The following is a 576,716-nucleotide window of genomic DNA, read 5'->3' on the forward strand; positions in this document are numbered from 1 at the left end:
CGTAATTAATCATGATTTTACACTGTTGCCTGATCCTGCCTAATCTGCAGTGTTTTAGGTGGTGGATTGTTTATTCTTTATTTCACAATATTTTAATAATACAGGGGGTTAGGAAAGAAAACACTTGGCCTGGGGTCGTTCAGTTGTCTTGTGCTGTGGTGGAATGTCTCCCCATTATGCTTGCACCAATCCAATGCTTTTAAATGCATGAGGTGAAATGAAAGTGTGAACACTTCTGGATGCAGGGTATCAGAATGCAGCCTATTTATTTCCCCAAAATCAATTTGTCCCCCCAATCCCCCTTTCCACTAACCTCTCAAAATCCACCAACCCTGTTGTCACATGCCCCTAATTCCATCTCCCTCTCACCCCTTCCCTCCATTTCATATCTTAACTACAGACACAGGTAGTCCTGTAGCCGCAGCAGTGTCAGTCACCAGTGCTGAGGACTCATGATAAGACAAGGGTACCCCTGATGTTAGCAGTTATGAGGTTTCTTCCTACAACAACAAAGATATATTAAATATTAAATTGCAACATGCAAGTGTTTCCTAGTCTTTGAACAAGAGCCTTCAGTCCTTTTGGTCTAATTGAAAGGTAGTTAGCCTTTGCCAGCAAGACCAAAAGCCCTTGGTCATTGTAGTAGGAGGCAGTCTTTTCATTATACTGCAGTCACATAGAGCCTATTGCAGGTTACAATATGAAGCAAATGAAAAGCACTTAAAGCTGCAAACAGCAGTAGAAACAATAATGCATCTACCACGTTCCTGTTTGGTTAAAAAGCTATGGGACGGGGCTGGAGAAATGTTACCACTCAAATTCATAGCAAGGGCTATGGATGCAAGGACTGACCATCAATGCTACAGCTTGAGGCTATACAGTGTTTGTTTACATTTACTTTGTTAACAAACACGAGTAAAACAAGCTTTTATTTGGGGTTCTGGTGGGGTATGACAGTTGAAATAAGGTCACAAGGTAAGTTATTTATTCAAGACTCAATGGGTACATATCATTAATTTAAAAGTCCAAAAATGGATCTAGAAACGGCTGATTTCATCTATAAAAAACAAATGACAAGTAGCTAGCTAATCTGACTAAATATTTCAACTGTTGTAGTGTTTTACTTATTCTTTTGAGACAAACATTGAAGGGAATTGTTTAACATACCTTGAGTGATGGGAGATGTCATCATTGAGTGGGAACAGACTAGAATGGGAACAAATAAATTATATTTAGCTACAACGTGATGAGGATAGCTAGTTAATCTTTTTATAGCTAGCTACTGTAACTAACATGCTTTAGGTGATACTAGCCAGCTCAGATACTATGCAATTATGAAAATCAATGTCTAAACAGTTATAAGTAAATCCTGCGTTTATAAGAACCACTTGCCAATGACATAATTTAGTTGTAGAAGAACTTTCCTTACCTGTATGGTAAATATTGGTAAATACAGCTCAAAGGCAATTTCACGCGAAACCAAGGAATTTGTCTCTAAAAACTCCCGGGAAAACTTTGGGTGTGGCTTCTATAGTGAAAATGTGCACTTAGTCTCAGTTAAAATCACCGTTAAAAGGGTCGCGTATTACACAGTACGATGTGTGGTTTGAATCACTTTTCAGGGGTAACGCGTACCACACACGTGGCGCGTGGGATACCACATTCACCATATGAATTGTGTGATTGGTAAGATGTTTCCACCTTTTAATGGGGTGATTGGTGACTTATCGGGTGCACCCAGCAGCCTCCTGGGGCAATTTTTCTTCCCTTTTTAGTCTCACAAAGTGAGAATTCGCACTCCTTAACAGTGGGCGATAGGTAGCGCTGTATACACATTTCAGTTGGTTTCCATCCGCCAATACAAATTTATAGAAGAAGAAGCGAGGAAGAGCCCCGCATATTCGCAAATATCGCAGATGAAACAAAGCATGCAAATAATTTTTCGTTGTGCATGAGATTTTATATTCGCAAATTATCTGTGAAAATGCCTAAATCAATCAAGAAGTCCTGCACTACCCAGGCATCCATAAGTAGCTACTTCGGCGGGTTGAGCAGCAGTGCCCCTGACAGAAACGTTCAATCCGGTATTATCCGTAACTCTGTTGAGCTATGCGCTAGGCTGAAACCAGGACCTAGAGGAAAGGTAAGGACACAGACTGCGAATGTTATTGTGTAACTGTATACAAATAAAGCATTTAACTCAGACATAGCTCAATCAAAGTGCATGACAGAGTTGTGAGAAAGCAATGGCTTTATACTTTGCATGTAACTATTGTTGTTAGCTAACGTTACTTCCTTTGTCGCTCTCACACACATCTATATCAATAGTAGTGTAACGACCCTGTGTTTATAAGCGCGGAAATCGACTCTGCCGCTCGAGCATGCTTTTGCGGCACAGTCGATAGCGCGCCGGACCTCGGGCTAGGAGGTCGAGGGTTCGAGACCTGCTCCCTGCTGTTTCATTACAGTATTGTGTTGCACACTATGAATTAAGTTGTTTTCTATTTCCCTCTACTGTGTTCTCTGTATTGTGCAGCATAAGCATTCTCCGAATAATAATGATGGGTCATTATGGGAACGAGCCAAATTGGCCCATAATGGACAGGAAAAGGAGGACATGAGCTGTGAGGTCATACCCTGGCGTGTCGATGGTGAGCACCCATTGCCAAATGCCGTGTTCAAGACAACTCGGAACCCGGAAACGCTGACATTTCTGACTTGGTAATTCGTTGAGAAAGATAAGCACTGAGTTTCCCACTTGGGAAGTATCAAAATCAACCAATAGGAAGCTTCACGCGTTTTGTTTCTTTGCATATGTTTATCAGAGGTTCCGATTTTCAGAGTTGTCTTGAAAGCACCATAATACATCAGACTTGATAGCAAGGTCTCAGTCTGAAACAAAGCAATATAATTACTTGGAATGTTTTTACTTTTTAAAATTCTATTTAACCTTTATTTAACCAGGTAGGCCAGTTGAGAACAAGTTCTCATTTACAACTGCGACCTGGCCAAGATAAAGCAAAGCACTGTGACAAAAACAACCACACAGCGTTACACATGAAATAAACAAACGTACAGTCAATAACACAATAGGAAAAAAATTATATTTAGCTCTGCACCCCCCACAGCTTCTTGCCCAAGCCTCCCCAGCTTCTCCTTCACCCAAAACCAGATAGCAGATGTTCTGAAAGAGCTGCAAAACCTGGACCTGGACAAAACAACTGGGCTAGACAATCTGGACCCTTTCTTTCTAAAGTGCAGTGGGCAGCTGGGAGGAGGTGCTCTTATTCACCATGGACTTTACAGTGTCCCAAAACTTTTTGGAGTTAGAGCTACAGGATGCAAATTTCTGTTTGAAAAAGCTAGTCTTTGCTTTCCTGACCGACTGCGTGTATTGGTTCCTGACTTCCCTGAAAAGTTGCATATCGAGGGGACTATTCGATGCTAGTGCAGTCTGCCACAGGATGTTTTTGTGCTGGTCGAGGGCAGTCAGGTCTGGAGTGAACCAAGGGATATATGTGTACTTAGTTCTACATTTCTTGAAAGGGGCATGCTTATTTAAGGTGGTGAGGAAATTACTTTTAAAGAATGACCAGGCATCCTCTACTGACGGGATACCTGGGCCAGGTCGATTAGAAAGACCTGCTCACAGAAGTGTTTTAGGGAGAGTTTGACAGTGATGAGTGGTGGTCGTTTGACCGCAGACCCATAGCGGATGCAGGCAATGAGGCAGTTTGCTGAGATCCTGATTTGAAAACAGGAGAGGTGTATTTGGGGGACAAGTTGGTCAGGATAATATCTATGAGGGTGCCCATGTTTACGGATTTAGGGTTGTACCTGGTGGGTTCCTTGATAATTTGTGTGAGATTGAGGGCATCTAGCTTAGATTGTAGGACTGCTGGGGTGTTAAGCATATCCCAGTTTAGGTCACCTAACAGAACGAACTCTGAAGATAGATAGGGGGCAATCAATTCACATATGGTGTCCAGGGCATTGCTGGGAGCTGAGGGGGGTCTATAACTGGTGGCAACAGTGAGAGACTTATTTCTGGAGAGATTCATTTTTGAAATTAGATGCTCGAACTGTTTGGGCATAGATAGACCTGGAAAGTATGACAGAACTTTGCAGGCTATCTCTGCAGTAGATTGCAACTCCTCCCCCTCTGGCAGTTCTATCTTGATGGAAAATGTTGGGGATGAAAATCTCAGAATTTTTGGTGGCCTTCCTAAGCCAGGATTCAGACACAGCAAGGACATCAGGGTTGGCGGAGTGTGCTAAAGCAGTGAGTAAAACAAACTTAGGGAGGAGGCTTCTGATGTTAACATGCATGAAACCAAGGCTTTTACTGTTACAGAAGTCAACAAATGAGAGCGCCTGGGGACACGCAGGGCCTGGGTTAACCCGAGGAACAGAGGAGGAGTAGGATGAGGGTACGGCTAAAGGCTATCAAAACTGGTCGTCTAGTGCATTGGGGACAAAGAATAAAAGGAGCAGATTTCTGGGCGTGGTAGGATTGATTCAGGGCATAATGTACAGACGGGTATGGTAGGGTGTGGGTACAGTGGAGGTAAACCTAGGCATTGAGTGAAGATAAGAGAGGTTGCATCTCTGGACGCACTAGTTATGCTGGGTGAGGTCACCGCATGTGTGGGAGGTGGGACAAAAGAGGTATCTGAGGCATGTTGAGTGGCACTAGGGGCTCCGCAATAAACTAAAACAATGATAACTATCCTAAACAACAGTATACAAGGCATATTGACATTTGAGAGAGCCATAAAGCGAGGCATAAAGCAATCACAGGTATTGATTGGGAGAGCTAGCTAAGACAACAACGGGTAAGACAACAACAGCTAATCAGCTAAGACAACAACAACAGGTAGTTGTTTCCTCTTGACAACTGCAATAAGCCAGAATGATGAATAAAATGTTATTTGAGCTTACTCTACCGTTTGTCTGGGCGGTTGGTCCTTATGCCTCTGAACATTTTATACAAAATATCCACAGGAAAGTATTATTAAACCGACTTTTCAAAACACTGGTACTGCCGTTGAGATTTTAATCTCCTGGCACATGGGCAAAACCATATAAACACCTACAAGAGCTTGGTAGGTATGCGTGCATCGTGTGCATGTACTTATGTTGTGCACGTGTATCCGTGCATGTACTTGCGTGTGCACATGATTAACTAACAAGCTGTTAGAGCCACGCACAGAAACACACATTTTGAAGTGCGATTAATAATACTTTCCTGTGGATATTTTATTTCAAATTTCCAACAATATAAGGATGAAGTGGACACTAGGCAGACTAACTTCAAATGAAGTTTATTCAACATTCTGACATGTAAAAGAGCTGTTAACTATTTTGGAAGCTTCAAATTAGAGAGTGGAGGCTTGTCCAGTCCACACTCAGAATTATAGTAGGCACCCCCCTGAAAATGTTAACACAAATAAGAAAATGATTTACCTTGAAGGAGAGTGTATAAATATGTACTTACTTAGAAATAATTCAATTTGCCTGCAATTTACACTTTGTTTGTTTACACAGCCACTACCAATTTTCATTTAAACTCTTATCCCTTTCTTCCATCAGAAATCAGGGCCCCCTCTCGAGGGGCAGGCAGCCTCTCCTCTTCCACCCTGGAGAGACTGAAGGGCTTTGTCTGCCCTGCGGGTGGCAGGCCTGGGGATGCAGGTGGTAGGCCTGGTGACGTAGGTGATGGGTGTGCTCATGAAGGTAAGGGGCCTGGGGATGTAGGAGGTAGGGAGGCTGTGGCCCACAGAGAAATGACTGGTGATAAAGAGAGACAGAAAAGCGAAGAAGAGGAGTGGCGGAGTCCAGAGCCGTCAACCAAAAAACAGGTAGGGGATCATCATCACCTTTCTCCTTTTATTTTCTCCTAATTAATTTTAATCTGTGAGTTTGAAACTGAATGTTAAAGTTGCACTATGTAGAAATCGCTCCGGCATTAACTAGCTGCTAAAATTCTAATAGTTTGCTTAATGTCAGTTTGTGACAAAAGAAGCAAGTATAATGTAAAGAATCATTGTACCATCTACACTGCTGTGAAATATGTTCTCCATAACCAAAAATATTGTATTTTCAGCTGTTTGAAGCTGCTGTACAAAACCGAAAGTAAAAGATGCAAAAATTCAACTTAAGAACAGGAAGCATAGCAATAGTACACATATAACAGATCTAACTCTTCTTACTTGCTTTCAATGAGAATGACACATCTATAACACACATTTCTATGTGAATTTGGTCATGTCACCCAAAAAGTTACATATTGCAGCTTTAAATGGAAACGTTATTGTTGTGATCCTTCCCAGGCCCTCAGCCTCATTCAGTTTGCCAAGCCAGGAGAAGGAGGAAGAAGAAGAAGAAGGGGGGGTGTAATGAAGACTCCTCCAGGAGTAGGGGGTGAAGTCTCTGTGACCAGTGCCCCCTGTAGGATCTCTAAGAGTGGGTACACTCCTCTGGAGCAGCAGTACCTGCAGATTAAAGAGAAACATAAAGACGCTCTATTGGCTGTGGAGTGTGGATACAAGTACAGGTTCTTTGGAGAGGACGCAGAGGTGAGAGGCGTGTGTGTAGAGCGGTTGAAGAAGCTGAACATCTTCTGTCACGTGGACTATAACTTCCTGAAGTGTGTTAATCAATGTGTGTATGTAGATAGCAGCAAGGGAGCTAAATATCTGTCACTGGTTTGTGTGTGTAGAAAGCAGCGAAGCAGCTGAACATCTTCTGTCACCTGGACCATAACTTCATGACGTGTAGCATTCCCACACACCGCTTGTTCGTTCACGTACGACGCCTTGTCTCCCAGGGCTACAAGGTGTGGAACAGGGCAGATTCAAGATTCTCCAGTCAGGCCCATTACTGTTGCAACTCATTATCGAAGTCAAGAAATGTTTTATGCATACAACTGTTAATGTCACCATAGCCTTTGTTTATGTGTGATGGTATTGTCTGCCACAGATTAACAGTCAAATTATATTAATCTCGGACATTAATTTAGGAAGAACAATAATTATTTGTCAGTCATGACAGATGTTAGTGTGTCTGGTTTACGTTTCAATGACTGTGATTGGTTCTCTCACCTCAGGTGGGCGTGGTGAAGCAGACAGAGACGTCTGCCATTAAGGCCTCCGGAGTCAATAAGAACACTTTGTTCACCCGCCAACTCAGCGCTCTCTACACAAAGTCTACACTGGTGGGGGAGGGTATCCTTACATATGCTGGTGTGTGCGTTGTGTTATTCACCATATCCAAACAGGTGATGTATGGACCGGGCATAAGAGTAGTCAACTGCTCACAGCTGCAGTAGTGTCCTCCTGTGTGTGATGACTTCAGCCCACTATAGTGTGCTTATTAACCCTTGACCCTGGGTATCAGACGTCAACCCAGTGCATAGTCTGGTTGATATGGAGGAGGGGGAGTGTGATGGTGTGGTGACAGATCCTCCAGAGAGCTACCTGCTCTGTCTCAGTGAGACCTGGGATAAACACAGAAAACAACTAATCATTGGGCTGGTGGTGAGTACACACTCAATTGTACGCACACGGGCTCAATGTGGGGTAATCAGACCCGAGTTATGTGCACGTAAATGGAACTTCATTCCCCATTTTACACACTTTTCTCTAATCGTATTCTTTACGCACACGGAAACCATGAATAAAGTCGAGCAAACCTGCCGGTTCCAAGTGGAAAAAGCATTTACTTAATTTTTTTGCGATAGAAATAACAGCATACTCCATGCACTGTAATTTATAAATTGATAAGAGCTAGGTAAATGAGTAATCAGTTTGGATAAGGGGATTGTGTGTGTGTGTGTGTAGGCCAAATAACAATTGTTTTAGATCTATTTTACCTTATCACTGGATATTAATGTGAAACCAGTCATCGTAGGAAATGGAAAAGCATATCAACATGTATTCTTTATGCTCGAAGATGGCGCCGGAGAGGATGGCTGCCGTTTCATGGGCTCTTAACCAACCGTGCTATTTTATTTTTTTGTTGCATTTTCTTGAACTTTTATTTTGTACATAATGTTGCTGCTACCGTCTCTTATGACCGAAAATAGCTTCCGGAAGTCAGAACAGCGATTACTCACCTTGAACTGGACGAAGTATTTCTCTTTAATGAGTCGGATGAGAGGGATTTACTCCAGACACTCGAACAGGCCCTCATCCTGTCATTTACAGGAGAAAGAAACAGAAAAGATAACAGGGAAAGAGATTGGAGTGCCTTGTGAGGATCCGCCGAAAAGTGGCTAATCTGCCCTTGCCATCCTTACAACTGGCCAACGTACAATCGCTGGAAAATATATTGGACAAGCTAAAAGCACGTATATCCCACCAAATGGACATAAATAACTGTTATATCTTATGTTTCACTGAGTCGTGGCTGAACGACGACATGATTAACATACAGCTGGCAGGTTACACACTGCATCGGCAGGATAGAACAGCAGCCTATGATAAAACAAGGGGTGGCGATCTATGTACACCACCGTTCAAAAGTTTGGTGTCACTTAGAAATGTCCTTTTTTTTAATGTATTTAATGAAGCTGCCAGTTGAGGACTTTTGAGGCGTCTGTTTCTCAAACTAGACACTCTAATATACTTGTGCACTACTGCGCAAGTGGACCGGGGCCTCCCACTCTTTCTGTTCTGGTTAGTGCCAGTTTGCGCTGTTCTGTGACAGCGTTGAACGAGATCTAAAGTTTCTTGGCCATTTCTCGCATGGAATAGCCTTCATTTCTCAGAACAAGAATAGACTGACGAGTTTCCAAATAAAGTTCTATGTTTCTGGCCATTTTGAGCCTGTAATCAAACCCACAAATGCTGATGCTCAACTAGTCTAAAGATGGGCAGTTTTATTGCTTCTTTAATCAGGACAACCGTTTTCAGCTGTGCTAACATAATTGCAAAAGGGTTTTCTAATGATCAATTAGCCTTTAGCCTTTTGGACTACAGGAGAAGGAGGACCGAGTATGCCCCCATTCTCATCTATGGGGCTGCAGTGGAGCAGGTTGAGAGTTTCAAGTTCCTTGGTGTCCACATCACCAACAAATTAACATGGTCCAAGCACACCATGACAGTCGTGAAGAGGGCACGACAAATTATTTTCTCCCTCAGGAGACTGAAAATATTTGGCATGTGTCCTCAGATCCTCAAAAGGTTCTACAGCTGCACCATCGAGAGCATCCTGACTGGTTGCATCACTGCCTGGTATGGCAAGTGCTCGGCCTCCGACCGCAAGGCACTACGGATGGTAGTGCGTACGGCCCAGTACGCCACTGGGGCCAAGCTTCCTGCTTTCCAGGACCTCTATACCAGGCGGTGTCAGAGTTGGGCCGTAAAAATTGTCAAAGACTCCAGTCAACCAAGTCATAGACTGAACATCTAATCAAGTGGCTACCCAGACTACTTGCATTGCCCCCCCCCCCCCCCCCCTTACGCTTCTGCTACTCTGGAATCTATGCATAAGTCACTTTAATAATTCTACCCATATGTATATATTACCTCGAATAACCGGTGCCCCCGCACATTGACTCTGTACCGGTACCCTCTGTATGTAGCCTGACTATTGTCCGCCCCTTTTTTAAATTTTCGCCTAAAATGACATACCCAAATCTAACTGCTTAGGACCTGAAGCAAGGATATTTATATTGATACCATTTGAAAGGAAACACTTTGAAGTTTGTGGAAATGTGAAATGAATGTTGGAGAATATAACACATTTAGATCTGGTAAAAGATAATACAAAGAAGAAAAACGGTAAAAAAAAAAAAAACACATCTTTGAAATGCAAGAGAAAGGCCATAATCTATTATTCCTGCCCAGGTGCAATTTCGATTTTGGCCACTAGATGGCAGCAGTGTATGCGCAGATTTGTAGACTAGAACCAATGAACCATTTTATTTCTGTTAGAAATTTTGTATCAGGACTGCCCAAATGTGCCTAATTGGTTAATTAATAACTTTTCAAGTTCATAACTGGGCACTCTCCTCAAACAATAGCATGGTATTCTTTCACTGTAATAGCTACTATAAATTGGACAGTGCAGTTAGATTAACAAGAATTATTTGCTTTCTGCCAATGTCCTGGGATTTGTTTTTGTTACTTACAACCTCATGCTAATCGCATTAGCCTACGTTAGCTCAACCGTCCCGTGGGGGACACACCGATCCTGTAGAGGTTTTAATTATTTATTATTATTATTTTTTAGGTATTTTTCTTAACTAACTGCATTGTTGGTTAAGGGCTTATAAGTAAACATTTTTCCTTTAATGTCTACACCTATTGTATTTGGCGCATGTGACAAATAAAATTTTATTTGACATGATGGGTATGCCCCTTTCCTGCAGTGAAGTATGAAATGCTGTTCCATTATGCAGAATTTTAATTGTATGGCCTTATAACTTACTTGCAGGGATGAAAAATAGGGAGCCAATTTGTTTACAGCACTTATTTCCATGACTGGTCAAAACTTGTTTTCTCATGGCTCACTCTTGTCACTCTGCTCAGACATATGTTTGGAACCTCAAATCACAGTTTTGAATCGCAATACGTGTCGTGCGGTCTCTGTTAATTCCCTGCCCTAGTTTTCTTCAATTTGTAGGCTAAAAGTTAAATATTATTAGCCACTATCGGTAGCGACCATAAGTAATAAATATTTAATCATTTAGTGTTTGTTTCCTTTCCTTACATTTATAGAATTCCTTTGTTTGACCTTTTATTTGTTTCTTCAGTACGCTGTCCTTGTTATTGAGGGTCAAGTAATAGTGGATACTATTTTATGAAGGCCAATTACAAATTATAGTCAAAAATAAATTGCGACATGTACAGTAAGCTTATTAAATCATTTTGGAGCTCAAACCATTACTTTGAACTTGACTCACGCCGCAAGAGTTGGCACTTGTCATTGCACAGTTTCATGATCAGTGCGGGCAATTAGGGTATATTTTATCATACTATTCTCCATATTATAATGATATTGTATATTACTTCCAATTTTACCATTGATGAACTATCAAACTAATATTGAAGCTTTCAGAATTAATCTAACCACCTTTTTATTTCTGCGTAAAGGCTCTATTTTTCTATTCCATTCCGTTTACCTTTTTTCCCTCTGTCTGTGTAGTTGTTCCTGAGGGTCACTAACAATAGTGGATAATATTAGGCTAAAGTAGTGCAATAATTTGGTACCTGCAGCCTATTTGAATTATTATTTAACTCGGACCACACTTAGCAGTTTAAACCTGGAGCCTGGTGCACGGTTGACAATGATTGGACCATTGTCATTGCAGTTCCATGATTAGGGTAGATTTATAGGACTATTATTCAACCCCTATTGTGCACTTTTCTCACCTTCCAATATTTGATGAATTGAACCACTATTTTTTTATTCATCAATATATTTCTAATGTAAAGGCTTTGAAAACCATTTTTCATTATCCATAAATACTTTCCTAACCCTAAAAAAATATTCTGATCTTGTAGATAATTTAATCTACCAATTGGTGCTGAAATGGAGACAAATATACAGTGGGGAGAACAAGTATTTGATACACTGACGATTTTGCAGGTTTTCCTACTTACAAAGCATGTAGAGGTCTGTAATTTTATCATAGGTACACTTCAACTGTGAGAGACAAAAATCCAGAAAATCACATTGTATGATTTTGAAGTAATTAATTTGCATTTTATTGCATGACATAAGTATTTGATCACCTACCAACCAGTAAGAATTCCGGCTCTCACAGACCTGTTAGTTTTTCTTTAAGAAGCCCTCCTGTTCTCCACTCATTACCTGTATTAACTGCACCTGTTTGAACTCGTTACCTGTATAAAAGACACCTGTCCACACACTCAATCAAACAGACTCCAACCTCTCCACAATGGCCAAGACCAGAGAGCAGTGTAAGGACATCAGGGATAAAATTGTAGACCTGCACAAGACTGGGATGGGCTACAGGACAATAGGCAAGCAGCTTGGTGAGAAGGTAACAACTGTTGGCGCAATTATTAGAAAATGGAGGAAGTTCAAGATGACGGCCAATCACCCTTGGTCTGGGGTGCAAGATCTCACCTCGTGGGGCATCAATGATCATGAGAAAGGTGAGGGATCAGCCCAGAACTACACATCAGGACCTGTTCAATGACCTGAAGAGAGCTGGGACCACAGTCTCAAAGAAAACCATTAGTAACACACTACGCCGTCATGGATTAAAATCCTGCAGCTCACGCAAGGTCCCCCTGCTCAAGCCAGCACATGTCCAGGCCCGTCTGAAGTTTGCCAATGACCATCTGGATGATCCAGAGGAGGAATGGGAGAAAGTCATGTGGTCTGATGAGACAAAAATAGAGCTTTTTGGTCTAAACTCCTCTCGCCGTGTTTGGAGGAAGAAGAAGGATGAGTACAACCACAAGAACACCAGCCCAACTGTGTAGCATGGAGGTGGAAACATCATTCTTTGGGGATGCTTTTCTGCAAAGGGGACAGGACGACAGCACCGTATTGAGGGAAGGATGGGGCCATGTATCGCGAGATCTTGGCCAACAACCTCCTTCCCTCAGTAAGAGCATTGAAGATGGGTCGTGGCTGGGTCTTCCAGCATGGCAACGACCCGAAACACACAGCCAGGGCAACTAAGGAGTGGCTCCGTAAGAAGCATCTCAATGTCCTGGAGTGGCCTAGCCAGTCTCCAGACCTGAACCCAAAATAACATCTTTGGAGGGAGCTGAAAGTCCGTATTGCCCACGACAGCCCCGAAACCTGAAGGAGAAGGTATGGAGGAGTGGGCCAAAATCCCTGCTGCAGTGTGTGCAAACCTGGTCAAGAACTACAGGAAACATATGATCTCTGTAATTGCGAACAAAGGTTTCTGTACCAAATATAAAGTTCTGCTTTTCTGATGATTCAAATACTTATGTCATGCAATAAAATGCAAATGAATTACTTAAAAATCATACAATGTGATTTTCTGGATTTTCGTTTTAGATTCAGTCTCTCACAGTTGAAGTGTACCAATGATAAAAATGACAGACCTCTACATGCTTTGTAAGTAGGAAAACCTGCAAAATCGTCAGTGTATCAAATACTTGTTCTCCCCACTGTATCTTAACCCGTTCTCTCAATGTATTCTAGTTAGTCTGTCGACAATATTCAAAATAAAGAGAAACAGTAATTAAAGGGATGGCTTAAGATAAGTGTCCTGAAAACCCTGTTGAATGAAAACACCACGAAAATATGTTCGCCAGCAAGTGGGAAGATTTTCAGCGGTTTAATTAAATGTATTCATTGTGCGCGAGAGAGCCACACTTGCAGAGCGCATTACGCGCCTGCTTAAGAGACTGTTAGTCTGAATACCAACTACTAAGAAGTGCGTAGGAAAGGTGTGCATAGGAAATGTATATCTTTGAATCGGGCCAATAGTGACTAGCAAAAATTGCTCTGTGTGTGTGTGTGTGTGTGTGTGTGTGTGTGTGTTAGGCGGTGCAGCCCAGTACAGGTGACGTGCTGTTGGATTGTTTTGTGGACGGTTCAACGCGTTGTGAGCTGGAGGGGCGAGTCTTAAAGGTCAACCCTGTAGAGATCCTGGTGCCCTTTGACCTCTCAGACTCCTCCCACAGACTGCTGCAGAGCATCGTCACCGCCAGGTAACCTCTAACCCTGACGTCTCATTCTCCTCAGACTGCTGAAGAGCACTAAAGCTTTTGTTTTCTACAAAAGAAAAGGTGATGCATCTCCCAAAAACACTGGGACATCAACAACAGCCTAGTTTGTGGCTGGTTTGGAAAATAGACATGAATACATTTGACCTATTACACAGCCTGATTCTGCTCTGACCTCTGCATTGATTAAAGTATTTTCATTTTATAGCATGCAATGAGAGGGAGGGAGATTCAGAATAGTGATGGGGCTGGGATTTAAACCCACGTTGGGGTTATGCATGTGTACTACAGGTGGTGGTGTTTCCCGCTAGACCAGCCTCGGGCACAACCTCTGCAGTTGTGCCATATCTGACTGGGTGGCAGTGCTAGGTGCTGAACACTAGGGGGAAGTAAACGTCTGTCAGACAGAGAGAGTGAGTGAGAGATACGGTGCGCTCCTATGATCTACCCTTTATTTACCCCAGAGTTAATTTAAAGTCATTGTTTTGGTAAGCATGAGTTTCCACTACATTTCTTACACCAGTCAATTCCTTTGAAATTCATGAGGGGATGTGAACAAGCAAACATTGTGTTGTACATTCTCTAAGTGACTGTGAACACTGAGGAGACGGTAATGTCAGGCTCATATCCACTAGTCGTAAAGCATGGCTGCCCAACCCTGTTCCTGGGTTTCGCTCCAACCCTAATCTAGCACACCGATTCTGATAATTAGCTGGTTCATAAGCAAATCGGTTTACTTACAACTGGGGTTGGAGTGAATTTACGGAGGGGGTGGGGGGGGGGGGGGTAGCACTCCAGGGACAAGATTGGGCAGCCCTGGTGTAAAGATTTACTCCTCACTGCTGATGTTCTCTGGGTGATGTCATTTATGAGTGAGTGCACTCTTAACTTTCCTTCTCTCCAATCCCTTTCCCTTTCTATTCACACTCTTCTGACCAACTTCCCACCTGCTGTCATCTCTATTCTTTCTCCCTCATCTTTCAATCATTTTTCATTATAACAATTTTTTTTCCTCTTCCATTTTCTTTGTTCTCATTTTCTGACTTTTCTTTCTTTCACAGCTTTCTCTCTTAACCTCATCTCCTCTGCCCTCTCTTCTGTTGAAGAGGGTGTATGTGTCAAAAAGCAGATCTCACATTCTCCTGACCGTGTGAATTTCATGTGCATTGTGTGAAAGTTGTTTTATATGGTTAGTCTGGTGTGTTTAATTTGTTTACTTAATCTTTATTTAACTAGGCAAGTCAGTTAAGAACACATTCTTATTTACAATGACCGCCTACCCCGGCCAAACCCAAACCCGGACGATGCTGGGCCAATTGTGCGCCGCCCTATGGGTCTCCCAATCATGGCTGGTTGCCTGGAATCGAACCATGGTCTGTAGTGACGCCTCTAGCACTGAAATGCAGTGCCTTAGGCCGCTACGCCACTCAGGAGCCCTATATTGTGTGTATATCATCTTCTGTATGATGATATGTGTTTTAGCATCTCCGGGTGCTACTAACGTTAACTTTACTTGTCTCTGGGGTGGGCTAGCCAGAGAGGCCCCTTAGTAACAGTCTCTGTGTGGTTGTCACATGGCTGTCAAGTGCCCAGTTAATGAGATCCTGGGAGGGTTCCAATGTAGGTGATGTGTCAAGTCTTTCACTCTGCTAAAATGTAAGACCCTTAACATTTTCACGGTAACGTTCACATGCGTAGGGTTGCAAAATTCCACCCGTGATTTCTGGAACACTTTCCCCAATTCCCAGGTTAAAGGAATTTTGCAACCATACACATGCACACACTGATGTCAGTGTTGGACTTGTGAGGTTTTCCAGAAATCCCGGGTGGAATTTGGGTAATTTTGCAATCCTACCCATGTGAATGTTACGGTGAAAATAAGTATTCAACCCCTTTGTCATGGCAAGCCTAAATAAGTTCAGGAGAACATTGTGCTTAACATGTTACAATTGTAGAATAGTGAAAATTCACTTTGTCTAACGATGACAGAGAATTAGTGTAGGGGTCTATGATCCTACTCTGATATTCCATCTGACTCCATTATCATGTGAACGCTATAAGGCCCATAATCATACCCAGTGGGTATACCAAGGTTGCGTCACCACTCAGAATCAAATCAAATGTATTTATATACCCCTTCTTACATCAGCTGATATATCAAAGTGCTGTACAGAAACCTAGCATAAAACCTCAAGCAGCAAGCAATGTAGCTGTAAAAGCACGGTGTAGAAGCACGGTGGCTAGGAAAAACTCCCTAGAAAGGCCAAAACCTAGAGAGGAACCAGGAATGCTATAAGATGCACGTGTCTAGGTTTACCGTTATGCAATATTTAAGAGGTTAACACGGAACCCAAACCGGCTGCGCCATCGTGCATAATTGTATTTTGTCCCCGCACACCAAACGCGATCACGACACGCAGGTTAAAATATCAAAACAAACTCAACCAATTATATTAATTTGGGAACAGGTCGAAAAGTATTAAACATTTATGGACATTAAGCTAGCTAGCTTGCACTTGCTAGCTAATCTTTCCTATTTAGCTAGCTTGCTGTTGCTAGCTAATTTGTCCTGGGATATAAACATTGAGTTGTTAATTTACCTGAAATGCACAAGGTCCTCGACTCCACCAATTAATCCACACATAAAACGGTCAACCGAATTGTTTCTAGTCATCTCTCATCCTTCCATGCTTTTTCTTCTCTTGACTTTATATTGCGATTGGCAACTTTCATAAATTAGGTGCATTACCGCCACTGACCTCATTCGTCTTCAGTCCCCCAAGTGGGTATAACCAATGAGGAGATGGCATGTGGGAACCTGCTTCTATAAACCAATGAGGCGATGGGAGAGGCAGGACTTTCAGCGCAATCTGTGTCAGAAATAGAACTGACTTCTATTTCAGCCCTTGGCAACGCAGACGCTCGCGAGCAGTGTGGGTGCAATAATTGAATAATATAGATTTCAAACAAGGAGCTGCATCATGATGGCTGCATCATGTTTTGGGTATGCTTGTCATTACTAAGGACTAGGATGCTTTTTAGGATAGAAAGAAAAGGAATAGAGCTAAGCACAGGCAAAATCCTAGAGGAAGACCTGGTTGTCTGCTTTCCAACAGACACTGGGAGACAAATTCACCTTTCAGCAAGACAATAACCTGAAACATAAGGTCAAGTATACACTGGAGTTGTTTACCAAGACGATATTGAATGTTCCTGAGTGGCCTAGTTTCAGTTTTGACTTAAATTGGCTTAAATCTATGGCAAGACATGAAAATGGCTGTCAACGATAGCAATAGGTAGCGATAGCAAAACGAGTAGTCAACAATAGCAAAACGAACTTGACAGGGCTTAAAAAATAAAAATTACACTGCCGTTCAAAAGTTTGGGATCACTTAGAAATGTCCTTGTTTTTTAATGAAAAGTGCATTTTTTGTACATTAAAATAACACCAAATTGATCAGAAATAGTGTAGCCATTGTTAATGTTGTAAATGACTATTTCCAGCTTTTTATTATTTAAAAAAAAATGGAATATCTACATAGGTGTGGAGGCCCATTATCAGCAATCATTTCTTTTGTTCCGATGGCATGTTGTGTTAGCTAATCCAAGTTTATCATTTTAAAAGGCTAACTGATCATTAGAAAACCCTTTTGCAATTATGTTAGCACAGCTGTAAACTGTTGTCCTGATTAAAGAAGCAATACAACTGGCCTTCCTTAGACTAGTTGAGTATCTGGAGCATCAGTATTTGTGGGTTCGAATGGCCAGAAACAAAGACTTTCTTCTGAAACTCGTCAGTCTGGCCAAAGTTCACCCAACTAATTGTGGGAAGCTTGTGGAAAGCTATTCGAAACGTTTGACCCAAGTTAAACAATTTAATGGCAATGCTACCAAATACTAATTGAGTATGTGAACTTCTGACCCACTGGGAATGTGATGAAAGAAATAAAAGCTGAAATAAATAATTCTCTACTATTATTCTGACATTTCACATTCTTAAAATAAAGTGGTGATCCTAACTGACCTAAGACAGGGAATTTTTACTTGGATTACATGTCAGGAATTGTGAAAAACTGAGTTTAAATATATTTTGGTGTATGTAAACTTCTGACTTCAACTGTAGCCTTGTTATTGTTACTTTTTATTAAATGTTTTACTTTAGTTTATTTAGTACAAATTTCTTAACTCTCTTTCTTGAACTGCGTTGTTGGTTAAGGGCTTGTAACCATTTCACGGTAAGGTCTATGTTCTACATACAGGTTGATCAGAACCATTGGTGTGTGAAATTGATTATTTGAAATGGCTGAGTGTAATGGCAATTGATCATAGTGATCCGTTGTACATCAGGTTTACCCAGGGGTTTGATGGTGTTGAAGGGCCTGTCTATAGCTGGTATTTTATAACCATCTCTAGCTAGAATGTAAGTCAGCTGGAGGCATGTTGCTTTGTCTGTGTTTTCAACAATTGAATACTACAGACTAAAATATGGTTCTTCGTTGCAATGGTTCAATTGGTTGTCTGTGTTTGTGGAGTGTGTTGCTGTTAAAGAGAATCCTCCAACTCTCTCTCTCTCTCTCTCTCTCTCTCTCGGCCACGTGTTTGCTTTGGTTGTCTTGGAAACAGCAAGAGATGACAAAGCCACAGAGTCCTTGAATTCACAGGAGAGAGAGAGCGAGAGAGAGAGAATTTCATAGGAATAAATACTTGTCAGGCACGAGCAAAAAATGGATACTGTATGATGTTGACAGACATTAAAGTTTCAGTAAAACAAATAATAGTTTATTTGAAGTGTTATGTTTGTTATATTGCTTAAAACTTATAGATGCTGTTATAGAAGATTTTGACACATTATAATGAAGCAATAAGGTAATTTCCATGAGCACCAACATGTCAAGTTCATAGGAGCATGTCAAATGAAAGATAAAGGGCTCTACACTAGGGGTTTGAACTAACTTTTAAATGATGTTCGGATCCTTAACAAAATTCCTTACTGAAAAATAATGTTTAAAATCACAGTGCAGTTATCACAAAAAATATAATTATATTATAAACGGTAGCCTATAAAGGCCTGGGGAAAGTTGTGTAATTTAAGTAAAACCAGAAAGGAAAAGGCGAGCTTTAGGCTACTTTGGTGAATTAGCGAGGCATGCAAAAAAAGACATTATGAAATACAGATTACTAAGACATTCTTTCTGCCTGCGCCCTCCTCTCTCTCTCCTTCGCGTCGACTCGCCTGCCCTTCGCTACTGATGCGAGTGGGTGTTCAGTCTTTGGCCTGTTGTGTGTAGAATATCCTAGCCTATTCATTGATGATTGGCCCTGCTGTACTGAAATTGCGAGCCATTGTAAGCCAAGAAATTGCCAGATACAGCGTTCTATTGCAAAATGCAGCTTTTGATTATCGATAGATAGGCCTAGTGCACAGTTCTGACTTGGTCTGTCTGGTGGCCGACCTGCCTATACTGTTCTCCTCCCCTCATTCCCAGTCCCTCGCTAGCTCGCTATGAAAGATGCAGGTGTTTGTGTTCTCGGAAGTACCAGTCTCTGCTCCAAAAATACTGAATCTTCCGTTGGCTCTGTTTGCGTAGACTGTGTTAGACCCCTTAAGAGTCTATATTATTGAGAAATTAAGGCCTATATAGGGCTGCTATGGTGACCGTATTACCGCCACACCGGTGGTCACAAGTCATGACGACAGTCAAATTCTACGTGACCGCTTAGTTACGGTAATTAGGCTTCTCCAAGCTCTGATGCTGCTGATGGTCATTAGTAGCGTACCAAACTTGCTAACTGCCTGCTACTCTATTGTCCCTCTAATCATTCTGACATCAATGCAAATGTATTTGAAAATCTAATCAAACACCTCATGAGTGCCCATGAGCTCATGTTGCACAACATTTCTGTAGGCTATGCAATTGCTTGAGAAAACAGCATATTGATGGCCTCTATTAAGGGAGGGTCCCATCAGCTTTCTATAGGCTGGGCCTACTAAATTGTATTTATCAACTTTCCTAATATTAAGCACATTGCGTCACTTTAACACAGGAACATAGCCTATCTGGCTGGCATGAAAATGAACCATGGCAAAAGCTTTCTCCATTCCCTATTTAAGTGCATAGATGACATATCGTTTTTTCCCCCCATGCCCCTGTTCTGAGACAGGTACATGATAATGGTCCATTCTAAATCAAAACTCATTTCACACATATATGATTTAGTATATGTAAAGACATTCAATTAAGAATAGTCTGATGTGTGGCAATATTAGCCTATCACATGAATTATGTATTATACTGAATGATGCCAGCTTGTGCATTAACGCAAGAAACAGCGCATACTTTTTCTGATCATAGTCGCACACCTCATGTATCCTAGCCCATAGGCCTATATGTTTTGATAAGGTTTGTATCACAACTAAAGTGGACAAATAACTTCTTAAAATTAAGCACATTAATCTGCTTTAGAACAGGTATAGAGCCTAACTGGCATACATACTGGAGTGTATTTCAAGTTTGGGGATGATAGCCTAATAGTTAGTTAGTCAACATTTTAAGCTAGACGATCAGCCTCATTGCTTTGAAAATATTTTTTGATGGTTGTATTAATTTGGGATCTATCTCATTGCACAACTGTCCCAGAGTTTGGCATATTTATTTATTGCACAGAAGGACAAGTTGACCAATAGATTAGGTCAAATTTTGTACTATGGGGATAGTAGATTGAATTGGTATCCAATTGGTAGTAGTAGTTACTGTCTTGTCTCATCGCTGCAACTCCCGTAAGGACTCGGGAGAGGCGAAGGTCGAGAGACTGCGAGAGACTGATGAAGTGTGTGCAGCTTGCGACTTGTTTCAAATCATCATTAGTGTCCCATCATGCAGCCTTAGAATGTATAAAACATCTAAACATATAGCCCAACATTTGTATTACAACTATAGTTGCATAAATAACTCTAAATTAAGCATATAGGACCAGTTTCTTTGTTAACCGCTCAACACAGAATAGCTTCATGTGTGCATTTCCTTTAAAATTGTTTGGAGAAAATATCCTTTCTATTTTATTATTATTATTATACCTTTATTTCAACAAGGAACACAGACTGAGACCAAGGTCTCTTTTACAGCTGGGCCCTGCGTATACATGTTTACACATACAGTTTGGGTACAATGATTAAGAAACTAAACAAGACAAACAAAACGATCACAGATAACACAAAAAAATACAGCAGCAGATTACATTTACACAATTTATTCCCCTAACAGCACAAAAATTTGCATTACCCGAAAAAACAGTTACGAGCAATACAAAAATAAAAATCCTCCAATAAATATTTTAAATGGGCAAGGGGGACAAGAGTCTCAAGTTTAAGTTTGGTCTGCAGGCAATTCCATAAGCAAGGAGTGTAACAGGAAAAGGCAGCCATACCCAACTCTGTGGAAATTGCACGGGCCTCAAGTGTAATCCATGCTTGAGACCTGGTTTTAGGAATTCTAATTCTAATATTGATGAGTGATGATAAATAAGAAGGTAGTTTATTCAGAAGTGCTTTATAGACAAACACGAGAGCATGTTGTTCTCGTCTCACAGACAGTGAAGTCCAACCTACATTTTGAAATAAAAAACAGTGGTGAGTTCTGTAGCTAGCACCCGTAATAAACCTATGCGTGCAATGATAAGTAGCATCCTTTAAGTGTGGATAACGTAGCATGCATGTAAATAATATCCCCATAATCTATAACAGACATAAAAGTAGCTTGCACAATTTGTATTCTATTTGTAGAGGACAAACATGTCCTGTTTCTATAGAGGAAGCCTAGCTTGATTTTTAGCTGTTTACAAGGTTTGTCAATATGCATTTTAAAAGACAATTTATCATCCAACCATATCCCTAAGTATTTATATGCAGAGACCTGATTAATTCGAGATCCATCTAAGCTCGTAAGTGCAAGTGTATTTTCAACCAACTTTTTGAATGTATTAAAAATCATAAAATGTGTTTTCTTTGCATTTAAAACAAGTTTCAGCTTTATAAAAGACCCTTGTAATATCTTAAAATCTGTTTCCATTAGTGATAATGCTTGGTCAGCCATTGAAGCGATAGAGTACATGACAGTATCATCAGCGTATAAATTAATTTGACACTTTCTTATCTCACCACCGATATTGTTTATGTAGAGATTGAACAGTAATGGACCAAGTATAGAACCTTGTGGGACCCCTTTAACCAACTCCAATGGCTCCAACTGGATGCCGTCAACTCTAACAGCCTGACTTCTATCCTTTACATAGTCATGAAACCAACAACAGGCATCCAATCCCAGTCCTATTGACGACAGCTTATCCAAATGTATCGCATGGTCTACAGTGTCAAAAGCTTTAGACAAATCTATGAACAAGGCGGCACAGTACTTACTTTTTTATTAAGCTATGTTCAATTGTATTCTTCATACTATAAAATAATGCCACGGAATTCTAAGCAACTCTTGGCCTTTAAATGAACTAGTGTAGCCCGGAATTCTAGCCATATCAGGGCCTAACATAAGAACAACTCAGAGTATGCTATTTTGTTCTTCTGAAATAGACTACATTCTTCATATAATGTTTCTTTAGACCTGTCCAAAATAAATAATGGATTTATTGTGATGGTGTAGGCTATATTAAATGGATTTATTAGACATTATAAAATGTAGATGTTCCAAAGGTCTGCATCAGTGGCTTGTAGGTGTGTGGAAACCAGGAGATGCTAAATGTGTTTATGCTACTTAACGGTCAATTACCGTGAGACGGGCAGTTATTTGCTTGACAATCACCGGCTGACACAATTTCATGACCGCCACAGCCCTAGGCATATATACATTTCTCAAAAAGTGTCCATCTCAAAAATGTGGAATAAGCAGGCTTTGATTTATTGTCAAACAGGTGGAAAAGGGGCTCCTAGAAAACATCTACCAGAAAAAGTATTAAAGGGTTTTAGAAGTACATCAAAACACACATGTTTTGATGTACAACACTTACAACTAATATCAACACTTACAGTGCCTTCAGAAAGTATTCACATCCCTTGGTTTTTTCCTCCACATTTTGTTGTTTTACAGCCAGAATACATTTTTTTTTAAATTGCGATTTTGTTGTCACTGGCCTATACACCCCATAATGTCAGTGGAATTATGTTTTTTGAAGTTTTTGCAAATTAATAAAAAATGAAAAGCTTAAATGTCTTGAATCGATACATATTCAACCCCTTTTATGACAAGTCTAAATTAGGTCAGGAGTAAAAAATTTGCTTAACAAGTCACATAATAAATTGCATGGACTCACTCTGTGCGCAATAATAGTGTTTGACATGATTTTTGAATGACGACCTAATTTTTGTACCCCCACACACTTATCTGTAAGGTCCCTCAGTCGAGCAGTGAATTTCAAACAGATTCAACCACAAAGACCAGGGAGGTTTTCCAATGCCTTGCAAAGAAGGGCAACTACTGGTCGATGGGTAAAATAAAAAAAGCAGACAATGAATATCCCTTTGAGCATGGTGAAGTTAGTAATTACACTTTGGATGGTGTGTCAATACACCCAGTCACTACAAAGATACAGCCGTCCTTCCTAACTCAGTTGCCGGAGAGGAAGGAAACAACTCAGGGATTTCACATTCAGGCTAATGGTGACTTTAAAACAGTTAGAGAGTTTAATGGCTGTGATAGGAGAAAACTGAGGATGGATCAATAACATTGTAGTTACTCCACAATACTAACCTAATTGACAGAGGGAAAAGAAGGAAGCCTGTACAGAATAAAAATATTCTAAAATACTCTTTACAGTATTACTTTAGTGCCTTATTGCAAAAAATGTAGCGAAGCAATTAACTTTTTATCCTGGATACAAAGTGTTATGTTTAGGGCAAATCCAATACAACACATTACTGAGTACCACCGAAGACCTGGATGTCGATTAAGGCAGCCCCCCGCACCTCTCTGATTCCCTTTCCCCCTCCATATTTTCAAGCATAGTGGTGGCTGCATCATGTTATAGGTATGCTTGTAATTACTAAAGACTGGAGACACTGGGAGAGTAATTCACCTTTCAGCAGGACAATAACCTAAGGCACAAAGCCAAATCTACACGAGTTTCTTATCAAGAAGACAGTGATGGTTTCTGAGTGGCCGAGTTACAGTTTTGACTTAATTCTACTTGAAAATCTATGGCAAGACCTAAAATTGGTTGTCTAGAACTGAAACACAACCACTTTGACAGAGCTGTAAGAATTTAGAAAATATTAATTGTCAAATGTTGCCCAATCCAGGTGTGGAAAGCGCTTAGTCTTACCCAGAAAGACTCACAGCTGTAATCGCTGCCAAACGTGCTTCTGCAATGTATAGACTCAGGTGTGAATAAGTTATGTAAATGAGATATCTGTATTTCATTTTCAATAAATGTGTAAACATTTCTAAAAACGTGTTTTCACTTCATCATTATGGGGTATTGTGTGTAGATGGGTGAGAAAAAGTATATATTTAATCTAAACTCAGCAAAAAAAGAAATTTCCCTTTTTCAGGACCCTGTCTTTCAAAGATAATTCGTAAACATCCAAATAACTTCACAGATCTTCATTGTAAAGGGTTTAAACACTGTTTCCCATGCTTGTTCAATGACCCATATACAATTAATGAACATGCACCTGTGGAACGGTCGTTAAGACACTAACAGGTTACAGACGGTAGGCAATTAGAACTTAGGACATTAAAGAGGCCTTTCTACTGATTCTGAAAAACACCAAAAGAAAGATGCCCAGGGTCCCTGCTCATCTATGTGAACGTGCCCTAGGCATGCTGCAAGGAGGCATGAGGACTGCAGATGTGGCCAAGGCAATAAATTGCAATGTCCGTACTGTGAGACGCCTAAGACAGCGCTACAGGGAGACAGGACAGCCAGCTGATCGTTTTTGCAGTGGCAGACCACGTGTAACAACACCTGCACAGGATCTGTACATCCGAACATCACACTTGCGGGACAGGTACAGGATGGCAACAACAACTGCCCGAGTTACACCAGGAACGCACAATCCCTCCATCTGTGCTCAGACTATCCGCCATAGGCTGAGAGAGGCTGGACTGAGGGCTTGTAGGCCTGTTGTAAGGCAGGTCCTCACCAGACATCACTGGCAACCAAGTCACCTATGTGCACAAACCCACCGTCGCTGGACCAGACAGCACGGGCAAAAAGTGCTCTTCACTGACGAGTCGCGGTTTTGTCTCACCAGGGGTGATGCTCGGATTTGCGTTTATCATCGAAGGAATGAGTTTTACACCGAGGCCTGTACTCTGGAGCGGGATCGAGGTGGAGGGTCCGTCATAGTCTGGGGTGGTGTGTCACAGCATCATCGGACTGAGCTTGTTGTCATTGCAGGCAATCTCAACACTGTGCATTACAGGGAAGACATCCTCCTCCCTTGTGGTACCCTTCCTGCAGGCTCATCCTGTCATGACCCTCCAGCATGACAATGCCACAGCCATACTGCTCGTTTTGTGTGTGATTTCCTTCAAGACAGGCATGTCAGTGTTCTGCCATGGCCAGCGAAGAGCCCGGATCTCGATCCAATTGAGCACGTCTGGGACCTGTTGGATGGGAGGGTGAGGGCTACGACATTCCCCCCCAGAAATGTCCGGGAACTTACAGATGTCTTGGTGGAAGAGTGGGGTATCATCTCACAGCAAGAACTGGCAAATCTGGTGCAGTCCATGAGGAGGAGATGCACTGCAGTACTTAATGCAGCTGTTTGCCACACCAGATACTGACTTTTGATTTTGACCCCCACCCCTTTGTTCAGGGACACATTATTCAATTTTTGTTAGTCACATGTCTGTGGAACTTGTTCAGTTTATGTCTCATTTGTTGAATCTTACGTTCATTCAAATATTTACACATGTTAAGTTTGCTGAAAATAAACGTTACAGCCTGAATTACAATTAAACTCAGCAAGAAAATAAATGTTCTCTCTTTCTTTTTTTGCTGAGTTTATTTGGAATTCACGCTGTAACACAACAATATGTGGAATAAGTCAAGGAGTATAAATACTTTCTGAAGGCACTGTATATTTAGTTTTAGGTTATTTTTTGGTAAGTTTAAGAAACATGGCCTTCTCTTACCAAAAATCAACATATCTTTTTCAGATATTTTAACATTTCTATAATACAGCATGTGGAGGGAGGATAATGAAAGTTCAAAGAAGTAACACGTAAAGGTAGACCAATCAATTAGATATAGTGTTTTTACAGATATCATTTAAAAAAAATTATAACAAAAAATTCTGTTACCAAATCAGTAACAGAATTTCAGAAAAATCGTTAACGTAAATTCAGCCATTGAATTGGCTACAGTGCCAAATCATAGTAGTCACAAACCACAGTTGGGTCACCTGCTAATGTTCTCCCTTCCGCTGGCATACTGTTATGTTCAGCTAATAACTTTTCTTTCTGTTATCTGGTGGTCAACCCCTCTCTCCAATTAATGTCACCGCTCCCGGCTCTTATTGACACCTACTCATGAGCCCCATCTCTTTCCATTTACTGTAACCAGCATCCTCACCCACTGACCGACACCAGACGTCCATGGATGTTGAAAAGTAGTTTACATACATTTTTCGGATGGTCCGAACCAGCCCTGATTTCAACGTCCACAGACAGGCCTTAATTTGGCCCAAACATACACTGAGTGTACAAAACATTAGGAACACCTTCCTAATATTGAGTTATACTCCCCTTTTCCCTCAGAACAGCCTGAATTTGTCGGAGCATGGACTCCACAAGGTGTCGAAAGCGTTCCACAGCGATGCTGGCCCATGTTGACTCCAATGCTTCCCACAGTTGTGTCAAGTTGGCTGAATGTCCTTTGGGTTGTGGACCATTCTTGATACACATGGAAAACCGTTGAGCGTGAAAAACCCAGCAGTGTTGCAGTTCTTGACACACTCAAACTGGGGCGCCAAGCACCTACTACCATACCCCATTCAAAAGCATTTATCTTGCCCATTCACCCTCTGAATGGCACACATGCACAATCCATGTCTCAAGGCCTTAAAGTCCTTCTTTAACCTGTCTCCTCCCCATCATCTACACTGATTGAAGTGGATTTAACAAGTGACATCAATAAAGGGTAATAGCTTTCACCTGGATTCATCTGATCAATCTGTCATAGAAAGAGGTGTTCCTAATGTTTTGTACACTCAGCGTAGACGTCCGTGATTGGTTAAGACCAAATCTGAACCCATTAGATGTTTGTTTCACAAGTTTGGACAGCACGGTAGAGTATAGTAAAGAGAAGTAGATTATAGTTCAGTACAGTATAATACAGTAGGGTAAAGAGTAGTAGAGTATTGTTCAGTACAGTCCTGTACCGTAGAGTATAATAGAGTGAAGTAGAGTTCCGCACAGTACCGCACAGTACTGTAGAGTTGACTACACTATCATGTGAACTATACTCTACTGTACTGAGCTCTACTGTACTGACCTCTACTGTGCTGTACTTTGATGTCCAATCTAAGATATATATGATTGGTTCAGATTTGGTCCGGACTAACCAAATTGGGTGTTTGGTGGCAGAGTTCATTAATATAATAGCCAGTGTATAGAATAATACCCAAATATGCATAGTAAGATATTGCATATTCCTACCTTTTGTGTACCTATTTAGGATACATCACCATGAAGAGAATGACTTACATATCCATAATTATGCCTTTCTGTGTAGTACAGATCAGGGAGCCATGATGAAATGATGTAACCGCAATTATTTTACCAGGTGTAAATCCACTTCAATAATCAAACGTTTTTTTTTTTTAACTCAAGAAAGTCATGTCATAGCTGACACCCCATTCTTTCTGCAGACATATTTTAATCTTAATTCGGAGCAGATATTTAACAGAATTTTGGGAAAACATGTTCACACAAAAAACAGGGAGATTTTACAGAAATTCTGCTACGAAACTTTGCATCTGCACAGTTCTTCCAGTAAATGTGGTTTTTGTACATGTTCAGTGTACATTGTTAAATATAGTCCTTGTGCATAGAGTTGTATGTTTGTTAAACTTTGAAATCATTTTTTTTCGGCGCAATTCCGTTTCCGTGGAATTACCCATAATGCAAGCATAACGTAAACAGATCGTCATATGTGACAATCTTCAAGCAATGTTACTAGTTTCATTACTTTTTTATTAAATATATTTCTTAGATATTTTTCTCAAATATTTGTATTCACTTTTTTCGTAACTACGGTACCAGTCAAAAGTTTGGACACACCTACTCATTCAAGGGTTTTAATTTATTTTTTACTATTTTCTACATTGTAGAATAACAGTGAAGACATCAAAATAACACGTATGGAATCATGTAGTAACCAAAAAAGTGTTAAACAAGTCAAAATATATATTCATAGTAGCCACCCTTTTCCTTGATGACAGCTTTGCACACTCTTGGCATTCTCTCAAACAGCCTCACCTGGAATGCATTTCCAACAGTCTTGAAGGATTTCCCACATACACTACCGTTCAAAAGTTTGTGGTCACTTATAATTGTCATTGTTTTTTCTTGCCATTTTGTCGCATGGAATGAAATCAAATCAAATTTAATTATATAGCCCTTCTTACATCAGCTGATATCTCAAAGTGCTGTACAGAAACCCAGCCTAAAACCCCAAACAGCAAGCAAAGCAGGTGTAGAAGCACGGTGGCTAGGAAAAACTCCCTAGACAGGCCAAAACCTAGGAAGAAGCCTAGAGAGGAACCAGGCTTTGAGGTGTGGCCAGTCCTCTTCTGGCTGTGCCGGGTGGAGATTATAACACAACGGCCAATATGTTCATAAATGACCAGCATGGTCAAATAATAATAATCACAGTGGTTGTCGAGGGTGCAACAGGTCAGCACCTCAGGAGTAAATGTCAGTTGGCTTTTCATAGCTGATCATTGAGAGTATCTCTACCGCTCCTGCTGTCTCTAGAGAGTTGAAAACAGCAGGTCTGGGACAGGTAGCACGTCCGGTGAACAGGTCAGGATTCCGTAGCCACAGGCAGAACAGTTGAAACTGGAGCAGCAGCACGGCCAGGTGGACTGGGGACAGCACGAAGTCATATATATATCCATCTATCCATCCATATATATATATATGAGAGAGAGAGATTTTTTTTTAATTCACACAGGACACTGGAGAAATACTCCAGATATAACAGACTGACCCTAGCCCCCCCCCCCCCGACATGTAAACTACTGCAGCATAAATACTGGAGGCTGAGACAGGAGGGGTCAGGAGACACTGGCCCCATCCGACGATACCCCCGGACAGGGCCAAACAGGCAGGATATAACCCCACCCACTTTGCCAAAGCACAGCCCCCACACCACTAGAGGGATAACTTCAACCACCAACTTACCATCCTGAGACAAGGCTGAGTATAGCCCACAAATATCTCCGCCACGGCACAACCCAATGGGGGGCACCAACCCAGACAGGAAGACCACATCAGTGACTCAACCCACTCAAGTGACGCACCCCTCCTAGGGACGGCATGGAAGAGCACCAGTAAGCCAGTGACTCGGCTCTACAGAGGCAGAGAATCCCAGTGGAGAGAGGAGAACCGGCTAGGCAGAGACAGCAAGGGCGGTTCGTTGCTCCAGTGCCTTTCCGTTCACCTTCACCCTCCTGGGCCAGACGACACTCAATCATAGGACCTACTGAAGAGATGAGTCTTCAATAAAGACTTAAAGGTTGAGACCAAGTCTGCGGCTCTCACATGGGTATGCAGACCATTCCATAAAAATGGAGCTCTATAGCAGAAAGCCCTGCCTCCAGCTGTTTGCTTAGAAATTCTAGGGACAATTAGGAGGCCTGCGTCTTGTGACCGTAGCGTACGTGTAGGTATGTACCGCAGGACCAATTCGGAAAGATGGGTAGGAGCGAGCCCATGTAATGCTTTGTAGGTTAGCAGTAAAACCTTGACATCAGCCCTTGCCTTAACAGGAAGCCAGTGTAGGGAGGCTAGCACTGGAGTAATATGATAAAAAATTTGGGGTCTAGTCAGGATTCTAGCAGCCGTATTTAGCACCAACTGAAGTTTATTTAGTGCTTTATCCGGGTAGCCGGAAAGCAGAGCATTGCAGTAGTCTAACCTAGAAGTAACAAAAGCATGGATTAATTTCTCTGCATCAATTTTGGACAGAACATTTCTGAACTTTGCAATGTTATGCAGATGGAAAAAAGCTGTCCTTGAAACAGTCTTGATTTGTTTGTCAAAAGAGAGATCAGGGTCCAGAGTAACACCGAGGTCCTTCACAGTTTTATTTGAGTCGGCTGTACAACCATCAAGATTAATTGTCATATTCAACAGAAGATCTCTTTGTTTCTTGGGACCTAGCATCTTTGTTTTGTCCGAGTTTAAAAGTAGAAAGTTTGCAGCCATCCACAGGCTTCCAGCGAGGGAAATTTTGGGGCTTCACCATGTTTCATTGAAATGTACAGCTGTGTGTCATCCGCATAGCAGTGAAAGTTAACATTATGTTTTCGAATGACATCCCCAAGAGGTAAAATATATAGTGAAAACAATAGTGGTCCAAAAACGGAACCTTGAGGAACACCGAAATTTACAGTTGATTTGTCAGAGGACAAACCATTCACGGAGACAAACTGATATCTGTCCGACAGATAAGATCTAAACCAGGCCAGAACTTGTCCGTGTAGACCAATTTGGGTTTCCAATCTCTCCAAAAGAATGTGGTGATCGATGGTATCAAAAGCAGCACTAAGGTCTAGGAGCACGAGGACAGATGCAGAGCCTCGGTCTGCCGCCATTAAAAGGTAATTTACCACCTTCACAAGTGCAGTCTCAGTGCTATGATGGGGTCTAAAACCAGACTGAAGCATTTCGTATACATTGTCTTGAGTAGGGCAGTGAGTTGTATGGGAGATTCGATATAGGACGATAGTTTTTTATATTTTCTGGGTCAAGGTTTGGCTTTTTCAAGAGAGGCTTTATTACTGCCACTTTTAGTGAGTTTGGTACACATCCGGTGGATAGAGAGACGTTTATTATGTTCAACATAGGAGGGCCAAGCACAGGAAGCAGCTCTTTCAGTAGTTTAGTTGGAATAGGGTCCAGTATGCAGCTTGAAGGTTTAGAGGCCATGATTATTTTCATCATTGTGTCAAGAGATATAGTACTAAAACACTTGAGTGTCTCCCTTGATCCTAGGTCCTGGCAGATTTGTGCAGACTCAGGACAACTGAGCTTTGGAGGAATACGCAGGTTTAAAGAGGAGTCCATAATTTGCTTTCTAATGATCATGATCTTATCCTCAAAGAAGTTCATAAATGTATTACTGCTGAAGTGAAAGCCATCCTCTCTTTGGGAATGCTGCTTTTTAGTTAGCTTTGCGACAGTATCAAAAAGTAATTTCGGATTGTTCTTATTTTCCTCAATTATGTTGGAAAAACAGGATGATCGAGCAGCAGTGAGGGCTCTTTGATACTGCACGGTACTATCTTTCCAAGCTATTCGGAAGACTTCCAGTTTGGTGTGGCGCCATTTTCTGAAAGATTGCTTCAGAGCTCAGGTATTTTCTGTATACCAGGGAGCTAGTTTCTTAGGACAAATGTTTTTAGTTTTTAGGGATGCAACTGCATCTAGGGTATTGCGCAAGGTTAATTTGAGTTCCTCAGTTAGGTGGTTACCTCTTGGCGCACGGATCCCTTTAGCGGGATCATTTTCATCAACAACCGCTGAATTGCAGAGCGCCAAATACAAAAAAAATTATTACAAATATTTAATTTCATGAAATCACAAGTGCAATATTGCAAAACACAGCTTAGCTTGTTGTTAATCCACCTGTCGTGTCAGTTGAAAATATGCTTTACAGTGAAAGCAATCCAAGCGTTTGTGTGTGTATCGATCACTAGACAAAACATTACAAACACCTAGCAGCAATGTAGATTGATCACGAAAGAACACCAATAAAATTAATCGCTTACTTTTGATGATCTTCGGATGTTTGCACTCACGAGACTCCCAGTTACACAATAAATGTTCCTTTTGTTCGATAAAGATTATTTTTATATAAAAGAAACTCAATTTGTTTGGCGCGTTATGTTCAGAAATCCACAGGCTCAGGCAGGTCATCAAGGGCAGACAAAAATTCCAAATAGTATCCGTAAAGTTCGAAGAAATATGTCAAATGTTTTTATAATCAATCCTCAGGTTGTTTTTAACATAAATAATCGATAATATTTCAACCGGACGGTAAAACTATTCAATACAATAGAGAAAGAAAATGTTGAGCTACCACTTTCGCGCGCAAGAACTAATCAAAGGACATCTGGCTATCCACTGATGCGATTTGATAAATCGCGCTCATTTTTCAGAATAAAAGCTTGAAACTATGTCTAAAGCCTGTTCACAACCTGTGGAAGCCTTTGGAAAAGGAATCTGGTTGATATCCCTTTAAATGGAGGATAGGCAGGCAATGGAACAGGGATTTTTCTAAATAAGAGGCACTTCCGGGTTGGATTTCCTCAGGTTTTCGCCTGCAAAATCAGTACTGTTATACTCACAGACAATATTTTGAAGTTTTGGAAACTTTAGAGTTTTTTCTATCCTAATCTGTCAATTATATGCATATTCTATCATCTGGGCATGAGAAATAGGCCGTTTACATTGGGAACGTTATTTTTCCAAACATAAAAATTCTGCCTCCTAGCGTCAAGAAGTTAACTGATTTTTGTCCTCTGACGTCCTTGGGTAGACAGAGGGAGTCTGGAAGGGCATCAAGGAATCTTTGGGTTGTCTGAGAATTTATAGCACAACTTTTGATGCTCCTTGGTTGGGGTCTGAGCAGATTATTTGTTGCGATTGCAAACGTAATAAAATGGTGATAAAATGGTCTGATAGTCCAGGATTATGAGGAAAAACATTAAGATCCACAACATTTATTCCATGGGACAAAACTAGGTCCAGAGTATAACTGTGGCAGTGAGTAGGTCCGGAGACATGTAGTACAAAACCCACTGAGTCGATGATGGCTCCAAAAGCCTTTTGGAGTGGGTCTGTGTACTTTTCCATGTGAATATTAAAGTCACCAAAAATGTGAATATTATCTGCTATGACTACAAGGTCCGATAGGAATTCAGGGAAGTCAGTGAGGAATGCTGTATATGGCCCAGGAGGCCTGTAAATAGTAGCTATAAAAAGTGATTGAGTAGGCTGCATAGACTTCATGACTAGAAGCTCAAAAGACGAAAACATCGTTGTTTTTTTTTGTAAATTGAAATTTGCCATCGTAAATGTTAGCAACACCTCCGCCTTTGCGGGATGCGCGGGGGATATGGTCACTAGTGTAACCAGGAGGTGAGGCCTCATTTAACACGGTAAATTCATCAGGCTTATGCCATGTTTCAGTCAGGCCAATCACATCAAGATTATGATCAGTGATTAGTTAATTGACTATAACTGCCTTGGAAGTGAGGGATCTAACATTAAGTAGCCCTATTTTGAGATGTGAGGTATCACAATCTCTTTCAATAATGGCAGGAATGGAGGAGGACTTTTTTCTTGAAAGATTGCTAAGGCGAACACCGCCATGTTTAGTTTTGCCCAACCTAGGTCGAGGCACAGACACGGTCTCAATGGGGATAGCTGAGTTGACTACACTGACTGTGCTAGTGGCAGACCCCACTAAGCTGGCAGGCTGGCTAACAGCCTGCTGCCTGGCCTGCACCCTATTTCATTGTGGAGCTAAGGGAGTTAGAGCCCTATCTGTGTTCGTAGATAAGATGAGAGTACCCCTCCGGCTAGGATGGAGTTCGTTACTCCTCAACAGGCCAGGCTTGGTCCTGTTTGTGGGTGAGTCCCAAAAAGAGGGCCAATTATCTACAAATTCTATCTTTTGGGAGGGGCAGTAAACAGTTTTCAACCAGCGATTGAGTTGTGAGACTCTGCTGTAGAGCTCATCACTCCCCCTAACTGGTAGATTGCGTCTGAAGCTGGGCTTGCACCACAGCTATCCTCGCCGTAAGGCGATCGTTCTCCTGTATATTATGAGTACAGCGGCTGCAATTAGAAGGCATCTTGTTAATGTTACTACTTAGCTTCGGCTGTTGGAGAACTTGACGAACCATGTCCAGGTAAAGCATCCGGAGTGAAAAAGTTTAATGAAAAAATGTTGAGTGAGAGAAAAACAAAAAATATAAACAGTAATTAAAAAGTAAAAACCGTAAAGTTGTTAGGTAGCAAAGTAAGGTTAGCAACAAAACGCACAGCAGCAAGTTAACAAGTCTGCAAGTTGTGACCGGAAATGATCTCTTCCACTGTTGCTCTCCTATGCCTTCATTTTTCAGAACAAGAATAGACTGACGAGTTTCAGAAGAAAGGTCTTTGTTTCTAGACATTTAGAGCCTGTAATCGAACCCACAAATACTGATGCTCCAGATACTCAACTAATCTAAAGAAGGCCAGTTGTATTGCTTCTTTAATCAGAACAAGTTTTCAGCTGTGCTAACATAATTGCAAAGGGGTTTTCAAATGGTCAATTAGCCTTTTAAAACGATAAACTTGGATTAGCTAACACAACGTGCCATTGGAACACAGGAGTGATGGTTGCTGATAATGGGCCTCTGTACGCCTATGTACTGTAGATATTCCAGAAGAAATCTGCCGTTTCCAGCTACAATAGTCATTTACAACATTAACAATGTCTACACTTAATTTCTGATCAAATTTATGTTATTTTAATGGACAATTTTTTTTGATTTTCTTTCAAAAACAAGGACATTTCTAAGAGACCCCAAACTTTTGAACGGTAGTGTATGCTGAGTACTTGTTGGCTGCTTTTCCTTCACTCTGCGGTCCAACTCATTCCAAACCATCTCAATTGAGGTGAGGTCGGGTGATTGTGGAGGCCAGGTCATCTGATGCAGCACGCCATCACTTTCCTTCTTGGTCAAATAGCCCTTACACAGCCTGAAGGTGTGTTGGATCATTGTCCTGTTGAAAAACAAATGATAGTCCCGCTAAGCGAAACCAGATGGGATGTTGTATCGCTGCAGAATGCTGTGGTATCCATGCTGGTTAAGTGTGCCTTCAATTTGAAATAAATCACTGAGTGTCACCAGCATAGTATCCCCACACCATCACACCACCTCCTCCATGCTTCACGGTGGGAACTACACATGCAGAGATCATCCGTTCACCTACTCGGTGTCTCACAAAGAGACGGCGGTTGGAATAAAAAATCTAATTTGGCTTCATCAGACCAAAGGACAGATTCCCACCGGTCTAATGTCTATTGCTCGTGTTTCTAGGCCCAAGCAAGTCTCTTCTTATTATTGGTTTCCTTTTATAGTGGTTTCTTTGCAGCAATTCGACCATGAAGGCCGGATTCACGCAGTCTCTTCTGAACAGTTAATGTTGAGATGTGTCTGTTACTCGAACTCTGTGAAGCATTTATTTGGGCTGCAATTCCTCTGCAGCAGAGGTAACTCTGAGTCTTCCTTTCCTGCGGCGGTTCTCATGAGAGCCAGTTTAATCATAGCGCTTGATGATTTTTGTGACTGAACTTGAAGAAACTTTCAAAGTTCTTGAAATTTTCCAGATTGACTGACCTTCATGTCTTAAAGTAATGATGTACTATTGTTTCACTATGCTTATTTGAGCTGTTCTAGCCATTATATGGACTTGGTGTTTTACCAAATAGGGCTATCTTTTGTATACCACCCCTACCATGTCACGACATAACTGATTGGATCAAATGCATTAAGGAAAGAAATTTCACAAATGTACTTTTAACAAGGCACACCTATTAATGCATTCCAGGTGACTACCTCATGAAGCTAGTTTAGAGAATGCTAAGAGTGTGCAAAGCTGTCATCAAGGCAAAGGGTGGCTATTTGAAGAATCTCAAATATAAATTATATTTTGATTTGTTTAACACTTTTTTGGTTACAACATGATTCAATATGTGTTATTTCATAGTTTTGATGTCTTCACTATTACTCTACAATGTATAAAATAGTACAAATAAATAAAACCCTGGCATGAGTAGGTGTGTCCAAACTTTTGACTGGTACTGTATATATATATATTTTTTTTTCTTAAATATTTTACTTGATCTTAGATTTTTGTGCCTGAGCTGTTCTGACTAACAGGTTGATTCTTATAGGAGCTGGTGTAATAACCTCTCTCTACCTCCTATTCCCTCCTTCTGTCACTCTTCTCTCCCTGCCTTCTCCTTCTCTCCCCTTCCTCTCTATTTGCCTCTCTCTTTCTGCAGTGTGCAGGCTGGTGATGGTGTACGTATAGAGAAGAGGGACAGTGCTCAGTTTGACTTTGCCTCTGCAATGAACACTGTCACTGAGTTCTACAGTCACACACAGGAGTCAGGTGTGTCTGTGAGTCTGAGTGTGTCTCAGTCTGTGTCTGTCAGTGTGCGAGAGAAAGAGACATTCATGTCATGAATTACAGGTCCGTGCTTCCATCTGTCCTTTAAGTGAAAAATATTTTCTGTTGGGACAGCGTGTACTGTAGGTGTGTGTGTATTTTTGGGACGCTGGCGGACGATCAACAAAACAAGTATTCTCTAACAAAATGAGGCACGAGGTTGTGACTCATGGCTGTGTGTGGATGTTTGTGTGACCATCCCCAGGTTCCAGACCTCTCTCCAGTATAGCCTCTTTGGAAAGCCCTGTGGTCTGCTGTCTGGGTCCTCTCATCCACTACCTCACAGAGTTTAACCTGCAGAGAGTACTACTGCACCACAGGTACTCACACACATACACACACACCGCCCTTGTGGTTGCCACAGACTGACTCCCTGTGACTCTTGTAATATTGTATGTGGTAATTCTCTGTGTGTGTGACCTTAAGTTCGTTCAAGCACCTCTCCTGTGAGTCAGACGGTATGGTCCTCAGTGCTCCCACTCTCAGAAACCTGGAGATACTCACCAACCAGGTACGTGTTAGTGAATGAGTGGTTGCTCCACTAAAAGTTTTGCGATTATGCTGCGGGACTTAGAGGTAATTTGTGGTTTCGTATGGTACCCTGCGTCACTACTTCATTGCTCCAGACCAGCGCAATGGGGAGTTGGAGCACTGATTATACTTTTGGGTCCTACTGCGTCTCTAACTGACAATGAGTGGGTGACATAAACATAAATAATTATAGATAGATATATAATTGTGCACGACTTAAGTATTACTTACTAAAACTGTTTATTCTAAGAGTAACTGGTGGTCAAACTAGCACTAACTAGCTTTAATGGTTACAATGGCTGACACTTAAATATCGTGCCATAGAATTCTGCGGCACCATGCAAGCTGTGCTGCGGTACGCTGCAACTTTTACATAACGAACCACTGTACTTTTCTTCCAGTTTACTTGTATACAACAAGGCCGTATTTCATATGTAACTTTATCTTATATAATGGTACTCAGGTCAGACCATGGGTTCGTGGCCTAAAATGTCCTGTTTGGTGCTATTTTGTGGCCTAAATTCAGTTTGGGCAATTGTTATTGTGGAGCATTGGAAACGGTACGATATTACTAGGCCAAGTGCAGTACACTTTTTCACAGAAAGGTTTGTGTGCGTGTGTTACAGACAGATGGAGGTACGAAGGGCAGTTTGTTGTGGGTGTTAGACCACACCCACACCTCATTTGGTAGAAGACTGATGAGGAAGTGGGTAAGCCAGCCCCTCAAAGACGCACAGTAAGTACACACTGAATCCCAAACCAGTCCTTTGCCCCTACTAACTCGCTTGGAGGGCCCTCCGTGGTCATCTGTTGCTGATGAAACTCTGAGGGTGACTTCAAGAGTGATGAGTGGATCAAACAACGGCTCATCATAATGGCTGGAACGGAGTGGCATCAAACATAGAAACCATGTGTTTGATGTATTTGATACCATTCCACTCCAGCCATACCATGAGCCTGTCCTCCCCAATTAAGGTGCCACCAACCTCCTGTGGGATCAAATTAACCCATCAATTTCGGGAAACACTTGGTACTTGAATGATGCAATTTATGTTCCACTTTAAATAATAAAATGAGAATTAAATTAAAATGAACAGATTTCCCCTGTCAGTTTACAAGATATAAACCTCCGTAACAGTTAAACATTTCATTTGTGAGGTATTTCATTTGTTATATGTGTCAAGCCTAGAAATCAGACACAAACAAATGCATTTTGCATATAATTAGGCTCACCTCTCCATTATTTTGTATGAAATTGTTAACACCAAACATATTGCGGTGCATGTTGGGATAGCACTTTGCTCTTGAGCTGGCGGCATTGCTGGCTCAGTCGAAGTGGCCCCTAAACCCATGATCATTTTAAATCCCTCAGATTTACATCACCTGTGCATATGGTGGAGGCGTGAGTGAATTCGCAAATGGAGGGGTGAATGGAAAGGAAAGGGACTGGTTTGGGCTTCAGCAACAGAGTACGGTGAAGTTGCCACGAGACCCTGATCTTGTGTCAGTTTTGCATTTCCCCCATTAATGGTTAAGGATTTAGGGGAGGGGAAGCTGAACCTAGGCATATGCACCTAGGAGAAATTTTACCCTGGAGCAAGTACACACACGGACCTATGCAATCCTTTCAGATCTGCGCTGAGTGTCTGAGGGATAGGGATGGATTTGGGGTTGGGCTGAGACTGTAATCTCTCTTACTCGCTCAGATCTGCTGTCAGGATTATAAACCTTTGATTCTACCATCAGATAGGTTAGGATAGAACCCTGCTTCACGCTAACATGAATAAAACCCAGATTACACACACATGCCTGCACACATGCACATGTATCTCTGCACTCTGCAGTCCCACTCTAATGCCTAATGCACATTGTGTTGCTGGGGAGGAAACTGAAAATAGCACTTGTGCTTCTGTATACAGAATGTCAACCCTGGAGGCTCTTGTTCACCCCACAGGTCTATATGTGAGAGACAAGGTGCTGTATGTGAGATCCTGGAGTCTGATTCCGTCACCCTACCCTCTGTTAGAGCCCTGCTCTTCCGACTGCCAGACCTGGAGAGAGGAGTGTGCAGCATCTACCACAAGAAGGTACACAAACAACACTCACAAATCAAATACGCACACACGGTCTAGAAGCAGTGGCCTCACTCAAAGATTAAACGGGTGACCACTCTAACAATGGAAATCCATGTCATCGATGATTGAAGGCAGGCGAAATCAGGTAGGACCATTCTAGCCAATGATAGGGAAGATACGCGGATGAACAACAGGCACAAGTAAGTTGTTTATTTCAATGTTGCTGGAATGCCACGTGCAACCACTTATATCAGTACATTTGTAAAAGCCTAAACATTACGAAACTTATATTCGATCAAACAAGCCTCACGTAATTCAATATTCTCTCATAGACCTCCATACAAAAAAGGGCTTATCACACCCGGACAGATTGTGAGTGAAGCAAATCCTCTCGCTTCACCTCTTCCTTTCTGCATCACTGTCATATCTCCCACCCTCCCAGTATGACATTGTCTCCTTTCTTCCACAAGCTTCACTCAAATGTCAGGACAAAGAGCTTTCATCAGTGTGTGCGTGTGCTTATTTGATGCTGAACCTAGCTCTTGTCCACAGTATAATTTTCTCAGCTTGCACTCTTGCCTCAAAATCTGCTGAAATTTTCATCCTCACAGTGATTGGTTAGAAGTTTTTTCTAAACTATTCCACCCTCCCTACACACACACACATACACATTAATTGTCATATTTTGCGGTCTTTAGATGGATTAGTTGTGTAATGGTCTGATTCTCTATTTTCATAATGGAGAGAGGAAATGGAATGGTAATGGTAGCAAGCCTTCGTGTGCTCTCGACCGTAAAATCCATGTCACACGACCCAAAGCCAGAGAACCATTAAAACTGTGACACTCATTAACTCTCTGACCTGTTTTAATTACAATATGAAGTCAATATTATGTATCACGCCACATCCCTCCAATAACAGTAATACACCACTGACATACAGGTCACTGAATCAATAAAACTGTAGTATCTATAATGATAAACAATAGTATATTTTTTATAACATAGTGCCTTCAGAAAGTATTTCCGCCCCTTGACTTTTTCCACATTTTGTTGTTACAACCTGAATTTAAAATGGATTACATTTATATTTTTTTTGTGACTAGCCTACTACACACAATACCCCATAATGTCAAAGTGGAATAATACAATTAGTAAAAAATGAGTCAAAGTCAAGTATTCAACCTCTTTGTTATGGCAAGCCTAAATACGTTCAGGAATAAAAATGTGCTTAACAAGTCACATAAGTTCCATGTGTCCAATAGTAGTGTTTAACATGATTTTTGAATGACTACCTGATGTCTGTACCCCACACACACAATTATCAGTAAAGCAATGAATTTCAAACACACAAAGACCAGAGCGGTTTTCCAATGCTTGGCAAAAGAAGGGCACCTATTGGTAAATGGGTAAAAATACAGAAAGCAGACATAGAATATCCCTATGAGCATGTTTAAGTTATTAATTCGACTTTGAGCGGTGTATCAATACACCCGGTCACTACAAAATATACAGTAATTCCTAACTCAGTTGACAGAGAGGAAGGAAACCGCTCAAAGGATTTCACAATGAGGCCAATGGTGACTTTAAAACAGTAACAGAGTTGAATGGCTGTAATAAGAGGGAACTGAGGAAGGATCAACAACATTGTAGTTTCTCCACAATACTAACCTAATTGACAGAGTGACAAGAAGGAAGCCCGTACAGAAAATAAATATGCCTAAACATGCATCCTGTTTGCAACAAGGCACTAAAGTAATACTGAATAATTTTTAAATCAATAATGGGCAAATGTTGCACAATGCAGGTGTGAAAAGCACTAAGAGACTTACCCAGAAAGAGCCACAGCTGTAATTGCTGCCAAATGTGATTCGAACATGTATTGACTCAGGGGATTGAATACTTATCTAATCAAGATATTATTGGTGTCTTATTTTTCATAAATGTTTCACAAATATTAACATTTTTCTTCCATTTTGACATTAGAGTATTTTGTGTAGATCGTTGACAAAAAATGACAATTAAATCCATTTTAATCCCACTTTGTAACACAACAAAATGTGGAAAAAGTCACGGGGTGTGAGTACTTGGACTGTCCACTTGGCACTGTGGACAGCTAATGGAGGTTATAGATTTAGATGGTGCTGCTCTTTGTTGAGTTTTATTGAAGAAGTAGATTGGCTTTTAACGTCTGTGTGATTGAACACAGGTTAGTGTGTGACCAACTCAGTGGCCTTGTGGTTAGAGTGGCCGCCCTGATATTGAAAGTTTGGGAATTCAATCCCCAGCCAAATCATAGGTAATATCTGACACACAAACGGGTACTATGTTGACGTTTTAACAGGTCAGATAAAACCTACCCAATTATGGTCTCCAAATCAAAGGACCGAGGCTGTCGTCTACCAAAAGCATCTCGTCCATCTGTAGAAGTAGCCAGAGTTGAGGCAGAGTTCATCCGTAACACATGGAATGAAAAGGTGAAATCTGATATACAGTTGAAGTCGGAAGTTTACATACACCTTAGCCAAATACATTTAAACTCAGTTTTTCACAATTCCTGACATTTAATCCTAGTAAAAATTCCCTGTCTTAGGTCAGTTAGGATCACCACTTTATTTTAAGAATGTGAAATGTCAGAATATTAGTAGAGAGAATGATTTATTTCAGCTTTTATTTCTTTCATCACATTCCCAGTGGGCCAGAAGTTTAGTATTTGGTAACATTGCCTTTAAATTCTTTAACTTGGGTCAAACGTTTCAGGTAGCCTTCCACAAGCTTCCCACAATAAGTTGGGTGAATTTTGGCACATTCCTCCTGACAGAGCTTGTGTAACGGAGTCAGGTTTGTAGACCTCCTTGCTCACACGCGCTTTTTCAGTTCTGCCCACAAATTTTCTATAGGATTTTCTCAGGGTTTTGTGATGGCCACTCCAATACCTTCACTTTGATGTCCTTAAGCCATTTTGCCACAACTTTGGAAGTATGCTTCGGGTCATTGTCCATTTGGAAGACCCATTTGCGACCAAGCTTTAACTTCCTGACTGATGTTTTGAGATGTTGCTTCAATATATCAACATCATTTTCCTCCCTCATGATTTCATCTATTTTGTGACGCGCACCAGTATCTTCTGCAGTAAATCACCCCCACAACATGGTGCTGCCACCCCCGTGCTTCACGGTTGGGATGTTGTTCTTCGGCTTGCAAGTCTCCCCCTTTTTCCTCCGAACATATCGATGGTCATTATGGCCAAACAGTTATATTTTTATTTCATCAGACCAGAGGACATTTCTCCAAAAAGTACGATCCTTGTCCCCATGTGCAGTTGCAAACTGTAGTTTGGCTTTTTTTATGGCGGTTTTGGAGCAGTGGCTTCTTCCTTGCTGAGTGGCCTTTCAGGTTATGTCGATATAGGACATGTTTTACTGTGGATATAGATACTTTTGTATCTGTTTCCTCCAGCATCTTCACAAGGTCCTTTACTGTGGTTCTGGGATTGATTTGCACTTTTCGCACCAAAGTACGTGCATCACTAGGAAACAGAACACGTCTCCTTCCTGACCGATATGACGGCAGCGTGGTCCCATGGTGTTTATACTTGCATACTATTGTTTGTACAGATGGCTGCGTAGTACCTTCAGGCGTTTGGAAATTGCTTCCAAGGATGAATCAGACTTGTGGAGGTCTACAATTGTTTTTGTGAGGTCTTGGCTGATTTCTTTAGATTTTCCCATGATGTCAAGCAAAGAGGCACTGAGTTTGAAGGTAGGCCTTGAAATACATCCACAGGTACACCTCCAATTGACTCAAATTATGTCAATTAGCCTATCAGAAGCTTGTAAAGCCATGCCATCATTTTCTGGATTTTTCCAAGCTGTTTAAAGGCACAGTCAATTTAGTGTATATAAACTTCTGACCCACTGGAATTGTGATACAGTGAATTATAAGTGAAATAATCGGTCTGTAAACAATGTGTCATGCACAAAGTAGGTGTCCTAACCGATTTGCCAAAACTATAGTTTGTTAACAAGAAATTTGGGGATGGTTGAAAACGAGTTTTAATGACTCCAACCTAAGTGTATGTAAACTTCCGACTTCAACTGTACAAAGCTATACTCTGTTGAAGTTTGAACAGGTCAGACCAAACCTCCTAATTATGTTCTCCCCATCAATGACCAATGGTGAGCAGGCTGGAGGTGATTTTGTTGTTGTTTGTTCTTCAAAACATTTATTTAAAACGAATTATTAACTTCTTTTGGCTGCAGGGGCAGTATTGAGTAGCTTGGATGAAAGGTGCACAGAGGTGCCCATAGTAAACGGCCTGTTCCTCAGTCATAGTTGCTAATATATGCATATTATTATTAGTATTGGATAGAAAATACTCTGAAGTTTCTTAAACTGTTTGAATTATGTCTGTGAGTATAACAGAACTCATATGGCAGGCAAAAACTGAGAAAAAATCCAAACAGGAAGTGGAAATTCTGAGGCTGGTAGATTTTCAACCAAGCTCCCATTGAAATTACAGCGAGATATGGATGAGTTTTCACTTCCTACGGCTTCCACTAGATGTCAACAGTCTGTAGAACTTTGTCTGATGACTCTACTGTGAAGGGGGGCCGAAGGAGACAGGAATGAGTCACCACTGCCACGAGGTGACCATTCTTTCCCCATGCGCCTTCACATAAGAGGGAGCTCCGTTCCATCGCTCATCTGAAGTCAATGTAATTCTCCGGTTGGGACGTTATTCAAGATTTATGTTAACTTCATATGGCTGCAGTCCCGTTAACGGGATCGATATGACAACAGCCAGTCGAAAATGCAGCGACAGTGAAAATGCCTAGCTTCGTTAAAGCAAGGCCCCTGAACTCTCGTGTGTTTTCTGCATTATGCAATGATATGGGCAGTGACCATGTAACGCTTTTACAACATACAGAAGTGCACTGGTTATCAAGGGGCAAAGTATTGACACGCTTTTTTAAATTGAGAAACAAGCTTAAAGTTTTCTTTACTGACGCTAATTTTCAGTTGTCTGACCGCTTGCATGATAATGAGTTTCTCACACGACTGGCCTATCTGGGTGATGTTTTTTCTCGCCTGAATGATCTGAATCTAGGATTACAGGGACTCTCCATAAATATATTCAATGTGGGGGACAGAATGATTAAGAAGTTGTAGCTCTTTTCTGTCTTTATTGACAAGGACAACACACAGGTCTTTCCATCATTGTATGATTTTTTTGTGCAAAAGAACTCAAGCTTACGGGCAATGTCAAATGTGATATAGCGAAGCACCCGAGTGAGCTGGGTGCGCAATTACTCAGGTACTTTCCCAAAACGGGCGACACAAACAACTGGATTTGTTATCCCTTTCATGCCCTGCCTCCAGTCCACTTACCGATATCTGAACAAGAGAGCCTCATCAAAATTGCAATAAGCGGTTCTGTGAAAATGTAATTTAATCAGAAGGCTCTGTCAGATTTCTGGACAGGGCTGCGCTCAGAGTTTCTTGCCTTGGCAAATGACGCTGTTAAGACACTGATGCCTTTTGCAACCACATACCTATGTGAGAGTGGATTCTCGGCCCTCACTAATATGAAAACTAAATACAGACAGACTGTGTGTGGAAAATGATTTAAGACAGACTCTCTCCAGTACAACCCAACATTGCTGTTTTGTGCATCCTTTCAAGCCTACCCTTCTTGTTAACCTGTGGTGAGTTATTCACAATTTTTGATGAACAAATAAGGTTTTATATGTAAGATGGCTAACTAAAGAGCAAAATTATTGATTATTATATTATTATTTGTGCTCTGGTTGTATAAGAGCTCTTTGTCATTTTCATTTGTGACAAAAACTCACACTCATTCTTATGTTTAATAAATGTATTGAATAGTTTGTGTGTGGCAGGCTTACAATGATGGAAAAAAACAACATTTGAGAGTGCGCTGACCCTGGTACGCAAAGGTTGAATGTTTGAAGGGGTGCGTTCTACCTGTCCACTCGATTGAGGATGATAAGGGCAGTTCAGAAGACGAGCTACCTCCTGACACACTTTTCCTGTGAAATGAGTGCCTTGGTCGGAATCTTATTGTTCCGGAAATCCACATCGGGAATGATTTCTCGATTCAGAATTTTAGCTGTATGTTGTGCAGTTCCTTTCGTAACCTCTCTGAGATATGTGGGACGGTAGCGTCCCACCTGGCCAACATCCAGTGAAAATGCAGAGCGCCTATAAAAATGTTACTTTAATGAAATCACACATTCAATATACCAAATTAAAGCTCCACTTGTTGTGAATCCAGCCAACGTGTCAGATTTCAAAAATGCTTTACAGCGAAAGCAAACAATGCTATTAACTGAGGATAGCACCCCAGCTAACAATCACAGACCATCATATTTCAACCTTCCAGGCGCGACACAAAACGCAGAAATAAAGGTATAATTCATGCCTTACCTTTGACGAGCTTCTTCTGTTGGCACTCCAATATGTCCCATAAACATCACAAATGGTCCTTTTGTTCGATTAATTCCGTCGATATATATCCAAAATGTCCATTTATTTGGCACGTTTGATCCAGAAAAACACAGTGACTACAAAATATCTCAAAAGTTACCTGTAAGCGTCCAAACATTTCAAACTACTTTTGTAATACAACTTTAGGTATTTTTTAACATAAATAATCGATAAAATTGAAGACGAGATGATCTGTGTTCAATACCGGAGGAAAACAGTGTGTAGCATGCTTTCTGGTCACGCGCCTCTAACAAACAGTACACTTCACTGGAGCCTCATTCTGAACATGGCTACTTCTTAATTTCTCAAAGGAAAAACCTCAATCAATTTCTAAAGACTGTTGACATCCAGTGGAAGCGATAGGAACTGCAGGAAGGTCCCTTAGAAATTTGGATTCCCAATGAAAACCCATTGAAAAGAGAGTGGTAGGTTTCAACCCATCATGAGAAACGATCAACAACGACTAGCACATCTTTGTGTCCTTTACATTTGGGCAGTGTTATGTAATCAAGCTGTAGATGTCTGAAGGGCAGGCACTCGTCGTGTCTGTACTTTCACTCATCCCTTGGTGTTGTTTTCCCTACAAATGTTGCAATTCGCCACAACAGCCTCAGCCTCTTTCCGCACACCAGGATTCCACCTTTTGCCCACAAAATGATAAACTATCTTGTCCACATCAATGTATCCCAAAGAGTGGATCTGTGTCACCAAGTAGGGCAACATCTCAGGTTGTATTTCCACACACCTTCTTGATTGAGTTTACATCCTGCAGCCATCTATTCCCATACTTCATCTTTTGGTGCACGTTTTTGCATGTCTCTAATGTGTCCAAGGTGTATCTCCTAATCAGTTTAGGTGATAGAGGTATGTGTTCTCTTGGCAGCCGCCTTGGCAGTTTTGTCAGCCAGATCATTACCTTTACTCTCGTCTGTAAAGATTTTTCCATGTGCTTTCATTTTCAAAATTGCAACTTGTCCAGGTAACTGGAGAGCATTCAGTAGAGCCATCACCTCTGGTCCATTCTTCACAGGAACTCCCAGTGATGTCCTGAAACCTGTGTTTTTCCATATTTTTCCAAAATCATAGGTAACACCAAAAGCATACCTTGAATCTGTGTAGAATTCCGAATTCCACGAATTCCGCCACGTGTGCTGATGTTCCTGCAGGTAACTTGTCTGTCACTATCACAATGTCCATTGTAGTAACTGCCCAGCCTGCCTTCCTCACCCCCCCCTCCACAATGCTTGAACCGTCGTGTTCAAGTAATGTGGCATCTGGAGGAAGCATCAGAGTAGCTGGATTACATGGTGTGCCACGTTGTATGATGATGTTAGGAGCCTCCAACACAGTCCTCCATTTGCTCCAACGAGCAGCTGTGACCTGTGCAGCTTGATTCATTGTCAAAAGAGTATGAACTGCATGTCAGCAGTGTATCTGGATTAAGGGCAATCGGTGACCAGAGTGATATATGGTCTGGAATCTGCAGATGCCTCCTTGCATCTTTCCAAGCAAAGAGTGTATTATGTGTTGTAAAATTGTCAGGTAAGGACTGGATCTTTTCAAAGCTATTAATAAATGGTACAGAAGCTAATGCTCTTGGATGACATGCTATTGATTTCATCCCAACCCAAAGTGAGTGGCGTTTGTCTAGGCACCAACTAATCATGTGCTTGATCTCAGCAGACCAGTAATATAGTTGCAGATTTAGCAAAGATACCCCTCCTGAATTCTTAGGCTTAATTAGTTTGATAAATTTGATTATAGGTTTCTTATTGTTCCAGATATATTTAGATATATTGACATTTATTGTGCGAAAAAGGACTGAGATAGATGGCAGGGGATATTTTGGAATAAATAATTTAGCCAAGGAAGGATATTCACCCTGACGGCATTAATCCTCCCAAAAAGAGAGTTTGGTAGGGTAGACCAGTTAATCAGATCCTGTTTAATTTTTGTGAGCAAAGGTATATAATTTGAAGTGAACAGGTCTTTAAGACTTGGGGTAACATATTTGCCCAAGTATTTTAAGCCTGTTTCAGTCAATTGGAATGGAGATATTGTTTCTAAGTTGAGTGTAGAGGGAATATTCAAAGGTAATGCCATGGATTTATCCACATACATTTTGTACCCTGACAGGTTACTATATTCATATATGATGTCCATTACTGCAGTGACAGGGGTCTCTGGTTTAGACATGTATAAAAGCACATCATCAGCAAATAATAAAACGCTATGCTCTTCATCACCCATAGAGATGCGCCTGATGTTATTACTAGACCTCATTGCCTCAGTCAGTGGTTCTATGACTAACAAGAACAGAGCAGGAGATAAAGGGCAGCCTTGACGACAGCCCCTACCGATATTAAATCTTTCTGGTAATTTACCATTTGTGTTAACTGCCCGATGGGTCAGAAAAAATAAATTTGACTAAATTAGTAAAATGGTCACCCAGATTAACTTTTTATAATAGAGCATACAATAATTTCCACTCAACTCTATCGAAGGCCTTTTCGGCATCGAGAGAGACAATGAGTGCAGGGTCTTTAATTCTGCCAAGGTGGTTTATGATATTCAGAGCACGTCTCACATTGTCTGTTCCAAATCTGGCTTTGACAATGCCAGTCTGATCAGGTTTAATGAGGTCTGGAAGTAAGTGTATTGGCGACTATTTTAACATCAACTCCTAGCAAACTGATAGGTCTAAACTAAGTGCATTTTAATGGATTTTTGTCCTTTTTAGTATCAGGCTAATGGATGCAGTTTTCCAAGACTCTGGTATGATGTCTCTTTCGAACATATCATTTAGAGCAGGCATGAAGATGGGGCATATCTCAGGCCAGAATTTCTTGTAGAACCCTGCCGTGAAGCCGTCTAGGCCAGGTGCCTTGCCAGAAGGCATTGCCTTAATAGTTTCCCAAACCTTTTCAGGAGTAAAGGGAGCATTTAGTCTATTTATGTGCTCATCTGATATAGTGGGCAAGGTTATCTTATTCAGATATTTAGTCATTTCGTTGTTCGATCGTGTACATTGTGAAGTATAAAGAGATTTATAGAAGTCGCAAAACGTATTATTGGTAAGCAATGGATCATGAGAAGTGAAGCCATCTGCCGTTCTTATAGACTTAATAGATCTTTCATTTTGTTATTTTTTAAGTTGGTATGCAAGTAGATGCCTCGGACGGTTACCAAACTCATAATATTTTTGCTTGGTAAAAAACAACCGTTTTTTTAAACATGTTTTGTGTGCTCTAAATTGAGTTGGGCCTTAGCACAAGCTAGTGAATTCCAGTTCGCCTGGGTTGGTTGGTTGTTTATGAAAAAGTTCTAAATGCTTTACTTCAACCTCCAATTTTTCCCTATTTTCAATTCTAAGCTTCTTGATCAAAGAGGCTTGGGAAATGATATGACCCCTTTTGGTTGCTTTAGCAGCATCCCAAATAGTTGCAGCTGAGACAGGAAAGAGTTGGTTGTCGAGCCAGTAATGTGATAAAATATAAATTATCACAGAGTAGAATCCTTCATTGTTAAGCAGAGATGTATTAAGTCTCCAATACCTCGTTTTGGGACAATTAATAGGACGTTTGTGTAACCCTAAACCAAAACAAAAAATACAAATAAAGTTTAGAAAAACCCCACTGCTGAGTCCCCAAATGAAATGACAGACCCCAAAAACAGCGCCTAACCTGTTTTCTGTCACTTTACTAACAGGAAGCCCACTAAGGGTTTTTAAGAAGAGAAAAGGTTTCACTGTGTCCTATGTTGAATAAAGGGGAATTAATATAAATCTATGGACATGTGGATGAAAAAAGAATAAACTAAATATTTTAAATTGTCCTAAGCGTTATTGCTATTGCACTCATATGCACGTGCCCGAACATACACACCATACAATCACATGTTGCCTAGCCTATATAATAAAAAAGACAAAATTGCGGGCCTAAAGAAGATGAATTATAGCCTAGTAAATACACTCCTTTGCCTACCTTGAGGCCCGACTAAATGAGCAAATCAACAGGAACGTCACTGAGATTTGGCTTATTCATTCATAAAAAAAATGAAAAAGAACCTCATTAGTTCTATAAATAAAAAGCTTAGTTGCATTACACCACACCGCTTATTAACCTCTCTAGGGTACGTGAGACGGTAGCGTACCACCTCTTCAACAGCCAGTGAAAGTGCAGGGCGCCAAATTCAAAACAACAGAAATCCCATAATAAAAATTCCTCAAACATACATGTATTTTACACCATTTTAAAGATACACTTGTTGTAAATCCAGCCACAGTGTCCGATTTCAAAAAGGCGTTACGACGAAAGCAAACCAAACCATTATGTTAGGTGAGTGCCTATTCACAGAATAACACAGACATTTTTCCAGCCAAAGAGAGGATTTACAAAAAGCAGAAATATAGATAAAATTAATCACTAAGCTTTGATGATCTCCATCAGATGACACTCATAGGACTTAATGTTACGCAATACATGTATGTTTTGTTTGGTAAAGTTCATATTTATATCCAAAAATTGGAGTTTACATTGGCACCTTACGTTCAGAAGTCACAAAACATCCTTTGATTTTGCAGAGAGCCACATCAATTTACAGGAATACTCATAATAAACATTGCTAAAAGATACAACTGTTATGCATGGAATTTTAGATGCACTTCTCCTTAATGCAACCGCTGTGTCAGATTTCAAAAAAGCTTTACGAAAAAAGCAAACCATGCAATAATCTGAGTCGGCGCTCAGAGCCCAATCAAGACACAAATATAGCCGCCATATTATGCAGTCAACAGAAGTCAGAAATAACATTATAAACATTCACTTACCTTTGATTATCTTCATCAGAATGCACTCCCAGTTCCACAATAAATGTTTGTTTTGTTCGATAATGTCCGTCATTTATGTCCAAATTCCTCCTTGTTGTTCTAGCGTTCAGTACACTTTCCAAACTCACGACGCTCGGGCGGGTCCAGCGGAAAGTACGGACGAAAAGTTTAAAAAGTTATATTACAGTCCGTAAAAACATGACACACTAAATATTGAATCAATCTTTAGGATGTTTTTAACATAATTCTTCAATAATGTTCCAACTGGAGTATTCCTGTGTCTTCAGAATTGCGATGGAACAGAGCTCACTCTCACGTGAACGCGCATGGTCAGAGCATGGTCACCTCATGGCAGACCTGACTAATTCCTCTCTCCTTCGGCCCCACTAAACAGTAGAGGAATCAGACAAGGTTCTAACGACTAGTGGAAGCCTTAGGAAGTGCAACATTACCAATATCCCACTGTATCTTCAATAGGAGCTGAGTTGAAAAATCGTTCAACCTCAGAATTCCCACTTCCTGGTTGGATTTTTTCTCAGGTTTTTGCCTGCCTGATGAGTTCTGTTATACTCACAGACATCATTCAAACAGTTTTAGAAACTTCAGAGTGTTTCCTATCCAAATCTGTAGCAGGCCATTTACTCTAGGCATGCATTTCATCCGGACGTGAAAATGCTGCCTCTACCCCAAAGAAGTTAAGGATTACTTTGAATCCCATTGCATGGTAGATGGTTCCGACCCAAGGTATTCAGTCATCTGTATGTGGTGCATAATTTTGCTAGGGCAAATAAAAGTTACTCACGTTCATGTCTATACACTGACCATGTGTGCACCCTAATAACACAACTAGCAACCTTCACGGATCTGGGTTCTGTGCCGCTGTAGAGTGGATATTTTCCCGGTAGAAGGTGAGCGCAGACTGGGGATCTTCAAATGTGTGGCTAGCCCCCTGTAAAGTAATCCTCAGTTATCCGGGTGTATCAGGCCAAATCTGACTCCTGCCTTGTGAAGGTGGGCTTTTACACCTTTGTATGCAGCTCTTCATTTTGCCAGATCTGCAGAGTAATCTGGGAAGATATGGATCTGCTTGCCATTGTAGTTCAGTTGTCCTCTTTCACGGGAGGTGCAAATAATTTTCTCTTTGGTCTGGAAGTAATGTAGGCGGACCAGCATTGCTCTGGGAGGGTGACCGGGCTGTGGTTTTACCGCTAGAGTGCGATGTGCCCTGTCGATGACTGGGGGCCGGTCAAACGTCTCTCCGCCAAGGACGTCAAGCAGGAAAGGGGCCATGAACTCGGTAGGATTGCGCCCTTCCATCCCTTCTGTAATTCCGACCCCACGTATGTTCTTTAACTTCACGTGCTCGTCGTTTTTGGTTTCCAATTCGGTAAGCCAATTATCTATGTCGGTCAATGGCGTTTCCATATCCTTATTTTTTGGGGTTTTGTCGCGAAAGTCGTTTGTAGTGTTGCCATAGTTGACTGGACTTCTGTCATAATTTCAGCTCGTAGACTTGACACAGAGGAGTGAAGTTCGGTCAAGAAATCAGAGTGTAGTGTAGCCATTTCTGCACGGATGGTGACTAGCATCTCCATAGCGTTAGCATCCGCCATCTTGTTGCTAGTCTTCGTCGTGTCTTCTTGTTTACCGTTTTCCCTGTTCCGGACATATCCAATAATGTCACCGGAATGTTGCTCGAGTCAGTAGGTGTGCAAAATTTGTTCTTGTTTTGATAGATAAAAGGTTAAAACATAGAAGTATCAGCCCTTAGTGGAGTGGCCTCGGAACACATCTTTACGTAGCCATTTTGAAACCGCACCCCTTTTCTTTTTATTCAGTTTAGTCACATTATTTCTCAATTTGCAATTTGCCATTCCTTGTGCCTCATCCCTCTCAACCATACAATTTTTCAATTCCTCATCAATCCACAGGGATTTAACAGTTTTTACAGTCATTTTCTTAATGGGTGCGTGTTTATTAGCAACTGGAATAAGCATATTTCATAAATGTGTCAAGTGCTTTGTCTGTTTGCTCCTCATTACACACGACGGACCAACAGATAATATATACATCAATAACATAGTAATCACAACAAAATTTATTGTATGACCTCTTATACACAAGCTTCAATGCCATACAACTCTCCTTCCATGGCCTCCAACTGCTCTTAAATGCAAGTAAAACTAAATGCATGCTTTTCAACCGATCGCTGCCCATACCTGCCCGCCCGTCCAGCATCACTACTCTGGACGGTTCTGACTTAGAATATGTGGACAACTACAAATACCTAGGTGTCTGGTTAGACTGTAAACTCTCCTTCCAGACTCACATTAAGCATCTCCAATCCAAAATTAAATCTAGAATCAGCTTCCTATTTTGCAAGAAAGCATCCTTCACTCATGCTGCCAAACATACCCTCGTAAAACTGACTATCCTTCCGATCCTTGACTTCGTCGATGTCATTTACAAAATAGCCTCAAACTCTACTCAGCAAATTGGATGCAATCTATCACAGTGCCATCAGTTTTGTCAGCAAAGCTCCAGATACTACCCACCACTGCGACCTGTATGCTCACGTTGGCTGGCCCTCGCTTCATATTCGTCGCCAAACTCACTGGCTCCAGGTCGTCTATAAGTCTTTGCTAGGTAAAGCCCCGCCTTATCTCAGCTCACTGGTCACCACAGCAGCACCAGCATCCAAAAATCACTGAAGCTGGAGACTCATATCTCCCTCACTAACTTTAAGCACCAGCTGTTAGAGCAGCTCACAGATCACTGCAACTGTACATAGCCCATCTCTAAACAGCCCATCCAACTACCTCATCCCCCAAACTGTTATTTATTGTATATATTTTGCTCCTTTCCACCCCAGTATCTCTACTTGCACACTCATCTTCTGCACACCTATCACTCCAGTGTTTAATTGCTATATTGTAACTATTTTGCCACTATGGCCTATTTATTTCCCATATCCTACCTCATTTGCACACACTGTATATAGTCCTTTTCTATTGTATTATTGACTACATGTTTGTTTATTCCATGTGTTATTCTGTGTTGTTGTTTGTGTCGCACTGCCTTGCTTTATCTTTGCCAGGTCGCATTTGTAAATTACAACTTGTTCTCAACTAGCCTACCTGGTTAAATAAAGATGAAATAAAAAAATATATTTAGGCCCATCCTTTGGAACTTTGGTTTTCTTAGATATGGCTACTATATTGTGATCACTACATCCGATGGATCTGGGTATTGCTTAATTCCTGCAGCATTTAGTAAAGATGTGATCAAAACATGTTGATGATTTCATTCCTGTGCTGTTTGTAACTACCCTGGTAGGTTGACTGATAACCCGAACCAGGTTGCAGGCACTGGTTACAGTTTGAAGCTTTTTCTTGAGTGGGCAGCTTGATGAAAGCCAGTCAATATTTAAATCACCCAGAAAATATACTTCTCTGTTGATATCACATACATTATCAAGCATTTCACACATGTTATCCAGATACTGACTGTTAGCACTTGGTGGTCTATAGCAGCTTCCCACCAGAATGGGGTTCAGGTGAGGCAGATGAACATGTAGCCATATTACTTCTACAGCATTTAACATTAGATCCTCTCTAATCTTTACAGGAATGTGGTTCTGAATATAAACAGCAACACATTTCTATAAATGTTATAATCTTGTATTGCTACCACTGTATCTTCAAAGGTATTATCTAAGTGAGTTTCAGAGATAGTCAGAATATGAATGTCCTCTGTTACTAACAAATTATTGACTTCATGAACCTTGTTTCTAAAGCTACATATATTAACTTGTGCTATTTTTATAATTTTTCTTTGAGGATCCTTACTTGCTTTGATTGTTTTACTGGGAAGCTTAGCAGCAGTAGATGTGCTCATGTTCTTTATGTTAATGCAGAGTGAGCTGCTGATAGTGGACCTCCTCCCAGGGCACACCAGCTTAGTGCTAACAGTATAAATCTGGTTCATAGGCACATGATTTTTGCATATAATAACTGTAGGATCAGTAGAGGCATTCAGGACAGTTAAAGGGACATACATTAGGTTACTTATATTGTGTCTACTGATGCCCCTGGTGTAATGTACAATTGCTGAAGCATTATGACAACTCTGCGTCACAATGGTAGGGATTAGCTGAGCTGGGCTTGAGTCATTGATAAATCATTGTCTCAAAGCAGCCTTATAGAGCTGTGAAAGAATCCAGGATCCCAAATGATTTGGGTGGATCCCATCCTCCTTATAAAACGTGTTTTGTTTCCAAAGGTATCGAAATTGTCAACAAAAGTTACACCCATTGAGCTGCAATAATCATGTAGCCAGTTGTGAAGTGAAAGAATCCTGCTAAAGCGTACAATGCTAAGATTCAGAGATACCGGATATGATAGGTCTTTTGTTAGTGTTTAGTAGAGAATCAATCAACTCTTTAAAAATCCAGTTTCAACTTTTCAGAACTGCCCTTCATAATGTCATTAAAACCCACATGGACTACGATATAATTGATTTCCATGTCCTGACATAGTGCATTCGAGAGCAGCTTAGTAATGTCATTTACTCAAGCTCCGTCATAAAACATTGTTTTTGCACCAGGAACGGTCACATTTCTTACCATGGAGCTGCCCAGAATCACTTCTGGCAAGAAGGACGAGGAAATCCTCGGCAGGTAAACAATTGCCAATGGAACTCCGAGTGATCCGGTTTGTCCTGAAACAGTGCGTAATAGATACAGCTCCTTCAGCGCTGGAACCGTTATTTCTTCAGACAAAACTCATCTGGTACTAACTTCGTTAGCTTGATGGCTAGCAGTTTAGCTTCTCTGTCAAGCAGGCTTAAATCGGTCTGTTAAGCAGGATTCCGGGACAAGAAATAGCGGTCCTTGCTGTTAAAAGCAAACCGTGTCGCGGGTTCGATGCAAAAACATGTTCTGTATTCGTATTTAATAAATATCGGTTTTGTTTCAATCAAAAATAACAAACCGAATGTTTTCCAGTATACAATGTTCAGCTGCGCACTCTGATGACGTGTGACGACATGACGTGCAACAAGTACGGACACATCTGTCCTCAGTGATTCTCTCCACAGAACTAAGGGACAGGATGTACTTTATAACCCAGCCCTAGCCTGTGGTTGACCAATTAGGATTCCTTGCAGTAAAACTGGACCAATGGCCAAATAACAAGTATCCTATTTCAGGCTCAATGTGTAGACAAATTCCTTCCATGTCTCTGACCCATTGCTCATTATTTCCCTATTACAGAAAAAACACCTATTTCCATTGATCGTTAGTATTGACTTTTAGTCCTCTTGACCTTTAGGCCTCTTGACCTTTAGTCCTCTGTATTTATTCTTACATTAGTCAGCCCAACAGTCTTGACTTTACAGACCTTGACAGACCATGCTGTTCCTTATATAGCTGATACCAAGAATGCTCAGTCATGGCTGGTTCAACCCCTCCCATATAGATTGGGGAGCAACCATAAGTCACTTTGGATTCATCCGCCTCTGGTGTGGTCTCCCAGATGCCAGGACAATTAGGAATACTGCGGCCTTTGTTCTGTTCCTCCAGGTTATCTCGGTCTCATTGACACCCACCACATCTCATCTATGGAATGCCAGCTGTAGGTTTTTAGGCTCTTCTCAGTTCACACAGACATTTAATTGAACAGAAATGTCTTACTGTTTAGTTAAGTATATAATCATCAAATATCCAACAAATCAGGTAAATATGTAATTTTTCTATCACATATTGTAATCCAAACCCAACCTTAATTTACTCGTTGTGATGCACTGACGTTCCAAACTCTGTTTTAGACGAGATTAACTTCATTACCAAAATTATCCTATTACACTTTTGTAGTGAATTTTGACACTAGAATAAATTATTCGGACTTATATTGATGCCACATAGGCTGTTTTCAAAGGGAGGGTTACTTCCTTACTTTACAGGTTAGTGTGTGAGTCCTAAGACCTACTTTACACCTTCCGCTTCAATTGAACATCTGCTCATGTCCGCACAGGGTTGCGTAAGATGTAAATTAGGCTTAACAGGCTTAACAGCTGTCATATCAGTATTAGATGAGAGTGAGGAATTTACATCTTATCTCTCTCCCCACACACACATACTCTTGTTTTATTCCATGATCTTGATACATTCTCAGTTATGTCAATGATATTACCTCACCACAGGGAAATATATGAAAGATGAATTGAGTTTTAATATCGTGTGTTTGCATGTGTGTTCCAGTGTTCCACCCAGGAGTTCTACCTCATCAGCAGCAGTCTTTCTCGGCTGGGGGTGGAACTACAGGCTCTGCTCCCATCCATCCAATCACAGCTCAGCTCCTCTCTGCTCCGAGGGCTCCTATTGGACACACCTGAACTGCTGGCTCCCGCTCACAACTTTCTCAAAGTCCTCAACGAGAAGGCAGCCAAGTGAGTCACCACAGTGTGGGCGTGTATGTGTTAGGCTTGAGCGTTATACCGTATACTGGGGTATTTGGAAATAGCCACAGGATGGTTTTTCAATACCGTTGAAAATATTTCTTTGAAGTTTTTCAATGCATTTTAATATTTGTAGCTACTTTTTAAGTAAATACATGCAGTCAACTTGTGCAATAAGTTAGGAAATAAAGCAGATCGCCTTGATCATTGTTTTACATTATGAAGCTTTCCGTAGTTCCCCAGAACATTTGAGCCAGTTACGTGTTTGTTTGTAAATAGCACAACGAAAGAAAGCGGGAGCAGGTGAGTCCAGCTGTGTATTGACAGGGGTCACGTTTTATATTGAAAGTCAAGTGTTTATTTTTGTTGCAGAAATAGAGTGATCAGGGGCGTGCAACTTAGTTTTCCTTCACAGAAAATACATTAGTGCAACGCATTTAGCAGAAAATGACAACAGAAGTGCATTGCTATTTGGCTGGCAGCCACCCAAGTAAATGAGCTTACAATGAAAATATTTTTTTTGTGAAAACGTTACATGGCCATCATATTTCTAATGTTTATCATAGAAAGAATGTAGCCAGCTACATTTCCTAATGTATTGCTTAAAGTTAATCTTGCATTTTATTTGAGAAAAGTGGGCTACACTTAGAAAAATACCAGAGAAAAGTAGCGACACAGAGCCCTTACTGCTGATAGAATGTCCATTTGTGAATTCTCATCTGAGTGGAGAATCAAATCAGTCTTTATTTATACAGCACATTTCAGACATGAACTGCAACATAATGTGCTTCACAGGAAAAAACTAATAAAACAATGCAAATATAAACGGAAATATTTACTACACAACAAATATAAGAGGATAAAAAAACGAAATAATAACAATGAAAACTGAACAATTAAAAAGCGCCTTAAGGAAAAACAAAGCTAAAAAGGTGTGTTTAAAAATTGTGCGTTTAAAAATTCCCACAGTTTCGGCCCCCCTCAGCTTCTCTAGCAGGCTATTCCAGAGGTTGGGGGCATAGTAACTAAAGGCTGCCTCTCCATGCCTCTTGGTCCTAGGCTTTGTGATAGTTAAAAGGCCAGTACCAGAGGACCTGAAGGACCTACTGGGTACATAACTTTAAAGCATGTCTAACATGTACTGGGGTGCACAATCATGGACTATTTTAAAAACCAGTGGTATGTGTGCTCTCTGTCTGGTCTTGGTAAGTACCCGTACTGCAGCATGAATTAAAATGTGCGACCAGATTCTATCTCTGTGCTTTGGCTCCAACAATAAGTACAGTGTCTTCGGAAAGTATGGGCTCCCGAGTGGTGCAGCGGTCTAAGGCACTGCATCTCAGTGCTAGAGGTGTCATTACAGACCCTGATTCGATCCCGGGCTGTATCACAACCGGCCGTGATCAGGTGACCCATAAGGTGGCACACAATTGGACCAGCGTCGTCCGGATTAGTGGAGAGTTTGTCCGGGGTAGGCCGTCATTGTAAAAATAAAAATTTGTTCTTAACTGACTTGCCTAGTTAAATAAAAGTATTCAGACCCCTTCCCTTTTTCCACATTTCGTTACATCACAGCCTTATTCCAAAATGGATCAAATGAAACATGTTCCGCAACAATCTACACCAAATACCCCATAATGACAAAGCAAAACAGATTTTTTGAAATAAAAATAAATTAAATGAAATATCACATTTACATACAGTGGGGCAAAAAAGTATTTAGTCAGCCACCAATTGTGCAAGTTCTCCCACTTAAAAAGATAAGTGAGGCCTGTAATTTTCATCATAGGTACACTTCAACTATGACAGACAAAATGAGAAAAAAAAAATCCAGAAAATCACATTGTAGGATTTTTAATGAATGTATTTGCAAATTATGGTGGGAAAGTTGCTCTCTCAGAATATCATAATGGCCCTGCAACTTTGACTTTTGCCATTTCTGCTCTGCCTTTCTGCACTTTCTCTTTAATTTATTAGTTTCCTCACTCATCCAAGGGGCTTTCCGTTTGGAAGTGGCCTTCTCCAACTTCACTAGAGCTTTGGAGTCAATTGTTGCCCTTAATTTGCTATTAAAGTTATCAAAAAAATCATCACAAAAGGAAGACAGAATATGTGATGGAGCATTGTTTATACATAGGGTTGCACATTTTGGGGAATATTCAGAGGTGAAAACTTTTCGTGGGAATTAACGGGAATATATGGGAATTAACGGGTATATATGCACATTAATATTAATACCATTTAAATGTAGATGTTTTTTGCATTGGATATAAACTCAGAAAAAAAAGAAACGTCCCTTTTTCAGGACCCTGTCTTTCAAAGATAATAAATCCAAATAACTTCACAGATCTTCATTGTAAAGGGTTTATTACACTGTTTCCCATGCTTGTTCAATGAACCATAAACAATTAATGAACATGCACCTGTGGAACAGTCGTTAAGACGCTAACAGCTTACAGACGGTAGGTAGGCAATTAAGGTCACAGTTATGAAAACGTAGGACACTAAAGAGGCCTTTCTACTGACTCTGAAAAACACAAAAGAAAGATGCCCTGTTGTAAAGGCAGGTCCTCACCAGACATCACTGGCAACAACGTCACCTATGGGCACAAACCCACCGTCGCTGGACCAGACAGGACTGGCAAAAAGTGCTCTTCACTGACGAGTCACGGTTTTGTCTCACCAGGGGGTGATGGTCAAATTTGCGTTTATCGCCGAAGGAATGAGCGTTACACCGAAGCCTGTACTCTGGAGCGGGATCGATTTGGAGGTGGAGGTGGTCATGGTCTGGGGTGGTGTGTTACAGCATCATCGGACTGAGCATGTTGTCATTGCAGGCAATCTCAACGCTGTGCGTTACAGAGAAGACATCCTCCTCCCTCATGTGGTACCCTTCCTGCAGGCTCATCCTGACATGACTCTCCAGCATGACAATGCCACCAGCCATACTGCTCGTTCTGTGCGTGATTTCCTTCAAGACAGGAATGTCAGTGTTCTGCCATGGCCAGCGAAGAGCCCGGATCTCAATTCCATTGAGCACGTCTAGGACCTGTTGGATCGGAGGGTGAGGGCTAGGGCCATTCTCCTCAGAAATGTCCGGGAACTTGCAGGTGCCTCGGTGGAAGAGTGGGGTAACATCTCACAGCAAGAACTGGCAAAACTGGTGCAGTCCACGAGGAGGAGATGCACTGCAGTACTTAATGCAGCTGGTGGCCACACCAGATACTGACTGTTACTTTTGATTTTGACCCCACCTTTGTTCAGGGACACATTATTCCATTTATGTTAGTCACATGTCTGTGGAACTTGTTCAGTTTATGTCGCAGTTGTTGAATCTTGTTATGTTCATCCAAATATTTACGCATGTTAAGTTTGCTGAAAATAAACGCAGTTGACAGTGAGAGAACGCAAATTTATTTACCACATCATATGGAGACAGAAACATAAACATTTTACCTTATCATAAGTTGACATAATTGCAAATGATTAAATCCTTCCTTGAACTTTCATTAAATGAGTTGAGTCTTCACATGGGAGGATTCCACTGAACAACAAAAGAAAGGGAATATTGAATGATCACCAATGATCCATCGCGTCTCCCAAAAATGTTTTCAACGTTGTCAGGCTCAAAAAGCCTCAAATGACCACCAATTTCTCACCCCTTGTATTGGTCAGCCTGTTGCGTGCTTTGGTGTGTGTGTTCCCAAACAAGGACCAGTTGCACTCTGAGGCGGCTGATGTTGGTGGGATTTGGAGGAGGATGGAAGCAACAGGGGAAAGAGCCTTAGATTCACAAAGTCCCTTCCAACAGGTGGCTGATGAGATATGTTGGCACGACTGCCTTATTGCATCTCCATCCCAAAGCCCTTGCTTGGAAGTGTACTTCGCCAGACTGCCAAGAACCTTGCCATCATCCAGGCCAAGGTGGCGAGACACAGTAGTGATGACACCATAGGCCTTGTTGATCTCTGCACCAGACAGGATGCTCTTGCCAGCATGCTTGGGTCCAACATGTATGCTTTGGTGTGTATGGGCTTCAGGCAGAAGTCCTCACGCTTTTTGATAAGTTTCAGAATTGCAGTTTCCTCTGCTTGGAGCAACAGTGAAGTGGGAAGGGCTGTACGGATTTCTTCTCTTACATCTGCAAGAAGATTCTGAACATCAGACAGTAGGGCATTGTCTCCCTCAATCCGTGCAATGGCTACTGCTTTAGGTTTCAGAAGTTTCAGGCTGCTTACCTCTCTCTCCCAAAATACATCGGCAGACTGTGATATGGCCATTTCTTGGAGAGACTCCTTCCCCTCCAGGAGACTGTCAAACATGATGACAATACCACCCCAGCGGATGTTGCTAGGCAGCTTCAATGTGGTGCTCTTATTCTTCTCACTTTGCTTGGTGAGGTAAATTGCTGCTATAACTTGATGACCCTTCACATACCTAACCATTTCCTTGGCTTTCTAGTAGAGTGTATCCATTGTTTTCAGTGCCATGATGTCCTTGAGGAGCAGATTCAATGCATGAGCAGCACAGCCAATGGGTGTGATGTGAGGGTAGGACACCTCCACTTTAGACCAAGCAGCCTTCATGTTCGCATCATTGTCTGTTACCAGTGCAAATACCTTCTGTGGTCCAAGGTCATTGATGACTGCCTTAAGCTCATCTGCATTGTAGAGACCGGTGTGTCTGTTGTCCCTTGTGTCTGTGCTCTTGTAGAATACAGGTTGAGGGGTGGAGATTATGTAGTTAATTATTCCTTGCCCATGAACATTCGACCACCCATCAGAGATGATTGCAATACAGTCTGTTTTCTCTATGATTTGCTTGACCTTCACTTGAACTGTGTTGAACTCTGCATCCAGCAAATTAGTAGATAAAGCATGTCTGGTTGGAGGGGTGTAATGCTGGGTAAAGTACATTCAGAAATCTCTTCCAATACACATTGCCTGTGAATTCTTAAAATAAAGTGGTGATCCTAACTGGCCTTAGACAGGGAATTTTTTTACTTGGATTTAATGTCAGGAATTGTGAATCTGATTTTCAATGTATTTGGCTAAGGTGTATGTAAACTTCCGAATTCAACTGTAATAAAGGAAAATATATTTTTAAAAGGTATGTATGTATGTATGTATGTATGTATGTATGTATGTATGTATGTATGTATGTATGTGTATATATATATATATATATATATATATATATATATATATATATATATATACAGTGGGGAGAACAAGTATTTGATACACTGCCAATTTTGCAGGTTTTCCTACTTACAAAGCATGTAGAATTCTGTAATTTTTTATCATAGGTACACTTCAACTGTGAGTGACGGAATCTAAAACAAAAATCCAGAAAATCACATTGTATTATTTTTAAGTAATTCAGTTGCATTTTATTGCATCGATCTTCAAGACTTCAAAGAGGGCCAGCCTACTTTCTAATACAAAATGTAATTGATGTGTACTGAACATATCACCCGTAATAAAGCGCAATGCACTATGATAAACTACATCCAATGGCTTCAATACATTCATAGACGATATCGCCATAGTCAGTAACCAGAATGAATGTTGACTTGTTCTGCTATTTAATGAAAGACAGGACCTTTTCCTATAGATGAGGTCTATATTAATTCTGAATTTATTAAATTAATTTATTTTTCTAAAGTAATTCATCAGCTTGCTTTTTGAAAGATAGCTTTTCGTCAATCCAGATGCCCAGATATTAATAACTGGGCACCATCCAAATCATCAGATACATTTTTACGTCATTTTGTAAATAACATATACTTGGTTTTACCCGCATTAAGCACCAATTTCAGTTAATCAATGGTTTTCTGTTGTGAAATAAAGGCAGATTGAAGCTCTGACCGAGCTTGGTCAGCTGTGCGGCAATGGCATACCCCACAGTGTCATCTGCATACAGGTGAAAGTAAAAAATGTGTGTGTGTGTAGGTCAGGGGATAAGAGGGAGCTATTCTGTGACCTATCGGGCTTCCCAGTGCTCCAGGGGAGGAGAGTCGAGATCCAATCGGTTCTGACTGAGATACAAGACCACCGGAGAGAGGTCCGATACACACTCAGGACCCCCACACTAGACTACGTCAGAGTCAGTGGACAAGAGGTAACGGAGAGAGAGAGAGAGAGAGTGTGTATTGTGTGTGACAGACGCTGCGGGTGGACAGGGGAGTGTGTGTCTGTTTGTGTTAGAGACTAATATCATTTTAGCCCTATTCCCACTACAAGATATGAAGGAGAGTCTGAGGAGGGCGAGGTGGCGAAAGATAATTCTACTTTTCAATTCACATCACAGCCTTGCCTTTCGCTGTGGCTGGCAACGTGACATACTTGGTCCGCAGCTCAAAATGACAATTTTACAAAAACTTTTAAAAACTAAAAATTGTGTTTCAATTGAGAAACAGGCATTGGTCTGAAGCCAATAAAGAAAATAAATTCACGTGAGCACCACAATGCCTACTTCACCCATGCTCAGCCAAGGTTTTCCAGCACACAACTTTGACTTACTACAGTAGCTATGTTGGTCTATTGTAGACAAAAGCACAGTTGCTTTAACAGCATGTATTCATCAAGTAGCGTTAAATTCACACTTTGGATGGCTAGGCTACCTAGGCCTTTTGAATCCAAAATTATTGACTGGAATGAATTAATCATCACAATAGTGATGACATACTGGATGAGTATCTTTTTAATTACAGCTGCAAAGGCCTACACAATGCAACCCTGCATACAACGATCTCAACCCTGTTCGTTTTTGTCTAATCGCAGTTGTCTGTTTAAAGGGTTTTACTGTTTTCATCCTCCCTGGGCCAGGAGTCTTTCCAGTATTTATTTTTTTACCAAATGACCTTATTATTAATTTGGTCCCATATAAAATGTTTTTACAGCTGATTTATTACTATGCCATGTGCTAAAACTAGGATCCGGAGTTGGTTAGGTTAGCATACTACCAGATCAGGAAAAACTCTGGGCCCCAGGAAAACAATTTCCCCACCACCACTCTGGGACCTGTGGTGCCACCTCTGAAATCACACAATGTTACAAATGAAACAACATATCCTATTTGTATGATCTATGTTTTCCATGTTTTTGGTGGTGGGGATGGGCTTCCATAGTTTTATGAGGCTCAGTGCAGCCGGCGGCTACTGCGACAATTTCAGAATGTAACAGGCACTTAGGTAAAAAATCTATAAAACAAGTCTCAAATATTAGGAAAATGTCTATACATTTCAACTGTTTAAAAAACATTGCACTGCTATTACCATTTATATTGTAGGAGTGTTAACTCAACGAGACAATTCTGTTTACACTGCCCTGCTTCAAGTGGTGCAACTGTTGGGCGAGTGTCAGGCGCTACTTCCAGAGATAGTGGTCGAGACGTAGCAAGTAAACAAGTTTGCATTTGAGTAATATGTGTAGCCTATGGTATTTTTACAAAATGTTTACTAAGTGTGAAGAGGCCTTTTGTGTAGGTGGCTGAGTCACAGTGGTGATCTAATTTAGGCGTGCGTGTATGTTTGTGAGAAAAGCTGCGGGTGAATAGGTGAGTGTATGTGTTTGTGTTAGGCAGGCACTGATGGCCTCATTTTCTGTAGGTGGCTAGGTCACAGTGGGGATCTGATTTTAGTTGTGTATGTGTGTGTCTGACTTATTAACTGCTTAAATGTAGCCTAATGTAATCCCCCAAAGTAATTATTTATCATAAGAGGGCCATAAACCAGGGTATCCCAAACTCTGTTATGGGGCTTAGATGCAGGGGGTGGGGCCCTTAACACTACACAGCTGATTCAAATAATCAAAGCTTGATGATGAGTTGTTTATTTGAATCAGCTATGTAGTGCTACAGCAAAAACCAAAACGTGCACCCTGAGTGGGCCCCAGGACCGAGTTTTGGAAAACCTGCCATAAACAATAATTAGTAATGCTGCAAGAAAGGTTCAAATCTCACCTTACTGGTAAAAATAGTTATACATTGCTGAGGTGTAGTCACTTTTGAAGACACAAGCTCAAGTACACAGTACAAATATGAAAATAGGGTTAAGCCAGGAGTTGATGGAGAGTCGGAAGAGCGAATGAAATGGTAGGAGGGACATCCTAGCTTCAAATGGTGTCAGATTTCACATCCTGCGTCACACAGGCAGAAGAGGAAAACTAATTTCAATAAGAATCAGGGCTACCTCTCAATGCAAGCCATTTCGATCTGTGGTGTCCACATATCGATTTATAAGCACAAATGTCTGTCCTAACCGGTACCAGAACCACGCAGGTCCCCAAAACAGGGGACTTTACATCTTTAAGGCTTGTTTGTGTATTTTAATCAAACTGATGTTGTCCCTGTCTGCAGGCAAGTTATTTATCTCCCCTACCTCCCCTGTTCTACCTCCTAACCTTTCTCCATCCTTCTCTCTCCCCCTGCATCCCTCTCTTCCTGCTTCCCTCTTTGCCTCTCCCATCCCAGTTCTTGATAGAGGTCAAGAACTCTATGGTGTCTGTGGTTCCGTCCGACTGGGTTAAGATCAGCAGGTGAGAACACAGAGAGGACAGAGATGGGAGTGTTACACATTTTGTCACATTTTATTTATCTGTTCTAATCAGTGTTGTCTCTTCCTTTTATGTCTACCTTTCCCCTCCGTCTCATTTCTCTGACCACCGTCTTGTAAGATAGAGGTCCTGACAGGAAATTGTGATATTTGTTGAGCTGGGAAATGAAATCAATGACCATGATCTATGACTGAGGATGAATCGCTCTCTCTCTCCCCCTCCCTCCTGACCCTACTCCCTTCCTTCAAGTACTAAGGCAGTGAGTAGGTACCAGTCTCCGTACCTGATAGGAAGATGTAGGAGTCTGTCCCAGCTCAGAGAACAGCTTCTCATCGACAGCCAGAAAGAATGGACCAACTTCCTACAGTATGTATCCAGTATTCATCACCTACAGTACATACATTTAATGTTGTTAACATCCATCCAAATTGGGGAGTGGGTTGAAATGTAAAACAGCAGAAATTCCAATGGGAGGTTTAAGACCTAGTTTAAAGGAGCTACATGTAACATTTCCACCGGCGACTAACACCAACTGTCAATTACATATCAGTAGTAGCAAAGTGCTAGAAATCCACGAGAGTAAAACATACTTTTTAGAACACCGCACAACGCAGCTAATTAGCATTTTTACTGGGACTACAAGCCAGTCCAGCTGATAAGGTAAGAAGCAGTAATATGCCGTTTTAGGTGTTTTAAAGTTACCTTAAAAAAAACGCATGAAAATATCTAATTTAAAGACGTCCTTCCCTCCAACCCGCCATGTCAGGTCTCCTGGCACCTCCACTCCTATGAGGGACAGCTCCCCAAATAAAAAAGCCTCTTGGTTTAACCCCCAAGCACCCCCTTGCACTAACACGTGCATTTTATTTTCTTACTATCACTGATTGTGCTAATAGCTGTACTTGGATGAAAGTTTTACTTGCAGCGACGGTGATATGCGCTTGTCTTACTACCTTAATGTAACAGTATTTCTTCCGTCGCTCTCCTTGCCACAATGTGGGATTGAACCAGGGACTCCCTGCACACATCAACAACAGTCACCCTCGAAGCACCGTTACCTATCGCTCCACAACAACTACTTCAAGGTCTCGGAGTGAGTGAATAGGGCTGTTGTGGTGACTGTATTACCGCCACACTGGCAGTCATGAGTCATGACCGCAGTAAAATTCCATGTCACGGTAATCTCCTCTTATGCACTCTGGACAAGTTTTGGTAGTACCCAACTTGCTAACGACCATCAGGTCCAAATGGCCTTGTACACGGAGCCCTATTGTCCCTCTAACCATTGATATCAATGCAAATGCAATCGAAAATCATATCAAACACTTTTCATTAAAACAGTATCATGCTTTTAAAATTCACCCCACTGTGCTGATCAATTTGAAGAAAGTTCAACAGCAGGTTGAAACTGAGTGTAAAAAATGGTTGTTGTGGATGTTTTTTCAAAGCCTAACAGAACGAAATGGACAGCGCTTTCTACGGCGATGATTAATTTAAAACACCCATACGCATATTAGAGTTTACGCATAGGCTTATGAGCCTAAGCCCCCACCCCCCCCAAAAAAAAAAAACTTTGATTATTGATTGTGCCGTTATACAATACATAGCCTACCACATATTACCCATGCCAGAAAAACCAAAACCAAAATTGATTTAATAGATAAAATAGGTCTAGCCCAGTGGGGGGGCTTGCCTGTTTGCATGTCATTTTGACATTAATACGTGTCACATATCAGTTTGCCAATGAAGCCGCATACAAACATGGTATGGTCTCTTTTTTGTTTTCTTGAGTAAGGCAGCTCCAAAATGCAGGTGTTTCAGCCTAGCTCAGTTCTTTCTGTGGTGGTGTGGCAAGCCAGCAGAAAATATGGAGCGTTGCGCTGTGATTGGCTCTGTTCTGTCACTCATGGGGACACTACGTCACCGCCAAGTCTAAGGGTAGAGCTAGAAACTTGTAGCCCCTTGGAGGCTGCCATAGAGTTACATTAGAAGTGCCCATCCAAGAAGGCTCAAGGTCATTGGCCACAGATAAAATGACTTCAAATCATGTTATATGTACTGTAGCTTTGATTGGACTGATCATGTAAACATCATACTTTCAAAATCTTAGCTAGCAGTCATCATCATGAATCAAGTCGACAATCTACTGGAAAATCCTTTTTAATCCTTGTCATATGAAGAGAAATAATAGATAAAACATATCGGTGCTCATTGGGCCATTGGACATAAACATTACACAACAAGTTGGAAATCGCAAATTCAACAATGAGTGGTTTGGAAGGAATCAGTGACAGTGGTTAATCACTAGCTTTCTATTCAGTGGAGTGGCTATGTGGTCCCAAGTCTGGGTTTCAGGATCTCTTTTCCACGCTTAAAATGATTAACATTCAACATGGGCCATGCTGTCAATGAAGCATGATTTGTGTCACGCTCAAAACAACTGTTAACTCAGAACTGCAAAAACTTGACTTCAGTGAGTTCAAGACAACTGGGAAGACGGGAATAAACGAGCTCTGACAGGGAAAATACGTTTGAACGGTCATCCGGCCTCTTTCTAGAGCTACGACCTGAAGATCAATGACGTCCTCATGATTCAACCTTTTTTTCCGAGTTCCCAGTTGTTTTGAAAGCACCATAAATCCAGAGAATGCCATACTTTGAAGACGAAATTTGCCCACTAAGGACCGCCGCGCCACCTTCCTCTTCAAGTGAGCACAGCATAACAAGGTGAGTCCAAAAATGGATTGTTTGCTGCTGCATTAATTATATATGCCAGGGAGTTATGTATACTGTAGCTAAGAAAGTAATAGCTCATGAAAGTAGTAGCCCATGTGCCTCACCCTAATAATTTGGTCTATTCACCCCTCTTAATTTAGACTACTGTTCTGACTTGGTAGTGCACATGTAGCCTAGAGAAATGTATCCATTGAATATTGTAAGAGCTTTCGTTGTCTGCTTATATGCCACTTTTATTTATTCTACGGTTCTGACTTGGCATACAGGGAGAACATTTCAAAAGTGCTTCAAATAGTTATATTGACTACGTCCATCCTAACTCGCTCATTAATGTCTTAATCAAAATAATGGATTGCTTCCTATCTGCTTGTTGTCCCCTTATGACATAGTTTGTACATCTCAATTGTCATTAGAAACCACATTTGTTTAAGCAAGTCAGCCATAGTCAGCTTTGTTTTTTTTAAAGGCAGTAAATGAGGCTGAATGAACTGTTTCGCTGCCAGACAAGGCTCCACTGATAGCCAGATGTAACAGTGGTAAGGTATTGGGACTGCTGTTGGGACAGCATTATGTAGGTCCTAACAGTTTGTGTGTATTGTTTAGTGTTGTGAAGTAGCTTTGCTGGCATGCATCCCACTTTTCTATATTTATTTTGCTCCACCAAGATTTACATGCTAAAATCGCCTCTAGTCTAGCCTATTCTCCAAAATTAAACAAATTTGAATAATCGCTTTTGAGTGTGGGCTGTGTTTTTATTCATACTGGATGGACTTAATGCTACACTCCCAAATTTCTAGCCAGCAGTCTGGGAGAGAACGTATAGCCCTGGGCGTTGCTGTTGGTTCATTGTTTGTGCAGGGCAGCATACAGAGTTAGCCGGCAATTATAGTACATTTATATTTGATTTTGAATAGCTTTTCAAAATGAATTAGGTGACACATTTACCTTTAGCCATACAGAATATCTCACCACCGTGCATTTCCATCTCCTCCTCTCTCTCCTTTATTCCTTTCTAGAGCGCTTAGAGGGGCTGTCAACAGTTTAGTGAAATATGTTTTCGTACGAAAACATGTTACCATCAATGTTCCCGAACAGATTTCACTTGGTTTCCCAAATTAAGCACTGCAGGAACAGGGTTGGAGCAGCTCATATTAAGCACATGCTTCGCTCTAAAACTGAAGTAGCCTACTCGGCATCATTGACGATCCCTCAGACGATTCCGCAGGTGAAGAAGCTGGATGTAAGAGGTCCTGGGCTGGCTTGGTTACATACCTGTCAGGTGGATGGATTATCTTGGCAAAGGAGAAACGCTCAGTGACAGGGATGTAAACAAATTTGTGCACAAAATTTGAATTAAATAATATTTTTGTGTGTATGGAACATTTCTGGGATCTTTTATTTCAGCTCATGAAACATGGCACCCACACTTTACATGTTGTGTTTATCTTTTTGTTCAGTATATCGAAATACATTTTACATATTAGTAAAGACAAGATTAAATTGAGTATAGTTTGATGGGTGGAAATATGATCACTTGATGAGTGAACAGAGCGCAAGCTTTGTGACTCTCAAATCAACAATAGTCGCATCATGCAGCTGTCGTGGAATTATTCTAATCAAAAGGAGAGACTTTTAGATTTCTTCAAAACAATCAAACTTTATTATTTAATTACTGCAGTAACGGAGCTTGTCAATGACCCACCTGTACAGTAGGTGATTCATTGAGAGCCCAAACAGCAGAACTAAGCCACAGCATTTTATAACATAGTCCATCCTCCTGGATATTCATGACAAATCACAGATGAGAGAATTTATACGAAAGTACATTTTGCTCTCATGCAACAGACGTCAAGATTTACATGGCGCCAAATATCTGTCTCTAGTTCATTTACTTCTTTCTTATACAGAAATACTAATGCAACATAGACACAAGGTCCTTTCCTTAAATAAACTGGAGATTGGGTCTCCCTGGCACCGACAGACAGGCACACAGACACTAATCATGGAAGGGAATGTTGTTTTATCACCAAGCCATCGTAAATCTACTGTCAATGTTAAATCTCAGAGGCTTCTCTCCCCACACAGACACATGAGAGTTCTAAGAACTCTATTATGTTGCCTCTAAGAAAAACAGACAGTGTAAGTACTAATATATGCTTACATTCTAATATAAAAGTAATGTGATTAACGTAATGTTGTAATTCTACGACACAGCCCATAATTTATTTTACAACTTTTACAACTTACATCTCTAAATCTAGCATATATGACCTGTTTCAAATGATCACTTTTACGCTCAACTTCATATGCGCACTCGCTCCACAATGGGAAAAATATCCTTTCTATTTTATTCAACTAAGTTCAATTATATTCTTCTTACTATAAAATCATATCATATAAAATAATCTTGTCAGCTAAATGAACTAGCCTATAGCCTATGACATGGAGCAGAGCCAGATAACATACAGTAGGCCAACTCATATTCTGTTCTTCCCCTTCTACACTCAAACTCTCTCTCTCTCTCTCTCTCTCTCTCTCTCTCTCTCAGTCAGTTTGGGGAGTACTACCACACTATGAAGAAGGCTGTTGGTAACTTAGCAACAGTGGACTGTCTGTTCTCATTGGCTGAGGTGGCTAAGCAGAGGAACTACTGCAGGTAATCACTCTAATGACCTTTACCTTAGGGTGGGTGGGTGGGTGGGTGGGTGGGTGGGTGGGTGGGTGGGTGTGTGTGTGTGTGTGTGTGTGTGTGTGTGTGTGTGTGTGTGTGTGTGTGTGTTACAGCTTTAAACAGCCTGTGAGGAGGAGTGGACTGGGCCCAGAAGGCTTAGCTCTACTGCCAACTACACCCTAAACATCTCCATCTCTGTGTCCCTCTCTCGCCAACTACACCCCCTACTTCTCACCTCATAGTATATAACTGTATGTTCTCTCCCAGGCCGGTGTTGTGTGAGGGAGACCGTCAGATCGTGATCAGGGACGGCAGACATCCTGTGATAGACTTACTGATGGGAGAGCACACACAATACGTCCCCAACAACACAGAACTACAGGTATACAGACAAACACACACACACACAAGCTGGTGTAGATTAATCCTTCTCTCTGTGAAATGCAAAAGGCGCCAATAGGAATCCGAGCCAAGCTCTCATACTGCCCACCTACTCACTGTACAGATCAGCAATATAATATCGACCTCTCCCTCTCTTTCACTCTCTCCATATATTGTTCTCTCTCTTTCTCTCAAATTTTATTTGTCACATGCTTCTTAAACAACAGGTGAAATGCTTACATTGAAAGTGAAATGTTTACTTATGGGTCCTTTTCCAACAATGCATAGTTTAAGATAAAAAAAATATAAATAGTGATACGAAGAATGAATAACAATAACATATAAAAATTAACATGGTACCAGTACCAAGTCGATGTGCACGGGTGCGAGGTAATTGAGGTAGCTGTATACATATAAGTAGGGGTAAAATGACTAGGCAATAGGATAGGTAATAGACTGTAGCAGCAATGTATGTGGAGCAACAGCCTATGTGTGTGGCGTCGGTATGCATGTGTGCGTATGTTATGTATGTGTGAGTGTGTGGGTAGAGTCCAGTGTGTGTGCATAGTCAGTGCAAGAGAGAGAGTTCAAAAAAGGGTCAATGCAGGTAGTCCGGGTAGCCATTTGATTAGCTACAGTATTTAGCAGCCTTGTTTAGCAGTCTCATGGCTTGTGGGTAGAAGCTGTTCAGGGTCCTGATGGTTCCAGACTTCGTACAGTGGTACCGCTTGCCGTGCGTTGGCAGAGAGAACAATCTATGGCTTGGGTGGCTGGAGGTTAAAAAATACAATTGGGCCTTACTCTGACACTGCCTGGTATAGAGGTCCTGGATGGCAGGGAGTCGGCCCAAGTGATGTACTGGGCCGTACTCATCACCTTCTGTAGCGCCTTGCAATCAGGTGCCTTGCAGTTGCCGTACCAGGCAGTGATGCAGCCAGTCAAGATGCTCTCAATGGTGCAGCTGTAGAACTTTTTGACGATCTGAGGGCCCATGCCAGATCTTTCAAGCGCCATGAGGGGGAAAGGCACTGTTGTGTCCTCTTCACAACTCGGTGAAGTGGACACCAAGGAATTTGAAGTTCTTGACCTGTTCCACTACAGCCCGATCGATGTAGATGGGGGCGTGCTCGCCCCTCCTTTTCCTGTAGTCAACAAACAGCTCCTTTGTATTGCTGACGTTGAGCGATATTTTGTTGTCCTGGCACCACAACTGCCAGGTCTCTGACCTCTTCTCTATAGCCTGCCTCATCGTCGTCGGTGATCAGTCCTTCCACCGTTGCGTCGTTAGCAAACTTGATGATGGTGTTGGAGTTGTGGGTGAACAGGGAGTGCAGGAGGGGACTACACATACACCGTTGAGTGGCCCCCGTGTTGATGGTAAGCGTGGCGAATGTGTTGTTGCCTACCCCCAACGCCTAGGGGTGGCCCGCCAGGAAGTCCAGGATCTGGTTTCAGAGGTAGGTGTTCAGTCCCAGGGTTCTGAGCTTGGTGATGAGCTTAGAGGGGACTATGGTGTTGAATGCTGAGCTGTAGTCTATGAACAGCATTCTTACATGCACTACTGTTCAAAAGTTTGGGGTGTCTTAGAAATGTCCTTGTTTTTTAAAGAAAAGCAAATGTTTTGATCCATTAAATAACATCAAATTGATTAGAAATACAGTGCAGACAATGTTAATGTTGTAAATGACTATTGTAGCTGGAAACGGACGATATTTTATTGAATATCTACATAGGCGTACAGAGGCCCATTATCAGCAACCGTCACTCCTGTGTTCCAATGGCACGTTGTGTTAGCTAATCCAAGTTTATCATTTTAAAAGGCTAATTGATCATTAGAAACCCCTTTTTGCAATTATGTTATCACAGCTGGCAGCTTCATTAAATAGTACCCACAAAACACCAGTCTCAACGTCAACAGTGTAGAGGCGACTCCGGGATGCTGGCCTTCTAGGCAGAGTTCCTCTGTCCTGTAACAATGTACGCTGAGAGTCGGGAAGCAAGTTCAGGGAGTGAATACATTGAATAAATAAATGAACAAAACAAGAAACATAAACAGCGCACCGACATGAAACGGGAACAATGACGACTGGTGAAGAAACCAACGGGAGTGACATATAAAGGGCAGGTGACATATCAAGGAGGTGATGGAGTCCAGGTGAGTGTCATTATGCGCATAACGCTGGTGACAGGTGTGCGCCCTAACGAGCAGCCTGGTGACCTAGAGGCCAGAGAGGGAGCACACTTGACAGTACCCCCCCAACGCTTGGCTCCAGCCATAGGACGCCGACCAAGATGACGATCCCGGGGATCAGGAGTGGACCGGTCACCTCTGCTAAGGTGTGGGAACCTGTCGATCCGGCTAAGGCGCGGGAGCATGACAACCTAGAGCGTCGGAGAGAGAGCATACGTGGAAGTTCCCCCTCCCCGGCGTGTTTGGTTCCAGACGCAGGAAGCCAACCGCAGGGACAATCCCGGGGATCCGGAGCGGACCGGTTGCCTCCGCTGAAACCTGATGAACCAGCTGAGGAGTGAGAGCCTGATGACCTGGCTGAGACCTTCCCAGTTGCCTCGGTTGAGGCATGGGGACCTGTTCACCCAGCTTAGGCATGGGAGCCTATCGAACCCGCTGAGGCATGGGAGCCTACAAACCGGCTGAGGCCTCCCAGGTAGCTCCAACACCCAGACCTGACATCACCCCAACACAAAAACATAACAAAGACAACACTCCCTGATGCTTCCCTTTGTTGAGTTGTCATTCTGTAACGATGTATGCTGAGAGTCGGGAAGCAAGTTCAGGGAGTGAATACATTGAATAAATAAATGAACAAAACAAACACAAACAGCGCACATGAAACAGGAACAATGATGACTGGGGAAGAAACCAAAGGTAATGACATATAAAGGACAGGTAATCAAGGAGGTGATGGAGTCCAGGTGAGTGTCATTATGCGTGTAACGCTGGTGACAGGTGTGCGCCCTAACGAGCGGCCTGGTGACCTAGAGGCCGGAGAGGGAGCACACGTGACAATCCAGTGTCTGTGTTCTTTTGCCCATCTTAATATTTTGTTTTTATTGGCCAGTCTGAAATATGGCTTTTTCTTTGCAACTCTGCTTAGAAGGCCAGCATCCTGGAGTCGCCTCTTCACTGTTGACGTTGAGACTGGTGTTTTGCGGGTACTATTTTTGAAGCTGCCAGTTGAGGACTTGTGAGGCGTCTGTTTCTCAAACTAGACACTCTAATGTACTTGTCCTCTTGCTCAGTTGTGCACTGGGGCCTCCAACTCCTCTTTCTATTCTGGTTAGAGCCAGTTTGCGCTGTTCTGTGAAGGGAGTAGTACACAGTGTTGCACGAGATCTTCAGTTTCTTGGCAATTTCTCGCATGGAATAGCCTTCATTTCTCAGAACAAGAATAGACTGACGAGTTTCAGAAGAAAGGTCTTTGTTTCTGGCCAGTCATCTGTGGATCTGTTGGGGGGGTATGGGAATTAGAGTGGGTCCAGGGTGTCTGGGATGATGGTGTTGATGTCAGCCATGACCAGCCTTTCAAAGCATTTCATTGCTATACTGTAGATGTGAGTGCTACGCAGCGATATTCATTTTTGGCAGGTTATCTTGGCTATCTTGTTACCTGTAATCTATTGCTTCTAGTTGGAGTATGTACAGTCACTGTGGGGAGGACGTAATCAATGCACTTATTAATGAAGCCGTTGAATGATGTGGGTGAATTCCAGAACATATTCCGGTCTGTGTCAGCGAAACAGTCCTATAGCTTAGCATCTGCTCCATCGGAACACTTCCATATTGAGCGCATCACTGGTACTTCCAGTTTGAGTTTTGGTCGTAAGCAGGAGGATATAGTTATGGTCTGATTTGCCAAAGGGATGGCGAGGGAGGGCCTTGTGTCCATTTCAGTGTGTAGAATAAAGGGGATTTTGAGTTTTGTCATCTCAAGTTGTACAAGTGACATGCTGTTAAAAATGAGGTAAAACGGATTTCAGTTTCCCTCTTATTCTCTTTCATTCTCTCCCTCTAGATAGAGCGATAAAAGAAATGCATCTATTTCTTCGTGCTCATATGGTCATTACTCTCTATGGACTGTTTATTCATGTTCAGAATATTATCATGTTCATATCATGTCCATAAGTCATAACATTCAATGAGAGGGTGGATAGTAAGATGGTAGGACAGGGACCTCACGATACGATACGTTTCACGATACATACCCTATTCAATACATATTGCGATTCGTTATACATTAAGATTGAATATGTATTGACATTTGATTTTGCAATAGGGTGGAACTGAGGATTGAACCACTATGCTACTAAGGTCTTAAATCTTTCCAGGCAGAAACAATTTTGCCTGATTAATCTGCTTACAACTGCTCAAAGTCAGAATATCAGTTGATATACAGTCATGTAAAAAAATATTGGTGCCTTTGATAAAGATGAGCAAAAAATACTGTATACAGTAATATAAATCACAAATACTCAGCTATATTTGGGAAATTATATTATTTTATACTATACAAGTTTGAGGAGCCAAGTTTGAGGAGGCTAAAACTTGGCCACAAGTGGCTCTTCCAGCAAGACAATAACCCCAAGCACAGGTACACATCCACAAAGAAATGGTTAATTAACCACAATATCAACATTTTGCAATGGCTATCTGTCTCCGGACTTGAACCCTTTTGAAGACATGTGGTTTGAATTGAAGAGGGCTGTCCATAAGTGCAGACGAAGGATATCAAGGATCTGGAAGGATTCTGTATGGAGAAAAGGTCTAGGATCCCTCCCAATGTGTTCCCCAATCTCATAAAACATTTAAGAAAAAGGCTCAGTGGCATTATCCTTGCAAGTTGAAGTATTGAAAACAGGGTTGTCAATCATTTTGACCCCTATCTTTTTGAGGAAAAACAACTAATACATTTTAGAATAAGGCTGTAACGTAACAAAATTTGAAAAAAGTCCAGGGGTCTGAATACTTTCCGAATGCACTGTGTATTGATATATGTAAAAAATCAAGTTTGTGCACAACATTTTTCAGAAATACATTTTGATACAGTACCAGTGTAACTTTTAGACCCACTTACTCATTCAAGGGTTTTCTTTATTTTTACTATTTTCTACATTGTGGAATAGTAGTGAAGACATCAAAACTATGAAATAACACATATGGAATCATGCAGTAACCAAAAATGTGTTAAACAAATCAAAATATATTTTATATTTGATATTCTTCAAAGTAGCCACCTTGATGACAGCTTTGCGCACTTTGGCATTTTGTTAGCTAGCTAGCCCTAGTTATATTATATGTTTTTACTTGTTGCGTTCTCCCTCTTGCATTCATTCGTGATGTGAGCTGGCTGCTCGTTCTAAATAGTATAATCGAATCTGTCAAAACAGTGGCAGCATGTGGCCTGCCGAGTGGCGCAGCGGTGGTCTACGGCACTGCATCACAGTGCTCGAGGCATCACTACAGACCAGGGTTCGATCCTAGGCTGTGTCACACTGCTCCCGTGACCGGGAGACCCATGAGGCGGCGCCCAGCTTCGTCTGGGTTGGGGCAGGGTGTGGCCGGTCGGGATGTCCTTGTCCCACTGCGCTACAGCGACTCCTTGTGGCGGGCCGGGCAACTGCAAGCAGACCGTCGCCAGTTGTACGGTGTTTCCACCGACACATTGGTGCGGCTCGCATCCTGGTTAAGAGAGCAGTGTGTCAAGAAGCAGTGCTGCATGGCAGGGTTGTGTTTCGAGGGATACATGGCTCTCGACCTTCGCCTCTCCCAAGTCCGTGCGGGAATTGCAGCGATGGGACAAGACTGTAACTACCAATTGGATATCACGAAAAAGGGGTAATAGTACAAAAAATAAAACTGTGGCAGCATATGCAGCAGTGGTCATTCTGTTTTTGACATGCAAACGTGAAATACAGTGAGCTCCAAAAGTATTGGGACGGTGACACATTGTTGGTTGTTTTAGCTCTGTACTCCAGTACATTGTATTTGAAATTATACAATGACTTTGAGGTTAAAGTGCATAATTTCAAATCCAAAGTGCTGAAGTACAGAGCCAAAACAAAAACAAAAAATGTCACCGTCCCAATACTTTTGGAGCTCACTGTAGCTGTATTTATGCTGTTGTTCAAATGCCCAGTTTGCTTTATATATCTTCTCAAACAAGATGGTATGATAGATAACCTATGGCAGCAACAAGTTTGACTAACTAGCGTGAGTCAGTTTGGCTACGTTCGCTCTCTCTCCCTCCATGCCACACAGACTGTCAAAGCGCAGCGCACCGGCTCTCTCGTAAGTCGTGTGAGCAAGTCTCCATTTAAAACAAAAAAAGAGAGGAAAAATATTTTTTTTTTTTTAAACATTTATTTAAACTGTCCAGATATCCTCCCAAAATATTGATATTATTCAAAATGATTTAATGATTTAAATTGCCCTTCCATAGACTGTATGTAATTTAGTTAAGTGCATTTAACCACATATCACAATTCACAAGCATTTTGAATCTATTCAGTTTTGTAAGAAGAAGTGATTGTCACATGATTTTAAAGAGAAAGAAAATTAAAATTAAATATTAGAGTTGTTTTCTCAGCTGCTATGTGTCGGAGGTGGTGGCTTTTAGCTTAGGGGTGTCAATAAAAAAAAATAACACCACTTAGCTATTTACACTTTGTCCCCCCCTCTCTGTTTGTTCAGGGTGACGGGAGGAGGACTCTGATAATAACAGGCCCTAACATGGGGGGTAAGAGCTCCTACATCCGCCAGGTGGCGCTAGTCTGCATCATGGCCCAGGTGGGATCATATGTACCAGCTACAGAGGCAAGACTGGGCATCCTGGATGGCATATACACCAGGTACACACACACACACACACACACACACACACACACACACACACACACACACACACACACACACACACACACACACACACACACACACACACACACACACACACATATATATATATCAGTAAATGTGATTACTGATTGACACATTGTCAGACTGTTGTTGCCCATTATCAACTCATTAGCAACTTAGTTCTGCAATCAACTGTGAGTGGTTCTGGTGGCATTTTTAGCTCCTCAATGGTTGCCAGGTAATATGAGAGAGACCAGAGACTATTCTCCCTCTCAAACACGTGCGCGCACACACACATACACAAGCGAGCGCATTTCTGTTCACCACTTATGCTACCATGTGAGCAGAGAGAGACTAGAGGAGGTATAAGATTGTTTCTCCTTTTCTCTCTGTTGTTGGGCAAAAGCAGAAAGAATAGTGGCCATGACAACATTAGAGGCACAGCATTGGGATCCATAATAAATACAAATACAGCAGACTTTATTTTTCTCCATCGCTCTCTGTTTTTCTTTCTCTTTGTCTTTCTCTCTCTTTCTCTCGTGAAATTAGACTTATGACAATATTGAGTACTGCATGGCCAACACTGCCCCTACCGGAAAGGTACATATTAAAATCGTGTTGGATATATATATACAAATTGCACAATAACACACCTCTACGGATAGTATTGGCCACATAAATGATTACTTTTGTTTTGATATTGTTAAAACTTCTTATGGCTGCATCCCACTACCGGGATCGGTATGACAGCAAACAGTGAAAGTGTAGGGCGCCAAATTCAAACAACAGAAATCTCATAATTAATATTCCTCAAACATACATGTGTCTTATATAATTTTAAAGGTAATCTTGTTGTTAATCCCACCAAAGTTTCCGATTTCAAATATGCTTTTCAGCGAAAGCACTACAAGTGATTATGTTAAGGTCACCACCAAACCACAATAAACACAGCCATTTTTCCAGCGAAAGATAGCTTTCACAAAAAGCAGAAATATAGATACAATTAATCACTAACCTTTGATTATCTTCATCAGATGACACTCATAGGACTTCATGTTACACAATACATGCATGCTTTGTTTGGTAAAGTTCATACAACAAAAAATATCTGAGTTTACATTGGCGCGTTACATTCACTAGTTCCAAAAACATCAAGTGATTTTGCATAGCCACATCGTTTCAACAGAAATACTCATCATAAATGTAGATGATAATACAAGTTATACACATGGAATTATAGATATACCTCTCCTTAATGCAACCGCTGTGTCAGATTTCAAAAAAACTTTACGGAAAAAGCAAATCATGCAATAATCTGAGACGGAGCTCAGAACAATAGCCAAATTAGCCGCCATGTTGGGGTCAACAGAAACCAGAAAATACATGATAAATGTTTCCTTACCCTTGAGGAACTCCATCAGAATGCAGTCTTAGGAATCCCAGGTCCACAATAAATTCTTGATATGTTCGATAATGTCCGTTATTTATGTCCAATTAGCTACTTTGGTTAGCGCGTTAGCAGTAAACAATTCCAAAGTCCCAAAGCGCATCCACTATAACGTGACGAAATTTCCAAAAGTTCCGTAACAGTCAGTAGAAACATGTCAAACGATGTACTGAATTGAATCAATCTTTAGAATGGTGTTAACATACATCTTGAATAACGTTCCAACCGGAGAATTAGATTGACTTCAGAAGAGCGGTGGAACGGAGGTCCTCCTCATGTGAAGGCGCATGTGAAAGCATGGTCAGCTCGTGGCAGTGATTACTCATTCCTGTCTCCTTCGGCCCCCGTTCACATTAGAGTCATCAGACAAACTTCTTTTGACTGTTGACATCTAGTGGAAGCCGTAGGAAGTGAAAACTCATCAATATTTCACTGTAATTTCAATGAGAGCTTGGTTGAAAATCTGCCAACTCAGAAACAATTCAAACAGGAAGTGGAACTTCTCAGGTTTTTTCCATATGAGTTCTGTTGTACTCACAGACATCATTCAAACAGTTTTAGAAACTTCAGAGGGTTTTCTATCCAATACTAATAATAATATGCATATATTAGCATTTGGGACTGAGTAGGAGGCAGTTTACTCTGGGCACATTTTTCATCCAAACAAACGTGAAAATGCTGCCCCCTATCCATAAGAAGTTAACCTCTCTGGGATATGTGAGACGGTAGCGTCCCACTTAGCCAATAGCCAGGGGTAGAGCGCTAAATTATTTTTTTTAAATATAAAATCTAACTTTCATTAAATCACACATGTAAGATACCAAATTAAAGCTACACTCGTTGTGATTCCAGCCACCATGTCAGATTTCAAAAAGGCTTTTCGGCGAAAGCATAAGATGCTATTATCTGATGATAGCACAACAGTAAACAAAGAGAGTGTAGCATATTTCAACACTGCAGGCACGACACAAAACGCAGAAATAAAATATAAATCATGCCTTACCTTTGACGAGATTCTTTTGTTGGCACTCCAATATGTCCCATAAACATCACAAATGGTCCTTTTGTTCAATTAATTCCGTCCATATAGACTGCTCAAAAAAATAAAGGGAACACTTAAACAACACAATGTAGCTCCAAGTCAATCACACTTCTGTGAAATCAAACAAGCAACACTGATTGACAATACATTTCACATGCTGTTGTGCAAATGGAATAGACAACAGGTGGAAATTATAGGCAATTAGCAAGACACCCCCAATAAAGGAGTGGTCCTGCAGGTGGTGACCACAGACCACTTCTCAGTTCCTATGCTTCCTGGCTGATGTGTTGGTCACTTTTGAATGCTGGCGGTGCTTTCACTCTAGTGGTAGCATGAGATGGAGTCTACAACCCACACAAATGGCTCAGGTAGTGCAGCTCATCCAGGATGGCACATCAATGCGAGCTGTAGCAAGAAGGTTTGCTGTGTCTGTCAGCGTAGTGTCCAGAGCATGGAGGCGCTACCAGGAGACAGGCCAGTACATCAGGAGACATGGAGGAGGCCGTAGGAGGGCAACAACCCAGCAGCAGGACCGCTACCTCCGCCTTTGTGCAAGGAGTAGCAGGAGGAGCACTGCAAAATGACCTCCAGCAGGCCACAAATGTGCATGTGTCTGCTCAAACGGTCAGAAACAGGCTCCACGAGGGTGGTATGAGGGCCCGACGTCCACAGGTGGGGGTTGTGCTTACAGCCCAACACTGTGCAGGACGTTTGGCATTTGCCAGAGAACACCAAGATTGGCAAATTCGCCACTGGCGCCCTGTGCTCTTCACAGATGAAAGCAGGTTCACACTGAGCACAGGTGACAGAGTCTGGAGACGCCGTGGAGAACGTTCTGCTGCCTGCAATATCCTCCAGCATGACCGGTTTGGCGGTGGGTCAGTCATGGTGTGGGGTGGCATTTCTTTGGGGGGCCGCACAGCGCTCCATGTGCTCGCCAGAGGTAGCCTGACTGACATTAGGTACCGAGATGAGATCCTCAGACCCCTTGTGAGACCATATGCTGGTGCGGTTGGCCCTGGGTTCCTCCTAATGCAATACAATGCTAGACCTCATGTGGCTGGAGTCTGTCAGCAGTTCCTGCAAGAGGAAGGCATTGATGCTATGGACTGGCCCGCCCGTTCCCCAGACCTGAATCCAATTGAGCACATCTGGGACATCATGTCTCGCTCCATCCACCAATGCCACGTTGCACCACAGACTGTTCAGGAGTTGGCAGATGCTTTAGTCCAGGTCTGGGAGGAGATCCCTCAGGAGACCATCCGCCACCTCATCAGGAGCATGCCCATGCGTTGTAGGGAGGTCATACAGGCACGTGGAGGCCACACACACTACTGAGCCTCATTTTTTCTTGTTTTAAGGACATTACATCAAAGTTGGATCAGCCTGTAGTGTGGTTTTCCACTTTAATTTTGAGTCTGACTCCAAATCCAGACCTCCATGGGTTGATAAATTTGATTTTCATTGATAATTTTTCTGTGATTTTGTTGTCAGCACATTCAACTATGTCAAGAAAAAAGTATTTAATAAGAATATTTCATTCATTCAGATCTAGGATGTGTTATTTTAGTGTTCCCTTTATTTTTTTGAGCAGTGTATATCCAAATTGTCCATTTATTTGGCCCGGTTGATCCAGAAAAAAACATCTTCCAATTTGCGCTGTCACTCCAAAATATCTAAAGAAATTACCTCTAAACTTTGCCAAAACATTTCAAACTACTTTTGTAATACAACTAAAGGTATTTGTAAACGTTAATAATCGATCAAATTGAAGACTGGTCTATCTGTTTTCAATACAGGAGATCAACAAACTAACGCTACTTTTCTAGCCTTGCGCAACTCTCAAACAGTACACATGACATTACACTGTTTCCAGGTGGCCTGACTTCTTCATTGCACAAAGGAATAACCTCAACCTATTTCCAAAGAGTGGTGACATCCAGTGGAAGTGGTAGGACCTGAAAACAGGGTGATTAGAAATCCAGTATTCCAATGAAAACTCATTGAACAGACAGTCACTTAAAAAAAATTATGGTTAGTCCTCTGGGTTTTGCCTGCTACATAAGTTCTGTTATCCTTACAGACATGATTCAAACAGTTTTATAAACTATAGAGTGTTTCCTATCCAAATCTACTAATAATATGCATATCTTATATTCTGGGGATGAGTAGAAGGAAGTTGAAATTGGGCACGCTATTTATCTAATAGTGAATTTGCAGCCCCCTATCCTAGAGAAGTTAAGAAAATAACTGTAAAAACTGTTATATCCCCTTGGATTGATGAGACATTGAAAAATTGTATGGTTGAGAGGGATGAGGCAAAAGCTATGGCAACTAAGTCTGGCAGCCCAACTGATTGGCAAACGTACTGCAAATTAAGAAATCATGTGACTAAACTAAATAAAAATAAACCACACTATGAATAAAAAATAATTTATGTAAAGAATGATAGTAAAAAGCTTTGGTGCACCTTAAATTAAATTGTGGGGAAAAAAGCCAAATCGGCTCCTTCATTTATGAATGATGGCTCACTCATCACAAAGCCCACTGATATTGCAAACTCCTTTAATGACTATTTCATTGGCAAGATAAGCAAACTTAGGGATGACATGCCAGCAACAAACGCTTACACTACACATCCAAGTATATCGGACCAAATTATGAAAGACAAGAATTGTACTTTTGAATTCCGTAAAGTCAGTATGGAAGAGGTGAAAAAATTATTGTTGCCTATCAACAATGACAAGCCATCGGGGTCTGACAATCTAGATGGAAAATGACTGAGGATAATAGCAGACAATATTGCCACTCCTATTTGCCACATCTTCAATTTAAGCCTACTAGAGAGTGTGTGCCCTCAGGCCTGGAGGGAAGCTAAGGAATAATATAGCCCCCTTCACTGACTCAAATAGCTGACCAATCTGCCTGTTACCAACCTTTAGTAAACTTCTGGGGAAAAATTGGTTTGACCAGATACAATGCTGTTTCACAGTAAACAAATCGACAGAACAGAATTTCAGCATGCTTATAGGGAAGGACCCTCAACAATCACAGCACTTACACAAATGACTGATGATTGACGATAAAATTATTGTGGGGGCTGTCTTGTTAGACTTCAGTGCAGCTTTTGACATTATCGATCATAGTCTGCTGCTGGAAAAAGTATGTGTTATGGCTTTACACCCCCTGCTATAATGTAGATAAAGAATTACTTGTCTAACAGAACACAGAGGGTGTTATTTAATGGACGCCTCTCAAATATAATCCAGTTAGAATCAGGAATTCCCCAGGGTAGCTGTTTAGGCCCCTTGCTTTGTTCAATTTTTATTAACGACATGCCACTGAGTAAAGCCAGAGTGTCTATGTATGTGGATGACTCAACACTATACACGTCAGCTACTACAGCGACTGAAATGATTGCAACACTCAACAAAGAGCTGCAGTTAGTTTCAGCGTGGGTGGCAAGGAAGTTATCCCTAAATATTTCTAAAACTTAAAGCATTGTATTTGTAACAAAACACTCACTGAACCCTAAACTTAAACTAAATGTTGTAATAAATAATGTGGAAATTATGCAAGTTGAGATGATTAAACTGCTTGTAGTAACCCTAGATTGTGAACTGTCATGGTCAAAACATATTGATGCAGTAGTAGCTAAGATGGGGAGAAGTCTGTCTATAATATAGCAATGCTCTGCCTTCTTAACAACACTATCAACAAGGCAGGTCCTACAGGCCATTGTTTTGTCGCACCTGGACTACTGTTCAGTCGTGTGGTCAGGTGCCACAAAAAGGACTTAGGAAAATTGCAATTGGCTCAGAACAGGGCAGCACGGCTGGCCCTTGAATGTACACAGATAGCTAATATTAATAATATGCATGTCAATCTCTCCTGGCTGAAAGTGGAGGAGAGATTGACTTCATCACTACTTTTATTTTTGATAGGTATTGACACGTTGAATGCACCGAGCTGTCTGTCTAAACTACTGGCACACAGCTAAACTACTGGCACACGGACACCCATGCATACCCAACAAGACATACCACAAGAGGTCTCTTCACAGTCCCCAGTCCCCCCAGAACAGACAATGGGAGGCACACAGTACTACATAGAGCCATGACTACATGGAACTCTATTCCACATCAAGTAACTGACGTAAGCAGTAAAATCTGATTTAAAAAACTGATAAAAGAATACCTTATGGATCAGCGGGGACTGTGAAGCAACACAAACATTGACACAAACACACACACACACACACACACACACACACACACACACACACACACACACACACACACACACACACACACACACACACACACACACACACACACACACACCATAACATGCGCACAATTACATACACATTTAGTACTGGCTAATTTACAGGCAGAGAGAGAGAGAGAGAGTGTGTGTGTGTGTGTGTGTCTGTGTGTGTGTGTGTGTGTCTGTGTGTCTGTGTGTGTTGTGGGCGTAAAGAACAGTACAGTTTTCGTAGGGTTTAAAAGGCTATGTACTACGGCTGTATATCATAGCTCTGCCAGTCTTTAAAGCACAGCAATGCTTGAAGTATGAGGGTCTCTCTGATGCTTTTTCTCTTCCCGCTCTCTTTTTCTCCCCATTTCTCTCCCCCTCTGTTCTGAAGTACTGCCCTGTAGAAGTAGCTGATGTTTCCTCTAGTACCAACACTCACATGTTCCCACTTTTCTTCTTTTCTTTCTCTCTCCTACATCCCTTTCTCATTCTCTCTCTCCTAGACTATAAATAAGATATGCTGTATGGCCATTTACAATTAAGTATTTTGGAGAGAGGGAGAAAGATTATGCTTTATCTGGATAATAAACTCATGAATATACACTCCTCTGAGATGACTGAAAGAGAAAAGGTAGATTCCTCCATCCTCCTCTGCCAGTCTCATCCCTCTCTTTATCTCACACTTTGTGTGTGTGTGTTGAAAAGGACAGAGAGAATGCTATTTTAGTTAGGGAGATGAGATTACATCATCTGTTTCCTCCTCAACAGAGTTCACCAGAGTGTTCCCTTGGTTGGAGAGTGTGTATGTGTCTCATTGTTTGTGCGTTCATGGCTGATGGTATTTGAGTGCTGATGGACATATTGAATCTGAAGGTTATGGAGCATATTTTCTCTTTTCCTCACTGTTGTTATGGAAACCGCAGAGGAAATAAAATGTAGAAAGCTGTTTGAAAAGGACCTTACTTCGACCGTACATTCAAACCAGCCATTACTATTTGTTCTCTGATGTCTCCTATCTCCTCTTCTCTGTTTTCATGTCATATATTATGTCAAAATGGTTTTCATGTCTTGATTCTGCAGTCTGTATTGTAGCATCTCTCTGACGCAGTGCTTTAGATGCAGCCTGCATGGACTTTGAGCTTCAGAAGATCCACACGTAGTCAATGCCTTAGCAGCAGAAACACGATAGACTAGTCTCTCCAGGATTTTGTGATCAATTAAATAAATCAACAATTTCCCGCATTTTATGCAGATTTGAAAAATCACCGCACTATTACCGGTTGACAAGTAGCCTGACGGTTAGAGAGGTGAGCCATCAACCCTCAAATATAATACAAAAATGTTGTGAAATGCTGGAGGGACTGATAGACCTCTGTTTCTAAAGACAGTTTAGTAGTAGGGATGATTGATCCCTGAGTGAGGATAAGCTTACTCCAGAAGTAACAGACCCCTTCAATCTATGTAGACTTTAAGGGGCTGTTTCTGTGACACAGATTCTGCCTAATCCTGGACTAAAAAAGCATTTTCAGCTGAGATTCTACATTGAGTCTACATTGAGGAAACCATCCTTCAATGTACTCTCTATTGAAAGTGTTTTTAGTCCACGAGTAGGCTCATCATGGTCCATTCACCCAGACCCAGCCCTGAATGTTTCATAGCTGGATTGACGGGGATGTTTTGTGTGAAGGGGATGGTTGTTGTGTAAAGGGCAAGTCTTCCAATGTTCCACTGGCGTCTGTTCTGTTGGAAGTGTGGGCAGAGGTGGCATGGAATGGCTTTCGGGTGGGTGGGTGGCAGAGCACGGCATGGAGGGTCCTACAACCCATCTGGCTTCGCTTAGACTCTGAGTTTTCACTGGCAAACTGCCTCTAGTCTGGAGGCCTAATCAAGAGAATAAATAATTAAATAATGGAGAAAGTGAAACAGAATAAATAAAGGAATGAATGCGTACAGCGAATCAGCAGAAAATCACTCCCTAAACGAGAGGAAACTCCAAGACAGCCATGATGTCCACAGATGCTTATGGTCTGGTGAAACGCAGATAACAGCTCCTTATTTTGTGAATGAGTGCCAGTCCGTACAGCCACAGAATATGAAAGTATCCAAAATATTAGTTTCATTGTTTTATTTAGAAATATAAGACCACACAGTTTGCTCTGGCATGTTATCTACATGGCATCACTGAGCCAGCTGAATAGCCTATTATTATTTTTATTTATGAATTGGAAAGCCGAATACGAGCCAGGCCTAATCGCCCAACATCAGTGCCCGACCTCACTAATGCTTATTTGGCTGAATGGAAGCAAGTCCCTACAGCAATGTTCCAACATCTAGTGGAATTTCTTCCCAGAAGAGTGGGGGCTGTTATAGCAGCAAAGGGGGGACCGACTCCATATCAATGCCCATGATTTTGGAATCAGATGTTCGACGAGCAGGTGTCCACGTACTTTTGGTCATGTAATGTACCTGTGTGTGTGTCCCTCTCAATCCCTCTCTTTTCCCTCTTATCTGTTCAGTTTTTGTGCTGTGCGTTGAGTCAGAGTCTGTAGGAGGGGGTTCAAGATTGTGCAAGGAGATTGTGTGTTGTTATTAATGGACAGTACGCTATTGGTGTCACACAGGTCCAACAAGTGTAGGTATTAGTACAAATACAAACTGTTCTGTCTTTTCACTGCCTTGTGAACACACTCACACACACACAAACACCCTAAAGCTGTGTTCCTCCTCTCTGCCTGTAAAATGTAGAAATAAAATGAGTAGACACGTTTCATTCTAAAATTCTTCTCTCCTGTGTGTTATTGGTCTGTAGGATGGGAACGTCTGAAAGCATAATTAATGTGTGTGTGTGTGTGTGTTGGTAGAATGGGGGCGTCTGACAGCATCTATAAGGGCCGGAGCACATTCATGGAGGAGCTGACGGAAGCCTCGGAAATTGTCACCCGGGCAACCGAGAGGTCATTGGTCATCCTGGACGAGTTGGGGCGGGGCACCAGCACCCACGACGGGACAGCTATCGCCTATGCTGCTCTGGAGTACTTCATCAGAAATGTGAGTGTGTATGTGTGCATGCATGCATCTGTATGTCATCCTATTATCCTATCCTAGTCGTTGAATGTGCATACTTCCACAACAAGACTCCTTTCTTTTGCTTTAGATACAATTACGACGTAATATTGTGGCACCCTTGCACATTTTTTCTTCTAAAATAATTTTCTTTATTTAACTAGGCAAGTCAGTTAAGAACAAATTCTTATTTACAATGACGGCCTACCGGGGTGAGTGCGTTAACTGCCTTATTCAGGGGCAGAACGACAGATGTTTACCTTGTCTGCTCTGGGATTCGATCCAGCAACCTTTCGGTTACTGGCCTAATGCTCTAACCACCCCGCTACCTGTAATTGGATTTTCAACATTACAGAACCAATTGTTTTTTATAGAATTTACAATTTACATTTGGAAAATAAAAACAAATGGTATTGGTAGAATTATTGGCACCCCTGAGCTAGTACTTGATTACATAGCCTTTGGACCAACACTGTGTGCTTTTTATGTGTGTTTGGGGTTGTTGTCCTGCTGAGAGACCCACGAAATTCAAAGCAGACCCAGTTTTTGGACTGGGTTTTGGAATGGGTTGAATATTGCAATCCAAAACACCTTGATAATCTGTTGGTTTCATGTCTTGCTTATGTTCAAGGCCCCCAGTACCAGAGGCAGCAAAGTAACCCCACAGCATTATCAAACCTCCCCAATGTTTGATTGTAAGGAGGGTGTTATTTTCTTCACTATAGTTACTTCACTTGACTGTAAGTGTAAAGGCCAAAACACACCGTGCTGATGAACGGTAAAAAGCACCGGGTGGCCATCCTATCTTCTCTGACCAGAAAGTCAGCGGTCATTTTCTGTTCAATCTTGACGAATCTACATGTTAAATCACCACACACATGGTGATTGCGAACACTGCAGCCACCCACTGCTTTTAGACGTTCGTCGGCACGGTGTGTTTTGGCCTTCCTGACATATGTCTCCCTGGCTCCACTGGTAACATAGTGCTATATACACTTTTCAATACACACACACCTCCCTCCCCCTGTACCCCATAGAGCTGAGTCAACACCTCCAGTGGGGTTTGATGTCAGACGCCATCCAAATCACTAAGTTATGGCCTGCAATAAAGCTTATTGGTGATGTGTGTGTGTGTGTGTGTGTGTGTGTGTGTGTGTGTGTGTGTGTGTGTGTGTGTGTGTGTGTGAGTGAGTGTGAGCGCGCTGTGATAGTTTGTTTTCCATACGTAGAGTAGGCCCTAGAGAGAGACTGGGAGCTAGAAGAGGGAGTATAATTGGGGGAGGTAGAATTGATCTATAATGCTAATATAATGGAGCTGCTTGTTAGTGTTTGTGTGTGTGTGTGTGTGTGAGGATCTTACATCACCTCTGCTTCAGGAACTGCAGTTTATTTATTTGTTTTAAAAGGAGGAGGGGAGAATCGATCCAAACAGGAGGTAGCGAGAAGAGGAAGGCAGATGCATAAAGAGCAGGAGCGTAGATATAGGATTGTGGAGAGTAGCGAAGTTACCTGATGTCCCTCAGGACTCCTCTGGATGTTGTTGCAAATTGTTGCTGGTTTGACTCTTAAGTGACTGAACAGTGGCTTGTTACCTGATCTGTGTGTGCTCTCGAATGTGGGTGCGTGCAACTGCATGTTACATGTTACATGTTATCTGCCTTGCAGGTCTCATTTAGTTCCATCTGGACTCCACCGCTCCAGGGGGAATATATATTTATCAGCGCACATTCAGGTCTTGGGGGAATGAGCTTATTGGTGCACATGGGGGATCTTGTTTAGCAGAATCTACAGTGGTGAGGAATCACCCACCATATGTTTACTAGCTGGAAAGTTGATGGAGCTGGAGAGAAATGGGCCCCTGTGTGCAGCTCTATAATAAGTCTCACACTGGCTGTAAAAGCTGTGTTGTTGTCGACCTCTGCGCACACATCCAATCAAGGTTTTACTATGTGGTTGTTGTTTCACCTTCCTCAATTGAATGTGCTTATTGTCCCTCTGGATTGGAGCGTCTGCTAAATGCCTCAAATATATTCATCTAAATGCAATCAAGCTCAGTTGGTCAATTAGCTTTTATGTTTATTTCTATTTCATCTCATTCATATCACAGAAAACGCTGGCCTCGTTTTAGATTTGGTTAATTAATTAACACTACCATGACTGAATTCAAACGTGAGTTAGTTTCTGTGTGTGGTTTGATGTCGGTGTCTCAAGTGTGTTTTTGCAGGTAGGAAGAGTTAGACCAATTATTCTGACAATTAGCTTTAGCCGACTGGTGTGCGACCAAGGCAAAGGTTTGACTTTGGATAGCCTATCTCTGGGGGTAGTTAGGGACCGTCAATAGATTACACAATGTAATTGAGACAATATTTTTATGTTCACATAAAAGTTTATTGCTTGCGTACACAGTTTAGCAGATGTTATACCAGGTGCAGCAAGATGCTTATGTTACTAGCTCCTAACAATCCAGCAAAATTGTCAAACAAGTACACAAAAAAATCAAAATGTAAAAGAAATCAAGAAGTGTTGGAACAAATCCAATTGACAACCCAAAAAGCATTATAACAGTAATGCAATCTATTCGTATATACACCGGATAAATTTACACAAGATGTACTAAGAATGATACAGCAGTAAATATATTAGTGCGCTATCTATGTCAAGCTACCAGTATATAAATAGATATGTGGTGTGTATTAACAGTGTAACTAAAATGCAATGAACAGTAGTTGAAATATTAGAATGAGCTATGTTGAGAATACAGTATTTAAATATACAGTATAAAACCCCATGGTACAGTATATTATAGACGCAACGATAGTTTTCTTGCTGGAAAGATGGATAGAAATGTTGCATTCTTCAATAGGGACATGTCGGTAAGTTTAAAACCGTGACACTTCAATGACAGCGAAAGAAGTGCCTTCCGGTTGAATATCAGAGAATGAACAACAATCTTTTCTCTGCTGTATTTTACAGAAAATCATGAAAGAAAGCTAATTAATTAACAGGCTAATATTACATTTTTGTTGCAGTAGAAACAGAAAATGATAGACAGAATTAGGATTACAGATCATAAGCTGTGTTCAAATACCCATACTAACATACTGTATACTACATACTTAATGAGTATATACTACATACTATATACTATTAGTTCATTTTTAATATACTGTCAATGAATGGTAAACTTTCAGTTGAGAGTTCTAGCGCTTCGCCTGTCTACCGGAAGTTGCTACGCAACTTCTTGCTACCTTGTTAGCATAACAAATTACTAGCTAGACATTTTACGACTTCATTAACCTCTCTTGGGCACGTGCGACGGTAGCGTCCCACCTCTTCAACAGCCAGTGAAACTGCTGGGCACCAAATTCAAATACAGAAATACTCATTATAAAAATTCAGAAAACGAAACATATTTTACATAGGTTTAAAGATGAACTTCTTGTGAATCCAACCACGGTGTCAGATTTTTAAAATGCTTTACGGCGAAAGCACACCTTTCGATTATTTGAGAACATAGCCCACTAGACAAATCATTACAAACAGTAGCCAGCCAGGTAGAACAGTTACACATGTCAGAAATAGAGATAAAATTAATCCCTTACCTTTGATGATCTTCATATGGTTGCACTCAGCAGACATTCATTTACTCAATAAATGTTCCTTTTGTTCGATAAAGTCTCTTTATATCCAAAAACCTCTGTTTTGTTTGCGCGTTTTCTTCAGTAATTGACAGGCTCAAACGCAGTCAAAACAGGCAGACAAAAAAATCTAAATTGTATCTGTAAAGTTCATAGAAACATGTCAAACGATGTTTACATTCCAACTTCAGGTTGTTTTTAGCCTAAATAATCAATAATATTTCAACCGGACAATAATGTCGTCAATTTAAAAGGTAAACAAGAAACGCACTCTGTCGGTCGTGCGCATGAAAAAGCGCATGAATACAAGCCTGAAACATATAATTGGTAGAAAACACTCTAAAGCTTCCAAAACTGTCAAAATATTGTCTGTGAGTATAACAGAACTGATTTTGCAGGCGAAAACCTGAGGAAATCCAACCCGGAAGTGCCTTTTATTTGGAAAAATCCCTGTTTCATTGTCTGCCCATCCTCCATTTAAAGGGGTATCAACCACATTCCTTTTCCAATGGCTTCCTCAGACTGTGACCAGGCTTTAGACATAGTTTCAGGCTTTTATTTTGAAAAATGAGTGAGATTTATCAAAACGCGTCAGGTGTCCTTTGATTAGTTCATGCCCGCTAGAGTTGTAGCTCGACATTTTCGTTCTCTGTATTATTGAATAGTTTTACCGTCCGGTTGAAATATTATCGATTATGTATGTTAAAAACAACCTGAGGATTGATTATAAAAAAACGTTTGACAGGTTTCTACAAACATTACGGATACTTTTTGGATACTTTTTGGAATTTTTGCCGGCCCTTCAGGACTGGCACGAGCATGTGGTTTTCTGAACATAACGCGCAAACCAAATGGAGGTTTTTGGTTATAAAAATAATCTTTATCGAACAAAAATAACATTTATTGTGTAACTGGGAGTCTCGTGAGTGAAAACATCCGAAGATCATCAAAGGTAAGCGATTCATTTTATTGCTTTTCTGACTTTCGTGACCAAGCCAATTTGCGGCTAGCTGTTCTTACTGTTTTGTCTAGTGATTGATAAACTCACAAACGCTTGGATTGCTTTCGCTGTAAAGCATATTTTCAAAATCTGACACGATAGGTGGATCAACAACAAGCTAAGCTGTGTTTTGGTATATTTCACTTGTGAATTCATGAAAAAAAAAGGGATTATTTTTTTATTTGGCGCTCTGCAATTCAGTGATTGTTTACGAAAATGATCCCGCTAAAGGGATCCGTGCGTCAAGAAGTTAAGCTCATCTGGTTTGCTCACGTTACTGGGCAGCTCGCGGCTGGGTTTCCCTTTGTAGTCAGAAATATTTTTCAAGCTCTGCCACATCCGACGAGTGTCAGAGCTGCTGTAGTAGGATTCAATCGTAGTCCTGTATTGATGCTTTGCCTGTTTGATGGTTCGTCTGTGGGCATAGCAGGATTTCTTATAAGTGTACGGATTAGTGACCCGCTCCTTGAAAGCAGTAGCTCTAGCCTTTAGTTCGTTGCGGATTTTGCCTGTAATCCATGGCTTCTGGTTGGAAAATTTACGTACGGTCACTGTTGGGGCGACGTCGTCAATGCACTTATTGATGAGGCCGGTGACTGAGGTGGTATACTCCTCAATGCCATTGGATGAATCCCAGAACATGTTCCAGTCTGTGCCAGAAAAACAGTCCTGTAGCGTAGCATCCGCGTTATCTCTAACCACTTCCGTATTGAGCAAGTCACTGGTACTTCCTGCTTAACTTTTGCTTTTAAGCAGGAATCAGGATAGAATTATGGTCAGATTTGCCAAATGGAGAACGAGGGAGAGCTTTGTATGCGCTTCTGTGTGTGGATTAAAGGTGGTCTATAGTTTTTTTTCCTTTGATTGCAGATGTGAAATGCTGGTAGAAATGAGGTAAAACGTATATAGGTTTGCCTGCATTAAAGTCCCCGGCAACTAGGAGCGCCTCTTGTAGATGAGCATTTTCTTGTTTCTTTATGGCCTTATACAGCTCGTTGAGTGCGGATTTAGTGCCAGCATCGGTTTGTGGTGGTAAATAGACGGCTACGAATAATATAGATGAGAGCTCTCTTAGTGTGGTCTACAGCTTATCATGAGGTATTCTACCTCAAGACTTGTTAAATTTTAGACATTCTGCACAAGCAGAATGTAGCTGCTCTGTTCTGCCGATGCACGGAGAAGCCAGCCAGCTCTATATTATCCGTGTCGTCATTCAGCCACATCTCGGTGAAACATAAGATATTACCGTTTTTTAATGTCCCGTTGGTAGGATAGTCTTAATCGTAGATTGTCCAGTTTATTTTCCAATGATTGCACTTTGGACAATAATATGGAGGGTAGTGGTGGTTTACCTACTCGTCTGCGAATTCTTTGCAAGGAACCCCGCCCTTTTCCTCCGTCTTTTCTTTACACTGATGACAGTGATTTGGGCTTTGTATTTAAAAAGCAGTATACCCTTTGCGTCAGACTCATTAAAGAAAAAATCTTCGTCCAGTTCAAGGTGAGTAATCTCTGTTCTGATGTCCAGAAGCTCTTTTCGGGCATAAGAGACGGTAGCAGCAACATTACGTACAAAATGAGTTATAAACAATGCAAAAAAACGAACAAACTAGCAGGTGGTTAGGAGCCCGTAAAACGGCAGCCGGCGCCATTAATTGTGACACTGGGAGAATTCACCTTTCACCTTGTTGAGCATTAAAAAAAAGAACAGCATTGCAGTTCTTGACATATTCAAACCGGTGTGCCTGACACCTACTGCCATACCCCCGTTCAAAATCACTTATTTTGTCTTGCCCATTCACCCTCTGAACGGCACACATACACAATCCATGTCTCAATTTATTCAAGGCTTAAAAATCCTTCGTTAACCTGTTTCCTCCACTTCATCTACACTTGATTGAATGGATTTGAGAAGTGACATCAATAAGGGATCATAGTTTTCACCTGGATTCACCTGGTCAGTCTATGTTATGGAAAGCCTCCTCCCTAAGTTTGTTTTATTCACTGCTTTAACACGCTCTGCCAACCCGGATGTCCTAGCCGTGTCTGAACCCTGGCTTAGGAAGACCACCAAAAACCCTGAAATTTCCATCCCTAACTATAAAATTTTCCGACAAGATAGAACTGCCAAAGGGGGCAGAGTTAGCCTGCAGAGTTCTGTCTTACTATCCAGGTCTGTGCCCAAACAATTTGAGCTTCTACTTTTAAAAATCCACCTTTCCAGAAACAAGTCTCTCACCGTTGCTGCTTGCTATAGACCACCTTCTGCCTCCAGCTGTGCCCTGGACACCATATGTGAATTGATTGCCCCCCATCTCTCTTCAGAGCTTGTGCTGTTAGGTGACCTAAACTGGGACATGCTTAACTAACCTCCAGACGAGCTTCAATGCCATGACAACTCTCCTTCCGTGGCCTCCAAGTAAAAACTAAATGCATGCTCTCCAACCGATCGCTGCCCACACCTGCCCTGCCCGTCCAGCATCACTACTCTGGACGGTTCTGACTTAGAATATGTGGACAACTACAAATACCTAGGTGTCTGGTTAGACTGTAAACTCTCCTTCCAGACTCACATTAAGCATCTCCAATCCAAAATTAAATCTATAATCGGCTTCCTATTTCGCAACAATGCATCCTTCACTCATGCTGCCAAACCTACCCTTGTAAAACTGAATAGACAAAATAGCCTCCAACACTTTACTCAGCAAATTGGATTCAGTCTATCACAGTGCCATCCGTTTTGTCACCAAAGCCCCATATACTACCCACCACTGCGACCTGTATGCTTTCGTTGGCTGGCTCTCGTTGGCTAGCCCTCGCTTCATATTCGTCTCCAAACCCACTGGCTCCAGATCATCTATAAGTCTTTGCTAGGTAAAGCCCCGCCTTATCTCAGCTCACTGGTCACCATAGCATCACCATAGCACGTGCTCCAGCAGGTATATCTCACTGGTCACCCCCAAAGCCAATTCGTCCTTTGGCCGCCTTTCCTTGCAGTTCTCTGCTGCCAATGACTGGAAAGAACTGCAAAAATCACTGAAGCAGGAGACTAATATCTCCCTCACTATCTTTAAACACCAGCTGTCAGAGCAGCTCACAGATCACTGCACCTGTACATAGCCCATCTGTAAATAGCCCATCCGACTACCTCATCTCCCATACTGTTATTTATTTTGCTCCTTTGCACCCCAGTATCTCTACTTGCACACTCATCTTCTGCACAGCTATCACTCCAGTGTTTAATTGCTATATTGTAATTATTTCGCCACTATGGCATATTTATTGCCTTTACCTCCCTTATCCTACCTCATTTGCACACACTGTATATATAGACCTTTTCTATTGTATTATTGACTGCATGTTTGTTTATTCCATGTGTAACTCTGTGTTGTTGTTTGTGTCGCACTGCTTTGCTTTTTCTTGGCCAGGTCGCATTTGTAAATGAGAACTTGTTCTCAACTAGCCTACTTGGTTAAATAAAGGTTAAATAAATAAATAAATAAATGTGCTAGATATGTAACATTATTATGTTAACAGGCTATCAAAGGAGATTAGTGCTAGGCTGGAACTAAAGCCTGCACACCATGTATCTCACCAGACCAAGTGCTGGTTCTGTGACTGCCAACAGAACTCCTCTGAGCTCTCTCTTTCTCCGAGTCTCTGGGAGAGCTTTGCTATGGCAACCAGAGTCTCTCTCTTCTCCCTCCCTCTCCAAGTCCCCAGAGAAAGAGAGAGAACGTTGAACTTCAAGGCTCTCCGTTCACAATGCTCCAATCAGAGTGTTAGGTAACAAGACACATACATAACTACAATCTACCTCACAGGTGACCATAGGAGACCGGGACAGACTGGTTACTATGACAACCAGGACTCCTGTTCTGATGCAGACTCATGTCGGATGGTGATGATGAATATGGTGTGGAAAAGGAGGAGAAGGAAGGGGGGGAGGTGGTGATGGTGATGATGGTGGTAGTGTGTGTATGGACTAGAAATCACAGAAATGCATCAGGGGTATTTACTGTAGCTACCTAATATTGCTTACAAAATGAAGGAGAAGTAAAAGCCCTGAAACAGTGCCATGTTTGTCTTTTTATAAACTCCTTCCTTTGAAGTTGTTCAAACAAAGCAATGCTATTACACAACAGGTCGTTAGCCTGTGCTTTTCTAGCCAAACCACCGGCAAAAACATCCAAAAAAGGCTTAGCTGCTACTTAAACATTTTCATTTCCCCAATTTACATAACAAGAACATTCAACTATTTATTTTGTAAAACATGAAACCTTGAGAGCTCTCTCAGAGAACTGTTTTTGTTTGACAAATGTGGATAGTTTAAAAGAGCAAATGCCCCTAAACTTCTCATTTAGAAAAGACCCTATGTGGCATCAAACATTTAATTTGTCAAAAGTGACTACAAAGTGTAAATAGGATAATTTTGGTCATAAAGTCAGTCTCGTCCAAAACAACATAAATGAATGTTGGGTTCTTTTCAATGCTGCCCACATGCCCACAGCTGGCAGCACACAAGTAATTATCAATTCGGAGTGCAGCTGCACGTGACCCAATCGTAATACCTGTGGTAAATATGGTTTGACATAGGATATCCCTTTGGGGCTAGTTAGGGACCATCAGTAAATTACACAATGTAAATGTGACAATATGTTAAAATTCCAATAACTTTCAATGACTTAAAAACCTCAGACCAACTATAAATTGTAGAAATTCATATTGGAATATTGAAAGCATTTAATAAGAACTGAAAGGTGTGCAACACACACACACACACACACACACAGCCTCCAGGACATCTATAACACCCGGTGTCACAGGCAGGGCAAAAAGATCATCAAGGACTTCAGCCACCCAAGCACGGCCTGTTCACCCCTCTACCATTTAGAAGGCTGAGACAATATAGGTGCATTAAAGCTGTGACCCAGAGACTGATAAACAGCTTCTATCTCTAGGCCATCAGACTGTTAAACAGTCATCACTATCCTCCTTCAGCCCAGTACCCTGCCCTGAACCATAAAGACTGTCAATAGCCGGCTACCACCCAGTACACTACCCTGAACCTTAGAGACTGCTGCCCACTGGTCTCTGACTTTAATAATGTTTACATGATGTTATACCCACTCTATATGTACACCGAGTGTACAAAACATTAGGAACACCTGCACAATATATATATTTTTATTTCACCTTTATTTAACTAGGCAAGTAAGTTATGAACAAATTCTTATTTACAATGACGCCTTTTACATCTGCACTGTTACACCCACAAGGCATTTGAACTTCATTGACCTTATTTTCATCATTTCAGCTCAATCATGTGAGAACTGGTTTTGGAATTTGGCCCTGGAAATGGCTTGCTATTATTACAATTAACACCACAATACCAACCCCTGTTAGACTACAATGAGTTCTATTAGATGAGTTGCCCCACCCTGTACCCTGACCTCTAACCTCTGAGGGTCATCAGGAGGGCAGGTGGGGTTGTCCTGGCAATCTGTTGTTGACCTTATGATACACAACTAGGGCTGCTGGTAGCCTAGTGGTTAGAGCGTTGGACTAGTAACCGAAAGGTTGCAAAATTGAATTCCAGAGCTGACAAGGTAAAAAAAAACTGTCATTCTGCCCCTGAACAAGGCAGTTAACCCACTGTTCCTAGGCCGTCATTGAAAATAAGAATTTGTTCTTAACTGACTTGCCTAGTTAAATAAAGGCACAAAATAAATAGAAATAGGCCTGGTTTCCCGGGCACAGATTGAGCCTAGTTTTGCACTGAAAAACCTGATCAATGGAGATTCTCAGTTGAAATAGCTTTTTAGTCCAAGACTAGGCATAGCCTGTGTCTGGGGAAACTAGCCCATAGTGCTATAATGGCCTTTTACCTTGAACACCAGACAGCAGGTTAACCAAGGTACACAAATTGGCACACACACATATTTATAGTGCTGGCTATGATACAGGTAGTAAGTTCCCCAGTACAAAGCTCCTCTCCTCTTCAGGTCAGGAAAAGTTGCCACCAGGTGACTACTCATCTCTATTTATCCTCCTCTTCCCCCCCTTCATCTTGCCTCCCTGTCTCTCCTCCCTCTGTGTCTGAGATCTCTGTGCCTCAGAGCTCAGTCGGAGCCTCTAACCAGGTTTCACAATAAGTGTAAAGCAATAGCATGAAGAAAAATTATTACCTGGGTTGTTTGAATAGGGTCATACACTTTTCTTTTTATTTATACAGGTGATCTCAATGAAATTGAAAATATGATTGTTCACTTACTGTTGAATATTTGACCTCAATCTCTTGCTCTCCCTTGGTCTCTATCGCCCTTTCTCCCTTTCTCTCCCCATCCTCTCTCTCCCCCCTCTTTATCTTCATCCATTTTCCTCCCCCTTACCCCTCTCAGGTGAAGTCTCTAACTCTGTTTGTGACCCACTACCCTCCTCTCTGTGAGCTGGAGAAGGTGTATCCTCTGCATGTAGGCAACTTCCACATGGCCTTCCTCCTCAATGAACCAGACATCACCACAGACGGTACGCTGGTGGTGTGTGTGTGTGTATATGCTTGTGGGTCTTTCTATAAACAAGGGCACCAGTGAGGATTTCCTACACTTGACAACTTGTTACAACTGTTATAAGTCATTGATAATAATCTGCCTTTTTTTTTGTCATTACATGTTTAATCCTTTTTCATGTCTTGATCCTCTTTTAATCCTCTTTCATGCCTTTTTCATGTCTTTTTCATTTCATGTCTTCATCCTTTTTCATGTGTCTTGAAGGATTTGTCTAGAATCGTGTGACATAAAACATACATTTGTTTGAGGAATGTCCAGAGTATTTTGTTGTCATCCGTTATGCCGGTGAAGACAGTTGTGCCTGGATCCACGTTGGCTCTAATATCCCTAGGGAATTGATGTTGATCATCAAATTGATGTTGTCTGCTTTACTTGTGTTACCGAGTGGCGCAATGGTCTAAGACACTGCATCTCAGTGCAAGAGGTGTCACTACAGCACCTGGTTCGAATCCAGGCTGCATCACATCCGGCCTTGATTGGCAGCCCCCATAGGGCTGCGCTCGATTGGCCCAGAGTCGTCCGGGTTTGGCCGGGTAGGCCGTCATTGTAAATAAGAATTTGTTCTTAACTGACTTGCCTAGTTAAATAAAGGTTAAATACAATAAAAATGTCTCATTAGGGGTGAGGTGTCTCATTAGATGTAACAGAAAGAATCAAGGTAATGAGTTCCTCTTTTCATATGTTTTTGTGCCTTGGATTGAACACAGTCTACTGTGCGCAATTGTGTAGGATAGACTATTTTGCAACACCCAACGATATTCCTATGAATTGTTCTGGATATAAGTATAACAAATTACATAGCCTATAGAGGGCTTATTCACAATATGATCTGGTATTGAAATAACATGACAAATACATTTTGGTTTACATGTTACACCTAAAATTTTAAACAATAGGGGCTTGAAGTAGCCTACTTGAATATGGGGCTCAGAAATGTAAGTACTGGAATGAGCCTACCTTTAAAATCAGACATTTCCTCAATTCGGTGCTTGAAAAGTCCTTGTAATTATTGTTGCCAATTTTTAAGTTCTCCTGCTCCCTTATAATTATCTGTTATTTATTTCAATACTTTTTGTGAGAGCCAACTGGGCACAGACTTCAATTCAATGTCTATTCCACCTTGGTTCAATGTAGTTTCATTGAAATTATGTGGAAACAACTGTAACGGTCGTCGTATGAAGAAGGTGTGGACCAAAGCGCAGCATGGGAAGTGTCTATCGTAGACAGCTGCCTCTGATTGAGAACCACACCCGGCCAAACAACAAAGAAATACAAAACATAGAAAATTAACATAGAATGCCCACCCAAATCACACGCTGACCAAACCAAAATAGAGACATAAAAAGCTCTCTACGGTCAGGGCGTGACAGTACCCCCCCAAAGGTGCGGACTCCGGCCGCAAAACCTGAACCTATAGGGGAGGGTCTGGGTGGGCATTTCACCGCGGTGGCGGGCGTCTCTGGTGCGGGCCGTAGACCCGCGCCTCTAGAGACTCGCAGCGGGCCCCGGACTGGGGACCCTCGTTGTGGGGGCCGGACTGAAGGGCGCCTCTGGAAGCTCCGGACTGGAGGGCGTCTCTGGAGGTTCCGGGCTGGAGGCCATCTCTGGAGGCTCCGGGCTGGAGGCCGTCACTGGAGGCTCCGGGCTGGAGGCCGTCCCTGGAGGCTCCAGGCTGGAGGCAGGCACAGGACTCACCGGGCTGGGGAGACACACAGGAGACCTGGCTCTAGGAGCAGGCACAGGACTCACCAGGCTGGGGAGACATACAGGGGTTCTCTTCCTTGGCCGAGGCACCGGATACACTGGGCCGTGGAGGCGCACTGGTGGTCTCGAGCGCAGAGCTGGCACCACCCTTTCTGGCTGGATGCCGACTTCCACCTGGCAAATGCGGGACGCTGGCACCGAGCACACCGGCCTGTGAATGCTCGGCCGAGACACAGTGCGCATCACCCCATAGCACGGGGCCTGACCAGTCACATGCTCGCCACGGTAAGCACGGGGAGTTGGCTCAGGTCTCCAACCTGACTCTGCCACACACCCCGTGTGCCCCCCCCCCCCCCCCAAAAAAATGTTTAGGGCTGCCTCTCGGGCTTCCTTGCCAGCCATGTTCCCTCATACCGCTGGTTCCCTTTTCCTGCTGCCTCCGCTTTCCTGGCTGCCTCCACCTGTTCCAATGGGAGGCGATCCCTTCCAGCCAGGATCTCCTCCCATGTGTAGGATCCCTTGCCGTCCAGGATGTCCTCCCATGTCCAGTCCTCTCTTCCATGCTGCTTGGTCCCTTGGTGGTGGGTAGTTCTGTAACGCTTCTCGTGGGCTGAGGGAAGAGTGGACCAAAGCACAGCGTGGGAAGTGTTTATGATTATTTATTTAAAAAAACTGAACACTGAGACAAAATAACAAAATGTAACAACACAAAACAGTTCTGTCTGGTGAAGACACAAAAACAGAAAACAACTACCTACAAAAACCATGTGAGAAAAAGATACCTAAGTATGGTTCTCAATCAGAGCCTCTGATTGAGAACCACACCCGGCCAAACAACAAAGAAATACAAAACATAGAAAATGAACACAGAATGCCCACCCAAATCACACCCTGACCAAACCAAAATAGAGACATAAAAAGCTCTCTACGGTCAGGGCGTGACAACAACGTGGATTCAGCCAGTGGGAGATGTGTCCACTTTCGTCATTTTCCCGCTGCTTCAATTGAAGGGTGTTGCTCTACTCTGTTGCAGTGCGGTTATTATGTGGACGACAACATCTAATGTTGGCTTCAACTTGGCTTTCCATACAAATCCTTCCATTACAAAAGGAACCCGTTTTTTTTGGTTTCTTTCTCATTATAAAAACAGAAATTGTGAGATTTAGTTGTTACCGCTATTCATGAACATAGTGTCACGCCCTGATCTGTTTCACCTGTCCTTGTGCTTGTCTCCACCCCTCTCCAGGTGTCGCCCATCTTCCCTATCATCTCCTGTGTTCTCTGTCTGTTTGATGCCAGTTCGTCTTATTCATTCAAGCTAACCAGCATTTTTTCTGTCAGCTCCTATCGTTTCCCAGCCTCTCATTCCTCATCCTCCTGGTTCTTGACCTTTGCATATCCTGACCCTGTACACGCCCGCCTGACCTCTCGGCCTTACCCTGAGCCTGCCTGCTGTCCTGTACCTTTGCTCCAACTCTGGATAACTGAACTCTGCCCGTCCCTGACCCGGAGTCCGCCTGCCGTCCTGTACCTTTGCCTTACCCTGGATCTTTGATCCCTGCCTGCCTTGACCTGTCTTGCCTGCTCCTGTTGCTACAATAAACATTCTTACTTTGACAGTCTGCATCTGGGTCTTACCTTGATTCCTGCTACATAGGCTTTATTGTGTGCCTACGTCTGCTACACTGAACAAAAATATAAATGCAACAATTTCAAACAATTTACTGAGTTACAGTTCATATATTTATTAGGCCCTAATCTATGGATTTCACTGTGAATACAGGTAGGCATCTGTTGGTCACAGATACCTTTAAAAAATGGTTGGGGCGTGGATCAGAAAACCAGTCAGTATCTGGTGTGACCCATTTGCCTCGTGCAGCACAACACATCTCCTTCGCATAGAGTTGATCAGGCTGTTGATTGTGGCCTGTGGAATGTTGTTCGACTCCTCTTCAATGGCTGTGCGAAGTTGCTGGATATTTGCGGGAACTGGAACATGCTGTCGTACACGTCGATCCAGAGCATCCCAAACATGCTTAATGGGTGACATGTCTGAGTATGCAGGCCAGAAGAACTGGGACATTTTCAGCTTCCAGGAATTGTGTACAGATCCTTGTGACATGGTGTTGTGCATTATCATGCTAAAACATGAGGTGATGGTGGCGGATGAATGGCACGACAATGGGCACGACTCAGAATCTCGTCACAGTATATCTGTGTATTCAAATTGCCATCGATAAAATGCAATTGTGTTCGTTGGTCACCCCCTCCCCTTTTTGCCCTTAGAACAGCCTCAATTCATCCGGACATGGACTCTACAAGGTGTCGAAAGCACCACAGGGATGCTGGCCCATGTTGACTCCAATGCTTCCTACAGTTGTGTCAAGTTGGCTGGATGTCCTTTGGGTGGTGGACCATTCTTGATACACAATGGAAACTGTTGAGTGTGAAAAAGACACCAGCATTGCAGTTGTTGACACAAACTGGTGCACCTGGCACTTACTGCCATACCTTGTTCAAAGGCACTTGAATATTTTGTCTTGCTCATTCACCCTCTGAATGGTACACAAACACAATCCATTTCTCATTTGTCTCAAGGCTTAAAAATCCTTCTTTTAACCTGTCTCCTCCCCTTCATCTACACTGATTGAAGCCGATTTAACAAGTGACATCAGTAAGGGATCAAAGTTTTCACCTGGTCAGTCTGTCTCGGAATACTCAGCATATGTACAATTAAATTATGCAATTGTATAACATTGAGGTCCTTGAAAAAGTCCCTGAAAGTCCTTGAATTTGACTTGCCAATGTCTGTATGAACCCTGCTTGAAGGATGTGTAGTCCTAGCCATGTGTTGTAGTATTGGTGGAGTTATGGGCCAATTTGCATATATTCACTATTATTCCTCTAACTACATGTAGAACTGCATACAACTCCTTTTTATTTTTGTTTCAAAACAATTAAACAATGTCACACATTGGCCCCATTATTTAAAGAAATAACCTTGTGTAGAGTTTAACCAAGGCTGTGGGTTTATTAAGGGTTAGTTAGGACGGTTGACTTAAGTCCAGTAAGGCTAACCATAGCGAAATTGTGTTTATACCTTTGTGTGTGCGTGTGTGTAGACGTTGAGGTGCAGCCAGAGTTCATCACCTTCCTGTACCAGCTGACTGAGGGGGCGGCTGGGCAGAGCTATGGGCTAAATGTTGCCCGATTGGCTGAGATTCCAGAAGCTGTACTCCACATCGCCGCACGCAAAGCACAGGAACTAAAGAACATCGTCGACGCCCGGAGGTACACATACAAAGACACACACTGTCCCACACAGTCCCACACAGTGGAACACTCTTTCGGTTGAGCAGTCCAATGACTGAGTATGAGAACACTTCTGCAAAACTTTTTAAATCATTCTTTACTAATGACATGCCACTGGCTTTGAGTAAAGCCAGTTTGTCTATGTATGCAGATAACTCAACACTATACACTTCAGCTACTACAGAGACTGAAATGACTGCATCACTTAACAAATTGCTGTAGTTAGTTTCAGAATGGGTGGCAAGGAAGAAGGTCCTAAATATTTGAAAAACGAAAAGCATTGTATTTGGGACAAATCATTCGCTTTACCCTTAACCTCAACGAAATCTTGTAATAAATAATGTGGAAATTGAGCAAGTTGAGGTGACTAAACTGCTTGGAGTAACCCTGGATTGTGAACGGTCATGATCAAAACATATTGATACAACAGTAGCTAAGATGGGGAGAAGTCTGTCCATAATGAAGCGCTGCTCTACCTTCTTAACAGCACTATCAACAAGGCAGGTCCTACAGGCCCTAGTTTTGTCACACCTGGACTACTGTTCAGTCGTGTGATCAAGTGCCACAAAGAGGGATTTTGGAAAATTGGCTCAATGTGGAGTCGAGATTGAATTCATCACTTGTATTTGTGAGAGGTATTGACATGTTGAATGCACTGAGCTGTCTGTTTGAACTACTGGCGCCATGCATACCCCAGAAGACATGCCACCAGAGGTCTCGTCACAGTCCCCAAGTCCAGAACAGACTATAGGAGGCGCACAGTACTACATGGGACTTTATTCCATATCAAATACCTGATGCAAACAGTAGAATGAGATAAAAACGGAAACAAATACACCTTATGAAACAGCAGAACACACTAAATGGATTTACTTCAAGACTGAAATATTTGTAATTAGAGAAATTCCATATGATTCTCTGTTGGCCTCCAATTATATTGGATCGAATTAAAACCACTTTTCTATTGTGTTCCCCCTACCTCTAACCCACTTCTTTCACTCTCTCTCGTTCTCTCTCTCTCTCTCTCTTTCCCTCTGATCTCTCTCTGTCTCTCTAGAAAGAGCAAGAGGTTGTTTGCTGAACTGTGGAGCATCGACGACAGAAAGGCTCTTTTGGACTGGGTACAGCTAAACTCCTGATCACACACACGCATGCACGAATGTACACCCACGCACACACACAGAAATCCCTGGCCGTTGTGACTCTAAACCTGGTTTGTCCTGTTGTGTTCTCCATAAAGTCTCTTTAGCCCTGACTCAGGAAGGACTAAAGCCCTGAGGGAACAGCATTAATCTCTGTATCTATAGAAAATGGACACACACACCATTAAATGCCTGAGCACATGCAAGTGCGCAGAGGATTAGTGGGGCCAGTGATGCGAGACCTATCTCTAAACCCAGTCATTTTTTTATTGAACCTTTATTTAGCTAAGCAAGTCAGTTAAGAACAAATTCTTATTTGCAATGACGGCCTACACAGGCCAAACCCGGACGACGCTGAGCCAATTGTGCGCCGCCCTATGGGACTCCCAATCACGGCCGGTTATGATACAGCCTGGATTTGAACCAGGGTGTCTGTAGTGACGCCTCTAGCACTGAGATGCAGAGCCTTAGACCACTGCGCCACTCGGGAGCCCCAAGTCAGCAAAGAGACGGAACAGTGATCCTGGATTTTTCAGAACCAGAAATTGCCTGAAGGCCGCTAGGACCACAATGGCCATCTCCATCACTATAATGTCTGTGTGTGTCTGCTTCCTCTGACCAGCATAGATTATCTCTCACGGTTTCTCAGTCTTTGGCCGGGATTTCAATCCAAGGTGTGTTATAGAGCAGTGCATGCATAATAATTAATTAATAATATTGTTTTTCTTTGGAACCAGGTAGTTTAATTGTATTAAAGTAAGTAAATACCTTAAAGTACCCAGTTACCACATAGCTGGTCAATACCAGCTGAAACAGCAAGTTTATCTATGGTTAGGGAAACTCATAGTGTTAATGGCATGGCTGCATGCTTGCTGTGATTCCAGTATGAGACCGCGCAGAGAAGCAGGGGATAGCGTTATTTTGACAAGCATAGGCGAGAGACGTGCTTTGATAATGCAACCTATGGTTTACAGAATGAAGTCAGGAATTTGCATTCGAGACAGGATTTAGGATTTTGGTTTCAGTGTGATTGGGACTGGATAGGAAAATAGCCTTGGCTCTTAGGACAGGAGAAGATAGTTTTCCCTCATGCCTCTGAATTGTTAAGACTTCATGTCTGTGACAGAGAGGCCTATGTAGTGAATTTTGCATAGGCCTATCAAATTTGAGACTGTCTGAAGAGACACAATGACAGCTCAAAGAGGCACATGTTCTTTTATAGGTTACTGTAAAGGTTTCCTGTAGGGTTTATTAACTGCATTCAGGTCCCGTGTGCAGTTCAGCAGTGTGCTTTGAATTCATGGCGACTTTGTGTGAAGTAAATACGCTAGGCTAAAGGCTTCCATGCGACAACCTGTTTGGATAATGTGCTATTTTATTTTCTTCTAATCTATATGTTGTGTATTTTGTGGAAATGCATTAGTGCCGACATTAGGTAATATTTTTGTAATTTCCCAGGTCTTGTCATTTACATTTTTGGGGGAAATGTGAATAGCGGGGACAGTCCTAGGCTCCTTGTTACCCATGTTAATCCCTAATTCAGATTTAGTCTGGGTACCAGTCTATTTAGCTATCATTCCACTCCTTGCCACTCCTGTCATTTGGCAAGTGACAGGAGTGGAATGTTATCTAAAATGACTGTTACCTAGGCTAATTCAGACTGTGTGGGTAGAATGAATTCAGGCTTGTACAATTCAATACAAATAAAAACTTTATTCAGACTGTTGAATCTTCGTGTTAATTTCTCTAGTGTGAAACTCACTGTCTAATGAAATACTTATCTTCCTTTTTTAATGTCTGATTTAGTTTCAGTGATACCGTTTGGGTAACGCTTTACTTGACACCCAGTGTCATAACAGCAGACATAATATGGTCATAAACCTGTCATATTTTCACCTGTTGTGACATTGTGTTATTTTATGGCTGGTTTAGTTTTCAAAACCCACATTTCATTTTTTTCAAGTCATGTTTTTTCATAATATTTTAAACAACAACCATCATGTGTTACTTTACTTAGACTAAGAGAAAACACTTTATGAAACTGTCAAGAAGCGTAATGACCATCATAACCATATAAACCAGATAGGCCTATCAAATCAAATTTTATTTGTCACATGCCCCGAATACAACCTTACAGTGAAATGCTTACTTACAAGCCCTTAACCAACAATGCATTTTTAAGAAAATACCTAAAAAGAGATAAAAGTAACAAATAATTAAAGAGCAGCAGTAAAATAACAAAAGGAGGCTATATACAGGGGGTACCGGTGTCGAGGTAATATGTACATGTAGGTAGAGTTATTAAAGTGACTATGCATAGATAATAACTGAGAGTAGCAGCAGTGTAGAGGAGGGCAGGGGGGGGCAATCCAAATACTCTGGGTAGCCATTTAATTAGATGTTCAGGAGTCATGGCTTGGTGGTAGAAGTTGTTTAGACGCCTCTTGGACCAAGACTTGGTGCTCCGGTATTGCTTGCCGTGCGGTAGCAGAGAGAACAGTCTATGACTAGGGTGGCTGGAGTCTTTGACAATTTTTAGGGCCTTCCTCTGACACCGCCTGGTATAGAGGTCCTGGATGGCAGGAAGCTTGGCCCCGGTGATGTACTGGGCCGTACGCACTACCCTCTGTAGTGGCTTGCGGTCAGAAGCCAAGAAGTTGCCATACCAGGCAGTGATGCAACCCGTCAGGATGCTCTCGATGGTGCAGCTGTAAAACCTTTGGCATGGGATCTGAGGACCCATGCCAAATCTTTTCAGTCTTTTGAGGGGAAATAGGTTTTGTTGTGCCCTCTTCTCGACTGTCTTGGTATGCTTGGACCATGTTAGTTTGTTGGTGATGTGGACGCCAAGGAACTTGATGCTCTCAACCTGCTCCACTACAGCCCCGTAGATGAGAATGGGGGTGTGCTCGGTCCTCCTTTTCCTGTAATCAACAATAAACTGCTTTGTCTTGATCACATTGAGGGAGAGGTTGTTGACCTTGCACCACACGGCCAGGTCTCTGACCTCCTTCTTATCGTTGTCGGTGATCAGGCCTACCACTGTTGTGTCATCGCACACTTAATGATAGTGTTGGAGTCGTGCCTGGTCGTGCAGTCATGAGTGAACAGGGAGTATAGGAGGGGACTGTGAACGCACCCCTGAGGGGCCCCCATGTGGTGGATGTGTTGTTACCTACCCTTACCATCTGGGGGCGGCCCGTCAGGAAGTCCAGGATCCAGTTGCAGAGGAAGGTGTTTAGTCCCAGGGTCCTAGTGATGAGCTTTGAGGGCACTATGGTGTTGAATGCTGAGCTGAATTCAATGAATAGCATTCTCATGTAGGTGTTCCTTTTGTCCAGGTGTGAAAGGGCAGTGTGGAGTGCAATAGAGATTGCATCATCTGTGGATCTGTTTGGGTGGTATGCAAATTGGAGTGGGTTTCTGGGATAATGGTGTTGATGTGAGCCATGACCAGCCTTTCAAGGCACTTCATGGCTACAGACGTGAGTGCTACAGGGTCGGTAGTCATTTAGGCAGGTTACCTTAGTGTTCTTGGGCACAGGGACTATGGTGGGCACAGGGACTATGGTGGTCTGCTTGAAACATGTTGGTATTACAGACTCCGACAGGGAGAGGTTGAAAATGTCAGTGAAGACACTTGCCAGTTGGTCAGCGCATGCTCGGAGTACACGTCCTGGTAATCCGTCTGGCCCTGCGGCCTTGTGAATGTTGACCTGCTTAAAGGTCTTACTCACATCAGCTGCGGAGAGCGTGATCACACAGTTGTCCGGAACAGCTGATGCTCTCATGCATGTTTCAGTGTTACTTGTCTCGAAGCGAGCATATAGGTTATTTAGCTCATCTTTTAGGCTTGTGTCACTGAGCAGCTCTCGGCTGTGCTTCCCTTTGTAGTCTGTTATAGTTTGCAAGCCCTGCCACATCGGACGAGCGTCGGAGCCGGTGTAATACGATTCAATCTTAGTCCTGTATTGATGCTTTGCCTGTTTGATGGTTCGTCGGAGGGAATAGCGGGATTTCTTATAATCGTTAGAGTCCCTCTCCTTGAAAGCGGCAGCTCTACCCTTTATCTGAGTGTGAATGTTGCCTGTAATCCATGGTTTCTGGTTGGGGTATGTACGTACAGTCACTGTGGGGACGACATCATCGATGCACTTATTGATGAAGCCAGTGACTGATGTTGTGTATTCCTCATCGGAAGAATCCCGGAACAATTTTCAGTCTGTGCTAGCAAAACAGTCCTGTAGTTTTGCATCTGCTTTATCTGACCACTTTTTTATTAACCTCTTGACGCTAGGGGTCAGTTAAATTTTTTTTTTTTTAAATAACGTTCCCAAGGTAAACGGACTATTTCTCAGGTCCAGATCATAGAATATGCATATAATTTACAGATTAGGATAGAAAACACTCCAAAGTTTCCAAAACTGTCAAAATATTGTCTGTGAGTAAAACACAACTGATTCTGCAGGCAAAAACCTGAGGAAATCTAACCCGGAAGTGATTTTTTGTTTTTTTATCTTTGTTTCCTTGCCCGGATTTCTTCCATTTAAAGGGGGTATCAACCAGATTCCTTTTCCAATGGCTTCCTCAGGCTGTTTCAGGCTTTTATTTTGAAAAATGAGCGAGATTTTTCAAAAGTAGTCAGGTGTCCTTTGATTAGTTCCTGTGCGCGAGAGGGGTAGCTCTCCATTTTCTTTCTCTCTTTTATTGAATAGGTTACGGTCCGGTTGGAATATTATATTATTATTGGGGCTAGCTGTTCTAGCATTGATTGATACACTCACAAAAGCTTGGATTGCTTTCGCTGCAAAGCATATTTTCAAAATCTGACACGATAGGTGGATTAACAACAAGCTAAACTGTGTTTTGGTATATTTCACTTGTGATTGCATGATTATAAATATTTCTAGTAATATTTGGCGCCCTGCAATTCAACGGTTGTTTAGGAAAATGATCCTGCTAAAGGGATCTATAGCGCAGATCTATAGCGCAGTGTGTCTGCCAAATATCATCACTCTGAGTCAAACAGATCAAGAGATATAAACATGTGCATGTTATAGCGCCATTTTGTGGTCACGCTGAATTGGATTGCATATGTTGAGTCTTCACTATGTTTGAAATATTGTGCATCAAGTGTTGTTATAATACGAATATTCGTGTCTGATCTATATTAGTTTATGTGCCAGACCACCCCCACGTGAATGTTTATTGGCCAGTAGCGACCATGTTGTTTGACATAATAGCCTCGAAAATGTTGGGCTAGATGCCATGTGTCATGTTTTGTGCAGATCGGTCAATTGGTGCTAGAGAAGTAGCATGAAATATCCATAATGGCGGACTTCATGGTTACTTGAGTCAAATTTGTTCCTTGTGAGGAGAGGGACAGGTGTTCCAATTTTTAGGACTCTATCTCTCACGTGGTGAGGGGCGTGACCTTTTAAAATAGGCATGTTAAATCGATTGTTATAGCACCACCATGTGGCTAAATGGCATGGATTATAATGAAAGTGTGTGGGCCTTGTTCCTTTACCATCATGGACGGTTGCAACCTCCTAGGCCTTACCGTCTCACGGGAATTTGCATTTAAATGTTACCTTACTGAAGAAGACGAATAATAATAATAAATAATTATTATTATTATAATATCGAACGCCAACAAATACAATAGGGTTTCACCAGCTTTGCTGCTTACTTTAAACGTCTGTCACGTTCGTCGTCTGGAGGAAGAGAGAAGGACCAAGGCGCAGCGTGATACGAATACATTCTTCTATTTATTTAACACGAAATGAAGAACACTTAAACTAATCAAAACACCAAAACGAACGTGAAGCTATATATATATATATATATATATATATATATATATATATATATATATATAAAGTGCAGACACAAGCAACCAATACAGACAATAACCCACCAAATACCCAACGGAATATGGCTGCCTAAATATGGTTCCCAATCAGAGACAACGATAAACAGCTGCCTATCTTTGAGAACCAATCTAGGCAACCATAGACATACAAACACCTAGACTAGTAAACACCCCATAAACATACAAACCCCCTAGATAAGACAAAACACATACATCCCCCATGTCACACCCTGACCTAACCAAAATAATAAAGAAAACAAAGATAACTAAGGCCAGGGCGTGACAACGTCTTCTTGTGGTCAATCTGAATCTGCTTGCATATGTTAAGTCTTGACAGTGTTTGGAAAATGTGCACCATGGTTTGTTACAATATGGATATCCGTGTCTGATCTATATTAATTTATTTACCAGATCACGCCCACATTTATGTTTATTGGTCAGTAGTTGCCATGTTGTTTGACAAACTAGTCTGGAAAATACAAAACATTAGGAACACCTTGCTAATATTGAGTTGCACCCCCTTTTGCCCTAAGAACAGCCTCAAGTTAGCTGGATTTCATTTGGGTGGTGGGCCATTCTTGATACACATGGGAAACTGTTGAGCGTGAAAAACCAAGCAGTGTTGCAGTTCTTGACACACTCAAACCAGTGCACTTAGCACCAACAACCATACCCCGTTCAAAGGCTACTCCCAAGCGGGTGTGACACCTACTCCCTTTGCCTGCTGAGTTGTTGCTTGGATCCCAACCAGCGATTTGCTCTCTGCCTGCCCTGGCCTGTCTCCCTCTGTCTGGTACAGATACTCCCGCCACACTTCCCCCATCTCGCAAACTTTCGCTCGCCTCAAGCACACACATGCACTGTGGACTTTGGACTGATCAGAATTTTTATGCAGACTACTTAACTTGTGAATCTTATTATTTGAGCTTTACTCAGAAACACTTTTAATTAACTAGCATAGGCCAACTATTTATTTATTTTTTCTCAGACTTTTATAGCCTACTGGATTCACAGGGAGCTACTAACTCACATTATTTTGTTGGGGCGAGTGACTCTTTGAACTTACAATGGCTAGCTCCAAGCCGTGCTATTTGCTCCAGGACTGCTGCGCGCTTTGTTGACTATGACTTTGCTCGTTTCGTTTACCCGGACTATGTTTGTTCCCACACTCACGGCTCTATCTCTCTATTGGTTACACGGACTCTATTCTAACCCTCTCTCGCTGGCTTTGTATTCTTGTTACCTGATGAAATTGCTGTACAATATGAACTTGTTGCCATCTGATGCACATTCGAATGTCATAAAAAATAAACATTGCAAAGCTCTCCATCCTCTGTTGTGCCCTGATTTTATTTCTGCTGATGATAGCTGCAAATGTGCATGTACCCCCTGGCCCGTTTACTGTTAATAGTCCCAATTCCGACTTGTGTTCTGATGATTTCTGCTTCACTGATTTCTGCTCTCATAAAAGCCTGGGTTTTCTGCATGTTAACACTAAAAGCTTATTACCTCAAATTCATCAATTGAAAGTGGGGGTTCACAGCTCAAATCTAGATGTGATGGTGATTACTGAGACATGGTTAAGAAAGAGTGTTCTGAACACTGATTTTAACCTTTTTAGACGAGACAAATCTTCCAAAGGTGGTGGAGTGGCAATCTTTACCAAGGACCACCTTCAGTGCTCGGTTGTCTCCACGAAGTCTGTTCCCAAACAATTTGACTTTCTGGTTTTCAGCATTAAGCTTTCAAATAGTTCTTTGTTGACTGTTGCTGGGTGTTACCGTCCACCATCAGCACTGGCCTGTAACCTACCTACTGGCCCTAAGCTTTTTCCTGGCCCAAGCTCATTTAACACCTACCTTTGTGTTGCTGAGTTGTCATAATGTTTCACCAAATGTACATTATCCCAGGGACATTGAAAGACACAATGTAAGTAACCTAATTTATGTCCCTCTTTACTGCCCTGAATGCCACTGCTGATCCTACAGCTATTGTAAGCAGTGATCATACGCTTATAAACCAGAGTAATACTGTTAGCACTGATGTGGTGTGCCCTAGTAGGAAGTCCAATGTGTGCAGCTCACCCTGCACTAACATAAATAACCCGAGTATGTTTGTCTACATTTGCTAAGCTTCTTAGTAAAGCAAGAAAAACAATCAAGCATCCCAGAAAAGTGTTAAAATAGCTCACGTTAACATATGTTGCTTAAGAAAAAAGGGTAATGAAATCAATAATTTGCTAGTAACAGATGACATTCATATTCTGACAATATCTGAAACTCACTTCAATAATACCTTTGATGATACAGTGGTAGCAATACATGGTTAACCTGTCTGACTCTGGCGTTCCGCCAGCGGAACTCCTCCCACATTCCATTGAAAAGGCAGAGCGCGAAATTCAAAATATATATTTTCGAAATATTTAACTTTCACACATTAACAAGTCCAATACAGCAAATGAAAGGTACACATCTTGTGAATCCAGCCAACATGTCCGATTTTTTAAATGTTTTACAGCGAAAACAGCACGTATTTATGTTAGCTCACCACCAAATACAAAAAAGGACAGACATTTTTCACAGCACAGGTAGCATGCACAAAGCCAACCTAACTAACCAAGAACCAACCAAACTAACCAACAAACAACTTCATCAGATGGCAGTCTTATTTATTTTATTTTTTATTTATTTATTTTTTTCACCTTTATTTAACCAGGTAGGCAAATTGAGAACACGTTCTCATTTACAATTGTGACCTGGCCAAGATAAAGCAAAGCAGTTCGACACATACAACAACACATAGTTACACATGGAGTAAAACAAACATACAGTCAATAATACAGTGAAAATAAGTCTATATACAATATGAGCAAGTGAGGTGAGATAAGGGAGGTGAAGGCAAACAAAATATATATATATATAAATAAATAAATAAAAATATATAAAAAGGCCATGGTGGCGAAGTAAATACAATATAGCAAGTAAAAAAAAATAACACTGGAATGGTTGGTTTGCAGTGGAAGAAGGTGCAAAGTAGAGATAGAAATAATGGGGTGCAAAGGAGCAAAATAAATAAATACAGTAGGTAAAGAGGTAGTTGTTTGGGCTAAATTATAGATGGGCTATGTACAGGTGCAGTAATCTATGAGCTGCTCTGACAGCTGGTGCTTAAAGCTAGTGAGGGAGATAAGTGTTTCCAGTTTCAGAGATTTTTGTAGTTCGTTCCAGTCATTGGCAGCAGAGAACTGGAAGGAGAGGCGGCCAAAGGAAGAATTGGTTTTGGGGGTGACCAGAGAGATATACCTGCTGGAGCGCGTGCTACGGGTGGGCGTTGCTATGGTGACCAGCGAGCTGAGATAAGGGGGGACTTTACCTAGCAGGGTCTTGTAGATGACCTAGAGCCAGTGGGTTTGGCGACGAGTGTGAAGCGAGGGCCAGCCAACGAGAGCGTACAGGTCGCAGTGGTGGGTAGTATATGGGGCTTTGGTGACAAAACGGATGGCACTGTGATAGACTGCATCCAATTTATTGAGTAGGGTTTTGGAGGCTATTTTGTAAATGACATCACCGAAGTCGAGGATTGGTAGGATGGTCAGTTTTACAAGGGTATGTTTGGCAGCATGAGTGAAGGATGCTTTGTTGCGGAATAGGAAGCCGATTCTAGATTTAACTTTGGATTGGAGATGCTTGATGTGAGTCTGGAAGGAGAGTTTACAGTCTAACCAGACACCTAGGTATTTGTAGTTGTCCACATATTCTAAGTCAGAGCCGTCCAGAGTAGTGATGCTGGACAGGCGGGCAGGTGCAGGCAGCGATCGGTTGAAGAGCATGCATTTAGTTTTACTTGTATTTAAGAGCAATTGGAGGCCACGGAAGGAGAGTTGTATGGCATTGAAGCTCGCCTGGAGGGTTGTTAACACAGTGTCAAGAGAAGGGCCAGAAGTATACAGAATAGTGTCGTCTGCGTAGAGGTGGATCAGAGACTCACCAGCAGCAAGAGCGACATCATTGATGTATACAGAGAAGAGAGTCGGTCCAAGAATTGCACCTGGACGACTGTTCAGTCATGTGGTCAGGTGCCACAAAGAGGGACTTTAGAAAATTGAAATTGGGCAGCATGGCTGGCCCTTGGATGTACACAGAGAGCTAATATTAATAATATGCATGTCAAATTCTCCTGGCTCAAAGTGGAGGAGAGATTGACTTCATCACATACTTGTATTTGTGAGAGGTATTGACATGTTGAATGCACCGAGCTGTCTGTTTGAACTACTGGCACACAGCTCGGACACCCATGCATAACCCACAAGACATGCCACCAGAGGTCTCTTCACGGTCCCCATATCCAGAACAGACTATGGGAGGTGCACAGTAGTACATAGAGCCATGACTACATAGAACTTGATTCCACATCAAGTAACTCACACAAGCAGTAAAATTAGACTTAAAAATCAGATCAAATATACCTTATGGAACAGTGGGGACTGTGAAGCAACACAAACATAAGAACAGACACATGCATACACACACGATACATTTGTGTTGTAGATATGTGGTAGTAGAGTTGGGGCCGGAGGGCACACACTTAATCTGTTGTGAATGTATTGTAATCTATTAAAATAAATAGAACTGCCTTAATTTTGCTGAACCCCAGGAAGAGTTGGGGATCCATAATAAATACAAATACAAATATGCATTTATGTGCCAGACCATGCGCACATGTATACTTATTGGTCAATAGCAGCCATGTTGTTTTAGCTTCTAATCTGGAAAATGTTGAGTTGGGAGAACTTTGTCCATAGATGCCACATATCAAGTTTCGTGCAAACCGGTCAATCGGTGCCAGAGAAGTAGCGTTTTAAGTGTTTTTCACACAATTCAAAATGGCATTGCATTGTATGAGAGGGTGTGGCCCATGGGCCTTTACCATCATGCCAAGTTGCATCTTCCTAGGTATTACCATCTCACAGGAATTTTAATTTTGCTTTATGGAAGAAAATGAATAATAATAATGAATGCCAACAATAGAATAGGGTTTGACCAGCGTTGCTGCTTTAACCCCTAATAATACTGAACCAGAAGAAACACAATTGTCACGATCGTCTTTAGGTGAAAGAGAGGACCAAGGCGCAGCGTGATATAAATACATCTTCTATTTATTTGAAGATTAAACGAACACTAATACAAACTAGACAAAACAACAAACGACCGTGAAGCTAACAAACGAAAGTGCAGACACAAACATAGACACAGCAACAATCACCCACAAACAAACAGTGAGAACAGCCTACCTTAATATGGTTCTCAATCAGAGGAAATGTAAAACACCTGCCCCTGATTGAGAACCATATCAGGCTAATACAATGAACCCAACAAAGAAACACATAACATAGAATGCCCACCCAGCTCACGTCCTGACCAACTAAACAAGGCTAAACAAAGGAAATAAGGTCAGGAACGTGACAACAATAGGGTTTCACCATCTTCGCTGCTGAACCCCTAATAATAATAAACAGCTGCAAGCAGCAACGCCAGGGTTCAAGCTGTAGACCACTTTGCTACTATTAGTACAAATTGGACACATCACCCTAGGAGGAGCTACTTCTGCTCTCCTTACCATGCCTGCCAAATATCACAATTCAAAATTATGCAATATGCATATTTTGGACTTTTTTATGATTGTGACTACTTCAAATGTTGTCTTCTCCAGGATGGCTAAATCGATCGGCACTAAATTTGTTATATAGCATCTATGGATATATATCTTCAAACACAATATTTTCCATGACTTCTTGCTCAAATGGGGATCCATAATAATTTTTAAAAACAATATGGCCGCAATAAGCCAATGAGCTTGCATTAATAACCTTTCCTGTCCAACAGAGCCACCATGTGGCCAAACTGAATCATATTTTACAGTTTAGCTAGACTCATATCCCTTAGCATTTGTGCCCAATTCCATCCCTCTGACTAGAAATATCAAGAGATATAAACATGTGCCCGTTATAGCGCCACCATGTCATTGATCTAAATGCTTAGATATGCTGAGTCTTGACAGTGTTTGGAACATGTGTACTAAAAATAGATTACATAAAAAAACACCCAAGTTCTGGATCAACACTGCATGAACATGAATAAAAACCAAATGAACCCATTTTTAGCTAAACCCAACATTCACCCAACCCAACTGGCTGCGTCAAAATAACACAGCATGTGTTGTGTCCAATATTTAGCCAGCGCTGGGTTACCAAATAACACAAATTAGATGTTTTTTTAACCCAGTATTTTTCTGTGTACAGAGAGAAGAGCGAGAGAGAGAGAGAGAGAGAGGCGGTGCCAAAGCCAATTGTTGCTGATCTAGGCGGTGATTCGACCACACTGTTTGTCCTCTCCAAGGCTTCCCCCCTCTCTGCTTTGCGAACAATAACCTTTCCATTTTCTGCATCTCACTGCCTACTCTTTCCTCCATCTGGGATTTTGTCTACCTTTCTTTTCAACGTTTGGCAGATGTGGACATGGATCGTAAATGGGTTTAAGAAGTCGTTGACGGGGTCTCTCTCGAATATGAGTTTCCCCGCAAGAGCTCTCCCTTTGGCGGGGCAACTTTCCCGCGCACCTCGGCGCTCAGCCTGGTGATGCTCAGCCTGGTGACCACTTTCCCTCTTCATTCACTGAAAGGGGAAGTTTAAACACACACCGGCGGATTTGGTCTCGCATTCAATAGCCTACACACGGTTTTATAAAAAACTAAAAAGAATACATTAAAATGCAGAAGAGTGTCAGGTTTAATGAGGGACACGCTCTGTTCCTCTCAGTCGTTGCGCGTAAGGAGGGTACCAAGCGCGGTTATTTGAGCAAGAAGACCACGGAGAACAGCAGGTGGCACGAGAAGTTCTTTGCGCTGTACCAAAACGTGTTTTTTTACTTCGAAAACGAGCAGAGTGTACGGCCCGCCGGGATTTACCTCTTGGAGGGCTGCACCTGCGAGAGCGTGCCTGTTCCGAAGGTCTCCACTGCGGGAAAAGAGACTCTCGACAAACAGGTAAAAGAGACTTACGCAATCTGTGTATCTGTGTGGCTGCCAAACTTTCCCGCTGCAGCCTAAACTCTGAAACCGGTAATCTGTTTTCAGAACAGCTGCCCAGAGTATTCAGTCAAGGAGAAAGGGAGAGGTAAGGCAGTCTAGTAAAGCAGACAACCAGAACAAGAGAGGGTGGTGAAGTGGACGTTGAAAGGATCAGAGGGATGATGGCACTTAATTGGCATTATGCAGTATTCAAATTGTCAATCCTCTTTTTAAAATGAAAGAGAACTGTATTGTCTTGTCGTTGCCAATTAGGTACAATGTGTGCATGGACTGTGTGAACCTATTCCTATAGTGTGAACAGTTCTCTTCCCACCCCTCTCATGTAGGCCTACACCCTGTGGTTTGGCAGCAAAATGTTATTTTCACTGATATGAAAATGACAGTTGCTGTCCACATTCAAATTTTCCTGTGTGTGAGTCATTTGAATGACATTTTCTGCATGTAGGGAAACCTGTTGAATGCGATCATATCATTGATTCATTTCAGGCTCTATCAAACATAAACAAATAATCTTATGGAATAGAGACAGTTGCTGTTGGATCTATATTTCAGTCACAAGCCATGGGTGCAGTATGTTATTAGATTTTGGCATCAACTAATTATTGCCTTCATATCGATTCTGTTCCTGTTCTATGAGCCTTTATGGTGACACACACACATTAAAGAGACAATTGAGAAAAGGAGAGAGAGAGGGATAGATGACAAAGGCTGGTGTTTAAAGCCTTGAGGAGTAGGCCTGTGTCTCCTGCAGAAACATTTTAAAGCCTTGTGTAGGGCTCAGTTAAAGTCTCTCTCTGTTTGTTTGTTTGTGTGTGTGCATGTATGGCGGAGTCATAAATGCCTATCTCTTTGCCCCTGGCTATAACCAGACATGATAGCTCCTCCCTTTCGGCTCTGCACTGGTCCTAATTGGTCCTCCCCAGGCAAGAGCTGGACAGCAATGGCTAAACTGACGAGGAGAGAGTAGGATAGGAGAAAGGGAGGAGGAGAGAAGAGATGGAAAGAGGAGAGGATAGGACAGAGGGGGGAGGAGGAGAGAAGAAATGGAAAGAGGAGAGATATAAAATGTATTAGTCACGTACACAGTTCACAGCAAGTACAAAAGTTGCATCAAAACTATTTTGCGCTAGCTAGCTCCCTCAACAATGCAATACCTGAATCAATAATAACAATGAAAAGAGTCAAATAAAAAATAACAAGTAGTAGAAGTAATAGAAGAGGTAGTATGCATAGTAATAATGGACTGTATTTACAAGAATGAAGTAGGTAGTGGAATCAATAGTACAGTTGAAGTCGGAAGTTTACATACACTTAGGTTGGAGTCATTAAAACTCGTTTTTCAACCACTCCACAAATTTCTTGTTAACAAACTATAGTTTTGGAAAGTTAGTTAGGACATCTACTTTGTGCATGACAAGTCATTTTTCCAACAATTGTTTACAGACAGATTATTTCACTTATAATTCACTCTATCACAATTCCAGTGAGCCAGAAGTTTACATACACTAAGTTGACTGCCTTTAAACAGCTTGGAAAATTCCAGAAAATGATGTCATGGCTTTAGAAGCTTCTGATAGGCTAATTGACATAATTTGAGTCAATTGGAGGTGTACCTGTGGATGTATTTCAAGGCCTACCTTCAAACTCAGTGCCACTTTGATTGATATCATTGGAAAATCAAAAGAAATCAGCCAAGAGCTTAGAAAATAATTGTAGTCCTCTATATGTCTGGTTCATCCTTCGGAGCAATTTCCAAACGCCTGAAGGTACCACGACGTTCATCTGTACAAACAATAGTACACATGTATAAACACCATGGGACCACGTAGACGTCATACCGCTCAGGAAGGAGACACATTCTGTCTCCTAGAGATGAACGTACTTTGGTGCGAAATGTCCTCTGGTCTGATGAAACAAAAATAGAACTGTTGGGCCATAATGACCATCGTTATGTTTGGAGGAAAAAGGGGGAAGCTTGCAGGCCGAAGAACACCATCCCAACCGTGAAGCACAGGTGTGGCAGCATCATGTTGTAGGGGTGCTTTGCTGCAGGAGGGATTGGTGCACATCACAAAATAGATGGCGTCATGAGGGAGGAAAATTATGTGGATATATTGAAGCAACATCTCAAGATATCAGTCAGGAAGTTAAAGCTTGGTCGCAAATGGGTCTTCCAAATGGACAATGACCCCAAGCATACTTCCAAAGTTGTGGCAAAATGGCTTAAGGACAACAAAGTCAAGGTATTGGAGTGGCCATCACAAAGCCCTGACCTCAATCCTATAGAAATTTTGTTGGCAGAACTGAAAAGTGTGTGCGAGCAAGGAGGCCTACAAACCTGACTCAGTTACACCAGCTCTGTCAGGAGGAATGGGCCAAAATTCACCCAACTTATTGTGGGAAGCTTGTGGAAGGCTACCTGAAACGTTTGACCCAAGTTAAAGAATTTCAAGGCAATGCTACCAAATACTAATTGAGTGTATGTAATTTTCTTACCCACTGGGAATGTGATGAAAGAAATAAAAGCTGAAATAAATCATTCTCTCTACTATTATTCTGACATTTCACATTCTTAAAATAATGTTTTGATCCTAACTGACCTAAAACATGGAATTTTACTAGGATTAAATAAATTAAAAACTGATTTTAAATGTATTTGGCTAAGGTGTATGTAAACTTCCGACTTCAACTGTATATATTAGAACAGCAGCATTGACTGTGAGTGTGCTTGTGTGAGCTCTGAGTGTGTGTGTGTGGTGTGGTGTGTGTGTTTGTGTTAAGGGTTGGAAGTGTGGGTAGTCGGTGGAAATACTTTCTAAGGTGCATATATACTCTCTGGTGCAAATAGTCTCTAAGGTCCAGGTCTGTGCAGGGAGGTTTAGGTTTTCAGCAGTCTGATGGCCTGGTGGTAGAAGCTGTCTCTGAGCCTGTTGGTCCTAGACCTGATACTCCGATACTGCTTGCCAGAAGGTAAGAGAGTGAACAGTCTGTTGCTCGGGTGACGGGAGTACTGGTCGATCTTTTGGGCCTTCCTCAAACATCGCCTGGTGTAGATGTCCTGGAGGGCAGGGAGCTCACCCCCAGTGATTTATTGTGCTGTCCGCAACACCTTCTGTAGGGCCTTCCGGTTGATGGTGGTGCAGTTGCTGTACCAGGCGGGGATGCAGCCTGTCAAGATGCTCTTGTTTGTGCAGCTGTATAACTTCTTTAGGACCCGAGGGCCCATGACCTATTTCTTCAGGCGCCTGCCTGAAGTGGTGGTGTGATTGGTGGTGGTGTGATTGGATATGTCAGGTACTCTGTGATGTGCACGCCAAGGAACTTTACGCTTTTTACCCTCTCCACTGTAGCCCTGTCAATGACAATAGGGGCATGCTCCTCCCCCTGTTTCCTGTAGTCCACGATCAGCTCCTTGGTTTTTCTGATGTTGAGGGAGAGACTGTTTCCCTGGCACCACTACGACAAGGCTTTGACCTCCTCCTTGTACGCTGTTTCGTCACTGTCGCTGATCAGGCCCACCTTCGTTGTGTCATCTGCAAACTTCATGATGGTGTTGGAGTCATGTTTGGCCATGCAGTCGGAATGGAGAATAACAATGGTCCAACGTATTTTCCCCCCCGAGTGAGCCAAGAGATGTGATGATGGAATTTCGGGAGACCTTTCCTTAGATTTATTTTGATAAAGTCCCTGGCTACAATGAAAGTGGCCTCAGGATATGCTGTTTCGAATTTGTTGAAAGTCCTGTGTAGTTCTTTGAAAATGTACACAGCCGTGATTCAAACACCTGTGAATTTTCCGGGGAGATAATGTGGTCGGCATTTCATCGTGAGGTACTCCAGGTCAGGGGCACAGAAAGTCTTAAGAGTTTTTACATTCCGACAATCACACCATGAGTTGCTGATCATGAAACATACTCCTCCGCCTTTGTTCTTCCCGCAAAGTAATTTTTTCCTGTCTTGCCGATGTACAGAAAACCCTGCAGGCTGAATAGCCGTATCAAGTACCTCCCCCGTTAGCCAAGTCTCAGTAAAACAGATTACAGTTTACAATCTCTCTGGTAGGAAATCCGAGAGACTTGCTAAAGCAAGTAATATACAGTGGCTTGCGAGAGTGACAAGAGGTGTTGGGTTTGTGCCAGACATAGTTTCCCTTGTTGGCCAAAAAACTCAGTTTAAAACTAATCTGACCAGAGTACCATCTACCATATGTTTGGAGAGTCTCCCACTTTTGGCAAACACCAAATGTGTTTGCTTATTTTTTTCTTTAAGCAATGGCTTTTTTCTGTCCAGTTCCATGTAGTCATGGCTCTATGTAGTACTGTGTGACTCCCATAGTCTGTTCTGGACTTGGGGACTGTGAAGTGTGGGTGTGTGTGTATCCCACAACTGTTGCGAGGGACAATATAGGATGATTCACAATAATTGTTTGCCTATATAATAATTGCTTGCCATAATGTAATTTTGGTAAGGGCAAGACTGGTGAGAGGTAAAAATCCTTACATTACCTTGCCTACATTACTACAAATATTAATAGTTATTTATGGAAAATAAGATAAACAGGATTTAAAAAAATGAATAATATATAAATATATATATATTTTAATAGCTATATGTAATACAAATCGAGGTGAGGGCGATGGAAATGCATTTGGCGGTTGATCTGCTTCTGTTCTATGGGTGGCACTGGGTGCTCTTGTTGAAGGATGGGTCCCGGTCTCTCCAGGGATATGGGATCCGGGGGGTCGGTGGTGGTCTGCCGGGCATTGGGATGGCAACCCAACTCGGGATGAGGAGGGCTTTTAGCAGGTGGAATAGTGGGGACCAATTGGAGGTTTACTTAGTAGCAATGCAAATATCATGGTACACTCAATAATCATGTTACTTTTTAATGGTACATTTACAAACATATATTTTGATAATTAGAATTGAAAGTTGTCTCTCATTATGGTAAGTGGTGAAATAAGTATAGCCAGTTATAATTGTAATGGCTTAGCAGATAATAAGAAAATACGATCAGTATTTTCCTGGCTAAAAGAGAAGGAATATAATATCTATTGTTTACAGGAAACTCATTCAACAATTTTAGATTCAGTTTTGTGGAAAGAAGGACTGGGGGGGCAAAATATATTTCTCCCATGGGCAAAGAAATTCAAAAGGGGTGATGATATTAATTAACAGTAATTTTGATCCAAATGTGCAAGTTGTCCAAACAGATCATCAAGGTAGATGGATTATTTGTCACGATCATGAGGAAAGACGGACCAAGGCGCAGCGTGATTTGAGTTCCACATATTTAATGCAAAGTGAAACTTAAACAAAAACAATAAACAAAAAACAACGAAACGTGAACTACGTGGTGCAACATGCACAACACAAAACAATATCCCACAAAAGCAGGTGGGAACAGGGACACCTTAAGTATGATCCCCAATTAGAGACAACGATAATCAGCTGCCTCTAATTGGGAACCATACTCAATCACAAACATAGAAATGAATTGACTAGAACACCCTGACCTACAACACCATAGAGAACCAAGGGCTCTCTATGGTCAGGGCGTCACATTATTTTAAATATGTTATTGGACAATAAACAGATATAGATTATTAACCTATACGGCCCAAATAATGATGATCCAAGCTTCTTTGAAATTATATATGAGAATTTATCAACTCTACAAGCTACACTAGACTCAATTATTATGGTGGGAGATTTTAATACGGTCTTAAATACCTCTATGGACCGGAAAGGAAATCACAGTACAAACTATCACCCTCAGGCACTTAAGGAAATCATGAATGTCATGGATATTTTGGAATGAGTGGATATATGGAGGCTTAAATACAATGACATAGTGAGATATACATGGCGGAGGCTTAATCAAGCTAGTCGTCTTGACTACTTTCTTATGCCATTCTCTCTGGCACCAAAAGTTTAAAAAGTGTTGATAGGGGACAGAATGCGGTCAGATCATCACATAATTGGCATATATATTACTCTTACATAATTTCCACGGGGCGAGGATATTGGAAATTTAATCAAAGCCTACTAGATGATAAATTGTTTAGAACTAGGACAGAAGAATTTATAACTGACTTTTTCAGACATACCATAGGTCAAGCAGATCCCCTTATTGTAAGCCTTTTAGAGGCCATGCAATTCAGTACTTATCTATAAAACAAAAGCAATTTAGATGAAAAGAGTCCATATTAACAAAGGAAATTGAAGGACTAACAGTACAGTTAGATAGCAATAAAACTGTACCATAGAGGCACAGAATAAGTTAGAGGAAAAACAAAAAGAAATGGAGGAACTTATTCAAGAAAGATCCAGTGTAATACATTATCAAAATAAAGCAAACTGGATGGAATATGGGGAAAAATGCACCAAATTCTTTTTCAATCTTCAATATAGAAATGATACCAAAAAAATGTATTGAAACTTGTTACAAATGATGTAGTCACGCATGATTCACCGAATGATATTGTGAAAGAGGAAGTAAAGTACTTTAAGAATATGTTTGTCTCCTCCATCTCCACTAACCGAAGCTAATTGTATGGATTTTTTCCCTAATAATAATGTAAAATTAACATCTGTACAGAAAGACTCATGTGTAGGCCAAATTACAGAGAAGGAAATGCTTGACGCAATTAAAGCCTTTAAGGCTGGGAAATCTACAGGGCTGGATGGCATACCAGTAGAAGTACACCAAACGTTTTTTGATATACTCAGAGGACCATTATTAGCATGTTTTAACCACTCCTATATAAATGGTAGATTATCGGACACGCAACAAGAAGATCTGATTTCATTATTACTGAAACAGGACCCAAGTGGTATATATAAATATCCAGAATTCTTGGCGCATAGAATTAAAAAAGTATTGTCAGATATTATTCATCTTAATCAGACAGGTTTTTTACATGGACGATACATTAGAGTTAATATAAGACTAGTACTGGAAACAATAGAATACTATGAAATATTGGGGACACCAGGCTTGGTTTTCATAGCTGATTTTGAAAAGGCTTTTGGAGTTTATATATAAATGCCTCGAATATTTCAATTTTGGGGAATCTCTTATGAAATGGGTTAAAGTTAAGTATAGTAACTCTAGGTGTGAAATAGTAAATAATGGCTACATCTCAGAAAGAGACTATCTAGAGGAGTAAAACAAGGTTGTCCACTGCCATCGAAATGTTAGCTGTTAAAATTAGATCCAACAATAATATTTAGGTATTAGAAATCTGTGGCTTAAAAACTAAGGTGTCATTGTACGCTGATGATTCATGTTTTCTTTTAAAACCACAATTAGAATCTCTCCACGGCCTCATAGAGGATCTAGATAATTTTGCTCTCCTCTCTGGATTAAAACCAAATTATGATATTACGTATTGGATCACAAAAAATGCTAATTTTACATTACCGTGTAGTTTACCAATTAAATGGTCTGACGGAGATGTGGACATACTTGGTATACAAATCCCCCCAAAAAGAAATGATCTCACTTCAATAAATTTTTATTGAAAGTTAGCAAAAATAGATAAGATCTTGCTACCATGGAAAGGAAAATACCTTTTTTATTTTTTAAAAAATGAACCTGATTAACTCTTTAGTCATATCACAGTTTACCTATATGCTTCTGGTTTTGCCTACACCTAGTGACCTGCTTTTAAAATTATATGAACAAATAATACTCCATTTTATTTGGAATGGCAAGCCAGACAAAATTAAAAGGGCCTATTTATATAACGAATATGAATTCAGAGTGCAGAAATTATTAAATATTAAAGCATTAGACCTCTCACAAAAGGCATAAGTCATACAAAAGTTATACTGAAATTCAAACTGGTTCTCTAGTAAATTGGTAGGAATGTCTCTTCCTATGTTCAAGAATGACCCTTTTCCCTTTATTCAGATAACACCTGCTCACTTTAAGTTGTTTGAAAAGGAAATAATCTCCAATCTCCATCTTAATTTTTTAACCTGTCTAGGACTAGGGTGCCGCTAGCGGCACACCCCCCCCACCCCCACCGAAAAGGCAGAGCCGCGAAATTCAAAAAAATTTTTTTTTTTAAATATTTAACTTTCACACATTAAAGTCCAATACAGCTAATGAAAGACAGATCTTGTGAATCCAGCCAACATGTCCGATTTTTAAAATGTTTTACAGGGAAGACACAATATGTAAAGATGTAAATCTATTACCTAAAAACACATTAGCATAATCCACCATCTTTTATTTGTCCACCAACACCAGTAGCTATCACCAATTCGGCTAAACTAAGATATTTATAGCCCCTAACCAAGAAAAAAACTCATCAGATGACAGTCTGATAACATATTTATGGTATGGGATAGGTTTTGTTAGAAAAATGTGCATATTTCAGGTAGCTGGCATAGTTTACAATTGCACCCACCGTCACAAATGGACTAGAATAATTACAATGAGCAACGTGTTTACCTAACTACTAATCATCAAACATTTCGTAAAAATACACAGCATACACTAATCGAAAGACACAGATCCTGTGAATACAGACAATATTTCAGATTTTCTAAGTGTCTTACAGCGAAAACACAATAAATCGTTATATTAGCATAGCACATGTGCAAACATTACCCCAGCATTGATTCTAGCCAAAGAGAGCGATAACGTAAACATCGCCAAAATATATAATTTTTTTCACTAACCTTCTCAGAATTCTTCAGATGACACCCCTGTAACATCACATTACAACATACATATACAGTTTGTTCGAAAATGTGCATATTTAGCCACCAAAATCATGGTTAGACAATGAGAAATGTAGCCCAGCTGGTGAGAAAATGTCCGTGCGCCATATTAGACAGTGATCTACTCGTATACATAAATACTCATAAACGTGACTAAAAAATATAGGGTGGACAGCGATTGATAGACAATTTAATTCTTAATACAATCGCGGAATTACATTTTTTAAATTATCCTTACTTTTCAATACAGTTTGCGCCAAGCGAAGCTACGTCAAAAAACATGGCGTCCTAAGCCACTAAAATTTTTCGACAGAAACACGATTTATCATAATAAAAATTTCCTACTTTGAGCTGTTCTTCCATCAGTATCTTGGGCAAAGGATCCTTTCTTGGGTCTAATCGTCTTTTGGTGGAAAGCTGTCCTCTTGCCATGTGGAAATGCCAACTGCGTTCGGGATGAACTGGAAGCGTGCCCAGAGATTCACAGCGTCTCAGAAATAAATGTCCCAAAATCGCACTAAACGGATATAAATTGCTATAAAACGCTTTAAATTAACTACCTTATGATGTTTTTAACTCCTATAACGAGTCTTAACATGACCGGAGAAAGATTACTCCCAACACTAATGCTTGGAACAGGTGCGGGTCGGTGTCCTCCACGCGCATGACGCAGCTGGAAAAGAGTTCCTAGCTACAGGTTTTTTTTATTTATAGTGCCTGTGATTGCGCAATCGACCCCATTCAAATCGTCATCACGTAAAGGCATCCAGGGGAAGACGTAAGCAGTGTCCGTATACTCATAGGAATAACATTGGCCTTAAAACTGACTCCAGAACAGTGGCCAAAATTTCTGAAATCTGACTCCATGTCAGGGAAATTGCTGTAGAATGGGTTCTGTTCCACTTAGAGACAAAATTTCAACTCCTATAGAAACTATAGACTGTTTTCTATCCAATAATAATAATAATATGCATATTGTACGATCAAGAATTTTGTAGGAAGCCGTTTCAAAAATTACACGATTACCATAAATAGTGACAACAGCGCCCCCAGCCTTAACAGGTTAAACAAGCCTTAGAAGTTGGTTGCAATTTCAGGTTAATCCACCTGAAAATACAGAACAAATAATACAACAAATATTGTGGTTAAACTCAAATATACTAACTGATTAAAAAAAAATTTTTTTCGAAGAAATGTTTAAAAAATGTATAATTTTAGTGAATGATATCATGAATAGGACTGGTGGAGTTATGTCACACATGCAGCTAACACAGACATAATGGAAATGTCTGCCCTACCCAAAATTACAACCAACTAATTGCAGCATTACCACAAAAATGGAAGAGGCAAGTGGAAGAAGGGAAAAAAAGTAACTTGTCTGTCGGCCCTGCATTAAAGACCATAAATGGTTAAAGAAAATTGTGATGAATAAAAACATATACCAATTTAATTTAAGGATCAACAATGCTGGATTCAACACTTTGAATTTTTCAATTTCAGTGATTATACAAAATTCTTGCAACCAATAGAATGTTATATATATGGGGGATACAATCTTCCCGAGCCCTGCCGATTTTGCTGTGAGGAGGCAGAGTCATTAGATCAGGGCTGCCCAACCCTCTTCCTGGAGATCTACTGTCGTGTAGGTTTTCAGTCCAACCCTAATTTAGTGTATCTGATTCAGCTAGTTAAGGTCTTGTTGAGCAGCTAATTAGTAGAATCAGGTGTGTTAAATTAGGGTTGGACTGAAAACCCACAGGATGTAGATCTCCAGGACGAGGGTTGGGCAGCCCTGTATTAGATCATTTATTTTGGTACTGTCTATATGTAGCTCGTTTTTGGTCACAGGTCCAGAAATGGCTGAAGAATTGCAACATTTACCTAGAACTAACTCTGCAGATGGCAATACTGGGTGATTTGAAAAGTCATAGTCAATCAATCAATAATATAATAATTATTTTAGCGAAAATGCTTATGTTAAATTTACAATCTGTAGAAGCTATGAGAATAGAAAGGTTCAGTACTTTTGTGAAGCATCACAGCACAGTTGAAAAATATATGGCAAATAGAAATCCAAAATGGATGGTGTTAAGAGATAGATGGGAGGGGTTGAATGGAGCTGAAGGGTGGGACTAATAACAACAAGATAACCAATGTAAAACATACGGGGTCTGTAAAATATATATAGGTTCAGAAATGTTGTGAAATAGCACAGTTACAAATAGAAATCAAACTCAATGGACATCAGAAATAGAGGAAGAACTAAAAACAAACAAAATATAACTATTGTAAAATAAATTGTGTCTGTAAAATGTGTATAATATGTACAAACTGAAGGTAGAAGCCTAAGTGTTATTGTTTATTTGTTTATTCCAATTGGGGGAGGGATGGTAGGGTTTTGCAGGGAATAATAAAGGTATATTCTAAAAAAAAAAGTATGTATATACACTGCTCAAAAAAATTAAGGAAACACTTAAACAACACAATGTAACTCCAAGTCAATCACACTTCTGTGAAATCAAACTGTCCACTTAGGAAGCAACACTGATTGACAATAAATTTCACATGCTGTTGTGCAAATGGAATAGACAAAAGGTGGGAATTGCTGGAGGTAATTTTGCAGGGCTCTGGCAGTGCTCCTCCTTGCACAAAGGCGGAGGTAGCGGTCCTGCTGCTGGGTTGTTGCCCTCCTACGGCCTCCTCCACGTCTCCTGATGTACTGGCCTGTCTCCTGGTAGTGCCTCCATGCTCTGGACACTACGCTGACAGACACAGCAAACCTTCTTTCCACAGCTCGCATTGATGTGCCATCCTGGATGAGCTGCACTACCTGAGCCACTTGCGTGGGTTGTAGACTCCGTCTCATGCTACCACTAGAGTGAAAGCACCGGCAGCATTCAAAAGTGACCAAAACATCAGCCAGGAAGCATAGGAACTGAGAAGTGGTCTGTGGTCACCACCTGCAGAACCACTCCTTTATTGGGGGTGTCTTGCTAATTGCCTATAATTTCCACCTTTTGTCTATTCCATTTGCACAACAGCATGTGGAATTTATTGTCAATCAGTGTTGCTTCCTAAGTGGAGTTTACATGCACCTTAGCCAAATACATTTAAACTCAGTTTTTTCACAGTTCCTGACATTTAATCCAAGTAAAAATTCCCCGTATTAGGTCAGTTAGGATCAGATCTTTATTTTAAGAATGTGAAATGTCAGAATAATAATAGAGAGAATCATTTATTTCAGCTTTTTTCCCCCATCACATTCACAGTGGGTCAGAAGTTTACATACACTCAATAAGTATATGGTAGCATTGCCTTTAAATTGTTTAACTTTGGTCAAACGTTTCGGATAGCCTTCCACAATAAGTTGGGTGAATTTTGGCCCATTCCCCCTGACAGAGCTGGTTTTACAGAGTCAGGTTTGTAAGGCCTCCTTGCTCGCACTCGCTTTTTCAGTTCTGCCCACACATTTTCTATGGGATTGAGGTCAGGGCTTTGTGATTCCCACTCCAATACCTTGATTTTGTTGTCCTTAAGCCATTTTGCCACAACTTTGGACGTTTGCTTGGGATCATTGTCCATTTGGAAGACCCATTTGCGACCAAGCTTTAACTTCCTGACTGATGTCTTGAGATGTTGCTTCAATATATCCACATAATTTTCCTCCCTCATGAAGCCATCTATTTTGTGATGTGCACCAGTCCCTCCTGCAGCAAAGCACCCCCACAACATGATGCTGCCACCCCCGTGCTTCACGGTTGGGATGGTGTTCTTCGGCCTGCAAAACTCCCCCTTTTTCCTCCAAACATAACGATGGTCATTATGGCCCAACAGTTCTATTTTTGTTTCATCAGACCAGAGGACATTTCTCCCAAAAGTACAGTGTGCAGTTGCAAACCGTAGTCTGGCTTTTATATGGCGTTTTTGGAGCAGTGGCTTCTTCCTTGCTGTGCGGCCTTTCAGATTATGTCGATATAGGACTCGTTTTACTGTGGATATAGATACTTTTGTACCTGTTTCCTCCAGCATCTTCACAAGGTCTTTTGCTGTTGTTCTGGGATTGATTTGCACTTTTCACACCAAAGTACATTCATCTCTAGGAGATAGAATTCGTTATGATGTCTGCGTGGTCCCATGGTGTTTATACTTGCGTACTTTTGCTTGTACAGATGAACGTGGTACCTTCAGGCGTTTGCATCTCAGTAGTCAAACGCTTCTATCCTTCATATTGTCATGACGTTGGCCTGGGGGTAGGTTTATGACAGGCATAAATACCTCTTCCCCCTTTTTTCCTCTCTCTACTCTACTGATGTGACATTAGAAAACCCCTTGGTTAACATAGAGATTCTGGGAACATCAGAAGTTGGGTGGAAATGAACTATATTCTGGTAATCCGACCAATTGAACATATGTGGTGGTACTTAAGGTATATTATGTCAGTTCGGTTGTCATCTGGCACATTCTCATCAATGATAGAATGACATAACTCTGATGTGTAGACTTTCCACTGTAGAGTTTATCGGATTCACATGGAATTGTTGTTCAATTCAAATGTTTGAATATGAAATTATTCATGATGGGATGAAATGTGATTTTAGCTTCTAAAATGTGAGAATTGGGTTTTCATGAGTGAATTAGGCCCGACTCAGTGGCCCGCCCACGTGAAGAGACCTGGGTTGTAAACTATGAAACACACCCCTTTTCTCCCTCCACTATATAAGCCCTTGACGAAAATTTAACCTCCTGTTCCGAGGATGTGAGGACGACGGTCCGATGTCAGAATGGTTCAGATAATAACTACAGAACGAAGCCAACATCAGCGTGAGCTTTGGTTGCGAATGGTATGAACTTTGAACTCTTATTCACTATAGAAGTGATACCTCCTAGACGTTGAGTTAGCAACAGCAGCTGCAAACGTAAATTAGGATAGGACAGACAGAGTATCCCATCTACCAAACAACGGCGTTACTGCAACGTACCCAATTGACCAGCAGAGACATTCTTCAAAGGACAAAGGACTCGGTTGGGCAACACGGCCTTCCATCTACCACCAACCTCAGAGTAAATATTTATTGCATTTTCCTTTTCCAGATGGGCGGTAATTTAGAATGCATAAGATATTATATTTACGATAGCACAGCTTCGCCCTTTGTTCCTCAGTCTTCCCGCTCTTTCACTCATACCCAGCCACTTTTCTTTTGTGTAACAAGCTGTCAAATCTGTTCCGCCCGCTAGGGACGTTTTCCTTTATGACGTAAATTTGTAATCAAGTTATGATTAATTTTGTGTTTGTGTAATTCTGTGTGATTAGTTAGGTATTTAGTAAATAAATAATTAAACCCAATTTTGTATTGCTGATTCAGGGTTCGTGAAGATAACCAAGAATTTACAACTTTCAGATGAGACTGAAATAAGTTGACGATTAATATTGACTGCTATTGATGTAAAATATTACTAGATCTTTAAGAGTTTATTCGGAAGATAACAGCTCTATAAATATTATTTTGTGGTACCCCGACTTTCTAGTTAATTACATTTACATGATTAGCTCAATCAGGTAATAGTTATTACGGAGAAAGGATTTTATAGAATAGCATGTCATATCACTTAATCTGGCATAGCCAAAGACACGACGATATGCACTGTTACCTGACCAGGGCCCGGTTTCCCGATAGCGATGGAATTTAGTCTTACAAGTTTTTTAACAATGCATCTTTCCTACAACGGCCGAATATGTAACATGTGTTTCCTAAAACACCTTGCAGAGAGAACGGTCTCTAAGTGCATCATTGGAACATGTGTTGATACCGATAGGATCCAAAGAAAGGGAGCGCTGCTCTCGGATCAGCTTTCTCTATTCAAATCTTACCTTAAAATTAAAACGGATCAGACGGATCAGCTCCTATAGAAATATTACCATCTAAATTAATTAAAACACTGATATGATTTAAATCACCCTTTCTTTGGATCCTACCATTAAGGCTACACATATTAGGCTACACACCATGAAATATATATTAAGACAAATTACAAGTCGCACCTTGATCCATCAGTGGGGAGGGCGTGTCTGTTCTGTGGGGAGGAGGAGACAGTGCAGCATCTGTTTTTTCTTGTTACAGGCTGCTAGGGTTGTTTTCTGTCCTGGGTGTGTGGTGTACAGGCTTAGGGTTGGGGCTGATTCTGGACCTATACATTGGAGGGCCTAGGTATAGCGTAGCCAACAGGCGAACGGACTGCCTATTAAACTACCTGTTGGAGCAGACAAAAATGGCAATGTGGAAGACTAGGAAACATAAGATGTGGGGTGTGTGCTCACCTGACACTGGAGCATGTACAGTGCATTCGGAAAGTATTCAGACCCCTTGACTACATTTTGTTATATTACAGCCTTATTCTAAAATTGACATTTTCCTCATCAATCTACGCATAATGAATGGAGTCCACCTGTGGTAAATTCAATTGATTGGACATGATTTGAAAAGGCACACACCTGTCTATATAACGGCCCACAGTTGACAGTGCATGTCAGAGCAAAAACCAAGCCATGAGGTCGAAGGAATTGTCCATAGAGCTCCAAGACAGGATTGTGTCAAGGCACAGATCTGGGGAAGGGTACCAAAACATTTCTGCAGCATTGAAGGTCCCCAAGAACACAATGGCCTCCATCATTCTTAAATGGAAGAAGTTTGAAACCACCAAGACTCTTCCTAGAGTTGGCCGCCCAGCCAAACTGAGCAATCGGGGGAGAAGGGACCTGGTCAGGGAGTTGATGGTCACTCTGACAGAGCTCCAGAGTTCCTCTGTGGAGATGGGAGAAACTTCACGAAGGACAACGATCCTTCGTGCTGCACTCCACCAATAAGACCTTTATGCTAGAGTAGCCAGATGGAAGCCACTCCTCAGTAAAAGGCACATGACAGCCCACTTGGAGTTTGCCAAAAGGCACCTAAAGGACTCTCAGACCATGAGAAACAAGATTCTCTGGTCTAATGAAACCAAGATTGAACTCTTTGTCCTGAATGCCACTCCACCAATAAGACCTTTATGCTAGAGTAGCCAGATGGAAGCCACTCCTCAGTAAAAGGCACATGACAGCCCACTTGGAGTTTGCCAAAAGGCACCTAAAGGACTCTCAGACCATGAGAAACAAGATTCTCTGGTCTAATGAAACCAAGATTGAACTCTTTGTCCTGAATGCCAAATGTCACTTTTGGAGGAAACCTGGCACCATCCCTACAGGGAAGCATTGTGCTGGCAGCATCATGCTGTAGGAATGAGGGAAAGATCAATTGAGCAAAATACAGAGATCAGGACTGGAGCAAAGGTTCACCTTCCAACAGGAAAACGACCCTAAGCACACAGCCAAGACAACGCAAGAGTGGCTTCGGGACAAGTTTCTGAATGTCCTTGAGTGTCCCAGCCAGAGCCTGGACTTGAACCCGATCAAACATCTCTGGAGAGACCTGAAAATAGCAGTGCAGCGACGCTCCCCATCCAACCTGACAGAGCTTGAGAGGATCTGCAGAGAAGAATGGGAGAAACTCCCCAAATAGAGGTGTGCCAAGCTTGTAGCCTCATACCCAAGGAGACTCGAGGCTGTAATTGCTGCCAAAGGTGCTTCAACAAAGCACTGAGTAAAGGGTGTGAATACTTATGTAAATATGATATCTGTTTTTTATTTTTAATACATTTGCAAACATTTCTATAAACCTATTTTTTCTTTGTCATTATGGGGTATTATTGTCTGTAGATTGAGGAGGGGGGAAACGATTTAATCCATTTGTAAAGGCTGTAATGTAACAAAATGTGGAAAAAGTCAAGGGGTCTGAATACTTTCCGAATGCACAGTATATGGGGGGGCATGTGATCCTTCTGGGGGATTTTTGTAGGGGTGTGGCATGTGAGGAGGGCTTGTTTCAAATTTTCTAGCTTTGTTCAAATGAAATAAAGTTTGCTTTTAATGGTGTAACTATTTGGCCAATAAAGGTGTTTTGCAAATAAAGAGTCCCTCTATTGCCCTCTCTGTCTCTCTCTCTCTCTCTGTGCAGCTGTGGTCCATTAATTGGGGTTATTTATACTCCTTTGTTTCTCTATGTACCCATGTTGCCATGTGTTACCATACACACACAGTACACATGGATTCATTATCTGTGCAAAGGTTTGGATGGAGGGATTGAGGGAGGGAGGGAGGGAGGGAGGGAGAGAGAGAGAGAGAGAGATTTGATGCCTCTTAAGTCTGTGCAGCAAATTGCAGTATTCTAAAACACACCCCCTCACAGAGCCATACCACACACACATACACTCCAAAAGATGTAGACACATGATGTGTGAAGAGCACTCACTCTGGTCTCAATGGTACTGTATCTACAGAGATGGATCAGCTGGTCTCACGCTGTTTGTGTGTCTCTGTGTGTCTGTATACACAAGGCCTGCAGATTAATTTAATATTGATGATCAGACACGCACGCACACACTATTTGTCAGTCTCTAACATGATTCCTTTGAGGAGATAGAAAGAGTCCAGATATCTAAACATTATTATTGAATGTTTTCACAATATGTTCCCACAATATAACATGCGTACATAGTACAGGGTCTTCTCCCTACAGGCTCTTCTATTCACTGTTTTGGCGCATTGGTCTCCGTGGGTAATCCATATAATTCATAATCAGAGATTATGAGTATTGTTTGCATTCCAAATGGTTCCCTTATTCCCTATGTAGTGCACTACTTTTGACCAGAGCCTTATATAGGGAATATGGTACCATCTGGGATGCACACAGCATATTTTCTGCATTATCTCCCAACAGAGTGTGTGTTCTAATTTGGGTGACACAGCAGAACATTTGAAAATGACTTTGAATTTAGAAATGCTGTATATGTGTGTGTATGTACTGTATTCTGTGGCTCAGAGCAAAGGGGTGATTTACCCACCCTGTCTTTAATGACTGTGTAAAATGAGACAGGATTCTACAGTATTTTTACAGTAGGGGTGTTAACTAATTTCCTGGACTGTGTATTTGTGTGTGTGTGCATGTGTGTGTTCTCTATGATTTGCATCTTAATTGATTCTCTATGTTAACCCCCTGCAGTTGTAACAGCTCTGCTCAGCACACTGCCTGCTAGCTGTAACCCTAAACAACAATCATAAACTGCTCTTCTGAGTTCGGAGGACAACGTTTTGGCCACTGACTGTTGCCTCTTTTCTTGGCACAGGACTGACTCTAGCCTTTTTTGGGGTGGCAAGATTTGGCCCTGTCTAGGTATCCTGTTTGGCCAGTGTGTCAGTAGGGGTTGTAGATTGGTGGAGTTAGTTACCATTAAATAACGTAAGAAGCAGACTGCAAGTGTCTGTCCCAAATGGCACCCTATGTAGTGCACTAAATAGGGAACTAAATAAACTGCCAAATGGTGGCGACGTCTTTTTTTTGTCATGTCTGGACAGGACGTCTTTTTTTGTTCTCTTTCTTTGGTGCAGTCCGGACCAAATCTAAACCAATCATAGATATCTGTGTTTCACAAGTTTGGACACCACAGTACAGTACAATAGAGTACAGCATTGTACAATACAGTAGAGTACAGTAGCATCCAGTTAGTAAATTATTGTGTACTGTATTGTACCCTACTTTACACGAATCTACTAAACTAAACTATAATGTACTATGAATGAAACTCTCTGGTGCTCTGTACCTTATTATACGCTACTCTACTGAATACATCTTGACTGTCCTGTAACGTACTGTACCGTACCATACTGTACTCTACTGTGCCGTACTGTAATGTGATGTTAAAACTTGTGAAACATAGGCTAGACGTCTGTGATTTGTTTAGATTTGGATCTGGTCCGCATCGACCATATTTGTACTTGTTTGTGGGCGAAAGCTCATTAGATTAATACTGAGCATGTTTTGCAAGTGTTTGTTTTTACATTTACATTTTGGTCGTTCAGCAGATGCTCTTATCCAGAGCAATTTACAGTCAGTGCATTCAACTAAGTTAGATCAACAACAGCATATTACAGTCATAGCAAGAAAGAAAATGTCTGTAACCATTACATTTGTTCCAATGTTTATTCTGTAGGTTGACTACTTTAAAAATCATGTGCAGCAGTAACACAAATGACTGATGATTGGCTGAAAGAAATTGAAATTACTGTAAGAAGACTTTGGGAGCTGTTTTCTTGGACTTCAGTGCAGCGTTTGACATGATCAATCATAGTCTGCTGTTGAAAATGTGTTCTGGCTTTATCTCCTGTGCCATATCGTGGATCGAGAGTTACCTATCTAACAGAACACAGAGGGTGTTCTTTATTGGAAGCCTCTCTAACGTAAACCAGGTAGAGTTTGACATTACATCAAGGTAGCTAGCTGTCTTGGCCTCTTTTTTATATTTTTTACTAATGACCTACCGCTAGCATTGAGTAAGCCTGTGTGTCTATGTATGCTGTCTCAACATTATATACCACAGCTAGGGAAATCAGCCGTTTTAAATGTTGTAATTTCAAAAACTTAATTTCAATAAGATCCTTGAACCCACCTGTCCCTGACTTTTCCTAAATATGTGTATTTTAAATATGTGTATGTGTATAAATATGTGTATTTTATATAAATATGTGTATTTTATAAGTACTTCCTGAGAAATATCTAAAAGACAAAACAATTCTGAGCATTTCATCCTCAAAGTGCCATGACGGTGACCGTATGCATAAATAAATAGTAGAATAGCCAGGCCTCGGGGAGTACCAATAGCCACCAGTCTAATAAATCAATTTAACTAGAAAAGCCTGGCCTCATTGGACCCCCCCCCCCCCCCCTTCATTCCAATATAATTTGGCTGTGTTTATGAAGGTGTTAGGTAATGTACGAAATTTAAGTATTTGAAAGAAAATAGCATTGTCATTAGTTTGTTACATAGGCTAAATGTAAAAATGAAGGAAAAAAAACACTAAATACATAATTTCAAGTAAAAGAAATGTTATTCATGGAGTGCCTTTGTTACAACTATGAAACAAAAAGCAAGTGCGTTGAAACAGTAAAACACGCAGTCAATTAAGAAAATATCAGCAGACTAAACATCAGTATAGGTGCCAAGCATGCTTGTAAATAGTGAACATCAACACAAATGCAATACTGTTATTATAATGAATATAAGTGTCGAAATGATAGCAGTCAAAAATAGTATAATTTCGCTCGTGCTTACGGTATGGTGTGCTGTATTTTATACCATCTATTGCATCTTGCCTATGCCGCTCGGTCATTGCTCAGCCATATATGTATATATTCTTATTCCATTCCTTTACTTATATTTGTGTGTATTGGGTAGTTGTTGTGGAATTGTTAAATTACTTGTTATATATTGCTGCACTGTCAGAAATAGAAGCACAAGCATTTCGCTACACTCGCAATAACATCTGCTAACCATGTGTATATGACCAATAACATTTGATTTGATTTGTGTGTGTCTTCACACAAAAGTTGGATCTCATTTAGCTGTGATCCCTTGTCCTAACAGTCATCACAAATCTTCATCACTTTCACTTGATTGCAACACTTCCCACAAACAAGTACCTTGCAACTGAAACCAGTGTCGTGGGTTCTGTTCCGAGTGCATCTGCCCACCTTGCAGTTTCTATTCCCCGGGAACTGTGTGCAGTTTTGCTTGCGCAATGGCTCCCGTGGAATCTTTGCTGCTGCCTTGGCCCTCATATGTCTCTCACGTAGCCCGTGTGCAAGACTCCTGCTGGTGTTGTTCACACACTCCTTTCACCTAGTAGAGCCGTGCCATCTGATCCTAAACATTATCGGATCAGATGGCACGGCTGATCAGCTCACCTGCTGTCCGATATGGATCCTTTCCCAGATATGGAAAGCCATTCACCATAAATCAGAATAATAATCAGAGATGTCGTGATCCATTTCTGCCCCGCAATCTGAGTCGTTTTCATTCAGATCTTGTAGTAACGCTAATGCAGCACGTGCATCCATTCGTCTTGGTCTTGCCATTGTAAATTATGCACACTCTCCCTGTGTTGCCTACTCCAAGTAGGCCTAGAGTAGACTAATAAGACTGCTTGGATTTGGTGGACTGATATAGGGCAGTGGTTCCCAAACTGTGGGGGGTTGGCACGGGGGGCACGGGTCTTTTTTTAAGGAACTCAGTCCGGCTTTCAACTTACTCTTGAAAGTTGTAATAGTAGAATGCACAAGGTGCAATTTCAAAATTGGGTAGTGCATCTTAAGTTTTCCTCTTGTCATGTCAGTCACTGCATACCTCAGAGCTATTTATAACTTTTAAAATGTCCAGCTCAACAAGCCCATGTCAGCTAATGTTTTTTAGCTAGGTTTTTTAGCCCATTGATTTTGTAGTATTGTTCAAGTCACTCACATTTCACTTGAATACACATTAAACATGGCAAAATGTATAGAATTGCATGAAAATAAGCTTTAAACCTGTAAAATGTTCTCTCCGCCAACAAGAGGGTTGTGAACAGTTTGTGTCATGAAATGTGCTTGTACCCATAGAAATATACTTGTTGCGCTAAATAGACATGGTGGAAGGGGGGCCTGACTGAAAAAGTTTGGGAACCCCTGATATAGGGTACACCGTTTTGAGATTATAATTAGAATAGATTAATAGAATATAATGTCCCGTCCTGTTCTTCATTCCCAATTAGTGATTACATAATTATGTATCGTTCGCTTCCCCTCACTCATGAACTCACCCATTCTCCCATTTTCTTCCCCATCACACTATACTTGATTTATTTAATCTGTTATAGGTGTAAAATTAGTTTCGGTTTAGGTTCAGTTTCGATGTGATTATCGGGGTGATTATCAACTGGGCATGTCACATTCAACTATCAGAGAATGAGCGGAGCAGGCAGGGGGAAAACCACACAAAAATTACTTTTACTCCTAAAATTGGTTATAACTCCAGTTATGTATGTGATATTAAGATTCTAACAATGACAGTGTGTTATATAGACTTATTTAGGAAAAGTCGAGGACGAAAGGGACATAACTTTAAAAATGGCAGAGTAAATCAAGTCAAATCACATTTTATGGGTTGCATACATATATTTAGAAGATGTTATTGCAGGTGTAGCGAAATGCTTGTAACTGTTACATTTGTTTTGAGTCATTATGATGCTCTCTGTCTTTCTACTGTTAATACAGACAATCACAAATAAATTGCTTAATATTTAGTTTAGGAAGGTCATAAAAACATGATAGAAGGCAATTTATTTCAAAAGAACAGAATAGCATGTTTTAAGTTGAATTGATCTGTGCTTAATAGCCAAGGCTGGCCATTAAATCTGGATCCCTACAAATGAGCTGGGCTAGACAATCTGGACCCTCTCTTCCTAAAATGATCCGCCGCCATTGTTGCAACCCCTATTACTAGTCTGTTCAACCTCTCTTTTGTATCGTCTGAGATTCCTAAAGATTGTTAAGCAGCCGCGGTCATCTCCCTCTTCAAAGGGGGAGGCACTAGACCCAAACTGTTGCAGACCTATATCCATCCTGCCCTGCCTTTCTAAAGTCTTCGAAAGCCAAGTGAACAAACAGATCACCGACCATTTCGAATCCCACTGTACCTTCTCCGCTATGCAATCTGGTTTCTGAGCTGGTCATAGGTGCACCTCAGCCATGCTCAAGGTCCTAAACGATATCATAACCTCCATCGATAAAATAAAGTACTGTGCAGCCGTCTTCATCAACCTGGCCAAGGCTTCCGACTCCGTCAATCACCACATTCTTATCGGCAGACTCAACAGCCTTAGTTTCTCAAATGACTGCCTCGCCTGGTTCACCAACTACTTCTCAGATAAGAATGTGTGTCAAATCGGAGGGGCTGTTTTCCGGACCTCTGGCAGTCTCTATGGGGGTGCCACAGGGTTCAATTCTCGAGCCAACTTTTTTCTCTGTATATACAGTTGAAGTCGGAAGTTTACATACACCTTAGCCAAATACATTTAAACTCAGTTTTTCACAATTCCTGACATTTTAATCCGAGTAAAAATCCCCTGTCTTAGGTCAGTTAGGATCACCACTTTATTTTAAGAATGTGAAATGTCAGAATAATAGTAGAGAGAATGATTTATTTCAGCTTTTATTTCTTTCATCACATTCCCAGTGGGTCAGAAGTTTACATACACTTAATTAGTATTTGTTAGCATTGCCTTTAAATTGTTTAACTTGGGTCAAATGTTTTGGGTAGCCTTCCACAAGCTTCCCACAATAAGTTGGGTGACTTTTGGCCAATTCCTCCTGACAGAGCTGGTGTAACTGAGTCAGGTTTGTAGGCCTCCTTGCTCGCACACACATTTTCAGTTCTGCCCACAAATGTTCTATAGGATTGAGGTCAGGACTTTGTGATGGCCACTCCAATACCTTGACTTTGTTGTCCTTAAACCATTTTGCCACAACTTTGGAAGCATGCTTGGGGTTATTGTCCAATTGGAAGACCCATTTGCAGCCAAGCTTTAACTTCCTGACTGCTGTCTTGAGATGTTGCTTCAATATATCCACATCATTATTGATTGCTTGTGCCATGCACAAAGTAGATGTCCTAGCCGACTTGCCAAAACTATAGTTTTTTAACAATAAATTTGTGGAGTGGTTGAAAAACTAGTTTAATGACTCCAACCTATGTGTATGTAAACTTCCGACTTCAACTGTATCAATGATGTCGCTCTTCCTGCAGGTGATTCTTTGATCCACCTCTACGCAGATGACACCATTCTGTATACATCTGGCCCTTCTTTGGACACTATGATAGCAAACCTCCAAATGAGCTTCAACGCCATACAACACTCTTTCCGTGGCCTCCAACTGCTCTTAAATGCTAGTAAAACTAAATGCATGCTCTTCAACCGATCGCTGCCCGCACCCGCCCGCCCGACTAGCCTCACTGCTCTGGACGGTTCTGACTTAAAATATGTGGGCAACTATAAATACCTAGATGTCTGGCTAGACTGTAAACTCTCATTCCAGATCCACATTAAGCATATCCAATCCAAAGTTATTTCTAGAATCGGCTTCCTATTTTGCAACAAAGCCTCCTTCACTCATGCTGCCAAACTTACCCTCGTAAAACTGACTATCCTACCGATCCTTGACTTCGGCGATGTCATTTACAAATTAGCCTCCAACACTCTACTCAGCAAATTGGATGCAGTCTATCACAGTGCCATCCGTTTTGTCACCAAATCCCCATATACTACCCACCACTGCGACCTGTATGCTCACGTTGGCTGGTCCTTGCTACATATTCGTCGCCTAACCCACTGGCTCCAGATCATCTGTAAGTCTTTGATAGGTATAGCTCCGCCTTATCCCAGCTCACTGGTTCAATGGTCACCATAGCAACACCCACCGTAGCATGCGCTCCAGCAGGTATTTCACTGGTCATCCCCAAAGCCAACACCTCTTTGGCCGCCTTTCCTTCCAGTTCTCTGCTACCAATGACTGGAAAAAAATCACTGAAGTTGGAGACTTACGTATCTCCCTCACTAACTTTAAGTGTCAGCTGTCAGAGCAGCTTACCGATCACTGCAGCTGTACACAGCCTATCTGTAAATAACCCATCCAAGCAACTACCTAACTCATCCCCGTATTTGTTTTTGTTTTTATGCTCTATTCCACACCAGTGTTTCTACTTGCACATATCACTCCAGTGCAAATTGATAAATTGTAATTACTTTGCAACTATTGGCCTATGTATTGCCTTACCTCCTTACTTTATTTGCACACACTGTATAAAGATTTTTCTTTTGTGTTATTGACTGTATGTTTGTTTATCCGATGTGTAACTCTGTGTTGTTGTTTTTTTCGCACTGCTTTGCTGTATCTTGGCCAGGTCGAAGTTGTAAATGAGAACTTGTTCTCAACTGACCTACCTGGTTAAATAAAGATGAAATAAAAAAAAGGCTATGGCTGCGCCATGCCAATGAAATCAACTTGTTTGTTTAGCAGACATCACAGGCCCTACCTTACCACAGTCAACACACATATTTTACAGTAAGAATATAATGCAATATCCCAAGTGGATTTTGCTGATTGTCACCAGTAGCCTACTAACATGAGGAATTCATGGTGCCATGGTTATTCTAGGAAAAAGTTACTGTATGTTTTGAAACAGAGACCATCTGCACGATTTGTATTGTTGTTTGGCAAAAATAGCTTATCAGAAATCTTGGAATCGGCTCTTTCTAAAAGTGTATAGCAATCAAAATGTCTGGACTGCGTGGACCTCTCTTGGATGATATGGAAGAAGTGCTATTTGGTAAGCTCCTTGCTTTGTCAATGCATGCTGTTAATGCACACTGCGCTGTGAGGTTCTGTATTTATTTTCTTAGTCCACCTTGTGTTCTGTTTTGTTGTGTTCTTGAACGTAGCCCTGTTTTTAATTTTTGTTCATTGATTTCACCTGTGTTAGTCACTCACCTGGTCTCATCAGCTCCTTATTTAGTTCAGTTCCTTCTGTTTGTGCCTTGGTGAGGTATTTTTCATTGACTCTATTAAGCCTTTTCCTAGCTCGTTTGTGAGAATCAGTTAGCCTTCAGTCCTAGTTTTGATTCACCTGCCTTTTTGCCTACCTGTGTATGACCATTGCCTGCCTGTGACCACGATTCCTGCCTTCTGCGAAGGCGAAATAAACACATGCCGTGCTCTGCACGTGAATCTACACCTTTTTCTCCCTGAGTATTCATTACATGTGCAGGTCATCAGTCTCTTCATTCTCAATTTGACAATTGATAATAATCAGACTATTGTCAATTTAATCTCATCTTTAGGCCACATCTATTGATATGTGTGAAATTAGTTTCAATATAGTTTAGATGTAGTTACAAAGTGAGAAAATACAATCATCATTTTGTATTTACAGTCTATGCGCTTCTGGATCAAACTATTTTTTTCTGACTGATTACAATTTGCATTTGGTGACATGAGGTTTCTTATGACCTATTTTAACACAATAAATGGATGCATTTAAGCAAAATATTACTTATTATGGAATATTTATACAATTTCAAATATCAATGGTCAGAATGACCGTCATGGCCATTCTAATAGTTATGGAATTCCGGCACTCTGAGTGTTAACAAAGAGCTGCAGTCAATTTTATAATGGGTGGCAAGTAATAAACTAGTCCTAAATAAATGAAAATCCAAAAGCATTATATTTGGGAGAAATTCGCCAAACCCTTAACCACATCGAAATCTTATAGGGGCCGATCCGGAAATAGGAATTTATGCCTCTCCTATGCGCACTTTTCCTACGCACTTCTCAGTATAAGTTGTGCAGACTTGTCTTATTTTGTCACTTATTGCGCTCTGAAAAAATGTCATTCAACTGCTGAAAATCCTTCCACTACTTGGCCTCCAGATATAGCTAGGACAGTACATATGAATACATTTTTTTTAAACTTTTGGAGAGCACATGACATACTGTATATTGATGAATAAAAAATACAGTGGTTTGATTCATTCCGAAAGTTGTCATATTGAAGTTCAATCCATGACATTTTGGAAGGTGGAAAACATGTGTACAATAGGGGTTGAACAATAATCCTATAAATCTACCCTAATTCTCACTAATCATGGAACTGTAGTCATCGTGAACCATGTGCCAGGCTCCAGATTTAACCTGCTACGTGTGGTCTGAGTTCCAAAATTATTCAAATATGCTACATGTCCTAAATTAATGCACAACATTAGTGTATTATGATCCACTAATGCTAGAAACCCTCAGGAACAATTTACAAGGAAGTAACAGAGGAAAGAAAGATAAACGGAATGGAATGATGCAAAAATAAATGTATGTACTGATGGTGGCTCCCAATATTAGCTAATATTAAGAACAAATTCTTATTTACAATGACGGCCTACACCGGCCAAACCCGGACGACACTGGGCCAATTGTGTGCCGCCCTATGGGACTCCCAATCACGGCCGGTTGTGATACAGCCTGGATTATAAAGCACATACATCTACTCGGCAGGTTCAGCCCTACAGAAGTTTATAGTTTGGGTCTCCAAATTTCATCCATGCAAATTATGACGGCACATAATTATTATTCTGTAAAACAGCACAGCTATTTATGTCCTGTTTCACTGTGGAAATGGGGCCGCAATACATGTCATGTTAATATGAGTTTCAGTTTGTTTCCATATGGCTGGTTTCACATTTGTCTCCAGGGATAATAACGAAAAATAAGTTAAAACAATTGCTATGTTTCCTTGCGGTAAAGGTGGTGCAATTATTAGGGAATTAAGTGAAGGTCAGAATATGGCGTATCTGTAATCACACCCCTGCCACTTCCTTTATTTGAGCTACAACTTCAAATGAATAGTGGGTGAATAGAATGCTATTTTTAAGCTTACGTTCAAGGTCAGAATACACAGAGAGAAAAGTGCATAAAAAGGGAATTACGTTCCTTTTACGCATGCTTAACTCGGGTCAGAATCTGGCCCTTCATGAATAATGTCGCAATTAAACAAGTTAAGGAGACTAAACTGCTTGTTGTAACCCTAGATTGTAAATTGACATGGTGCCGCAAAAAAGAACATAGGCAAATTACAGTTGACGTAAAACAGAGCAGCACATCTGTCCCTTAAATGTACACAGAGGGCTAATATCAATAACATGAATGTCAATCTCTCCTGGGTCAAAGTAGAGGAGAGATTGACTAAATAATTTGTCTTTGTGAGAGGTATTGACATGTTGAAAGCTGTCTGTTCAAACAGCTAACACACAGCTCAGACACCCATACATACCCCACAAGACATGCTACCAGGGGTCTCTTTACATTCCCCAAGTCCTGAACAGACTCACAGTACTAATAGAGCTATGACTACATCAAGTTTCTCAAGCGAGCAGTAAAATCTGATTTTAAAACAGATAAATCCACACCTCACGGCACAACGCAGACACACACACAAACACATTTTATATTGTAACTTTTTTATATTAGAGCAATAATGTCTAGTATGATGTATTGTTTTATTTATGATTAACACGGAACCCAAACTGGCTGCGCGCGTGCGCCATCGTGCGCTATCGTGCATACATTTATTTTGCCCCCCCCACACCAAACGCGATCACGACACGCAGGTTAAAATATCAAAACAAACTCTGAACCAATGACATTAATTTGGGGACAGGTCGAAAAGCATTAAACATGTATGGCAATTTAGCTAGTTAGCTTGCACTTGCTAGCTAACGTTAATTTGTCCTATTTAGCTAGCTTGCTGTTGCTAGCTAATTTGTCCTGGGATATAAACATTGAGTTGTTATTTTACCTGACATGCACAAGGACCTCTACTCCTACAAGTAATCCACACATAAAACGGCCAACCGAATAATTTCTAGTCATCTCTCCTCCTTCCAGGCTTTTTCATCTTTTAATTTATTGTATTACCACGACTACTGGCAAAACAGTTCATCTTTCAATCACCCCCGTGGGTATAACCAATGAGGAGATGGCACGTGGGTACCTGCTTCTATAAACCAATGAGGAGATGGGAGAGGCTTGCAACGCGATCTGCGTCATAAATAGGAATGAGTTCTATTTTAGCCCTTGGCGTTGCAGATGCTCGTTGGCGCGCGCGAGCAGTGTGGGTGCAATAATTGAATATAACATGGATTTCAAAATGTATTTTGCGACGCTCGCGCACGCGACGTGTCCGGTCTGGTCAGCATGTTAGGCTGGACCCCAAGAAGAGAAGGATCCTAATAAATATTCAAAACTAAATCTCTAAAGAGTGCGCTGAGAATCAGGAAGCAAGTACTGGGAGTGAGTGTTTTAATAAATAAACAAAACAATAAACACGAAACACAAACAACTCACCAACATGAAACAGAGTCAGAGACAATAACGCCTGGGGAAGGAACCGAAGGGAGTGACATATATGGTATATATATGGAAGGTAATCAGGGAAGTGATGGCGTCTAGGTGAGTCTGATGACGTGCAGGTGCGTGAAACGATGGTGACAGGTGTGCGCCATATTGAGGATGAATAGGCTTTGGGGGTGACCAGTGAAATATACCTGACGGAACGGGTGCTACGGGTAGGTGCTGCTATGGTGACCAGTGGGCTGAGATAAGGTGGGGCTTTACTTAGCAAAGACTTATAGATGACCTGGAGCCAGTGGGTTTGACAACGAATATGAAGTGAGGGCCAGCCAACGATTTTATTTTATTTTATTTTTATCTCTTTTAGCCCCCATTTGGACGAATCTTCCAAGAGTCCTTAAACATTAAAATACAATTTATAATACAAACACATTTTCACATATAACACACTTTTACAAACATACATAATTTAATAACATAATGACCCAATAAATACTCAATCTAAAAAATATTACTATACTAAAATCTACTATAGTCCCACAACATTTCTATGTATTATATGTAAATCGTTTTAAAATAATAATAATATATTGAAAGGTTTCTAGTTTGCTCAGTTAATTTATTACATTTCTTTATTGCTCTAAATCGAAGTGTTCTTTTGCCTATTTCTCTTTTCTGTCTGGATAACGCATAGATGGTGGACAATCTATTCCTAGTATTTACGGAATGTCTGTCTCTTACCAAATAAATACTGTTGTGAATAGAACTTGGCCGTTTTAAATTATGTATATTATGAAATAAAATAAGCATGTTTTTTTCAATAATCTTGTCGATTGGGACCAACCAAGAACACTGCGCATGACTGCAACAGAAGAACCATATCTCCACCTTAAAACAATCCTTGCTGCTTTATTCTGTGCATTCTGCAGCCTCCTAACTTCACTTGATGATGCATTTCCCCAGACCACAGAACAGTAGTTCACCTGACTCTCAATTAATGCTTGTGTTATTTGCTGAAGAATCTTTCCTGGTAAATATTTAGCTATCCTGATTATGCATGCTGTTTTAATAATTTTTTATATATTTTTTTTTACATAGATTAGTTATTTGAGACGACCATGATAAGCAGTTGTCTAGCTGCACTCCCAATAGTTTGGTTTCTGCCACTTCTTCAATTTGTACTCCTCCCATACTCCTCCCATACAACTTAACGAAAGCATATAGGTCGCAGTGGTGGGTAGTATATGGGGCTTTAGTGACAAAACGGATGTCACTGTGATAGACTGCATCCAATTTGCTGAGTAGAGTGTTGGAGGCTATTTTATAAATGACATCGCCGAAGTCAAGGATCGGTAGGATAGTCATTTTACGAGGGTATGTTTGGCAGCATGAGTGAAGGATGCTTTGTTGCGAAATAGGAGGCCGATTCAAGATTTAATTTTGGATTGGAGATGCTTCATGTGAGTCTGGAAGGAGATTTACAGTCTAGCCTGACACCTAGGTATTTGTAATTGTCCACATATTCTAAGTCAGAACCGTCCAGCATCACGGGCAGCGATCGGTTGAAGAGCATGCATTTAGTTTTACTAGCGTTTAAGAGCAGTTGGAGGCCACGGAAGGAGAATTGTATGGCATTGAAGCTCGTCTGGAGGTTAGTTAACACAATGTCCAAAGAAGGGCCAGCTGTATACAGAATGGTGTCGTCTGCATAGAGGTGGATCAAATAATCACCAGCAGCAAGAGCAACATTATTGATATATACAGTGAAAAGAGTCGTCCCGAGAATTTGACCCTGTGGCACCCCCATAGAGACTGCCAGAGGTCCGGACAACAGGCTCTCTGATTTGACACTCTGATCTCTGAGATGTAGTTGGTGAACCAGGCGAGGCAGTCATTTGAGAAACCAAGGCTGTTGAGTCTGTTGAAAAGAATGTTGTGATTGACAGAGTCGAAAGCCTTGGCCAGGTTGATGAATACGGCTGCACAGTACTATCTTTTATCGATGGCGGTTATGATATCGTTTAGGACCTTGAACATGGCTGAGGTGCACCCATGACCAGCTCGGACACCAGATTGCATGGAGAAGGTACTGTGGGATTTTGAAATGGTCGGTGATCTGTTTGTTCACTTGGCTTTCAAAGACCTTAGAAAGGCAGGGTAGGATAGATATAGGTCTGTAACACTTTGGGTCTAGAGTGTCCCCCCCTTTGAAGAGGGGGATGACCGCGGCAGCTTTCCAATCTTTGGGGATCTCAGACGACACGAAAGAGATGTTGAACAGGCTAGTAATAGGGGTTGCAACAATTGCGGCTGCAATTTTAGGAAGAGAGGGTCCAGATTGTCTAGCCCAGATGATTTGTAGGGTCCAGATTTTGCAACTCTTTCAGAACATCAGCTGACTGGATTTGGGTGAAGGAGAAATGGGGGAGGTTTGGGCAAGTTGCTGTGGGGGGTGCAGGGATGTAGGGGTAGCCAGGTAGAAAGCATGGCAAGCCGTAGAAAAATGCTTATTGAAATTCTCAATTATCGTGGATTTATCGGTGGTGACAGTGTTTCCTAGCCTCAGTGAAGTGGGCAGCTGGGAGGAGGTGCACTTATTCTCCATGGTGGATGAAGTCTTTGACAATTTTTTGGGCCTTCCTCTGATACCGTCTGGTATACAGCTCCTGGATGGCAGGGAGCTTGGCCCCAGCGCCTTGCAGTCAGATGCTAATTAGTTGCCATACCAAACGCGATGCAGCCAGTCAAGATTTGCTCAGTGGTGCAGCTGTAGAACTTTTTGAGGATCTGATGGCCCAGGCCAAATTTTTTCAGCATCCTGAGGGGGAAGAGGCCTTATCATGCATTCACGACTATGTTGATGTGTGTGGACCATGATAATTCCTTAGTGATATGGACACTGAGGAACTTGAAGCTCTCGACCCACTCTGTGCTTGGGCCTCCTTTTCCTGTAGTCCATGATCAGTTCCTTTGTCTTGCTGACGTTGAGGGGGAGGTTGTTGTCCTGGCACCATACTGCCAGGTCACTGACTTCCTCCCTATAGGCTGTCTCATCGTCATCAGTGACCAAGCCAACCACCGCCCATCTCAGTCCTTTATTGATGTCTTGACTGTTTGACTGTTTGATAGTTTGTTGGAGGTCATAGCGTAATTTCTTATAAACTTAGTGTCCCACTCCTTGAAAGTGGCAGCTTAGTGCGGATGGTTACTCTGGGGACGACATCATCAATGCACGTATTAATGAAGCCGGTGACCGATGTGGTAAACATCAGTCACCTGGAACATATTCCATTCTGTGCTAGCAAAACAGTCTTGTAGCTTAGCATCCGCTTCTTCGGACAACTTACATATTGAGTCATTTGTACTTCCTATTTTAGTTTTTGCTTGTAAGCAGGAATCAGGAGGACAGAGTCAGATTTGCAAAATGGAGGGGTGATGGAGATCTTTCTATGTGTTTCTGTGTGTGTATGTGGCTGATGGAAGCAGTAATACATATTATGTTGCAATCTTCAATTGGCTCCTCTTTACTATATTAAGAGGCTTGAAAAAGTATTGTAGTAATATAATAATGCTTACTTCATTGAGAATGTACACTACCGTTCAAAAGTTTAGAGTCACTTAGAAATGTCCATGTTTTTGAAAGAAAAGCTAATTTTTGGCCATTAAAATAACCTAAAATTGATCAGAATTACAGTGTAGACATTGTTAATGTTGTAAATGACTATTGTAGCTTGAAACAGCAGATTTTCTAAATGGAATATCTATATAGGCGTACAGAAAATGGCGCCGGAGGAGATGGCCACCGTTTTACGGTCTCAAATCAATTGTGGAATTATGTTTTGTTGTTGTTGTGATAATCATTTTGTACATAATGTTTCTGCAACCGTATCTTACGGAAGAAAATAGCTTCTGGATATCAGGGCAGCGATAACTCACCTCGGATTAGACAAAGATTTCTTCAACAACAACAACAACAACAAGTAGGACTCACACAATATTCTCCAAACACCCCACAGGGCAGACATCCCAATTATTCGCAAAAGGAAGCGACGCAGAGGACGAAGAGCTGGATGCCTCATCCGGATCCGCAGAAGGCAACTAGGAAAGCTGCCTTTACCGTCAATATTACTCGCTAACGTGCAATCATTGGACAATAAACTAGACGAGGTACGATCACGAATATCCTACCAACGAGACATCAAAAACTGTAATATCCTATGCTTCACGGAATCGTGGCTGAATGACGACATGGATATTCAGCTAGCGGGATATATGCTGCACCGGCAGGACAGAACAGCACACTCCGGTAAGACGAGGGGAGGGCGGTCTGCATATTTGTAATCAACAGCTGGTGCACGAAATCTAAGGAAGTCTCTAGATTTTGCTCGCCTGAAGTAGAGTATATTGGGATAAATTGCAGGCCACACTATTTGCTTGGAGAGGTCTCAGCTATACTTTTCGTGGCTGTTTATTTACCACCACAGACAGATGCTGGCAGTAAGACCGCACTCAGTCAGCTGTATAAGGAAATAAGCAAACAGGAAACCACTCACCCAGAGGCGGCGCTCCTAGTGGCCGGAGACTTTAATGCAGGGAAACTTAAATCACTTCTATCAAATCTCTACATGTTAAATGTGCAACCAGAGGGAAAAAAATTCCAGATCACCTGTACTCCACACACAGAGACGCGTACAAAGCTCTCCCTCGCCCTCCATTTGGTAAATCCGACCACAACTCTATCCTCCTGATTCCTGCTTACAAGCAGCAAAAATTTAAGCAGGTAGCACCAGTGACTCGGTCTATAAAGAAAATGGCCAGATGAAGCAGATGCTAAACTACAGGACTGTTTTGCTATCACAGACTGGAACATGTTCCGGGATTCTTCCGATGACATTTAGGAATACACCACATCAGTCACTGGCTTTATCAATAAGTGCATCGAGGACGTCGTCCCCTACATACCCCAACGAGAAGCCATGGATTACAGGCAACATTCGCACTGAGCTAAAGGGTAGAGCTGCGACGAACCATCAAACAGGCAAAGTGTCAATACAGGGCTAAGATTGAATCATACTACACCGGCTCCGACGCTCGTCGGATGTGGCAGGGCTTGCAAACTATTACAGACTACAAAGGGAAGCACGGACGCGAGCTGCCCAGTGACACGAGCATACCAGACGAGCTAAATCACTTCTATGCTCGCTTCGAGGCAAGCAACAATGAGGAATTCATGAGAGCATCAGCTGTTCTGGACGACTGTGTGATCACGCTCTCCGTAGCCGACGTGAGTAAGACCTTTAAACAGGTCAACATACACAAGGCTGCGGGGCCAGACGGATTACCAGGACGTGTGCTCCGGGCAAGTGCTGACCAACTGGCAGGTGTCTTCACTGACATTTTCAGCATGTCCCTGATTGAGTCTGTAATACCAACATGCTAAAAGCAGACCACCATAGTCCCTGTGCCCAAGAACACAAAGGCAACCTGCCTAAATGACTACAGACCCGTAGCACTCACGTCCGTAGCCATGAAGTGCTTTGAAAGGCTGGTCATGGCTCACATCAACACCATTATCCCAGAAACCCTAGACCCACTCCAATTTGCATACCTGTCACGTTCCTGACCTGTTTTCTCTTGTTTTGTATGTGTTTATTGGTCAGGGCGTGAGCTGGGTGGGCATTTCTATGTGTTGTGTTTCTATGTTGGGTTAAAGGGTTAATTGACCTTGTATGGCTCTCAATCAGAGACAGGTGTTTTCGTTTTCCTCTGATTGAGAGACATACATAGGGAGTTTTTTTTATTTATTTATTTATTTCACCTTTATTTAACCAGGTAGGCAAATTGAGAACACGTTCTCATTTACAATTGCGACCTGGCCAAGATAAAGCAAAGCAGTTCGACACATACAACAACACATAGTTACACATGGAGTAGAACAAACATACAGTCAATAATACAGTGAAAAACAAGTCTATATACAATGTGAGCAAGTGAGGTGAGATAAGGGACGTGAAGGCAAATAAAATATATTAATAAATAAAAAATATAAAAAAGGCCATGGTGGCGAAGTAAATACAATATAGCAAGTAAAAAAACACTGGAATGGTTGGTTTGCAGTGGAAGAAGGTGCAAAGTAGAGATAGAAATAATGGGGTGCAAAGGAGCAAAATAAATAAATACAGTAGGTAAAGAGGTAGTTGTTTGGGCTAAATTATAGATGGGCTATGTACAGGTGCAGTAATCTATGAGCTGCTCTGACAGCTGGTGCTTAAAGCTAGTGAGGGAGATAAGTGTTTCCAGTTTCAGAGATTTTTGTAGTTCGTTCCAGTCATTGGCAGCAGAGAACTGGAAGGAGAGGCGGCCAAAGGAAGAATTGGTTTTGGGGGTGACCAGAGAGATATACCTGCTGGAGCGCATGCTACGGGTGGGCGTTGCTATGGTGACCAGCGAGCTGAGATAAGGGGGGACTTTACCTAGCAGGGTCTTGTAGATGACCTGGAGCCAGTGGGTTTGGCGACGAGTGCGAAGCGAGGGCCAGCCAACGAGAGCGTACAGGTCGCAGTGGTGGGTAGTATATGGGGCTTTGGTGACAAAACGGATGGCACTGTGATAGACTGCATCCAATTTATTGAGTAGGGTTTTGGAGGCTATTTTGTAAATGACATCACCGAAGTCGAGGATTGGTAGGATGGTCAGTTTTACAAGGGTATGTTTGGCAGCATGAGTGAAGGATGCTTTGTTGCGGAATAGGAAGCCAATTCTAGATTTAACTTTGGATTGGAGATGCTTGATGTGAGTCTGGAAGGAGAGTTTACAGTCTAACCAGACACCTAGGTATTTGTAGTTGTCCACATATTCTAAGTCAGAGCCGTCCAGAGTAGTGATGTTGGACAGGCGGGCAGGTGCAGGCAGCGATCGGTTGAAGAGCATGCATTTAGTTTTACTTGTATTTAAGAGCAATTGGAGGCCACGGAAGGAGAGTTGTATGGCATTGAAGCTCGCCTGGAGGGTTGTTAACACAGTGTCAAAAGAAGGGCCAGAAGTATACAGAATAGTGTCGTCTGCGTAGAGGTGGATCAGAGACTCACCAGCAGCAAGAGCGACATCATTGATGTATACAGAGAAGAGAGTCGGTCCAAGAATTGAACCCTGTGGCACCCCCATAGAGACTGCCAGAGGTCCGGACAACAGACCCTCCGATTTGACACACTGAACTCGATCAGAGAAGTAGTTGGTGAACCAGGCGAGGCAATCATTAGAGAAACCAAGGCTGTCGAGTCTGCCGATGAGGATGTGGTGATTGACAGAGTCAAAAGCCTTGGCCAGGTCAATGAATATGGCTGCACAGTACTGTTTCCTATCGATAGCGGTTAAGATATCGTTTATGACCTTGAGCGTGGCTGAGGTGCACCCACTGTTTGGTTGTGGGTGATTGTCGCTGTGTCTATGTCGATGTTCTATGTTGCATGTATGCACTAGTTCATTCGTAGCTTCACGCTCGTCAGTTTTGTTATTTTGTTAGTTTGTTAAAGTGTTTCGTTTCATGTTCATCTTCGTAGAGAAATAAAAGAAGATGGCTTATTTTCCACATGCTGCGCCTTGGTCCTCACTCTCTACCTTTGACGGTCTTGACAATACCGCCCAAACAGATCCACAGATGATGCAATCTCTATTGCACTCCACACTACCCTTTCCCACATGGACAAAAGGAGCACCTATGTGAGAATGCTGTTCATTGACTACAGCTCAGCGTTCAACACCATGGTACCCTCAAAGCTCATCACCAAGCTAAGGAGCCTGGGACTAAACACCTCCCTCTGCACTTGGATTCTGGATTTCCTGACAGGCCGCCCCCAGGTGGTGAGGGTAGGTAGCAACACATCTGCCACGCTGATCCTCAACACTGGAGCTCCCCAGGGGTGCGTGCTCAGTCCTCTCCTGTACTCCCTGTTCACCCACGACTGCATGGCCAGGCACGACTCCAACACCATCATTAAGTTTGCAGACGACACAACAGTGGTAGGCCTGATTACCGACAACGACAAGACAGCCTATAGGGAGGAGGTCAGAGACCTGGCCGGGGGGTGCCAAAATAACAACCTCAAGGCCAGCATCCCGGAGTCGCCTCTTCACTGTGGACATTGAGACTGGTGTTTTGCGGGTATTATTTAATGAAGCTGCCAGTTGAGGACTTGTGAGGCGTCTATTTCACAAACAAGAGATGATATCATGCAGCAGTTAATGGTGATCCTTAATAAATACAATACAAAAAATATTAGGAAGGAATTCTACTATGTACTATACCGTTTGTGTTGTTGTGTTGTGTGGAGTTCTGAGTGACAGTAACCCTGAACATACACTACACAACCAAAAGTATGTGGACACCTGCTCGTAGAACATCTCATTCCAAAATCATGGGCATTAATATGGAGTTGGTCCTACCTTTGCTGCTATAACAGTCGTCACTCTACTGGGGGACTTGCTTCCATTCAACCACAAGAGCATTAGTGAGGTCGAGCACTGATGTTGGGCGATTAGCCCTGGCTTGTGGACTGCGTTCCAATTCATCCCAAAGGTGTTTGATTGGGTTGAGGTCAGGGCTCTGTGCAGGCCAGTCAAGTTCTTCCACACTGATCTCGACAAACCATTTCTGTAAGGACCTCCCTTTTTGCACTGGCATATTGTCATGCTGAAACAGGATAGGGCCCCAAACTGTTGCCACAAAATTGGAAGCACAGAATCATCTAGAGTATGTCATTGAATGCTGTAGCTTTAAGATTTCGCTTTACTGGAACTAAGGGGCCTAGCCCTAACCATGAAAGACAGCCCCATACCATTATTCCACTCTTCCACCACTCATCCACCAAACTTTACAGTTGGCACTATGCATTAGGGAAGGTAGCATTCTCCTGGCATCCGCCAAACCCAGATTCGTCCGTCAGACTACCAGCTGGTGAAGCATGATTCATCACTCCAGAGAACGCGTTTCCACTGCTCCATTGACGTGAGCTTTACACCACTCCAGCCATAGTGTATATTATCCTTTTACCAGCCACAAGTACTGATGTACTGACTGAGTAGTGGTGGTACAGTAGATTGGAGAAGAAAAACAATTGACAGATTAGCTGGGCTCTCTAACCCTGTTCCTGGAGAGCTAGAGTCCTGTAGGTTTTTGCTTCAACCCAAATTTAGCACACCTGATTCTAATAATTAGCTGGTTGATAAGCTGAATAAGGTTATTTATAACTGGGGTTGGAGCGAAAACCTACTGAAGGGTAGCTCTCCAGGAACAGGGTAGGAGAGCCCTGGATTAGAGTAATTTAGCAAACTGTATGAGATAGGGAGTGGAATGAACTTGCCCCTAAATGCTGATCTTGGGTCAGTTTTGAATTTCGCCCACTAATGATTTAAGGTTAGGATTGGGGGAGGGATGCCGATCCTATATCTTTATATAGGGGAAATTTCACCCTGGCATGCATGATAAGTGTATAAATATAATGCTCCTAGAATGCCCTGTTTGCCTGGTAAAGAGGAGTGTTGAATGGAAAAAATGAACACACCCCTTTACCCTAGTTATCTCCAGAACATTTCTCCCCACCAATGACTTTTATTGTTTTATTAACTCTGCTCTGGCTCTGATAGTGGCCAATAATATTTTTAACAGCTCATGTTGATTTCATAAAAATAAAAAATGTACTGCATACTGTTTTTGATCCATGTTATAGATGATGCTTTTGCCTGTGGAAAATGTACACTCACAAAACACACGCTCGCATGCACGTGCAAGCATGTGCGTACACACAGACACAGCTGGTTGTTATTAGCATTGTGTTTTATCTAGCGGGATAAGTACATACCACCAGAGTGTGTAGATTTCTGTCACTCTTGTTCGTTTCTGGCAACACACACACACACACAGATGGTGCTCTTCTCTATTATGGTTCTCTGTAATTGTAATTCTCCCTGCAGGTACTCTGACATAAAACAATAACTTAGCCATCAGTGTGAGGGAGGACTGGTGTTGTGTGTGTTCATTTTACTTCTTGGTCGAGCCCACATAAGGCTACTCGTTCCTTGGGAACTGCAGTGTCTGCTTGCGCTTTGTTCTTTCTTTCAAATTAGCAACGGATTCAGACCTGGGAAATCAAATGTGTGTGTGTGTGTGTGTGGTCAAATCAAATTTTATTGGTCACATACCCATGGTTAGCAGATGCTATTGCGAGTGTAGCGAAATGCTTGTGCTTCTAGTTCCGACAGTGCAGCAATATCTAACACGTAATATAACAATTCCAAAACAACTACCTAATACACATATAAGTAAAGGAATGGAATAAGAATATATACATACAAATATATGGATGAGCAATGACAGCAGCATAGGCAAGATGAAATAGATGACATAAAATACAGTATATGCATATGAGATGAGTCATGCAAGATACGTAAAAATTATTAAAGTGCCATTGTTTAAAGTGACTAATGATCCATTTATTAAAGTGGCCAATGATTTCAAGTCTGTATGTAGGCAGCAGCCTCTCTGTGTTAGCGATGGCTGTTTAACAGTCTGATGGCCTTGAGATAGAAGCTATTTTTCAGTCTCTCGGTCCCAGCTTTGATGCATCTGTACTGACCTCGCCTTCTGAATGGATGGTAGTGGGGTGAACAGGCAGTGGCTTGGATGGTTGTTGTCCTTGATGATATTTTTGGCCTTCCTGTGACATCGGGTGCTGTAGGTGTCCTGAGGGCAGGTAGTTTGCCCCCGGTGATGCGTTGTGCAGACCGCACCACCCTCTGGAGAGCCTTGCGGTTGTGGGTGGTGCAGTTGCCGTACCAGGCGGTGATGCAGCCCGACAGGATGCTCTCCATTGTGCATCTGTAAAAGTTTGTGAGGGTTTTAGGTGACAAGTCAAATTTCTTCAGCCTCCTGAGGTTGAAGAGGCACTGTTGCGCCTTCTTCACCACACTGTCTGTGTGGGTGGACCATTTCAGTTTGTCCGTGATGTGTATACCGAGGAACTTAAAACTTTCCACCTTCCCCACTGCTTTCCCGTCAATGTGGACGGGACAGAAGTTTCCTGAAGTCCATGATCATCTTTGTTTTGTTTTGTTGACGTTGAGTGAGGGGTTGTTTTGCTGACACCACACTCCGAGTGCCCTCACCTCCTCCCTGTAGGCTGTCTCGTCATTGTTGGTAATCAAGTCTACTACTGTTGTGTCGTCTGCAAACTTGATGAGATGGAGGCGTGCATGGCCACGCAGTCGTGGGTGAACAGGGAGTACATGAGGGGGCTGAGCACGCACCCGTGTGGGGCCCCAGTCTTGAGGATCAGAGAAGTGAAGATGTTGATTCCTACTTTCACCACCTGGGGGCGACCCGTCAGGAAGTCCAGGACCCAATTGCACAGGGCGGGGTTGATACACAGGGCCTCTAGGTATATGATGAGCTTGGAGGGTACTATGGTGTTGAATGCTGAGCTATAGTCAATGAACAGCATTCTTACATAGGTATTCCTCTTGTCCAGATGGGATAGGGCAGTGTGCAGTGTTATGGCGATTGCATTGTCTGTGGACCTATTGGGGGGGTAAGCAAATAATGATATGATCCTTGACTAGCCTCTCAAAGCACTTCATGATGACAGAAGTGAGTGCTACGGGGCGATAGTCATTTAGTTCAGTTACCTTTTCCTTCTTCGGTACAGGAACAATGGTGGCCATTTTGAAGCATGTGTGGACAGCAGACTGGGATAGGGAGAAATTGAATATGTCCATGAACAGACCAGCCAGCTGGTCTGTGTATGCTCTGATGATGCGGCTAGGGATGCTGTCTGGGCCGGCAGCCTTGTGAAGGTTAACATGTTTAAATGTCTTACTCACGTCGGCCACGGAGAAGGAGAGCCCACAGTCCTTGGTAGCGGGCCACATTGGTGGCACTGTATTATCCTCAAAGCGGGCAAAGAAGGTGTTTAGTTTGTCTGGAAGCAAGACTTCGGTGTCCGTGACGTGGCTGTAGTTCGTGATTGTCTGTAGACCCTGCCACATACGTCTCATGTCTGAGCCGTTGAATTGCGACTCCACTTTGTCTCTGTACTGACATTTTGCTTGTTTGATTGCCTTGCAGAGGGAATAACTCCACTGTTTGTATTCGGCCATATTCCCAGTCACTTTTCCATGGTTAAATGCGGTGGTTCACGTTTTCAGTTTTGCGCGATGCTGCCATCTATCCACGGTTTCTGGTTAGGGTAGCTTTTAATACTCACAGTGGGAACAAAATATCCTTTGCACTTCCTTATAAATTCCCTCACCGAATCAGCATATACGTCAATACGATTCTCTGAGGCTACCCTTGTGTGTGTAGGCCTATGTGTCCTACCAGACTGAGAGAGAAAACACATGCAATGATGCAGGTGTAGATGAGACGGACTGTGTCCCCCCAGGTCTCATCTTCTCCAATGTCTAAATCAGACTCTACTGAACCACCAGGCCAGGTCCAGGGATGGATTGGGACCAGAAAACGGCCCAGGAATTTCTAACACACTGTCCCATTTTTGTCCTTGAGGCTCCTATTATTAACCCAATTATGATAATTCTGTGCTAAAACCCCATGTTTAGATGGGCCCACAGGACTAAAGATGGACCGGCCCATCTGGCATTTGCCCGAACTGCCCTTGGAATGATAATACTCTTACATCTTCAGTGGGCAGCTGAGCTGATTGAATTTCCTCTTATTTGGGTATTTCTGGAATTAAATCATATTTCTGGTCATCATCTTTCTATTCCATATATCTATGAACACCTCAGATTAGAGCTCCAACTTGTTCCCTCTAAGAAAACAACCTTTTATCACCCTGACGTCATTGTCATGTCACTTCTGATAATGACTAACCTGTGTGCGCACGGAGCCAGAATGAGTTTCATTGTTTCATGTATCGTGCCGTATCTCTCTCTTCTCTCTTTATCACACTCTGGGACTATAATGATTGTCTTGAAATTAGTTTTAGAACAAAGAGGCATTCCATTCTTCATTGTGTGTCTGTCTAAATGTGTGTGCGCTTGTCTATTTTTTTTATTTGTGTATGTGTCACATTCTGTGAGGGTGTAACGCTCTCCATTGTTTGTCTGTCTCCACCTCTCATTGTGTGGCATCTCTGTTCCCCATATGTGTAATTGTTTCAAGTGCTGAGGAACATGGTCTTTAGACACAGAACACAATATGAACAGACCCTTCTAGACTATTATAAAGAGAGTAGAGAGGCTCAACACAGACCTCTCAATTAACGATTAAACCCCCCTTTACACTGTTTTCCTTACTGTACACCAGACGCTTGAGCTACAACGTAGTAATAATGGACTGCTGTTTCTCTTTGCTTATTTGAGCTGTTCTTTCCATAATATGGACTTGGTCTTTTAACAAATAGGGCTATTTTATGTATACCCCCTACCTTGTCACAACTCAACTGATTGGCTCAAATGCATTAAGAAAGAAAGAAATTCCACAAATGAACTTTTAAGAAGTGTAACGGCAGCCGAAGAGGAGGTGTAGCAGGGATCGGACCAATACGCAGCGTGGTAGGTGTCCATGTTTTAATAATAATCAACTGAACATGAACACAATACAAAATAACAAATGTGGCAAAACCGAAACAGTCCTATCTGGTGCAATGAACACAAAGACAGAAGACAATCACCCACAAACCCCAACACAAAACAAGCTAACTAAATATGGTTCCCAATCAGAGCCAATGACAAACACCTGCCTTGATTGAGATCCATATTAGGCCAAACAACAAACCCAACATAGAAACCCAACATATAGATAACCCACCCAACTCACACCCTGACCACACTAAAACAAAGACAAAACAGAGAACGTGACAAGAAGGCATACCTTAATTAGTTAATTGAATTGCATTCCTGGTGACTACCTCATGAAGTTGGTTGAGAGAATGCCAAGAGTGTGCAAAGCTGTCATTAAGGCAAAGGGTGGCTATTTAAAATATATTTTGATTTGTTTAACACTTTTTTGGTCACTACATGATTCCATATGTGTTATTTCATAGTTTTGATGTCAAATTGTAATAGTCACATGCGCTGAATACAACAGGTGTAGTAGACCTTACAGTGAAATGCTTACTTACAAGCACCTAGCCAACAATGCAGTTTCAAAAATCCGAATAAAAATAAGAAATAAAAGTAACAAGTAGTCAAAGAGCAGCAGTAAAATAACAATAGTGAGACTATATACAGGGGGTACCGGTACAGAGTCAATGTGTGGGGGCACCAGTGGGGGCACCCACTCAGTCTGTCTTTCCAGGCCTCCTGGTAGTTTGACATCAAATGGTGAGCATTTCTTTTTCGAAAAAATATTATGGATGATGTTTTAGTCACTCCAAAAGCTATTTTACATGGCAATCAGAATGACTGTTCGGGATCTTAAAGGCTTTTATAAGCCAAACAATTATCATCCTGTGCAAAAACACTGATTTAGACCAGCCCACTAGCCTAAAGATGGAAAACTGCCCGTGGCGTGTGTTTATGTGTGTTTATGTGTGTTTATGCCCAAACCCCCTTTATGTTATGCAACATAGCATAACAAATTGGAATATTACATTCTTACTTCCTGTTACATACCGTTGCTCTGCTGGAAGAAGACTTATTGAAACGCATTGTATGCACAATTTACATTGTAATCTCTATTAGTTGTTTCTGTGACTTCTGTAAGTATGTTTTTGAAGTGTATCCATGGTGCAACTTATATCACGTGAGACATCAACTTTAATATATATTTTTTTATGGGCCGTTGTTGAGGGAATTAAATAATTCCTCTAATGTACTCATTAATTAAATTCAATCTGCCTATTTATAAGAATTTGTAAGATACTTATTAACATAAAATAGACAGGATACAGTCTTATTAAAATTAGATAATAGTATTTATTCTCGGAGCACGCTACCATTTGACCATAAACAACAGTTTATATACAAGATATGACGTCATAGGTTATAGAATAAATCTCCTCGTCCTGACCAATATAAAACAGACTCAAAAGTTCATTCCAACTTCCCAGCGCACACACATGACACACAATATAATCTATTCTCCTGAAGGCTCACTATAATTTATTACCACTTTAGCAGGCAACTCAAGATAATGGAAGACCTAAAAAGTTACTCACCTCCTTATCTAAACATCTCAGGGCTAAGTTGGGTCAGATCAACCATAGTTTAACGACCCTTTTTGCTTATTTTATAACCCACAGCACAAATCTCTTTTCACTAGGCGTGTAGAGTTCAATTAGTTATAGTTTTCTAGAAATGGTTTTAGTTATTATTAACAAAATTCCTAACAGCCGTGCTTTGTGTGGGTGTCCTCTCCTCTCCTCATCACTTCTCTGATATAAAAGTACTCAAAGTAAAAGATCAATTAAGGGATGGATGGTCAAGAGGTAAATGAACGGTAATATAAATCACTGTGAAACACAGCACATGCAGGCGCTGAATATCTTGTTGCCATGGAAATAGTTTTGTTAGGCGATGTGACACAGTTAGGAAATGTGCACAGCACTCCGTTAAGATATTATATACTGTATGTAGGATAGCTCTGTCTCACTCGATACCCATCTATCTCTCTGTATCTCTCTCACTTGCACTTTCTCTATAACTCTTTCCATTTCTTTCTCTATATGTATTTATTTTCTCTTTCTTTATCTGTCTCTTGTGTCTTCCTTTCTTGTTCTCATTATTTCTCTTCCTCTTTTTCTTCCTCTTTCATTTTATCTGTCCTCTCCCTATAAGCGAGGCAGTATGACAGCACAGATCATCGTTGATGGAGAACACTATACAGGCTTTATGTAAAGGATTATATGAAGGTGACATGAAAACAGAGCATGGATAGATGTTCTCTTGATTCTGTTCGGTTTCATTCCCCCCTGTACCACTAACAGAGGGGAATAGAGAGAGAGACAGAGAGAAGGGTGAGCGTTAAGAATTTTGAAGAGGAGCAAATTGGAGAAGACGAGAGAGAGGAGAGCGGCAAAGAGAAGGAAGAGGACAGCTGGAGTGGGTGGAAAGGTGCAATGCAAAGAGAGGAGGAGGAGAGTGAGGGAAAGGTGGCGGTGCGTGAGATGAAGTAGGAGTAGAGAAGGAGAATGTGGGAGCCGCAATCTTCTCTATGCTGAGAGAGGGAAGAGGAGGATGAGAAGAAGAGAGAGTCAGTTGTGTCTTTTCTTCTGTTCTCTTCGCTGACTTTGAAAAGCAGCTACTCTGCTAAACCACAGCCCCAGGACATGACAATTTGAATAAAAGTCTCTACCGCTTCACCCAATACCTGGTGTGTGTGTGTGTGTGTGTGTGTGCGTGCGTGTGTGTGCCAGCTCATTTAAGTACACTGTGTGTGGGATAGTAGGTTACGGAAGGCAGTAGTCTGGCGGAAAACAGTGACACCTCCCTTGGAGGTCTGAAGAATTTTGTATTGCAAAAACAGTTTGAATGGTCCGTTGGGACAAGATTTTTTATTGGATGTTACATTTCAATAACCCTCCCCCACGCGCCCGTAGAAGGAGTGCTTTGTGTTATAATTTATGTGTCACTGTTTTCCGTCCTAGTATGTGTTGCCTATGCTAGTTTCACGTGCTAGTTTAAGTTATCAAGTGTGGCCGACAGTCTGCAATTTTATATTTATTGAAATTGAAAGTAGATTTAAGCTGGGAAAATCAAACATCACAACATGTTCTTAACCGCTCTGGTGACAAACACACTTTTTTCCTTGTCTCCATTCGTCCACATGGCTGTACTTTACTACCACCGAAAATATAATGAAGATTGGACATTATTTTGTAATGACTCAAAAAACAGAGGCAGTGGGAGAACCTATGTCAGGACCCGGTGTGAGAAACAGTCACTAATAGTCGGCAGAACCCAGAAGATGAGGCAGACACAGCAGTACTAGAGATGGTGGTTTAATAAAAGGAAAAGATCTTCAGGCAAAGAATCTAAATCCACAACGACAAAAATAAAGCCAAGAGGAAAAAAATAGATATCCTCCAAAATACAAAGAAAATCCACAAAGTGGTAAGAACAGCAGGGAAAAAACAAACCTCAAAAGACTAATCAAAAATAAACAAGAACAAAACCAGAGAACCTCTGGAAAATCCAACAAGAGAAATATATGTTCACAACAAGGCTGGGGCTGGGTGCTAACATACAAACACTGAGCAAAGTACTGAAGAACACACAGGGTTTAAATACCAACAAGAAAACGACACACAGGTGCAAACAATAATAAGAGCAAGGAAAAAACAAAAGGTTCAAAAAAGGTGCAATGGGGACATCTAGTGACAAAAACCTGAACAATCCTGGCCAAATCCTGACAACCTATTCATGTAAGTAAATAAATGTTTTAAATATAACTAGTCGGCTAAGTCAACTGAGCTGCTAAACTTTAGACACTGTTTAGCTAAGTGACTGTGTATTTGCATTTATTAGGTAGCAGCTACTCTTCTTGGGGTCCAAATACATTAAGGCACTTTGCATCCCAAAAAAATAAAGATAAAACAGTACATCATATAACATTATTACACCACTACATATCTACAATACAAAATGTATAATGCCACCATACAACAATATTACAATGTAAGTGTGTGTAGAGTATGTGTGCTAGCTAGTGTTTGTGTAATTGTATTTGTATTTATTATGGATCCCCTTTAGCTACTGCCAAGGCAGTTTAAACAATTTAAAAAACATTACAATACATTCACAGATTTCCCAACACACTGTGTGCCATCAGGCCCGTACTCCACCACTACCACATATCTACAGTACAAAATCCATGTGTACATGTGTGTGTAGTGCATATGTTATCGTGTGTGTATGCATGTGTCTGTGCCAATGTCTGTGTTGCTTCACAGTCCCCGCTGTTCCATAAGGTGTTTTTTAAATTTGTTTTTTAAATCTAATTTTACTGCTTGCGTCAGTTACTTGATGTGGAATAGAGTTCCATGTAGTCATGGCTCTATGTAGTACCGTAGTCTGTTCTGGACTTGGGGATTGGGGAGAGACCACTGGCGGCATTTCTTATGGAGTGTGCATGGGTGTCCGAGGTGCATGGGTGCATTCAGCTTGTCAACACTTCTTACAAAAACAAGTAGTGATGAAAGCATATTATTAATATTAGCTCTCTGTGTACATTGAATTGACATTTTCCTAAGTCCCTCTTTGTGGCACCTGACCACACGATTTAACAGTTGTCCAGGTGCGACAAAACGGGGCTGTAGGACCTGCCTTGTTGATACTGTTGTTAAGGTTTAGTGAATGATTTGTCCCAAATACAATGCTTTTAGTTTTTTAACTTATTCCTTGCCACCCATTCTGAAACTAACTGCAGCTCTTTGTTAAGTATTTCAGTTGCTGTAGTAGTTGATGTGTATAGTGTTGAATCATCTGCATACATAGACACACTGGCTTTACAAGAAATGGAAAATATTAAGGGGCCTATACAGCTGCCCTGGGGAATTTGTGATTTGTGATTCAGAATTTGTCTTCTGTTAGACAGGTAACTTTTTATCCATAATATAGTAGGGGGTGTAAAGCCATTATATATACAATACGTTTTTCCAGCAGCAGAGTATGATTGATACTGTTAAATTAAGTCTAACAAAATAGCCCCCCACAATCTGTTTATCATCAATTTCTCTCAGCCAATCATCAGTCATTTGTGTAAGTGCTGTGCTTGTTGAATATGCTTCCCTATAAACATGCCGAAAGTCTGTTGTCAACTTGTTTACTGTAAAATAGAATTGTATCTGGTCAACAACAAAACAAAAACTTAAAAAGTTCACTAAGGGTTGGTAACAGGCTGAATAATCGACTACCAGATGAGCTAAATTACTTCTATGCTCACTTCTAGGCAAGTAACACTGAAACATGCATGAGAACATCAGCTGTTCCGGACAGCTGTGTGATCATGCTCTCCACAGCCAATGTGAGTAAGACCTTTAAACAGGTCAACATTCACAAGGCCGCAGGGCCAGACACAACAGTGGTAGGCCTGATCACCGACAACGACAAGACAGCCTATAGAGAGGAGGTCAGAGACCTGGCCGTGTGGTGCCAGCACAACAACCTCTCCCTCAACGTGATCAAGACAAAGGAGATGATTGTGGACTACAGGAAAATGAGGATCGAGCACACCCCCATTCTCATCAACAGGTCTATAGTGGTGCAGGTTGAGAGCTTCAAGTTCCTTGGTGTCCAAATCACCAACAAACTAACATGGTCCAAGCACACCAAGACAGTTGTGAAGAGTGCACAACAAAAACTATTCCCCCTCAGGAGACAAAAGATTTGGCATGGTTCCTCAGATCCTCAAAAGGTTCTACAGATGCACCATTGAGTGCATCCTGACTGGTTGCATCACTGCCTAGTATGGCAACTGCTCGGCCTCCGACCATACGCACTTCCCTCCGACCGCAAGGCACTATAGAGGGTAGAGCATACGGACCAGTACATCACTGGGGCCAAGCTTCCTGCCATCCAGGACCTCTGTACCAGGCAGTGTCAGAGGAATGCCCTAAAAATTGTCAAAGACTCCAGCCACCCTAGTCATAGACTGTTCTTTCTGCTACCGAATGGCAAGTGGTACCAGAGCTCCAAGTCTAGGTCATCTACCCCCAAGCCATAAGACTCCTGAACATCTAATCAAATGGCTACCCAGACTATGTGCATATTTTACATTGCTGTTACTCTCTGTTATTATCTATGCTTAGTCACTTTAATAACTCTACCTACATGTACATGTTACCTCAATTACCTCGACTAACTGTTGCCCCCGCACATTGACTCTGTACCGGTACCCCCTGTATAAAGCCTCACTATTGTTATCTTACTGCTGCTCTTTAATTATTTGTAACTTTTTTTTCTTATTTATTTTATTTATTTTTAACTGTATTGTTGGTTAGGGCTTCTAAGTAAGCATTTCACTGTATGGTCTGCACCTGTTGTAGCGCATGTGACATAACATTTGATTTGATTTATTTGAGCTAGTAAAGGGGGCTTTACTATTCTTGGGTCGCCTGAGGGCACGCACTTTCTAGTAGGCTTAGATTGAAGCAATAGGTGTGGCAATATCGTCTGCCATTTTTATTCATTATGGATCCATTTTGCTATCATTCTTTATATAATTTATCTTTGTTTCATAGTATAGTTTCTTCTTTTTATTCAGTTTAATTAAATGTCATCACCTAGCTAACTTCCTTTTAGCTAGCTATCTTAATATAACCATTCTAAATTAAAAACAGTCTCCAAATGTATTTGCAGATAACAGCCATGGAAGAGGGTGAAATTGCAGCTCCAGCTGTCTGTAAAAGGAAAGTGTAGGCTACTGGATAGGGCAGGTAACTTTGTGGGAGGACATTATGAAACGATTCTCCAGTTCCAGTCCCTAGAGGGGGGAACTTTGAGGACATAGATATAATGCCACAAAATATTTATTCAGTGCAGTCTAATTTGAGTAAAATGAAGCCTGTTTCTTTGTGATGTTTTCTCTCCTCAGATATCAAAAGCTGTGAAAGCCTGTTTGCAGATGAAGAGAGCTGTCCCAATGAATGTCCCAAAAGACTAAGGGAATATTCTATATGCCATGACATCGGTTATATGTGTAGGCCTACCTATGTTAGCAAATGTTGCATACAAAAATACAGTTAAAAAATACAGTTCACCTGAAATTATGCTTTGGTAATAAAAGCTTACTTGTACTACTCAATTATGTATTGTTGTTTAGACTAAGATGTCTAAACTTTACATACAAGTTAGCTTATTTTTTGCATTTTGAAGTGATGAAGTGTTGATTCTTTGAAGTGAAGTTTTAAACTTGTTTTAATTGTTTTAACTATTATTCAAAATTAACTTGTGTCAATGTTGATTAAGCACATATCACAATCCTGCAATAAAGAGGGAAATGGGTTCTGTCTTTAATGTCTCTGTGTTGTATTCTCAAATGAACATTTCCTTTTTGTCTAGTTGTAAGACCTACAACCTGTTTTATTTTAATGTCACTCTCTCTCGGTGTATTAGCTCTTATCATATGGTATAGGCCTATAGTATGATGGCATTACTGGCCGTATGGGCATCTGTCATCTGAAGCAGAGAATAGCTATACTCACACATTGTTTACATGTTGAGCTATATGTTCTCAATTTAAAATGATACCAGTAGACAATGTATACCATATACCAGATTTTGTACATGCCTTTTAAATGCTGACATATAAAATAGTTTAGTGCAAATCCAACCCTTGTAATTTAGGTACAGTATGAAAATAAACAGATTACGATTATGCTATAGGAGATGAGCATTACAGGTAACATTTTATAAGGTTCATTTTATTTCATGCATATTGCCTGCCACCTGTTATACAATCTACTACAAGCCCAAGGTTTCTCCCCTCCCTGGGTGGGGAGACTTCCTTCCCTGTTATCAGTTCCACAGTGGTCACAAGTTGTCTGCCACAGTTCCTTGCCTGCTAACAGTCCCTCTTTCTTATGGACAAACATTATTTATCATTACACAGAGACAGGGTATAATTATGTTAGTTATAGTTCTGCGTTAAATGTATACAGCATTTAGTCATTATTCATAAAATTCATAACACATAGTTAACCTTCTAGGCTTTATAATTGTGAGAGAAATTGAACTAGCTAGGAGCTAGCTAGTTCGTTTTACCTAGGTAGCTTGCAAGGTTAGCTGACTTTTCTCAAAACGAACCTCATTGTGGCTAGTTACTTTTTGTCCCTAATGCTAGCCTTTACAGCCAAATATCACTTTAGAAATGTTAACATTTAAAATATTGATATGTCCAACATTGTAGACCATTTCTTCTATATTGCTGCAGTTTTAGCTCATCTCGAAATAACCGAGAAATGCTGTGAAAACCAGTGTGCCGCAAACATTAAAAAATATTTTGTCATCAGTGCTTGTTTTGATGATATTTTTTGTCCCCACGCACTGTTGCTCTGACAGCACTAATCTGGTGAGCACCTTTGGAGCTCTGCCGAAGCAAGGCATTTGATTGGTTTGACATGTTGCAAGGCGTCACTGATTTACACTGGGTTCCGTCCCCTCTTTAGCTGATTTCTGCCATGGAACTTCCCCAGGCTTCCCGTTTTAGGGAAGCCTGGTTCGCGTCCAGGCTAAGAAGGCAGGGAAATTCAGCAAGGATAATGGGAGAGAGAGGGAAGTGGGAGTGAGAGAAAGTGTGAAAGAAAAGAGCAGGCTGGCTGATGTTGATGATCATAGGCTATTTAAGTGTAATATATCGTTTTCTCAGCCAGCAGACTCTCTCCATGGATAGGGCACTGGTCAAAAATAGTGCACTATAAAGGGAATAGGGTGCTGTTTGGGATGCAGTCTCCACATCACCATGTCCTTTGGCTCAGTTTTCATGCCTGCAGTGTGTGTCCCTGTTACAGCCTGTTTGTGTCAGGAGGACACGCTTGCAGTCTAAACATACACACACAATCTTTCTGGGTGTTTGTTTGTGTACAGACAAACCATATGCGCGAGCGTGCGCAAGTGTGTGTGTATTTGACGTGTGAGGCCAAAGCTGATGGTTACTCTTTTGACCCCTGGCTCTACTGTTGCTGAGCCCAAGCCTGTCTGGTGTGTGTGCGCGCGCGTGTGTGTGTGGGTGCTTGTGCCAGCGCGTCTGCGCATATGTATGTCATTGACTTGTTTCCTCTCCTTCTATATGTTTAGCCTGTTCAGTAATGTTGTGGTGTGTTGGCACCTACAGTACCCCTCTCTCTTTCCCACTCTTTCTCTCTCACTCACTCTCTCTCTTCTTGCAGCACTACTTCCTGATCGTGTTTGGCCATGATGGACAGAAGCCTCTGGAGCTACGGACTGAGGAGGAGAATGAATGTGATGAATGGGTGGAGGCCATCCAACAGGCCAGGTACTGTGTGTGTTCGAGAGAGACAGAGACCCTCCTGAGAGAAGGGGAAGGGATGGTTGTGTGTTGCTGTGTCTGCATAACAACCAAGCCAGAGCCCAGTGGGTATACCTGTACATAGCCATGGGACCTGCCTGTTCTACATCTCTCATTCTTAACTCCCCTCCTGCTTCCCCCTCCTGCTTATCTCTCAGAACCCAGGTGCCTTCACTCCCACTCAACCTTTTTCTTACTCCTCCCTCTCATCCTCTCTCTATCAGGCCTCCTTCCACTGTTTGTCTCATTGCTCTCCCTCTCTTCTCTCTTCTCTCTCCCTCATTGCCTCTGTGTATAGAGCCACAAAAATATTGTTTATTATACCTTTCCAGTCCTGTCAGATATACACAAGGACCTAGTGCTTTGGGGGCAGGGTCTATTCGGGATTGAGTATTTCTGTCCTCCAGGGTCCCTCAGTGACATCATCCCTGTGTGTCTGTCTCCTCAGCTACTCTGACATTATCATTGAGCGTGAGGTCTTGATGCAAAAGTACATCCACCTGGTCCAGATTGTGGAGACAGAGAAGGTGGCAGCCAACCAACTACGCACTCAATTGGAGGATCAGGATACAGAGATAGAGAGGCTCAAAGGAGAGGTGCTTGCAAGCACACTGGCACTCAAAACACACTACCTCTGTCTGTTCCTTTTTCTCTGTCTCTATCTCTTCTCTCTTTCTGTATTGTTGTATGTCTCTTTCCTTCTCTGCCCTCTCTTCATCTTTAGCTCTGTCCTCTCTCTTCTCCAACTCCATCTCTCTTTCTCTCCCTCTTTCATTATTAATCTTTCTCTCCTCCCCCTCTGTCATTGTCGAGCTGTCTCTCTAAGCCTTGATTTTAGACCACCACCTCTCGTCTCCTTGGTGACGGCATATGCATTCGCTTTATTGACATTTCTGCTCTGACAAGTTGCAAACACATACACACTGTGATCCGTCTCCAGTCAGCGCCAGTCAATGAGTGATGCAAAGAGGAACATACACGTTTGTTTAGAGTTAACTTCTCGCTAAGCTGAGGGAAAGGTCTTTAGCGGTTCATTTGGGGGTGATAAATGCAGCGTTAATAATGCAACACACACACACACACACACACACACACACACACACACACACACACACACACACACACACACACACACACACACACACACACACACACACACTGTGACAATGTGTTGGCTAGTGATAATTAGATGAACAGTCCTAATTGTTCCTGGAGTAAACAGTCAGTGAGACCTGGATGGATGAGATCGATGTCAGACAGTTGGTAGAAGGAAATTAAAACTACAGTGTGCGTGTGTTGTGTGCGTGTGTGTGCGTCCAACATTTTGCAGTGATTTGATTTGAGAAACTGGATGTTGAGTTCCCACTGAGCGTTTTACTTAGTTTAGTGTTTGGTAATCATGAATCTTAAAGGGTCCAACCTAACCCTAGTTTTAAATTAGGTCGACCGATTATGATTTTTCAACGCCGATACCAATACCGATTATTGGAAGACCAAAAAAAGCCGATACCGATTAATCGGCCGATTTTTATATATATATTTGTAATAATGACAGTTACAACAATACTAAATTAACACTTTTATTTTAACTTAATATAATACATCAATAAAATCAATTTAGTCTCAAATAAATAATTTGGTTAAAATAATGCAAAAACAAAGTGTTGGAGAAGAAAGTAAAAGTCCAATATTTGCCATGTAAAAAAGCTAACGTTTAAGTTCCTTGCTCAGAACATGAGAACATATGAAAGCTGGTGGTTCCTTTTATAACATGAGTCTTCAATATTCCCAGGTAAGAAGTTTTAGGTTGTAGTTATTATAGGAATTATAGGACTGTTTTTCTCTATACCATTTGTATTTCATATATGTTTGACTATTGGATGTTCTTATAGGCACTATAGTATTGCCAGCCTAATCTCGGGAATTGATAGGTGTCACGTTCTGACCTTAGTTCCTTTGTTATGTCTTTATTTTGGTTTGGTCAGGGCGTGAGTTGGGGTGGGCATTCTATGTTGTTTTTTCTATGTTTTGTTCTATTGTTCTATTTCTATGTGTTTGGCCTAGTATGGTTCTCAATCAGAGGCAGGTGTCAGTCGTTGTCTCTGATTGGGAGCCATATTTAGGTAGCCTGTTTGTCATTGTGTGTTGTGGGTGATTATTTTTTTGTTCTGTGTTTTGGTTCACCGTACAGGAGTGTTCGTTTGTCGTTGTATTGTTTTTGTTCGGTGTTCATTAGTCGTATTAATACAATATGGACACTTACCACACTGTGCATTGGTCCTCCTCTTCTTCCAACCACGACAAGCGTTACAATAGGCTGATTTCTATCAGCCATGTTAGGTTAGCGTGTAAAGAAAAAGCAGAGCCTCACGTCTGGAACACATCGACCATTGATATTATGGAGCTGTGCAACCTATCAATCCTTTGCCAATGGTTGAGAGTGTGGCTGAAGGACAATCAACCATGTATGCACAATGTTTAAACAAATGTACCATTTTTATGATTCCATTTTAAGTGCTTTTATATACCTGCCCAGGGACTACAGTTGACAAATAGCAAAAAAAACTAAGCTGGAAAATCTGCCACATTTACAGAAATGCTAATTGATGTGCATTGTCCCTGTCAAATAAATGTAATAAATTAAACATTTAATGAAATGTTTTTGATTTCCCCCACCACAGTAATGTACAGTCACAGTGAGGTAGAGTGTGTAGAGGCTTTGTGAGAGTCCTGTGGGATACTGCTGCTGTATCGCTGAGCTAAACCATGATTTGCTTAGGCAGTCACAGGCAGATAACCCACAGTTACGTGTGTGTGTGTGGTGGCAGGAGAGTGTCCGTGAAGAGGAAATCTGATGCTTATCTAACGTGGAAACGCCCACAGCCTGACACACACACACACACACACACACACACACACACACACACACACACACACACACACACACACACACACACACACACACACACACACACACACACACACACACACACACACACACACACACACACACACACACCTGACAATGCGCCACATTCTAGAGAATTGTATATCGATGGATTGCCATTTAATGTGACTATTATAGCCATAATCAGAGATATTTACACTATTTCAAGTTTTATTACACTCAAGTTTTTATATACTGAAGCAGACAATACAAACTGAAATCCATGAGCATACAAAATATTAATACAATACACACAAAAGTAAAGAACATACAATTAAACAAAATCAGGAAGCCAGAATGGTTAAGGTTACTGAAGCAATGTCAGGAAGTCGGCATGGGAGCTGAAGCAGCTTCTTTTGGTAGCATCGAGTGGTGGGAGGCAGAATCACGGTCACAGGGATGGAGCATCATTGCGGTCACAGCCAGGGGGGAATAGTTGGTCAGAAGACAGGTCCGGAGCGATTCAGGAGCGCACCTTGCCGTCAACGATTTCCTCACAGCCATCCACATCCATCCCGTAGCACAGCCACTTGACTTTGTAGGTAGAACTCCTTCACTGCCAACAAGTAGCACCCACTTGGGTGAATCCCCCTGCAGCTGCTAGTGCCTGAAAGCTCACTACTCATCAGTAGATTAGAGTCGAATAGTACAGTCCTACTATTATTAGCGCACCTCTGCCACCTCCTGTCTTTAAATTTGGACTTCTCCTCAACCACAAGCCACAGCATTTCAAATCAAAACACTATGTGCCATGTTTACACAGTCATCCTATGAAGCCAATTCAGATTTTTTTCTCATATCCAATCTTTTTGTCTGACTGTCCACGCTCAGTTTTACATGTAACCCATATCATATTTGTCCATTCACACTGATGTAGCCTCTGAAATAGCATGCAGACATCCTATCACTGTTCCTTTAAATTTTGTGGTGGTTGTTGTGTTAACGGCAGGTTACATGCAACAACAAAAAAGATTGCATAATGGAGAATCGGAGTTGTATCAGAATTGAGAACCATGTACATATATGGTATAAATCAAAACTCAAAAGATCAGATTCCATTTGTTTTATTTGCTGTTTAAACATTGGGAAAACGTTCCGATATGTTTCAATATGCCAATTAATAGTCTCGGTATAAGACTCTGCCAATGATCACTGGTGTATGAACCCTTCTCCTGTAGCGGTTCTATCCTACTATTACTATTTATCGGAATCCCAAATGGCACCCTAGGTTCTATATAGTGCATGATAGGCCAGCCAGATTGCTCAAGACTGACTTTGAAATTGGACGTCTGTCCATGTCCTGAGGACGTCGGGAAATGTCTTCAAAACCCGCACCTAGGGGCTTGGGTTTTGCTAAATGGTGGTGGATTGGTGTAATCCCATGACGCCAGATCCGAAGGGTGTGTGTTCAGTCCCAATTGGTAGACACAATTTTTTATAATTTTTTTATATTCCAAAACTTAACCCTTACCTTAACCATTTGTAATGAATGCCTAAACTTAATGTTTTAACCCTATCAAAAGCAGGGAGGAGAGGGGGAGCCCTGGTGAGATTAGGGCGAAGGAAAAACCGGCCACCTCTTGGATGACCTCGAGAATGACCTTACTTAAGAGCTCAGTGACTTTCAACGTGGCACTGTCATAGGGTGCCACCTTTCCAACAAGTCAGTTAGTTAAATTTCTGCCCTGCAAGAGCTGCAAACTGTAAGTGCTCTTATTGTGAAGTGGAAACATCTAGGAGCAACAACGGCTCAGCTTCTGGAAGCAACGTCAGCACAAGTACTGTCGGGAGCTTCATGAAATGGATTTACACGGCCAAGCAGCTGCACACAAGCATTAGATCACCATTCACAGTGAATCAAGCTTCGCTATCTGGCAGTCCGATGGACAAATCTGGGTTTGGCTAGTGCCAGGAAAACATTTAAAGGGGTATCAACCAGATTCATTTTCCAATGGCTTCCTCAGGCTGTGACCAGGCTTTAGACATAGTTTCAGGCTTTTACTTTGAAAAATGAGCAAGATTTTTCAAAAGTAGTCAAAAGTAGGTGTCCTCTGAATAGTTCCTGCGCGCGAGAGGGGAGCTCTCCATTTTTCTTTTTCTCTCTTATTGAATAGGTTACGGTCCGGTTGAAATATTATCGATTATGTTTGTTAAAAACAACCTGAGGATTAATTATAAAAAACATTTGACATGTTTCTACAACCATTATGGATACTTTTTGGCATGTTCGTCGAACGGAACGAGGCTTTGGTTTTCTGAACATAACGCACAACCCAAATGGCGTTTTTTTGTTATAAAAGTAATATTTATCGAAGAAAAAGAGCATTTGTTGTGTAACTGGGAGTCTCGTGAGTGCAAACATCCAAAGATTATCAAAGGTAAGCGATTCATTTTATTGCTTTTCTGACTTTCATGACCAAGCTAACCAAGCTAATATAAGGCTAACTGTTCTAGCATTGATTGATACACTCACAAAAGCTTAGATCGCTTACGTTGCAAAGCATATTTTCAAAATCTGACACGATAGGTGGATTAACAACAAGCTAAGCTGTGTTTTGGTATATTTCAATTGTGATTGCATGATTATAAATATTTTTAGTAATATTTTTGAATCTGATACGTCTGGGAATTTTCTTCTGCCTTTCAGCACCGGAACGAGGCTGTAGTTTTCTGAACATAACGCGCAACCCAAATGGCATTTTTTTATTATAAAAGTAATATTTATCGAACAAAAAGAACATTTATTGTGTAACTGGGAGTCTCGTGGGTGCAAACATCCGAAGATTATCAAAGGTAAGCGATTAATTCTGACTTTCGTGACCATGCTAATTTGGGGCTAGCTGTTGTAGCATTGATTGATACACTCACAAAAGCTTGGATTTCTTTCTCTGTAAAGCAAATTTTTAAAATCTGACACGATAGGTGGATTAACAACAAGCTAAGCTGTGTTTTGGTATATTTCACTTGTGATTGCATGATTATAAATATTTTTTGTAATATTTTTGAATTTGGCCTCCTGCAATTCAGCGGTTGTTTAGGGAAATGATCCCGCTAAAGGGATCTGTGCGCAGAGAGGATAAAAATGCATAGTGCCAACTGTAAAGTTTGGTAGAGGAAGACTAATGGTCTAGGGCTTTTTTTCATGGTTCGGGCTAGGCCCCTTAGTTCCAGTGAAGGGAAATCTTAACACTACAGCATACAATGACATTGTAGACTATTCTGTGCTTCCAACTTTGTGTCAAAAGTTTGGGGAAGGCCCTTTCCTGTTTCAGCATGACAATGCCCCTGTGCACAAATCGACCTCACTAATGCTTTTATGGCTGAAAGGAAGCAAGTCCCCGCAGCAATTTTCCAACATCTAGTGGAAAGCCTTCCCAGAAGAGTGGAGGCTGTTATAGCGGCAAACGGGACAAACTCCATATTAGTGCCCATGATTTTGGAATGAGATATTCGATGAGCAGTTGTCCACATGAATTTGGTCATGTAATGTATATTCCACATCAGGACAAGAAAACAACATGCTGGCACTTCACAAACTATACAAGGCTATAAACAAGCTGGAGACCATGCACCTGGAGGCTGCTTTCCGTATTTGGGATTTTAATTCTGTCATTAAGACACGTAATGGCCAACTTCCGGCAACATGTCTCCACTAGGGGCGATAAAGTCCTAGCCCACAATTACTCTACCCACAAGCAAACATTCCATACTCTCCCACATACCCCCGTCGGCAAATCAGATCATGACTCTATACTCCTGCTTCCTGTATACAAGCAGAAGCTCAAACAGGAAGTACCCGTGAGGCGCTCCGTTCAGAAATGGTCCTCCGAATCAGAGGCTATGCTACAAGACTGCTTTGTAGGCACTGACTGGAATATGTTCCGTGACTCCGCCGATAGCATCGACAAGCTAACCACCTCAGTCAACGGCTTCATTAGGAAATACTTTGACGATGTTGTCCCCACAGTGAAGGTTCACTGCTTCCCCAATCGAAAGCCCTGGATTAACATGGAGGTTGGTGCTAAGCCGAAGGACAGGGCTACCACACACAAGGCTATCGCAGCAAACCCCGAGGCTACGGTTGAGGACACAAACTAGTATGAGTAGTCCCATTACGACCTCTGGAGATCCATCAAAACCAAAGGACAATTATAGGAATAAGGTGGAATCCTATTACACAGGCTCCGCCCCACATCACATGTGGCAAGGGCTACAGTCCATTACAGATTGCAAAGGAAGACCCAGACGTTATCTGTCCAATGATGTCTCTACCAGACGAACTCAATGCATTTTTTGCACGCTTCAACAAAAACCACACTTTCCAAGGCCGTCGCAAGGTTTTTAATCAGGTCAGCACTCGTAAGGCCGCGGGGTCGGATGGTATTCCAGGGCGTGTTCTCGGAGCATGGGCAGAACAGCTGGCAGGCATATTCACAGCCATTTCCAACCTCTCCTTGTCCCAGTTTGTTTATCCCCACAAGTTGATCACCATCATTCCTTTTCCTTTTCCCAAGAACTCTAAGGCTATCTGCCCCATTGGCTAAAGCCATGTAGCACTCACATCTGTAAGCATGAAGTGCTTTGAAAGGCTGGTTATGGCACATATCAACACCTTCATCCCAGACACCCTAGATCCACTTCGATTTGCATACCGCCCCAACAGATCCATATATGACGCAATCTTAATTGCACTCGACACTGCCCTCACCCACCTAGATAAGACTACAGCTCAGCATTCAACAACATTATTTCCAAGATGGCATAGCAGTCAGACGTCCTTTGTCCTCGTCTTGTCTTGTCCCATGTATATACACTGCTCAAAAAATAAAGGAAACACTTAAACAACACAATGTAACTCCAAGTCAATCACACTTCTGTGAAATCAAACTGTCCACTTAGGAAGCAACACTGATTGACAATAAATTTCACATGCTGTTGTGCAAATGGAATAGACAACAGGTGGAAATTATAGGCAATTAGCAAGACAACCCCAATAAAGGAGTGGTTCTGCAGATGGTGACCACAGACCACTTCTCAGTTCCTATGCTTCCTGGCTGATGTTTTGGTAACTTTTGAATGCTGGCGGTGCTTTCACTCTAGTGGTAGCATGAGACGGAGTCTACAACCCACACAAGTGGCTCAGGTCGTGCAGCTCATCCAGGATGGCACATCAATGCGAGCTGTAGCAAGAAGGTTTGCTGTGTCTGTCAGCGTAGTGTCCAGAGCATGGAGGCGCTACCAGGAGACAGGCCAGTACATCAGGAGACGTGGAGGAGGCCGTAGGAGGGCAACAACCCAGCAGCAGGACCGCTACCTAGGCCTTTGTGCAAGGAGGAGCACTGCCAGAGCCCTGCAAAATGACCTCCAGCAGGCCACAAATGTGCATGTGTCTGCTCAAACGGTCAGAAACAGACTCCATGAGGGTGGTATGAGGGCCCGACGTCCACAGGTGGGGGTTGTGCTTACAGCCCAACGCCGTGCAGGACGTTTGGCATTTGCCAGAGAACACCAAAATTGGCAAATTCGCCACTGGCGCCCTGTGCTCTTCACAGATGAAAGCAGGTTCACACTGAGCACATGTGACAGACGTGACAGAGTCTGGAGACGCCGTGGAGAACGTTCTGCTGCCTGCAACATCCTCCAGCATGACCGGTTTGGCAGTGGGTCAGTCATGGTGTGGGGTGGCATTTCTTTGGGGGGCCGCACAGCCCTCCATGTGCTCGCCAGAGGTAGCCTGACTGCCATTAGGTACCGAGAGGAGATCCTCAGACCCCTTGTGAGACCATATGCTGGTGCGGTTGGCCCTGGGTTCCTCCTAATGCAAGACAATGCTAGACCTCATGTGGCTGGAGTGTGTCAGCAGTTCCTGCAAGAGGAAGGCATTGATGCTATGGACTGGCCCGCCCGTTCCCCAGACCTGAATCCAATTGAGCACATCTGGGACATCATGTCTCGCTCCATCCACCAATGCCACGTTGCACCACAGACTGTCCAGGAGTTGGCGGATGCTTTAGTCCAGGTCTGGGAGGAGATCCCTCAGGAGACCATCCGCCTCCTCATCAGGAGCATGCCCAGGCGTTGTAGGGAGGTCATACAGGCACATGGAGGCCACACACACTACTGAGCCTCATTTTGACTTGTTCTCTATGGGGGTGCCACATTGTTCAATTCTTGGGCCGACTCTCTTTTCCGTATACATCAATGATGTCGCTCTTGCTGCTGGTGAGTCTCGGATCCACCTCAATGCAGACGACACCATTCTGTATACTTCTTTGGACACTGTGTTAACAACCCTCTAGACGATCTTCAATGCCATACAACTCTCCTTCCGTGGCCTCCAACTGCTCTTAAATACAGGTAAAACTAAATGCATGCTCTTCATATGGCTATCATTGAGAGCATCTTGACTGGCTACATCACTGCTTGGTATGGCAACTGCACAGCCCTCGATCGCATGACTCTACAGAGGGTGGTGCGGATGACCCAGTATATCACTGGGGCCAATCTCTTTGTCATCCAGGACCTCTATATCAGGCGGTGTGAAACAAAGGCCCGGAAAATTGTTAGACTCCAGCCACCCAAGACTATTCTCTCTGCTTCTGCACAGTAAGCGGTACGAGAGCAACACGTTTGACACCAACAGGCTCATGAACAGCTTCTATCCCCAAGCCATATGACTGCTAAATAGCTAACAAAATGGCTTCATGGACTATCTGCATTGACCCTTCTATTTCATTTTAATTGTTGCACTGACTTTATGCACACACACACACTCTAGACACTTACTCACACACACTCACATTGGCACTCCAACACACACACACGTAATATTGCTCACACACACATTACACACACGCACATTCATACTGACTCTACACTAGGGTGACCAGACGTCCCCGTTTCCCGGGGACAGTCCCCGTTTTAAGTGGCCTGTCCCCGGCTGGAGCTGTCCCCGGAAATGTCCCCGTTTTTAACTGTGCGTTAAAAACAGACCACAAAGTAAAATATTTTACTTGGCAAGAAAGACTGGGCAGCAGAGCCTACCGGTTGATGTCTCAAACGCGTTGTGCTTGTTTAGGCCAACAGAGGGGGCTGCTCGCTGTAGCAGCTTCATTCACTCTTCTTCTTCTACTAACTACTTGCTCGCGATAGTTTTAGAGAAAACTGCTGTTTAAAACTTGGCCAGAAGCTAGCAAGTATCAAGTGAATCCACAACATCACCAGAAACGTCTTTTCAAGCCAGGTAAGTTACAATCATTTGAGATACTAGCTAGTGATGTTATGTCACAATTTATTATATAGATAGATGATTTGCTCTATAAGATTTTAAATAGGTTATGCTAGCTAACGTTAGCTATGTAGACTAAGTTAGCTAGCTACTGTTATGGTAGCTAGGTTAAAAAACGTTCACATGTAAACATGCAGTGGACAGGCTATTTTGAAAGTATGATTATATTAAATGAATGCACAATTAATTCTGAGAATATTTTTGAAGATTACAATTTTAATGGTTTGGCATTATAATAAGTTGTGTGAAAATATATTTAGAAATGTTCATGGATAACATTAGTAGTGGAGAGGAAGGAGAGGAGGAAGACTGGATAGGAAGAAGAGTGAAGGAGACAGAGGAGGAAAGGTAAAGATATGGTTACAGAGCCTGCCAATTTATTATTCCAAACAATGTTTTTGAGATAAAATACAAAAATGAGGAAAGCAATGGGAATCTGTTAACCAAAGTATTTTATCTAATAGTATGCTGTTTATTAATACAGATTGGAGAGAAAGGAGAAGGAAAAATTAAGGGAGTAAAAAGAGTGAAGCAAGGAGTGTAGAAGAGTGAGGTGGAAAGGTGAAGAGAAGGAAAGGAAGACGAGTGAAGAAAAGAGGAGGAGAAAGATTGGAGGAGAAGAAAAAGTTAAGAGAGTAAGAAGAGTGACACAAGGAGAGTGAAGAAGAACAGACAGAGGAGATACAATGACTCTTTCCAAGAAACGGAAATGCACTTTTTATGAAAAACATGATGAGAGAATTTCCATTTATACGCTCAGGTCAAGACGATAGAATTGTTCACTGCACCCTTTGTAATTCCTCTCTTTCAATTGGCAGCCGGAGAAGAACGGCAGTGGTAGAACATCAGCAGACGAAAAAGCATAAAACCTCTCTGATTGCCCGTGTTGGTATGCCCATGTGACACAATCATAGTTAGAGATCTATGGACTGCACAGCACAACTGACACGGAAGCTTTGTGTGCCAAAGTTTACATGTGCTAGGACAAAATGTGACGCGTTAGCAACATGGGCAACTACTTTGGTAACACAGGACCTAGAACATTGATGCATCCAATCATGGACATGTAAAGCTGCTGCCAATAGTAGTCAGATATGTAAGATATGTGATGGCAGCACATCTGTGGAAACAAAACTGCTTGATTTTGTTGAATTGAATGGAGAAACAGCAGAGGAAATTGCAGCTGAGGTCCTGGTGGTCATCCAAAAATGTAACCTGGAAAACATTCTCTGCCGACAACAAATACCAACTTTGGAGGACTGAATAGGCTGGGGAGGGTCAATGTCCATACCAAAGTTAGAAATGCTTTGCAGCGGGAGGTGACTGGCTTAGGTTGTCCTGCCCACATCATTCATAACATGGTCAAAACAGCTTTGGATATGATGTTGAGTACCTGCTCACAAAGATATTTGGATATGTTCATATTTTCACCATCCGAGTAGAAAGACTGAAGGGCTTTTGTGAGTTTGTTGGCCAGGAGTACCATAACATTTTAGGACACAGCAATGTTCGCTGGATGTCCATACTCCCTGCTCTAGAAAGAGTGCTGAAAATGTATGTGCCGTTGAAATCCTTTTTTATTTCTGAAGACAAAAGCCCTGTTGTCCTGTGAACAATGTTCAAAGATCCACTGACTGAACTTTGGCTAGCCTTTGTCCATGGAAACTTGACCGTATTCAGTGACACGATCAAGATGCTTGGAGGCCAGGACCACGGTGCTGTGGAGTCTGCTGCAATTCTGAGAAACGAAAAATTCACTGTAAGACGTGATGACAACTTCAATCCAGTTTTGGTCAGAGGACTTCTGAGAGAGCCAGAGGAAATTGGAGCCATGTCTAAAGAGAGCTTTCTCAAAACATCACAATCATTCTTCACTATGGCTGTGAACTACTTTCAAGCATGGGGAAAGCACACAGATAATCTAAAATATTACATTGTCTCCTTTTAAAAAGGCAACCTATGCGTGAAGAGATCCAGAAGGCAGCAGGCACACTGCAGGAAAAATGCCCCAATGTGACCATCAATGAGGATGCATTGTGTGACGAGGTTACTGGCCTGCAAGAGTTCCTAAAGTTCGCTTGAAGAATGGAAAACATCTGAGACACCGCTTAGTCAGAGATGGAGCACGGTGGTTACCCACTTCAAAGAGAATGACATCACACACACTAACCTGGCTAGATTAGCGTCTGTTGTCATGTGCTTACCTGGAAGTAATGCACCAGTCGAGAGAGTGTTCTCCCAAATTAATGATCTATGGACAGCAGCAAGAAGTAGGTTCACTTTTCCTACCATCAAGGCCATGCTTATTGTGAAGACAAACTTCAAGCTCCCCTACAAGGAGTTCATTGAGAAAATGGCCAAAAACAGAGCAATCCTGATACATTCTTCTGAGAAATGTATAGATTAGGTTGGTGTAAGTATATTATGTAGTTACCAATCTAATCAGCATCTTATTTCTTTATTATGTTAAGTATTTCACATATACTATTATCTGTTTTTTCAATTTTGCTCATGTTCTCTTCTGCTCTTATTCTACCAGGACCACTGAATGGCTGTTCAGTTCGGACAGTTCTGTCTGTAGCATTTCTGTAATATAGTTGTTTTCTCTGTATCACAGTGTGCCTGTTAGACTAAATACATGAAACCGGAATTGTTCCCCTTTTTTATTTCATAGATAATATAACATTGGCTATTTTAATTATATATTGACCACTGAACTGGAAATGTCCCCGGTTTTCATTTTAGAAATCTGGTCACCTTACTCTACATACACACACACACGCACACACTAACATACAATCATCATATACACTGCTGCTACTCTGTTTATTATATATTCTGATGCCTAGTCACTTTGCGCCCATACATAGCTAACCCTACCACTCCAGTATCCCTGAACATTGTAAATATGGAATATGTGGGTAAATAAATTTTTCTTTGTATCAAAAAGAATTGATAAAGAACTGCCAATTGCATTGTGTACCTTTATGCAGATCCACAAAGAGAAGCTGAATACACTCTGTAGCAAGTCAATAAGTATGTACGGCCTTTCTTCATCCCCATTGGTGATTGAATTCGCATTTAAAAGTAGCAACATAAAATTAGGCTTAGTATGATATGCACACATATATATACACACACATGTGTGTCTTTACAATATATAACAAGTGGTTTGTAAAACATTAAAATGTAAAAAGTGTTTGTAAGAAATGGCAGTGATCCATTCATACAGTTTCAAGTTCATATAAATATGGACCCTGGAACTGACCCTTTATATAGCTTACATACTTTCTTGTGTACTTCATATTTTCTATTTCTCGTGTGTTTTGTTCTGCTTGACTTTTTTGTAGATTTTTTAAATAGTACTACTGATATGGAATACTGTATTGTTGGGAAAAGGCAAGCAAGAAAGAAAATTAAAACTCAAAAATTAACTCGCCCACTGGAATGTCTTCCCCAGACAAGACGTGTGGTTAGTGCTTGCCCTTGCTCAGAAATAGCTACCCAAGTGAAAATAGGCTTTCATAAAAGTGGTTCAACAATCTTGGGCAGATTGCGAAGATTTGGATTACCCCCGACTAGCTTCTATTTAGGCTGTCAACCGTCAAACCTGAGAATGGTGTGTTGTTGGTAAGTTGCTAAATTTTGTTTATAGCTAGCTAGCTGTCATTATTTGACAGGCTGTGCCAATATGATGCTAGGCTATGATACTGTGATGTAACTAGCTAAATACATAGCCTCTCTCTAACCTGTAATGTGAAAGGAAGATTTGCATAGTTAACGTTGCACCTGAAGGTTTCATCCCTGCTAGCTAACGTTACTTGCAAACCTGACTGCATGTTTGATGCATGTTGCCAGATTGCTTTCAATAATGTTTAAACTCAAACTGGCTAGCTACTGTAAGATCCCTGCTTAATAATCAACCATATTAGCTAGCTAGCATGTGAGGGCTTCAGCTAACCCCCCAAAAGATGCCATTAAGCAACAACAATATTTCATATTTTCTAGGGCAAATATAATGATGACAGATAAGGAAGCAGTGGCCAGACACTAGTCACGTTTCAGAGTAATGGAGGACATAACCACAATTGATAATGTAATCAGTGCTGTGTCATGTATGTTGTAAGGAGGTGCCCCCCATCCATGGTGCCACAATGGACAACTCCTGGGCCAGGGTGAGTAATGCCAACCAGTCAGTAAAATAATGGCATTGAATTAGCTGTGAATCCTAATCTCTGATTGGCTATGCTCAACCATGTATTTACTGTTGTTTTCCATGACTGTATGGTGAGTCTTTCTCTCTCTCTCTCCCTCCCTTCCTCTCTGTCTCTGTGATAGGAGCTGGGTCGGATCCGTATGTCATGCTCCTTCATGACCGGTATCTGTGACGAGAGGGGCCTGGAGCTGATCTACTGACACTGGCAAACACCTCAGAAGGGACAAAAGGTGATTACTAATAAGATAGTACATCACAAGTGTTTAGTAATATCAGAATCACCTTTATTCGCCAAATACATTTGCATGTACAGGAATTTGACTCTGTGAAATAGTGCTGCCACAATAAACATAATTTACAGACAGACAATAAACTGAATATACGGACAAGAAAACATCACCATTTATCACTCATCAACTCTACTTCGTTTTTCTACAGATGGAGGACAAGTGATAAGCTTTGGTCATGGAGTCCTCTGACTGAAAGACAGGTTTATACTGATGTCTGAATTGGGAAATACCTTGTACTCCGCATTAAAATTATACAAGACACCTCTATTACTTTTTATTGTCTTTTGTTATTATTGATTTGAATGGTACTATCGATGGGGGGGGGGGGGGGGGGGGGGGATATGGGACACCATACAGGAAGGTATGATGACTGACATGTTTGGCAAGGTAGGTCCAGGGCCACCAGACAAAATGTTGATAGGTACAGTATCTGTATCGGTTGTGAATGACAAAAGATGAAAGGCAAGTATAATATTTGCACATTGTTATATTGCAGAACACTGCTTCAAAAGGACTGTGTAAGAGGTTTATTATACAGTATATACATGGAACTGTTACACTTTAATGTTATAACACTTAGTTTAGAATATCTTCATTAGTTCAGCATTTTTCTCATATTACTCTGTAAGCTACTCAGTATGAGAAGAGTGCCATCCTCATGCATCTCACATTTGCCTGTAGTTATTGAAATCTGCCTGCTGGACCCATGAGGCAAACTCTGTCATATCCACTCCACCCCTTCTGCCACTTAACTGCACATGTCCATAACCTGTCATGCATTACATAGACGAAAGGGACCTCACTGGAGACTTGAAGACATCGTCAACCATAGAACACAACACTGAATTAGCTGACCATCTGGAGATGGCGAGGCAGTCAGACCGGGAGAAGTCCTCAATTTTAAAACTTTGTTCTCTCCATAGCAAAGCGATCTTAGCTTACATCACTGTACTCACTACTTGAATGGCAAAGACATAACCAATGAACACCCACATCAAACCACAACCAAGACAACTCTTATTTGCCTTCAGTCATGGCCGCTAGCATTTCTTAATGAGCATTGATGAAAAAAGGAGCCTAATCAGGAAGTGCAGTCTTCAGTTGTGTTTACTGTGTTTTCATTCTCGCAGATCGTTGCCCTAAACAAAACCAATGAGAGAATGTGGCCTTACCATGTAAACCAAGAGGATGAAGACCCAGACATAAAAAAGATTAAGAAGGTATGTGCATGCATGCCCGTGTGTGTGTGTAATCTGCGTATGTGGGGGTGTGCATAAGTGTTTATGTATATGTATTCCACGCATTGTTAGATTCCTGAACTGTTTATACAAGCAGTCAGACATCCCATCCACCATAACCCTCCTCATTACCACAGACTTCTTCAATACCTTTGGCAAAATCGACCACCCTATCGGCCATTGAACGTCTTATCCAACTGGGTGTCAAACTTCAAATCAAATGTTATTAGTCACATGTGCCGAATACAACCTTACGGTGAAATGCTTACATTCGAGCCCCTAACCGACAGTGCAGTTTCCAAAAATGCAGATAAGAATAAGAGATGAAGTAACAAGTAATTAAAGAGGAGCAGTAAAAAATAACAATATATACAGGGGGGTGCCAGTACAGAGTCAATGTGCGGGGGCACCGGTTAGTTGAGGTGGTATGTTCATGTAGGTAGAGTTAATTCATTAAAGTGACTATGCATAGATGACAACAGAGAGTGGCAGTGGTGTGGGGGGTCAATGCGAATAGTCTGGGTAGCCATATGACTAGATGTTCAGGAGTCTTGTGGCTTGGGGGTAGAAGCTGTTTAGATTTGGCGCCCCAGTACCACTTGCTGTGTAGCAGAGAGAACAGTCTATGACTAGGGTGGCTGGAGTCTTTGACAATTTTTAGGGCCTTCCTCTGACACTGCCTGGTATAGAGTTCCTGGATGGCAGGAAGTTTCACCCCAGTGATGTACTGGGCCGTTCGCACTACCCTCTGTAGTGCCTTGCGGTCGGAGGCCGAGCAGTTGCCATACCAGGCAGTGATGCAACCTGTCAGGATGCTCTCGATGGTGCAGCCATAGAACCTTTTGAGGATCTGAGGACCCATGCCAAATATTTTCAGTCTCCTAAGGGGGAATAGGTTTCGTTGCGCCCGCTTCACGACTGTCATGGTGTACTTGGACCATGTTAGTTTGTTGGTGATGTGGACACCAAGGAACTTGAAGCTCTCAACCTGCTCCACTGCAGCCCCATCGATGAGAATGGGGGCGTGCTCAGGCATCTTTTTCCTGTAGTCCACAATCATCTCCTTTGTCTTGATCACGTTGTTGTCCTTGCACCACACGGCCAGGTCTCTGACCTCCTCCCTGTAGGCTATCTTGTTGTTGTCGGTGATCAGGCCTACCACTGTTGTGTCATCAGCAAATTTAATGATGGTGTTGGAGTTGTGCCTGTCCGTGCAGTCATGAGTGAACAGGGAGTACAGGAGGGGGCTGAGCACGCACCCCTGAGGGGACCCCGTGTTGAGGATCAGCGTGGCGGATGTGTTGTTACCTACCCTTACCACCTGGGGATGGGCCATCAGGAAGTCCAGGATCCAGTTGCAGAGGGAGGTGTTTAGTCCAAGGGGCCTTAGCTTAGTGATGAGCTTTGAGGGCACTATGGTATTGAACGCTGAGCTGTAGTCTATGAAAAGCATTCTCACATAGGTGTTCCTTTTGTCCATGTGAGAAAAGGAGTGTGGAGTGCAATAGAGACTGCATCATCTGTGGATCTGTTGGGGCAGTATGCAAATTGTAGTGGGTTTTGGGTTTCTGGGAGGATGGTGTTGATGTGAGCCATGACCAGCCTTTCAAAGCACTTCATGACTACAGACGTGAGTGCTATGGGTCTGTAGTCATTTAGGCAGGTTACCTTAGTGTTCTTGGGCACAGGCACTATGGTGGTCTGCTTAAAACATGTTGGTATTTCAGACTCGGACAGGGAGAGGTTGAAAATGAAAGTGAAGACACTTGCTAGTTGGTCAGCACATGCTCGCAGTACACGTCCTGGTAATCCATCTGGCCCTGCGGCCTTGTAAATGTTGACCCGTCTAAAGGTCTTACTCACGTCGGCTGTGGAGAGGGTGATCACACAGTCGTCCGGTACAGCTGGTGCTCTCATGCATGTTTCAGTGTTTTTTGCCTCGAAGCGAGCACAGTAGTTTAGCTCGTCCGGTAGGCTCGTGTCACTGGGCAGGTCGAGGCTGTGCTTCCCTTTGTAGTCAGTAATGGTTTGCAGGCCCTACCACATCCATCGAATGTCAGAGCCGGTGTAGTAGGATTCAGTCTTAATCCTGTATTGACACTTTGCTTGTTTGATGGTTCGTCTGAGGGCATAGTGGGATTTCTTATAAGCTTCCGGGTTAGAGTCCCGCTTGCTTGAAAGCAGACGCTCTAGCCTTTAGCTCAGTGCGGATGCTGCCTGTAATCCATGGTTTCTGGTTGGGGTATGTATGTACGGTCACTGTGGGGACGACGTCATTGATGCACTTATTGATGAAGCCAATGACAGATGTGGTGTTCTCCTCATTGCCATTGGAGGAATCCCGGAACATATTCCAGTCTGTGCCAGCAAAACAGTCCTGTAGCTTAGCATCTGCTTCATCTGACCACTTTTTTATTGATCTAGTCACTGGTGCTTCCTGCTTTAATTATTTCTTGTAAGCCGGAATCAGGAGGATAGAATTATAGTCAGATTTGCAAAATAGAGGGCGAGGGAGAGCTTTGTATGCATCTCTGTGTGTTGAGTATCGGTGGTCCAGAGTTCTTTTCCCTCTGGTTGCACATTCAACATGTTGATAGAAGTTAGGTAAAACTGATTTAAGTTTCCCTGCATTAAAGTCCTCGCCTACTAGGAGCTGCGCATCTGGGTGAGCGTTTTCTTGTTTGCTTATGGCGGAATACAGCTCATTCAATGCTATCTTAGTGCCAGCCTCTGACTGTGGTGGTATGTAAACAGCTACAAAGAATATATTTGAAAACTCTCTCGTTAGGTAATGTGGTCTGCAGCTTATCATGAGGAACTCAACCTCAGGCGAGCAGTAGCTTGAGACTTCCTTAGATATCATGCACCAGCTGTTGTTTACAAAAATACATAGACCACCGCCCCTTGTCTTGCCAGACACCGCTGTTCTATCCTGCCGGTAGATCGTATAACCAGCCAGCTGTATGTTGATATTGTCGTTGTTCAGCCACGACTCCATGAAGCATAATGTTACAGTTTTTAATGTCCCGTTGGTAGTTTAATCTTCCCAATAATTTGTACATTTTATTGTCCAAAGATTGCATGTTTGCGAGCAGAATTGAGGGGAGTGGAGGTTTGTTAGATCGCCGCCTACTCCTCAGAAGGCAGTCCGCTCTCCGGCCTCTCTTTCTCCGCCTCCTCTTTGCGCAGACCACGGGGGTCGGGGCCTGTTCCCAAGGGAGCCACATATCCTCCTCCTCGGGCTCGTCAGAGTTGTGATAAAAGAAAAAGATTCTGCTCGTCCGTGGTGAGTAATGGCAGTCCTGATGTCTGGAAGTTATTTTTGGTCATAAGAGATGGTAGCGGCAACATTATGGACAAAATTAGTATAAACATAAGTTACAAACAATGCAGATAAACAAACAAAAAAACTCAATCAGTTGGGGGCACGTTAAACGTCTGCCTTCTGCTCCGGTGCCATTTTTAAATTTGTTTGGACTTGATTAGACTTGCTCTAATCTCGGAAACCCAGAACTAAAATCTTGCATAATTGCATCAGATGCTCCAATCAGTTCTGTGGGGGGATGTGTTAGAAAATATACTAGAATGAGGAGTTGAAGCAAGGCGGTAGCCAGGGGGGCCAATAACCCCTCCCCTTCCAAAATGTAAAGATGCGAAATTGTGATTTGTCCAAATGATCAGAGATAAAAATGTGCGCACTGAAACAAAGTTCCTCTTCAGTTGTCAAATCCCACAGTCTGTTGATAGACCTTACGATACCAGTTATGTTATGTGCGTCTGTCCACGAGAGATTAGACCTGCTCTCACAGCATGGCTTTGCGGTTTTGTGACCGGCCACAAACAACAGGTACGCTACCTAGACAGCCTTTCAGACTAGCAGGAGCTGACAAGGCGTGGCTCAAGGAACTCTTCTGGACCTTCTCATCTTCTTAGCAGACATCGCAGGCTGGGATGTTGGCAGTAGCTGGAAATATGTTGATGATCTCAATCTCATACACACATGTACAACATGAAACATCAGCACACTACAGCAGGCCCTGAACAACTTTGACACATGGGTTTTGGGCATGCAGAATGTCACTGAACCCACCTGTCCCATGCCCTCTCCAGATGGGTCAGGAGCTCAAGTGTGTGACGCTATTAAAGATCTTAGGGGTAATTGTACAAAATGACTTACAAATGGGGTGGGCAGGTGGACACTATGTTTATCCTTCACCACCTGAAAAGACCTGGTGAGCATTTACACTGGCTACATATGCCACACAATGGAATTGGAGCGGCATATTCAGAAGAGAGCATGCCAAAAGAGAGCATGCCGCATTTATCCTAGGAGGATACACAAGTTACACTGAGTCACTACACACCCTCTCCTTACCCCAGATTCATGAAAAAAGGACACAGCTCTGCACCGACTTGGCTATCTATCAGCTTCCTCAACTCTCCGTTCAGAGACTGGCTACCCCTTGACCGAAACAGATTGACAGGCAGGAACACCCGCAGCCAAAACCAACTGACTATACCAAAGTCTAGAACTGAACGGTACAAGAGGTCACTCATTACATACTTCTGCTTATTAATTAATGAGTCGCTTTAAGACCACAGGGCTTTTTTATGTCCTCTTATCTGCTTATATTGTATGCTCATGGATTTTTGTTTGTATTGCCTAATATATGAGTGTAATTAAACTTTAACTTGAATATATATTCTAACCTCAAAGGCGCATACTCCGTTTTGTACCAACGTAACTGTGGTTATATGTAGAAACCAGACAACAAATTTTAAATCAAGCCTCTAAACTTGATAAATGAACATATCCCCAAACAACTGGGAGAGTGGGAGCGGTCAGTTTTGTACAACAGCAAACCAATCAGTTGGTAAACATCACAATGACACGAATCCAACAGACCATGGCCTCTTTGAAAGGAAAGACAAAGAGCAATTTGGAGACTCAAACGTGAGTAATGAACAGTTAAATGCTATCCAGGAAAACATAGCTAAAACACTCTCAATGTACACCGAAACAAACAAACAGCTAAAATATGCTGTTAAAATGTTTCATTTGCTTGAAAAAACAGTGGAGGCTATCATGTCAGATACGCGCAACATAGAGTTTGAATGAACAAAAACATTTAATTTGCCTTTTGGAAACAAAGCTAGAAGAGGAATTGGACCAGCAAGAAAACAGAATGAGACATAACAACATCAGAATATTATCCTTACCAGGGGATGAGGAAAAATTAGACCTTTCCAGCTACGTGGTCAAACCGATATCAGAGGAACTTGAATTGGGTATATCACCAGAGGATCTGGAACAATGCCATAGGATCGGCGTGAAACAGAAGAATGCTAGATACCCACACATGGTAATCTTCAAACTATGAAACTATCAAACCAAAGTCAACATTCTGAAGTCAAAAGGGCGAAAGGAGATCAAAATCCAAGGCCAGTCCATTAAATTAGTCCAGGACCTGTCTGCTATGTTGTGAAAAAGACGCCAGGAATACCTGCCAATCAGACAGTCACTGGAGGAAAAGGGGATCAAAACTTATCTCCGATTCCTGGCAGTGTCGTGGGTATGGAAAGGGACCGCAAAGGATGGAATTCACAAGCTGCGATGAAGCCCTGATCAAACTGCAGGAAACATTTAAGGTTGAATACCTAAAACATTGCGCATAGTGGGGGCCTCAGCAGGCAGAGGGGAGTCCCCTGCACACAGTGTGCTCAGCCTGCACTGTAGGCTGCATAAAGTGATGCCTAAGACCAGCTTATCGTAAATTGTGACAATATTATTTCCCCCTCTCCCAATACAATATACAGTGCATTCGCAAAGTATTCAGACCCCTTGACTTTTTCCACAATTTGTTATGTTAAAGGCTTATTCTAAAATGGATTCAAAAAATGTCTCTCATCAATCAACACACACTACCCAATATGACAAAGAAAAAACAGTTTTTTAGAAATGTTTGAAAATGTATTACAAATAAAACACTGAAATATTACTGAAATATTAAATTTACATAAGTATCCAGACCCTTTACTCAATACTTTGTTGAAGCACCTTTGGCAGCGATTACAGCCTTGAGTCTTCTTGGGTGTGACGCTACAAGCTTGGCACACCTGTATTTGGGGAGCTTCTCCCATTATTCTCTGCAGATCCTCTCAAGCTCTGTCAGGTTGGATGGTGAGCGTCGTTGCACTGATGGTAGCTGTTTTCAGGTCTCTCCAGAGATGTTCAGGCTCTGGCTGGGCCACTCGCAGACATTCAGAGACTTGTCCCTGAAGCCACTCCTGCTTTGTCTTGGCTGTGTGTTTAGGGTCGTTATCTTGTTGGAAGGTGAATCGTTGCCCCAGTCTGAGGTCCTGAGCACTCTGTTTTCATCAGGGATCTCTCTGTACTTTGCTTCGTTCATCTTTCCCGCAATCCTGACTAGTCTCCCAGTCCCTGCCGATGAAAAACATACACACAGCATGATGCTGACACCACCGTGCTTCATTGTAGGGATGGTGCGAGGTTGCCTCCAGATGTGACGCCTGGCATTCAGGCCAAAGAGATCCATCTTGGTTTCATCAGACCAGAGAAGCTTGTTTCTCATGTCTGAGAGTCCTTTAGGTGCCTTTTGGCAAACTCCAAGCCGGTTGTCATGTGCCTTTCACTGAGGAGTGGCTTCCATCTGACCACTCTACCATAAAGGCCTGATTGGTAAAGTGCTACAGAGATGGTCGTTCTTCTGGAAGGTTCTCCCATCTCCACAGAGGAACTCTGGAGCTCTGTCAGAGGACCATCGGTCTCTTGGTCACCTCCCTGACCAAGGCCCTTCTCCCCCAATTGCTAAGTTTGTCCGGGTGGCCAGCTCTAGGAAGTGTCTTGGTGGATCCGAACTTCTTCCATTTAAGAATGATGGAGGCCACTGTGTTCTTGGGGACCTTCAATGGTGCAGACATGTTTTGTTTCCCTTCCTGTCTTGGAGCTCTACGGACAATTCCTTCGACCTCATGGCTTGGTTTTTGCTCTGACATACACTGTCAACTGTGGGACCTTATATACAGTCGTGGCCAAAAGTTTGGAGAATGACACAAATATTAATTTTCACAAAGTTTGCTGCTTCAGTGTCTTTAGATATTTTTGTGGGATGTTACTATGGAATACTGAAGTATAATTACAAGCATTTCATAAGTGTCAAATGATTTTATTGACAAATACATGAAGTTGATGCAAAGAGTCAATATTTGCAGTGTTGAACCTTCTTTTTCAAGACCTCTGCAATCCGCCCTGGCATGCTGTCAATTAACTTCTGGGCCACATCCTGACTGATGGCAGCCCATTCTTGCATAAGTAATGCTTGGAGTTTGTCAGAATTTGTGGGTTTTTGTTTGTCCACCCGCCTCTTGAGGATTGACCACAAGTTCTCAATGGGATTAAGGTCTGGGGAGTTTCCTGGCCATTGACCCAAAATATCGATGTTTTGTTCCCCGAGCCACTTAGTTATCACTTTTTCCTTATGGCAAGGTGCTTCATCATCAACCTGGATGGTTGGGAAAAGTTGCTCTTGGAGGATGTGTTGGTACCATTCTTTATTCATGGCTGTGTTCTTAGGCAAAATTGTGAGTGAGCCCACTCCCTTGGCTGAGAAGCAACCCCACACATGAATGGTCTCAGGATGCTTCTCTGTTGGCATGACACAGGACTGATGGTAGCGCTCACCTTGTCTTCTCCGGACAAGCTTTTTTCTGCATGCCCCAAACAATCGGAAAGGGGATTCATCATAGAAAATGATTTTACCCCAGTCCTCAGCAGTCAAATCCCTGTGCCCTTTGCAGAATATCAGTCTGCCCCTGATGTTTTTCCTGGAGAGAAGTGGCTTCTTTGCTGCCCTTCTTGACACCAGGCCATCCTCTAAAAGCCTTTGCCTCACTGTGCGTGCAGATGCACTCACACCTGCTGCCATTCCTGAGCTAGCTCTGTACTGGTGGTGCCCCGATCCCGCAGCTGAATCAACTTTAGGAGACAGTCCTGGCGCTTGCTGGAATTTCTTGGGTGCCCTGAAGCCTTCTTCACAACAATTTAACCGCTCTTCTTGAAGTTCTTGATGATCTGATAAATGGTTGATTTAGGTGCAATCTTTGCTGGCAGAAATATCCTTGCCTGTGAAGCCCTTTTTGTGCAAAGCAATGATGACGGCACGTGTTTCCTTGCAGGTAACCATGATTGACAGAGGAAGAATAATGATTCCATGCACCACCCTCCTTTTGAAGCTTCACGTCTGTTATTCGAACTCAATCAGCATGACAAAGTGATCTCCAGCCTTGTCCTCGTCAACACTCACGCCTGTGTTAACGAGAGAATAACTTACATGATGTCAGCTGGACCTATTGTGGCAGGGCTGAAATGCAGTTTGAAATGTTTTTGGGGAATTCAGTTCATTTGCATGGCAAAGAGGGACTTTGCAATTTAATTGCAATTCATCTGATCACTCTTCATAACATTCTGGAGTCTATGCATATTGCCATCATACAAACTGAGGCAGCAGACTTTGTGAAAATTTATATTTGTGTCATTCTCAAAACTTTTGGCCATGACTGTAGACAGATGTGTGCCTTTCCAAATCACTACCAATCAATTGAATTTACCACAGGTGGACTCCAATGAAGTTGTAGAAACATCTCAAGGATGATCAATGGGAACAGGATGCACCTGAGCTCAATTTCGAGTCTCATAGCAAAGGGTCTGAATACTTATGTAAATACTTTAAAAAAAAATAATACAGGTGGGAGAACAAGTATTTGAAACACTGCCGATTTTGCAGGTTTTCCTACTTACAAAGCATGTAGAGGTCTGTAATTTTTATCATAGGTACTGTGAGAGACGGAATCGGGAAACGGAACTGTGAGAGACGGAATCTAAAACAAAAATCCAGAAAATCACATTGTATGATTTTTAAGTAATTAATTTGCATTTTATTGCATGACATAAGTATTTGAATCATCAGAAAAGCAGAACTTAATATTTGTTACAGAAACCTTTGTTTGCAATTACAGAGATCATACGTTTCCTGTAGTTCTTGACCAGGTTTGCACACACTGCAACAGGGATTTTACCTAGGTGTCTGGTTAGACTGTAAACTCTCCTTCCAGACTCACATTAAACATTTCCAATCCAAAATTAAATCTAGAATCGGTTTCCTATTTCGCAACAAAGCCTCCTTCACTCATGCTGCCAAACCATCCTACCAATCCTCGACATCGGCGGTGTCATTTATAAAATAGCCTCCAACACTCTACTCAGCAAATTGGATGTAGTGTATCACAGTGCCATCCATTTTGTCACTGAAGCCCCATATACTACCCACCACTGCGAACTGTATGCTCTCGTTGGCTGGCCCTCGCTTCATAGTCGTCGCCAAACCCTCTGGCTCCAGGTCATCTACAAGTCTCTGCTAGGTAAAGCCCCACCTTATCTCAGCTCACTGGTCACCATAGCAGCACCCACCCGTAGCACGCGCTCCAGCAGGTATATCTCACTGGTCTCCCCCAGAGCCAATTCTTCCTTTAGCCGCCTTTCCTTCCAGTTCTCTGCTGCCAATGACTGAAACGAACTGCAAAAACCTCTGAAGCTGGAGACTCTTACCTCCCTCACTAGCTTTAAGCACCAGTTGTCAGAGCAGCTCACAGATCACTGCACCTGTACATAGCTCATCTGTAAGTAGCCCATCCAATATACCTCATCCCCATACTGTATTTATTTTTTATCTTGCTCCTTTGCACCCCAGTATCTCTACTTGCACATTCATCTTATGCACATCCTACCATTCCAGTGTTTAATTGCTATATTGTAGTTCCTTCGCCACCATGGCCTATTTATTGCCTTATCTCTCTTTTCTCTCTTATCCTACCTCATTTGCACATGCTGTATATAGATTTTCCTACTATGTTTGTTTATTCCATGTGTTGTTGTATGTGTCGTACTGCTTTGCTTTATCTTGGCCAGGTCGCAGTTGCAAATGATAACTTGTTCTCAACTAGCCTACCTGGTTAAATAAAAGTGAAATAAAAATAAAATAAATAAAATAAATGTTGACATTTATTCTGTTAAAGGTATTTACTTTTTAGATGATGTATTAAATACATTTCGGTTCTTGAAAATGTGCTCTGTTCTTTGTCAATGTTCTGTCAGTAAGTGCATTTTATGTTGTTGTAATTCAGCATGATATAGGACAGAGAACAGCAGAACTCCAACATAATTTGGTTGCTTTTAAGGAGTACATTAGGGGACTGATAATCTCATACTCGGAAAAAGTTCAATCTGCGTTAGAAATTAAAATTTAAGAAAAATATAAATTAATTACTATTTTAGAAAGGCCCATAAAAAATCTTTATACGGTAAAGAAGAAAATACAATTCTTAATTTAAGCAGGAATATGATCTTTTGAAGAGAGCCACTACTACAGTTTCAACTCAAATAAAGCATACTATTTTACCAAATAAACCTTGTAAACACCTTGCAGCCCTTACAAAATGAATAACAATGCTATTCAATTTTTTTTCAAATCTCTCAAAGTTTCTATATTTATTTTCCGTAATACCCCCCCCCCCCCCCCCGAACACATTCTTTCTTTTAAATATAATACTCGGTCATATCAGGCTTTTATATGGGCAAATACAACTCATAGAATAAAAGGCTTTTACTAACGACATATTGTTAAATGCACTAAAGAGGAACAATGGGTACATATGAAAGATGCGCATACAGATCCCCAAAATCTTTTCACGTGTCTATTTCCAAAGACTAAAGCGAAGAACATTAACAACTTCTGTTCTTTAGAACAGTATAACAATTTGGAAGAAAATGAAACGAACTGCAAGAACCAATATCACTCCCTAAAAACACACCCCTATGGAACAATTCTTGGATAGCTTTTCAGAATTCACTGATAAATAGGCCTATTTGGAAAACTAAAGGCATACATGACATGGTAATAGGAAATACAATTATTTCCATGATAGAATTAAAAAGCCATTTTGGACTGACCAATGTAGACATTTTCAAATACATGCAACTTTAAAAGTTTAATATCAGGATATTCATATGATAGGTAATATATAGAAAATCTTGCAGAGAGCCTATCCAACTGTAACGGAATTCGTCCTCCTCATCTGACGAGGAGTAAGAAATGTCAGACCAATGCGCAGCGTGGTAAGTGTCCATATTATTTAATAATATTGAACACGACAACAATACAAAAATAACAAAGATAGCATAGATAAGGAAAACCGAAACAGTCCCGTAACGTGAACAAACACTGACACGGAAGACAACCACCCACAAAACACAACAGAAAACAGGCTACCTAAATATGGTTCCCAATCAGAGACAATGACTAACACCTGCCTCTGATTGAGAACCAAATCAGGCCAAACGAAAAACCCAACATAGAAACACAAAACATAGATAACCCACCCAACTCACGCCCTGACCATACTAAAACAAAGAAAATACAAAAGAACTAAGGTCAGAACGTGACACCAACTGACAATTTCTTTAAAAAAACTATTGGAACCAAGACTTAAAAATAACTGATATTGGCACAAGATGAAGGGAGTGTTGCAACATAACGAAATTACAGTTAGAAAAAAATGTATGCTTAAATCCAGTATAAATAAAAATATAGAATTTATTATACAAAGGACAAAATTCACAAATTCTACATGTCTTAAGTGTAAAATTAACAATGAATCAATAATTCATGCCTTCTGGGTGTGCTATAAAGTCGGAAAAGTTATGGGCGGAGTTAGAAAGTTGGATGTCAGAATTATTACAAAGTAAATTTACTTTTAATCTGTCTATCTGCATATTTCAAGACATAAAATATGAGGGTGCGGTGAGAAACCGTACTTTTCTCGTCAATCATAAAAAAAAAAAAAGTTTACTTAAAAACTGGAAATCAAATGATCCTCCATCGTTGAGACAGTGGAAGAATCAAATGCATTACTATTTAAATATTGAAAAGGTGTGGGCAACAGATAAAAACAGATTACCACAATTTGAGGTTATATGGTATAGTCTTACAAGCACTGGAGATTGATGCGGTGGGAACATGTGGGTCTGGGCAGGTGTGATGTCATTGATGTTTGTGTGCTTCAAAACCATCTTTTGACTGTATATGTTTATATTGTTGGAAACATTTTGTAAAATGTTACCCCAAAAAAATCTATTTTCTAACCTGTGTGTGTCTGTCTCCCTGTACAGGTGCAAAGCTTTATGCGTGGTTGGCTGTGCCGTAGGAAGTGGAAGCTGATAGTTCAGGACTACATCTGTTCTCCACATGCTGAGAGCATGAGGAAGAGGAACCAGATCGTCTTTAACATGGTGGAGGCTGAGACAGAGTACGTACCTAAAACCACTCACACAGAGACTGATTGATTGATTGAGTGGCTGATTTGTTAATTGATTGAATGAATGATTGATGAATTGAATGATTGACTGTTGTTATTTATTCGAATCCAGCACCAGCACACCTGATTACACTAATAGTGTGATTAGACCACAAGTCGTGTATTCAGGTGTTATATTGCTGGGCTGGAGCATGGTCTGCATCCGACCTCTTAGAAAAAAAGGTTCCAAAAGTGTTCTGCGGCTGTCCCCATAGGAATTCCCTTTTCGGTTCAAAGTAGAACCCTATTTGGTTCCAGGTAGAACTCCTCTGTGTAAAGGGTTCTACATGGAAGCCAAAAGGGTTCTACCTGGAACCAAAAGGGGTTGTTCGAATGGCTTCTCCTATGGGTACAACCGAATAACCCTTTTTGGTTCTAGATAGCACCTTTTTATTCTAAGAGTGTTAGTCTGATCCTTGTTGATCTAACCCTAGGTATGTCCACCAGCTGTCTATCCTGGTTAATTGTTTCCTGAGACCTCTCCGCATGGCCGCCAGCTCCAAGAAACCTCCAATCAGTCACGATGATGTCAGCAGTGTGTTCCTCAACAGGTACAACACATGCATGCACACACACACACACGCACACACAGAAACATGTTTGATATTCTGTTTTTTATTCATTTTATATCCAGTGAGACCATCATGTTTCTACATGAGATATTCCACCAAGGTCTCAAAGCCCGGATAGCGAACTGGCCTACACTGGTATTGGGTAAGTTGTCATTACACACACGCCAAAATGCATGCACACACACACACACACACACACACACAACAGTTACATACACCATGCAAACCACACCCACACATTATCGTTTTGTGTTTTTATGTTCGTTTTTATTTCCATTAGTTTGAAGGTTTTTATTTAAAATCAGTTTAGTTGCAGTTAGTTTTCAGATCCACTTTACTAGTTTTTATTTTGTTTAAGTTTTATAAAAACGTTTCTAAGAACACACTGGAAGGGAGTCAGCCCGGTGGAGGAGTGTCGCAATGAATTCTGATTCTGGGCGTATTCAGCCTAAGGAAGGAATCAGGCCCCAGCCCCCTCCTGGTCCTGGCAGTGGCTCCTCAGGAACCTCCCCAGCTCCTGGTTCATCCTCTCCACCTGCCTGTTAGACTGAGGCCGGTACCTGGAAGTGAGGCTGACTGTGACCCTTAGCTTCTCCATGAAAGCCTTCCATACACTTGATGTGAATTTGGGGCCACAGTGCCGGAAGACCTGCTGGAACAGTGCCTCAGCGACCTGGAGAGCGGTAGGAGACAAGAGAGAGGCATGATGAAACGACATGATTTAGAGAATCTGTCCACTATCACCAATATGGAGGTAAAACCATTAGAAGAGGGGAGATCAGTGACAAAGTCAATGGACAGATGAGACCCAGGAATCTGAGGCACGGGAAGGAGTTCCCTGCTGGAGAGTTCCGGGGGGATTTGGATTGGGCACATATGGAGCAGGAATTGACATAACGAGTGACGTCCTGCGCCAAGGTGGGCCACCAGTACTTTCCAGCGCTGGACTGAATGGTGTGGGTGATACCTGGATGTCTAGCAACGACAGCTGTGTGTGCCCAGGTCAATAGCCGATCCCTTATACCCATGGGAACGTAGGTGCGCTCAGGACGACAGGTGGCAGGTGTGGGTTCCCTCTCCAGGGCCTGGCAAATGTCCCAGAGCATGGGGGCTACGACTCAAGAGGGTAGGATTATGGATGCACTCAAGACAGGAACCTCTCCCGAATCATAGACAGGGCATTGGCTTTGATGTTTTTTTAACCTGGGCGATATGTCAGCGTGAAATCGAATCTGGTGAAGAAAAGGGCCCGCCTGGCTTGGCGTGGGTTCAGTATGTACTCCAGGTTCCGATGGTCGGTGAGGATGAGAAATGGGGCCTGGGCGCCCTCCAGACAGTGTCTCTACTCCTCTAATGCCAACTTCACCTCCAGGAGCTTCCGATCGCCAACATCATAGTTCCCTTTCTGCTGGAGACAGCTTTTTTGAGTAATATGCACATGGATTACCTTGACGTTGGGACAGGACAGCCCCCACACCTACTTCTGAAGTGTCCACCTCCACCACGAAGGGCAGCGTAGGATCTGGATATTTAAGCAACGGGGCGGAGGTGAAACGAGCCTTCAGTAGGCGGAAGGCTTCATCAGCTGCAGAATTCCATCCCAACTTCTGGGGACCACCCTTGAAGTGAGAGGAGAGGTGATCGAGCTAAAGTTCTTCATGAATCGGTGGTAAAAGTTGTCAAATCCCCAAAACCATTGTAACCCTTTTATGGTGGTTGGGACTGGCCATGACCTGACAGCATCCATATTCCTCCCATTCATCATGACTTCTTGCGGGCCAATATGGTAACCCAAAAAGGAGATCTCCTCCTGATGGAATTGGCACTTCTCCGCCTTAACGTACAGGTGGTTGGCCAGGAGGCATTCCAGGACTACTCGGACGTAGGAAATGTGCTTCTCCAACGTAGGCGAGTAGACCAGGATGTCGTCGACATACACGACCACCTGGCGTCCAAGCATGTCCCGGAACACCTCGTTGACGAATGCCTGGAACACTGAGGGAGCACCGGCTAATCCAAAAGGCATCACCAAGTAGTTGTAGTGACCGGACATCGTCCTGAAGGCCATCTTCCATTCATCCCCCTCCCGGATGTGGATCAAATTGTAGGCACTCCGCAGGTCCAACTTGGTGACAAAACGGGCCCCGCAGAGCTGTTCAATTGTGACCGGCATCAAGGGCAGAGGGTAGCGGTACTTCGTGGTGATGTAATTCAGATTTCTGTAATTGATGCATGGGTGCAGTCCTCCGTCCTTCTTGGCCACGAAGAAGAAGCCTGCTGACGCAGGGGAGGTGGATGTGCGAATGAAACCCTGCTGGAGAGCCTCTTGGATATACTCCTCCATAGCCTTGGTTTCGGCCACTGACAGAAGATAGATGCAGAGGCGCAGAGCCTGTAAGCAGGTGGATGGCACAGTCCCAGGAGAGATGAGGAGGGAGACAGGTGGCACGGGTCTTGGAAAAAACCTCCCAAAGATCTTGGTATACCTCCAGGATGTTGGGCTGAAGGGCAACTGCAGGACTCTCAAGCAATGTGGAACCACAGGGAAAAGGTAAGCAGGTCTTCCGGCATTCGGGTGCCCAGTCTGTGATTTTCATCCTCGACCATGAAATGGTGGGGTTATGACATTGAAGCCATAGGAGGATGATATTGTGTACGGTTGCACTGATGATGAAGAAGGGACGGCTTTCTTGATATCTGGATTCCACGGTGAGGGTGAGTGGTGCTGTGATGTGTGTGGTTGTCCTGGATCCCAGTGGTTGACTATCCAGTGCTTGAACCAGACAAGGAGAAGAGAGAAGTGTGGGTATGAGGTAATGTTAAGGGAGGAAGCGAGGGCCTGGTCGATAAAATTCCCCACGGCACCGGAGTCCACTAGAGCTCTAGAAACAAAACATGAAACAAAACATCCTGTGGACCCCCGTTTAGAACGAATTGGACACCGATTGCCCATCCTGTTCATAATAAGGACAGAGCCCCAGCTGTCTAGGATGGCGTCGCTCAGCCGCGGAGAAACGTGTGGCCCCCAGCTCCATGGGTTCAGGCTCTGACTCAGAATGATCAACGGAGGAGGGAGAGAGGCGATGGGGGTATGGCGCTCCCGAAGAAGGTTATCCAGACAGGTGGCCATCGCGATGAGGGCGTCCAAGGATATGTCTTCTCGGCACGCCAACTACATCTGGACCTCTTCGCACAGTCCTCTTCTGAATTGGCTGAGGAGCGCCAGCTCATTCCATCCGCTGGATGCTGCCACTGTCTGAAAGGTGAGCGCGTACTCCACCATGGTCTGGACATCCTGCCGTTGCTGGAGTAGGCACTCACCCCCCTCTCTGGTCGAAGACCCCCCTGAACCCAGCTCTTCCTCTCCTCTCTCCAAGACGGCCGTGGCTCAGTCCAAGGCCTGTCCAGTCAGCAGAGAAATAACAGTGGACCTCTAGGTGGTGGTGGCTCCCATCTGATGAGCGAAATAGAGGGAGCACTGGAGTAGGAAGCCACGGCATTTCAATGGAGTCCCGTCATATTTGTCCGGGAGGGACAATCGGGTATCGCTGACCAGGACGGATTACTGGATGGGCTGGGGTACTGGCTCGCTGGGTTGACTGGTAGATAATCCTCTGCTATTTGGAGATGACACCCCTTGAGTAATGGTGACATGTTTAAGAACATGCAGGACCTCATCCATAGCCATCCCCAAATGAGCCAGCTGGTCATGGTGTTGACGAAGTAGGTGTCCCTGTTCGCTGACCATCTGGGAGATGTCTTGGTTAACTGCTGCTTCCATTTGTTGAGGTAGCGTTCTGTAATGTAGACGCAGGGAGTCAGGAAGCAGTTGCAGTTAGTGAGTTTAATAATAACGACCATGGAGTGATACAAAACAAGAGACGCGTCTGACATAGAACATAAACAATACTACCTGATGACTGACAACAAAAGACTGCTATATAAAGGGTAAGAAATAAAGGGAGTAATGAAGTCCAGGTGTGACAGATGAGACGCAGGTGTGCGTAATGATTGTTGCAGGGCCAATTTCACGCCATATGTATTGAATTCAAAATAAAATACATTGTGAACATGATAAAGTTTAGAATGTACACATATTTTCGAGGATGGGTGAAATAAATGATGTTGAAATCTAAAACCAAACAATTGAAAGTAAAATGATTGGAATTTTAAACAAAAATAAGATATCAAAAGCAAAACCCCAAAACTTGTAAGCAAATAATTTTAAGGCGAGAGCAAAACTCAATGAGAAATTGATAAAAAATAAATAATTAAGAATGGTCGTTTTCGGTTAAACTTTCCCAGACACAAATCCTATTGAATACATTTAGCCTACACTCTTGCCTGCATGTACTACCTTTTGGTTACGCTACTCGTATCTTTTCTTTCGATGTTTCTTTGCTTTCGCTGCCCGTCTTTTCGATTGCGAGTTTTGGCATAATTTTTCCGTGAAGAGCGGGGTTTAGAGGGAGGAGGAGACAATGAGTCTCCATTGGTCCACTAGTTTTGGAGAGACGATTCGTCTTAATGTAACGGCTCTCTTTCGGTGAGTGAGTAGACCAAGGCGCAGCGGGTGATGAATACATAATGTTTATTTGACAAGACGGAAAAACACGAAACGAAATACACTTGAATGATAAACAAAATAACAAAACGAACTAGACAGACCTAAACTATGAACTTACATGAAACGAGGAAACACATGAACAGACAGGAACGACCGAACGAACGAGACGAGACAGTACCGTGTGGTGCAAAATACACAGACACAGCGACAATCACCCACAAACAAACAGTGAGAACAACCTACCTTAATATGACTCTCAATTAGAGGAAAACGCAAAACACCTGCCTCTAATCAAGAGCCATACCAGGCAACCCAAAACCAACATAGAAACGGAAAACATAGACTGCCCACCCAAAACTCACGCCCTGACCATCACACACATAAAAAACAACAGAAAACAGGTCAGGAACGTGACACTTAACCCAATCAATGAACATGATAGACAGGCTTTTTTTCTATTGCCTACTTAAGTACTTCTACTTCTTCTACTTCTCAGATAGAGTTCAGTGTGTCAAATCGGAGGGCCTGTTGTTTGGACCTCTTGCAGTCTCTATGGGGTACGACGGGGTTCAATTCTCGGGCAGACTCTTTTCTCTGTATATATCAATGATGTCGCTCTTTCTGCGGGTGATTCCTTGATCCAGCTCTACGCAGACGACACCATTTTGTATACATTTGGCCCTTCTTTGGACACTGTGTTAATTAACAAACCTCCAAACGAGCTTCAATGCCATACAACACTCCTTCCGTGGCCTCCAACTGCTCTTAAATGCTAGTAAAACTAAATGCATGCTCTTCAACCGATCGCTGCCCGTACCCGCCCGCCCGACCAGCATCACTACTCTGGACGGTTTTGACTTAGAATATGTGGACAACTACAAATAAATAGGTGTCTGGCTAGACTGTAAACTCTCCTTCCACTCATATTAAGCATCTCCAATCCAAAATTAAATGTAGAATCGGCTTCCTATTTCGCAACAAAGCCTCCTTCACTCACGCTGCCAAACATACCTTCGTAAAACTGACTATCCTACCGATCCTCGACTTCGGTGATGTCATTTACAAATTAGCCTCCAACACTCTACTCAGCAAACTGGATGCAGTCTATCACAGTGCCATCCGTTTTGGCACCAAAGCCACATATACCACCCACCACTGCGACCTGTATGCTCTCGTTGGCTGGTCCTCGCTTCATATTCGTCGCCAGACCCAGTGGCTCCAGGTCATCTACAAGTCTTTGCTAGGTAAAGCTCCGCCTTTTCTCAGCTCACTGGTCACCATAACAACATCCACCCGTAGCACGCGCTCCAGCAGGTATATCTCACTGGTCATCCCCAAAGCCAATACCCACTTTGGCCGCCTTTCCTTCCAGTTCTCTGCTGCCAATGACTGGAACGAATTGCAAAAATCACTGGTTGGAGACTTATTTCTCCCTCGCTAACTTCAAGCATCAGCTATCTGAGCAGCTTTCTGATCGCTGCAACTGTACATAGCCCATCTGTAAATAGCCCACCCAACTACCTACCTCATCCCCATATTGTTTTAATTCTTTTTTTTATTTACTCTATCTATCATGTTCATTGATTGGGTTAAGACGAACCGTCACTCCAAAACTAGCGGACCAATGGAGACTCATTGTCAAAATACAAATTTGGACACACCTACTCATGAAAGTGTTTTTATTTTATTTTTTACTATTTTCTGCATTGTAGAATAATTGTGAAGATGTACACAACTATGAAAGAACACATATTAAATATGTAGTAACCAAAAAAGTGTTAAACAAATCAAAATATATTCTATATTTGAGATTCTTCAAATTAGCTACCCTTTGCCTTGATAACAGCTTTGCACACTCTTGTCATTCTCTCAACTAACTTCATGAGGTAGTCACCTGGAATGCAGTTCAATTTATCGGTGTGCCTAGTTAAAAGTAAAAATGTTTAATTCCTTTCAGTCAACCTACCAGGGTATTTACAAACAGCACAGGAATGAAATCATCAACATGTATTGATCTCACCTTTACTAATGCTGCTGTCACGATCGTCGTATGGTGGAAGAGAGGAGGACCAAGGCCCAGCGTGAAGTGAATACATTTTCTATTTATTTAAGCGACGTAATAAAGAACACTTAAACAAAACTACAAAACAACAAACGAACGAACGTGACGCTATGAACAACTAGTGCTGACACAAACACTACACATAGACATAGACAATAACCCACGAACTACCCAATGAATATGGCTGCCTAAATATGGTTCCCAATCAGAGACAACGATAGACAGCTGTCTCTAATTGAGAACCAATCTAGGCAACATACATACATACACCTAGACTAGACACTGCCCCATAAACATACAAAACCCCTAGACAATGCAAACACACACATCCCCCATGTTACACCCTGACCTAACTAAAATAATAAAGAAAACAAAGATAACTAAGGCCCGGGCGTGACAGCTGCATACATTTGCTTTAAAGCAGTATCCAAATCCATAGGATCACAATATAGCAGCCATATCTAGGACAACCAAAGTTCCAAAGGCTGTGCCTAATATAGTGTATTAGAATAGAATGTTTTGTAGTGATTCATATGTTTGTATTTGCATTTAGATCCCCATTATACTCTTCCTGGGGTCCGGCAAAATTAAGGCAGTTATACAATTTTACAAACATTACAATACATTCATTACAGAATTCACAACACACTAAGTGTGTGCCCTCAGGCCCATACTCCACTACCACATATACAATGCAAACTCCATGTGTACGTGTGTGTATAGTGCGTATGTTATCATGTGTGTGTGTATGCATGTGTCTGTGCTTATGTTTGTGTTGTTTCACAGTCCCCGCTGTTCGATAAGGTGTATTTTTACCTGATTTTTAAATTTGATTCTACTGCTTGCATCAGTTACCTAATGTGGAACATCAGTTACCTGATGTAGAATAGAGTTCCATGTAGTTATGGCTCTATGTAGTCCTGTGCGCCTCCCATAGTCTGTTCTGGACTTGGGGACTGTGAAGAGACCTCTGGTGGCATGTCTCGTGGGGTATGCATGGGTGTCTGATCTGTGTGTTAGTATTTTAAACAGACAACTCGATACACCTCTTACAAAAACAAATAATGATGAAGCCAATCTCTCTTTCACTTTGAGCCATGAGAGATTGACATGCATATCATTAATGTTAGCTCTCCATGTACTTTTAAGGGCCAGCCGTGCTGCCCTGTTCTGAGCCAACTGCAATTTTCCTAAGTCCCTCTTTATGGCACCTGACCACACTACTGAACAGTAGTCTAGGTGCAAGAAAATCAGGGCCTGTAGGACCTGCCTTGTTGATAGTGTTGTTAAGACGGCAGAGCAGTGCTTTATTATGGACAGACTTCTCCCCATCTTAGCTACTGTTGTATCAATATATTTTGACCATGACAGTTTACAAGATACAAGATTTAGTTGAGATTTAGGGTTTAGTGAATAATTTGTCCCAAATACAGTGCTTTACAGTTTGGAAATGTTTAGGACTAACTTATTCCTTTCCGAAACTAACTGCAGCTCTTTGTTAAGTGTTGCAGTCATTTCAGTCGCTGTAGTAGCTGACGTGTATAGTGTTGAGTGATCTGCATACATAGACACACTGGCCTTACTCAAAGCCAGTGGCATGTCATTAGTAAAGATTGAAAAAAGCAAGGGGCCTAAACAGCTACCCCGGGAATTCCTACTTCTACCTGCTAGAGGCTTCCATTAAAAAACACCCTCTGTGTTCTGTTAGACAAGTAGGTCTTTATCCACGTTATAGCAGGGGGTGTAAAGTCATAACACATACATTTTTCCAGCAGCATACTTTGATTGATAATGTCAAAAGCTGACCCAAAACACACCTCCAGGCTGTGTAAGGGCTATTTGAGCAAGAAGGAGAGTGATGGAGTACTGCATCAGATGACCTGGCCTCCACAATCACCCAACCTCAACCCAATTTAAATGGTTTTGGATAAGTTGGACCACAGAGTGAAGGAAAAGCAGCCAACAAGTGCTCAGCGTATGTGGGAACTCCTTGAAGACTATTGGAAAAGCATTCCTCATGAAGCTGGTTTTTCAAAGTAGCCACCCTTTGCCTTGATGACAGCTTTGCACACTCTTGGCATTCTCTCAACCAGCTTCACCTGGAATGCTTTTCCAACTGTCTTGAAGGAGTTCCCACATATGCTGAGCACTTTTGGGCTGCTTTTCCTTCACTCTGTGTTCCAACTCATCCCAAACCATCTCAATTGGGTTGAGGTTGGGTTGAGGCCAGGTCATCTGATGCAGACATACAGACAAACTCGAAACTCAACCCTAATCCATGCCCACATGCTGGCTCACCCCTAAACTTAGCCAGAACCCTTCCACATCTTGGCTCAGCTCTTGGAGTTAGGGTTGAGCCGGGATGTAGACAAGAAGTTAGGGTTGAGCCGAGATGTGAACATGAAGATAGAGTTAGGGTTGAGGTGGGAGTGAACATAGCGTTAGGGTTATGTCATTTAGCAGACACTCTTATCCAGAGCGTTTTACAGGAGACTTTAGGGTTAACCTGTTAGGGGGGCAGCCCGACACCGGTACACTTATGACAACATCCAGCTCAAAGTGCAGGGCGCGAAATTCAAAAGATATATTTTTTAAATATTTAACTTTCACACATTAACAAGTCCAAGACACCAGATGAAAGATACACTTCTTATGAATCAAGCCAACATGTCCGATTTTTAAAATGTTTTACAGGGAAGACAAAATATGTAAATCTATTAGCTAACCACGTTAGCAAAAGACACCACTTTTCTAACTCCATCAGTTTCTTACTCCATCAGGTGCTATCACAAATTCGACCAAATAAAGATATAAATAGCCACTAACCAAGAAACAAATTCATCAGATGACAGTCTGATAACATATTTATTGTATAGCATATGTTTTGTTCGAAAAATTTGCATATTTCATGTATAAACCATAGTTTACATTTCAGCTACAATCAGAAATTGCACCGAAAGCAGCCATAATATTTACAGACACCAACGTCAAATAGCTAATTACTCATCATAAAACATTTCTGAAAAATACATAGTCTGCAGCAATTGAAAGACAGGCATCTTGTGATTCCAAACAATATTTCCGATTTATTAAATGTTTTACAGCGAAAACAAAATGTATCGCTATATTAGCGTAGCCACAATAGACAGAAATAATTGGGCGCCTACGGCCAGTTCACATGCACGACAGATATATGAAATAACATCATAAAATGGGTCTTACTTTTGCTGATCTTTCATCAGAATGTTGAACAAGGTGTCCTCTGTCCAGATGAGTCGTTGTTTGGATTCAGAATGGCAAATTTCCCTCTTCACTTAGCATTGGCACTAGCCGAGTGGCACAAATTTATCCAACGTAAACACAGTCAGAGGAAGGAACACGGCAAAACTCCCGAAAAAATTTCAATAATCTGATTAAACTATATTGAAAAAACATACATTACGACGATATGGTCACATGTATCAAAAAAAATTTGAGCCGGAGATGTTAGTCGTCCGTTACGGCAGCAAAACAGAAGTCAATCCCACTTCCTTCAGAGTACCGGAAGTGGACGGTCACGTCAAAGAAATAGTTTTTTTTCCACCACAGACCAAGATGAGCACAAAATGTCTTCTCTCACATCCTCTTTACACCAATAGGAAGGCGTATGGAGTGTAAGTAGACTCCTAAGTGTCAAGACCATGTATAGGCATCAAGTTGAAAAGAGCATCGATTTCTGACATTTCACTTCCTGGTCAGGAAAAGTGCTGCAGAAGGACTTCTGTTTCACTCAGAGAAATAATTCCAACTGTTTTAGAAACTAGAGAGTGTTTTCTATCCAAAAAGAATAATAATATCCATATTGTACGAGCAAGATTTGAGTAGGAGGCCGTTTGAAATTGGCACGATTTCACTGGCTACTCAACACTTTGCCTTGCAGCCATAAGAAGTGTTAAGTGCCCTGCTCAGGGCACATCAACAGTTGTTTCACCTAGTCGGCTCGAGCATTCAAACTAGTGATCTTTCTGTTACTTGCCCAACGCTCTTAACTGCTAGGCCACCTGCCGCCAGGCTAAGGCCTCAACCCTAGGACATAATCAATTGGATTAAGGTTAGGGTTAAGGCAGACCTCACTTGAAGCCTAACCTAGAGTTAATGGGCTTTTGAGTGACATTAGCAGAAGGGTTGAGCTAAGATGTGGTGATGAGGTTTAACATTGAGCTGGGAGTGGACATGAACTTAGGGTTAAGGCCTCAACTCTAGACAATTCATGAATTTGCCCCTCCCCCCACCACATGGCAGAACGGTAGGCTGACCTAGAGTTAGTGTGCTTTTGAGTGACATTAGCAAAATTCATGCATGGGAGCGTTCAACAGACCCTCCCGATTAATGCAAGCCTACATCTGACCATGTGAAATTAACTATTCCTACAGAGAACCAGGCTTTTTTCCATAGAAAAGCAATACCTACAGCCCTCACATAACTACGTATGACGCTCCCGTTGACTGCTATTGAGCTAGCTAACCGTCCTTGCAAACAACGAATCATGACCTTATAGGGATGCCCTGTGTTGAGGTTCAGTTTCCTTTGGAAACAGGAAGTGTGTTAATTCATCCTCAACATGGTCCTTCGTTCTCTCCCTGCAGTTACACAAAAACACTATCTTCCATCCTCTGCAGAACAGTCAATTCTTAGCGTAAGGATTTGAAACTCAGGGCATCGTTAAAGTGTACCCATGATGCCGTCCACTGAATTTCAGCTTCCTGCGATTCATTTCGGGTCATAGGGCGGTTCAAAGGGTTAAGAAATGTGAATCTTCCCAAATGTTATATATTTGTGACTGGGGAACCCGGCATATTACATTTTAAATCAGTCGACCCAAAAGCATTTTTGACCTCTTGCGGTTCTAGAAACTAAAGAGAGCCTTGTTATGAATATTTATTTAAATTTTTTGTAATATGTTTATTATTTTCCAATAGAAAAAAGACAGAGACACAAACATTGACATTCATTGTATTGTTGAATGGGATGGCAACTTTAGAGGACAAAACAAAACTTAACTCACACATAGAATTATAAAAATAAAAAAATCCTATTAGGTGGAACATACTATAAGAAGACAGCATATAGTCATTACAAGCAGTGTAGTTAAACCAAAAATAAATACTGAGTGAATTACAGTGAAGGGGGAATAGAACATTTATTCAGTATCGGCTGCCATATTTTGTAAAACATTGGACTTCTATTGGAGGTATTGTATAGAAACTTTTCCATGTGCATTACATTCCCTAAATCCCGTAACCACAATTCAAAAGTAGTTACAGTCTCCAATTTCCAAAATTGCAATATGAGCATTTTGGCTAATAGAGTACAAAGAGAGCCAGCCTTCCCTTCCTGGTTATTCCCGTCAACAGTACCAAACAGAGTGATCAATGGGTCTGGGGCTATAACTCTAACAAAGGCTTTAGATAAGTAATAAAAAATGAGAGCCCAGTAAACATGTAACTTAGGATATGTCCAAAATAAGTGGGTCAAAGTCGCCTCCTCCTGCTTGCACGTCTCACACAGTGGTGAGGTGTCTGGGAATATTTTATGCAGTTTCACTTTTGAGTAGTGTCACCTGTGAATCACCTTAAACTGAATAAGGATGTGTCTGGCTTTCACTGAACTGTGGTTAATATTCCTGAGAGCTCCTACCCAGTCCTCATCTGAGATTTATGAACCAAGTTCCTGCTCCCAAGGCGTTTTAGTATTGTAAGCGGATACCTCTATGTGGTCATAGTCTATCATAGTCTAGAGACCAACCCTTTTGAATGTGGTTTGACAAGGATAAGGCTATCTAATGTAGGATTATTTGGCTTAATGCCATACTGTGGGAAGGTGTCCTTAAGAAACTGTGTTGCTGGGATGTTAAACTTACCCTGTAACTGTTGAAATGAAGCTAAATGAACATCAATGGACAAGTTATTGATTGTTGTGAGCCCCATCTCCCTCTACTGTGAAAACACCAAATCATCCAATGCAGGGTGGAAAGCATGATTCAGGCAAATGGGGATGTCAATGTATACAGTGGGTATGTTAAGAAAATACCTAATCGGTTTCCACTCGGGAACCCGAGTGGCGCAGCGGTCTAAGGCACTGCATCTTAGTGAGTCCTCTTCATAACAAAGCTCTTAGTTTCTCGAACTGCAAGACAAAAAATAGTTTGTGTAGATTGACTTCAAATTTCATATGCCGGGTCCCCCGGTCACACATTTGTACAATTTGGTAATATTCAACCGTTTTAGCCCTGCGAAACGGCCCCTATGACCCCTGTCGTGTCTTTGGCATCATTAAAACTGAAGACTTATCTTTATCAAAAATTCTCTGTAATTATTATTACGTGATTAAACTACTTAATCATGTAACTGTAATTAACTAGGAAGTCGGGGCACCAAGGAAAATATTCAGATTACAAAGTTATAATTTTCCTAATATAACTTTCAGATGTTTTAATATCTGATCACTTAGTCTTTTGATTAATGAATTATTATTTACCTCACGTTAGTCTCATTCCAAACGCCGTAAATTGTTGGTTATCTGCACGAACCCAGTCTTCACTATGAGTCATCCATACATCAATTGTCTTAAAATAATGTATTTACTAACTAAGTAATTCACAGAAATGCATCACACAAACAAAATAGATATGTTAACAAAGAAATGATAGCGGATGTGGTCTAGTGGGCTAAACCGGCATGGCGGCTTGTTAGACAGAGTGATAATTATAACAATTGAAATGCTAATCCTTTGCACATGAACGCTCACTCATTCGGGAACAATTGCAATCAATATATATATATTTACGGTCAGTGTGTCGTCGGGATCTCTGTTGAAAAGTTTGTTTCTGTTGGAGAGTTTGTCCGCTCTCTCTCTGTCGTGGTTAGAATGGATAGTTCAGAGTGACATTCATTTTGTTATAGAATAGATGTTTCGGCGGTTGTCGGTCTTCGCGTTCAATGATACCGAATTCCTAGCTGCAAACTAGTAATTAATATCAAAGACTTGTTGTTATTCTGTTGGAATCGATAGTCTAAGAGTTTAACCACGTGGGATGGTTAAAAGTTCAGCAGTCTGGTCTCAAACCTTGGCCGTCTCGTTATCGAGGTAAGCTGGTCTGCAACCTTTAGCCATCTCGTAATTGAGGTGAGCTCGGTCTCCTCTTAAACCTTGGCCCTCTCGTTATCGAGGTAAGCGGGTCTGGTGATAGAAAACCCGGGTGGGGGTTTTATTCGGAAGAGCAGAAAAGGGCCTGTCCAGGACGCCAGACCATAACTGTGCTCATGGGCGGTCCTCTGATTTAGTTAAACTCCAAAGGGAATTGGAGTTTCCTTCATTAAACATTCCAAAATCACATTACACAATTTCACAAACAGTATCATCCTCCCTCATTCATCTTATACAACAATTAGATGTAAGCCTCATATCTGAGGCTATTGTATAAACAGCGTTATGGTAATGTGGCCGTATTGTCTCACATGAGTTTCACAGAATTGTACCAAACGGACCAGTTCGTAGCTGGATTCTTCACCGATCTTTTATACCTTCTCCAGAACATAAATGTAATTCGGTTCTCCAGTTCTGTGAGGTGGAAGAAATTCCTTTGTTCTCTCTATGAACTCACTCTCTCTCTATACTGTCTGGCCGTGAGGCAGGATCTTCCCTAGGAATTTATGACCTCTCTGACCACAGCAGCCTGGTTGTAGGAGACAGAGAGAGAGATGGTGCCGAGGTAGGGGGATGGTGCTTGCGGTGTCCAAAGAGAGCAACGTCATGACACCCCCAATTAAGTCACTTCCTGTAATTAGACAGACTGAAAGGCAGACACAGACAGGCAGACAGGCAGACACAGACAGGCAGACCGACAGACACACTACAGACCCTGGTTTGATTCCAGGCTGTATCACAACCGGCTGTGATTGGGAGTCCCATAGGGCGGCGCACAATTGCCCCAACGTCGTCCGTGTTAGGGTTTGGCCGGGGTAGGCCATCATTGTAAATAAGAATTTGTTCTTAACTGACTTGCCTAGTTAAATAAAAGATAAATATCAATTTGTTTCAAAATTGAGCAGAGCTCAACAAAACACGTCTATTCCATAGCACACTCTCTAGTGCCCCCCTGTTATGAATTCTGAAGAGGATATTTGTCACGATCGTGTGGCGGATTGACGGACCAAAATGCAGCAGTTGGAAAATAAGCCATCTTCTTTATTACAGTACGAAGATGAACACGACACAAAACACTATACAAAAACAAGAAAACAACAAAACGACCGTGAAGCTACAAACGTTGTGCACAAACATACAGGCTACAAACGTTCTTACATAGACAATTACCCACAACCAATGAGAGCCTATGGCTACCCTAAATAAGGCTCCCAATCAGAGACAACCGAAATCAGCTGTCTCTAATTGGGAACTCATTCAGGTAACCATAGACTCTCCTAGACAACTAAACACACATAGACAACACTAGAAACATGTACTCCACACAAACCCATATACTATACACAACCCCTTTACCATAAACAACACCCAAAACCAACAAAACATAAACATTCCCCATGTCACACCCTGACCTAACTAAAATAATAAAGAAAACAAAGAATACTAAGGCCAGGGCGTGACAATATTGGTATAAAATGTCTGTCTGTCTGCCCAACTTCCTGCATGTGTCTGTCTGTCTGCCTGTCTGTGTCTGCCTGTCTGTCTGTCTAATTGCAGGAAGTGACTTAATTGGGGGTCATATGGGCGGTTTCACAGGAATACACAAAATATTTTTGGTCTTGCAGTTCTAGAAACGAACAGCTTTGTTATGAAGAGGATATTGGTCAAAACACACACACTCACAGACAATGCAAGACAAACACTCCAGTCTTGCACTGACATCAAGGTCAGTTGCTCAGTGCTGACGCACATTGTTTTATAAAAAAATTGGCCTTGATGTCTTATTGCTGCCTATCTCAGGAACACAGAAACACACACACACACACACACACTCATCTTATTGAAACAACGTCTCATTACTTTCTCTCGCACACACACACATACAATGGCTTGACACCCCATAATTTCTCCTCCTAAAAACCTCAACAGCCTACCGATAAGCATTACCTAGGAGACCAGCCTGTAAAGAATGGGTTCTGTAAGAGGAAAATGCGTCGAGACATGGCCAGGGACAGGCCAAACTGAACAGGCTCTAATGCTAATCTAATCTCATCTAAGCTTAGTTAACCTGTCTAGGATCAGCGTGGCGCTAGCGGCACACCCCCCCCCCCCCCACTGAAAAACCAGTGCCGCGAAATTCAAAAAAAATATTTTTTTTAAATATTTAACTTTCACACATTAAAGTCCAATACAGCTAATGAAAGACACAGATCTTGTGAATCCAGTCAACTTGTCCGATTTTTAAAATGTTTTACAGGGAAGACACAATATGTAAAGATGTACATCTATTACCTAAAAACACATTAGCATAATCCACCATCTTTTATTTGTCCACCAACACCAGTAGCCATCACCAATTCGGCTAAACTAAGATATTTATAGCCCCTAACCAAGAAAAAAACTCATCAGATGACAGTCTGATAACATATTTATGGTATGGGATAGGTTTTGTTAGAAAAAAGTGCATATTTCAGGTAGATGGCATAGGTTACAATTGCACCCACCGTCACAAATGGAATAGAAAAACTACTTAGAGCAACGTGTTTACCTACTTACTAATCATCAAACATTTCGTAAAAATACACAGCATACACGAATCGAAAGACACAGATCCTGTGAATACAGACAATATTTCAGATTTTCTAAGTGTCTTACAGCGAAAACACAATAAATCGTTATATTAGCATAGCACATAGCACATAGCAGCCCAGCATTGATTCTAGCCAAAGTGAGCGATAAAAGTCAACATCGCCAAAAGATATTAATTTTTTCACTAACCTTCTCAGAATTCTTCCGATGACACTCCTGTAACATCATATTACACAATCCATATAGAGTTTGATCGCAAATGTTTATATTTAGCCACCAAAATCATGGTTAGACAATGTGAAATGTAGACAAGCTGGTCAGAAAATGTCGTTGCGCCACTTAGACAGTGATCTACTCTTATACATAAATACTCATAAACGTGACTAAAAAATATAGGGTGGACAGGGATTGATAGACAATTTAATTCTTAATACAATTGCGGAATTACATTTTTTAATTTATCCTTACTTTTCAATACAGTTTGCGCCAAGCGAAGCTACGTCAAAAAACATGGCGTCCTAAGCCACTAAAATGTTTCGACAGAAACACGATTTATCATAATAAAAATGTCCTACCTTGAGCTGTTCTTCCATCAGTATCTTGGGCAAAGGATCCTTTCTTGGGAGAAATCGTCTTTTGGTGGAAAGCTGTCCTCTTGCCATGTGGAAATGCCAACTGCGTTCGGGATGAACTGAAAAGCGTGCCCAACTATTCACATCGTTTCAAAAATAAATGTCCCAAAATCGCACTAAACGGATATAAATTGCTATAAAACGCTTTAAATTAACTACCTTATGATGTTTTTAACTCCCATAACGAGTAGAAACATGACCCGAGTAATATTACCCCCTTCACTAATGCTTGGAACAGGTGCGGGCCGGTGTCCTCTAGGCGCATGACGCAGCTCCAAAAGAATGACTAGCCTCAGGGTTTTTTCATTTGTAGGGCCTGTGAACGCGCAATCGACCCCATTGGAATCGTCATCACGTAAAGGCATCCAGGGGAAGACGTAAGAAGTGTCCGTATAGTCATAGCAATATCAGTGCCCTTTTAACTGACTTCAGAACAGTGGCCAACATTTCTGAAATCTGAATCCATGTCAGGGAAATTGCTGTAGAATGGGCTCTGTTCCACTTAGAGACAAAATTTCAACTCCTATAGAAACTATAGACTGTTTTCTATCCAATAATAATAATAATATGCATATTGTACGATCAAGGATTTTGTGGGAAGCCGTTTCAAAAATTACCCAATTAGCATAAATAGTCTAAACAGCGCCCCCATCCCCAACAGGTTAATTTATTGTTCTCTCTACCTGGCCCCTATTTGTTATATATTTGAGTTCTATGTCTTGTATTTCTATTCAATGGAGATTCTCCATTGAAATAGATTTTTAGTTCAGGACTAGGCTTAATCTGTGTCTGGGAAACCAGCCTGTCATGTACTGTAGAATATATTTATACAGTTGTGCGTGTGTGTGTGTGTGTGTCTAGCGGACCTGTTTGACATCCTGCTGCCTATGCTGAACATCTACCAGGAGTTTGTGAGGAACCACCAGTACAGCCTGCAAGTGCTGGCCAACTGCAAGCAGAACCGAGACTTCGATAAGCTGCTGAAGCAGTATGAGGCTAATGCTGCCTGTGAGGGAAGGATGCTGGAGACCTTCCTCACATACCCCATGTTCCAGGTAACACACACACACATGCATGTGCATCAGTAGCGGTTCTAGCTTGTAGACATTTGTGGCCTGCTGGAGGTCATTTTGCAGGGCGCTGGCAGTGCACCTCGTTGCACAAAGGCGGAGGTAGCGGTCCTGCTGCTGGGTTGTTGCCCTCCTACGGCCTCCTCCACGTCTCCTGATGTACTGGCCTGTCTCCTGGTAGCGCCTCCATGCTCTGGACACTACGCTGACAGACACAGCAAACCTTTTTGCCACAGCTCGCATTGATGTGCCATCCTGGATGAACTGCACTACCTGAGCCACTTGTGTGGGTTGTAGACTCTGTCTCATGCTACCACTAGAGTGAGAGCACCGCCAGCATTCAAAAGTGACCAAAACATCAGCCAGGAAGCATAGGAACTGAGAAGTGGTCTGTGATCACCACCTGCAGAATCACTCCTTTTTTGGGGGTGTCTTGCTAATTGCCTATAATTTCCACCTTTTGTCTATTCCATTTGCACAACAGCATGTGAAATGTATTGTCAATCAGTGTTGCTTCCTAAGTGGACAGTTTGATTTCACAGAAGTGTGATTGACTTGGAGTTACATTGTGTTGTTTAAGTGTTCCCTCTATTTTTTTGAGCAGTGTATATATTCACATCACATTATATATTCACATTATGAATGAATTGTGGTTTCTTTGGTAGCATTTTCTAGTGTGACTGATTTTACTAATTGCATTAGTACTGTACAAAGTTAGAGGTGCGCTGTTTGATAGATTCCCCCGCTCCCCCTGCCTTTGGCTTCCAGTGGGGAGACCTGAGGTCAACCTACCCCCGCCCGCCTCCCTATCTCGTACTTCTGAGTGGGAGACCTTTCCAGGCAGTGGCCTGCCTAGCTCACAAACTAGAATCAGTGCGCCCACTCCGACAAGGTTAATTGACCTACAGCCTCACACAGTGACATCATTGACGTGATGTGCAAATGAGCGATGGAAAATCAATCGCGCAAATGTGACCATTCTGATTTGTGCAACGCACACACACACGCATGCACTCACACCACCACAAACCATATGTTCTGTATCGTATATGCTGGGAGTCAGAAAGCAAGTGCAGGTGTTGAGTTTAATAATAAACGGAACATCGAAAAATATAACAAACACGAGTAGCGTATAGACATGAAACACAAACAATAATGACTGGGGAAAGAACCTAAGGGGTTGCCAGATATAGGGGAGGTCATAAGTGAGGTAATGGAGTCCAGGTGTGTCTGACGTGCAGGTGTGCGTAATGATTGATACCAGGTGTGCGTAATGATGGATCCCAGGACCGGTGGTTAGTATACCGGCGACATCGAACGCCTGAGGGGAGTAGCGGTAAACGCACACGCATTCACACATGCCTGCACACATGCAACGCATGCACACACTCACTCCAACACACAAATACATCCTCACATACCACATGTTCTAGGTACCATACACTCTCACCTAGCAAATATCTACTTTTAGAACCCTATCTGTGGCCTTACTCATAAACATTCAAACCATAAAGTCTCAATTAAATACCTCACCCTTCTCCCAATTACACTCTATATCTCTCTCTTCCTTTCTTCCTCTATTTGTTTCTCTCAGATTCCTCGTTACATCATCACCCTGCATGAGTTGCTGGCGCACACTCCGCACGAACACGTAGAGCGCAAGAGCTTGGAGTTTGCCAAGTCCAAACTAGAGGAGCTGTCAAGGTGTGTGTTTATTTGTGGGTGTATCAATAAGTAAGAATACCTCAAAACATACAGGTTTGAATTATCACGTCTTAGACATTTCATGTAGTATATCATGTTTGTGTGTGTCCTCAGGGTGATGCATGATGAGGTGAGTGATACAGAGAACATCCGTAAAAACCTGGCCATCGAGAGGATGATTGTAGAGGGATGTGATATACTACTGGACACCAGTCAGACCTTTGTCAGACAGGGTGAGCGTGCACACATACACAGGTATATGCACACACATATAAGAATTCACTTACACATTCATGACACAAACCATTGTTAATGTAACAGTATTTCTCATGTCCATCTCAGTGGCCTTGTGGTTAGACTGTCCTCCCGTGATTGGAAGGTGGGGGTTCAATCCCTGGTCGAGTCATACCAAAGAGTCTAAAAATGGGACTTGATACCTCTCTGCTTGGCATTAAGGAGATTGATTGGGGGTAAGGCCCTGCGATAAACTAGCGTCCTGTCCAGGGTCTGTTTTTGTACATCAAGCTGCCTCACACTACAGAAACAGGAGATGGGCAGTTCTGACTTGGACAAGGCTTTTTTATTTTTCTCACACTCATCTCCCATCTCTCTCTCCACACCTCTCCCCACTCCTCCTGTCTCTCAACATCTCCTCTTACTCCCTCCTCCCTCTCTCCCCCGTTGCCCTCCCCCGCCAGGTTCTCTGATTCAGCTGCCGTCGGTGGAGAGGGGGAAGCTCAGTAAGGTGCGTCTGGGCTCTCTGTCTCTGAAGAAGGAAGGAGAGAGACAGTGCTTCCTGTTTACAAAACACTTTCTTATCTGCACACGCAGCTCAGGAGGCAAGCTGCACCTGCTCAAGGTGAGCCACACACACGCATGCTCATATTTACTGGCTTTAATTCTCCACCCTTTTCCAGAAGTGTGCACTCACACACTCCCGGGTTGGATTTAAAATCATATTGGTGGAAAGAGTTTCCACCATTGTTAAATCCATGAGAGAATTTGTGTAATTGTACACTTTGGGAGAAAGGTGGAGAATTGGGACCTAGTCATATTTTAAGCACACAAAAAAAACACAAACAGTCAATGACCTCGGACCTCTCTCTGCAGCAAGGTGGAGTCCTGTCTCTAATAGAATGTACCCTCATAGAAGAAACAGAGACCAGTGACGACGACTGTGAGTAAATTGTGTGTGTTATCCAACCCCAGTCCTTTAGATCTATGCAGTGTCTCAGACAGGTTCATTAAGTCTCTGTCTCCATACAGGTTAATTAGTGTCCAAAGATAAGTGTCCACAGATAAACCTCTGGCTGACCCTCACATCCCTTCAAATACCAGCTAACAGCCTTCCCTTTAAATGACATTCATGCTGATCCTATGACATCACTCACCCATTAATCTTACAGAGGGGTCTTTTCGCTCACAGACTTCCAGGGAAGGAACTTTGAGTGACACACACACACACATGTAACCGATGTGAAATGGCTAGCTAGTTAGCGGTGGTGCGTGCTAATAGTGTTTCAATCTGTTACATCACTTGCTTTGAGACCTTGAAGTAGTGGTTCCCCTTGCTCTGCAAGGGCCGTGGCTTTTGTGGAGCGATGGGTAACGATGCTTCGTGGGTGACTGTTGTTGATGTGTGCAGAGGGTCCCCGCGAACCAGGGATAGTATAAGTTATACTGTTACATTGATGCTGTTGATCCGGGCACGGTACCAATGTAACAGTATAACTTTGGTCCGTCCCCTCGGGCGCGAACCAGGGACCCTCTGCACACATCAACAACAGTCACCCACGAAGCATCGTTACCCATCGGGGAACCACTACTTCAAGGTCTCAAAGCGAGTGACGTCACTGTTTGAAAGGCTATTAGCGCGCACCACCGCTAACTAGCTAGCCATTTCACATCGGTTACATTCACCCCCCTTCGGTTACACACACACACACACACTACAGGGGTAAATGAAGTGGACCAGCTTATATCTTATTCATGTATTAATCTTTATCTCGTGTCATACCAAAATACATTGTCACCCTAGGTGACCCAATCTTCTCATTTTCTTTCTCACTCTCCCTTCCCTTCTTTTTAGCGAGGTCCAGTGGTGGTCAGGTATTTGGTCAGTTGGACTTTAAGCTGATCATCGAGCCATCTGACTCTCCCTCCTTCACTGTAGTCTTGTTGGCTCCCTCACGACAGGAGAAAGCTGCCTGGACCAGCGACATCAGCCAGGTAACTAACTAACTCTTTTCACTTTCACTTTCTCTTTCTCTTTCTCTCTCTCTTCTCTTCCTCTTTCTCTCTCTTTCTCTTTCTCTCTTTCTCTTCTTGGAATAATAACAGAACAACAAACAGTTCAAACAGCCCCGTGTGTTTCCCTCTGGGTATCCCATAAGGCTTTGCAGTGAGTAAACAGAGTGGATGGTTCCCCAGGGGTCAAACCCTGGTTTGTGCTTGGCTCATCTCCTTTAACCCAGTGTTCCCCCTACATACACGCACACACACACATGCATGCACACACACACACACTGCACCTCCTCTGAGGCTTGGCTTGATTCTAAACAAAGATTAGGTCAAAGGAAAAGCTTTAATAACAATATATCTTTCTTTAGGGTTTGGATACATTTCTTGTAAACCATAATTACATACGACATGTTAGGATGTTGCTAATATATCAGATTGAGGTTTAGATTGATCTTTCGCTCCACTTATCTGCACTAACACTCTCCCTCTCCTCCCTTTCCCTCTATCTCTCTCGCCCTCTCTCTCTAGTGTATCGATAATATCCGCTGCAATGGTTTGATGACTAGTGTATTCGAGGAGAACTCCAAAGTCACCGTGCCTCACATGATCAAGTAAGAGCGCCCACATACAGTTGAAGTCAGAAGTTTACATACACCTTGGCCAAATACATTTAAACTCAGTTTTTCACAATTCCTGACATTTAACCCAAGTAAATATTCCCTGTCTTAGGTCAGTTAGGATCACCACTTTATTTTAAGAATGTGAAATATCAGAATAATAATAGAGAGAATGATTTATTTCAGCTTTTATTTCTTCCATCACATTCCCAGTGGGTCAGAAGTTTACATACACTCAATTAGTATTTGGTAGCATTACCTTTAAATTGTTTAACTTGGGTGAAATGTTTTGGGTAGCCTTCCACAAGCTTCCCGCAATAAGTTGGGTGAATTTTGGCCCATTCCTCCTGACAGAGCTGGTGTAACTGAGTCAGGTTTGTAGGCCTCCTAGCTCGCACACGCCTTTTCAGTTCTGCCCACAAATATTCTATAGGATTGAGGTCAGGGCTTTGTGATAGCCACTCCAATACTTTGACTTTGTTGTCCTTAAGCCATTTTGCCACAACTTTGGAAGTATGCTTGGGGTCATTGTCCATTTGGAAGACCCATTTGCAACCAAGCTTTAACTTCCTGATTGATCTCTTGAGATGTTGCTTCAGTATATCCACATCATTTTCCTCCCTCATGTAGCGAACTATTTTGTTAAGTGCACCAGTCCCTCCTGCAGCAATGCACCCCCACAACATGATGCTGCCACCCCCGTGCTTCACGGTTGGGATGGTGTTCTTCGGCTCGCAAGCCTCCCCCTTCTTCCTCCAAACATATCAACGGTCATTATGGCCAAACAGTTCTATTTTTGTTTCATCAGACCAGAGGACATTTCTCCAAAAAGTATGATCTTTGTCCCCATGTGCAGTTGCAAACCGTAGTCTGGCTGTTTTATGGTGGTTTTGGAGCAGTGGCTTCTTCCTTGCTGAGCGGCCTTTCAGGTTATGTCGATATAGGACTCATTTTACTGTGGATATAGATACGTTTGTACCTGTTTCCTCCAGCATCTTCACAAGGTCCTTTGCTGTTGTTCTGGGATTGATTTGCACTTTTCGCATCAAAGTAATTTAATCTCTAGGAGACAGAACGCGTCTCTTTCCTGAGCGGTATGACATCTGCGTGGTCCCATGGTGTTTATACTTGCGTACTATTGTTTGTACAGATGAACGTGGTACCTTCAGGCGTTTGGAAATTGTTCCCAAGGATGAACCAGACTTGCGGAGGTCTGCACATTTTTTCTGAGGTCTTGGCTGATTTCTTTTGATTTTCCAATGATGTCAAGCAAAGAGGCACTGAGTTTGAAGGTAGGCCTTGAAATACATCCACAGGTACACCTCCAATTGACTCAAATGATGTCAATTAGCCTATCAGAAGCTTCTAAAGCTTCTGGAATTTTCCAAGCTGTTTAAAGTCACAGTCAACTTAGTGTATGTAAACTTTTGACCCACTGGAATTGTGATACAGTGAGATATAAGTTAACTAATCTGTCTGGAATCAATTGTTGGAAAAATTACTTGTCATGCACGAAATAGATGTCCTAACCAACTTGCCAAAACTATAGTTTGTTAACAAGAAATGTGTGGAGTGGTTGAAAAACGAGTTTTAATGACTCCGACCTAAGTGTATGTAAACTTCAACTGTACACTTTAACACATGCCTGTGTCTGTCATTACTGCTTTTGCTCCAGTGTGTACGGCTTAGTTCGAACCCAGAGCTAACATATCTGAATATACCACTCAAAGTATTAATGAATAGTTGATCAGGTTTGTTACTTCTTGGCTGAAAAAAGAGCCTGCACCTCCTCCAGGCCTAGGTGTGAGGAAACACTGCCGTATTTAACACAGCTATTGTAAAAACAACTGCCTTTTTGACTGAACCTCCTTAGTTGGTGGTGTTCATTTTTTTTAATGCAAATTTCTTGGCTATTTTCTTTGGACTTTGGTTGAGTAAGTAAGAATTTTGTCCACAAATGTACCAACATTTATGATAAGTGGATTCCATAATGTGGTTATTTTGTTAGATGCTTCTCCCTATTAGCTGAAATCTTATTTTTTCAAAGCCATTTAAGCCATATCGCGCTATCTGTTGGGTCCGAACCGATTCACAAATCATGGGAAATTGCTGCTCAATGCAGATGTTGACTCCCTCCGAGCCATGTGTGGCTAGGCAACCCCCCTGCACTTGCCGGGGCAGGCCTGCTCCCTCTGTGGCTAAAGCCATTTGTATTTATTATGGATCCCCATTCCCCAAGGCTGCAGCTACTCTTCCTGGGGTCCGGCAAAATGAAGGCAGTTATACAATTTTAAAAACATTACAATACATTCATTACAGAATTCACAACACACTAAGTGTGTGACCTCAGGCCCATACTACACTATGACATATCTACAATGAAAAATCCACATGTATGTGTGTGTGTGTGTATGTATGCATGTGTCTGTGCCTGTTTGTGTTACTTCACAGTCCCCGCTGTTCCATAACGTGTATTTTTACCTGCTTTTTAATCTGATTCTACTGCTTGCATCAGTTACCTGATGTGGAATAGAGTTCCATGTAGTCATGGCTCTATGTAGTACTTTGCGCCTCCATCGTCTGTTCTGAAATTGGGGACTGTGAAGAGACCTCTGGTGGCATGTCTTGTGGGGTATGCATGGTTGTCCGAGCTGTGTGTTAGTATTTTAAACAGACAGCTCTTTACCTTCAGCTTATCAACCTCTGACAAAAACAAGTAATGAGGAAGTCAATCTCTCTTCCACTTTGAGCCATGAGAGATTGCCATGCATGTCATTAATGTTAGCTCTCGGTGTACTTTTAAGGGCCAGTCATGCTGCCCTGTTCTGAGTCAACTGCAATTTTTCAATATGCCCTTTGTGGCACCTGATCACACGACTGAACAATAGTCCAGGTGTGACAAAAACCAGTGCTTGTAGGACCTGCCTTGTTGATAGTTGTCACGCCCTGACCATAGAGAGCTGTTTATTCTCTATGTTGGTTGGGGCGTGACAGTGACTAAGGTGGGTTATCTAGGTTGGCCTGGTATGGTTCCCAATCAGAGGCAGCTGTTAATCGTTGTCTCTGATTGGGGATCATATTTAGGCCGCCATTTCCCCATTGTGCTTTGTGGGATGTTGACTATGTATAGTTGCCTGTGAGCACTATAACAGCTTCACATTGCGATTTTATTGTTTTCTTTGAGTTTCACTTCAAAATAAAGAGGACGGAACCATACCACGCTGCATCTTGGTCCACTCATTATAATGATCGTGACAATAGTGTTGTTAACTTCTCTGCGCTACGGATCCCTCCCGCTGAATTGCAGGGCGCAAGTATTACAAAAAATATTTATAATCATGCAATCACAAGTGAAATATACCAAAACACAGCTTAGCTTGTTGTTAATCCATCTATCGTGTCAGATTTTGAAAATATGCTGAAAAAATGCAGCGAAAGCAATCCAAGCTTTTGTGAGTGTATCAATCAATGCTAGAACAGCTAGCCCCAAATTAGCATGGTCACGAAAGTCGCTTACCTTTGATAGTCTTCGGATGTTTGCACTCACGAGACTCCCAATTACACAATAAATGTTATTTTTGTTCGATAAATATTACTTTTATAACAAAAAAACGCCATTTGGGTTGTGCGTTATGTTCAGAAAACCAAAGCCTCGTTCCGTTCGACGAACATTCCAAAAAGTATCCGTAATGTTCGTAGAAACATGTCAATTTTTTTTATAATCAATCCTCAGGTTGTTTTTAACAAACATAATCTATAATATTTCAACCGGACCGTAACCTATTCAATAAAAGAGAGAAAGAAAATGGAGAGCTACCCCTCTCGCGCGCAGGAACTAATCAAAGGACACCTGACTACTTTGAAAAATCTCGCTCATTTTTCAAAATAAAAGTCTGAAACTATGTCTAAAGCCTGGTCACAGCCTGAGGAAGCCATTGTAAGAGGAATCTGGTTGATACCCCTTTAAATGGAGGAAAGACGGGCAAGGAAACACAGATTTAAAAAAATAAAAATCACTTCCGGGTTAGATTTCCCCAGTTTTGTTATCCTCACAGACAATATTTTGACAGTTTTGGAAACTTTGGAGTGTTTTCTATCCTAATCTGTAAATTATATGCATATTCTACGATCTGGACCTGAGAAATAGTCCGTTTACCTTGGGAACGTTATTTAAAAAAAATAAAAAATATGACCCCTTAGCGTTAAGAGGTTAAGAAGGCAGAGCAGCACTTTATTATTAACCTACTTCTCCCCTTCTTAGCTACTGTTGAATCAATATGTTTTGACCATGACAGTTTACAATCCAGGGTTACTCCAAGCAGTTTAGTCACCTCAACTTGCTCAATTTCCACATTATTCATTACAAGATGTAGTTTAGGTTTAGGGTTTAGTGAATGATTTGTCCCAAATACAATACTTTTAATTTTGGAAATATTTAGGACTAACTCGTTCCTTGCTACCCATTTTGAAACTAACTGCAGCTCTTTGTTAAGTGTTGGAGTCATTTCAGTCGCTGTAGTAGCTGACCTGTATTACTCAAAGCCAGTGGCATGTTGTTAGTAAAGATTGAAAAAAGCAAGGGGCCTAAACAGCTACCCTGGGGAATTCCTGCTTCTACCTGGATTATGTTTGAGAGGCTTCCATTAAAAAACACCCTCTGTGTTCTGTTAGACAAGTAGCTCTTTATCCACATTATAGCAGGGGGTGTAAAGCCATAACACATACGTTTTTCCAGAAAGACTATGATCTATAATATTAAAAGCTGCACTGAAGTCTAACAAGACAGCCCCCAGAATTTTATCATCAATTTCTCTCAGCAAATCAGTAATTTGTGTAAGTGCCGTGCTTGGTGAGTGTCCTTCCCAATATGCGTGCCGAAAGTCAATTTGTTTACTGTGAAATAGCATTGTATCTGGTCAAACACACATTTTTTCCAGAAGTTTACTAAGTGTTGGTAACATTGTGAGAAATGTGCAAACAAATATTTGTGCTATGAAACTAAATAAATACTGCACTTTGACCCACAAAACTCCTTTGATCGATTGATTTATAGTGTTGTTAGACAAAGCAAGGATAGTGAATTTCAAACCGTGATGTAGTTTTTTTGGAATTTGCAGCGGTTGTCGGTAAGTAATTAATCTGCTAGCTTCTGACATGACTTACTGCAACTTTAAGTGTGTATCCATACTTAAAACTTCTGTGTGAGTAATCCTAGCAATTCAATGATTAGATCACCAGTGATTGTGTGTGTGTGTGTGTGTCCGTCCATCAGATCTGATATGCGCCTCCATAAAGATGATGTTGACATTTGCTTCAGCAAGACACTCAACTCCTGCAAGGTCCCACAGATTCGCTACGCCAGCGTGGAGCGGCTGCTGGAAAGGCTGACGGACTTGCGCTTCCTCTCCATCGACTTCCTCAACACCTTCCTCCACACCTACCGCATCTTCACTACTGCTGCCGTGGTCATGGATAAACTGGCTGACATCTACAAGAAACCGTTCACCTCTATACCTGTCAGGTAATACACGAGAGAGAACATGCATGACATGCACACATTCACAGAAAAGCGCACACACATTTTCATGTTACAGAGGTTTGAGTTTTCTCTAAACCTCTCACCTCATTATATCTCCTGTTATTCTCTCTATCCAGTTTCATTGGTGTTTTGTGTGTGTGTTGTATGAGAGAGAGAGAGAGACTGAGTGTTTTGTGACCTTTCCATCTGGCTGTTTCAGCCCCAGAACGGAGGGTGAGTGGTGCAGGACCACTTATGGCCCAGGGGTTAATTGCAAAGACGTATATATGTCAGACAGTATTATGTGTGTGTGTATGCATTTTCCTGCCCAGACCTAATTATCCTTTCAACTGGAAAGTGTGTGCCTCTTTTTCCTGTGTCCAGCGCAGGTGTGTGTAGGCTAACTCCTGGATGAGCTCATTAACAGAGAACATAGACCAGCAACAACAGCAGAGACCCACAAACCCACACACCTACAGTATATGACAGGGTGTATTTGCTCCTAGACACTGATCTTGTCAGTTTGGCATTTTCCTCACTAATGGTTAAGGTTAGAATTGGGGGAGGGGAAGATTATCCTAGATCTGTACCTAAGGCACAGGAGGTTGGTGGCACCTTAATTGGGGAGGACAGGCTCGTGTTAATGGCTGGAGTGGAAGCAGTGGAATGGTATCAAACACATGGTTTTCATATGTTTGATTCCATTTCATTTGCTTCGTTCCAGCCATTATTATGAGCCGTCCTCCCCTCAGCAGCCTCCACTGACCTAGGGGAGTCTTCACCCTGGAGCATAATGACAAAATTCACACATACAGTTTCAACATGAAAAGGCTTTGATGTCCTGTGATCATTGTCAATTATATATAAATAAACGTATAAGTTGTCCTGACCTTCACTCCTCCATCCTCAACCTTTCCCATCACCTTCATCCCCCCTCACCCATCCCCTCTTCTCACTCCATCCCCTCCTCTCTCATCCTCACCCCATCACCCCTTGCCCATCCCCTTCTCACCCCTCCATCCGTTATATCCCTTTCCTCTCCATCCACCTCCACAGGGTACAGTACCACTCATTTGACCGCCTGTCCATCACGTCCATCTGTCCTGACTACAGCCTGAAGATCAGGAAGATAGCCCTGGATCAGTCCAAGTAACACAATCTGCCTCTCTCTCTCCCCCTCTGCTTTATCCCTTGCTCTTTCTCTTTCTGTCCCTGGACTTGTCCAGGTACCTATCTCTTTGCATCTCACTTGTGTTCTCTCCCCTCTCTCTCACTCTGTCTTGTCTTTCCTCACTTTTGCATCTTTTCACTGCACCTTTTCTTTTAGAGAAGACTTCAAGGCTATTTTGCTCTTTCCTCCTCTCCCTTTCCCTGTCCTTCGCTCAATGTCTCTGTCCTTAGTTTTCTTTCTCCCTCCCTCTAGCATCTTCCGTCTGCATATCTTCCCTTCTGACTACTGTGGAAGACCACTGGGCTCTTTCCCTCTCTGTCTCTTTATCTCTCTCTGTCTGTGTGTCACTTAGTGCTGAGCGATTAACAGAAATGTCGGTTAATTTTTGTTTTTTAAACAACTTATTGACTGACATTGGTTGAATTATTTGAATTCCATTTCATTTTTCTTCTTTCTGTGAGCTCAATGCGCACACTGTAGTTTCTCTACAGATAAATCAGATCATGCCCAAACTGTGCTATGTACTGTAGTAGAGAGTTGTAGTTTCCAACAGGCCAATGTTCTGCATAGTTTAGTGACGAAAACGTGATAATTAACTACAAATAACCTTAGTCAATAATAATGTTTATTCTTACGCCTGCTACATAAGAGACAGAAGAATGTGCGATCAAGATGGGATACATAGAGAGCAGTTGCTTCTTGAGGTATTGGTATTCAGCAGTCATATTGGTATGCCTTATTTACTTTAAAGAACTACTAAAATAATGGTTTTGTCAGACAGCATAGGTAGCAGCTCTATAGAGATGAGATGATGACTTGGAATGAAATTAAAGTCATCAAATAAAACAAATGTAATATACACAACAACTAAAATATTTTTTTGAAGTAATGTGAATAACTGATGGTTAATAAGCAGTCAGTAGTAGTCATTATCATCATGGGAATTTTTAATTATTGTTTTATTCTGTTTGGTTACAGCATTCAACCCACATAATGCATAGTGCATTTAAAGTTTCTAAATTCTTGATTATTGTTTATAATCGAACCGAATCTGAACCAATATCAAAAAGCTCTAATCGCACAGCACCACTCTCACTCCTTTCTTCAACATCTTTGCATGGTCTTTCATGTAACCTATTTGACCATTTTCCACTCAGGCTGAGTTATAGATCTATCTGTAGTGCTGATGGTTCTGTTCACAGTTGTCTGGCATGATGATGATAATAGCATCTCCTGTCTCAAAACACTCAATTCATGCTTTCCTCACAATGACTCAATGCAAATTTGACAGATTTTTTCCCCCTCTCTCGCGCTCGCTCTCTCTCTCGCTCTCTCTTAGGTCTTTGGAATTGTTCTTTGCCACCAACCAGAACAACCGAAGTGGTGATCACACCAATGACAAGTCCCCCCGTCTCTGCCGCAAGTTCTCCGGTCCTCTCTCCATCTCCTCCCGCACTTCCTCTCCTGTCCGCACACGCAAACTCTCTCTGCATTCTCCCATCAGTGCTAGGGTGGGGGGGCTGGACCTTACTAACATTAACTCTATCCCCTCCTCCTTCTCTCAGTCCGCTATCAGTAGTCCAACCTCAGCCCAAACCCCTACATTCCACCCCCCCACCCCCCAGAACCCTACCCCCCAGACCCCCACTACCACTTCCCCCCCTCCCACCTCCTCCTCGCCCCCTCCAGGTGGCAACAAGACCCCCCAAGACCAGTCCCCCCTCTCCCCCTGCCTACCTCTGTCCTACCCCGAACAGAGTCCCTCCCCCACTACAGAAGGGCAGGAGCTGCCTCGTGTTGATGCCTTCTGTGGAAAACTGAGACGCAGCATTCGCAGAGGTAAGGCCTATCTAAACACACACATGCAGCACAGATGCGCGCACACACACTACCTGGATTCCCTGACTGAGCTGCCTTCTGAGCATCACAGGCATTTAGTCAGTTTATTTATGAGTTTTAACAGCAGCTCTGATTATAATGTTCTCTGACAGGGCCTTTAGATTGAAGAGAGGCAGGCTGCTAGGGTGTTTATGGCTGCACAGTATACACAGTCATTAGATTTGGGGTGTGAGTAGAAAGTATTCAGAGGGAGTGTTCTCACTTTAGATTCTAGTAGAAAGCGAGAGAGAGTGAGTGTTTTATGACCTTTCCCCCTGGCTGTTTCATGCCCAGAACTGGGCTTTATTTTTTTTAACCTATCTACCAATAGGTGCCCTTTTTTGCGAGGCATTGGAAACCCTCCCTGGTCTTTGTGGTGGAATCTGTGTTTGAAGTTCACTGTTCGACTGAGGGACCTTACAATTATCTGTATGTGTGGGGTGCAGAGATGAGGCAGTCATTCAAAAATCATGTTAAACACTATTATTGTTCAAAGAGTGACTCCATGCAACATATTATGTAACGAAGGGATTGAATGTCTCAAGACATTTCTGCTTTTAATTTTTAATTGTAAATACAAAATTTAAAAAATCCACTTTGACATCATGGGTTATTATGTCTAGCCCAGTACCCCAAAAATCTTTATTTAGTCAATTTAAATGTAGGCTGTAATACAACAAAATGTGGAAAAAGTCAAGGGGTGTGAATTATTTCTGAAGGCACTGTGAGAAGAGGAAAACCGCCTTGTGTATTATCCTCTAACGCCTACCAAACCCGGATCCGGGATCCCCCCCAACACAAAAGCTGACTAGCATAGCCTAGCCTAAAGTTACAAGGATATCATAAAAAAAAATGTTCATGAAATCACAAGTCCAAGACACTAAATGAAAGATACAGATCTTGTGATTCAAGCCATCATCTCTGATTTGTAAAATGTTTTACAGGGAAGACACAATATGTAAATCTATTAGCTAACCACTGTTAGCAAAAGACAACAATTTTCTTACTCCACCATTTTCTTACTGCATCAGTAGCTATCACCAATTCGGCCAAATAAAGATATTGATAGCCACTAACCAAGAAAAAACCTCATCAGATGACAGTCTGATAACATTTTTATGGTATAGGATAGGTTTTGTTAGAAAAATGTGCATATTTCAGGTATAAATCATAGTTTACAATTGCACCCACCATCACAACTCGACTAGAAAAAATACAGAGAGCAACGTGTATTACCTAATTACTAATCATAAAACATTTCTTAAAAATACACAGCATACACTAATTGAAAGACACAAATCCTGTGAATCCAGACATTATTTCAGATTTTCTAAGTGTTTTACAGCGAAAACACAATAAATCGTTATTTTACCATAGCACATGTGCAAACATTACCCCAGCATTGATTCACGGCAAAAAGAGCGATAGCATTATCACCACCAAAATGTATTAATTTTTTCACTAACCTTCTCAGAATTCTTCAGATGACACTCCTGTAACATCATATTACAACATACATATAGAGTTTGTTCGAAAATGTGCATATTTAGCCACCAAAATCATGGTTAGACAATGAGAAAATTAGCCAAGCTGGTCAGAAAATGTTGTGCGCCATATTAGACAGTGATCTAGTCTTATACATAAATACTCATAAACTTGACTAAAAAATACAGGGTGGACAGCGATTGATAGACAATTTAATTCTTAATGCAATCGCTGAATTACATTTTTTAAATTATCCTTACTTTTCAATACAGGTTGCGCCAAGCGAAGCTATAACAAACAAAATGGCGGCATAAGCGTTTAACATTTTTCGACAGAAACACGATTTATCATCATAATAGTTCTTACTATGAGCTGTTCTTCCATCAGAATCTTGGGCAATGAATCCGGTCTAATCGTCTTTTGGTCGAAAGATGTCCTCTTGCCATGTGGAAATGACCACTAACGTTCGGCATGAACTGGAAACATGCCCAGCGGTTCAAAGTGCATCAGAAAGAAATGCCTCAAAATCGCACTAAACGGATATAAATTGCTATAAAACGCTTTAAATTAACTACCTTATGATGTTTTTAACACCTATAACGAGTAAAAACATGACCTGAGAAATATTACTGGCTAAACTAAAGCTTGGAAAGAGAGCAGGTCCGATGTCCATCGTGCGTCAGGCGCAGCAGGAAAAGGACGCTACTTCCCCCTTGTGCTCTTTTATACAGGCCCTGATTGCGCAATCGACTCCATTCAAAGCGTCACCACGTACTGACATCCAGGGGAAGACGTAAGCAGTGTTTGTATCCTCATAGCATTTACAGGGACCTTAAAACCGACCCCAGATCAGGGGCCAAGATTTCTGAAATCTGACTCCCTGTCAGGAAAAGTGCTGTAGAAGGAGTTCTGTTTCACTCAGAGACAAAATTCCAACGGCTATAGAAACTAGAGTGTTTTCTATCCAATAATAATAATAATAATATGCATATTGTACGAGCAAGAATTGAGTAGGAAGCCGTTTAATCTGGAGCCCGATTTATGCTAAGTCGAAACAGCACCCCCTATATTCGCAAGAAGTTATACTATTCTAACTCTCAACAGTGAATTGACACCCTGACTGAGTTCTTAAAATAAATACATGTATTTACTCCATGTGTTTGGACAGTGAAGCTAAAATGACTTAATTTGGCTCTATACTCCAGCATTTTAGATTTAAGATTCAGTTACTATTGGGCAAAACATAACCCAAAAAACAAACTGCAAATGCAAACGAGTTTGTAGAAATACTACACTTTTGACTACTTTGATACACTATATGTGAATTTGTCTAAATAATTATGACTTCTTTACACCTGTGAACTAGATACGTAAAGGGCTTTCCAGGTCTCTCTTGAAAAAGATTAGTTTTTATCTCAACGAGACTAACCTGGTTAAATAAATACAATTTCTAAACGGTAAAACAGAAGCAATGGGGTACAACATAATTGAAATGCTTGATAATTATGAGCAATAATGACTGTATAAAATCAATAATTAATATACTAAGCTATATTTTATGCAACAAAATAGAGAAATTATTTTATACTGACACAATTGCAGAGGAAGATATTTTGTTTAACAAGGTAGGGTAAACGGTAGGATAAAAGTTGACAGCCCTAAAGATTCTTATAAATGAAGTAGTCAAAAGTTTAGTATTTGTGACCGGCCGCCTTGATTCGGTCTTATGAAGCAAAATTTAAAATAGTGCTTTTTACATTGGATAAATGTAGAGACGAGCTAGACAATGGAATATCATATACTGTAGTTGAGGAACAATGGGAAAGTAATTCTGCTTTGAAAGTTGATAAACTTGTAACCCCACTTTTGAGAATGGCCCTTGAATGTTTTGGTACACTTACTGGAAAGTTCTTCTTTGTCTACACCCATTCATCATCGTTCACACCCTCTTAAGCCTTAGCCCCACCCATCTCTAAGGATTCACGTAAGGCCATGTGGTAAACACACGCTATATCAAATAAAATGTATTTGTCACATGCAAAGGATACAGAAGGTGTAAATGGTAAAGTGAAGTGGTTACTTGCATAGTAGCAATATCAAAAACAGAAAGTGGCCAGCTAAAAATATTTTATAAATATTTTATAATTATTAGATGATGCTTACCCGACACACTTGTCTAAATTGATGGGTCATGTGAAGGAAATGCTATAACCATCACCCAGCTACATCTAGCTAAGTGGATAGGTCACTATTTTCTTGACATGTACACATGTTCATGAAATACAATAGACGGCCGTAATCAACCCCAGACACACCTGGCTAATTTGATAGGTCATGTAATAATCCGGCCAAAGTGGAGTCTTTTGTTTCGACATGTAGTTAGCTAGCTAAACAATGAACCATAATAATAAACTGTAATGGGGCGGCAGGTAGCCTAGTGGTTAGAGCGTTGGGCCAGTATCCGAAAGGTTGCTGGATCGAATCCCCGAGCTGACAAGGTAAAAATCTGTCGTTCTGCCCTCGAACAAGGCAGTTAACCCACTGTTCCCCAGTAGGCTGTCATTGTAAATAAGAATTTGTTCTTAACTGACTTGCCTAGTTAACCTGTCTGACTCTGGCGTTCCGCTAGCAGAACTCCTCCCACATTCCACTGAAAAGGCAGAGCGCGAAATTCAAAAAATACTTTTTTGAAATATTTAACTTTCACACATTAACAAGTCCAATACAGCAAATGAAAGATACACATCTTGTGAATCTAGTCAACATGTCCGATTTTTTAAATGTTTTACAGCGAAAACAGCACGTATATTTATGTTAGCTCACCACCAAATACAAAGAAGGACAGACATTTTTCACAGCACAGGTAGCATGCACAAAGCCAACCTAACTAACCAAGAACCAACCAAACTAACCAAGAAACAACTTAATCAGATGACAGTCTTATAACATGTTACACAATAAATCTATGTTTTGTTCGAAAAATGTGCATATTTGAGGTATAAATAAGTTTTACATTGCAGCTACCATCAGAGCTACCGTCAAAAATAGCACCGAAGCAGCCAGAGCAATTATAGAGACCAACGTGTATTACCTAATTACTCATCATAAAACATTTCTTAAAAATACACAGCGTACAGTAATTGAAAGACACAGATATTGTAAATCCAGACAATATTTCAGATTGTCTAAGGGTTTTACAGCAAACACAATATATCGTTGTATTAGCATACCATATGTGCAAACATTACCCCAGCATTGATTCAAGGCAAAAAGAGCGATAACGTTATGACCACCAAAATATATACATTTTTTCACTAACCTTCTCAGAATTCTTCAGATGACACTCCTGTAACATCATATTTCAACATACATATAGAGTTTGTTCAAAAATGTGCATATTTAGCCACAAAAATCGTGGTTATACAATGAGAAAAGTAGCCAAGCTGGTCAGAAAATGTCGGGCGCCATCTTGGAAAGACACCTAGTCTAATCAATAAATAATCATAAACTTGACTAAAAAATACAGGGTGGACAGCGATTGAAAGACAAATTAGTTCTTAATGCAATCGCTGAATTACATTTTTTAAATTAACCTTACTGCGCAATACAAGGTGCGCTAAAGCGAAGCTACCCAAAAATTAATGGCCGCTTATGCATTTAACATTTTTTAACAGAACAACGATTTATCAGCATAAATAGTTCTTACTTTTAGATGAACTCGCATCAGAATCTTGGGAAAGGTGTCCGTTGTCCAGAACAATAGTCTTTTGGTCGAAAGATGTCCTCTTGTCCTGTCGAAATGGCCACTAACGTTCAGCATGTACCGGAAAAGTGTCCAACTCTTGAAAGTGCGTCACAAAGAAATGCCAGAAAATCGCAATAAACTGCTATAAACTGCTATAAGTCGGTTTAAATTAACTACCTTATGATGTCTTTAACACCTATAACGAATAAAAACATGACCGGGGATATAGAACTTGCTAAACCAAAGCTTGGAAGGAGGCCAGTCCGACGTCTATTCTCCGTCAAGCGCACAGCTGAAAAGAAAGGTACTTCCGCACCATGGTCTTATATAAAGTCCCAGATTGCGCAATCGACTCCATTCAAATTGTCACCACTTATTGACATCTAGAGGAAGGCGTAGGCAGTGTTTGTAGCCCCACAGCGTTCACAGGGACTTATAAACTGACCTGGGAGCAGAGGCCAAGATTTCTGAAATCTCACTCCCTGGCAGGAAAAGTGCTGTAGAATGAGTTCTGTTTCACTCAGAGACATAATTCCAACGGTTTTAGAAACTAGAGAGTGTTTTCTATCCAATAATAATAATAATATGCATATTATACGAGCAAGAATTGAGTACGAGGCCGTTTAAATTGGACACGTTTTCCCCCAAAAGTGAAAACAGCACCCCCTGTCCTCATCAGGGTAAATAAAGGTTAAATAATAATCGCAAATCATACTACTACCAATACAAACAGCTGTAGTATGAATCTGCAGGTAGCTAAAGCTAACAAACTAGGTTCAATGTTAGCTAGATAACATTCGGCTATAACTAGCAATGCAAATGCATTTCTGATTCTAATAATATTACTACACAGATCATACACGTAACGTTAGCTAGCAAGCTAACGCTAGCTAACTAACAGTATGCTTTAACTTGCAATAACAATTACTTTCTGACTAAATTAGAAACGTATATCTGAAAATGTAAGTAGACTCTTACCCGTATACCCGTAACATGTTATATTCTTATCTGCGAATAATACAAGTGACTCCAAAATGACACGACACATTACATTCAATTTCTGCAAATGAATCCAACAAGTTTGTGGTCACAAATTTGATGTAGTCTTTGCATGCTAGGAATATGATACCAAATATTGAACATTTCACTACTTTATTTATAAGAATCTTAACCTGTCTAGGATGAGGGTGCCGCTAGCGGCACTCCCCCCCCCCCCCACCCCCACTGAAAAACCAGTGCCGCGAAATTCAAAAAAAAATATTTTTTTAAATATTTAACTTTCACACATTAAAGTCCAATACAGCTAATGAAAGACACAGATCTTGTGAATCCAGCCAACATGTCCGATTTTTTAAATGTTTTACAGGGAAGACACAATATGTAAAGATGTACATCTATTACCTAAAAACACATTAGCATAATCCACCATCTTTTATTTGTCCACCAACACCAGTAGCTATCACCAATTCGGCTAAACTAAGATATTTATAGCCCCTAACCAAGAAAAAAACTCATCAGATGACAGTCTGATAACATATTTATGGTATGGGATAGGTTTTGTTAGAAAAAAGTGCATATTTCAGGTAGATGGCATAGGTTACAATTGCACCCACCGTCACAAATGGACTAGAATAATTACTATGAGCAACGTGTTTACCTACTTACTAATCATCAAACATTTCGTAAAAATACACAGCATACACTAATCGAAAGACACAGATCCTGTGAATACAGACAATATTTCAGATTTTCTAAGTGTCTTACAGCGAAAACACAATAAATCGTTATATTAGCATAGCACATAGCACATAGCAGCCCAGCATTGATTCTAGCAAAAGTGAGCGATAACGTCAACATCGCCAAAATATATTATTTTTTTCACTAACCTTCTCAGAATTCTTCAGATGACACCCCTGTAACATCACATTACAACATGCATATACAGTTTGTTCGAAAAAGTGCATATTTAGCCACCAAAATCATGGTTAGACAATGTGAAATGTAGCCCAGCTGGTGAGAAAATGTCCGTGCGCCATATTAGACAGTGATCTACTCTTATACATAAATACTCATAAACGTGACTAAAAAATATAGGGTGGACAGGGATTGATAGACAATTTAAATCTTAATACAATCGCGGAATTACATTTTTTAAATTATCCTTACTTTTCAATACAGTTTGCGCCAAGCGAAGCTACGTCAAAAAACATGGCGTCCTAAGCCACTAACATTTTTCGACAGAAACACGATTTATCATAATAAAAATGTCCTACTTTGAGCTGTTCTTCCATCAGTATCTTGGGCAAAGGATCCTTTCTTGGGTCTAATCGTCTTTTGGTGGAAAGCTGTCCTCTTGCCATGTGGAAATGCCAACTGCGTTCGGGATGAACTGGAAGCGTGCCCAGCAATTCACAGCGTTTCAGAAATAAATGTCCCAAAATCGCACTAAACGGATATAAATTGCTATAAAACGCTTTAAATTAACTACCTTATGATGTTTTTAACTCCCATAACGAGTAGAAACATGACCAGAGTAATATTACTCCCTCCACTAATGCTTGGAACAAGTGCGGGTCGATGTCCTCCAGGCGCATTACGCAGCAAGAAAAGACTTGCTAGCTACAGGTTTTTTTAATTTATAGTGCCTGTGAACGCGCAATCGACCCCATTCAAATCGTCATCACGTAAAGGCATCCAGGGGAAGACGTAAGCAGTGTCCGTATACTCATAGCAATAACAGTGCCCTTTTAACTGACTCCAGATCAGGGGCCAAAATTTCTGAAATCTGACTCCATGTCAGGGAAATTGCTGTAGAATGTGTTCTGTTCCACTTAGAGACAAAAATTACACGATTAGCATAAATAGTGAAAACAGCGCCCCCATCCTCAACAGGTTAAGGGGTGTCAATGGTTTTTTTTTTTTACAATCTCTTTCTCTAAGCAATTGTATTTATATAAAATATAATTTCCCACATTTTTAACAATGAAGTAAGGTACGGCGGAAGTTTGCAAGAGAGCTTTATAAACAAAAAGAGAGCAATGCATCGATTTACTGTACAAGACTTCAGAGGGCCATCCTACTTTCTGATACAGACTGCAGTGATGTGTACTGAACATTTTGCATCCAATTTAGTGTAGTGGCAGCTGCATTCATATACACTGAGTGTACAAAACAGGACGTAGACTAACCAAGTGAATCCAAGTGAAAGCTTTGATCCCAAGGCAGAGGTCTTTGGTGAATGGGGCTGAAATGGATTTAGGGAATCCCATCCTGCTGACCAACAGTTTCGCCCACCTGCTTCCGGAGATTCCTGCTCCCTCATCCTCTACCCGGTCTCCAGCCCAGGGCGTCTTTACCACATATACTACAGCCGGCTCTGGTCCATCGGGCCCCACCACCCTTCGGTCCTCAAGGGGTCTTTTAAACAACTATAGGCGAAAGAACAGCCGGACCTCCCCAGCTTTCACCAGCTGTCAACATCGGCAGCTCTATGGTGAGGAAAATCTTGGTTCCCAGTGCAAAAACCCTGTACTACCCAGGAGCACAAGTACAGGACATTACAAGGCTGCTTCCGACCATTCTACAAGAGATGCTTGGGAGTTGACGCTGTCATTGTCCATGTGGGGTCAAATAACATCAGGAGGGCTAGGAACTTTTGAAAATTGATTTTAAAGAACTGATTCTAGCATTGAAAGATTCCAAAAAGCGGCCAATCATTTCTGGTCCGGTACCGTTGTTGGGCAGTAGGTGTAAAAGACTCAGCAGGCTACTGGCGTTACACATCTGGCTAAAAGATTACTGTAGCTCTGTTGGAATCAATTTTATAGATAACTTTGACACCTTCTGGAAACAGAAGATACTCTACAGGAATGACTGACCGTGCACTATCAGCTCCAATGGAAATAACATGAGCTGATAAGCTCCCAAGTTAAGCATTAAAAACAATCAAGCAACAAAGAAAAGTGCTAAAAATAGCCCATATTAACATAAGTAGCCTAAGAAACAAGATTCATGAAGTCAATAACTTTTTTGTAACAGATGACATTCATATTCTGACTATCTCTGAAACTCACTTAGATAATAACTGTAATGATACAGTGGTAGTAATATATGGCCATGACGTCTACCCGAAAAGACAGAAATGCCAGTGCTGCGGTCTATATTCAGAACCACATTCCTGAAAAGCTTAGAGATGATCTAATGTTAAATATTGTTGAAGTAATATGGCTGCAGGTTCATCTGCCTCACATAAAGCCCATTCTTGTGGGAAGCTGCTATAGGCTACCAAGTGCTAACAGTCAGTATCTGGATAATATGTGTGACATGCTTGACAATGTATGTGATATCAACAGAGAAGTATTTTTTCTGGGTGTTTTAAATATTGACTGGCTTTCATCAAGCTGCCCACTAGTTACAAATAGCACAGGAATGAAATCATCAACATGTATTGATCACAGCTTTACTAATGCTGCAGAAATTGGATTTCAAGCAGTATCCAAATCCATAGGATGTAGTGATCACAATATAGTACCCATATCTAGGAAAACCAAAATTCCAAAGGCTGGGCCTAATATATTGTATAAGAGGTCAGATGTTGATGATGTAAATACTATTTGCTGCTCTGTTGTGTGTAATGAGGAGCAACCAGACGCTGCACTTGACACATTTATGAAATTGCTTATTCCAGTTAAGAAAATGACTGTAAACACTGTTAAATCCCCTTGGATTGATGAGGAATTGAAAAATGGTATGGTTGAGAGGGATGAGGCAAAAGGTATGGCAAATAAGTCTGGCAGCCCAATCAATTGGCAAACATACTGCAAATTAAGAAATCATGTGACTAAATAAACTACACTATGAAACAAAAATGAATAATATAAAGAATGGTATTAAAAAGCTTTGGAGCACCTTAAAACTTCTTCAGGCTGCAGGGTGAATATTGAAAAAAATGGAAAATATGTGCACATTTTCAAACGGCCTCTTAAGAAATTTTTGATTTTACAATATGCATATATTTACTACTATTGGATAGATAACAGTCTATAGTTTCTAAAAACGTTTGAATTATTTCTCTAAGTGGAACAGAACTATTTTTACAGCCATTTTCCCAGCCGAATTGAGATTTCCAAAATGCGATGTGTCTCTTTAAGACCTTGTCTATACAAGGTCATGACACTTAGGACCGTAGAAACACGTCATACGCCTTCATCTGGGTGTAATGCGGAAGTGAGAGTTGAAAGGAGTCGAATATCTCTTCCATGGACTGAATACCACATCTTCTTGTGAGACCTGCGCAGTTTAATTTTTTTTCCGGGCGCGAGGCAGAATCTGGACTCGGCTCCTGGAATCCGCTCGTTAAAGGTGAATATGACCTCTGCCTACGATATTATTTGATACATGTCACAAAATCATCCTAAAGTATGTTTTTTCAATATACTTTAATTATATTATTGCAATTTATTCTGGACTTTAGATGTCATGCGACGGAAGAATTTTTTGAAGAAAGACAGATTAGCGCCGCACGGCCGTTGTGCTTGCTAACCAAAGAGGGAAATATTTTGTTCTGGAACCCAACTAAAGACTTTACTGGACAATGGACCCCGTTACAACATTCTGATGGAAGATCAACAAAGATAAGGACCCAATTTGGGATGCTTTTTCATATATCTGTCGAACTGTGCTATGCTAGCGCTTGACTAGAAGCAATGCTGCCGTATGCTAGCTAATGTTGTAAGCTAATATAACGATATATTGTGTTTTCGCTGTAAAACACTTCAAAAATCTGAAATATTGTCTCTATTCACACGATATTTGTCTTTCATTAGCTATCCACCATATGTTTTTCTGAAATGTTTTATGAGGTGTAATTAGTAGTTGACGTTGGTGTCTGTATTTTCTCTGGCTACTCCCGTCTGATTTCAGACTGTAGTTATGCTGTAGCAATGATGGGAGCAGTAATGTAAAACTGATTTATAGCTAAAATATGCACATTTAATGAACAAAACATAGATTTATTGTGTAACATGTTATAGGACTGTCATCTGAGGTAGTTTTTTCTAGGTTCTTTAGGTTGGTTTTAGGTTATTTAGGTTGGCTTGTGCATGCTACTTGAATCATAATTCATAATTCATACATCATAATCATAATCATAAGTGTCTGTCCACTTTTGTATTTGGTGGTGAGCTAACATAAATATATGTGGTGTTTTCTCTGTAAAACATTAAAAAAATCGGACATGTTGGCTGGATTGACAAGATGTTTATCTTTCAAATGCTGTATTGGACTTGTTAATGTGTGAAAGTTAAATATTTAAAAAAAATAGCTTTTGAATTTCGCGCCCTGCACATGAGCTGGATGTTGTCATATTTGTACCGACGTCGGGAGAGCCCGCCTAACAGGTTAAATGACATTTTGGGAACTCTTCTCTTTTATTCATTGAATCAGATGACTCATTCATCACAAAACCCACTGGTATTGCCAACTACTTTAATGCCTTTTTCATTGGAAAGATAAGCAAACTTAGGCATGACATGCCAGCAACAAACTCTGACATTACACATCCAAGTATATTTGACCAAATTTTGAAAGATGAGCATTGTACTTTGAATTCCATAAAATAAGTGGGCAAGAGGTGAAAAAATTATTGTCTATCAACACTGACAAGCCACCGGAGTCTGACAATCTGGATGGAACATTACTGAGGATAATAGCGGACGATATTGTCCCTCCTATTTGTCAATCCTATTTGCCATATCTTAAATTTAAGCCTACTAGAAAGTGTGTGCCCTCAGGCCTGGAGGGAAGTAAAAGTTATTCCCCTACTTAAGGATAGTAAAGTCTCCTTTACTGGCTCAAATTGCCAACCCTTTGTAAACTTTTGGAAAAAATGGTGTTTGAGCAGATACAAGACAATGCTATTTCATAGTAAACAAATTGACAACAGACTTTCAGCACGCCTATAGGGAAAAACATTCAACAGGCACAGCACTTACACAAATGACTGATGATTGGCTGAGAATTTGATGATAAAAAGATTGTAGGGGCTTTTTGTTAGACTTCAGTGCAGCTTTTCACATTATCGATCATAGTCTGCTGCTGGAAAAACTTATGTGTAATGTCTTTACACCTCCTGCAATATTGTGGACAAAGAGTTACCTGTCTAACAGAACACAGAGGGTGTTCTTTAATGGAAGCCTTTCAAACATAATCCAGGTAGATTCAGGAGTTCCCCAGAGCAGCAGTTTAGGCCCCTTAATTTTTTCAATATTTACTAACGCCATGCCGCTGGCTTTGAGTAAACTTAGGAAAATTGCTATTGGTTCAGAACACGGCTGGCCCTTAAAAGTACACGGAGAGCTAACATTAATGATATGCATGTCAGTTTCTCCTGGCTCAAAGTGGAAGAGAGATTGACTTCATCATTTGTTTTTGTAAAAAGTGTTAACAAGCTGAATGTACCGAGCAGTCTGTTTAAACCATTGCCACACAGCTCAGATACCCATGAATACCCCACAAGACATACCACCAGAGGTCTCGTCACAGTCCCCTAGTCCAGAGCAGACTACGGGAGGCGCACAGTACTGCATAGTGCCATGACTACATTGAACTATATTTCACATCAGTTAACTGTTGCAAGCAGTTGAATCAGATAAAAAAAACTGGTTAAAATACACCTTATGGAACAGCGAGGACTGTGAAGACACACACACCGGTACAGACATACGCATACATTGTAAAATTGTTGTATGGTGGTATTATACATATTTTATTGTACATTTTGTATTGTAGATATTTAGTGGTTTAATAATGTTATATGATGTACTGTTTTATCTTTTGTTTTATATGTAATGTAAGTGCTTTAATGTGTTTGGACGCCAGGAAGAGCAGCTAATGGGGATCGCTAATAAATACAAATCCCTTATTGATATCACCTATTAAATCCTTAAATCCACTTCAATCAGTGTAGATGAAGGGGACGAGATAGGTTAAAGAAGGATTTTTAAACCTTGAGACAATTGAGACATGGATTGTCCCAATCACCCATTCAGAGGGTGATTGGGCAAGACAAAACATTGAATTGCCTTTGAATTAGGTATGTTAGTAGATGCCAGGCACATAGATCTGAGTGTGTCATGAACTGCAATGCTGCTGGGGTTTTCATGCTCAACAGTTTCCGGTGTGTATCAAGAATGGTCCACCACCCAAAGGACATCCAGGCAACTTGGCACAATTGTGGGAAGCATTGGAGTCAACATGGGCCAGCATCCCTGTGGAACGCTTTCGACAACTTGTAGTACATGCCCCGATGAATTGAGGCTGTTCTGAGGGAAAAAGGGGGTGCAACTAAATATTATGAAGGTGCTCCTAATGTTCTGTACACTCATTGTAGATAGTCTAGAACCGGCAGGAATGTTGACTGAATTATCTGCTTTTTTCTATTTAGCGAAGAGGCATGACCTATTTCTAAAGAAGCCCATTTTTATTCTCAACTTCTTAACTAACTTATCAATATGCTTTTTAAGAGATAGCTATTTTTCAATCCAGATGCCCAGAGGGGACACGATCAATGTGGGCACCATCCATTTAAAAAACAAATTGGGAAAAATAACATATACTTGTTTTGACCTGTATTAAGTACCAATTTCAGTTCAACAAAGGCTTTCTGCAAACAGTTGTGTATGCTATTGCCCCCACGGCTGGCCAGGCTCTTTTGGAGCTCCAGTCTGCCTTCATTTCCTTGCAGAAAGTGAAATTGATACTTTATGCAGGGATGTTATTTTCCAATTCAGGTAAAAATGTATCTGATGATTTATGCATATGTCTATTGGATGGTACCCCCATTAAACATGTCCCCGCTTATAAATATCTGGGCATCTGGATGGAAGAAAAGCAATCTTTTGTATTGTACTGCGGACAAGCCACCGGGGGAGACTCATTGAGGCCTGGTGACAGACAGAGTCTACATCACGCGGTGTTGGCTCCCTCTGCTGGACGTGCCAGGTCTCGATGGGTCCTCCGGCCAAGACTAATTGGGGCTGATTGAGACTGGTGAGTAATCAAGGGGCTGATTGCTCATCAGCCTTGTGGGGCCCGTAAAGCTGCCAGGAGGGCAGCGACGGGAGGTTTGGAGGGGGTAAGAGGTTGTTACTGGATAGACGTCCTCACGGCCTGCTAGAAACGAGGTGCTCTGTGTTCTATCCCAGAGGAGACAACATTCCCTGGAGCCCAGAAGGCGGTATTCCAGGAGAGGTCTCCTGGATGAGACCGATCTGTGTAAACGTCTCGATCAAACCCCTTGGTCTGCCACAAGTGGTGGAGAATGCAGGCATTCTGACAATGTGGTCAGACCAGGGTTGACGTTTATGCAGTATCAGTATGGACGAGTTGATAGCTCAATTCGTTCGGGCGCAACAGAACTTTCACAAACGAACGCTGGAAGAACAGTGTCTACAGAATGTCTGCCTGCTTGAGGAAGTCAAGAAGCTGCGAGGAGAAACGCAGACTGAATCGCATCCCAATCAATTTTTTATCAAGCTAACGGAGGATGATGACATCGAGACTTACCTTTGCATGTTAGAACAGACAGCCCTGCGGGAAGGATGGCACAAGATGAAGTAGTCAAGTCTGCTGGCCCGTTCCTGTCCAGAGACGCCCAAAAGACATTCTGATAGCATGTAAAATAATCATGAGATAAAAACAAATTTCTATTACATCTTCTGAACAATACATCATATATCCTCAGAAATAGTGACACATTATTGATACACATTCATGGGTGTAAAGGCCCGTTGTTTAAGAGTTCAGAAATGTCCGCTGCTGCTTTTTTCCGTATGTCCAGCGTGAACACCTTGGGCCTGTGGAGTCTGGCCGTGGAGAGCTCCATAAGTGCAATTTCCTTAAATGTGAGCAGCCATTGTTGCAATGGTAACTGATGAGGTGTAATCCACCTTTCTACAATCATTTTCTTAGCAGCTGTGGTTCCTGCCAACCAAATCAAATTGTATTGGTCACACACAGAAGTTAATGAGAGAGTGCATTTCGCTACACACACTGTTGGAGCCATGAGAAGTGCACATGCAAATCAGAGTCATCACAAGGCAACATCCCTATTGGATCTAATAGCAGAATTTTATATGTAAGTACAGAGATGACATCGTTGACTTTCCTCCAGAATTCAACCAGCCCCGGGCATTTCCACAGCACATGCTGAAAAGGACCAAGGTCCCCTGTGGTGCAGAACTCTCATAATGGCGAGGGACTAATACCCATGTTATGACTTTTTTGAGGTGTTAGGTTCTATGCAATTTGTTTAATTAATGAGAGTATTTATATCATTATTTTATTAACGAAAGCATGAAGATGTTGATAAAGAAGCCACATTTGCCTCGGGATCCATCCAAGTTGGTATTCTGTGGAACCATGCGTTTTTTTCGGTGCGGCCGAAAAATCTCCACGGATGGTTGTAGGTGCGGCCAAAAAATCTCATTGGATGGTTGTTGGCATGGTCATATGCTCTTCAAGAGCACATTCACGTTTTTAGTACACAATTATCGATTTTATTACACAGTATGCCTACACATTAATAGGCTATATTTTAAAAAAATCGAAGAAAATGCTCTGAAACCAAAATACCTTTAGTTTTGGTGATCCTCTCAGCTCCGGCTCATTTTCAAGTCCCTCTGGAAGTTAAAGTCCTACAACACCTACTGTAGGCCTACAGTATATCTAAACATGTTTTTTTTCATCTCTGTCATCTATTTTGTGACGTGCACCTGTCCCTCCTGCAGCAAAGCACCCCACAACATGATGTTGCCACCCCATGCTTCACGGTTGGGATGGTGTTCTGCAGTTGCAAATGAGAACTTCTTCTCAACTGTCCTACCTGGTTAAATAAAGATGAAATAAAAAAAGAAAATGTAAAATAAAATTATTTTGTTTTCAAATAACCTAAAGTTATTTGCTGTACTAGATAATGTATAACCTTTTTTGTTGTAAGAACATAGTATATGGGATTGATTTAAAAAAAAATACTTTAATTAATTTGATTAATATTACGGTGGTTCTATTCCAATTATTTTTTTTATTAAATCCTTAGGGTTTCTGTCAGGAAAATATGACGCCGTATAACGTTAACTAGGCAAGTCAGTTAAGAATAAATTCTTATTTACAATGACGGCCTACACCGGCCTAACCTGGACGACGCTGGGCCAATTGTGCGTGGCCCTAAGGGACTCCCAATCATGGCCGGTTGTGATACAGCCAACCTAACTAAGCAATACATTTGACGATACAAATCTCCCCCTACCCTTCTTCTTGGCAAGAGTCTATTGTCCTGCTAATAGCCCATAATGGCCCTGGACAACGTGACCGGTCGGGTCAAGATAACCAAAACATTTCTTTATTAAAGACCAGAAAGAATATCGGTACTTATTTATTTTGATCCAAAGCCATGAATGAGTGAGTCACTCAGCTTTATGTAGGTGCTGAGGTTATATGACTGCGCCATCAACTTGATTATTTAGCAGACATCACTTGCTTATATTCAGTCAACACATATATCTTAAGAATATCATGGAATGTAATTGAATTTTTTTGTTTCTCTTAGAATAAAAACCTTTGTGTAATAACAGTTTTAGGATTGCAACATTTGCCTAAAACTAACGCTACAGATAGCAATACTGGGGGATTTGAAAAGCCATAGTCAATCAATCAATAATATAATAATTATTTTGGCAAAGATGTTTATTTTTAATTTACAATCTGTAGAAGCTATGAGAATAGGAAGGTTCAGGTCTTTTGTGAAGCATCACAGCACAGTTGAGAAATGTATGGCAAATAGAAATCCGAAATGGATGATGTTGGAAGATAGATGGGAGGGGTTGGGTGGAGCTGAAGGGTGGGACTAATAACAAGATAAACAATATAGGGCATACGGGATCAGTGAAATGTGTATAGGTGCGGAGCTTTTGTGAAATAGCACAGTTACAAGTGGAAATAAAATTGGATGGACAACAGAAATAGAGGAAGGACTAAGAACAAATAAGAGAGAACTATTGTAAAGTGGACTGTGTCTGTAAGATAGGTATAAGATGTAGAAATTGAAGGTAAAAGCAGAAGTGTTTATAAGTTTACTCCAATTGGGGGATTGGTGGTAGGGTCGCGGGGAATAATAATAAAGGCATATTCTTTAAAAAAGTATGTATGTCTATATAGGTATGTGTATGTATATATGTGTATATGTATGCATACGTGTATGGATATATATATTTACCCCAAAAAATATGGGGGAATGGAAATGATGCAGACAATTACATTGGAAGCAACATTCTTTCCGCAATACTAAGCTGATCCACCCCTGAAAAAAAATAAAAATAAAAAATAAAAATAAAAAAAATAACAGTTTTAGGAAGTAAAACTGGGGCGGCACGTAGCCTAGTGGTTAGAGCATTGGACTAGTAATAGAACATTTGCAAGATCGAATCCACGAGCTGACAAGGTAAACATCTGTCGTTTGCCCCTGAACAAGGCAGTTAACCCACTGTTCCTAGGCCGTCATTGAAAATAAGAATTTGTTCTTAAAACTTCTCTAGGATAGGGGGCAGCATTTTCACCTTTGGATAAATAGCGTGCCCAATTTCAACTTCCTTCTACTCATCCCCAGAATATAAGATATGCATATTATTATTAGTATTGGATAGAAAACACTCTGATGTTTCTAAAACTGTTTGAATCATGTCTGTGAGTATAACATAACTTATGTAGCAGGTAAAACCCTGAGGACTTTTTTTAGGTCACTGTCTGTTCAATGAGCTTTCATTGGGATACTAGATTTCTAAGGGATTTGATTGCAGTTCCTACCGCTTCCACTGGATGTCACCAGTCTTTGGAAATTGGTTGAGGTTATTCCTTTGTGCAATGAAGTACGGCCATCTTGAATCAGTGTAACGTTATGTGTACTGTTTGAGAGTTGCGCAAGACTAGAAAAGTAGCTTTAGTTTGTTGTCCTCCTGTATTGAAAACAGATAGACCCGTCTTCAATTTGATCGATTATTAATGTTTAAAAATACCTAAAGTTGTATTACAAAAGTAGTTTGAAATGTTTTGGCAAAGTTTACACGTAACTTTTGAGATATTTTGTAGTGACGTTGAACAAATTGGAAGCTGTTTTTTTCTGGATCAAACGAGCCAAATAAATGGACATTTTGGATATATATGGACGGAATTAATTGAACAAAAGGACCATTTGTGATGTTTATGGGACATATTGGAGTGCCAACAAAAGAAGCTCGTCAAAGGTAAGGAATGATTTATATTTTATTTCTGCGTTTTGTGTTGCGCCTGCAGGGTTGAAATATGCTACACTCTCTTTGTTTACTGTTGTGCTATCATCAGATAATAGCATCTTATGCTCTCGCCGAAAAGCCTTTTTGAAATCTGACGTGTTGGCTGGATTCACAATGAGTGTAGCTTTAATTTGGTGTCTTACATGTGTGATTTAATGAAAGTTAGATTTTTATATCATTTTATTTGAATTTGGCGCTCTGCTTTTCCCCTGGCTTTTGGCCAAGTGGGACGCAATCGTCCCACCTATCCTAGAGAGGTTTTAACTGACTTGCTTAGTTAAATAAAGGTTTAAAAAAAGTTATACTGACGAGTAGAAACCAAAAATTAAGTGTATTTTTCCAGGTGTGAGCGTGCAGGACAGAGGAATAGCAATTCTCACACTATTGTTCTAAACTCAATAAAATGTTGAAGTCACAATTATCAGTTTCTATTTGGTTTATGTCGCCCATTCATTGTCAGTTAGAGACACATTAGCACCTTTGGACCCAAAAGCATAACCAGTGCTCTAACTCCCACTTGCGCTGGTCTGGATCAATGAAGCTGTGACGCAGGGTACTGTACTAAACCACAAATTACCTCTAAATCCCGCAGCATAATCTCAAAACTTTTATTGAGCAACTACTGTGTCGAGCTTACAATCAATAATGGCAGTTCCAATAATAAGAGCATAATCCGATATATTGAGCAAGATTCTGTTTACAGAAAGGAGATTTATTTTGTCATATTAGATAGGAACACTTAGGTTGGAGACATTAAAACTCATTTTTCAACCACTCCACAAATTTCTTGTTAACAAACCTATAGTTTTGGCAAGTCAGTTAGGACATCTACTTTGTGCATGACACAAGTCATTTTTCTAACAATTGTTTACAGACATAATATTTCAGTTATAATTCACTATATCACAATTCCAGTGGATCAGAGGTTTACATACACTAAGTTGACTGTGCCTTTAAACAGCTTGGTAAATTCCAGAAAATGATGTCATGGCTATAGAAGATTCTGATAGGCTAATTGACATCATTTGAGTCAATTGGAGGTGTACCTGTGGATGTATTTCAAGGCCTACCTTCAAACTCAATGCCTCTTTGCTTGGCATCATGAGAAAATCAAAAGAAATCAGCCAAGACCTCAGAAAAAAAATTGTAGACCTCAACAAGTCTGGTTCATCCTTGAGAGCGATTTCCAAACACCTGAAGGTACCACGTTCATCTGTACAAACAATAGTACGCAAGTATACCATGGAACCACGCAGAAGTCATACTGCTCAGGAAGGAGACGCGTTCCGTCTCCTAGAGATGAACGTACTTTGGTTCGAAAAGTGCAAATCAATCCCAGAACAACAGTAATTGACCTTGTGAAGATGCTGGAGGAAACAGGTACAAACCTATCTATATCCACAGTAAAACGAGTCCTATATCAACATAACCTGAAAGGCCGCTCAGCAAGGAAGAAGCCACTGCTCCAAAACCACCATAAAAAGCCAGACTACGGTTTGCAACTGCACATGGGGACAAAGATCATACTTTTTGGAAAAATTTCCTCTGGTCTGATGATCCCAGAAACCCCAGACCTACTCCAATTTGCATACCGCCCAAACAGATCCACAGATGATGCAATCTCTTTTGCAGTCCACACTGCCCTTTCCCACCTGGACAAAAGTAACACTTATGTGAGAATGCTATTCTTGACTACAGCTCAGCGTTCAACACCATGGTAGGTAGCAACACATCTGCCATGCTGATCCTCAACACTGGAGCTCCCCACGACTGCATGGCTAGGCACAGCTACAACACCATCATTAAGTTTGCAGACGACACAACAGTGGTAGGCCTAATCACCGATTACAATGAGACAGCCTATAGGGAGGAGGTCAGAGACCTGGCCGGGTGGTGCCAGAATAACAACCTCTCCCTCAACGTAACCAAGGTTAAGAAGATGATTGTGGACTACAGGAAAAGGAGGACCGAGCACACCCCCATTCTCATCGACGGGGCTGTAGTGGAGCATGTTGAGCGCTTCAAGTTCCTTGGTGTCCACATCAACAACAAACTATAATGGTCCAAACACACCAAGACAGTCGTGAAGAGGACACGACAAAGCCTATTCCCCCTCAGGAGACTAAAAAGATTTGGCATGGGTCCTGAGATCCTCAAAAGGTTCTACAGCTGCAACATCAAGTGCGTTCTGACTTGTTGAATCATTGCCTGGTACAGCAATTGCTCGGCCTCTGACCGCAAGGCACTACAGAGTGTAATGCGTACGGCCCAGTACATCACTGGGGCTAAGAAGCATGCAATCTACACCAGGCGGTGTCAGAGGAAGGCCCTAAAAATTGTCAAAGACCCCAGCCACCCCAGTCATAGACTGTTCTCTCTACTACCGCATGGCAAGCAGTGCCAAGTCTAGGACAAAAAGGCTTCTCAACAGTTTTTACCCCCAAGACATAAGACTCCTGAACAGCTAATCAATTGGCTACCCGGACTATTTGCATTGTGTGCCCCCCCAACCCCTATCTCTACGCTGCTGCTACTCTCTGTTTATCATATATGCATAGTTACTTTAACTATACATTCATGTACATACTACCTCAATTGGGCCGACCAACCAGTGCTCCCGCACATTGGCTAACCGGGATATCTGCATTATGTCCCACCCACCACCCGCCAACCCCCTCTTTTACGCTACTGCTACTCTCTGTTCATCATATATGCATAGTCACTTTAACCATATCTACATGTACATACTACCTCAATCAGCGTGACTAACCGGTGTCTGTATGTAGCCTCGCTAATTTTACTGCCTCGCTACTGTATATAGCCTGTCTTTTTATTGTTGTTTTATTTCTTTACCTACCTATTGTTCACCTAATACCTTTTTTGCACTATTGGTTAGAGCCTGTAAGTAAGCATTTCATTGTAAGGTCTGTTATATTCGGCGCATGTGACAAATAAACTTTGATTTGATTTGAAACAAAAATAGAAATGTTTGGCCATAATGCCCAAGGGGAAGGCTTGCATGCCGAAGAACACCATCCCAAGTTGAAGCAGGGGGCTGGCAGCATCATGTTGTGGGGGTGCATTGCTGCAGGAGGGACTGGTGCACTTCACAAAATAGATGTCATCATGAGGGAGGAAAATTATGGATATATTGGAGCAACATCTCAAGACATAAGTCAGGAAGTTAACGCTTGGTTGCAAATGGGTCTTCCAACTGGACAATGACCCCAAGCATGCTTCCAAAGTTTTGGCAAAATGGCTTAAGGACAACAAAGTCAAGGTATTGGAGTGTCTATCACAAAGTCCTGACCTCAATCCTATAGAAAATTTGTGAGCAGAACTGAAAACGTGTATGCGAGCAAGGAGGCCTACAAACCTGACTCAGTTACACCAGCTCTGTCAGGAGGAATGGGCCAAAATTCACCCAACTTATTGTGGGAAGGTTGTGGAAGGCTACCTGAAACTTTTAACCCAGTTAAACAATTTAAAGGCAATGCTACCAAATACTAATTGAGTGTATGTAAACTTCTGACCCACTGGGAATGTGATGAAAGAAATAAAAGCTGAAATAAATCATTCTCTCTTATTATTCTGACATTTCAAATTCTTACAATAAAGTGGTGATCCTAACTGACCTAAGACAGGGAATTTTTACTAGGATTAAATGTCAGGAATTGTGAAAAACGGAGTTTAAATGTATTTGGCTAAGGTGTATGTTAACTTCCGACTTCAACTGTATGTAAGTAAATCTGCCCTTTTTATCATTTCCACATTTTTCAATTGTAGGGGGTAGATTGTGTTCATGTAGAATAAGCACCCCTTTTGATGTAGATGTAAAGCAGGAAGCAGCTGCCGGTTCTAGTATTTGCTTTGAAGTCTATGGACATCACCCTCTAAAAGATGTCTTGAAATATAGCAATGCCAATTTTATGGTTATGTAATACGTCAAGACATTTAATTTGGTTATTTGGCTCATTAGAACTGCTCAGGTTACAGGAAATGATCACTAAATTAGCCAAGATCCATCTGTAATGTGAATAACAGTTTGATGGATAAAAGGGGAGAAAAGTAACTTATGGTTGCTATAAAATGACTATTCAGTTGTCAACTAAATAATTGTAAATCAGATATTCCAGAAAAACACAGTAAACATATCCATTGTTGGATAAAATGACCATCGGTGTTGTGCTCACTGCGGTGTTTGTGGTTGTCCTCTCCCAGTGATGCCACAAAATCATCGGTGTCTTATGCTGTGGTGAATGACAGGCGCTCTCCCCTGTGTGTGGCCCGGAGCATTGCTCGATAGATTAGGAATGACTGGATGTCCCTCAGTCTGAGTTTGTTCCGGACCTAGTTGAAGACTTTGTGGCATTGGGAGCTGTGCGTGCTGTAGTCCGGGAAAAACTGCAGCACCTTATCAGCATGGTGAATTAGCTCTGCTGCTCTGGCTCCTTATAGAATAGCTTGGCGGTCGTTGTACCGGAGGACCTTGAAGATCAGCGTCCTCAGTCTGTCTGGTCCACGACTGGAAGTTTGTGGCTGAAGCTTCTCCCCGAGCCCAGATGAGCAACCTACTGCGCATCACCAAGGCATGGCTCCAAAATGTAGCCACCCTCTCTGTTAATGACAGTGGTCATGGATCGCTTCTTATGGGCGCTACCTCACGACATGAAGATGACGGTGAGCCTACGCATGCCCCACACTTTGGAGGACCTCCTGGGAGTCGTGGATACCCACCAGAATACCGAGACTTTGCTGAAGCGGACGCATGTCGACTCCGGAAGCCGTCAGAGGGGACAGAAGGACAACTACACCATCATACTCCCCAAGTCAGGCTAAAGGACTGCAGACCTGCGGAGAGACAGCCGGGGGAGAAACGACCCTCCGCCGGTGAACCCAGGTGGATAAAGACCAACACCTCACATGGAATTGCCCGGGTCGAGAGGAGTCTATGCCATCAGCGGGCCCTGGAGATGGGCCATGCAGTAAACTACGTCACCTCCTTTTGGGCCCACAGCAAACCTCCAGTGGTGGTCCCGAGCATTGAAGACCTCGGGAACGGCCCCGAAGCAAGTGCTCCGGGAGCTAATCGATCGGAACGCCGCCGTGTTTTCTGAGAAGCCAGGCCGAATAACCCTCCTTGAACAACACGCCCGCACCCGGCAGGCAAAACGGTACGAAAGATGCCATACCGGATCCCTGCGGCCTGAAGGCAACCCGGGTTGACAGCGAATCCCAATCAATGCAAGCTGGTGTTCAAGGAGGTGGGGTACCTGGGGTATTTGATCGGACAGAGGAACGTCGAGCCCCAGGTTCAGGCGGTTCGGTGACTGGCCAAGTCCTTCCTGGGGCTGACGGGATACTATAGACGGTTTATCCCCAACTTTGCTGCTATAGCCTTCCCCCTTACCGATCTGACCAGGGCCCGCCTCCCAAAAACTGTGAAGTAGTCGGATGAGGTCAAAGCGGTGTTCAGGTGCCTGAAGGAAGCCTTGTGCTCACATCGATTCTCATGACGCATGATTTCCAGGTACCGATGCTGGTGCAGACAGATGCCTGCGACACAGGACTAGTTGCCGTCCTGTCCCAGGTACACGATGGGGAGGAACATCCCATTATGTACATAAGCCGGAAGTTGTCGAAGATCCAGGATGGCTGTTACAGACGTATTTCCTAGTATGAAAAGGGATAGTACTTTGCGTCCCATTCTAGACCTACGTGCCCTCATCAAGCACTTCCGAGTCTACAAACTCTTTTGGTTGATAGGCTGGTGGCTGCGGAGTCGAGGGGGCAAGCAGTATTACACAAATCCATTCAGTCTCTAGGCTTCATAAGAAACCAAAAAAAGAGATCTCTGACTCCATCTCAGCGCATTCTGTTTCTGGGTCTCAAGCTAAACTCGTTGCCTGCTGGAGGTCATTTTGCAGGGCGCTGGCAGTGCACCTCCTTGCACAAAGGCGGATGTAGCGGTCCTGCTGTTGGGTTGTTGCCCTCCTACGGCCTCCTCCACGTCTCCTGATGTACTGGCCTGTCTCCTGGTAGCGCCTCCATGCTCTGGACACTACGCTGACAGACACAGCAAACCTTTTTGCCACAGCTTGCATTGATGTGCCATCCTGGATGAACTGCACTACCTGAGCCACTTGTGTGGGTTGTAGACTCCGTCTCATGCTACCACTAGAGTGAGAGCACCGCCAGCATTCAAAAGTGACCAAAACATCAACCAGGAAGCATAGGAACTGAGAAGTGGTCTGTGGTCACCACCTGCAGAATCACTCCTTTTTTGGGGGTGTCTTGCTAATTGCCTATAATTTCCACCTTTTGTCTATTCCATTTGCACAACAGCATGTGAAATTTATTGTCAATCAGTGTTGCTTCCTAAGTGGACAGTTTGATTTCACAGAAGTGTGATTTACTTGGAGTTACATTGTGTTGTTTAAGTGTTCCCTTTATTTTTTTGAGCAGTGTATATAGTGGGGTCCGAAATTATTGACACCCTTGATAAAGATCAGCGATAATGACTGTATAAAATAAATAATTCAAATACTGATCTATATTGTATGCTCCAAAAAAAGAATAGTATGTTATACTAATATAATTGCTCAGAGAAAGAGGTTTTGATTAACAAGTGAGTGAGAAAGTTACAGAGGGTCAAAGATCATACCTTATACTAATCTCCCTTGTTATTGGTAATGGATAGAGAGCATGTCTTGGGAGTATGATTTTTGACCCTCCTAACTTTTTAATGATTAATTTTTCACAATTTATTCAGGATTATCCATAATCATGGTAGCATGTAGAATTATTTTACAACATATTCTATTTTATTTATATTTTAAAAGGCACTTGCCCATTTGAGCTATCTTTGTTGCAGGTGCATGGTAACAATTGAATAACATGAGAGAAAAGGGAAACCTGCATGCTGCTCTTGCTAGTATCACTGTTCTTTATTAAGCTTTACGTTTTTCATTGCACCCTTATGTAGACATGAGTTTGGAGTCAAGGAAAAATAAGCGTGTTACAAAATATAACAACGTGCATTTAATAAATATTAAAATAAAGTGTGTACATAAAACATATTAAACACATCTCTAAAATCACAATCAACCCATCAAGTAAGTTTTCATAAATCATTGGGTACAGTGCAACATAACATGCATGGGCATTTCATCTATAAGACCTTTTGAGAATAATGTCTGGAGGGTTAAAATGAGTGCCCACAAGGTTGTGTGCTCAGCCACCTCCTGTACTCACTGTTCACCCATGACTGCGTGGCCATGCACGCCTCCAACTCAATCATCAAGTTTGCAGACGACACAACAGTAGTATGCTTGATTACCAACAACGACGAGACAGCCTACAGGAAGGAGGTGAGGGCTCTCGAAGTGTCATGTCAGGAAAATAAACTCACTCAACATCAACAAAACAAAGGAGATGGTCGTGGACTTCAGGAAACAGAGGGAGCACCTCCCTATCCACATCGATGGGGGCAGCAGTGGAGAAGGTGGAACGTTTTAAGTTCCTCGGCGTACACATCACGGACAAGCTGAAATGGTCCACCCACACAGACAGTGTGCTGAAGAAAGCGCGACAGCGCCTCTTTAACCTTGGGAGGCTGAAGAAATTTGATTTGGCACCTAAAACCCTCACAAACTTTTACAGATGCACAACTGAGAGCATCCTGCCGGGCTGTATCACTGCCTGGTATGGCAACTGCACCGCTAACAATCACAGGGCTCTCCAGAGGGTGGTGCGGTCTGCACAATGCATCACCAGGGGTAAACTACCTGCCCTCCAGGACATCTACAGCACACGATGTCACAGGTCGGCCAAAAAGATCATCAAGGACAACAACCACCCGAGCCACTGCCTGTTCACCCCACTACCATCCATCCAAAAGGCGAGGTCAGTACAGGTGCATCAAAGCTGGGACCAAGAGACTGAAAAACAACTTCTATCTCAAAGCCATCAGACTGTTAAACAGACATCACTAGCACAGAGAGGCTGCTGCCTACATACAGACTTGAAATCATTTGCCACTTTAATACATTTACATTTACATTTAAGTCATTTAGCAGACGCTCTTATCCAGAGCGACTTACAAATTGGTGCATTCACCTTAAATGGAACATTAGTCACTTTAATAATGCCACTTTAATAGTGTTTACATATCTTGCATGACTCATTTTATATGTACATATATACTGTTTTTATACTATCTATTGCATCTTAGCTTATGCCGCTCTGTCATTGCTCATCCAGATATTATATTTATATATTCTTATTCCATTCCTTTACTTAGATTTGTGTGTATTAGGTATCTGTTGTGAAATTATTCAATATTACTTGTTAGATATTATTGCTGCACTGTCGGAACTAGAAGCATTTCGCTACACTCGCAATAACATCTGCTAACCATGTGTATATGCTCAATAAAATGTGATTTGATTTGAAATCCAAAAACATTACATTTTGCTCACAGCATTATTTATATCACCTCCCCTGTCTGATATCTTGACTTTTCTAGGCCTGAAAATATAAAGGTAGAAATGTCATGTTTTTGGTCATTAAAATGTACTGCGACTGGATAATCCCTGTCATTTCTCCTGATAGTACCCGCAAAACACCAGTCTCAACATCAACAGTGAAGAGGCAACTCCGGGATGCTGGCCTTCTAGGCAGAGTTGCAAAGAAAAAGCCATATCTCAGACTGGACAATAAAAAGAGAAGATTAAAATGGGCAAAAGAACACAGACACTGGACACAGGAACTCTGCTTAGAAGGCTAGCATCCCAGAGTCGCATCTTCACTGTTGATGTTGAGACTGGTGTTTTGTGGACACTATTTAACTTTTTAGGGATAGGGGGCAGCATTTTCACTTTGGATGAATAGCGTGCCCAGAGTGAACTGCCTCCTACTCTGTCCCAGATGCTAATATATGCATAATATTATTCATATTGGATAGAAAACACTCTGATGTTTCTAAAACTGTTTGAATTATGTCTGTGAGTGTAACAGAACTCATATGGCAGGCAAACTTCCAAACAGGAAATGGAAATTCTGAGGCTGGTCGATTTTCAACTCATCGCCTATTGAAATCCCAGTGGAATATGGATCTGTTTGCACTTCCTAACGCCTTCCACTAGATGTCAACAGTCTGTAGAACATTGAATGAAGCGTCTACTGTGATGTGGGGCCGGATGGAAGCTGTTTCAGTCAGTGGTCTGGCAGAGTGCCAGTTCCTGGTCATGCGCATTCCACATGATATCGACTTGCGTTCCAGTACTTCTAGAGACACAAAATAATTCTCCGGTTGGAACGTTATTGGATATTTATGATAACAACATCCTGAAGATTGATTCTCTACTTAGTTTGATAAGTTGTAAGTCGTTCTGGATAAGAGCGTCTGCTAAATGACTTAAATGTAAAATGTAAGTTTATTCGACCTGTAATATAACTTTTTTAAGTTTTCTTCCGAGTTCGCCTGGATCTGTGCGAGCGTTTGGACATGTGTACTAAACGTGCTAGCAAAAGTAGCTACTTGGACATAAATAATTGACATTATCGAACAAAACAACAATTTATTGTGGAACTAGGATTCCTGGGAGTGCATTCTGATGAAGATCATCAAAGGTAAGGAAATATTTATGATGTAATTTCGTATTTCTGTTGACTCCAACATGGTGGAGAAATTTTGTTTATATCTGAGCGCCTTTTCAGATTATTGCATGGTGTGCGTTTTCCGTAAAGTTAAAAAAAAAAATCTGACACAGCGGTTGCAAAAAGAACAAGTGTATTTTTATTTCTATGTAAAACATGTATTTTTCATCGAAGTGTATGATGAGTATTTCTGGTATTAGATGTGGCTCTCTGCAATTTCTCTGGATATTTGAGGCATTTCTGAACATGGCGCCAATGTAAACTGAGATTTTTGGATATAAATATGCACATTATCAAACAAAACATACATGTATTGTGTAACATGATGTCCTATGAGTGTCATCTGATGAAGATCAAAGGTTAGTGATTCATTTTATCTCTATTTCTGCTTTTTGGCTGGGAAAATGGCTGTCTGTTTTTTGGACTTGGCGGTGATCCCTTGGCGGTGATCCCTTGTGTTTTCGCTGCAAAACATTTTTTAAATCGGACACGATGGGTAGATTAACAAGATGTTTATCTTTCATTTGCTCTATTGGACTTGTTAATGTGTGAAAGTTACAAATTTCCCGCGCTGCCATTTCAACGGAATGTTTTCAGGGGTTCCGCTAGCGGAACGCATGGCCTAGAAAGGTTAACTTCTTGCGAATATAGGGGGTGCTGTTTCTCATTAGCATAATTTGCACTACAGATTAAACGGCTTCCTACTCAATTCTTGCTCGTACAATATGCATATTATTATTATTATTGGATAGAAAACACTCTCTAGTTTCTATAGCCGTTGGAATTTTGTCTCTGAGTGAAACAGAACTCAATCTACAGCACTTTTCATGATAGGGAGTCAGATTTCAGACATCTTGGCACCTGATCTGGCGTCAGTTTAAAGGTCCGTGTAAATGCTATGGCGAAACAGACACTTCTTACGTCTTCCCCTGGATGTCCGTGCGTGATGACGCTTTGAATGGAGTCGATTGCACAATCAGTGCCTCTATAAGAGACCAACTAACTCTAACCAGAATAGAAAGAGGAGTGGGAGGCCCCGGTGCACAACTGAGCAAGAGGACAAGTTCATTACAGTGTCTAGTTTGAGAAACAGACACCTCACAAGTCCTCAACTGGCAGCTTCATTAACCTCTAACGGGCCTCAACCCCCCACACTGATTAGCATCGCTAGCATAGCATCACAATTAAATAGTAGCATCTAAATATCATTAAATAACAAGACCAAGACACCTAATGAAAGATACAGATCCTGTGAATAAAGCCACCATTTCAGATTTTTTAAATGTTTTACAGGTAAGACACAATATGTAAATCTATTAGCTAAACACGTTAGCAAAAGACACTATTTTTCTTTGTCCACCATTTTTTCTCAACACAAGTAGCTATCACCAATTCGGCTAAACTAAGATATTGATAGCCACTAACCAAGAAAAAACCTCATCAGATGACAGTCTGATAACATATTTATGGTATAGGATAGGTTTTGTTAGAAAAATGTGCATATTTCAGGTATAAATCATAGTTTGCCATTGCAGCCACCATCACAAATCTCACCAAAGCGACTAGAATAAATACAGAGAGCAACGTGTATTACCTAATTACTAATCATAAAACATTTCTTAAAAATACACAGCTCACAGCAATGGAAAGACACAGATCTTGTGAATTCAGACAATATTTCAGATGTTCTAAGTGTTTTACAGCGAAAACACAATAAATCGTTATATTAGCATACCACATGTGCAAACGTTACCCGAGCATTGATTCAAGCCAAAGAGAGCGATAACGTAATCATCGCCAAAATATATTAATTTTTTCACTAACCTTCTCAGAATTCTTCCAATGACACTCCTGTAACATCATATTACAACATACATATAGAGTTTGTTCGAAAATGTGCATATTTAGCCACAAAAAAACGTGGTTATACAATGACAATACTAGCAAAACTAGCCTGAAAATGTCGGGCGCCATATTTGACAGTGATCTTGTCTCATGAATAACTATTCATAAACTTGACTAAAACAATATAAGTTGGACAGCTATCGAAAGACAAATTACAAAACCCTGACTGTATGGTTTTTATTTTTTATTTTAATAGAAACACCATAATATGAATCAAATTAATTAAGCTACATTTCTTAAAACCAATCCCAAATACTATGTTAAATTCTCTAGTACAGCCAATATTAAAAACAGTCAAATGCTTCTCAAAGATGCCCTCTGGTGGTCAAACTAACACTAACTAGCATTAATGGCAACAATGGCTGACACTTAAATAACGTGCCATAGAATTCTGTGGCAGCCCACAAGTTGTGCTGCAGTACGACGCATCTTTCAAAGGAAGAACCACTGTATGTGGTGGTGAACATTACTGAGTGTTCTTTAGCTCTAGTGGGTCTTTTTTGTAACAGTTAATCTCGTGTTTTCCCTAGTGCCATATTATGAGCTTCATTCACTGACACTTCATCCACTGCCTCTTATTAGAAACCTATTGCGCCTCTCCTCTGCTTTTCCTAGATAGGTCTCTGTGGAGTGGCATTGAAAAAAACGGACTTCTTGGAAGTCCTCTTTTTAATGGCTCTGGGTGGTCTGTTTATTTTCTGTACAGAGTTGTAAATAGGTTCTATTTGATTTCTCAATCCACATATCTAGGTAATAAACACATTTAGTGTCACATTTAATAGTGAATTTTTAGATTAGGGTCAATGTCATTAAGTAATGTCATAAAGTCTGACAGCTCTTTTCCCGTTCCTACTCATATGCAAAATGTGTCGTCAATATATCGATACCACTTCAGGATTTTATTCAAGAATGGATTTCCATTGTTAACTTCTCTGGGATAGTTGGGACGCTAGCGTCCCAACTGACAAGCACCCCCAACCCCCCCCTCACTGATTAGCATCGCGTCACAATGAAAAGGAAAATCTAAATATCATAAAATCACAAGTCCAAGACACCAAATGAAAGATACAGATCTTGTGAATAAAGCCACCATTTCAGATTTTTTAAATGTTTTACAGGGAAGACAAAATATGTAAATCTATTAGCTAACCACGTTAGCAAAAGACACCATTTTAATTTGTCCACCATTTTTTCTCTCCACCAGTAGCTATCACCAATTCGGCCAAATAAAGATATTGATAGCCACTAACCAAGAAAAAACCTCATCAGATGACAGTCTGATAAAATATTTATTGTATAGGATAGGTTTTGTTAGAAAAATGTGCATATTTCAGGTATAAATCATAGTTTACAATTGCACCCACCATCACAACTCGACTAGAATAAATACAGAGAGCAACGTGTATTACCTAATTACTAATCATAAAACATTTCTTAAAAATACACAGCTCACAGCAATGGAAAGACACAGATCTTGTGAATTCAGACAATGTTTCAGATGATCTAAGTGTTTTACAGCGGAAACACAATAAATCGTTATATTAGCATACCACATGTGCAAACGTTACCCGAGCATTGATTCAAGCCAAAGAGAGCGATAACGTAATCATCGCCAAAATATATTAATTTTTTCACTAACCTTCTCAGAATTCTTCCGATGACACTCCTGTAACATCATATTACAACATACATATAGAGTTTGTTCGAAAATGTGCATATTTAGCCACAAAAAAACGTGGTTATACAATGACAATACTAGCAAAACTAGCCTGAAAATGTCGGGCGCCATATTTGACAGTGATCTTGTCTCATGAATAACTATTCATAAACTTGACTAAAAAAATATAAGTTGGACAGCTATCGAAAGACAAATTAGTTCTTAATGCAATCGCTGAATTACATTTCTAAAATTATCCTTACTGTGCAATACAGGGTTCGCCAAGCGAAGCTATACCAAACAAAATGGCGGCTTATGCGTTTAACATTTTTCGACAGAACAACGATTTATCATCTTAAACATTTCTTACTATGAGGTGATCTTCCATCAGAATCTTGGGCAATGTATCCTTTCTTGGGTCTAATCTTCTTTTGGTCGAAAGATGTCCTCTTGTCCGTCGAAATGCCCACTAACGTTCGACCGGGACCCCGAAACGTGCCCGGCGCTTGAAAGTGCATCACAAAGCAATGCCTCAAAATCGCACTAAACGGATATAAATTGCTATAAAACGGTTTAAATTAACTACCTTATGATGTTTTTAACATTTTAACACCTATAACGAGTAAAAACATGACCGGTGATATATTACTGGCTAAACAACAGCTTGGAAAGAGAGCAGGTCCGACGTCCATCGTGCGTCAGGCGCAGGGAGCAAAAGAACGGCACATCCGGTCTTTGGCCTTTTATACAGGCCCTGATTGCGCAATCGACTCCATTCAATTTGTCACCACTTACTGACATCTAGAGGAAGGCGTGGGCAGTGTTTGTATCCTCATAGCATTTACAGGGACATTAAAACTGACCTGGGACCAGAGGCCAAGATTTCTGAAATCTCACTCCATATCAGGAAAAGTGCTGTAGAATGAGTTCTGTTCCACTCAGAGACATAATTCAAACGGCTATAGAAACTAGAGAGTGTTTTCTATCCAATAATAACAATAATATGCATATTGTACGAGCAAGAATTGAGTACTAAGCAGTTTAATTTGGAGACCAATTTTCCCTAAGTCGAAACAGCACCCCCTATATCCCAGAGAGGTTAACAAAACATTCTTCAAATAGACCCACATAAAGCTTAGCATAGTTTGGAGTGAATGTGGAACCCGTTGATGTTGCATTCGTATGGAGGTAGTATTCATCATCAAACCTGAAATAGTTACACATCAAAACATATTCAGTCAGCTCTAGAATAAAGTTTGTTGGTGGGTATTCGTTAGTATCTCGGTCTCTCAGGTAGTGAGCTAGGGCTGCCAACCCTCCTGTGTGGGGAATGCTGTTGTAAAGACTCAACATCTAATGTGACCAAAATACAATCTTCTGTTAATCCCGTCATTGGTGAGATCTTGATTTTAAAGTCTATATAGTCTTTCACATCTGATGGCAATGCGTGCACATGAGATTTAATAAAAAGTCTACAAAGTTCGACAATGGCCTATTCCTGTGACCGCTGGTCTCCCTGGATAATTGCCTTGTGTTTTAAGTTTGTGTCATTTAGGCAAAATGTACAGGAATGGACATATGGCACATTTGCCTCAAAGGTATTTATATTCAGGTTTTGAGATAAGGTTGTTTAATAGGACTTGCTCCAGATTTGAGATAATATCTCTTTGGAACACCTGTATTTGTATTTGTTATGGATCCCCATTAGCGGCTGCCAAGGCAGCAGCTACTCTTCCTGTGGTCCAGCAAAATTATGGCAGTTATACATTTAAAATAACATTACAGTACATTTACAACAGATTTCAGTGTGCCCTCAGTCCCCTGCTCTACCACCACATATCTACAACACAATGTTATCGTGTGTTTGTATGCATGTGCCTGTGCCCATGTTTGTGTTGCTTCACAGTCCCGCTGTTCCATAAGGTATATTTTTATATTTTGTATCTAATTTTACTGCTTGCATGAGTTACTTGATGTGGAATTGAGTTCCATGTAGTCATGGTTCTATGTAGTACTGTGCACCTCCCGTGGTCTGTTCTGGACTTTTGGACTCTGAAGAGACCTCTGATGGCATGTCTTGTATGCCTTGGCATGTCTTGTATTCCTTGGTATTCATGAATGTCCGAGCTGTGTGCCAGCAGTTCAAACAGACAGAGATTAACCTGTTGAAGATGGGGGCGCTGTTGTCACTATTTATGCTAATCGTGTAATTTTTTAAACGGCTTCCCACAAAATTCTTGATCGTACAATATGCATACTATTATTATTATTGGATAGAAAACAGTCTATAGTTTCTATAGGAGTTGAAATTTTGTCTCTAAGTGGAACAGAACCCATTCTACAGCAATTTCCCTGACATGGAGTCAGATTTCAGAAATTTTGGCCCCTGATCTGGAGTCAGTTAAAAGGGCACTGTTATTGCTATGAGTATACGGACACTGCTTACGTCTTCCCCTGGATGCCTTTACGTGATGACGATTTGAATGGGGTCGATTGCGCGTTCACAGGCACTATAAATTAAAAAAACCTGTAGCTAGCAAGTCTTTTCTTGCTGCGTAATGCGCCTGGAGGACATCGACCCGCACTTGTTCCAAGCATTAGTGGAGGGAGTAATATTACTCTGGTCATGTTTCTACTCGTTATGGGAGTTAACCTGTTGGGGATGGGGGCGCTGTTTAGACTATTTATGCTAATTGGGTAATTTTTGAAACGGCTTCCCACAAAATCCTTGATCGTACAATATGCATATTATTATTATTATTGGATAGAAAACAGTCTATAGTTTCTATAGGAGTTGAAATTTTGTCTCTAAGTGGAACAGAGCCCATTCTACAGCAATTTCCCTGACATGGATTCAGATTTCAGAAATGTTGGCCACTGTTCTGAAGTCAGTTAAAAGGGCACTCTTATTGCTATGACTGTACGGACACTTCTTACGTCTTCCCCTGGATGCCTTTACGTGATGACGATTCCAATGGGGTCGATTGCGCGTTCACAGGCCCTATAAATCAAAAAACCCTGTAGCTAGCAAGTCTTTTCTTGGTGCGTCACGCGCGTGGAGGACACCGACCCTCTCCTGTTCCAAGCGTTAGTTTAGCCTGTTATATTTCTCCGGTCATCTTTTCACTCGTTATAGGAGTTAAAAACATCATAAGGTAGTTAATTTAAAGCGTTTTATAGCAATTTATATCCGTTTAGTGCGATTTTGGGACATTTATTTTTGCAACGATGTGAATTGCTGGGCACGCTTCCAGTTCATCCCGAACGCAGTTGGCATTTCCACATGGCAAGAGGACAGCTTTCCACCAAAAGACGATTAGACCCAAGAAAGGATCCTTTGCCCAAGATACTGATGGAAGAACAGCTCAAAGTAGGACATTTTTATTATGATAAATCGTGTTTCTGTCGAAAAATGTTAGTGGCTTAGGACGCCATGTTTTTTGACGTAGCTTCGCTTGGCGCAAACTGTATTGAAAAGTAAGGATAATTTAAAAAATGTAATTCCGCGATTGTATTAAGAATTAAATTGTCTATCAATCCCTGTCCACCCTATATTTTTTAGTCACGTTTATGAGTATTTATGTATAAGAGTAGATCACTGTCTAATATGGCGCACGGACATTTTCTCACCAGCTGGGCTACATTTCACATTGTCTAACCATGATTTTGGCGGCTAAATATGCACTTTTTCGAACAAACTGTATATGCATGTTGTAATGTGATGTTACAGGGGTGTCATCTGAAGAATTCTGAGAAGGTTAGTGAAAAAAATTATATATTTTGGCGATGTTGACGTTATCGCTCACTTTGGCTAGAATCAATGCTGGGCTGCTATGTGCTATGTGCTATGCTAATATAACGATTTATTGTGTTTTCGCTGTAAGACACTTAGAAAATCTGAAATATTGTCTGTATTCACAGGATCTGTGTCTTTCGATTAGTGTATGCTGTGTATTTTTACGAAATGTTTGATGATTAGTAAGTAGGTAAACACGTTGCTCTATGTAGTTATTCTAGTCCATTTGTGACGGTGGGTGCAATTGTAACCTATGCCATCTACCTGAAATATGCACTTTTTTCTAACAAAACCTATCCCATACCATAAATATGTTATCAGACTGTCATCTGATGAGTTTTTTTCTTGGTTAGGGGCTATAAATATCTTAGTTTAGCCGAATTGGTGATAGCTACTGGTGTTGGTGGACAAATAAAAGATGGTGGATTATGCTAATGTGTTTTTAGGTAATAGATGTACATCTTTACATATTGTGTCTTCCCTGTAAAACATTTTAAAAATCGGACATGTTGGCTGGATTCACAAGATCTGTGTCTTTCATTAGCTGTATTGGACTTTAATGTGTGAAAGTTAAATATTTTAAAAAAATATTTTTTTTGAATTTCGCGGCTCTGCCTTTTCAGTGGGGGTGGGGGGGGAGTACCGCTAGCGGCACTCTCATCCTAGACAGGTTAACATTAATGTTAGCTCTCTGTGTACATCCAAGGGCCAGCGATGCTGCCCTGTTCTGAGCCTATTACAAATTCCCTCTGTCGCACCTGACCACACGACTGAACAGTAGTCCAGGTGCGACAAAACTAGGGCCTGTAGGACCTGCGTTGTTGATAGTGCTGTTAAGAATGCAGAGCAGCGCTTTATTATGGACAAACTTCTCCTCATCCTAGCTACTGTTGTATCAATATGTTTTGGCAATGACAGTCTTGGAGAAACCCAATCCAGGGTTTCTCCAAGCAGTTTAGTCTCCTAAAGTTGCTCAATTTTCACATTATTCATTACAATATTTAGTTGAGGTTTAGGGTTTAGTGAATGATTTGTCCCAAATACAATGCTTTCAGTTTTTGTAATATTTAGGACTACCTTATTCCTTGCCACCCATTATGAAACTAATTGCAGCTCTTTGTTAAGTGTTGCAATTATTTCAGTTTCTGTGGTAGCTGACGTGTATAGTGTGGAGTCACCTGCATACGTAGACACATTGGCTTTACTCAAACCCAGAGGCATGTCATTAGTAAAGATTGAAAAAGTAAGGGGCCTAGACAGCTGCCCTGGCGAATTCCTGATTTTACCTGGATTTTGTTGGAGGCTTCTATTAAAGAACACCCTATGTGTTCTGTTAGACAGGTAACTCTTTATCCACAATATAGCAGGGGGTGTAAAGCCATAACACATACGTTTTTCTAGCAACAGACTATGATCGATAATGTCAAAAGCCACAATGAAGTCTACCAAAACAGCCCCCACAATCCTTTTATCATTAATTTCTCTTAGCCAATCATCAGTCATTTGTGTAAGTGCTGTCCTTGTTGAATGTCCTTCCCTATAAGCATGCTAAAAGTCTGTTGTCAATTTGTTTACTGTGAAATAGCATTGTATCTGTTCAAACACAATTCTTTCCAGAAGTTTACGAAGGGTTGGCAATTTGAGCCAGTAAAAGGGGGCTTTACTATCTTTAAGTAGGATATTAACTTTTGCTTCCCTCCAGGCCTGAGGAATCACACTTTCTAGTATGGTTAAATTGAAGTCATGGCAAATATCTAGGAGTGTCAAATCTCGTCCGCTATTATCCTCAGTAAATTTCCATCCAAATTGTCAGACCTATCATTGTTGATAGAAATTAAAACAATTTTCACCTCTTCCACAATTATTTAACAGAATTCAAAATTACATAGCTTGTCTTTCATAATTTGGTCAGATATACAGTACCAGTCAAGATTGCACACACCTACTCATTCAAGGGTGTTTCTTTATTGTTACTATTTTCTACATTGTAGAATAATAGTGAAGACATCAAAATGATGAAATAACACATATGGAATCATGTAGTAAGTAAAATGTTAAACAAATCCAAATATATTTTATATTTCTTCAAGGTAGCCACCCTTTGCCTTGACGACCATTGTCCATTGCTGTTCTGGCTTGTGTTTATTGCCTTATTTCACTGTAGAGCCTCTAGCCCTGCTCATTATGCCTTCTCCAACCTTTCAGTTCCACCACCCACACATGCGATGACATCACCTGATTTCAATTATGTTTCTAGAGACAATATCCCTCTCATCATCACTCAATACCTAGGTTTACCTCCACTGTATTCACATCCTACCATACCCTTGTCTGTACATTATACCTTGAAGCTATTTTATCGCAACCCAGAAACCTCCTTTTACTCTCTGTTCTGGACGTTCTAGACGGCCAATTCTCATAGCTTTTAGCTTTTAGCTTTTAGCCGTACCCTTACCCTACTCCTCCTCTGTTCCTCTGGTGATGTAGAGGTGAATCCAGGCCCTGCAGTGCCTAGCTCCACTCCTATTTCCCAAACACTTCAGCGAGCAAGCCTTTCTAATCGACCTGGACGGGGTATCCTGGAAGGATATTGATCTCATCCCGTCAGTAGAGGATGCCTGTTTATTTTTTTTAAATGCCTTCCTCACCATCTTAAATAAGCATGCCCTATTCAATAAATTTAGAACCAGGAACAGATATAGCCCTTGGTTCTCTCCAGACCTGACTGCCCTTAACCAACACAAAAACATCCTATGCCGTTCTGCATTAGCACGAACAGCCCCCGTGATATGTAACTTTTCAGGGAAGCTAGAAACCAATATACACAGGTAGTTAGAAAGGCCAAGGTTTGCTTTTTCAAGCAGAAATTCGCTTCCTGCAACGCAAACTCAAAAAAGTTCTGGGACACTGTAAACTCCATGGAGAATAAGAACACCTCCTCCCAGCTGCCCACTGCACTGCGGACAGGAAACACTGTCACCACCGATAAATCCACTATTATTGACAATTTCAATAAGCATTTTTCTACGGCTGGCCATGTTTTCCACCTGGCTACCCCTACCCCGGTCAACAGCACTGCACCCCCCACAGCAACTTGCCCAAGCCTTTCCCATTTCTCCTTCTCCCAAATCCAGTCAGCTGATGTTCTGAAAGAGCTGCAACATCTGGACCCCTACAAATCAGCCGGGCTAGACAATCTGGACCTTCTCTTTCTAAAATGATCTGCCGAAATTGTTGCAACCCCTATTACTAGCCTGTTCAACCTCCCTTTTGTGTCGTCTGAGATTCCCAACGATTGGAAAGCAGCTGCAGTCATCCCCCTCTTCAAAGGGGGAGACACTCTTGACCCAAACTGCTACAGACCTATATCTATCCTACCCTGTCTTTCTAAGGTCTTCGAAAGCCAAGTCAACAAACAGATTACCGACCATTTCGAATCCCACCATACCTTCTCCGCTATGCAATCTGGTTTCAGAGCTGGTCATGGGTGCACCTCAGCCACGCTCAAGGTCCTAAACGATATCCTAACCACCATCGATAAGAAACAATACTGTGCAGCCGTATTCATTGACCTGGCCAAGGCTTTCGACTCTGTCAATCACCACATCCTCATCGGCAGACTTGATAGCCTTGGTTTCTCAAATGATTGCCTCGCCTGGTTCACCAACTACTTCTCTGATAGAGCTCAGTGTGTCAAATCGGAGGGCCTGTTGTCCAGGCCTCTGGCAGTCTCTATGGGGGTGCCACAGGGCTCAATTCTTGGACCGACTTTCTTCTCTATATACATCAATGATGTCGCTCTTCCTGCTGGTGAGTCTCTTATCCACCTCTACGCAGATGACACCATTCTGTATACTTCTGGCCCTTCTTTGGACACTGTGTTAACAACCCTCCAGACGAGCTTCAATGCCATACAACTCTCCATCCGTGGCCTCCAATTGCTCTTAAATACAAGTAAAACTAAATGCATGCTCTTCAACCGATCGCTGCCTGCACCTGCCCGCCCGTCCAACATCACTACTCTGGACGGTTCTGACTTAGGTATTTGTAGTTGTCCACATATTCAATGTGTCTGGTTAGACTGTAAACTCTCCTTCCAGACTCACATCAAACATCTCCAATCCAAAATTAAATGTAGAATTGGCTTCCTATTTCGCAACAAAGCATCCTTCACTCATGCTGCCAAACATACCCTTGTAACACTGACCATCCTACCGATCCTCGTCTTCGGCGATGTCATTTACAAAATAGCCTCCAATACCCTACTCAGACTGCATCCAATTTGCTATCACAGTGCCATCCGTTTTGTCACCAAAGCCACATATACTACCCACCATTGCGACCTGGTGTCTCTCGTTGGCTGGCCCTCGCTTCATACTCGTCGCCAAACCCACTGGCTCCAGGTCATCTACAAGACCCTGCTAGGTAAAGTCCCCCCTTATCTCAGCTCGCTGGTCACCATAGCAGCACCCACCTGTAGCACGCGCTCCAGCAGGTATATCTCTCTGGTCACCCCCAAAACCATCATTCATCCTCTCCTTCCAGTTCTCTGCTGTCTATGACTGGAATGAACTACAAAAATCTCTGAAACTGGAAACACTTATCTCCCTCACTAGCTTTAACCTCTCTGGGATAGATGGGACGCTTGCGTCCCAACAGCCATGTCAAAATGTAGAGCGCCAAATTCAAAAAAATTATATAAAATTAAACTTGATTAAATCACACATATAAGATATCAAATTAAAGCTACACTCGTTGTGAATCCAGCCAACATGTCAGATTTCAAAAAGGCTTTTCGGCGAAAGCATAAGATGCTATTATCTGATGATAGCCCAATGTAAACAAGAGAGTGTAGCCTATTGCTAGCGCTACATGCTACATGCTAGCGCTACTCAAAACGCTAATATAAAATATAAAACATGCATTACCTTTGACGAGATTCTTTTGTTGGCACTCCAATATGTCCCATAAACATCACAAATGGTCCTTTTGTTCGATTAATTCCATCCATATATATCCAAATTGTCCATTTATTTGGCGCCGTTGTACCAGGAAAAACAGCGTTCAATTTGAACAAAATCACGACACAATATCTAAAAAAAATTACCTCTAAACTTTGCCAAAACATTTCAAAGTACTTTTGTAATACAGCTTAAGGTATTTGTAAACGTTAATAATCGATCAAATTGAAGACAGGTCAATCTGTTTTCAATACAGGATATCAACAAACTCACGGAACATTTCATGTCTTGCCCAAATCTCAAACATAAACAAACGACGTCACTCCACTTCCGGGTCAATATCTTTTTCACCTCACTAAGAAAAAACCTTAACCATTTTCCATACAATGGCGACATCCAGTGGAAGCACTAGAAACTGCGCATTTACTGATTAGAATTCTGGTTTGCCCAAAACAATCCATTGAACATAGAGGAACGTAACAATAAAAAAGTTAGTCCTCAGGGTTTTGACTGCTATATAAGTTCTGTTATACTTACAGATATGATTCAAACAGTTTTAGAAACTTCAGAGTGTTTTCTATCCAAATCTACCAATTATATGCATATCTTATATTCTGGGGATGAGTAGCACGAAGTTGAAATTGCGCACGCTATTTTTCCCTAAGTGAAAACTCTGCACCCTATCCTAGAGAAGTTAACCTGTCTAGGAGGAGCCCCCCCCACATTCCACTGAAAAGGCAGAGCCGCGAAATTCCCAAAAAATATTTTTTTTAAATATTTAACTTTCACACATTAAAGTCAAATACAGCTAATGAAAGACACAGATCTTGTGAATCCAGCCAACATGTCCGATTTTTTAAATGTTTTACAGGGAAGACACAATATGTAAAGATGTAAATCTATTAGCTAAAAACACATTAGCATAATCCACCATCTTTTATTTGTCCACCAACACCAGTAGCTATCACCAATTCGGCTAAACTAAGATATTTATAGCCCCTAACCAAGAAAAAAACTCATCAGATGACAGTCTGATAACATATTTATGGTATGGGATAGGTTTTGTTAGAAAAATGTGCATATTTCAGGTAGCTGGCATAGTTTACAATTGCAACCACCGTCACAAATGGACTAGAATAATTACAATGAGCAACGTGTTTACCTAACTACTAATCATCAAACATTTCGTAAAAATACACAGCATACACTAATCGAAAGACACAGATCCTGTGAATACAGACAATATTTCAGATTTTCTAAGTGTCTTACAGCGAAAACACAATAAATCGTTATATTAGCATAGCACATAGCACATAACAGCCCAGCATTGATTCTAGCCAAAGAGAGCAAAAACGTCAACAACGCCAAAATATATTATTTTTTTCACTAACCTTCTCAGAATTCTTCAGATGACACCCCTGTAACATCACATTACAACATACATATACAGTTTGTTCGAAAATGTGCATATTTAGCCACCAAAATCATGGTTAGACAATGTGAAATGTAGCCCAGCTGGTGAGAAAATGTCCGTGCGCCATATTAGACAGTGATCTACTCTTATACATAAATACTCATAAACGTGACTAAAAAATATAGGGTGGACAGCGATTGATAGACAATTTAATTCTTAATACAATCGCGGAATTACATTTTTTAAATTATCCTTACTTTTCAATACAGTTTGCGCCAAGCGAAGCTACGTCAAAAAACATGGCGTCCTAAGCCACTAACATTTTTCGACAGAAACACGATTTATCATAATAAAAATTTTCGTACTTTGAGCTGTTCTTCCATCAGTATCTTGGGCAAAGGATCCTTTCTTGGGTCTAATCATCTTTTGGTGGAAAGCTGTCCTCTTGCCATGTGGAAATGCCAACTGCGTTCGGGATGAACTGGAAGCGTGCCCAGCGATTCACAGCGTTTCAGAAATAAATGTCCCAAAATCGCACTAAACGGATATAAATTGCTATAAAACGCTTTAAATTAACTACCTTATGATGTTTTTAACTCCTATAACGAGTAGAAACATGACCAGAGTAATATTACTCCCTCCACTAATGCTTGGAACAAGTGCGGGTCGATGTCCTCCAGGCGCATGACGCAGCAAGAAAAGAGTGACTAGCTACAGAGTTTTTTAATTTATAGTGCCTGTGAACGCGCAATCGACCCCATTCAAATCGTCATCACGTAAAGGCATCCAGGTGGAAGACGTAAGCAGTGTCCGTATACTCATAGCAATAACTGTGACCTTTTAACTGACTCCAGATCAGGGGCCAACATTTCTGAAATCTGACTCCATGTCAGGGAAATTGCTGTAGAATGGGTTCTGTTCCACTTAGAGACAAAATTTCAACTCCTATAGAAACTATAGACTGTTTTCTATCCAATAATAATAATAATATGCATATTGTACGATCAAGAATTTTGTAGGAAGCCGTTTCAAAAATTACACGATTACCATAAATAGTGACAACAGCGCCCCCAGCCTTAACAGGTTTTAAGCACCAGCTGTCAGAGCAGCTCACAGATTACTGCACCTGTACATAGCCCACCTATAATTTAGCCCAAACAACTACCTCTCCCCCTACTGTATTTATTTATTTATTTTGCTCCTTTGCACCCCATTATTTATATCTTTACTTTGCACATTCTTCCACTGCAAATCTACCATTCCGGTGTTTTACTTGTATTTACTTCGCCACCATGGCATTTTTTTTGCCTTTACCTCCCTTATCTCACCTCATTTGCTCACATTGTATATACTTATTTTTTCTACTGTATTATTGACTGTATGTTTGTTTTACTCCATGTGTCACTCTGTGTTGTTGTATGTGTCGAACTGCTTTGCTTTATCTTGGCCAGGTCGCAATTGTAAATGAGAACTTGTTCTCAACTTGCCTACCTGTTAAATAAAGGTGAAATTTAAAAAATGACAGCTTTGCACACTCTTGACATTCTCTCAACCGGCTTCATGAGGTAGTCAGATTTAACTTTAGATTTAACTTTGGTTTAGAGATGTTTGATGTGAGTCTGGAAGGAGAGTTGTTAAAAGTGAATTTGTGGAATTGATTTCCTTTGTAATGCTTTTGAGCCAATCAGTTGTATTGTGACGAGGTAGGGGTGGTATACAGAAGATAGTCCATATTATGGCAAGAACAGCTCAAATAAGCAAAGAGAAGTGACAGTCCATCTTTACTTTAAGACATGAAGGTCAGTCAATGAAGGTCAGTCAGAAAGTTTCTTCAAGTGCAGTCGCACTAAAACCATCAAGGTCTATAATGAAACTGGCTCTCATGAGTACCGCCACAGGAAAGGAAGACCCAGGGTTCCCTCTTCTACAGGGGATAAGTTCATTAGAGTTACCAGCCTCAGAAATTTCAGCCCAAATAAACGCGTCACAGAGTTCAATTAACAGACACATCTCAACATCAACTGTTCAGAGGAGACTGTGTGAATCAGGCCTTCATGGTCCAATTGATGCAAAGAAACCACTACCAACGAACGCCAATAAGAAGAAGACACTTGCTTGGGCCAAGAAACATGGGCAATGGATATTAGAATGGTGGAAATCTCTCCTTGGTCTGATGAGTCCAAATGTGAGATTTTTGGTTCCAACCGCTGTGTCTTTGTGATACGCAAAGTAGGTGAACAGATGATCTCCGCATGTGTGGTTCCCACCATGAAACATGGAGGAGGTGGTGTGATGGTGCTTGCTGGTGACACCCTCTGTGATTTATTTAGAATTCAAGGCACACTTATCCAGCATGGCTACCACAGCATTCTGGTTTCATTAAATCATTAAAGTAGTTGGCAATATCAGTAGTTTCTGTGATGAACGAGCTACCTGATTCAATTACATTTACATTACATTACATTTAAGTCATTTAGCAGACGCTCTTATCCAGAGCGACTTACAAATTGGTGCATTTACCTTATGATATCCAGTGGAACAACCACTTTACAATAGTGCATCTAACTCTTTTAAGGGGGGGGGGGGGTTAGAAGGATTACTTTATCCTATCCTAGGTATTCCTTAAAGAGGTGGGGTTTCAGGTGTCTCCGGAAGGTGGTGATTGACTCCGCTGACCTGGCGTCGTGAGGGAGTTTGTTCCACCATTGGGGTGCCAGAGCAGCGAACAGTTTTGACTGGGCTGAGCGGGAACTGTACTTCCTCAGAGGTAGGGAGGCGAGCAGGCCAGAGATGGATGAACGCAGTGCCCTTGTTTGGGTGTAGGGCCTGATCAGAGCCTGAAGGTACGGAGGTGCCGTTCCCCTCACAGCTCCGTAGGCAAGCACCATGGTCTTGTAGCAGATGCGAGCTTCAACTGGAAGCCAGTGGAGAGAGCGGAGGAGCGGGGTGACGTGAGAGAACTTGGGAAAGTTGAACACCAGACGGGCTGCGGCGTTCTGGATGAGTTGTAGGGGTTTAATGGCACAGGCAGGGAGCCCAGCCAACAGCGAGTTGCAGTAATCCAGACGGGAGATGACAAGTGCCTGGATTAGGACCTGCGCCGCTTCCTGCGTGAGGCAGGGTCGTACTCTGCGAATGTTGTAGAGCATGAACCTACAGGAACGGGTCACCGCCTTGATGTTAGTTGAGAACGACAGGGTGTTGTCCAGGATCACGCCAAGGTTCTTAGCACTCTGGGAGGAGGACACAATGGAGTTGTCAACCGTGATGGCGAGATCATGGAACGGGCAGTCCTTCCCCGGGAGGAAGAGCAGCTCCGTCTTGCCGAGGTTCAGCTTGAGGTGGTGATCCGTCATCCACACTGATATGTCTGCCAGACATGCATAGATGCGATTCACCACCTGGTTATCAGAGGGGGGAAAGGAGAAGATTAATTGTGTGTCGTCTGCATAGCAATGATAGGAGAGACCATGTGAGGATATGACAGAGCCAAGTGACTTGGTGTATAGCGAGAATAGGAGAGGGCCTAGAACAGAGCCCTGGGGGACACCAGTGGTGAGAGCACGTGGTGCGGAGACAGGTTCTCGCCACGCCACCTGGTAGGAGCGACCTGTCAGGTAGGACGCAATCCAAGCGTGGGCCGCGCCGGAGATGCCCAGCTCGGAGAGGGTGGAGAGGAGGATCTGATGGTTCACAGTATCAAAGGCAGCCGATAGGTCTAGAAGGATGAGAGCAGAGGAGAGAGAGTTAGCTTTAGCAGTGCGGAGCGCCTCCGTGACACAGAGAAGAGCAGTCTCAGTTGAATGACTAGTCTTGAAACCTGACTGATTTGGATCAAGAAGGTCATTCTGAGAGAGATAGCAGGAGAGCTGGCCAAGGACGGCACGTTCAAGAGTTTTGGAGAGAAAAGAAAGAAGGGATACTGGTCTGTAGTTGTTGACATCGGAGGGATCGAGTGTAGGTTTTTTCAGAAGGGGTGCAACTCTCGCTCTCTTGAAGACGGAAGGGACGTAGCCAGCGGTCAAGGATGAGTTGATGAGCGAGATGAGGTAAGGGAGAAGGTCTCCGGAAATGGTCTGGAGAAGAGAGGAGGGGATAGGGTCAAGCGGGCAGGTTGTTGGGCGGCCGGCCGTCACAAGACGCGAGATTTCATCTGGAGAGAGAGGGGAGAAAGAGGTCAAAGCACAGGGTAGGGCAGTGTGAGCAGAACCAGCGGTGTCGTTTGACTTAGCAAACAAGGATCGGATGTCGTCGACCTTCTTTTCAAAATGGTTGACGAAGTCATCAGCAGAGAGGGAGGAGGGGGGAGGAGGGGGAGGAGGATTCAGGAGGGAGGAGAAGGTGGCAAAGAGCTTCCTAGGGTTAGAGGCAGATGCTTGGAATTTAGAGTGGTAGAAATTGGCTTTAGCAGCAGAGACAGAAGAGGAGAATGTAGAGAGGAGGGAGTGAAAGGATGCCAGGTCCGCAGGGAGGCGAGTTTTCCTCCATTTCCGCTCGGCTGCCCGGAGCCCTGTTCTGTGAGCTCGCAATGAGTCGTCGAGCCACGGAGCAGGAGGGGAGGACCGAGCCGGCCTGGAGGATAGGGGACATAGAGAGTCAAAGGATGCAGAAAGGGAGGAGAGGAGGGTAAAGATGAGGTCAAGTTGAACACCACAGACACACCACAGACCAACAAATATTCTTAACATTGATAACATAGGAATCACTACAAAATGTATTGTGGCAGATGGCAGGGAGAGGTGAGGGGAGGAAGATATTTTGGCTCCACCCCCGAGCCTTATATGGCGTTTCTGCCCCAACGAGGCAAGCCGGTGGATCATTAAGCCATTGAGTGTTTGGGGATGGAAGAGGAGGCTGCACAAAGAGGGGAAGGACCGAGAGGGAAACGCGTGTTATAGAGAGTGAGAATTATCTGTACGATTACCCGTTGTGAACTGGTTACTGGTTGTTGTGGGAAGCTGAGATAGACCACCAGAATTGTTATGATAATGCTTATTCGAACTCAAACCCAGTCACAGAGAAACACAGCAAGCAGAGGTAAGAACTTTACTTAGTCTTGACAGAAACAAGGCAACCGCTAAACAAAACAAAAGACCTAAGCAAGGATCCAGGCCAACAGAGGAACCTAAATAACCAGTCAACCAGGCGAACAGAGAGGGCAATCAAACACAGGTGAAACCAATAAGAAACAATCAGGGTAACCTAGAAACAAGGTAAGGGTGCCCTCCAGTGGTAACCTAAGGAAACACACTCAAAATAAAACAGAAACTGACAAGAATTGGCTTTAAGTGATGCAGATGAACCTGTAGCCATATTACTTCAACAGTATTTAACAGGAGATCCTCTGTAAGCTTTACAGGAATGTGGTTCTGAATATAAACAGCCACACCTCCACCTTTGGCATTTCTGTCTTTACTGTAGATCTTATAGCCATGTATTTCTACCACTGTATCATCGAAGGAATTATCTAAGTGAGTGACAGAGATTGTCAGAATATGAATGTCATCTGTTACTAGCAAATTATTGATTTCATGAACCTTATTTTTTAGTTACATATTTACATTTACATTACATTTACATTTAAGTCATTTAGCAGACGCTCTTATCTAGAGCGACTTACAAGTACATACATTCATACTTTTTTGTACTGGCCCCCCGTGGGAATCGAACCCACAACCCTGGCGTTGCAAGCGCCATGCTCTACCAACTGAGCCACACGGGACCATATGTTAACATGGGCTATTTTTAACACTTTTCTGAGATCCTTGAATGTTGTTCTTGATTTACTGGGAAGCTTAGCAGAGGTAGACATGCTTGGGTTATTTATGTTAGTGCAGGGTGAACTGCACACAGTGGACTTCCTGTTTGTGCACACCACCTCAGTCCTAACAGTACATATCTGGTTAATAGGCATCTGATTACTGCATACAATAGCTGTAGGATCAGCAGAGGCAGGATAGTGAGATGGACATAAATAAGGTTACTTACATTGTGTCTTCCAACGCCCTTGGATAATGTAAATTTGCTGAAGCATTATGACAACTCAGCGACACAATGGTAGGCATTAAATGAGCTGGGCTTGGGTCGTTGATAAATCATTGTCTCAACGCAGCCTTATAATGTTGTGAAAGGATCCAAGAACCCACATTTTTGGGTTTGGGTGGATCCCATCCTCCTTATAATACAAGCTTTGTTTCCAGAAGGTATCAACATTTCAATAAATGTTAAAACCACAGAGCTGCAATAGTCTTGTAGACAGTTATGGAGGGCTAAAAGTCTGCTGAACCGCTCAATGTCATGATTTATGAAAGGCAGAGGGCCAGATATTATGTGGCGTTTGTTGGTGTCAAGTAGATACCCAATCAGTTATTTAAAATCCATCTTCAGCTGTTCTGAGCTGCCCTTTATAATGTCATTTGACCCCAAGTGATCCATGGCAGTATCAGCCCCCGTTGACTGACACACAGCCTCAGGAAGCAACGTGGTGATATCCTGAACTTTTGCCATGGGAAGACACAAAGGATTTGCCCCCGGTACAAATATATACCTCACCATTGAACTCCCTATCACAATAGCCAGAATGATCCTGCCCCTGCTGTGTCTCGAAGCTGATTGCGAGGCCAGAGCCACAGAACTCACCTGAGTAGAGGGCCGCTGAGACGCAGGCTGCGTGCAGGCTGCAACAGCCAAACGGACAGAGCTCTGATCCAGAGACCACGGCCCAGCGGAGGGAGGCTGGGTGGTCCAAGCTGTGCCCAGGCGATTGATTGACTAGGACAGGGAGAGGTAGCTGGAGGGACATCCACAGCCATGGAGGGAACACCCAAGTCCCCGGCAGAAGACAGCTGGTACAGGGGCTCAAAGCGATTTGAAAGTCTTAAGTCCGGACGCGGGGGAAGAAGGCAGGTGCGCCGACAACGATTCTTCTCCTTCTTTCTGGTTCCGACACGCATCCATTTAAGCTCACCTGGAGTCGAACAATGAGCAGCCATTTTCTGGTTCAACCTAGTAGAGGGGTGCAGTGGTGGAAATGTATCATAGTCCAGGAAGGTCCCATTATGATCCTCTTGGATGTTTTGACAGGAAGCATTTAAAGATGCCGATGGTCTAATGGAATCCTCAAGCCGCTTTGTCAAATTAAAAATTTCTTCATGAAGAGTAATGATCTTTTCTTAATAAGCTGCATCAAGTTCAATAGATTTTTTGTATTTTTCATAGTCTAAAAGGACCACAGCACCCACCTTGTCTGCAGGTTTGATAAACAAAGATTAGTCTTTCATTTGTTCATTGAGTGCCTGCTCTTCTGTCCTGGTGAGGTTTTCTGAATATGGTTAGTGTTTCTCATATATAAAGGCACAACAATAGGTATTAACTGAGGAGTTGTTAACCATAGGACATAATTTGCTTTTGGGAATAAAATGAGTAAGAGTTATTTGTTGGGTCTCTAGGCTAGAAGCAGTATTTTGGGAAAACACATCTAAGTTCAATCTTTCTTCATATCAAATGGTTTGTCTGTACAGAGGCCCTTAGATAAGACTGAGACTTGAGCGTCAGCGAGTTCTTTTTTTGGAGAGGTTAATTACCGCGTCCTGCTGTAGCTCCTAGTCCCCTCGATACGTAAAGCTTAATAAAGAACAGTGATACTAGCAAGAGCAGCATGCAGATTTCCCTTTTCTCATGTTCTTATTTATTATAAAATTGACTCCAAAATGGCACAATCCATTATTTACCATACATTTCTGTTGGGCAAAAAAATCTAAAATAAGGAAATAATCTGAAACACAACCAAAATTTACTGCAAATGCACCCAACAACTTTTTAGAGTCACAAGCTTGATGTAGTCAATGCGTGCCAGGAATATGGGATCAAATACAAAACTTTTGACTACTTTATTTATACAAATCTTTAGACGTGTCAATCATTTTGACACTCCTAAGCATATCGCTTATTGGCTGGGCGGACACTGCACACACACACACACACACGCATGCCACACACACACACAGTGCAGGATATTCATCTAAAGTGGCTCTGTAGTCCTCTGACTCTACGAAGACAGTTACAGGGAAGACTCGTGATTCGGTGTCAAAATGCTGTTGAGGGCCCCTCTACACTTTCCCCGTGTACCCCAAGTATTTATCTGTGTGAGAGAGACTGTGTGTGAGTGAAGGATTCACTTTTCTGTTTTTGAAGGTACTTTCTGATTATATTTAACTGATAGAGATAGAGGATGACAGTGAGGAACGATAGAGATTGTGACAAAGGGCCTTATGCCAGATTCAAACCTATGCCGTCACTGTAGACGCGTGTGCTGCAGCATTACCGCAAGACCAGCAAAGCATGATGACTCACTGTTCTATATGAAGCCGTTGTTGTTGCCATTGTGTGATTGACAATAGTGTGTCATTTTCTGCTTAGCTGTCTTGGAGTCTGTCTCAATGGACAAGTTCATCCCAGAGTCGCCTCAGAACAGCGAATCAGGAGAAGTCTCTCCCTGCCGCTCCCCCTCCACCCCACGACACTTCCGCTACAGACAGCCTGGAGGTAAATGTGTTTGTGTGTCAGACCTGAGACAACTACGGTTTAATCTGTGCTTCGTGGAAAGTAACTATTTATTTGTGGGGGACAAATAGTTAACTATTTGAATACAGATCCCCAAATATGACAACGTTTTTTAACTATTTGAATACAAATCTCAGAAAGTGATTACTTTTCGGGAAACTATTGGATTTGCTGCCTTCAACTAATGGCAGGGCATTATCTGGAATTGTATGTTGAAGATAGAAATAGAATAAATAGCAAACACAATCTCCTATAATATTCCAATCTGTATGACAGTCATATTTGATCTACACAATACTTTTTGGAACATTCTATATTTAACCTTTATTTAACTAGGCAAATCAGTTAGGAACAAATTCTTATTTACAATAATGACCTAGGCACAGTGGGTTAACTGCCTTGTTCAGGGGCAGAACGACAGATTTTTACCTTGTCAGCTTGGGGATTTTATCCACCAAACTTTGATTACAGGCCCAACACTCTAACCACTAGGCTACCTGCCGCCCAATTCTCCTGAATGTCCATTTCCCCAGATGTGTACATAATAAATTCAAACCGATTATATTTTGTACAGATTAGTATCAAATTTTATTTGTCACATGCGCCGAAAACAACAGGTGTAGACCATACAGTGAAATGCTTACTGTTATTTTACTGCTGCTCTTTAACCATTTGTTTTTTTATTTAAATGTTTTACTTATCTGTTTCTTACTTAACACTTATTTTTCTTAGAACTGCATTGTTGGTTAAGGGCTTTACAAGAGCAGGAGTAAAATAACATTAGCGAGGCTATATACAGGGGGTACCGGTACAGAGTCAATATGTGGGGGGCACAGGTTAGTCGAGGTAATTGAGGTAATATGTAGATGTAGGTAGAGCTAAAGTGACTATGCATAGATAATAACCAGAGAGTAACAGAAACGTAAAGGGAAGGGGGTAGCCATTTGATTAGCTGTTCAGATGGCTTAGGGGTGGAAGCTGATAAGAAGCCTTTAGGACCTAGACTTGGCGCTCCGGTACCGGTGTGTTTGGACCATGATAGTTTGTTGGTGATGTGGACACCAAGGAACTTGAAGCTCTCAACCTGCTCCACTACAACCCTGTTGATGAGAATGGGCTGGGCTCGGTCCTCCTTTTCCTGTAGTCCACAATCATCTCCTTTCTCTTGATCACGTTGAGGGAGAGGTTAGTGTCCTGGCACCACACGGCCAGGTCTCTGACCTCCTTCCTATAGGCTGTCTTATCGTTGTCGGTGATCAGGCCTACCACTGCTTTGTCATCGGCAATCTTAATGATGGTGTTGGAGTCGTGCCTGGCCATGCAGTCATGGGTGAAGAGGGAGTACAGGAGGGGACTGAGCACGCAACCCTGAGGGGCCCCCGTGTTGAGGATCAGCGTGGCAGATGTGTTGTTACCTACTCTTACCACCTGGGGGCAGCCCATCAGGAAGTCCAGGATCAAGTTGCAGAGGGAGGTGTTTAGTCCTAGGGTCCTTAGCTTAGTGATGAGCTTTGAGGGCACTATCGTGTTGAATGCTGAACTATAGTCAATGAATAGCATTCTCGGGTAGGTGTTCCTTTTCTGTGGACCTATTGGGGCTCTAAGCAATTTGAAGTGGGTCTACAGTCGTGGCCAAAAGTTTTGAGAGCGACACATTAATTTCCACAGTTTCTGCTTCAGTGTCTTAGATATTTTTATCAGATGTTAGTATGGAATACTGAAGTATAATTCCAAGCATTTCATAAGTGTCAAAGGCCTTTATTGACAATTACATGAAGTTGAGGCAAAGAGTCAATATTTGCAGTGTTGACCCTTCTTTTTCAAGACCTCTGCAATCCGCCTTGGCATAATGTCAATTAACTTCTGGGCCATATCCTGACTGATGGCAGCCCATTCTTGCATAATCAATGCTTGGAGTTTGTCAGAATTTGTGTGTTTTTGTTTGTCCACCCGCCTCTTGAGAATTGACCACAAGTTCTCAATGGGATTAAGGTCTGGGGAGTTTCCTGGCCATGGACCCAAAATATCAATGTTTTGTTCCACGAGCCACTTAGTTATCCTCCAAAAGGTGCTCTATCATGCTGGAAAAGGCATTGTTCATCACCAAACTGTTCCTGGATGGTTGGGAGAAGTTGCTCTCTGAGGATGTGTTGGTACCATTCTTTATTCATGGCTGTGTTCTTAGGCAAAATTGTGAATGAGCCCACTCCCTTGGCTGAGAAGCAACCCCACACATGAATGGTCTCATTATGCTTTACTGTTGGCATGACACAGGACTGATGGTAACGCTCACCTTGTCTTCTCCGGACAAGCTTTTTCCCGGATGCCCCAAACAATCGGAAAGGGGATTCATCAGAGACAAAGACTTTACCTCAGCCCTCAGCATTCCAATCCTTGTACCTTTTGCAGAATATCAGTCTGTCCCTGATGTTTTTCCTGAAGAGAAGTGGCTTCTTTGCTGCCCTTCTTGACACCAGGCCATCTTCCAAAAGTCTTTGCCTCACTATGCGTGCAGATGCACTCACACCTGCCTGCTGCCATTCCTGAGCAAGCTCTGTACTTGTGGTGCCCCAATCCCGCAGCTGAATCAACTTTAGGAGACAGTCCTGGCGCTTGCGCGCCCTGAAGCCTTCTTCACAATAATTGAACTGCTCTCTTTGAAGTTCTTGATGATCCGATAAATGGTTGATTTAGGTGCAATCTTGCTGGCAGCAATATCCTTGCCTTTGAAGCCCTTTTTGTGCAAATCAATGATGACGGCATGTGTTTCCTTGCAGATAACCATGATTGACAGAGGAAGAACAATGATTCCAAGAACCACCCTCCTTTTGAAGCTTCATGTCTGTTATTCGAACTCAATCAGCATGACAGAGTGATCTCCAGCCTTGTCCTCGTCAACACTCACACCTGTGTTAACGAGAGAATCACTGACATGATGTCAGCTGGACCTATTGTGGCAGGGCTGATATTCAGTGGAAATATTTTGGGGGGATTCAGTGCATTTGCATGGCAAAGAGGGACTTTGCAATTCATCTGATCACTCTTCATAACATTCTGGAGTATATGTAAATTGCCATCATACAAACTGAGGCAGCAGACTGAAAATTAATATTTGTGTCATTCTCAAAACTTTTGGCCACGACTGTAGGGTGACAGGTAATGTGGAGGTGATAAGATCCTTAAATAGCCTCTCAAAGCACTTCATGATGACAGAAGTGAGTGCTACGGGGCGATAGTCGTTTAGTTCAGTCACCTTAGCCACCATTGTTCCTGTACCAAAGAAGGCAATCTTGAAGCAAGTGGGGACCGCAGACTGGGATAGGAAGATATTGAATATGTCCGTAAACACACCAGCCAGATGGTCTGCGCATGCTCTGAGGACACGGCTAGGGATGCCTTCTGGGCCTGCAGCCTTGCGAGGGTTAACACGTTTAAATATCTTACTCATATCGGCCACGGAGAAGGAGAGCCCACAGTCCTTGGTAGCGGCCGTGTCGGTGGCACTGTATTATCCTCAAAGCGGGCAAAGGTGTTTATTTTGTCTGGAAACAGAACGTCAGTGTCCGTGACGTGGCTGATTTTCTTTTTTTAGTCCGTGATTGTCTGTAGACCGTGCCACATATGTCTCGTGTCTGAGCTGTTGAATTGAGTCTCCACTTTGTCTCTACTGACATTTTGCTTGTTTGATTGCCTTGCAGAGAGAATAAGTACACTGTTTTTTTTTGGCCATATTCCTAGTGACCTTTCCATGGTTAAATGCGGTGGTACGTGCTTTAAGTTTTGCGCGAATGCTTCCATCTATCCATGGTTTCTGGTTAAGGTAGGTTTTAATAGTCATAGTGGGTACAATATCTCCTATGCACTTCCTTATAAACTCACTCACCGAATCAGCGTATACGTCAATATTATTCTCTGAGGCTACCCAGAACCTGTACCAGTCTGTGTGATCAAAACAATGTTGAAGAGTGGAATCCGATTGGTCAGACCAGCATTGAATAGTTCTTAGCACGGGTACATCCTGTTTGAGTTTCTGCCTATAGGAAGGTAGGAGCAAAATGGATTCGTGGTCAGATTTGCCCCAAGGCAGGGTGGGGGGAGGGTATGCACTTGTATGCATCGCAGAAGTTAGAGTAGCAGTGATCCAGAATTTTGCCAGCGCGAGTACTGCAGTCAATATTCTGGTAGAATTTAGATAACCTTGTTCTCAAATTTGCTTTGTTAAAATTCCCAGCGACTATAAATGCAGCCTTAGGATATATGGTTTCCAGTTTGCATAAAGTCCAGTGAAGTTCCTTGAGGGCCGTCGTGGTATCGGCTTGAGGGGTGAAATACACGGCTGTGACAATAACCGAGGAGAATTCTCTTGAGAGATAATACGTTCGGCATTTGATTGTGAGGAATTCTAGGTCAGGTGAACGAAAGGACTTGAGTTCCTGTATGTTGTTACATTTACACCATGAGTCGTTAATCATGAAACACACACCCCTGCCCTTCTTCTTCCCGGAGAGAAGTTTATTCCTGACGGCGCGGCGTACAAAGAATCCAGGAGGCTGTATCGATTCCGAAAGCATATCCCGAGAGAACCATGTTTCCGTGAAACAGAGTATGTTACAATCCCTGATGTCTTCCCTCTTCGGGATAGTCGTATTCCTGGTCGTAGTGCTGGAAGTTGACACCGCTCTCATATCTAATAGTTCTTCCCGGCTGTGTGTAATAACCCTGAAGATATTCTGGGATAACAATGTAAGAAATAATACGTAAAAAAACGAAATACTGCAAAGTTTCCTAGGGACTAGAAGCGAGGCAGCCCTCTCTGTCGGCGCCATTTTCTACTTCCTGAGCGCTCTTGAGCAGGTTTTCATTGAGATTCTCTTTGTACTTTCCTTCGTTTATCTTTCCCTTGATGCTGACTACTCTTCCAGTCCCTGTCGCTGAAAACCACCACCACAGCATGATGTTGCCACCACCATGTTTCACCGTAGAGATGGTATTGGCCAGGTGATGAGAGGTGCCTGGTTTTTTCCAGACGTGACGCTTGGCATTAAGGCCAGAGAGTTCAATCTTGGTTTCATCAGACCAGAGAATCTTGTTTATCATGGTCTGAGAGTCGTTTAGGTGCCTTTTGGCAAACTCCAAGCGCGCTGTCATGTGCCTTTTACTGAGGAGTGGCTTCCGTCTGGCCACTCCACCATAAAGGCCTGATTGTTGGAGTGTTACAGAGATGGTGGTCCTTCTGGAAGGTTCTCCCATCTCCACAGAGGAACTCTAGAGCTCTGTCAGAGTGACTGTCGGGTTCTTGGTCATCTGCCTGACCAATGCTCTTCTCCCCTGAATTCTCAGATAATTCCTTCGACCTCATTGCTCGGTTTTTGCTCTGATATGCACTGTCAACTGTGGGACCTTATGTAGACAGGCGGGTGCCTTTCCAAGTCAAGTCCAATTAATTGAATTTACCACAGGTGGACTCCAATCAAGTTGTCGAAACATCTCAAGGATGATCAATAGAAACAGGATGGACCTGAGCTCTGAATATTTTCCGAATGCACTGTAGATCATTGTATTTGTGGGGTACAGAGATGAGGTAGTCATTCAAAAAAAGTCCATGCAACTTATTATGTAACTTGTTAAGCATATTTTTACTGCTGTACTTATTTAGGCTTGCCATAACAAAGGGGTGGAATACTAATTGACAAGACATTTCAGCTTTTTGTTTTGTATTAATAAAAATACATCTAAAACCCTAGAACCACTTTGACATTATGGTGTACTATGTGTAGGCCAGTGATGGAAAATCTAAATTTCATCCATTTTAAATTCAGGTTGCAACATAACAAAATTTGGAATACTGCACTGTATTTGTTCATAATTTTGAAGCTGCAAAAAGTGGTCTATTCTAACGTTGAGGTGATTCCATGTCCCTCATGTATTTAATTCTAGGCTATATTAAATTGAATACCTGCGAGCCTTCCAAACCATGTGCTAATGATCATATATTTAGACTAATTTAGTTTTTGGTTCTTCATCAAATATTTGGCAGCCATCAAATATGTATTATATTTTTTGTTTTCATAACTTGCATACAGTACCATTCAAAAGTTTAGACACACTTACTCATTCAAGGGTTTTTCTTTATTATGACTATGTTCTACACTGTAGAATAATAGAAGACATCAAAACTATGGAATAACAAATATGGAATCATGTAGTAAAAAAAAAGCGTTAAACAAATCAAAATATGTTTTGTATTTGAGATTCTTCAAAGTAGCCACCCTTTGCCTTGACAGCTTTGCACATTCTTGGCATTCTCTCAACCAGTAGTCACGAAGTGCTTTGAAAGGCTGGTCATGGCTCACACCAACACCATCCTCCCAGAAACCCTAGACCCACTCCAATTTGCATACCGCCCCAACAGGTCCACAGATGATGCAATCTCTATTGCACTCCACACTGCCCTTTCACACCTGGACAAAATGAACACCTATGTGAGAATGTTATTCATTGACTACATCTGTGTTCAACACCATAGTGCTCTCAAAGCTCATCACTAAGCTAAGGACCCTGGGACTAAACACCTCCCTTTGTAACTGGATCCTGGACTTCCTGACGGGCTGCCCCCAGGTGGGAAGGGTAGATAACAACACATCCACCACGCTCAACACGGGGGCCCCGCAGGGCTGTGTGTTCGGTCCCTTCCTGTACTGCCTGTTAACTCATGACTGCACGGCCAGGCACAACTCCAACACCATCATTAAGTTTGCCGATGACACAACAGTATCTGATCACCGACAATGATGAGGCAGTCTATTTTCTTATTTTTTAAAAATGTATTTCACCTTCATTTAACCAGGTAGGCTAGTTGAGAACAAGTTTTCATTTCCAACTGTGACCTGGCCAAGATAAAGCAAAGCACGCCGACATAAACAACAACACAGAGTTACACATGGAATAAACAAACAGACAATCAATAATACAGAAGGAAAATCTATATACAGCATGTGCAAATGAGGTAGGATAAGAGAGGTAAGGCAATAAATAGGCCATGGTGGCAAAGTAATTACAATATAGCAAATCAACACTGGATTGGTAGGATGTGCAGAGTATGAATGTGCAAGTTGAGATACTGGGGTGCAAAGGAGCAAGGTAAATAAATAAATACAGTATGGGGAAGAGGTAGATTGGATGGGCTATTTACAGATAAGCTATGTATAGGTACAGTGATCTGTGAGCTGCTCTGACAGGAGGAGGTCAGAGACCTGACCATGTGGCGCAAGGACAACAACCTCTCCCTCAACTTGATCAAGACAAAGGAGTTGATTGTGGACTACAGGAAAAGGAGGACCGAGCACGCCACAATTTTCTGCGACAGGGCTGTCGTGGAGCAGGTTGAGAGCTTCAAGTTCCTTGGCGTCCACATCACCAACAATCTAACATAGTCTAAGCACACCAAGACAGTCGTGAAGAGTGCACGACAAAACCTATTCCCCCTCAGGAGACTGAAAAGATTTGGCATGGGCCCTCAGATCCTCAAAAGGTTTTACAGCTGCGTCATCGAGAGCATCCTGACGGGTTAAATCACTGCCTGGTATAACCACTGCTCGGCCTCCGACCGCAAGGCACTACGTATGGCCCAGCACATCACCGGTGCCAAGCTTCCTGACATCCAGGACCTCTATACCAGGCGGTGTCAGAGGAAGGCCCTAAAAATTGTGAAAGACTCCAGCCACCCCAGTCATAGACTCTCTGCTACCACACGGCAAGCGCTACCAGAGTGCCAAGTCTAGGTCCAAAAGGCTTCTTAACAGCTCCTACCCCCAAGCCATAAGACTCCTGAACATCTAATCAAATGGCTATGCAGACTATTTGCATTGCCCCCCCCCCCCCCTTCTACGCTGCTGCTACTCTCTGTTATTATCTACGCATAGTCACTTTAATAACTATTACATATACATAACATATTACCTCAATTATCTCAACACCGGTGACTCATTGACTCTGTACGGGTACCTTTTTTATATAGCCTGTTATTTTACTGATGCTCTTCAATTATTTGTTACTTTTATCTTTTACTTTATTTATGTATTTTCTTAAAACTGCATTGTTGGTTAAGGGCTTGTAAGTAAGCATTTCACTGTAAGGTCTACACCTGTTTTATTCTGTGTGTGTGACAAATACAAATACTTTGATTTGATGAGGTACTCAACTAGAATGCATTTCAATTAACAGCTGCCCCTTGTTAATAGTTCATTTGTGGAATTTCTTTACTTCTTTTAATGCGTTTGAGCCAATCAGTTGTGTTGTGACAAGGTAGGGGTGGTATATAGAAAATAGCTCTATCTGGTAAAAGACCAAGTCCACATTATGGCAAGAACAGCTCAAATTAGCAAAGGGAAATGACAATCCATCATTACTTTAAGACATGAATGTCAGTCAATCCGGAAAATTTCAAGAACTTTCAAAGTTTCTTTAAGTGCAGTTGCACTAAAACCATCAAGCTCTATAATGAAACTGTCTCTCACAGGAAAGGAAGACCCAGAGTTACCTCTTCTGCAGAGAATAAGTTAATTAGAGTTACCAGCCTCAGAACTTGCAGCCCAAATAAATGCTTCACAGAGATCAAGTAACAGACACATCTCAACATCAAATGAGACTGCGTGAATCAGACCTTCATTGTACAATTGCTGCAAAGAAACCACTACTAAAGAACATCAATAAGAATAAGAGACTCGCTTGGGCCAAGAAACACGATTAATGAACATTAGACCGATGGAAATTTGTTCTTTCGTCTGAGTCCACATTTCCGATTTTTGGTTCGAACCGCCCTGGCTTTGTGAGACGCAGAGTAGGTGAACGGATGATCTCTGCATGTGTGGTTCCCACCATGAAGCATGGAGGTGTGATGGTGTGGGGAAGGTGTGATAGTGTCACCAGCAAAGCACCCCACACCATCTGTGATTTATTTAGAATTCAAGGCACACTTAACTTCTTGCCACTAGGGGGGTGCCATTTCGACATAGCACAAATTTGTATCCAAATTAAACTGCCTCGTACTCAATTCTTGCTCGTACAATATGCATATTATTTTTACTATTGGATAGAAAACACTCTCTAGTTTCTAAAACCGTTTGAATTATGTCTAAGTGAAACAGAACTAGACTTAGAGCAATTCTCCTATGAGGATTTGAAAATTGTGAAATCTGCTTGCTGTTCCCAGACCTGTGGATAACCCTGACTGTCTTCTATTGGTTGAGATGCACTGCATACGCCTTCCCTTGGTTGTTAGGGAATAGGGAGTCTTGAAATGGCGTCTCTACGTAGTTCCCAAAGTTAATAAATTGATTGGGAACGAGGTGGCGCGTTCTTTCCACCTTCGCTCGGGCGCAGTGAGGAGCTCGGGACGTTCTTTTGGAAACATCGGTTATAGATTTTAGACATTTCAGGCTGTGTTTTTATCCGATATAGGTGTTGAGGACATCGTAATGTTGTTATTTTGAACCGAATTATATCAGTTTGTCAGTATATTGCGATTTTCGGGTATTTATTTTCTTGGCGCTGTAGAAAGTTGGGTAGCTCTATCTCTCAAGCTAATGTTTACTGCTAATTGAAAAGTGGAAGACGACATAATACAACCTAGCAACGATTCTTTTGGACAAAGGACACCTTTTCCCAAGATTCTGATGGGAGTTCATCTAAAAGTAAGAACTATTTATGCTGATAATTCGTTGATCTGTTGAAAAAAGTGAAACGCATAAGACGACATTTCTTTCGGTGTAGCCTTGCGTTATCGCACCCTGTATGCCCAGTAAGGTTAATTTTAAAAATGTAATTCAGCGATTGCATTAAGAACTAATTTGTCTTTCAATTGCTGTCCAACCTGTATTTTTTTTAGTCAAGTTTATTATTAGTTATGGATTAGATTAGGTTCCTGTCCAAGATGGCGCCCGACAGATTGCTTGAAGTTTTGGCCAATAATCACGTTGTATAACCACGAATTGTGCCGCTAAATATGCACATTTTCGAACAAACTCTATATGCATTGTGTAAAATTATGTTACAGGACTGTCATCTGAAGAATTCTGAGAAGGTTAGTGAAAAAATTTATATATTTTGGGGGTTATTACGTTATCGCTATTTTTGCCTTGAATCAATGCTGCTGTGTGGTTGGCTATTGTGGTTAGCTAAAATAACGCTATATTGTGTTTTCGCTGTAAAACACTAAGAAAATCTGAAATATTGGCTAGATTCATAAGATCTGTGTCTTTCATCTGCTGCACGCTGTGTATTTTTAAGAAATGTTTTATGATGAGTAATTAGCTAATACACGATGGTCTCTGTAGTTATCTAGTGGCTTTGGTGAGAGTTGTAATGGTGGCTGCAATGGTAAACTCTGATTTATACATAGTTTACGTTTCAGCTACAATCCGAAATTGCACCGAAAGCAGCCATAATATTTACAGACACCAACGTCAAATAGCTAATTTCTCATCATAAAACATTTCTGAAAAATACATAGTCTGCAGCAATTGAAAGACAGGCATCTTGTGATTCCAAACAATATTTCCGATTTATTAAATGTTTTACAGCGAAAACAAAATGTATCGCTATATTAGCGTAGCTACAATAGACAGACACAATTAGGCGCCCACGACCAGTTCACATGCACGACAGATATATGAAATAACATCATAAAATGGGTCTTACTTTTGCTGATCTTTCATCAGAATGTTGAAGGTGTCCTCTGTCCAGATGAGTCGTTGTTTCGATTCAGAATGGCAAATTTCCCTCTTCAATTAGCATTGGCACTAGCCGAGTGGCATAAATTTCTCCAACGTAAACACAGTCAGAGGACGGAACACGGCAAAACTCCCGAATAAAGTTTCAATAATCTGATTTAACTATATTGAAAAAACATACATTACGATGATATGGTCACATGTATCAAAAAAAAATTGAGCCGGAAATGTTAGCCGTTCGTTACCAAGGCAAAACAGAAGTCAATCCCACTTCCTCCAGAGTACCGGAAGTGGACGGTCACGTCAAAGAAATAGGTTTTTTTCCACCACAGAACAAGATGAGCACAAAAATTTCTTCTCTGACATCCTCTTTACACCAATAGGAAGGCGTATAGAGTCTAAGTAGACTCCTAAGTGTCAAGACCATGTATAGGCATCAAGTTGAAAAGAGCATCGATTTCTGGCATTTCACTTCCTGGTCAGGAAAAGTGCTGCAGAAGGACTTCTGTATCACTCAGAGAAATAATTCCAACTGTTTTAGAAACTAGAAAGTGTTTTCTATCCAAAAAGAATAATAATATTCATATTGTACGAGCAAGATTTGAGTAGGAGGCCGTTTGAAATGGGCACGATTTCACTGGCTACTCAACACTTTGCCTTGCAGCCATAAGAAGTTTTAACAGGGAAATCATAATGAGTAATAGGACACACCTGAGTGTCATTAATGTTTCTGGGACGGGCTCTGCCGCCCTCTGGTGATAGGTTGAACCATGAAAGTTATAGCACCCCCTGCAATATTGTGGACAATGAGTAAAGAGTTACCTGTCTAACAGAACACAGAGGGTGTTCTTTAATGGAAGCCTCTCCCACAAAATCCAGGTAGAATATCAGGAATTCACCAGGGCAGCTGTCATGGCCTCTTAATTTTTTATATCTTTACTAACGACATGCTACTGGCTTTGCGTAAAGCCGTGTGTCCAATATGCGGATGACTTAACACTATACACATCAACAACACTTAACAAACACTTATCAAAGAACTGCAGTTAGTTTCATAATTGGGTGGCAAGGAATAAGTTAGTCCTAAATATACTAATCCCTAAACCTCAACTAAATTGTGTAATGAATAATGTGGAAATTGAGCAAGTTGAGGAGACTATACTGCTTGGAGTAACCCTGGATTGTAAACTGTCTTGGTCAAAATATATTAATACAACAGTAGCTAGGATGGGGAGAAGTCTGTCTATAATAAAGCGCTGCTCTGCATTCTTAACAGCACTATCAACAAAGCAGGTCCTACAGGCTCTAGTTTTGTCGCACCTGGACTGCTGTTCAGTCGTGTGGTCAGGTGTGACAAAGAGGTACTTAGGGAAATTGCAATTGCTCAGAACAGGGCAGTCAGGCTGGCCCTTGAATGTGCACAGAGAGCTAACATTAATGATATACATGTCAATCTCTCCTGGCTGAAAGTGGAGGAGAGATTGACTTCATCATTACTTGTATTTGCTGTCTGTTTGAACTAATGGCACACAGCTCAGACACTCATGCATACCCCACAAGACATGCCACCAGAGGTCTCTTCACAGTTCCCAAGTCCAGAACAGACAATGGGAGGCGCACAGTCCTACATAGAGCCATGACTACATGGAACTCTATTCCACATCAAAGTAACTCATGCCAGCAGTAAAATTTGATTTTAAAAAACATAAAAATACACCTTATGGAACAGCAGGGACTGTGAAACAACACAAACATAGACAAATGCATACAAACACACAATGACATACGCACTATAGACACATGTACACATGGATTTTGTGTTATAGATAAGTGGTAGTAGAGTAGATGCCTGGAGGGCACATACTTAAAACCTCTACCGCTTCTCTCTCCCGGATCCGGGATCCTCCTCATCAAAAAAGCTGACTAGCATAGCCTAGCCTAATGGGACAGGTTAATATGTTGTGAAATCTGTTATGATTGTAATGTTTTTCAAATGTATAACTGCCTTAATTTTCCTGGACCCCAGGAAGAGTAGCTGCTTGGCAGCAGCTAATGGGGATCCAGAATAAATACAAATATGCAATCTCCCCATTCCCTCTGTCATGTATTTACAAAATCCCCCTCTCCTCTCCTCCACTCTCCTCCTTCCTTCCTCCTTCTCTCCTTTCATCTTTCATCAGCTCCACTGTAGTGCAGTAAGTAAGGAGAAAAGCAGTGTCATGTCAGATTCTGTCGTGTCAGATTTTGAAAATATGCTTTACAGCGAAAGCAATCCAAGCGTTTGAGTTTATCGATCACTAGACAAAACATTAAGAACACCTAGCAGCAGTGTAGATTGGTCACGAAAGCCAGAAAAGCAATAAAAATGAATCGCTTACCTTTGATCTTCGGATGTTTGCACTCACGAGACTCCCAGTTACACAATAAATGTTCCTTTTGTTCGATAAAGATTATTTTTATATTCAAAAACCTCCATTTGTTTGGCGCGTTATGTTCAGTATTCCACAGCCTTAGACAGGTCATCAAGGCTTGACGGAAATTTCAAAGAGTATCCGTAAAGTTCTTAGAAACATGTCAAACGTTTTTAATAATCAATCCTCAGGTTGTTTTTAACATCAATAAACGATAATATTTCAACCGGACTATAAACTATTCAATACTGGAGAGAAAGAAAATATCGAGCAAACAGTGTCGAACGCATCAACTAATGGAGGGACATCCGTGTATCCACTGACGTGTTTTGATAAATCTAGCTAATTTTTCAAAATTAAAGCTTGAAACTGTCTAAAGACTGTTCACACCCTGAGGAAGCCACAGGAAAAGGAATCTGGTTGATATCCCTTTAAATGGAGGATAGGCAGGCAATGGAACAGGGATTTTTCAAAATAAGAGTCACTTCCGGGTTGGATTTTCTCAGGTTTTCGCCTGCAAAATCAGTTCTGTTATACTCCCAGACAATATTTTGACCGTTTTGGAAACTTTAGAGTGTTTTCTATCCTACTCTGTCAATTATATGCATATTCTAGCATCTGCACCTGAGAAATAGGCAGTTTACAATGGGAACGTTATTTTTCCAAGCATAAAATTTCTGCCCCCGTCAAGAGGTTTTAAACAAGCCCAAGTCATTGGTTGGAGTTTCAGAGCCAGAGGAGCATACAAGGCAGAGCACGGCTCATCTGCAATCCACTCAGCTGGGGCATAGAGAGGGAGATAGACACTTGGCCCTGGTGCCTAGGTCAACACATAGCTCAGAGACACCTAGTCCACCCCACAAAGACGTGTGTGTGTGTGTGTGTGTGTGTGTGTGTGTGTGTGTGTGTGTGTGTGTTGGTCAGACTGGTAACAGTTTTTCTTGGATTTAGCTTAATGCAACAGTCTGTTTGGATGACATTAAAGCAGCCCATATGTAGGGCAGCTGAGACAAGGTGACAGTATTGGACTGAATGGTGTAGAATGGCTCAGACGGTGAAAGAAACTTTGGGACCGTGAACATTCTGTTAGCACAAGGTGGAAATGCTGTGTGTGCTTGTGAATGGATAACTTTTCTCTCTCTCGGTCTCTCTCTCTCTTTCATTTCTCTCTCTAGTTCAGTCAGGGGAGAACTCTCGTTGCTCTGTTTCTCCTGCCTCAGCCTTTGCTATTGCTACAGCTGCAGCAGGACATGGCTCTCCCCCAGGTACACACACACACACACACACACACACACACACACACACACACACACACACACACACACACACACACACACAAGCACACACACTAATTGTTCTCCTCTCTCCACCAGTGTTTAATAACTCAGAGAGGACATGTGATAAGGAGTTTATCATCAGAAGAGCTGCTACTAACAGAGTCCTCAATGTACTTCGACACTGGGTCTCAAAACACTCCCAGGTCTGTACACACTGTCTATGTACAGTACCTTTGGAAAGTATTCAGACCCCTTGACTTTTTCCACATTTTGTTAGGTTACAGCCTTATTAAATTTAAATTTAAAAACTCATCAATCTACACACAACACCCCATAATGACAAAGTAAAAACTGTTTTCATAAATGTTTGCACCCAAAAAATATATGTCACATTTAAGTAAGTATTCAGACCCCTTACTCGGTACTTTGTTGAAGCACCTTTGGCAGTGATTACAGCCTCGATACTTCTTGGGTATGACACTACAGTGCCTTGCAAAAGTATTCACCCCCTTGGCATTTTTCCTATTTCGTTTCATTGCAAACTGTAATTTTAAATAGATTTTTATTTGGATTTCATGTAGTGGACATACACAAAATAGTCCAAATTGGTGAAGTGAAATGAAAGAAAATAACTTGTTTCAAAATTCAAAAAAATCTAAAACGGAAAAGTGGTGCGTGCATATGTATTCACCCCCTTTGCCATGAAGCCCCTAAAAAAGATATGTTGCAACCGATTACCTTCAGAAGTCACATAATTCGTTAGATTGCACACAGGTGGAATTTATTTAAGTGCCACATGATCTGTCACATGATCTCAGTATAGGAACACCTGTTCTGAAAGGCCCCAGAGTCTGCAACACCACTAAGCAAGGGGCACCACCAAGCAAGCGGCACTATGAAGACCAAGGAGCTCTCAAAATAGGTCAGAGTCAAAGTTGTGGAGAAGTACAGGTCAGGGTTGTGTTATAAAAAGTATCTGAAACTTTGAACATCCCGAAGAGCACCATAAAATGCATTATAAAAAAAATGAAATAATATGGCACCACAACAAACCTGCCGGACCATGCAAAGCGGTCATTAATCAGAGAGGAAACAAAGAGACCAAAGAAAACCCTGAAGGAGCTGCAATGCTCCACAGCGGAGATTGGAGTATCTGTCCATAGGACCACTTTAAGTCGTATACTCCACAGAGCTGGGCTTTACGGAAGAATAGCCATAAAAGCTGTTACTTAAATAAAATAAATAATAAAACACGTTTGGTGTTCGCCAAAAGGCATGTGGGAAAATCCCCAAACATATGGAAGACGGTACTCTGGTCAGATGAGACTAAAATTGAGCTTTTTGGCCATCAAGGTAAATGCTATGTCTGGCGCAAACCAAACACCTCGCATCACCCCGAGAACACCATCCCCACAGTGAAGCATGGTGGTGGCAGCAACATGCTGTGGGGATGTTTTTCATCGGCAGGGACTGGGAAACTGGTCAGAATTGAAGGAATGATGGATGATGCTAAATACAGGGAAATTCTTCATGGAAACCTGTTTCAGTCTTCCAGAGATTTGAGACTGGGACGGAGGTTCCCCTTCCAGCAGGACAATGACCCTAACCATACTGTCAAAGCAACACTCAAGTGGTTTAAGGGGACACATTTAAATGTCTTGGAATAGCCTAGTCAAAGCCCAGACCTCAATCCAATTGAGTATGACTTGAAGATTGCTGTACACCAGCGGAACCCATCCAACTTGAAGGAGCTGAAGAAGTTTTGCCTTGAAGAATGGGAAGAAATCCCAGTGGCTAGATGTGCCAAGCTTATAGAAACATACCCAAGAGACTTGCAGCTGTAATTGCTGCAAAAGGTGGCTCTACAAAGTATTTACTTTTTTTTTGGGGGGGGGGGGGGGTGAATAGTTATGCATGCTCAAGTTTTCTGTTTTTTTGTCTTATTTCTTGTTTGTTTCACAATAAAACATATTTTTCATCTTCAAAGTGGTAGGCATGTTATGTAAATCAAATGATACAAACCCCCCAGAAATCCATTTTAATTCCAGGTTGTGAGGCATCAACATAGTAAAAATGCCAAGGAAGGGGGATGTATACTTTTGCAAGCCACTGTACAAGCTTGGCACACCTGTATTTGGGGAGTTTCTCCCGATCCTCTCAAGCTCTGTCAGGTTGGATGGGGAGCATTGCTGCACAGCTATTTTCAGGTCTCTTCAGAGATGTTTGATCGAGTTCAAGTCCGGGTCCTGTCTGGGCCACTAAAGGACATTCAGAGACTTGTCCCGAAGCCACTCCTGTGTTGTCTTGGCTGCGTGCTTAGGGTTGTTGTCCTGTTGGAAGGTGAACCTTTGCCTCAGTCTGAGGTCCTGAGCGCTCTGGAACAGGTTTTCATCAAGGATCTCTCCGTACTTTGCTCCGTTCATTTTTCCTTCAATCCTGACTAGTCTCTCAGACCCTGCCGCTGGAAAACATCCCTACAGCACGATGCTGCTACCACCATGCTTCTCTGTAGGGATAGTGCCAGGTTTCCTCCAGGCGTGACGCTTGGCATTCAGGCCAAAGAGTTCCATCTTGATTTCATCAGACCAGAGAATCTTGTTTCTCATGGTCTCAGAGTCCTTTAGGTGCCTTTTGGCAAACTAAAAGCGTGCTGTCGTGGCTTCCGTCTGGCCACTCTACCATGAAGGCCTGATTTTTGGAGTGTTGCAAAGATGGTTGTCCTTCTGGAAGGTTCTCCCATCTCCACAGAGGAACACTAGAGCTCTGTCAGAGTGACCATCTGGTTCTTGGTCACCTCCCTGACCAATGCCCTTCTCCCCCGAATTCTCAGACAATTACTTCGACCTCATGGCTCGGTTTTTGCTCTGATATGCACTGTCAACTGTGGGACCTTATGTAGACAGGCGTGTGCCTTTCCAAGTCAAGTCCAATTAATTGAATTTACCACAGGTGGACTCCAATCAAGTTGTCAAAACATCTCAATGATGATCAATGGAAAGCTAAATTTCGAGTCTCATAGCAAAGGGACTGAATACTTATGTAAATAAGGTATGTGTTTTTTTATTTGTAATACATTTGTAAACGTTTCTAAAAATAGTTTTTTTCTTCGTCATTATGGGGTATTGTGTGTAGATTGAGGATTCTTTAAAAAAATCAATTTTTGAATAAAGCTGAAAAAGTAAAGGGGTCTGAAAACTTTCCGAATGCGCTGTATCCTCCAAACAACGGCTTCTCGGGCAATATCTCTTAAGTGTGTGTGTGTGTGTGTGTGTGTGTGTGTGTGTGTGTGTGTGTTGTTTAGGACTTTGAGATGAACAGTGAGTTGAAGATGGGAGTGATCTGTCTACTAGAGGAGATACTCAGAGATCCAGACCTATTGCCACAGGAGAGAAAAGCTACTGCTAATATACTAAGGTACACACAAACATGCAGGCATGCACAAACACACACACTCAAATGAACACATACACACATGTACACGTACACACAAGCAGCTACTGGCCACATACACTATATATACAAAAGTATGTGGACACCCCTTCGAATTAGTGGATTTGGCTATTTCAGCCACACCCGTTGCTGACAGGTGTATAAAATCGAGCACACAGCCATACAATCTCCATAGACAAACACTGGCAGTAGAATGGCCTTACTGAAGAGCTCAGTGACTTTCAACGTGCCACCGTCATAGGATGCCACCTTTCCAACAAGTCAGTTCATCAAATTTCTGCCCTGCTAGAGCTGCCCCGGTCAACTGTAAGTGTTGTTATTTTGAAGTGGAAATGTCTAGGAGCAACAACGGCTCAGCCACGAAGTGGTAGGCCACACAAGCTATCAGAACAGGACTGTCAAGTCCTTAAGCACGTAGCGCGTAACAATATTCTGTCCTTGGTTGCAACACTCACTACCGAGTTCCAAACTGCCTCTGGAAGCAACATCAGCAGAATAACTGTTCGTCGGGAGCTTTATGAAATGGGTTTCCATGGCCGAGCAGCCACACACAAGCCTAAGATCACCATGCGCAATGCCAAGTGTCGGCTGGAGTGGTGTAAAGCTTGCCACCATTGGACTCTGGACCAGTGGAAAAGCATTCTCTGGAGTGATGAATCACGCTTCACCATCTGGTAGTCAGATGGACAAATCTAGGTTTGGGGGATGGCAGGAGAACGCTACCTGCCCCAATGCATAACTGTAAGTTTGGTGGAGGAGGAATAATGGTCTGGGGCTGAGTTTCACGGTTTGGGCTAGGCCCCTAGCCCGAACGCTACAGCATCCAATGACATTCTAGACGATACTGTGCTTTTAACTTTGTGGCAACAGTTTGGGGAAGGCCCTTTCCTGTTTCAGCATGACAATGCCACAATACATAAAACAAGGTCCATACAGAAATGCTTTGTCGATATCAGTGTGGAAGAACCTGACTGGCCTGCACAGAGCCCTGACCTCAACCCCATTGAACACCTTTGGGATGAATTGGAACGCCTACTGTGAGCCAGAACTAATCGTCCAACATCAGTGCTCAACCTCACTAATGCTCTTGTGGCTGAATGGAAGCAAGTCTCTGCAGCAATGTTCCAACATTTAGTGGAGTACCTTCCCAGAAGAGGCAAGTTCTTGAAATCTGTCTCCAATAGTGATAATGCTTGGTCAGCCGTTGAAGTGGTAGAGTACATGACAGTGTCATCAGCATATAGATGAATTTTACACTTCCTTATCTCATCACCGATATTGCTTTGTAGAGAGTGAACAGTAATGGACCAAGTATAGAACCTTGTGGGACACCTTTAACCAACTCCAATGGCTCCGACTGGATGCCGTCGACTCTAACAGCCTGACTTCTTTCCTTTAGATAGTCATGAAACCAACGACAGGCATTCGATCCCAGTCCACTTAGTCACTATCAGCCTATTATTCAGGTTAACCTGTCGAGGATGAGAGTGCCGCTAGCGGCACTCCCCCCCCACCCCCACTGAAAAGGCAGAGCCGCGAAATTCAAAAAAAATATTTTTTTTAAATATTTAACTTTCACACATTAAAGTCCAATACAGCTAATGAAAGACACAGATCTTGTGAATCCAGCCAACATGTCCGATTTTTAAAATGTTTTACAGGGAAGACACAATATGTAAAGATGTAAATCTATTACCTAAAAACACATTAGCATAATCCACCATTTTTCTTTGTCCACCAACAACAGTAGCTATCACTAATTCGGCTAAACTAAGATATTTATAGCCCCTAACCAAGAAAAAAACTCATCAGATGACAGTCTGATAACATATTTATGGTATGGGATAGGTTTTGTTAGAAAAATGTGCATATTTCAGGTAGATGGCATAGGTTACAATTGCACCCACCGTCACAAATGGACTAGAATAACTACATAGAGCAACGTGTTTACCTACTTACTAATCATCAAACATTTCGTAAAAATACACAGCATACACTAATCGAAAGACACAGATCCTGTGAATACAGACAATATTTCAGATTTTCTAAGTGTCTTACAGCGAAAACACAATAAATCGTTATATTAGCATAGCACATGTGCAAACATTACCCCAGCATTAATTCTAGCCAAAGTGAGCGATAACGTAAACATCGCCAAAATATATTATTTTTTTCACTAACCTTCTCAGAATTCTTCAGATGACACCCCTGTAACATCACATTACAACATGCATATACAGTTTGTTCGAAAATGTGCATATTTAGCCACCAAAATCATGGTTAGACAATGGGGAAAGTAGCCCAGCTGGTGAGAAAATGTCCGTGCGCCATATTAGACAGTGATCTACTCGTATACATAAATACTCATAAACGTGACTAAAAAATAAAGGGTGGACAGCGATTGATAGACAATTTAATTCTTAATACAATCGCGGAATTACATTTTTTAAATTATCCTTACTTTTCAATACAGTTTGCGCCAAGCGAAGCTACGTCAAAAAACATGGCGTCCTAAGCCACTAACATTTTTCGACAGAAACACGATTTATCATAATAAAAATGTCCTACTTTGAGCTGTTCTTCCATCAGTATCTTGGGCAAAGGATCCTTTCTTGGGTCTAATCGTCTTTTGGTGGAAAGCGTCCTCTTGCCATGTGGAAATGCCAACTGCGTTCAGCATGAACTGGAAGCGTGCCCAGCGATTCACAGCGTTTCAGAAATAAATGTCCCAAAATCGCACTAAACGGATATAAATTGCTATAAAACGCTTTAAATTAACTACCTTATGATGTTTTTAACTCCTATAACGAGTCTTAACATGACCGGAGAAAGATTACTCCCAACACTAATGCTTGGAACAGGTGCGGGTCGGTGTCCTCCAGGCGCATGACGCAGCTCCAAAAGAGTGACTAGCTACAGGGTTTTTTAATTTATAGTGCCTGTGAACGCGCAATCGACCCCATTCAAATCGTCATCACGTAAAGGCATTCAGGGGAAGACGTAAGCAGTGTCCGTATACTCATAGGAATAACATTGGCTTTAAAACTGACTCCAGAACAGTGGCCAAAATTTCTGAAATCTGACTCCATGTCAGGGAAATTGCTGTAGAATGGGTTCTGTTCCACTTAGAGACAAAATTTCAACTCCTATAGAAACTATAGACTGTTTTCTATCCAATAATAATAATAATATGCATATTGTACGATCAAGAATTTTGTAGGAAGCCGTTTCAAAAATTACACGATTACCATAAATAGTGACAACAGCGCCCCCAGCCCCAACAGGTTAAACATTAACATTTTAAATGTATGACAGCAGCCTGGACAATTACACATATTATGTACTTTGGTAGAGGTATAGATCAATCCTTCAGTTTTATGACTAGTATTGACCAATCAGGTGAAATGTTTCTGCAGTACCCTTTCTCTGGATGAGCAGGAAGCAGATTCCCAGCTGAGGATAGAAGACATCCTTCAGATGGTGAGAAAACTACACTACCCAGCAACCACTCTCATTTACTCAAAACCCCTCTAGCTAATCCATGGGGTGTATTCATTAGTGCACACCGTAGTAAAACAGAACACATTTTGCAATGAAAACAAGCATTTCTTACTGGACAAGTTCATGTTAGTCCCTAACCATATTGTCCCATTTGATTCTGATTGGTTCCTATTGAATGGTTCCTATGCCCTGTGCAACACCAAATATGAACTGATCATTGTAGTTAGGACATTCCTCCTTTCTCATTCACCTTAGCCCTGGTGAACTCTGCCCCCTTTGTATGGAACTGATACCTCTTCTGAATTTGCCAGAGAAGCAGTCCCCTGCTACACTTCATCTTGGTAAGAGTGTCCACACTCCCGTGATAAGTCCCCTCCAAACCCTTAGCACCATCCAGTAGAGAGACGCCGGTCGGAGTTCTGTCCTACCTCATCCTACCCCTGTCTCCATCAATCACGTCACTCACCTTCCTCTTATTTATTTAAACTATTTAATTAGGCAAGTCAGTTAAGAAAAACATCTTATTTACAATGACGGCCTACCCCGTCCAAACCGTAACCCGGACGACCTTATAATGTACAGTCAAAGGAGACCTGTGATTGGCTTAGTTAGCTATATTTTAGAACTTTTAGTCTTTAATCAGATAGGTTAACTAAATTAGTGAATTGTTCGCCTCAGTTAGCCAAGATTCCTACAATTGTTTACAGTTAGTTAGCAATTGCTTCTACACTATTTTGCTAGGTACAATAGCGCTGGCGTGTCAATAATAACCTGTCGCAAAAATGACAGATGTCTCCAATTGTGTTTAAATATTACCACTGTGACACTGGATATTTTTGCTCCCCTCTCCCTCCACTGGATGGGAAACTGCCCTCATATCTGTCTGCAGACTGATCTGTTCACTTACACATTAAGGGTGGGTTGCACCAAAATGTATGAACTCTAAAACTGGGTTAAATCAAGGTTTAACTATTAATGTTGTTTCACAAAACTTTAAACCTAGTTTGAAATTTAGACCATACTGAACAAAAATATTAACGCAACATTCAACAATTTCAAAGATTTTGCTGATTTACAGATCATATAAGTAAATCAGTCAACTGAAAATAATATATTAGGCCCTAATCTATGGATTTTACATGACTGGGCAGGGGCGCAGCCATGGGTGGGACTGGGAGGGCATAGGTCCACCCACTGGGGAGCCAGGCCCAGCCAATCAGAATGAGTTTCCCCTCCCACCTCTGACGATCCCACAGGTGAAGAATCCAAATGTGGAGGTCCTGGGCTGGCATGGTTACACGTGGTCTACGGTTGTGAAGCTGGTTGGAAGTACTACCAAACACTCTGAAACGATGTTGGCGGCTTATGGTAGAGAAATAAACATTACATTCTCTGGCAACAGCTCTGGTGGACATTCCTGCAGTCAGCATGCCAATTGCATGCTCACTCAAAACGTTAGACATCTGTGGCATTGGGTTGTGTGACAAAAATGTTTATTGTTCCCTGTGTAATGATCATGCTGTTTAATCAGCTTCTTGATATGCCACACCTCTCAGGTGGATTATCTTGACAAAGCATAAAATGCTCACTAACAGGGATGTAAACAAATTTGTGCACAACATTTTTGGGATCTTTTATTTCAACTCATAAAACAAGGGACCAGCACTTTACATGTTTATATTCAGTGTTCAGTGTAGTTAAATTGAATCCTTCTTCTAAACTAAATTAAATTTAGACTTTAAACCAATATGAAATGTAATCTATTTGCTCCATTGTTTTAAAATCAAATTGAAATGTAGTTTAGGGATTAGATCTAAACTGCCTAAATCTAAACTGCCACTGGATGAGGTCTGACGCGCTCTGTTGACATAGCACATGTCTTAATTTTTCATCTTACAGGAATAACATATGACACTTTATGACATTGCCAGCACTAAGATTTGAGCTAGATTTCCAAAAAGACAAGTGCTGTAGCTTTCAAATGATATGTCACTTTCTATTTTCTGACCGAAATTGACTCAGTAGGAACCACTTAGGCTAAGCTCTGCAGAACCGGAACTGGGTCCAAAAGAACCGCTCGGTTTAACAGGTTTTAAGTGAATCAAATGTCAGTGTATGTGCTTTATTTTCATTGTGATTAACAATTTTAGCTCCTGTGGCTTATCATGTTTGTAAAACTCAACTAGCCAGCTTACTAATTTACAAAAAAGTGCAATTCTTTTCACCATTGGCCCTAAGTGAACACTCACTTTGATAACTAGCAAGCTAGCAATGATTAGTGCTGATTTGTTTCCATAGAAATAGAATAAGAACACATTTATATGGTGAAGCCATTATAACACGTGTCACTAAACATAGAGGGCCTACAAATCACTTAACAAACGCACCAGTCACCATGTTGGAAGACCAAAGTCCATCTGTTGGAAGTTCTCCAATCGTCCAGATGGCTGGCTGCATTTTGATACCACCGGAAATTTCAGGAAGATTGCAAATTATTTTGTTTTTCTAAGGAGCCAGACAACGGAGGCAGTGGGAACCCCTTTACAAGTAAGTAAATATATTTTGAAATGATCAAAAACAATGTATTATTATTAGCTAACTAGCTTGCTACAGAACCTTAGTGTGCAGGCTAACTCAAATGAACTGCTAATGTAATGTTAGCTAACTTTACATACCGTATAGCTGGCTAAGTGGATTAAATTTCACCAGTTTGCAAACTTGATATTAGCTAGTCAGCTGGCTATCTTGATGTAAGTCTAAATGCATTTGTATCTAGGTAGCTAGCTAACAACCATGGAAGAGGGTGAATGGATTAGCTAGCAGTTCAAACTTTCAGAAGGGAGAGTATGCTACTCTGGATAGGGCAGGTACCTTTGTGGAAGGACATTATGAAAATATTCTCCATTTCCATTCCCTCGTGAGAGAAACTGAGGACAGAGAGATAACAACATAATATTCAGTGCTGTCTAATTTGAGTGTAATGCAGCCTGTTTCTTTTGTGATGTTTTCTGTCCTCTGATACAGAGATATGTAAAACCCTGTCTGCAGATGAAGAGATCCCAATGAATGTCCCAAGAGAATAAGGGTACATCCTTGCATACCATGGATTTGATATGTACCTATGTTAGCACATTTTGTGAACAAAAATACAGTTTAAGTCACACACAATGTAAACTCAGCAAAAAAAGAAATTTCCTCTCACCGTCAACTGCGTTTATTTTCAGCAAACTTAACATGTGTAAATATTTGTATGAACATAACAAGATTCAACAACTGAGACATAAACTTAACAAGTTCCACAGACATGTGACTAACATAAATTGAATAATGTGTCCCTGAACAAAGGGGGGGTCAAAATCAAAAGTTACAGTCAATATCTGGTGTGGCCACCAGCGGCATTAAGTACTGCAGTGCATCTCCTCCTCATGGTCTGCACCAGATTTGCCAGTTCTTGCTGTGAGATGTTAACCCACTCTTCCACCAAGGCACCTGCAAGTTCCCAGACATTTCTGAGGAGAATGGCCCAAGCCCTAACCCTCCGATCCAACAGGTCCCATTGTCCTCCAAGCGAGCAAAGAAGTTGTTTAATTTGTCTGGGAGCAAGACGTCGGTGTCCACGACGGGGCTGGTTTTCTTTTTGTAATCCGTGATTTACTGTAGACCCTGCCACATACGTCTCGTCTATGAGCCGTTGAATTGCTCTACTTTGTCTCTATACTGGCGCTTAGCTTGTCTGATTGCCTTGCGGAGGGAATAGCTACACTTGTTTGTATTCGATCATGCTTCCGGTCGCCATGCCATGATTAAAAGCAGTGGTTCGCGCTTTCAGTTTTGCGCGAATGCTGCCATAATGTCAGGATAAGCCTGCAGGTAGGGTACCACATGAGGGAGGAGGATGTCTTCCCTGTAACGTACAGCGTTGAGATTGCAGGCAATGACAACAAGCTCAGTCCAATGATGCTGTGACACAACGCCCCAGACCATGACGAACCCTCCACCTTCAAATTGATCCCACTCCAGAGTATAGGCCTGGGTGTAACGCTCATTCCATTCGATGATAAACGCGAATCTGACCATCACCCCTGGTGAGACAAAACTGCGACTCGTCAGTGGAGAGCACTTTTTGCTAGGCCTGTCTGGTCCAGCGAAGGTGGGTTTGTGCCCATAGTCGATGTTGTTGCCGGTGATGTCTGGTGAGGACCTGCCTTACAACAGGCCTACAAGCCATCAGTCCAGCCTCTCTCAGCCTATTGCGGACAGTCAGCACTGATGGAGGGATTGTGCGTTCCTGGTGTAACTCGAGCAGTTGTTGTTGCCATTTTGTACCTGTCCCGCAGGTGTGATGTTCGGATGTACCGATCCTGTGCATGTGTTGTTACGCGTGGTCTGCCACTGCGAGGACGATCAGCTGAACCGTCCTGTCTCCCTTAATTGCCTACGCTCTGTAAGCTGTTAGTGTCTTAACGACCGTTCCACAGGTGCATGTTCATTAATTGTTTATGGTTGATTGAACAAGGATGGGAAACAGTGTTTAACTTCTTTGGGCTGCAAGCCCGAAGCCGGGCACAATATGACAACAGCCACTTCAAGTGCAAGGCGCGAAATTCAAAATATATTTTTTAGAAATATTTAACTTTCACAGCTTTAACAAGTCCAATACAGCATATGAAAGATAAACATATTGTGAATCCAGCCAACATGTCCGATTTTTAAAATGTTTTACAGCGAAAACACCACATATTTATGTTAGCTCACCACCAAATACAAAAAAGGACAGACATTTTTCACAGCACAGGTAGCATGCACAAAGCCAACCTAACTAACCAAGAACCAACCAAGAAACAACTTCATCAGATGACAGTCTTATAACATGTTATACAATAAATCTATGTTTTGTTCGAAAAATGTGCATATTTGAGGTATAAATCAGTTTTACATTGCAGCTACCATCACAGCTACCGTCACAAATAGGACCGAAGCAGCCAGAGTAATTACAGACACCAACATCAAATACCTAAATACTCACCATAAAACATTTCTGAAAAATCGATGGTGTATAGCAAATTAAAGACAAACATCGTAAGAATCCAGCCAATATTTCCGATTTTTTTTAAGTGTTTTACAGCGAAAACACAATATAGCATTATATTAGCTTACTACAATAACCTACCACACTACCGCATTCATTCATCAAGGCACGTTAGCGATAGCGAATAAACCAGCAAAAGATATATAATTTTTGACTAACCTTGATAAGCTTCATCAGATGACAGTCCTATAACATCAGGTTATACATAAACATATGTTTTGTTTGAAAATGTGCATATTTAGAGCTGAAATCAGTGGTTATACATTGTGCTAACGTAGCATCTTTTTCCCAGAATGTGCGGATATTTTTATGGCACTCAACTATTCTGACCAAATAACTATACATAAACGTTACTAGGAAATGATAGATACACTAGTTTTTAATGCAATCGCCGTGTTAGAATTCTAAAAATAACTTCATTACGACATCCAGCTTAGGTATAGCGAGAGAGTACCCAAAATCTGGGCGCAAACGACTATTTCACATGTTCGACAGATATATGAAATAGCATCATAAAATGGGTCCTACTTTTGACGATCTTTCATCAGAATGTTGTACAAGGGGTCCTTTGTCGGGAACAATCGTTGTTTGGATTTAGAATGTCCTCTTCTCCAGTCAATTAGCACGGAAAGCTAGCAAAGTGGCTCGAAGCTCTCCTTCCTGAACAAAGGCACACAACGCAACATGCCTAACGTCCCTTTAGAACTTTAGAGTTTTCTATCCAAATCTACCAATTATATGCATATCCTAGCTTCTCTGCCTGAGTAATAGACAGTTTACTTTGGGCATGCTTTTCATCCGGAGGTGAAAATAGTGCCCCCTGAGGATAATAATCAAGTGTGCTATTGCTGGGCTGGAACAGATGTCTGCACCCCCCGTAGGTCAGGGATCAGTGGAGTGGATTGTTCTAAGCTTGTGGCTGTCTTGAACCCTGCTGTTTGTTGTTATCAATCTTCCCTGCGACCTGCCCTGTCTGGATCTGCGAGGAGTAACAGCGTAACCTATGTTGTTACCATGACAAAGACCAAAGCCAGTGGGAGTACCATTGAGGACAGTGGTGTCTCTCTATCACCAGTGAAGTATCTTTTAAGCTAACAAAAATAGTTTTACAAACAGTTAAAACGACACGAAATAACTTCAAGTGTTTTGTCCAAAAACTGGTGGAGTCAGCTAATAAAATAATGGACGACCTGACCAGAGTGGTCCAGGACCTGAAGAACAGTTTGCAGTTCTCCCAGGGTCAGCTCGATGAATTTAAACAGGAGAATGTCAAGATGACAGCAATCTGTAAGTAATCGAGAGAGGACCTCAGTTCTGTATGTGAATCCATGATAACAGTGAGAAATCGTAATATCTCGAAGGACAATCACGGTGGACCAACATGGTTGTGGACGGAATTGCAGAATCTCCACATGAGACCTGGATGGTGGGAAATTATCTCGGAAAAACTCAAGATAGACCACAAGAAGATTGAGGTGGAGCATGCCCACAGGACTGGAAAACCCACCACCAGCCCAGGTGACAGACTCAGTCCAATAGTGCTAAGATGGTCAAGATAGTGGTCAAGTTCCTGAGGTTCAGGAAAGAGCCAAGAACTTGAGAGGAATGTACATCTTCCTCAACGAGGACTATCCTGAAGCTATCCTGAATCAGCGGAATGAATGCACCCCTGATCACGCGTAAACACTCTCACCTCTTCCCTTCGCTTGTGAACTTCAATGCACAACACATCAGCTGTACAGTATGTGACCAGGCAAAAAAAAACATTTTAAGCCAAACCACTACACACAGCCTCCTCCTCCCTGTAGGCTGTCTCGTCATTGTTGGTAATCAGGCCTACATCTGTTGTGTCGTCTGCAAACTTGATGATTGAGTTGGAGTCGTGTGGCATGGGTGAACAGGGAGTACAGGAGGGGGCTGAGCAAGCACCCACGTGGGGCCCCTGTGTTGAGGATCAGTGAAGTAGATGCGTTTCCTACATTCACCACCTGTGGGCCGCCCATCAGGAAGTCCAGTACCCAATACTATGGTGTTGAAGGCTGAGCTATAGTCAATGAACAGCATTCTTACATAGGTATTCTTCTTGTCCAGATGGGATAGGGCAGTGTGCTGTGCGATGGCAATTGCATCGTCTGTGGATCTATCGGGGCGGTATGCAAATTTAAATTGGTCTAGGATGTCAGGTAGGGTAGAGGAGATTTGATCCTTAACTAGCCTCTCAAAGCACTTCATGATGACAGAAGTGAGTGCTACGGGGTGACAGTCATTTAGTTCAGTTACCTTTGCTTGATTGGGTACAGGAACAATGGTGGACATCTTAAAGCGCGCTTTAAATGCATTACTCATGTCGGCCACTGAGAACGAGAGCCCACAGTCCATGGGAGTTGGCCGCATCGGTGGCACTGTGTTGTCCTCAAAGTGGGCGAAGAAGGTGTTTAGCTTGTCCGGGACCATGACGTCGGTGTCCGTGGTGTGGCAGGCTTTCCCATTGTAATCCGTGATTGTCTGTCAATCGTCTCGTGTCTGAGCTGTTGAATTGCGACACCACTTTTTCTCTGTACTGACGTTTTGCCTGTTTTATTGCCTTATTGATGGAATAACTATACTGTTTGTATTCAACCATTTTCCCAGTCACCTTGCCATGGTTACATGCGGTGGTTCGCTCTTTCAGTTTTGCGCGAATGCTGCCATCGATCCACAGTTTCTGATTTGGGTAGGTTTTAATAGTCCCAACATCCACTATAACTTGTCCTGATGAACACAATCACTTTGTCAGTGTATACGTCTATGTTGTTCTGAGGCTACCCGGAACATTTCCCAGTCCGTGTGATCAAAACAAACTTGAAGCATGGATTCCGATTGGTCATACCAGCGTTGAATAGAACTTAGCAGGTGTACCTCCTGTTTGTGTTCCTGTGTATAGGAAGGGATAAGCAAAATGGAGTCATTTATACCGGAAGTTGGAGTAGCAGTGGTCGAGTGTTTTATTAGCGTGAGTACTACAGTCAATGTGTTGATAGAACTTTGGTAGCGTTTTCCACAAATTTGCTTTGTTAAAATCCCCAGCTACAATAAATGCGGCCTCAGGATATGTGGTTTCCAGTTTGCATAAAGTCCAGTGTAGTTCCTTGAGGGCCGTTGTGGTATCGGCTTGAGGGGGAATATACACGGCTGTGACTATAACCGAAGACAATTTTCCTGAGAGGTAATATGGTCGGCATTTGATTGAGGTTTTCTAGGTCAGGTGAACGTTATCACAATCACACCATGAGTAGTAAATCATGAAGCGTACACCCCTGCCTTTCTTCTTCCCAGAGAGTTCTTTATTCCTGTCTGCGCAATGTACTGAACTCAGCTGGCTGGACGGGGACAGTATATCTGGAGAGAGCCATGATTCCGTGAAACAGAGTATGTTACAGTCCCTGATGTCTCTCTGGAAGGAGATTCTCGCCCTGAGCTCATCTACTTTATTGTCCAGAGACTGAATATATACACACCTCCTGAGTCGGACTGGAAGTCTGCTCCGAATACCTCTTCTCCGCCAGTGTCATCTTGGAGCAGCCTCTGGGATAAGTTAAATTGCCCTGGAGGGTACAAACAAAGGATCCAATTAGGGAAAGTCATATTCCTGGTCGTAACGCTGGTGAGTTACCGACCCTCTAATATTCAAAAGTTCTTTCCGGCTGTATGTAAAAACACAAATCTTGCTAGAATAATAATGTAATAAATAACATACAAAAAAATGATCTACTGCAAGCTTTTTGCTTCTGTCAGCGCCATCAAAGCCATCTAGCTAACATATCATCCGTCTGTTTGAGCAGGGTATTTCAGTAAGCTAAACTAGTAAGGGAAACTGAAAGTGAAAAGAAATTACTCTCTCTCTATTTCTGTCTTGCTTCTCCTTCATTTTCGAAAGAAATGTATTTGTTTAAAATTGTTAAACTATTGTCTTTCTCATTCTTTGAGTCAACTACTCACCACATTTTATGCATGGCAGTGCTATCTAGCTTTAGCTTATGCTTTCAGTACTAGATACAAGGGCACAAGGCGAGACCCAGATGCAGACACAGGAGGCAGATGGTTAGAGTCTTTGTAGTTTATTTATAATCCAAAGGAGTAGGAAAGAGAAAGGTCGTGAACAGGCAAAAGGTCAAAACCAGATTCCGAGTCCAAAAGGTAAAGAGTGGCAGACAGGCTCAATGTCAGGGAAGGCAGAAGGGTCGGGCAGGCGGGTACGGAGTCCAGAAATAACAGGCAAGGGTCAAAACCGGGAAGACTAGAAAAAGATAATAGAAAACAGGAGCACAGGAAAACACGCTGGTTGACTTGAAAACATACAAGACGAACTGGCACAGAAAGACAGGAAACACAGGGATAAATACACTGGAGAAAATAAGCGACACCTGGAGGAGGAGACAATCACAAGAACAGGTGAAACAGATCAGAGCTTGACTCTTGATTAATTATCTGATCCTTTGATTTAGGTGGAAAACATGTCAGTTCATGCTACGAGAGCTCTGACAGGTTGAATGATGTCCTCTGGAAGTTTTCATAATTACTGTGTAAGTCTATGGGAGGGGGTGAGAACCATGAGCCTCCTAGGTTTTGTATTGAAGTCAATGTACCCAGAGGAGAACGGAAGCTAGCTGTTCCCCCCTACAGTGCTGTTGAGGCTACTGTAGACCTTTGCAAAATAGTGTATTTTACCCAATTATTTGGTGACGTAATTATATTTTGCATAGTTTTATCTAAAAATAATAACTTTTTAAATGTTTTACCATTTTTAATTGTATGAAATTCACTGAGGATGGTCCTCCCCTTCCTCCTCTGAGGAGGGTCCACTGACTGACGCGTATGTGGAACTGATAGATGCATACACACACTACATGTCAATGTTTTTTAATGTATGTCTTATGTCTGTAATGTATGTTTTGTTATATGACTGTTGTTAGGTGACTAGCTATCAACATTGACATCTGCTAATGGAAATCTTAATAAATCAAAGCAAAACCTATGGTGTTTACCTTTTTTTGTTCACCTGAAATTATGTTTTAGTAATAATAGCCTACTTGTTCCGAAAATGTCTTGACATATGAGTTAGCTTACTTATACGCTTTGAAATAATGTGAAATAGTGTTGATACGTTGAAGTTAAGTGTTTTTAACTTGTTTTAATTGTTAACTTAACTATTATTCAAGATGAACTAGTGTTGCTATTGATAAATCACAGATCACAATCCTGCAATAAAGAGGGGAAGGGAACCGGTCTTTAATTTGTTTGTTTCTCTGTTTTCTCAAATGCACATTACCTTTTTGTTCGGTCATAAGCCCTCCAATTCGTTTTACTTGATTGTCACAATATTTTGGATATTAGCCTTGTAAACCCATTTTGCAGCTGATAATGGCATGCAACGCCAATGCATCCATAGACCTACAGCAGTGGTTCCCAACTCCAGTCCTTAAATACCCCCAACAGCACACATTTTTGTTGTAGCCCCGGACAAACACACCTGATTCAAATCATCAAGTTGACAAGTTGAATCAGGTGTGTTTGTCCAGCGCTACAATAAACTGGGTAAATTGGGGGTACTCGAGGACCGGAGTTGGGAACAGCTGGCCTATAATATGATGGCATTAGCCTTATGGGTATTTGCAATGCAGCCCTTTACTTTGTGCATCTGAAGCAGAGAATAGCTTAATTAACTCACATATTGTTTACATATTGTTCAGTTACAGTACCAGTCAAAAGTTTGGACACACCTACTAATTCAAGGGTTTTTCTTTGTTTACTGTTTTCTGCATTGTAGAATAATAGTGAAGACATCAACACTATGAAATGACACATATGGAATCATGTAGATACCAAAAAAGTGTTAAACAAATCAAAATGTGTTTTAGATTTTAGATTCTTCATAGTAGCCACCCGTTGCCTTGATGACACCTTTGCATCCTCTTGGTATTCTCTCAACCAGCTTCATGAGGACTGCTATTCCAACAGTCTTGAAGGAGTTCCCACATATGCTGAGCACTTGTTGGCTGCTTTTCCTTCACTCTACGGTCCAACTCATCCCAAACCATCTCAATTGGGTTGAGGGTGAAGCCAGGTCATCTGATGCAGCACTCCATCACTCTCCTTCCTGGTCAAATAGCCCAACACAGCCTGGAGGTGTGTTTTGGGTCATTGTCCAAATGATAGTCCCACTAAGCGCAAACCAGATAGGATGGAGTATCGCTGCAGAATGCTGTGGTAGCCATGTTTGTTAAGCTATGCCTTGAATTATAAAAAAATAACTGACAGTGTCACCAGCAAAGCAACCCCACACCATCACACCTCCTCCTCTATGCTTCACGGTGGGAACTACACATGCGGATATCATCCCTTCACCTACTCTGCGTCTCACAAAGACACAGTGGTATGAACAAACATCTCACATTTGGACTCATCAGATCAAAGGACAGATGTCCACTGGTCTAATTACTCGTTACTCGTGCTCCATTACTCGTGTTTTTTTTGTTGGCCCAAGCAAGTCTCTTCTTACTGCCTCTGAAACCCGGATCCGGGATCCCCCCCCACCCCCCTCACACTGATTAGCATCGCTAGCATAGCGTCACATTTAAATAGTAGCATCTAAATATCATTAAATCACAAGTCCAAGACACCTAATGAAAGATACAGATCTTGTGAATCAAGTCACCATTTCAGATTTTTTAAATGTTTTACAGGGAAGACAAAATATGTAAATCTATTAGCTAACCATGTTAGCAAAAGACACCCTTTTTCTTTGTCCACCATTTTTTCTCAACACCAGTAGCTATCACCAATTCGGCTAAACTAAGATATTGATAGCCACTAACCAAGAAAAAAGCCCATCAGATGACAGTCTGATAACATATTTATGGTATAGGATAGGTTTTGTTAGAAAAATGTGCATATTTCAGGTATAAATCATAGTTTGCCATTGCAGCCAGCATCACAAATCTCACCAAAGCTCCTAGAATTACTACAGACAGCAACGTGTATTACCCATTTACTCATCATAAAACATTTCTTAAAAATACACAGCACATAGCAATGGAAAGACACAGATCTTGTGAATTCAGACAACATTTCAGATTTTCTAAGTGTTTTACGGCGAAAACACAATAAATCGTTATATTAGCATACCACATACTCAAACGTTACCCGAGCACTGATTCTAGCCAAAGAGAGCAATATCATATCATCGCCAAAATATATTAATTTTTTCACTAACCTTCTCAGAATCCTTCAGATGACACTCCTGTAACATCATATTACAACATACATATACAGTTTGTTCGAAAATGTGCATATTTAGCCATAAAAAACCGTGGTTATACAATGAAAATAGTAGCAAAACAAGCCTGGTAAAGTCGGTCGCCATCTTTGAGTGATCTAGTTTAATCAATAGCTAATCATATACTTGACTAAAAAATACAGGGTTGACAGGAATCGAAAGACAAATTAGTTCTTAATGCAATCGCTGATTTACATTTTTTAAATTATCCTTACTTTTCAATACAGGTTGCGCCAAGCGAAGCTATAGCAAACAAGATGGCGACATAAACGTTTAACATTTATCGACAGAAACACGATTTATCATCATAAATTGTTCTTACTGTGAGCTGTTCTTCCATCAGAATCTTGGACAAAGAATTCTTTCTTGGGTCTAATCTTCTTTTGGTCGAAAGATGTCCACTTGTCCATCGAAATGCCCACTAACGTACGACCGGGAGCCCGAAATATGCCCAGCGCGTCAAAGTGCACAACAAAGCAATGCCTCAAAATCGCACTAAACGAATATAAATTGCTATGAAACGGTTTAAATTAACTACCTTATGATGTTTTTAACTCCTATAACGACTAGAAACATGTACGGAAAAATATAACTGGGTACACTAATGCTTGGAAAACGAGCCGTTCAGTGTCCTCCGCGCGCATGACGCATCTGGGAAAAAGTTCCTACCTACACGTGTTTTTGTTTCATAGGGGCTGTGATTGGGCAATCGACACCATTCAAATCGGCATCACGTAAAGGCATCCAGGGGAAGACGTAAGCAGTGTCCGTATCCTCATAGCAATAACAGTGGCCTTAAAACTGACTCCAGATCAGGGGCCAAAATGTGTGAAATCTGACTCCATGTCAGGGAAATTGCTGTAGAATGACTTCTGTTCCACTCAGAGACAAAATTCCAACGCCTATAGAAACTAGAGACTTTTCTATCCAATAATAGTAATAATATGCATATTGTACGATAATGAATTTAGTAGGAAGCCGTTTAATCTGTAATGCAATTATGCTAATGAGAAAACAGCACCCGCTGTAGTCGCAAGAAGTTATTATTGGTGTCCGTCGTAGTGGTTTCGCTGCAGCAATTTGACCATGAAGGTCTGATTCACGTAGTCTCTTCTGAACATTTGATGATGAGATGTGTCTCTTGAACTCTGTGAAGCATTTATTTGGTCTGCAATCTGAGGTGCAGTTAACTCTAATGAATTTATCGTCTGCAGCAGAGGTGACTCTGGGTCTTCCTTTTCTGTGGCGGTCCTCATGAGAGCCAGTTTCATCATAGCGCTTGATAGTTTTTGCGACTGAGCTTGAAGAAACTTTAAAAGTTATTGAAATGTTCCGGATTTATTGACCTTCATGTCATTTCTCTTTGCTTATTTGAGCTGTTCTTGCCATAATATGGACTTGGTCTTTTGCCAAATAGGGCTATCTTCTGTGTACCACCTCTAACTTGGCTCAAACACATTAACCTGTCTAGGATGTTGGGGCTGGGGGCGCTGTTGTCACTATTTATGGTAATCGTGTAATTTTTGAAACGGCTTCCTACAAAATTCTTGATCGTACAATATGCATATTATTATTATTATTGGATAGAAAACAGTCTATAGTTTCTATAGGAGTTGAAATTTTGTCTCTAAGTGGAATAGAACCCATTCTACAGCAATTTCCCTGACATGGAGTCAGATTTCAGAAATTTTGGCCACTGTTCTGGAGTCAGTTTTAAAGCCAATGTTATTCCTATGAGTATACGGACACTGCTTACGTCTTCCCCTGGATGCCTTTACGTGATGACGATTTGAATGGGGTCGATTGCGCGTTCACAGGCACTATAAATTAAAAAACCCTGTAGCTAGTCACTCTTTTGGAGCTGCGTCATGCGCCTGGAGGACACCGACCCGCACCTGTTCCAAGCATTAGTGTTGGGAGTAATCTTTCTCCGGTCATGTTAAGACTCGTTATAGGAGTTAAAAACATCATAAGGTAGTTAATTTAAAGCGTTTTATAGCAATTTATATCCGTTTAGTGCGATTTTGGGACATTTATTTCTGACACGCTGTGAATCGCTGGGCACGCTTCCAGTGCCTGCTGAACGCAGTTGGCATTTCCACATGGCAAGAGGACAGCTTTCCACCAAAAGACGATTAGACCCAAGAAAGGATCCTTTGCCCAAGATACTGATGGAAGAACAGCTCAAAGTAGGAAATTTTTATTATGATAAATCGTGTTTCTGTCGAAAAATGTTAGTGGCTTAGGACGCCATGTTTTTTGACGTAGCTTCGCTTGGCGCAAACTGTATTGAAAAGTAAGGATAATTTAAAAAATGTAATTCCGCGATTGTATTAAGAATTAAATTGTCTATCAATCGCTGTCCACCCTATATTTTTTAGTCACGTTTATGAGTATTTATGTATACGAGTAGATCACTGTCTAATATGGCGCACGGACATTTTCTCACCAGCTGGGCTACTTTCCCCATTGTCTAACCATGATTTTGGTGGCTAAATATGCACATTTTCGAACAAACTGTATATGCATGTTGTAATGTGATGTTACAGGGGTGTCATCTGAAGAATTCTGAGAAGGTTAGTGAAAAAAATAATATATTTTGGCGATGTTTACGTTATCGCTCACTTTGGCTAGAATTAATGCTGGGGTAATGTTTGCACATGTGCTATGCTAATATAACGATTTATTGTGTTTTCGCTGTAAGACACTTAGAAAATCTGAAATATTGTCTGTATTCACAGGATCTGTGTCTTTCGATTAGTGTATGCTGTGTATTTTACGAAATGTTTGATGATTAGTAAGTAGGTAAACACGTTGCTCTATGTAGTTATTCTAGTCCATTTGTGACGGTGGGTGCAATTGTAACCTATGCCATCTACCTGAAATATGCACATTTTTCTAACAAAACCTATCCCATACCATAAATATGTTATCAGACTGTCATCTGATGAGTTTTTTTCTTGGTTAGGGGCTATAAATATCTTAGTTTAGCCAAATTAGTGATAGCTACTGTTGTTGGTGGACAAAGAAAAATTGTGGATTATGCTAATGTGTTTTTAGCTAATAGATTTACATCTTTACATATTGTGTCTTCCCTGTAAAACATTTTAAAAATCGGACATGTTGGCTGGATTCACAAGATCTGTGTCTTTCATTAGCTGTATTGGACTTTAATGTGTGAAAGTTAAATATTTAAAAAAAATATTCTTTTTGAATTTCGCGGCTCTGCCTTTTCAGTGGGGGTGGGGGGGGGAGTGCCCATCCTAGACAGGTTAAATTTTATGTTGGCTCTGTTGGGCTTAGTTGCTGTGAGCGCTGCTGTCTGTCCAGGGATCCCTCCAGATTCTTCAGAGGGGGAGAGACACGGAAGCCCAGATAGCCTAGCTGGCACGGCGGTCTCAAATGGAGATCACTATTGAACATTTCCAGCGCTGCAGGAGCTGTGTTTACTTTGCTTTGTTCCGGGACAATGTGGACCGCGCTGACTTTCAGAGTAGCAATTGCTTGCTTGCGCAGGACTACAGAAGCAAAGTGGCTGCTCTTTGCAAGCAAGTAGCAGAACTACACCAACTACTTTATATTTTTCATCCACCCCAGAAGCTGAACGCCGCTCTGGTCTGGTGGAAGTTTCGCCACCGTGTTGGCTCTCCACAGCCAACTGGCCGGTGCTCAGCAGGTTCCATAACTGAAGAGGTCTCCTACTTCCCTGGAGAACGGAGCTGTTATCGACCCGATCAACTAGCCATGGAGATACGTCCCTCACGGTGGAAGTCGAAGAAAGCGTGCTCTGGCAATGGTGGTCTCCTTGGAGATGTTGAGCTCGGACTTGACATACATTTACATTTTACATTTAAGTCATTTAGCAGACGCTCTTATCCAGAGCGACTTACAAATTGGTGCATTCACCTTATGACATCCAGTGGAACAGCCACTTTACAATAGTGCATCTAGATCTTTTAAGGGGGGGGGGGGGCAGAAGGATTGCTTTATCCTATCCTAGGTATTCCTTGAAGACCAGACCAGAAACGGCTTTGTGTATCTGGTATGTGATTTCATAGGTTCCAGAGGTTCCAGAGGTTCCAGCACCTTCTTCTTTTGAGGCTTCCCATTCAAGATCGGATCTGGAGGTACCTGCATCTTCGTCCTCTGTTCTGTCTCCCTCTCCGGTGGCTTCTACTTCGGGTTCAGATCCTCGCAGCTCTCACCCTCATCAGATCATGAGGCTCCCTGATAACTGGCCCATTTAACATCGCCAGCTGTCATCATAAGCAGGTCTATGGTGGGAAAGATCTTGGTTCCCAAGGCAAAAACCATGTGCTACACAGGAGTATGAGTACAGGACATCACAAGGCTGCTTATGACTGTTCTACAACAGATGCCTGGAGCTGACACTGTCATAGTCCATGTGGGATCAAATGACATCAGGAGGGCTAGCTCAGAACATCTGAAAATTGATTTTAAAGAAATTATTTTTGCATTAAAACTCCATAAAACCGCCTATAATTGCAGGTCCAGAACCATTGTTGGGCGGCGGGTGTGAAAGATTCAGCAGGCTACTGGCATTACACATCTGGCTAAAATATTACTGTAGCTCTGCTGGAGTCACATTTATAGATAACTTTGACACCTTCTGGAAACAGAAGATACTCTACAGGAATGACAAAGTACATCCAAATCATCTTGAGTCCTGGAATATATCTACGCATTTTGAGGCTGCGTTGAAACAATGACTTATCAATGACCCAAAACCAGCTCAGTTAATCCCTACCATTGTGACAATGAGTCGTCATAATGCTGCATCAAATGTACATTATCCTAGTGGAGTTGGCAGACACAATGTAAGTAGCTTCATTTATGTCCCCCTAATTGCCTTGAATATCTCTGTTGATCCTACAGCTATTGTATGCAGTAACCATGAGCCTATGAACCTGACTTACACTGTTAGCACTGAGGCGGTGTGCCCTCGTAGGAAGACCACTTTGTGCAGCTTACCCTGCACTATCGGCTCCAATATAAATAACATGAGCATGTCTTCTTCCCAGTAAAGCAATAAAAACAATCAAGCAAGCCAGAAAAGTGCTAAAAATAGCCCAGGTAGCCTGAGAAACAAGGTCCATGAAGTCAATAACTTGCTTGTAACAGATGACATTCATATTCTGACTATCTCTGAAACTCACTTAGATTATACCTTTGATGATACAGTGGTAGCATGGTTAAAACATTTACCGAAAAGACAGAAATGCCAACGGGGGTGTTGTTGCGGTCCAAATAAATAACCACATTCCTATAAAGCTTAGAGATGATCTAATGTTAAATACTGTTGAAGTAATATGGCTACAGGTTCATCTGCCTCACCTAAAGCCCATTCTTGTGGGAAGCTGCTATAGACCACCAAGTGCAAACAGTCAGTATCCCGTGTGGCTCAGTTGGTAGAGCATGGCGCTTGCAACGCCAGGATTGTGGGTTCAATTCCCACGGGGGGACCAGGGTTCAATTCCCACGGGGGGACCAGGATGAATATGTATGAACTTTCCAAATTGTAAGTCGCTCTGGATAAGAGCGTCTGCTAAATGACTTAAATGTAAATGTATAATATGTGTGTGAAATGCTTGATAATGTATGTGATATTAACAGAGAAGTATATTTTCTGGGTGATTTAAATATTGACTGGCTCTCATCAAGCTTCCCACTCAAGAAAAAGCTTCAAACTGTAACCAATGCCTGCAACCTGGTACAGGTTGTCAGTCAACCTACCAGGGTATTTACAAACAGCACAGGAATGAAATCATCAACATTGTTGTGACGTTGCTATCGTTAATGTGATGACATGCTATTTATCAACTAATGAACTATGTTTAATATTACGTGATTAAATTAATCATCTAACAATTAACTCAGTAACCTGGGGCACTACAGGAAAAGTTTGTTTAATGAGTTACTGTTTCCCAAATTAACTCAAAGAATATCAGAATATATCGATTTCATAGCAGTCACTAATTATTTAATTTCCTCATTTTGCTCATTCTGAACGTCGCATAATTCGTAATCTGCACAAACCTGCACTGATCATTCCGTACCACACAAATTGAGTTGATTATTTATTTACTAACATGCTAAATGATAACATAAGATACACATACACAGTCTAGGTTATTGGTCAGAACTTAATACAATGACAACAGGTCCCTAGCAGAGATTTAAAGAGAGAAATAGCAAGAGAGAAAAGCAATACTTGGATACATTTGTAAACTAGTTTAGTTTTAGCCCTGAAACCTTGCCCCGAAATGCCGTTCTTATGGGTAAGAATTGTAATGCCTGTATTTACATGTTGAAGTTCTCCGATGGGTATCTCTTCGTGGGCCGAGTTCCGCTTAGTGGGATATGTTTGGCCGACACCTTGTTCTTTCGATGGCTGTTTCCTTCGTTATTGGGTGTAAGTCTCTGATTGTCCACAAGATGTCACTATGTCATTTCTCTTAGTTGTCTGTTTCCTTGCACTCGTTCTGTGCTTCTGAGGAGGCTAATCAGCCATGTCGACGCTCCCAGCGGGGGTAGGAGGACCATGTAGACAACCGGTGACTTGAATAGAATAACTGCTTGATTTCACCTTCTTAGATACAGTACTCGACTGTAGCATTGATTGTTAAAAGGTTTCCTTTGTCATCAACAACCTCGTGTTGCGTTTCGGGGTCACGACTAGTCGTAGGCCTCGGCTGCAGCACATGGTCAACTTAGTCTGATGTGTAAATTCTTAACTCACATGTTTTATACCCCAGGATAGAAAGGGGCGTTTCCGTCTTCATGGCATGCTCTCTGGGTTCCCTGGGGCATAGTTACGAGGCAAGGTATTAGGATTTACTATGATCTTGTTTAGGCAACTAAAATCACAGTCTTATCGTCACCAAAGCATTCTCTTTCATCTGGATATTTTCTACAAATCACAAGTCCAAGACATTGCAAAAACACTTCAAGTTGCAATGTTTTTGTTATAACATCCTCATTTAACTTTTAATAACATCTTAAAATAGACATTAATTTCTATATTCCATCCATCCTGTTTCCCACCCATTCGGATGATGAAATATATTGTCCCAAAGTCCATTTATTTGATGTTCTGTAGTTTTGGGCTGTAAACTCTTCCTAAGGCACACAGACATTCCAATCTCTCACATTAGAGACCAGAAAGGAGTTGGTTTGCTGCCTTATAATTTACGATGGGCGTGAGGTCATAACCCCCCCCATCAATCCCTCTATTCCTCTCCCCCTCTGCGGGAGGGAGAGATGTCTCTGTAAAACTGTGATCCACTGTAACCTGATCCTCACAGGCCAGTCATGACAGTCCCCCTCTGGTGGTTTCAACTTGGAAGGATCCTGCAAGTTGCAACACACCAAAAGAATGACCATCGGATGTCCTGGTTTGTGGATCATCATAGTAGACCCCCCTGGTGGTTTAACCTGGTAGGATTTCTGCAAGCTGCCGACCACCACCAGAATGGACAGGGGAGGTCCGGGCTGTGGCTCGCCGTTCCAGACTCATTATCCGGTTGTCCAGGCTAGTGGATCTAGGCAGTAACTTAGGCAGACGTTAATACACTCAGGCAATACATCATTACATTTGTTCCCCAAATGAGCGGTGTCCTGGCACTAACTGGTGGCTGTATCGGGAGCTGGTTTGTGGCTTTATCACTTCCTAAGTATCAAAGCGAATGAAACAAAAATGAATAAAAAGACAAATAAAAGATATACAAAATATAGCTACCACACCTTAACCTTTCACGCCTCACTACCCCGGGTCCGGGAGCACCCCACCCCCCCCCCCACACTGAGTAGCATCGCTAGCATAGCGTCACAATTAAATAGTAGCATCTAAATATCATTAAATCACAAGTCCAAGACACCTAATGAAAGATACAGATCTTGTGAATAAAGCCACCATTTCAGATTTTTTAAATGTTTTACAGGGAAGACAAAATATGTAAATCTATTAGCTAACCACGTTAGCAAAAGACACCATTTTCTTTGTCCACCATTTTTTCTCTCCACCAGTAGTTATCACCAATTCGGCCAAATAAAGATATTGATAGCCACTAACCAAGAAAAAACCTCATCAGATGACAGTCTGATAACATATTTATGGTATAGGATAGGTTTTGTTAGATAAATGTGCATATTTCAGATATAAATCATAGTTTACAATTGCACCCACCATCACAACTCGACTAGAAAAAATACAGAGCAACGTGTATTACCTAATTACTAATCATAAAACATTTCGTAAAAATACACAGCGTACACTAATTGAAAGACACAGATCCTGTGAATCCAGACAATATTTCAGATCTTCTAAGTGTCTTACAGCGAAAACACAATAAATCGTTATATTAGCATACCACATGTGCAAACGTTACCAGAGCATTGATTCTAGGTAAAGAGAGCGATAACGTAATCATCGCCAAAATATATAAATTTTTTCACTAACCTTCTCAGAATTCTTCCGATGACACTCCTGTAACATCATATTACAACATACATATAGAGTTTGTTCGAAAATGTGCATATTTAGCCACAAAAAAACGTGGTTAGACAATGAGAAAAGTAGCCCAGCTGGTCAGAAAATGTCGTGCGGTTGGGGAAGTGTCATTTTCCATCCCGTCATCTTCTCGAATGGGGTGAATCCCATAGACCTGTTGCGTGTGGCTCTGATCGCCATCAGTACCCGTGGGAGTTTGAGGTCCCAATCTTTGTGGTTCGCTGCCACATATTTCCTCAAGATTCTGACAATTGTCTGGTTGCTCCTTTCTACTCTGCCGGAGCTCCTAGTGTGGTACGCGATGGGGATTTTAGCTTTGACTCCCAGTTCGGTCATTACAGCTGCCGAAAAGTGGGTTCCTCTGTCGCTGTCCACGGTTTCTCCTTGCAGACCGAAACAACTGAAAATGTGGTTGATCAAAAGAACGGCCGTGGTTACCGCTGTGTCATTGGTTGAGGGCAGGCCCTCCACACACTTTGTGAATGCGCAAGATACTTATTGCCTCTGGCTGACCTGGCAACTGGGCTGACCCAGCCAATCTGGATCGGCCCAGTTGCAAGGGTGCTCTGCGAAGTGGCATGGAGGGTTGAAACTGGCAGCTAACTAGACACCCCCTTATGTATTGTGCCACGTCTTGTTCCATGTGAGGCCAGTGGGCCACCTGTTGCAATAGGCCAGTGGGCCACCTGTCGCAATGTTTCACCTGTAGCCTTGACCCCCCTATGGCCTCCACATGGCTTGTCGTGGGCATGAGCTATCATTTTCCCCCTCAGTTTTTTAGGAACCAGCCACCTTCGTGTGGCATCAGTTTCTGAAACAGAAACCAATAGGTCATTGACAAGTGTGAGGTGCTATTTAGTTGCATACAGTGAACGCATGTGAGCCTGCCAAAGCCAGTTCGGACACTGGGTGATTGACAGGATTAGACAGGAAAGCCATCAAAGTGGCGAGGGACTCATCTTGGTGTTGCATTACTACTAAGGTCACCATTCAGGAATGAATGAGTAAGCAACACATGTTCATGCGAAGATGTTTCCTGCGGTGCTACATGGCTACGCGTTACCGCAGAGACCATGGCCGCCTTGGTGATCATTGCATCTTGGGAATTGACACCCAAGGGGTGCCGTGAATTGCACCAGACTTTGCCATGCTGCCGACATGGTCGTTGCCAAGTTTGTCACAACCAGGTGATTTGGAGTGACTTTGTTCCAATACACCTGTATGTCGTGTTTGGTTATGAGGTCATCGCAAGCTAGAAAGAGCTCTTTGTTTTTCCCTTCTTTGCTACTTGATGTGGTCATGTGCTTTTGTTTCCAAAAGAGCAAGTGGCGTAAAAAGGTGAGTTTGGCGTAGTTTGAGTCGGTGCAGGTTGCCAGTTTTGACAAGTCGTGTTTCACCGCCATTTGCAGTGTGAAAGGCACACTGCTAACTGGCTGGTCTTGTTGCCTAGCTGAAATTGAAGCGGTTTGCACGGAATGTAGTTGTGCCATATCAATCCCAGCTTGCAAGTGGTCTAGATGACAGTAAGAACAGCCATCCACAAATACCATGGGCATGCCAAGACACACGTTCTCTTCGAAGTATTGATGGTTCGAAGGCAATGGCGGTGCTATGTCACGTGGGGGTGGTGCGAATTCGGTTTCATCGTCACCACAGTGTTTTTTTGCTTAGTTGACTACTACATCATGGCTCTGCAGTGTCATCAGCCAAGCCGCTATTCTGCTGTTGTGTACAGCACCCTCACGGGCTGGTGATATGTTTCTATGATCACCGTTTGTCCGCCGACAGAACTGGTGAAGTGTTTGACCACCCAGACTATCGACACCAGCGCTTTTTCGCAGATTGAGTACTTGTGTTCAGCAGGGTTGAGTGTTTTGCTTGCGTAAGCAACCACACGTTTGTCTTGGTCGTATTTCTGGTACAACCCAGCACTAAGGCATTGCTCTAACAAACCAACTTCCAAAAATAACGTCTTGTCTTTGTTGGGGTATACCAGGAGGGGTGCCTCGCAAAGCAGGTTTTTCAAGGAAGTCACAGATTCATTGTGGGTGCGATCCCAAATGAACGCAGTCTCTTTCTGAAGAAGATGGGTCAAAGGCGTTGACAAGTCAGCGTAGTTTTTGATTAACCTTTCTAGCCCAGGGGTTCCGCTAGCGGAACACCCACAACATTCCGCTGAAAAGGCAGCGTGTAACTTTCACACATTAAAACAAGTCCAATACAGCAAATGAAAGATAAACATCTTGTTAATCTACCCATCGTGTCTGATTTTTTTATTTGTTTTACAGCGGAAACAAAACATATATTTATATTAGATCACCACCAAATCCCAAAAACACACAGCCATTTTTCCCAGCAAAAGATAGTCACAAAAGCAGAAATAGAGATAAATGAATCACTAACCTTTGATAGTCTTCATCAGATGACACTCATAGGACATCATGTTACACAATGCATTTGTTTTGTTCGATAATGTGCATATTTATATCCACAAATCTCGGTTTACATTGGCGCCATGTTCAGAAATGCCTCCAAAATATCCGGAGTAATTACATAGAGCCATGTCAAATAACAGAAATACTCATCATAAACTTTGAAAGATACATGTTTTACATATAATTAAAGATACACTTGTTCTTAATGCAACCGCTGTGTCAGATTTAAAAAAAACTTTACAGAAAAAGCATCCCATGCAATAATCTGAGACGGCGCTCAGAAATACACAACATTTCTCCGCCATGTTGGATTCAACAAAAATACGAAATTACATCATAAATATTCCCTTACCTTTGTTGATCTTTCATCAGAACGCAGTGCCAGGAATCCTAGTTCCACAATAAATCATTTGTTTTGTTCTATAATGTCCATTACTAGTGTCCAATTAGCTACTTTTGCTAGCACGTTTAGTTCACATGTCCAAACGCTGGCGCCGGTCCAGGCGAACTCGGACGAAAACTTAAAAAAGTTATATTCCAGGTCGAATAAACTGGTCAAATTAAGTAGAGAATCAATCTTCAGGATGTTGTTATCATATATATCCAATAACGTTCCAACCGCAGCATTCGTTTTTGTCTACAGAGTAATGGAACACATGGCCATATCATGACTAGCGCGCATGACCAGGAACTAGCATTCTGCCAGACCACTGACTCAAATAGCTGCCATCCGGCCCCACATCACACTAGAGGCTTCATTCCACGTTCTACTGACTGTTGACATCTAGTGGAAGGCGTAGGAAGTGCGAACAGATCCATATCTTACTGGGATGTGAATAGACGATGAGTTTAACATCAACCAGCCCCAGAATCCAATAGGGTGGGATTTTGCCATTTTGGATGTTTTTCAAAAAATATTTTAAACGAGTCCCACTTCTCTCTCATTCTCTCTCAAACTGCAAGCTACTCAGGCCCAGAAGCTTGAATATGCATATAATTGGTCGATTTGGATAGAAAACACTCTAAGGTTTTAAAACTGTTTGAATAAAGTCTGTGAGTATAACAGAACTGATTTGGCAGGCGAAACCCCGAGCACAACCATCCAGGGAATTTTCTTTTTGAGATCTGTTTTCCATTAGGTTTCTATGGCAAGGCCGTTTTAATAGACATATCCTTGCAGTTCCTATAGCTTCCACTAGATGTCAACAGTCTTTAGAAATTGGTTGATGTTTTTCTTTAGAGAAATGAAGAAGTAGCCCTGTTATTTTCCTGTGTCACTCCAGGTGCACTCTAAAATTTGGTGCGCACGACCTAGAGCATATTTTCTTTATTTTCGTCCGGTATTGAACGCTGTTTTTCCCGTCTTAAATTTTATCGATTATTTACGTAAAAAAATACCTAAAGTTGTATTACAAAAGTTGTTGGAAATGTTTGGACAAAGATTACAGGTAATTTATGAGAGATTTTGTAGTCATGTAGCGTGAGTTGGAACCGGTGTTTTTCTGGATCAAATGCTCCAAATAAATGGACATTTTGGAAATATAACGACGGAATTATTCAAACATAAGGACCATTTGTGATGTTTATGGGACATATTGTAGTACCAACAGAAGAAGCTCGTCAAAGGTAAGGCATGAATTTTATCTTTATTTCTGAGTTTTGTGTCATGGCTGGCGGGTTGAATTATGAATGTCTGTCTTTGTTTGATGGGGTGCTGTCCTCAGAAAATAGCACGGTTTGCTTTTGCTGTAAAGCATTTTTGAAAGCTGACACTGTGGCTGGATTCACAACAAGTGTAGGTTTAAATTGGTGGGATTTCATGAAAGTTAAATTTTTATAATATTTTTTGGCGCTCTGCCATTTCATCGGATGTTGTCAAATCGATCCCGCTAAAGGGATTTGATCCATAAGAAGTTTTTAAGGCATGTTTTGTTATTTCTGTAAAAAGGAAAATCAACGTCAAAGTTGGCTCTTTTACAATGGGGGTCAATGGGAGAGAATTTTTTGTTTTCCCCAATATGTGGGTGTGGTCAAGGGGAATTCCATCTTATGTTGTGAATATCGACTCGGTGTGTAGTTTTGTGATTTAACCTTAATCCAGTCTTAAATATAATATAATTATGAACCTAAATTTACAACGTCTAGATTAGGTCTAATCTAAGAGTAGTTTAACCTGTTTGGGCTGCAAGCCCGAGGTCGGTACACCTATGACAACATCCAGCTCAAAGTGCAGGGCGCGAAATATTTAACTTTCACACATTAACAAGTCCAATACAGCATATGAAAGGTACACATCTTGTGAATCAAGCCAACATGTCCGATTTTTTAAATGTTTTACAGGGAAGACAAAATATGTAAATCTATTAGCTAACCACGTTAGCAAAAGACACAACTTTTCTAACTCCATCAGTTTCTTACTCCATCAGGTGCTATCACAAATTCGACCAAATAAAGATATAAATAGCCACTAACCAAGAAAAAACTTCATCAGATGCCAGTCTGATAACATATTTATTGTATAGCATAGGTTTTGTTAGAAAAATGTGCATATTTCAGGTATAAATCATAGTTTGCCATTGCAGCCACCATCACAAATCTCACCAAAGCGACTAGAATTACTACAGAGAGCAACGTGTATTACCAATTTACTCATCATAAAACATTTCTTAAAAATACACAGCACATACCAATGGAAAGACACAGATCTTGTGAATTCAGACAACATTTCAGATTTTCTAAGTGTTTTACAGCGAAAACACAATAAATCGTCATATTAGCATACCACATATGCAAACGTTACCCGAGCATTGATTCAAGCCAAAGAGAGCGATATCGTTATCATCGCCAAAATATATTAATTTTTTCACTAACCTTCTCAGAATTCTTCCGATGACACTCCTGTAACATCATATTACAACATACATATAGAGTTTCTTCGAAAATGTGCATATTTAGCCAGAAAAATCGTGGTTATACAATGAGAATAGTAGCCAAACTGGTCTGAAAATGTCGGGCGCCATCTTTGAGAGTGATCTAGTCTAATCGATAACTAATCATAAACTTGACTAAAAAATACAGGGTTGACAGGAATCGAAAGACAAATTAGTTCTTAATGCAATCGCTGAATTACATTTCTAAAATGATCCTTACTGTGCAATACAGGGTTCGCCAAGCGAAGCTACACAAAAAAAATGGCGGAATATGCGTTTCACATTTTTCTACAGAACAACGATTTATCATCATAAATAGTTCTTACTATGAGCTGATCTTCCATCAGAATCTTGGGCAATGAATCCTTTCTCCGGTCTAATCGTCTTTTGGTCGAAAGATGTCCTCTTGCCCTGTCGAAATGGCAACTAACGTTCGGCATGTACTGGAAACGTGCCCAGCCGTTCAAAGTGCATCACAAAGAAATGCCTAAAAATCGCACTAAATGGATATAAATTGCTATAAAACGGTTTAAATGAACTACCTTATGATGTTTTTAACACCTATAACGAGTAAAAACATGACCGGCGATTTAGAAGTGGCTAAACCAAAGCTTGGAAAGAGAGCCAGTCCGACGTCCATCGTGCGTCAGGTGCAGGAAGAAAAGAAAGCTACTTCCACCTTGTGCTCTTTTATACAGGCCCTGATTGCGCAATCGACTCCATTCAAATTGTCACCTCTTACTGACATCTAGAGGAAGGCGTAGGCAGTGTTTGTATCCTCATAGCATTTACAGGGGCCTTAAAACTGACCCCAGAACAGGGGCCAAGATTTCTGAAATCTCACTCCCTGTCAGGAAAAGTGCTGTAGAATAAGTTCTGTTTCACTCAGAGACATAATTCCAACGGCTATAGAAACTAGAGAGTGTTTTCTATCCAATAATAATAATAATATGCATATTGTACGAGCAAGAATTGAGTACGAGGCCGTTTGAAATGGGCACGATTTAACTGACTACTCAATACGCCCCCTGCAGCCATGTTGGTGCAACCCACCCTAACAGTGTAGGTTACATAGCAGATCTAAGGTTGTGCTAATGGTTAAGATTTAGGAAAGGTAACTGATGTTGGATATGTACCACGGGCGTCTGGTGGCACCTTAATTAGGGAGGGCGGGCTCATAGTAATGGCTGGAATGGATTAAATGGAATCAAACACATGATTCCCATGTGTTTGAGCCATTCCCTTCACTCCATTCCATATTTTTTCCATTTTTATGAGCTGTCCTCCCCTTACCAGCCTCCTGTGATCTATACTAAGGATACATAATAGTTGAGCTCTGATATAAATAGGCCTGCCAGTCTGTGAGACTTTTTTTATAACAACATCAACATTACAGTTCCTAAAGTAGGGTATAGTCACACTGAGACGCATGAACAATGATAAAATCATATATGACCTAGTCATTGCGCGTTTTTGTTGTTCAAAAGTTAAAATAATCTCGACATCTTTTGGAGTTGTATATGTTCAAAGGTGGACATATTGTACATGGTTTGTCGTAAAATCACGGCCATTTGTCTTTCATCCGGCAACAGATGACTCCCATTGAAAAAGCATTGGCTACATCCAGAATTTTCCGACACAAAATCTTAACGGGCCACCCATAGGATAGTAAGAGACGGAGAGAAAGAGGTTGAGTGTAAGAGGGTTAGAGGTAAATGAAGGGAGAGAGAAAGATTAAGGAAAGGGGGGAACAGAGATAGAAAAAGGGTGTGTGTGGTGTGTGATAGAGATTGAGTTCCAGATAGAGGTACAGTATATATTTATCCTAATATATTTGTCCACTGTGAGTATCTTACATCACCAAAAGCTGTTTATGTTTTTCTCTCTCTAATTTCCCTTCTATACCTCCCTTCTTATTCTTCTTTCTCGTGACTCTCACACCATGTTTTTTGAGGGGGGGGGGGGGGGGGGGGTTAATTACCTTGTGTGTTAATTGTGAATAATCAGCTCACACCAGCCACCAGAGGCCACGGCAACTAATTGTCTCAAATAAATTACTGAACCTTTATTTCTCCTTTCTGTGAACATATATGTACAGCTTTTCACTGAACCCTTGTCAGTCAGAGCTGGTAGGCTGGCTATTTTGTTCTTGTTCAATCACTTTGTTCTGCAGCTGAATGGTTGTTGCTCTTGTGTTTGTATTTGTGTATGTGTACAGCACGTGGATGCATGTGTGTATGTATGCATGTCTCATGCTGGTGTGTATGTTCTCTTCCAGGTGGAGTGTCCTAGGTCAGAGTGTTTTGAGTCTCTATCTGCCATGGAGCTGGCTGAACAGATCACACTACTGGACCACATCGTCTTCAGGAGTATCCCCTATGAGTGAGTCTGTCACCTCATATCCTAAAGTGATGATGTCATTTCTTGTGATGATCTCATATCAGTATGTGTTGTTTCTCTGTCAGGGAGTTCCTGGGGCAGGGCTGGATGAAGGTGGATAAGTCTGAGAGGACTCCCTACATCATGAAGACCAGCCAGCACTTCAATGATGTGAGTTTGTGTGTGTGTGTGTGTGTCTTTACTTTATTTGGAGGCCTCCCACTGGGCAAAAACTGGTTGAATCAACTTGATTTCCACATCATTTCAACCCAAAAAAATCAATGTGATGACATTGAATCAACTTGGAAAACTGATTGGACTTGCAAAAAGTCATCAACGTAAGGGCAGTATTCCCCACCCCAAACTTTTAACCTAAATCCAATGACATGGTGACATTTTTTGTTGATTTCACGTTGAATTCAGGTTAGTTGACACCTGAACCAAATGTATCTAGACGTTGACCTCACGCCTCTACGTGCCACTACTCCTCCAAACAGATTCTAAAAAAGAAACTCTTACTAGCCATTAAGACCAAGAACTTTGGTTTTGTGTAGAGGTTGACAAACATGTTTACCTGTTGTGTAATATTTACCTAGTTACATTTTTGTAGATTCGTTTTTTTGCTACTTATTATGAAGAAAAAATACATCTGTTTAACTTTGGTGTAAACTAAAGGAGTGTGTTTTGAATTATTTTTGTTGTATTAATGCTATCTAATCTCTCAGACTAATATTATTCTGTTTGTCCTGTGGGTACCTTTGCCACTGTTCCACCCCTTGTGTGTTGCGCTGTCATGGTGTATTTGTTATACAAATCCACCACCTTAAAATGCATAGACTGATAATGGGTGGTTGACCATCAAACTGAAATAAATCGCCAACTCCTCACAGATGTATAATTAACAAAATGGCCCTGGAGTTCAGTAGTGCAACATTCTGTGCTAGAGGTCGACCGATTGTGATTTTTCAACACCGATACCGATTATTGGAGGACCAAAAAAAGCCGATACTGATTAATCGGACGATTATTATTTTTTTTAAATTTGTAATAATGACAATTACAACAACACTGAATGAACACTTATTTTAACTTAATATAATACATCAATAAAAATCAATTTAGGCTCAAATAAATAATGAAACATGTTCAATTTGGTTTAAATAATTCAAAAACAAAGTGTTGGAGAAGAAAGTAAAAGTGCAATATGTGCCATGTAAAGAAGCTAACGTTTAAGTTCCTTACTCAGAACATGAGAACATATGAAAGTTGGTGGTTCCTTTTAACATGAGGCTTCAATAATTCTAAGGTAAGAGGTTTTAGGTTGTAGTTAATATTGTATTTATATGACTATTTCTCTCTATACCATTTGTATTTCATATAGCTTTGACTATTGGATGTTCTTATAGGTGTAACGCTCGTCTAATGCCTCCTCCTCGGACGAGGAGAGGTGAGAAGGATTGGACCAAAATGCAGCGTGTGATGAATACATAATGAATTTTAATAATAATAACGAAGACGAAAATATACTTGAACAAACTACAAAACAATAAATTAAGTCAACAGACCTGAACAAACGAACTTACATAAACACGAAGAACGCACGAACAGGAACAGACTACATACACGAACGAAAACGAAACAGTCCCGTGTGGTGTGACATACACACACGGAAGACAATCACCCACAAACAAACAGTGTGAACAGCCTACCTTTATATGGTTCTCAATCAGAGGAAACGTCAAACACCTGTCCCTGATTGAGAACCATATAAGGCTAATTACCAATGAACCTAAACATAGAAACACATAACATAGAATGCCCACCCCAACTCACACCCTGACCAACTAAACACATACAAAAACAACAGAAAACAGGTCAGGAACGTGACAATAGGCACTTTAGTATTGCCAGTGTAACAGTATAGCTTCCGTCCCTCTCCTCGCCCCTACCTGGGCTCGAACCAGGAACACATCGACAACAGCCACCCTTGAAGCATCGTTACCCATCGCTCCACAAAAGCCGCGGCTCTTGCAGATCAAGGGGAACAACTACTCCAAGTCTCAGAGCGAGTGACGTCACCGATTGAAACGCTATTAGCGTGCACCCCGCTAACTAGCTAGCCATTTCACATCGGTTACACCAGCCGAATCTTGGGAGTTGATAGGCTTGAAGTCATAAACAGTGCAATGCTTGAAAAACAGGGAAGAGCTGCTGGCAAAACGCACGAAAATGCTGTTTGGATGAATGCTTACGAGCGAGCTGCTGCCTACCATCGCTCAGTCAGACTGCTCTATCAAATATCAAATCATAGACTTAATTATAACATAATAACACACAGAAATACGAGCCTTTGGTCATTAATATGCTCGAATACAGAAACTATCATTTCGAAAACAAAACGTTTATTATTTCAGTGAAATAGGGAAGCGTTCTGTATTTTATCTAACGGGTGGCATCCATAAGTCTAAATATTCCTGTTACATTGTACAACCTTTAACCTGTTGAGGATGGGGGCGCTGTTGTGACTATTTATGCTAATCGTGTAATTTTTGAAACGGCTTCCCACAAAGTTCTTGATCGTACAATATGCATATTATTATTATTATTGGATAGAAAACAGTCTATAGTTTCTATAGGAGTTGAAATTTTGTCTCTAAGTGGAACAGAGCCCATTCTACAGCAATTTCCCTGACATGGAGTCAGATTTCAGAAATTTTGGCCACTGTTCTGGAGTCAGTTAAAAGGGCACTGTTATTGCTATGACTATACGGACACTGCTTACGTCTTCCCCTGGATGCCTTTACGTGATGACGATTTCAATGGGGTCGATTGCGCGTTCACAGGCACTACAAATTAAAAAACCCTGTAGGTAGGAGCTCCTTTGCAGCTGCGTAATGCGCGTGGAGGACATCGACCTGCAATTTTTCCAAGCGTTAGTTTAGCCTGTTATATTTCTCCGGTCATCTTTTTACTCGTTATAGGAGTTAAAAACATCATAAGGTAGTTAATTTAAAGCGTTTTATAGCAATTTATATCCGTTTAGTGCGATTTTGGGACATTTATTTTTGAAACGCTGTGAATAGCTGGGCACGCTTCCAGTTCATCCCGAACGCAGTTGGCATTTCCACATGGCAAGAGGACAGCTTTCCACCAAAAGACGATTACTCCCAAGAAAGGATCCTTTGCCCAAGATACTGATGGAAGAACAGCTCAAAGTAGGACATTTTTATTATGATAAATCGTGTTTCTGTCGAAAAATTTTAGTGGCTTAGGACGCCATGTTTTTTGACGTAGCTTCGCTTGGCGCAAACTGTATTGAAAAGTAAGGATAATTTAAAAAATGTAATTCCGCAATTGTATTAAGAATTAAATTGTCTATCAATCCCTGTCCACCCTATATTTTTTAGTCACGTTTATGAGTATTTATGTATAAGAGTAGATCACTGTCTAAGTGGCGCAAGGACATTTTCTGACAGGTTAACTGACTTGCCTAGTTAAATAAGGTGCAAAAAAATAAAAAATACCGATTTCCGATTGTTATGAAAACTTGAACTCGGCCCTAATTAATCGACCATTCCGATTAATCTGTCGACCTCTAGTCTGTGCCCAGTGGGCTATTCTTAACCTGTCTAGGATCAGCGTGGCGCTAGCGGCACACCCCCCCCCCCCCCCACTGAAAAACCAGTGCCGCGAAATTCAAAAAAAATATTTTTTAAAAATATTTAACTTTCACACATTAAAGTCCAATACAGCTAATGAAAAACACAGATCTTGTGAATCCAGCCAACATGTCCGATTTTTAAAATGTTTTACAGGGAAGACACAATATGTAAAGATGTACATCTATTACCTAAAAACACATTAGCATAATCCACCATCTTTTATTTGTCCACCAACACCAGTAGCTATCACCAATTCGGCTAAACTAAGATATTTATAGCCCCTAACCAACAAAAAAACTCATCAGATGACAGTCTGATAACATATTTATGGTATGGGATAGGTTTTGTTAGAAAAAAGTGCATATTTCAGGTATTTGGCATAGGTTACAATTGCACCCACCGTCACAAATGGAATAGAAAAACTACTTAGAGCAACGTGTTTACCTACTTACTAATCATCAAACATTTCGTAAAAATACACAGCATACACGAATCGAAAGACACAGATCCTGTGAATACAGACAATATTTCAGATTTTCTAAGTGTCTTACAGCGAAAACACAATAAATCGTTATATTAGCTTAGCACATAGCAATTAGCAGCCCAGCATTGATTCTAGCCAAAGTGAGCGATAAAAGTCAACATCGCCAAAAGATATTAATTTTTTCACTAACCTTCTCAGAATTCTTCCGATGACACTCCTGTAACATCACATTACAACATGCATATACAGTTTGATCGAAAATGTTTATATTTAGCCACCAAAATCATGGTTAGACAATGTGAAATGTAGACAAGCTGGTAAAGAAAAAGTCCTTGCGCCACTTAGACAGTGATCTACTCTTATACATAAATACTCATAAACGTGATTAAAAAATATAGGGTGGACAGGGATTGATAGACAATTTAATTCTTAATACAATTGCGTTATTACATTTTTTAATTTATCCTTACTTTTCAATACAGTTTGCGCCAAGCGAAGCTACGTCAAAAAACATGGCGTCCTAAGCCACTAAAATGTTTCGACAGAAACACGATTTATCATAATAAAAATGTCCTACCTTGAGCTGTTCTTCCATCAGTATCTTGGGCAAAGGATCCTTTCTTGGGAGGAATCGTCTTTTGGTGGAAAGCTGTCCTCTTGCCATGTGAAAATGCCAACTGCGTTCGGGATGAACTGAAAGCGTGCCCACCTATTCACAGCGTTAAAGAAATAAATGTCCCAAAATCGCACTAAACGGATATAAATTGCTATAAAACGCTTTAAATTAACTACCTTATGATGTTTTTAACTCCTATAACGAGTGAAAAGATGACCGGAGAAATATAACAGGCTAAACTAACGCTTGGAACAGGAGAGGGTCGGTGTTCTCCACGCGCGTTACGCAGCAAGAAAAGACTTGCTAGCTACAGGGTTTTTTCATTTGTAGTGCCTGTGAACGCGCAATCGACCCCATTGGAATCGTCATCACGTAAAGGCATCCAGGGGAAGACGTAAGAAGTGTCCGTATAGTCATAGCAAAATCAGTGCCGTTTTAACTGACTTCAGAACAGTGGCCAACATTTCTGAAATCTGAATCCATGTCAGGGAAATTGCTGTAGAATGGGCTCTGTTCCACTTAGAGACAAAATTTCAACTCCTATAGAAACTATAGACTGTTTTCTATCCAATAATAATAATAATATGCATATTGTACGATCAAGGATTTTGTGGGAAGCCGTTTCAAAAATTAGCCAAATTAGCATAAATAGTCTAAACAGCACCCCCATCCCCAACAGGTTAAAGTGAGTGTGTCTCCTTTACCGATCTCCTCTCTGCTTCCCACCCTGTTTCTTTCTCTTCCTCTCTCTCTCTGTCTTTTCCCCTCTCCCCCTCCTCTAGATGAGTAACCTGGTGGCGTCTCAGATCATGACCCATACTGACGTGGGCTCCAGGGCCAACTCTATCGAAAAATGGGTGGCTGTGGCCGACATCTGCCGCTGCCTCAACAACTACAATGGAGTCTTAGAGATCACCTCAGCTCTGAACCGCAGCGCCATCTACAGGTTGAAGAAGACATGGGCCAAAGTCTGCAAACAGGTGGGAAATTGTTCTAATTCTTTACCCTTCTCCAGAGGTCTGCACTCAAGCACTCTCCCTTACCCTTAAATCGCAATATCTACTAAGCTAACTGTCATGACGTATTATTGTTAATGTGATGACATGCTATTTATCAAATGATTAACTATGTTTATAATTACGTGATTAAATTAATCAGGTAACCATTAACCTGATGAGGATAGAGGGCGCTATTTACACTTTGGGGGAAAAACGTGCCCAATTTAAACGGCATCGTACTCTATTCTTGCTCGTACAATATGCATATTATTATTACTATTGGATAGAAAACACTCTCTAGTTTCTAAAACCGTTTGAATTTTGTCTGTGAGTAAAACAGAACTCATTTGGCAGCACACTTTCTGACCAGGAAGTGAAAAGTCTGAAAATTATGCTCTCTCCAAACAACGATTGTTCCCGACAAAGGACCCCTTGTACAACATTCTGATGAAAGATCATCAAAAGTAGGACCCATTTTATGATGCTATTTCATATATCTGTCGAACTGTATACTAGTAGTTTTGCCCCAAGATTTTGGGTACTCTCTCGCTATAACTAAGCTGTATGTCGTAATGAAGATATTTTTAGAATTCTAACACTGCGATTACATTAAGAACTAGTGTTACTATCATTTCCTATACAACATGTATTTTTTTGTAATGTTTATGAATAGCTATTTGGTCAGAATAGGTGAGAGTCTAATAGAAATATCCGCACATTCTGGGAAAAAGAAGCCACATTAGCATAATGGATAACCACTGATTTCAGCTCTAAATATGCACATTTTCGAACAAAACATAAGTGTATGTATAACCTGATGTTATAGGACTGTCATCTAGGGAAGGTTTATGAAGGTTAGTGAAAATTGATATCTTTTGCTGGTTTATTCGCTAACGCTAACGTGCCTATTGCTATCGCTAACGTAACTTGATGAATGAATGCGGTTGTGTTTAGGCTATTGTAGTAAGCTAATATAATGCTATATTGTGTTTTCGCTGTAAAACACTTAAAAAATCTGAAATATTGACTGGATTCACAAGATGCTTGTCTTTAATTTCTGTACACGATGCATTTTTCAGAAATGTTTTATGATGAGTATTTAGGTATTCCACGTTGGTCTCTATAATTACTCTGGCTGCTTCGGTGCTATTTTTGACGGTAGCTGTGATGGTAGCTGCAATGTAAAACTGATTTATACCTCAAATATGCACATTTTTCGAACAAAACAGATTTATTGTGTAACATGTTATAAGACTGTCATCTGATGAAGTTGTTTGGTTGGTTCTTGGTTAGTTAGGTTGGCTTTGTGCATGCTACCTGTGCTGTGAAAAATGTCTGTCCTTTTTTGTATTTGGTGGTGAGCTAACATAAATATATGTGGTGTTTTCGCTGTAAAACATTTAAAAAATCGGACATGTTGACTGGATTCACAAGATGTGTATCTTTCATTTGCTGTATTGGACTTGTTAATGTGTGAAAGGTAAATATTTCTAAAAAATATCTTTTGAATTTTGCGCTCTGCCTTTTCAGTGGAATGTGGGAGGAGTTCCGCTAGCGGAATGCCGGAGCCAGACAGGTTAACTCACATGTTTTATGACCTCGGGTCATAAAGGGGCATTTCCGTCTTTATGACATGCTCTCTGGGTTTCCAGGTATTAGAACAAACCTTGCCTTGTAACGAGCTACACCGCAGGAAACCCAGAGAACATGCCATGAAGACGGAAACTAGGATCTCGTTTAGACAACTAAAATCACAGTTCATCGTTACAAAGGCATTATCTTTGATCTGGATATTTTCTACACAACGCACAGTATGTAAACATCATGTACATATTATGAAAACTATTCAAGTTACAATGATTTCGTTATAACGTTGTCATTTAACTTCTTGCCACTATAGGGGGTGCTGTTTCGCATTAGCATAATTTGCTCTACAGATTAAACTGCCTAGTACTCAATTCTTGCTCGTACAATATGCATATTATTGTTATTATTGGATAGAAAACACTCTCTAGTTTCTATAGCCGTTTGAATTATGTCTCTGAGTGAAACAGAACTCATTCTACAGCACTTTTCCTCCCAGTGAGTGAGATTTCAGAAATCTTGGCCTCTGGTTCCAGGTCAGTTTTAAAGTCCCTGTAAATCCTAGGAGGATACAAACACTGCCCACGCCTTCCTCTAGATGTCAGTAAGTGGTGACAATTTGAATGGAGTCGATTGCGCAATCAGGGCCTGTATAAAAGGCCAAAGACCGGATGTACCGTTCTTTTGCTCCCTGCGCCTGACGCACGATGGACGTTGGACCTCCTCTCTTTCCAAGCTGTTGTTTAGCCAGTAATATATCGCCGGTCATGTTTTTACTCGTTATAGGTGTTAAAAACATCATAAGGTAGTTAATTTAAACCGTTTTATAGCAATTTATATCCGTTTAGTGCGATTTTGAGGCATTTCTATGTGATGCTCTTTGAAGCGCCGGGCACGTTTCGGGGTCCCGGTCGAACGTTAGTGGGCATTTCGACGGACAGAGGACATCTTTCGACTAAAAGAAGATTAGACCCAAGAAAGGATACATTGCCCAAGATTCTGATGGAAGATCACCTCATAGTAAGAAATATTTAAGATGATAAATCGTTGTTCTGTCGAAAAATTTTAAACGCATATTCCGCCATTTTTTTTGGTATAGCTTCGCTTGACGAACCCTGTATTGCACAGTAAGGATAATTTTAGAAATGTAATTCAGCGATTGCATTAACCTCTCTGGGATAGATGGGACGCTTGCGTCCCAACAGCCATGTCAAAATGTAGAGCGCCAAATTCAAAAAAATTATATAAAATTAAACTTGATTAAATCACACATATAAGATATCAAATTAAAGCTACACTCGTTGTGAATCCAGCCAACATGTCAGATTTCAAAAAGGCTTTTCGGCGAAAGCATAAGCTGCTATTATCTGATGATAGCCCAATGTAAACAAGAGAGTGTAGCCTATTTCAACCATGCTAGCGCTACTCAAAACGCTAATATAAAATATAAAACATGCATTACCTTTGACGAGATTCTTTTGTTGGCACTCCAATATGTCCCATAAACATCACAAATGGTCCTTTTGTTCGATTAATTCCATCCATATATATCCAAATTGTCCATTTATTTGGCGCCGTTGTACCAGGAAAAACAGCGTTCAATTTGAACAAAATCACGACACAATATCTAAAAAAAATTACCTCTAAACTTTGCCAAAACATTTCAAAGTACTTTTGTAATACAGCTTAAGGTATTTGTAAACGTTAATAATCGATCAAATTGAAGACAGGTCAATCTGTTTTCAATACAGGATATCAACAAACTCACGGAACATTTCATGTCTTGCCCAAATCTCAAACATAAACAAACGACGTCACTCCACTTCCGGGTCAATATCTTGTTCACCTCACTAAGAAAAAACCTTAACCATTTTCCATACAATGGCGACATCCAGTGGAAGCACTAGAAACTGCGCATTTACTGATTAGAATTCTGGTTTGCCCAAAACAATCCATTGAACATAGAGGAACTTAACAATAAAAAAGTTAGTCCTCAGGGTTTTGACTGCTATATAAGTTCTGTTATACTTACAGATATGATTCAAACAGTTTTAGAAACTTCAGCGTGTTTTCTATCCAAATCTACTAATTATATGCATATCTTATATTCTGGGGATGAGTAGCACGAAGTTGAAATTGCGCACGCTATTTTTCCCTAAGTGAAAATTCTGCACCCTATCATCAAGAAGTTAACTGTTTGGGATAGGGGGCAGCATTTTCACTTTTGCATGAAATGCGTGCCAAGAGTAAACTGCCTGCTACTCTGTCCCAGATTCTAATATATGCATATTATTAGTAGTATTGGATAAAAAACACACTGAAGTTTCTAAAACTGTTTGAATGATGTCTGTGAGTATAACAGAACTCATATGGCAGGCAAAAATCTGAGAAAAATCTAACCAGGAAGTGGGAAATCTGAGGTTTGTATTTTTTTCAAAGCTTGGCCTACCGAATACACAGTGTCTATGGGGTTAAGTTGCACTTCCTAAGGCTTCCACTAGACGTCAACCGTCTTTAGAAACTTGTTTCAGGCTTCTGCTATAAAGGAGGGGGGAATGGGAGCTGAATGAGTCATGGGTCTGGCAGAGTGTCTCAGGCTCGTGACTCGCGCCCTCGACAGAGTTAGCTCTCGTTCCAGTGCTTTGCTACAGACAATGGAATTCTCCGGTTGGAACATTATTGATGATTTATGTTAAAACATCCTAAAGATTGATTCCATACATCGTTTGATATGTTTCTACGACCTGTAACGGAACTTTTCGAGTTTTTTTCTTGACGTAATGCTCATGAAGATGGATTACTGTGCTGAACACGCGAACAACTAGTGGCTATTTGGACATAAATGATGGACTTTATGGAACTTGATGGAACAAATCAGTCATTTATTGTCGAACTGGGATTCCTGGGAGTGCATTCTGATGAAGATCATCAAAGGTAAGTGAATATTTATCATGTTATTTCTAACTTCTGTTGACTCCAACATGGCGGATATTTCTTTGGCTGGATTGGGCTCTGAGCGCTGTACTCAGATTGTGCTTTTTCCGTAAAGGTTTATTGAAATCTGACAGAGTGGTTGCATTAACTTCTTGAGCCTATGGGGGCGCCATTTCGACTTTGTTAAAATGAGTTCCCAAATTAAACTGCCTCGTACTCAATTTTTGCTCGTACAATATGCATATTATTACTATTGGATAGAAAACACTCTCTAGTTTCTAAAACCGTTTGAATTATGTTTGTGCGTGAAACAGAACTGGACTTAGAGCAATTTCCCTATGTGGAGTTGAGAATGCAGATTTTTCCAACCTGTTCTCAGACCTGTGTATAACTCTGCCTGTCTTCTATTGGTTGAGATGCACTGCATACGCCTTCCCCTGGGTGTCAGCGAATAGAGGGCCTTGAAATGGAGTCTCTAGGCAGATCCGAAAGTCTATAAATTGATTGGAATCAAAGGGTCCCCTCTTTTGACTCTTCGCTCTGACGCAGTGAGGACCTTGGCATGTCGTTTTAGAAGCTCCCGTTTTAGCTCCTAGATATATCCGGCTCTGTTTTTATTCGATATAGGCTTTAAAGACATCATAATCTTGTTATAAATCTTGTTATAAACCGATTTATATCAGTTTGTCAGTATATTGCGATTTTCGGGTATTTCATTTTCTGGCGTTGTAGGAAGTTGGGTATCTCTCTCTCGCATGCCATTGTTTACTGCTAATTGCAACGTGGAAGATGACTTTCTCCAACCCAGCAACGATTCTTTTGGACAAAGGACACCTATCCCGAGATTCTGATGGGAGGTCATCAAAAAGTAAGAACTATTTATGCTGATAATTCATTGTTCTGTTGAAAAAAGTCAAATGCATAAGACGCCATTACTTGCAGTGTAGCCTTGCTTTATCGCACCCTGTATTGCGCAGTAACGTTAATTTTAAAAATGTAATTCGGCGATTGCATTAAGAACTAATTTGTCTTTCAATTGCTGTCCAACCTGTATTTTTTTAGTCAAGTTTATGAATAGTTTTCGATAAGAATAGGTGCCTTTCCAAGATGGCGCCGGACAGATTGCTTGAGTATTTGGACACTATTCTCATTCTATAAGCACGATTTGTGCCGCTAAATATGCACATTTTCGAACAAACTCTATATGCATTGTGTAATATGATGTTACAGGACTGTCGTCTGAAGAATTCTGAGAAGGTTAGTGAAAAAATTAATATATTTTGGTGGTTTATACGTTATCGCTCTTTTTGCCTTGAATCAATGCTGGGGTGATGTTTGCACATGTGGTAAGCTAATATAACGCTATATTGTGTTTTCGCTGTAAAACACTTAGAAAATCTGAAATATTGTCTGGATTCACAAGATCTGTGTCTTTCAATTGCTGTACGCTGTGTATTTTTAAGAAATGTTTTATGATGAGTAATTAGGTAATACACGTTGCTCTCTGTAGTTATTCTAGTCGCTTTGGTGAGATTTGTGATGGTGGCTGCAATGGTAAACTATGATTTATACCTGAAATATGCACATTTTTCTAACAAAACATATGCTATACAATAAATATGTTATCAGACTGTCATCTGATGAAGTTGTTTCTTGGTTAGTGGCTATTTATATCTTTATTTGGTCGAATTTGTGATAGCTACTGATGGAGTAAAAAACTGGTGGAGTAAAAAAAATGGTGTCTTTTGCTAACGTGGTTAGCTAATAGATTTACATATTGTGTCTTCCCTTTAAAACATTTTAAAAATCAGAAATGATGTCTGGATTCACAAGATGTGTATCTTTCATCTGGTGTCTTGGACTTGTGATTTAATGATATTTAGATGCTAGTATTTACTTGTGACGCTATGCTAGGCTATGCTAGTAGCTTTTCTACTGATGGGGGTGCTCCCGGATCCGGGTTTGGGAGGTGTTAGAGGTTAAGGAGAAGTCTGTCTTTAATTCTGTGAATAACACTTGTATCTTTTATCAACGTTTATTATGAGTATTTCTGTAATTTCTGTGGCTATCTGCAAAATCACCGGATGTTTTGGAATCAAAACATTACTGCACGTAACGCGCCAATGTAAACTGAGATTTTTGGATATAAATATGCACATTATCAAACAAAACATACATGTATTGTGTAACATGATGTCCTATGAGTGTCATCTGATGAAGATCATCAAAGGTTAGTGATTAATTGGATCTATATTTCTGCTTTTTGTGACTCCTCTCTTTGGCTGGAAAAATGGCTGTGTTGTTTTGACTTGGCTCTGAATTAACATAATCATATGTTGTGCTTTCGCTGTAAAGCCTTTCTGAAATCGGACACGATGGGTAGATTAACAAGATGTTTATCTTTCATTTGCTGTATTGGACTTGTTAATGTGTGAAAGTTCCATACTTCTAAAAAATATTTTTGAAGTTCATGCGCTGCCTTTTCATCCGAATGCTGTCGAGGGGTTCCGCTAGTGGAACACCTGCGCTAGAAAGGTTTTAAATGTTTTGTTTTATTTTATTTTATTCACGGCAATTTTTACCCCCTATACACGTTGTGCCATTTTTACATCCTTGTACTGGGTTAACATCAGACGACTCCACTGAAGCCTGTGTGCGTTGTCAAACATCTCTGTGGTTGTGAAAGTCTCGCCTTTTGATGTTGGTGACTTATTAAATTGTAGCTCAAACAATTCGGATTTTACAGACAAGTTTGTGACGATTTTCTTGTCCGTATCCTCTCGTGTAGAAAACACAGCTTTCACAAGCCCCATGTTATGGAATAGGTGCAAGCTTTATATCGGCGGAAAGAAGGGATTGGGCTGCAGCCACTACAATAAGGTAAGTCTCTAGCATAAGCACATGGGATGCTATCCAATATTCAAAATGGCATCACTGTGTGACGCACGGGCACGTCAATCAACTTTATGCATTGGATTGGTGCAAGCATGGCTGGAGGGAGTTCCCACCATATTCCTCACAACACTGCATTCCTTTTAAATCCATGAAGGGAAGTGTATGAGTGCACACTTCGGGAGAAAGGTAGAGCATTTTAATAAATTTTTTGCTAATAAAGCTTTGTTGAAGATCTGTTCTCAGATCTAAAGGGCCCAAATAGGGGTACACGGGGAAAGCTCCCCAGTATCCACTGGGAAGACTGGGTGGAGCTAAGCACTTAGGGGTTAGCGAAAGGGGTAAGGGTGAGGGGTTTATTTCAGACCCTAATGAAAGTAGTTTGAGACTGAAACGTTGCTAAATAAGATCCATTCAATTGTTGAAAGCATCAAGAATACAAGTGTGCACGAGTTGTATTTTTTTGTATTTGTTGATTTCAGACCAGACACATCTTGAGCCTATCCCCCATAGGCTCAAGATGTGTCTGGTCTGAAATCAACAAATACAAAAAAATACAACTCTTGCACACTTGTATTCTTGATGCTTTCAACTTTGCTTTTTCGACTTTGGAAAAATGTGTTCCCAAATTAAACTGCCTCGTACTCAATTCTTGCTCGTACAATATGCATATTATTATTACTATTGGATAGAAAACACTCTCTAGTTTCTAAAACCGTTTGAATTATTTCTCTGAGTGAAACAGAACTCATTCTGCAGCACTTTTCCTGTCAGGGAGTGAGATTTCAGAAATCGAGGTCCCTGTTCTGATAAGTCCCCATGCAAGCTATGAGGGTACATGCACTGCATACGTCTTCCTCTAGATGTCAGTAAGCGGGGAGATTTTGAATGGAGTGGATTGCGCAATCTGGGCCCTATATCTAGACCCTGGAGCGGAAGGACCGTCCTTTTCAACAGTGCGCTTGACGCATGAAGACATCACAATGGCGTCCGGCAAACGCTTTCGTTTTAGTAGTTCTATATCTCCGGTCATGTTTTTATTCGTTATAGGTGTTAAAGACATCATAAGGTAGTTAATTTAAACCGACTTATAGCAGTTTATAACAGTTTATTGCGATTTTCCTGGATTTCTTTGTGACGCGCTTCCACTAGTTGGGCACCTCTCCAGTGGGTGGCTAACGTTAGCGGCTAATTCGACAGGACAAGAGGACATCTTTCAGCCAAAAGACGATTGTTCTGAAGAAAGGACACCTTGCCCAAGATTCTGATGGAAGCTCAGCTAATAGTAAGCAGTCTTTATGCTGATAATTCATTGTTCTGTTGAAAAAATTCAAATGCATAAGACTCCATTACTTGCAGTGTAGCCTTGCTTTATCGCACAGTGTATTGCGCAGTTACGTTAATTTAAAAAATTTAATCCAGCGATTGCATTAAGAACTAACTTGTCTTTCAATTGCTGTCCAACCTGTATTTTTTTTGTCAAGTTTATGAATAGTGCTTTGACCTCTTTCTCCCCTCTCTCTCCAGATGAAATCTCGCGTCTTGTGACGGCCGGCCGCCCAACAACCTGCCCGCTTGACCCTATCCCCTCCTCTCTTCTCCAGACCATTTCTGGAGACCTTCTCCCTTACCTCATCTCGCTCATCAACTCATCCTTGACCGCTGGCTACGTCCCTTCCGTCTTCAAGAGAGCGAGAGTTGCACCCCTTCTGAAAAAACCTACACTCGATCCCTCCGATGTCAACAACTACAGACCAGTATCCCTTCTTTCTTTTCTCTCCAAAACTCTTGAACGTGCCGTCCTTGGCCAGCTCTCCTGCTATCTCTCTCAGAATGACCTTCTTGATCCAAATCAGTCAGGTTTCAAGACTAGTCATTCAACTGAGACTGCTCTTCTCTGTGTCACGGAGGCGCTCCGCACTGCTAAAGCTAACTCTCTCTCCTCTGCTCTCATCCTTCTAGACCTATCGGCTGCCTTTGATACTGTGAACCATCAGATCCTCCTCTCCACCCTCTCCGAGCTGGGCATCTCCGGCGCGGCCCACGCTTGGATTGCGTCCTACCTGACAGGTCGCTCCTACCAGGTGGCGTGGCGAGAATCTGTCTCCGCACCACGTGCTCTCACCACTGGTGTCCCCCAGGGCTCTGTTCTAGGCCCTCTCCTATTCTCGCTATACACCAAGTCACTTGGCTCTGTCATATCCTCACATGGTCTCTCCTATCATTGCTATGCAGACGACACACAATTAATCTTCTCCTTTCCCCCCTCTGATAACCAGGTGGTGAATCGCATCTCTGCATGTCTGGCAGACATATCAGTGTGGATGACGGATCACCACCTCAAGCTGAACCTCGGCAAGACGGAGCTGCTCTTCCTCCCGGGGAAGGACTGCCCGTTCCATGATCTCGCCATCACGGTTGACAACTCCATTGTGTCCTCCTCCCAGAGTGCTAAGAACCTTGGCGTGATCCTGGACAACACCCTGTCGTTCTCAACTAACGTCAAGGCGGTGACCCGTTCCTGTAGGTTCATGCTCTACAACATTCGCAGAGTACGACCCTGCCTCACGCAGGAAGCGGCGCAGGTCCTAATCCAGGCACTTGTCATCTCCCGTCTGGATTACTGCAACTCGCTGTTGGCTGGGCTCCCTGCCTGTGCCATTAAACCCCTACAACTCATCCAGAACGCCGCAGCCCGTCTGGTGTTCAACTTTCCCAAGTTCTCTCACGTCACCCTGCTCCTCCGCTCTCTCCACTGGCTTCCAGTTGAAGCTCGCATCCGCTACAAGACCATGGTGCTTGCCTACGGAGCTGTGAGGGGAACGGCACCTCCGTACCTTCAGGCTCTGATCAGGCCCTACACCCAAACAAGGCCACTGCGTTCATCCACCTCTGGCCTGCTCGCCTCCCTACCTCTGAGGAAGTACAGTTCCCGCTCAGCCCAGTCAAAACTGTTCGCTGCTCTGGCACCCCAATGGTGGAACAAACTCCCTCACGACGCCAGGTCAGCGGAGTCAATCACCACCTTCCGGAGACACCTGAAACCCCACCTCTTTAAGGAATACCTAGGATAGGATAAAGTAATCCTTCTAACCCCCCCCCCCCCCCCCCCCTTAAAAGAGTTAGATGCACTATTGTAAAGTGGTTGTTCCACTGGATATCATAAGGTGAATGCACCAATTTGTAAGTCGCTCTGGATAAGAGCGTCTGCTAAATGACTTAAATGTAATGTAATGTAAATGTAAATAAGACTGTCATCTGATGAAGTTGTTTGTTGGTTAGTTTGGTTGGTTCTTGGTTAGTTAGGTTGGCTTTGTGCATGCTACCTGTGCTGTGAAAAATGTCTGTCCTTCTTTGTATTTGGTGGTGAGCTAACATAAATATACGTGCTGTTTTCGCTGTAAAACATTTAAAAAATCGGACATGTTGACTGGATTCACAAGATGTGTATCTTTCATTTGCTGTATTGGACTTGTTAATGTGTGAAAGTTAAATATTTCAAAAAAATATTTTTTGAATTTCGCGCTCTGCCTTTTCAGTGGAATGTGGGAGGAGTTCCGCTAGCGGAACGCCTGGGCTAGACAGGTTAAAACGTTGTTGTGTTTGGTTTTGACAGACTAAAGCCCTGATGGACAAGCTGCAGAAGACTGTGTCGTCTGAAGGGAGATTCAAAAACCTGAGGGAAACCCTGAAAAAGTGAGACACAAATCTTATTGAAAACTTACATCAAGTCCTTTCTTTTCAGTGAGGGAGGTGTGGCCCAGAATATTTTGTCCCTAACTCTCTTCTTGTCTCCCTCCTACTTTTCTCTTTCCCAGTTGTAACCCTCCCAGTGTACCCTACCTGGGTATGTACCTGACTGACCTAGCCTTTATCGAGGAAGGAACGCCTAACTTCACTGAGGAGGGCTTGGTCAACTTCTCCAAGATGAGGATGGTAAACACACAAACATGCAGGCCCTCTGTATTTTCTCACTGCATTGTTGGGAAGGGCCATTAAGTAAGAATTTCACTGTTAGTCTACACCGGTTGTTTACGATGTATGTGACAAATAACATTTTATTTTATTGGACACACATTGTATACCAATGTGAAACCACTTTCATCCCATAGAATACAGCGTGAACATGTTCAGTGAAGCTGCAGCACTGCTGTTTCCATTGATCTGCCATAGATTTAATTGAGTTCTGAGATATGTGATGAAGAGCTGTGTTGAAAATATTGTGCATCCTAGATCTCCCACATCATCCGAGAGATCCGTCAGTTCCAGCAGACACCCTACAGAATAGAACACCAGCCTAAGGTACGCCTACTTACTTACTAGACTCTTTTCATATTGCCAATGGCTATTTTCCTAGTCTATTGTGCTTGTCTTCAGTGTGTACCCCTTCCCTCTCTCCAGGTGACTCAGTACTTGTTGGACAAGACTCTGATCATGGATGAGGACACTCTCTATGACCTCTCTCTTAAGATAGAGCCCCGCCTACCGGCCTGAGGGACAGTCACCGCGAGCAACGGGACCCTGGCAACCCTGTCCCTCTGTGGGCAACACGCCTGCATACCTGGGATGATGAACGACAAAGAGAGAGTGGACTATTGAAGAGACAGAGAGAGAGAGAGAGAGAGAGAGAGAATTGAGAAGGAACGTAGGGAGAAAATCCTTGTTTTTAGATGATGATGGGGTGATCTTTTGAATTTGTTTTCTGCGATGAAGGGAAAACAGGAAGTGAGGTGTCATTGTGTGACCTCATCATCCCTCTCCCAGAGCGTGACATCATTGACGTGAAACATGGTTCTTCTGCCAGCAGATCAAATCAGAGTTGGTGGAGATTGAACAAACTTTGGGAAAATCTCAAATGGCACCCTGTTCCCCATGTAGGACTGCACTATTTAGGGAATAGGTTGCCATTGAGACACTTTTTTGTCTTTGAAAATTTTTAAAAGGTGTATCGTAAGAAGATGAAATGTAGCATGTATAGCTCTAAGAGTCTGGACTTGTGTATGTTACGCTGTGCTGCTTTACTGTGCCATGTCCTTGAGCTGAAGCACACATGCTTTCACACCAAATGGTGATCACTTGACTTTGCATGATCCTAACTGGGCTTTTAGTGTTTATTTGGCCTTGGTCCTGACCCCTGCATGTTAACATGCTTCACTCTTTTTGGTCTCTGAAGACTACACAACCACTATGCATTCCCATCTACCAATCATAAATCACTTTATCAGGAGGGTCGGATGGAATCTATGGGGGTAGAGTTTCAAACACACCTGCCGGAATTAACTCATACATTACTACTACTAAACATATTAAATGTAATGATAGTGGCAAATAGAAAATCCTTTTAAGATTCAGTCTGACTGTGGTAATGAGAAACTAAGTGCTTCAAAATGAATTTGGATTTAGAAACTGGGCGGCAGGTAGCCTAGCGGTTAGTGCTTTGGGCCAGTAACTGAAAGGTCGCTTGTTAAAATACCTTAGCCAACAATCTGTTGATGTTCCCTTGAGCAAGGCACTTAACCCTAATTTGCTCCAGGGCCGCCATACTACTATGGCTGACCTTGTAAATCAACGCATTTCACTGCACCGAACAGGTGTGTGTGACAATAAAATAAATAAATAAAAAAGCTTCATTTGTAATAGTTGACCATTTATGTGTATCGTGTTGTTGGAATTGCTCTTCATAAATAATGAAATATTAATCTACAACTGGTGACTGGTATCAGAAAGAATACAGTACAATCCGGTACTCCACATTCAGTCAAAAGTTTTGATGTCTAATATCTTGTAAGCTCTACCAATTCTGTAGTTTGTCCATTTGAATGATGAGAATTAGACGCTTCAAATGTGCCTTTTATTATTGTTTTTTTCTATAGGTAGATTCTCAGTCCTCTATATGTTCTAACAACAATACCAATCAATTCAGATGAACAAGTATTTTTTCCCCCTCTTAAAATATTTTGCTGTCAAGTTAGCAAATTTACATCTGTGGCATTCTTTGGTGAAGGTTGTAGATCCCTAATAATTATGCCTCTGCTCATTCAGATGGTATGGAATCATTGGGTAAATATCAATTGTTATTCCTTCATTCCTCAAATCCTCATCTCCTTCTCAAAGCACTTTGGAGCAAAATATCCTCCTCTCAGAAAGAGGCAAGGAGTAATTGCAAGGATAGAATTACGTAGAACTACATATAATTGAATAGGATCTCTTTGGGATCAAGGATATACAATTGAGATTCAGCCATATAAAACTATTGTACTGCCATGGAGTGAGGGTGGTTAAAGAGAAGTGACTTGATATGTCCCTCTAGTGGCCCCAACATTCCCATGCTTTATCTGACAACAACACTTGTAGCACGTTCGGCGGGGCCTGTTCACAGCTTTACAATAACCACTCCTTATGCAGTTTGATGAGCATGTGGTCCTGTTGCAGTTTGCTCCTAATTGAAAAATGATAACCCAGCTAACAAATGTTGTTTCCCAGAACGATGTGGGAAAGTAATTTTTCAAATAACCAAAGGAGAACCTCAAGGGAACGCTATGGCGACATTATGAGCTAGCTGGGAATCCTTTATTGTCCTCTCAAATTGAATTTTGTCTTCAGCTTCATTGGCTTTACATGGTCACATGAGTGTTCTAGTCCAGTCATGTATGAGTCTGAAAATAGCTGTCTGCATGACGCGATAGAGGTTGCTTTAGAGGTCACATACAATTAATGCAGCTCTTGAGTTCCGATCATGGAATTCCGAACTCATCAGTACATCTTTACTTGGATTAAAACATATATATTTTACATTTGAGTCATTTAGCAGACGCTCTCATCCAGAGCGACTTACATTAGTGCATTCATCCCATACATTTTTTGTGTCAATATATTTAACTTAGATGTACATACATTTGCATCTTTGTTAAAATGCATGTAATGCCTGACAATTCCAGAAATGCATGACTATGACATCTAGTCTACAGGGTGGCCAAAGTGGTTCCTAATTCGGCATATGACATAGTTTGTCCCTTCAGAGGAATCTTAAATTACTCATTACGTATTGATCAATGTAGAATTTTCCACCAAGCCAAAACTTTGGCACTAGCTAGGTTTCAATCCAATTGGCAACAGATTTCCATGTGAATATTAAAAATCTACATAAAGAAAATATGTGCATTTTCCCACCAGCGGTGTTTTTCCACCAAACAGACTTGTGGCGTATAAAAATCAGTGAAGGATGACGTAGTGCACACAAAATGTACTTTTTCGCTTAAGTTTTCATGTGCCGAATAAAAATCTACAGTTCAACGTGTTTCCATTGCATTTTCAACTCTACCAATAGTTTCCTCACAAAAACTGTGTGCCTACTCTGGTCTTGGTACATGCACTCTAGCCAACAGTTCGTAGATACAGTGCGGGTAGGCTAGTCTAGATGATAAGATTATTATGGATAAGAGCGAGAATATTTGTATTTGTCAAACGGCAGTCAAGCATCGATCATCATGTCACCAGAATCAGACCCTCAATATTTATTGGAAAGGAACATCAAGATTACTGTCACCACCCTGTGAAGATCATCATAAATTATTTCATCTGTAGCCTAATAAACTGCATGCTTTCCCGAGTCATAGTGGGAGGACCACACACCATATTATTGCGTGACTCCAAGTTTACTTCAATATAGTTGTTATTATATATCAATATTTGCGCATAAAGGCGGTTCCACTGCCATGTCATGCATAATTAATATTACAGACACAAAAATATCCCACCAACGAACACATTTTCTGTCTGCATTTATAAAATTGAACCGAAACTTCCTGTTTCCATTACCGCTGTCTTGATTTTTTTTAATACGGTATGACTATATTTGTATAAAAACTGTGGATGCGTATGTGGTTAGTGATATAATTTAAATTATGGTTAAAAAAACAAACTTTTGATTTCACAAAAATTTTACATTCTGTCATAAAGAGCACATGTTCAACTTCATTAAATAAATATTATGACTATAGTCGTGCCTCTCTTCAGCTTGAAAAAAAATCGAATCACTACCTGACCAATAATGTAACATTTTTGTCGTAATTTTTGTAGTAATTTAAATGCATTTTTGTGCTTTTAATATGTGTCTAGTACAATAAAAATACATTCTGACAAAATATATTGTAGCCTATTTGAGGATCTGGAGGAATGTGTTTTTTTATTTAACCAAGTAAGTTGACTGAGAACAACTTCTCATTTACAGCAACGACCTGGGGAATAGTTACAGGGGAGAGGATGGGGGATGAATTAGCCAATTGTAAACTGGGGATGATTAGGTTACCGTGATGGTATGAGAGCCAGATTGGGGAATTTAGCCAGGACACTGGGGTTAACTACCCCTACTCTTACTTTAGTGACCACAGCGAGTCAGAACACCCGTTTAAAGTCCTATCCAAAAGACGGCACGCTACACAGGGAAATGTCCTCAATCACTGCCCTGGGGCATTGATATATTTCTTTAGACCAACCATGCTTAGCTTCAGAAGCAAGCCAGTAGTGGTATGCAGAGTGGTATGCCACTGGAGGCGTGGCCTTGGGTTAGAGCTCTTTGGGCTACCAATGAGAGAAAGTGTCAAACCAGCTCATGTGTGATCTTGTATTCTGCCAATAAAGGTTGAGCTTGTACACTGCCAGTTCTGCAGTCTTAATGAAACTGACATACAGTGCCTTCAGAAAGTATTCATGCCCCTGGAATTACTACACGTTTGTGTTACAGCCTGAATTCAAACTGGATTTTAAAAAAAATATTCCTCACCCATCTACACACTACCCCGTCCATAATAACAAAGTGATAACATGTTTTAGAAATGTTTGCAAATTTATTGAAATATCTCATTTACGTAAGTATTCCTACCCCTGAGTCAATACTTTGCAGAAATACCATTGGCAGCGATTACAGCTGTGTCTTTCTGGTTAAGTCTATAGGAGCTTTCCACACCTGGATTGTGCAAAATTTGCCCATTATTCTTTTCAAAATTCTTCAAGCTCTGTCAATTTGGTTGTTGACCGTTGCTCGACAGCCATTTTCAAGTCTTGCCATAGATTTTCAAGTAGATGTAAGTCAAAACTGTAACTGTTCTTGGTAATTAACTCCATTTCAGATTGGCCTTGTGATTAGGTTATTGTTTTGCTGAAAGGTGAATTCATCTCACAGTGTCTGGTGGAGAGCAGACTGAACCAGGTTTTCCTCTATGATTTTGCCTGTGCTTAGCTCCATTCCGTTTTTTTTATCCTGACAAACTCTCCAGTTCTTAACTTTTACTGCCTCTGAAACCCGGATCCGGGATCCCCCCCCACCCCCCTCACACTGATTAGCATCGCTAGCATAGCGTCACATTTAAATTTTAGCATCTAAATATCATTAAATCACAAGTCCAAGACACCTAATGAAAGATACAGATCTTGTGAATCAAGTCACCATTTCAGATTTTTAAAATGTTTTACAGGGAAGACAAAATATGTAAATCTATTAGCTAACCATGTTAGCAAAAGACACCCTTTTCTTTGTCCACCATTTTTTCTCAACACCAGTAGCTATCACCAATTCGGCTAAACTAAGATATTGATAGCCACTAACCAAGAAAAAAGCTCATCAGATGACAGTCTGATAACATATTTATGGTATAGGATAGGTTTTGTTAGAAAAATGTGCATATTTCAGGTATAAATCATAGTTTGCCATTGCAGCCAGCATCACAAATCTCACCAAAGCTCCTAGAATTACTACAGACAGCAACGTGTATTACCCATTTACACATCATAAAACATTTGTTCAAAATACACAGCACATAGCAATGGAAAGACACAGATCTTGTGAATTCAGACAACATTTCAGATTTTCTAAGTGTTTTACGGCGAAAACACAATAAATCGTTATATTAGCATACCACATACTCAAACGTTACCCGAGCACTGATTCTAGCCAAAGAGAGCAATATCATATCATCGCCAAAATATATTAATTTTTTCACTAACCTTCTCAGAATCCTTCAGATGACACTCCTGTAACATCATATTACAACATACATATACAGTTTGTTCGAAAATGTGCATATTTAGCCATAAAAAAATGTGGTTATACAATGAAAATAGTAGCAAAACAAGCCTGGTAAAGTCGGTCGCCATCTTTGAGTGATCTAGTTTAATCAATAGCTAATCATATACTTGACTAAAAAATACAGGGTTGACAGGAATCGAAAGACAAATTAGTTCTTAATGCAATCGCTGATTTACATTTTTTTAAATTATCCTTACTTTTCAATACAGGTTGCGCCAAGCGAAGCTATAGCAAACAAGATGGCGACATAAACGTTTAACATTTATCGACAGAAACACGATTTATCATCATAAATTGTTCTTACTGTGAGCTGTTCTTCCATCAGAATCTTGGACAAAGAATTCTTTCTTGGGTCTAATCTTCTTTTGATCGAAAGATGTCCACTTGTCCGTCGAAATGCCCACTAACGTACGACCGGGAGCCCGAAATGTGGCCAGCGCGTCAAAGTGCACAACAAAGCAATGCCTCAAAATTGCACTAAACAGATTTAAATTGCTATGAAACGGTTTAAATTAACTACCTTATGATGTTTTTAACCTGTCTAGGATGAGAGTGCCGCTAGCGGTACTCCCCCCCCACCCCCACTGAAAAGGCAGAGCCGCGAAATTCAAAAAAAATATTTTTTTAAAATATTTAACTTTCACACATTAAAGTCCAATACAGCTAATGAAAGACACAGATCTTGTGAATCCAGCCAACATGTCCGAGTTTTAAAATGTTTTACAGGGAATACACAATATGTAAAGATGTAAATCTATTAGCTAAAAACACATTAGCATAATCCACCATCTTTCTTTGTCCACCAACAACAGTAGCTATCACTAATTCGGCTAAACTAAGATATTTATAGCCCCTAACCAAGAAAAAAACTCATCAGATGACAGTCTGATAACATATTTATGGTATGGGATAGGTTTTGTTAGAAAAATGTGCATATTTCAGGTAGATGGCATAGGTTACAATTGCACCCACCGTCACAAATGGACTAGAATAATTACATAGAGCAACGTGTTTACCTACTTACTAATCATCAAACATTTCGTAAAAATACACAGCATACACTAATCGAAAGACACAGATCCTGTGAATACAGACAATATTTCAGATTTTCTAAGTGTCGTACAGCGAAAACACAATAAATCGTTATATTAGCATAGCACATAGCACATAGCAGCCCAGCATTGATTCTAGCCAAAGAGAGCGATAACGTCAACATCGCCAAAATATATTATTTTTTTCACTAACCTTCTCAGAATTCTTCAGATGACACCCCTGTAACATCACATTACAACATACATATACAGTTTGTTCGAAAAAGTGCATATTTAGCCACCAAAATCATGGTTAGACAATGTGAAATGTAGCCCAGCTGGTGAGAAAATGTCCGTGCGCCATATTAGACAGTGATCTACTCTTATACATAAATACTCATAAACGTGACTAAAAAATATAGGGTGGACAGCGATTGATAGACAATTTAATTCTTAATACAATCGCGGAATTACATTTTTTAAATTATCCTTACTTTTAAATACAGTTTGCGCCAAGCGAAGCTACGTCAAAAAACATGGCGTCCTAAGCCACTAACATTTTTCGACAGAAACACGATTTATTATAATAAAAATGTCCTACTTTGAGCTGTTCTTCCATTAGTATCTTGGGCAAAGGATCCTTTCTTGGGTCTAATCGTCTTTTGGTGGAAAGCGTCCTCTTGCCATGTGGAAATGCCAACTGCGTTCAGCATGAACTGGAAGCGTGCCCAGCGATTCACAGCGTTTCAGAAATAAATGTCCCAAAATCGCACTAAACGGATATAAATTGCTATAAAACGCTTTAAATTAACTACCTTATGATGTTTTTAACTCCTATAACGAGTCTTAACATGACCGGAGAAAGATTACTCCCAACACTAATGCTTGGAACAGGTGCGGGTCGGTGTCCTCCAGGCGCATGACGCAGCTCCAAAAGAGTGACTAGCTACAGGGTTTTTTAATTTATAGTGCCTGTGAACGCGCAATCGACCCCATTCAAATCGTCATCACGTAAAGGCATCCAGGGGAAGACGTAAGCAGTGTCCGTATACTCATAGGAATAACATTGGCTTTAAAACTGACTCCAGAACAGTGGCCAAAATTTCTGAAATCTGACTCCATGTCAGGGAAATTGCTGTAGAATGGGTTCTGTTCCACTTAGAGACAAAATTTCAACTCCTATAGAAACTATAGACTGTTTTCTATCCAATAATAATAATAATATGCATATTGTACGATCAAGAATTTTGTAGGAAGCCGTTTCAAAAATTACACGATTACCATAAATAGTGACAACAGCGCCCCCAGCCCCAACAGGTTAACTCCTATAACGAGTAGAAACATGTACGGAAAAATATAACTGGCTACACTAAATCTTGGAAGAAGAGCCGTTCAGTGTCCTCCGCGCGCATTACGCATCTGGGAAAAAGTTCCTACCTACACGTGTTTTTGTTTCATAGGGGCTGTGATTGGGCAATCGACACCATTCAAATCGTCATCACGTAAAGGCATCCAGGGGAAGACGTAAGCAGTGTCCGTATCCTCATAGCAATAACAGTGGCCTTAAAACTGACTCCAGATCAGGGGCCAAAATGTGTGAAATCTGACTCCATGTCAGGGAAATTGCTGTAGAATGACTTCTGTTCCACTCAGAGACAAAATTCCAACGCCTATAGAAACTAGAGACTGTTTTCTATCCAATAATAGTAATAATATGCATATTGTACGATAATGAATTTAGTAGGAAGCCGTTTAATCTGTAATGCAATTATGCTAATGAGAAAACAGCACCCCCTGTAGTCGCAAGAAGTTAACGATTACAAGCATACCATTAACATGATGCTACTGCCAATATACTTGAAAATATGGAGAATGGTGTGTGGTATTGGATTGCCCCAAACATAACACTTTGTATTCAAAACAAGAAGGGAATTGCCTTGTCACATTTATTGCAATATTACTTTAGTGCCTTGTTGCAAACAGGATGCATGTCTTGTAATATTTTTATTCTTTACAGGCTTCCTTCTTTTCACTCTGTCAATTTGGTTAGTACTGTGGAGTAACTACAATGTTGTTGATCCATTCTCAGTTTTCTCCGATCAGAGCCATTAAATGTTGTACCTGTTTTAAGTCACCATTAGCCTCATGGTGAAATCCCTGAGCAATTTCCTTCTTTTCTGGCAACTGAGTTAGGAAGGCCGCCTGTATCTTTGTAGTGAGTCACTGGATGGATTGATACATCATCCAAAGTGTAATGAATAACTTCACCATGCACAAAGGGATATTCTGTCTGCTTTTTTTTATTTTGAATCATCTACCAAAAGGTGCCCTAATTTGCGAGGCATTGGAAAATTTCCCTGGTCTTTGTGGCTGAATCTGTGTTAGAAATGCTCTACTCGACTGAGGGATCTTACAGATAATTGTATGTGTGGGGTACAGAGATGAGGTAATCAATCCAAAAATCACACTATTATTGCACACAGAGTGAGTCCATGTGACTTATGTGACTTGTTAACCTCTACAGAGTACCTAACCCGGATCCGGGAGCACCCCCCACACCCCCCACACTGATTAGCATCGCTAGCATAGCGTCACAATTAAATAGTAGCATCTAAATATCATTAAATCACAAGTCCAAGACACCCAATGAAAGACACAGATCTTGTGAATAAAACCACCATTTCAGATTTTTTAAATGTTTTACAGGGAAGACACAATATGTAAATCTATTAGCTAAACACGTTAGCAAAATGACACCATTTTCTTACTCCAACAGTTTCTTACTCCATCAGGTGCTATCACCAATTCGGCTAAACTAAGATATTGATAGCCACTAACCAACAAAAAAATTCTTAAGATGACAGTCTGATAACATATTTATGGTATAGCATAGTTTTTTTTTTTTAAATGTGCATTTTTCAGGTATAAATCACAGTTCTACATTGCAGCTGCAATCTGATATAGTGCTGATGCAGCTAGAACAATTACAGAGACCAACGTTATATAACTAATTACTTGTCTTAAAACATTTCAGAAAAAATACACAGCGTACAGACATTGAAAGCCCAACATCTGGTGAATCCAAACAATATTTCAGATTTTTTAAATGTTTTATAGCGAAAACAAAATGTAGCGCTAATTAGCATAACCAGGCCAGCCAGAACCAGCTGGACGCGCGCGACCAGTTCACATGCACGACAGATATATGAAATAACATCGTAAATTGGGTCTTACTATTGCTGGTCTTTCATCAGAATGTTGATCAAGGTGTCCTTAGTCCTGATGAGTCGTTCAATCCATTCACAATGGCAACCTCCCCTCTTCATTTAGCCTGGGTACTGGTCGACTAGCACGGCTCTGTCCAAAGTTAAAAAACTCAAAGAACGGAACACGGCAAAACTCCCGAAAAAATTCTAATAATCTGATTAAACTATATTGAAAAAACATACATTACGGTGATATGGTCACATGTATCAAACAAACTTCGACACGGAGATAGTTTTCATCCGTAACGTCAGCATAACAAAAGTCAATGGCTTCTCTAAACGCGCATCTCAGGAAACCGGAAGTTGTCGGTCACGCTAAAGAAATAGGTCTTATTTCACGTCAGTACAAGATAAACAAAAAATTTCTCCTCTGACGTCTTCCAGACACCCAGAGGAAGAAGAAGGAAGTGTGTTTCGGGTCATAGGTCGCGTGACCATATATAGGCAGAGCTTTGAAGCGAGCATACACATCTTGCAATCTTTTTCTGGCTCAGGGAAAGTGCTGTGAAATGACCTGTGTTTGACTCAGAGACTCAATTGGAACGGTTTTAGAAACCATAGCTTGTTTTCTATCCAATGGCATATGGTTATATGCATATAGTAACAGCAATAATTGAATAAGAGGCAGTTTTATCTGTAGAGGCAATTATGCTAATGTGAAAACAGCACCCCCTGTATTCTCAAGAAGTTAACTTCTTATGGCTGCAAGGGGCAGTATTGAGTAGCCAGATAAAATGTGTCCATTTCAAACGGCCTCGTACTCAATTCTTGCTCGTACAATATGCATATTATTATTACTATTGGATAGAAAACACTCTCTAGTTTCTAAAACCGTTTGAATTATTTCTCTGAGTGAAACAGAACTCATTCTGCAGCACTTTTCCTGACCCGGAAGTTCAAAGTCTGAAATCGATGCTCTCTTCCTCTTCCTGCCTATAAATGAGCACAAGAGCTATTAGTATACATGCACGTCATACACCTTCCTCTGGGTGTCAAGAAGGCTGTGAGAGAAGAAATTAGGTGATTATCTCGATCTGGGATGGAATAAATCCTCTTGGAATGACGTGTACCCCAGTTCCGGTACTCTGAAGAACGCGATTTGGACAGTGGGGTTGCCTTTTGTTTTGCTGACGTTATAGGCGACTATTATTTCCGGCTTTGATTTTATTTGATACATGTCACCATATCATCGTAAAGTATGTTTTTTCAATATAGTTTCATCAGATTATTGAAATTTTTTCGGGAGTTTTGCCGTGTTCTGTTCTCTTCCGTTTGTTTACATGGAGAGATCCGTGCAACCCGGCTAGCGCGCTTGCTAAATGGAGAGAGAAAGTTGCCATTCTGAATCCAAACAACGACTCATCTGGACAAAGGACACCTTGTTCAACATTCTGATGAAAGATCAGCAAAAGTAAGACCCAATTTATGATGTTATTTCATATATCTGGCGTAGTCGCCGGCGCCCAAGTGTTTCTGGCTATTGTGCTAAGCTAATATAACGCAACATTTTGTTTTCGCTGTAAAACACTTAATAAATCGGAAATATTGTCTGGCATCACAAGATGCCTGTCTTTCATTTGCTGTACACTATGTATTTTTCAGAAATGTTTTATGATGAGTAATTAGGTATTTGACGTTGGTGTCTGTAAATATTATGGCTGCTTTCGGTGCAATTTCTGAATGTAGCTGCAATGTAAACTATGATTTATACCTGAAATATGCACATTTTTCGAAAAAAAACATATGCTATACAATAAATATGTTATCAGATGAGGTCTGATGAGGTTGTTTCTTGGTTAGTGGCTATTTATATCTTTATTTGGCCGAATTTGTGATAGCTACTGATGGAGTCAAAAACTGATGGAGTAATAAAAGTGGAGTCTTTTGCTAACGTGGTTAGCTAATAGATTTACATATTTTGTCTTCCCTGTAAAACATTAAAAAAATCGGACATGTTGGCTGGATTCACGAGATGTGTACCTTTCATATGCTGTATTGGACTTGTTAATGTGTGAAAGTTAAATATTTAAAAAAAAATATCTTTTGAATTTCGCGCCCTGCACTTGAAGTGGCTGTTGTCATAAGTGTACCGACGTCGGGCTTGCACGCCAAACAGGTTAAGCAAATGTTTACTCCTGAACTTATTTAGGCTTGCCATAACAAAGGGGTTGAATACTTATTGACTCAATACATTTCAGCTTTACATTTGTATTCGTTTGTATGAAAAAATTATTGAGAAACATAATTCCACATTGACATTATGGGGTATTGTGTGTAGGACAGTGACAAAACATCTCAATTGAATCCATTTAAAATTCAGCCTGTAACACAACAAAATGTGGAAAAAGTCAAGGGGTGTGAATACTTTCTGAAGGCATTGTAAGTGCATGTGATATACTAAAGAGCTCCATTGTTAAGACAGTCACCATTTCATTACAATATGATTTGACCCATTTTTAAATATTTGCCATACATTTTAATGTAAACATATATTTCTTTCAAATACAGTCAAATGTTTAATACTGTATTTCACAAGACATTTCCAAATACATGTACAGTATCAGTCAAAAGTAAAACGTTTGGACAGACCTACTCATTCAAGGGTTTTTCTATATTTTTACTATTTTCTAGAATAATAGTGAAGACACCAACACTATGAAATAACACATACGGATTCATGCAGTAACCAAAAAGTGTTAAACAAATAAAAATTGATTTTATAGTTGAGATTCTTCAAAGTAGCTACCCTTTGCCTTGATGACAGCTTTGCATACTCTTGGAATGCTCTCAACCAGCTTCATGAGGTTGTCACCTGGAATGCATTTCAATTAAGAGGTGTCCCTTTTTAAAGTTTATTTGTGGAATTTATTTCCTTCTTAATGTGTTTGAGCCAATCAGTTGTGTTGTGACAAAGTAGGGATGGTATACAGAAGATAGCCCTATTTGGTATAAGACCAAGTCCATATTATTACAAGAACAGCTCAAATAAGCAAAGAGAAACGACAGTTCGTCATTACTTTAAGACATGAAGGTCAATCGATCCTGAAAATGTCAAGAACTTTGACTGTCATTTGTTTGTATATATTTTTCACTGGTAGCTGCAGGGAAAATAAAAATCAAGATGCCTTAGCTACATGTCTTGAGTTTTTACCTACTTACTTATACACACCAGTGGAACTGTTAACCATAGAATACCAAATACAGGTCGCCTAAAGTTCGCATGATTTGTGTTTGAGCGTATGCGTAGCGATATACACTCAGTGGCCAGTTTATTGGGTATACCACCCCGTTCGAAAATAGATCTCTCCTACAAACAGTGAGTCATGTGGCCGTGGCTTGCCAATTAGAACAGGAATACAGGCATCGAGGCATTCAGTTACTGTTGCAGGAGAAAATCTATGACATCATGGGGATTTTCCAGTATCTATATTGTTTTCGCAGAAGTAGAGAGCATAATCAATATGGGGTTAATCATTAGACATGTGTAAGCATAACATAGGCTAGATCCATGTGAATGTATAAAGCTGGACCAATATAGACATGTCAGATGATTATTTTAAATACACTATACTGTACAGTGCATTCGGAAAGTATTCAGGTCTCTATAGAAAAGATCGATCAGGTTCAAGTCCGGGCTCTGGCTGGGCAACTCAAGGACATTCAGAGACTTGTCCCGAAGCCATTCCTGCGTTGTCTTGGCTGTGTGTGCTTAGGGTCGTTGTCCTGTTGGAAGGTGAACCTTCGCCCAGTCTGAGTGGCCTGGAGCAGGTTTTCATCAAGGATCTCACTATACTTTGCTCTATTCATCTTTCCCTTGATTCTGACTAGTCTCCCAGTCCCTGCTGCTGAAAAACATCTCCACAGCATGTTGCTGCCACCACCATGCTTCACCATAGGGATTTCCTCCAGACGAGACGCTTGGCTTTCAGGCCAAAGAGTTCAATCTTGTTTTCATCAGACCAGAGAATTCTTGTTTCTCATGGTCTGAAACTCCTTTAGGTACCTTTTGGCAAACTCCGAGCGGGCTGTCATGTGCATTTTACTGAGGAGTGGATTCCATCTGGCCACTCCACCATAAACGCCTGATTGGTGGAGTGCTGCAAAGATGTTTGTCTTTCTGGAAGGTTCTCCCATCTCCAAAGAGGAACTCTGGAGCTCTGTCAGAGTGACCAATGGGTTCTTGGTCATCTCCCTACCCAAAGCCCTTCTCCCCCGATTGCTCGGTTGGGCTCAGTCTTGGTGGTTCCAAACTTCTTCCATTTAAGAATAATGGAGGCCACTGTGTTCCTGGGGATCTTCAATGCTGCAGATATGTTTTGCTACTCTTCGTTAGATCTACGCCTTGTCACAATCCTGTCTCGGAGCTCTATGGACAATTCCTTCGACCTCATGGCTCGGTTTTTGCTATGACATGCACTGTCAACTGTGGGACCTTATATAGACAGGTGTGTTTCTTTCCAAATCATGTCCAATCAATTGAATTTACAACAGGTGGACCCCAATCAAGTTGGCGAAACATTTCAAGGATGATCAATGGACACAAGATGCACCTGAGCTCAGTTTCGAGTCTCATAGCAAAGGGTCGGACTACTTATGTAATAAGTTGCGAAGATCATCCGTTCACCTACTCTGCGTCTCACAAAGGCACGGCAGTTGGAACAAAAAATTAAAAAATTGGACTCATCAGACAAAAGGACAGATTTCCACCAGTCTAATGTCCATTGTCCACCGGTCTAATGTCCACTAATGTTTCTTGGCCCAAGCACGTCTCTTATTTCTATTGGTGTCCTTAACTGTTTTTCATGGTTGCAACTTGCTGAAAATTGTCAACAGTGTTCCTATGATCTACTATAAACAGTACTGCAAACATTTCTACTTACAAAATGCTGCAAACATGTTTTAGACCTTTATTATAGAAAACTGTTTATAACTGTATTTCATGGTTGCAATTACCTGAAAATTGTCCACAGTGTTCATATCATCTAGTTTAAACAGTACTGCAAACATTTTTACTTACAGAGTGCATCAAACATGATTTAGACCTTGTTGATGGAAAACTGTTTATAACTGTATTTCATTGTTGCAACTTGCTGAAAATTGTCCACAGTGTTCCTATCATCTCGTTTAAACAGTACTGCAAAAATAATTACTTACCGTGTGCATCAAACATTACTTAGACCTTGTCTATGGAAAACTGTTCATAACTGTATTTCATGGTTGCAACTTGCTGAAAATTGTCCACAGTGTTCCTATCATCTCGTTTAAACAGTACTGCAAAAAAATGTACTTACAGAGTGCATCAAACATGATTTAGACCTTGTTGATGGAAAACTGTCTTTAACTGTTTTTCATGGTTGCAACTTGTTGAAAATTGTCAACAGTGCTTCTATCATCTATTTTAAACAGGAATGCAACATGTTTTACTTAGAGTGCATCAAATATGATTTAGACATTGTTTATTGGAAAAGTGTTTATAACTGTATTTCATGGTTGCAACTTCCTGAAATTTGTCCACATTGTTCCTATCATCTCGTTTAAACAGTACTGCAAAAAAAAAATACTAACCAAGTGCATCAAACAGAATTTAGACCTTGTCTATGGAAAACTGTTCATAACTGTAATTCATGGTTGCATCTTGCTGAAAATTGTCCACAGTGTTCCTATCATCTACTATAAATAGTACTGCAAACATTTTTACTTACAAAATGTTGCAAACATGTTTTAGACCTTGTTTATAGAAAACTGTTTATAACTGTATTTCATGGTTGCAATTACCTGAAAATTGTCCACAGTGTTCCTATCATCTCGTTTAAACAGTACTGCAAAAAGAATTACTTACTGTGTGCATCAAACATGATTTAGACCTTGTCTATGGAAAACTGTTCATAACTGTATTTCATGGTTGCAACTTGCTGAAAATTGTCCACAGTGTTCCTATCATCTCGTTTAACCTGTCTAGGATGAGGGTGCCGCTAGCGGCCCTCCCCCCCCCCCCCCCCCCCCCACTGAAAAGGCAGAGCCGCGAAATTCAAAAAAAATATTTTTTTAAAATATTTAACTTTCACACATTAAAGTCCAATACAGCTAATGAAAGACACAGATCTTGTGAATCCAGCCAACATGTCCGATTTTTTTAATGTTTTACAGGGAAGACACAATATGTAAAGATGTACATCTATTACCTAAAAACACATTAGCATAATCCACCATATTTTTTTGTCCACCAACACCAGTAGCTATCACCAATTCGGCTAAACTAAGATATTTATAGCCCCTAACCAAGAAAAAAACTCATCAGATGACAGTCTGATAACATATTTATGGTATGGGATAGGTTTTGTTAGAAAAAAGTGCATATTTCAGGTAGATGGCATAGGTTACAATTGCACCCACCGTCACAAATGGACTAGAATAACTACATTGAGCAACGTGTTTACCTACTTACTAATCATCAAACATTTCGTAAAAATACACAGCATACACTAATCGAAAGACACAGATCCTGTGAATACAGACAATATTTCAGATTTTCTAAGTGTCTTACAGCGAAAACACAATAAATCGTTATATTAGCATAGCACATAGCACATAGCAGCCCAGCATTGATTCTAGCCAAAGTGAGCGATAAAAGTCAACATCGCCAAAATATATAAATTTTTTCACTAACCTTCTCAGAATTCTTCAGATGACACTCCTGTAACATCATATTACACAATCCATATAGAGTTTGATCGAAAATGTTTATATTTAGCCACCAAAATCATGGTTAGACAATGTGAAATGTAGCCAAGCTGGTGAGAAAATGTCCGTGCGCCACTTAGACAGTGATCTACTCTTATACATAAATACTCATAAACGTGACTAAAAAATATAGGGTGGACAGGGATTGATAGACAATTTAATTCTTAATACAATCGCGGAATTACATTTTTTAATTTATCCTTATTTTTCAATACAGTTTGCGCCAAGCGAAGCTACGTCAAAAAACATGGCGTCCTAAGCCACTAAAATTTTTCGACAGAAACACGATTTATCATAATAAAAATGTCCTACTTTGAGCTGTTCTTCCATCCGTATCTTGGGCAAAGGATCCTTTCTTGGGAGTAATCGTCTTTTGGTGGAAAGCTGTCCTCTTGCCATGTGGAAATGCCAACTGCGTTCGGGATGAACTGGAAGCGTGCCCAGCTATTCACAGCGTTTCAGAAATAAATGTCCCAAAATCGCACTAAACGGATATAAATTGCTATAAAACGCTTTAAATTAACTACCTTATGATGTTTTTAACTCCTATAACGAGTAAAAACATGACCGGAGAAATATAACAGGCTAAACTAACGCTTGGAAAAATAGCAGGTCGATGTCCTCCACGCGCATTACGCAGCTGCAAAGGAGCTCCTACCTACAGGGTTTTTTCATTTGTAGTGCCTGTGAACGCGCAATCGACCCCATTCAAATCGTCATCACGTAAAGGCATCCAGGGGAAGACGTAAGCAGTGTCCGTATACTCATAGCAATAACTGTGACCTTTTAACTGACTTGAGATCAGGGGCCAAAATTTCTGAAATCTGACTCCATGTCAGGGAAATTGCTGTAGAATGGGCTCTGTTCCACTTAGAGACAAAATTTCAACTCCTATAGAAACTATAGACTGTTTTCTATCCAATAATAATAATAATATGCATATTGTACGATCAAGGATTTTGTGGGAAGCAGTTTCAAAAATTACACGATTAGCATAAATAGTCACAACAGCGCCCCCATCCTCAACAGGTTAACAAACTGTAGTTTTGGCAAGTCAGTTAGGATATCTACTTTGTGCATGACACAAGTCATTTTTCCAACAATTGTTTACAGACAGATAAATTTACTTATAATTCGCTGTATCACAATTCTAGTGAGTCAGAAGTTTACATACAGTAAGTTGACTGTGCCTTTAAACAATTAGGAAAATTCCAGAAAATTATGTCATGGCTTTAGAAGCTTCTGATAGGCTAATTGACATCATTTGAGTCAATTGGAAGTGTACTTGTGGATGTATTTCAAGGCCTATCTTCAAACTCAATGCCTCTTTGCTTGACATTATGGGAAAATCAAAAGAAATCAGCCAAGACCTCAGAAAAAAATTGTAGACCTCCACAAATCTGGTTCATCCTTGGGAGCAATTTCCAAACGCCTGAAGGTAAAACATTCATCTAAACAAGCAATAGTACGCAAGTATAAACACCATGGGACCACGCAGCCGTCATACCGCTCAGGACGAAGACGCGTTCTGTCTCCTAGAGATGAACGTACTTTGGTGCGAAAAGTGCAAATCAATCCCAGAACAACAGCAAAGTACCTTGTGAAGATGCTGGAGAAAACAGGTACCAAGTATCTATATCCACAGAAAAACAAGTCCTATATTGACATAACCTGAAAGGTCGCTCAGCAAGGAAGAAGCCACTGCTCCAAAACCTCCATAAAAACGAGCCAGACTACAGTTTGCAACTGCACATGGGGACAAATATCATATTTTTTGGAGAAATGTCCTCTGGTCTGATGAAACAAAAATAGAACTGTTTGGCCATAATGACCATCGTTGATATGTTTGGAGGAAAAAGGGGGAGGCTTGCAAGCCGAAGAATACCATCCCAACCGTGAAGCACGGGGGTGGCAGCATCATGTTGTGGGGGTGCTTTGCTGCAAGAGGGACTGGTGCACTTCACAAAATAGATGGCATCAGGAGGGGGGGAAATTATGTGGATATATTGAAGAAACATCTCAAGACATCAGTCAGGAAGTTAAAGCTTGGTCGCAAATGGGTGTTCCAAATGGACAATGACCCCAAGCATACTTCCAAAAGTGTGTGCGAGCAAGGAGGCCTAAAAACCTGACTCAGTTACACCAGCTCTGTCAGGAGAAAATAAATACATTTAAAACTTATTGTGGGAAGCTTGTATTAAACTACCCAAAACGTTTGACCCAAGTTAAACAATTTAAAGGCAATGCTACCAAAAACCAATTGAGTGTATGTAAACTTCTGACCCACTGGGAATGTGATGAAATAAATAAATAATTATCCCTACTATTATTCTGACATTTCAAATTCTTAAATGTGTCATAGGTCATCCTAACTGACATAAAGACATGGCATTTTTACAAGGATAGAATGTCAGGAATTGTGAAAAACTGAGTTTAAATGTATTTGGCTAAAGTATATGTAAACTTCCGACTTCAACTGTATATATACATATATATACACTATGAGTCAAACGTTTGGACACACCTACACATTCCATTTTTTTTTTTTTTTTTTTTACTATTTTCTACATTGTAGAATAATAGTGAAGACATCAAAACTATGAAATAACACATGGAATCATGTATTTGTATTTATTATGATCCTGTCACGTTCGTTGTAGAGATGGACCAAACGCAGCACGATATGAGTTCCACATACTTTATTATTAGTGAAACTTAACAAAACAAAACAATAAACAATAAAAACGAACAAACCGTGACTACAGAGGTCCTATGTGCACTAACTCAAAACAATATCCCATAACACACAGGTGGAAAAATACTACTTAAGTATGATCCCCAATTAGAGACAACGATAGCCAGCTGCCTCTAATTGGGAATCATACAAAAACACCAAGATAGAAAAAACAAACTAGAACCCCACGTAGAAAATATAAACTAGACTAAACCCTAGTCACGCCCTGACCTACTCTACCATAGAAAATAAAGGTTTTCTATGGTCAGGATGTGAGAGTACCCCCCCAAGGTGTGGATTCCGACCTTAAAACCTGAAACAAAAAGGGAGGGTTAGGGGGGGTGTCTAGTGTCGGTGGCGGCTCTGGTGCGGGGCGAAGTACCCGCTCATCCACCAGCATCAGGGGCGGCTCTGGTGCGGGACGAAGATCCCACTCAGCTCTCAGATCCACCATCTTTGGTGGTGGCTCTGGTGCGGGCCAAAGAACCCGCTCATCCCGCGGATCCAGCCATGGACCCAGGCTGAACACTGTACCTGTACTGGACCTCGGTGCAGAAGAAGACTCCTGCCTTCGAGCTGGACTGGACGCCGTGCTCGGACTGGGCATCGGCGCAGGGTAAAGCTCCGGCCAAGGAGCTGGAGGTTCCGGACCGTTGAACTTCGCAGGAAGTTCCGGTCCGTGGACCGTCGCCTGAAGCTCTAGACTGGGGAGGCGCACTGGAAGCCTGATGCGTGGGGCCTGCACAGGTGGCCCCGGACTGGTGACAAGCACCTCAGGGCAAGTGCGAGGAGCAGGCACAGGATGTACCTGACTGGGAAGGCGCACTTGAGGGAGAGTGCGAGGAGGAGGCACAGGACGTACTGGGCTGTGGAGGCGTACTGGAGACCTTGTGCGTATAGCCGGCATCAATAGTACCGGAACTTTAACACACTTCGCACGGTGAGTACGAGGAGTTGGCACAGAACGTACCGGGCTGTGAAGGTGCACTGGAGACTTGGTGCGTAGAGCTGGCACATATGGTGCCGGGCTGAGAAAGCACTTTTCAATGCGCCTGCACTGCAGCATACTCCTTTCCACAACCTCTCTCCGGTATCTCTCTTTAACTTCCTCCATCGACTCCCACACAGGCTCTGGCTCACTCCCCGGTTCCGCCGACCACCCCTTGTGCTCCCCCCCCCCCCCCCCCAAAAAATATTGGGGTTGTCCTTGGGCTTTCTGTGGCCGAGAACACAGGCGTCGTCGCTGTCCTCCCTTCTCTCCCTGCGTCTGCTTCTATGGAAGGCTTTCGTCTCCAGCCATAATTTCCTCCCAAGTCCAGAATGTCTTCTCCTCCTGGGAACGTTGCTTGGTCCTATTTTGATGGGATATTCTGTCACGATCTCTAATGAATAAACGGACCAAGGCGCAGAGTGCTCTGAGTTCCACATCTTTATTTTAGTGAAACTTAACAAAACAAAATAATAAACAATAAACGAACAAACCGTGACTACAGAGGTGCTATGTGCACTAACTCAAAACAATATCCCATAACACACAGGTGGAAAAATACTACTTAAATATGATCCCCAATTAGAGACAACGATAGCCAGCTGCTGATAATTGGGAATCATATCAAAACACCAACATAGAAAAAACAAACTAGAACTCCACATAGAAAATATAAACTAGACTCTAGTCACGCCCTGACCAACTCTACTATAGAAAATAAAGGCTTTCTATGGTCAGGACGTGACAGATCCCCATTAGCTGCTGCCAAGGCAGCTACTCTTCATGGGGTCCAGCAAAATTAAGGCAGTTAATACAATTTTTAAAACATTAAAATACATTTACAGATTTTACAACACACTGTGCCCCCTCTGGCCCCTACTCCACCACTACCACATATCTACAGTACTAAATCCATGTGTATGTGTGTATAGTGCGTAATTTATTGTGCGTGTGTATGCATGTGTCTGTGCTTGTGTTGCTTTACAGTCCCTGCTGTTCCATAAGCTGTTTTTTCTGTCTAATTCTACTGCTTGCATCAGTTACTTGATGTGGAATAGAGTTCCATGTAGCCATGGCTCTCTGTAGTACTGTTTGCCTCGCATAGTCTGTTCTGGACTTGGACATGGGGACTGTGAAGAGACCTCTTGTGGTATGTCTTGTGGGGTATGCATGGGTGTCCAATACCTCTCATAAATACAAGTAGTGATGAAGTCAATCTCTCCTCCACTTTGAGCCAGGAGAGAATGACGTTAGCTCTCTATGTACATCCAAGGACCAGTCATGCTGCCCTGTTCTGAGCCAATTGCAATTTGCCTAAATCCTTTTTTGTGGCACCTAACCACCACAGCTGAACAGTAGTCAAGGAGTGACAAAACTAGGGCCTGTAGGACCTGCCTTGTTGATAGTGTTGTTAAGAAGGCAGAACAGCGCTTTATTATGGACATACTTCTCCCCATCTTAGATGCTGTTGAATGAATATGATTTTACCATGACAGTTTACAATCTAGGGTTACTCCAGGCAGATTAGTCATCTCAACTTGGTCAATTATCACATTATTTACTACAATATTTAGTTGAGGTTTAGGGTTTAGTCCTAAATACAATGCTTTTAGTTTCAGAAATATTTAGGGCTAACCTATTCCTTGCCACCCATTCTGAAACTAACTGCAACTCTTTGTTAAGTGTTGCAGTCATTTCAGTCGCTGTAGTAGCTGATGTGTTGAGTCAGACACACTGGCTTTACTCGAAGATGGAAAAAAGCAAGGGGCTTAAACATTTACCCTGAGGAATTCCTGATTCTACCTGGATTATGTTTGAGAGGCTTCCATTAAAGACCACCCTCTGTGTCCTGTTAGACCAGTAACTCTTTATCCACATTATAACAGGGGGTGTAAAGCCATAACACGTACGATTTTGCAGCAGACTATGATCGATAATGTCAAAAGCTGCATTGAAGTCTAACAAGACAGCCCACACAATCCTTTTATCATCAATTTCTCTCAGCCAATCATCAGTCATTTGTGTATTTTATATTTGAGATTCTTCAAAGTAGCCACCCTTTGCCTTTATGACAGCTTTGCACACTCTTGGCATTCTCTCAACCAGCTTCATGAGGTTGTCACCTGGAATGCATTTCAATTAACAGGTGTGCCTTTTTAAAGTTAATTTGTGGAATTCATTTCCTTCTGAATGCGTTTGAGCCAATCAGTTGTGTTGTGACAAAGTAGGTGTGGTATAAAGAAGATAGCCCTATTTGGTAAAGACCAAGTCCATACATACTATGACAAGAACAGCTCAAATAAGCAAAGAGAAACGACAGTCCATCATTAATTTAAGACATGAAGGTCAGTCAATCCCGGAAAATGTCAAGAACTTTGAAAGTATCTTGAAGTGCAGTCGCAAAAACCATCAAGCGCTATAATGAAACTGTCTCTCATGAGGACCGCCACAGGAAAGGAAGACCCAGAGTTCATTAGAGTTAACTGCACCTCAGATTGTTCAAGTAACAGAAACATCTCAACATCAACTGTTCAGAGGAGACTGCGCGAATCAGGCCTTCTTGGTCAAATTGCTGCAAAGAAACCACTACTTAAAGACATCATAATCTTGTTATTTTAAACCGAATTATATCAGTTTATGTCAGTATATTGCGATTTTCGGGTATTTCATTTCCTGGCGTTCTAGGGGGTTGGGTATCTCTCTCTCATGCTAATGTTTACTGCTAATTGCAACGTTGAAGAGGACGTTATACAACCTAGCAACGATTCTTTTGGACAAAGGACTCCTTTCCCAAGATTCTGATGAGAGTTCATCAAAAAGTAAGAACTATTTATGCTGATAATTCGTTGTTCTGTTGAAAAATGTCAAATGCATAAGCCGCCATTAATTGCAGTGCAGCCTCGCTTTATCGCACGCTGTATTTTGAAGTAACGTTAATTTTAAAAATGTAACCCAGCGATTGCATTAAGAACTAATTTGTCTTTCAATTGCTGTCCAACCTGTATTTTTTAGTCAAGTTTTGGAATAGTTAATGATTAGAATAGGTGCCTCTCCAAAGATTTCTCCTGACATTTTCTGGGCAGCTTTGCTACTTTTCTCATTGTATAACCACGATTTGTGGCACTAAATATGCACATTTTCGAACAAACTCTATATGCATTGTGTATATGATGTTATAGGACTGTCATCTGAAGAATTCTGAGAAGATTAGCGAAAAAATTAATATATTTTGGTGGTTTATACGTTATCGCTATTTTTGGCTTGAATCAATGCTGTTGTGATGTTTGCTATTGTGGTAAGCTAATATAACGCTATATTGTGTTTTCGCTGTAAAACACTTAGAAAATCTGAAATATTGGCTAGATTCACAAGATCTGTGTCTTTTATTTGCTGTACGCTGTGTATTTTTAAGAAATGTTTTATGATGAGTAATTAGCTAATACACGATGGTCTCTGTAGTTATTCTAGTTGCTTTTGTGAGAGTTGTGATGGTGGCTGCAATGGTAAACTATGATTTATACCTGAAAAATGCACATTTTTCTAACAAAACATATTTATTGTATAGCATATGTTATCAGACTGTCATCTGATGAAAGTGTTTCTTGGTTAGTGGCTATTTATATTTTTATTTGGTCAAATTTGTGATAGCTACGGATGCAGTAAGAAAAGGGTGGAGTAAAAAAAGTGGTGTCTTTTGCTAACGTGGTTAGCTAATAGATTTACATATTGTGTCTTCCCTGTAAAACATTTTAAAATCAGAAATAATGGCTGGATTCACAAGATGTGTATCTTTCATCTGGTGTCTTGGACTTGTGATTTAATGATATTTAGATGCTACTATTTACTTGTGACGCTATCCTAGTCTATGCTAGTCAGCTTTTTTTACTGATGGGGGTGCTCCCGGACCCGGGTTTGTGAGGAAGTAGAGGTTAAAAGCAGTTTTCCATCAACAAGGTCTAAATCATGTTTGATGCACTCTGTAAGTAAAAATGTTTGCAGTACTGTTTAAACGAGATGATAGGAACACTGTGGACAATTTTGAGCAAGTTGCAACCATGAAATACAGTTATGAACAGTTTTCCATAGACAAGGTCTAAATTCTGTTTGATGCACACGGTAAGTAATTTTTTTGCAGTACTGTTTAAACGAGATGATAGGAACACTCTGGACAATTTTCAGCAAGTTGCAACAATGAAATACAGTTAAAAACAGTTTTCCATCAACAAGGTCTAAATCATGTTTGATGCACTCTGTAAGTAAAAATGTTTGCAGTACTGTTTAAACTAGATGATAGGAACACTGTGAACAATTTTCAGCAAGTTGCAACCATGAAATCCAGTTATAAACAGTTTTCTATAAACAAGTTCTAAAACATGTTTGCAGCATTTTGTAAGTAAAAAATGTTTGCAGTACTGTTTATAGTAGATGATAGGAACGCTGTGGACAATTTTCAGGAAGTTGCAACCATGAAATACTGTTATGAACAGTTTTCCATAGACAAGATCTAAATCATGTTTGATGCACTCGGTAAGTCATTTTTTTGCAGTACTGTTTAACCTTTATCACCCCGGGGTTCCGCTAGCGGAACACCCACAACATTCCGCTGCCTTCGCAGAGCGCGAAATTCAAAAAAAATGTTTTCGAAATATTTAACTTCCACACATTAACAAGTCCAATACAGCAAATGAAAGATAAACATCTTGTGAATCCAGCCAACATGTCCGATTTCTAAAATGTTTTACAGCGAAAACACAATATATATTTATGTTAGCTCACCACAATAGCCAAACACACAACGCTATTTATCCATCGCATAGGTAGCTTTCAAAAAACCGACAACATATAGATATAATTAGTCACTAACCAAGAAACAACTTCATCAGATGACAGTCTTATAACATGTTACACAATACATTTATGTTTTGTTCGAAAAATGTGAATATTTGAGGTATAAATCATAGTTTTACATTGCAGCTACAATCACAAATAGCACCGAAGCAGCCAGACTAATTACAGAGAGCAACGTGAAATACCTAAATACTCATCATAAAACATTTATGAAAAATACATGGTGTACAGCAAATGAAAGATAAAGATCTTGTGAATCCAGCCAATATTTCAGATTTTACAGCGAAAACACAATATAGAATTATATTAGCTTACCACAATAGCCAAACACACAACCGCATTTATCAGCAGCAAAAGGTAGCGATCGCAAAAAAACAGCAAAAGATATACAATTAATCACTAACCTTGACCAACTTCATCAGATGACAGTCCTATAACATCAGGTTATACAATACACTTATGTTTTGTTCAAAAATGTGCATATTTAGAGATGAAAATCATGGTTATACATTGTGAAAATGTAGCAACTTTTTCCAAAATGTCAGGATATATTTCTGACACTCACCTAATCTGACCAAATAACTCATCATAAACTTTACTAAAAAATACATGTTGGATAGCAAATGAAAGATGCACTAGTTCTTAATGCAACCGCCGTGTTAGATTTTTAAAATTAACTTTACCATAACAAACAGCTTACGTTATGGCGAGACAGCTCCCTCAAAAAGTGCGGTAAATATGACTCTACATTTTCCACAGAAATAAGAAATAACATCATAAATGGTTCTTACTTTTGCTGAGCTTCCATCAGAATCTTGTACAAGGAGTCCTTTGTCCAGAATAAATCGTTGTTTGGTTTTAGAATGTCCTTCTCTCCTGTCGAATTAGCAACCTTAGCTAGCCATGTGGGGCGAAGATGTCCACCTCTTCTCGACGCATAGAACGGAAAACTCCAAAATACCCAATTAACGTTAAATAAACTGATGAAACTCGGTTGAAAAAAACTACTTTTTGATGTTTTTCTAGTATGTATCAAATAAAAACAAAGCCGGAGATATTAGCCGTCTAATCCGAACGCTTTTCAGAAGCCAATGCTGATGTCCTTCCCGCGCCTAGGTAGAGAAAGGATATTGTGGACACGTCATTCCAAGAGCTCTCGTTCAACCTCAGATCAAGCTAGACACCCCATTCCACCTTCCACTGCCTGTTGACATCTAGTGGAAGGCGTATGAAGTGCATGTATATCCATAGATTTCAAGCAATTGAATAGGATGGCCCTGGAACAGAGCCTCGATTTCAGATTTTTGACTTCCTGTCAGGAAGTTTGCTGCAAAATGAGTTCTGTTTTAAACACAGATATAATTCAAACGGTTTTAGAAACTTGAGAGTGTTTTCTATCCAATAGTAAAAATAATATACATATTGTACGATCAAGAATAGAGTACGAGGCCATTTAAATTGGGCACGATTTTTTCCCAACGTGAAAATAGCGCCCCCTACACACTAACAGGTTAAACGAGATGATAGGAACACTGTTGACAATTTTCAGCAAGTTGCAACAATGAAATACAGTTATAAACAGTATTCTATTAACAAGGTCTAAATAATTTTTGATGCACTCTAAGTAAAAGTGTTCCAGTACTGTTTAAACTAGATGATAGGAACACTGTGGGCAATTTTCAGCTAATTGCAACCATGAAATACAGTTATAAACAGTTTTCCATAAACAAGGTCTAAATAATTTTTGATGCACTCTAAGTAAAAATTTTGCAGTACTGTTTAAACTAGATGATAGGAACACTGTGGACAATTTTCAGCAAGTTGCAACCATGAAATACAGTTATAAATAGTTTTCTATAAACAAGGTCTAAAACGTTTTTGATGCACTTTGAATGTAAAAATGTGTGCACTACTGTTTAAACTAGATGATAGGAACACTGTGGAATATGTTCAGCAAGTTGCAACCATGAAATACAGTTATAAACAGTTTTCTATAAACAAGGTCTAAAACATGTTTGCAGCATTTTGTAAGTAAAAATGTTTGCAGTACTGTTTAAACGAGATGATAGGAACACTGTGGACAATTTTCAGCAAGTTGCAACCATGAAATACAGTTATAAACAGTTTTCTATAAACAAGGTCTAAAACGTGTTTGATGCACTTTGAATGTAAATGTAACGGCGGTCCTCCTCCTCTTCAACCGAAGAGGAGGAGTAGTGATGGAACCAAGGCGCAGCGTTGTGAAATGACATATTTAATAAAGACACGACAAAACAACAAAGACAGAAAACGAACTATACTTGAATAAACTAACAAAATAACAAAACGAATGTGTAGACAAACCTAGTCATACGAACTTACAATAAAACACGAAGAACGCACGAACAGGGAAAAATAGACTACACAAAAATGACGATGTACAAACATACCGAACAGTCCCGTATGGTGCGACAAACACTGACACAGGAGACAACCACCCACAACGAACACTGTGAAACAACCTACCTAAATATGACTCTCAATTAGAGGAAAATGCCAAACACCTGCCTCTAATTAAGAGCCATACCAGGCAACCCTTAAACCAACATAGAAACAGAAAACATAGAATGCCCACCCAAACTCACGTCCTGACCAACTAACACATACAACAAACTAACAGAAATAGGTCAGGAACGTGACAGTAAAAATGTTTGCAGTACTGTTTAAACGAGATGATAGGAACACTGTGGACAATTTTCAGTAGGTTGCAAACATGAAATACAGTTATAAGCAGTTTTCCATCAACAATGTCTAAATCATGTTTGATGCATTCTGTAAGTAAAAATGTTTGCAGTACTGTTTAAACTAGATGATAGGAAAACTGTTAACAATTTTCAGCAAGTTGCAACCATGAAAAACAGTTAAAAACAGTTTTCCATCAATATGGTCTAAATCATGTTTGATGCACTCTGTAAGTAAAAATGTTTGCAGTACTGTTTAAACGAGATGATAGGAACACTGTAGACAATTTTCAGCAAGTTGCAACCATGAAATACAGTTATAAACAGTTTTCCATAAACAAGGTCTAAATCATTTTTGATGCACTCTAAGTAAAAATGTTGCAGTACTGTTTAAACTAGATGATAGGAACACTGTGGACAATTTTCAGCAAGTTGCAACCATGAAATACAGTTATAAACAGTTTTCTATAAACAAGGTCTAAAACGTGTTTGATGCACTTTGAATGTAAAAATGTTTGCACTACTGTTTAAACGAGATGATAGGAACACTGTGGAATATGTTCAGCAAGTTGCAACCATGAAATACAGTTATAAACAGTTTTCTATAAACAAGGTCTAAAATATGTTTGCAGCATTTTGTAAGTAAAAATGTTTACAGTACTGTTTATAGTAGATGATTGGAACACTGTGGACAATTTTCAGTAGTTTGCAAACATGAAATACAGTTAAAAACAGTTTTCCATCAATATGGTCTAAATCATGTTTGATGCACTCTGTAAGTAAAAATGTTTGCAGTACTGTTTCAACGAGATGCTAGGAACACTGTAGACAATTTTCAGCAAGTTGCAACCATGAAATACAGTTATAAACAGTTTTCTATAAGCAAGGTCCAAAACATGTTTGCAGCATTTTGTAAGTACAAATGCTTACACTACTGTTTATAGTAGATGATAGGAACACTCTGGACAATTTTTAGCAAGTTGCAACCATGAAATACAGTTATGAACAGTTTTCTATAAACAAGGTCTAAAACATGATTGATGCACTTTGAAAGTAATTTTTTTTGCAGTACTGTTGAAATGAGGAAGAATTTAATCCAAAATTTTTTTGTCTAACGCTTTGGTTTAGTGGTCAAATTGATAGTTGTTTTGAAATGAATGAATCTGCTAACCTCTGACATGTTTTACAGAGGCTTGAAAGACAGGTGATGGGTTATGAAAATAGCTCTAGTTACAGATTGGTGTTCCCGATTTCAAATCCGACTTCGTACATGAAAAGCAGACAAGTAGGGGAAGATTTTATATAGCAGACATTATTTTCTCTAAAATGTTGTGAAAGAGGTCAAAACAGCAGTTGTTTGGGAAAGTTTGAAAACACGTGGTAGTGCATTTAGAAAAACTGCTGTAATTTTATTTCCATACTGAATAAACTGTATCCGCATTTTTCAAGCAGTAGTAGAGGAAGGATTTAATCCAAAATATTTTTGTCTAACTCTTTGGTTTAGTGGTCAAATTGATAGTTGTTTTGAAATGAATGAACCTGCTAACTTTTGACATGTTTTACAGAGGCTTAAAAGACAGGCGACTGATTACGAAAATAGCTCTAGTTACAGATTGGTAGCCCCGAATTGAATTCCGACTTCACACTTAAAAAGCAGACAAGTAGGGGAGGATTTTTATATAGCGGACATTATTTTCTCTAAAATGCTGTGAAAGAGGTCAAACAGCAGTTGTTTGGGAAAGTTTGAAAATCGTGGTAGTGCATTTAAAAAGACTGCTCTAACATAAGTTCCATATTGAATAAACTGTTTCCGCATTTGCCAAGCGAAAGAAGAGGAAGGATTTAATCCAAAACATTTTTGTCTAACTCTTTGGTTCAGTGGTCAAATTGATAGTTGTTTTGAAATTAATGAATCTGCTAACTTCTGACATGTTTTACAGAGGCTTGAAAGACAGGCGACGGGTTATGAAATAAGCTCTAGTTACAGATTGGTATTCCCGATTGAAATCCGACTTCGTACATGAAAAGCAGACAAGTAGGGGAAGATTTTATATAGCAGACATTATTTTCTCTAAAATGCTGCGAATGAGGTCAAACAGCAGTTGTTTAGGAAAGTTTGAAAAACGTGGTAGTGCATTTAAAAAGACTGCTGTAACATAAGTTCCATATTGAATAAACTATTTCCGCATTTGACAAGCAAAAGAAGAGGATTTAATCCAAAATATGTTTGTCTACCGCTTTGGTTTAGTGGTCAAATTGATAGTTGTTTTGAAATTAATGAATCTGCTAACTTCTGACATGTTTTACAGAGGCTTGAAAGACAGGAGACGGGTTATGAAATAAGCTCTAGTTACAGATTGGTAGCCCCGAATTGAAATCCGACTTCGTACTTGAAAAGCAGACAAGTAGGGGAAGATTTATATAGCAGACATTATTTTCTCTAAAATGTTGCGAAAGAGATCAAAACAGCAGTTGTTTGGGAAAGTTTGAAAAACACGTGGTAGTGCATTTAGAAAAACTGCTGTAATTTAAGTTCCATACTGCATAAACTGTTTCCGCATTTGACAAGCAAAAGAAGAGGAAGGATTTAATCCAAAATATTTTTGTCTAACGCTTTGATTTAGTGGTCAAATTGATAGTTGTTTTGAAATTAATGAATCTGCTAACTTCTGACATGTTTTACAGAGGCTTGAACGACAGGTGATGGGTTAAGAAAATAGCTCTAGTTACAGATTGGTATTCCCGATTGACATCCGACTTCGTACTTAAAAAACAGTCAAGTAGGGGAGGATTTTATATAGCGGACATTATTTTCTCTAAAATGCTGCGAAAGAGGTCAAAACAGCAGTTGTTTGGGAAAGTTTGAAAAACATGTGGTAGTGCATTTAGAAAAACTGCTGTAATTTAAGTTCCATACTGCATAAACTGTTTCCGCATTTGACAAGCAGAAGTTACACGAAGGATTTCATCCAAAATATTTTTGTCTAACTCTTGGGTTCAGTGGTCAAATTGATATTTGTTTTGAAATCGAATGAATCTGCTAACTTCTGACATGTTTTACAGAGGCTTGAAAGACAGGAGACGGGTTATGAAATAAGCTCTAGTTACAGATTGGTAGCCCCGAATTGAAATCCGACTTCGTACTTGAAAAGCAGACAAGTAGGGGAAGATTTTATATAGCAGACATTATTTTCTCTAAAATGTTGCGAAAGAGATCAAAACAGCAGATGTTTGGGAAAGTTTGAAAAACACGTGGTAGTGCATTTAGAAAAACTGCTTTAATTTAAGTTCCATACTGCATAAACTGTTTCCGCATTTGACAAGCAAAAGAAGAGGAAGGATTTAATCCAAAATTAGTTTGTCTAACGCTTTGGTTTAGTGGTCAAAATGATAGTTGTTTTGAAATGAATGAATCTGCTAACTTCTGACATGTTTTACAAAGGCTTGAAAGACAGGCGACGGGTTATGAAAATAGCTCTAGTTACAGATTGGTAGCCCCGAATTGAAATACGACTTTGTACTTGAAAAGCAGACAAGTAGCGGAAGATTTTATATAGCAGACATTACATTCTCTAAAATGCTGCGAAAGATGTCAAACAGCAGTTGTTTAGGAAAGTTTGAAAAACGTGGTTTTGCATTTAAAAAGACTGCTGTAACATAAGTTCCATATTGAATAAACTGTTTCCGCCTTTGACAAGCAAAAGAAGAGGAAGGATTTAATCCAAAATATTTTTGTCTAACGCTTTGATTTAGTGGTCAAATTGATAGTTGTTTTGAAATTAATGAATCTGCTAACTTCTGACATGTTTTACAGAGGCTTGAAAGACAGGAGACGGGTTATGAAATAAGCTCTAGTTACAGATTGGTAGCCCCGAATTGAAATCCGACTTCGTACTTGAAAAGCAGACAAGTAGGGGAAGATTTATATAGCAGACATTATTTTCTCTAAAATGTTGCGAAAGAGATCAAAACAGCAGTTGTTTGGGAAAGTTTGAAAAACACGTGGTAGTGCATTTAGAAAAACTGCTTTAATTTAAGTTCCATACTGAATAAACTGTTTCCGCATTTGACAAGCAGAAGTAGAGGACGGATTTAATCCAAAATATTTTTGTCTAATGCTTTGGTTTATTTGTCAAATTGATAGTTGTTTTGAAATGAATAAATCCGCTAACTTCTGACATGTTTTACAGAGGCTTGAACGACAGGTGATGGGTTACGAAAATAGCTCTAGTTACAGATTGGTATTCCCGATTGACATCCGACTTCGTACTTAAAAAACAGTCAAGTAGGGGAGGATTTTATATAGCGGACATTATTTTCTCTAAAATGCTGCAAAAGAGGTCAAAACAGCAGTTGTTTGGGAAAGTTTGAAAAACACGTGGTAGTACATTTAGAAAAACTGCTGTAATTTAAGTTCCATACTGCATAAACTGTTTCCGCATTTGACAAGCAGAAGTAGAGGAAGGATTTCATCCAAAATATTTTTGTCTAACTTTGGTTCAGTGGTCAAATTGATAGTTGTTTTGAAATTAATGAATCTGCTAACTTCTGACATGTTTTACAGAGGCTTGAAAGACAGGCGACGGGTTATGAAATAAGCTTTAGTTACAGATTGGTATTCCCGATTGAAATCCGACTTCGTACATGAAAAGCAGACAAGTAGGGGAAGATTTTATATAGCAGACATTATTTTCTCTAAAATGCTGCGAAAGAGGTCAAACAGCAGTTGTTTAGGAAAGTTTGAAAAACGTGGTAGTGCATTTAAAAAGACTGCTGTAACATAAGTTCCATATTGAATAAACTATTTCCGCATTTGACAAGCAAAAGAAGAGGATTTAATCCAAAATATGTTTGTCTACCGCTTTGGTTTATTGGTCAAATTGATAGTTGTTTTGAAATGAAAGAATCTGCTAACTTCTGACATGTTTTACAGAGGCTTGAAAGACAGGAGACGGGTTATGAAATAAGCTCTAGTTACAGATTGGTATTCCCGATTGACATCCGACTTCGTACTTAAAAAACAGTCATGTAGGGGAGGATTTTATATAGCGGACATTATTTTCTCTAAAATGCTGCAAAAGAGGTCAAAACAGCAGTTGTTTGGGAAAGTTTGAAAAACACGTGGTAGTACATTTAGAAAAACTGCTGTAATTTAAGTTCCATACTGCATAAACTGTTTCCGCATTTGACAAGCAGAAGTAGAGGAAGGATTTCATCCAAAATATTTTTGTCTAACTTTGGTTCAGTGGTCAAATTGATAGTTGTTTTGAAATTAATGAATCTGCTAACTTCTGACATGTTTTACAGAGGCTTGAAAGACAGGCGACGGGTTATGAAATAAGCTTTAGTTACAGATTGGTATTCCCGATTGAAATCCGACTTCGTACATGAAAAGCAGACAAGTAGGGGAAGATTTTATATAGCAGACATTATTTTCTCTAAAATGCTGCGAAAGAGGTCAAACAGCAGTTGTTTAGGAAAGTTTGAAAAACGTGGTAGTGCATTTAAAAAGACTGCTGTAACATAAGTTCCATATTGAATAAACTATTTCCGCATTTGACAAGCAAAAGAAGAGGATTTAATCCAAAATATGTTTGTCTACCGCTTTGGTTTATTGGTCAAATTGATAGTTGTTTTGAAATGAAAGAATCTGCTAACTTCTGACATGTTTTACAGAGGCTTGAAAGACAGGAGACGGGTTATGAAATAAGCTCTAGTTACAGATTGGTATTCCCGATTGACATCCGACTTCGTACTTAAAAAACAGTCATGTAGGGGAGGATTTTATATAGCGGACATTATTTTCTCTAAAATGCTGCAAAAGAGGTCAAAACAGCAGTTGTTTGGGAAAGTTTGAAAAAAACGTGGTAGTACATTTAGAAAAACTGCTGTAATTTAAGTTCCATAATGAATAAACTGTTTCCGCATTTGACAAGCAGAAGTAGAGGAAGGATTTAATCCAAAATATTTTTGTCTAATGCTTTGGTTTATTTGTCAAATTGATAGTTGTTTTGAAATGAATAAATCCGCTAACTTCTGACATGTTTTACAGAGGCTTGAACGACAGGTGATGGGTTACGAAAATAGCTCTAGTTACAGATTGGTATTCCCGATTGACATCCGACTTCGTACTTAAAAAACAGTCAAGTAGGGGAGGATTTTATATAGCGGACATTATTTTCTCTAAAATGCTGCGAAAGAGGTCAAAACAGCAGTTGTTTGGGAAAGTTTGAAAAACATGTGGTAGTGCATTTAGAAAAACTGCTGTAATTTAAGTTCCATACTGCATAAACTGTTTCCGCATTTGACAAGCAGAAGTAGAGGAAGGATTTCATCCAAAATATTTTTGTCTAACTCTTTGGTTCAGTGGTCAAATTGATAGTTGTTTTGAAATTAATGAATCTGCTAACTTCTGACATGTTTTACAGAGGCTTGAAAGACAGGCGACGGGTTATGAAATAAGCTTTAGTTACAGATTGGTATTCCCGATTGAAATCCGACTTCGTACATGAAAAGCAGACAAGTAGGGGAAGATTTTATAAAGCAGACATTATTTTCTCTAAAATGCTGCGAAAGAGGTCAAACAGCAGTTGTTTAGGAAAGTTTGAAAAACGTGGTAGTGCATTTAAAAAGACTGCTGTAACATAAGTTCCATATTGAATAAACTATTTCCGCATTTGACAAGCAAAAGAAGAGGATTTAATCCAAAATATGTTTGTCTACCGCTTTGGTTTATTGGTCAAATTGATAGTTGTTTTGAAATGAAAGAATCTGCTAACTTCTGACATGTTTTACAGAGGCTTGAAAGACAGGAGACGGGTTATGAAATAAGCTCTAGTTACAGATTGGTAGCCCCGAATTGAAATCCGACTTCGTACTTGAAAAGCAGACAAGTAGGGGAAGATTTATATAGCACACATTATTTTCTCTAAAATGTTGCGAAAGAGATCAAAACAGCAGTTGTTTGGGAAAGTTTGAAAAACACGTGGTAGTGCATTTAGAAAAACTGCTTTAATTTAAGTTCCATACTGAATAAACTGTTTCCGCATTTGACAAGCAGAAGTAGAGGAAGGATTTAATCCAAAATATTTTTGTCTAATGCTTTGGTTTATTTGTCAAATTGATAGTTGTTTTGAAATGAATAAATCCGCTAACTTCTGACATGTTTTACAGAGGCTTGAACGACAGGTGATGGGTTACGAAAATAGCTCTAGTTACAGATTGGTATTCCCGATTGACATCCGACTTCGTACTTAAAAAACAGTCAAGTAGGGGAGGATTTTATATAGCGGACATTATTTTCTCTAAAATGCTGCGAAAGAGGTCAAAACAGCAGTTGTTTGGGAAAGTTTGAAAAACATGTGGTAGTGCATTTAGAAAAACTGCTGTAATTTAAGTTCCATACTGCATAAACTGTTTCCGCATTTGACAAGCAGAAGTTACACGAAGGATTTCATCCAAAATATTTTTGTCTAACTCTTTGGTTCAGTGGTCAAATTGATATTTGTTTTGAAATCGAATGAATCTGCTAACTTCTGACATGTTTTACAGAGGCTTGAAAGACAGGAGACGGGTTATGAAATAAGCTCTAGTTACAGATTGGTAGCCCCGAATTGAAATCCGACTTCGTACTTGAAAAGCAGACAAGTAGGGGAAGATTTTATATAGCAGACATTATTTTCTCTAAAATGTTGCGAAAGAGAACAAAACAGCAGTTGTTTGGGAAAGTTTGAAAAACACGTGGTAGTGCATTTAGAAAAACTGCTTTAATTTAAGTTCCATACTGCATAAACTGTTTCCGCATTTGACAAGCAAAAGAAGAGGAAGGATTTAATCCAAAATTAGTTTGTCTAACGCTTTGGTTTAGTGGTCAAAATGATAGTTGTTTTGAAATGAATGAATCTGCTAACTTCTGACATGTTTTACAAAGGCTTGAAAGACAGGCGACGGGTTATGAAAATAGCTCTAGTTACAGATTGGTAGCCCCGAATTGAAATACGACTTTGTACTTGAAAAGCAGACAAGTAGGGGAAGATTTTATATAGCAGACATTACTTTCTCTAAAATGCTGCGAAAGAGGTCAAACAGCAGTTGTTTAGGAAAGTTTGAAAAACGTGGTAGTGCATTTAAAAAGACTGCTGTAACATAAGTTCCATATTCAATAAACTGTTTCCGCATTTGACAAGCAAAAGAAGAGGAAGGATTTAATCCAAAATATGTTTGTCTACCGCTAAGGTTTAGTGGTCAAATTGATAGTTGTTTTGAAATGAATGAATCTGCTAACTTCTGACATGTTTTACAGAGGCTTGAAAGACAGGTGATGCGTTATGAAAGTAGCTCTAGTTACAGATTGGTAGCCCCGAATTGAGATCCGACTTCGTACTTGAAAAGCAGACAAGTCGGGAAAGATTTTCTATAGCAGACATTATTTTCTCTAAAATGCTGCGAAAGAGATCAAAACAGCAGTTGTTTGGGAAAGTTTGAAAAACACGTGGTAGTGCATTTAGAAAAACTGCTTTAATTTAATTTCCATACTGAATAAACCGTTTCCGCATTTGACAAGCAAATGTACAGGAAGGATTTAATCCAAAATTAGTTTGTCTAACGCTTTGGTTCAGTGGTCAAATTGATAGTTGTTTTGAAATGAATGAATCTGCTAACTTATGACATGTTTTACAGAGGCTTGAAAGATAGGCGACGGGTTATGAAAATAGCTCTAGTTACAGATTGGTAGCCCCGAATTGAAATACGACTTTGTACTTGAAAAGCAGACAAGTAGGGGAAGATTTTATATAGCAGACATTACATTCTCTAAAATGCTGCGAAAGATGTCAAACAGCAGTTGTTTAGGAAAGTTTGAAAAACGTGGTTTTGCATTTAAAAAGACTGCTGTAACATAAGTTCCATATTGAATAAACTGTTTCCGCCTTTGACAAGCAAAAGAAGAGGAAGGATTTAATCCAAAATATTTTTGTCTAACGCTTTGATTTAGTGGTCAAATTGATAGTTGTTTTGAAATTAATGAATCTGCTAACTTCTGACATGTTTTACAGAGGCTTGAAAGACAGGAGACGGGTTATGAAATAAGCTCTAGTTACAGATTGGTAGCCCCGAATTGAAATCCGACTTCGTACTTGAAAAGCAGACAAGTAGGGGAAGATTTATATAGCAAACATTATTTTCTCTAAAATGTTGCGAAAGAGATCAAAACAGCAGTTGTTTGGGAAAGTTTGAAAAACACGTGGTAGTGCATTTAGAAAAACTGCTTTAATTTAAGTTCCATACTGAATAAACTGTTTCCGCATTTGACAAGCAGAAGTAGAGGAAGGATTTAATCCAAAATATTTTTGTCTAATGCTTTGGTTTATTTGTCAAATTGATAGTTGTTTTGAAATGAATAAATCCGCTAACTTCTGACATGTTTTACAGAGGCTTGAACGACAGGTGATGGGTTACGAAAATAGCTCTAGTTACAGATTGGTATTCCTGATTGACATCCGACTTCGTACTTAAAAAACAGTCAAGTAGGGGAGGATTTTATATAGCGGACATTATTTTCTCTAAAATGCTGCAAAAGAGGTCAAAACAGCAGTTGTTTGGGAAAGTTTGAAAAACACGTGGTAGTACATTTAGAAAAACTGCTGTAATTTAAGTTCCATACTGCATAAACTGTTTCCGCATTTGACAAGCAGAAGTAGAGGAAGGATTTCATCAAAAATATTTTTGTCTAACTTTGGTTCAGTGGTCAAATTGATAGTTGTTTTGAAATTAATGAATCTGCTAACTTCTGACATGTTTTACAGAGGCTTGAAAGACAGGCGACGGGTTATGAAATAAGCTTTAGTTACAGATTGGTATTCCCGATTGAAATCCGACTTCGTACATGAAAAGCAGACAAGTAGGGGAAGATTTTATATAGCAGACATTATTTTCTCTAAAATGCTGCGAAAGAGGTCAAACAGCAGTTGTTTAGGAAAGTTTGAAAAACGTGGTAGTGCATTTAAAAAGACTGCTGTAACAAAAGTTCCATATTGAATAAACTATTTCCGCATTTGACAAGCAAAAGAAGAGGATTTAATCCAAAATATGTTTGTCTACCGCTTTGGTTTATTGGTCAAATTGATAGTTGTTTTGAAATGAAAGAATCTGCTAACTTCTGACATGTTTTACAGAGGCTTGAAAGACAGGAGACGGGTTATGAAATAAGCTCTAGTTACAGATTGGTATTCCCGATTGACATCCGACTTCGTACTTAAAAAACAGTCATGTAGGGGAGGATTTTATATAGCGGACATTATTTTCTCTAAAATGCTGCAAAAGAGGTCAAAACAGCAGTTGTTTGGGAAAGTTTGAAAAAAACGTGGTAGTACATTTAGAAAAACTGCTGTAATTTAAGTTCCATAATGAATAAACTGTTTCCGCATTTGACAAGCAGAAGTAGAGGAAGGATTTAATCCAAAATATTTTTGTCTAATGCTTTGGTTTATTTGTCAAATTGATAGTTGTTTTGAAATGAATAAATCCGCTAACTTCTGACATGTTTTACAGAGGCTTGAACGACAGGTGATGGGTTACGAAAATAGCTCTAGTTACAGATTGGTATTCCCGATTGACATCCGACTTCGTACTTAAAAAACAGTCAAGTAGGGGAGGATTTTATATAGCGGACATTATTTTCTCTAAAATGCTGCGAAAGAGGTCAAAACAGCAGTTGTTTGGGAAAGTTTGAAAAACATGTGGTAGTGCATTTAGAAAAACTGCTGTAATTTAAGTTCCATACTGCATAAACTGTTTCCGCATTTGACAAGCAGAAGTAGAGGAAGGATTTCATCCAAAATATTTTTGTCTAACTCTTTGGTTCAGTGGTCAAATTGATAGTTGTTTTGAAATTAATGAATCTGCTAACTTCTGACATGTTTTACAGAGGCTTGAAAGACAGGCGACGGGTTATGAAATAAGCTTTAGTTACAGATTGGTATTCCCGATTGAAATCCGACTTCGTACATGAAAAGCAGACAAGTAGGGGAAGATTTTATATAGCAGACATTATTTTCTCTAAAATGCTGCGAAAGAGGTCAAACAGCAGTTGTTTAGGAAAGTTTGAAAAACGTGGTAGTGCATTTAAAAAGACTGCTGTAACATAAGTTCCATATTGAATAAACTATTTCCGCATTTGACAAGCAAAAGAAGAGGATTTAATCCAAAATATGTTTGTCTACCGCTTTGGTTTATTGGTCAAATTGATAGTTGTTTTGAAATTAATGAATCTGCTAACTTCTGACATGTTTTACAGAGGCTTGAAAGACAGGAGACGGGTTATGAAATAAGCTCTAGTTACAGATTGGTAGCCCCGAATTGAAATCCGACTTCGTACTTGAAAAGCAGACAAGTAGGGGAAGATTTATATAGCACACATTATTTTCTCTAAAATGTTGCGAAAGAGATCAAAACAGCAGTTGTTTGGGAAAGTTTGAAAAACACGTGGTAGTGCATTTAGAAAAACTGCTTTAATTTAAGTTCCATACTGAATAAACTGTTTCCGCATTTGACAAGCAGAAGTAGAGGAAGGATTTAATCCAAAATATTTTTGTCTAATGCTTTGGTTTATTTGTCAAATTGATAGTTGTTTTGAAATGAATAAATCCGCTAACTTCTGACATGTTTTACAGAGGCTTGAACGACAGGTGATGGGTTACGAAAATAGCTCTAGTTACAGATTGGTATTCCCGATTGACATCCGACTTCGTACTTAAAAAACAGTCAAGTAGGGGAGGATTTTATATAGCGGACATTATTTTCTCTAAAATGCTGCGAAAGAGGTCAAAACAGCAGTTGTTTGGGAAAGTTTGAAAAACATGTGGTAGTGCATTTAGAAAAACTGCTGTAATTTAAGTTCCATACTGCATAAACTGTTTCCGCATTTGACAAGCAGAAGTAGAGGAAGGATTTCATCCAAAATATTTTTGTCTAACTCTTTGGTTCAGTGGTCAAATTGATAGTTGTTTTGAAATTAATGAATCCGCTAACTTCTGACATGTTTTACAGAGGCTTGAACGACAGGTGATGGGTTACGAAAATAGCTCTAGTTACAGATTGGTATTCCCGATTGACATCCGACTTCGTACTTAAAAAACAGTCAAGAAGGGGAGGATTTTATATAGCGGACATTATTTTCTCTAAAATGCTGCGAAAGAGGTCAAAACAGCAGTTGTTTGGGAAAGTTTGAAAAACATGTGGTAGTGCATATAGAAAAACTGCTGTAATTTAAGTTCCATACTGCATAAACTGTTTCCGCATTTGACAAGCAGAAGTAGAGGAAGGATTTCATCCAAAATATTTTTGTCTAACTCTTTGGTTCAGTGGTCAAATTGATAGTTGTTTTGAAATTAATGAATCTGCTAACTTCTGACATGTTTTACAGAGGCTTGAAAGACAGGCGACGGGTTATGAAATAAGCTTTAGTTACAGATTGGTATTCCCGATTAAAATCCGACTTCGTACATGAAAAGCAGACAAGTAGGGGAAGATTTTATATAGCAGACATTATTTTCTCTAAAATGCTGCGAAAGAGGTCAAAACAGCAGTTGTTTGGGAAAGTTTGAAAAACGTGGTAGTGCATTTAAAAAGACTGCTGTAACATAAGTTCCATATTGAATAAACTGTTTCCGCATTTGACAAGCAGAAGTACAGGAAGGATTTCATCCAAAATATTTTTGTCTAACTCTTTGGTTCAGTGGTCAAATTGATAGTTGTTTTGAAATTAATGAATCTGCTAACTTCTGACATGTTTTACAGAGGCTTGAAAGACAGGCGACGGGTTATGAAATAAGCTCTAGTTACAGATTGGTAGCCCCGAATTGAAATCCGACTTCGTACTTGAAAAGCAGACAAGTAGGGGAAGATTTTATATAGCAGACATTATTTTCTCTACAATGTTGCGAAAGAGATCAAAACAGCAGTTGTTTGGGAAAGTTTGAAAAACACGTGGTAGTGCATTTAGAAAAACTGCTTTAATTTAAGTTCCATAATGAATAAACTGTTTCCGCATTTGACAAGCAAAAGAAGAGGAAGGATTTAATCCAAAATATTTTTGTCTAACGCTTTGATTTAGTGGTCAAATTGATAGTTGTTTTGAAATTAATGAATCTGCTAACTTCTGACATGTTTTACAGAGGCTTGAACGACAGGTGATGGGTTACGAAAATAGCTCTAGTTACAGATTGGTATTCCCGATTGACATCCGACTTCGTACTTAAAAAACAGTCAAGTAGGGGAGGATTTTATATAGCGGACATTATTTTCTCTAAAATGCTGCAAAAGAGGTCAAAACAGCAGTTGTTTGGGAAAGTTTGAAAAACACGTGGTAGTACATTTAGAAAAACTGCTGTAATTTAAATTCCATAATGAATAAACTGTTTCCGCATTTGACAAGCAGAAGTAGAGGAAGGATTTAATCCAAAATATTTTTGTCTAACTCTTTGGTTCAGTGGTCAAATTGATAGTTGTTTTGAAATTAATGAATCCGCTAACTTCTGACATGTTTTACAGAGGCTTGAACGACAGGTGATGGGTTACGAAAATAGCTCTAGTTACAGATTGGTATTCCCGATTGACATCCGACTTCGTACTTAAAAAACAGTCAAGAAGGGGAGGATTTTATATAGCGGACATTATTTTCTCTAAAATGCTGCGAAAGAGGTCAAAACAGCAGTTGTTTGGGAAAGTTTGAAAAACATGTGGTAGTGCATATAGAAAAACTGCTGTAATTTAAGTTCCATACTGCATAAACTGTTTCCGCATTTGACAAGCAGAAGTAGAGGAAGGATTTCATCCAAAATATTTTTGTCTAACTCTTTGGTTCAGTGGTCAAATTGATAGTTGTTTTGAAATTAATGAATCTGCTAACTTCTGACATGTTTTACAGAGGCTTGAAAGACAGGCGACGGGTTATGAAATAAGCTTTAGTTACAGATTGGTATTCCCGATTAAAATCCGACTTCGTACATGAAAAGCAGACAAGTAGGGGAAGATTTTATATAGCAGACATTATTTTCTCTAAAATGCTGCGAAAGAGGTCAAAACAGCAGTTGTTTGGGAAAGTTTGAAAAACGTGGTAGTGCATTTAAAAAGACTGCTGTAACATAAGTTCCATATTGAATAAACTGTTTCCGCATTTGACAAGCAGAAGTACAGGAAGGATTTCATCCAAAATATTTTTGTCTAACTCTTTGGTTCAGTGGTCAAATTGATAGTTGTTTTGAAATTAATGAATCTGCTAACTTCTGACATGTTTTACAGAGGCTTGAACGACAGGTGATGGGTTACGAAAATAGCTCTAGTTACAGATTGGTATTCCCGATTGACATCCGACTTCGTACTTAAAAAACAGTCAAGTAGGGGAGGATTTTATATAGCGGACATTATTTTCTCTAAAATGCTGCAAAAGAGGTCAAAACAGCAGTTGTTTGGGAAAGTTTGAAAAACACGTGGTAGTACATTTAGAAAAACTGCTGTAATTTAAGTTCCATAATGAATAAACTGTTTCCGCATTTGACAAGCAGAAGTAGAGGAAGGATTTAATCCAAAATATTTTTGTCTAATGCTTTGGTTTATTTGTCAAATTGATAGTTGTTTTGAAATGAATAAATCCGCTAACTTCTGACATGTTTTACAGAGGCTTGAACGACAGGTGATGGGTTACGAAAATAGCTCTAGTTACAGATTGGTATTCCCGATTGACATCCGACTTCGTACTTAAAAAACAGTCAAGTAGGGTAGGATTTTATATAGCGGACATTATTTTCTCTAAAATGCTGCGAAAGAGGTCAAAACAGCAGTTGTTTGGGAAAGTTTGAAAAACATGTGGTAGTGCATTTAGAAAAACTGCTGTAATTTAAGTTCCATACTGCATAAACTGTTTCCGCATTTGACAAGCAGAAGTACAGGAAGGATTTCATCCAAAATATTTTTGTCTAACTCTTTGGTTCAGTGGTCAAATTGATAGTTGTTTTGAAATGAAAGAATCTGCTAACTTCTGACATGTTTTACAGAGGCTTGAAAGACAGGAGACGGGTTATGAAATAAGCTCTAGTTACAGATTGGTAGCCCCGAATTGAAATCCGACTTCGTACTTGAAAAGCAGACAAGTAGGGGAAAATTTATATAGCAGACATTATTTTCTCTAAAATGTTGCGAAAGAGATCAAAACAGCAGTTGTTTGGGAAAGTTTGAAAAACACGTGGTAGTGCATTTAGAAAAACTGCTTTAATTTAAGTTCCATACTGAATAAACTGTTTCCGCATTTGACAAGCAGAAGTACAGGAAGGATTTCATCCAAAATATTTTTGTCTAACTCTTTGGTTAGGTGGTCAAATTGATAGTTGTTTTGAAATTAATGAATCTGCTAACTTCTGACATGTTTTACAGAGGCTTGAAAGACAGGCGACGGGTTATGAAATAAGCTCTAGTTACAGATTGGTATTCCCGATTGAAATCCGACTTCGTACATGAAAAGCAGACAAGTAGGGGAAGATTTTTATATAGCAGACATTATTTTCTCTAAAATGCTGCGAAAGAGGTCAAACAGCAGTTGTTTAGGAAAGTTTGAAAAACGTGGTAGTGCATTTAAAAAGACTGCTGTAACATAAGTTCCATATTGAATAAACTATTTCCGCATTTGACAAGCAAAAGAAGAGGATTTAATCCAAAATATGTTTGTCTACCGCTTTGGTTCAGTGGTCAAATTGATAGTTGTTTTGAAATGAAAGAATCTGCTAACTTCTGACATGTTTTACAGAGGCTTGAAAGACAGGAGACGGGTTATGAAATAAGCTCTAGTTACAGATTGGTAGCCCCGAATTGAAATCCGACTTCGTACTTGAAAAGCAGACAAGTAGGGGAAGATTTATATAGCAGACATTATTTTCTCTAAAATGTTGCGAAAGAGATCAAAACAGCAGTTGTTTGGGAAAGTTTGAAAAACACGTGGTAGTGCATTTAGAAAAACTGCTTTAATTTAAGTTCCATACTGAATAAACTGTTTCCGCATTTGACAAGCAGAAGTACAGGAAGGATTTCATCCAAAATATTTTTGTCTAACTCTTTGGTTAGGTGGTCAAATTGATAGTTGTTTTGAAATTAATGAATCTGCTAACTTCTGACATGTTTTACAGAGGCTTGAAAGACAGGCGACGGGTTATGAAATAAGCTCTAGTTACAGATTGGTATTCCCGATTGAAATCCGACTTCGTACATGAAAAGCAGACAAGTAGGGGAGGATTTTATATAGCAGACATTATTTTCTCTAAAATGCTGCGAAAGAGGTCAAACAGCAGTTGTTTAGGAAAGTTTGAAAAACGTGGTAGTGCATTTAAAAAGACTGCTGTAACATAAGTTCCATATTGAATAAACTATTTCCGCATTTGACAAGCAAAAGAAGAGGATTTAATCCAAAATATGTTTGTCTACCGCTTTGGTTTAGTGGTCAAATTGATAGTTGTTTTGAAATGAAAGAATCTGCTAACTTCTGACATGTTTTACAGAGGCTTGAAAGACAGGAGACGGGTTATGAAATAAGCTCTAGTTACAGATTGGTAGCCCCGAATTGAAATCCGACTTCGTACTTGAAAAGCAGACAAGTAGGGGAAGATTTATATAGCAGACATTATTTTCTCTAAAATGTTGCGAAAGAGATCAAAACAGCAGTTGTTTGGGAAAGTTTGAAAAACACGTGGTAGTGCATTTAGAAAAACTGCTTTAATTTAAGTTCCATACTGAATAAACTGTTTCCGCATTTGACAAGCAGAAGTACAGGAAGGATTTCATCCAAAATATTTTTGTCTAACTCTTTGGTTCAGTGGTCAAATTGATAGTTGTTTTGAAATTAATGAATCTGCTAACTTCTGACATGTTTTACAGAGGCTTGAAAGACAGGCGACGGGTTATGAAATAAGCTCTAGTTACAGATTGGTATTCCCGATTGAAATCCGACTTCGTACTTGAAAAGCAGACAAGTAGGGGAAGATTTTATATAGCAGACATTATTTTCTCTAAAATGCTGCGAAAGAGGTCAAACAGCAGTTTTTTGGGAAAGTTTGAAAAACGTGGTAGTGCATTTAAAAAGACTGCTGTAACATAAGTTCCATATTGAATAAACTATTTCCGCATTTGACAAGCAAAAGAAGAGGATTTAATCCAAAATATGTTTGTCTACCGCTTTGGTTTAGTGGTCAAATTGATAGTTGTTTTGAAATGAAAGAATCTGCTAACTTCTGACATGTTTTACAGAGGCTTGAACGACAGGTGATGGGTTATGAAAATAGCTCTAGTTACAGATTGGTATTCCCGATTGACATCCGACTTCGTACTTAAAAAACAGTCAAGTAGGGGAGGATTTTATATAGCGGACATTATTTTCTCTAAAATGCTGCGAAAGAGGTCAAAACAGCAGTTGTTTGGGAAAGTTTGAAAAACATGTGGTAGTGCATTTAGAAAAACTGCTGTAATTTAAGTTCCATACTGCATAAACTGTTTCCGCATTTGACAAGCAGAAGTAGAGGAAGGATTTCATCCAAAATATTTTTGTCTAACTCTTTGGTTCAGTGGTCAAATTGATAGTTGTTTTGAAATTAATGAATCTGCTAACTTCTGACATGTTTTACAGAGGCTTGAAAGACAGGCGACGGGTTACGGAAATAGCTCTAGTTACAGATTGGTAGCCCCGAATTGAAATCAGACTTCATACTTAAAAAACAGTCAAGTAGGGGAGGATTTTATATAGCGGACATTATTTTCTCTAAAATGCTGCGAAAGAGGTCAAAACCGCAGTTGTTTGGGAAAGTTTGAAAAACATGTGGTAGCACATTTAGAAAAACTGCTGTAATTTAAGTTTCATACTGCATAAACTGTTTCCGCATTTGACAAGCAGAAGTAGAGGAAGGATTTCATCCAAAATATTTTTGTCTAACTCTTTGGTTCAGTGGTCAAATTGATAGTTGTTTTGAAATGAATGAATCTGCTAACTTCTGACATGTTTTACAGAGGCTTAAAAGACAGGCGACGGGTTATGAAAATAGCTCTAGTTACAGATTGGTAGCCCCGAATTGAAATACGACTTTGTACTTGAAAAGCAGACAAGTAGGGGAAGATTTTATATAGCAGATATTACATTCTCTAAAATGCTGCGAAAGATGTCAAACAGCAGTTGTTTGGGAAAGTTTGAAAAACATGTGGTAGCACATTTAGAAAAACTGCTGTAATTTAAGTTCCATACTGCATAAACTGTTTCCGCATTTGACAAGCAGAAGTACAGGAAGGATTTCATCCAAAATATTTTTGTCTACCGCTTTGGTTTAGTGGTCAAATTGATAGTTGTTTTGAAATGAATGAATCTGCTAACTTCTGACATGTTTTACAGAGGCTTGAAAGACAGGTGATGCCATATGAAAGTAGCTCTAGTTACAGATTGGTAGCCCCGAATTGAGATCCGACTTCGTACTTGAAAAGCAGACAAGAGATGAAAGATTTTCTATAGAAGACATTATTTTCTCTAAAATGTTACGAAAGAGATCAAAACAGCAGTTGTTTGGGAAAGTTTGAAAAACACGTGGTAGTGCATTTAGAAAAACTGCTTTAATTTAAGTTCCATACTGAATAAACTGTTTCCGCATTTGACAAGCAAAAGAAGAGGAAGAAAATAGCTCTAGTTACAGATTGGTAGCCCCGAATTGAAATACGACTTTGTACTTGAAAAGCAGACAAGTAGGGGAGGATTTTATATAACAGAAATTATTTTCTCTAAGATGCTGCGAAAGATGTCAAAACAGCAGTTGTTTATGAAAGTTTGAAAAACATGGTAGTGCATTTAAAAAGACTGCTGTAACGTAGGTTCCATATTGAATAAACTGTTTCAGCATTTGACAAGCAAAAGAAGAGGAAGGATTTAATCCAAAATATGTTTGTCTACCGCTTTGGTTTAGTGGTCAAATTGATAGTCGTTTTGAAATTAATGAATCTGCTAACTTCTGACATGTTTTACAGAGGCTTGAAAGACAGGCGACGGGTTATGAAAATAGCTCTAGTTACAGATTGGTAGCCCCGAATTGAAATACGACTTTGTACTTGAAAAGCAGACAAGTAGGGGAAGATTTTATATAGCAGACATTACATTCTCTAAAATGCTGCGAAAGATGTCAAACAGCAGTTGTTTGGGAAAGTTTGAAAAACATGTGGTAGCACATTTAGAAAAACTGCTGTAATTTAAGTTCCATACTGCATAAACTATTTCCGCATTTGACAAGCAGAAGTAGAGGAAGGATTTCATCCAAAATATTTTTGTCTAACTCTTTGGTTCAGTGGTCAAATTGATAGTTGTTTTGAAATTAATGAATCTGCTAACTTCTGACATGTTTTACAGAGGCTTGAAAGACAGGCGACGGGTTACGGAAATAGCTCTAGTTACAGATTGGTAGCCCCGAATTGAAATCAGACTTCATACTTAAAAAACAGTCAAGTAGGGGAGGATTTTATATAGCGGACATTATTTTCTCTAAAATGCTGCGAAAGAGGTCAAAACCGCAGTTGTTTGGGAAAGTTTGAAAAACATGTGGTAGCACATTTAGAAAAACTGCTGTAATTTAAGTTTCATACTGCATAAACTGTTTCCGCATTTGACAAGCAGAAGTAGAGGAAGGATTTCATCCAAAATATTTTTGTCTAACTCTTTGGTTCAGTGGTCAAATTGATAGTTGTTTTGAAATGAATGAATCTGCTAACTTCTGACATGTTTTACAGAGGCTTAAAAGACAGGCGACGGGTTATGAAAATAGCTCTAGTTACAGATTGGTAGCCCCGAATTGAAATACGACTTTGTACTTGAAAAGCAGACAAGTAGGGGAAGATTTTATATAGCAGATATTACATTCTCTAAAATGCTGCGAAAGATGTCAAACAGCAGTTGTTTGGGAAAGTTTGAAAAACATGTGGTAGCACATTTAGAAAAACTGCTGTAATTTAAGTTCCATACTGCATAAACTGTTTCCGCATTTGACAAGCAGAAGTACAGGAAGGATTTCATCCAAAATATTTTTGTCTACCGCTTTGGTTTAGTGGTCAAATTGATAGTTGTTTTGAAATGAATGAATCTGCTAACTTCTGACATGTTTTACAGAGGCTTGAAAGACAGGTGATGCCATATGAAAGTAGCTCTAGTTACAGATTGGTAGCCCCGAATTGAGATCCGACTTCGTACTTGAAAAGCAGACAAGAGATGAAAGATTTTCTATAGAAGACATTATTTTCTCTAAAATGTTACGAAAGAGATCAAAACAGCAGTTGTTTGGGAAAGTTTGAAAAACACGTGGTAGTGCATTTAGAAAAACTGCTTTAATTTAAGTTCCATACTGAATAAACTGTTTCCGCATTTGACAAGCAAAAGAAGAGGAAGAAAATAGCTCTAGTTACAGATTGGTAGCCCCGAATTGAAATACGACTTTGTACTTGAAAAGCAGACAAGTAGGGGAGGATTTTATATAACAGAAATTATTTTCTCTAAGATGCTGCGAAAGATGTCAAAACAGCAGTTGTTTATGAAAGTTTGAAAAACATGGTAGTGCATTTAAAAAGACTGCTGTAACGTAGGTTCCATATTGAATAAACTGTTTCAGCATTTGACAAGCAAAAGAAGAGGAAGGATTTAATCCAAAATATGTTTGTCTACCGCTTTGGTTTAGTGGTCAAATTGATAGTCGTTTTGAAATTAATGAATCTGCTAACTTCTGACATGTTTTACAGAGGCTTGAAAGACAGGCGACGGGTTATGAAAATAGCTCTAGTTACAGATTGGTAGCCCCGAATTGAAATACGACTTTGTACTTGAAAAGCAGACAAGTAGGGGAAGATTTTATATAGCAGACATTACATTCTCTAAAATGCTGCGAAAGATGTCAAACAGCAGTTGTTTGGGAAAGTTTGAAAAACATGTGGTAGCACATTTAGAAAAACTGCTGTAATTTAAGTTCCATACTGCATAAACTATTTCCGCATTTGACAAGCAGAAGTAGAGGAAGGATTTCATCCAAAATATTTTTGTCTAACTCTTTGGTTCAGTGGTCAAATTGATTAGGTGTTTTGAAATTAATGAATCTGCTAACTTCTGACATGTTTTACAGAGGCCTGAAAGACAGATGACGGGTTATGAAAATAGCTCTAGTTACAGATTGGTAGCCCCGAATTGAAATCCGACTTCGTACTTGAAAAGCAGACAAGTAGGGGAAGATTTTATATAGCAGACATTATTTTCTCTAAAATGCTGCGAAATAGGTCAAAACAGCAGTTGTTTTTGAAAGTTTGAAAAACACGTGGTACTGCATTTAGAAAAACTGCTGTAATTTAAGAACCATACTGAATAAACTGTATCCGCATTTGTCAAGAAGAAGTAGAGGAAGGATTTAATCCAAAATATTTTTGTCAAACGCTTTGGCTTAGTGGTCAAATTGATAGTTGTTTTGAAATGAATGAATCTGCCTACTTCTGACATGTTTTACAGAGGATTGAAAGACAGGTGATGCTTCACGAAAATAGCTCTAGTTACAGATTGTTAGCCCCGATTTGAAATCCGACTTCGTACTTGACAAGCAGACAAGTAGGGTAAGATTTTATATAGCAGACATTATTTTCTTTAAAATGTTGCGAAAGGGGTCAAAACAGCAGTTGTTTGGGAAAGTTTGAAAAAAAACGTGGTAGCATTAGTAAAACTGCTGTAACGTAAGTTCCATACTGAATAAACTGTTTCCGCATTTGACAAGCAAAAGAAGAGGAAGGATTTAATCCACAATATGTTTGTCTAACACTTTGGTTTAGTGGTCAAATTGATAGTTGTTTTGAAATGAATGAATCTGCTAACTTCTGACATGTTTTACAGAGGCCTGAAAGACAGATGATGGGTTATGAAAATAGCTCTAGTTACAGATTGGTAGCCCCGAATTGAAATCCGACTTCGTACTTGAAAAGCAGACAAGTAGGGGAAGATTTTATATAGCAGACATTATTTTCTCTAAAATGCTCCGAAAGAGGTCAAAACAGCAGTTGTTTGGGAAAATTTGAAAAACACGTGGTAGTGCATTTAGAAAAACTGCTGTAATTTAAGTTCCATACTGAATAAACTGTTTCCGCATTTGACAAGCAGAAGTAGAGGAAGGATTTCATCCAAAATATTTTTGTCTAACTCTTTGGTTCAGTGGTCAAATTGATAGTTGTTTTGAAATTAATGAATCTGCTAACTTCTGACATGTTTTACAGAGGCCTGAAAGACAGATGACGGGTTATGAAAATAGCTCTAGTTACAGATTGGTAGCCCCGAATTGAAATCCGACTTCGTACTTGAAAAGCAGACAAGTAGGGGAAGATTTTATATAGCAGACATTATTTTCTCTAAAATGCTGCGAAATAGGTCAAAACAGCAGTTGTTTTTGAAAGTTTGAAAAACACGTGGTACTGCATTTAGAAAAACTGCTGTAATTTAAGAACCATACTGAATAAACTGTATCCGCATTTGTCAAGAAGAAGTAGAGGAAGGATTTAATCCAAAATATTTTTGTCAAACGCTTTGGCTTAGTGGTCAAATTGATAGTTGTTTTGAAATGAATGAATCTGCCTACTTCTGACATGTTTTACAGAGGATTGAAAGACAGGTGATGCTTCACGAAAATAGCTCTAGTTACAGATTGTTAGCCCCGATTTGAAATCCGACTTCGTACTTGACAAGCAGACAAGTAGGGTAAGATTTTATATAGCAGACATTATTTTCTTTAAAATGTTGCGAAAGGGGTCAAAACAGCAGTTGTTTGGGAAAGTTTGAAAAAAAACGTGGTAGCATTAGTAAAACTGCTGTAACGTAAGTTCCATACTGAATAAACTGTTTCCGCATTTGACAAGCAAAAGAAGAGGAAGGATTTAATCCACAATATGTTTGTCTAACACTTTGGTTTAGTGGTCAAATTGATAGTTGTTTTGAAATGAATGAATCTGCTAACTTCTGACATGTTTTACAGAGGCCTGAAAGACAGATGATGGGTTATGAAAATAGCTCTAGTTACAGATTGGTAGCCCCGAATTGAAATCCGACTTCGTACTTGAAAAGCAGACAAGTAGGGGAAGATTTTATATAGCAGACATTATTTTCTCTAAAATGCTCCGAAAGAGGTCAAAACAGCAGTTGTTTGGGAAAATTTGAAAAACACGTGGTAGTGCATTTAGAAAAACTGCTGTAATTTAAGTTCCATACTGAATAAACTGTTTCCGCATTTGACAAGCAGAAGTAGAGGAAGGATTTCATCCAAAATATTTTTGTCTAACTCTTTGGTTCAGTGGTCAAATTGATAGTTGTTTTGAAATTAATGAATCTGCTAACTTCTGACATGTTTTACAGAGGCCTGAAAGACAGATGACGGGTTATGAAAATAGCTCTAGTTACAGATCGGTAGCCCCGAATTGAAATCCGACTTCGTACTTGAAAAGCAGACAAGTAGGGGAAGATTTTATATAGCAGACATTATTTTCTCTAAAATGCTGCGAAATAGGTCAAAACAGCAGTTGTTTTTGAAAGTTTGAAAAACACGTGGTACTGCATTTAGAAAAACTGCTGTAATTTAATTTCTTCTGGCTGCAAGGGAAAGTGTTGAGTAGCCAGTGAAATCGTGCCCATTTCAAACGGCCTCCTACTCAATTCTTGCTCGTACAATATGGATATTATTATTAATATTGGATTGAAAACACTCTCTAGTTTCTAAAACTGTTGGAATTTTTTCTCTGAGTGAAACAGAATTCATTTGGCAGCACTTTCCCTGACCAGGAAGTGAAATGTCAGAAATATGTGTTCTGTTCAACTTGATGCCTATATATGGTCATGACACTTAGGAGTCTACTTACACTCCATACGCCTTCCTCTTGGTGTCAAGAGGATGTGAGAGAAGAAATGTTGTGTTCATCTTGGTCTGGGTTGGAATAAAAGCTATTTCTTTGACGTGACCGTCCACTTCCGGTACTCTGAAACCCGCGACAAGGAAGTGCCATTGCCTTCTGTTTTGCTGCCGTAATAGACGACAACTATCCCCGGCTCAGAATGTTTTTGATACATGTGAACATATCATCGTAATGTATGTTTTTTCAATATAGTTTAATCAGATTATTGAAATTTTTTCGGGAGTTTTGCCGTGTTCCGTCCTCTGAATGTGTTTACGTCGGAGAGATTTGTGCCACTCGGCTAGTGCCAATGCTAAGTGAAGAGGGAAATTTGCCATTCTGAATCCAAACAACGACTCATCTGGACAGAGGACACCTTGTTCAACATTCTGATGAAAGATCAGCAAAAGTAAGAACCAATTTATGATGTTATTTCATATATCTGTCGTGCATGTGAATTGGTCGTGGGCGCCCAAGTGTATCTGGCTATTGTGGCTACGCAAATATAGCGCTACATTTTGTTTTCGCTTGTCACGTTCCTGACCTATTTATGTTAGTTTTGTGTGTTAGTTGGTCAGGACGTGAGGTTGGGTGGGCATTCTATGTTATCTGTTTCTATGTTGGTTTCGGTTTGCCTGGTATGGCTCTTAATTAGAGGCAGGTGGTTTGCGTTTGCCTCTAATTAAGAGTCATATTTAGGTAGGGCATTCTCACTGTTTGTTTGTGGGTGATTGTCTCCTGTGTTTGTGTCTGCGCACCACACGGGATTGTTTCGGTTGTATTTCGTTTTGATGTAGTCTGTTTCCTGCTCGTGTGTTCTTCCTGTCGTTATGTAAGTTCCATGTTCAGGTTTCGTCTACGTTGTCCGTTTGTTATTTTGTATCATTTCTAAAGTATAGTTCGTGTCAGTGTTCGTTTTGTTAAATAAATTCATTATGTCATCACACCTCGCTGCGCATTGGTCTACCGATCCTTCTCTCCTCACCTCATCCGAGGATGAGGAGAGCGTCACCCGTTACAGAATCACCCACCTACCGAGGACCAAGCGGCGGGGGAGAGCTCAACAGAGCAATCAGGACTCGTGGACTTGGGAACAGATCTTGGAAGGAAAAGGACACTGGGCGCACATTGGGGAATATCGCCGCGCTCGTGAGGAGATGGAGGCAGCGAGAGCCCAACAGCGGTGGTATGAGGAGGCAGCAAGGAGACGTGGCTGGAAGCCCGAAAAGCCAGGGGAGCAGCTGGAGGCACTGGGGAGTGCAGAGGCTACCGGAGAGAGGAACCGGAGCTATGAGGGAACGCGTCTGGCACGGAAGCCAAAAAAGCCCGTAAGTAATTCCCAAAAATTTCTTGGGGGGGGGCTAGGAGATTGTGGGCCAAGGGCAGGTAGGAGACCTGCGCCCACTTCCCAGGCTTACCGTGGAGAGCGGGAGTACGGGCAGGCGCCGTGTTACGCAGTAGAGCGCACGGTGTCTCCTGTACGAGTGCATAGCCCAGTGCGGGTTATTCCACCTCCCCGCACTGGTAGGGCTAGATTGGGTATTGAGCCAGGTGTCATGAGGCCGGCTCTACGCGTCTGGTCTCCAGTGCGTCTCCTCGGGCCGGCATACATGGCACCGGCCTTACGCATGGTTTCTCCGGTTCGCCTACATAGGCCGGTGCGGGTTATTCCACCTCCCCGCACTGGTCGGGCAACCGGGAGCATTCAACCAGGTAAGGTCGGGCAGGCTCAATGCTCAAGAGAGCCAGTACGCCTCCACGGTCCGGTATTTCCGGCACCACCTCCCCGCCCCAGCCTAGTACCTACAGTGTATACACTACGCACTAGGCTACCAGTGCGTATCCTGAGCCCTGTTCCTCCTCCACGCACTCTCCCTGTAGTGCGTGTATCTAGCCCGGTGCCTCCAGTTCCGGGCCCACGCACTAAGCTACCTGTGCGTCTCCAGAGCCCTGAACCCACTGTATCTTCTCCCCCTACTAATCCTGATGTGCTTGTCCTCAGCCCGGTGTCACCAGTGCCGGTACCACGCATCAGGGATAGAGTAGGCTTTGAGAATACAGTGTGCCCTGTTCCTGCTCCCCGCACTAGTAGGAAGGTGCTTATCATTAGCACGGTGCCTCCAGTTCCGGCACCACGCACCAGGTCTACAGTGCGCCATATCCGGCCAGAGCCATCCGTCTCCCCAGCGCCATCTGAGCCATCCGTCTCCCCAGCGCCATCTGAGCCATCCGTCTCCCCAGCGCCATCTGAGCCATCCGTCTCCCCAGCGCCATCTGAGCCATTCGTCTCCCCAGCGCCATCTGAGCCATCTGTCTCCCCAGCGCCATCTGAGCCATCCGTCTCCCCAGCGCCATCTGAGCCATCCGTCTGCCAGGAGCCTGCAAAGCCGCCCGTCTGCCATGAGCCTACAGAGCCGTCAGCCAGACAGGAGCCGCTAGAGCCATCAGCCAGACAGGAGCCGCTAGAGCCGTCAGCCAGACAGGATCTGCCAGAGCCGCCAACCAGACAGGATCTGCCAGAGCCGCCAACCAGACAGGATCTGCCAGAGCCGCCAACCAGACAGGATCTGCCAGAGCCGCCAACCAGACAGGATCTGCCAGAGCCGCCAACCAGACAGGATCTGCCAGAGCCGCCAGCGAGCCATGAGCAGCCAGAGCCGCCAGTGAGCCATGAGCAGCCAGAGCCGTCAGAGAGCCATGAGCAGCCAGAGCCGTCAGAGCGCCATGAGCAGCCAGAGCCGTCAGAGCGCCATGAGCGTCGAGAGCCGTCAGAGCGCCATGAGCGTCGAGAGCCGTCAGCCTGCCATGAGCGTCGAGAGCCGTCAGCCTGCCATGAGCGTCGAGAGCCGTCAGCCTGCCATGAGCGTCGAGAGCCGTCAGCCTGCCATGAGCGTCGAGAGCTGTCAGCCTGCCATGAGCGTCGAGAGCCGTCAGCCAGCCATGAGCATCGAGAGTCGTCAGTCAGCCATGAGCTGCCCTTCAGCCTGAAAAGGCTGGATACCCAGAACTGCCCATCAGTCCAGAGCTGTCTCTCTGTCCGGAGCTGCCTTTCAGTCCGGAGTTGCCCCTCTATCCTAATCTCCCTCTCTATCTTCATCTATCTCTATAGTCTTATCTATCCCTCTATCTTGATTTATCTCTCTGTCCCGGTGTTATCCTTATTAAATATATTATTAAGAGAATTGTGTGGGGGAAAAAAGAGGGTGGACATTCTTGGAGGGAGGAAGTTAGGATGGATTATGGTGGGGTGGGAACCGCGCCCGGAGCCTGAGCCACCACCGTGGTTAGATGCCCACCCAGACCCTCCCCTAGACTTTGTGCTGGTGCGTCCGGAGTTCGCACCTTGTGGGGGGGGTACTGTCACGTTCCTGACCTATTTATGTTAGTTTTGTGTGTTAGTTGGTCAGGACGTGAGGTTGGGTGGGCATTCTATGTTATCTGTTTCTATGTTGGTTTCGGTTTGCCTGGTATGGCTCTTCATTAGAGGCAGGTGGTTTGCGTTTGCCTCTAATTAAGAGTCATATTTAGGTAGGGCATTCTCACTGTTTGTTTGTGGGTGATTGTCTCCTGTGTTTGTGTCTGCGCACCACACGGGATTGTTTCGGTTGTATTTCGTTTTGATGTAGTCTGTTTCCTGCTCGTGTGTTCTTCCTGTCGTTATGTAAGTTCCATGTTCAGGTTTCGTCTACGTTGTCCGTTTGTTATTTTGTATCATTTCTAAAGTATAGTTCGTGTCAGTGTTCGTTTTGTTAAATAAATTCATTATGTCATCACACCTCGCTGCGCATTGGTCTACCGATCCTTCTCTCCTCACCTCATCCGAGGATGAGGAGAGCGTCACCCGTTACATCGCTGTAAAACATTTAATAAATCGGAAATATTGTTTGGAATCACAAGATGCCTGTCTTTCAATTGCTGCACACTATGTATTTTTCAGAAATGTTTTATGATGAGTAATTAGCTATTTGACGTTGGTGTCTGTAAATGTAATGGCTGCTTTCGGTGCAATTTCTGATTGTAGCTGAAATGTAAACTATGGTTTATACCTGAAATATGCAAATTTTTCGAACAAAACATATGCTATACAATAAATATGTTATCAGACTGTCATCTGATGAATTTGTTTCTTGGTTAGTGGCTATTTATATCTTTATTTGGTCGAATTTGTGATAGCACCTGATGGAGTAAGAAACTGATGGAGTAAGAAAAGTGGTGTCTTTTGCTAACGTGGTTAGCTAATAGATTTACATATTTTGTCTTCCCTGTAAAACATTTTAAAAATCGGACATGTTGGCTTGATTCACAAGATGTGTACCTTTCATATGCTGTATTGGACTTGTTAATGTGTGAAAGTTAAATATTTAAAAAAATATATCTTTTGAATTTCGCGCCCTGCACTTGAGCTGGATGTTGTCATAAGTGTACCGGTGTCGGGCTGCACCCCTAACAGGTTAAGAACCATACTGAATAAACTGTATCCGCATTTGTCAAGAAGAAGTAGAGGAAGGATTTAATCCAAAATATTTTTGTCAAACGCTTTGGCTTAGTGGTCAAATTGATAGTTGTTTTGAAATTAATGAATCTGCCTACTTCTGACATGTTTTACAGAGGATTGAAAGACAGGTGATGCTTCACGAAAATAGCTCTAGTTACAGATTGTTAGCCCCGATTTGAAATCCGACTTCCTACTTGACAAGCAGACAAGTAGGGTAAGATTTTATATAGCAGACATTATTTTCTTTAAAATGTTGCGAAAGGGGTCAAAACAGCAGTTGTTTGGGAAAGTTTGAAAAACGTGGGAGTACATTTAAAAAGACTGCTGTAACGTAGGTTCCATATTGAATAAACTGTTTCCGCATTTGACAAGCAAAACAAGAGGAAGGATTTCATCCAAAATATTTTTGTCTAACGCATTGGTTTAGTGGTCAAATATATAGTTGTTTTGAAATGAATGAATCTGCTAACTTCTGACATGTTTTACAGAGGCTTGAAAGACAGGTGATGGGTTACGAAAATAGCTCTAGTTACAGATTGGTGTTCCCGATTGAAATCCGAATTCGTACATGAAAAGCAGACAAGTAGGGGAAGATTTTATATAGCAGACATTATTTTCTCTAAAATGATGCGAAAGAGTTCAAAACAGCAGTTGTTTGGGAAAGTTAGAAAAACACGTGGTAGTGCATTTAGAAAAACTGCTGTAACGTAAGTTCCATACTGAATAAACTGTATCCGCATTTGTCAAGAAAAAGAAGAGGAAGGATTTAATCCAAAATATCTTTGTCTAACTATTTAGTTTAGTGGTCAAAATGATAGTTTTTTGGAATTAAATGAATCTGCTAACTTCTGACATGTTTTACAAAGGCTTGAAAGACAGACGATGGGTTACGAAAATAGCTCTAGTTACAGATTGGTAGCCACGATTTGAAATCCGACTTCGTACTTGACAAGCAGACAAGTAGGGGAAGATTTTATATAGCAGACATTATTTTCTTTAAAATGTTGAGAAAGGGGTTAAAACAGCAGTTTCTTGAGAAAGTTTGAAAAAAACGTGGTAGTGCATTAGTAAAACTGCTGCAACGTAAGTTCCATACTGAATAAACTGTTTCCACATTTGACAAGCAAAAGAAGAGGAAGGATTTAATCCAAAATATCTTTGTCTAACTATTTAGTTTAGTGGTCAAAATGATAGTTGTTTGGAATTGAAGGAATCTGCTAACTTCTGACATGTTTTACAGAGGCTTGAGAGACAGACGATGGGTTACGAAAATAGCTCTAGTTACAGATTGGTAGCCCCGATTTGAAATCCGACTTCGTACTTGACAAGCAGACAAGTAGGGTAAGATTTTATATAGCAGACTTTCTTTTCTTTAAAATGTTGCGAAAAGGGTCAAAACAGCAGTTGTTTGGGAAAGTTTGAAAAAAAACGTGGTAGCATTAGTAAAACTGCTGTAACGTAAGTTCCATACTGAATAAACTGTTTCCACATTTGACAAGCAAAAGGAGAGGAAGGATGTAATCCAAAATATTTTTGTCTAACTCTCTGGCTTAGTGGTCAAAATGATAGTTGTTTGGAATTGAATGAATCTGCTAACTTCTAAAGTTTTACAGAGGCTTGAAAGACAGACGATGGGTTACGAAAATAGCTCTAGTTACAGATTGGTAGCCCCGACTTGAAATCCGACTTCGTACTTGACAAGCAGACAAGTAGGGGAAGATTTTACATAGCAGACATTATTTTCTTTAAAACGATGCGAAAGGGGTCAAAACATCAGTTTTTTGGTAAAGTTTGAAAAAAACGTGGTAGATTTAGTAAAACTGCTGCAACGTAAGTTCCATACTGAATAAACTGTTTCCAACATTTGACAAGCAAAAGTAGAGGAAGGATTTAATCCAAAATGTTTTTGTCTAACTCTTTGGTTTAGCGGTCAAAATTATAGTTGTTTGGAATTGAATGAATCTGCTAACTTCTAAAGTTTTACAGAGGCTTGAAAGACAGACGATGGGTTACGAAAATAGCTCTAGTTACAAATTGGTAGCCCCGATTTGAAATCCAAATTCGCTCTTGAAAAGCAGACAAGTAGGGGAAGATTATATATGGCAGACATTCTTTTCTTTAAAATGTTGCGAAATGGGTCAAAACAGCAGTTGTTTGGGAAAGTTTGAAAAAAACGTGGTAGCATTAGTAAAACTGCTGTAACGTAAGTTCCATACTGAATAAACTGTTTCCAACATTTGACAGGCAAAAGGAGAGGAAGGATTTAATCCAAAATATTTTTGTCTAACTCTTTGGCTTAGTGGTTAAAATGATAGTTGTTTGGAATTGAATGAATCTGCTAACTTCTGACATGTTTTACAAAGGCTTGAAAGACAGACGATGGGTTACGAAAATAGCTCTAGTTACAGATTGGTAGCCCCGATTTGAAATCCGACTTCATACTTGACAAGCAGACAAGTAGGGGAAGATTTTATATAGCAGACATTATTTTCTTTAAAATTATGCGAAAGGGGTCAAAACAGCAGTTGTTTGGGAAAGTTTTTAAAAAACGTGGTAGAATTAGTAAAACTGCTGTAACGTAAGTTCCATACTGAATAAACTGTTTCCACATTTGACAAGCAAAAGGAGAGGAAGGATTTAATCCAAAATATTTTTGTCTAACTCTTTGGCTTAGTGGTCAAAATGATAGTTGTTTGGAATTGAATGAATATGCTAACTTCTGACATGTTTTACAAAGGCTTGAAAGACAGACGATGGGTTACGAAAATAGCTGTAGTTACAGCTGGTAGCCCCGATTTGAAATCCAACTTCGTTCTTGAAAAGCAGACAAGTAGGGGAAGATTATATATGGCAGACATTTTTTTCTTTAAAATGTTGCGAAATGGGTCAAAACAGCAGTTGTTTGGGAAAGTTTGAAAAAAAACGTGGTAGCATTAGAAAAACTGCTGTAACGTAAGTTCCATACTGAAAAAACTGTTTCCACATTTGACAATCAAAAGAAGAGGAAGGATTTAATCCAAAATATTTTGTCTAACTATTTACTTTAGTGGTCAAAATGATAGTTGTTTGGAATTAAATGAATCTGCTAACTTCTGACAAGTTTTACAGAGGCTTGAAAGACAGACGATGGGTTTACGAAAATAGCTCTAGTTACAGATTGGTAGCCCCGATTTGAAATCCAATTTCGTTCTTGTAAAGCAGACAAGTAGGTGAAGATTTCATATGGCACACATTTTTTTCTTTAAAATGTTGCGAAACGGGTCAAAACAACAATTGTTTGGGAAAGTTTTTAAAAAACGTGGTAGAATTAGTAAAACTGCTGTAACGTAAGTTCCATACTGAATAAACTGTTTCCACATTTGACAAGCAAAAGAAGAGGAAGGATTTAATCCAAAATATTCTTTGTTTAACTATTTAGTTTAGTGGTCTAAATGATAGTTGTTTGGTATTGAATGAATCTGCTAACTTCTGACATGTTTTACAAAGGCTTGAAAGACAGACGATGGGTTACGAAACAAGCTCTAGTTACAGATTGGTAGCCCCGATTTGAAATCCGACTTCGTACTTGACAAGCAGACAAGTAGGGGAAGATTTTATATAGCAGACATTATTTTCTTTAAAATGATGCGAAAGGGGTCAAAACAGCAGTTTTTTGGGAAAGTTTGAAAAAAACGTGGTAGCATTAGTAAAACTGCTGTAACGTAAGTTCCATACTGAATAAACTGTTTCCAACATTTGACAAGCAAAAGGAGAGGAAGGATTTAATCCAAAATATTTTTGTCTAACTCTTTGGTTTAGTGGTCAAAATGATAGTTGTTTGGAATTAAATGAATCTGCTAACTTCTGACATGTTTTACAGAGGCTTGGAAGACAGACGATGGGTTACGAAAATAGCTCTAGTTACAGATTGTTAGCCCCGATTTGAAATCCGACTTCGTACTTGAAAAGCAGACAAGTAGGGAAAGATTATATATGGCAGACATTCCTTTCTTTAAAATGTTGCGAAATGGGTCAAAACAGCAGTTGTTTGGGAAAGTTTGAAAAAAACGTGGTAGCATTAGTAAAACTGCTGTAACGTAAGTTCCATACTGAATAAACTGTTTCCAACATTTGACAGGCAAAAGGAGAGGAAGGATTTAATCCAAAATATTTTTGTCTAACTCTTTGGCTTAGTGGTCAAAATGATAGTTGTTTGGAATTGAATGAATCTGCTAACTTCTAAAGTTTTACAGAGGCTTGAAAGACAGACGATGGGTTACGAAAATAGCTCCAGTTACAGATTGGTAGCCCCGACTTGAAATCCGACTTCGTACTTGACAAGCAGACAAGTAGGGGAAGATTTTACATAGCAGACATTATTTTCTTTAAAACGATGCGAAAGGGGTCAAAACATCAGTTTTTTGGTAAAGTTTGAAAAAAACGTGGTAGATTTAGTAAAACTGCTGCAACGTAAGTTCCATACTGAATAAACTGTTTCCAACATTTGACAAGCAAAAGTAGAGGAAGGATTTAATCCAAAATGTTTTTGTCTAACTCTTTGGTTTAGCGGTCAAAATTATAGTTGTTTGGAATTGAATGAATCTGCTAACTTCTGACATGTTTTACAAAGGCTTGAAAGACAGACGAAGGGTTACGAAAATAGCTCTAGTTACAGATTGGTAGCCCCGATTTGAAATCCGACTTTGTACTTGAAAAGCAGACAAGTAGGGGAAGATTTTATATAGCAGACATTATTTTCTTTCAAATGTTGCGAAAGTGGTCAAAACAGTAGTTTTTTGGGAAAGTTTTTAAAAAACGTGGTAGCATTAGTAAAACTGCTGTAACGTAAGTTCCATACTGAATAAACTGTTTCCAACATTTGACAAGCAAAAGGAGAGGAAGGATTTAATCCAAAATATTTTTGTCTAACTCTTTGGTTTAGTGGTCAAAATGATAGTTGTTTGGAATTAAATGAATCTGATAACTTCTGACATGTTTTACAGAGGCTTGGAAGACAGACGATGGGTTACGAAAATAGCTCTAGTTACAGATTGTTAGCCCCGATTTGAAATCCGACTTCGTACTTGACAAGCAGACAAGTAGGTGAAGATTTTATATAGCAGACATTATTTTCTTTAAAATGATGCGAAAGGGGTCAAAACAGCAGTTTTTTGGGAAAGTTTGAAAAAAACGTGGTAGCATTAGTAAAACTGCTGTAACGTAAGTTCCATACTGAAAAAACTGTTTCCACATTTGACAAGCAAAAGAAGAGGAAGGATTTAATCCAAAATATTTTTGTCTAACTATTTACTTTAGTGGTCAAAATGATAGTTGTTCGGAATTAAATGAATCTGCTAACTTCTGACATGTTTTACAGAGGCTTGAAAGACAGACGATGGGTTACGAAAATAGCTCTAGTTACAGATTGGTAGCCCCGATTTGAAATCCGACTTCGTACTTGACAAGCAGACAAGTAGGGGAAGATTTTTTATAGCAGACATTATTTTCTTTAAAATGTTGCGAAAGGGGTCAAAACAGCAGTTTTTTGGGAAAGTTTGAAAAAAACGTGGTTGCATTAGTAAAACTGCTGTAACGTAAGTTCCATACTGAAAAAACTGTTTCCACATTTGACAAGCAAAAGAAGAGGAAGGATTTAATCCAAAATATTTTTGTCTAACTATTTACTTTAGTGGTCAAAATGACAGTTGTTCGGAATTAAATGAATCTGCTAACTTCTGACATGTTTTACAGAGGCTTGAAAGACAGACGATGGGTTACGAAAATAGCTCTAGTTACAGATTGGTAGCCCCGATTTGAAATCCGACTTCGTACTTGAAAAGCAGACAAGTAGGGGAAGATTTTATATAGCAGACATTTTTTTCTTTAAAATGTTGCGAAAGTGGTCAAAACAGCAGTTGTTTGGGAAAGTTTGAAAAAAACGTGGTAGCATTAGTAAAACTGCTGTAACGTAAGTTCCATACTGAATAAACTTTTTCCAACATTTGACAAGCAAAAGGAGAGGAAGGATTTAATCCAAAATATTTTTGTCTAACTCTTTGGTTTAGTGGTCAAAATGATAGTTGTTTGGAATTGAATGAATCTGCTAACTTCTGACATGTTTTACAAAGGCTTGAAAGACAGACGAAGGGTTACGAAAATAGCTCTAGTTACAGATTGGTAGCCCCGATTTGAAATCCGACTTCGTACTTGACAAGCAGACAAGTAGGGGAAGATTTTATATAGCAGACATTATTTTCTTTAAAATGTTGCGAAAGTGGTCAAAACAGCAGTTTTTTGGGAAAGTTTTTAAAAAACGTGGTAGCATTAGTAAAACTGCTGTAATGTAAGTTCCATACTGAATAAACTGTTTCCAACATTTGACAAGCAAAAGTAGAGGAAGGATTTAATCCAAAATATTTTTGTCTAACTCTTTGGTTTAGTGGTCAAAATGATAGTTGTTTGGAATTGAATGAATCTGCTAACTTCTGACATGTTTTACAAAGGCTTGAAAGACAGACGATGGGTTACGAAAATAGCTCTAGTTACAGATTGTTAGCCCCGATTTGAAATCCGACTTCGTACTTGACAAGCAGACAAGTAGGGGAGGATTTTATATAGCAGACATTATTTTCTTTAAAATGTTGCGAAAGGGGTCAAAACAGCAGTTTTTTGGGAAAGTTTGAAAAAAACGTGGTTGCATTAGTAAAACTGCTGTAACGTAAGTTCCATACTGAAAAAACTGTTTCCACATTTGACAAGCAAAAGAAGAGGAAGGATTTAATCCAAAATATTTTTGTCTAACTATTTACTTTAGTGGTCAAAATGATAGTTGTTCGGAATTAAATGAATCTGCTAACTTCTGACATGTTTTACAGAGGCTTGAAAGACAGACGATGGGTTACGAAAATAGCTCTAGTTACAGATTGGTAGCCCCGATTTGAAATCCGACTTCGTACTTGAAAAGCAGACAAGTAGGGGAAGATTTTATATAGCAGACATTTTTTTCTTTAAAATGTTGCGAAAGTGGTCAAAACAGCAGTTGTTTGGGAAAGTTTGAAAAAAACGTGGTAGCATTAGTAAAACTGCTGTAACGTAAGTTCCATACTGAATAAACTTTTTCCAACATTTGACAAGCAAAAGGAGAGGAAGGATTTAATCCAAAATATTTTTGTCTAACTCTTTGGTTTAGTGGTCAAAATGATAGTTGTTTGGAATTGAATGAATCTGCTAACTTCTGACATGTTTTACAAAGGCTTGAAAGACAGACGAAGGGTTACGAAAATAGCTCTAGTTACAGATTGGTAGCCCCGATTTGAAATCCGACTTCGTACTTGACAAGCAGACAAGTAGGAGAAGATTTTATATAGCAGACATTATTTTCTTTAAAATGTTGCGAAAGTGGTCAAAACAGCAGTTTTTTGGGAAAGTTTTTAAAAAACGTGGTAGCATTAGTAAAACTGCTGTAATGTAAGTTCCATACTGAATAAACTGTTTCCAACATTTGACAAGCAAAAGTAGAGGAAGGATTTAATCCAAAATATTTTTGTCTAACTCTTTGGTTTAGTGGTCAAAATGATAGTTGTTTGGAATTGAATGAATCTGCTAACTTCTGACATGTTTTACAAAGGCTTGAAAGACAGACGATGGGTTACGAAAATAGCTCTAGTTACAGATTGGTAGCCCCGATTTGAAATCCGACTTCGTACTTGACAAGCAGACAAGTAGGTGAAGATTTTATATAGAAGACATTTTTTTCTTTATAATGTTGCGAAATGGGTCAAAACAGCAGTTGTTTGGGAAAGTTTTTAAAAAACGTGGTAGAATTAGTAAAACTGCTGTAACGTAAGTTCCATACTGAAAAAAATGTTTCCACATTTGACAAGCAAAAGGAGAGGAAGGATTTAATCCAAAATATTTTTGTCTAACTATTTACTTTAGTGGTCAAAATGATAGTTGTTTGGAATTAAATGAATCTGCTAACTTCTGACATGTTTTACAGAGGCTTGAAAGACAGACGATGGGTTACGAAAATAGCTCTAGTTACAGATTGGTAGCCCCGATTTGAAATCCGACTTCGTACTTGAAAAGCAGACAAGTAGGGGAAGATTTTTTATAGCAGACATTTTTTTCTTTAAAATGTTGCAAAGGTGGTCAAAACAGCAGTTTTGTGGGAAAGTTTGAAAAAAACGTGGTAGCATTAGTAAAACTGCTGTAACGTAAGTTCCATACTGAATAAACTGTTTCCAACATTTGACAAGCAAAAGTAGAGGAAGGATTTAATCCAAAAAAAATTTGTCTAACTCTTTGGTTTAGTGGTCAAAATGATAGTTGTTTGGAATTGAATGAATCTGCTAACTTCTGACATGTTTTACAAAGGCTTGAAAGACAGACGATGGGTTACGAAAATAGCTCTAGTTACAGATTGGCAGCCCCGATTTGAAATCTGACTTCGTACTTGACAAGCAGACAAGTAGGTGAAGATTTTATATAGAAGACATTTTTTTCTTTATAATGTTTCGAAAGGGGTCAAAACAGCAGTTGTTTGGGAAAGTTTTTAAAAAACGTGGTAGAATTAGTAAAACTGCTGTAACGTAAGTTCCATACTGAATAAACTGTTTCCACATTTGACAAGCAAAAGGAGAGGAAGGATTTAATCCAAAATATTTTTGTCTAACTCTTTGGTTTAGTGGTCAAAATGATAGTTGTTTGGAATTAAATGAATCTGCTAAGTTCTGACATGTTTTACAGAGGCTTGGAAGACAGACGATGGGTTACGAAAATAGCTATAGTTACAGATTGTTAGCCCCGATTTGAAATCCGACTTCGTACTTGACAAGCAGACAAGTAGGGGAAGATTTTATATAGCAGACATTATTTTCTTTAAAATGATGCGAAAGGGGTCAAAACAGCAGTTTTTTGGGAAAGTTTGAAAAAAACGTGGTAGCATTAGTAAAACTGCTGTAACGTAAGTTCCATACTGAAAAGACTGTTTCCACATTTGACAAGCAAAAGAAGAGGAAGGATTTAATCGAAAATATTTTTGTCTAACTATTTACTTTAGTGGTCAAAATGATAGTTGTTTGGAATTAAATGAATCTGCTAACTTCTGACATGTTTTACAGAGGCTTGAAAGACAGACGATGGGTTACGAAAATAGCTCTAGTTACAGATTGGTAGCCCCGATTTGAAATCCGACTTCGTACTTGAAAAGCAGACAAGTAGGGGAAGATTTTTTATAGCAGACATTTTTTTCTTTAAAATGTTGCGAAAGTGGTCAAAACAGCAGTTTTGTGGGAAAGTTTGAAAAAAACGTGGTAGCATTAGTAAAACTGCTGTAACGTAAGTTCCATACTGAATAAACTTTTTCCAACATTTGACAAGCAAAAGGAGAGGAAAGATTTAATCCAAAATATTTTTGTCTAACTCTTTGGTTTAGTGGTCAAAATGATAGTTGTTTGGAATTGAATGAATCTGCTAACTTCTGACATGTTTTACAGAGGCTTGAAAGACAGACGATGGGTTACGAAAATAGCTCTAGTTACAGATTGCTAGCCCCGATTTGAAATCCAATTTCGTTCTTGAAAAGCAGACAAGTAGGGGAAGATTTTATATGGCAGACATTTTTTTCTTTCAAATGTTGCGAAAGGGGTCAAAACAGCAGTTGTTTGGGAAAGTTTGAAAAAATACGTGGTAGCTTTAGTAAAACTGCTGTAACGTAAGTTCCATACTGAATAAACTGTTTCCACATTTGACAAGCAAAAGGAGAGGAAGGATTTAATCCAAAATATTTTTGTCTAACTCTTTGGCTTAGTGGTCAAAATGATAGTTGTTTGGAATTGAATGAATCTGCTAACTTCTGACATTTTTTACAAAGGCTTGAAAGACAGACGATGGGTTACGAAAATAGCTCTAGTTACAGATTGTTAGCCCCGATTTGAAATCCAATTTCGTTCTTGAAAAGCAGACAAGTAGGGGAAGATTTTATTTGGCAGACATTTTTTTCTTTCAAATGTTGCGAAAGTGGTCAAAACAGCAGTTGTTTGGGAAAGTTTGAAAAAAAACGTGGTAGCTTTAGTAAAACTGCTGTAACGTAAGTTCCATACTGAATAAACTGTTTCCACATTTGACAAGCAAAAGGAGAGGAAGGATTTAATCCAAAATATTTTTGTCTAACTCTTTGGCTTAGTGGTCAAAATGATAGTTGTTTGGAATTGAATGAATCTGCTAACTTCTGACATGTTTTACAAAGCCTTGAAAGACAGACGATGGGTTACGAAAATAGCTCTAGTTACAGATTGGTAGCCCGATTTGAAATCCGACTTCGTACTTGACAAGCAGACAAGTAGGGGAAGATTTTATATAGCAGACATTATTTTCTTTAAAATGATGCGAAAGGGGTCAAAACAGCAGTTTTTTGGGAAAGTTTGAAAAAAACGTGGTAGCATTAGTAAAACTGCTGTAACGATAGTTCCATACTGAATAAACTGTTTCCACATTTGACAAGCAAAAGCAGAGGAAGGATTTAATCCAAAATATTTTTGTCTAACTATTTAGTTTAGTGGTCAAAATGATAGTTGTTTGGAATTAAATGAATCTGCTAACTTCTGACATGTTTTACAGAGGCTTGAAAGACAGACGATGGGTTTAAGAAATTAGCTCTAGTTACAGATTGGTAGCCCCGATTTGAAATCCAACATCGTACTTGAAAAGCAGACAAGTAGGGGAAGATTTTATATAGCAGACATTTTTTTCTTTAAAATGTTGTGAAAGTGGTCAAAACAGCAGTTTTTTGGGAAAGTTTGAAAAAAACGTGGTAGCATTAGTAAAACTGCTGTAACGTAAGTTCCATACTGAATAAACTGTTTCCACATTTGACATGCAAAAGGAGAGGAAGGATTTAATCCAAAATATTTTTGTCTAACTCTTTGGTTTAGTGGTCAAAATGATAGTTGTTTGGAATTAAATGAATCTGCTAACTTCTGACATGTTTTACAAAGCCTTGAAAGACAGACGATGGGTTACGAAAATAGCTCTAGTTACAGATTGGTAGCCCCGATTTGAAATCCGACTTCGTACTTGACAAGCAGACAAGTAGGGGAAGATTTTATATAGCAGACATTATTTTCTTTAAAATGATGCGAAAGGGGTCAAAACAGCAGTTTTTTGGGAAAGTTTGAAAAAAACGTGGTAGCATTAGTAAAACTGCTGTAACGATAGTTCCATACTGAATAAACTGTTTCCACATTTGACAAGCAAAAGCAGAGGAAGGATTTAATCCAAAATATTTTTGTCTAACTATTTAGTTTAGTGGTCAAAATGATAGTTGTTTGGAATTAAATGAATCTGCTAACTTCTGACATGTTTTACAGAGGCTTGAAAGACAGACGATGGGTTTAAGAAATTAGCTCTAGTTACAGATTGGTAGCCCCGATTTGAAATCCAACATCGTACTTGAAAAGCAGACAAGTAGGGGAAGATTTTATATAGCAGACATTTTTTTCTTTAAAATGTTGTGAAAGTGGTCAAAACAGCAGTTTTTTGGGAAAGTTTGAAAAAAACGTGGTAGCATTAGTAAAACTGCTGTAACGTAAGTTCCATACTGAATAAACTGTTTCCACATTTGACATGCAAAAGGAGAGGAAGGATTTAATCCAAAATATTTTTGTCTAACTCTTTGGTTTAGTGGTCAAAATGATAGTTGTTTGGAATTAAATGAATCTGCTAACTTCTGACATGTTTTACAGAGGCTTGGAAGACAGACGATGGGTTATGAAAATAGCTCTAGTTCCAGATTGTTAGCCCCGATTTGAAATCCGACTTCGTACTTGAAAAGCAGACAAGTAGGGGAGGATTTTATATAGCAGACATTATTTTCTTTAAAATGTTGCGAAAGGGGTCAAAACAGCAGTTTTTTGGGAAAGTTTGAAAAAAACGTGGTAGCATTAGTAAAACTGCTGTAACGTAAGTTCCATACTGAAAAAAATGTTTCCACATTTGACAAGCAAAAGCAGAGGAAGGATTTAATCCAAAATATTTTTGTCTAACTATTTAGTTTAGTGGTCAAAATGATAGTTGTTTGGAATTAAATGAATCTGCTAACTTCTGACATGTTTTACAGAGGCTTGAAAGACAGACGATGGGTTACGAAAATAGCTCTAGTTACAGATTGCTAGCCCCGATTTGAAATCCAATTTCGTTCTTGAAAAGCAGACAAGTAGGGGAAGATTTTATATGGCAGACATTTTTTTCTTTCAAATGTTGCGAAAGGGGTCAAAACAGCAGTTGTTTGGGAAAGTTTGAAAAAAAACGTGGTAGCTTTAGTAAAACTGCTGTAACGTAAGTTCCATACTGAATAAACTGTTTCCACATTTGACAAGCAAAAGGAGAGGAAGGATTTAATCCAAAATATTTTTGTCTAACTCTTTGGCTTAGTGGTCAAAATGATAGTTGTTTGGAATTGAATGAATCTGCTAACTTCTGACATTTTTTACAAAGGCTTGAAAGACAGACGATGGGTTACGAAAATAGCTCTAGTTACAGATTGGTAGCCCCGATTTGAAATCCAATTTCGTTCTTGAAAAGCAGTCAAGTAGGGGAAGATTTTATTTGGCAGACATTTTTTTCTTTCAAATGTTGTGAAAGTGGTCAAAACAGCAGTTGTTTGGGAAAGTTTGAAAAAAAACGTGGTAGCTTTAGTAAAACTGCTGTAACGTAAGTTCCATACTGAATAAACTGTTTCCACATTTGACAAGCAAAAGGTGAGGAAGGATTTAATCCAAAATATTTTTGTCTAACTCTTTGGCTTAGTGGTCAAAATGATAGTTGTTTGGAATTGAATGAATCTGCTAACTTCTGACATGTTTTACAAAGCCTTGAAAGACAGACGATGGGTTACGAAAATAGCTCTAGTTACAGATTAGTAGCCCCGATTTGAAATCCGACTTCGTACTTGACAAGCAGACAAGTAGGGGAAGATTTTATATAGCAGACATTATTTTCTTTAAAATGATGCGAAAGGGGTCAAAACAGCAGTTTTTTGGGAAAGTTTGAAAAAAACGTGGTAGCATTAGTAAAACTGCTGTAACGATAGTTCCATACTGAATAAACTGTTTCCACATTTGACAAGCAAAAGCAGAGGAAGGATTTAATCCAAAATATTTTTGTCTAACTATTTAGTTTAGTGGTCAAAATGATAGTTGTTTGGAATTAAATGAATCTGCTAACTTCTGACATGTTTTACAGAGGCTTGAAAGACAGACGATGGGTTTAAGAAATTAGCTCTAGTTACAGATTGGTAGCCCCGATTTGAAATCCAATTTCGTTCTTGAAAAGCAGACAAGTAGGAGAAGATTTTATATGGCAGACATTTTTTTCTTTCAAATGTTGCGAAAGGGGTCAAAACAGCAGTTGTTTGGGAAAGTTTGAAAAAAAACGTGGTAGCTTTAGTAAAACTGCTGTAACGTAAGTTCCATACTGAATAAACTGTTTCCACATTTGACAAGCAAAAGGAGAGGAAGGATTTAATCCAAAATATTTTGTCTAACTATTTAGTTTAGTGGTCAAAATGATAGTTGTTTGGAATTAAATGAATCTGCTAACTTCTGACATGTTTTACAGAGGCTTGAAAGACAGACGATGGGTTACGAAAATAGCTCTAGTTACAGATTGGTAGCCCCGATTTGAAATCCGACATCGTACTTGACAAGCAGACAAGTAGGGGAAGATTTTATATAGCAGACATTATTTTCTTTAAAATGTTGCGAAAGTGGTCAAAACAGCAGTTTTTTGGGAAAGTTTGAAAAAAACGTGGGAGCATTAGTAAAACTGCTGTAACGTAAGTTCCATACTGAATAAACTGTTTCCACATTTGACAAGCAAAAGGAGAGGAAGGATTTAATCCAAAATATTTTTGTCTAACTCTTTGGCTTAGTGGTCAAAATGATAGTTGTTTGGAATTGAATGAATCTGCTAACTTCTGACATGTTTTACAAAGGCTTGAAAGACAGACGATGGGTTACGAAAATAGCTCTAGTTACAGATTGGTAGCCCCGATTTGAAATCTGACTTCGTACATGACAAGCAGACAAGTAGGGGAAGATTTTTTATAGCAGACATTTTTTTCTTTAAAATGTTGCGAAAGTGGTCAAAATGATAGTTGTTTGGAATTGAATGAATCTGCTAACTTCTGACATGTTTTACAGAGGCTTGAAAGACAGACGATGGGTTTACGAAAATAGCTCTAGTTACAGATTGGTAGCCCCGATTTGAAATCCGACATCGTACTTGACAAGCAGACAAGTAGGGGAAGATTTTATATAGCAGACATTATTTTCTTTAAAATGTTGCGAAAGTGGTCAAAACAGCAGTTTTTTGGGAAAGTTTGAAAAAAACGTGGGAGCATTAGTAAAACTGCTGTAACGTAAGTTCCATACTGAATAAACTGTTTCCACATTTGACAAGCAAAAGGAGAGGAAGGATTTAATCCAAAATATTTTTGTCTAACTCTTTGGCTTAGTGGTCAAAATGATAGTTGTTTGGAATTGAATGAATCTGCTAACTTCTGACATGTTTTACAAAGACTTGAAAGACAGAGGATGGGTTACGAAAATAGCTCTAGTTACAGATTGCTAGCCCCGATTTGAAATCCAATTTCGTTCTTGAAAAGCAGACAAGTAGGGGAAGATTTTATATGGCAGACATTTTTTTCTTTCAAATGTTGCGAAAGGGGTCAAAACAGCAGTTGTTTGGGAAAGTTTGAAAAAAAAACGTGGTAGCTTTAGTAAAACTGCTGTAACGTAAGTTCCATACTGAATAAACTGTTTCCACATTTGACAAGCAAAAGGAGAGGAAGGATTTAATCCAAAATATTTTTGTCTAACTCTTTGGCTTAGTGGTCAAAATGATAGTTGTTTGGAATTGAATGAATCTGCTAACTTCTGACATGTTTTACAGAGGCTTGAAAGACAGACGATGGGTTACGAAAATAGCTCTAGTTACAGATTGGTAGCCCCGATTTGAAATCCGACATCGTACTTGACAAGCAGACAAGTAGGGGAAGATTTTATATAGCAGACATTATTTTCTTTAAAATGTTGCGAAAGTGGTCAAAACAGCAGTTTTTTGGGAAAGTTTGAAAAAAACGTGGTAGCATTAGTAAAACTGCTGTAACGTAAGTTCCATACTGAAAAAAATGTTTCCACATTTGACAAGCAAAAGCAGAGGAAGGATTTAATCCAAAATATTTTTGTCTAACTATTTAGTTTAGTGGTCAAAATGATAGTTGTTTGGAATTAAATGAATCTGCTAACTTCTGACATGTTTTACAGAGGCTTGAAAGACAGACGATGGGTTACGAAAATAGCTCTAGTTACAGATTGCTAGCCCCGATTTGAAATCCAATTTCGTTCTTGAAAAGCAGACAAGTAGGGGAAGATTTTATATGGCAGACATTTTTTTCTTTCAAATGTTGCGAAAGGGGTCAAAACAGCAGTTGTTTGGGAAAGTTTGAAAAAAAACGTGGTAGCTTTAGTAAAACTGCTGTAACGTAAGTTCCATACTGAATAAACTGTTTCCACATTTGACAAGCAAAAGGAGAGGAAGGATTTAATCCAAAATATTTTTGTCTAACTCTTTGGCTTAGTGGTCAAAATGATAGTTGTTTGGAATTGAATGAATCTGCTAACTTCTGACATTTTTTACAAAGGCTTGAAAGACAGACGATGGGTTACGAAAATAGCTCTAGTTACAGATTGGTAGCCCCGATTTGAAATCCAATTTCGTTCTTGAAAAGCAGTCAAGTAGGGGAAGATTTTATTTGGCAGACATTTTTTTCTTTCAAATGTTGCGAAAGTGGTCAAAACAGCAGTTGTTTGGGAAAGTTTGAAAAAAAACGTGGTAGCTTTAGTAAAACTGCTGTAACGTAAGTTCCATACTGAATAAACTGTTTCCACATTTGACAAGCAAAAGGAGAGGAAGGATTTAATCCAAAATATTTTTGTCTAACTCTTTGGCTTAGTGGTCAAAATGATAGTTGTTTGGAATTGAATGAATCTGCTAACTTCTGACATGTTTTACAAAGCCTTGAAAGACAGACGATGGGTTACGAAAATAGCTCTAGTTACAGATTGGTAGCCCCGATTTGAAATCCGACTTCGTACTTGACAAGCAGACAAGTAGGGGAAGATTTTATATAGCAGACATTATTTTCTTTAAAATGATGCGAAAGGGGTCAAAACAGCAGTTTTTTGGGAAAGTTTGAAAAAAACGTGGTAGCTTTAGTAAAACTGCTGTAACGTAAGTTCCATACTGAATAAACTGTTTCCACATTTGACAAGCAAAAGGAGAGGAAGGATTTAATCCAAAATATTTTTGTCTAACTCTTTGGCTTAGTGGTCAAAATGATAGTTGTTTGGAATTGAATGAATCTGCTAACTTCTGACATGTTTTACAGAGGCTTGAAAGACAGACGATGGGTTACGAAAATAGCTCTAGTTACAGATTGGTAGCCCCGATTTGAAATCCGACATCGTACTTGACAAGCAGACAAGTAGGGGAAGATTTTATATAGCAGACATTATTTTCTTTAAAATGTTGCGAAAGTGGTCAAAACAGCAGTTTTTTGGGAAAGTTTGAAAAAAACGTGGTAGCATTAGTAAAACTGCTGTAACGTAAGTTCCATACTGAAAAAAATGTTTCCACATTTGACAAGCAAAAGCAGAGGAAGGATTTAATCCAAAATATTTTTGTCTAACTATTTAGGTTAGTGGTCAAAATGATAGTTGTTTGGAATTAAATGAATCTGCTAACTTCTGACATGTTTTACAGAGGCTTGAAAGACAGACGATGGGTTACGAAAATAGCTCTAGTTACAGATTGCTAGCCCCGATTTGAAATCCAATTTCGTTCTTGAAAAGCAGACAAGTAGGGGAAGATTTTATATGGCAGACATTTTTTTCTTTCAAATGTTGCGAAAGGGGTCAAAACAGCAGTTGTTTGGGAAAGTTTGAAAAAAAACGTGGTAGCTTTAGTAAAACTGCTGTAACGTAAGTTCCATACTGAATAAACTGTTTCCACATTTGACAAGCAAAAGGAGAGGAAGGATTTAATCCAAAATATTTTTGTCTAACTCTTTGGCTTAGTGGTCAAAATGATAGTTGTTTGGAATTGAATGAATCTGCTAACTTCTGACATTTTTTACAAAGGCTTGAAAGACAGACGATGGGTTACGAAAATAGCTCTAGTTACAGATTGGTAGCCCCGATTTGAAATCCAATTTCGTTCTTGAAAAGCAGTCAAGTAGGGGAAGATTTTATTTGGCAGACATTTTTTTCTTTCAAATGTTGCGAAAGTGGTCAAAACAGCAGTTGTTTGGGAAAGTTTGAAAAAAAACGTGGTAGCTTTAGTAAAACTGCTGTAACGTAAGTTCCATACTGAATAAACTGTTTCCACATTTGACAAGCAAAAGGAGAGGAAGGATTTAATCCAAAATATTTTTGTCTAACTCTTTGGCTTAGTGGTCAAAATGATAGTTGTTTGGAATTGAATGAATCTGCTAACTTCTGACATGTTTTACAAAGCCTTGAAAGACAGACGATGGGTTACGAAAATAGCTCTAGTTACAGATTGGTAGCCCCGATTTGAAATCCGACTTCGTACTTGACAAGCAGACAAGTAGGGGAAGATTTTATATAGCAGACATTATTTTCTTTAAAATGATGCGAAAGGGGTCAAAACAGCAGTTTTTTGGGAAAGTTTGAAAAAAACGTGGTAGCATTAGTAAAACTAGTGTAACGATAGTTCCATACTGAATAAACTGTTTCCACATTTGACAAGCAAAAGCAGAGGAAGGATTTAATCCAAAATATTTTTGTCTAACTATTTAGTTTAGTGGTCAAAATGATAGTTGTTTGGAATTAAATGAATCTGCTAACTTCTGACATGTTTTACAGAGGCTTGAAAGACAGACGATGGGTTACGAAAATAGCTCTAGTTACAGATTGCTAGCCCCGATTTGAAATCCAATTTCGTTCTTGAAAAGCAGACAAGTAGGGGAAGATTTTATATGGCAGACATTTTTTTCTTTCAAATGTTGCGAAAGGGGTCAAAACAGCAGTTGTTTGGGAAAGTTTGAAAAAAAACGTGGTAGCTTTAGTAAAACTGCTGTAACGTAAGTTCCATACTGAATAAACTGTTTCCACATTTGACAAGCAAAAGGAGAGGAAGGATTTAATCCAAAATATTTTTGTCTAACTCTTTGGCTTAGTGGTCAAAATGATAGTTGTTTGGAATTGAATGAATCTGCTAACTTCTGACATTTTTTACAAAGGCTTGAAAGACAGACGATGGGTTACGAAAATAGCTCTAGTTACAGATTGGTAGCCCCGATTTGAAATCCAATTTCGTTCTTGAAAAGCAGTCAAGTAGGGGAAGATTTTATTTGGCAGACATTTTTTTCTTTCAAATTGTAATAGCTGTCGCTTTCCTCATCCTCAGATGAGGTGAGGAGAGAAGGATCTTCTGACCAAAATGCGGAGTCTGGGAAATATGCCATCTTTTTATTTAATACGAAAACTGATGACACGAAAACAAACACTTTAACCAACTACAAAATAAGAAAACGACGAACACGCAACCTGAACATAAACTTACATGGACAAACGTAAACTCACGGACAGGAACGTTACATCGAAACACACGAACAGCCAAACAGTCCCGTAAGTGAAACACATCGACAACGACGAAGACATCATAGGAGACAATCACCCACAAATAAACAGTGAGAAATGCCCTACCTAAATATGACTCTTGATTAGAGGAAAATGCAAACCACCTGCCTCTAATCAAGAGCCATACCAGGCAAACCGAAACCAACATAGAAACAGATAACATAGACTGCCCACCCAAAACACATGCCCTGACCAAAAACACATAAAAACTAACATAAATAGGTCAGGACTGTTACAGTACCCCCCCCCCAAGGTGCGAACGCCGGGCGCACCAGCACAAAGTCCAGGGGAGGGTCCGGGTGGGCAGTTGACCACGGTGGTGGTTCCGGTTCAGGACGCTGTCCCCGCACCACCATAGTCACTCCCCTCTTCTTTCTACCCCTTCCACTGACCACCCAAACATTACCTTCCCCTAAATAAACAGCTAGCACCGGAACAAGGGGCAGCACCGGGACAAGGGGTAGCACCGGGACAAGGGGCAGCACAAAAACAAGGGGCAGCACCAGGATAAGGACCATCACCGGAATAAGGGGCAGCACCGGGACAAGGGGCAGCACCGGGACAAGGGGCAGCACCGGGACAAGGGGCAGCACCGGGACAAGGGGCAGCACCGGGACAAGGGGCAGCACCGGGACAAGGGGCAGCACCGGGACAAGGGGCAGCACCGGGACAAGGGGCAGCACCGGGACAAGGGGCAGCACCGGGACAAGGGGCAGATCCCGGCTGAAGGACTCTGGCAGGTCCTGTTTGGACGGCTCTGGCAGGTCCATGCAGGCTGACGGCTCTCGACGCTCATGGCAGACTGACGGCTCTCTACGCTCATGGCAGGCTGACGGCTCTCGACGCTCATGGCAGGCTGACGGCTCTCGACGCTCATGGCAGGCTGACGGCTCTCGACGCTCATGGCAGGCTGACGGCTCTGGCTGCTCATGGCGCTCTGACGGCTCTGGCTGCTCATGGCTCTCTGACGGCTCTGGCTGCTCATGGCTCTTTGACGGCTCTGGCTGCTCATGGCTCTCTGACGGCTCTGGCTGCTCATGGCTCTCTGACGGCTCTGGCTGCTCATGGCTCTCTGACGGCTCTGGCTGCTCATGGCTCGCTGGCGGCTCTGGCAGATCCTGTCTGGTTGGCGGCTCTGGCAGATCCTGTCTGGTTGGCGGCTCTGGCAGATCCTGTCTGGTTGGCGGCTCTGGCAGATCCTGTCTGGTTGGCGGCTCTGGCAGATCCTGTCTGGTTGGCGGCTCTGGCAGATCCTGTCTGGTTGGCGGCTCTGGCAGATCCTGTCTGGCGGGCGGCTCTAGCGGCTCCTGTCTGGCTGACGGCTCTAGCGACTCCTGTCTGGCGGATGGCTCTGTAGGCTCATGGCAGACGGGCGGCTTTGCAGGCTCATGGCAGACGGGCGGCTTTGCAGGCTCCTGGCAGACGGATGACTCAGATGGCGCTGGGGAGACGGATGGCTCAGATGGCGCTGGGGAGACGGATGGCTCAGATGGCGCTGGGGAGACGGATGGCTCAGATGGCGCTGGGGAGACGGATGGCTCAGATGGCGCTGGGGAGACGGATGGCTCAGATGGCGCTGGGGAGATGGATGGCTCTGGCCGGATACGGCGCACTGTAGACCTGGTGCGTGGTGCCGGAACTGAAGGCACCGGGCTAATGATAAGCACCTTCCTACTAGTGCGTGGAGCAGAGACAGGGCACACTGAACTCTCAAAGCGTACTCTATACCTGGTGCGTGGTACCGGCACTGGTGGCACCTGGCTGAGGGCACGCACCTCAGGACTAGTACGGGGAGAAGTGACAGTGTGTACAGGACTTGGGAGACGCACAGGTGGCTTAGTGCGTGGGGCCGGAACTGGAGGCACCGAACTGGATACACGCACTATAGGGAGAGTGCGTGGAGGAGGAACAGGGCTCTGGAAATGCACTGGTAGCCTAGTGCGTAATATAGGCACTGTAGGTACTAGGCTGGGGCGGGGAGGTGGCGCCGGAAATACCGGACCGTGCAGGCGTACTGGCTCTCTTGAGCATTGAGCCTGCCCAACCCTACCTGGTTGAATGCTCCCGGTCGCCCTGCCAGTGCGGCGAGGTGGAATAGCCCGCACTGGGCTATGCAGGCGAACCGGGGAAACCATGCGTAAGGCAGGTGCCATGTATGCCGGCCCGAGGAGACGCACTGGAGACCAGACGCGTTGAGCCGGCCTCATGACACCTGGCTCAATGCCCAATCTAGCCCTACCAGTGCGAGGAGGTGGAATAACCCGCACTGGGCTATGCACACGTACAGGAGACACCGTGCGCTCTACTGCGTAACACGGTGTCTGCCCGTACTCCCGCTCTCCACGGTTAGCCTGGGAAGTGGGCGCAGGTCTCCTACCTGCCCTTGGCCCACTACCCTTTAGCCCCCCCCCAAGAAATTTTTGGGAGTTACTCACGGGCTTTTCGGGCTTCCGTGCAAGACGAGTCCCCTCATAATTCCGGTTACGAGCTTGATTCTCCGGCTTCCATCCACGTCTCCTAGCTGCCTCCTCATACCAGCGCCGCTCCGCCTTCGCTGCTTCCAATTCCTCCTTTGGACGGTGATATTCCCCTGGTTGAGCCCAAGGTCCTCTACCGTCCAAAATCTCCTCCCAAGTCCAAAAGTCCTTATTGCTCCGTCGATTTTTCCCATACCGCTTGGTCTCTGTATTTTGGTGGGTGATTCTGTAATAGCTGTCGCTCTCCTCATCCTCAGATGAGGTGAGGAGAGAAGGATCTTCTGACCAAAATGCGGAGTCTGGGAAATATGCCATCTTTTTATTTAATACGAAAACTGATGACACGAAAACAAACACTTTAACCAACTACAAAATAAGAAAACGACGAACACGCAACCTGAACATAAACTTACATGGACAAACGTAAACTCACGGACAGGAGCGTTACATCGAAACACACGAACAGCCAAACAGTCCCGTAAGTGAAACACATCGACAACGACGAAGACATCATAGGAGACAATCACCCACAAATAAACAGTGAGAAATGCCCTACCTAAATATGACTCTTGATTAGAGGAAAATGCAAACCACCTGCCTCTAATCAAGAGCCATACCAGGCAAACCGAAACCAACATAGAAACAGATAACATAGACTGCCCACCCAAAACACATGCCCTGACCAAAAACACATAAAAACTAACATAAATAGGTCAGGACTGTTACACAAATGTTGCGAAAGTGGTCAAAACAGCAGTTGTTTGGGAAAGTTTGAAAAAAAACGTGGTAGCTTTAGTAAAACTGCTGTAACGTAAGTTCCATACTGAATAAACTGTTTCCACATTTGACAAGCAAAAGGAGAGGAAGGATTTAATCCAAAATATTTTTGTCTAACTCTTTGGCTTAGTGGTCAAAATGATAGTTGTTTGGAATTGAATGAATCTGCTAACTTCTGACATGTTTTACAAAGCCTTGAAAGACAGACGATGGGTTACGAAAATAGCTCTAGTTACAGATTGGTAGCCCCGATTTGAAATCCGACTTCGTACTTGACAAGCAGACAAGTAGGGGAAGATTTTATATAGCAGACATTATTTTCTTTAAAATGATGCGAAAGGGGTCAAAACAGCAGTTTTTTGGGAAAGTTTGAAAAAAACGTGGTAGCTTTAGTAAAACTGCTGTAACGTAAGTTCCATACTGAATAAACTGTTTCCAAATTTGACAAGCAAAAGGAGAGGAAGGATTTAATCCAAAATATTTTTGTCTAACTCTTTGGCTTAGTGGTCAAAATGATAGTTGTTTGGAATTGAATGAATCTGCTAACTTCTGACATGTTTTACAGAGGCTTGAAAGACAGACGATGGGTTACGAAAATAGCTCTAGTTACAGATTGGTAGCCCCGATTTGAAATCCGACATCGTACTTGACAAGCAGACAAGTAGGGGAAGATTTTATATAGCAGACATTATTTTCTTTAAAATGTTGCGAAAGTGGTCAAAACAGCAGTTTTTTGGGAAAGTTTGAAAAAAACGTGGTAGCATTAGTAAAACTGCTGTAACGTAAGTTCCATACTGAAAAAAATGTTTCCACATTTGACAAGCAAAAGCAGAGGAAGGATTTAATCCAAAATATTTTTGTCTAACTATTTAGTTTAGTGGTCAAAATGATAGTTGTTTGGAATTAAATGAATCTGCTAACTTCTGACATGTTTTACAGAGGCTTGAAAGACAGACGATGGGTTACGAAAATAGCTCTAGTTACAGATTGCTAGCCCCGATTTGAAATCCAATTTCGTTCTTGAAAAGCAGACAAGTAGGGGAAGATTTTATATGGCAGACATTTTTTTCTTTCAAATGTTGCGAAAGGGGTCAAAACAGCAGTTGTTTGGGAAAGTTTGAAAAAAAACGTGGTAGCTTTAGTAAAACTGCTGTAACGTAAGTTCCATACTGAATAAACTGTTTCCACATTTGACAAGCAAAAGGAGAGGAAGGATTTAATCCAAAATATTTTTGTCTTACTCTTTGGCTTAGTGGTCAAAATGATAGTTGTTTGGAATTGAATGAATCTGCTAACTTCTGACATTTTTTACAAAGGCTTGAAAGACAGACGATGGGTTACGAAAATAGCTCTAGTTACAGATTGGTAGCCCCGATTTGAAATCCAATTTCGTTCTTGAAAAGCAGTCAAGTAGGGGAAGATTTTATTTGGCAGACATTTTTTTCTTTCAAATGTTGCGAAAGTGGTCAAAACAGCAGTTGTTTGGGAAAGTTTGAAAAAAAACGTGGTAGCTTTAGTAAAACTGCTGTAACGTAAGTTCCATACTGAATAAACTGTTTCCACATTTGACAAGCAAAAGGAGAGGAAGGATTTAATCCAAAATATTTTTGTCTAACTCTTTGGCTTAGTGGTCAAAATGATAGTTGTTTGGAATTGAATGAATCTGCTAACTTCTGACATGTTTTACAAAGCCTTGAAAGACAGACGATGGGTTACGAAAATAGCTCTAGTTACAGATTGGTAGCCCCGATTTGAAATCCGACTTCGTACTTGACAAGCAGACAAGTAGGGGAAGATTTTATATAGCAGACATTATTTTCTTTAAAATGATGCGAAAGGGGTCAAAACAGCAGTTTTTTGGGAAAGTTTGAAAAAAACGTGGTAGCATTAGTAAAACTAGTGTAACGATAGTTCCAAACTGAATAAACTGTTTCCACATTTGACAAGCAAAAGCAGAGGAAGGATTTAATCCAAAATATTTTTGTCTAACTCTTTGGCTTAGTGGTCAAAATGATAGTTGTTTGGAATTAAATGAATCTGCTAACTTCTGACATGTTTTACAGAGGCTTGAAAGACAGACGATGGGTTTAAGAAATTAGCTCTAGTTACAGATTGGTAGCCCCGATTTGAAATCCGACTTCGTACTTGAAAAGCAGACAAGTAGGGGAAGATTTTATATAGCAGACATTTTTTTCTTTAAAATGTTGTGAAAGTGGTCAAAACAGCAGTTTTTTGGGAAAGTTTGAAAAAAACGTGGTAGCATTAGTAAAACTGCTGTAACGTAAGTTCCATACTGAATAAACTGTTTTCACATTTGACATACAAAAGGAGAGGAAGGATTTAATCCAAAATATTTTTGTCTAACTCTTTGGTTTAGTGGTCAAAATGATAGTTGTTTGGAATTGAATGAATCTGCTAACTTCTGACATGTTTTACAGAGGCTTGAAAGACAGACGATGGGTTTACGAAAATAGCTCTAGTTACAGATTGGTAGCCCCGATTTGAAATCCGACATCGTACTTGACAAGCAGGCAAGTAGGGGAAGATTTTATACAGCAGACATTAATTTCTTTAAAATGATGCGAAAGGGGTCAAAACAGCAGTTTTTGGGGAAAGTTTGAAAAAAACGTGGTAGCATTAGTAAAACTGCTGTAAGGTAAGTTCCATACTGAAAAAACTGTTTCCACATTTGACAAGCAAAAGAAGAGGAAGGATTTAATCCAAAATATTTTTGTCTAACTCTTTGGTTTAGTGGTCAAAATGATAGTTGTTTGGAATTGAATGAATCTGCTAACTTCTAAAGTTGTACAGAGGCTTGAAAGACAGACGATGGGTTACGAAAATAGCTCTAGTTACAGATTGGTAGCCCCGATTTGAAATCCAATTTCGTTCTTGAAAAGCAGACAAGTAGGAGAAGATTTTATATGGCAGACATTTTTTTCTTTCAAATGTTGCGAAAGGGGTCAAAACAGCAGTTGTTTGGGAAAGTTTGAAAAAAAACGTGGTAGCTTTAGTAAAACTGCTGTAACGTAAGTTCCATACTGAATAAACTGTTTCCACATTTGACAAGCAAAAGGAGAGGAAGGATTTAATCCAAAATATTTTGTCTAACTATTTAGTTTAGTGGTCAAAATGATAGTTGTTTGGAATTAAATGAATCTGCTAACTTCTGACATGTTTTACAGAGGCTTGAAAGACAGACGATGGGTTTACGAAAATAGCTCTAGTTACAGATTGGTAGCCCCGATTTGAAATCCGACATCGTACTTGACAAGCAGACAAGTAGGGGAAGATTTTATATAGCAGACATTATTTTCTTTAAAATGTTGCGAAAGTGGTCAAAACAGCAGTTTTTTGGGAAAGTTTGAAAAAAACGTGGGAGCATTAGTAAAACTGCTGTAACGTAAGTTCCATACTGAATAAACTGTTTCCACATTTGACAAGCAAAAGGAGAGGAAGGATTTAATCCAAAATATTTTTGTCTAACTCTTTGGCTTAGTGGTCAAAATGATAGTTGTTTGGAATTGAATGAATCTGCTAACTTCTGACATGTTTTACAAAGACTTGAAAGACAGAGGATGGGTTACGAAAATAGCTCTAGTTACAGATTGCTAGCCCCGATTTGAAATCCAATTTCGTTCTTGAAAAGCAGACAAGTAGGGGAAGATTTTATATGGCAGACATTTTTTTCTTTCAAATGTTGCGAAAGGGGTCAAAACAGCAGTTGTTTGGGAAAGTTTGAAAAAAAAACGTGGTAGCTTTAGTAAAACTGCTGTAACGTAAGTTCCATACTGAATAAACTGTTTCCACATTTGACAAGCAAAAGGAGAGGAAGGATTTAATCCAAAATATTTTTGTCTAACTCTTTGGCTTAGTGGTCAAAATGATAGTTGTTTGGAATTGAATGAATCTGCTAACTTCTGACATGTTTTACAGAGGCTTGAAAGACAGACGATGGGTTACGAAAATAGCTCTAGTTACAGATTGGTAGCCCCGATTTGAAATCCGACATCGTACTTGACAAGCAGACAAGTAGGGGAAGATTTTATATAGCAGACATTATTTTCTTTAAAATGTTGCGAAAGTGGTCAAAACAGCAGTTTTTTGGGAAAGTTTGAAAAAAACGTGGGAGCATTAGTAAAACTGCTGTAACGTAAGTTCCATACTGAATAAACTGTTTCCACATTTGACAAGCAAAAGGAGAGGAAGGATTTAATCCAAAATATTTTTGTCTAACTCTTTGGCTTAGTGGTCAAAATGATAGTTGTTTGGAATTGAATGAATCTGCTAACTTCTGACATGTTTTACAAAGACTTGAAAGACAGACGATGGGTTACGAAAATAGCTCTAGTTACAGATTGCTAGCCCCGATTTGAAATCCAATTTCGTTCTTGAAAAGCAGACAAGTAGGGGAAGATTTTATATAGCAGACATTATTTTCTTTAAAATGTTGCGAAAGTGGTCAAAATGATAGTTGTTTGGAATTGAATAAATCTGCTAACTTCTGACATGTTTTACAGAGGCTTGAAAGACAGACGATGGGTTTACGAAAATAGCTCTAGTTACAGATTGGTAGCCCCGATTTGAAATCCGACATCGTACTTGACAAGCAGACAAGTAGGGGAAGATTTTATATAGCAGACATTATTTTCTTTAAAATGTTGCGAAAGTGGTCAAAACAGCAGTTTTTTGGGAAAGTTTGAAAAAAACGTGGGAGCATTAGTAAAACTGCTTTAACGTAAGTTCCATACTGAATAAACTGTTTCCACATTTGACAAGCAAAAGGAGAGGAAGGATTTAATCCAAAATATTTTTGTCTAACTCTTTGGCTCAGTGGTCAAAATGATAGTTGTTTGGAATTGAATGAATCTGCTAACTTCTGACATGTTTTACAAAGGCTTGAAAGACAGACGATGGGTTACGAAAATAGCTCTAGTTACAGATTGGTAGCCCCGATTTGAAATCCGACTTCGTACTTGACAAGCAGACAAGTAGGGGAAGATTTTATATAGCAGACTATATTTTCTTTAAAATGTTGCGAAAGTGGTCAAAACAGCAGTTTTTTGGGAAAGTTTGAAAAAAACGTGGGAGCATTAGTAAAACTGCTTTAACGTAAGTTCCATACTGAATAAACTGTTTCCACATTTGACAAGCAAAAGGAGAGGAAGGATTTAATCCAAAATATTTTTGTCTAACTCTTTGGCTTAGTGGTCAAAATGATAGTTGTTTGGAATTGAATGAATCTGCTAACTTCTGACATGTTTTACAAAGACTTGAAAGACAGAGGATGGGTTACGAAAATAGCTCTAGTTACAGATTGCTAGCCCCGATTTGAAATCCAATTTCGTTCTTGAAAAGCAGACAAGTAGGGGAAGATTTTATATAGCAGACATTTTTTTCTTTAAAATGTTGCGAAAGTGGTCAAAATGATAGTTGTTTGGAATTGAATGAATCTGCTAACTTCTGACATGTTTTACAAAGACTTGAAAGACAGACGAGGGGTTACGAAAATAGCTCTAGTTACAGATTGGTAGCCCCGATTTGAAATCCAATTTCGTTCTTGAAAAGCAGACAAGTAGGGGAAGATTTTATATGGCAGACATTTTTTTCTTTCAAATGTTGCGAAAGGGGTCAAAACAGCAGTTGTTTGGGAAAGTTTGAAAAAAAAACGTGGTAGCTTTAGTAAAACTGCTGTAACGTAAGTTCCATACTGAATAAACTGTTTCCACATTTGACAAGCAAAAGGAGAGGAAGGATTTAATCCAAAATATTTTTGTCTAACTCTTTGGCTTAGTGGTCAAAATGATAGTTGTTTGGAATTGAATGAATCTGCTAACTTCTGACATGTTTTACAAAGACTTGAAAGACAGACGATGGGTTACGAAAATAGCTCTAGTTACAGATTGGTAGCCCCGATTTGAAATCCGACTTCGTACTTGACAAGCAGACAAGTAGGTGAAGATTTTATATAGAAGACATTTTTTTCTTTATAATGTTGCGAAAGGGGTCAAAACAGCAGTTGTTTGGGAAAGTTTTTAAAAAACGTGGTAGAATTAGTAAAACTGCTGTAACGTAAGTTCCATACTGAATAAACTGTTTCCACATTTGACAAGCAAAAGGAGAGGAAGGATTTAATCCAAAATATTTTTGACTAACTCTTTGGCTTAGTGGTCAAAATGATAGTTGTTTGGAATTGAATGAATCTGCTTACTTCTGACATGTTTTACAGAGGCTTGAAAGACAGACGATGGGTTTACGAAAATAGCTCTAGTTACAGATTGGTAGCCCCGATTTGAAATCCGACATCGTACTTGACAAGCAGACAAGTAGGGGAAGATTTTATATAGCAGACATTATTTTCTTTAAAATGTTGCGAAAGTGGTCAAAACAGCAGTTTTTTGGGAAAGTTTGAAAAAAACGTGGGAGCATTAGTAAAACTGCTGTAACGTAAGTTCCATACTGAATAAACTGTTTCCACATTTGACAAGCAAAAGGAGAGGAAGGATTTAATCCAAAATATTTTTGTCTAACTCTTTGGCTTAGTGGTCAAAATGATAGTTGTTTGGAATTGAATGAATCTGCTAACTTCTGACATGTTTTACAAAGACTTGAAAGACAGACGAGGGGTTACGAAAATAGCTCTAGTTACAGATTGGTAGCCCCGATTTGAAATCCAATTTCGTTCTTGAAAAGCAGACAAGTAGGGGAAGATTTTATATGGCAGACATTTTTTTCTTTCAAATGTTGCGAAAGGGGTCAAAACAGCAGTTGTTTGGGAAAGTTTGAAAAAAAAACGTGGTAGCTTTAGTAAAACTGCTGTAACGTAAGTTCCATACTGAATAAACTGTTTCCACATTTGACAAGCAAAAGGAGAGGAAGGATTTAATCCAAAATATTATTGTCTAACTCTTTGGCTTAGTGGTCAAAATGATAGTTGTTTGGAATTGAATGAATCTGCTAACTTCTGACATGTTTTACAAAGACTTGAAAGACAGACGATGGGTTACGAAAATAGCTCTAGTTACAGATTGGTAGCCCCGATTTGAAATCCGACTTCGTACTTGACAAGCAGACAAGTAGGTGAAGATTTTATATAGAAGACATTTTTTTCTTTATAATGTTGCGAAAGGGGTCAAAACAGCAGTTGTTTGGGAAAGTTTTTAAAAAACGTGGTAGAATTAATAAAACTGCTGTAACGTAAGTTCCATACTGAATAAACTGTTTCCACATTTGACAAGCAAAAGGAGAGGAAGGATTTAATCCAAAATATTTTTGACTAACTCTTTGGCTTAGTGGTCAAAATGATAGTTGTTTGGAATTGAATGAATCTGCTAACTTCTGACATGTTTTACAGAGGCTTGAAAGACAGACGATGGGTTTACAAAAATAGCTCTAGTTACAGATTGGTAGCCCCGATTTGAAATCCGACATCGTACTTGACAAGCAGACAAGTAGGGGAAGATTTTATATAGCAGACATTATTTTCTTTAAACTGTTGCGAAAGTGGTCAAAACAGCAGTTTTTTGGGAAAGTTTGAAAAAAACGTGGGAGCATTAGTAAAACTGCTGTAACGTAAGTTCCATACTGAATAAACTGTTTCCACATTTGACAAGCAAAAGGAGAGGAAGGATTTAATCCAAAATATTTTTGTCTAACTCTTTGGCTTAGTGGTCAAAATGATAGTTGTTTGGAATTGAATGAATCTGCTAACTTCTGACATGTTTTACAAAGACTTGAAAGACAGACGATGGGTTACGAAAATAGCTCTAGTTACAGATTGCTAGCCCCGATTTGAAATCCAATTTCGTTCTTGAAAAGCAGACAAGTAGGGGAAGATTTTATACGGCAGACATTTTTTTCTTTCAAATGTTGCGAAAGGGGTCAAAACAGCAGTTGTTTGGGAAAGTTTGAAAAAAAAACGTGGTAGCTTTAGTAAAACTGCTGTAACGTAAGTTCCATACTGAATAAACTGTTTCCACATTTGACAAGCAAAAGGAGAGGAAGGATTTAATCCAAAATATTTTTGTCTAACTCTTTGGCTTAGTGGTCAAAATGATAGTTGTTTGGAATTGAATGAATCTGCTAACTTCTGACATGTTTTACAGAGGCTTGAAAGACAGACGATGGGTTTACGAAAATAGCTCTAGTTACAGATTGGTAGCCCCGATTTGAAATCCGACATCGTACTTGACAAGCAGACAAGTAGGGGAAGATTTTATATAGCAGACATTATTTTCTTTAAAATGTTGCGAAAGTGGTCAAAACAGCAGTTTTTTGGGAAAGTTTGAAAAAAACGTGGGAGCATTAGTAAAACTGCTGTAACGTAAGTTCCATACTGAATAAACTGTTTCCACATTTGACAAGCAAAAGGAGAGGAAGGATTTAATCCAAAATATTTTTGTCTAACTCTTTGGCTTAGTGGTCAAAATGATAGTTGTTTGGAATTAAATGAATCTGCTAACTTCTGACATGTTTTACAGAGGCTTGAAAGACAGACGATGGGTTACAAAAATAGCTCTAGTTACAGATTGGTAGCCCCGATTTGAAATCCGACTTCGTACTTGAAAAGCAGACAAGTAGAGGAAGATTTTATATAGCAGACATTTTTTTCTTTAAAATGTTGTGAAAGTGGTCAAAACAGCAGTTTTTTGGGAAAGTTTGAAAAAAACGTGGTAGCATTAGTAAAACTGCTGTAACGTAAGTTCCATACTGAATAAACTGTTTCCACATTTGACAAGCAAAAGGAGAGGAAGGATTTAATCGAAAATATTTTTGTCTAACTCTTTGGTTTAGTGGTCAAAATGATAGTTGTTTGGAATTGAATGAATCTGCTAACTTCTGACATGTTTTACAAAGGCTTGAAAGACAGACGAAGGGTTACGAAAATAGCTCTAGTTACAGATTGGTAGCCCCGATTTGAAATCCGACGTCGTACTTGACAAGCAGACAAGTAGGGGAAGATTTTATATAGCAGACATTATTTTCTTTAAAATGTTGCGAATGTGGTCAAAACAGCAGTTTTTTGGGAAAGTTTTTAAAAAACGTGGTAGCATTAGTAAAACTGCTGTAACGTAAGTTCCATACTGAATAAACTGTTTCCAACATTTGACAAGCAAAAGTAGAGGAAGGATTTAATCCAAAATATTTTTGTCTAACTCTTTGGTTTAATGGTCAAAATGATAGTTGTTTGGAATTGAATGAATCTGCTAACTTCTGACATGTTTTACAAAGGCTTGAAAGACAGACGATGGGTTACGAAAATAGCTCTAGTTACAGATTGGTAGCCCCGATTTGAAATCCGACTTCGTACTTGACAAGCAGACAAGTAGGTGAAGATTTTATATAGAAGACATTTTTTTCTTTATAATGTTGCGAAACAGCAGTTGTTTGGGAAAGTTTTTAAAAAACGTGGTAGAATTAGTAAAACTGCTGTAACGTAAGTTCCATACTGAATAAACTGTTTCCACATTTGACAAGCAAAAGGAGAGGAAGGATTTAATCCAAAATATTTTTGACTAACTCTTTGGCTTAGTGGTCAAAATGATAGTTGTTTGGAATTGAATGAATCTGCTAACTTCTGACATGTTTTACAGAGGCTTGAAAGACAGACGATGGGTTTACGAAAATAGCTCTAGTTACAGATTGGTAGCCCCGATTTGAAATCCGACAACGTACTTGACAAGCAGACAAGTAGGGGAAGATTTTATATAGCAGACATTATTTTCTTTAAAATGTTGCGAAAGTGGTCAAAACAGCATTTTTTTTGGAAAGTTTGAAAAAAACGTGGTAGCATTAGTAAAACTGCTGTAACGTAAGTTCCATACTGAATAAACTGTTTCCACATTTGACAAGCAAAAGGAGAGGAAGGATTTAATCCAAAATATTTTTTTCTAACTCTTTGGTTTAGTGGTCAAAATGATAGTTGTTTGGAATTGAATGAATCTGCTAACTTCTGACATGTTTTACAAAGGCTTGAAAGACAGACGAAGGGTTACGAAAATAGCTCTAGTTACAGAATGGTAGCCCCGATTTGAAATCCGACGTCGTACTTGACAAGCAGACAAGTAGGGGAAGATTTTATTTAGCAGACATTATTTTCTTTAAAATGTTGCGAATGTGGTCAAAACAGCAGTTTTTTGGGAAAGTTTTTAAAAAACGTGGTAGCATTAGTAAAACTGCTGTAACGTAAGTTCCATACTGAATAAACTGTTTCCAACATTTGACAAGCAAAAGTAGAGGAAGGATTTAATCCAAAATATTTTTGTCTAACTCTTTGGTTTAATGGTCAAAATGATAGTTGTTTGGAATTGAATGAATCTGCTAACTTCTGACATGTTTTACAAAGGCTTGAAAGACAGACGATGGGTTACGAATATAGCTCTAGTTACAGATTGGTAGCCCCGATTTGAAATCCGACATCGTACTTGACAAGCAGACAAGTAGGTGAAGATTTTATATAGAATATTTTTTTTTCTTTATAATGTTGCGAAAGGGGTCAAAACAGCAGTTGTTTGGGAAAGTTTTTAAAAAACGTGGTAGAATTAGTAAAACTGCTGTAACGTAAGTTCCATACTGAATAAACTGTTTTCACATTTGACAAGCAAAAGGAGAGGAAGGATTTAATCCAAAATATTTTTGTCTAACTCTTTGGCTTAGTGGTCAAAATGATAGTTGTTTGGAATTGAATGAATCTGCTAACTTCTGACATGTTTTACAAAGGCTTGAAAGACAGACGATGGGTTACGAAAATAGCTCTAGTTACAGATTGGTAGCCCCGATTTGAAATCCGACTTCGTACTTGACAAGCAGACAAGTAGGGGAAGATTTTATATAGCAGACTATATTTTCTTTAAAATGTTGCGAAAGTGGTCAAAACAGCAGTTGTTGGGGAAAGTTTGAAATAAAACGTGGTAGCATTTGTAAAACTGCTGTAACGTAAGTTCCATACTGAATAAACTGTTTCCACATTTGACAAGCAAAAGGAGAGGAAGGATTTAATCCAAAATATTTTTGTCTAACTCTTTGGTTTAGTGGTCAAAATGATAGTTGTTTGGAATTGAATGAATCTGCTAACTTCTGACATGTTTTACAAAGGCTTGAAAGACAGACGAAGGGTTACGAAAATAGCTCTAGTTACAGAATGGTAGCCCCGATTTGAAATCCGACGTCGTACTTGACAAGCAGACAAGTAGGGGAAGATTTTATATAGCAGACATTATTTTCTTTAAAATGTTGCGAATGTGGTCAAAACAGCAGTTTTTTGGGAAAGTTTTTAAAAAACGTGGTAGCATTAGTAAAACTGCTGTAACGTAAGTTCCATACTGAATAAACTGTTTCCAACATTTGACAAGCAAAAGTAGAGGAAGGATTTAATCCAAAATATTTTTGTCTAACTCTTTGGTTTAACCTGTTGGGGATGGGGGCGCTGTTTAGACTATTTATGCTAATTTGGCTAATTTTTTAAACGGCTTCCCACAAAATCCTTGATCGTACAATATGCATATTATTATTATTATTGGATAGAAAACAGTCTATAGTTTCTATAGGAGTTGAAATTTTGTCTCTAAGTGGAACAGAGCCCATTCTACAGCAATTTCCCTGACATGGAGTCAGATTTGAGAAATGTTGGCCACTCTTCTGAAGTCAGTTAAAAGGGCACTGTCGTTGCTATGACTATACGGACACTTCTTACGTCTTCCCCTGGATGCCTTTACGTGATGACGATTCCAACGGGGTCGATTGCGCGTTCACAGGCCCTACAAATGAAAAAACCCTGAAGCTAGTCATTCTTTGGGAGCTGCGTCATGAGCCTAGAGGACACCGGCGCGCACCTGTTCCAAGCGTTAGTTTAGCCTGTTATATTTCTCCGGTCATCTTTTCACTCGTTATAGGAGTTAAAAACATCATAAGGTAGTTAATTTAAAGCGTTTTATAGCAATTTATATCCGTTTAGTGCGATTTTGGGACATTTATTTTTGCAACGATGTGAAAAGTTGGGCACGCTTTTCAGTTCATCCCGAACGCAGTTGACATTTCCACATGGCAAGAGGACAGCTTTCCACCAAAAGACGATTTCTCCCAAGAAAGGATCCTTTGCCCAAGATACTGATGGAAGAACAGCTCAAGGTAGGACATTTTTATTATGATAAATCGTGTTTCTGTCGAAACATTTTAGTGGCTTAGGACGCCATGTTTTTTGACGTAGCTTCGCTTGGCGCAAACTGTATTGAAAAGTAAGGATAAATTAAAAAATGTAATAACGCAATTGTATTAAGAATTAAATTGTCTATCAATCCCTGTCCACCCTATATTTTTTAGTCACGTTTATGAGTATTTATGTATAAGAGTAGATCACTGTCTAAGTGGCGCAAGGACTTTTTCTTTACCAGCTTGTCTACATTTCACATTGTCTAACCATGATTTTGGTGGCTAAATATAAACATTTTCGATCAAACTGTATATGCATGTTGTAATGTGATGTTACAGGAGTGTCATCGGAAGAATTCTGAGAAGGTTAGTGAAAAAATTAATATCTTTTGGCGATGTTGACTTTTATCGCTCACTTTGGCTAGAATCAATGCTGGGCTGCTAATTGCTATGTGCTAAGCTAATATAACGATTTATTGTGTTTTCGCTGTAAGACACTTAGAAAATCTGAAATATTGTCTGTATTCACAGGATCTGTGTCTTTCGATTCGTGTATGCTGTGTATTTTTACGAAATGTTTGATGATTAGTAGTTAGGTAAACACGTTGCTCATTGTAATTATTCTAGTCCATTTGTGACGGTGGGTGCAATTGTAAACTATGCCATCTACCTGAAATATGCACTTTTTTCTAACAAAACCTATCCCATACCATACATATGTTATCAGACTGTCATCTAATGAGTTTTTTTGTTGGTTAGGGGCTATAAATATCTTAGTTTAGCCGAATTGGTGATGGCTACTGGTGTTGGTGGACAAATAAAAGATGGTGGATTATGCTAATGTGTTTTTAGGTAATAGATGTACATCTTTACATATTGTGTCTTCCCTGTAAAACATTTTAAAAATCGGAAATGTTGACTGGATTCACAAGATCTGTGTCTTTCATTAGCTGTATTGGACTTTAATGTGTGAAAGTTAAATATTTTAAAAAAATATTTTTTTTGAATTTCGCGGCACTGGTTTTTCAGTGGGGGGGGGGGGGGGGGGTGCCGCTAGCGCCACGCTGATCCTAGACAGGTTAATGGTCAAAATGATAGTTGTTTGGAATTGAATGAATCTGCTAACTTCTGACATGTTTTACAAAGGCTTGAAAGACAGACGATGGGTTACGAAAATAGCTCTAGTTACAGATTGGTAGCCCCGATTTGAAATCCAACTTCGTACTTGACAAGCAGACAAGTAGGTGAAGATTTTATATAGAAGACATTTTTTTCTTTATAATGTTGCGAAAGGGGTCAAAACAGCAGTTGTTTGGGAAAGGTTTTAAAAAACGTGGTAGAATAAGTAAAACTGCTGTAACGTAAGTTCCATACTGAATAAACTGTTTCCACATTTGACAAGCAAAAGGAGAGGAAGGATTTAATCCAAAATATTTTTGTCTAACTCTTTGGCTTAGTGGTCAAAATGATAGTTGTTTGGAATTGAATGAATCTGCTAACTTCTGACATGTTTTACAAAGGCTTGAAAGACAGACGATGGGTTACGAAAATAGCTCTAGTTACAGATTGGTAGCCCCGATTTGAAATCCGACTTAGTACTTGACAAGCAGACAAGTAGGGGAAGATTTTATATAGCAGACTATATTTTCTTTAAAATGTTGCGAAAGTGGTCAAAACAGCAGTTGTTGGGGAAAGTTTGAAATAAAACGTGGGAGCATTAGTAAAACTGCTGCAACGTAAGTTCCATACTGAATAAACTGTTTCCACATTTGACAAGCAAAAGGAGAGGAAGGATTTAATCCAAAATATTTTTGTCTAACTCTTTGGTTTAATGGTCAAAATGATAGTTGTTTGGAATTGAATGAATCTGCTAACTTCTGACATGTTTTACAAAGGCTTGAAAGACAGACGATGGGTTACGAAAATAGCTCTAGTTACAGATTGGTAGCCCCGATTTGAAATCCGACTTCGTACTTGACAAGCAGACAAGTAGGGGAAGATTTTACATAGCAGACATTTTTTTCTTTATAATGTTGCGAAAGGGGTCAAAACAGCAGTTGTTTGGGAAAGTTTTTAAAAAACGTGTTAGAATTAGTAAAACTGCTGTAACGTAAGTTCCACACTGAATAAACTGTTTCCACATTTGACAAGCAAAAGGAGAGGAAGGATTTAATCCAAAATATTTTTGACTAACTCTTTGGCTTAGTGGTCAAAATGATAGTTGTTTGGAATTGAATGAATCTGCTAACTTCTGACATGTTTTACAAAGGCTTGAAAGACAGACGAAGGGTTACGAAAATAGCTCTAGTTACAGATTGGTAGCCCCGATTTGAAATCCGACGTCGTACTTGACAAGCAGACAAGTAGGGGAAGATTTTACATAGCAGACATTTTTTTCTTTATAATGTTGCGAAAGGGGTCAAAACAGCAGTTTTTTGGGAAAGTTTTTAAAAAACGTGGTAGAATTAGTAAAACTGCTGTAACGTAAGTTCCATACTGAATAAACTGTTTCCACATTTGACAAGCAAAAGGAGAGGAAGGATTTAATCCAAAATATTTTTGACTATCTCTTTGGCTTAGTGGTCAAAATGATAGTTGTTTGGAATTGAATGAATCTGCTAACTTCTGACATGTTTTACAGAGGCTTGAAAGACAGACGATGGGTTTACGAAAATAGCTCTAGTTACAGATTGGTAGCCCCGATTTGAAATCCGACATCGTACTTGACAAGCAGACAAGTAGGGGAAGATTTTATATAGCGGACATTATTTTCTTTAAAATGTTGCGAAAGTGGTCAAAACAGCAGTTTTTTGGGAAAGTTTGAAAAAAACGTGGGAGCATTAGTAAAACTGCTGTAACGTAAGTTCCATACTGAATAAACTGTTTCCACATTTGACAAGCAAAAGGAGAGGAAGGATTTAATCCAAAATATTTTTGTCTAACTCTTTGGCTTAGTGGTCAAAATGATAGTTGTTTGGAATTGAATGAATCTGCTAACTTCTGACATGTTTTACAAAGACTTGAAAGACAGACGATGGGTTACGAAAATAGCTCTAGTTACAGATTGGTAGCCCCGATTTGAAATCCGACTTAGTACTTGACAAGCAGACAAGTAGGGGAAGATTTTATATAGCAGACTATATTTTCTTTAAAATGTTGCGAAAGGGGTCAAAACAGCAGTTGTTTGGGAAAGTTTTTAAAAAACGTGTTAGAATTAGTAAAACTGCTGTAACGTAAGTTCCATACTGAATAAACTGTTTCCACATTTGACAAGCAAAAGGAGAGGAAGGATTTAATCCAAAATATTTTTGTCTAACTCTTTGGCTTAGTGGTCAAAATGATAGTTGTTTGGAATTGAATGAATCTGCTAACTTCTGACATGTTTTACAAAGGCTTGAAAGACAGACGATGGGTTACGAAAATAGCTCTAGTTACAGATTGGTAGCCCCGATTTGAAATCCGACTTCGTACTTGACAAGCAGACAAGTAGGTGAAGATTTTATATAGAAGACATTTTTTTCTTTATAATGTTGCGAAAGGGGTCAAAACAGCAGTTGTTTGGGAAAGTTTGAAAAAAACGTGGGAGCATTTTTAAAACTGCTGTAACGTAAGTTCCATACTGAATAAACTGTTTCCACATTTGACAAGCAAAAGGAGAGGAAGGATTTAATCCAAAATATTTTTGTCTAACTCTTTGGTTTAGTGGTCAAAATGATAGTTGTTTGGAATTAAATGAATCTGCTAACTTCTGACATGTTTTACAGAGGCTTGAAAGACAGACGATGGGTTACAAAAATAGCTCTAGTTACAGATTGGTAGCCCCGATTTGAAATCCGACTTCGTACTTGAAAAGCAGACAAGTAGAGGAAGATTTTATATAGCAGACATTTTTTTCTTTAAAATGTTGTGAAAGTGGTCAAAACAGCAGTTTTTTGGGAAAGTTTGAAAAAAACGTGGTAGCATTAGTAAAACTGCTGTAACGTAAGTTCCATACTGAATAAACTGTTTCCACATTTGACAAGCAAAAGGAGAGGAAGGATTTAATCCAAAATATTTTTGTCTAACTCTTTGGTTTAGTGGTCAAAATGATAGTTGTTTGGAATTGAATGAATCTGCTAACTTCTGACATGTTTTACAAAGGCTTGAAAGACAGACGAAGGGTTACGAAAATAGCTCTAGTTACAGATTGGTAGCCCCGATTTGAAATCCGACGTCGTACTTGACAAGCAGACAAGTAGGGGAAGATTTTATATAGCAGACATTTTTTTCTTTATAATGTTGCGAAAGGGGTCAAAACAGCAGTTTTTTCGGAAAGATTTTAAAAAACGTGGTAGAATTAGTAAAACTGCTGTAACGTAAGTTCCATACTGAATAAACTGTTTCCACATTTGACAAGCAAAAGGAGAGGAAGGATTTAATCCAAAATATTTTTGTCTAACTCTTTGGCTTAGTGGTCAAAATGATAGTTGTTTGGAATTGAATGAATCTGCTAACTTCTGACATGTTTTACAAAGGCTTGAAAGACAGACGATGGGTTACGAAAATAGCTCTAGTTACAGATTGGTAGCCCCGATTTGAAATCCGACTTCGTACTTGACAAGCAGACAAGTAGGTGAAGATTTTATATAGAAGACATTTTTTTCTTTATAATGTTGCGAAAGGGGTCAAAACAGCAGTTGTTTGGGAAAGTTTGAAAAAAACGTGGGAGCATTAGTAAAACTGCTGTAACGTAAGTTCCATACTGAATAAACTGTTTCCACATTTGACAAGCAAAAGGAGAGGAAGGATTTAATCCAAAATATTTTTGTCTAACTCTTTGGTTTAGTGGTCAAAATGATAGTTGTTTGGAATTAAATGAATCTGCTAACTTCTGACATGTTTTACAGAGGCTTGAAAGACAGACGATGGGTTACAAAAATAGCTCTAGTTACAGATTGGTAGCCCCGATTTGAAATCCGACTTCGTACTTGAAAAGCAGACAAGTAGAGGAAGATTTTATATAGCAGACATTTTTTTCTTTAAAATGTTGTGAAAGTGGTCAAAACAGCAGTTTTTTGGGAAAGTTTGAAAAAAACGTGGTAGCATTAGTAAAACTGCTGTAACGTAAGTTCCATACTGAATAAACTGTTTCCACATTTGACAAGCAAAAGGAGAGGAAGGATTTAATCCAAAATATTTTTGACTAACTCTTTGGCTTAGTGGTCAAAATGATAGTTGTTTGGAATTGAATGAATCTGCTAACTTCTGACATGTTTTACAGAGGCTTGAAAGACAGACGATGGGTTTACGAAAATAGCTCTAGTTACAGATTGGTAGCCCCGATTTGAAATCCGACATCGTACTTGACAAGCAGGCAAGTAGGGGAAGATTTTATATAGCAGACATTTTTTTCTTTAAAATGTTGCGAAAGTGGTCAAAACAGCAGTTTTTTGGGAAAGTTTGAAAAAAACGTGGTAGCATTAGTAAAACTGCTGTAACGTAAGTTCCATACTGAATAAACTGTTTCCACATTTGACAAGCAAAAGGAGAGGAAGGATTTAATCCAAAATATTTTTGTCTAACTCTTTGGTTTAGTGGTCAAAATGATAGTTGTTTGGAATTGAATGAATCTGCTAACTTCTGACATGTTTTACAAAGGCTTGGAAGACAGACGAAGGGTTACGAAAATAGCTCTAGTTACAGATTGGTAGCCCCGATTTGAAATCCGACGTCGTACTTGACAAGCAGACAAGTAGGGGAAGATTTTACATAGCAGACATTTTTTTCTTTATAATGTTGCGAAAGGGGTCAAAACAGCAGTTTTTTGGGAAAGTTTTTAAAAAACGTGGTAGAATTAGTAAAACTGCTGTAACGTAAGTTCCATACTGAATAAACTGTTTCCACATTTGACAAGCAAAAGGAGAGGAAGGATTTAATCCAAAATATTTTTGACTATCGCTGGCTTAGTGGTCAAAATGATAGTTGTTTGGAATTGAATGAATCTGCTAACTTCTGACATGTTTTACAGAGGCTTGAAAGACAGACGATGGGTTTACGAAAATAGCTCTAGTTACAGATTGGTAGCCCCGATTTGAAATCCGACATCGTACTTGACAAGCAGACAAGTAGGTGAAGATTTTATATAGCGGACATTATTTTCTTTATAATGTTGCGAAAGGGGTCAAAACAGCAGTTGTTTGGGAAAGTTTTTAAAAAACGTGTTAGAATTAGTAAAACTGCTGTAACGTAAGTTCCATACTGAATAAACTGTTTCCAACATTTGACAAGCAAAAGTAGAGGAAGGATTTAATCCAAAATATTTTTATCTAACTCTTTGGTTTAATGGTCAAAATGATAGTTGTTTGGAATTGAATGAATCTGCTAACTTCTGACATGTTTTACAAAGGCTTGAAAGACAGACGATGGGTTACGAAAATAGGTCTAGTTACAGATTGGTAGCCCCGATTTGAAATCCGACTTCGTACTTGACAAGCAGACAAGTAGGTGAAGATTTTATATAGAAGACATTTTTTTCTTTATAATGTTGCGAAAGGGGTCAAAACAGCAGTTGTTTGGGAAAGTTTTTAAAAAACGTGGTAGAATTAGTAAAACTGCTGTAACGTAAGTTCCATACTGAATAAACTGTTTCCAACATTTGACAAGCAAAAGTAGAGGAAGGATTTAATCCAAAATATTTTTGTCTAACTCTTTGGTTTAATGGTCAAAATGATAGTTGTTTGGAATTGAATGAATCTGCTAACTTCTGACATGTTTTACAAAGGCTTGAAAGACAGACGATGGGTTACGAAAATAGCTCTAGTTACAGATTGGTAGCCCCGATTTGAAATCCGACTTCGTACTTGACAAGCAGACAAGTAGGTGAAGATTTTATATAGAAGACATTTTTTTCTTTATAATGTTGCGAAAGGGGTCAAAACAGCAGTTGTTTGGGAAAGTTTTTAAAAAACGTGGTAGAATTAGTAAAACTGCTGTAACGTAAGTTCCATACTGAATAAACTGTTTCCACATTTGACAAGCAAAAGGTGAGGAAGGATTTAATCCAAAATATTTTTGACTAACTCTTTGGCTTAGTGGTCAAAATGATAGTTGTTTGGAATTGAATGAATCTGCTAACTTCTGACATGTTTTACAAAGGCTTGAAAGACAGACGATGTGTTACGAAAATAGCTCTAGTTACAGATTGGTAGCCCCGATTTGAAATCCGACTTCGTACTTGACAAGCAGACAAGTAGGGGAAGATTTTATATAGCAGACTATATTTTCTTTAAAATGTTGCGAAAGTGGTCAAAACAGCAGTTGTTGGGGAAAGTTTGAAATAAAACGTGGGAGCATCAGTAAAACTGCTGTAACGTAAGTTCCATACTGAATAAACTGTTTCCACATTTGACAAGCAAAAGGAGAGGAAGGATTTAATCCAAAATATTTTTGTCTAACTCTTTGGCTTAGTGGTCAAAATGATAGTTGTTTGGAATTGAATGAATCTGCTAACTTCTGACATGTTTTACAAAGACTTGAAAGACAGACGATGGGTTACGAAAATAGCTCTAGTTACAGATTGCTAGCCCCGATTTGAAATCCAATTTCGTTCTTGAAAAGCAGACAAGTAGGGGAAGATTTTATATGGCAGACATTTTTTTCTTTCAAATGTTGCGAAAGGGGTCAAAACAGCAGTTGTTTGGGAAAGTTTGAAAAAAAAACGTGGTAGCTTTAGTAAAACTGCTGTAACGTAAGTTCCATACTGAATAAACTGTTTCCACATTTGACAAGCAAAAGGAGAGGAAGGATTTAATCCAAAATATTTTTGTCTAACTCTTTGGCTTAGTGGTCAAAATGATAGTTGTTTGGAATTGAATGAATCTGCTAACTTCTGACATGTTTTACAGAGGCTTGAAAGACAGACGATGGGTTTACGAAAATAGCTCTAGTTACAGATTGGTAGCCCCGATTTGAAATCCGACATCGTACTTGACAAGCAGACAAGTAAGGGAAGATTTTATATAGCAGACATTATTTTCTTTAAAATGTTGCGAAAGTGGTCAAAACAGCAGTTTTTTGGGAAAGTTTGAAAAAAACGTGGGAGCATTAGTAAAACTGCTGTAACGTAAGTTCCATACTGAATAAATTGTTTCCACATTGACAAGCAAAAGGAGAGGAAGGATTTAATCCAAAATATTTTTGTCTAACTCTTTGGTTTAGTGGTCAAAATGATAGTTGTTTGGAATTGAATGAATCTGCTAACTTCTGACATGTTTTACAGAGGCTTGAAAGACAGACGATGGGTTACAAAAATAGCTCTAGTTACAGATTGGTAGCCCCGATTTGAAATCCGAGTTCGTACTTGAAAAGCAGACAAGTAGAGGAAGATTTTATATAGCAGACATTTTTTTCTTTAAAATGTTGTGAAAGTGGTCAAAACAGCAGTTTTTTGGGAAAGTTTGAAAATAACGTGGTAGCATTAGTAAAACTGCTGTAACGTAAGTTCCATACTGAATAAACTGTTTCCACATTTGACAAGCAAAAGGAGAGGAAGGATTTAATCCAAAATATTTTTGTCTAACTCTTTGGTTTAGTGGTCAAAATGATAGTTGTTTGGAATTGAATGAATCTGCTAACTTCTGACATGTTTTACAAAGGCTTGAAAGACAGACGAAGGGTTACGAAAATAGCTCTAGTTACAGATTGGTAGCCCCGATTTGAAATCCGACGTCGTACTTGACAAGCAGACAAGTAGGGGAAGATTTTATATAGCAGACATTATTTTCTTTAAAATGTTGCGAATGTGGTAAAAACAGCAGTTTTTTGGGAAAGTTTTTAAAAAACGTGGTAGCGTTAGTAAAACTGCTGTAACGTAAGTTCCATACTGAATAAACTGTTTCCAACATTTGACAAGCAAAAGTAGAGGAAGGATTTAATCCAAAATATTTTTGTCTAACTCTTTGGTTTAACCTGTCTAGGATCAGCGTGGCGCTAGCGGCACACCCCCCCCCCCCCCCACTGAAAAACCAGTGCCGCGAAATTCAAAAAAAATATTTTTTAAAAATATTTAACTTTCACACATTAAAGTCCAATACAGCTAATGAAAGACACAGATCTTATGAATCCAGTCAACATTTCCGATTTTTAAAATGTTTTACAGGGAAGACACAATATGTAAAGATGTACATCTATTACCTAAAAACACATTAGCATAATCCACCATCTTTTATTTGTCCACCAACACCAGTAGCCATCACCAATTCGGCTAAACTAAGATATTTATAGCCCCTAACCAACAAAAAAACTCATTAGATGACAGTCTGATAACATATTTATGGTATGGGATAGGTTTTGTTAGAAAAAAGTGCATATTTCAGGTATATGGCATAGTTTACAATTGCACCCACCATCACAAATGGACTAGAATAATTACAATGAGCAACGTGTTTACCTAACTACTAATCATCAAACATTTCGTAAAAATACACAGCATACACGAATCGAAAGACACAGATCCTGTGAATACAGACAATATTTCAGATTTTCTAAGTGTCTTACAGCGAAAACACAATAAATCGTTATATTAGCTTAGCACATAGCAATTAGCAGCCCAGCATTGATTCTAGCCAAAGTGAGCGATAAAAGTCAACATCGCCAAAAGATATTAATTTTTTCACTAACCTTCTCAGAATTCTTCCGATGACACTCCTGTAACATCACATTACAACATGCATATACAGTTTGATCGAAAATGTTTATATTTAGCCACCAAAATCATGGTTAGACAATGTGAAATGTAACTCGGCTGGTCAGAATTTGTCCTTGCGCCACTTAGACAGTGATCTACTCTTATACATAAATACTCATAAACGTGACTAAAAAATATAGGGTGGACAGGGATTGATAGACAATTTAATTCTTAATACAATTGCGTTATTACATTTTTTAATTTATCCTTACTTTTCAATACAGTTTGCGCCAAGCGAAGCTACGTCAAAAAACATGGCGTCCTAAGCCACTAAAATGTTTCGACAGAAACACGATTTATCATAATAAAAATGTCCTACCTTGAGCTGTTCTTCCATCAGTATCTTGGGCAAAGGATCCTTTCTTGGGAGAAATCGTCTTTTGGTGGAAAGCTGTCCTCTTGCCATGTGGAAATGTCAACTACGTTCGGGATGAACTGAAAAGCGTGCCCAACTTTTCACATCGTTGCAAAAATAAATGTCCCAAAATCGCACTAAACGGATATAAATTGCTATAAAACGCTTTAAATTAACTACTTTGTGATGTTTGTAACTCCTATAACGAGTGAAAAGATGACCGGAGAAATATAACAGGCTAAACTAACGCTTGGAACAGGAGAGGGTCGGTGTCTTCCACGCGCGTTACGCAGCAAGAAAAGACTTGCTAGCTAAAGGTTTTTTTCATTTGTAGGGCCTGTGAACGAGCAATCGAGCCCGTTGGAATCGTCATCACGTAAAGGCATCCAGGGGAAGACGTAAGAAGTGTCCGTATAGTCATAGCAACGACAGTGCCCTTTTAACTGACTTCAGAAAAGTGCCCAACATTTCTCAAATCTGACTCCATGTCAGGGAAATTGCTGTAGAATGGGCTCTGTTCCACTTAGAGACAAAATTTCAACTCCTATAGAAACTATAGACTGTTTTCTATCCAATAATAATAATAATATGCATATTGTACGATCAAGGATTTTGTGGGAAGCCGTTTAAAAAATTAGCCACATTAGCATAAATAGTCTAAACAGCGCCCCCATCCCCAACAGGTTAATGGTCAAAATGATAGTTGTTTGGAATTGAATGAATCTGCTAACTTCTGACATGTTTTACAAAGGCTTGAAAGACAGACGATGGGTTACGAAAATAGCTCTAGTTACAGATTGGTAGCCCCGATTTGAAATCCGACTTCGTACTTGACAAGCAGACAAGTAGGTGAAGATTTTATATAGAAGACATTTTTTTCTTTATAATGTTGCGAAAGGGGTCAAAACAGCAGTTGTTTGGGAAAGTTTTTAAAAAACGTGGTAGAATTAGTAAAACTGCTGTAACGTAAGTTCCATACTGAATAAACTGTTTCCAACATTTGACAAGCAAAAGTAGAGGAAGGATTTAATCCAAATATTTTTATCTAACTCTTTGGTTTAATGGTCAAAATGATAGTTGTTTGGAATTGAATGAATCTGCTAACTTCTGACATGTTTTACAAAGGCTTGAAAGACAGACGATGGGTTACGAAAATAGCTCTAGTTACAGATTGGTAGCCCCGATTTGAAATCCGACTTCGTACTTGACAAGCAGACAAGTAGGTGAAGATTTTATATAGAAGACATTTTTTTCTTTATAATGTTGCGAAAGGGGTCAAAACAGCAGTTGTTTGGGAAAGTTTTTAAAAAACGTGGTAGAATTAGTAAAACTGCTGTAACGTAAGTTCCATACTGAATAAACTGTTTCCAACATTTGACAAGCAAAAGTAGAGGAAGGATTTAATCCAAAATATTTTTGTCTAACTCTTTGGTTTAATGGTCAAAATGATAGTTGTTTGGAATTGAATGAATCTGCTAACTTCTGACATGTTTTACAAAGGCTTGAAAGACAGACGATGGGTTACGAAAATAGCTCTAGTTACAGATTGGTAGCCCCGATTTGAAATCCGACTTCGTACTTGACAAGCAGACAAGTAGGTGAAGATTTTATATAGAAGACATTTTTTTCTTTATAATGTTGCGAAAGGGGTCAAAACAGCAGTTGTTTGGGAAAGTTTTTAAAAAACGTGGTAGAATTAGTAAAACTGCTGTAACGTAAGTTCCATACTGAATAAACTGTTTCCACATTTGACAAGCAAAAGGTGAGGAAGGATTTAATCCAAAATATTTTTGACTAACTCTTTGGCTTAGTGGTCAAAATGATAGTTGTTTGGAATTGAATGAATCTGCTAACTTCTGACATGTTTTACAAAGGCTTGAAAGACAGACGATGTGTTACGAAAATAGCTCTAGTTACAGATTGGTAGCCCCGATTTGAAATCCGACTTCGTACTTGACAAGCAGACAAGTAGGGGAAGATTTTAGATAGCAGACTATATCTTCTTTAAAATGTTGCGAAAGTGGTCAAAACAGCAGTTGTTGGGGAAAGTTTGAAATAAAACGTGGGAGCATTAGTAAAACTGCTGTAACGTAAGTTCCATACTGAATAAACTGTTTCCACATTTGACAAGCAAAAGGAGAGGAAGGATTTAATCCAAAATATTTTTGTCTAACTCTTTGGTTTAATGGTCAAAATGATAGTTGTTTTGAATTGAATGAATCTGCTAACTTCTGACATGTTTTACAAAGGCTTGAAAGACAGACGATGGGTTACGAAAATAGCTCTAGTTACAGATTGGTAGCCCCGATTTGAAATCCGACTTCGTACTTGACAAGCAGACAAGTAGGTGAAGATTTTATATAGAAGACATTTTTTTCTTTATAATGTTGCGAAAGGGGTCAAAACAGCAGTTGTTTGGGAAAGTTTTTAAAAAACGTGGTAGAATTAGTAAAACTGCTGTAACGTAAGTTCCATACTGAATAAACTGTTTCCACATTTGACAAGCAAAAGGTGAGGAAGGATTTAATCCAAAATATTTTTGACTAACTCTTTGGCTTAGTGGTCAAAATGATAGTTGTTTGGAATTGAATGAATCTGCTAACTTCTGACATGTTTTACAAAGGCTTGAAAGACAGACGATGTGTTACGAAAATAGCTCTAGTTACAGATTGGTAGCCCCGATTTGAAATCCGACTTCGTACTTGACAAGCAGACAAGTAGGGGAAGATTTTATATAGCAGACTATATTTTCTTTAAAATGTTGCGAAAGTGGTCAAAACAGCAGTTGTTGGGGAAAGTTTGAAATAAAACGTGGGAGCATTAGTAAAACTGCTGTAACGTAAGTTCCATACTGAATAAACTGTTTCCACATTTGACAAGCAAAAGGAGAGGAAGGATTTAATCCAAAATATTTTTGTCTAACTCTTTGGTTTAATGGTCAAAATGATAGTTGTTTTGAATTGAATGAATCTGCTAACTTCTGACATGTTTTACAAAGGCTTGAAAGACAGACGATGGGTTACGAAAATAGCTCTAGTTACAGATTGGTAGCCCCGATTTGAAATCCGACTTCGTACTTGACAAGCAGACAAGTAGGTGAAGATTTTATATAGAAGACATTTTTTTCTTTATAATGTTGCGAAAGGGGTCAAAACAGCAGTTGTTTGGGAAAGTTTTTAAAAAACGTGGTAGAATTAGTAAAACTGCTGTAACGTAAGTTCCATACTGAATAAACTGTTTCCACATTTGACAAGCAAAAGGTGAGGAAGGATTTAATCCAAAATATTTTTGACTAACTCTTTGGCTTAGTGGTCAAAATGATAGTTGTTTGGAATTGAATGAATCTGCTAACTTCTGACATGTTTTACAAAGGCTTGAAAGACAGACGATGTGTTACGAAAATAGCTCTAGTTACAGATTGGTAGCCCCGATTTGAAATCCGACTTCGTACTTGACAAGCAGACAAGTAGGGGAAGATTTTAGATAGCAGACTATATCTTCTTTAAAATGTTGCGAAAGTGGTCAAAACAGCAGTTGTTGGGGAAAGTTTGAAATAAAACGTGGGAGCATTAGTAAAACTGCTGTAACGTAAGTTCCATACTGAATAAACTGTTTCCACATTTGACAAGCAAAAGGAGAGGAAGGATTTAATCCAAAATATTTTTGTCTAACTCTTTGGTTTAATGGTCAAAATGATAGTTGTTTTGAATTGAATGAATCTGCTAACTTCTGACATGTTTTACAAAGGCTTGAAAGACAGACGATGGGTTACGAAAATAGCTCTAGTTACAGATTGGTAGCCCCGATTTGAAATCCGACTTCGTACTTGACAAGCAGACAAGTAGGTGAAGATTTTATATAGAAGACATTTTTTTCTTTATAATGTTGCGAAAGGGGTCAAAACAGCAGTTGTTTGGGAAAGTTTTTAAAAAACGTGGTAGAATTAGTAAAACTGCTGTAACGTAAGTTCCATACTGAATAAACTGTTTCCACATTTGACAAGCAAAAGGTGAGGAAGGATTTAATCCAAAATATTTTTGACTAACTCTTTGGCTTAGTGGTCAAAATGATAGTTGTTTGGAATTGAATGAATCTGCTAACTTCTGACATGTTTTACAAAGGCTTGAAAGACAGACGATGTGTTACGAAAATAGCTCTAGTTACAGATTGGTAGCCCCGATTTGAAATCCGACTTCGTACTTGACAAGCAGACAAGTAGGGGAAGATTTTATATAGCAGACTATATTTTCTTTAAAATGTTGCGAAAGTGGTCAAAACAGCAGTTGTTGGGGAAAGTTTGAAATAAAACGTGGGAGCATTAGTAAAACTGCTGTAACGTAAGTTCCATACTGAATAAACTGTTTCCACATTTGACAAGCAAAAGGAGAGGAAGGATTTAATCCAAAATATTTTTGTCTAACTCTTTGGTTTAATGGTCAAAATGATAGTTGTTTTGAATTGAATGAATCTGCTAACTTCTGACATGTTTTACAAAGGCTTGAAAGACAGACGATGGGTTACGAAAATAGCTCTAGTTACAGATTGGTAGCCCCGATTTGAAATCCGACTTCGTACTTGACAAGCAGACAAGTAGGTGAAGATTTTATATAGAAGACATTTTTTTCTTTATAATGTTGCGAAAGGGGTCAAAACAGCAGTTGTTTGGGAAAGTTTTTAAAAAACGTGGTAGAATTAGTAAAACTGCTGTAACGTAAGTTCCATACTGAATAAACTGTTTCCACATTTGACAAGCAAAAGGAGAGGAAGGATTTAATCCAAAATATTTTTGTCTAACTCTTTGGCTTAGTGGTCAAAATGATAGTTGTTTGGAATTGAATGAATCTGCTAACTTCTGACATGTTTAACAAAGGCTTGAAAGACAGACGATGGGTTACGAAAATAGCTCTAGTTACAGATTGGTAGCCCCGATTTGAAATCCGACTTCGTACTTGACAAGCAGACAAGTAGGTGAAGATTTTATATAGAAGACATTTTTTTCTTTATAATGTTGCGAAAGGGGTCAAAACAGCAGTTGTTTGGGAAAGTTTTTAAAAAACGTGTTAGAATTAGTAAAACTGCTGTAACGTAAGTTCCATACTGAATAAACTGTTTCCACATTTGACAAGCAAAAGGTGAGGAAGGATTTAATCCAAAATATTTTTGACTAACTCTTTGGCTTAGTGGTCAAAATGATAGTTGTTTGGAATTGAATGAATCTGCTAACTTCTGACATGTTTTACAAAGGCTTGAAAGACAGACGATGTGTTACGAAAATAGCTCTAGTTACAGATTGGTAGCCCCGATTTGAAATCCGACTTCGTACTTGACAAGCAGACAAGTAGGTGAAGATTTTATATAGAAGACATTTTTTTCTTTATAATGTTGCGAAAGGGGTCAAAACAGCAGTTGTTTGGGAAAGTTTTTAAAAAACGTGGTAGAATTAGTAAAACTGCTGTAACGTAAGTTCCATACTGAATAAACTGTTTCCACATTTGACAAGCAAAAGGAGAGGAAGGATTTAATCCAAAATATTTTTGTCTAACTCTTTGGTTTAATGGTCAAAATGATAGTTGTTTGGAATTGAATGAATCTGCTAACTTCTGACATGTTTTACAAAGGCTTGAAAGACAGACGATGGGTTACGAAAATAGCTCTAGTTACAGATTGGTAGCCCCGATTTGAAATCCGACTTCGTACTTGACAAGCAGACAAGTAGGTGAAGATTTTATATAGAAGACATTTTTTTCTTTATAATGTTGCGAAAGGGGTCAAAACAGCAGTTGTTTGGGAAAGTTTTTAAAAAACGTGGTAGAATTAGTAAAACTGCTGTAACGTAAGTTCCATACTGAATAAACTGTTTCCACATTTGACAAGCAAAAGGAGAGGAAGGATTTAATCCAAAATATTTTTGTCTAACTCTTTGGCTTAGTGGTCAAAATGATAGTTGTTTGGAATTGAATGAATCTGCTATCTTCTGACATGTTTTACAAAGGCTTGAAAGACAGACGATGGGTTACGAAAATAGCTCTAGTTACAGATTGGTAGCCCCGATTTGAAATCCGACTTCGTACTTGACAAGCAGACAAGTAGGTGAAGATTTTATATAGAAGACATTTTTTTCTTTATAATGTTGCGAAAGGGGTCAAAACAGCAGTTGTTTGGGAAAGTTTTTAAAAAACGTGGTAGAATTAGTAAAACTGCTGTAATGTAAGTTCCATACTGAATAAACTGTTTCCACATTTGACAAGCAAAAGGTGAGGAAGGATTTAATCCAAAATATTTTTGACTAACTCTTTGGCTTAGTGGTCAAAATGATAGTTGTTTGGAATTGAATGAATCTGCTAACTTCTGACATGTTTTACAAAGGCTTGAAAGACAGACGATGTGTTACGAAAATAGCTCTAGTTACAGATTGGTAGCCCCGATTTGAAATCCGACTTCGTACTTGACAAGCAGACAAGTAGGGGAAGATTTTATATAGCAGACTATATTTTCTTTAAAATGTTGCGAAAGTGGTCAAAACAGCAGTTGTTGGGGAAAGTTTGAAATAAAACGTGGGAGCATTAGTAAAACTGCTGTAACGTAAGTTCCATACTGAATAAACTGTTTCCACATTTGACAAGCAAAAGGAGAGGAAGGATTTAATCCAAAATATTTTTGTCTAACTCTTTGGTTTAATGGTCAAAATGATAGTTGTTTGGAATTGAATGAATCTGCTAACTTCTGACATGTTTTACAAAGGCTTGAAAGACAGACGATGGGTTACGAAAATAGCTCTAGTTACAGATTGGTAGCCCCGATTTGAAATCCGACTTCGTACTTGACAAGCAGACAAGTAGGTGAAGATTTTATATAGAAGACATTTTTTTCTTTATAATGTTGCGAAAGGGGTCAAAACAGCAGTTGTTTGGGAAAGTTTTTAAAAAACGTGGTAGAATTAGTAAAACTGCTGTAACGTAAGTTCCATACTGAATAAACTGTTTCCACATTTGACAAGCAAAAGGAGAGGAAGGATTTAATCCAAAATATTTTTGTCTAACTCTTTGGTTTAATGGTCAAAATGATAGTTGTTTGGAATTGAATGAATCTGCTAACTTCTGACATGTTTTACAAAGGCTTGAAAGACAGACGATGGGTTACGAAAATAGCTCTAGTTACAGATTGGTAGCCCCGATTTGAAATCCGACTTCGTACTTGACAAGCAGACAAGTAGGTGAAGATTTTATATAGAAGACATTTTTTTCTTTATAATGTTGCGAAAGGGGTCAAAACAGCAGTTGTTTGGGAAAGTTTTTAAAAAACGTGGTAGAATTAGTAAAACTGCTGTAACGTAAGTTCCATACTGAATAAACTGTTTCCACATTTGACAAGCAAAAGGAGAGGAAGGATTTAATCCAAAATATTTTTGTCTAACTCTTTGGCCTAGTGGTCAAAATGATAGTTGTTTGGAATTGAATGAATCTGCTATCTTCTGACATGTTTTACAAAGGCTTGAAAGACAGACGATGGGTTACGAAAATAGCTCTAGTTACAGATTGGTAGCCCCGATTTGAAATCCGACTTCGTACTTGACAAGCAGACAAGTAGGGGAAGATTTTATATAGCAGACTATATTTTCTTTAAAATGTTGCGAAAGTGGTCAAAACAGCAGTTGTTGGGGAAAGTTTGAAATAAAACGTGGGAGCATTAGTAAAACTGCTGTAACGTAAGTTCCATACTGAATAAACTGTTTCCACATTTGACAAGCAAAAGGAGAGGAAGGATTTAATCCAAAATATTTTTGTCTAACTCTTTGGCTTAGTGGTCAAAATGATAGTTGTTTGGAATTGAATGAATCTGCTAACTTCTGACATGTTTTACAAAGGCTTGAAAGACAGACGATGGGTTACGAAAATAGCTCTAGTTACAGATTGGTAGCCCCGATTTGAAATCCGACTTCGTACTTGACAAGCAGACAAGTAGGGGAAGATTTTATATAGCAGACTATATTTTCTTTAAAATGTTGCGAAAGTGGTCAAAACAGCAGTTTTTGGGGAAAGTTTGAAATAAAACGTGGGAGCATTAGTAAAACTGCTGTAACGTAAGTTCCATACTGAATAAACTGTTTCCACATTTGACAAGCAAAAGGAGAGGAAGGATTTAATCCAAAATATTTTTGTCTAACTCTTTGGTTTAGTGGTCAAAATGATAGTTGTTTGGAATTGAATGAATCTGCTAACTTCTGACATGTTTTACAAAGGCTTGAAAGACAGACGATGGGTTACGAAAATAGCTCTAGTTACAGATTGGTAGCCCCGATTTGAAATCCGACATCGTACTTGACAAGCAGACAAGTAGGGGAAGATTTTATATAGCAGACATTATTTTCTTTAAAATGTTGCGAAAGTGGTCAAAACAGCAGTTTTTTGGGAAAGTTTGAAAAAAACGTGGGAGCATTAGTAAAACTGCTGTAACGTAAGTGCCATACTGAATAAACTTTTTCCACATTTGACAAGCAAAAGGAGAGGAAGGATTTAATCCAAAATATTTTTGTCTAACTCTTTGGCTTAGTGGTCAAAATGATAGTTGTTTGGAATTGAATGAATCTGCTAACTTCTGAAATGTTTTACAAAGGCTTGAAAGACAGACGATGGTTTACGAAAATAGCTCTAGTTACAGATTGGTAGCCCCGATTTGAAATCCGACTTCGTACTTGACAAGCAGACAAGTAGGGGAAGATTTTATATAGCAGACATTTTTTTCTTTAAAATGTTGCGAAAGTGGTCAAAATGATAGTTGTTTGGAATTGAATGAATCTGCTAACTTCTGACATGTTTTACAGAGGCTTGAAAGACAGACGATGGGTTACGAAAATAGCTCTAGTTACAGATTGGTAGCCCCGATTTGAAATCCGACTTCGTACTTGAAAAGCAGACAAGTATGGGAAGATTTTATATAGCAGACATTATTTTCTTTAAAATGTTGCGAAAGTGGTCAAAACAGCAGTTTTTTGGGAAAGTTTGAAAAAAACGTGGGAGCATTAGTAAAACTACTGTAACGTAAGTTCCATACTGAATAAACTGTTTCCACATTTGACAAGCAAAAGGAGAGGAAGGATTTAATCCAAAATATTTTTGTCTAACTCTTTGGTTTAGTGGTCAAAATGATAGTTGTTTGGAATTAAATGAATCTGCTAACTTCTGACATGTTTTACAGAGGCTTGAAAGACAGACGATAGGTTACAAAAATAGCTCTAGTTACAGATTGGTAGCCCCGATTTGAAATCCGACTTCGTACTTGACAAGCAGACAAGTAGGTGAAGATTTTATATAGAAGACATTTTTTTCTTTATAATGTTGCGAAAGGGGTCAAAACAGCAGTTGTTTGGGAAAGTTTTTAAAAAACGTGGTAGAATTAGTAAAACTGCTGTAACGTAAGTTCCATACTGAATAAACTGTTTCCACATTTGACAAGCAAAAGGAGAGGAAGGATTTAATCCAAAATATTTTTGTCTAACTCTTTGGCTTAGTGTTCAAAATGATAGTTGTTTGGAATTGAATGAATCTGCTAACTTCTGACATGTTTTACAAAGACTTGAAAGACAGACGATGGGTTACGAAAATAGCTCTAGTTACAGATTGCTAGCCCCGATTTGAAATCCAATTTCGTTCTTGAAAAGCAGACAAGTAGGGGAAGATTTTATATGGCAGACATTTTTTTCTTTCAAATGTTGCGAAAGGGGTGAAAACAGCAGTTGTTTGGGAAAGTTTGAAAAAAAAACGTGGTAGCTTTAGTAAAACTGCTGTAACGTAAGTTCCATACGGAATAAACTGTTTCCACATTTGACAAGCAAAAGGAGAGGAAGGATTTAATCCAAAATATTTTTGTCTAACTCTTTGTCTTAGTGGTCAAAATGATAGTTGTTTGGAATTGAATGAATCTGCTAACTTCTGAAATGTTTTACAAAGGCTTGAAAGACAGACGATGGTTTACGAAAATAGCTCTAGTTACAGATTGGTAGGCCCGATTTGAAATCCGACTTCGTACTTGACAAGCAGACAAGTAGGGGAAGATTTTATATAGCAGACATTTTTTTCTTTAAAATGTTGCGAAAGTGGTCAAAATGATAGTTGTTTGGAATTGAATGAATCTGCTAACTTCTGACATGTTTTACAAAGGCTTGAAAGACAGACGATGGGTTACGAAAATAGCTCTAGTTACAGATTGGTAGCCCCGATTTGAAATCCGACTTCGTACTTGACAAGCAGACAAGTAGGGGAAGATTTTATATAGCAGACTATATTTTCTTTAAAATGTTGCGAAAGTGGTCAAAACAGCAGTTTTTGGGGAAAGTTTGAAATAAAACGTGGGAGCATTAGTAAAACTGCTGTAACGTAAGTTCCATACTGAATAAACTGTTTCCACATTTGACAAGCAAAAGGAGAGGAAGGATTTAATCCAAAATATTTTTGTCTAACTCTTTGGCTTAGTGGTCAAAATGATAGTTGTTTGGAATTGAATGAATCTGCTAACTTCTGACATGTTTTACAAAGGCTTGAAAGGCAGACGATGGGTTACGAAAATAGCTCTAGTTACAGATTGGTAGCCCCGATTTGAAATCCGACATCGTACTTGACAAGCAGACAAGTAAGGGAAGATTTTATATAGCAGACATTATTTTCTTTAAAATGTTGCGAAAGTGGTCAAAACAGCAGTTTTTTGGGAAAGTTTGAAAAAAACGTGGGAGCATTAGTAAAACTGCTGTAACGTAAGTGCCATACTGAATAAACTGTTTCCACATTTGACAAGCAAAAGGAGAGGAAGGATTTAATCCAAAATATTTTTGTCTAACTCTTTGGCTTAGTGGTCAAAATGATAGTTGTTTGGAATTGAATGAATCTGCTAACTTCTGAAATGTTTTACAAAGGCTTGAAAGACAGACGATGGTTTACGAAAATAGCTCTAGTTACAGATTGGTAGCCCCGATTTGAAATCCGACTTCGTACTTGACAAGCAGACAAGTAGGGGAAGATTTTATATAGCAGACATTTTTTTCTTTAAAATGTTGCGAAAGTGGTCAAAATGATAGTTGTTTGGAATTGAATGAATCTGCTAACTTCTGACATGTTTTACAGAGGCTTGAAAGACAGACGATGGGTTCCGAAAATAGCTCTAGTTACAGATTGGTAGCCCCGATTTGAAATCCGACTTCGTACTTGAAAAGCAGACAAGTATGGGAAGATTTTATATAGCAGACATTATTTTCTTTAAAATGTTGCGAAAGTGGTCAAAACAGCAGTTTTTTGGGAAAGTTTGAAAAAAACGTGGGAGCATTAGTAAAACTACTGTAACGTAAGTTCCATACTGAATAAACTGTTTCCACATTTGACAAGCAAAAGGAGAGGAAGGATTTAATCCAAAATATTTTTGTCTAACTCTTTGGTTTAGTGGTCAAAATGGTAGTTGTTTGGAATTGAATGAATCTGCTAACTTCTGACATGTTTTACAAAGACTTGAAAGACAGACGATGGGTTACGAAAATAGCTCTAGTTACAGATTGCTAGCCCCGATTTGAAACCCATTTTCGTTCTTGAAAAGCAGACAAGTAGGGGAAGATTTTATATGGCAGACATTTTTTTCTTTCAAATGTTGCGAAAGGGGTGAAAACAGCAGTTGTTTGGGAAAGTTTGAAAAAAAAACGTGGTAGCTTTAGTAAAACTGCTGTAACGTAAGTTCCATACTGAATAAACTGTTTCCACATTTGACAAGCAAAAGGAGAGGAAGGATTTAATCCAAAATATTTTTGTCTAACTCTTTGGCTTAGTGGTCAAAATGATAGTTGTTTGGAATTGAATGAATCTGCTAACTTCTGACATGTTTTACAAAGGCTTGAAAGACAGACGATGGGTTACGAAAATAGCTCTAGTTACAGATTGGTAGCCCCGATTTGAAATCCGACTTCGTACTTGACAAGCAGACAAGTAGGGGAAGATTTTATATAGCAGACTATATTTTCTTTAAAATGTTGCGAAAGTGGTCAAAACAGCAGTTTTTGGGGAAAGTTTGAAATAAAACGTGGGAGCATTAGTAAAACTGCTGTAACGTAAGTTCCATACTGAATAAATTGTTTCCAACATTTGACAAGCAAAAGGAGAGGAAGGATTTAATCCAAAATATTTTTGTCTAACTCTTTGGCTTAGTGGTCAAAATGATAGTTGTTTGGAATTGAATGAATCTGCTAACTTCTGACATGTTTTACAAAGGCTTGAAAGACAGACGAAGGGTTACGAAAATAGCTCTAGTTACAGATTGGTAGCCCCGATTTGAAATCCGACGTCGTACTTGACAAGCAGACAAGTAGGTGAAGATTTTATATAGAAGACATTTTTTTCTTTATAATGTTGCGAAAGGGGTCAAAACAGCAGTTGTTTGGGAAAGTTTTTAAAAAACGTGGTAGAATTAGTAAAACTGCTGTAACGTAAGTTCCATACTGAATAAACTGTTTCCACATTTGACAAGCAAAAGGAGAGGAAGGATTTAATCCAAAATATTTTTGTCTAACTCTTTGGCTTAGTGGTCAAAATGATAGTTGTTTGGAATTGAATGAATCTGCTAACTTCTGACATGTTTTACAAAGGCTTGAAAGACAGACGATGGGTTACGAAAATAGCTCTAGTTACAGATTGGTAGCCCCGATTTGAAATCCGACTTCGTACTTGACAAGCAGACAAGTAGGGGAAGATTTTATATAGGAGACTATATTTTCTTTAAAATGTTGCGAAAGTGGTCAAAACAGCAGTTGTTGGGGAAAGTTTGAAAAAAACGTGGGAGCATTAGTAAAACTGCTGTAACGTAAGTTCCATACTGAATAAACTGTTTCCACATTTGACAAGCAAAAGGAGAGGAAGGATTTAATCCAAAATATTTTTGTCTAACTCTTTGGCTTAGTGGTCAAAATGATAGTTGTTTGGAATTGAATGAATCTGCTAACTTCTGAAATGTTTTACAAAGGCTTGAAAGACAGACGATGGTTTACGAAAATAGCTCTAGTTACAGATTGGTAGGCCCGATTTGAAATCCGACTTCGTACTTGACAAGCAGACAAGTAGGGGAAGATTTTATATAGCAGACATTTTTTTCTTTAAAATGTTGCGAAAGTGGTCAAAATGATAGTTGTTTGGAATTGAATGAATCTGCTAACTTCTGACATGTTTTACAAAGGCTTGAAAGACAGACGATGGGTTACGAAAATAGCTCTAGTTACAGATTGGTAGCCCCGATTTGAAATCCGACTTCGTACTTGAAAAGCAGACAAGTATGGGAAGATTTTATATAGCAGACATTTTTTTCTTTAAAATGTTGCGATAGTGGTCAAAACAGCAGTTTTTTGGGAAAGTTTGAAAAAAACGTGGGAGCATTAGTAAAACTACTGTAACGTAAGTTCCATACTGAATAAACTGTTTCCACATTTGACAAGCAAAAGGAGAGGAAGGATTTAATCCAAAATATTTTTGTCTAACTCTTTGGTTTAGTGGTCAAAATGATAGTTGTTTGGAATTAAATGAATCTGCTAACTTCTGACATGTTTTACAGAGGCTTGAAAGACAGACGATGGGTTACAAAAATAGCTCTAGTTACAGATTGGTAGCCCCGATTTGAAATCCGACTTCGTACTTGACAAGCAGACAAGTAGGTGAAGATTTTATATAGAAGACATTTTTTTCTTTATAATGTTGCGAAAGGGGTCAAAACAGCAGTTGTTTGGGAAAGTTTTTAAAAAACGTGGTAGAATTAGTAAAACTGCTGTAACGTAAGTTCCATACTGAATAAACTGTTTCCACATTTGACAAGCAAAAGGAGAGGAAGGATTTAATCCAAAATATTTTTGTCTAACTCTTTGGCTTAGTGGTCAAAATGATAGTTGTTTGGAATTGAATGAATCTGCTAACTTCTGACATGTTTTACAAAGGCTTGAAAGACAGACGATGGGTTACGAAAATAGCTCTAGTTGCAGATTGGTAGCCCCGATTTGAAATCCGACTTCGTACTTGACAAGCAGACAAGTAGGGGAAGATTTTATATAGCAGACTATATTTTCTTTAAAATGTTGCGAAAGTGGTCAAAACAGCAGTTGTTGGGGAAAGTTTGAAAAAAACGTGGGAGCATTAGTAAAACTGCTGTAACGTAAGTTCCATACTGAATAAACTGTTTCCACATTTGACAAGCAAAAGGAGAGGAAGGATTTAATCCAAAATATTTTTGTCTAACTCTTTGGCTTAGTGGTCAAAATGATAGTTGTTTGGAATTGAATGAATCTGCTAACTTCTGACATGTTTTACAAAGGCTTGAAAGACAGACGATGGGTTACGAAAATAGCTCTAGTTACAGATTGGTAGCCCCGATTTGAAATCCGACATCGTACTTGACAAGCAGACAAGTAGGGGAAGATTTTATATAGCAGACATTATTTTCTTTAAAATGTTGCGAAAGTGGTCAAAACAGCAGTTGTTGGGGAAAGTTTGAAATAAAACGTGGGAGCATTAGTAAAACTGCTGTAACGTAAGTTCCATACTGAATAAATTGTTTCCAACATTTGACAAGCAAAAGGAGAGGAAGGATTTAATCCAAAATATTTTTGTCTAACTCTTTGGCTTAGTGGTCAAAATGATAGTTGTTTGGAATTGAATGAATCTGCTAACTTCTGACATGTTTTACAAAGGCTTGAAAGACAGACGAAGGGTTACGAAAATAGCTCTAGTTACAGATTGGTAGCCCCGATTTGAAATCCGACGTCGTACTTGACAAGCAGACAAGTAGGTGAAGATTTTATATAGAAGACATTTTTTTCTTTATAATGTTGCGAAAGGGGTCAAAACAGCAGTTGTTTGGGAAAGTTTTTAAAAAACGTGGTAGAATTAGTAAAACTGCTGTAACGTAAGTTCCATACTGAATAAACTGTTTCCACATTTGACAAGCAAAAGGAGAGGAAGGATTTAATCCAAAATATTTTTGTCTAACTCTTTGGCTTAGTGGTCAAAATGATAGTTGTTTGGAATTGAATGAATCTGCTAACTTCTGACATGTTTTACAAAGGCTTGAAAGACAGACGATGGGTTACGAAAATAGCTCTAGTTACAGATTGGTAGCCCCGATTTGAAATCCGACTTCGTACTTGACAAGCAGACAAGTAGGGGAAGATTTTATATAGGAGACTATATTTTCTTTAAAATGTTGCGAAAGTGGTCAAAACAGCAGTTGTTGGGGAAAGTTTGAAAAAAACGTGGGAGCATTAGTAAAACTGCTGTAACGTAAGTTCCATACTGAATAAACTGTTTCCACATTTGACAAGCAAAAGGAGAGGAAGGATTTAATCCAAAATATTTTTGTCTAACTCTTTGGCTTAGTGGTCAAAATGATAGTTGTTTGGAATTGAATGAATCTGCTAACTTCTGAAATGTTTTACAAAGGCTTGAAAGACAGACGATGGTTTACGAAAATAGCTCTAGTTACAGATTGGTAGGCCCGATTTGAAATCCGACTTCGTACTTGACAAGCAGACAAGTAGGGGAAGATTTTATATAGCAGACATTTTTTTCTTTAAAATGTTGCGAAAGTGGTCAAAATGATAGTTGTTTGGAATTGAATGAATCTGCTAACTTCTGACATGTTTTACAAAGGCTTGAAAGACAGACGATGGGTTACGAAAATAGCTCTAGTTACAGATTGGTAGCCCCGATTTGAAATCCGACTTCGTACTTGAAAAGCAGACAAGTATGGGAAGATTTTATATAGCAGACATTTTTTTCTTTAAAATGTTGCGATAGTGGTCAAAACAGCAGTTTTTTGGGAAAGTTTGAAAAAAACGTGGGAGCATTAGTAAAACTACTGTAACGTAAGTTCCATACTGAATAAACTGTTTCCACATTTGACAAGCAAAAGGAGAGGAAGGATTTAATCCAAAATATTTTTGTCTAACTCTTTGGTTTAGTGGTCAAAATGATAGTTGTTTGGAATTAAATGAATCTGCTAACTTCTGACATGTTTTACAGAGGCTTGAAAGACAGACGATGGGTTACAAAAATAGCTCTAGTTACAGATTGGTAGCCCCGATTTGAAATCCGACTTCGTACTTGACAAGCAGACAAGTAGGTGAAGATTTTATATAGAAGACATTTTTTTCTTTATAATGTTGCGAAAGGGGTCAAAACAGCAGTTGTTTGGGAAAGTTTTTAAAAAACGTGGTAGAATTAGTAAAACTGCTGTAACGTAAGTTCCATACTGAATAAACTGTTTCCACATTTGACAAGCAAAAGGAGAGGAAGGATTTAATCCAAAATATTTTTGTCTAACTCTTTGGCTTAGTGGTCAAAATGATAGTTGTTTGGAATTGAATGAATCTGCTAACTTCTGACATGTTTTACAAAGGCTTGAAAGACAGACGATGGGTTACGAAAATAGCTCTAGTTGCAGATTGGTAGCCCCGATTTGAAATCCGACTTCGTACTTGACAAGCAGACAAGTAGGGGAAGATTTTATATAGCAGACTATATTTTCTTTAAAATGTTGCGAAAGTGGTCAAAACAGCAGTTGTTGGGGAAAGTTTGAAAAAAACGTGGGAGCATTAGTAAAACTGCTGTAACGTAAGTTCCATACTGAATAAACTGTTTCCACATTTGACAAGCAAAAGGAGAGGAAGGATTTAATCCAAAATATTTTTGTCTAACTCTTTGGCTTAGTGGTCAAAATGATAGTTGTTTGGAATTGAATGAATCTGCTAACTTCTGACATGTTTTACAAAGGCTTGAAAGACAGACGATGGGTTACGAAAATAGCTCTAGTTACAGATTGGTAGCCCCGATTTGAAATCCGACATCGTACTTGACAAGCAGACAAGTAGGGGAAGATTTTATATAGCAGACATTATTTTCTTTAAAATGTTGCGAAAGTGGTCAAAACAGCATTTTTTTGGGAAAGTTTGAAAAAAACGTGGGAGCATTAGTAAAACTGCTGTAACGTAAGTTCCATACTGAATAAACTGTTTCCACATTTGACAAGCAAAAGGAGAGGAAGGATTTAATCCAAAATATTTTTGTCTAACTCTTTGGCTTAGTGGTCAAAATGATAGTTGTTTGGAATTGAATGAATCTGCTAACTTCTGAAATGTTTTACAAAGGCTTGAAAGACAGACGATGGTTTACGAAAATAGCTCTAGTTACAGATTGGTAGCCCCGATTTGAAATCCGACTTCGTACTTGACAAGCAGACAAGTAGGTGAAGATTTTATATAGAAGACATTTTTTTCTTTATAATGTTGCGAAAGGGGTCAAAACAGCAGTTGTTTGGGAAAGTTTTTAAAAAACGTGGTAGAATTAGTAAAACTGCTGTAACGTAAGTTCCATACTGAATAAACTGTTTCCACATTTGACAAGCAAAAGGAGAGGAAGGATTTAATCCAAAATATTTTTGTCTAACTCTTTGGCTTAGTGGTCAAAATGATAGTTGTTTGGAATTGAATGAATCTGCTAACTTCTGACATGTTTTACAAAGACTTGAAAGACAGACGATGGGTTACGAAAATAGCTCTAGTTACAGATTGCTAGCCCCGATTTGAAATCCGACTTCGTACTTGACAAGCAGACAAGTAGGGGAAGATTTTATATAGCAGACATTATTTTCTTTAAAATGATGCGAAAGGGGTCAAAACAGCAGTTGTTTGGGAAAGTTTTTAAAAAACGTGGTAGAATTAGTAAAACTGCTGTAACGTAAGTTCCATACTGAATAAACTGTTTCCACATTTGACAAGCAAAAGCAGAGGAAGGATTTAATCCAAAATATTCTTTGTTTAACTATTTAGTTTAGTGGTCAAAATGATAGTTGTTTGGTATTGAATGAATCTGCTAACTTCTAAAGTTGTACAGAGGCTTGAAAGACAGACGATGGGTTACGAAAATAGCTCTAGTTACAGATTGGTAGCCCGACTTGAAATCCGACTTCGTACTTGACAAGCAGACAAGTAGGTGAAGATTTTATATAGAAGACATTTTTTTCTTTATAATGTTGCGAAAGGGGTCAAAACAGCAGTTGTTTGGGAAAGTTTTTAATGGTCAAAATGATAGTTGTTTGGAATTGAATGAATCTGCTAACTTCTGACATGTTTTACAAAGGCTTGAAAGACAGACGATGGGTTACGAATATAGCTCTAGTTACAGATTGGTAGCCCCGATTTGAAATCCGACATCGTACTTGACAAGCAGACAAGTAGGTGAAGATTTTATATAGAAGAATTTTTTTTCTTTATAATTTTGCGAAAGGGGTCAAAACAGCAGTTGTTTGGGAAAGTTTTTAAAAAACGTGGTAGAATAAGTAAAACTGCTGTAACGTAAGTTCCATACTGAATAAACTGTTTCCACATTTGACAAGCAAAAGGAGAGGAAGGATTTAATCCAAAATATTTTTGTCTAACTCTTTGGCTTAGTGGTCAAAATGATAGTTGTTTGGAATTGAATGAATCTGCTAACTTCTGACATGTTTTACAAAGACTTGAAAGACAGACGATGGGTTACGAAAATAGCTCTAGTTACAGATTGGTAGCCCCGATTTGAAATCCGACTTCGTACTTGACAAGCAGACAAGTAGGGGAAGATTTTATATAGCAGACATTATTTTCTTTAAAATGATGCGAAAGGGGTCAAAACAGCAGTTGTTTGGGAAAGTTTTTAAAAAACGTGGTAGAATTAGTAAAACTGCTGTAACGTAAGTTCCATACTGAATAAACTGTTTCCACATTTGACAAGCAAAAGCAGAGGAAGGATTTAATCCAAAATATTCTTTGTTTAACTATTTAGTTTAGTGGTCAAAATGATAGTTGTTTGGTATTGAATGAATCTGCTAACTTCTAAAGTTGTACAGAGGCTTGAAAGACAGACGATGGGTTACGAAAATAGCTCTAGTTACAGATTGGTAGCCCGACTTGAAATCCGACTTCGTACTTGACAAGCAGACAAGTAGGGGAAGATTTTACATAGCAGACATTATTTTCTTTAAAATGTTGCGAAAGTGGTCAAAACAGCAGTTGTTGGGGAAAGTTTGAAAAAAACGTGGGAGCATTAGTAAAACTGCTGTAACGTAAGTTCCATACTGAATAAACTGTTTCCACATTTGACAAGCAAAAGGAGAGGAAGGATTTAATCCAAAATATTTTTGTCTAACTCTTTGGTTTAGTGGTCAAAATGATAGTTGTTTGGAATTAAATGAATCTGCTAACTTCGGACATGTTTTACAGAGGCTTGAAAGAGAGACGATGGGTTACGAAAATAGCTCTAGTTACAGATTGGTAGCCCCGATTTGAAATCCGACTTCGTACTTGAAAAGCAGACAAGTAGGGGAAGATTTTATATAGCAGAATTTTTTTTATTTAAAATGTTGTGAAAGTGGTCAAAACAGCAGTTTTTTGGGAACGTTTGAAAAAAACGTGGTAGCATTAGTAAAACTGCTGTAACAGTAAGTTCCATACTGAATAAACTGTTTCCACATTTGACAAGCAAAAGTAGAGGAAGGATTTAATCCAAAATATTTTTGTCTAACTCTTTGGTTTAATGGTCAAAATGATAGTTGTTTGGAATTGAATGAATCTGCTAACTTCTGACATGTTTTACAAAGGCTTGAAAGACAGACGATGGGTTACGAAAATAGCTCTAGTTACAGATTGGTAGCCCCGATTTGAAATCCGACTTCATACTTGACAAGCAGACAAGTAGGTGAAGATTTTATATAGAAGACATTTTTTTCTTTATAATGTTGCGAAAGGGGTCAAAACAGCAGTTGTTTGGGAAAGGTTTTAAAAACGTGGTAGAATTAGTAAAACTGCTGTAACGTAAGTTCCATACTGAATAAACTGTTTCCACATTTGACAAGCAAAAGGAGAGGAAGGATTTAATCCAAAATATTTTTGTCTAACTCTTTGGCTTAGTGGTCAAAATGATAGTTGTTTGGAATTGAATGAATCTGCTAACTTCTGACATGTTTTACAAAGACTTGAAAGACAGACGATGGGTTACGAAAATAGCTCTAGTTACAGATTGCTAGCCCCGATTTGAAATCCGACTTCGTACTTGACAAGCAGACAAGTAGGGGAAGATTTTATATAGCAGACATTATTTTCTTTAAAATGATGCGAAAGGGGTCAAAACAGCAGTTGTTTGGGAAAGTTTTTAAAAAACGTGGTAGAATTAGTAAAACTGCTGTAACTTAAGTTCCATACTGAATAAACTGTTTCCACATTTGACAAGCAAAAGCAGAGGAAGGATTTAATCCAAAATATTCTTTGTTTAACTATTTAGTTTAGTGGTCAAACTGATAGTTGTTTGGTATTGAATGAATCTGCTAACTTCTAAAGTTGTACAGAGGCTTGAAAGACAGACGATGGGTTACGAAAATAGCTCTAGTTACAGATTGGTAGCCCGACTTGAAATCCGACTTCGTACTTGACAAGCAGACAAGTAGGGGAAGATTTTACATAGCAGACATTATTTTCTTTAAAATGATGCGAAAGGGGTCAAAACATCAGTTTTTTGGTAAAGTTTGAAAAAAACGTGGTAGATTTAGTAAAACTGATGCAACGTAAGTTCCATACTGAATAAACTGTTTCCAACATTTGACAAGCAAAAGTATTGGAAGGATTTAATCCAAAATGTTTTTGTCTAACTCTTTGGTTTAGCGGTCAAAATGATAGTTGTTTGGAATTGAATGAATCTGCTAACTTCTAAAGTTTTACAGAGGCTTGAAAGACAGACGATGGGTTACGAAAATAGCTCTAGTTACAGATTGGTAGCCCCGATTTGAAATCCGACTTCGTACTTGAAAAGCAGACAAGTAGGGGAAGATTTTATATAGCAGACATTTTTTTCTTTAAAATGTTGTGAAAGTGGTCAAAACAGCAGTTTTTTGGGAACGTTTGAAAAAAACGTGGTAGCATTAGTAAAACTGCTGTAACGTAAGTTCCATACTGAATAAACTGTTTCCACATTTGACAAGCAAAAGGAGAGGAAGGATTTAATCCAAAATATTTTTGTCTAACTCTTTGGTTTAGTGGTCAAAATGATAGTTGTTTGGAATTGAATGAATCTGCTAACTTCTGACATGTTTTACAAAGGTTTGAAAGACAGACGAAGGGTTACGAAAATAGCTCTAGTTACAGATTGGTAGCCCCGATTTGAAATCCGATGTCGTACTTGACAAGCAGACAAGTAGGGGAAGATTTTATATAGCAGACATTATTTTCTTTAAAATGTTGCGAAAGTGGTCAAAACAGCAGTTTTTTGGGAAAGTTTTTAAAAAACGTGGTAGCATTAGTAAAACTGCTGTTGTAACGGCGATCCTCCTCCTCTCCATCTTCGGAAAAGGAGGAGTATTGAGGGAACCAAGGCGCAGCGAAGGTTGAACACATATTTATTAAACAAGACGAAAAACGAACACGAACTACACTTTAAATGATACAAAATAACAAACGACGTAGACTGACCTAAACATGAGAACTTACATAGACACGAAGAACGCACGAATAGGAAACAGACTACATAAACCGAAACAGTCCCGTGTGGTACGAACTAACATACAGACACGGAAGACAATCACCCACAACGAACACTGTGACAACGCCTACCTAAATATGACTCTTAATTAGAGGAACGCCAAACACCTGCCTCTAATTAAGAGCCATACCAGGCAACCCAAAACCAACACAGAAACAGAAAACATAGAATGCCCACCCAACCTCACGTCCTGACCAACTAACACACATAACAACTAACATAAATAGGTCAGGAACGTGACATTACCCCCCCCATAAGGTGCGAACTCCGGGCGCACCAGCACAAAGTCTAAGGGAGGGTCTGGGTGGGCATCTAACTACGGTGGTGGCTCAGGCTCCGGGCGAGGTCCCCACCCCACCATAATCCATCCTAGCTTCCTCCCTCTAAGAATGTCCACCCTCCTTTTACCCCCACAAAATCCTCTTAAGAACATCACTGATAGGGATAGCACCGGGACAGAGAGATAGATCAAGACAGAGGGATAGATAAGAATATAGAGGTAGATCAAGATAGAGAGGGAGATAATGATAGAGGGGCAACTCCGGACTGAAAGGCAGCTCCGGACAGAGAGACAGCTCTGGACTGATGGGCAGTTCTGGGTATCTAGCCGTTTCAGGCTGAAGGGCAGCTCATGGCTGACTGACGAATCTGGACGCTCATGGCAGGCTGACGGCTCTCGACGCTCATGGCAGGCTGACGGCTCTCGACGCTCATGGCTGGCTGACGGCTCTCGACGCTCATGGCTGGCTGACGGCTCTCGACGCTCATGGCTGGCTGACGGCTCTCGACGCTCATGGCTGGCTGACGGCTCTCGACGCTCATGGCTGGCTGACGGATCTGGCTGCTCATGGCTGGCTGACGGATCTGGCTGCTCATGGCTAGCTGACGGATCTGGCTGCTCATGGCTAGCTGACGGATCTGGCTGCTCATGGCTAGCTGACGGATCTGGCTGCTCATGGCTAGCTGACGGATCTGGCTGCTCATGGCTAGCTGACGGATCTGGCTGCTCAAGGCTAGCTGACGGATCTGGCTGCTCATGGCTAGCTGACGGATCTGGCTGCTCATGGCTGGCTGACTGATCTGGCAGATCCTGTCTGATTGGCGGCTCTGGCAGATCCTGTCTGGTTGGCGGCTCTGGCAGATCCTGTCTGGTTGGCGGCTCTGGCAGATCCTGTCTGGTTGGCGGCTCTGGCAGATCCTGTCTGGTTGGCGGCTCTAGCGGCTCCTGTCTGGCTGGCGGCTCTAGCGGCTCCTGTCTGGCTGGCGGCTCTAGCGCCTCCTGTCTGGCGGACGGCTCAGTAGGCTCATGGCAGACGGGCGGCTTTGCAGGCTCATGGCAGACGGGCGGCTTTGCAGGCTCATAGCAGACGGATGGCTCAGATGGCGCTGGGGAGACGGATGGCTCAGATGGCGCTGGGGAGACGGATGGCTCAGATGGCGCTGGGGAGACGGATGGCTCAGATGGCGCTTGGCAGACGGGCAGTTCAGGCATCGCTGTGCAGACGGCAGACTCCTGCCGGCTGAGGCGCACTGTAGGCCTGGTGCGTGGTGCCGGGACTGGTGGCACCGGGCTGGGGACACGCATCTCAGGGCTAGTGCGGGGAGAAGGAACAGGGCATACTGGACCCTGGAGACGCACATTAGGCCTAGTGCGTGGTGCCGGCACTGGTGGTATCGGGCTGGGAACACGCTTCTCAGGGCTAGTGCGGGGAGAAGAAACAGGGCATACTGGACCCTGGAGACGCACATTAGGCCTAGTGCGTGGTGCCGGAACTGGTGGTACCGGGCTAGGGACACGCATCTCAAGGCTAGTGCGGGGAGCAACAACAGGGCACACTGGACTCTCAAGGCGTACTATAGGCCTTGTGCGTGGTACCGGTACTGGTGGTACCGGGCTGAGGACCCGCACATCAGGGCGAGTACGGGGAGAAGGAACAGTGCGTACAGGACTCTGGAGACACACAGAAGGCTTGGTGCGTGGTGTAGGCACTGGTGGTAATGTGCTGGAGACACGCACCACAGGGCTAGTACGTGGAGGAACAGTAACAGGACGCACAGGACTCTGGAGACACACAGGAGGCTTTGTGCGTGCTGTAGGCACTGTCTTAACCAGACGGCTAGCACGCACCTCAGGACGAGTATGGAGAGCTGTTCCCGGTGACATTAACCTGTTGGGGATGGGGGCGCTGTTTAGACTATTTATGCTAATGTGGCTAATTTTTTAAACGGCTTCCCACAAAATCCTTGATCGTACAATATGCATATTATTATTATTATTGGATAGAAAACAGTCTATAGTTTCTATAGGAGTTGAAATTTTGTCTCTAAGTGGAACAGAGCCCATTCTACAGCAATTTCCCTGACATGGAGTCAGATTTGAGAAATGTTGGCCACTTTTCTGAAGTCAGTTAAAAGGGCACTGTCGTTGCTATGACTATACGGACACTTCTTACGTCTTCCCCTGGATGCCTTTACGTGATGACGATTCCAACGGGGTCGATTGCTCGTTCACAGGCCCTGACGTAGCTTCGCTTGGCGCAAACTGTATTGAAAAGTAAGGATAAATTAAAAAATGTAATAACGCAATTGTATTAAGAATTAAATTGTCTATCAATCCCTGTCCACCCTATATTTTTTAGTCACGTTTATGAGTATTTATGTATAAGAGTAGATCACTGTCTAAGTGGCGCAAGGACAAATTCTGACCAGCTGAGTTACATTTCACATTGTCTAACCATGATTTTGGTGGCTAAATATAAACATTTTCGATCAAACTGTATATGCATGTTGTAATGTGATGTTACAGGAGTGTCATCGGAAGAATTCTGAGAAGGTTAGTGAAAAAATTAATATCTTTTGGCGATGTTGACTTTTATCGCTCACTTTGGCTAGAATCAATGCTGGGCTGCTAATTGCTATGTGCTAAGCTAATATAACGATTTATTGTGTTTTCGCTGTAAGACACTTAGAAAATCTGAAATATTGTCTGTATTCACAGGATCTGTGTCTTTCGATTCGTGTATGCTGTGTATTTTTACGAAATGTTTGATGATTAGTAGTTAGGTAAACACGTTGCTCATTGTAATTATTCTAGTCCATTTGTGATGGTGGGTGCAATTGTAAACTATGAAGTCTACCTGAAATATGCACTTTTTTCTAACAAAACCTATCCCATACCATAAATATGTTATCAGACTGTCATCTAATGAGTTTTTTTGTTGGTTAGGGGCTATAAATATCTTAGTTTAGCCGAATTGGTGATGGCTACTGGTGTTGGTGGACAAATAAAAGATGGTGGATTATGCTAATGTGTTTTTAGGTAATAGATGTACATCTTTACATATTGTGTCTTCCCTGTAAAACATTTTAAAAATCGGAAATGTTGACTGGATTCACAAGATCTGTGTCTTTCATTAGCTGTATTGGACTTTAATGTGTGAAAGTTAAATATTTTAAAAATATATTTTTTTTGAATTTCGCGGCACTGGTTTTTCAGTGGGGGGGGGGGGGGGTGCCGCTAGCGCCACGCTGATCCTAGACAGGTTAACTCACCAACACGCTCATTCGGACGGATGCCGTGCCTCATGCACCAAACCAGTACATCCCTCATAACTCTCTCCTCCAATTTCTCCATTAATTCCTTTACTGTCTCTGCGTCGCTCACTTCCAAATCCGCCCTCACCAGCTCCTTACGGTAAGCAGGAGGAGTTGGCTCACGTCTCCCGACTGACCCAACTAAACTACCCGAGAGCCCTCCCCCAAGAAATTTTTGGGTTTGACTTACGGGGTTCCAGCCTTGTTTCCGTGCTGCCTCCTCATATCGCCGCCTCTCTGCTTTCGCTGCCTCCAGCTCAGCTTTGGGACGGCGATATTCTCCCGGCTGTGCCCATGGATCTTCTCCGTCCAATATTTCCTCTCAACTCCAATAATCCTGTGTAGCAGGCCACTGCTCCAATTCACGCTGCTTGATCCTTTGGTGGGTAATTCTGTAACGGCGATCCTCCTCCTCTCCATCTTCGGAAAAGGAGGAGTATTGAGGGAACCAAGGCGCAGCGAAGGTTGAACACATATTTATTAAACAAGACGAAAAACGAACACGAACTACACTTTAAATGATACAAAATAACAAACGACGTAGACTGACCTAAACATGAGAACTTACATAGACACGAAGAACGCACGAATAGGAAACAGACTACATAAACCGAAACAGTCCCGTGTGGTACGAACTAACATACAGACACGGAAGACAATCACCCACAACGAACACTGTGACAACGCCTACCTAAATATGACTCTTAATTAGAGGAACGCCAAACACCTGCCTCTAATTAAGAGCCATACCAGGCAACCCAAAACCAACACAGAAACAGAAAACATAGAATGCCCACCCAACCTCACGTCCTGACCAACTAACACACATAACAACTAACATAAATAGGTCAGGAACGTGACAGCTGTAACGTAAGTTCCATACTGAATAAACTGTTTCCAACATTTGACAAGCAAAAGTAGAGGAAGGATTTAATCCAAAATATTTTTGTCTAACTCTTTGGTTTAATGGTCAAAATGATAGTTGTTTGGAATTGAATGAATCTGCTAATTTCTGACATGTTTTACAAAGGCTTGAAAGACAGACGATGGGTTACGAAAATAGCTCTAGTTACAGATTGGTAGCCCCGATTTGAAATCCGACTTCGTACTTGACAAGCAGACAAGTAGGTGAAGATTTTATATAGAAGGCATTTTTTTCTTTATAATGTTGCGAAAGGGGTCAAAACAGCAGTTTTTTGGGAAAGTTTGAAAAAAACGTGGTAGAATTAGTAAAACTGCTGTAACGTAAGTTCCATACTGAAAAAACTGTTTCCACATTTGACAAGCAAAAGGAGAGGAAGGATTTAATCCAAAATATTTTGTCTAACTATTTAGTTTAGTGGTCAAAATGATAGTTGTTTGGAATTGAATGAATCTGCTAACTTCTAAAGTTGTACAGAGGCTTGAAAGACAGACGATGGATTACGAAAATAGCTCTAGTTACAGATTGGTAGCCCCGATTTGAAATCCAATTTCGTTCTTGAAAGCAGACAAGTAGGGGAAGATTTTATAATGCAGACATTTTTTTCTTTCAAATGTTGCGAAAGGGGTCAAAACAGCAGTTGTTTGGGAAAGTTTGAAAAAAAACGTGGTAGCTTTAGTAAAACTGCTGTAACGTAAGTTCCATACTGAATAAACTGTTTCCACATTTGACAAGCAAAAGGAGAGGAAGGATTTAATCCAAAATATTTTTGTCTAACTCTTTGGCTTAGGTGTCAAAATGATAGTTGTTTGGAATTGAATGAATCTGCTAACTTCTGACATGTTTTACAAAGGCTTGAAAGACAGACGATGGGTTACGAAAATAGCTCTAGTTACAGATTGGTAGCCCCGATTTGAAATCCGACTTCGTACTTGACAAGCAGACAAGTAGGGGAAGATTTTATATAGCAGACATTATTTTCTTTCAAATGTTGCGAAAGTGGTCAAAACAGCAGTTTTTTGGGAAAGTTTGAAAAAAACGTGGGAGCATTAGTAAAACTGCTGTAACGTAAGTTCCATACTGAATAAACTGTTTCCACATTTGACAAGCAAAAGTAGAGGAAGGATTTAATCCAAAATATTTTTGTCTAACTCTTTGGTTTAAACAGTACTGAAAAAAAATTTACTTCCAGAGTGCATCAAACATTATTTAGAGCTTGTTTATGGAAAAGTGTTTATTTCTGTATTTCAACATGATTTGGAGCTTGTTTTTGGAAAAGTGTCAATTTCTGTATTTCAACATGATTTGAAGCTTGTTTTTGAAAAGTGCTTATTTCTGTTTTTCAACATGATTTAGAGCCTGTTTTTGGAAAAGTGTTTATTTCTGTATTTCAATGTTGCAACTTGCTGAAAACTGTCCACAGTGTTCCTAACATCCTGATTAAACAGTACTGAAAAAAAAATTAACTTCCAGAGTGCATCAAACATGATTTAGAGCTTGTTTATGGAAAAGTGTTTATTTCTGTATTTCAACATGATTTGGAGCTTGTTTTTGGAAAAGTGTCAATTTCTGTATTTCAATGTTGCAACTTGCTGAAAACTGTCCACAGTGTTCCTAACATCCTGATTAAACAGTACTGAAAAAAAATTAACTTCCAGAGTGCATCAAACATTATTTAGAGCTTGTTTATGGAAAAGTGTCAATTTCTGTATTTCAACATGATTTAGAGCTTGTTTTTGGAAAAGTGTTTATTTCTGTATTTCAACATGATTTAGAGCTTGTTTTTGGAAAAGTGTTTATTTCTGTATTTCAATTTTGCAACTTGCTGAAAACTTTCCACAGTGTTCCTAACATCCTAATTAAACAGTACTGAAAAATAATTAACTTCCAGAGTGCATCAAACATGATTTGCAGCTTGTTTTTGGAAAAGTGTCAATTTCTGTATTTCAACATGATTTGAAGCTTGTTTTTGGAAAAGTGTTTATTTCTGTTTTTCAACATGATGTAGAGCTTGTTTTTGGAAAAGTGTTTATTTCTGTATTTCAATGTTGCAACTTGCTGAAAACTGTCCACAGTGTTCCTAACATCCTGATTAAACAGTACTGAAAAAAAATTAACTTCCAGAGTGCATCAAACATGATTTAGAGCTTGGTTATGGAAAAGTGTTTATTTCTGTATTTCAACATGATTTGGAGCTTGTTTTTGGAAAAGTGTCAATTTCTGTATTTCAACATGATTTGAAGCTTGTTTTTGGAAAAGTGTTTATTTCTGTTTTTCAACATGATGTAGAGCTTGTTTTTGGAAAAGTGTTTATTTCTGTATTTCAATGTTGCAACTTGCTGAAAACTGTCCACAGTGTTCCTAACATCCTGATTAAACAGTACTGAAAAAAAATTTAACTTCAAGAGTGAATCAAACATGATTTAGAGCTTGTTTATGGAAAAGTGTTTATTTCTGTATTTCAACATGATTTGGAGCTTGTTTTTGAAAAGTGCTTATTTCTGTTTTTCAACATGATTTAGAGCTTGTTTTTGGAAAAGTGTTTATTTCTGTATTTCAATGTTGCAACTTGCTGAAAACTGTCCACAGTGTTCCTAACATCCTGATTAAACAGTACTGAAAACAAATTAACTTCCAGAGTGCATCAAACATGATTTAGAGCTTGTTTATGGAAAAGTGTCAATTTCTGTATTTCAACATGATTTGGAGCTTGTTTTTGGAAAAGTGTTAATTTCTGTATTTCAACATGATTTAGAGCTTGTTTTTGGAAAAGTGTTAATTTCTGTATTTCAACATGATTTAGAGCTTGTTTTTGGAAAAGTGTTTATTTCTGTATTTCAATGTTGCAACTTGCTGAAAACTGTCCACAGTGTTCCTAACATCCTGATTAAACAGTACTGAAAAAAAATTAACTTCCAGAGTGCATCAAACATGATTTAGAGCTTGTTTATGGAAAAGTGTTAATTTCTGTATTTCAACATGATTTAGAGCTTGTTTTTGGAAAAGTGTTTATTTCTGAATTTCAACATGATTTAGAGCTTGTTTTTGGAAAAGTGTTTATTTCTGTATTTCAATGTTGCAACTTGCTGAAAACTGTCCACAGTGTTCCTAACATCCTGATTAAACAGTACTGAAAAAAAATTAACTTCCAGAGTGCATCAAACATGATTTAGAGCTTGTTTATGGAAAAGTGTTTATTTCTGTATTTCAACATGATTTGGAGCTTGTTTTTGGAAAAGTGTCAATTTCTGTATTTCAACATGATGTAGAGCTTGTTTTTGGAAAAGTGTTTATTTCTGTATTTCAATGTTGCAACTTGCTGAAAACTGTCCACAGTGTTCCTAACATCCTGATTAAACAGTACTGAAAAAAAATTAACTTCCAGAGTGCATCAAACATGATTTAGAGCTTGTTTATGGAAAAGTGTCAATTTCTATATTTCAACATGATTTGGAGCTTGTTTTTGGAAAAGTGTCAATTTCTGTATTTCAACATGATTTGAAGCTTGTTTTTGGAAAAGTGTTTATTTCTGTATTTCAATGTTGCAACTTGCTGAAAACTGTCCACAGTGTTCCTAACATCCTGATTAAACAGTACTGAAAAAAAATTAACTTCCAGAGTGCATCAAACATGATTTAGAGCTTGTTTATGGAAAAGTGTTTATTTCTGTATTTCAACATGATTTGGAGCTTGTTTTTGGAAAAGTGTCAATTTCTGTATTTCAGCATGATTTAAAGCTTGTTTTTGAAAAGTGCTTATTTCTGTTTTTCAACATGATTTAGAGCTTGTTTTTGGAAAAGTGTTTATTTCTGTATTTCGATGTTGCAACTTGCTGAAAACTGTCCACAGTGTTCCTAACATCCTGATTAAACAGTACTGAAAACAAATTAACTTCCAGAGTGCATCAAACATGATTTAGAGCTTGTTTATGGAAAAGTGTCAATTTCTGTATTTCAACATGATTTGGAGCTTGTTTTTGGAAAAGTGTTAATTTCTGTATTTCAACATGATTTAGAGCTTGTTTTTGGAAAAGTGTTAATTTCTGTATTTCAACATGATTTAGAGCTTGTTTTTGGAAAAGTGTTTATTTCTGTATTTCAATGTTGCAACTTGCTGAAAACTGTCCACAGTGTTCCTAACATCCTGATTAAACAGTACTGAAAAAAAATTAACTTCCAGAGTGCATCAAACATGATTTAGAGCTTGTTTATGGAAAAGTGTTAATTTCTGTATTTCAACATGATTTAGAGCTTGTTTTTGGAAAAGTGTTTATTTCTGAATTTCAACATGATTTAGAGCTTGTTTTTGGAAAAGTGTTTATTTCTGTATTTCAATGTTGCAACTTGCTGAAAACTGTCCACAGTGTTCCTAACATCCTGATTAAACAGTACTGAAAAAAAGTTAACTTCCAGAGTGCATCAAACATGATTTAGAGCTTGTTTATGGAAAAGTGTTTATTTCTGTATTTCAACATGATTTGGAGCTTGTTTTTGGAAAAGTGGCAATTTCTGTATTTCAATGTTGCAACTTGCTGAAAACTGTCCACAGTGTTCCTAACATCCTGATTAAACAGTACTGAAAAAAAATTAACTTCCAGAGTGCATCAAACATGATTTAGAGCTTGTTTATGGAAAAGTGTTTATTTCTGTATTTCAACATGATTTAGAGCTTGTTTTTGGAAAAGTGTTTATTTCTGTATTTCAACATGATTTAGAGCTTGTTTTTGGAAAAGTGTTTATTTCTGTATATCAATGTTGCAACTTGCTGAAAACTGTCCACAGTGTTCCTAACATCCTGATTAAACAGTACTGAAAAAAAATTAACTTCCAGAGTGCATCAAACATGATTTAGAGCTTGTTTATGGAAAAGTGTTTATTTCTGTATTTCAACATGATTTAAAGCTTGTTTTTGGAAAAGTGTTAATTTCTGTATTTCAACATGATTTAGAGCTTGTTTTTGGAAAAGTGTTTATTTCTGTATTTCAATGTTGCAACTTGCTGAAAACTGTCCACAGTGTTCCTAACATCCTGATTAAACAGTACTGAAAAAAAATTAACTTCCAGAGTGCATCAAACATGATTTAGAGCTTGTTTATGGAAAAGTGTCAATTTCTGTATTTCAACATGATTTGGAGCTTGTTTTTGGAAAAGTGTTCATTTCTGTATTTCAACATGATTTAGAGCTTGTTTTTGGAAAAGTGTTAATTTCTGTATTTCAACATGATTTAGAGCTTGTTTTTGGAAAAGTGTTTATTTCTGTATTTCATTGTTGCAACTTGCTGAAAACTGTCCACAGTGTTCCTAACATCCTGATTAAACAGTACTGAAAAAAAATAACTTCCAGAGTGCATCAAACATGATTTAGAGCTTGTTTATGGAAAAGTGTTTATTTCTGTATTTCAACATGATTTGGAGCTTGTTTTTGGAAAAGTGTCAATTTCTGTATTTCAACATGATTTGAAGCTTGTTTTTGGAAAAGTGTTTATTTCTGTATTTCAATGTTGCAACTTGCTGAAAACTGTCCACAGTGTTCCTAACATCCTGATTAAACAGTACTGAAAAATAATTAACTTACAGAGTGCATCAAACATGATTTGGAGCTTGTTTTTGGAAAAGTGTCCATTTCTGTATTTCAACATGATTTGAAGCTTGTTTTTGAGAAGTGCTTATTTCTGTTTTTCAACATGATTTAGAGCTTGTTTTTGGAAAAGTGTTTATTTCTGAATTTCAATGTTGCAACTTGCTGAAAACTGTCCACAGTGTTCCTAACATCCTGATTAAACAGTACTGAAATTTTTTTTACTTCCAGAGTGCATCAAACATGATTTAGAGCTTGTTTATGGAAAAGTGTTTATTTCTGTATTTCAACATGATTTGGAGCTTGTTTTTGGAAAAGTGTCAATTTCTGTATTTCAACATGATTTGAAGCTTGTTTTTGAAAAGTGCTTATTTCTGTTTTTCAACATGATTTAGAGCTTGTTTTTGGAAAAGTGTTTATTTCTGTATTTCAATGTTGCAACTTGCTGAAAACTGTCCACAGTGTTCCTAACATCCTGATTAAACAGTACTGAAAAAAATAATAATTCCAGAGTGCATCAAACATGATTTAGAGCTTGTTTATGGAAAAATGTTTATTTCTGTATTTCAACATGATTTGGAGCTTGTTTTTGGAAAAGTGTTTATTTCTGTATTTCAATGTTGCAACTTGCTGAAAACTGTCCACAGTGTTCCTAACATCCTGATTAAACAGTACTGAAAAAAAATTACTTCCAGAGTGCATCAAACATGATTTAGAGCTTGTTTATGGAAAAGTGTTTATTTCTGTATTTCAACATGATTTAAAGCTTGTTTTTGAAAAGTGCTTATTTCTTTTTTTCAACATGATTTAGAGCTTGTTTTTGGAAAAGTGTTTATTTCTGTATTTCAATGTTGCAACTTGCTGAAAACTGTCCACAGTGTTCCTAACATCCTGATTAAACAGTACTGAAAAAAATTAACTTCCAGAGTGCATCAAACATGATTTAGAGCTTGTTTATGGAAAAGTGTCAATTTCTGTATTTCAACATGATTTGGAGCTTGTTTTTGGAAAAGTGTTAATTTCTGTATTTCAACATGATTTAGATCTTGTTTTTGGAAAAGTGTTTATTTCTGTATTTCATTGTTGCAACTTGCTGAAAACTGTCCAAAGTGTTCCTAACATCCTGATTAAACAGTACTGAAAAAAAATTAACTTCCAGAGTGCATCAAACATGATTTAGAGCTTGTTTATGGAAAAGTGTTTATTTCTGTATTTCAACATGATTTAAAGCTTGTTTTTGAAAAGTGCTTATTTCTTTTTTTCAACATAATTTAGAGCTTGTTTTTGGAAAAGTGTTTATTTCTGTATTTCAATGTTGCAACTTGCTGAAAACTGTCCACAGTGTTCCTAACATCCTGATTAAACAGTACTGAAAAAAAATTAACTTCCAGAGTGCATCAAACATGATTTAGAGCTTGTTTATGGAAAAGTGTCAATTTCTGTATTTCAACATGATTTGGAGCTTTGTTTTGGAAAAGTGTTCATTTCTGTATTTCAACATGATTTAGAGCTTGTTTTTGGAAAAGTGTCAATTTCTGTATTTCAACATGATTTGAAGCTTGTTTTTGGAAAAGTGTTTATTTCTGTATTTCAATGTTGCAACTTGCTGAAAACTGTCCACAGTGTTCCTAACATCCTGATTAAACAGTACTGAAAAATAATTAACTTACAGAGTGCATCAAACATGATTTGGAGCTTGTTTTTGGAAAAGTGTCAATTTCTGTATTTCAACATGATTTGAAGCTTGTTTTTGAAAAGTGCTTATTTCTGTTTTTCAACATGATTTAGAGCTTGTTTTTGGAAAAGTGTTTATTTCTGAATTTCAATGTTGCAACTTGCTGAAAACTGTCCACAGTGTTCCTAACATCCTGATTAAACAGTACTGAAATTTTTTTTACTTCCAGAGTGCATCAAACATGATTTAGAGCTTGTTTATGGAAAAGTGTTTATTTCTGTATTTCAACATGATTTGGAGCTTGTTTTTGGAAAAGTGTCAATTTCTGTATTTCAACATGATTTGAAGCTTGTTTTTGGAAAAGTGTTTATTTCTGTTTTTCAACATGATGTAGAGCTTGTTTTTGGAAAAGTGTTTATTTCTGTATTTCAATGTTGCAACTTGCTGAAAACTGTCAACAGTGTTCCTAACATCCTGACTAAACAGTACTGAAAAAAAATTAACTTCCAGAGTGCATCAAACATGATTTAGAGCTTGTTTTTGGAAAAGTGTCAATTTCTGTATTTCAACGTGATTTAAAGCTTGTTTTTGAAAAGTGCTTATTTCTGTTTTTCAACATGATTTAGAGCTTGTTTTTGGAAAAGTGTTTATTTCTGTATTTCAATGTTGCAACTTGCTGAAAACTGTCCACAGTGTTCCTAAGATCCTGATTCAACAGTACTGAAAAAAAATTAACTTACAGAGTGCATGAAACATGATTTAGAGCTTGTTTATGGAAAAGTGTTAATTTCTGTATTTCAACATGATTTGAAGCTTGTTTTTGAAAAGTGCTTATTTCTGTTTTTCAACATGATTTAGAGCTTGTTTTTGGAAAAGTGTCAATTTCTGTATTTCAACACGATTTGGAGCTTGTTTTTGGAAAAGTGTTAATTTCTGTATTTCAACATGATTTAGAGCTTGTTTTTGGAAAAGTGTTAATTTCTGTATTTCAACATGATTTAGAGCTTGTTTTTGGAAAAGTGTTTATTTTTGTATTTCATTGTTGCAACTTGCTGAAAACTGTCCACAGTGTTCCTAACATCCTGATTAAACAGTACTGAAAAAAAAAATCTTCCAGAGTGCATCAAACATGATTTAGAGCTTGTTTATGGAAAAGTGTTTATTTCTGTATTTCAACATGATTTGGAGCTTGTTTTTGGAAAAGTGTCAATTTCTGTATTTCAACATGATTTGAAGCTTGTTTTTGGAAAAGTGTTTATTTCTGTATTTCAATGTTGCAACTTGCTGAAAACTGTCCACAGTGTTCCTAACATCCTGATTAAACAGTACTGAAAAATAATTAACTTCCAGAGTGCATCAAACATGATTTGGAGCTTGTTTTTGGAAAAGTGTCAATTTCTGTATTTCAACATGATTTGAAGCTTGTTTTTGAAAAGTGCTTATTTCTGTTTTTCAACATGATTTAGAGCTTGTTTTTGGAAAAGTGTTTATTTCTTAATTTCAATGTTGCAACTTGCTGAAAACTGTCCACAGTGTTCCTAACATCATGATTAAACAGTACTGAAACATTTTTTACTTCCAGAGTGCATCAAACATGATTTAGAGCTTGTTTATGGAAAAGTGTTTATTTCTGTATTTCAACATGATTTGGGGCTTGTTTTTGGAAAAGTGTCAATTTCTGTATTTCAACATGATTTGAAGCTTGTTTTTGGAAAAGTGTTTATTTCTGTTTTTCAACATGATGTAGAGCTTGTTTTTGGAAAAGTGTTTATTTCTGTATTTCAATGTTGCAACTTGCTGAAAACTGTCCACAGTGTTCCTAACATCCTGACTAAACAGTACTGAAAAAAAATTAACTTCCAGAGTGCATCAAACATGATTTAGAGCTTGTTTATGGAAAAGTGTTTATTTCCGTATTTCAACATGATTTGGAGCTTGTTTTTGGAAAAGTGTCAATTTCTGTATTTCAACGTGATTTAAAGCTTTTTTTTGAAAAGTGCTTATTTCTGTTTTTCAACATGATTTAGAGCTTGTTTTTGGAAAAGTGTTTATTTCTGTATTTCAATGTTGCAACTTGCTGAAAACTGTCCACAGTGTTCCTAACATCCTGATTAAACAGTACTGAAAAAAAATTTACTTCCAGAGTGCATCAAACATGATTTAGAGCTTGTTTATGGAAAAGTGTTTATTTCTGTATTTCAACATGATTTGGAGCTTGTTTTTGGAAAAGTGTTAATTTCTGTATTTCAACATGATTTAGAGCTTGTTTTTGGAAAAGTGTTAATTTCTGTATTTCAACATGATTTGGAGCTTGTTTTGGAAAAGTGTTCATTTCTGTATTTTAACATGTTTTGGAGCTTGTTTTTGGAAAAGTGTTTATTTCTGTATTTCAATATTGCAACTTGCTGAAAACTGTCCACAGTGTTCCTATCATCCAGTTCTAACAGTACTGGAAAAAATATCACTTACAGAGGTTATCAAACATGATTTAGAGCTTGTTTATGAAAAAGTGTTTATTTCTTTATTTCAACATGATTTGGAGCTTGTTTTTGGAAAAGTGTTTATTTCTGTATTCCAATATTGCAACTTGCTGAAAACTGTCCACAGTGTTCCTATCATCCAGTTCTAACAGTACTGGAAAAAATATCACTTACAGAGTGAATCAAACATGATTTAGAACTTGTTCATGAAAAAGTGTTTATTTCTGTATTTCAATGTTGCAACTTGCTGAAAACTGTCCACAGTGTTCCTAACATCCTGATTAAACAGTACTGAAAAAAAATTAACTTCCAGAGTGCATCAAACATGATTTAGAGCTTGTTTATGGAAAAGTGTTTATTTCTGTATTTCAACATGATTTGGAGCTTGTTTTTGGAAAAGTGTTAATTTCTGTATTTCAACATGATTTAGAGCTTGTTTTTGGAAAAGTGTTCATTTCTGTATTTCAACATGATTTTGAGCTTGTTTTGGAAAAGTGTTCAATTCTGTATTTCAACATGATTTGGAGCTTGTTTTGGAAAAGTGTTTATTTCTGTATTTCAACATGATTTGAAGCTTGTTTTTGAAAAGTGCTTATTTCTGTTTTTCAACATGATTTGGAGCTTGTTTTTGGAAAAGTGTTAATTTCTGTATTTCAACATGATTTGAAGCTTGTTTTTGAAAAGTGCTTATTTCTGTTTTTCAACATGATTTAGAGCTTGTTTTTGGAAAAGTGTTTATTTCTGTATTTCAATGTTGCAACTTGCTGAAAACTGTCCTAAGTGTTCCTAACATCCTGATTCAACAGTACTGAAAAAAATGAACTTACAGAGTGCATGAAACATGATTTAGAGCTTGTTTATGGAAAAGTGTTTATTTCTGTATTTCAACATGATTTGGAGCTTGTTTTTGGAAAAGTGTTTATTTCTGTATTTCAATGTTGCAACTTGCTGAAAACTGTCCACAGTGTTCCTAACATCCTGATTCAACAGTACTGAAAAAAAATTAACTTACAGAGTGCATGAAACATGATTTAGAGCTTGTTTATGGAAAATTGTTTATTTCTGTATTTCAACATGATTTGGAGCTTGTTTTTGAAAAGTGCTTATTTCTGTTTTTCAAAATGATTTAGAGCTTGTTTTTGGAAAAGTGTTTATTTCTGTATTTCAATGTTGCAACTTGCTGAAAACTGTCCACAGTGTTCCTAAGATCCTGATTCAACAGTATTGAAAAAAAATTAACTTACAGAGTGCATGAAACATGATTTAGAGCTTGTTTATGGAAAAGTGTTTATTTCTGTATTTCAACATGATTTGGAGCTTGTTTTTTGAAAAGTGTTTATTTCTGTATTTCAACTTAATTTGGAGCTTGTTTTTGGAAAAGGGTTAATTTCTGTATTTCAACATGATTTGAAGCTTGTTTTTGAAAAGTGCTTATTTCTGTTTTTCAACATGATTTAGAGCTTGTTTTTGGAAAAGTGTTTATTTCTGTATTTCAATGTTGCAACTTGCAGAAACCTGTCCACAGTGTTCCTAACATCCTGATTCAACAGTACTGAAAAAAAATTAACTTACAGAGTGCATGAAACATGATTTAGAGCTTGTTTATGGAAAAGTGTTTATTTCTGTATTTCAACATGATTTGGAGCTTGTTTTTGGAAAAGTGTTTATTTCTGTATTTCAACATGATTTGGAGCTTGTTTTTGGAAAAGGGTTAATTTCTGTATTTCAACATGATTTGAAGCTTGTTTTTGAAAAGTGCTTATTTCTGTTTTTCAACATGATTTAGAGCTTGTTTTTGGAAAAGTGTTTATTTCTATATTTCAATGTTGCAACTTGCAGAAACCAGTCCACAGTGTTCCTAACATCCTGATTCAACAGTACTGAAAAAAAATTAACTTACAGAGTGCATGAAACATGATTTAGAGCTTGTTTATGGAAAAGTGTTTATTTCTGTATTTCAACATGATTTGGAGCTTGTTTTTGGAAAAGTGTTTATTTCTGTATTTCAATGTTGCAACTTGCTGAAAACTGTCCACAGTGTTCCTAACATCCTGATTCAACAGTACTGAAAAAAAATGAACTTACAGAGTGCATGAAACATGATTTAGAGCTTGTTTATGGAAAAGTGTTTATTTCTGTATTTCAACATGATTTGGAGCTTGTTTTTGGAAAAGTGTTTATTTCTGTATTTCAACATGATTTGGAGCTTGTTTTGGAAAAGGGTTAATTTCTGTATTTCAACATGATTTGAAGCTTGTTTTTGAAAAGTGCTTATTTCTGTTTTTCAACATGATTTAGAGCTTGTTTTTGGAAAAGTGTTTATTTCTGTATTTCAATGTTGCAACTTGCAGAAACCAGTCCACAGTGTTCCTAACATCCTGATTCAACAGTACTGAAAAAAAATTAACTTACAGAGTGCATGAAACATGATTTAGAGCTTGTTTATGGAAAAGTGTTTATTTCTGTATTTCAACATGATTTGGAGCTTGTTTTTGGAAAAGTGTTTATTTCTGTATTTCAACATGATTTGGAGCTTGTTTTTGGAAAAGGGTTAATTTCTGTATTTCAACATGATTTGAAGCTTGTTTTTGAAAAGTGCTTATTTCTGTTTTTCAACATGATTTAGAGCTTGTTTTTGGAAAAGTGTTTATTTCTGTATTTCAATGTTGCAACTTGCTTAAAACTGTCCACAGTGTTCCTAACATCCTGATTCAACAGTACTGAAAAAAATGAACTTACAGAGTGCATGAAACATGATTTAGAGCTTGTTTATGGAAAAGTGTTTATTTCTGTATTTCAACATGATTTGGAGCTTGTTTTTTGAAAAGTGTTAATTTCTGTATTTCAACATGATTTGAAGCTTATTTTTGAAAAGTGCTTATTTCTGTTTTTCAACATGATTTAGAGCTTGTTTTTGGAAAAGTGTTTATTTCTGTATTTCAATGTTGCAACTTGCTGAAAACTGTCCACAGTGTTCCTAACATCCTGATTCAACAGTACTGAAAAAAAAAATAACTTACATGAAACATGATTTAGAGCTTGTTTATGGAAAAGTGTTTATTTCTGTATTTCAACATGATTTGGAGCTTGTTTTTGGAAAAGTGTTAATTTCTGTATTTCAACATGATTTGAAGCTTGTTTTTGAAAAGTGCTTATTTCTGTTTTTCAACATGATTTAGAGCTTGTTTTTGGAAAAGTGTTTATTTCTGTATTTCAATGTTGCAACTTGCTTAAAACTGTCCACAGTGTTCCTAACATCCTGATTCAACAGTACTGAAAAAAAATGAACTTACAGAGTGCATGAAACATGATTTAGAGCTTGTTTATGGAAAAGTGTTTATTTCTGTATTTCAACATGATTTGGAGCTTGTTTTTTGAAAAGTGTTAATTTCTGTATTTCAACATGATTTGAAGCTTGTTTTTGAAAAGTGCTTATTTCTGTTTTTCAACATGATTTAGAGCTTGTTTTTGGAAAAGTGTTTATTTCTGTATTTCAATGTTGCAACTTGCTGAAAACTGTCCACAGTGTTCCTAACATCCTGATTCAACAGTACTGAAAAAAAAATAACTTACAGAGTGCATGAAACATGATTTAGAGCTTGTTTATGGAAAAGTGTTTATTTCTGTATTTCAACATGATTTGGAGCTTGTTTTTGGAAAAGTGTCAATTTCTGTATTTCAACATGATTTGAAGCGTGTTTTTGGAAAAGTGTTTATTTCTGTTTTTCAACATGATGTAGAGCTTGTTTTTGGAAAAGTGTTTATTTCTGTATTTCAATGTTGCAACTTGCTGAAAACTGTCCACAGTGTTCCTAACATCCTGACTAAACAGTACTGAAAAAAAATTAACTTCCAGAGTGCATCAAACATGATTTAGAGCTTGTTTATGGAAAAGTGTTTATTTCTGTATTTCAACATGATTTGGAGCTTGTTTTTGGAAAAGTGTCAATTTCTGTATTTCAACGTGATTTAAAGCTTTTTTTTGAAAAGTGCTTATTTCTGTTTTTCAACATGATTTAGAGCTTGTTTTTGGAAAAGTGTTTATTTCTGTATTTCAATGTTGCAACTTGCTGAAAACTGTCCACAGTGTTCCTAACATCCTGATTAAACAGTACTGAAAAAAAATTAACTTCCAGAGTGCATCAAACATGATTTAGAGCTTGTTTATGGAAAAGTGTTTATTTCTGTATTTCAACATGATTTGGAGCTTGTTTTTGGAAAAGTGTTAATTTCTGTATTTCAACATGATTTAGAGCTTGTTTTTGGAAAAGTGTTAATTTCTGTATTTCAAAATGATTTGGAGCTTGTTTTGGAAAAGTGTTCATTTCTGTATTTTAACATGTTTTGGAGCTTGTTTTTGGAAAAGTGTTTATTTCTGTATTTCAATATTGCAACTTGCTGAAAACTGTCCACAGTGTTCCTATCATCCAGTTCTAACAGTACTGGAAAAAATATCACTTACAGAGGTTATCAAACATGATTTAGAGCTTGTTTATGAAAAAGTGTTTATTTCTTTATTTCAACATGATTTGGAGCTTGTTTTTGGAAAAGTGTTTATTTCTGTATTCCAATATTGCAACTTGCTGAAAACTGTCCACAGTGTTCCTAACATCCTGATTCAACAGTACTGAAAAAAAAATAACTTACAGAGTGCATGAAACATGATTTAGAGCTTGTTTATGGAAAAGTGTTTATTTCTGTATTTCAACATGATTTGGAGCTTGTTTTTGGAAAAGTGTTAATTTCTGTATTTCAACATGATTTGAAGCTTGTTTTTGAAAAGTGCTTATTTCTGTTTTTCAACATGATTTAGAGCTTGTTTTTGGAAAAGTGTTTATTTCTGTATTTCAATGTTGCAACTTGCAGAAACCAGTCCACAGTGTTCCTAACATCCTGATTCAAAAGTACTGAAAAAAAATTAACTTACAGAGTGCATGAAACATGATTTAGAGCTTGTTTATGGAAAAGTGTTTATTTCTGTATTTCAACATGATTTGGAGCTTGTTTTTGGAAAAGTGTTTATTTCTGTATTTCAATGTTGCAACTTGCAGAAACCAGTCCACAGTGTTCCTAACATCCTGATTCAACAGTACTGAAAAAAAATTAACTTACAGAGTGCATGAAACATGATTTAGAGCTTGTTTATGGAAAAGTGTTTATTTCTGTATTTCAACATGATTTGGAGCTTGTTTTTGGAAAAGTGTTTATTTCTGTATTTCAACATGATTTGGAGCTTGTTTTTGGAAAAGGGTTAATTTCTGTATTTCAACATGATTTGAAGCTTGTTTTTGAAAAGTGCTTATTTCTGTTTTTCAACATGATTTAGAGCTTGTTTTTGGAAAAGTGTTTATTTCTGTATTTCAATGTTGCAACTTGCTGAAAACTGTCCACAGTGTTCCTAACATCCTGATTCAACAGTACTGAAAAAAAAAATAACTTACAGAGTGCATAAACATGATTTAGAGCTTGTTTATGGAAAAGTGTTTATTTCTGTATTTCAACATGATTTGGAGCTTGTTTTTTGAAAAGTGTTAATTTCTGTATTTCAACATGATTTGAAGCTTGTTTTTGAAAAGTGCTTATTTCTGTTTTTCAACATGATTTAGAGCTTGTTTTTGGAAAAGTGTTTATTTCTGTATTTCAATGTTGCAACTTGCTGAAAACTGTCCACAGTGTTCCTAACATCCTGATTCAACAGTACTGAAAAAAAAAATAACTTACAGAGTGCATGAAACATGATTTAGAGCTTGTTTATGGAAAAGTGTTTATTTCTGTATTTCAACATGATTTGGAGCTTGTTTTTGGAAAAGTGTTAATTTCTGTATTTCAACATGATTTAGAGCTTGTTTTTGGAAAAGTGTTAATTTCTGTATTTCAACATGATTTGGAGCTTGTTTTGGAAAAGTTTTCATTTCTGTATTTTAACATGTTTTGGAGCTTGTTTTTGGAAAAGTGTTTATTTCTGTATTTCAATGTTGCAACTTGCTGAAAACTGTCCACAGTGTTCCTAACATCCTGATTCAACAGTACTGAAAAAAAAATTAACTTACAGAGTGCATGAAACATGATTTAGAGCTTGTTTATGGAAAATTGTTTATTTCTGTATTTCAACATGATTTGGAGCTTGTTTTTGAAAAGTGCTTATTTCTGTTTTTCAAAATGATTTAGAGCTTGTTTTTGGAAAAGTGTTTATTTCTGTATTTCAATGTTGCAACTTGCTGAAAACTGTCCACAGTGTTCCTAACATCCTGATTCAACAGTACTGAAAAAAAATTAACTTACAGAGTGCATGAAACATGATTTAGAGCTTGTTTATGGAAAAGTGTTTATTTCTGTATTTCAACATGATTTGGAGCTTGTTTTTGGAAAAGTGTTAATTTCTGTATTTCAACATGATTTGAAGCTTGTTTTTGAAAAGTGCTTATTTCTGTTTTTCAACATGATTTAGAGCTTGTTTTTGGAAAAGTGTTTATTTCTGTATTTCAATGTTGCAACTTGCTGAAAACTGTCCACAGTGTTCCTAACATCCTGATTCAACAGTACTGAAAAAAAATTAACTTACAGAGTGCATGAAACATGATTTAGAGCTTGTTTATGGAAAAGTGTTTATTTCTGTATTTCAACATGATTTGGAGCTTGTTTTTGGAAAAGTGTTTATTTCTGTATTTCAATGTTGCAACTTGCAGAAACCAGTCCACAGTGTTCCTAACATCCTGATTCAACAGTACTGAAAAAAAATTAACTTACAGAGTGCATGAAACATGATTTAGAGCTTGTTTATGGAAAAGTGTTTATTTCTGTATTTCAACATGATTTGGAGCTTGTTTTTGGAAAAGTGTTTATTTCTGTATTTCAACATGATTTGGAGCTTGTTTTTGGAAAAGGGTTAATTTCTGTATTTCAACATGATTTGAAGCTTGTTTTTGAAAAGTGCTTATTTCTGTTTTTCAACATGATTTAGAGCTTGTTTTTGGAAAAGTGTTTATTTCTGTATTTCAATGTTGCAACTTGCTGAAAACTGTCCACAGTGTTCCTAACATCCTGATTCAACAGTACTGAAAAAAAAATAACTTACAGAGTGCATGAAACATGATTTAGAGCTTGTTTATGGAAAAGTGTTTATTTCTGTATTTCAACATGATTTGGAGCTTGTTTTTGGAAAAGTGTTAATTTCTGTATTTCAACATGATTTGAAGCTTGTTTTTGAAAAGTGCTTATTTCTGTTTTTCAACATGATTTAGAGCTTGTTTTTGGAAAAGTGTTTATTTCTGTATTTCAATGTTGCAACTTGCTGAAAACTGTCCACAGTGTTCCTAACATCCTGATTCAACAGTACTGAAAAAAAATTAACTTACAGAGTGCATGAAACATGATTTAGAGCTTGTTTATGGAAAAGTGTTTATTTCTGTATTTCAACATGATTTGGAGCTTGTTTTTGGAAAAGTGTTTATTTCTGTATTTCAACATGATTTAGAGCTTGTTTTTGGAAAAGTGTTAATTTCTGTATTTCAACATGATTTGAAGCTTGTTTTTGAAAAGTGCTTATTTCTGTTTTTCAACATGATTTAGAGCTTGTTTTTGGAAAAGTGTTTATTTCTGTATTTCAATGTTGCAACTTGCTGAAAACTGTCCACAGTGTTCCTAACATCCTGATTCAACAGTACTGAAAAAAAAATTAACTTACAGAGTGCATGAAACATGATTTAGAGCTTGTTTATGGAAAATTGTTTATTTCTGTATTTCAACATGATTTGGAGCTTGTTTTTGAAAAGTGCTTATTTCTGTTTTTCAACATGATTTAGAGCTTGTTTTTGGAAAAGTGTTTATTTCTGTATTTCAATGTTGCAACTTGCTGAAAACTGTCCACAGTGTTCCTAAGATCCTGATTCAACAGTACTGAAAAAAAATTAACTTACAGAGTGCATGAAACATGATTTAGAGCTTGTTTATGGAAAAGTGTTTATTTCTGTATTTCAACATGATTTGGAGCTTGTTTTTGGAAAAGTGTTAATTTCTGTATTTCAACATGATTTGAAGCTTGTTTTTGAAAAGTGCTTATTTCTGTTTTTCAACATGATTTAGAGCTTGTTTTTGGAAAAGTGTTTATTTCTGTATTTCAATGTTGCAACTTGCAGAAACCAGTCCACAGTGTTCCTAACATCCTGATTCAACAGTACTGAAAAAAAATTAACTTACAGAGTGCATGAAACATGATTTAGAGCTTGTTTATGGAAAAGTGTTTATTTCTGTATTTCAACATGATTTGGAGCTTGTTTTTGGAAAAGTGTTTATTTCTGTATTTCAATGTTGCAACTTGATGAAACCAGTCCACAGTGTTCCTAACATCCTGATTCAACAGTACTGAAAAAAAATTAACTTACAGAGTGCATGAAACATGATTTAGAGCTTGTTTATGGAAAAGTGTTTATTTCTGTATTTCAACATGATTTGGAGCTTGTTTTTGGAAAAGTGTTTATTTCTGTATTTCAACATGATTTGGAGCTTGTTTTTGGAAAAGGGTTAATTTCTGTATTTCAACATGATTTGAAGCTTGTTTTTGAAAAGTGCTTATTTCTGTTTTTCAACATGATTTAGAGCTTGTTTTTGGAAAAGTGTTTATTTCTGTATTTCAATGTTGCAACTTGCTGAAAACTGTCCACAGTGTTCCTAACATCCTGATTCAACAGTACTGAAAAAAAATTAACTTACAGAGTGCATGAAACATGATTTAGAGCTTGTTTATGGAAAAGTGTTTATTTCTGTATTTCAACATGATTTGGAGCTTGTTTTTGGAAAAGTGTTAATTTCTGTATTTCAACATGATTTGAAGCTTGTTTTTGAAAAGTGCTTATTTCTGTTTTTCAACATGATTTAGAGCTTGTTTTTGGAAAAGTGTTTATTTCTGTATTTCAATGTTGCAACTTGCTGAAAACTGTCCACAGTGTTCCTAACATCCTGATTCAACAGTACTGAAAAAAAATAACTTACAGAGTGCATGAAACATGATTTAGAGCTTGTTTATGGAAAAGTGTTTATTTCTGTATTTCAACATGATTTGGAGCTTGTTTTTTGAAAAGTGTTAATTTCTGTATTTCAACATGATTTGAAGCTTGTTTTTGAAAAGTGCTTATTTCTGTTTTTCAACATGATTTAGAGCTTGTTTTTGGAAAAGTGTTTATTTCTGTATTTCAATGTTGCAACTTGCTGAAAACTGTCCACAGTGTTCCTAACATCCTGATTCAACAGTACTGAAAAAAAAATAACTTACAGAGTGCATGAAACATGATTTAGAGCTTGTTTATGGAAAAGTGTTTATTTCTGTATTTCAACATGATTTGGAGCTTGTTTTTGGAAAAGTGTTAATTTCTGTATTTCAACATGATTTAGAGCTTGTTTTTGGAAAAGTGTTAATTTCTGTATTTCAACATGATTTGGAGCTTGTTTTGGAAAAGTGTTATTTCTGTTTTTCAACATGATTTAGAGCTTGTTTTTGGAAAAGTGTTTATTTCTGTATTTCAATGTTGCAACTTGCTGAAAACTGTCCACAGTGTTCCTAACATCCTGATTCAACAGTACTGAAAAAAAAATTAACTTACAGAGTGCATGAAACATGATTTAGAGCTTGTTTATGGAAAATTGTTTATTTCTGTATTTCAACATGATTTGGAGCTTGTTTTTGAAAAGTGCTTATTTCTGTTTTTCAACATGATTTAGAGCTTGTTTTTGGAAAAGTGTTTATTTCTGTATTTCAATGTTGCAACTTGCTGAAAACTGTCCACAGTGTTCCTAAGATCCTGATTCAACAGTACTGAAAAAAAATTAACTTACAGAGTGCATGAAACATGATTTAGAGCTTGTTTATGGAAAAGTGTTTATTTCTGTATTTCAACATGATTTGGAGCTTGTTTTTGGAAAAGTGTTAATTTCTGTATTTCAACATGATTTGAAGCTTGTTTTTGAAAAGTGCTTATTTCTGTTTTTCAACATGATTTAGAGCTTGTTTTTGGAAAAGTGTTTATTTCTGTATTTCAATGTTGCAACTTGCTGAAAACAGTCCACAGTGTTCCTAACATCCTGATTCAACAGTACTGAAAAAAAATTAACTTACAGAGTGCATGAAACATGATTTAGAGCTTGTTTATGGAAAAGTGTTTATTTCTGTATTTCAACATGATTTGGAGCTTGTTTTTGGAAAAGTGTTTATTTCTGTATTTCAATGTTGCAACTTGCAGAAACCAGTCCACAGTGTTCCTAACATCCTGATTCAACAGTACTGAAAAAAAATTAACTTACAGAGTGCATGAAACATGATTTAGAGCTTGTTTATGGAAAAGTGTTTATTTCTGTATTTCAACATGATTTGGAGCTTGTTTTTGGAAAAGTGTTTATTTCTGTATTTCAACATGATTTGGAGCTTGTTTTTGGAAAAGGGTTAATTTCTGTATTTCAACATGATTTGAAGCTTGTTTTTGAAAAGTGCTTATTTCTGTTTTTCAACATGATTTAGAGCTTGTTTTTGGAAAAGTGTTTATTTCTGTATTTCAATGTTGCAACTTGCTGAAAACTGTCCACAGTGTTCCTAACATCCTGATTCAACAGTACTGAAAAAAATGAACTTACAGAGTGCATGAAACATGATTTAGAGCTTGTTTATGGAAAAGTGTTTATTTCTGTATTTCAACATGATTTGGAGCTTGTTTTTGGAAAAGTGTTAATTTCTGTATTTCAACATGATTTGAAGCTTGTTTTTGAAAAGTGCTTATTTCTGTTTTTCAACATGATTTAGAGCTTGTTTTTGGAAAAGTGTTTATTTCTGTATTTCAATGTTGCAACTTGCTGAAAACTGTCCACAGTGTTCCTATCATCCAGTTCTAACAGTACTGAAAAAAATCACTTACAGAGTGCATCAAACATGATTTAGAGCTTGTTTATGAAAAAGTGTTTATTTCTGTATTTCAACATGATTTGGAGCTTGTTTTTGGAAAAGTGTTTATTTCTGTATTTCAATGTTGCAACTTGCTGAAAACTGTCCACAGTGTTCCTAACATCCTGATTCAACAGTACTGAAAAAAAATTAACTTACAGAGTGCATGAAACATGATTTAGAGCTTGTTTATGGAAAAGTGTTTATTTCTGTATTTCAACATGATTTGGAGCTTGTTTTTGGAAAAGTGTTTATTTCTGTATTTCAACATGATTTGGAGCTTGTTTTTGGAAAAGGGTTAATTTCTGTATTTCAACATGATTTGAAGCTTGTTTTTGAAAAGTGCTTATTTCTGTTTTTCAACATGATTTAGAGCTTGTTTTTGGAAAAGTGTTTATTTCTGTATTTCAATGTTGCAACTTGCTGAAAACTGTCCACAGTGTTCCTAACATCCTGATTCAACAGTACTGAAAAAAAATTAACTTACAGAGTGCATGAAACATGATTTAGAGCTTGTTTATGGAAAAGTGTTTATTTCTGTATTTCAACATGATTTGGAGCTTGTTTTTGGAAAAGTGTTAATTTCTGTATTTCAACATGATTTGAAGCTTGTTTTTGAAAAGTGCTTATTTCTGTTTTTCAACATGATTTAGAGCTTGTTTTTGGAAAAGTGTTTATTTCTGTATTTCAATGTTGCAACTTGCTGAAAACTGTCCACAGTGTTCCTAACATCCTGATTCAACAGTACTGAAAAAAAATTAACTTACAGAGTGCATGAAACATGATTTAGAGCTTGTTTATGGAAAAGTGTTTATTTCTGTATTTCAACATGATTTGGAGCTTGTTTTTGGAAAAGTGTTTATTTCTGTATTTCAATGTTGCAACTTGCTGAAAACAGTCCACAGTGTTCCTAACATCCTGATTCAACAGTACTGAAAAAAAATTAACTTACAGAGTGCATGAAACATGATTTAGAGCTTGTTTATGGAAAAGTGTTTATTTCTGTATTTCAACATGATTTGGAGCTTGTTTTTGGAAAAGTGTTTATTTCTGTATTTCAACATGATTTGGAGCTTGTTTTTGGAAAAGGGTTAATTTCTGTTTTCAACATGATTTGAAGCTTGTTTTTGAAAAGTGCTTATTTCTGTTTTTCAACATGATTTAGAGCTTGTTTTTGGAAAAGTGTTTATTTCTGTATTTCAATGTTGCAACTTGCTGAAAACTGTCCACAGTGTTCCTAACATCCTGATTCAACAGTACTGAAAAAAAATGAACTTACAGAGTGCATGAAACATGATTTAGAGCTTGTTTATGGAAAAGTGTTTATTTCTGTATTTCAACATGATTTGGAGCTTGTTTTTGGAAAAGTGTTAATTTCTGTATTTCAACATGATTTGAAGCTTGTTTTTGAAAAGTGCTTATTTCTGTTTTTCAACATGATTTAGAGCTTGTTTTTGGAAAAGTGTTTATTTCTGTATTTCAATGTTGCAACTTGCTGAAAACTGTCCACAGTGTTCCTATCATCCAGTTCTAACAGTACTGGAAAAAATATCACTTACAGAGTGCATCAAACATGATTTAGAGCTTGTTTATGAAAAAGTGTTTATTTCTGTATTTCAACATGATTTGGAGCTTGTTTTTGGAAAAGTGTTTATTTCTGTATTCCAATATTGCAACTTGCTGAAAACTGTCCACAGTGTTCCTAACATCCTGATTCAACAGTACTGAAAAAAAATTAACTTACAGAGTGCATGAAACATGATTTAGAGCTTGTTTATGGAAAAGTGTTTATTTCTGTATTTCAACATGATTTGGAGCTTGTTTTTGGAAAAGTGTTTATTTCTGTATTTCAACATGATTTGGAGCTTGTTTTTGGAAAAGGGTTAATTTCTGTATTTCAACATGATTTGAAGCTTGTTTTTGAAAAGTGCTTATTTCTGTTTTTCAACATGATTTAGAGCTTGTTTTTGGAAAAGTGTTTATTTCTGTATTTCAATGTTGCAACTTGCTGAAAACTGTCCACAGTGTTCCTAACATCCTGATTCAACAGTACTGAAAAAAAATTAACTTACAGAGTGCATGAAACATGATTTAGAGCTTGTTTATGGAAAAGTGTTTATTTCTGTATTTCAACATGATTTGGAGCTTGTTTTTGAAAAGTGCTTATTTCTGTTTTTCAACATGATTTAGAGCTTGTTTTTGGAAAAGTGTTTATTTCTGTATTTCAATGTTGCAACTTGCTGAAAACTGTCCACAGTGTTCCTAACATCCTGATTCAACAGTACTGAAAAAAAATTAACTTACAGAGTGCATGAAACATGATTTAGAGCTTGTTTATGGAAAAGTGTTTATTTCTGTATTTCAACATGATTTGGAGCTTGTTTTTGGAAAAGTGTTAATTTCTGTATTTCAACATGATTTGAAGCTTGTTTTTGAAAAGTGCTTATTTCTGTTTTTCAACATGATTTAGAGCTTGTTTTTGGAAAAGTGTTTATTTCTGTATTTCAATGTTGCAACTTGCTGAAAACTGTCCACAGTGTTCCTAACATCCTGATTCAACAGTACTGAAAAAAAATTAACTTACAGAGTGCATGAAACATGATTTAGAGCTTGTTTATGGAAAAGTGTTTATTTCTGTATTTCAACATGATTTGGAGCTTGTTTTTGGAAAAGTGTTTATTTCTGTATTTCAATGTTGCAACTTGCTGAAAACTGTCCACAGTGTTCCTAACATCCTGATTCAACAGTACTGAAAAAAAAATAACTTACAGAGTGCATGAAACATGATTTAGAGCTTGTTTATGGAAAAGTGTTTATTTCTGTATTTCAACATGATTTGGAGCTTGTTTTTGGAAAAGTGTTTATTTCTGTATTTCAACATGATTTGGAGCTTGTTTTTGGAAAAGGGTTAATTTCTGTATTTCAACATGATTTGAAGCTTGTTTTTGAAAAGTGCTTATTTCTGTTTTTCAACATGATTTAGAGCTTGTTTTTGGAAAAGTGTTTATTTCTGTATTTCAATGTTGCAACTTGCTGAAAACTGTCCACAGTGTTCCTAACATCCTGATTCAACAGTACTGAAAAAAAATGAACTTACAGAGTGCATGAAACATGATTTAGAGCTTGTTTATGGAAAAGTGTTTATTTCTGTATTTCAACATGATTTGGAGCTTGTTTTTTGAAAAGTGTTAATTTCTGTATTTCAACATGATTTGAAGCTTATTTTTGAAAAGTGCTTATTTCTGTTTTTCAACATGATTTAGAGCTTGTTTTTGGAAAAGTGTTTATTTCTGTATTTCAATGTTGCAACTTGCTGAAAACTGTCCACAGTGTTCCTAACATCCTGATTCAACAGTACTGAAAAAAAAAATAACTTACAGAGTGCATGAAACATGATTTAGAGCTTGTTTATGGAAAAGTGTTTATTTCTGTATTTCAACATGATTTGGAGCTTGTTTTTGGAAAAGTGTTAATTTCTGTATTTCAACATGATTTGAAGCTTGTTTTTGAAAAGTGCTTATTTCTGTTTTTCAACATGATTTAGAGCTTGTTTTTGGAAAAGTGTTTATTTCTGTATTTCAATGTTGCAACTTGCTGAAAACTGTCCACAGTGTTCCTAACATCCTGATTCAACAGTACTGAAAAAAAAATAACTTACAGAGTGCATGAAACATGATTTAGAGCTTGTTTATGGAAAAGTGTTTATTTCTGTATTTCAACATGATTTGGAGCTTGTTTTTGGAAAAGTGTTAATTTCTGTATTTCAACATGATTTGAAGCTTGTTTTTGAAAAGTGCTTATTTCTGTTTTTCAACATGATTTAGAGCTTGTTTTTGGAAAAGTGTTTATTTCTGTATTTCAATGTTGCAACTTGCTGAAAACTGTCCACAGTGTTCCTAACATCCTGATTCAACAGTACTGAAAAAAAATGAACTTACAGAGTGCATGAAACATGATTTAGAGCTTGTTTATGGAAAAGTGTTTATTTCTGTATTTCAACATGATTTGGAGCTTGTTTTTGGAAAAGTGTTAATTTCTGTATTTCAACATGATTTGAAGCTTGTTTTTGAAAAGTGCTTATTTCTGTTTTTCAACATGATTTAGAGCTTGTTTTTGGAAAAGTGTTTATTTCTGTATTTCAATGTTGCAACTTGCTGAAAACTGTCCACAGTGTTCCTAACATCCTGATTCAACAGTACTGAAAAAAAATGAACTTACAGAGTGCATGAAACATGATTTAGAGCTTGTTTATGGAAAAGTGTTTATTTCTGTATTTCAACATGATTTGGAGCTTGTTTTTGGAAAAGTGTTAATTTCTGTATTTCAACATGATTTGAAGCTTGTTTTTGAAAAGTGCTTATTTCTGTTTTTCAACATGATTTAGAGCTTGTTTTTGGAAAAGTGTTTATTTCTGTATTTCAATGTTGCAACTTGCTGAAAACTGTCCACAGTGTTCCTAACATCCTGATTCAACAGTACTGAAAAAAAATTAACTTACAGAGTGCATGAAACATGATTTAGAGCTTGTTTATGGAAAAGTGTTTATTTCTGTATTTCAACATGATTTGGAGCTTGTTTTTGGAAAAGTGTTAATTTCTGTATTTCAACATGATTTGAAGCTTGTTTTTGAAAAGTGCTTATTTCTGTTTTTCAACATGATTTAGAGCTTGTTTTTGGAAAAGTGTTTATTTCTGTATTTCAATGTTGCAACTTGCTGAAAACTGTCCACAGTGTTCCTAACATCCTGATTCAACAGTACTGAAAAAAAATGAACTTACAGAGTGCATGAAACATGATTTAGAGCTTGTTTATGGAAAAGTGTTTATTTCTGTATTTCAACATGATTTGGAGCTTGTTTTTGGAAAAGTGTTAATTTCTGTATTTCAACATGATTTGAAGCTTGTTTTTGAAAAGTGCTTATTTCTGTTTTTCAACATGATTTAGAGCTTGTTTTTGGAAAAGTGTTTATTTCTGTATTTCAATGTTGCAACTTGCTGAAAACTGTCCACAGTGTTCCTAACATCCTGATTCAACAGTACTGAAAAAAAATGAACTTACAGAGTGCATGAAACATGATTTAGAGCTTGTTTATGGAAAAGTGTTTATTTCTGTATTTCAACATGATTTGGAGCTTGTTTTTGGAAAAGTGTTAATTTCTGTATTTCAACATGATTTGAAGCTTGTTTTTGAAAAGTGCTTATTTCTGTTTTTCAACATGATTTAGAGCTTGTTTTTGGAAAAGTGTTTATTTCTGTATTTCAATGTTGCAACTTGCTGAAAACTGTCCACAGTGTTCCTAACATCCTGATTCAACAGTACTGAAAAAAAATAACTTACAGAGTGCATGAAACATGATTTAGAGCTTGTTTATGGAAAAGTGTTTATTTCTGTATTTCAACATGATTTGGAGCTTGTTTTTGGAAAAGTGTTAATTTCTGTATTTCAACATGATTTGAAGCTTGTTTTTGAAAAGTGCTTATTTCTGTTTTTCAACATGATTTAGAGCTTGTTTTTGGAAAAGTGTTTATTTCTGTATTTCAATGTTGCAACTTGCTGAAAACTGTCCACAGTGTTCCTAACATCCTGATTCAACAGTACTGAAAAAAAAATGAACTTACAGAGTGCATGAAACATGATTTAGAGCTTGTTTATGGAAAAGTGTTTATTTCTGTATTTCAACATGATTTGGAGCTTGTTTTTGGAAAAGTGTTAATTTCTGTATTTCAACATGATTTGAAGCTTGTTTTTGAAAAGTGCTTATTTCTGTTTTTCAACATGATTTAGAGCTTGTTTTTGGAAAAGTGTTTATTTCTGTATTTCAATGTTGCAACTTGCTGAAAACTGTCCACAGTGTTCCTAACATCCTGATTCAACAGTACTGAAAAAAAAATAACTTACAGAGTGCATGAAACATGATTTAGAGCTTGTTTATGGAAAAGTGTTTATTTCTGTATTTCAACATGATTTGGAGCTTGTTTTTGGAAAAGTGTTAATTTCTGTATTTCAACATGATTTGAAGCTTGTTTTTGAAAAGTGCTTATTTCTGTTTTTCAACATGATTTAGAGCTTGTTTTTGGAAAAGTGTTTATTTCTGTATTTCAATGTTGCAACTTGCTGAAAACTGTCCACAGTGTTCCTAACATCCTGATTCAACAGTACTGAAAAAAAATGAACTTACAGAGTGCATGAAACATGATTTAGAGCTTGTTTATGGAAAAGTGTTTATTTCTGTATTTCAACATGATTTGGAGCTTGTTTTTGGAAAAGTGTTAATTTCTGTATTTCAACATGATTTGAAGCTTGTTTTTGAAAAGTGCTTATTTCTGTTTTTCAACATGATTTAGAGCTTGTTTTTGGAAAAGTGTTTATTTCTGTATTTCAATGTTGCAACTTGCTGAAAACTGTCCACAGTGTTCCTAACATCCTGATTCAACAGTACTGAAAAAAAAATGAACTTACAGAGTGCATGAAACATGATTTAGAGCTTGTTTATGGAAAAGTGTTTATTTCTGTATTTCAACATGATTTGAAGCTTGTTTTTGAAAAGTGCTTATTTCTGTTTTTCAACATGATTTAGAGCTTGTTTTTGGAAAAGTGTTTATTTCTGTATTTCAATGTTGCAACTTGCTGAAAACTGTCCACAGTGTTCCTAACATCCTGATTCAACAGTACTGAAAAAAAATAACTTACAGAGTGCATGAAACATGATTTAGAGCTTGTTTATGGAAAAGTGTTTATTTCTGTATTTCAACATGATTTGGAGCTTGTTTTTGGAAAAGTGTTAATTTCTGTATTTCAACATGATTTGAAGCTTGTTTTTGAAAAGTGCTTATTTCTGTTTTTCAACATGATTTAGAGCTTGTTTTTGGAAAAGTGTTTATTTCTGTATTTCAATGTTGCAACTTGCTGAAAACTGTCCACAGTGTTCCTAACATCCTGATTCAACAGTACTGAAAAAAAATGAACTTACAGAGTGCATGAAACATGATTTAGAGCTTGTTTATGGAAAAGTGTTTATTTCTGTATTTCAACATGATTTGGAGCTTGTTTTTGGAAAAGTGTTAATTTCTGTATTTCAACATGATTTGAAGCTTGTTTTTGAAAAGTGCTTATTTCTGTTTTTCAACATGATTTAGAGCTTGTTTTTGGAAAAGTGTTTATTTCTGTATTTCAATGTTGCAACTTGCTGAAAACTGTCCACAGTGTTCCTAACATCCTGATTCAACAGTACTGAAAAAAAATTAACTTACAGAGTGCATGAAACATGATTTAGAGCTTGTTTATGGAAAAGTGTTTATTTCTGTATTTCAACATGATTTGGAGCTTGTTTTTGGAAAAGTGTTAATTTCTGTATTTCAACATGATTTGAAGCTTGTTTTTGAAAAGTGCTTATTTCTGTTTTTCAACATGATTTAGAGCTTGTTTTTGGAAAAGTGTTTATTTCTGTATTTCAATGTTGCAACTTGCTGAAAACTGTCCACAGTGTTCCTAACATCCTGATTCAACAGTACTGAAAAAAAATTAACTTACAGAGTGCATGAAACATGATTTAGAGCTTGTTTATGGAAAAGTGTTTATTTCTGTATTTCAACATGATTTGGAGCTTGTTTTTGGAAAAGTGTTAATTTCTGTATTTCAACATGATTTGAAGCTTGTTTTTGAAAAGTGCTTATTTCTGTTTTTCAACATGATTTAGAGCTTGTTTTTGGAAAAGTGTTTATTTCTGTATTTCAATGTTGCAACTTGCTGAAAACTGTCCACAGTGTTCCTAACATCCTGATTCAACAGTACTGAAAAAAAATGAACTTACAGAGTGCATGAAACATGATTTAGAGCTTGTTTATGGAAAAGTGTTTATTTCTGTATTTCAACATGATTTGGAGCTTGTTTTTGAAGTGCTTATTTCTGTTTTTCAAAATGATTTGGAGCTTGTTTTTGGAAAAGTGTTAATTTCTGTATTTCAACATGATTTGAAGCTTGTTTTTGAAAAGTGCTTATTTCTGTTTTTCAACATGATTTAGAGCTTGTTTTTGGAAAAGTGTTTATTTCTGTATTTCAATGTTGCAACTTGCTGAAAACTGTCCACAGTGTTCCTAACATCCTGATTCAACAGTACTGAAAAAAAATGAACTTACAGAGTGCATGAAACATGATTTAGAGCTTGTTTATGGAAAAGTGTTTATTTCTGTATTTCAACATGATTTGGAGCTTGTTTTTGAAAAGTGCTTATTTCTGTTTTTCAAAATGATTTGGAGCTTGTTTTTGGAAAAGTGTTAATTTCTGTATTTCAACATGATTTGAAGCTTGTTTTTGAAAAGTGCTTATTTCTGTTTTTCAACATGATTTAGAGCTTGTTTTTGGAAAAGTGTTTATTTCTGTATTTCAACTTAATTTGGAGCTTGTTTTTGGAAAAGGGTTAATTTCTGTATTTCAACATGATTTGAAGCTTGTTTTTGAAAAGTGCTTATTTCTGATTTTCAACATGATTTAGAGCTTGTTTATGGAAAAGTGTTTATTTCTGTATTTCAACATGATTTGGAGCTTGTTTTTGGAAAAGTGTTAATTTCTGTATTTCAACATGATTTGAAGCTTGTTTTTGAAAAGTGCTTATTTCTGTTTTTCAACATGATTTAGAGCTTGTTTTTGGAAAAGTGTTTATTTCTGTATTTCAATGTTGCAACTTGCTGAAAACTGTCCACAGTGTTCCTAACATTCAACAGTACTGAAAAAAAATAACTTACAGAGTGCATGAAACATGATTTAGAGCTTGTTTATGGAAAAGTGTTTATTTCTGTATTTCAACATGATTTGGAGCTTGTTTTTGGAAAAGTGTTTAATTTCTGTATTTCAACATGATTTGAAGCTTGTTTTTGAAAAGTGCTTATTTCTGTTTTTCAACATGATTTAGAGCTTGTTTTTGGAAAAGTGTTTATTTCTGTATTTCAATGTTGCAACTTGCTGAAAACTGTCCACAGTGTTCCTAACATCCTGATTCAACAGTACTGAAAAAAAATGAACTTACAGAGTGCATGAAACATGATTTAGAGCTTGTTTATGGAAAAGTGTTTATTTCTGTATTTCAACATGATTTGGAGCTTGTTTTTGGAAAAGTGTTAATTTCTGTTTTTCAACATGATTTAGAGCTTGTTTTTGGAAAAGTGTTTATTTCTGTATTTCAATGTTGCAACTTGCTGAAAACTGTCCACAGTGTTCCTAAGATCCTGATTCAACAGTACTGAAAAAAAATTAACTTACAGAGTGCATGAAACATGATTTAGAGCTTGTTTATGGAAAAGTGTTTATTTCTGTATTTCAACATGATTTGGAGCTTGTTTTTGGAAAAGTGTTAATTTCTGTATTTCAACATGATTTGAAGCTTGTTTTTGAAAAGTGCTTATTTCTGTTTTTCAACATGATTTAGAGCTTGTTTTAGGAAAAGTGTTTATTTCTGTATTTCAATGTTGCAACTTGCTGAAAACTGTCCACAGTGTTCCTAACATCCTGATTCAACAGTACTGAAAAAAAATTAACTTACAGAGTGCATGAAACATGATTTAGAGCTTGTTTATGGAAAAGTGTTTATTTCTGTATTTCAACATGATTTGGAGCTTGTTTTTGGAAAAGTGTTTATTTCTGTATTTCAACATGATTTGGAGCTTGTTTTTGGAAAAGGGTTAATTTCTGTATTTCAACATGATTTGAAGCTTGTTTTTGGAAAAGTGTTTATTTCTGTATTTCAATGTTGCAACTTGCTGAAAACTGTCCACAGTGTTCCTAACATCCTGATTCAACAGTACTGAAAAAAAATGAACTTACAGAGTGCATGAAACATGATTTAGAGCTTGTTTATGGAAAAGTGTTTATTTCTGTATTTCAACATGATTTGGAGCTTGTTTTTGAAAAGTGCTTATTTCTGTTTTTCAAAATGATTTGGAGCTTGTTTTTGGAAAAGTGTTCATTTCTGTATTTCAACATGATTTGAAGCTTGTTTTTGAAAAGTGCTTATTTCTGTTTTTCAACATGATTTAGAGCTTGTTTTTGGAAAAGTGTTTATTTCTGTATTTCAATGTTGCAACTTGCTGAAAACTGTCCACAGTGTTCCTAATATCCTGATTCAACAGTACTGAAAAAAAAATAACTTACAGAGTGCATGAAACATGATTTAGAGCTTGTTTATGGAAAATTGTTTATTTCTGTATTTCAACATGATTTGGAGCTTGTTTTTGAAAAGTGCTTATTTCTGTTTTTCAAAATGATTTAGAGCTTGTTTATGGAAAATTGTTTATTTCTGTATTTCAACATGATTTGGAGCTTGTTTTTGAAAAGTGCTTATTTCTGTTTTTCAACATGATTTAGAGCTTGTTTTTGGAAAAGTGTTTATTTCTGTATTTCAATGTTGCAACTTGCTGAAAACTGTCCACAGTGTTCCTAACATCCTGATTCAACAGTACTGAAAAAAAATTAACTTACAGAGTGCATGAAACATGATTTAGAGCTTGTTTATGGAAAAGTGTTTATTTCTGTATTTCAACAAGATTTGGAGCTTGTTTTTGGAAAAGTGTTTATTTCTGTATTTCAACATTATTTGGAGCTTGTTTTTGGAAAAGTGTTAATTTCTGTATTTCAACATGATTTGAAGCTTGTTTTTGAAAAGTGCTTATTTCTGTTTTTCAACATGATTTAGAGCTTGTTTTTGGAAAAGTGTTTATTTCTGTATTTCAATGTTGCAACTTGCTGAAAACTGTCCACAGTGTTCCTAACATCCTGATTCAACAGTACTGAAAAAAAATTAACTTACAGAGTGCATGAAACATGATTTAGAGCTTGTTTATGGAAAAGTGTTTATTTCTGTATTTCAACATGATTTGGAGCTTGTTTTTGAAAAGTGCTTATTTCTGTTTTTCAAAATGATTTGGAGCTTGTTTTTGGAAAAGTGTTTATTTCTGTATTTCAACATGATTTGAAGCTTGTTTTTGAAAAGTGCTTATTTCTGTTTTTCAACATGATTTAGAGCTTGTTTTTGGAAAAGTGTTTATTTCTGTATTTCAATGTTGCAACTTGCTGAAAACTGTCCACAGTGTTCCTAACATCCTGATTCAACAGTACTGAAAAAAAAATTAACTTACAGAGTGCATGAAACATGATTTAGAGCTTGTTTATGGAAAATTGTTTATTTCTGTATTTCAACATGATTTGGAGCTTGTTTTTGAAAAGTGCTTATTTCTGTTTTTCAAAATGATTTAGAGCTTGTTTTTGGAAAAGTGTTTATTTCTGTATTTCAATGTTGCAACTTGCTGAAAACTGTCCACAGTGTTCCTAAGATCCTGATTCAACAGTACTGAAAAAAAATTAACTTACAGAGTGCATCAAACATGATTTAGAGCTTGTTTATGGAAAAGTGTCAATTTCTGTATTTCAACATGATTTGGAGCTTGTTTTTGGAAAAGTGTTTAATTCTGTATTTCAACTTAATTTGGAGCTTGTTTTTGGAAGAGGGTTAATTTCTCTATTTCAACATGATTTGAAGCTTGTTTTTGAAAAGTGCTTATTTCTGTTTTTCAACATGATTTAGAGCTTGTTTTTGGAAAAGTGTTTATTTCTGTATTTCAATGTTGCAACTTGCTGAAAACTGTCCACAGTGTTCCTAAGATCCTGATTCAACAGTACTGAAAAAAAATTAACTTACAGAGTGCATGAAACATGATTTAGAGCTTGTTTATGGAAAAGTGTTTATTTCTGTATTTCAACATGATTTGGAGCTTGTTTTTGGAAAAGTGTTTATTTCTGTATTTCAACATGATTTGAAGCTTGTTTTTGAAAAGTGCTTATTTCTGTTTTTCAACATGATTTAGAGCTTGTTTTTGGAAAAGTGTTTATTTCTGTATTTCAATGTTGCAACTTGCAGAAACCAGTCCACAGTGTTCCTAACATCCTGATTCAACAGTACTGAAAAAAAATTAACTTACAGAGTGCATGAAACATGATTTAGAGCTTGTTTATGGAAAAGTGTTTATTTCTGTATTTCAACATGATTTGGAGCTTGTTTTTGGAAAAGTGTTTATTTCTGTATTTCAACATGATTTGGAGCTTGTTTTTGGAAAAGGGTTAATTTCTGTATTTCAACATGATTTGAAGCTTGTTTTTGAAAAGTGCTTATTTCTGTTTTTCAACATGATTTAGAGCTTGTTTTTGGAAAAGTGTTTATTTCTGTATTTCAATGTTGCAACTTGCTGAAAACTGTCCACAGTGTTCCTAACATCCTGATTCAACAGTACTGAAAAAAATGAACTTACAGAGTGCATGAAACATGATTTAGAGCTTGTTTATGGAAAAGTGTTTATTTCTGTATTTCAACATGATTTGGAGCTTGTTTTTTGAAAAGTGTTAATTTCTGTATTTCAACATGATTTGAAGCTTGTTTTTGAAAAGTGCTTATTTCTGTTTTTCAACATGATTTAGAGCTTGTTTTTGGAAAAGTGTTTATTTCTGTATTTCAATGTTGCAACTTGCTGAAAACTGTCCACAGTGTTCCTAACATCCTGATTCAACAGTACTGAAAAAAAAAATAACTTACATGAAACATGATTTAGAGCTTGTTTATGGAAAAGTGTTTATTTCTGTATTTCAACATGATTTGGAGCTTGTTTTTTGAAAAGTGTTAATTTCTGTATTTCAACATGATTTGAAGCTTGTTTTTGAAAAGTGCTTATTTCTGTTTTTCAACATGATTAGAGCTTGTTTTTGGAAAAGTGTTTATTTCTGTATTTCAATGTTGCAACTTGCTGAAAACTGTCCACAGTGTTCCTAACATCCTGATTCAACAGTACTGAAAAAAAAAAAAAACTTACAGAGTGCATGAAACATGATTTAGAGCTTGTTTATGGAAAAGTGTTTATTTCTGTATTTCAACATGATTTAGAGCTTGTTTATGGAAAAGTGTTTATTTCTGTATTTCAACATGATTTGAAGCTTGTTTTTGAAAAGTGCTTATTTCTGTTTTTCAACATGATTTAGAGCTTGTTTCTGGAAAAGTGTTTATTTCTGTATTTCAATGTTGCAACTTGCTGAAAACTGTCCACAGTGTTCCTAACATTCAACAGTACTGAAAAAAAAAATAACTTACAGAGTGCATGAAACATGATTTAGAGCTTGTTTATGGAAAAGTGTTTATTTCTGTATTTCAACATGATTTGGAGCTTGTTTTTGGAAAAGTGTTAATTTCTGTATTTCAACATGATTTGAAGCTTGTTTTTGAAAAGTGCTTATTTCTGTTTTTCAACATGATTTAGAGCTTGTTTTTGGAAAAGTGTTTATTTCTGTATTTCAATGTTGCAACTTGCTTAAAACTGTCCACAGTGTTCCTAACATCCTGATTCAACAGTACTGAAAAAAAATGAACTTACAGAGTGCATGAAACATGATTTAGAGCTTGTTTATGGAAAAGTGTTTATTTCTGTATTTCAACATGATTTGGAGCTTGTTTTTGGAAAAGTGTTTATTTCTGTATTTCAACATGATTTGGAGCTTGTTTTTGGAAAAGGGTTAATTTCTGTATTTCAACATGATTTGAAGCTTGTTTTTGAAAAGTGCTTATTTCTGTTTTTCAACATGATTTAGAGCTTGTTTTTGGAAAAGTGTTTATTTCTGTATTTCAATGTTGCAACTTGCTGAAAACTGTCCACAGTGTTCCTAACATCCTGATTCAACAGTACTGAAAAAAAAAATAACTTACATGAAACATGATTTAGAGCTTGTTTATGGAAAAGTGTTTATTTCTGTATTTCAACATGATTTGGAGCTTGTTTTTGGAAAAGTGTTAATTTCTGTATTTCAACATGATTTGAAGCTTGTTTTTGAAAAGTGCTTATTTCTGTTTTTCAACATGATTTAGAGCTTGTTTTTGGAAAAGTGTTTATTTCTGTATTTCAATGTTGCAACTTGCTTAAATCTGTCCACAGTGTTCCTAACATCTTGATTCAACAGTACTGAAAAAAAATGAACTTACAGAGTGCATGAAACATGATTTAGAGCTTGTTTATGGAAAAGTGTTTATTTCTGTATTTCAACATGATTTGGAGCTTGTTTTTTGAAAAGTGTTAATTTCTGTATTTCAACATGATTTGAAGCTTGTTTTTGAAAAGTGCTTATTTCTGTTTTTCAACATGATTAGAGCTTGTTTTTGGAAAAGTGTTTATTTCTGTATTTCAATGTTGCAACTTGCTGAAAACTGTCCACAGTGTTCCTAACATCCTGATTCAACAGCACTGAAAAAAAAAATAACTTACAGAGTGCATGAAACATGATTTAGAGCTTGTTTATGGAAAAGTGTTTATTTCTGTATTTCAACATGATTTAGAGCTTGTTTATGGAAAAGTGTTTATTTCTGTATTTCAACATGATTTGAAGCTTGTTTTTGAAAAGTGCTTATTTCTGTTTTTCAACATGATTTAGAGCTTGTTTTTGGAAAAGTGTTTATTTCTGTATTTCAATGTTGCAACTTGCTGAAAACTGTCCACAGTGTTCCTAACATTCAACAGTACTGAAAAAAAAAATAACTTACAGAGTGCATGAAACATGATTTAGAGCTTGTTTATGGAAAAGTGTTTATTTCTGTATTTCAACATGATTTGGAGCTTGTTTTTGGAAAAGTGTTAATTTCTGTATTTCAACATGATTTGAAGCTTGTTTTTGAAAAGTGCTTATTTCTGTTTTTCAACATGATTTAGAGCTTGTTTTTGGAAAAGTGTTTATTTCTGTATTTCAATGTTGCAACTTGCTTAACCTGTTGGGGATGGGGGCGCTGTTTAGACTATTTATGCTAATGTGGCTAATTTTTTAAACGGCTTCCCACAAAATCCTTGATCGTACAATATGCATATTATTATTATTATTGGATAGAAAACAGTCTATAGTTTCTATAGGAGTTGAAATTTTGTCTCTAAGTGGAACAGAGCCCATTCTACAGCAATTTCCCTGACATGGAGTCAGATTTGAGAAACGTTGGCCACTTTTCTGAAGTCATTTAAAAGGGCTCTGTCGTTGCTATGACTATACGGACACTTCTTACGTCTTCCCCTGGATGCCTTTACGTGATGACGATTCCAACGGGCTCGATTGCTCGTTCACAGGCCCTACAAATGAAAAAAACCTTTAGCTAGCAAGTCTTTTCTTGCTGCGTAACGCGCGTGGAAGACACCGACCCTCTCCTGTTCCAAGCGTTAGTTTAGCCTGTTATATTTCTCCGGTCATCTTTTCACTCGTTATAGGAGTTACAAACATCACAAAGTAGTTAATTTAAAGCGTTTTATAGCAATTTATATCCGTTTAGTGCGATTTTGGGACATTTATTTTTGCAACGATGTGAAAAGTTGGGCACGCTTTTCAGTTCATCCCGAACGTAGTTGACATTTCCACATGGCAAGAGGACAGCTTTCCACCAAAAGACGATTTCTCCCAAGAAAGGATCCTTTGCCCAAGATACTGATGGAAGAACAGCTCAAGGTAGGACATTTTTATTATGATAAATCGTGTTTCTGTCGAAACATTTTAGTGGCTTAGGACGCCATGTTTTTTGACGTAGCTTCGCTTGGCGCAAACTGTATTGAAAAGTAAGGATAAATTAAAAAATGTAATAACGCAATTGTATTAAGAATTAAATTGTCTATCAATCCCTGTCCACCCTATATTTTTTAGTCACGTTTATGAGTATTTATGTATAAGAGTAGATCACTGTCTAAGTGGCGCAAGGACGTTTTCTTTACCAGCTTGTCTACATTTCACATTGTCTAACCATGATTTTGGTGGCTAAATATAAACATTTTCGATCAAACTGTATATGCATGTTGTAATGTGATGTTACAGGAGTGTCATCGGAAGAATTCTGAGAAGGTTAGTGAAAAAATTAATATCTTTTGGCGATGTTGACTTTTATCGCTCACTTTGGCTAGAATCAATGCTGGGCTGCTAATTGCTATGTGCTAAGCTAATATAACGATTTATTGTGTTTTCGCTGTAAGACACTTAGAAAATCTGAAATATTGTCTGTATTCACAGGATCTGTGTCTTTCGATTCGTGTATGCTGTGTATTTTTACGAAATGTTTGATGATTAGTAGTTAGGTAAACACGTTGCTCATTGTAATTATTCTAGTCCATTTGTGATGGTGGGTGCAATTGTAAACTATGCCATATACCTGAAATATGCACTTTTTTCTAACAAAACCTATCCCATACCATAAATATGTTATCAGACTGTCATCTAATGAGTTTTTTTGTTGGTTAGGGGCTATAAATATCTTAGTTTAGCCGAATTGGTGATGGCTACTGGTGTTGGTGGACAAATAAAAGATGGTGGATTATGCTAATGTGTTTTTAGGTAATAGATGTACATCTTTACATATTGTGTCTTCCCTGTAAAACATTTTAAAAATCGGAAATGTTGACTGGATTCATAAGATCTGTGTCTTTCATTAGCTGTATTGGACTTTAATGTGTGAAAGTTAAATATTTTAAAAAAATATTTTTTTTGAATTTCGCGGCACTGGTTTTTCAGTGGGGGGGGGGGGGGGGGTGCCGCTAGCGCCACGCTGATCCTAGACAGGTTAAAACTGTCCACAGTGTTCCTAACATCCTGATTCAACAGTACTGAAAAAAAATGAACTTACAGAGTGCATGTAACATGATTTAGAGCTTGTTTATGGAAAAGTGTTTATTTCTGTATTTCAACATGATTTGGAGCTTGTTTTTGGAAAAGTGTTAATTTCTGTATTTCAACATGATTTGAAGCTTGTTTTTGAAAAGTGCTTATTTCTGTTTTTCAACATGATTTAGAGCTTGTTTTTGGAAAAGTGTTTATTTCTGTATTTCAATGTTGCAACTTGCTGAAAACTGTCCACAGTGTTCCTAACATCCTGATTCAACAGTACTGAAAAAAAATGAACTTACAGAGTGCATGAAACATGATTTAGAGCTTGTTTATGGAAAAGTGTTTATTTCTGTATTTCAACATGATTTGGAGCTTGTTTTTGGAAAAGTGTTAATTTCTGTATTTCAACATGATTTGAAGCTTGTTTTTGAAAAGTGCTTATTTCTGTTTTTCAACATGATTTAGAGCTTGTTTTTGGAAAAGTGTTTATTTCTGTATTTCAATGTTGCAACTTGCTGAAAACTGTCCACAGTGTTCCTAACATCCTGATTAAACAGTACTGAAAAAAAAATAACTTCCAGAGTGCATCAAACATGATTTAGAGCTTGTTTATGGAAAAGTGTTTATTTCTGTATTTCAACATGATTTGGAGCTTGTTTTTGGAAAAGTGTTAATTTCTGTATTTCAACATGATTTGAAGCTTGTTTTTGAAAAGTGCTTATTTCTGTTTTTCAACATGATTTAGAGCTTGTTTTTGGAAAAGTGTTTATTTCTGTATTTCAATGTTGCAACTTGCTGAAAACTGTCCACAGTGTTCCTAACATCCTGATTAAACAGTACTGAAAAAAAAATAACTTCCAGAGTGCATCAAACATGATTTAGAGCTTGTTTATGGAAAAGTGTTTATTTCTGTATTTCAACATGATTTGGAGCTTGTTTTTGGAAAAGTGTTTATTTCTGTATTTCAACATGATTTGGAGCTTGTTTTTGGAAAAGTGTTAATTTCTGTATTTCAACATGATTTGAAGCTTGTTTTTGAAAAGTGCTTATTTCTGTTTTTCAACATGATTTAGAGCTTGTTTTTGGAAAAGTGTTTATTTCTGTATTTCAATGTTGCAACTTGCTGAAAACTGTCCACAGTGTTCCTAACATCCTCATTAAACAGTACTGAAAAAAAAATAACTTCCAGAGTGCATCAAACATGATTTAGAGCTTGTTTATGGAAAAGTGTTTATTTCTGTATTTCAACATGATTTGGAGCTTGTTTTTGGAAAAGTGTCAATTTCTGTATTTCAACATGATTTGAAGCTTGTTTTTGAAAAGTGCTTATTTCTGTTTTTCAACATGATTTAGAGCTTGTTTTTGGAAAAGTGTTTATTTCTGTATTTCAATGTTGCAACTTGCTAAAAACTGTCCACAGTGTTCCTAACATCCTGATTAAACAGTACTGAAAAAAAATAACTTCCAGAGTGCATCAAACATGATTTAGAGCTTGTTTATGGAAAAGTGTTTATTTCTGTATTTCAACATGATTTGGAGCTTGTTTTTGGAAAAGTGTCAATTTCTGTATTTCAACATGATTTGAAGCTTGTTTTTGAAAAGTGCTTATTTCTGTTTTTCAACATGATTTAGAGCTTGTTTTTGGAAAAGTGTTTATTTCTGTATTTCAATGTTGCAACTTGCTGAAAACTGTCCACAGTGTTCCTAACATCCTGATTAAACAGTACTGAAAAAAAATTAACTTCCAGAGTGCATCAAACATGATTTAGAGCTTGTTTATGGAAAAGTGTTTATTTCTGTATTTCAACATGATTTGGAGCTTGTTTTTGGAAAAGTGTCAATTTCTGTATTTCAACATGATTTGAAGCTTGTTTTTGAAAAGTGCTTATTTCTGTTTTTCAACATGATTTAGAGCTTGTTTTTGGAAAAGTGTTTATTTCTGTATTTCAATGTTGCAACTTGCTGAAAACTGTCCACAGTGTTCCTAACATCCTGATTAAACAGTACTGAAAAAAAAATAACTTCCAGAGTGCATCAAACATGATTTAGAGCTTGTTTATGGAAAAGTGTTTATTTCTGTATTTCAACATGATTTGGAGCTTGTTTTTGGAAAAGTGTCAATTTCTGTATTTCAACATGATTTGAAGCTTGTTTTTGAAAAGTGCTTATTTCTGTTTTTCAACATGATTTAGAGCTTGTTTTTGGAAAAGTGTTTATTTCTGTATTTCAATGTTGCAACTTGCTAAAAACTGTCCACAGTGTTCCTAACATCCTGATTAAACAGTACTGAAAAAAAAATAACTTCCAGAGTGCATCAAACATGATTTAGAGCTTGTTTATGGAAAAGTGTTTATTTCTGTATTTCAACATGATTTGGAGCTTGTTTTTGGAAAAGTGTTTATTTCTGTATTTCAACATGATTTGGAGCTTGTTTTTGGAAAAGTGTTAATTTCTGTATTTCAACATGATTTGAAGCTTGTTTTTGAAAAGTGCTTATTTCTGTTTTTCAACATGATTTAGAGCTTGTTTTTGGAAAAGTGTTTATTTCTGTATTTCAATGTTGCAACTTGCTGAAAACTGTCCACAGTGTTCCTAACATCCTGATTAAACAGTACTGAAAAAAAATTAACTTCCAGAGTGCATCAAACATGATTTAGAGCTTGTTTATGGAAAAGTGTTTATTTCTGTATTTCAACATGATTTGGAGCTTGTTTTTGGAAAAGTGTCAATTTCTGTATTTCAACATGATTTGAGAGCTTGTTTTTGGAAAAGTGTTTATTTCTGTATTTCAACATGATTTGGAGCTTGTTTTTGGAAAAGTGTTAATTTCTGTATTTCAACATGATTTGAAGCTTGTTTTTGAAAAGTGCTTATTTCTGTTTTTCAACATGATTTAGAGCTTGTTTTTGGAAAAGTGTTTATTTCTGTATTTCAATGTTGCAACTTGCTGAAAACTGTCCACAGTGTTCCTAACATCCTGATTAAACAGTACTGAAAAAAAATTAACTTCCAGAGTGCATCAAACATGATTTAGAGCTTGTTTATGGAAAAGTGTTTATTTCTGTATTTCAACATGATTTGGAGCTTGTTTTTGGAAAAGTGTCAATTTCTGTATTTCAACATGATTTGAAGCTTGTTTTTGAAAAGTGCTTATTTCTGTTTTTCAACATGATTTAGAGCTTGTTTTTGGAAAAGTGTTTATTTCTGTATTTCAATGTTGCAACTTGCTAAAAACTGTCCACAGTGTTCCTAACATCCTGATTAAACAGTACTGAAAAAAAATAACTTCCAGAGTGCATCAAACATGATTTAGAGCTTGTTTATGGAAAAGTGTCAATTTCTGTATTTCAACATGATTTGGAGCTTGTTTTTGGAAAAGTGTCAATTTCTGTATTTCAACATGATTTGAGAGCTTGTTTTTGGAAAAGTGCTTATTTCTGTATTTCAACATGATTTAGAGCTTGTTTTTGGAAAAGTGTTTATTTCTGTATTTCAATGTTGCAACTTGCTGAAAACTGTCCACAGTGTTCCTAACATCCTGATTAAACAGTACTGAAAAAAAATTAACTTCCAGAGTGCATCAAACATGATTTAGAGCTTGTTTATGGAAAAGTGTTTATTTCTGTATTTCAACATGATTTGGAGCTTGTTTTTGGAAAAGTGTCAATTTCTGTATTTCAACATGATTTGAAGCTTGTTTTTGAAAAGTGCTTATTTCTGTTTTTCAACATGATTTAGAGCTTGTTTTTGGAAAAGTGTTTATTTCTGTATTTCAATGTTGCAACTTGCTGAAAACTGTCCACAGTGTTCCTAACATCCTGATTAAACAGTACTGAAAAAAAATTAACTTCCAGAGTGCATCAAACATGATTTAGAGCTTGTTTATGGAAAAGTGTTTATTTCTGTATTTCAACATGATTTGGAGCTTGTTTTTGGAAAAGTGTCAATTTCTGTATTTCAACATGATTTGAAGCTTGTTTTTGAAAAGTGCTTATTTCTGTTTTTCAACATGATTTAGAGCTTGTTTTTGGAAAAGTGTTTATTTCTGTATTTCAATGTTGCAACTTGCTAAAAACTGTCCACAGTGTTCCTAACATCCTGATTAAACAGTACTGAAAAAAAATAACTTCCAGAGTGCATCAAACATGATTTAGAGCTTGTTTATGGAAAAGTGTCAATTTCTGTATTTCAACATGATTTGGAGCTTGTTTTTGGAAAAGTGTCAATTTCTGTATTTCAACATGATTTGAGAGCTTGTTTTTGGAAAAGTGTTATTTCTGTTTTTCAACATGATTTAGAGCTTGTTTTTGGAAAAGTGTTTATTTCTGTATTTCAATGTTGCAACTTGCTGAAAACTGTCCACAGTGTTCCTAACATCCTGATTAAACAGTACTGAAAAAAAATTAACTTCCAGAGTGCATCAAACATGATTTAGAGCTTGTTTATGGAAAAGTGTTTATTTCTGTATTTCAACATGATTTGGAGCTTGTTTTTGGAAAAGTGTCAATTTCTGTATTTCAACATGATTTGGAGCTTGTTTTTGGAAAAGTGTTAATTTCTGTATTTCAACATGATTTGAACTTGTTTTTGAAAAGTGCTTATTTCTGTTTTTCAACATGATTTAGAGCTTGTTTTTGGAAAAGTGTTTATTTCTGTATTTCAATGTTGCAACTTGCTGAAAACTGTCCACAGTGTTCCTAACATCCTGATTAAACAGTACTGAAAAAAAATTAACTTCCAGAGTGCATCAAACATGATTTAGAGCTTGTTTATGGAAAAGTGTTTATTTCTGTATTTCAACATGATTTGGAGCTTGTTTTTGGAAAAGTGTCAATTTCTGTATTTCAACATGATTTGAAGCTTGTTTTTGAAAAGTGCTTATTTCTGTTTTTCAACATGATTTAGAGCTTGTTTTTGGAAAAGTGTTTATTTCTGTATTTCAATGTTGCAACTTGCTAAAAACTGTCCACAGTGTTCCTAACATCCTGATTAAACAGTACTGAAAAAAAATAACTTCCAGAGTGCATCAAACATGATTTAGAGCTTGTTTATGGAAAAGTGTTTATTTCTGTATTTCAACATGATTTGGAGCTTGTTTTTGGAAAAGTGTTTATTTCTGTATTTCAACATGATTTGGAGCTTGTTTTTGGAAAAGTGTCAATTTCTGTATTTCAACATGATTTGAAGCTTGTTTTTGAAAAGTGCTTATTTCTGTTTTTCAACATGATTTAGAGCTTGTTTTTGGAAAAGTGTTTATTTCTGTATTTCAATGTTGCAACTTGCTGAAAACTGTCCACAGTGTTCCTAACATCCTGATTAAACAGTACTGAAAAAAAATTAACTTCCAGAGTGCATCAAACATGATTTAGAGCTTGTTTATGGAAAAGTGTTTATTTCTGTATTTCAACATGATTTGGAGCTTGTTTTTGGAAAAGTGTCAATTTCTGTATTTCAACATGATTTGAAGCTTGTTTTTGGAAAAGTGCTTATTTCTGTTTTTCAACATGATTTAGAGCTTGTTTTTGGAAAAGTGTTTATTTCTGTATTTCAATGTTGCAACTTGCTGAAAACTGTCCACAGTGTTCCTAACATCCTGATTAAACAGTACTGAAAAAAAATTAACTTCCAGAGTGCATCAAACATGATTTAGAGCTTGTTTATGGAAAAGTGTTTATTTCTGTATTTCAACATGATTTGGAGCTTGTTTTTGGAAAAGTGTCAATTTCTGTATTTCAACATGATTTGAAGCTTGTTTTTGAAAAGTGCTTATTTCTGTTTTTCAACATGATTTAGAGCATGTTTTTGGAAAAGTGTTTATTTCTGTATTTCAATGTTGCAACTTGCTGAAAACTGTCCACAGTGTTCCTAACATCCTGATTAAACAGTACTGAAAAAAAAATAACTTCCAGAGTGCATCAAACATGATTTAGAGCTTGTTTATGGAAAAGTGTCAATTTCTGTATTTCAACATGATTTGGAGCTTGTTTTTGGAAAAGTGTCAATTTCTGTATTTCAACATGATTTGAAGCTTGTTTTTGAAAAGTGCTTATTTCTGTTTTTCAACATGATTTAGAGCTTGTTTTTGGAAAAGTGTTTATTTCTGTATTTCAATGTTGCAACTTGCTAAAAACTGTCCACAGTGTTCCTAACATCCTGATTAAACAGTACTGAAAAAAAATAACTTCCAGAGTGCATCAAACATGATTTAGAGCTTGTTTATGGAAAAGTGTCAATTTCTGTATTTCAACATGATTTGGAGCTTGTTTTTGGAAAAGTGTCAATTTCTGTATTTCAACATGATTTGGAGCTTGTTTTTGGAAAAGTGTTAATTTCTGTATTTCAACATGATTTGACGGAAAAGTGTTATTTCTGTTTTCAACATGATTTAGAGCTGTTTTTGGAAAAGTGTTTATTTCTGTATTTCAATGTTGCAACTTGCTGAAAACTGTCCACAGTGTTCCTAACATCCTGATTAAACAGTACTGAAAAAAAATTAACTTCCAGAGTGCATCAAACATGATTTAGAGCTTGTTTATGGAAAAGTGTTTATTTCTGTATTTCAACATGATTTGGAGCTTGTTTTTGGAAAAGTGTCAATTTCTGTATTTCAACATGATTTGAAGCTTGTTTTTGAAAAGTGCTTATTTCTGTTTTTCAACATGATTTAGAGCATGTTTTTGGAAAAGTGTTTATTTCTGTATTTCAATGTTGCAACTTGCTGAAAACTGTCCACAGTGTTCCTAACATCCTGATTAAACAGTACTGAAAAAAAATTAACTTCCAGAGTGCATCAAACATGATTTAGAGCTTGTTTATGGAAAAGTGTTTATTTCTGTATTTCAACATGATTTGGAGCTTGTTTTTGGAAAAGTGTCAATTTCTGTATTTCAACATGATTTGAAGCTTGTTTTTGAAAAGTGCTTATTTCTGTTTTTCAACATGATTTAGAGCTTGTTTTTGGAAAAGTGTTTATTTCTGTATTTCAATGTTGCAACTTGCTAAAAACTGTCCACAGTGTTCCTAACATCCTGATTAAACAGTACTGAAAAAAAATTAACTTCCAGAGTGCATCAAACATGATTTAGAGCTTGTTTATGGAAAAGTGTCAATTTCTGTATTTCAACATGATTTGGAGCTTGTTTTTGGAAAAGTGTCAATTTCTGTATTTCAACATGATTTGAAGCTTGTTTTTGAAAAGTGCTTATTTCTGTTTTTCAACATGATTTAGAGCTTGTTTTTGGAAAAGTGTTTATTTCTGTATTTCAATGTTGCAACTTGCTGAAAACTGTCCACAGTGTTCCTAACATCCTGATTAAACAGTACTGAAAAAAAATTAACTTCCAGAGTGCATCAAACATGATTTAGAGCTTGTTTATGGAAAAGTGTTTATTTCTGTATTTCAACATGATTTGGAGCTTGTTTTTGGAAAAGTGTCAATTTCTGTATTTCAACATGATTTGAAGCTTGTTTTTGAAAAGTGCTTATTTCTGTTTTTCAACATGATTTAGAGCTTGTTTTTGGAAAAGTGTTTATTTCTGTATTTCAATGTTGCAACTTGCTAAAAACTGTCCACAGTGTTCCTAACATCCTGATTAAACAGTACTGAAAAAAAATAACTTCCAGAGTGCATCAAACATGATTTAGAGCTTGTTTATGGAAAAGTGTCAATTTCTGTATTTCAACATGATTTGGAGCTTGTTTTTGGAAAAGTGTCAATTTCTGTATTTCAACATGATTTAGAGCTTGTTTTTGGAAAAGTGTTAATTTCTGTATTTCAACATGATTTGAAGCTTGTTTTTGAAAAGTGCTTATTTCTGTTTTTCAACATGATTTAGAGCTTGTTTTTGGAAAAGTGTTTATTTCTGTATTTCAATGTTGCAACTTGCTGAAAACTGTCCACAGTGTTCCTAACATCCTGATTAAACAGTACTGAAAAAAAAATAACTTCCAGAGTGCATCAAACATGATTTAGAGCTTGTTTATGGAAAAGTGTCAATTTCTGTATTTCAACATGATTTGGAGCTTGTTTTTGGAAAAGTGTCAATTTCTGTATTTCAACATGATTTAGAGCTTGTTTTTGGAAAAGTGCTTATTTCTGTTTTTCAACATGATTTAGAGCTTGTTTTTGGAAAAGTGTTTATTTCTGTATTTCAATGTTGCAACTTGCTGAAAACTGTCCACAGTGTTCCTAACATCCTGATTAAACAGTACTGAAAAAAAATTAACTTCCAGAGTGCATCAAACATGATTTAGAGCTTGTTTATGGAAAAGTGTCAATTTCTGTATTTCAACATGATTTGGAGCTTGTTTTTGAAAAGTGCTTATTTCTGTTTTTCAACATGATTTAGAGCTTGTTTTTGGAAAAGTGTTTATTTCTGTATTTCAATGTTGCAACTTGCTGAAAACTGTCCACAGTGTTCCTAACATCCTGATTAAACAGTACTGAAAAAAAATTAACTTCCAGAGTGCATCAAACATGATTTAGAGCTTGTTTATGGAAAAGTGTTTATTTCTGTATTTCAACATGATTTGGAGCTTGTTTTTGGAAAAGTGTCAATTTCTGTATTTCAACATGATTTGAAGCTTGTTTTTGAAAAGTGCTTATTTCTGTTTTTCAACATGATTTAGAGCATGTTTTTGGAAAAGTGTTTATTTCTGTATTTCAATGTTGCAACTTGCTGAAAACTGTCCACAGTGTTCCTAACATCCTGATTAAACAGTACTGAAAAAAAAATAACTTCCAGAGTGCATCAAACATGATTTAGAGCTTGTTTATGGAAAAGTGTTTATTTCTGTATTTCAACATGATTTGGAGCTTGTTTTTGGAAAAGTGTCAATTTCTGTATTTCAACATGATTTAGAGCTTGTTTTTGGAAAAGTGTTTATTTCTGTATTTCAACATGATTTAGAGCTTGTTTTTGGAAAAGTGTTTATTTCTGTATTTCAATGTTGCAACTTGCTAAAAACTGTCCACAGTGTTCCTAACATCCTGATTAAACAGTACTGAAAAAAAATAACTTCCAGAGTGCATCAAACATGATTTAGAGCTTGTTTATGGAAAAGTGTCAATTTCTGTATTTCAACATGATTTGGAGCTTGTTTTTGGAAAAGTGTCAATTTCTGTATTTCAACATGATTTAGAGCTTGTTTTTGGAAAAGTGCTTATTTCTGTTTTTCAACATGATTTAGAGCTTGTTTTTGGAAAAGTGTTTATTTCTGTATTTCAATGTTGCAACTTGCTGAAAACTGTCCACAGTGTTCCTAACATCCTGATTAAACAGTACTGAAAAAAAATTAACTTCCAGAGTGCATCAAACATGATTTAGAGCTTGTTTATGGAAAAGTGTTTATTTCTGTATTTCAACATGATTTGGAGCTTGTTTTTGGAAAAGTGTCAATTTCTGTATTTCAACATGATTTGAAGCTTGTTTTTGAAAAGTGCTTATTTCTGTTTTTCAACATGATTTAGAGCATGTTTTTGGAAAAGTGTTTATTTCTGTATTTCAATGTTGCAACTTGCTGAAAACTGTCCACAGTGTTCCTAACATCCTGATTAAACAGTACTGAAAAAAAATTAACTTCCAGAGTGCATCAAACATGATTTAGAGCTTGTTTATGGAAAAGTTTTTATTTCTGTATTTCAACATGATTTGGAGCTTGTTTTTGGAAAAGTGTCAATTTCTGTTTTTCAACATGATTTAGAGCTTGTTTTTGGAAAAGTGTTTATTTCTGTATTTCAATGTTGCAACTTGCTAAAAACTGTCCACAGTGTTCCTAACATCCTGATTAAACAGTACTGAAAAAAAATAACTTCCAGAGTGCATCAAACATGATTTAGAGCTTGTTTATGGAAAAGTGTCAATTTCTGTATTTCAACATGATTTGGAGCTTGTTTTTGGAAAAGTGTCAATTTCTGTATTTCAACATGATTTGAAGCTTGTTTTTGAAAAGTGCTTATTTCTGTTTTTCAACATGATTTAGAGCTTGTTTTTGGAAAAGTGTTTATTTCTGTATTTCAATGTTGCAACTTGCTGAAAACTGTCCACAGTGTTCCTAACATCCTGATTAAACAGTACTGAAAAAAAATTAACTTCCAGAGTGCATCAAACATGATTTAGAGCTTGTTTATGGAAAAGTGTTTATTTCTGTATTTCAACATGATTTGGAGCTTGTTTTTGGAAAAGTGTCAATTTCTGTATTTCAACATGATTTGAAGCTTGTTTTTGGAAAAGTGTTTATTTCTGTATTTCAATGTTGCAACTTGCTAAAAACTGTCCACAGTGTTCCTAACATCCTGATTAAACAGTACTGAAAAAAAAATAACTTCCAGAGTGCATCAAACATGATTTAGAGCTTGTTTATGGAAAAGTGTCAATTTCTGTATTTCAACATGATTTGGAGCTTGTTTTTGGAAAAGTGTCAATTTCTGTATTTCAACATGATTTAGAGCTTGTTTTTGGAAAAGTGTTTATTTCTGTATTTCAACATGATTTAGAGCTTGTTTTTGGAAAAGTGTTTATTTCTGTATTTCAATGTTGCAACTTGCTGAAAACTGTCCACAGTGTTCCTAACATCCTGATTAAACAGTACTGAAAAAAAAAATAACTTCCAGAGTGCATCAAACATGATTTAGAGCTTGTTTATGGAAAAGTGTCAATTTCTGTATTTCAACATGATTTGGAGCTTGTTTTTGGAAAAGTGTCAATTTCTGTATTTCAACATGATTTGAAGCTTGTTTTTGGAAAAGTGCTTATTTCTGTATTTCAACATGATTTAGAGCTTGTTTTTGGAAAAGTGTTTATTTCTGTATTTCAATGTTGCAACTTGCTAAAAACTGTCCACAGTGTTCCTAACATCCTGATTAAACAGTACTGAAAAAAAATAACTTCCAGAGTGCATCAAACATGATTTAGAGCTTGTTTATGGAAAAGTGTTTATTTCTGTATTTCAACATGATTTGGAGCTTGTTTTTGGAAAAGTGTCAATTTCTGTATTTCAACATGATTTGGAGCTTGTTTTTGGAAAAGTGTTAATTTCTGTATTTCAACATGATTTGAAGCTTGTTTTGAAAAGTGCTTATTTCTGTTTTTCAACATGATTTAGAGCTTGTTTTTGGAAAAGTGTTTATTTCTGTATTTCAATGTTGCAACTTGCTGAAAACTGTCCACAGTGTTCCTAACATCCTGATTAAACAGTACTGAAAAAAAATTAACTTCCAGAGTGCATCAAACATGATTTAGAGCTTGTTTATGGAAAAGTGTTTATTTCTGTATTTCAACATGATTTGGAGCTTGTTTTTGGAAAAGTGTATTTCTGTATTTCAACATGATTTGAGCTTGTTTTGGAAAAGTGATTTCAACATGATTTGAAGCTTGTTTTTGAAAAGTGCTTATTTCTGTTTTTCAACATGATTTAGAGCATGTTTTTGGAAAAGTGTTTATTTCTGTATTTCAATGTTGCAACTTGCTGAAAACTGTCCACAGTGTTCCTAACATCCTGATTAAACAGTACTGAAAAAAAATTAACTTCCAGAGTGCATCAAACATGATTTAGAGCTTGTTTATGGAAAAGTGTTTATTTCTGTATTTCAACATGATTTGGAGCTTGTTTTTGGAAAAGTGTCAATTTCTGTATTTCAACATGATTTGGAGCTTGTTTTTGGAAAAGTGTTAATTTCTGTATTTCAACATGATTTGAAGCTTGTTTTTGAAAAGTGCTTATTTCTGTTTTTCAACATGATTTAGAGCTTGTTTTTGGAAAAGTGTTTATTTCTGTATTTCAATGTTGCAACTTGCTGAAAACTGTCCACAGTGTTCCTAACATCCTGATTAAACAGTACTGAAAAAAAAATAACTTCCAGAGTGCATCAAACATGATTTAGAGCTTGTTTATGGAAAAGTGTCAATTTCTGTATTTCAACATGATTTGGAGCTTGTTTTTGGAAAAGTGTCAATTTCTGTATTTCAACATGATTTAGAGCTTGTTTTTGGAAAAGTGTCAATTTCTGTATTTCAACATGATTTGAAGCTTGTTTTTGAAAAGTGCTTATTTCTGTTTTTCAACATGATTTAGAGCTTGTTTTTGGAAAAGTGTTTATTTCTGTATTTCAATGTTGCAACTTGCTGAAAACTGTCCACAGTGTTCCTAACATCCTGATTAAACAGTACTGAAAAAAAATTAACTTCCAGAGTGCATCAAACATGATTTAGAGCTTGTTTATGGAAAAGTGTTTATTTCTGTATTTCAACATGATTTGGAGCTTGTTTTTGGAAAAGTGTCAATTTCTGTATTTCAACATGATTTGAGCTTGTTTTTGGAAAAGTGTTTATTTCTGTATTTCAACATGATTTAGAGCTTGTTTTTGGAAAAGTGTTTATTTCTGTATTTCAATGTTGCAACTTGCTGAAAACTGTCCACAGTGTTCCTAACATCCTGATTAAACAGTACTGAAAAAAAATTAACTTCCAGAGTGCATCAAACATGATTTAGAGCTTGTTTATGGAAAAGTGTCAATTTCTGTATTTCAACATGATTTGGAGCTTGTTTTTGGAAAAGTGTCAATTTCTGTATTTCAACATGATTTGAGAGCTTGTTTTTGGAAAAGTGCTTATTTCTGTATTTCAACATGATTTAGAGCTTGTTTTTGGAAAAGTGTTTATTTCTGTATTTCAATGTTGCAACTTGCTGAAAACTGTCCACAGTGTTCCTAACATCCTGATTAAACAGTACTGAAAAAAAATTAACTTCCAGAGTGCATCAAACATGATTTAGAGCTTGTTTATGGAAAAGTGTTTATTTCTGTATTTCAACATGATTTGGAGCTTGTTTTTGGAAAAGTGTCAATTTCTGTATTTCAACATGATTTGAAGCTTGTTTTTGAAAAGTGCTTATTTCTGTTTTTCAACATGATTTAGAGCTTGTTTTTGGAAAAGTGTTTATTTCTGTATTTCAATGTTGCAACTTGCTGAAAACTGTCCACAGTGTTCCTAACATCCTGATTAAACAGTACTGAAAAAAAATTAACTTCCAGAGTGCATCAAACATGATTTAGAGCTTGTTTATGGAAAAGTGTCAATTTCTGTATTTCAACATGATTTGGAGCTTGTTTTTGGAAAAGTGTCAATTTCTGTATTTCAACATGATTTGAAGCTTGTTTTTGGAAAAGTGTTTATTTCTGTATTTCAACATGATTTAGAGCATGTTTTTGGAAAAGTGTTTATTTCTGTATTTCAATGTTGCAACTTGCTGAAAACTGTCCACAGTGTTCCTAACATCCTGATTAAACAGTACTGAAAAAAAATTAACTTCCAGAGTGCATCAAACATGATTTAGAGCTTGTTTATGGAAAAGTGTTTATTTCTGTATTTCAACATGATTTGGAGCTTGTTTTTGGAAAAGTGTCAATTTCTGTATTTCAACATGATTTGAAGCTTGTTTTTGAAAAGTGCTTATTTCTGTTTTTCAACATGATTTAGAGCTTGTTTTTGGAAAAGTGTTTATTTCTGTATTTCAATGTTGCAACTTGCTAAAAACTGTCCACAGTGTTCCTAACATCCTGATTAAACAGTACTGAAAAAAAATAACTTCCAGAGTGCATCAAACATGATTTAGAGCTTGTTTATGGAAAAGTGTCAATTTCTGTATTTCAACATGATTTGGAGCTTGTTTTTGGAAAAGTGTCAATTTCTGTATTTCAACATGATTTGAAGCTTGTTTTTGAAAAGTGCTTATTTCTGTTTTTCAACATGATTTAGAGCTTGTTTTTGGAAAAGTGTTTATTTCTGTATTTCAATGTTGCAACTTGCTAAAAACTGTCCACAGTGTTCCTAACATCCTGATTAAACAGTACTGAAAAAAAATAACTTCCAGAGTGCATCAAACATGATTTAGAGCTTGTTTATGGAAAAGTGTCAATTTCTGTATTTCAACATGATTTGGAGCTTGTTTTTGGAAAAGTGTCAATTTCTGTATTTCAACATGATTTAGAGCTTGTTTTTGGAAAAGTGTTAATTTCTGTATTTCAACATGATTTGAAGCTTGTTTTTGAAAAGTGCTTATTTCTGTTTTTCAACATGATTTAGAGCTTGTTTTTGGAAAAGTGTTTATTTCTGTATTTCAATGTTGCAACTTGCTGAAAACTGTCCACAGTGTTCCTAACATCCTGATTAAACAGTACTGAAAAAAAATTAACTTCCAGAGTGCATCAAACATGATTTAGAGCTTGTTTATGGAAAAGTGTTTATTTCTGTATTTCAACATGATTTGGAGCTTGTTTTTGGAAAAGTGTCAATTTCTGTATTTCAACATGATTTGAAGCTTGTTTTTGAAAAGTGCTTATTTCTGTTTTTCAACATGATTTAGAGCTTGTTTTTGGAAAAGTGTTTATTTCTGTATTTCAATGTTGCAACTTGCTGAAAACTGTCCACAGTGTTCCTAACATCCTGATTAAACAGTACTGAAAAAAAATTAACTTCCAGAGTGCATCAAACATGATTTAGAGCTTGTTTATGGAAAAGTGTTTATTTCTGTATTTCAACATGATTTGGAGCTTGTTTTTGGAAAAGTGTCAATTTCTGTATTTCAACATGATTTGAGCTTGTTTTTGAAAAGTGCTTATTTCTGTTTTCAACATGATTTAGAGCTTGTTTTTGGAAAAGTGTTTATTTCTGTATTTCAATGTTGCAACTTGCTGAAAACTGTCCACAGTGTTCCTAACATCCTGATTAAACAGTACTGAAAAAAAATAACTTCCAGAGTGCATCAAACATGATTTAGAGCTTGTTTATGGAAAAGTGTCAATTTCTGTATTTCAACATGATTTGGAGCTTGTTTTTGGAAAAGTGTCAATTTCTGTATTTCAACATGATTTGAAGCTTGTTTTTGAAAAGTGCTTATTTCTGTTTTTCAACATGATTTAGAGCTTGTTTTTGGAAAAGTGTTTATTTCTGTATTTCAATGTTGCAACTTGCTGAAAACTGTCCACAGTGTTCCTAACATCCTGATTAAACAGTACTGAAAAAAAATTAACTTCCAGAGTGCATCAAACATGATTTAGAGCTTGTTTATGGAAAAGTGTTTATTTCTGTATTTCAACATGATTTGGAGCTTGTTTTTGGAAAAGTGTCAATTTCTGTATTTCAACATGATTTGAAGCTTGTTTTTGAAAAGTGCTTATTTCTGTTTTTCAACATGATTTAGAGCTTGTTTTTGGAAAAGTGTTTATTTCTGTATTTCAATGTTGCAACTTGCTGAAAACTGTCCACAGTGTTCCTAACATCCTGATTAAACAGTACTGAAAAAAAAATAACTTCCAGAGTGCATCAAACATGATTTAGAGCTTGTTTATGGAAAAGTGTCAATTTCTGTATTTCAACATGATTTGGAGCTTGTTTTTGGAAAAGTGTCAATTTCTGTATTTCAACATGATTTGAGAGCTTGTTTTTGGAAAAGTGTTTATTTCTGTATTTCAACATGATTTAGAGCTTGTTTTTGGAAAAGTGTTTATTTCTGTATTTCAATGTTGCAACTTGCTGAAAACTGTCCACAGTGTTCCTAACATCCTGATTAAACAGTACTGAAAAAAAAAATAACTTCCAGAGTGCATCAAACATGATTTAGAGCTTGTTTATGGAAAAGTGTCAATTTCTGTATTTCAACATGATTTGGAGCTTGTTTTTGGAAAAGTGTTAATTTCTGTATTTCAACATGATTTGAAGCTTGTTTTTGGAAAAGTGTTTATTTCTGTATTTCAACATGATTTAGAGCTTGTTTTTGGAAAAGTGTTTATTTCTGTATTTCAATGTTGCAACTTGCTGAAAACTGTCCACAGTGTTCCTAACATCCTGATTAAACAGTACTGAAAAAAATAACTTCCAGAGTGCATCAAACATGATTTAGAGCTTGTTTATGGAAAAGTGTCAATTTCTGTATTTCAACATGATTTGGAGCTTGTTTTTGGAAAAGTGTCAATTTCTGTATTTCAACATGATTTGAAGCTTGTTTTTGGAAAAGTGCTTATTTCTGTTTTTCAACATGATTTAGAGCTTGTTTTTGGAAAAGTGTTTATTTCTGTATTTCAATGTTGCAACTTGCTGAAAACTGTCCACAGTGTTCCTAACATCCTGATTAAACAGTACTGAAAAAAAATTAACTTCCAGAGTGCATCAAACATGATTTAGAGCTTGTTTATGGAAAAGTGTCAATTTCTGTATTTCAACATGATTTGGAGCTTGTTTTTGGAAAAGTGTCAATTTCTGTATTTCAACATGATTTGAAGCTTGTTTTTGAAAAGTGCTTATTTCTGTTTTTCAACATGATTTAGAGCTTGTTTTTGGAAAAGTGTTTATTTCTGTATTTCAATGTTGCAACTTGCTGAAAACTGTCCACAGTGTTCCTAACATCCTGATTAAACAGTACTGAAAAAAAAATAACTTCCAGAGTGCATCAAACATGATTTAGAGCTTGTTTATGGAAAAGTGTTTATTTCTGTATTTCAACATGATTTGGAGCTTGTTTTTGGAAAAGTGTCAATTTCTGTATTTCAACATGATTTAAGAGCTTGTTTTTGAAAAGTGCTTATTTCTGTTTTTCAACATGATTTAGAGCTTGTTTTTGGAAAAGTGTTTATTTCTGTATTTCAATGTTGCAACTTGCTGAAAACTGTCCACAGTGTTCCTAACATCCTGATTAAACAGTACTGAAAAAAAAATAACTTCCAGAGTGCATCAAACATGATTTAGAGCTTGTTTATGGAAAAGTGTTTATTTCTGTATTTCAACATGATTTGGAGCTTGTTTTTGGAAAAGTGTCAATTTCTGTATTTCAACATGATTTGAGAGCTTGTTTTTGGAAAAGTGTTTATTTCTGTATTTCAACATGATTTAGAGCTTGTTTTTGGAAAAGTGTTTATTTCTGTATTTCAATGTTGCAACTTGCTGAAAACTGTCCACAGTGTTCCTAACATCCTGATTAAACAGTACTGAAAAAAAATTAACTTCCAGAGTGCATCAAACATGATTTAGAGCTTGTTTATGGAAAAGTGTTTATTTCTGTATTTCAACATGATTTGGAGCTTGTTTTTGGAAAAGTGTCAATTTCTGTATTTCAACATGATTTGAAGCTTGTTTTTGAAAAGTGCTTATTTCTGTTTTTCAACATGATTTAGAGCTTGTTTTTGGAAAAGTGTTTATTTCTGTATTTCAATGTTGCAACTTGCTGAAAACTGTCCACAGTGTTCCTAACATCCTGATTAAACAGTACTGAAAAAAAATTAACTTCCAGAGTGCATCAAACATGATTTAGAGCTTGTTTATGGAAAAGTGTTTATTTCTGTATTTCAACATGATTTGGAGCTTGTTTTTGGAAAAGTGTCAATTTCTGTATTTCAACATGATTTGAAGCTTGTTTTTGGAAAAGTGCTTATTTCTGTATTTCAACATGATTTAGAGCTTGTTTTTGGAAAAGTGTTTATTTCTGTATTTCAATGTTGCAACTTGCTGAAAACTGTCCACAGTGTTCCTAACATCCTGATTAAACAGTACTGAAAAAAATTAACTTCCAGAGTGCATCAAACATGATTTAGAGCTTGTTTATGGAAAAGTGTTTATTTCTGTATTTCAACATGATTTGGAGCTTGTTTTTGGAAAAGTGTCAATTTCTGTATTTCAACATGATTTGAAGCTTGTTTTTGAAAAGTGCTTATTTCTGTTTTTCAACATGATTTAGAGCTTGTTTTTGGAAAAGTGTTTATTTCTGTATTTCAATGTTGCAACTTGCTGAAAACTGTCCACAGTGTTCCTAACATCCTGATTAAACAGTACTGAAAAAAAATAACTTCCAGAGTGCATCAAACATGATTTAGAGCTTGTTTATGGAAAAGTGTCAATTTCTGTATTTCAACATGATTTGGAGCTTGTTTTTGGAAAAGTGTCAATTTCTGTATTTCAACATGATTTGAAGCTTGTTTTTGGAAAAGTGTTTATTTCTGTATTTCAACATGATTTAGAGCTTGTTTTTGGAAAAGTGTTTATTTCTGTATTTCAATGTTGCAACTTGCTAAAAACTGTCCACAGTGTTCCTAACATCCTGATTAAACAGTACTGAAAAAAAAATAACTTCCAGAGTGCATCAAACATGATTTAGAGCTTGTTTATGGAAAAGTGTCAATTTCTGTATTTCAACATGATTTGGAGCTTGTTTTTGGAAAAGTGTTAATTTCTGTATTTCAACATGATTTGAGAGCTTGTTTTTGGAAAAGTGTTATTTCTGTATTTCAACATGATTTAGAGCTTGTTTTTGGAAAAGTGTTTATTTCTGTATTTCAATGTTGCAACTTGCTTAACCTGTTGGGGATGGGGGCGCTGTTTAGACTATTTATGCTAATTTGGCTAATTTTTTAAACGGCTTCCCACAAAATCCTTTATCGTACAATATGCATATTATTATTATTATTGGATAGAAAACAGTCTATAGTTTCTATAGGAGTTGAAATTTTGTCTCTAAGTGGAACAGAGCCCATTCTACAGCAATTTCCCTGACATGGAGTCAGATTTGAGAAATGTTGGCCACTTTTCTGAAGTCAGTTAAAAGGGCACTGTCGTTGCTATGACTATACGGACACTTCTTACGTCTTCCCCTGGATGCCTTTACGTGATGACGATTCCAACGGGGTCGATTGCGCGTTCACAGGCCCTACAAATGAAAAAACCCTGAAGCTAGCAAGTCTTTTCTTGCTGCGTAACGCGCGTGGAAGACACCGACCCTCTCCTGTTCCAAGCGTTAGTTTAGCCTGTTATATTTCTCCGGTCATCTTTTCACTCGTTATAGGAGTTACAAACATCATAAAGTAGTTAATTTAAAGCGTTTTATAGCAATTTATATCCGTTTAGTGCGATTTTGGGACATTTATTTTTGCAACGATGTGAAAAGTTGGGCACGCTTTTCAGTTCATCCCGAACGCAGTTGACATTTCCACATGGCAAGAGGACAGCTTTCCACCAAAAGACGATTTCTCCCAAGAAAGGATCCTTTGCCCAAGATACTGATGGAAGAACAGCTCAAGGTAGGACATTTTTATTATGATAAATCGTGTTTCTGTCGAAACATTTTAGTGGCTTAGGACGCCATGTTTTTTGACGTAGCTTCGCTTGGCGCAAACTGTATTGAAAAGTAAGGATAAATTAAAAAATGTAATAACGCAATTGTATTAAGAATTAAATTGTCTATCAATCCCTGTCCACCCTATATTTTTTAGTCACGTTTATGAGTATTTATGTATAAGAGTAGATCACTGTCTAAGTGGCGCAAGGACATTTTCTGACCAGCTGAGCTACATTTCACATTGTCTAACCATGATTTTGGTGGCTAAATATAAACATTTTCGATCAAACTGTATATGCATGTTGTAATGTGATGTTACAGGAGTGTCATCGGAAGAATTCTGAGAAGGTTAGTGAAAAAATTAATATCTTTTGGCGATGTTGACTTTTATCGCTCACTTTGGCTAGAATCAATGCTGGGCTGCTAATTGCTATGTGCTAAGCTAATATAACGATTTATTGTGTTTTCGCTGTAAGACACTTAGAAAATCTGAAATATTGTCTGTATTCACAGGATCTGTGTCTTTCGATTCGTGTATGCTGTGTATTTTTACGAAATGTTTGATGATTAGTAGTTAGGTAAACACGTTGCTCATTGTAATTATTCTAGTCCATTTGTGATGGTGGGTGCAATTGTAAACTATGCCATATACCTGAAATATGCACTTTTTTCTAACAAAACCTATCCCATACCATAAATATGTTATCAGACTGTCATCTAATGAGTTTTTTTGTTGGTTAGGGGCTATAAATATCTTAGTTTAGCCGAATTGGTGATGGCTACTGGTGTTGGTGGACAAATAAAAGATGGTGGATTATGCTAATGTGTTTTTAGGTAATAGATGTACATCTTTACATATTGTGTCTTCCCTGTAAAACATTTTAAAAATCGGAAATGTTGACTGGATTCACAAGATCTGTGTCTTTCATTAGCTGTATTGGACTTTAATGTGTGAAAGTTAAATATTTTTAAAAAATATTTTTTTGGAATTTCGCGGCACTGGTTTTTCAGTGGGGGGGGGGGGGGGGGGGGGGTGTGCCGCTAGCGCCACGCTGATCCTAGACAGGTTAAAACTGTCCACAGTGTTCCTAACATCCTGATTCAACAGTACTGAAAAAAAATGAACTTACAGAGTGCATGAAACATGATTTAGAGCTTGTTTATGGAAAAGTGTTTATTTCTGTATTTCAACATGATTTGAAGCTTGTTTTTGAAAAGTGCTTATTTCTGTTTTTCAACATGATTTAGAGCTTGTTTTTGGAAAAGTGTTTATTTCTGTATTTCAATGTTGCAACTTGCTGAAAACTGTCCACAGTGTTCCTAACATTCAACAGTACTGAAAAAAAAATAACTTACAGAGTGCATGAAACATGATTTAGAGCTTGTTTATGGAAAAGTGTTTATTTCTGTATTTCAACATGATTTGGAGCTTGTTTTTGGAAAAGTGTTAATTTCTGTATTTCAACATGATTTGAAGCTTGTTTTTGAAAAGTGCTTATTTCTGTTTTTCAACATGATTTAGAGCTTGTTTTTGGAAAAGCGTTTATTTCTGTATTTCAATGTTGCAACTTGCTTAAAACTGTCCACAGTGTTCCTAACATCCTGATTCAACAGTACTGAAAAAAATGAACTTACAGAGTGCATGAAACATGATTTAGAGCTTGTTTATGGAAAAGTGTTTATTTCTGTATTTCAACATGATTTGGAGCTTGTTTTTGGAAAAGTGTTAATTTCTGTATTTCAACATGATTTGAAGCTTGTTTTTGAAAAGTGCTTATTTCTGTTTTTCAACATGATTTAGAGCTTGTTTTTGGAAAAGTGTTTATTTCTGTATTTCAATGTTGCAACTTGCTTAAAACTGTCCACAGTGTTCCTAACATCCTGATTCAACAGTACTGAAAAAAATGAACTTACAGAGTGCATGAAACATGATTTAGAGCTTGTTTATGGAAAAGTGTTTATTTCTGTATTTCAACATGATTTGGAGCTTGTTTTTGGAAAAGTGTTAATTTCTGTATTTCAACATGATTTGAAGCTTGTTTTTGAAAAGTGCTTATTTCTGTTTTTCAACATGATTTAGAGCTTGTTTTTGGAAAAGTGTTTATTTCTGTATTTCAATGTTGCAACTTGCTGAAAACTGTCCACAGTGTTCCTAAGATCCTGATTCAACAGTACTGAAAAAAAATTAACTTACAGAGTGCATGAAACATGATTTAGAGCTTGTTTATGGAAAAGTGTTTATTTCTGTATTTCAACATGATTTGGAGCTTGTTTTTGGAAAAGTGTTAATTTCTGTATTTCAACATGATTTGAAGCTTGTTTTTGAAAAGTGCTTATTTCTGTTTTTCAACATGATTTAGAGCTTGTTTTTGGAAAAGTGTTTATTTCTGTATTTCAATGTTGCAACTTGCTTAAAACTGTCCACAGTGTTCCTAACATCCTGATTCAACAGTACTGAAAAAAAATGAACTTACAGAGTGCATGAAACATGATTTAGAGCTTGTTTATGGAAAAGTGTTTATTTCTGTATTTCAACATGATTTGAAGCTTGTTTTTGAAAAGTGCTTATTTCTGTTTTTCAACATGATTTAGAGCTTGTTTTTGGAAAAGTGTTTATTTCTGTATTTCAATGTTGCAACTTGCTGAAAACTGTCCACAGTGTTCCTAACATTCAACAGTACTGAAAAAAAAAATAACTTACAGAGTGCATGAAACATGATTTAGAGCTTGTTTATGGAAAAGTGTTTATTTCTGTATTTCAACATGATTTGGAGCTTGTTTTTGGAAAAGTGTTTATTTCTGTATTTCAACATGATTTGGAGCTTGTTTTTGGAAAAGTGTTAATTTCTGTATTTCAACATGATTTGAAGCTTGTTTTTGAAAAGTGCTTATTTCTGTTTTTCAACATGATTTGGAGCTTGTTTTTGGAAAAGTGTTAATTTCTGTATTTCAACATGATTTGAAGCTTGTTTTTGAAAAGTGCTTATTTCTGTTTTTCAACATGATTTAGAGCTTGTTTTTGGAAAAGTGTTTATTTCTCTATTTCAATGTTGCAACTTGCTGAAAACTGTCCACAGTGTTCCTAACATCCTGATTCAACAGTACTGAAAAAAATGAACTTACAGAGTGCATGAAACATGATTTAGAGCTTGTTTATGGAAAAGTGTTTATTTCTGTATTTCAACATGATTTGGAGCTTGTTTTTGGAAAAGTGTTAATTTCTGTATTTCAACATGATTTGAAGCTTGTTTTTGAAAAGTGCTTATTTCTGTTTTTCAACATGATTTAGAGCTTGTTTTTGGAAAAGTGTTTATTTCTGTATTTCAATGTTGCAACTTGCTTAACCTGTTGGGGATGGGGGCGCTGTTTAGACTATTTATGCTAATTTGGCAAATTTTTTAAACGGCTTCCCACAAAATCCTTTATCGTACAATATGCATATTATTATTATTATTGGATAGAAAACAGTCTATAGTTTCTATAGGAGTTGAAATTTTGTCTCTAAGTGGAACAGAGCCCATTCTACAGCAATTTCCCTGACATGGAGTCAGATTTGAGAAATGTTGGCCACTTTTCTGAAGTCAGTTAAAAGGGCACTGTCGTTGCTATGACTATACGGACACTTCTTACGTCTTCCCCTGGATGCCTTTACGTGATGACGATTCCAACGGGGTCGATTGCGCGTTCACAGGCCCTACAAATGAAAAAACCCTGAAGCTAGCAAGTCTTTTCTTGCTGCGTAACGCGCGTGGAAGACACCGACCCTCTCCTGTTCCAAGCGTTAGTTTAGCCTGTTATATTTCTCCGGTCATCTTTTCACTCGTTATAGGAGTTACAAACATCATAAAGTAGTTAATTTAAAGCGTTTTATAGCAATTTATATCCGTTTAGTGCGATTTTGGGACATTTATTTTTGCAACGATGTGAAAAGTTGGGCACGCTTTTCAGTTCATCCCAAACGCAGTTGACATTTCCACATGGCAAGAGGACAGCTTTCCACCAAAAGACGATTTCTCCCAAGAAAGGATCCTTTGCCCAAGATACTGATGGAAGAACAGCTCAAGGTAGGACATTTTTATTATGATAAATCGTGTTTCTGTCGAAACATTTTAGTGGCTTAGGACGCCATGTTTTTTGACGTAGCTTCGCTTGGCGCAAACTGTATTGAAAAGTAAGGATAAATTAAAAAATGTAATAACGCAATTGTATTAAGAATTAAATTGTCTATCAATCCCTGTCCACCCTATATTTTTTAGTCACGTTTATGAGTATTTATGTATAAGAGTAGATCACTGTCTAAGTGGCGCAAGGACATTTTCTGACCAGCTGAGCTACATTTCACATTGTCTAACCATGATTTTGGTGGCTAAATATAAACATTTTCGATCAAACTGTATATGCATGTTGTAATGTGATGTTACAGGAGTGTCATCGGAAGAATTCTGAGAAGGTTAGTGAAAAAATTAATATCTTTTGGCGATGTTGACTTTTATCGCTCACTTTGGCTAGAATCAATGCTGGGCTGCTAATTGCTATGTGCTAAGCTAATATAACGATTTATTGTGTTTTCGCTGTAAGACACTTAGAAAATCTGAAATATTGTCTGTATTCACAGGATCTGTGTCTTTCGATTCGTGTATGCTGTGTATTTTTACGAAATGTTTGATGATTAGTAGTTAGGTAAACACGTTGCTCATTGTAATTATTCTAGTCCATTTGTGATGGTGGGTGCAATTGTAAACTATGCCATATACCTGAAATATGCACTTTTTTCTAACAAAACCTATCCCATACCATAAATATGTTATCAGACTGTCATCTAATGAGTTTTTTTGTTGGTTAGGGGCTATAAATATCTTAGTTTAGCCGAATTGGTGATGGCTACTGGTGTTGGTGGACAAATAAAAGATGGTGGATTATGCTAATGTGTTTTTAGGTAATAGATGTACATCTTTACATATTGTGTCTTCCCTGTAAAACATTTTAAAAATCGGAAATGTTGACTGGATTCACAAGATCTGTGTCTTTCATTAGCTGTATTGGACTTTAATGTGTGAAAGTTAAATATTTTAAAAAAATATTTTTTTGGAATTTCGCGGCACTGGTTTTTCAGTGGGGGGGGGGGGGGGGGGGGGGGTGTGCCGCTAGCGCCACGCTGATCCTAGACAGGTTAAAACTGTCCACAGTGTTCCTAACATCCTGATTCAACAGTACTGAAAAAAAATGAACTTACAGAGTGCATGAAACATGATTTAGAGCTTGTTTATGGAAAAGTGTTTATTTCTGTATTTCAACATGATTTGAAGCTTGTTTTTGAAAAGTGCTTATTTCTGTTTTTCAACATGATTTAGAGCTTGTTTTTGGAAAAGTGTTTATTTCTGTATTTCAATGTTGCAACTTGCTGAAAACTGTCCACAGTGTTCCTAACATTCAACAGTACTGAAAAAAAAAATAACTTACAGAGTGCATGAAACATGATTTAGAGCTTGTTTATGGAAAAGTGTTTATTTCTGTATTTCAACATGATTTGGAGCTTGTTTTTGGAAAAGTGTTAATTTCTGTATTTCAACATGATTTGAAGCTTGTTTTTGAAAAGTGCTTATTTCTGTTTTTCAACATGATTTAGAGCTTGTTTTTGGAAAAGCGTTTATTTCTGTATTTCAATGTTGCAACTTGCTTAAAACTGTCCACAGTGTTCCTAACATCCTGATTCAACAGTACTGAAAAAAATGAACTTACAGAGTGCATGAAACATGATTTAGAGCTTGTTTATGGAAAAGTGTTTATTTCTGTATTTCAACATGATTTGGAGCTTGTTTTTGGAAAAGTGTTAATTTCTGTATTTCAACATGATTTGAAGCTTGTTTTTGAAAAGTGCTTATTTCTGTTTTTCAACATGATTTAGAGCTTGTTTTTGGAAAAGTGTTTATTTCTGTATTTCAATGTTGCAACTTGCTTAAAACTGTCCACAGTGTTCCTAACATCCTGATTCAACAGTACTGAAAAAAATGAACTTACAGAGTGCATGAAACATGATTTAGAGCTTGTTTATGGAAAAGTGTTTATTTCTGTATTTCAACATGATTTGGAGCTTGTTTTTGGAAAAGTGTTAATTTCTGTATTTCAACATGATTTGAAGCTTGTTTTTGAAAAGTGCTTATTTCTGTTTTTCAACATGATTTAGAGCTTGTTTTTGGAAAAGTGTTTATTTCTGTATTTCAATGTTGCAACTTGCTGAAAACTGTCCACAGTGTTCCTAAGATCCTGATTCAACAGTACTGAAAAAAAATTAACTTACAGAGTGCATGAAACATGATTTAGAGCTTGTTTATGGAAAAGTGTTTATTTCTGTATTTCAACATGATTTGGAGCTTGTTTTTGGAAAAGTGTTAATTTCTGTATTTCAACATGATTTGAAGCTTGTTTTTGAAAAGTGCTTATTTCTGTTTTTCAACATGATTTAGAGCTTGTTTTTGGAAAAGTGTTTATTTCTGTATTTCAATGTTGCAACTTGCTTAAAACTGTCCACAGTGTTCCTAACATCCTGATTCAACAGTACTGAAAAAAAATGAACTTACAGAGTGCATGAAACATGATTTAGAGCTTGTTTATGGAAAAGTGTTTATTTCTGTATTTCAACATGATTTGAAGCTTGTTTTTGAAAAGTGCTTATTTCTGTTTTTCAACATGATTTAGAGCTTGTTTTTGGAAAAGTGTTTATTTCTGTATTTCAATGTTGCAACTTGCTGAAAACTGTCCACAGTGTTCCTAACATTCAACAGTACTGAAAAAAAAAATAACTTACAGAGTGCATGAAACATGATTTAGAGCTTGTTTATGGAAAAGTGTTTATTTCTGTATTTCAACATGATTTGGAGCTTGTTTTTGGAAAAGTGTTTATTTCTGTATTTCAACATGATTTGGAGCTTGTTTTTGGAAAAGTGTTAATTTCTGTATTTCAACATGATTTGAAGCTTGTTTTTGAAAAGTGCTTATTTCTGTTTTTCAACATGATTTGGAGCTTGTTTTTGGAAAAGTGTTAATTTCTGTATTTCAACATGATTTGAAGCTTGTTTTTGAAAAGTGCTTATTTCTGTTTTTCAACATGATTTAGAGCTTGTTTTTGGAAAAGTGTTTATTTCTCTATTTCAATGTTGCAACTTGCTGAAAACTGTCCACAGTGTTCCTAACATCCTGATTCAACAGTACTGAAAAAAAATGAACTTACAGAGTGCATGAAACATGATTTAGAGCTTGTTTATGGAAAAGTGTTTATTTCTGTATTTCAACATGATTTGGAGCTTGTTTTTGGAAAAGTGTTTATTTCTGTATTTCAACATGATTTGGAGCTTGTTTTTGGAAAAGTGTTAATTTCTGTATTTCAACATGATTTGAAGCTTGTTTTTGGAAAAGTGTTTATTTCTGTATTTCAATGTTGCAACTTGCTGAAAACTGTCCACAGTGTTCCTAACATCCTGATTCAACAGTACTGAAAAAAAATGAACTTACAGAGTGCATGAAACATGATTTAGAGCTTGTTTATGGAAAAGTGTTTATTTCTGTATTTCAACATGATTAGGAGCTTGTTTTTGGAAAAGTGTTTATTTCTGTATTTAACATGATTTGAAGCTTGTTTTTGAAAAGTGCTTATTTCTGTTTTTCAACATGATTTAGAGCTTGTTTTTGGAAAAGTGTTTATTTCTGTATTTCAATGTTGCAACTTGCTGAAAACTGTCCACAGTGTTCCTAACATCCTGATTCAACAGTACTGAAAAAAATGAACTTACAGAGTGCATGAAACATGATTTAGAGCTTGTTTATGGAAAAGTGTTTATTTCTGTATTTCAACATGATTAGGAGCTTGTTTTTGGAAAAGTGTTAATTTCTGTATTTCAACATGATTTGAAGCTTGTTTTTGAAAAGTGCTTATTTCTGTTTTTCAACATGATTTAGAGCTTGTTTTTGGAAAAGTGTTTATTTCTGTATTTCAATGTTGCAACTTGCTGAAAACTGTCCACAGTGTTCCTAACATCCTGATTCAACAGTACTGAAAAAAAATTAACTTACAGAGTGCATGAAACATGATTTAGAGCTTGTTTATTTCAAAGTGTTTATTTCTGTATTTCAACATGATTTGGAGCTTGTTTTTGGAAAAGTGTTTATTTCTGTATTTCAATGTTGCAACTTGCTGAAAACTGTCCACAGTGTTCCTAACATCCTGATTCAACAGTACTGAAAAAAAATTAACTTACAGAGTGCATGAAACATGATTTAGAGCTTGTTTATGGAAAAGTGTTTATTTCTGTATTTCAACATGATTTGGAGCTTGTTTTTGGAAAAGTGTTTATTTCTGTATTTCAACATGATTTGAAGCTTGTTTTTGAAAAGTGCTTATTTCTGTTTTTCAACATGATTTAGAGCTTGTTTTTGGAAAAGTCTTTATTTCTGTATTTCAATGTTGCAACTTGCAGAAACCTGTCCACAGTGTTCCTAACATCCTGATTCAACAGTACTGAAAAAAAATTAACTTACAGAGTGCATGAAACATGATTTAGAGCTTGTTTATGGAAAATTGTTTATTTCTGTATTTCAACATGATTTGGAGCTTGTTTTTGGAAAAGTGTTTATTTCTGTATTTCAACATGATTTGGAGCTTGTTTTTGGAAAAGTGTTAATTTCTGTATTTCAACATGATTTGAAGCTTGTTTTTGAAAAGTGCTTATTTCTGTTTTTCAACATGATTTAGAGCTTGTTTTTGGAAAAGTGTTTATTTCTGTATTTCAATGTTGCAACTTGCAGAAACCTGTCCACAGTGTTCCTAACATCCTGATTCAACAGTACTGAAAAGAAAAGGAACTTACAGAGTGCATGAAACATGATTTAGAGCTTGTTTATGGAAAAGTGTTTATTTCTGTATTTCAACATGATTTGGAGCTTGTTTTTGGAAAAGTGTTAATTTCTGTATTTCAACATGATTTGAAGCTTGTTTTTGAAAAGTGCTTATTTCTGTTTTTCAACATGATTTAGAGCTTGTTTTTGGAAAAGTGTTTATTTCTGTATTTCAATGTTGCAACTTGCTGAAAACTGTCCACAGTGTTCCTAACATCCTGATTCAACAGTACTGAAAAAAAAAATTACTTACAGAGTGCATGAAACATGATTTAGAGCTTGTTTATGGAAAATTGTTTATTTCTGTATTTCAACATGATTTGGAGCTTGTTTTTGAAAAGTGCTTATTTCTGTTTTTCAACATGATTCAGAGCTTGTTTTTGGAAAAGTGTTTATTTCTGTATTTCAATGTTGCAACTTGCTGAAAACTGTCCACAGTGTTCCTAACATCCTGATTCAACAGTACTGAAAAAAAATGAACTTCCAGAGTGCATGAAACATGATTTAGAGCTTGTTTATGGAAAAGTGTTTATTTCTGTATTTCAACATGATTTGGAGCTTGTTTTTGGAAAAGTGTTAATTTCTGTATTTCAACATGATTTGAAGCTTGTTTTTGAAAAGTGCTTATTTCTGTTTTTCAACATGATTTAGAGCTTGTTTTTGGAAAAGTGTTTATTTCTGTATTTCAATGTTGCAACTTGCAGAAACCAGTCCACAGTGTTCCTTAACATCCTGATTCAACAGTACTGAAAAAAAAAATAACTTACAGAGTGCATGAAACATGATTTAGAGCTTGTTTATGGAAAATTGTTTATTTCTGTATTTCAACATGATTTGGAGCTTGTTTTTGAAAAGTGCTTATTTCTGTTTTTCAACATGATTTAGAGCTTGTTTTTGGAAAAGTGTTTATTTCTGTATTTCAATGTTGCAACTTGCTGAAAACTGTCCACAGTGTTCCTAAGATCCTGATTCAACAGTACTGAAAAAAAATGTACTTACAGAGTGCATGAAACATGATTTAGAGCTTGTTTATGGAAAAGTGTTTATTTCTGTATTTCAACATGATTTGGAGCATGTTTTTGGAAAAGTGTTAATTTCTGTATTTCAACATGATTTGAAGCTTGTTTTTGAAAAGTGCTTATTTCTGTTTTTCAACATGATTTAGAGCTTGTTTTTGGAAAAGTGTTTATTTCTGTATTTCAATGTTGCAACTTGCAGAAACCAGTCCACAGTGTTCCTAACATCCTGATTCAACAGTACTGAAAAAAAATTAACTTACAGAGTGCATGAAACATGATTTAGAGCTTGTTTATGGAAAAGTGTTTATTTCTGTATTTCAACATGATTTGGAGCTTGTTTTTGAAAAGTGCTTATTTCTGTTTTTCAACATGATTTAGAGCTTGTTTTTGGAAAAGTGTTTGTTTCTGTATTTCAATGTTGCAACTTGCAGAAACCAGTCCACAGTGTTCCTAACATCCTGATTCAACAGTACTGAAAAAAAATGAACTTACAGAGTGCATGAAACATGATTTAGAGCTTGTTTATGGAAAAGTGTTTATTTCTGTATTTCAACATGATTAGGAGCTTGTTTTTGGAAAAGTGTTAACCTGTCTAGGATCAGCGTGGCGCTAGTGGCACACCCCCCCCCCCCCCCACTGAAAAACCAGTGCCGCGAAATTCAAAAAAAATATTTTTTTAAAATATTTAACTTTCACACATTAAAGTCCAATACAGCTAATGAAAGACACAGATCTTGTGAATCCAGTCAACATTTCCGATTTTTAAAATGTTTTACAGGGAAGACACAATATGTAAAGATGTACATCTATTACCTAAAAACACATTAGCATAATCCACCATCTTTTATTTGTCCACCAACACCAGTAGCCATCACCAATTCGGCTAAACTAAGATATTTATAGCCCCTAACCAACAAAAAAACTCATTAGATGACAGTCTGATAACATATTTATGGTATGGGATAGGTTTTGTTAGAAAAAAGTGCATATTTCAGGTAGATGGCATAGTTTACAATTGCACCCACCATCACAAATGGACTAGAATAATTACAATGAGCAACGTGTTTACCTAACTACTAATCATCAAACATTTCGTAAAAATACACAGCATACACGAATCGAAAGACACAGATCCTGTGAATACAGACAATATTTCAGATTTTCTAAGTGTCTTACAGCGAAAACACAATAAATCGTTATATTAGCTTAGCACATAGCAATTAGCAGCCCAGCATTGATTCTAGCCAAAGTGAGCGATAAAAGTCAACATCGCCAAAAGATATTAATTTTTTCACTAACCTTCTCAGAATTCTTCCGATGACACTCCTGTAACATCACATTACAACATGCATATACAGTTTGATCGAAAATGTTTATATTTAGCCCCCAAAATCATGGTTAGACAATGTGAAATGTAGCTCAGTTGGTCAGAAAATGTCCTTGCGCCACTTAGACAGTGATCTACTCTTATACATAAATACTCATAAACGTGACTAAAAAATACAGGGTGGACAGGGATTGATAGACAATTTAATTCTTAATACAATTGCGTTATTACATTTTTTAATTTATCCTTACTTTTCAATACAGTTTGCGCCAAGCGAAGCTACGTCAAAAAACATGGCGTCCTAAGCCACTAAAATGTTTCGACAGAAACACGATTTATCATAATAAAAATGTCCTACCTTGAGCTGTTCTTCCATCAGTATCTTGGGCAAAGGATCCTTTCTTGGGAGAAATCGTCTTTTGGTGGAAAGCTGTCCTCTTGCCATGTGGAAATGTCAACTGCGTTCGGGATGAACTGAAAAGCGTGCCCAACTTTTCACATCGTTGCAAAAATAAATGTCCCAAAATCGCACTAAACGGATATAAATTGCTATAAAACGCTTTAAATTAACTACCTTATGATGTTTTTAACTCCTATAACGAGTGAAAAGATGACCGGAGAAATATAACAGGCTAAACTAACGCTTGGAACAGGTGCGCGCCGGTGTCCTCTTGGCTCATGACGCAGCTCCCAAAGAATGACTAGCTTCAGGGTTTTTTCATTTGTAGGGCCTGTGAACGCGCAATCGACCCCGTTGGAATCGTCATCACGTAAAGGCATCCAGGGGAAGACGTAAGAAGTGTCCGTATAGTCATAGCAACGACAGTGCCCTTTTAAATGACGTCAGAACAGTGGCCAACATTTCTCAAATCTGACTCCATGTCAGGGAAATTGCTGTAGAATGGGCTCTGTTCCACTTAGAGACAAAATTTCAACTCCTATAGAAACTATAGACTGTTTTCTATCCAATAATAATAATAATATGCATATTGTACGATCAAGGATTTTGTGGGAAGCCGTTTAAAAAATTAGCCAAATTAGCATAAGTAGTCTAAACAGCGCCCCGATCCCCAACAGGTTAATTTCTGTATTTCAACATGATTTGAAGCTTGTTTTTGAAAAGTGCTTATTTCTGTTTTTCAACATGATTTAGAGCTTGTTTTTGGAAAAGTGTTTATTTCTGTATTTCAATGTTGCAACTTGCTGAAAACTGTCCACAGTGTTCCTAACATCCTGATTCAACAGTACTGAAAAAAAAAATTAACTTACAGAGTGCATGAAACATGATTTAGAGCTTGTTTATGGAAAATTGTTTATTTCTGTATTTCAACATGATTTGGAGCTTGTTTTTGAAAAGTGCTTATTTCTGTTTTTCAACATGATTTAGAGCTTGTTTTTGGAAAAGTGTTTATTTCTGTATTTCAATGTTGCAACTTGCTGAAAACTGTCCACAGTGTTCCTAACATCCTGATTCAACAGTACTGAAAAAAATGAACTTACAGAGTGCATGAAACATGATTTAGATCTTGTTTATGGAAAAGTGTTTATTTCTGTATTTCAACATGATTAGGAGCTTGTTTTTGGAAAAGTGTTAATTTCTGTATTTCAACATGATTTGAAGCTTGTTTTTGAAAAGTGCTTATTTCTGTTTTTCAACATGATTTAGAGCTTGTTTTTGGAAAAGTGTTTATTTCTGTATTTCAATGTTGCAACTTGCTGAAAACTGTCCACAGTGTTCCTAACATCCTGATTCAACAGTACTGAAAAAAATGAACTTACAGAGTGCATGAAACATGATTTAGAGCTTGTTTATGGAAAAGTGTTTATTTCTGTATTTCAACATGATTAGGAGCTTGTTTTTGGAAAAGTGTTAATTTCTGTATTTCAACATGATTTGAAGCTTGTTTTTGAAAAGTGCTTATTTCTGTTTTTCAACATGATTTAGAGCTTGTTTTTGGAAAAGTGTTTATTTCTGTATTTCAATGTTGCAACTTGCTGAAAACTGTCCACAGTGTTCCTAACATCCTGATTCAACAGTACTGAAAAAAAATGAACTTACAGAGTGCATGAAACATGATTTAGAGCTTGTTTATTTAAAAGTGTTTATTTCTGTATTTCAACATGATTTGGAGCTTGTTTTTGGAAAAGTGTTAATTTCTGTATTTCAACATGATTTGAAGCTTGTTTTTGAAAAGTGCTTATTTCTGTTTTTCAACATGATTTAGAGCTTGTTTTTGGAAAAGTGTTTATTTCTGTATTTCAATGTTGCAACTTGCTGAAAACTGTCCACAGTGTTCCTAAGATCCTGATTCAACAGTACTGAAAAAAAATTTACTTACAGAGTGCATGAAACATGATTTAGAGCTTGTTTATGGAAAAGTGTTTATTTCTGTATTTCAACATGATTTGGAGCTTGTTTTTGGAAAAGTGTTAATTTCTGTATTTCAACATGATTTGAAGCTTGTTTTTGAAAAGTGCTTATTTCTGTTTTTCAACATGATTTAGAGCTTGTTTTTGGAAAAGTGTTTATTTCTGTATTTCAATGTTGCAACTTGCTGAAAACTGTCCACAGTGTTCCTAACATCCTGATTCAACAGTACTGAAAAAAATTTTTACTTACAGAGTGCATGAAACATGATTTAGAGCTTGTTTATGGAAAATTGTTTATTTCTGTATTTCAACATGATTTGGAGCTTGTTTTTGAAAAGTGCTTATTTCTGTTTTTCAACATGATTTAGAGCTTGTTTTTGGAAAAGTGTTTATTTCTGTATTTCAATGTTGCAACTTGCTGAAAACTGTCCACAGTGTTCCTAACATCCTGATTCAACAGTACTGAAAAAAATGAACTTACAGAGTGCATGAAACATGATTTAGATCTTGTTTATGGAAAAGTGTTTATTTCTGTATTTCAACATGATTAGGAGCTTGTTTTTGGAAAAGTGTTAATTTCTGTATTTCAACATGATTTGAAGCTTGTTTTTGAAAAGTGCTTATTTCTGTTTTTCAACATGATTTAGAGCTTGTTTTTGGAAAAGTGTTTATTTCTGTATTTCAATGTTGCAACTTGCTGAAAACTGTCCACAGTGTTCCTAACATCCTGATTCAACAGTACTGAAAAAAATGAACTTACAGAGTGCATGAAACATGATTTAGAGCTTGTTTATGGAAAAGTGTTTATTTCTGTATTTCAACATGATTAGGAGCTTGTTTTTGGAAAAGTGTTAATTTCTGTATTTCAACATGATTTGAAGCTTGTTTTTGAAAAGTGCTTATTTCTGTTTTTCAACATGATTTAGAGCTTGTTTTTGGAAAAGTGTTTATTTCTGTATTTCAATGTTGCAACTTGCTGAAAACTGTCCACAGTGTTCCTAACATCCTGATTCAACAGTACTGAAAAAAAATGAACTTACAGAGTGCATGAAACATGATTTAGAGCTTGTTTATTTAAAAGTGTTTATTTCTGTATTTCAACATGATTTGGAGCTTGTTTTTGGAAAAGTGTTAATTTCTGTATTTCAACATGATTTGAAGCTTGTTTTTGAAAAGTGCTTATTTCTGTTTTTCAACATGATTTAGAGCTTGTTTTTGGAAAAGTGTTTATTTCTGTATTTCAATGTTGCAACTTGCTGAAAACTGTCCACAGTGTTCCTAAGATCCTGATTCAACAGTACTGAAAAAAAATTTACTTACAGAGTGCATGAAACATGATTTAGAGCTTGTTTATGGAAAAGTGTTTATTTCTGTATTTCAACATGATTTGGAGCTTGTTTTTGGAAAAGTGTTAATTTCTGTATTTCAACATGATTTGAAGCTTGTTTTTGAAAAGTGCTTATTTCTGTTTTTCAACATGATTTAGAGCTTGTTTTTGGAAAAGTGTTTATTTCTGTATTTCAATGTTGCAACTTGCTGAAAACTGTCCACAGTGTTCCTAACATCCTGATTCAACAGTACTGAAAAAAAATTTTACTTACAGAGTGCATGAAACATGATTTAGAGCTTGTTTATGGAAAATTGTTTATTTCTGTATTTCAACATGATTTGGAGCTTGTTTTTGAAAAGTGCTTATTTCTGGTTTTCAACATGATTTAGAGCTTGTTTTTGGAAAAGTGTTTATTTCTGTATTTCAATGTTGCAACTTGCTGAAAACTGTCCACAGTGTTCCTAACATCCTGATTCAACAGTACTGAAAAAAAAAGAACTTCCAGAGTGCATGAAACATGATTTAGAGCTTGTTTATGGAAAAGTGTTTATTTCTGTATTTCAACATGATTTGGAGCTTGTTTTTGGAAAAGTGTTAATTTCTGTATTTCAACATGATTTGAAGCTTGTTTTTGAAAAGTGCTTATTTCTGTTTTTCAACATGATTTAGAGCTTGTTTTTGGAAAAGTGTTTATTTCTGTATTTCAATGTTGCAACTTGCAGAAACCAGTCCACAGTGTTCCTAACATCCTGATTCAACAGTACTGAAAAAAAAATTAACTTACAGAGTGCATGAAACATGATTTAGAGCTTGTTAATGGAAAAGTGTTTATTTCTGTATTTCAACATGATTTGGAGCTTGTTTTTGAAAAGTGCTTATTTCTGTTTTTCAACATGATTTAGAGCTTGTTTTTGGAAAAGTGTTTATTTCTGTATTTCAATGTTGCAACTTGCTGAAAACTGTCCACAGTGTTCCTAAGATCCTGATTCAACAGTACTGAAAAAAAATTTACTTACAGAGTGCATGAAACATGATTTAGAGCTTGTTTATGGAAAAGTGTTTATTTCTGTATTTCAACATGATTTGGAGCTTGTTTTTGGAAAAGTGTTAATTTCTGTATTTCAACATGATTTGAAGCTTGTTTTTGAAAAGTGCTTATTTCTGTTTTTCAACATGATTTAGAGCTTGTTTTTGGAAAAGTGTTTATTTCTGTATTTCAATGTTGCAACTTGCAGAAACCAGTCCACAGTGTTCCTAACATCCTGATTCAACAGTACTGAAAAAAAATTTACTTACAGAGTGCATGAAACATGATTTAGAGCTTGTTTATGGAAAAGTGTTTATTTCTGTATTTCAACATGATTTGGAGCTTGTTTTTGGAAAAGTGTTTATTTCTGTATTTCAACATGATTTGGAGCTTGTTTTTGAAAAGTGCTTATTTCTGTTTTTCAACATGATTTAGAGCTTGTTTTTGGAAAAGTGTTTATTTCTGTATTTCAATGTTGCAACTTGCTGAAAACTGTCCACAGTGTTCCTAAGATCCTGATTCAACAGTACTGAAAAAAAAATTACTTACAGAGTGCATGAAACATGATTTAGAGCTTGTTTATGGAAAAGTGTTTATTTCTGTATTTCAACATGATTTGGAGCTTGTTTTTGGAAAAGTGTTAATTTCTGTATTTCAACATGATTTGAAGCTTGTTTTTGAAAAGTGCTTATTTCTGTTTTTCAACATGATTTAGAGCTTGTTTTTGGAAAAGTGTTTATTTCTGTATTTCAATGTTGCAACTTGCAGAAACCAGTCCACAGTGTTCCTAACATCCTGATTCAACAGTACTGAAAAAAAATTAACTTACAGAGTGCATGAAACATGATTTAGAGCTTGTTTATGGAAAAGTGTTTATTTCTGTATTTCAACATGATTTGGAGCTTGTTTTTGGAAAAGTGTTTATTTCTGTATTTCAACATGATTTGGAGCTTGTTTTTGGAAAAGGGTTAATTTCTGTATTTCAACATGATTTGAAGCTTGTTTTTGAAAAGTGCTTATTTCTGTTTTTCAACATGATTTAGAGCTTGTTTTTGGAAAAGTGTTTATTTCTGTATTTCAATGTTGCAACTTGCAGAAACCAGTCCACAGTGTTCCTAACATCCTGATTCAACAGTACTGAAAAAAAATTAACTGACAGAGTGCATGAAACATGATTTAGAGCTTGTTTATGGAAAAGTGTTTATTTCTGTATTTCAACATGATTTGGAGCTTGTTTTTGGAAAAGTGTTTATTTCTGTATTTCAACTTAATTTGGAGCTTGTTTTTGGAAAAGGGTTTATTTCTGTATTTCAACATGATTTGGAGCTTGTTTTTGGAAATGTGTTCATTTCTGTATTTCAACTTAATTTGGAGCTTGTTTTTGGAAAAGGGTTAATTTCTGTATTTCAACATGATTTGAAGCTTGTTTTTGAAAAGTGCTTATTTCTGTTTTTCAACATGATTTAGAGCTTGTTTTTGGAAAAGTGTTTATTTCTGTATTTCAATGTTGCAACTTGCTGAAAACTGTCCACAGTGTTCCTAACATCCTGATTCAACAGTACTGAAAAAAATGAACTTACAGAGTGCATGAAACATGATTTAGAGCTTGTTTATGGAAAAGTGTTTATTTCTGTATTTCAACATGATTAGGAGCTTGTTTTTGGAAAAGTGTTAATTTCTGTATTTCAACATGATTTGAAGCTTGTTTTTGAAAAGTGCTTATTTCTGTTTTTCAACATGATTTAGAGCTTGTTTTTGGAAAAGTGTTTATTTCTGTATTTCAATGTTGCAACTTGCTGAAAACTGTCCCAGGGTTCCTAACATCCTGATTCAACAGTACTGAAAAAAAATGAACTTACAGAGTGCATGAAACATGATTTAGAGCTTGTTTATGGAAAAGTGTTTATTTCTGTATTTCAATGTTGCAACTTGCTGAAAACTGTCCACAGTGTTCCTAACATCCTGATTCAACAGTACTGAAAAAAAATGAACTTACAGAGTGCATGAAACATGATTTAGAGCTTGTTTATGGAAAAGTGTTTATTTCTGTATTTCAACATGATTAGGAGCTTGTTTTTGGAAAAGTGTTAATTTCTGTATTTCAACATGATTTGAAGCTTGTTTTTGAAAAGTGCTTATTTCTGTTTTTCAACATGATTTAGAGCTTGTTTTTGGAAAAGTGTTTATTTCTGTATTTCAATGTTGCAACTTGCTGAAACCTGTCCACAGTGTTCCTAACATCCTGATTCAACAGTACTGAAAAAAATGAACTTACAGAGTGCATGAAACATGATTTAGAGCTTGTTTATGGAAAAGTGTTTATTTCTGTATTTCAACATGATTAGGAGCTTGTTTTTGGAAAAGTGTTAATTTCTGTATTTCAACATGATTTGAAGCTTGTTTTTGAAAAGTGCTTATTTCTGTTTTTCAACATGATTTAGAGCTTGTTTTTGGAAAAGTGTTTATTTCTGTATTTCAATGTTGCAACTTGCTGAAAACTGTCCACAGTGTTCCTAACATCCTGATTCAACAGTACTGAAAAAAAATGAACTTACAGAGTGCATGAAACATGATTTAGAGCTTGTTTATGGAAAAGTGTTTATTTCTGTATTTCAATGTTGCAACTTGCTGAAAACTGTCCACAGTGTTCCTAACATCCTGATTCAACAGTACTGAAAAAAAATGAACTTACAGAGTGCATGAAACATGATTTAGAGCTTGTTTATGGAAAAGTGTTTATTTCTGTATTTCAACATGATTTGGAGCTTGTTTTTGGAAAAGTGTTTATTTCTGTATTTCAACACGATTTGGAGCTTGTTTTTGGAAAAGTGTTAATTTCTGTATTTCAACATGATTTGAAGCTTGTTTTTGAAAAGTGCTTATTTCTGTTTTTCAACATGATTTAGAGCTTGTTTTTGGAAAAGTGTTTATTTCTGTATTTCAATGTTGCAACTTGCTGAAAACTGTCCACAGTGTTCCTAACATCCTGATTCAACAGTACTGAAAAAAAAATTAACTTACAGAGTGCATGAAACATGATTTTATAGCTTGTTTATGGAAAATTGTTTATTTCTGTATTTCAACATGATTTGGAGCTTGTTTTTGAAAAGTGCTTATTTCTGTTTTTCAACATGATTTAGAGCTTGTTTTTGGAAAAGTGTTTATTTCTGTATTTCAATGTTGCAACTTGCTGAAAACTGTCCACAGTGTTCCTAACATCCTGATTCAACAGTACTGAAAAAAAATGAACTTACAGAGTGCATGAAACATGATTTAGAGCTTGTTTATGGAAAAGTGTTTATTTCTGTATTTCAACATGATTAGGAGCTTGTTTTTGGAAAAGTGTTAATTTCTGTATTTCAACATGATTTGAAGCTTGTTTTTGAAAAGTGCTTATTTCTGTTTTTCAACATGATTTAGAGCTTGTTTTTGGAAAAGTGTTTATTTCTGTATTTCAATGTTGCAACTTGCTGAAAACTGTCCACAGTGTTCCTAACATCCTGATTCAACAGTACTGAAAAAAAATGAACTTACAGAGTGCATGAAACATGATTTAGAGCTTGTTTATTTAAAAGTGTTTATTTCTGTATTTCAACATGATTTGGAGCTTGTTTTTGGAAAAGTGTTAATTTCTGTATTTCAACATGATTTGAAGCTTGTTTTTGAAAAGTGCTTATTTCTGTTTTTCAACATGATTTAGAGCTTGTTTTTGGAAAAGTGTTTATTTCTGTATTTCAATGTTGCAACTTGCTGAAAACTGTCCACAGTGTTCCTAACATCCTGATTCAACAGTACTGAAAAAAAATTAACTTACAGAGTGCATGAAACATGATTTAGAGCTTGTTTATTTAAAAGTGTTTATTTCTGTATTTCAACATGATTTGGAGCTTGTTTTTGGAAAAGGGTTAATTTCTGTATTTCAACATGATTTGAAGCTTGTTTTTGAAAAGTGCTTATTTCTGTTTTTCAACATGATTTAGAGCTTGTTTTTGGAAAAGTGTTTATTTCTGTATTTCAATGTTGCAACTTGCTGAAAACTGTCCACAGTGTTCCTAACATCCTGATTCAACAGTACTGAAAAAAATTAACTTACAGAGTGCATGAAACATGATTTAGAGCTTGTTTATTTAAAAGTGTTTATTTCTGTATTTCAACATGATTTGGAGCTTGTTTTTGGAAAAGGTTTAATTTCTGTATTTCAACATGATTTGAAGCTTGTTTTTGAAAAGTGCTTATTTCTGTTTTTCAACATGATTTAGAGCTTGTTTTTGGAAAAGTGTTTATTTCTGTATTTCAACATGATTAGGAGCTTGTTTTTGGAAAAGTGTTAATTTCTGTATTTCAACATGATTTGAAGCTTGTTTTTGAAAAGTGCTTATTTCTGTTTTTCAACATGATTTAGAGCTTGTTTTTGGAAAAGTGTTTATTTCTGTATTTCAATGTTGCAACTTGCTGAAAACTGTCCACAGTGTTCCTAACATCCTGATTCAACAGTACTGAAAAAAATGAACTTACAGAGTGCATGAAACATGATTTAGAGCTTGTTTATGGAAAAGTGTTTATTTCTGTATTTCAACATGATTAGGAGCTTGTTTTTGGAAAAGTGTTAATTTCTGTATTTCAACATGATTTGAAGCTTGTTTTTGAAAAGTGCTTATTTCTGTTTTTCAACATGATTTAGAGCTTGTTTTTGGAAAAGTGTTTATTTCTGTATTTCAATGTTGCAACTTGCTGAAAACTGTCCACAGTGTTCCTAACATCCTGATTCAACAGTACTGAAAAAAAATGAACTTACAGAGTGCATGAAACATGATTTAGAGCTTGTTTATTTAAAAGTGTTTATTTCTGTATTTCAACATGATTTGGAGCTTGTTTTTGGAAAAGTGTTAATTTCTGTATTTCAACATGATTTGAAGCTTGTTTTTGAAAAGTGCTTATTTCTGTTTTTCAACATGATTTAGAGCTTGTTTTTGGAAAAGTGTTTATTTCTGTATTTCAATGTTGCAACTTGCTGAAAACTGTCCACAGTGTTCCTAAGATCCTGATTCAACAGTACTGAAAAAAATTTACTTACAGAGTGCATGAAACATGATTTAGAGCTTGTTTATGGAAAAGTGTTTATTTCTGTATTTCAACATGATTTGGAGCTTGTTTTTGGAAAAGTGTTAATTTCTGTATTTCAACATGATTTGAAGCTTGTTTTTGAAAAGTGCTTATTTCTGTTTTTCAACATGATTTAGAGCTTGTTTTTGGAAAAGTGTTTATTTCTGTATTTCAATGTTGCAACTTGCTGAAAACTGTCCACAGTGTTCCTAACATCCTGATTCAACAGTACTGAAAAAAAATTTTACTTACAGAGTGCATGAAACATGATTTAGAGCTTGTTTATGGAAAATTGTTTATTTCTGTATTTCAACATGATTTGGAGCTTGTTTTTGAAAAGTGCTTATTTCTGGTTTTCAACATGATTTAGAGCTTGTTTTTGGAAAAGTGTTTATTTCTGTATTTCAATGTTGCAACTTGCTGAAAACTGTCCACAGTGTTCCTAACATCCTGATTCAACAGTACTGAAAAAAAAAGAACTTCCAGAGTGCATGAAACATGATTTAGAGCTTGTTTATGGAAAAGTGTTTATTTCTGTATTTCAACATGATTTGGAGCTTGTTTTTGGAAAAGTGTTAATTTCTGTATTTCAACATGATTTGAAGCTTGTTTTTGAAAAGTGCTTATTTCTGTTTTTCAACATGATTTAGAGCTTGTTTTTGGAAAAGTGTTTATTTCTGTATTTCAATGTTGCAACTTGCAGAAACCAGTCCACAGTGTTCCTAACATCCTGATTCAACAGTACTGAAAAAAAAATTAACTTACAGAGTGCATGAAACATGATTTAGAGCTTGTTAATGGAAAAGTGTTTATTTCTGTATTTCAACATGATTTGGAGCTTGTTTTTGAAAAGTGCTTATTTCTGTTTTTCAACATGATTTAGAGCTTGTTTTTGGAAAAGTGTTTATTTCTGTATTTCAATGTTGCAACTTGCTGAAAACTGTCCACAGTGTTCCTAAGATCCTGATTCAACAGTACTGAAAAAAAATTTACTTACAGAGTGCATGAAACATGATTTAGAGCTTGTTTATGGAAAAGTGTTTATTTCTGTATTTCAACATGATTTGGAGCTTGTTTTTGGAAAAGTGTTAATTTCTGTATTTCAACATGATTTGAAGCTTGTTTTTGAAAAGTGCTTATTTCTGTTTTTCAACATGATTTAGAGCTTGTTTTTGGAAAAGTGTTTATTTCTGTATTTCAATGTTGCAACTTGCAGAAACCAGTCCACAGTGTTCCTAACATCCTGATTCAACAGTACTGAAAAAAAATTTACTTACAGAGTGCATGAAACATGATTTAGAGCTTGTTTATGGAAAAGTGTTTATTTCTGTATTTCAACATGATTTGGAGCTTGTTTTTGGAAAAGTGTTTATTTCTGTATTTCAACATGATTTGGAGCTTGTTTTTGAAAAGTGCTTATTTCTGTTTTTCAACATGATTTAGAGCTTGTTTTTGGAAAAGTGTTTATTTCTGTATTTCAATGTTGCAACTTGCTGAAAACTGTCCACAGTGTTCCTAAGATCCTGATTCAACAGTACTGAAAAAAAAATTACTTACAGAGTGCATGAAACATGATTTAGAGCTTGTTTATGGAAAAGTGTTTATTTCTGTATTTCAACATGATTTGGAGCTTGTTTTTGGAAAAGTGTTAATTTCTGTATTTCAACATGATTTGAAGCTTGTTTTTGAAAAGTGCTTATTTCTGTTTTTCAACATGATTTAGAGCTTGTTTTTGGAAAAGTGTTTATTTCTGTATTTCAATGTTGCAACTTGCAGAAACCAGTCCACAGTGTTCCTAACATCCTGATTCAACAGTACTGAAAAAAAATTAACTTACAGAGTGCATGAAACATGATTTAGAGCTTGTTTATGGAAAAGTGTTTATTTCTGTATTTCAACATGATTTGGAGCTTGTTTTTGGAAAAGTGTTTATTTCTGTATTTCAACATGATTTGGAGCTTGTTTTTGGAAAAGGGTTAATTTCTGTATTTCAACATGATTTGAAGCTTGTTTTTGAAAAGTGCTTATTTCTGTTTTTCAACATGATTTAGAGCTTGTTTTTGGAAAAGTGTTTATTTCTGTATTTCAATGTTGCAACTTGCAGAAACCAGTCCACAGTGTTCCTAACATCCTGATTCAACAGTACTGAAAAAAAATTAACTGACAGAGTGCATGAAACATGATTTAGAGCTTGTTTATGGAAAAGTGTTTATTTCTGTATTTCAACATGATTTGGAGCTTGTTTTTGGAAAAGTGTTTATTTCTGTATTTCAACTTAATTTGGAGCTTGTTTTTGGAAAAGGGTTTATTTCTGTATTTCAACATGATTTGGAGCTTGTTTTTGGAAATGTGTTCATTTCTGTATTTCAACTTAATTTGGAGCTTGTTTTTGGAAAAGGGTTAATTTCTGTATTTCAACATGATTTGAAGCTTGTTTTTGAAAAGTGCTTATTTCTGTTTTTCAACATGATTTAGAGCTTGTTTTTGGAAAAGTGTTTATTTCTGTATTTCAATGTTGCAACTTGCTGAAAACTGTCCACAGTGTTCCTAACATCCTGATTCAACAGTACTGAAAAAAAATTAACTTACAGAGTGCATGAAACATGATTTAGAGCTTGTTTATGGAAAAGTGTTTATTTCTGTATTTCAACATGATTTGAAGCTTGTTTTTGAAAAGTGCTTATTTCTGTTTTTCAACATGATTTAGAGCTTGTTTTTGGAAAAGTGTTTATTTCTGTATTTCAATGTTGCAACTTGCTGAAAACTGTCCACAGTGTTCCTAACATCCTGATTCAACAGTACTGAAAAAAAATGAACTTACAGAGTGCATGAAACATGATTTAGAGCTTGTTTATGGAAAAGTGTTTATTTCTGTATTTCAACATGATTAGGAGCTTGTTTTTGGAAAAGTGTTAATTTCTGTATTTCAACATGATTTGAAGCTTGTTTTTGAAAAGTGCTTATTTCTGTTTTTCAACATGATTTAGAGCTTGTTTTTGGAAAAGTGTTTATTTCTGTATTTCAATGTTGCAACTTGCTGAAAACTGTCCACAGTGTTCCTAACATCCTGATTCAACAGTACTGAAAAAAAATGAACTTACAGAGTGCATGAAACATGATTTAGAGCTTGTTTATGGAAAAGTGTTTATTTCTGTATTTCAATGTTGCAACTTGCTGAAAACTGTCCACAGTGTTCCTAACATCCTGATTCAACAGTACTGAAAAAAAATGAACTTACAGAGTGCATGAAACATGATTTAGAGCTTGTTTATGGAAAAGTGTTTATTTCTGTATTTCAACATGATTAGGAGCTTGTTTTTGGAAAAGTGTTAATTTCTGTATTTCAACATGATTTGAAGCTTGTTTTTGAAAAGTGCTTATTTCTGTTTTTCAACATGATTTAGAGCTTGTTTTTGGAAAAGTGTTTATTTCTGTATTTCAATGTTGCAACTTGCTGAAAACTGTCCACAGTGTTCCTAACATCCTGATTCAACAGTACTGAAAAAAAATGAACTTACAGAGTGCATGAAACATGATTTAGAGCTTGTTTATGGAAAAGTGTTTATTTCTGTATTTCAATGTTGCAACTTGCTGAAAACTGTCCACAGTGTTCCTAACATCCTGATTCAACAGTACTGAAAAAAAATGAACTTACAGAGTGCATGAAACATGATTTAGAGCTTGTTTATGGAAAAGTGTTTATTTCTGTATTTCAACATGATTTGGAGCTTGTTTTTGGAAAAGTGTTTATTTCTGTATTTCAACACGATTTGGAGCTTGTTTTTGGAAAAGTGTTAATTTCTGTATTTCAACATGATTTGAAGCTTGTTTTTGAAAAGTGCTTATTTCTGTTTTTCAACATGATTTAGAGCTTGTTTTTGGAAAAGTGTTTATTTCTGTATTTCAATGTTGCAACTTGCTGAAAACTGTCCACAGTGTTCCTAACATCCTGATTCAACAGTACTGAAAAAAAAATTAACTTACAGAGTGCATGAAACATGATTTTATAGCTTGTTTATGGAAAATTGTTTATTTCTGTATTTCAACATGATTTGGAGCTTGTTTTTGAAAAGTGCTTATTTCTGTTTTTCAACATGATTTAGAGCTTGTTTTTGGAAAAGTGTTTATTTCTGTATTTCAATGTTGCAACTTGCTGAAAACTGTCCACAGTGTTCCTAACATCCTGATTCAACAGTACTGAAAAAAATGAACTTACAGAGTGCATGAAACATGATTTAGAGCTTGTTTATGGAAAAGTGTTTATTTCTGTATTTCAACATGATTAGGAGCTTGTTTTTGGAAAAGTGTTAATTTCTGTATTTCAACATGATTTGAAGCTTGTTTTTGAAAAGTGCTTATTTCTGTTTTTCAACATGATTTAGAGCTTGTTTTTGGAAAAGTGTTTATTTCTGTATTTCAATGTTGCAACTTGCTGAAAACTGTCCACAGTGTTCCTAACATCCTGATTCAACAGTACTGAAAAAAAATGAACTTACAGAGTGCATGAAACATGATTTAGAGCTTGTTTATGGAAAAGTGTTTATTTCTGTATTTCAACATGATTAGGAGCTTGTTTTTGGAAAAGTGTTAATTTCTGTATTTCAACATGATTTGAAGCTTGTTTTTGAAAAGTGCTTATTTCTGTTTTTCAACATGATTTAGAGCTTGTTTTTGGAAAAGTGTTTATTTCTGTATTTCAATGTTGCAACTTGCTGAAAACTGTCCACAGTGTTCCTAACATCCTGATTCAACAGTACTGAAAAAAAATTAACTTACAGAGTGCATGAAACATGATTTAGAGCTTGTTTATTTAAAAGTGTTTATTTCTGTATTTCAACATGATTTGGAGCTTGTTTTTGGAAAAGTGTTAATTTCTGTATTTCAACATGATTTGAAGCTTGTTTTTGAAAAGTGCTTATTTCTGTTTTTCAACATGATTTAGAGCTTGTTTTTGGAAAAGTGTTTATTTCTGTATTTCAATGTTGCAACTTGCTGAAAACTGTCCACAGTGTTCCTAACATCCTGATTCAACAGTACTGAAAAAAAATTAACTTACAGAGTGCATGAAACATGATTTAGAGCTTGTTTATTTAAAAGTGTTTATTTCTGTATTTCAACATGATTTGGAGCTTGTTTTTGGAAAAGGGTTAATTTCTGTATTTCAACATGATTTGAAGCTTGTTTTTGAAAAGTGCTTATTTCTGTTTTTCAACATGATTTAGAGCTTGTTTTTGGAAAAGTGTTTATTTCTGTATTTCAATGTTGCAACTTGCTGAAAACTGTCCACAGTGTTCCTAACATCCTGATTCAACAGTACTGAAAAAAAATTAACTTACAGAGTGCATGAAACATGATTTAGAGCTTGTTTATTTAAAAGTGTTTATTTCTGTATTTCAACATGATTTGGAGCTTGTTTTTGGAAAAGGGTTAATTTCTGTATTTCAACATGATTTGAAGCTTGTTTTTGAAAAGTGCTTATTTCTGTTTTTCAACATGATTTAGAGCTTGTTTTTGGAAAAGTGTTTATTTCTGTATTTCAACATGATTAGGAGCTTGTTTTTGGAAAAGTGTTAATTTCTGTATTTCAACATGATTTGAAGCTTGTTTTTGAAAAGTGCTTATTTCTGTTTTTCAACATGATTTAGAGCTTGTTTTTGGAAAAGTGTTTATTTCTGTATTTCAATGTTGCAACTTGCTGAAAACTGTCCACAGTGTTCCTAACATCCTGATTCAACAGTACTGAAAAAAAATGAACTTACAGAGTGCATGAAACATGATTTAGAGCTTGTTTATTTAAAAGTGTTTATTTCTGTATTTCAACATGATTTGGAGCTTGTTTTTGGAAAAGTGTTAATTTCTGTATTTCAACATGATTTGAAGCTTGTTTTTGAAAAGTGCTTATTTCTGTTTTTCAACATGATTTAGAGCTTGTTTTTGGAAAAGTGTTTATTTCTGTATTTCAATGTTGCAACTTGCTGAAAACTGTCCACAGTGTTCCTAACATCCTGATTCAACAGTACTGAAAAAAAATTAACTTACAGAGTGCATGAAACATGATTTAGAGCTTGTTTATGGAAAAGTGTTTATTTCTGTATTTCAACATGATTAGGAGCTTGTTTTTGGAAAAGTGTTAATTTCTGTATTTCAACATGATTTGAAGCTTGTTTTTGAAAAGTGCTTATTTCTGTTTTTCAACATGATTTAGAGCTTGTTTTTGGAAAAGTGTTTATTTCTGTATTTCAATGTTGCAACTTGCTGAAAACTGTCCACAGTGTTCCTAACATCCTGATTCAACAGTACTGAAAAAAAATTAACTTACAGAGTGCATGAAACATGATTTAGAGCTTGTTTATGGAAAAGTGTTTATTTCTGTATTTCAACATGATTTGGAGCTTGTTTTTGGAAAAGTGTTAATTTCTGTATTTCAACATGATTTGAAGCTTGTTTTTGAAAAGTGCTTATTTCTGTTTTTCAACATGATTTAGAGCTTGTTTTTGGAAAAGTGTTTATTTCTGTATTTCAATGTTGCAACTTGCTGAAAACTGTCCACAGTGTTCCTAACATCCTGATTCAACAGTACTGAAAAAAAATGAACTTACAGAGTGCATGAAACATGATTTAGAGCTTGTTTATGGAAAAGTGTTTATTTCTGTATTTCAACATGATTTGGAGCTTGTTTTTGGAAAAGGGTTAATTTCTGTATTTCAACATGATTTGAAGCTTGTTTTTGAAAAGTGCTTATTTCTGTTTTTCAACATGATTTAGAGCTTGTTTTTGGAAAAGTGTTTATTTCTGTATTTCAACATGATTAGGAGCTTGTTTTTGGAAAAGTGTTAATTTCTGTATTTCAACATGATTTGAAGCTTGTTTTTGAAAAGTGCTTATTTCTGTTTTTCAACATGATTTAGAGCTTGTTTTTGGAAAAGTGTTTATTTCTGTATTTCAATGTTGCAACTTGCTGAAAACTGTCCACAGTGTTCCTAACATCCTGATTCAACAGTACTGAAAAAAAATGAACTTACAGAGTGCATGAAACATGATTTAGAGCTTGTTTATGGAAAAGTGTTTATTTCTGTATTTCAACATGATTAGGAGCTTGTTTTTGGAAAAGTGTTAATTTCTGTATTTCAACATGATTTGAAGCTTGTTTTTGAAAAGTGCTTATTTCTGTTTTTCAACATGATTTAGAGCTTGTTTTTGGAAAAGTGTTTATTTCTGTATTTCAATGTTGCAACTTGCTGAAAACTGTCCACAGTGTTCCTAACATCCTGATTCAACAGTACTGAAAAAAAATTAACTTACAGAGTGCATGAAACATGATTTAGAGCTTGTTTATGGAAAAGTGTTTATTTCTGTATTTCAACATGATTTGGAGCTTGTTTTTGGAAAAGTGTTCATTTCTGTATTTCAACTTAATTTGGAGCTTGTTTTTGGAAAAGGGTTAATTTCTGTATTTCAACATGATTTGAAGCTTGTTTTTGAAAAGTGCTTATTTCTGTTTTTCAACATGATTTAGAGCTTGTTTTTGGAAAAGTGTTTATTTCTGTATTTCAATGTTGCAACTTGCTGAAAACTGTCCACAGTGTTCCTAACATCCTGATTCAACAGTACTGAAAAAAAATTAACTTACAGAGTGCATGAAACATGATTTAGAGCTTGTTTATGGAAAAGTGTTTATTTCTGTATTTCAACATGATTTGGAGCTTGTTTTTGGAAAAGTGTTAATTTCTGTATTTCAACATGATTTGAAGCTTGTTTTTGAAAAGTGCTTATTTCTGTTTTTCAACATGATTTAGAGCTTGTTTTTGGAAAAGTGTTTATTTCTGTATTTCAATGTTGCAACTTGCTGAAAACTGTCCACAGTGTTCCTAACATCCTGATTCAACAGTACTGAAAAAAAATTAACTTACAGAGTGCATGAAACATGATTTAGAGCTTGTTTATGGAAAAGTGTTTATTTCTGTATTTCAACATGATTAGGAGCTTGTTTTTGGAAAAGTGTTAATTTCTGTATTTCAACATGATTTGAAGCTTGTTTTTGAAAAGTGCTTATTTCTGTTTTTCAACATGATTTAGAGCTTGTTTTTGGAAAAGTGTTTATTTCTGTATTTCAATGTTGCAACTTGCTGAAAACTGTCCACAGTGTTCCTAACATCCTGATTCAACAGTACTGAAAAAAAATTAACTTACAGAGTGCATGAAACATGATTTAGAGCTTGTTTATGGAAAAGTGTTTATTTCTGTATTTCAACATGATTTGGAGCTTGTTTTTGGAAAAGTGTTAATTTCTGTATTTCAACATGATTTGAAGCTTGTTTTTGAAAAGTGCTTATTTCTGTTTTTCAACATGATTTAGAGCTTGTTTTTGGAAAAGTGTTTATTTCTGTATTTCAATGTTGCAACTTGCTGAAAACTGTCCACAGTGTTCCTAACATCCTGATTCAACAGTACTGAAAAAAAATTAACTTACAGAGTGCATGAAACATGATTTAGAGCTTGTTTATTTAAAAGTGTTTATTTCTGTATTTCAACATGATTTGGAGCTTGTTTTTGGAAAAGGGTTAATTTCTGTATTTCAACATGATTTGAAGCTTGTTTTTGAAAAGTGCTTATTTCTGTTTTTCAACATGATTTAGAGCTTGTTTTTGGAAAAGTGTTTATTTCTGTATTTCAACATGATTAGGAGCTTGTTTTTGGAAAAGTGTTAATTTCTGTATTTCAACATGATTTGAAGCTTGTTTTTGAAAAGTGCTTATTTCTGTTTTTCAACATGATTTAGAGCTTGTTTTTGGAAAAGTGTTTATTTCTGTATTTCAATGTTGCAACTTGCTGAAAACTGTCCACAGTGTTCCTAACATCCTGATTCAACAGTACTGAAAAAAAATGAACTTACAGAGTGCATGAAACATGATTTAGAGCTTGTTTATGGAAAAGTGTTTATTTCTGTATTTCAACATGATTAGGAGCTTGTTTTTGGAAAAGTGTTAATTTCTGTATTTCAACATGATTTGAAGCTTGTTTTTGAAAAGTGCTTATTTCTGTTTTTCAACATGATTTAGAGCTTGTTTTTGGAAAAGTGTTTATTTCTGTATTTCAATGTTGCAACTTGCTGAAAACTGTCCACAGTGTTCCTAACATCCTGATTCAACAGTACTGAAAAAAAATGAACTTACAGAGTGCATGAAACATGATTTAGAGCTTGTTTATTTAAAAGTGTTTATTTCTGTATTTCAACATGATTTGGAGCTTGTTTTTGGAAAAGGGTTAATTTCTGTATTTCAACATGATTTGAAGCTTGTTTTTGAAAAGTGCTTATTTCTGTTTTTCAACATGATTTAGAGCTTGTTTTTGGAAAAGTGTTTATTTCTGTATTTCAACATGATTAGGAGCTTGTTTTTGGAAAAGTGTTAATTTCTGTATTTCAACATGATTTGAAGCTTGTTTTTGAAAAGTGCTTATTTCTGTTTTTCAACATGATTTAGAGCTTGTTTTTGGAAAAGTGTTTATTTCTGTATTTCAATGTTGCAACTTGCTGAAAACTGTCCACAGTGTTCCTAACATCCTGATTCAACAGTACTGAAAAAAAATGAACTTACAGAGTGCATGAAACATGATTTAGAGCTTGTTTATGGAAAAGTGTTTATTTCTGTATTTCAACATGATTTGGAGCTTGTTTTTGGAAAAGTGTTAATTTCTGTATTTCAACATGATTTGAAGCTTGTTTTTGAAAAGTGCTTATTTCTGTTTTTCAACATGATTTAGAGCTTGTTTTTGGAAAAGTGTTTATTTCTGTATTTCAATGTTGCAACTTGCTGAAAACTGTCCACAGTGTTCCTAACATCCTGATTCAACAGTACTGAAAAAAAATGAACTTACAGAGTGCATGAAACATGATTTAGAGCTTGTTTATGGAAAAGTGTTTATTTCTGTATTTCAACATGATTAGGAGCTTGTTTTTGGAAAAGTGTTAATTTCTGTATTTCAACATGATTTGAAGCTTGTTTTTGAAAAGTGCTTATTTCTGTTTTTCAACATGATTTAGAGCTTGTTTTTGGAAAAGTGTTTATTTCTGTATTTCAATGTTGCAACTTGCTGAAAACTGTCCACAGTGTTCCTAACATCCTGATTCAACAGTACTGAAAAAAAATGAACTTACAGAGTGCATGAAACATGATTTAGAGCTTGTTTATGGAAAAGTGTTTATTTCTGTATTTCAACATGATTTGGAGCTTGTTTTTGGAAAAGTGTTTATTTCTGTATTTCAACATGATTTGGAGCTTGTTTTTGGAAAAGTGTTAATTTCTGTATTTCAACATGATTTGAAGCTTGTTTTTGAAAAGTGCTTATTTCTGTTTTTCAACATGATTTAGAGCTTGTTTTTGGAAAAGTGTTTATTTCTGTATTTCAATGTTGCAACTTGCTGAAAACTGTCCACAGTGTTCCTAACATCCTGATTCAACAGTACTGAAAAAAAATGAACTTACAGAGTGCATGAAACATGATTTAGAGCTTGTTTATGGAAAAGTGTTTATTTCTGTATTTCAACATGATTTGGAGCTTGTTTTTGAAAAGTGCTTATTTCTGTTTTTCAACATGATTTAGAGCTTGTTTTTGGAAAAGTGTTTATTTCTGTATTTCAATGTTGCAACTTGCTGAAAACTGTCCACAGTGTTCCTAACATCCTGATTCAACAGTACTGAAAAAAAATGAACTTACAGAGTGCATGAAACATGATTTAGAGCTTGTTTATGGAAAAGTGTTTATTTCTGTATTTCAACATGATTAGGAGCTTGTTTTTGGAAAAGTGTTAATTTCTGTATTTCAACATGATTTGAAGCTTGTTTTTGAAAAGTGCTTATTTCTGTTTTTCAACATGATTTAGAGCTTGTTTTTGGAAAAGTGTTTATTTCTGTATTTCAATGTTGCAACTTGCTGAAAACTGTCCACAGTGTTCCTAACATCCTGATTCAACAGTACTGAAAAAAAATGAACTTACAGAGTGCATGAAACATGATTTAGAGCTTGTTTATGGAAAAGTGTTTATTTCTGTATTTCAACATGATTAGGAGCTTGTTTTTGGAAAAGTGTTAATTTCTGTATTTCAACATGATTTGAAGCTTGTTTTTGAAAAGTGCTTATTTCTGTTTTTCAACATGATTTAGAGCTTGTTTTTGGAAAAGTGTTTATTTCTGTATTTCAATGTTGCAACTTGCTGAAAACTGTCCACAGTGTTCCTAACATCCTGATTCAACAGTACTGAAAAAAAATTAACTTACAGAGTGCATGAAACATGATTTAGAGCTTGTTTATTTAAAAGTGTTTATTTCTGTATTTCAACATGATTTGGAGCTTGTTTTTGGAAAAGGGTTAATTTCTGTATTTCAACATGATTTGAAGCTTGTTTTTGAAAAGTGCTTATTTCTGTTTTTCAACATGATTTAGAGCTTGTTTTTGGAAAAGTGTTTATTTCTGTATTTCAACATGATTAGGAGCTTGTTTTTGGAAAAGTGTTAATTTCTGTATTTCAACATGATTTGAAGCTTGTTTTTGAAAAGTGCTTATTTCTGTTTTTCAACATGATTTAGAGCTTGTTTTTGGAAAAGTGTTTATTTCTGTATTTCAATGTTGCAACTTGCTGAAAACTGTCCACAGTGTTCCTAACATCCTGATTCAACAGTACTGAAAAAAAATGAACTTACAGAGTGCATGAAACATGATTTAGAGCTTGTTTATGGAAAAGTGTTTATTTCTGTATTTCAACATGATTAGGAGCTTGTTTTTGGAAAAGTGTTAATTTCTGTATTTCAACATGATTTGAAGCTTGTTTTTGAAAAGTGCTTATTTCTGTTTTTCAACATGATTTAGAGCTTGTTTTTGGAAAAGTGTTTATTTCTGTATTTCAATGTTGCAACTTGCTGAAAACTGTCGACAGTGTTCCTAACATCCTGATTCAACAGTACTGAAAAAAAATGAACTTACAGAGTGCATGAAACATGATTTAGAGCTTGTTTATGGAAAAGTGTTTATTTCTGTATTTCAACATGATTTGGAGCTTGTTTTTGGAAAAGTGTTCATTTCTGTATTTCAACGTAATTTGGAGCTTGTTTTTGGAAAAGGGTTAATTTCTGTATTTCAACATGATTTGAAGCTTGTTTTTGAAAAGTGCTTATTTCTGTTTTTCAACATGATTTAGAGCTTGTTTTTGGAAAAGTGTTTATTTCTGTATTTCAATGTTGCAACTTGCTGAAAACTGTCCACAGTGTTCCTAACATCCTGATTCAACAGTACTGAAAAAAAATGAACTTACAGAGTGCATGAAACATGATTTAGAGCTTGTTTATGGAAAAGTGTTTATTTCTGTATTTCAACATGATTAGGAGCTTGTTTTTGGAAAAGTGTTAATTTCTGTATTTCAACATGATTTGAAGCTTGTTTTTGAAAAGTGCTTATTTCTGTTTTTCAACATGATTTAGAGCTTGTTTTTGGAAAAGTGTTTATTTCTGTATTTCAATGTTGCAACTTGCTGAAAACTGTCCACAGTGTTCCTAACATCCTGATTCAACAGTACTGAAAAAAATGAACTTACAGAGTGCATGAAACATGATTTAGAGCTTGTTTATGGAAAAGTGTTTATTTCTGTATTTCAACATGATTAGGAGCTTGTTTTTGGAAAAGTGTTAATTTCTGTATTTCAACATGATTTGAAGCTTGTTTTTGAAAAGTGCTTATTTCTGTTTTTCAACATGATTTAGAGCTTGTTTTTGGAAAAGTGTTTATTTCTGTATTTCAATGTTGCAACTTGCTGAAAACTGTCCACAGTGTTCCTAACATCCTGATTCAACAGTACTGAAAAAAAATGAACTTACAGAGTGCATGAAACATGATTTAGAGCTTGTTTATGGAAAAGTGTTTATTTCTGTATTTCAACATGATTAGGAGCTTGTTTTTGGAAAAGTGTTAATTTCTGTATTTCAACATGATTTGAAGCTTGTTTTTGAAAAGTGCTTATTTCTGTTTTTCAACATGATTTAGAGCTTGTTTTTGGAAAAGTGTTTATTTCTGTATTTCAATGTTGCAACTTGCTGAAAACTGTCCACAGTGTTCCTAACATCCTGATTCAACAGTACTGAAAAAAAATGAACTTACAGAGTGCATGAAACATGATTTAGAGCTTGTTTATGGAAAAGTGTTTATTTCTGTATTTCAACATGATTTGGAGCTTGTTTTTGGAAAAGTGTTATTTCTGTATTTCAACAATTTGGAGCTTGTTTTTGGAAAAGGGTTAATTTCTGTATTTCAACATGATTTGAAGCTTGTTTTTGAAAAGTGCTTATTTCTGTTTTTCAACATGATTTAGAGCTTGTTTTTGGAAAAGTGTTTATTTCTGTATTTCAATGTTGCAACTTGCTGAAAACTGTCCACAGTGTTCCTAACATCCTGATTCAACAGTACTGAAAAAAAATGAACTTACAGAGTGCATGAAACATGATTTAGAGCTTGTTTATGGAAAAGTGTTTATTTCTGTATTTCAACATGATTAGGAGCTTGTTTTTGGAAAAGTGTTAATTTCTGTATTTCAACATGATTTGAAGCTTGTTTTTGAAAAGTGCTTATTTCTGTTTTTCAACATGATTTAGAGCTTGTTTTTGGAAAAGTGTTTATTTCTGTATTTCAATGTTGCAACTTGCTGAAAACTGTCCACAGTGTTCCTAACATCCTGATTCAACAGTACTGAAAAAAAATGAACTTACAGAGTGCATGAAACATGATTTAGAGCTTGTTTATGGAAAAGTGTTTATTTCTGTATTTCAACATGATTAGGAGCTTGTTTTTGGAAAAGTGTTAATTTCTGTATTTCAACATGATTTGAAGCTTGTTTTTGAAAAGTGCTTATTTCTGTTTTTCAACATGATTTAGAGCTTGTTTTTGGAAAAGTGTTTATTTCTGTATTTCAATGTTGCAACTTGCTGAAAACTGTCCACAGTGTTCCTAACATCCTGATTCAACAGTACTGAAAAAAAATGAACTTACAGAGTGCATGAAACATGATTTAGAGCTTGTTTATGGAAAAGTGTTTATTTCTGTATTTCAACATGATTAGGAGCTTGTTTTTGGAAAAGTGTTAATTTCTGTATTTCAACATGATTTGAAGCTTGTTTTTGAAAAGTGCTTATTTCTGTTTTTCAACATGATTTAGAGCTTGTTTTTGGAAAAGTGTTTATTTCTGTATTTCAATGTTGCAACTTGCTGAAAACTGTCCACAGTGTTCCTAACATCCTGATTCAACAGTACTGAAAAAAAATTAACTTACAGAGTGCATGAAACATGATTTAGAGCTTGTTTATTTAAAAGTGTTTATTTCTGTATTTCAACATGATTTGGAGCTTGTTTTTGGAAAAGGGTTAATTTCTGTATTTCAACATGATTTGAAGCTTGTTTTTGAAAAGTGCTTATTTCTGTTTTTCAACATGATTTAGAGCTTGTTTTTGGAAAAGTGTTTATTTCTGTATTTCAACATGATTAGGAGCTTGTTTTTGGAAAAGTGTTAATTTCTGTATTTCAACATGATTTGAAGCTTGTTTTTGAAAAGTGCTTATTTCTGTTTTTCAACATGATTTAGAGCTTGTTTTTGGAAAAGTGTTTATTTCTGTATTTCAATGTTGCAACTTGCTGAAAACTGTCCACAGTGTTCCTAACATCCTGATTCAACAGTACTGAAAAAAAATGAACTTACAGAGTGCATGAAACATGATTTAGAGCTTGTTTATGGAAAAGTGTTTATTTCTGTATTTCAACATGATTAGGAGCTTGTTTTTGGAAAAGTGTTAATTTCTGTATTTCAACATGATTTGAAGCTTGTTTTTGAAAAGTGCTTATTTCTGTTTTTCAACATGATTTAGAGCTTGTTTTTGGAAAAGTGTTTATTTCTGTATTTCAAAGTTGCAACTTGCTGAAAACTGTCCACAGTGTTCCTAACATCCTGATTCAACAGTACTGAAAAAAAATGAACTTACAGAGTGCATGAAACATGATTTAGAGCTTGTTTATGGAAAAGTGTTTATTTCTGTATTTCAACATGATTTGGAGCTTGTTTTTGGAAAAGTGTTCATTTCTGTATTTCAACTTAATTTGGAGCTTGTTTTTGGAAAAGGGTTAATTTCTGTATTTCAACATGATTTGAAGCTTGTTTTTGAAAAGTGCTTATTTCTGTTTTTCAACATGATTTAGAGCTTGTTTTTGGAAAAGTGTTTATTTCTGTATTTCAATGTTGCAACTTGCTGAAAACTGTCCACAGTGTTCCTAACATCCTGATTCAACAGTACTGAAAAAAAATGAACTTACAGAGTGCATGAAACATGATTTAGAGCTTGTTTATGGAAAAGTGTTTATTTCTGTATTTCAACATGATTTGGAGCTTGTTTTTGGAAAAGTGTTTATTTCTGTATTTCAACACGATTTGGAGCTTGTTTTTGGAAAAGTGTTAATTTCTGTATTTCAACATGATTTGAAGCTTGTTTTTGAAAAGTGCTTATTTCTGTTTTTCAACATGATTTAGAGCTTGTTTTTGGAAAAGTGTTTATTTCTGTATTTCAATGTTGCAACTTGCTGAAAACTGTCCACAGTGTTCCTAACATCCTGATTCAACAGTACTGAAAAAAAATTAACTTACAGAGTGCATGAAACATGATTTAGAGCTTGTTTATTTAAAAGTGTTTATTTCTGTATTTCAACATGATTTGGAGCTTGTTTTTGGAAAAGGGTTAATTTCTGTATTTCAACATGATTTGAAGCTTGTTTTTGAAAAGTGCTTATTTCTGTTTTTCAACATGATTTAGAGCTTGTTTTTGGAAAAGTGTTTATTTCTGTATTTCAACATGATTAGGAGCTTGTTTTTGGAAAAGTGTTAATTTCTGTATTTCAACATGATTTGAAGCTTGTTTTTGGAAAAGTGTTAATTTCTGTATTTCAACATGATTTGAAGCTTGTTTTTGAAAAGTGCTTATTTCTGTTTTTCAACATGATTTAGAGCTTGTTTTTGGAAAAGTGTTTATTTCTGTATTTCAATGTTGCAACTTGCTGAAAACTGTCCACAGTGTTCCTAACATCCTGATTCAACAGTACTGAAAAAAAATGAACTTACAGAGTGCATGAAACATGATTTAGAGCTTGTTTATGGAAAAGTGTTTATTTCTGTATTTCAACATGATTAGGAGCTTGTTTTTGGAAAAGTGTTAATTTCTGTATTTCAACATGATTTGAAGCTTGTTTTTGAAAAGTGCTTATTTCTGTTTTTCAACATGATTTAGAGCTTGTTTTTGGAAAAGTGTTTATTTCTGTATTTCAATGTTGCAACTTGCTGAAAACTGTCCACAGTGTTCCTAACATCCTGATTCAACAGTACTGAAAAAAAATGAACTTACAGAGTGCATGAAACATGATTTAGAGCTTGTTTATGGAAAAGTGTTTATTTCTGTATTTCAACATGATTAGGAGCTTGTTTTTGGAAAAGTGTTAATTTCTGTATTTCAACATGATTTGAAGCTTGTTTTTGAAAAGTGCTTATTTCTGTTTTTCAACATGATTTAGAGCTTGTTTTTGGAAAAGTGTTTATTTCTGTATTTCAATGTTGCAACTTGCTGAAAACTGTCCACAGTGTTCCTAACATCCTGATTCAACAGTACTGAAAAAAAATGAACTTACAGAGTGCATGAAACATGATTTAGAGCTTGTTTATGGAAAAGTGTTTATTTCTGTATTTCAACATGATTAGGAGCTTGTTTTTGGAAAAGTGTTAATTTCTGTATTTCAACATGATTTGAAGCTTGTTTTTGAAAAGTGCTTATTTCTGTTTTTCAACATGATTTAGAGCTTGTTTTTGGAAAAGTGTTTATTTCTGTATTTCAATGTTGCAACTTGCTGAAAACTGTCCACAGTGTTCCTAACATCCTGATTCAACAGTACTGAAAAAAAATTAACTTACAGAGTGCATGAAACATGATTTAGAGCTTGTTTATTTAAAAGTGTTTATTTCTGTATTTCAACATGATTTGGAGCTTGTTTTTGGAAAAGGGTTAATTTCTGTATTTCAACATGATTTGAAGCTTGTTTTTGAAAAGTGCTTATTTCTGTTTTTCAACATGATTTAGAGCTTGTTTTTGGAAAAGTGTTTATTTCTGTATTTCAACATGATTAGGAGCTTGTTTTTGGAAAAGTGTTAATTTCTGTATTTCAACATGATTTGAAGCTTGTTTTTGAAAAGTGCTTATTTCTGTTTTTCAACATGATTTAGAGCTTGTTTTTGGAAAAGTGTTTATTTCTGTATTTCAATGTTGCAACTTGCTGAAAACTGTCCACAGTGTTCCTAACATCCTGATTCAACAGTACTGAAAAAAAATGAACTTACAGAGTGCATGAAACATGATTTAGAGCTTGTTTATGGAAAAGTGTTTATTTCTGTATTTCAACATGATTAGGAGCTTGTTTTTGGAAAAGTGTTAATTTCTGTATTTCAACATGATTTGAAGCTTGTTTTTGAAAAGTGCTTATTTCTGTTTTTCAACATGATTTAGAGCTTGTTTTTGGAAAAGTGTTTATTTCTGTATTTCAATGTTGCAACTTGCTGAAAACTGTCGACAGTGTTCCTAACATCCTGATTCAACAGTACTGAAAAAAAATGAACTTACAGAGTGCATGAAACATGATTTAGAGCTTGTTTATGGAAAAGTGTTTATTTCTGTATTTCAACATGATTTGGAGCTTGTTTTTGGAAAAGTGTTCATTTCTGTATTTCAACGTAATTTGGAGCTTGTTTTTGGAAAAGGGTTAATTTCTGTATTTCAACATGATTTGAAGCTTGTTTTTGAAAAGTGCTTATTTCTGTTTTTCAACATGATTTAGAGCTTGTTTTTGGAAAAGTGTTTATTTCTGTATTTCAATGTTGCAACTTGCTGAAAACTGTCCACAGTGTTCCTAACATCCTGATTCAACAGTACTGAAAAAAAATGAACTTACAGAGTGCATGAAACATGATTTAGAGCTTGTTTATGGAAAAGTGTTTATTTCTGTATTTCAACATGATTTGGAGCTTGTTTTTGGAAAAGGGTTAATTTCTGTATTTCAACATGATTTGAAGCTTGTTTTTGAAAAGTGCTTATTTCTGTTTTTCAACATGATTTAGAGCTTGTTTTTGGAAAAGTGTTTATTTCTGTATTTCAATGTTGCAACTTGCTGAAAACTGTCCACAGTGTTCCTAACATCCTGATTCAACAGTACTGAAAAAAATGAACTTACAGAGTGCATGAAACATGATTTAGAGCTTGTTTATGGAAAAGTGTTTATTTCTGTATTTCAACATGATTTGGAGCTTGTTTTTGAAAAGTGCTTATTTCTGTTTTTCAACATGATTTAGAGCTTGTTTTTGGAAAAGTGTTTATTTCTGTATTTCAATGTTGCAACTTGCTGAAAACTGTCCACAGTGTTCCTAACATCCTGATTCAACAGTACTGAAAAAAATGAACTTACAGAGTGCATGAAACATGATTTAGAGCTTGTTTATGGAAAAGTGTTTATTTCTGTATTTCAACATGATTAGGAGCTTGTTTTTGGAAAAGTGTTAATTTCTGTATTTCAACATGATTTGAAGCTTGTTTTTGAAAAGTGCTTATTTCTGTTTTTCAACATGATTTAGAGCTTGTTTTTGGAAAAGTGTTTATTTCTGTATTTCAATGTTGCAACTTGCTGAAAACTGTCCACAGTGTTCCTAACATCCTGATTCAACAGTACTGAAAAAAAATGAACTTACAGAGTGCATGAAACATGATTTAGAGCTTGTTTATGGAAAAGTGTTTATTTCTGTATTTCAACATGATTTGGAGCTTGTTTTTGGAAAAGTGTTAATTTCTGTATTTCAACATGATTTGAAGCTTGTTTTTGAAAAGTGCTTATTTCTGTTTTTCAACATGATTTAGAGCTTGTTTTTGGAAAAGTGTTTATTTCTGTATTTCAATGTTGCAACTTGCTGAAAACTGTCCACAGTGTTCCTAACATCCTGATTCAACAGTACTGAAAAAAAATTAACTTACAGAGTGCATGAAACATGATTTAGAGCTTGTTTATTTAAAAGTGTTTATTTCTGTATTTCAACATGATTTGGAGCTTGTTTTTGGAAAAGGGTTAATTTCTGTATTTCAACATGATTTGAAGCTTGTTTTTGAAAAGTGCTTATTTCTGTTTTTCAACATGATTTAGAGCTTGTTTTTGGAAAAGTGTTTATTTCTGTATTTCAACATGATTAGGAGCTTGTTTTTGGAAAAGTGTTAATTTCTGTATTTCAACATGATTTGAAGCTTGTTTTTGGAAAAGTGTTAATTTCTGTATTTCAACATGATTTGAAGCTTGTTTTTGAAAAGTGCTTATTTCTGTTTTTCAACATGATTTAGAGCTTGTTTTTGGAAAAGTGTTTATTTCTGTATTTCAATGTTGCAACTTGCTGAAAACTGTCCACAGTGTTCCTAACATCCTGATTCAACAGTACTGAAAAAAAATGAACTTACAGAGTGCATGAAACATGATTTAGAGCTTGTTTATGGAAAAGTGTTTATTTCTGTATTTCAACATGATTTGGAGCTTGTTTTTGGAAAAGTGTTTATTTCTGTATTTCAACACGATTTGGAGCTTGTTTTTGGAAAAGTGTTAATTTCTGTATTTCAACATGATTTGAAGCTTGTTTTTGAAAAGTGCTTATTTCTGTTTTTCAACATGATTTAGAGCTTGTTTTTGGAAAAGTGTTTATTTCTGTATTTCAATGTTGCAACTTGCTGAAAACTGTCCACAGTGTTCCTAACATCCTGATTCAACAGTACTGAAAAAAAATGAACTTACAGAGTGCATGAAACATGATTTAGAGCTTGTTTATGGAAAAGTGTTTATTTCTGTATTTCAACATGATTAGGAGCTTGTTTTTGGAAAAGTGTTAATTTCTGTATTTCAACATGATTTGAAGCTTGTTTTTGAAAAGTGCTTATTTCTGTTTTTCAACATGATTTAGAGCTTGTTTTTGGAAAAGTGTTTATTTCTGTATTTCAATGTTGCAACTTGCTGAAAACTGTCCACAGTGTTCCTAACATCCTGATTCAACAGTACTGAAAAAAAATGAACTTACAGAGTGCATGAAACATGATTTAGAGCTTGTTTATGGAAAAGTGTTTATTTCTGTATTTCAACATGATTAGGAGCTTGTTTTTGGAAAAGTGTTAATTTCTGTATTTCAACATGATTTGAAGCTTGTTTTTGAAAAGTGCTTATTTCTGTTTTTCAACATGATTTAGAGCTTGTTTTTGGAAAAGTGTTTATTTCTGTATTTCAATGTTGCAACTTGCTGAAAACTGTCCACAGTGTTCCTAACATCCTGATTCAACAGTACTGAAAAAAAATTAACTTACAGAGTGCATGAAACATGATTTAGAGCTTGTTTATTTAAAAGTGTTTATTTCTGTATTTCAACATGATTTGGAGCTTGTTTTTGGAAAAGGGTTAATTTCTGTATTTCAACATGATTTGAAGCTTGTTTTTGAAAAGTGCTTATTTCTGTTTTTCAACATGATTTAGAGCTTGTTTTTGGAAAAGTGTTTATTTCTGTATTTCAACATGATTAGGAGCTTGTTTTTGGAAAAGTGTTAATTTCTGTATTTCAACATGATTTGAAGCTTGTTTTTGAAAAGTGCTTATTTCTGTTTTTCAACATGATTTAGAGCTTGTTTTTGGAAAAGTGTTTATTTCTGTATTTCAATGTTGCAACTTGCTGAAAACTGTCCACAGTGTTCCTAACATCCTGATTCAACAGTACTGAAAAAAAATGAACTTACAGAGTGCATGAAACATGATTTAGAGCTTGTTTATGGAAAAGTGTTTATTTCTGTATTTCAACATGATTAGGAGCTTGTTTTTGGAAAAGTGTTAATTTCTGTATTTCAACATGATTTGAAGCTTGTTTTTGAAAAGTGCTTATTTCTGTTTTTCAACATGATTTAGAGCTTGTTTTTGGAAAAGTGTTTATTTCTGTATTTCAATGTTGCAACTTGCTGAAAACTGTCCACAGTGTTCCTAACATCCTGATTCAACAGTACTGAAAAAAAATGAACTTACAGAGTGCATGAAACATGATTTAGAGCTTGTTTATGGAAAAGTGTTTATTTCTGTATTTCAACATGATTAGGAGCTTGTTTTTGGAAAAGTGTTAATTTCTGTATTTCAACATGATTTGAAGCTTGTTTTTGAAAAGTGCTTATTTCTGTTTTTCAACATGATTTAGAGCTTGTTTTTGGAAAAGTGTTTATTTCTGTATTTCAATGTTGCAACTTGCTGAAAACTGTCCACAGTGTTCCTAACATCCTGATTCAACAGTACTGAAAAAAAATGAACTTACAGAGTGCATGAAACATGATTTAGAGCTTGTTTATGGAAAAGTGTTTATTTCTGTATTTCAACATGATTAGGAGCTTGTTTTTGGAAAAGTGTTAATTTCTGTATTTCAACATGATTTGAAGCTTGTTTTTGAAAAGTGCTTATTTCTGTTTTTCAACATGATTTAGAGCTTGTTTTTGGAAAAGTGTTTATTTCTGTATTTCAATGTTGCAACTTGCTGAAAACTGTCCACAGTGTTCCTAACATCCTGATTCAACAGTACTGAAAAAAAATTAACTTACAGAGTGCATGAAACATGATTTAGAGCTTGTTTATTTAAAAGTGTTTATTTCTGTATTTCAACATGATTTGGAGCTTGTTTTTGGAAAAGGGTTAATTTCTGTATTTCAACATGATTTGAAGCTTGTTTTTGAAAAGTGCTTATTTCTGTTTTTCAACATGATTTAGAGCTTGTTTTTGGAAAAGTGTTTATTTCTGTATTTCAACATGATTAGGAGCTTGTTTTTGGAAAAGTGTTAATTTCTGTATTTCAACATGATTTGAAGCTTGTTTTTGAAAAGTGCTTATTTCTGTTTTTCAACATGATTTAGAGCTTGTTTTTGGAAAAGTGTTTATTTCTGTATTTCAATGTTGCAACTTGCTGAAAACTGTCCACAGTGTTCCTAACATCCTGATTCAACAGTACTGAAAAAAAATGAACTTACAGAGTGCATGAAACATGATTTAGAGCTTGTTTATGGAAAAGTGTTTATTTCTGTATTTCAACATGATTAGGAGCTTGTTTTTGGAAAAGTGTTAATTTCTGTATTTCAACATGATTTGAAGCTTGTTTTTGAAAAGTGCTTATTTCTGTTTTTCAACATGATTTAGAGCTTGTTTTTGGAAAAGTGTTTATTTCTGTATTTCAATGTTGCAACTTGCTGAAAACTGTCCACAGTGTTCCTAACATCCTGATTCAACAGTACTGAAAAAAAATGAACTTACAGAGTGCATGAAACATGATTTAGAGCTTGTTTATGGAAAAGTGTTTATTTCTGTATTTCAACATGATTAGGAGCTTGTTTTTGGAAAAGTGTTAATTTCTGTATTTCAACATGATTTGAAGCTTGTTTTTGAAAAGTGCTTATTTCTGTTTTTCAACATGATTTAGAGCTTGTTTTTGGAAAAGTGTTTATTTCTGTATTTCAATGTTGCAACTTGCTGAAAACTGTCCACAGTGTTCCTAACATCCTGATTCAACAGTACTGAAAAAAAATGAACTTACAGAGTGCATGAAACATGATTTAGAGCTTGTTTATGGAAAAGTGTTTATTTCTGTATTTCAACATGATTTGGAGCTTGTTTTTGGAAAAGTGTTAATTTCTGTATTTCAACATGATTTGAAGCTTGTTTTTGAAAAGTGCTTATTTCTGTTTTTCAACATGATTTAGAGCTTGTTTTTGGAAAAGTGTTTATTTCTGTATTTCAATGTTGCAACTTGCTGAAAACTGTCCACAGTGTTCCTAACATCCTGATTCAACAGTACTGAAAAAAAATGAACTTACAGAGTGCATGAAACATGATTTAGAGCTTGTTTATGGAAAAGTGTTTATTTCTGTATTTCAACATGATTTGGAGCTTGTTTTTGGAAAAGTGTTTATTTCTGTATTTCAACTGATTGCAAGCTTGTTTCTGAAAAGTGTCTCATTTCAGTGTTCCTAACATCCTGATTCAGAGCAGTACTGAAAAAAATGAACTTACAGAGTGCATGACAACATGATTTAGGAGCTTGTTTATGGAAAAGTGTTAATTTCTGTATTTCAACATGATTTGAAGCTTGTTTTTGAAAAGTGCTTATTTCTGTTTTTCAACATGATTTAGAGCTTGTTTTTGGAAAAGTGTTTATTTCTGTATTTCAATGTTGCAACTTGCTGAAAACTGTCCACAGTGTTCCTAACATCCTGATTCAACAGTACTGAAAAAAAATGAACTTACAGAGTGCATGAAACATGATTTAGAGCTTGTTTATGGAAAAGTGTTTATTTCTGTATTTCAACATGATTAGGAGCTTGTTTTTGGAAAAGTGTTAATTTCTGTATTTCAACATGATTTGAAGCTTGTTTTTGAAAAGTGCTTATTTCTGTTTTTCAACATGATTTAGAGCTTGTTTTTGGAAAAGTGTTTATTTCTGTATTTCAATGTTGCAACTTGCTGAAAACTGTCGACAGTGTTCCTAACATCCTGATTCAACACTACTGAAAAAAAATGAACTTACAGAGTGCATGAAACATGATTTAGAGCTTGTTTATGGAAAAGTGTTTATTTCTGTATTTCAACATGATTTGGAGCTTGTTTTTGGAAAAGTGTTCATTTCTGTATTTCAACTTAATTTGGAGCTTGTTTTTGGAAAAGGGTTAATTTCTGTATTTCAACATGATTTGAAGCTTGTTTTTGAAAAGTGCTTATTTCTGTTTTTCAACATGATTTAGAGCTTGTTTTTGGAAAAGTGTTTATTTCTGTATTTCAATGTTGCAACTTGCTGAAAACTGTCCACAGTGTTCCTAACATCCTGATTCAACAGTACTGAAAAAAAATGAACTTACAGAGTGCATGAAACATGATTTAGAGCTTGTTTATGGAAAAGTGTTTATTTCTGTATTTCAACATGATTAGGAGCTTGTTTTTGGAAAAGTGTTAATTTCTGTATTTCAACATGATTTGAAGCTTGTTTTTGAAAAGTGCTTATTTCTGTTTTTCAACATGATTTAGAGCTTGTTTTTGGAAAAGTGTTTATTTCTGTATTTCAATGTTGCAACTTGCTGAAAACTGTCCACAGTGTTCCTAACATCCTGATTCAACAGTACTGAAAAAAAATGAACTTACAGAGTGCATGAAACATGATTTAGAGCTTGTTTATGGAAAAGTGTTTATTTCTGTATTTCAACATGATTTGGAGCTTGTTTTTGGAAAAGTGTTAATTTCTGTATTTCAACATGATTTGAAGCTTGTTTTTGAAAAGTGCTTATTTCTGTTTTTCAACATGATTTAGAGCTTGTTTTTGGAAAAGTGTTTATTTCTGTATTTCAACATGATTAGGAGCTTGTTTATGGAAAAGTGTTTATTTCTGTATTTCAACATGATTTGGAGCTTGTTTTTGGAAAAGTGTTAATTTCTGTATTTCAACATGATTTGAAGCTTGTTTTTGAAAAGTGCTTATTTCTGTTTTTCAACATGATTTAGAGCTTGTTTTTGGAAAAGTGTTTATTTCTGTATTT

General features: G+C 38.9%; 2 protein-coding genes across 5 annotated transcripts; both read left to right on the forward strand.

Moving 5' to 3' along the window:
- Positions 1-1,850: 1,850 nt before the first annotated feature.
- msh3 (mutS homolog 3 (E. coli)) lies at positions 1,851-106,668 on the forward strand. 3 transcript variants are annotated; one of them, XM_055920443.1, is made up of 24 exons: positions 1,852-2,143; positions 2,537-2,651; positions 5,593-5,861; positions 6,333-6,578; positions 6,722-6,838; positions 7,109-7,226; positions 7,399-7,538; positions 13,504-13,670; positions 35,988-36,097; positions 36,360-36,474; positions 36,581-36,665; positions 37,312-37,421; positions 38,640-38,772; positions 56,357-56,544; positions 62,508-62,676; positions 65,029-65,093; positions 65,361-65,477; positions 70,396-70,503; positions 70,786-70,900; positions 77,609-77,766; positions 87,381-87,567; positions 98,622-98,748; positions 103,616-103,784; positions 104,863-106,668. In XM_055920443.1, exons 1-24 carry the CDS (start codon positions 1,952-1,954, stop codon positions 104,942-104,944), a joined length of 3,402 nt encoding a protein of 1,133 aa, XP_055776418.1. In that variant the 5' UTR covers positions 1,852-1,951; the 3' UTR covers positions 104,945-106,668. The 3 variants fall into 3 exon arrangements, with proteins under 3 accessions (XP_055776420.1, XP_055776418.1, XP_055776421.1); XM_055920446.1 differs by lacking the exon at positions 1,852-2,143 and having other exon boundaries at positions 2,637-2,721; positions 5,593-5,736; XM_055920445.1 differs by lacking the exons at positions 98,622-98,748; positions 104,863-106,668 and having other exon boundaries at positions 1,851-2,143; positions 103,616-103,754.
- A 10,368-nt stretch (positions 106,669-117,036) lies between these two features.
- On the forward strand, positions 117,037-351,605 carry rasgrf2b (Ras protein-specific guanine nucleotide-releasing factor 2b). 2 transcript variants are annotated; one of them, XM_055920447.1, is made up of 29 exons: positions 117,037-117,863; positions 169,344-169,450; positions 169,932-170,079; positions 185,355-185,444; positions 197,707-197,843; positions 198,326-198,442; positions 198,526-198,605; positions 216,360-216,553; positions 218,163-218,272; positions 218,387-218,505; positions 218,971-219,131; positions 219,383-219,449; positions 220,362-220,501; positions 221,042-221,124; positions 226,403-226,651; positions 227,705-227,797; positions 229,159-229,658; positions 280,082-280,207; positions 294,542-294,631; positions 294,740-294,846; positions 297,945-298,057; positions 301,510-301,573; positions 330,172-330,275; positions 330,359-330,443; positions 335,817-336,014; positions 347,059-347,138; positions 347,261-347,378; positions 347,676-347,744; positions 347,844-351,605. In XM_055920447.1, the coding sequence occupies exons 1-29, from the start codon at positions 117,588-117,590 to the stop codon at positions 347,934-347,936; spliced, it is 3,918 nt and encodes a 1,305-aa protein (XP_055776422.1). In that variant the 5' UTR covers positions 117,037-117,587; the 3' UTR covers positions 347,937-351,605. The 2 variants fall into 2 exon arrangements, with proteins under 2 accessions (XP_055776422.1, XP_055776423.1); XM_055920448.1 differs by lacking the exon at positions 227,705-227,797 and having other exon boundaries at positions 117,039-117,863.
- The last annotated feature ends 225,111 nt before the right edge of the window (positions 351,606-576,716 follow it).

Source organism: Salvelinus fontinalis, chromosome 4 (assembly GCF_029448725.1).
Source record: "Salvelinus fontinalis isolate EN_2023a chromosome 4, ASM2944872v1, whole genome shotgun sequence".
NCBI classification, from domain to species: Eukaryota; Metazoa; Chordata; class Actinopteri; order Salmoniformes; family Salmonidae; genus Salvelinus; species Salvelinus fontinalis.

What these genes read in the sequence shown, in the direction of transcription:
- msh3 (XM_055920443.1), top strand. Translation starts at nt 1,952, where the DNA reads ATGAGATTTTATATTCGCAAATTATCTGTGAAAATGCCTAAATCAATC. An exon ending in CTCAACGAGAAGGCAGCCAA is followed by an intron (nt 56,545 to 62,507) that starts GTGAGTCACCAC and finishes GTGTGTGTGTAG; the next exon opens with GTCAGGGGATAAGAGGGAGC. An exon ending in CTGGATGGCATATACACCAG is followed by an intron (nt 77,767 to 87,380) that starts GTACACACACAC and finishes GTGTGTTGGTAG; the next exon opens with AATGGGGGCGTCTGACAGCA.
- rasgrf2b (XM_055920447.1), top strand. Translation starts at nt 117,588, where the DNA reads ATGCAGAAGAGTGTCAGGTTTAATGAGGGACACGCTCTGTTCCTCTCA. An exon ending in ACATAAAAAAGATTAAGAAG is followed by an intron (nt 185,445 to 197,706) that starts GTATGTGCATGC and finishes CTCCCTGTACAG; the next exon opens with GTGCAAAGCTTTATGCGTGG. An exon ending in AAACTAGAGGAGCTGTCAAG is followed by an intron (nt 218,273 to 218,386) that starts GTGTGTGTTTAT and finishes GTGTGTCCTCAG; the next exon opens with GGTGATGCATGATGAGGTGA.